Below are 482,196 nucleotides of genomic sequence, written 5' to 3'. Positions count from 1 at the left end.
TGTTTGTAAAGAAAGAAATGAAATGGAATGAAAATGGTAAAAAACAAAGTGTGTAACAAAGAAAATGTCAACATAAAGTGAGGATGATATTGTTATAAATACCAACTATGTATTATATTTCATCAAGTATGATGAATAGATGAATATTTTAATTTCTCCCGCGAGATCGTATATATCATGATATAATTTTCAAAGTACTATTTAGAATTTAATCAATTTAGCACTATAACAATGCATTTTTCAATTGTGTTTTTAAATGCATTCTTTATAAGTACTACAATCACAGCAGGTATGATAAAAAGAAAACGAGGTGTTTATCTCTTCGCATTCTTAGAATATATTTTATCTTGAAAATACTATTCTTAAATACGATTCCTTTTTAAGTCGTCAATATTTTTTATAACTGTTATTATTGTTATTTTTGCTTTCATAAAAAAGAAGAAATGTTCACACACTATCATCTTATAGAAATAGTAGGAGATTAACCAATTAAGGTACTAGTTTGCCATTGAAAACTGTACTTATAAAGAATGCTTATTTCATCGACTTCTCATAATTATGATGTTCCCTCCAATGAGTTATATAGTTAAATATAATAGTAGCTATTGAAGATTAATTATCTCATGCTTTGAAATCAAATAAGAGTTTAAGCAAAAAAATAGAGTAACATAATCAAGATCATATGGAATAGCAAGTTTTTTTTATTTTTAATTCTTTTTTCTTTTATTTTATATAATAATGAGGTGCATTATGATTGTGGCAAGTCATATGAAAACCTAGGAAAGATATTCCTGAATGATATAATATTAAATATTATAAACAATTATGATATATATATATATATATGTATATATATACATATATGTATGTATGTATGTATATATATATGTATATATACTATTTTACTTATAACAATAACACAATTAAAATATTAATTATTAAGAGCATAAATTATTGTGAAAGCAACAAATTTAGCTACAAAATAGGTTAATAGGAGATTAACAAATAAAAAAATTAGTTAATATCGTGTACTAAAGAAAAAGCATACAGTTGAATATTTATATAATACACTGCCCCAATTGTTGGTTTTAATGATCATTTTTCTTCATATTTTTGGTATACAATATGTAACTCGTTATGAGATAGAGATTCTTCTAGATACTGACACATTGTCTTTATATACTTATAAATGTGTAATAATTTTTTTCTTACTATAATTGAAATATATGTTTAATATATTGAATCTCTTAAATGTCAAAAAACTATATTTGTATAAATGAATCTTTATAAAGTTAATGGTAATTACTAAAATATTAATAATATAGTTGGTCTTCATCTAACACTGCACAAAGAAAACCAACAATAGGGCAGATCAAATTGAACAATATATTTTTGACAAGTTACAATAATACAAATACAAAACGTTACATGCTCTGTTTTGTGCGAATGATTCTTCTCTTGTGTTAAACATTACTAGAGCCAGAAGAGCCATATTGTGACCGCTTGTTTATGCACTAGTTGAACGTTACAGAGATTGCCAGTTGTTTCATTTTCTTTTTAAAAAGGGAAGTATTCGTGATCAAAGAATAGGCAGATGATGGTTCCCTAATGTTGAGAAAGAATTATCTGCACACTCCAGGCGGCAAAACATACACATAATCATTAGATTATTGTACAATAATGAATTACGTAAAATAGTAATATATAATATCTAAACAAAAAAAGAACAAATTTGCTGAACATTTATATTACAATTTATAACTAAAGATACTTGCTATAAACCTGTATTACCTTTAATCACTTGTAATTTTGATATATGACTAATGCATTTGTTATTTAGATAATAGCAGTATGAATTCCGATAAATCAAGAGTACTCTGACTAAAACTAAAATTGATTTCTATCAATCGTAGAATGTGTTCTTGTTTGCAAAAATAACTGCTCAATATTTTGACAAAGAAAGAACAAACTAATAGTGGATACATTCTTTTTCTCATTCAATTACTATTTACTACTATTTACCACTATATATTTCGTATTCGTCTTTTAGCTACTGTTTAAATCTATCTTCTCTCACATTGTTTTATTTTCTTCATTCTGCAAATGTGGACACATTGTTAATAATAATACAATTTTACCGTGTCTGGTGTTATTACGATTATTATGGAAATGTATGCTCTTTAAAATATTTATATTATTATCAGTTAATATAATACTGCAAAACTGCTTAGATTGTAAACTCGTGTGTATTTTGATTGTGTAGGCTTTTAATTGGCAACTTTCTCCTAATTAAATGGTAGAATTTCTTTTTTTCATTTTATGATACACAATATGCAAATATTTTTGATCAGACTGAAATTAACATGAATCTGAACAACACACAGACACACATACACATAAAAGGAAAAGAAATCGAGTTCTACAGTACTGATATCTAAGCATTTTTGTATCAAATACGAGGTAGCAAATGGCTGTACAACTGTGATTATGTAATAACAATTTCTCTACTTAGATCTTATCGTTCGGTATGTCGGTATTTATGAAGATATAAATATTTTACATACAAAAACAAAAAAAGAAGAGAGAAGGCTGTAAAACTTTCAACTGTGCTCATTGACGCACTCATTGACGAATCCTCGACATGCATTATTTATGATCCAATTATTAAAGGTATTGACAATTAAGAAGAAAGAAACTTGCACATTCGAGCATAAGATACAGCAAGCCCATAAAACTTTTGAAATCATTCTGATCGAAGCGATGTTGTATTCTCAAATTATGTAAGAATCGTGAAGATGTTTCAATGACAAACAGGAGTCATTTCATTTTGCATTATTTTGACATGTGTTCTCTTTCTATCTACTCTGCATTTTAAAATTATTATGCATATTTTATTCTTTGCTGTCAATTACTAAATGAAAATAATATTACAATTTTTGCTAGTGACTGAACATTGAAAAGTTATAATAGTACATTAGTGGAAAAAAGTGTCACAACGCAAAAATTGAGCTAATCATTTTTAATAAGATTTTTGTAATGATTACTACCTATTCATTCCTTTGAAGAAAATGTGTCAGTCATTTGCATCCTCATATTACAATATTTCATGCCTTGTGTCAAAATAATGTTAACAAAATTGCGTCACGAGCTCTTACTATACCACAGAAAAAATAAAAGAATCATTGGTTATTTATTACTCAACAGTTAATTGTCTGTTTTATATTTAAATTCAAGTATCGATGAAAATAAAGGAACTATACAAAAACAAATAATAAAATGAGAAGAACAGTTAGTAAAGTGCACAAGGTACAATCTGTAAACAGTGCCATTTTCAACAGATTTATGAAAGTAATAAAGTTACGTTTTGCGAGAAACAAATGTGATCTGTTAATGTTTCTAATTTCTATGAATAATTCTGCATTTCTGATGTGACGGAGATTCAAACGCTGATATTATTTATTCCTCTATCTCTTGTTAAAGCTTCAATGTCTAAAGCTTGTATAACTAGTAACACTAATTTGTTAATTTATAATGAATAATGTTAGTGGCAAGTTAAAAAACACACCTTTGAAGTTAGATAAACACAAGAAAACAAAAATAAAATATAATAACAGGATTTATTTTTCGTGTATGCAGTAATGAATTGATGAAGCTGTTATTTTTAATTTGCAATTGACATTATTCACTGAAATGTACCTTAATACTTTAAGTTGAAATTACATAGTATGGCAATTAAATTCAGTTAAATTATGTATAACTTTATTCTCAAGGTTTGTTGGTAGTTAACTCGATTTCCGCCCCCTTAGGTATGCAGGATTGTGTAGAAATATGTCCGTTAAAATATTTTAATATTTTTGCAATATTACAACACCGTCTTCCGGCACAATAATATTTGCATGTAGCCTAAAGCGCAGTAATAAATAATTTGAAATATTGCAGAAGGAGAGGAAATGTTTATTACTAAGCTAGCTTGTCGTATATAGACGTTGTTCTCTTACAGTGCAAAGAAACAAATTTAGAAACATTTAACATAGATGAAAAAAAAGTATATTCGTGCTATAATGAAGCATGTATCTATATTGCGATAATAAATATTTTACTGAAACTGTTGTACGAACGAGAAGATATTTTCTGAAACACGATTGATCCATTTTCTTAAAATATAGAACTGGAAAGCAGCAAAGAAGATATATAACTTTTTAATATTTAAGGGAAAAATGAATACGCCGCTCGTACAATAAACATTTTGTGGGGTGACCACAATTATTAAAAGTATAGTGTAATACGTTTATTGTAACATATTTATTTCATAATCTCATAAGAATGAAATATTAATACCGATTATCGAAATGCAAATATAACTGTAAAAGTTTGTAACAGAATTCTGGGGTTTTACGTTTTCGTCATATTTTAATCTGCAACACATTATAGCAGTATTACAAAATCTATTGCAATCATAACATTACAATATACTGAATAGTATATTATAGGAAAGAAGCTGCTGTTAACTTTATAAAAATTGTACATGAAAATTCATTTCTATAAAAGGATGGAATATTATATTCTAATGACCATAATTATTTGGATGATAATCTTTGAAGAATGTAGAAAATATTTTATGTACAATTTTTTATGGTTCGATTTTTCTTATGCTATTATTTGTACAGAACATTATTTTAAATCAAACAAATGTAATATTGAGAAACAATGCCTCTGTAAACCATTGATAATGGTCACCCTCACAAAAAGGATATAGTAGACATAATTGAAACAGCATTTGCAAGATAATAACGATAGATTATAAAAAAATTCATGGATATCTACGATTGTTCTGGTTGTGGTTACTTCTGTATGTGCATTTTTATACAATGATTGTGAATTTGTATAGGCTAAACTCATATCATTGCTAATTTTTCTATAAATTCAAAAGTTATATGTATTGAAGAGTTATCTTAATCAAGGTGTGCAAAATTTTGCAACATTTAGCAGAGGCGGGCAAAATTCTATGGTACATAAAGGAAAACAATTTAAATAACGTTTTTAAATAAATAAATGTTTAACACATAAAATCTGTAAATGTGTCCATGAAAGATGAAAAATAATACTGTTTAAACATTTATAAATTTATTCATAATCATAGTAGACTTATATCGATACAATTTTCATTTATTCTTCTAACTAGTAAATTTTGAAAACAATTATTTTATTTAATGAATACCTCATTTTTGAATGGAGTAAAGACAAATGTGTAGTATACAGTTTTATTAAACAATTTAAATGTGTGTAACTATGTAATGTATAATATTTCTACATAAATAATAATAAAGTATTCATTTAATTATGAATACTTATTTTAATAGAGTATCAAGAACAAATATTTAGTAATAATAAATTTTTTATATAATAAATAAGAAAACTTAAAATACGAAGTATTAAAAAATGAGGTAGTGCCCGTTTCTGTACAAATTATTGCAATATTTCAATTACATTAAATCGACGTTAGTCAAAGGTGCTGCCAATAAGAAAAGAAAAACAAACACATACACTATCAATTAATCGAAGTATAAAAGCAACCAGAAAAATATTATTTTAAGATGACTGTATAGTATTATTGTCGTATACCAAGCATCTCGTACAACAAAATGTTAATATATAGTGTTTCGTATTATAACAATTTTTATAAATAAACTTTTCTATTCGACTTGAGAGGTGAAACGTTAATTATGGAAATTTATGATTTCATTTACAAATTTAATATCAGTGAGATCTAAAATGTTTTATCTTTTATTACAATGTTAATCTACAATTGTTTTACATTTAAATTGATTTCATGTAATTATTCGAGTTAAAAGCAAAAGAATACTGAACTTTTAATTAACAAATAATTGCATAACCGTTTTCCGCAATCGAGTCGAATGGTAAACATTATATCATTACAGTTAACGATATTTGGTATTTAATTATTAATTATGAAACAAGTGGTTGGTGTTATAGATCTTATATGTCGTTTAGAATGTCAGGCAGTACCTTGTAGTTACTAAAGAACAAAGTATTTTGTATATTTATCGATACTTTTTATTATGCATTAAAATTGCATTTATTATGTGCAGCGGTTAATACAAAAATGTGAAGTTGCTGGATCGGTTATTCATATCACCTTTTCTTTTCTTTCTTTTTGCGATTGAACAAAAGAACCCAACGAAAGGAAACAATGAAATATTTATGTGATTGTCGTATATAATTCTGATATGTTCTATAAGTATTAGTATTTCCATATAAAAATTGTATATATATTTAATCGTATTTTCAAGTAATCTTCTTTTTTATATCAAAATTCAAGCTTGCAATTACTGAAGATTGTTCACGTATTCTATTTTTTATGACAAAATCAATTTTTTTAATTTATATATATAAGTTTAAATTCTTAAATTTTACAATAAGACTATGTTTCATTTATGTAGAAGGTAACAAAAAATGTTGGACAAATTGTAATTATTGTTTCTATTTATAGTATTAACGAGACTTCGTAAAGTAGAATATAATTTTCACATTCCACGTGAAGATTTTTTATAGAAGTACAAAAGTAATATGGGCTTGCATTTTTGATGTTCGTGTCCTGCCAAAACCGCAATGCAATTATTCACAAACCAATAATATACTAGCATCTGCACGATGATTGAATAAGGTTTCATATCTGGTCGCATACCGAAAGAAAGACTACTTGAAATGTAAAGAAATAAAATGCAGTAAGTTTTCGTTGTCATTAACGGTTGTAGGCGAATTCTAATAAATGTCAGTACAAATTGAATGATGAAGAAAAAAAAGTGAAGCATCATTTGTGTGCAAATGACAAAAAAAAGAAATAAGAAGTTGATATTGACGACACGTATTTTTGGCAATACAATTTTAAATAACATATTTAAATTAACAATATAGCTGTAGTTAGAATGTTAGTAAATAAATTTTGTTCTAATATTTTCTTGATGACTGAAAGTTTATACATATATGTATGTGTGTGTATATATAAATATATATATATATATATAATGCATATATTTATATGAATAACATTAATTTTGACGAAGATATAAGGATAATGATTATCTACTGGCGTAATTTGTAGAACAAATGTTTATTATTGCTTCTTATGCTATTATTAGGTAGTGAACTATAAAGAAGAATATTGTACATCAATAAAATTGATCATTTGAAAATAAAATATATTGATAACTTCTGTACCATGATGTTAGCAAACTATTATTTCTATTATTAACAGTAAATAAATACAAAAACAATTACATATTAAATAATTATTGAACTTTTTAATTTATCATTTTCTAATTTTAACAAATTTATTAATAAAGTTTAGTTTGTATTACTTCATTATTTAAAAATATGCCTAAATATGTAGTTACCATCTATATATAATTAATCTCATTTTTAGATAGTGTAGTCATCTTATTTCATTTATTACAGAATATTAAATGTAATTATATTATTAATATATATAAATTATAATCGCCAGAGTCAACATGTTCAAGAAATCCATATGTTCATATATATCTACTTATAACATATATTTTGGAACTTTCTTTATTAAATATTATATTACGTTGTGAAATACTAACCCTTAAAGGTTATCATGAATAAAATTTCACCTTATGTAAATTTTGTTTTAATATAATCCCATAAGTGTACCATCGAAATTATTTGTAACTACTACAAATAATAATTTTTTTACTCTTCATCTAATATCAAATAACGGTAACAATAATTAATTACATTTATTTGACTTCATTGATTTCTAACGTAAAAAATCTAGGGTACAATTTCATCCAAGATAAAGTTAAGGTCATTTCCTTCCATGATAGATGATATCTTGCAAAGATTATACTTATGCATACATATAAACATGTGCTAACAAAATAAATAGTGCATATGTATGTATTCATATGGATCAATGCACTAAGTTGCAAATAGGTAAATATAGACATGTATGTCATGTAAGTACCTATATGTATGCGCAGAACATGACGCACGTAAGTACATATGTGTTTCACATATACATATATGGATACATATGTTTCTGAAAAATATATGATTCATACATTATGATATTATACATTGGAGATACTTAAAATTATCGTATAATGCTATTAAAATAATTATGAAGTTATAAATTCCATAACAAATACGTTTATTCGTCAGATGCTGACAAATCGCGAACGGTGTTACGAAATAACAGCCAATCCTGTGTATCTGAATACGGTGCTGCCGCCTATCTTTTACAAAACCAAACTACGTTTCTGAAAAAGCATTAACCGACACATAAGTCTATTACCCGTAGAACGAAGGAGTTTGGTGGAGGTCCTGTATAATAAACCGATTGAATAGCAGGTACATTTCTTTGGTTTTGTCATTGAATAAACATAATAAATTAAATATTCATTTTTTCGTTTATATGCATTGTTTATAAGTAATTCTTTTTGTTGTGAGAAAGGTTATAGCAGTTCATGGTATACAAATTTCTTATATATTACATATCAATGCTACATGCACGCTTGTCGCCATTTTGTTTATTGTGTCTGCTTTTGGAGGGAAACCGGATCTTAATTTATTTTTATTAACTCATTCTTTTTGAAAACTTGATTTTGTAATACAATTTGATATATTTTCAAGCTAACTTATAGTAATTAAAAGGGATTTGGTATTTTTATAAAAGAGAATTACACGTTAATCTTTTTTCCAGCAGATTTGTAATTTATTTTATTATTTTTTATTTTTTACTCATGATTTATAATGAATACTAATTAGTTTTGTATTACTTCAAGGTGAGCAATGGCGCGTACCAAGCAAACTGCACGTAAGTCAACAGGAGGTAAAGCTCCCAGGAAGCAACTTGCAACTAAAGCTGCACGTAAAAGTGCACCATCTACGGGAGGTGTAAAAAAACCACATCGTTACAGGTAAAAAATGTTCTCTGAAATTTTCACTTGTAATGCCATAATTAACAATGGATTGTAATTCTAATTATGCATTTTATTTACTAGGCCTGGTACTGTAGCTCTCAGAGAAATCAGAAGATACCAGAAATCGACTGAGCTATTGATCAGAAAATTACCATTTCAACGTTTAGTTCGTGAAATTGCACAGGATTTCAAGACAGATTTGCGATTCCAGAGTGCTGCAATTGGAGCATTGCAAGAAGCTTCTGAAGCATATTTAGTTGGATTGTTTGAAGACACAAACTTATGTGCAATTCACGCTAAACGCGTTACGATAATGCCTAAAGATATTCAATTGGCCAGACGAATTCGCGGTGAACGCGCTTAAATTGTTCATATTTCAGATTCTTTAATGTCTTTCTTTTTTCAAATTCATATTGTTTTCATATTTGAATGTTCTTAAAATCAAATTCATTGTAGCTTAGTTTCTTTCTTATAAGCCATTATAATAACTAAGTAATTACACTGCCAAGTTCTATAAGCTCTGATATGCAGAGATTAAGGATATGTAACCATCATCATATCAAATAGTTTAGCCGAAAACATATATCATTTAAATATAAACGATATACGGAAGGCACAAAGCGGAGTATGTAGCTCATAACAAATAGTAATAGTACTTTGCATAATTCATATTTTATTATTATATATAACAATAAGTAACGTACGCGATACATAAGCAGTATAACAATATGTAGATTTGATATTTTATAGAAAAAGTCAGTTATATTCGCTACCGTATTTACTTCGTGGTTAATACACTTTCTATATACAATTTTCTATATTGATGTTAAGTTAGATCATAAATTAAATTAAATTTATAATATATAATATAGTTATTATGTGCAAGTAAATATATGTAGTAACATTTCACGAAGAAAAGTCAAGTGCTATTGGATTATGTATGAGAAGTGTCATGTTATCTACATGTTGTTAATTGTATTTACATGATTAGGTTATCAAAATTGATTTGCACGTATATACCTCATTTTTATAAATTAACAAATCTATCACCATAAAATTACATGTCATTATTAATTAGGTTATTATTTTAATAATTATAATGATAGTAATAAAAAAACGCAATTCATAACACTAAATTAATGTAAATGATCTATAAAATTTTTTAATAAACTTAACTTTAATTGTTTTCCTGACGAAATGAAATCATTTTTTAAATATATTTTCCCGATTAGAATCAAAATCTATAACTACAATTATTTGTCAAAAAAGTATTTTTTAAACAAATTTGTTTCACAAAAAATTCGTAAACGTAAATCTTTATTGCTATTGTTATCAATTATCGAATACATGACATTGGTACGATCGGTAATTATAAGGATTACGTCATCAATGTAAATATCATTTTATATTTATATCAGTATTTTATTGTTTTTTGAAACGAATATTAGTATAACATATGTTTTATAAACGTACAATGGAAAATGCAAAAGACATCAGAAATTCATCGATGTATATCATTAATAACAATTAATATCTGATATTGTGTTTATATTTACAAAATATTTTTGGTACAATGGAAGTGTAATTCAGGTCACAATACCACAAAAAATCAAGAAACTTATTAATATAATTGACTTTAGTACAGTTCAATTTCCGCCGTTAAGTTCAATTGACAAAAGCGCCAAAATTCAATAATTTCGCCAGCTCGACATCGCTCTATATCGCTTGATATCACTCGACATTGTTCGAACATTATTTACGTTTAGACACACAATGGCGTCTATTTTTTCCGAACAGAAAACGTAGAAGAAGCTTCCAATGGCCAGAATAATCACACAACGTCCATTCCAAGAACATGCATTTGGAAGAGCAATAAAAAAATTACTATCTTGATAATTAGTCTAATATCAAGATAACGTGTCCTTATACATATCCTCTACAGATTTTCCATATCTTTCTGGAGGTTTCCACGAAATGACTGATTTCATTGTAGCTAGAATTACATGACAAAAGTCGCGAAACGACTCTGTGCCCAGCTCTATAAATTTCAACTCGGTTTTTGCAATCTGTTACAAGGATAACACCTCTTAATACTCTACAATGCTCATGCAAATTTTTCCCTAAAACATAAAACATATTGATTTACTTAATTTGTACAAAGAATAGGATGACAATTATTATTCGTAAAAACGAGGTTGCTGCTGTGAGTAGTATCATGTATATTACAATTGACAGGGTTCTTCACGGTTCGCACTCTAGGCGTAGGAGGCTGAACCAATCGCATGAGTTACACTATGAAGCTCAGCTGCTATCCGACATCCGATTGGATGCAGTGCACCGCGGGCTTACGTGCCTCTCGCAATTTAATTTCTAGGGGGTAGGGACAAGGGAGTCGTGACTTGGGAGAGCGTCCACTGCCATCGAAGTACAAGGAAACGGATAGTGCTAGCTCTCGCTTCTCGTAGAATTTTTCCCTTAGTTGGTATGTAAATCTGTCGAAAATCCATTTTATTTATGATCGTGTGTGATTACCGGTATCGAGGAGTGTATGGACGTAACAACGTGTTTTAAAAAGGTGTGAAAAGTGCTGGGAAACTCGAGTTATTACCTCCGAACGCGACGTACTGTCGTATTGCCTCCATTTTGCAATTGACGTTCCGTGGAGGGAATCGTTTCACGAGCCTTTCTTACAAGCGACGCTTTCAACTCGCCTCGAGTTCACCAGTGTCATTCGTCTCGTTTTATTTCATAGACTGTGATAATGTTTACCATGAAGATGAATAGGAGATTAGGGAAACAGTTGATTGTTAAGATGATACATTTTTCTGATTAGCATGGGTTTCAATCGCGTCGGTGCAAGAAGAACGAAAGTTTGTGCATTGCGCAATGCGCAGCGTTCCTCGGTGCGCGGTTCCTCCGCACGAACAGCAACGGAACGTACCCCCACCCTTTCCACCCCACCATCCTTTTAAGTCCCACTCCGAAAAGTTATAGTTTACTTCAGTTATTATCAAGCGTACCCTTTAACCCTCCAGTTCCCATAGACACCTGCAGGTGCTACTTTTTAGTTATTTTATAACATATGTGAATTGATAATTTGTAGATTCTGATGCATTCTAGTGACTTGTTTAGTATCTATTTTAATATTTTAATTTATAATATAATTGCTCTCTAGTAGTCTCAGAAAAGGTGTTTTGTGTTATCACAATGTTAAGGAAAAAGTTTGAATCTATATTATTAAGGTCTGTAAGATCACAAACTAAGGTTTGTAAGGTCTATATAATAGTATTTAGTAATATTTTTCTGATGTTTGAATTTTTATATGTATTTGAAATTTAATAGCACCAGGTGTTATCTTTGAGTATTGCGAATATTTTTTCGTTATTCAATATTTCGTCATTACATATGTCAAAATGAACTTGTAAACAATCAATTGTTTTGTATCAAAAAACATAAGAATTAACAGAATTCCCTATATTGCATTACAATCTGAACTATGGGAATTGGAGCGTTGAAATTATTTTTCTCATACTTATATATGATCAATTACAACTTTTTGTTTTGGAAAGATTATACGATTAAAACAGTATTTTCAAAATTTCCATTTAAAAGAAATTTTTATTAATCAAGGTTGTACTGTTTCAGAGTAAACAATGGCACGTACCAAGCAGACGGCTCGTAAATCAACAGGAGGTAAAGCTCCTCGTAAACAATTAGCCACAAAGGCAGCACGTAAGAGCGCACCATCTACTGGTGGAGTAAAAAAACCACATCGATACAGGTACATATTAGATAATATTTTGAGCACATATATAAATACTATATGTAATATATGTATATAATAAACTATAATTTTTAGACCTGGTACAGTAGCTCTTCGAGAAATCAGAAGATATCAAAAATCGACTGAATTGTTGATCAGAAAATTACCTTTCCAAAGATTGGTTCGTGAAATTGCACAGGATTTCAAAACTGATCTACGTTTTCAAAGTGCTGCAATTGGAGCTTTACAGGAAGCATCGGAAGCATACTTGGTTGGTTTATTTGAAGACACAAATTTGTGCGCTATCCACGCGAAACGTGTTACAATCATGCCCAAGGATATTCAGCTGGCTCGACGAATTCGCGGCGAGCGTGCTTAAACAATATGTAATTCCCATACATACCATTTACTACTATTATTATTATCATTCGTAACAGTTGTGAATGAAACATTTTCATTCCAAACTACATATTATGTTGTACTCCATAACAGTGTACAAGTTATGACATGATCATCCTTTATAGTATGTATCTAAACTTCAGATTTCTGGAAAACTAGATACAAAAATTGGTATAATCTGTTTTTGATATGTAGGTAGTTCTCATCCTTTGGTATTACTGTACAAACGTAGAAAGTATGTTATTTCTTCGAGAAGTTATCAGCTACAAATCCTTTAATTTCATTCACATCTTTTTTGTCATTTTGCACTTTACAATGTAAGAATACTTATAAAAAGAGCGATAAAAAAAGTCTAAACCGGAAGGTAAATGATCGTGATAAAAGACAAGTGAAATTGTTAATTCTTCTAAAAGTACTCTTAAGATTGAGTAAGATCGAAAATGTTTAGTTTCTCATTACAGTTTTATTATATTCGTCATCATTATCATTATTGATAAAATACTTAGTGAAATATGCATTAGAGAGTAAGGCAGTTTCTTTGTAGGAATTCAATGTAGTGTTTACCATTCTAGAACTCTGGTTGTATGAAAATTACATAAGGTATTTCAATCAGTCAACTATTCATTGTTCGTGTAAAGATAAACGTTTCATAAATAAATCTTCAAAATAATACTAACTTACCTTTTTTTATCTTGTTAAGAAATATGCACTGTTACTTAAGATAGATTAGGTTCTAGGAACATTAATCCTACATCAATTGAGAGATAGTTTACAATATTTTTATTTTACAAATATTTCATTTTATACTTTTACAAATTTATATTACAAATATTGCGTAATTTGTTACAATTTCTCATTCGAAAATTCAGTTCCCAGTTAATTAGCGCAAATTGGTAATATTTGTTGTATTTGAATATAATATTCCATTTCTCAATTTTTATTTTATATATTAAGCGAAACCTACAAATTAATAATTTTCGATTCACCCGATAATATAATCGAATGCGTTAAATTTTTAGTTGTATTAGTATGATTCTACTTCATACAAATATCTCAGAACTTGAAGCTATTTATAATTATACAGTGGCTTAAAGCACATAATTATACAGAAATAAATAATTAAATAGCTTTTACACATTTTAAAGTATAAAATTGAATTATTTTACGACATAAGAGGATATCTTTTTGTTATTAAAAAATAGACATATGTATATAAGTACCTAAATATATATATATATATAAATATCTAACTTCCATAAAAGCTAAATTTTGCACTAGTGTTACAATATCATTTCTAACATAGCTGAAGTTTTAATTGTGCTAGAAACTATACATTCAAAACTGGAGCTCACAAATTGTTTATTTAAAGGAAGATACTTAGGCAAAATTTGATTGCTAGTTATTTTTCAGATAAAATTTTATAAATATACTTCTTTTTTCAATAACTAGAACATTATTTTTATGATAAGAAACAGATTACATTTAAGAAAGTTGCATAATTGGAAAATTTAAATATTTTCATAAAAAACACATATTCAAACATAAGTTGAAGGCATTGGCAAGATACGAATATGTAAACATAATAATATAAAATACATAATAACAAAAATAATGGATCTTCTAAAAATACACAATATACAGAATAGGTAGTTTTTTCTGGTTACTGTTACAATGAAATGTTAGTAATTCTGACAAAAAGAATTTTTCAAACTAAAATTTCTTATAGTCTGTTTGTGAAGTAATAAAGAAACAAATATAAATTTTACGATATAATAATCTTTTGATAAAAATCTTTTCCAAATTGCAAAATTTTATCTGAAAGATAACTGGTGTTCTCCCTTAATATTATTTGTGAATATCTACACAATGTAATGGTAATAATTATCTAGAATTATCACTTATCACAATGATGAATTTTATTAAATTATGATATTAATACTTACAATCTCGAATGTTTATTTACGAATTTCCTCCATAAAATATTACCAAGTATACTTCTGAACCGTGATGAAAAAGAGACAAGTAATCCTCAAAAATTGCAAACTTCTTGTAAAAGGCAATTAAATAATTAAATTAAATAGTTTTCTTTGTATCTTATAGAAATTTGTAATAAATTAATGAGTGAGATTTTTTTTAATTAAAATAACACGAATTAGTAGTCATACGAATATAATGCATAAATTTATTATTGGAATATTATCCGTTGTTTATAATCGAATGTGGTTGCTGTTGCCAGAGGCAAAACCTCGAACTTGCCGTCTAGTCCTAATTACAAAAAATCCAATATGCTTTCGTTATCTCTTTACGGTTGGAAACATTGTTTATAAACATTTAAGTGTAATAAACAAATATGTTTATTTAAACCAGCATTTCCCAATCTTATTCTAAAAGTATTTCATGCAATATAATACTTAGATACTTCAGAAATGTTTCTTTTTTGTTTTAAATTGCTTATGTCTTACCTAACATTCTTTGATTATTTTGTTTAACAAATTAAATTATACACAACTAATGGTGAGAGAAGAAGCGGAGCAAATGATTGAGAAATGCTGCATATGAATAGAATGCCGTTTATGAATAGTGCATAAACTGTACAACATGCGTATGAAAGGTACCTTGAATAATAATTCAATGAGGCTCGCTTTCTTTTTTTCAAAATGTGTGTTCAAGATGTGTCTTATTTACATTAAATATTTGATGTTAATACATAACTTGAATGAAACAAAGACGAGATGTAAGTTCTATATTGTGCAGATTTAATATAATATAAGCAGTTTGATATAAAAAATATTCTGGTCAATTTTATTGTATACAATTTGTGAACATTACTGACAAGAAATACAAGAAAATGATACATAAATATCATGCAGGGCAACATGTTATGAATGCAAAAAAGTTTGTTAATTGATATTTCTTTGTTTTACATTACAGAGAATAAATTATAGACATCAATTTAAAAGCTGAATTTTCAAAGAGTATTATTCCAATTCAACATTAAAATTTTAGTAGATTTTAGAGCCATGAATTTTTTACATATCACACAATTTTTTTACTAACACTTTTTCAGAAACAAGATATTTTAGTAACAAATTAGTCATTATAATTGATGTTACACATTTTACATCAGTTCGTCTTATAATCTACAAAAATGTTTTAATTTCATTGCACAAATCATTACTTTTAAGAAGTATATACAGTTACTATATACAACTATATATATACTATGGAATATTTAAGTTTTTTAACTTATTTCCATGTTGGTGATATATAAAATTCAGTAATTACTTCTATTAAAATCTAGTAGCTTTTGAAAAGATTTTTTTTTGAAAGAACTTAATAATATCAGGGATACTTAAATTACGTTTATTTTATAATGTATGAAAAAATTAAAAATAGAAGATCATTACTAAAACTCACATTCATTTCAATTTACAAAGATAGACTTTAATTTTGGAAGCTAAATTCTGTAATGCAATTAATTCGAAAATCTTGGTCTTTAAAAATTATTTTTGGTATATCTATAACATGTATGTATACAATAGTAAGTGCTTCTATTGGTCTTACATATCATACAAATATTCTACATACATTTAGTACGTATGTGGAACTATTTGAAATAGACATTAATTTGATTAAAGATCTTAATAACCATGTTAAAATTTTTCATAATTTGTTATAAAAAAATACAGGATTAAATAAAGAAGCATACTTTAAATTAACTTAATGTATTTTACAAATACATTACATGTACTTTAAAATACTCTAAAATTACTTGAAGCTTTTTTTTTAAATCTGATTATTAAGATCTCAACAGATTACAATAAAAGTATATTGTACTTTTTAAATCACAAAGGAAAGCTAGACAGTTAATTGTAAGCCTGTTATATTAGACATACATTTAAATTAACATATAATAAACGATAATGTTGAGTTATGGAATCAGAAAGAATTATTAAATGATATTAAAGGAAATGAAATTAATATGAAAGCTCTTGAAATTTAGCTTACTTTCTAATATCATATTCATTAATTTTGATCGCTTTATCTGAGGATATTACTAACAACTAGACATACAGAACGATTTACACATACAGACATAAAACAACAAGATGCTCCATTTTAATTAGTAGCATAAGCAATAAAACGAGCTGTTCGAAGTGTGATGCAGTCTTCTTAATAATTTGAACATTTATAACAACTAAAAAGCTACAGAATTGGGATCATGAAAAGCTATCATTATCTATAAATTCGTAAATTAAATGTTCACAAGAAGCACTACGTAACTAAAAGTAGACATAAAGCTAATAATAAGTACAGTTGATTTAGTACGACTATCATGTATCATTTTAAACAATATCATTTTAAATCACCTCATTAAAGAAAATATTCGTACAAAACACTTATTAATTTTTTTCAACATTCATTCTCGGATGTTTGATACATGATATTTCTTGCTTTGAATACACGCAGTGCATAACATTATAAAAACAATGACGTTTTAAAATTATAATATTGTTCTAATGTTACCTGTAAAGATCACGAACGGCTTGATCCTCTCGAGATGGATTTTGACATGTATTTAACTTATTCTCCAACGCCTAAATGATCAAACATTTGTTGTTAAATGAAATATTATCATTCTTCTTAAAAATATCGTTATTTACCCTTATTCAAAATATTAAGGGCTTTTTAGAGTTGGTGATACTAGTTACATGGGAGACAATTAAAGCAGGAAGCAAGGAACCGTGTGTGATGTGTACAGAAAAAACATAATAGAAAGCAAAAGAAATCAAATAAAGACCTGTACACACAAAACTTGATCAGCACTTGGTTGATCTAGGTTGTTGCCGTATACAATGAGTAGGTATGTGAACCTGGACGGATGGTAAATCAGTAGGTGTAGTGGAAATTGTTTTTTTCCCACCCGGACAAGTGCACTTTACCCTTCTACAGTCCATGCAGATCCACCTGTCAAGCTACCAAAACACCAGCTACATCACACTACCAGTATCATCAACTGATGATTAAAAAATCTTATAAGTATTTCATATAAAATAAATCTGGTGCTTAGACAAAATCAAAAGGGAAATAAACCATACAAATTAAAACAGTTGCCAGTGCAAAACACAATATTTACGGCAACTAAAATATAATGTTTAAAACTCAAAGATACACAAGCCATGCTTTAAGCTATTCTTGTACGTCAAAAACGCTTTTGAAACAAAAGCACTGTAATATATATATAGAAAATAATGACTATACTTACACCAACTTTTCTCATAAGGTCACCAATCATATTCATTGCTAATATTCTTGTGCATGGTGCCAGTGGCGAATTCACATTATTATTATTATTATTATTATTGTTGTTGTTTCCAGTTACACCACCTACAACTCTGTTTCCAACTAATTGCAAACAGGAAAAAAGATACAAATTACTACAGACACTCACTGATAAGATATCAAAATAAGAAGTAAAGATACTATACTATGATAATTCAGTACAAAAAAAAAGTATGTATTTGAAGTATAATATTTAAAAACTAAAATAAAGAACAAGTTTGTTAAAATAATTTTTATTTCATTGATAACAATATCATATATATAGATATATATATACAGAAAGATGAAATTAATTAAAGCATATAAAGATATATTAATCAAGCACAAATGTTAGACCAATCTTTTGTTTAGTCAACCTTAAATACCGATAAATAAGCAAATTCAGTTATCATAAAAGAAAAAAATGTCAAGTGGTTACAAAAAATATACATTACATTAAAAAGTTAATTAGATTAAAATTTTTTGTCTGTTATCCATTTAACGTGTTAGAGATAAGTACTATTTTTGCTGATTATTATCCTTAATAATGATAAGGATCAGCTTTTAGGCCCAAAGCAAAACATGCGCTTAGTTTTACGAAGAGTATTATGGATCTTACTTTTTAATGGCGAAGTTGCTGTATTATTTGGAGGTATAGATTGTGGTACTATTGGGCTACTAGGCGACATATGTGTTTCCAATTCGACTTGAAGTTTATTACTATCAACATGATTACGAACTCTATCAGCTGACTTATCATTGTCTGGTTGATGCCTTTCTTGAACTTGAATTTCCTGTTTTAAATCTGTAATGAATGAATTATTAGAAACGATTTAATCATCAATTATCCAAATAAATTAGTTATTCGACCTCTAATTTCATCCATTAATCTCTGTACTATAACTTTCAGAGCTTCCTTTTCGTCAAGTTCTGATTCTAACAAAGCATTCTTTTCAATGGCAGAATTAAGTTTGGCTTCGATCTCCTCCTCTGTTACCCTATTTATTCTACAAAATTAAGATGAGTAGAATACATATTATATTAAATATTCTACATTTACTTAGCAGATGTAAAAATAACAATCTAATTTTCAAATACCTATGAGCTCTTTCCAAGTCGTCATTTTTTTGTTCTAATTCCCTTATGTATTTTAATAAATGGTCATGTTGAGTCTGTAAGTCCTGAGCTTTCCCTTGAAACATTGCACAGTCTGCTGTTTGTTGATCTAATCTTGTTCTTAATTGTTCAACTTCAGTGGCTAGTCTTGTGTTTCGTTGTCGTAATTCCCTGTTATTCTTTTCTGCTTGTTCTAAGGATGCTTCCAGTTCTTTCTCTAAGAGCTGTGAATTTTCTTGAAATTCCTCCAACTCTCTTTCTATATCCTCTTTCCTGTAATATTACAATAAGATTTATTAAACGTATTGACCAAAGACTAACTACGAGACTAATTTTTTTATAAAATTAATATTTATGAAGAAGCATTTGTGAAGAAGCATACGAGTCTCTGAGAAGTCAAACTAATTTATTGTTTATTAATTTCTTAATAACTGTTTAACTTTTAAAAAACAAATTATTGATCTTCATAAATTTATTTGTTCTAAAAGTAACATAAATAATAGTGAATTGTAAGGTAAATTGTAAAAAACGATATTTGTAACCATCACTTTTTTATACTTTTAAATTCATGGAGTTTTAAATGTATCTTCTGAACAACTCATCATATATAATACATATATACATACATACATATATAATTTTATTCTATAGTTTTCAATGAATATATAATAATACACTGCATTTTTAATACACAGAAATGTAAAAATAATTTACCTTCTATGTATCTGGTGAGCAAGTTCCATCCAATATTGAACTTCATCATCTTTAGACACAAACTGTGGTGGATCAATGTCCATCATTTTAACAATATTCTGATTTTGTCCAATATCTTAATTAACCTTGAATGTTAAACACAGCTCTAAATCCTTCTATTTCATTAATGAGACGATAGCATCCTATACAATAAAACAAATTTACATTACACATACATAGGCTTAAAATACCAAAAATCCATATACAAAAAATATTACAGTCAAAAATACAAATCACAAAATAAATTAAACTTTTGAATAACGTACAAGAATTACAGTGACAATGTCGGTGAAAGTTGCATTCGCTCGAGAAAAAATATTTTATTACTACGCGTATCTTACGTATCTACACACTTCGAACGCGATGTCAAACTAACCTATTATTACCAAGTAGATAACGATCACGAGACGATAAAGAACAGCTATATGCAATTCTACGACGCGCATAATAATCAAAAAAGAGTTCAGAAGATTAAACAGCGGGTCGTGTTACGCATAATAAGAACGAGATTGAAATTAATGCGTGAGAAATGGAAAATCGTGTAGGGACACTTACGTGTATCGTTGGGAGAGGGATAAGGCGAATGAAAATGGTCCAGTCCAGTGTAAATAAAGCTGTGATGCGATCGAATTGAATCTAGTGAACGAGATATTCTCTAAGAAACTAAATGAAAAAATGTACAACCATCGATGATGTGTAGGCGCATTAAATGAAGTTGTCTCAAGATGCATACATATAAATACGGGGACCTTGAGAAAGCGTTTAGCAGGTGAAATGTAGAGTGTATGCCGCGTGTGACACAAATGTCATTACCACAATTATGACTCACTAAGTCGAGATGATAAGGTAGAGAGAAATAATAATTGATCTTGTCACGGTTCTTCGTTGTTCACTGTGAATAGATCGTGTCAGAATCATTTGATAGATCGATCGTTGATCGATCATTAACACTTTAGTCACCATTTACATTTACAACTGAATTTATAGTTCCATTATCTATTTATATTTATGACCGAATTTGTGTTTCCAGTGAATCGGAGATTTCGTAAGTGAAGAAAACGTGGAAAAGTTTACATTGACAATCGCAACATAGAGATAGTAGATAGAAAAAGAAACAATTGTGGTTGTGTATCTACTTTCCACCACGGGTTCGATGCGTTCGATTCGTTCGATCACATTCACACGACTACGACGTAGTGAGGTGGCGTTCGCGAGGTAACAGGTTACAAGATACGAATGTATTCGATATAGTGGCGCTGAAAAAATACGGAGTGGCAGTTTTTAAAAAAAGTGGTATGTTTTAAATCCAAAATGAGATAAAAAGAAAATTTGAAGTTAATATTTTGTAAAAAAGGTTGGTAAAGAAGAATAGAAATAAAAGAATGAGGAGAAACTCGCTGTACCTATTCTAAAGGTTCTATTTTTGTCTAATATTAAAGTTTACGAAATCTAAAGTCACATATAAAAACTTGACTAGCGCAAATATGATTATTTCAGAATTTAACAAGTAACCGTGGTAATTAGATACTCGAGATGCTAATGACAATGATCCTAGGTTCAATAACGAATCCGCGGTCAGCGGGATAACAAAATGCGCTTTTCCCAAAGCCCAAGTTGTACTCAACTTGCTTGTCTACGGTACAAGTATTATTAAACCAACTCTTTGTTAAAACGTAGAATGTTCACTGAGCGTAAAGACGCTATGTAGCGTCCATATTAGAGGGAGACGATTAGAGAAGGATGCTAGCCGCCCTTGAGGGAAAATTTGCTAGCGGGAAGTGTGACGTCAATAACCTTAAGGACCCACCATAAACTTAAACTTTTAGTTTATTAACTCTGTAAGTGTTATTGGTTTATGGACGGTCCTTGAAATAGTCCTTAGGTTTATTATACGTTCGTACAAATTACGAGGGAAAAGCGGGTATTTACCTAACGGGAAAGGGCACACCCACACCGAGCTTTCCTCCGTAATAATACGAGAACATCTCGGGACTGAAATTACAAACTCTTATCAGTCAACATCTCTCAGATCAGTCGCGCAAACTATGCTTATAAAGTTGTATTATTTAATAAAGTTCGATAGAAAAGAAATATAAAGTTGTGCTACGGCTCAACCTTCGTGTCTTTAAAACCTAAGCCTTAATTTTACGTGACAGGCGACTGGTTGTCGCCTGGAGTCCAAGCTCATTATCACAAATCTCGAACAAATACAATCGGATTGAATGACGACAATTGCCTAATGACGGCTATGGTAGAATCTAGATGAAAGTGTTAAGGGATTTTCCCAAAATTCCAAAGGGAAGGCTCTGTTGTCCATATATATATATATATATGTCGGAGATGAAAGGTATATATATATATACCCAGGTTTTATGGCGGGTCCTCGGGCTAGCGGTACTCGTGTCGTGCAAGTGCCTCAACCTTGGGTATTCATTGTCTGAGGGACTCGTTGGAATGTTTTACTGCCCGGTACTTTCTGTAATGGGGGTCATACTATCGCTCTATACCTTTGCTAGACAAAGCGCCCGTCCCGTCGACCGCGGCTACGTTGGGCGAAGGGCCGTCGCTCCGAGCCAAAGCTCACCATCACCAATCTCGAACGATTACAATCGGATTAGCTAACTGCCATCGTTTGACTACAGCTATAGTAGACCCTGGAGTACACTGTTGCTGGACTATCCCAAGTTCTAGGTGTTCCGATGTTCTTCCCTTTCCGACATATATATATATATACACCACTTAGGCAAAGGGGGTGAAATATGCGACAAGGATGGTGAGACGTGGTCAGACGATACGAACGCCATTTCTTGGAAACAATGCAGAAATAAAGTTTTATGTATATACTACATATTTGATAATTATAATAATTAAATAATTGATATATGTTAAATAATTGCGGAAAGTCCTTTACCTTCTTATTGCCTTTGACCTTAATGATCCTTTCTGCTAATTTTCTTAAGTAGTAATTATCCAAACTAATTACCAAATGTTAAAGGCCAAATGTTTAACCAAAAAGTATTCCAAGAATAGTCTCTCTATTGCCTTTAAGTACGTCCTATTCCAACTCAATTAGTTATACATTACTGGTAACACCTTTAAAAATAAAAGTAGCTTTTTGTATCATCATGAATTTTATTAAGTAATTCTTCAATTGAAGTTACGAATAGCTATAAATCTTCTTGTTATCTTGAAATAAAAATAAAGATGAATTTAACAAATTTTAGACAAACTAAAAGTTACTTACATTATAAAAGATAATCATCTTATTTTAAAGTCTTAAAGAAGAGCTGATAAGTTTCATTTGAAACATCTTAAAAATTGGTAATAAATAATTATATAATAACAGTATAAATAATAATATAATACTATTTTAAAAGAAAATTTGTAACAATTAGTTCAAAGATCATTAACCATAATGGGAAGGGTGAAACAGTTAGCGCTGCTTATTTAAAATAATAATTTATTCTGTTTCATCAAATTTTCATCAAATTATACGAATTTCTCGTCAAAGACAAGAAAACGAAAAACGTCCCGCATATTGTTTCATATATTTTGTTTCATATACGTTATACACTTGTATATATTTTATATACAAAATAAATGTTATACATATACATACATACAATAAATATTTTATAAAATACATTGTTGGTATTATATTACCATGTAGAAATTAAATGTAAAAGAATAAATTAAAGTTTATATAAATAGTTTATAAGAATCAGTTAACAAATATATTGTATTACACGCTTATAACATTAGTTAGGTAAGATAGATTAATAGTCGCGAAAATATTATTAAATTTTAACTTTTATATAGTATGTATATTATAAAAAGACTTTAATACACGTTCAATGAAAGTTAATCAAGTGATTAATTATTTAATAGTCTGCTCAGCATTTCTAGAACTACCAACTCTTAAAAAATAGCCTTAAATTAGTTGTAAGTTTGAACAATTCATCTGTCCTAGTCTCACACTATTTATCTCTTCTATTGTCGTTCATATCGTCCGTCCTTGTCGCACACTGTCACTCGTTCTTTCTACTATCGTCTGTATCGTCTGTCTTTGTTGCAAACTGTCCATCTTTCTTTCTATTGTTGTTTCCATCATCTGTCCTTGTCGCACATTGATGTCTTCCTTGTTCCACTCACGCCCTACTCTGTTCTTGCACTGATGCTTTCCTTGCTACACCAATCTATGTGCTGCCATCTAGCACGAGCGGTAGGAACCGTAACTTGGTGTATCCAGCAGTAGATGGCGATATATTAGACGTTCGTAGACAAGAAAAGCATCATTCTGCGACAAGGACAGAGTAAGGCCCGAGTGGAATAAGGAAAGCATCAATGTGTGACGAGGATAGATGAAATGAACGATAGTAGGAGAGATAGGCAGTGTAGGACTAGGACAGATGAATTATTCAAACTTACAACTAATCTAATCTTAAACAGGTATAATAGGTTGCGTTATAGTCCCTCGTACGACACTCCTCATTAAAGGATTGGTATCGGTAATTTTAGAAATACTGTGCAGGCTGTTAATTAATTAATCACTTGATTAACTTTTATTGAACGTTTATGAAGATCTTTTTATAATACACCAGTAACAAGAGTATTGCGATTCTACAATATTTTCGCGATTACTAGCTTTTCTAATTTTCCAGTAATTAACAAACAAATATCTCATAAACGTTATGCACAAACATATTGCCATTAATTGTGTTGCAATAATGTTAGTTGTATATAATCGACGGCAGCTTTAAAGATGCAAATTATCTGTATTATGTCACCAGATTTGTTAACAAATTCATTAATTAAAGTTGGGAATGCTTATAAATCTTTTTCTTTTCTTGTACAGAGAGGAAAACGCAGCTGAGTTAATTAAAAAGTTTTAAAGGAACTAGAAATCACTTACATTATAAAAGATAAGGTCATTTTCTTCTTATTTTCAAGGAAAGTTGTTAAGTTTTACCTATCATATGTCTGAAAAAGGATAGTTATTAACTATATAATAATAGTATAAGTAATAGTATAACACTATTTTAAAAGATATCGTTTAATAATTAGTTTAGGTATCGTTAACTAAAATGGAAAAGGAAAGGCGGTAAGAGCTGTTGATTTAGAACAATAATTTATTTTGCAGAGAACTAACTTATCGACTAACTAAGCCTAGTGGACAGATTATTGTATTTGCTGCCTTTAAATAATAATTGCAGCTTATAATATCGATCAAAGTCAGTTAAACAATAGTTAATCGTTAAAAATTAAACAAAATTAGAACATGGAAAAGAAAATGAAAATGATGATAAACAATGTACTCAGTATAATACATTAGTTATATATTGTTATAAGTATTCTCGAATTCTGTACGTCAAGTATTCCAAGGCTGCAGAAATAATGTCAATAATTTTTGGTTCCCAAAAGTTTAACCTTAAGAACAATAGTGAAATGTAGATTTAAACACTTTGGTGGTTTTCATTCATTTAATATGATTGAAGTTAGGCATTAGCATGATACAACTTGAAGAACTGTAAGATAGTGACATCAGATATTTCTGAAATAAAAATTTCTTTTCCTATGTTCATTATTTCAAAAACTTATTTCTTTATCTATTACTTTTATTGTTTAGCAATATGATACGTAATTAATTGAGATAAAATATTTGGCAATAATTTTGTTTAAAATGAAGCATATATTCTCTTTCTCTTATCCAGTTTCGAATTTGGTACTGTAATCGATTCCTGTTAACTCGAACGTTTGTACGTCAGAAATTTTCAAAGATAAAATATGTTGAATAATTTTCTGTCACATTTGTGATGACAACGTATTAAAGTTTGAAAAATAGATTCAGTATGTCTTGTAATATTTGTCAAACGAAATTTTCCTTCTTCACAAGAGAAGTAAGTTATCATTTTTGTTAATAGAATCGCTTGCAATTTATAGGTTAAGTTGTACCATATCATCACATCATTTCTTGCACATAGCTTTTTTAGTTAGTTTAATCTGATTATCAGAAATTAGAATAGCTTTTAACTTTTCTTTCCATTATGTTTCATTGTTCTGATATTACTTAGGTTGCTTGCCCCGGCTGTGGTTTTTCATGTTGCAGTAAGTGCCTCAAATATAAATGTAATATTCCAGATAAAGGGGTGAAAAAGGTCTGTGGACGTTGCTTTAATAAATATAATTTTACAAGTACCTCAAGCTTTAATAATAATATCGAAATGAATGGCCACGAAGAACCAATGGCTCCAGTGGACATTACAAAAAAGTAATATATTCTTCAAAGATAAGCATGAAAATATTTGTAATTACAGTTACCATAGAAAACTTTTATGTATATATTACATATGTTTGATAAAACATTTTAAAATTCCATTATAATTGTAACAAGACACTACTGTCATGATTATATTGGTCAAACATATATAATTAAATATATAATAACCAATATGTATAAGATGTATAATATATTTATTTATAAATTTCTGCAAGTATTCAAATACTTTTGTGAATAATTATAAGTAAAATAATGTAATATGCTTGATTCATATAGACTGGACTTGTTGGAGAACCCTGTGAAGCCTCCTATTGTAATGTACAAACATACAAATCATTGGGATAGATTTAAAACTGGGTTAGAACCAGCTGATCAAGAGATAGTTGAAAGATTAAGAAAATTGAAGGAGGAAGACAAAACTACAGCTTTAAGTGTAGATGAGATAAAACGGAGATTAGCATTGCTAAAGGATGAAGACCCAGATGTTAGGCAGCACAGAATAAATGTACGTTAATATGTAATAAAAGAATACCATAAAATTATTGTGTTCTAAGTATAATCGAAACAAATGTATTATTCTTTGTAGATGCAGCAAGTAGATACCAGAACAGACCAACAGAAAACAGACGATTTAATACAGGAATATTTGAATCAATTGGAACTATCCTCGGGCAGCGATTCGGTTAGCGAAATTCAAGCAAGGCTAAGATCACTACAAGGCATTAGTGAAAAACCTATAGAAGTATAAAATCAATAATAAGCAATAAGTTTGTACGATGAACAATAGTATAAGCAAATTTCTGTTGTTTTAGCATTCAGCTAATGATGACAATGATGATGAGAAACACGTAACAAAGAAATTAATTGGGAAAGCTTTGGCAGAAGCAGAATTGGAGAAAAAATATGAGAAAGACTTAGAAGAGGATGAATTGGAAGAAATGGAACTCGAGGTATGTGAAACTGATTTTTATGGATAAATATGTACATACAGTGTTCTGATTAAAATTTAACAAACAGGAGGCAAAACATACTGATGACGAAGATGAAAAACCTAGCTGCGTAATGTGTGAACAAACTAAAGATTTACAGCGGTGTTTAGGTTGTCACGGCGATCTATATTGTCCTGTATGCTTTGAAGATAATCACGATGATTTGGAGTTGAAAATGCACAAAAGAGAACCAGCAACAAGACGCAATCAATTTTAAATGGGATAGTTAGAAACTTTAGAGAAACGCTTCGCAATGATTCACGTATAGTTTCATTGCTAAAAACACTTTCTGTATAATTTTTACAAACAATACTTATAACCAGCATCGTCACCTGCGATTTTGATAACGGAATACTGTCATTTAAATAGAAGCATTCCTCGCAAAGTACACTTACACATAAAATAAATAATACATAATTATAGTAAGCTGTAAGTTTAAAGCCAAGATTGTGATTGTATTAATGCGTGTCATTAAAAATTATTGTTGCATTACATCTACTTTCATAGTAAATAATTTTATAACAATCTCAGTTTGACAGATTTGATAACAGATATTCACGCTTTTGCTAAAAAACAAATTAATCTTCAAGAACAACAAATTATTTGTTCATATAGCGAACTCTTCCTTTATTAATTTCACCACAAACAAAGTTGTTGAGTAAATAAATACATGGACTTCAATTAGGTTTATAGCTTGCTGTCGATATTTAAATTCATTAATTCTCAATATTATACATATTAATCGATCTCTCGATGTTTAAAAATGTTTGAACTTTCTATATAGGATAGTGATTCATTCTAGATTGGAATTTGTTTTAGTAGCTTGTTACAATTCTTTCTGCTTATTCTAAGAATATTATCTTTTTGGTTTAAATGCCAAAGTGAACTCACCGATCCAGACTAGATGTCAGTAAAGACGCTTACTGACATCCTCACGGGGATTTCCCGAAGGTGGTCTCTGTCGCGGCGCAAAAACTTTCTTTTCTCAAAGTCTAAGCAGGCCTGCTATTTTTAGATGACATGTACGCATCTATCGTGCCAAGATTTCAACCACGTTCGGTTACTAACGAAGAAACCATTTGTTCTTCTTTCCGTCCAGTTTGTTTAACAGTGTAATCTATCTTTAAATATTTTTTCTTCTTTAAATTCTTATTATTTAAAAATTGTCATGAATAATTAATTAAAACGGCTTGATATTTTTAAGTCAAATAAATTTAATTGTATAATTGTAAGAAATTGATATGAACAATGTTTTTTAAAATTTATATATGTATGCAGCTTTATGAAAATTGGTAATTTTTTGCTATTTGTAATTCATGCTCTTTTTATATAGTATTGAATACTTCATTCTATTAAAAATAAAAAATGATTTAAAGTATATACCGAGTCTTTCTATATATTATTTTATATTATCTTTTTAAGTGTACTGAAGAATTTTAATAAAAATAAGAGGAAATCATTAAAGTGATCGTTATTTTTTATTCACTTCATACTTAAACATGGATTTAATAAAGCGACAAATTTGAAAATCCATCTGCGCCATTTCTTAACAAATGAAAAATAACCTAACCTATAATTTTAAATTTCCTGAGTAGTAAAAAAGCTGTCTCATTTTTTATAACTTCCCTTATTATTTCTTTTATGATTCTTGCAATTATAAAAAGTATTATGTACCAATTTTTCCTGAACAATTTCCCTTTTAAGCTTGCGGCTAATATTTTGCTTATGGTTGCAATATTTTAAGGAAATTTTACAACTTCAAACAATTCTCAGGAATTTGGCAATGAAAAAGCGTATACATGTAGTGGATGTTGTTGTTAGCAGGTCGTTGGTACCCAGAACTTTCGCTACAAAAGCTGCGTTCTTCGAAAAAAATATCTCATTTTAAATAATTTTTTACCTTTGTTTAGGTTGAGCATATATATTCACATTTTTCAGACACATCGTCATTTTTATATGAGTTTTGTGAATATGTACATATACAGATGGTAAATGACTTCTTTTTATGTAAGAGACAATACGGATTCTTCAATTTAGAATTTCTTTGTCGTCGATTTGGTAGTCCAAGTGAACATTTTATCTTTGCCCCCATATAGTAGCAAAAATAGGATTAAAAGCATTTCAAGTATTCCCAAAATTTTTCGAAAATGATCTTTTACGTAGTGAAATTTTTGCTTCGGTTTATTAGATTGGGCACAAGCCAAACTCTGTTCCGAATTCGATATTTACCAGTTCTCTTGCAAAACTTTTAGCAAAATCATTTTACAAATCAATATTGTCAACCTACATTTACATTTTAGTTTTTGTTCATTATATTTCTAATTTTTCTCATTAATTCTATTATTTCGTTTGTATTTAATTATTACAATATTAAATATTTTGTTTGATAACTAAATGATTTATTCGTATTGTAATAAAAAATTTTCTAAAATCGTTTTATACAAACTTTTATAGAAAAACTGGTTTTTCTTTCTTTTTTTAATGGTAGAAGTCCATTTTTTCTTGTACTGAGATACATGATACATATTTAAATATTTCTAAAAGCAAAGTTATAAAAATTGCATTTGCAATACAAAAGTTAATGTTATCAATGATATTCTTACTTATAGTAAGTACTACTGTAGATAGTAAGTATTAGGTATTAAGTATTTTTTACTTGTAATTGCTTGTAATAATCTATTATACATGTATACATTAAATCTAAAACCATTTATGCAATTTTGTTTTTAAGCAATGTATCTTTAATAATTTTTGGAGATACTAATATGTCTAACTATATACCATTAAAATATAACATGAGAACACATCAGTCTATCATGAAGCTTATGGTATAATTTACAAGTCAAAATTAGACTTATACCACTTTAAAAAAATGGACTACACAAATGACGTAATTAATGGACGCAGAGGAACTTGGTTATCAACACAGGAGACGGGGACTTTTTAATATGATTTAATATGATCTGATTAGGTTAGGATCAATATATGATTCAAACGAGCAGATTGTATTTTCAATCGAATGCGTTTGTTCATAAAATAGTTACATTTTCGCCGCACTTATACTGATGTTCTACTGATAGTTAGATCATTTATTCATCCACTCCTTCTCACATATCTTTCTTTTGTATAATACATTTATTCTTTCTTACCACACACGCACCACACATCACACACCACAGATCACACACGCGCGCGTGTGTGTGCGCACTTCTCACACGTCAGAAAAAAATACAAAATTTCTGCTTGAGAGCAAGTGATTTCTACAGATACATATGTACGTAAATATCATACAGAAACAAAAAAAAAAAAGAAGAAAAAAATGAGAAGAAACAAAAAAGGAAGAATAATGATGAGTATCACCCTGAACAAGGAACCATAGAATAATGTATTTTATACATTATTGTTATCGACAATTTTTCTTTTTTTCAAGAGATAAGAATCAAGTTTCTTAATATTGTTAAAAATCGAACAATGATTTAAGGTAACTGTGAACGGGATACATCATTTTTCATAAAACGAACACATACGATCTTAATATATACATACATGGTTCGTATATCACACACAATGGTTTCGTGACAACAGATTTGCACATGGGATTGAAATAAAGTGGCTCAGAAATTCACAGATTTCATACTACACAGTAAATCAAGTAAAAAAGAACTTAATTGATTTACTTAAAAATTGATTGTTTCAGGCTAAACTGTATGTAATTCGATTTTTATACAGCATAGATAACTATGTTATGAATTATATGTGCTTGGAGTGAAAATGTTGCATAGTAAAAATAATTTTGTTATCTTATAAATACTATAAAATTAGTCAATCACTTCTACATTTCATATTAAACTAGTGTTCTTCCTCCTTAGTATATCAAGGAAAAAGCTTACAGAGATATTTAAGAAATCACAACTATGTGAAGCTGTATAATTTTTTTGTTCATTCTCTTCGTTATTAAGAATCTATAAATTCCTGAACCATCCTCTTTTAATAACCTATTATATTAGGGGCACGAAAATCGTGCTCGAATCGTTCAGCAGACGCACAATAAATTATAAATAGAAATAATAATAATAATAATAATAAAGTTAGTTTTATCATGCTTCAGGCCGTGCGCTGTAATACTAATAGTAAGAAACGGACGCGTTCCATTCTTGAACGTTCGACTCCGACATCCTCAACGCGTTTCCTTGTGGATAATCGTTATCATTTTCATTATACAACACGTTTAAACATTTTCATAATCGTGTCAAATTTCTCCCACTAATCTTATTATCAATACTGACTATATGCCAGTCTCGATAATATATAAAACACTAAATATCGGTTCCTAAAAAATGCTTTTTCATTCCTTTGCTTTTACTCAGTCATTATCTAACCAATTAACTAGTCAATCAACGTCTCAATAAAAGAAAAAATATATTTAATAAATAACGTGACTAATTTAAAAATTAAGAAATAGTAATAATAAAAACAGAGAAAAGAATTGTTCCTAAAAGGAGACCGATATTTCAATTTCTTCGAGTGCAATCAAACTTTGCACTGAACATTATCAAACGTGTAATACAATTCCTTGAGTATTCTATGTTCTTTCCCATATGACTTCCCATGAAATCAGCACGGGTGAAGAGTAGAAATCAGGAGGGACAGTTTCGTCCAAATGCAACGCAACAGCGTGACAGCCTTTTTGTGCTGGATATTCGTTGTACGATTCTATATGTTATAAGGTTGTCTGAACATATATACTCATCTCCTGTTTGAACCTGACTGCAACCACTTGAACGAAGGAGCAACGAAACACAACAAAAGAACGTTTCCGGCCGGCGTGGTTTCCATGCTGACGATTGTGCGATTTTCACGTCGATCCACGACGTCCCTATCGATCTGGCACCAAGAATGATCGCAAAACAGAGAAGAAATAACGACCATCAAAAAAGGCTTCTCTTCGCTTGTTCTCCAAAATAATGATATTCTGCTCTGGCGACAACCAACAGAATAACTTGCGAGATGCGTCCTTTGGTCCAATTAGAATCGTGACACTTTATATTTCTTCTTGCCAGCTATTCTAATTTGCACTAGCCTCAGTGTTCTCTGGAGCTGGCAATGGTATAGGTTTATCAGACACTGGAGCAGCCTGTTTTTTTGTCTTCCTTCCTTTTTTTGACCTGGGAGACTGCTTTACCTCACTACTCTCTATCTCCATTTTCTCCTCGGTTTTCTGCTGTTGTTCTTGGCCAGGCGGTTTACTATCAGTTTTCTCAGTTTTCTTTTCCTTGGAAGTGTTTTCTACTTTTTTATCCTCAGAAACATTCTCTATTTTTTTTTCTTCTAGAGGATTTACTTCCTTATTCCCCTCAGAGGGAATGTTCTCAGTGGTCTTTTCAGCAGAAATATCTGTTTCCTTTACTTCAGTAGTGTTTTCCTGTTCCTTTTCTCCGGGAGCGTTTTCTACTTCCTTCTGTTCAGTTACAATAGCTTCGTCTGGAATCTGCTGAACTTCCATAGACGTCATTTCCGGCTTCTTCGCTGGTGTCGTTTCAATAGGCTCGCTGGAAACCTGCCGAGCATCCTGTTGTTGACTCGTAGCGTGATAAGTATCAGAGTTCTCTATTTTTTCTGTAGAAGGTTCGATAGCTTCTTCAGGTTTCTTCGTTGGAGATGATGGTGCAGGAGGCAGTGGGATTGCTTCCTTATTCTGAGACTGATCCTCTCCTTTATGATGCATGTTTAGTGTTCCAGTCTGTCCAGCCTCTTCGGTTACATTAGAAACTTCTTGTTTCTCCTGTTCCTCTGACAATACTTGTTGCGATGGAAGCGGCGCCTTCGACTCCAGTAAACTAATTGTTTCCTGTATAGTCTTTATTGCGTTCTTGCGCGCCTGTCGAACATTGTCTCTACCTTCTGTCTCTATATCGTCCAATTTAATCAGTTCCCTAGTAAGCATTTCATCTAGATAAATATATTCTTTATCTGTCCTCGAGTTACCACTATACTGTTTAACTTGTTCAGCCAGAGAGTCTACTTCCTTCTGTACAAGAGCTACTTTTTCTAGAGGATCCTTTGGAACGGTAGGTTTTGGTGGTTCCTGTTGCTGAGGTTGCTGTTGCTGTTGAGGTGGAGCCTGCTGTTGAGACTTCTGTTGCTTGGATTGCTCATAATGCTGCTGCTGTGGTTGTCTCTCAGTATAATATTGTTGTTGAGGCTGTCTTTCGCAATACTGTTGCTGCTGAGGCTGTCTAGGCTGCTGGAAAGTGTGTGTCTGCTGTTGTCTCCTGGGAGGATGCTCAAAGCCGCTTGGTGGCTGATAGAAAGATTCCTGGAAGTGTGGAGGCCGTTGATGGGGTCTTCCACCAAAGTGCTGACCAAATGTTCTTTGAAAGTGTGGTGGTGCATGAAACTGCGGAGGAGAAGGTTCTCTTCTGAAAGGAGAAGGTGCTCTTCTGAAGGAAGACGGGTCGTCGAAACTTCTTGGTAGCACAGGTTCGTCTCTACCTTCAACAAAAATTGGAATATGCCTAACGTTACTTTGCTGCTGAGGTTTCTGCTGTTGTTGCTGAGTTTGTGGTTGTGGCTGCGATTGTTGCTGCTGTGATTTCTGTTGCTGAGGCTGGTTATGCTGTGGCGTTATATCTATCCTAGAAACGTATCTCTGACCCTGTGGCTGCTGCTGTGGCTGTTGCTCTTGCTGTTGAGGTTGTTGTTGATTAGAAGACTGTCTATTCTCTGGAGGAGCGGACATTGAACGCTGTCCACGATTTCCTCTGTCAAGATTTTCCATGTTGTGATGGTGCTGACCTATATCCACAGTATTACGTAATCCGTATTGCGGAATTTGACTTTTCCTATGAGATTCTTCGAAATTGGAGGATTTATTTTGTTGATTTTGGTTAATGTCCGCTTCACCGTGCGAACTGGAGGCACTGATTCCGCTGGCAGCGCTACTTCCGCTTGCTTGACTTCGTGCGTCCTCGTCAGAGTAACCTTGTTGGTGATTATTACGATCTCTGTTTCCAGAGTCACGATTTCGGTTACGGAAAGAGCCGTGAAAGGGGATGTCACCCCAAGGTGGGCCTAACAGATGGTCGGCGAATTCTGGGTGGCGGGCTGCTAGATCGTCCAGATGTGCACGAATATCACTGCGTCGTCCGAAATTGTCGTCGTCAAATGGGAACCCCTGGTAACAGGTAATAAGTCGAAGTAAGGAATTTGTGTTCTTTTTTTCGGTTTTCTTTAGTAAGTCTAAAGTGCGACTTCTGAGGTCTGTATATGTGGTGTACGGAATTTTATTTTAATTTATTTAATTATGTATTGATCCATTAAAAATCAAGGGGAAAATGACGAGCAAATATTAAGTAATAAGCAAATATTTTTTTATCAAGCTAAAAGGAATTATAAATATTCGGAGTAGTTTAAGATATTAGAATAATAAATACTTGTAATTCTCAAACTTCATAAAATCTTCAGGATCTTGACGAAAGAAGAAATATTATCAAAAGTGATATAATCATGAACGAAATGTTAAAGTAATGCAACATTGGCTCTTAATGAATTCTTACTATTTCGATATTCAAAGTTCAAATTTTCTTCTTAAATATTCGTGAAATGTTTTCATTTTTCTATGGCTATTAGAATATTCTTTTTTAATTTTTTCTTTAAAATTTTAAAAGACCCCAGAAGACGTCTCTATCGACTAATATAACGATGTAAGTTAAAGTTTATTTACTTAAGTTCTGTCGCTTAAGCTGTGAAATAAGCCGTGTTTCTACATTTCTTTGCGAGTTAAAGCGAGTTCTTTCTCTGTAAGTCACAGAAAGCCTGATACCGAACACAATATAAGAAATATAACAAATAGGAGGTAGACATTCGAATAAATGGTATTAAAAGAAAAATGAAGCGTAAAGTGCAACGCTTTGATAAATCTGTATCAAACTACTAAAAAGATCTATAATAACGAAGTTACGTAATGATGTATCATTAAAATTAAAAGCCATGCACAAAGAGATTAGAATGTTGTATACATTTACAATATTTTACATACGTGAATATTAGAAAAATACTTAGAAGATTGGTTTTTTACGATATCGGAAGAGTAACCATTAACGTTACGACTTGGGGATTAGTAGTATGATAATTGACGCCATTTCGAGAAATGCGTGATTTCGCGTGGGTGTTCCACTCGTGACGACGTGTATTACGACCTTTACGTCATTGAATAACTATATACAGCGGCGACATGATGTACACGCGTATGTATATACATACGTGGCTGCTACACTGTATTTCGTAGTTTCACCCACAGAAAATAATTCGATCAAAGGAAACCGTGACTTCCTTAGCAAATAGGAATGATCGTTTAAAATTCCCTTTTCTTCCTATAAGAAAGTATATACTTACGTCTAAACGCAAATATATAAGAATCATAGAAAATTATAAAAAATTATTAATATATAATATTTTCTATTATTTGTTTGACTTTATATTTCTATCTTTTTGTTTGATACTTTTTATTTCAAATATAAAATTACTGACAACTATTATAGGCATTATATACAAATTTCACAACTAAAAGCTAACATTACTATTTTAGCAATTATTTGCTAGTAAAAAGTAAAATTTAATGGTGAAAAGTAATGTTTCACAAATATAGATCAATCAAAAGCAGAAGCAGATAGTGCTGTTTAATATTTTTGTTTAATAAACATATATCTAATATCGCCTTGTTTTTTTAGACGAAAAGCTTTAAAAGTGCAATGATTGGCCACCTGCAGGCGAGCAATTCATCCTACACAAACTACTTCCTTAGAGTTTGAGTGAATTTTTGTTTTGTTGAAGTGACTTTTTTAATATGGAAAAATGGTGCTCCGAAATATTAATCAATTCATTTTTTAATAAACAGCAGTCTTTTAATATGTATCATTTTATTCGGTTCTAACAATAACTAGAAAATACTACAAAAAGCATTTTTATTCTTGTGAACTTATGTGCAATTCAAGTCATAGGATCTAAGCTTACATTTCTCTTTCCCGAGTTCATATATTAATTTCCAGTATTCTTCGCATATCTTTGACTAAAATATATAGAAAGTCTTCCATTCGTATGTCGATGCCTTTTAAAGGTGCACCACTTGATTCCGCTTATGAATCATGCACACCCGTTAAATGTTAGGTCTATCTAAACTTTTCTTTCGGTTGCTTCTTTTCTTCATTATCTACTGTACTCTAATTCCTATATATTAAATATTATAAATTAAATAAAAAAGGAGAACCGAATAAAAATAACTTTTAGATATTTTCTGACCAGCAAAATCCATAAATTAACCTTTATACGCAGATTTTCTCCGTCTATTGTGTGTGATTGAGTGTAATTGTTATTAGAAACACAGAATTCAAAAAAAGATAGACAGATCTAGCTATACGTATAAGGGCAATAAAATAGTGACAAATTGTACATAAATCTTATATATCTTTAAAAAATTCATTAAGCTCCATAAAACCGTTTGACTCTGTGAAATTTTCGAGAATTCTCACGTCGTATAGGAGATGCGCGCGCAGCGTAAACATTAGAAGTGCGAAGACACGAAATATTTAATTAAAGAACTAGACTATTGTCTAATTCATTATATTTAGAATTGCTACATCTGAATCAGCTATCATCTTTTTTTCTTCGTGTTTCTTTATTTTTATCTTCAAATCATCATTGTGTGTATAGTTGCTAAATTAGGTTAGACGACAATTAATAGCTATTAATAGTCCTTTGAAAATTTATTTCGCCTTAAATGAAATTTCCTAAGAGAACCATTATACTAATCACCGTTCCAGTTACATTAAGGAAAGTTAATTTCCGAGCAATGTTTTTAACATTAGCAAGCTTAATAACATGAAGTAATATATAATAATAACAATAATACTAAACTATTTTAACAAATAATCTTGTAATTGTCTTTCATTTCAAAGATATTCGTACCTAACTCTCTATATTTCATATATATATTCTTAAATTTTTCTTTCCTTTGTTATTGTATTTTAATAGTATATTATTATTGTAGTGGGTTAGAATGTATTCGAAAAGAATTTTAATGTTTAAAAATCATTAAAGAAGGTACTAATGCAATACATGCAACAGTTCCGATCTGAAAATTATGAAACTTGTTAATTATTATGAGATGCAGTTCCAGGAACTGTGACTGAACTACTCCGCATTGAATATTCATCCATGTGCTGCATTCCGCGCGTTCCTTGCCTTTTATGCGACTTTTCATGATTTCATTGTTGTGTTTTCCTTGTGTATATGTATGTGTTCATGCACTGTAAGTGTAAATTACATGTAACTGACTAACAATAAGTTAAATTATAACAAAAAATCTATTAAAACAAGTCAATATAAAATATTTAATTAAATTAATAATCTATCCACTATATTTATTTTACAATTTACATTTTAATAGTTTTAAGATAACAAATATCATAAATAATATAATTATATTTATATTCTTACATTTATATTATATAAATATAATTATTGTCATTATTATATATGTTATAGTAATAATTATTACATAATATAATAAATAATTATAACATAAATCAAATAATTTCTGATACATTTTTGAGGTTAACTATAATTAAGAAGAAAAATTCTTATATTGTTATAAACAATTTTAAATTATTAAGAAACAATGTATTTTCCATTGTAGTATGCTAGAATGGTAATTTTACACACATTTTGTATGAACAAAACGCATATGTAGGAACACAAGGGAATCAGAGGTAATGAAAAGTTCACGCCGCTATGGTTATCCATAAAACGGCAAACTGGGTGAATGTCAGCGCCGGCTCGATATAAACGAAGAACTGTGTCACGGTTCTTTGAATCAAGCCCACGACAGACCACGATTTATAGTTATTTCCTGATTTCCTCATGGTATTCTTCAGAATATACAGTTCATTTGCTTTTAACTAACATAGAAATATTCTTCGAGAGAAGTAATAGAGAAATAATAATCAAAAGAATAGTTATTTTCGTATGATTTATAATTAAAAAGTGAAAGTAGAAGAAAATGCAAGATAAATTATTCTATCTTCTAAATATTTTTATTTTCAGTTTGTATTAGTAAGAAAAAATAATTAAATTGGATTATGTTCTCCTTTGGAGAGAATGAGGAAATTTTGAAAGTCTGGGCAACATTCACTATTAAAATTTTACGATTTTGGAATAAACAAATTAAAAGCATTCTCGAATCCAGAAGGGCACTGAAAAAGAATGAACAAGAATGTTAGAATTTTGGAAAAATCTAATTATGGAAGTCATGAATATTCGCAGCAAAAATGTTTAGTTTCTGAAAAGTACCAAGATGACAGCAACAGTAAAAGACAAAAGCTCAATTGAAGGAATAAGTTTCTAAGATCATTAACAATACAAAATTATTAAAACTCAAAAATACAATGACGGAATATGAAAAAAATTTACACTATTTCTTCTGGAGAAATAGAAATTATTAAAATTTGTAATGTAAAAGATCCTAGAAATCTTATACTGCGAAGATTTTTATGAAATACCGGAAATATGTCGCATAATGGATGAGTGAAAGAGGAATACCAATCTGGTTTCACTTCCGTTCTCCAATGGATGGATAACGCCTACGCGACATATGTCAAGGCATCATCATCGATAGTATTAAAAATAATGTTTATCGAAACCGGTTTCTTTTTTACGTGAAAAGGGGCAGCCGGTTAGATCACAGGTAAAAATACTCTGTTATCGTCTTTTCGAGAAGCCGTAAATGATATTGAGAAGACAATTTCCTTTCAATTAGCTCAATTAGACGTGGTATAATTAATGGTGGAAACGATATAGCGAAGCTCTCGTGCAGTTGACCAATGTGGACAAATATAAACATTACAAATGACTGATTACAACTTTGCTTTCGTTTTAATAGTTACTGTGGGTTATTTTGTAATAACCTACATATATAAGGTATTTAGTATTAGCAGAATTGTTACAATATAAAAATAGCGATAAAAACTATAGATATGTAGAAAAATAAAATATGAAAAATAAAAAATAAAAATAAAACGCATTTCACTCTCCATATAGAAATAGGAAATTTTTAAGAAAATTCCTTCATTTCTTTAATCTGTAGTTAGCGTTAGGTTAGGATTACTTTTAGGTCTTATTACCAAAAAAAAATTAGTGTTCGTAAATATATAAATAAACGTTATAAGAATACAAAAAGGTAGATTTGTTCTTTTCAAAGATCAGAAATCAAACTATGAGTATTAAAATACTAAATACTTATACCACAATCTATGATTAAACTACAGTTACAAAAAGCACAACATGCAGCTATCCAAATAATCGTTATTTCTCCTTTTATTATACCTTTTAATATATGAACTGAACTTTTACTGCACGAGATCTTACAGATCAAGATTCCTAATCTTCCTAAGCAATATTCGCTTCGATTCTAACCTCAAAGATCCTTCCAGTATCATCGGCAGTATACTCCAAACAATAGTGTAATAAACTGAAACAATTAATTTTTGTGCTATTATTTTGATTGAGAAAATTCTTTGGAGAACAATGAACATTATCGATGATCAGAGTTGAATTTCAAGAGAAAAGACCATTTATGGCCGCAAGATATTCAGGCAAGCCTAATACGGCCGACTGGTCGGACATAAACGAGAGGAAATAAAGCGCGTAGTCAGCGAATGGACCGCGATTATGTTACGTTTTTCGTCTTTTTTTCTTCTTGCTTCTTTCCTTCTCTATCTGATTCCTTTTGGTCGCAGACAGAGCTACGGAGGAGAAACGTCTCCGTTAGTTTATTATTAGCGTCAACACGCTTATGTTTTGGAGGAATGGACCTTGTTCTAGGAGAATAAGTTAGAAAGATTCAGGACCAGCTTGGGGCTTGATCAGACAAGAAGACGCCAGTCAAATCGAATATTTGTACGAGTGCCATTGCACTGATAACTTCCGGTTGGAATACCATGAAAATGATAATATAATAAAATAATCTGTGAGATGATTTTTCTGCAAGATCTTGACGATGAAAAATTTATCTGGAGACTTAAAGTAGAAGTATAGACTTCAATTTACGGTAAATTCATAGAAAATGAGTAATGGTTCTTATAGCAAACAGACAGTAAAAGAGAAATGACGAAATACATGTATATGATAAAACTATAGCAAAAGTATTACAAACTAATAGTCAAATAATTAGAAGTTATGGAAAAATAATATACTAATAAATCAGTGTAATAAAGTCATAAGAAGATTTCATGTTACATAACATTAAGATTCCAGTCAAGGTGTCAAAAAACCTATATTTCATTTTAGCAAGTAAACTATAAAAAAATGTATAGGGGTACCTGGAATATATCATTATGTGTAGCTAGTCAATGGAAATGTTTATATTATATTTTGTATTTAACTGTACATGATTGAATTATACTGATTTTATGAAGTAAATAAATATTTTTTCACATCAAGTTTTCAGCCGAGTTTTGCAAATGGATATTTATACCTATATATCCCTATATATGTGAATTGTAAATCGTCATTATAAAACTATCATAGCACTTACGAAATAGTTCCAAAATTGCATTTCCTGTCAATTTAGGAAACTCCTAAATAATCGAACAAAGAAGTGTTGTAATTTTAAGAATCCCAAATTTCATTTTGACTGAAATCAGTAACGTGAGTACATAAATTGTATTATAGTAACATCAAGTTAGCGAGGAATTTGTTCATCCGTCCTGTTCGTCCGGAGAAAGTGTGAAATCCACGGGTCGACAAGTCGACGTTTTCGAGACGGTGAAACCTACGTCATTCCTCGCAAATTCTATTTCTAACTTCCACGCGATCCCGCAGAACGCAAGAGAGAAGGTCGAAACCGACGTTAAACGCAAGAATCGAGAACATCGATAGGCGTATACCTTCCTCACGTTCCCTATCAACTAGACAACACCCAAATTTCCCATGGGATAGGGTAACATCGATTATACTATCCGTTCAACAAACTCATCAATAAAAAAAAATAATACAGATAGTAAAATAATAAAACGCAAAAAAATAAATAAATAAAGGTTCATTATATTAAATAGAGACGAATCATATAATAATTCAAATATGCAAATTATATCGAAAAATCGATAATAACCTATACATGTAGAAGGAAGTAAAACAAATCAAAAGGTGCGCAATACTACTTTAGAACGATCTGGAAAAGTCTTGGCATAAACGTCACGAGTCGACTATATCAACGTTCAGATCGCATGATTCGACATACAGGCTTGGAGTAACGTCATAAGCCGATTAACACAACTTCTTTACATTATTCTTGTCTGATACTTAAGTGTACGTTCGAGTAACGAACGAGTTATAGTGTAATATCGAGACATCGAAATATCGACGAATAAAAGTAACGTATACCGTCCATTAATCTTAACTGTAACACGTTAGAAATCGTATATTCGTTCCGGTTGTAATAAATACATATGTATTATGTACTGCGGAATATACGATGGGAATGGCAAAAAAAAAGATGGCACCACTTACGGGAAACGGACGATCCAAATCAATCGGTTCTCCGAATTCGGATGCTTTGTCCACGATGACAGGCGAGTCCATTTTTTGGACCCTTTGATCCGTGCCTGATTTCGAATACGTGGTGTTCCTTTTTTCCTTCTTTTTTCTCAGGAGATGCGATTTTTTTTAATATGCTGGTATTTTTTGTCTCACACACTAAGAGGTTAAGTTCGTGCCTCTTTTACCGTTAAGAGCTCGCTCTGCAGGTTAAGTTTTTTTTTATGTATATATTTGTTTATACGTTTTCAAAAGATCAGCCAAGAAGCTCACTAAACAACAGCGACGGCGTGTTAACAAAAAAGGCGAAACGAAAAAATAAACGTTTGGAAAAAACACACTTTCGTTTTCTTTCTCTTTTTGCTTAAAGATCTTGCAAAGTTACCCGAGTCAATTACGTGCGACAGTTGTCTTTAGCCTCTCTCTTCGATCTTCTCTAGGTAGCACTCTAGTTTTCTGTCTTCTCTTCCTTTTGTTTTCAGATTATGTAATTGGACCACTATCGACGTTACTCCGTCTATTTTACACTTGTATCACTCACTTGCAAATAAAAGGTTCTGCATTAGAAGAAGGAAATGTTCTCTTGAGAAAATCCTCAAGATACACGCGTTACAGAACACACTCGTTTCAGGTCAATAGCGAAACTGTCAGCGCGCTCCCGGAGCAACTTAAATATATTTGTTGTGTGGGCTGTATCAAGAGCCACGTGACTGTCACCGAGCGCAGCCGAACTCTCACGGAAGTAATCGAACGAACACCCCAGACGCTACTAGAACGTTCCTCTCTGGCTCTTTCGAGAAATTTGGTTTTCGCGCACTTAAACGGCACGCGACATTCGAAGCGAAGAATGACAGAGAACGTTCTTACTGTACTTTCTTCAGACATTCATAGATAAAGATGATTGAAGTTGAGATCGACCTTATCACTGATTGTCTAAAATAAAAAGTACGTTTTATCAAAAAATATGTATATTGGAAACATCATAAAATTCGTATTATTTTATGTTCATATATAACCTAGTAAGTTTTTCTTGTTTTGTGGATTTTTTTAATTTCTAATAAATAGAGTTTTTAAATTACGTAGAGTGTTAGGATATTTATGATTTCGAAAATATTTATTTTTTTCACGTTGAAATCGGTTTGAAATATTCTTTCAGCATGATTTATCGTCTGTGCCAATTGTGGGTCGGTATTGTCAAGTTTTTCCATTTTTCGTTTTACAATCAACCTACCGAGCAAGGCTGTACTCTGGACTTGTTTACCTATATCCTTTTATAGTAAGCATGAATTCCCTTCACATGTTTGTATTCCCATCCGAAAAGTTGATCAACTCGTTTTCCTTTCTCGCAACCAATAATCGCACTATATAAATAGATCATCATTAATCGAGTAGAATTTTCGATCGTGCTATTATCCTCAAAATTCGACATATTTTTTTTTTAATGTAATATTAACCATGAATCACTCGATGTAAGTATAAATAGACCGTGTCTGATTCAAAGGCACTGTTTCAGCGTAAAATATATATATAGACTACATATTGTTCCCAATAAGAACTAAATTGGGCAGTTAATAAATAAAACCCATATGTATTAACGAGATATATTTTTAGAACTTATCGAGTTTTAAATACGATCGTTACAGTAATTCTGATAAGATTCTTCTGATACTATATGTAACGTTAAGATCCACTAACAATTTTAAATGGTAACTAAAGAACTCTCCATGACCGATGGAGAAATTTCGCCGAAAAATTTCAATGAAAATTCAAAGCTCACCTCGATCCAATAATTATTTTGTAATTAATGAGAATTCTATACATCGTGTTTGTTGCATAAGCGTTTGAGGGGATGTTTTATCACGTAATGTCAACTTATTATATGTCAACTTGGCTTCACGATTTCAGATGTATTATACCGCTGAAGTACTAAAAGTCAGCCATTGAAAATTAGTCATACGATCGCAGTATTTGGCCCCGATCCAAACCTCTTCTGCTGGACGTGAAAATACGTGTGCAGGTCGTGTGGCCAGGTATCATGTAATATAGGTGCTTTATAATCAAGATATTGCATCGTGACGCAACAACAAACCGAGACCTTGCTCGTCGTGACCTAACTTTATCATCACCTAATGATAAAATTTCATCTTATCTATATTTGCAATAATATAGTAGTATTAGTGAAATAAATGAATTCTATTTGAGTTATGTAATTATAAATTTGTTTAACTTTCAAAATTAATTCAATATATACACATCTTTTTTTTAAGAATAATCGTTCTATATGGAAGAATTCAAAATAATATTTACATTAAATTGATATTATAATATTCTAATGTGTCTAATGTGCCAGTAAATAATTCAGAAGAATTCTATTTAAAGCTACATGTTTAACTGTTTTGCATCGTGTTGATCAATATGATACAATTTGATGATTTTTTTTTTAAATATCCAAGGATGACGATAGTATAATTAATACTATGACTTTAGCCATGAGAACTATATTTAAAGGCGACTGCAAGTGACATAATAGTACATAGAGTATGTCTATACAGCCGGTTATGCCATTGAGATGTAATTAATGGTATATAGAAACCTTTGAAATGATGCTTGATTGGATAAAGGCCAAGCAAAGTAGGAATAAGATTTCATAATCTAATGCGCGATTTTCAATTACCCTTCGGAAACTTCCATAATTCATTAAGTAACCTTATATAATTTTTTTATCTAAAAATTAATGTTTTGTAATTCATATTCATTTAAGATATTTTGTAATTGATATTTATTTAAGACCGCAATAAACAATATCTTAACATTACCTGGAAACGTTTCACGAAAATATATTTCTACTTATTTTTATGTCTACTAGCGAAAAAAAAGCGTTCACTAGATTAAGTAAGATCCATAATAATGTTAGCCTGTAATTTATAATATTTAATGGTAACGCGTCAATGCATAAAATCATACAAAGCAAAGAAAAAGATTGACGTAATGATGCAAAAAATGTAAATTCTCGATCTTCATTTTTGAAAGAGCATTATTCTTAGAATAATTATTTATAATAATATAGTGAATTATTTTTGCTACAAATATAATTATTTTTACGAAAAATACTATCTTTTTATCAAAATAATAAAGTTATACAATCCATTTGGATATCTTTAATTTAAAAAAACAATATAAATTAAATTTCATCTTGACAAATTAAATGCGACTTAAAATATCAACAAAAAAGTATTAAAAATAGTTTATTACTCGCGCTATACGTACATTTAATAACAGCGTGAGCGAGCACGTGGTACAGCGTCGCGAAACATCAAATTATAATTCCTTTACGATCACCAAGGTGCAATTTTGTCTATGCGTTGTGGAAATCGTGGAATCAGCTTCCTGTGGAATATTTTCGAAACGCAGTAGAATCGGATTGAAACTTTCAATAGTGTCGAATGTTTATATCGCGCTTGACAATAAGCAGGAAACACAGATCGAATCGTACACTTCGACGAACATGTCGATTTGCACATGCATGAGTACACAACGGTAATTCGCTCGACAGATGACTCACTTCGTGTTCCCCTACAATCTACAAGATAGAGATTATGTAATCGATTGCTTGGCAATACATTAGCGAACTGCCATCTGCGGATTCTGTAGAATTCTATACGCGAATATTGCACTTCGGCGATCTTGCACGCGTGAGACAATGGCAAGAATAAATTGTACGTGTGGTAGTCCTCCATGGTTTTCGAACACTTTATGCTTCCATGTACAACTTATTATCAAGCACGATCTTCATCTCTGACTTTCAGATGTTTCGAATTATTCGAATCACCATTCAAGGATTCTTATAAGATTGCAGAAGTGTGATATACATAAATGCCATTGGTATTTCTACCTTTCGAAAACGTTTCAGTTTTAATCTCTTTATGCTTAAATTACGAAAATGAAGTTTTACAATAGGGGTAGAAAATAGCGGTTTGTTATATATATATAAATTTTTATGAATACAACTAAAGAAATACAACTTAAATAGAGATTTGTTTCATTCTCTATTAACAGATGTTTTACTTTGAATACTTCATATATTTTGGTATGTCATCATGTTATTATGTATATACCTACATTGTGTGCATCTTTGTGCCTTTAAATTTTACAAAATTATATAACAATCCGCAATCTAATTATGGATATGTATCACATGATAAATATTAATACAATTTCATGAAAATGATGTATAAATTTGTTATGAATATAATAAGTACTAAGTTCTAATTTATAATGATAATGATATTGGACGTAACGAGACGGAATTTCTTTTATGGCGAGAATAATCCACGAATAAACCTATATACACGTCTTGTGTAATATGTGAAACAAATCGTAAAACTGCTGATTTCACTCATCACGCAGAATGATTGAAAAGATTGATGTCTAATAAGAGACTAGTTTTAAGGTTAGGAGCAGACTTTTAACAGGGATGGACATTGAATAATCTAACGATAAGATCAATGGGAATAATTTTCATATTCTTTTAAATTTGATAATTTAATGTAACTGAACGTAATGAAACTTGGACTTTCTTTGAATACCAATAGTTCAAAGCTGCGTGTCAGAGTCATGGTAATGGAAGGGAATGAAATTTGTTTCGATTCATTAAAACGATGACACGATGTTTAAAAGAGAAGATCATCCTTATATATTCTATACGAGTCAAGTCAGAAGAGATAAATAAAATTATATATCTAATAGCTCAATTTAAATGTTTTTTATGATGATACAAATATCATAAATCATTAGCGAAGGTGAATATCATAACAGGAGTTCGGAAAAATGTTTTATTACTTGTCGTGTTTTCACACTTCGTACAACAATGAATATTAAAATATTTTTATTTGGAATTTTTATTTATACAATATATTATTTATGTTATATTCAAAAAATACTTTCATCTATAAAATTGATACACAGTCAAAACAGAAATGGTATACATATATCTTAATAATTTTTGTGAAGAGTGTTGCCATCTAACGGTTCAATAACTAAGTTGCAAAATATAAATTACACCTTTCTTATGATATAAACGATTTTGTAGTTTTTGAAGAAAAAGACGTAAATTGCAATTTGTAATTTGTAAATTGTCACGTGACAAATATGTATGTATTAATAAAATATTATCCAGTCAATAATTCTATCTTTTCATCTCTTTACAAAATTCGAACTAGATCAAACGTCTCTCACGGAGACTTAAAAGTAAGTATAATCGTTAATATTCAAAATCGATCGAACAAATCGTGGATCACGTTATTCTATATGAGAACTTACTGCAGTCTCGTCTTCGATTTTGTTTCTCGATCTTGTTCACGCTTTTCGATCACTCGCACGATCATCGATAATGATGATCGATGATCTACGGTGATCGATGGCGCGGCCAGGAAACTATGAAGCTTGAGGAAGTGCTCGATCGCCATTCCTTAGCAGACTGAAGTTTCGTGACGTCATAGAGATGACTGTAGAGTGTAGAGAAGCAAAGACTGATTTCCTTACGGGCTTACGGATATCAGCATATCTCTACTACATATATTATGCTATACATGCATGCATTCTTGCACGCATTAGGCCCGCGTGTAAACACATACTACATACTTACTACTAAAATTCTTACTGCGAATTTTTATGCAATTTCATATTGTTATTAACATAACTGAAGAAATGGAGCCTATATAAAAATTTATTTCATCCATTAAATCTAAGGTTTTATCATGATACTTATATATATAATTTATTAAATATAAATTTGATAGCATAATCTAAAATCACTGATCTACGAATTTGATTTGAATACGATTACGATCTATTATACATTCTTGTATTAAATTATTACTATGAGAAGTGAAAATAAGAATGATCAGTGTGACACTTTCACACGGAACTGCATCGTGTTTCACACGCAACAAAGCATGATGTGCACGTGTATCGAACGATCAAAGAGTGAAAGGAAAAGTGGAGATTCCTACTACAGGTCGAACGCATACACTCGTAATGCTCCATTGATGCAACGAGTATACTAGTCTCAACACGTCGGTCAACGCCGCCTTCTCTTATTTTTTACTCCGATCTTTGAGATTTTAAAATTGATGTAAGCCGCCATTAGATAATTTTGAATCACTATTTTACCTCGTAATCATAACAGTCTCGGTGAAATATTTCGAAATTAGGGGATCGGAAATTTTTACGAACTAGACTAGTAACAGAAACATTTTAGATATATTTCTCCTTTGTTCTATAAATCATAGTGGAGTTCTCGCGAATTTAATTATTAATTTAGTTATTATATTAAGTAGATATTGTATACTGTACAATATATTTAAATATCGTAGCATTATATTTAACGTATACAGAATAATATATATTATATGATAATATTGAATACGTAATGTTTTACTTATTAATTACTATGTATTAATGATCAGATGTTTCTTTTTCTCAAATGCTGTATACGTCTTATATGAAATAGTAAACTATGTAAAACTTTTGGACATTGGTATGAAAGGTACTAAAGGTTTGTTAATAGATGAGGATCAATATTGTACGTTTGAAATACTTCAACCAATTGTAATTGATATAGGGCGTGGCGATAAAAGCTAAAAGCCCGCTAAAAGCATCGAAGGTCGAGGACACCATGATACCAATCTTCATGCACAAGGACTATGTAATTTTCGAAGATCTTTGAAAAAACATTAGACATACCTCTTAGGCAGCGTGTAAAGAATTTGATCGTGCAGTAATATTATAGCAGCATTGTCATACTCGATGTATACGAACAGAAATGATCTTCGAGATAAGACACACAACCTACTACAATCATGTCTTTACTTTTATCACTTCTTTCTTTGTGTTTACAATGAGAAGATATCTTCAAGAATGTACTTTGTATAATTAAGAATGTTCTATAAATTCGTTATTTGTTTAAGAATCATATTCTCGGGGATTATTTCAAAATTCAAAATATATCTTGTATTGTTCTTGAAACATATGATATAATATAAAAACCTCTACAGCTTTTGCGTTATATTTAGTATATGATATGTATAAGAAGAATTTGTGAAATTTCATGTTGTTATAACATGTTTAGGAGGTTTGGTAGGTTTATTTATTTCCTTAGAAAGTCCACTTCATTCCATCCTATTATTAATAATTATCTACGTATTTAGAATAGGATTCAGAGTTTTTACTCTGTATAATGTCTTAATTTTAATTGTCTTGATTTTCTATAACTAGAATTTCTCTACTTATAAAAAAAATATTGTAACTTCTTCCTTCTGGCCATTTTTTAATTTAATTTGAAATTCAAAAATTGATAATTGCTATCAATAAATCTTTTCTATAACTAGAATTTCTCTACTTATAAAAAAAAATATTGTAACTTCTTCCTTCTGGCCATTTTTTAATTTAATTTGAAATTCAAAAATTGATAATTGCTATCAATAAATCTTTTCTATAACTAGAATTTCTCTACTTATAAAAAAAAATATTGTAACTTCTTCCTTCTGACCATTTTTTAATTCAATTTGAAATTCAAAAATTGATAATTGCTATCAATAAATCTTTTCTATAACTAGAATTTCTCTACTTATAAAAAAAAAATATTGTAACTTCTTCCTTCTGACCATTTTTTAATTTAATTTTAAATTCAAAAATTGATAATTGCTATCAATAAATCTTTTCTATAACTATAATTTCTCTACTTATAAAAAAAATATTGTAACTTCTTCCTTCTGACCATTTTTTAATTTAATTTGAAATTCAGAAATTGATAATTGCTATCGATAAATCTTTTAAATATCAACATTATGACACCAAATACTTCTCTTATGAATAAAGGAAATTCCACGATTACAGAGGGTTAAATAATATGTCAATTCTCAAAATTCGCGGCAGGAAGACACGATATGACCCTTTCCCTTCGAACGATTCGTAGAACTGGCCATAAAGCGGATAGGAATGCCGCTTCATGAATGACGTTCACCAAGAAAAGTAGGAGGGATAATCAAGGGTCCGCGACGTGGTTCTTAGAACGGAGAAAGAGAGCACTTTTCAAGACGTCCCTTTCCACGCACGATGAATCCCAATGACTTCGTGAGTCATCGCATGAAAATTGCAGTGGGTGTAACGAGGTGTCTTATCTTGCAGTTAGCACCAAACTTTGCCTGGTTCAATCGGGGACGAGTCACCATTGATGCATTACCACGAAACATCATGCAGTATTACAGGTCATAGGAAAGCTCCACTATTACAAAATTATAGGAATAGTATCATTTAATTCTGCATTATTATGATGGAGTTCTCCACTTCTTCCATTTTCTTCTTCCTTTCTCAAAACATAAAATTAGTAATATTTAATTGTAATATTTGTATATTTGTAAATATTGAATAATTGTAATATTTAATTGATCGCATTTTCTTAAATCTTTAAGGAGAGAATGGTGTGTCATATTATATTATTCTCTTGCTTTACGAATTTAAATACTTGTTTGTCTTATCTTTCTTCTAGTTATCTTTAAGAGAGTTCATGTAGCGGTTGTTTATACATGTTACTTCTATTTCAGGACTGGTAATTCTTTATTATCTATACTTTGTAGTATTTTTCTGGTATGAAGAGACATATCTAGTAGTAGATCTAAGTTCTAGCCAGAATCAATAAAATATTCCCTTGATATACTTTTACCCTCTCCAAGCATTTCTGTCTCCGTAACATTTTCCACGTCGATATCCAGGACGGAGAAGTGAATGGGAACCGCAAAAAAATGAAAGAAAATCGGCCAGTGACGGCAGCAATCTTGCCAGAGTAAATATTGATGCAGGGGTCCAGACGGATGACTACGTTCTATACCAGAAATGATCATTTCTATCGCACTTTCAAGACTTCGTCTCTAGAAAAGAACTTCATAAAAAAATTTCTATATCTTTTCTGAAGATGGATCGATATCGACAAAATTATAAAACAGAATACTTCGTCGTTTCGTTAAAAAATATTATGAAAAAACAGTATCCTTTGTCCAAGTTAGAGGAAATGTTCTTTTAAGAATACAAACTGATATAAAGAAGAAAGTGTATATGTTAAATACATGTAAAAATACTTTTGACTAGCATTTGCTGCCTCTTTCTCGTATGAGAAAGATATTTCTGAAAATAAAAAGTGATATAAAAAAGAAGTAAAAAAAAAAAAAGGAAAATAAAGATAAAATCTGTGGCTCAGGTTAGATGGAATTATTCTTTTAAGAATAAAAAAATATATTCTCATTGAGATACTCTTCCTTGTTTCTCAAAGTCGGTATAAAAAGGATTTTGACAACTATGAAGTAATGTTGTTTTTTTTTCTCGTAAGAGATGCATATCATGAAGCAATGTTCTCAATTTTCAAACACCATCGGCATGTTCGAAGACCTAGGAACGTTCTCGACGACGAAGTCGTCGCCGACGCCAGAGCCTCTGAAAATAGCTGCCATTGATTCCCTCTCGCCATTCCAAACCAAGAACCGTTCGATCCAGAATAATCTGTCCATTTGATCCGTGACATTTTCCACGCACACGTTAAATTTCTTGCAAATCATCAGAAATTTTACATTTGCAGAATTTTTTAGATTTACCGCAGGATACCATCTTGATCACGCGGCTAAGACATTTATCCTTTCTTCTATCTTGTTTCTTTGTGTTGTTAGTATTAAATATACTTTTATGGTAACAATTACGAAATTATCTTCCTTCCCTTTTGTCCTCGTTTCTTCTTTGAATTTCCCCCTTTCTGCGAAATTTTGGGTACCATATTTTTATGCAAATAACTAAAGAGGTGTAAAAGCAGAAAATTGTTTCATCCATTCTTCACAAATCTTATAACGAGTTTGGATAATTTATACGTTTCTCCTGTAGAATTTTCCTTGAAATTTCCCATAAATAAAGTTGAATATCTCGCATTAATTCCATTAACCCTGACTTATCTTCTAATTCCAAAAAAGAAAAAAGATATTTTTAACTCAATCCTCTATTTTGAAAAAATAATATACTTTCCAATATATAGTCTACTGAGCTATCAACTGATTGAAGAAAGTCCACGCTAATTAATATTCTTCTATCCAAAGAAGATTGCAACGAAGCAATGCATTCTGGCTTCGTATCGTTACTTTAAAAGGAACGCACCCTCCGTCAGAACGATCTTATCGATTGATCAATGAAACGTTTTATTGTTGAAAACAGAGAAGGGTCTATGGTGAGGCGAATAAGTGGTAAGTCATCTCCCCGGCGGGCGTTTGGCAACAAACACGTTATTTCTGGGTCCTTTGCCGGAATCTGTCTGCACTTCTGAAAAGCCAACGATATCAGCCCGATGTAGAGCGACTGCTCTCGATGGTAGAATTGCGAAACTTACCGCACCTATACCATATTGATCTCATTTCGTACTCGTGTACCGGTACATCGTCACCCTCTTTCTCTCAGAAGGGACGTTTAATGCAATTGGGGTGGTTTTAATAGCCCACTAGCTTTATAGACTTCAATGAACAGAACAGAACCCTCTACAGGGACACGAGTAAGCTCGAGTAGGTCTTTTATAGATAATACACTCTGTGAATTCCTTTGTTGCACACTTGCCAAACTACTGGTTTTGTATTAACACATTAACAACATTTCATTTGTAATTCATTCCGGTCGATTTACATCGCTCAATTCTGTTAATATCGAAGTTAAGCAAAGAAAATTGTAAAGATCTTAATATTCTTTCGATAGTATTTCTTCTTTCATCTTGATTCTACAGTTTGATGAGATTTGGCGAAACTGAATTTATCAATATGATAAACTACTTATTCTTAATAACATAGTTGTGAAATTCCAAAGAGTTGATTAATATTTTTCGAGTAGTATTTCTTCCTTCAGATTGATATTTTAATTTGATGAAATTTGATAACATTGAAGTATTTGTGACGGTATGTTAAACTTATTTCTTCTGAAATTATAAAAAGTTGTTGTGTATCTTTGATTTATATAGTGCGCTTCTGCAAAGTATTTATTATTTTAATATATTTTTGGTATTTTAAAAAAACAACATGTAAGTTACATTTTTTATGTTTCCTAATAACGTGCAACTATTATAATTGGTTCTTAATGGACTGAAATTATAGTGATTCGTCTTCATACTATTCATAGTATCAAAAAATCCGAGAATCTTTATATTTCTAACCAGTTCTATATAAACCATGTCTCGTCCAATTTATTGCCCCTTTCTTAAAAAATTTCTTAGATTTTTAAAAATATTTTATTCTCAAATATCTTGTACAATTCCGTTTGAGAACCCGCGAATAGATTAAAACCAGCAATTGTTTACCGCATGTATCTGGTGCGAATCTTTATTGTTTTTCGATAAAAGTATGATATAGGTGCAATTAACTTTTTCCACGAATACAAAGATATTGTCGTATCGATAAGCAAAATACCAAAATTATATTTTTTATAACAAGAATCATATATCACATTTCTTGAAAATCTTATGCTTCTATATTTTTGTATATAAAATCAGAAATTCCATGAAGACGCTTCTATTACGGGCTATTATCGTAACAAGGAAGGTATAAATATAACTAGGGAAAAGACATTGTGTTTTTTTCGAAGAAAATTATCATTATATCGTTAATGTATTTCAGAATTGGATAAAGACCCTCTTATGACGACCAGAAACAGCAATTTCCGCCATTCTCATGAATCGACGGTCATTTGAACGCCTCCCCCCCCCCCCCAGAAAACGTTTAGATTAATCGATTTTGTTTCGTTCATTATGCACCAAGATGGCGATCGAAGTTGAACGAAACGAGGACATACGAAAAAGGAGGGAAACCCATGGCCTCCGTTTGAATCATCAATCGTTTTCCTTTTACTATATGAACAATTTTAATTCCATATTCACCCTGCAACAGCACATACTACCTTTTTGGATATGATACCCGCATATTTAATCTATATAGAAAATGCTAAAGAAAAAAGTTTCTTAAGTAACTTTCAAACATTTAGCTCAGAGCTATAAGATTATATGTTAAAGCAATTTTATATTTGCAATTATTTTACTTAGACTTTTTCAATGGAATGAAAAAAATCCCGTTTTCAAAAAAAAGCTCTTCATAAATTTGTTGAATTTGAAATAAAAAGCAGATAACGGCTGATACTAAGCTACTTGTTTCTTAAGGCTCTCTTTACATAGATAGATCGATATCGACGGTAGATAAGTCTACTTACTGTCTATATGAACCGATTAGTGCATTTTTAATCTCTATATATACATACTTTATGTATACATAGAAAGTGACACTGAGGTAAAGTAATCGTAACTTTAAAACTATCTTATCATTATATTAGGAAGTTATCATATTATTATATTTCCCTTCTATACATATCGAAATACTAGTTTATTTTCACAACAATACTCTAAAGTTCGTCGATAAAAAAAATAATACAGGTGGATATTTTATTGTGGTATTCATTGGGACAATCTCGATTATCACAAGATTACCGAAATATTTGATCGTTAAATTGTCTTGTTTACATGAGTCTAAGGTCACAGTTCGAATTGAGTAATATTACAAGGGATACTGTATCCAACGTATTGAACATTTTTCGTTATTCTTTTTAATGATAATTAAACAATTATTGTATGGAACACATAATACGTAGTGCGTTAAGACGATCGCGGTAAAATAATTGAAAAATTTTCACGGTACCGATACGGCTGTAACGGTCACGCGACCGCCATGAACTATGACAATTGGCTCGTTGACAACGCGGAACAGGTGATTCGGCATAATGAATACCAAATTTTTGCAACGTTCACATAACATAGAAGAATAAAATAATAAAATCCTATATATATATATATATATATACGTATATAAATACGTATGTAAATATTAAAATATAAATTATATAATACCATTACCCTCATTTTAACGCTACGCTATCAAATTAGTTAAAATAACTGGTATCAGATTTTTTTGTTTTTGCAAGTATATTTCATGATGTCTATATTTACTTTTATTGTAATAGAAACACACACCTATTTGGTTTCGCCATTAACTGTAAACTAATACATTTAAGCATAATACATTTAAGTACATACATATTAAGAGTTAGTAGTTCTTGTGTTAAAACTAAAATAATTGTCGTAATTAATTTGTAACAACACGATTTCGACAATGCTATATTCAATGCAAAAAACATCACCCTATATGAAAAATATTGCACTTATGAACCTATCACACATTTATATTTTTTCGAATCTTTATACATCAGGGTACTTGAAAAATACCGATCACCAATAAACACGACGGTTTTTTCACTTTTTGCCTTCTGAAAATATCGGCATTGTGACAAGAATAACCGACAAGCAGAGAAAACTAAATACATGCTGGTGAAACGATGTAGAAATTGGGCCACTCTATAAATAAAAAATTTTCGTACAACACATTCAAATCATGCAAGAAGGAACACATTTTTTCGACATTCCAAAGTGACTCTAATGAGAGTATAAAGATATAATAATTTAAAAAGTTGCTCGACGAAAAGTTACCCGTTAACCTTTTGATATTCTGTTTTGAGTTTTGATGTTTTAAGTTTGTATCATTATATGTATAGATCCATATAGTATATAGTAATATTTTTTTAATATTAAAATTTTTAGTTTGAAATCTAGTGCTATTGGTGAGTATTTCTTGACGCATTTCAAACTTAAACTGATAGAGTATTGATATTGCAATTCTACCATGTTGTTACTTATATTATCATTATGTTGAATTAAATTATTTAAACCAAACTAATAGAGAAAATTACTATTTAAATTATTAAATAAAATGAACAAAATATCGTAATTTATAATAAATACATTTTATATGAACTTGAAAATAAATTTTTGTACCAACAGAAACAAAAATTAACAATGTTCTATCATAATTTGACACTGAAATATGAAAATCTGAAGGTTAACAAATAAAGTACAATTAACTCTTAAAACCGTGATGAGAAAACAACACTTACGCTTAAACATAAAAGTATGCTTTACATAAAAAGCATTATTCCAGAAACTTAATTTTAATAATAAATATTATGTTCTACTGATTTGCACGATTTGATTTTAAACGGAAATTTACGTAAAGAAGAGACAAACTCACCCTTGAGAAAGTGGAATGTCGTTCAAAGGGATCCCGTTGCGATCTATTTGTAGGCTCGAAGAAAGACTTGCTGTCTTCGTCGAACTGTTGTTTAATCTCTTGCAGAAGTTCGTCGCCGGATTTACCACGTAGTCTGTCGCCGAATTTCGGCCGGTCGCGAAAGTAGAAAGACATAGTTGGGTCTACACGCGCACAACCGTTTCATGCACGATCAGTGAACGTTACACTTGTTGCCTTTTAGCCAACACGCTATACCAAATTTAACTTGAAATAGTTTCCTTTTTTTCACGATGGTCACGAAACGAGTCCTTCATACAATTCCCCTACGAAGCGTTGCGCGTGACTGAAAGCTCGCGCCGAATCATGGCGAGAATAATCAAAGAGCGCGCATGCTCACACCGGTCTGTGTAATCGTATCTTTTCGGCGCGAAACGTGCGCTTATTGGCCCGTTTTCAATTGTCGGCCAATCACAGCGCGCATATCGTCACCGATTTATCTCGAACTACTCCGATATTCGCGATGCATGTTCTGATGCATACAAGCAGTACGCGTCTTACGATCTAAATTTAATCGTCAGCTATTTAAGTTTTGCATTTTTTTATTTATAACACCAACGCCGAAATGTCCCGTGTAATACTTTCATTTATCGCAACGTAATCGACCGTCACACTAGAAGAAATTACGTGCCGCCTTATATAACAACCGGTGAATAAACGAAAATCGAAAAATAAATGATACGATCTTTTGTTGTTAACCTTTCTCCAAAAAAGTACAATCTATTGTATTATGTTGTACTATGTAAATAAAAATTTTCAATTTATATCTCGGCAACTTATTGCACAAATATTGCATGTCCATTTTTTGTGAAATTTGAGTTTTCATATGCAATAAATAGTTCTTGATTGCTTTTTTATGTATAAAATAACTTTTATGTATAAAAATCATATTTGTATCTACTTCATAAATTTGTAAAAAATTATATTTTCTTCATTTTTTTTTTTTTTTTTTTTAGTACATACATATAGAAAGATATGTTCAAGAACCACGATTCACCTTTGTCATTTTATGTTCTTCAAAAGGATCAATGCACAATTTGCAACCAATTTTATAATAGCATTGATAAAGATAAATACAATGCAAGAAGTGTTTATTTAACTATAAAGTATCATTGAATTTTTTAAATTGTTTTTCTCGAAAATACTAAAATAAAAATTAATCTCTTGAAATTGTTTTTCTCGAAGACGCTAAAAGCGAACATTTTTTGTGCAGTAAGCCATCGATTTGTTGATCTATTGTAAGATTTGATATTATATGAAACATAGAATGTTAAGTTTCGTTTGCACTAAAGGAAATTGTTAATTTTTTTAATTTAAACATTTTATATTATATATTATGATAACATTTTCCACATCTGCATGTATTTTATTTCACGTATTACATGTCGTTATACATATGTAGACACATATATACTTATATTGACATAGTATCATAGATCTTCACGTGGATGTATGACATTATTGTCCAATAGACAATATCATGTAAAATATAATAAACTTATTTAATCTTTATATGATTTACATAAAATTTTATTGCGCGATAAGTGTTATGTTCATGTATAATCAAATATTGTGATCTATAATTCTTTCGATCTCCCTATTGGATATTTATATAACCTCATAAGTACGATCTTTTAAAGGTAAATCTCTAACTGCATTATTTTTTTTTAACTATCGTATTTAGAAATATATGAAATATTGATTTTATTAATAGGTAACCAAAAAGATAGATATATTATTCTTAACATTTTATATATTGTTTACTTTATGAAGGTAGAATTGCAATAGTTACAGAATGTCTGTGTTCTACCAATGCATTATTTGTCAGCATCCAAATGCTACTGTCATAGATTTACATAATCATCATATCCAACATCACAATCCAATAGAGTTATCGCAAACTATTATTAATCTTCAAGGCTTCAAAGTTTTGAATGATATGAAATGTACAAAAAAAAAATATTTGCGACCTATAAATTTAGGTGATAACAATAACAATGAAAATATATACAATCATGTTTTCATTAAACCTGAACCAAAATATAAGTATAAAAATGAAGCAATTAATTCACCAAAAAAATTTACTCATGATAATTGTTCGATAAACTGTAGTCAGTTTATTGCTTGGGAACGTGAATTGTATCAAAGAAAAGAAATAACTGATGAAGAATTTTTTAATATTACTGAAAGTCTTTGCACTGATCTAAATAAGAAGAAGCGTAGGGGAAGGAAGAAAAAAAATAAAACAGGTGTAGAAGAGACAAATATAAGAAATATGTTACAGCAAATCAATACAATTATAGGAATAGAGAATACAACTGTGAAACAAGTAAAGACTGAGCCTTGTGAAACAGCAACAACTTCATTTTGGAATAATATAGATTCCAGCGTTAATACAACTATTAATGAAGAATTCCTTGTACCAAAGATAACAAATCCAATAGAAAATACTGAAAAAAAACAGTTTACAGCATTGGAAGTAGTTAGCACTAATACAGATACAGATGTTTTGACATATCATTCATCATGTAATAACTTTCCTTGGAATTCTATTATTACTGTGAGTGATGATGAGCAAGAAATGTCTGTTGATGGAAAAAATCTTTACTCTCAGCCAGAGCAAATTGACATTGCAAATTTTCTTTAAACATAATATATGTCTTTTAGTTATATGGAAAATTATAAAGACTGAATGAAGTACAAATAATACAAATAATGTTTTTTTATATTATTATGAAATCTGATTAGTTTGTAAGTTTGTTACTTTCCAGATTTATGTTTGTGTGTAATATGAATATAAATAACAAAATTTTGTATTTTCTTTTTATTAACAAAAACAATGTTTTATATAAATGAGCATAAACAATTTATATAACAATTTTAATATGTTTCTTTATATATTAAATACATAAGTATTCATTCATTTTATTCTATATCAGCTGCATAAATAAGCACTGTATGAAAGTTTCGTTTTATTTTTATTACTCAAATTCTATGAGAAAAACGCCTATTATAAATGTTTCTATGTAATATATAAATGTACTTATAATAAAATCTTATTTTTATTATAAAATTTATGACATGATCTTATTTTAACTGTGGTGTGATGTAACTCATAAAATTATAAATTTAAAAGTAATGTAAGAACAAAAGGTGCATACCATACTTATGTAGAAGATCTGAGTTTTTATTTTGTGCAATCTATAAGGCACATTATTCATGATTAATAGCAATCCATTGAATTAACGTCTCCTTTTTTGTACATTGTTAATATATCATCCAATGTTGAATCAAAACTAGTGGAGTATGTGGTCAACCATCGCTCTTTCTCTTCGATATATGCAGTGATGTCCATATCAAAAATTGTTTGAAGAAAAACTTGCCTAGTCACACAAGGAATATATTGAAATGTTTTCTCCTCTGATTTTTGCGTTTTACTATCGGCTTCTATTGAATGTTTGTATATAGAAGCAAGTAGATTTGCATCATTAACATCTAGAATTTCTTCTATCACATTATTAGAATTACTGAGCATCTCACAATTGGAACTTGCAACATTATCCGGTGGTTCGTACTTAACATAAGAGGTATCTAAAGTGGCACTATCTTTGGGTAGAGGCAATGCTGGTAAAGGTTCATTAAGTTTATACTTCAAAAGGAATGCTTTTAATTTGTTTATTATAGTTGCTGATGTTTTGCATACTTCAAGATCACTGTCTTCTAGAGTAACCAAAAGGACCTAAAATGCAATGCAAGATGTGACTTATTGATTAAGAATTATGTAATGTAGATCTACTTACTCTCAAGCAATTTTGTTTCGCTAATTCATCTAGTGCTTTATTGAGCCTCCGCTTTATCTCAGTTTCATTTAAAGATACGATTTTCCTGTGTTCTTTTGAAAACGTTACTTTTGGAAAATGACCATCGAGTACACCTTGATCGGACAAATGCGATGTTATAACGTGATTCCAGTATTCAAGAGCACTTATCTTTACTTCCCAATGAAGATCAAGCACAGCAGTTTTTGCCATTGTCAATGTCATTGAATCAATAATATTTTTCCTAAAAAATAATTACTCTATCAATGATATTGAAATGACTGACAGCAGTGCTGCGCAACATTACTCACGACCATTTACGATGTACATATAATTCTTTCAGTAGAATTACTGCTTCCTTTCTGACTATGGCCTCGCTTTCATTGTTGAGTAGCATTATTGCAGTATTCTGAAGTAAAAGAATATAGTTTTATTATCAAATATTAATCGAAAATTATATACCTTTTAATGACACATACAGGTAAATCAAATTGCGATAATTTTTCTTTCCATAATTTATTTATACGAACAGTAGTTGAAAGAAAAACTAAAGCAGATGCTCGAACATAGCTTTCACTGTCTGTCTTGCTAATTTCAACTGCTAGCTGTAGAAACTCATTTGCCAATAAATATTCTTGAAACGCCGGATATTCTACAAATATTTACGCATATTACATATGAAAATAACATTATTCATAAATGATTACTTACTGTCTTCTGAAATTATAGCTATAGTATTTAAAACTTCCAGTACACTATCCCTTACTTCCCAGTTGACATCATGTAATCTTTTAAACAATGTTGGCCCAATTTCGTTCATGTGACTATCTGTTTCAATTAACAGTACTAAATCAGGCGGCATAAAATTCTGAATTGCTAACTTACATACTTTTAAAGCTTTCACGCAAATCTGAAAACAATATTCAAGCATATTTATAATGCACGAATTATAAACCATCTTATGATAAATATATCTAAACTTACTATAGGCAATGTTCCAGGGTGATTTAAAATTTCTTGAGCCAATGACAACAAGCATATAGTTTCTACACATTCTTGCCATTTTAGTTTAAACTTTTCTGTCATGACTGCTAAACCATTTAAAAGTGATGATAATAATGTAGGATGATCAACTATGGGATCCCCTTCTAAGGGAAACTTATATACTTGTTTCCTTGGTCCATTTTCCAAATGTGTTGCATTAGTCATACTATCTAAAGTTTCACTGCATGCATCTGGCACACAATTTTTTAGGACATGACACATTGCTTGAAAGACAATAACTGCAATATCCTGATATGAGAATACATATATATATATATATATACACATATATATAGAATTATTAGATATAACTATAAACAACATATTGGTAATAATTTATAACATTATTATCAAAAATTTTCATTGCACATACCCTATCCATGATGTCCATTATTTCTAAAAGCATGTCAATATCAACTTTGGCAATCTGTGCTACAGGTACATCATTTTTAAGTACAGCATCCCTTACATTGTATCCCAATCTTTGTACAGCTGTACATGTTACATCAAACAGTTTGGTAAGAAACATATCAAAAATATCAGAATCTTTATATGTATGTTTAATACATAAAGCCAAAGGCATAATCTATTTATAGAAAAAATATTTGAATTATTTACCATTATGAAAGTATAAAAAGCAAAGTACTCACCATTATAGATATAGCTTGATGTTCAAACTTATGTTCCTGACTGAAAGAAAATTCATGCAATGATTGTAACTTTTTCCAAAATATCATTAAAAATTTGTTTGTCTTTACTAATTCTACCACATATGCTTTGGAGAGAAGCATTATAGATATATAATTCAATTCAGTGTAGAACTTCAGTGTTGTTTCTGTTTCTGTTTTTTTACCTCCTCTAATGAATTGTTTAATTGGAATGAACAAACATAGAACGAATAGCTTATGAATATGTGATAAAAGTTTTGTACTAATACATGCTTCAAACAGTGCTTTTACTCTCATTTCTAAATCAAGGAGTTCTTGGCATAATTCAGGTATTGTATTATCCATATCTGCAAACAGTGTATTCTCAATGATACTGGTTAACAGATCTAGCGTGGTACACAATAGCTTATTTTCTTCCAAATAATTATCTTGCAGCACTTGACATGTTTGAGTGTCAAAATTATTCGTTATCAATGGTGCTGCCATTGCTAAAATAACTTTTTTACAAAAATTAACATTTTGTTGTTCATGTGAGAGCAAAAGCCACAAAAATTTATGGCTTTCATGAGTAACATATAGCGTGTGATTCCAATGTGCATATTTTACAACATCCTTCCAAGCATCTATAAAATACAAATTTTATCATCTTATAACTCTATATACACATTAAAAAACACATATTATTTACCAGAATCTATAATCCATTGTCTACCACTTCTATGTTTGATTAAATTAGATAACATTGTAATATAAGCCATTTTAATAGATACTGGTAAATCATCTTTACGTAGGTTAAATATGTCACATAATCTGTTGTACACGTCTTTAAACTGCCAATAATGAAACCTTAATTCATTATGTGAAACTAATCCTATAAGTTTTAAAGTAAATATAGTTATAGGTTGGGAAGGAAGGCACTCAGAACTCCAAGTGTGCAGTGCTTTTAATACCCATTTTTGAAACAATTCATAATTCTCATAACTATTTGTGTCACCTGGAATTAAATGATAAAATACATGATGAAATATAAATTATATATGAATACAATGAATAAAAATGGAATAAACATAACAAAGATTAAAAAACGAATTCTTTATAATAATTTTACTATGCATTATGATATAATTTATAAAATAGTTTTCTTACACTCTTTAATATCTTCGGAAATGTGTGATAATAGAAGATCAAGATAGGTAGTAGACACAATGTTATAATTAGGCAACAGAAATAGCTGCAAAACTTCGGCTAATCTTTTATTATTATTTAACGATGACATTATGTTTTGATATGAAATTTTTGTATATTTGTGCGACATAAAATGTTTCTTTTTAGTTTCTTTACTTTCTGTTCATGCTTTTTTGTCCACTGATAATTTCAAAATACGCACATAATATTATCATCCATTGCTTTGAACAGCAAACTACTATTTCTATCACTCACATATTTTCTGCGTTTTATAACTCAAAAATCAGGTATGTAAATAAAAACTTGATTCCTTAATTAAACGATTTACAGATAACTGAACACTTGCATGGCCCGAAATAAAGAACTATTTCCAACAAACTTATAGGGCAATCATTTAGTGGTCTTGTTTATTTTTAGCGGGCTTTTCAAATTATCAATAATTGTATCTCTGATTTATCGTAGAATAATAATATATCTTTTTTTTCAAACAAACAAAACTATAAACAAATTTTAATCATTATAGGAGTATATTTTATTTCCTAGGATTATAAAAGTGTATAATTAGAATATATTTCTTTTTCCTTTAATATTTTATTCTACACGTTTCACTCGAAAAATAAAACTTAGAGTGGCTTGTAAAAATACGTACATAGGTATTCGTATACTTTTTATGAACACATTACGTGTGTTATACTTGGTTATACGAAATATTTTAAAATTTCATTCGCGCCATAACGACACTCAATTATCATAATTATATTGGTAAACTATTAAACAATTGTAAAAGTGTTTAGAAGTTGCAAAATATTTACCCTAAATTAATAATCTTATATTATATATGATATAATATATTATATTATATATAATCTCATAATAATATAATCTTATATTTAATAAAAAATTAATATACAGTATGAATAGTCATCTGAAGCATATAATAAGTATTAAAAATGATCCCACTGAATACTGAAACTTGTTAATATTGTGGATGATTACCTGTTTAAATATTTGTATGATTTCTGCAAAATATATAATATATAAATGCACCTGTATGCATATGTATGCATATATATGTATGTGTATGTATACAAAATATATATATTGCGTCAAATATCTTGCAACTTCTAAATATTTTCAGAATTATTTATTATTCCGCAGTCTAATTATAACAGAATGAAATATTTACAAATGTATTATTGCGCGCTTAACATGCAAAATATAGAAAATTATTGGAATTGAGAACCTTTAATGCTGAGATTGATATGTTCAGATTATTCCTTGAGTAACGTGAACGTGAGAACAGTTAACAGTGCTACCTTCACCATTTCTCTGGTGATGTCTATTTATCGTGCCTTTATCATTTCTGTGCAATGAACTCGAATTTGTTACTTTATTTTTTATAAATTATAATAGTGGTTTGTTATAATTTATAATAGTGGTAATACCATGTTAAAAATTCAAAATATTATTCACTAATTCTATTCTGACGACAAATGCACTTAATTTTACACTTTATACATACATATAACTGTGGCTTAAGAATTTTGAAAATTATCATTTTTATCGTATTTACTGTTATATATTTAGGAATCTATATCATAAAAGTTATCTATATCTTAATTATTTGGGTAATAACTATATTTCAATATTATAATAATCTCTTATTTGTTGAAAGATGTAATCTGACGTTTATGAGTTTTTCGTTATTTATTTTCGGAAAATCTCAATATTTTCAATTTTTACTTATTTGGAATAAATGATATGATTTTAATTTATCCTTAAATTATTGTACGATGTGAGCTGTGCTGTAGTAATAAAAATATTTGCTCGTCTTCCGTTTGACATTTGTAAATTTTTATCTTCGTGCAATGAATCGTGAATCATTTATTTCCTATTAGTACACGTACCTTAAATTTTCAAGTAATCATTGTATAATAGAATTTAAAAGAATTTGATTTTATAATATTGTTTATGAATATAAAGATATGAAATTTCTACAATTGTCAATCAATATCAATATATAAATATATATCTTTTTTAAAATATGAAAGTTATCTTTAATTATATTGTTACATTAAAATAAATCCTTTTTTGATGCTCTAATTAAAAGTATTAAGTTTGTAGGAAACATATTTCATGATTATATTCATGAAAGCATTTAATCATTACTGAGAATAAGCATTTACATTCTTTTGTTGTTTGAAAGCATACTATCACATTATCTCATTTTTATTGAGTTAATAATCACAGATATAAATTTAACGTTGTATACACTATCATTATTTAAAATATCTTTGAATTATCACTATAATTTTAATGTATAACTGTTTCTTATAAATATATCTTGTAAATAAATTCTTATAAATTTATAAATTTTGTTTCTAGAGATTGTAGAACTATTTAAAAATGGCATGGACACGCTATCAATGTATTTTAGCAGCACTAATGGTTGTTACTGGGTCTTTCAATACTTTATCTGTAAAGTATGTAAATAAATTAACTGTCAAACTATTAAATTATGAGTAATTAAATTTATATTTTTAGATATGCAGATCAACAAGTTGTACCAGATGAAAATGGTCAACCTAGGCATTTTAATCATCCTTTTATGCAATCATCTTTCATGTTTATTGGAGAGATGATGTGTCTTTTAGTATTTAAAGTCCTTTATCATTATTATAGTCGCAGAGGAGTAAGCATCTTTCATTGCATATACATATATTTATTAAATAGAAAATATCTAAAATTGAATTTATCATATTAAAGGATAATTCTGTGGACAGCAATCCGTTAACTAAAGGCTCACATGTATTTAATCCTTTTATTCTACTGATTCCTGCCTTATGTGATACATGTGCTACTTCTATTATGTATGTCGGCTTGAATATGACATATGCTAGTAGTTTTCAAATGTTTCGTGGTGCTGTTATAATATTCACTGCTGTGCTCTCAATGGGTTTTCTTAATAAAAAACTGGTTAGTAGGGAATGGTTAGGTATAGTAATGGTTATAATTGGTTTAGCTCTCGTTGGGCTTAGTGACATAACTATGGAAAAATCAGATGTCAGCACAAATTCTATTTTAACTGGAGATTTACTTATCATATGTGCACAGGTAAAACTTCATTTTATATGTTTTATATATTTTGTATAATTGTATATTTTATATTTTAATGTACATATTTTTATAATAAAATTGCTTTAATTTGCGTAACAATTATTATCATAGGTAATAATTGCTGTTCAAATGGTCATAGAAGAAAAGTTCATAGCAGGGCAAAATATACCAGCGTTGCAAGCAGTTGGCTGGGAAGGTTTATGAAGTTTCTGAAATACAAGTTTCTGAAATATCTAGTACATAAAAATATATTCTAACAAACATATATTTTATTTAGGTATATTTGGATTCATTACTATATGCATTATAATGATTCCCCTTAACTTTATACATGTCCCACCTCCTTTTGCTGACAATTCGCAAGGAACCCTTGAAGCTACTAAAGATGCATTTATCCAGATTGGAAATAGTGGTTATTTACTGATGGCTATAGTTGGTTAGTATATATAGACATATTTACTCTTATTTATTAAAATTTATTTTTTAAATGATCTTCGTACAGGTATATCATTCAGCATAGCTTTCTTTAACTTTGCTGGTATTAGTATTACCAAAGAAATTGGTGCTACAACAAGGATGATATTAGATAGTGTTCGAACAATTATCATATGGGCTTTCTCTTTAGCATTTAGATGGCAAGCCTTCCATTATTTACAGGTAAATTTCATAATTAATTTTTTCTGTTCATAATGAAATTGTATCATCTAAAATTAAAATCAAGTCACATATGAACATGTACCTATTTAATTTTTAGCTCATTGGATTCATTGTACTACTCATTGGAATGTGTTGTTATAACAACGTTATTATTCCTCAACTACTAAGAAAATGTAGATATCGTTTAGGCCGTCATAAACCACCACCAACTGATCGTGAGCGAATTATTAATACAGCAGCAGATGATATTCCAGAAACGCAATAAAGATATATTTCCCTTTAAGTGTACTTTAATGTTCACTATTTTGTGATGTTGAGAACTATTATATAGTTCCTCCAATGGTAAAGTCTGCAATCACAATAATATGTAAAATGTTTTCAATTTGTTTCATTTGCAAAATTCATTAAATTTATCAAAATCAGTACTTTTGCAAAGTTAATTAATTAGCACAATTCTTGTAAAATGTATATTATAGTTAGAAAATCTCGAATTTTTTTTTTATCTTTTAAGTTGAATGTGAAAAATAAGTATTGTCCCAATTTTTATACAAATTTTCTGAAAAAATGCATTAATTAAAACAAAATTCTCATTGTACAGCAAAATCTTTTAGCAGAATCTCAAGGTTCTACTTATAGGTGGTATTTTGAATGAAATGACGGTATTTTATACATATACGTAAATATATTTTACTACTGTAAAAAAATGTGTTAAAAGATGTATTATTGCAAGGAAATATTAAGTTGTTTCTTCATGGTATATTTCTGCTCTCCTTATTTCGTAGTATTCATAAATAGTTGAACTGAAATTTCCACCTTTGAAGTCTAATTGAATAAGTTTTGTTACTCTACCTGCTTTGCTTTTTTATAAGTTTCATACTTATTAATAAACATACGCGTGTAGAACATTTATTTTCTATATTCTATGTATAGTTAAGATATTAAATTTTGTAAGATATTAAAAGAGAAGGATAGTACTTAAAGTCACATGTATTTATTATTTCCTACATACTTTATATATACGTGATAAACTAATTTGTGCAAAAAATTGTTAACATAGCATATACACATATGTAACATGCGCATACAGCACATGTTTATATATGCATGCATATATACATATGTATGTAATAATGATATACAAGTACGCATGATTAAGCACGCACGTATACCTAATAACATTCTCTAAATAAAATAATATTGACATTTTTATAAACCAGAAAAGATTATGTGAATTATAATCTTCCATGAATTATAATTATGAAAAATAAAGTAGTAATGTACTGCACATTAATCAGCGATTATAAAATATTTTCAATTCAAGTTCTGTTTTCTGACCACATTACAAATGCTTTATGGAATGTTTATTTGTAAGGCTAATTTTTTCTGTTTCCCGTATTCATATCTAAGTTCTGGTCACCACCAACTTAAGTTTAAAATCGCATTTATATCGAATATAACCGACTAGCGATAAGGAAAACTAATTTATCATACAAGAGCTTTCACTTATGCATTGATATTATAACATTTAATATCAAACCAAACATACGTGGTACTTTTTCTAATTTCTCACAATTATGAGCAAAACATGTAAGACATAACCATCAGAACTATCTAAATTTCTTAAATGAATACGCAACATTTATTATGCTTTTACGACAAACAATGTAAATGGAAGATGAATTCAATTATATTGTTCTGGCAATACATAAGAAATATCATCCCAAGGATGTCGGTATAAACCTTGTTTCAACCTTTTTTGATCCATGTAATGACCTGCAATAATACAATAATTATATTGTTTGAGTATTGTGCATACCTTTTTATACATTATTACACTAAGCCAAAGAATACCTACCAATAAAACCTATACTTCTACCAAGAACAAATAAACTATTTATAGCACCAATTTCGATATATTCTTGTGCTTCTTCTCTTGTGAAGCTTCCGCTGTTCCTCAACATATCAACAAAAGCACAGGCAATTATACCATCCACATTCAAGATTAAATTAGGCTTCTTACTCGTGGTTATTTTCTCAACTTCCAGTGCATATTCTACCAACGGTCTGGCAGGGAAATGCTCCATTACATATTCTTTAATGAGTTTTACCCGCATGTCTGGATTATTTATGGACTTTATACGATGACCAATACCCATTATGAGTTTGCCCTTCTTACGTGTATTATTTACAAACTCTTGTGGATGTAATCCAGCATCATATGCTTCAGAGAACATACGAGCCGCACCATCCAATGCACCACCGAAACGATCACCCTGTGATTAAAATTTTTATCAAATATTAATATTATTTCTTACATGAAAGTAATACACAAAAGTGAATAACATAGTATAAAATTTCTTTCTTATACTTACGATAGTCAAAAGACCAGATACTAGAGAGCTAACTAAATCTTTACCAGCTCTTGCACAAACAATAGTGTTATGTGCCCCTGACACGGCAGGCCCGTGATCAGCTGTTAACATTAAAGACATTTCAAGAAATTTACAATACATTGGCGCCAAGCATCGCTGGAACCATAATAATGAAACTACACCACCAATTCCTACGTTCTGCTTAAGAACTTCTGTTACAGGCATTCCAGCATATAATAATTCTTGGCCACGTTCATCACATATCGAGGTCATGAATGAAGCTGGTTTTCGTATCAGACCGAGTTCCTAAAAAAGAATTAAGTTGAGGATGCTCTTGATGATGCTTATATATGTATACACACTAATATGTAATTTAATAATGCAATAGTTAAACATACCCTAGCCCAACTGTAATCCATAGGAACAGTGGGAGGAGGAACTTCCGGTGCAGGTACTATCACTCCCTCTTTTACAAGATTATTGTAAACAGTCTGCATTAAGTCACCTAAGCTATCAAAACTGTCAGGAACAAAAGCACCAGCTTCTTTTAATGCAGCATTTTTGGCAGAAGCTGTTTCTAAATTGCTATGAGCAATAGATCCAGCATGACCAAACTGTACTTCAGATTTGAACATGCTGGCGCAGGTACCAATGCACCAAGCGATCAATGGCTTTGTAATTCTCTTTGTTTTCAGTGCTTGACATACTTCATACTCTTCCACACCACCGACTTCACCAAGAAGTACTATAAGCTTCACTTCCGGATTTTCTTGATAACGTATAATGTGATCCATAAATGTTGTTCCTGGATAACGATCTCCACCAATTGCGACACCTTCCAATACTCCATTAGAAGCTTTGGAAATTATATTATTTAGTTCATTAGACATGCCTCCGGAACGAGAGACATATGCAACACTAAAAATAACAATTTCTTAGTATAAAGCAAGATTTGAGAAAAAGAATATTGTAATATAACGAACAATGGTGGTACCTGCCAGGCCTGTAAAGTTTACTATGAAGAATATTGTCCATCATTCCACCGGTATTACCAATTTTGAAACAACCAGGTTTGAGACCTCCAACGGTGGCTGGACCGATGATAGTAACGCCTTTATGTTGCGCCATTAAAATTAACTTTCTCGTCATATTTTCAGGTATTCCCTCAGCAATAATAGCAATTGTTCGAATTTGAGGGAATTGCATGGTTTCCACAGCGCTTTCGTATGCGGATCTTAAGGATGCAAACGTGACCATAACGTCAGCATCTGTGTGTTTAGTCATAGCGTCTTTCATTTGTTTATAGACAGGAATGAGTACCTATCATTAAAAAAAGAAATTGTACTATACTTTCAACAAATTTCATTCAATAAAATGAAAACAATTGTTTAAATTATACCTCTTTGTGACCCCAGTAAAATTTTTGTTTGTGGTCACCCGTGAAAGGATATACAATGGCAGCTACGGATGGTTCAGATCTACGACAAATGAAGTCAAAGTCTAACATACTCTGAACAGCTCTATTTTGCATTCCCCAGATAATGGATCTGGTTTTACAACTAAAGAGCTGTTTGTGTGATGATCCGTCAACAGAGTTGCTTGCTTTTAGTTTGGACTGTTTAGTGGGTAAAGAGGAAGCACTAGCAGAGGGAGCTGAAGGACCTACATCTTGTCCCGAGGGTAACAAAAAATTTGCAGTTGAAAATTCCTGTGCTTCAGGATCTGGAATTGGCTTTTTGCCTAATGCCATCGCGCATATAGCTGTCATGTGAGTTTCTGGACCGAATACATAAACGGGAATGCCGAGTCTTTTACCAACTTCACGTATAATTCTAGAATTCGACATATAAATCATTTGTTAAATATTTGCTAAATATGATAATTAGAATCACATTATTTAAATGTATTTATACCTTAGACCTTCTTGATAATTAGGCCCCGCTCTTCTTACGAATATTTTTACGTTATGATCTACGAGTTTAGGCTGGTACTCTTGTAGTGCCTTTACAATACCTTTGAAAGTGGCAGCTACATTTGTAAAGTTAGCGATACCACCACCAATGATCAATACTTTCCCCTCTGGCCGTTTTTCTTTTGTCATCAAGCTCAGAATGGTTTTTGCGTACTCGTAAGTTTGTTGTTCGCTAGGTGCACCAGAATATTCTCCATAATTAGCTAATTCATTCGCGGCTCCCAAATCGCAAATAGTGTCCGAGTATATCACGGATGCTCCTGAAAGAAAGGTGATTAGAAAATGAAACATGCTACAGAAAGCGACAAACCTTTGTTGAAATAAAACAAACGATTTGACAATCACAATTTTGTTAGAATAAACTCGATTAATCACGTAAATGATACTGCTGTGCGCTTCTACTGACCACCGCCAGCAACCATTGTCCATATCCGACCAGCTGGATTAAGAATAGTCAATTTCAAGCTAGCTCCAGATTTAGAATCTAAATCGGCGATGTAGGCCTCTTCTGGATAAGCATCCCTTCCAAATGGTGGTGGATAATCGATATCTCCCCAGTCAGGTCTGCAGATGAAGTCCGCAGTTGTGTCCAACTTTGCAGCGAGATCAAGTATATAAATTCCATTTTTTGTTACCACCAATGGATTTATCTCTAAGTAAGTGAAATATAAGTTAACATAAAGCTTATATAGAGATTCTACAAATTTGCCAATCACTCTGAAAAAAAAATATGAACATTCATTACCAAGAAGTGTATGCAAAATGAGAAGATAATATACTTGGACATATTTTTACTCTTTTTTGTCATCTGCTACGTGTATTAATAATTTATTGATTATAGTAGACCGATCTGGTGCTTCTTCTCCAACAGGTACATCTAATTTCAAGGCCTTTGCATCAACATCCCCAATGTCAACACCACCTTCATGATGGAATAAAATGGTATCAGCATTTCTGTGGGAATAGATACAAACATAGGCTTCTTCTTCCTACAAATGAAAGCCCTATTAATATCTGTTCCATTAGTTTATATAGTATATATATGTAGTCTAGTCCTATTAGTTTACTTGTTTGTGAGGAACAAAAGGCTCGATGATGAATGTTCTCAGTTTTCCAGTTGTATTCCCCACTTGTTGATCTTTGTTCATTCTTTCTGCAATCCATTGTTTTACGGCAGCCAAATCAGCATTCACTTTAATTAGTCCAAGCTTTCCTCGCCGTTTGATCAATTGATCTGGTTTTACCACTAATTTTTCAGTTTGGACCCATGGATGCTCATTCACAATGTCTGTCCAATTTGTGTTTTCTGTAATGGTCACAAACCGACATTTCACTGTATTTGTGCCAGAAGGAAGTTTGCGATTAATAAGATCTTTTCCAGTTGCTTCACGAATTGCTTTCGCTGACATCTTTTAAGAGTTCCTAAAAATAAATACAAAGCATGTTAATGGAAACCTATTATAAAGCATACAAAATTTAAGCTTTTATTTCAAATAGCTTTTTGCTTTCAGTGCTCAAAGAAAATATTTTATTATTCAAAATTCGAAACTCAGGTAAATTATAGTATACGTTTCCAAAAAAAATACATGAAATAATATTTGGTTTTATAAGGCTTCGAGAATTTAAATTGGATGATTGTAAGAAAAAATCGGCTTACTGCATTACAGAAACCATAAAAAGGGATTTATTGAAATAGTATATAAATAGTATAACTAGTATTAAATGTACTACTTACTGTTAAATAGTATAACTACTATTTAACTTTATCATAAACCAACCTTTTTTCACGAAAAAATTTACAAAAAACGATTCTAATATTTTTCCTTAATTTAGGGAGAATTAGTAAAAGTTCTTAAAATATCGGCAAATTCAATGTAATAAACAATTATAAAATAAAGTTTGAAGTCATATTCTCTTCTCGAATCGTTCTCTATTTTACGTCATATACTTTGAATAATATATGCGTTTTTGTCAATAACCATTCGAAGTTACACAATCATCGAAGTATATTATCTGCAATACATTCACATCTTGGCATATATAATAAAACACATGATATAATCCATCAGACTGTAATGTAAAAATTACGAATAATAAAAAACTTACTATTTTAATACCTAACAATGATACGATAACGATAATAATACCTAACAATATAGATAAAAGCAAAAGATTTTAATATATTTAATAACTCGAATGTAACAAATATTTAGAGAACTTCTCCAATTTATGAAATATACAGATAATTATCAATTATAATTTATTCTAGAAGATAGTAATTATAAAGTTTATATATAGAACGTTACATAGAACGTTCTAAACAAAATCTAAAATGCTGATGTAAAATATGAGCAAGATAGACACTATCAGTCAAGAACAACTAGAAAAATTATAATTTCAAATGAGATTTGCAAAAGAGAAAATATACTAGTGCCTTGTTAACTGACCGCCGCTAATCATACCACTTTTCCAAAGTGTAAATTTTTTTAACTATTTTTGCGAAGATTAACTAGAAGCATACGATAAACATTTTTTAATTATTCGATACATTATACTAAATTATGTATACAAAAACGATATTATAATTTAAAATAAGCTCTATTAATTCGTTATTTTAACAGTAAGCACTGCAATAGAATGGCTTACACTACAGAAATCTTTTATCTATATTATTTATATTTTACGTATTTTGTGTGTTGTATAAAACATTTATATAAAACATATTGATAAAATGAGAAATAAATCTACAAAAAATATATATATACGTATATATAAAAGTTACAAAATATTTAATGCAAACTTATTTGCAAATTTATTTAATAAAAAATTAGTACATAGTATGAATACAGATATCATAAATATATAATAAATTTTACAGATGGTTCCACTGAATATTTCAGCTTATTAATGTAACGAATAATTTAATATTTAAATACTTGTATGATCTTTACGAATTCTGTATTTCCACTAAATATGCTATGACCTGTATGTACATTTTCAAATTCGTTTCAGACTTTAACATAATCATGATAGTCGAATCTCATTACTATAATTATAAATTACGGATATTTGTGCAAATTTATATTTTTATAAATATAATTTAAAAAATGAAATCTAAGTAGAAAATTGTCCCACCTACTAAAAACTATAGCATTATACAATCGACATTTTATATACTTGTTCATATTGCATATTATCTATGCATTTTTGTACCATCAAATTTCCCATAAATGCATAAAAATTTACAGTCTATTCACTACAACGTTAACAAAACTTCAGGATATTTCGTATAACACACATAGTATATTCGTAAAAGATTTCTATAAGTATTCGAATAGGAAGCTAAGAACTAATTTTTATTTTAAAAGAAGAAATCAATATAATTAATAATTTTCTATTACAAATTCTCTCAATTAAACAAATTTTCTAAAAAATTTACTTATTTTATTTATATTACTCTTCCAGTAAAGTAACAATCTATTGGGTTTAGAAACTTGGTATCTCGGGAAGGTTATCGAGTATCACTGTCTATACCTATCTATTTCATGTCGAGGCGGAATTCCTGATATATATCTTCCCTTGCTAACTGACCAAATTCGGTCCCAACTAGCAGTCACTTAGCAAAGCAATACTGAACATAATGACTTCAATATTTCATTAATCCAATCATGAAAATCTAATTAAGACCATCATCCGTCACAAGAAGTCCATATCTAAACGATCGCATAAAAATATAGGAGAGTAAGAGAAACTCGTAGAAACACTTTCACTTTGACACTAGCGACTACATGGTATTTCACGTCATCATATTTTATTTTTTCATTTTCTATATTGCAATAGTCTATATTACTTTATTGATGAGCCTACATTAAGTGAAATTATATAAATACTACAAAATGTTTCTATTCATCAAAATGATGAACTGAAATTTGAATATATTCCTATTGCCTAGTGTATTTTTGATGAAATCACAGAAAAATAAATATATAATAAAAGAACTACAAAATGAAACTACACTCACTTTTACGCTCCACCTATTAAACAAATGTTATGTAGACTAAAAAATTGATATTTTGTCGCACTAAATTTTGTAACCTATTCAAAGGATAACATAGAATGTCTGCCACGCAAAACCGCTGGCGGTTGACTGAATGTTCAAAGTGACACTGCGCGCATATGTAAGACCAAAAGCTGACGATATCTCAAGATATCGTACGATTCTGCTGTTTTTTTTCTCCCACGGATCGTATTAACCCATTTGTGTCTTTTTTCTCTTCTCGGTGTCATGCGTTATATTCTTTACAATTTAAAGATTAGAATATAAAAATGTTCCCTTACTTGGAATTATGTAATCATGGCGACAAGTTCTTTTAGTACTTATTTAAAATTTAGCGAATTAGATTCATTTGTAAGTTTGAACAAAAAATTGTACAAAATTTATTTAAACATTTAGTTCATAACCTTATAAGTTCTGAAGTTCCTAAACTTTTTTCCAATTTACAAAATTTCTAATATTTAATCTGTTTATTTAATTAACAATTGTTCATATACGTTTTGGTTATATTTTATCTTTTAGTTAATAAGTAGCATACTTCTCTTTTGTTCAAACATAATCGGAAAGGAAAAAATTTGTATATCTAATTTTCTTTAACTTATCGATATATCGTATCTATTAATTTGTTATTATCTAATAAGAGAAAATTTTTATTTTTCTTTTTTATATACATTTAAATTTAAAATCGTTACGTGTACGGAAGTTACGTGTCATATATTCGCGGTTATAAAATATAATGAAAATCTTGTGAGTGTATCTACGAAATGATAACGCAATATTTATTAGAGAATTGAATAAATTTCATTTGATTTCGTTTTACATATATTGCAGCTCGAATTATAATGTTCAAATTCAAGAATCATACGAGAATTAACTATTCATCACGTGACTTATAACGCGATCAGTGGTCTCCACGTGGACAGATAATAAAGGTTTTTAGACTCTTTTGATTATTACATAATTAATCCACGATTTAATCATTCGAGAAATTACTGTACAATATAAACTGTATAATGCACTTAAAAATACATTAAAGATATTATATACTTAATAGATATGTATATACTTAAGAAGATTTGACCATAACTAATGAATTTATACAGAAAAAATATTAATCTTTGAATGTTAGTATAGTACACAAGAAAATTATTAAATTTAAAACTTAAGGGCGAATTGAATAAGTTAATGCATTAATTAATAATTATGATTTAATTACGAAGTTTAGTTGTATATTAAAACGAAAAACGAATAGTTGATTGAACTTACGAATTAATATCTAGGAACTCATATCAATTATTTATTATATGACGAATTTTTTTCTTACGATCAGACCTTGGCATCGCTTTATTAGCGATTATTTCATAATAATCACGTTTTCATTTATTTAAGTTACCGGCTTAGAAAAAATAATAGTAAATCACTATCTATTGATTTTTTAAATAATTTATCATCAGATAAATCTACTGTACAATTTGATATCTAGTAGTTTATATTAACTTTATTGAGTACAGTAGAAAACTCTGATTAGAATCTTATATAGTCGTAAATTTCTCTTACAAAATATCAAACGTTGACACGCAATTTCATAACAGGTTGTAGTGCGTATATGTAGTATAGTAATTACGTACGCTAGTTATTTATACAAATTACTATTTTTATTTCTAATTCTTATTTAAAAGGAAGAAAATCTAATTTGAAAAAAATCTATTTTGATTTCATTTCTACAGTTGTGTGCATAAAAATATTAATTCTCCTGAACATCTACATTTCTAAGAATATCTGTAGTCTATAGGACGCTAAGAAAGTTTATAAATTATTCCTAACCACGAAAAGCAGCCCAAATTTAACTAATAATAGCTTCATGAAAGTTTCGTGCTTATCTTTCTACTTGTGATCGTCGCCTACAATGAACTGAAATTTAACCTTGACCTTTTCAAGTTGCCGACTCTTGAAAATAATACTTAACGACAATTCTTGAAAAAAAGAACGGGAAAAAAGATAAGAAAATTAGAAAAAATGTATATAAAGATGTATATATACAAACATGAGAATTTCTAATGTTAAATCTAATAAACAAATTGCTGGATAATTCCTTTATGATAAACTTATGCCGCTTTTTGCTTGAAATTCATAATACCAGATAATGGCAGCATAATAGCAGCACGCGAGATTTCTTGCGTAAATCATCAGCATTTGCTACGTCACGATAAGACTTAAATTTGAATATATCATATCTTTACAATAATTTAATATAACAAAAGGAAGCACACAAAAATCGTGCTTAGAACCTATGAAATATTAGATTGTTTAAACATTTATATAAATTATACATTTCAGTACAAAGTAACATTTTTTAAAATGATTTTAATAGATAAAGAAATTGTACTATTTCCAAAATTATAAAAAACTAAGGTTATGTTATCTTGATGTTTAATAAAAATTATACTTTGCATAACAAATTTAACATCGGATAAAAAAGAAAAAGAATCACTTCTATTATTTCTAGTGTCAATTCAATAATCCATTTTCGATTCTAATATTGTAAATACGTTAATGACAAAGATTCTTAAATTGCTAAATTTCTGTTACCGAAAATGTTTCTTACGAAATTATCTTCACATAAGGTTAGTTTGTTATTACAAAAAGTAATTGGAAACCTATTTGAATGCATGATTAAATTTGTAACGATATAATTCCTAGATCTTTTATTGATGCAAATTAAGAATTCCTTACTTTGGGCTCTATGTAAGGTTAGTTTGTTACTATGAAAAGTAATAAAAATTTTATTTCGGTATATATGTATATATGCATATAATATATATATATATTATATATATTATATATATACATATAAAATTACTTACGAAGTGCAATCTGTGCACACAGATGATGATATAAAAAGTAATTTGGGAAGCCTTCACTATCTGGAAAACAAGTCAGAGATGTCTACTTCAAGTACAAACTCATGAAAAAAACTACTTTAAATTACTGTAGTGACATTACCGGTGTGAAGTATGGTTTAAAATTATTGATGCATCCTTACGATCAAAATCACACTGTTCACGCTCCCGTATTAATCGCTCTGTCGATAAATTAATAAAACACAAATTTTATTTTACGATAAGGTTACATCAAATTAATGGAAAATATTATTAACGATATACAAATATATTCAAACTTTATCTGGTTATTATGACGTATTCGTGACGTAACAGTAATACGTCATATCGTACGATTCTTCCAACCACTATCTGCACGTAAATCTTAGATTAAATATGTTGTCGAGTTTTGCATACAATAAGCTTAGTTACGTGAATTTTGAAAACGTCCAACAAGAAATGCAAAGACGTTAATAATTATTTATAGAACTAAATACATAGCAATGATAGCTTTTATTTTGATCAAATTTCAAGAAATTTTCATTCAATATGCATAATTGAAAAAAAAATTCATTGCGTTATATATATAAAAATATATACAGTTATGAACATTTTTGCATTAAGTGATTGTTGCTTTGAGAACAATACCTTATCTCTGAATTTAAATAATGTATGGCCTCTAGTATTTTTACAATAAATGCTTGATTCGCAGCAGTGTATAAAGTAATACATGTTTAAGTCAACTTATATGTAAAAGTTGGTAGCTAATTAGATAGTTAACTATATTCTTTATATATATTAACATATATTATCGTATTTGTGTTTTCAATAATACTACATAAATGTGTTATAAATCTAGAGCATTATTTAAAATTTAAAATGATGATATTTACATATTTAAAATGTATATAAATCGCTTGCTTGAAAAAGTTATTCTCTTATTTCATAAATGTCTTACTTCTCTTTTTCAGGAATGAAATATATCAAAGTCATATATCGAAGTAATGCAATTGTTTCCAGTTGTTCTGTTTAAAACTTTCATTTTGTATTATTGCATTAGAATATTGCATTTCTCTTTTTGTAGGACAATAAACATTACGTATGTATAAAAAATTGCCTGTACACAAATGTTTAAATAAACATTAAAATTATTGCTTTTTACATGATTATACTTTGTTTTCTAACTTCGAGATATAATCTTGTACGTTTTCTATAACACTGTATATATAGGGACGTTCCATAGGATTTACCTTTAACATTGATAAAATCAAATTTTGCATTTCCTGTAAAATAAAAGGAATTAAACGTTAAACTTTTGAAAGTCTAATAATTGCAGTTAGGTATTATTGTACCTCCGTATATGGAGCATCTTCTGGAAATGTAATATTTGCGCTCATTACAGCTAAAGCAACACTATCTCCCCTTTCATATACCGCGTCAAACGGCGATTTAAAATAACACAATGCATAAAGAATGCATCCTAATGACTGAAACAATATATATGTTTCAATATATATCAGAATTAAGAATAAATATTTAGAATTAAGAATTATTGATCTTACCCAAATATCTGTTCGTTCATCTACCATACAATAACTTTCAACATTGAATAATTCTGGTGCTTTATATGGCATTGAACATCTTTCAGCTGCTAAGTCCTGTAAACTTTGTGCTGCTTGTGAACCGCATATCTTAACTCTGGCTGGAGCTACAGAACCTGCAGAAGACAATCTTGATTTAATAATTATTGTTTATTACTGAATATTATAATAAATTAAATATACCTAGATCCATTAAAATGGGAGTATTTCCATCATCAAGGACAATATTCGCAGTCTTTAAATCTCTGTGAGCAAGAGGTTCTGGAGTTGTTTCGTGAAATGCTTTTACACCTTCGCATATTTGTAAAAAAATATTTAAAATATCTACTGCACTCATGTAATCCTTATTTCTAGCACGTCTTTCCAATTCATTTGCAAGGGTACCTCTCTAAGAATAAAAACATTTATATTTTAATTCATTCAAAGTTGATAAATATATTACTTAAGATATATATTTTAATGTAAGAATAACTTACATGATAGTATGGTAAAACAATCAATACTTCACTTGTTGCATTAGCAATAGGATCTGCTGTTCCTTTATAGGTAGAATCAATACATTCTATAATATTTGGATGTTTTACAAGATTATAGTATTCTATTTCTTTTGCTGCTAATCTCTGATCTTCTAATCCATGACAAATTATCTTTTTAATGGCATACTTTTTGTGAGTCATTATATCTTCTACCAAGAGTACAGTGCTAAATCCACTAAAATTGCATTAAAATCATATTACAAACAACGAAAATATCTTATGATATTCATTATTAAATTAAATGCATCTACATATAACTTAGAAAAATTAATTTTCATACAGCGCAAATGTGACATGAATTAGGTTAAATGATACATAACAAAACTTACCTTAACGATGCAAGCATAATATATGATATAAAGTATTTTAAAATAAAGGCCACAGGCACTATATAAAATTTGCATAAATAGATAAGCTTTAAAATAATATATAACATTTGATTTCATAGTTAGACTTACCCTTCTCCAAGATGTTCACGAACCGTGTATTTTCTTGAATTTATCGTTATTGTGTCCTTTGAGCATATACAGCCCATTTTTAAAATCAAGCTTAAACCAAGGCTATTCATTCTTAGTTATTCATAATAAAAGAAAGATTCTACTTGATGTATTATCTTTATTCATATGCAAACATCTTGACACACAACACATACGTTACCATTGAGATTAGTGATCAGTTTAAGTTAGATTATTGTACGTCAGTTGTTCATAAATAATTTTTGGTGGATACGTTCTTTAAAATTGATCGTGTTCGAGTTCTATAAAAAATTTACAAATGTAAAACTTGGTGTAAATTTTACAATCGATATTGAATCTTTTAAATTATTCTTTTATAACAAAATTGTGAAAATTCTGCCATCAAAATTGGATAGAAATGAATAAACTCCATTTGTGATTTCTCAATATGGTTACACAAGAAACGAAAATCGCCTTCAAAGTAATTCTTTTCATCTCAAGTAAATTTTACCTGTAACATTATTAAAAATTTAAGACGAGTGGTTCTAGAAAGCTAAAATGCATATTTACTACAAAATTTAATATAAAGATAATGCTTTTATTAATTGTTTACATTACTAGGTAGTGTACGCTCTACTATGGTTATTTTTTACAAGTTATTATTTTTGGGGTGCACAAGAAGTAACTGTAACAACTCCGATTGATGAATCTGGCTGGGTACCAGATGGAGCATTTGCATGTGAAATTATGCAAACTGGAGCACAGCCTGAAGAGCAAAGCGCTTAATATTATTAAACTTGCATAAAGAAATTAACTGTAATAAATTTTAATTATCTGTCTCTGATACAATAAATGGTGCCAAATAAATGTGAACAATTGAGTAAAAATGTTTATTTACAACTAAGTATGGAACTAATGAGGAACTCTAGTTATCATAAACATTAGTTTATTCATTCTTTTAAAAAATGAGACTTCAATGACATTTGCAAAAAACATTCATCTACAATAATTAGACCATTTTCAATAATAACTCTATACATACATACGTATCATGCTCTGATCATAGTAAACTATCTACAGAGCTAAGAAGTTGCTATCACAAATTCTTCATATAAATTTAAAACAGATATTAAATTAAGATGTATATGTTTGTTTAAATTTATATCTTTTTAGTAAGTTACCCATGTAAGTAACTTGATACAAATAGATTTCTGTCAGTTTTCACAAACAGATAAGTAATATACATTTTTAAAAAATCAATTATTAAATTTAAAGAATAAAATCAAACGTAATTATGATTTTATTGTTTTGCTTTCTGAAGCATCATCGTTTGAATCTTTGGTAGCCTCCTGATCATTTTGTAATTGTGCTTGCCACATGGAATGGTACTTTCCATTATAAGAAATCAATTCTTCATGTTTGCCTCTTTCTACGATTTCTCCATCTTGTAAAACAAGAATTTGGTCGGCATGTATTATCGTAGATAATCTGTGTGCTATGATGATAGTCGTTCGATTAGCACAAACTTTGTTTAACGCTGCTTGAATGTTACGTTCTGTTTGCGTATCAAGTGCACTTGTTGCTTCATCTAAAAGTACAATCGCTGGTTCTTTCAGTATCGTACGCGCGATAGCAACGCGTTGTTTTTCTCCGCCACTTAAACGGAGACCTCTTTCACCGACCTATGCATAAACCAAATAAAATAAGTATGAAGAGACATCAACAGAATAATTTTATTATTAAACTCATACCTGTGTATCATAACCATTTGGAAATGAAAGAATTCTCTCATGAATGTCCGCGTTTCGAGCTGCTGATATTACATCTGCATCTATAGCTTCAATATGTCCATACTGAATATTGTACTTTATGGTATTATTAAATAATACTGTATCTTGAGGTACAACACCTATAGCTCGTCTCACGGAATCCTGAGTGACGGTTTTAATATTTTGTCCGTCAATCAAAATTGCACCCTGCTCCACATCATAAAATCTGAATAATAGTCGTATAATAGTAGATTTTCCCGCTCCAGATGGTCCAACCAATGCAACAGTCTTTCCTGCTGGCACGACGAAGCTAACATTTTTTAATATAATTTTTTCAGGTGTGTAACTAAATGTCACATTCAAAAATTCTAGTAAGCCACGTTTTACTATTAATGGACCAGCGCCTGGAGCATCAATAATTTCTTGATCTTCTCTCAGAAGATCAAACATATTTTCCATGTCAACAAAATTTTTTTGTATTGCGCTGTATTTAAAATAAAGAAATATAATTATTTTAAAATAGGTAATATAATTTGACGCTTAAGTAATACTGGCATAAATACTGACCGATAATATGTTCCAAACCAGTTTAGTGGCACGTAAAGCTGAATGATATAACTCGCAAATAAAACATAGTCACCAATGGTTAAACCTTGTTTGGTTATAACCTATAATCATAAGTTAATTATATGTATTTGTTAAATATTTAAATTTGAAACAATTGGAATATCTTTTTGTACTAACCATATGTAAGCAAAGTAAAGAACCAGCAAGCAAACCGCTGCAAACAATTATATTTTGTAAAGTATTTAAAATATTTAATGTTATCATTGATTTCCATTCTGCAGCTTGGAATTCCAATATTGCTTTTCTATAACTATCGACTTCATATGATTCTGCCCCATAATATTTAACAGTTTCAAAATTAAGTAAACTGTCTACACTTCGTGCTTTTTGAGCATTATCTGCTAAGTTCATGCGTCTCTGGAACTTAGTACGCCACTCAGTAACCAAGATTGTAGCAGCTAATGTACAAAAATATTGAAATTTAATAAAAATTCTATGATTTTAATAATGGATACAGAAGTGTTAAAGATGTAGTATTTGCCTATATAAAGACTCATAGTCAGAAATACAATTAAGCCAAACCACTTGTTGTAAGCAACAACAAAGAATGCAACAGCTACAATGATATCAACAATTGTTGGAACAATTGAAAACAAGATGTAATTGAGAAGATTGTTTACAGAGTCTGTCCCGCGATCCATAACTCTTAAGACTTCTCCAGTTTTTCTTCCTAGATGCCAACGTAAACTTAAGCTGTGTAAGTGTCTAAAAAAACGTTTAAATATAAAGATTAAATGTAAAAGTATAAAAGATTCTACGAAAAAAGATTATTTACCTAAACAATTCTACTTCAATTTCTCGAGTTGTATACTGTTGTATACGAATCCACAGAAATGACCTAAGATTATTTAGTAACCCCATACCACCCGTACCGCCACCTTGTAAGAATTTGAATGCTACATATATTAATATAAGATCCCACCTGTTATGAAAGTTAAACATTTTATGAAATACACCTATTTATTTATTTTTGTAAGATCTTAATGAAAACTTTGTATACCTAAATAATACAGGAATGTCAGTGACACTATCCACAATTTTTTTATTATAAATTGGAACATATAAGTTAATTAAACGTCCCAACATAAGTAGTCCGAAACAAAAAGTAACACGGAGTTGGAGCATGAAAGATTTTGGCCATAAAAATGGTATCAAAGTTTTTATCTTATACCATGCATTCTTCCACGTAGAACTGGTATCCTCAGGTCTCTGAAAATATTGTCAAAGCTATATTATCATGAAACACAAAATTTAATAAATAATTAATGTTAACAGATAACTATTTATATATTGATATAACAAATTTCATTTTCTTTATATATTCAAAGCTTTTATTTCATCCAATAGTGATTACAAAACCTTTTTTCAATTAAATTCAAATTATCCACTAAGAATATATTTCAATGACTTACACCTTGATAATATCTTGACCGTGGAGTTGGATCATTATTTAAAGTATGATATTCAGAATCTGTATTGCCAGTTATTCCTGGAGCTTTGAGACCTAGAGCAAAGATAATAAGGTTGCTAACATAACGTAGAATGAACAGTGCCATCTCAATCTGGTCTGTTAATCTGTAAATAGCACACACATACATAAGAACCATCTCACCAGATATAATATACAAATATAGATAGTTCCTTAATCATGTGAGTATTTAGAAAGCTTATTATTATTATTATTCTAAAACTTACGTGTTTAAATGAAACCACCATTCAACATTACCAATATTAACAAACACAACATTTTCTGCAACAAATGCTAAAGTCCAAAAACCCAATAATACAAGTCCATGTCCTTGTGGTGGCACACTTGGTAACAGTTTATGCCTTTCTACCTTTAGTATGTATATTGAATATGGATACACAATTATTGTTAATACTGTTGTGAGAATCTAAAAATTAAAATTCATTATATTCTAGAATTAAAGAATATTATTAAGAATAAAAATTGAACATAATCTGTTACCATGTAACCATATATTTTATTGTCATTCAAAACTGTTCCTTGTAGAATTATTCTTGCTACACTAAGTATTGGAACAAAATAAAGGAAGAATTTTTGAACATTGTACAATTTATTTCTAGGTAATAAAGTTGCAGCAGTTTCCGTCCCATATTTCCGATACATCCAAAGTTGAATTGTACCAAAAATTAATAAATATGAAGAAATAATTGCAATACTGATAGTGTCCATGAAGCATTTGGACATTCCATGGTCCACCCAAATATTGGAAAAGGTAATATTTGGAGGACAGTAAGTCATCGTAGTATTCATCTTTGACTCTTTCAAACTTAAATTTGCCACTCTTCTAGAAGGTCATAAAAGTAACCCTTTAACGGTAATGTTTGTTATTATATTACAAGTTTACACTATTAATCACCGTATTATTTAATCCATTCACAATTATTTTAATTCATTGTAACTTCTAGTTTATTGATAACATCTGAAAAAGTATATAAGATACATTATATGTATATTGAAAGCTTATATTTAGATAAAATACTGTATCATAATGAGATTATATAAGTTTTATTATGTTTAGAGTTACAAAATTCTAAATACCACTAGATACTCAAATGCCACATAAAATTTATATATTTTTATATAGTTTTACAAATTAACATTGACATTAACTAAAATATATCATAATCAAAAATATCATACTTATAAACATAAGATAAATCATAACATCATATTTTTATAATATAAATTAATTTCATATTACATCATTTCGCATTAACGAATAATTACAAAAAAAGGTGCAACAGTAAACAATTTTTTCTAGAAATTTATGATGTCATTCTATTTCAATATAAAACGTGAAATAATTAAACTATTTACCTTTTTTTTCTAAACACATTTGCTTCGTCACGATAAACCTGTAATCGAATTAATGTTTTGTAAGACTGAAGATGCAAATATTTTTCTAAAACGACCTAACCTAATATATATAGTCGTAGAGTTTAATGAATCCACTTACAATAATATTGTTACATGAGGATAAGACATCGATTTCAAGAAATAAGAAATCTTTTTACAGACATTTATAAATTATTTTCTCTAAATTAAAGAAATTTACATTATATCCGACGTTAGAGTAGAGAAATGCACTTCTACATGTCACTTCAATTTAATGTATATATGTATATTTAAAAACACATGACATGACTAAGTAGTTATGTCTATACTTCTTGAGTATATGATATATAACTACGTTTTTATAAGAAAATTTTGAAAATACGAGGTGTTTTTTTATTACTTTTACCATATTGTATGCACATTTTTTAACCAATCTGCTATATAGTGAGTAATGACTTACATAAAGTATATTTTTTGTACTAACCTAAAAGTTATATGAACATAACCTAAAACAAATATACATACAACAATTTTTATTAACTAAAATTTGACAGAAATTTATTTCGTTTATACTAATTAGTCATGGCTAAGGGTCATAAACATTTGAAACGCCTAAAGTCTGAAAAAGCAAAGGTAAAACTGAAAGCAAAGAAAACGAAACATTTACCAAAAGGATTAAATGTCACAGATCCTTCATTTAAAGTTAAAAAGATAGTTATACGAGAACAGTTGAAGCAGCATGATGAGACGGACATACTTAGCAAGAGGAAGCTTAATATTAAGGTATTATTCTGTATTTATAATTCTATATTAAGATTCAAAATAAGAATTTGATTTTTAGGAATTATTGTCACGTTTACAACATCATAATTCAACAGTTCGACAAGATGCTGTGAAAGAATTAAAAGAAATTTTGTCAGAACATTCTTTGAAATTATTAAGTTCACAATTTGGACCACTTTTGCAAGGTGTTTGTGCGTTGTCCCTTGATAAAGAGAGAGATATTAGACGTAACTCTTTGAAAGTTTTGAGTCTAATCCTTGGACCAGTTTCTAATGATCAACTTAATCCATATTGTGATGTATTGATTTCCTATTTGAGATGTGCTATGACACATATTGATCCTTATATCAAAGAAGATGCCTTACTTTTCTTGGATGTACTTATACAAAATTGTAGCAATATACTAGCAAGAAACAGTTATAAAGTATTGCCAAATTTTTTAGATATGATTTCCAGATTGCATACAGAAATGAAACCTGGAAGACAATTAGTAACAACCTTAAATTCTAAAACTACTAATGTTAAATGGAGGATAAAAGTATTAGAAAGACTTGCTACTATGTTTAGTTCTATTGTTACCTTTTTTAAATCTCAACAGATTATCAGTCCAGGTGAAAGTGCAAAAGTTATAACTGTGAATAAAAATACTAGATATATTCCTATTTATACAAATATAAATTCTCAGAATTGTGAAGTTGATTTTGAAAGAATTGACAATGAAGGAAGAAATAACAGTAATAATACTTTAGATGCAGATGAACTTATGAGTTATATAGAATTACTCATGCCACTTATATTTGACAGCTGGATTGAAGTATGTCCAAATGAGAAAAATATTGACTACTCTGCACTTCTGATTTCTACAGAAGCATTGGAATTATTAAAAAGTACTGTAGAAATAATACAATTAATAATTGAATGTATAGATATATTATATACAGAATGTGATGTAAATATGAAATTTTGGTTCAAAAGTAATTTCCAGGATTCTTACATAAAGAATTTCGTTTCAAAATTTCCATACAATAAATTAGGTGCTACAGGATGTTTCCTTCCTTCAATAAGAAATAGAAAACGCCAACAAGATTTTGCTATAGATAATTCATATGACATTTGTTTAGGATATAACTTAGCAATTTGTCAAATTTATGTATGGTTTACATCGATACAAAGTGATGATAAAATGATGTCTAAATTAATGAAAAATTATTGCACATCTATAATTAAGTATTTAAATGGTATAGTAGAACCTATTTCTAGCGTTTTCAGTTAAGTTGATAAAACATATATTAATGCTTTTTTCGTTAATAGGGAAACTTGAAATCTGGTCTGACATAAATAATACTGTATTACCACAACTGACTAAGCTTCTGAGAACATTATTTTTAAAAGGAAGTAAAGTTTGGTACAAAAATCACCTTGATTTAAGTGAAACCTTACAATTAGTTGTAAATGCATGTTGTAATCAGTCAAAAAGGGAGATGCAGTTACAATTATTTTCTGTGATTAGCGAGATAATGTTAGATCATACTTTACATGAATTGCACAGGTAAATAATTCTACAATCTTTTTTAAACCTGTCCCTAATGTTCTTACAATAATGTCTAATTTATTATAGGGAAAGTGCATTTAAAGAATTTATCTCAACTTTGCCAAATCTATTGTTAAAGTCAAAAATACATGAAAATACAATACAAATAATAAATAAAATTGTGCTTCGTTATAGAGGTTGGATTCAAAAAGAACTTGTGGCAAATTACAAAGACATTATAGGTAAATATACTTAAAAATATTATATTTATCATTGCATATACGCTTACGAACAATGGCATTATTATTCGTATTACAGAAAACGCTAAAAAGATTGAAATTATCGGATCCGAAGACAACAAACAGTCTCGTCTTATGATATGTAATTTGTTTTACTTCTTAGATACCCAAATTTTCTACTAAGCAAAATAAATATATATTTTACATACATTTTTGTTACAAATTCCTACGAAAACTGTATTTTTCATGTTTTTAATAAATTACTAATAAATTACTATTAAAATTTCAAAAATATTATTCGACATTGAAACATTATTAGTAATATGCAATCGTTAATTTTATTAAATTATTGATAATTACTTGATAATTATTACAAACATACACTATACATGTACAACAATTACAAGCATTATTTTGAAAATGTTTGTATCGTTTTACAGCACCACTCTTAAAGTTTCGAAAATACTTCGTAATACTTACGCACATATATTAGTACTGAAAATTGTAAAATCGGGTAAAGTATTTTCAAGGTACGACTTAAACTCTAGTTACCATATTTGTATTTCGTGGTGATTCATCATCAACGAATGAGTAGTTATCAAATGCGTGCAATCCATCATTGTTTTTAGACTCTATTGTCCTATTGTTTTGTAAATTCGTTTTAGTGTCATTATTATAAGATTTCTCCTCTGGATACGTTACATTAATGATATTTTCTACGCTCGGAGTTAATGGTAAAGTTGGTAATTCTTTACTGAGCGTTGGCCAACTTAAGTTGTTCTTTAGCTCGTGTTCTATTCTTAAATATTCCTTTTTAGATTTCTCAGGTTTGTAAAATTTCGATTTGGATTTTTTCTCAATTAAATACTCTATAACAAACGTTTCAACGAAGAAACAAACTACAAAGTTCGCAAAAGCGAGTGCTAAAATAATAATCCTCCAGTCGTACGCTGGAGGCAAGAATAGTTGAAGCATATTTACTATCCAATTTGCTGGATAAACTGTGATATAAGCGCAAACGATGGTCAATAATATTATGGAAGATATAAATGCAATATTCGTGTAAATGGCTTTTCGATATGGTTTCCCACGTGAAAATATTATAGCCATCGTTATATACTGGAACATAGAAACGCAATAAACGGAATAATTCTCATAACACATATATCCAGTGTCATTGCTGTAAATGAATGGTGTAAACCATGGAAAAGTGCGAACCGCATGATAAGCGATAGTTTGAAAAATCGTCATTATCAACATATGTACAGACAAAGAGAAGATCGACGTGAAACTTAGCAAACTAGTCATAGGAGGTTTTTTTACTAACTGCTTTTCGTACGCTCGAGTTTTTCCGAAAAATGAAGCAAAGTTAACGATAAGACAGATATCGATGAACAGAAACTCCAAATCTGTCAGATCCGAGTCGATCGAGTAGAGAATAATGACAGATAAAAATTCTGTCAATGAATAGGTGACCATAAATTTGAAAATTCCAAATGACGTAACTAGTGCAGCACGACCTTCCTTTATCACCTTTGGTACGCAGGTTATATCCGGTACTTTGGATGTGAAGGGGCTCGCAACGCTAAAAACGATATTTTGCTGAATGTTACTACATAAATATTCAGAATAATTCTAGAAATTTAAGCTAACTCTCCTTGTAAATAGAAAGTTGTTTCTTGTCTCCAAGTGTATAATTAAAAAATAAACTGAGAGCAAGCGTTGGCTAAATTTTTAGAATCATTATATAGTATAAAAAATATATACATAAATTATGTATGATAAACTTGACATATATGAAAGTTAAGTCGCCCGTGGTTATTACGTAAAAAAATGATGTAATTCTTTAGCATTGAGATATTACCTAGATTCTGCTTCGGATAAAGATATGCCTGCGTGTGCGGCTCTCAGAGCACCGCAATCATTAGCACCATCTCCACACATAGCTAGGATGATTATAAAACATTTTGAAATGACTATTGTACAGGATAATGAAATTAATGTACGGTAAATGTTAAATGGCGATGCATACCCACATAATAACCAAGTTGCATTAATTCCAACACTAATTGTTGCTTCTGATCGCTGGTCATCCGGGCAAATATTGCACCACGGACGCAAATTTTTGCTATGATATCTGGATAATACTCACGCAATAATTGCCATGATTGGCCTGTTAATGCGAATCGATAATTAGTGTTGCCTATATTTCGTTCTATATCTTTCAATTCCAGTATGTTCAGTTTTTTATTATGAAGATTCTGGAAAAAAGAAATAGCCAGCTGTTCTCTTCGATCTTTCTGAATATCAATTTTGAAAATTTCCATTGGAATTTAAGGAATTTACCAATTTTGAAGACATTTCTTGAGCATTGAAATAAATCTCAGGCTGTGATTTATTTTCTTCCATAACTACCGTCACATCTATCACAGATTCTTGCGGCGACAAAATGCCACATTCTTTTGCAACGCTCACTGCAGTCTGAATGTTATCTCCTGTGAATGTGAAAAGTGAGCGAGTCATTTTGCTATCCAACAACTAATACTAATATGTTGAAATGCCATCGTACGGAAATTGCTAAACTCTAATTACCTGTAATCATTAAAACATGTATGTTAGCTGTTCTTAGCTCCTTGATCACTGGTATAGTTGGTGCCTTCAACCTGTTTTCCATAATAACTAAGCCTAGAAATTCAAGGTTCTGTTCGACCGCATCTCGAGGCAATTTCATTATCTGTGCAGGATAGAGGAAATTTAATCGAAAATCTAATTGAATATAGAAAATTGGAAGTTTATAAAAAGAAATATCAAGTTGATTATTTTTACCTTATTACTATTTTCGGGTAATTTCGTTTGTCCCATAGCTATCACTCGATAACCCTGTTCTGTGTAACGTTTTAAACAGATCATTATATCTTTCGGTATGGTTTCGGGTTTGCTTAAACTAAGTATCATCTCGGGTGATCCTTTCGTGTAAGCTTTGTACGTATCGGAACCCAGTACGCGTACTATCACAGACATTCGTTGGAGAGAGCTCGAGAATTGATATTGTTGCACTATTCCAATTTCCGATATTTCATTCATATTTTGCGTGAAACTATTGTTTTTTGGCGGTTTCACGATTGTTGGTGCTACGAGATCGTATTTATTTGAATGTTCGTTATTGAACTCTTCTAATATCCATCCGGTACTTTCGAACATCTAAAGCAATAATTAATCTAAATCAATAATTAATCATTCCTTTTTTCAATGATACTTCGATTCAAGGATGATTTCTGTATAATTGTAATTTATTATAGTAGATTACCTTAACGTCTAAAGGATCTCCGCAGAGTGTACCATTTATTAATGTTAAGCTATGACAAACTAACATTCCTTCAAAGAGAAGATGATTGTTTAATTTGGGAATAGATCTTTCTGCTTCACCGAGAACACCATTCGTACAAGGCACAATGCCCCACATATCTAAACCATCTTCTGTTAAAGTACCAGTCTGTACATAGAAATATACAAAAGATAATTAACTAATATTATATAATATTCTCAGATTTAATATTATATATGTTATGTAGACTACATTCTTCTAACCTTATCGAAACAGATGCAATTTATACTGCCAGATACGTTAATAACTCTATTACTAATACAGTATATTTGTGCTCGTTTCAATCGTACTTGAGCGTATAGCTTTCCTACGGTCATTGCTGCAGGTAATGCTGGTGGAATTACTATTGTTATTATATCTAAAGCTTTTATCACTATATCTCCCGCTGTGATTCCCCTGGAAGCCTAGAGAAAAGAATATTTGTGTAATATTTTATTGAAGAAATGCATTAAGCTTTTATTCTTGGAAATGAAAATATAAAATGTACCTTGGTTACAATAGTGTAAATGAAACCGCATGTTGCGATAAGTGCTAGTATGCCAATAAACTTGTAAGAATCTTGATCGAACTTAAAATCTGCAGGGGGTGGGTACAAGATAGCAGCGACCAAAGAACCCTTATTCGTATGGAATCCTGTTCGAATAACTCGAGCTAGAACTGGTTGGTCGTTGTAACTTCTAGTGACGAATGCGAATTAACAGTTAAAAATAGTTTACAATTTACAACGTATGCAATTATGCACAGTTCGAACAAGGTATTACCTTGTTTGGATAATAGTGGTGCCGCTATACATCGTATGATGAGAGCATTCTTTAGAATCGTACAAAACGTGACGCGATGGTAATGGGGTTTTCGTTACGGGTACAGATTCCCCTAAAATTTTATTCAGTAAGTGAAAACTAATTAATGCAGTAATCCACAAGAGTATTCGAACACTTGTAGAAACTCTTTACGAATATTATTATCTGTGTTAATACGAAAAATTTTGAAAACTACAATGAGACTATCATGATTGTATTGATAAAATTTGAAACAAATGTGTATTTAATACAAGTTTTATATAATACAAATAATATGTAAATAAAAATGTTTTAGGTAGGTGCTCAAAAAATTTCGTGAAACATTTACAATTAGTTACAATTAGTTTATGACTAATCATACCAGTCAGCATCGATTCGTTTAAAATGCATTGTCCTGTTAAAAGTACCGCATCGCAAACGACAGTGGCCTGATGCTTGGGTAGTTCTATGATATCACCTGGTACTAAATCACTGCTCGGTATATTTTCTGTCACTTTAGAGTTCCTGTACACGCGAACTGTTTCCGTGGATGTGACTGTACCGTGAAGATTGATTTGATTCTGCAAAACGTTTCTCGTTTCAACATGAATATAGGATTCAAAGAGGTCTATGGAAAATTTACATTTACGCTTTGGGCTTTAGACATTTATAAATGGACTCTGGATTGCTGTAAAATTTCTAAGAAGAAATTACCTTACATACACTGTTCCAGTACATATTACAGAATAAATATAGCGAGGTTGTAAGAACTAGGAAACAAATAACTAGGAAAGGCCTTCAGTTTAATTATTCAGGAACAGATCTAAACTAGTCTTTTCTACGCATTAGCCTAATCTAGATTAGTAAAATATAACGTTATAAAAATTAGACTTTTAATAAAGCTAACAAGCTTCCCGGTTAACTTTACTCCAAAATAAAATTCTTTTACGACGTTTTACTTAAATAATGCCCGTTTCAGAACGCAATAAGGTTTTAGAATAGCGTTTTTACCTTACGAGTTTGTATTATAGAGCTGATAATTCCAAACAATGACATACATATGATTGCTGCGGTATAGTATAAATAGCCTTCTGTAAACCACACACACAGAGTAAATACTTGAAAAATGTAAAATGGATTCAAGACTTCTAACAATAGTAATACGCCTATATTTTGCACAGGAACGCCGATTTCATTGCTTCCGTATACGATCCGTCTATAAAATGAGAAGAGATATCAGAATAATAATCATTAATTTCGAATAATACTCTGAATGTTAAATAAAAAATGAATGTAATGAATTAAATTAAAAATGAATGTAATACGGCGTTTTATTTGTTGGAGTAATTGCTTAATTATTCTGAATCTTTTAAAATCATGATGTGAATGCATAAATTATCACTTATTAGATTACTTTATCACTACCTAAGGCATTGTTCTTCCTTAGAGAGTCCATGATTATTATTAAGATTAAGATCCGAACACAGTGTGTACTTGTCTAGGCCTACCAATCTAGAAAATGTATTTTGTGTAACGTCCCAGATGTAACATTGCTTTTTACACCAGAAAGCTCTGACCTCGTACATTTCACACTGTGTGCCATTCTCTAAATTAATCTTCAACTTTTTACACCTGATTTTCTCCACGAACTCCTCATCATTGCTACCCAAATCTCTGAATAAATCCCGGGTACTAATAAAAAAGAAAATCTATTTGAATCTGTGAAGATTATATTGACAGGAAGTTCAGAACTGAACCAACCTGATATTCTTTGCCGAGATAGTCTTCACATCCTTCACGAAATATGATTTATATTTTCCTTGATAGTTATCCTAGATACGAAATTATATCCATAACTATTAATTAAATAATTTATGTTAATCCGAAAGATTAGTTTCTTCGTGGATATTTTAAATAAATATGTTTTGAAGGATGAAATGGTCGAAATTTTGAATATTCGATACGATTGATATCTATATTTTTAAAAATTGATAAAAAATTTCTAATGACGCATAGTTCAAGATTCTTACAGTTATAAGCAATTTCGTGGCACAACTCAAAGAACATTTGTTGTGAGTAGCATAGAGATGTAATTGGGGATACCAGTGGAACAAGAGTCTGATCCACCCGATGGTTAATACGTAAGAAACATAAGTCAGGATACTTTTTGATCTGCTCTTTTCGAATCCATAAACACGCTAAAAGTAACATATCAAGTTTAATCAAGATATCTGTGAAATTGTACTATAGAATAAATTATTGTAGATACTCACCATGTCTTCATCCTGACCAGTATGAATCTTCTGCCACTGCACTCTCGATGTTTGGTCATCCTTTATCCCTAAACAAAGAAAATCATAAAAATACAATGATTTCGCTTTTATTTTAAATGTTAGACCGTGAAATATTTCTCGACATTCGATACACATAATGTGTATTAATGAGAGAAATTTTTCGAATAAAACTGCTATTATATGTTTTGTGGAAGATTACGTAACAGATAACTTTCATTGGAGACATTTTTCTCTTATATTTTTACTTCCGCAAATATCCAAGGTGACAACTTTTATTGAACCACCTTATACATGTGTACGAATACTTCAGTGAAAGTTTTTGCTTCTGATAATTATACACTATGCAACATTAGTGACCTACACTACGTATTAAACATGTAATTAAATCGTGCAGTTTATCGATACATATCATTTTTTATATAATTCCTTTTGTTCTGGCAATAATAATCGAATCGATATCAATTAATAGCAAGTTACTTGTAGTTGTAAAAATGTCGGTCTTTTCCTTTTTTTTTTTTAGATTTAATGGTAGAACTCAAGTGCAGATTTCTGACGTCTTACGTTATCGTTGCGATGAATCAAAGCTGTTCGCGCGAATCACTCGAAGGAAACGTTTTCCCGTTAGAAACGATAATTCCTTGGCAAACACTATCCGGTTATGTCGCGATAGTGTTCGCTCGTTATCAGGTCATCAGACGTGATTTCGTCTTAGATAAAAAAATATATATTTATAAGGATTCTGCGGAAATTTGTCATTAGCGATAACTGAGGAACGTGCAACAGCGAATCTTCTTATCGCTCGCAAATAAAAACTCTTTGGTTATACGTATTTGAAGGTTCGCGAATCTCGGTTGTTGACGTTATTGTCAGTTCGAAAGATTAGCGAACACGTGGATTGATGCCGTTTACAAACAATTGCTTATTTTATCAATGTATCATTGTTTTATTTACTTTTTTATTTTATCATTAAAATAATATTTTATTTGCTTCAATATCTCCTTCCGTTTCAGGATGTGTTTACTTTCAGTAACTGAGTTGTAGATGTTTATGAAATATGCAAATTTACTTTTTTATGAACATAGAAGTGAAAGAAGTGAAATCTACGCAGAGATTTGTTTCATCCGCTAAATATCATAACCAGTAGTATGCTCTGAATATTGTATATATTCTTGAGTAATAATTCCTTGAATTTCCTACAGATACATAAGTAAATCTGCAATCTATATAGTTTAATTTCTTCTTTATTTGATAAAATATGTAGATCTCTAAATTGATGGCGGTATCTTAGAAATTCTTGTCATAACTATTTTGAAACAATATCTTCGATTCGACCTTTCCATCCAGAATTTATACGTGAGAAGACTAAAAAATCAATAGCAGCAGAAATATAATCAGAAGATGTTTTTGAATATACGTCACACATGACTCACCATTGGATGTTGTCATAACTTTAAACTTTTGCTGCTGATGGTCCTTTCGAGTTCTCAAGTTCTTTTCTTAAACTTGAGACGCCGTCAAATACGGATTTCCGCTTGTACAAGCCGCAGCTAGAATAAAATGTAAAATTTTCACATAAATGAAGAGAATTTTCTATTGGATAATTTTAGAAAATCAATGATCCTTCGCATGTAAATAAATGATCAGATGCAAAAGAGATGAAAAGATCGTGTTTAAATGATCGTGTTAGACCTAATTGTAAATGAAGAACAGATGACCATGTTCCTTGCGAGGAATTAAACGGCGTACGGAAGGAATACTAATGCGGTTATTTCGTGAAAGAAGACACTGCCAGAACAGATAGGTAGGTCAAATAGGTAGTTCGACACTGAACATGATTACAGTGACCGTGCACTTGAATTACCACATAATAAGTTGTTGGCGAGTCAAGTGGCGAAATTACAGCCAGCCACGTGTACTGACTAATCTATGCAATCTTATTCAAGTTTTCGATCAAATACAACCAAATGCTAGTGGAACAACAAGACAATTTGAATGTCCATCTACGTACACCGGTGAACAGACCAATTAAATTATTCTACCTTTTACTTTTCTATTGTTAGCAAGACAGTTTCTTTCTTCACACTGCCTTCATCGTTATTTTTAACACTGAGTCGACAAATTAAAAAACGTATAATATCATACTACAAGGATAAATATGTTTTTGCAAAAAGTACACTCTGCGCATAAATGATTCTAATGCAACGATAATTCGATTTTGAGTAGCATAGAATTTCTACATAATCTTCAGAGAGTCTATGTCATAAAGACGAATGATCCATCATTTATTAAACTATCGTACAATTATCTGTTATTAAAGAAAAAAGAATTGAAATATTCATTCAAAGGATTAACAGACTATGAATGAGTAATGGTAAAAAAATTTTTGAAACAACTTTTATGCACAGAACTGTTCTCTAAAGACTTATCCTTCTTTTGATTGACGTTTATCTCAAAAGAACAAGAAGCATACAAGCGATCTAATCTGGCTCTTACTGCATAAATTGAAGTTCTTAGCATGTTCAGTCTCGCCACCTTTCATTTCCTCATTTCTGATTTAAGATCTCCGTAGACCTTGCAGAACTCTTTTTTTTGTCCAGCTCCTTCGATCAATGACGATATAAACGTGTTCGTAGTTCACCTTTTCGTATCAAATTCACAATCAGTATAAATTACTTCGTATAAATTTCACAATCAGTAATATCAAACAGAGTTGTGGACATTTTTTCAACAACTGTCCAAGGTTTGATTGTATCGGAAATCAAATTGCGATACATTGGAAAGCTGCATCATGGACATATATTTTTTTCTCTGTGATATCATTCTAGTATGAACCGGTTGAAGAATAAGATAAAATAGGATTGCAAGCACGTGTCCTGTTATTTCACTGTTATCGTACAATAATCATGCTGGCTAAAGTATTCTTAGATGATTAGTTCTTTTATTTACCATCTGTTACACACGCGTTCATAGTATGTTATTCATTCATCGTAGAAAAAGATTCTAAGGTGTAGGCTGTCGCAATATCTTCCGCTTGAATTGTCATTTTTAACATAAAATGACGACTAATAACGATAATTTGTTTTTGTATTCTAACGTCATTCAGATCTTGATATAATAGAGAAATAATTACGATCCTGACTTATACGTGAACGCATTTTTATTTAATGGAATTCTACGTATACTAATAGCTCTAATTAACTCGATAAACTTCATCTGACTTCGTAGTAAAAATTGTATAGAACGGTGAACATTACTTTTAAGTCACAATTCGTGTTAGTTCTGTATCAGAGTTTTCCAAGTTTCTATCAACGGATTAAAACTTCAACTGCAAGAACAGCCGAAAATATCTGCAACATATTTCAGGCGTATTAAAATTTACTATGACAAAGGTAATACATTTATGATAATTTCAAGAACTTCTAATATAGAACAATATATTGCCGACATTTTGTCAAATAAAAGATACTGTTAATATATTGACTTAGAAAAAGACAAAAGAACGCAAAGCTTATATGTAATAGAACAATTGATATGTAATAGAACAATTCTTCAAAAAAAAAAAGACAATTTGTATATTTGAATACGGTATGTAAGTACTTTCTTCAACATTCTATTGTAGTAAGTAAGTGTATTATAGTTAAATAGTTCTTTCGACGTTTAATTACAAGAAACCCAATAATTTATCGACTTTATTTTTTCATTTTATAAAGAAGTTATAAAAAAAATTAATTTACTCATTACTCTGAATGAAATTTATGCTAGGGCGCAATGTATAGGCATTGACAAATGAGTGTAAAGATAATAATTTGTTTTTTATGTATGTATGTTGAAGTACATTCTAGCGATAACAAAAGTAATACGTTTAGACCTAATTTATCAGTAATCAGTACATAAATTCCAAGGTAAAGGAGACATAGTAGTATTGTGGAAATATGATATTTGTATCGCTATTACTCCATACTATGTATAAACATTATTGTTTATACATAGTTGCATGGAGCCGATAACGGCAATGCAATGTCCATTTTATTGTGAAATGCGTGTCACGAAAGGCTTTTATGCGAACGGTGTTATTTACCATGTCATTAGAAATGCAACTCGCGCTTCTATACTTTTAGGTACAAGTCATTGCATAATGCAATACCCGCAACTTTAGTAACTCGTTCTTTCGCAAAGATCAGTGATCTGTGAATGAGAAATGGAAAAGAGAAACAAAAATTGATGTCTCATAGAAAAATTCGCGATTGCGTGTATCATTTATAAAAAGCTACTTTTCCTTTTCATTCGTGCTGATTTAAATGTTCAAACTCTACTGATTGATGAATTAAACTGTTACTTTCACTATGGTTGCTTGTTTCCAGTTCATTTTTATCAATGACTAGAATAAATCGGCGAATGTATGTATATCGTTACATTATTTGGAACAATCGGAAATTATATTTTGATGGTAAAATTAATCAAGATTCTATAAAACAAAAACAAATGAAAGATTAGTTTGTAAAATGTGATGGTACAATTAAATAGTTGGCGATAAATAAATAGATACTAAAAAATATTTTTACTTACTGATTTGCTTACCGAAATAAGTACAAAATTGTGTGCAGTTTACGTTATAAAGAGAATACAAGAAATAGTCTTCTATTCTTCATTTATTATCGAAGAAAGCAATTATCGCAACATAAGTTGATAAATAATATCGCAAATTTGATGTTGTTTATGCTATAGTGAATACACCCTGGAATGAGTGCTGAAAACGTATGAAATATTTACAGTGGCTACAAAAAGAATTTGTACATATTCTTATTTTGCAATGAAGTATATTGTCATCAGCATCTATACATTCTTTATTCATAATGTTAATTTTTTGTAATCGCATGAAAGTACTATTACAGGATACGAAATTTATCATACTTGATTAATATGTGAGTATTACAGCAAATGCAATAATGTGCAAATAGCTTTTGTAGCTGTTGTATAAATAGAAGAAACATACTCGAATTTTTAGTAATCCTTCCCTTGGTCCAATCCCTTTATTTTCACGGGGACGTAGTCCAAGGCTTGTGCACGAGTACGTGCATTCCCAACGAACTTTTAATCGAGCAATTTTCACCGCTACTATATCTTCACAAGAAACGCGAAAGATTTACAAGTAAAGTTCTTGGCTGTAATTTTTGCTCGCTTTTGTGTTCAATATTACCGATACTAAATCGTAAACTCACTATGATTACGACTTATCAATGCACGTGATAAAGACCGAGGAAAATTTTACTTCTTTACTTCAAGGATCATTAAAAGGAAATATTGAAGTCAAAATCAACAATGATATATATCGAATCGTGTATGGTATCAATATATCGAATTATAGTAGGAAATGTCACAAGGTCGACGTTTTAATCGTGATCGAATCAAAAATCGATAATGTACACTTTACGAAGATCGATCGGGAATATCAAACGTTTTGTTAAAATGGTTTCGTGATAGTACAAGAAAATTCTAGATAGATTCAATCAATCGAAGTGACCTATCATTTCAACGAATGCACCACTACCTGTTTCGCGCCACGCACCCGGCTATACTGTGCCATTCTGTACCTCTCCTGTAACTCTGGTGTACGAATTTATCCCCTCTCGGTCTAGCTATCGACGATCGCTCACTTTTCTCGCGGCAGAACTTACCAATAGATCGCACACCGATACATATTTAACTCCTTTTCCTGTGGCGACACGTGACTTACGTCAAATCGACGAACTAATTTCGCAAATGGGAGCAGGTGAAAACACGATTATTTGAACAAATCAAGAGCACGTACAGCAACTTACGAAAGTATTCGAACACTTGTAGAAATCTTTTACCACTATATTCTGTGTGTTATAAACATCTTGAAATTTCAGTAACAGTGTAATGAGACTGGTTATCACGGTTATATTGGTACAGCTTGAAATAAATCTGAAAATGTACATGGAAGCCACAACGTATTTAGTGGAAGTACGTATTTTGTAGAAATCACAAAAGTATTTAGATCGGTATTAATAGAAATTTGTTTTATCTAGTAAATATCATAATAAATACTCTACTTTGAATATTTCATATATTTTTGCATATTATATGCATTGTGTACATTCTTGCACCTTCAAATTTCCTATAAATACAGTGGCTACTAAAAATGTTTACACATAATCATTGCAACATTTATGTAGTGATTAACTAGGTCCAAGTATATTAAATAGCATGTCATTTACTAATATTTTCATTATGATTACAAAAATTTGATACTACGAAAATGAAATATAGAATCTGATAAAAAATGGCTTGATTGAAAAATAAGGCTATGTGCAAATATTTTTTGTAGCCATCGTCTATAAAAATCTGCAATTTATTAATAAGCCTAAATATCCAGTACGATCATCTTTAACATTTATTACATGTTTTAAATGGCTATTTATGTTTTATATTAATATTTTACTAAATATATGTTTGTAGTAACTATTTTGTAACTTCTATATATATTTTCAGATCAGTTTCAGATTTAACAAATATAATGAAGACAATCATGTCTCGTTAGAGCAATAACGAAATTTCGAAATGTTTTATATAACACCTATAATGTATACATAAAAATTTGTTATAGTAAGCGTACAAATATTTTCGTCAGTTTTAATTTTGTTTAGATTTTACTGATATCACTTCATTGACGTCAATAAGTCTGTGAGATGGAAATTCATTCACTCGAGCGTTTCATGCATCATACAGCACGCGCGATACTGTTCGATAAAGAAATGCCTTTCACTTACATATATCCGGAAGCATGGCAATGATATTTTATTAATACAGTACTTATTGATTTTACTGATACATTGTATATTTCATTGAAATAATTTGTTATCTTGTAATATCTTGTAATCTCGTGATAAAAAAAGATAAAGATAATAATCGAAATTTATATATAATTAATTAAAATTAATTGTTGGTATAAATCATATATTGTTATTTCGGAAATATAAGAGAGATGAAAGCTATTTATTTATAATTATAATAATAAAGCTATTTATTTATTTTCTAGTTTCACAACGTTCCACGTAAAAGATGAATTACGATAGCAACTGCAAATGACGAGTAGCTGCAATGCATTGACAAGTACTCGGAGATGCAAATTAACATCTACTCGTTAATGAAAATTTCGCATAGCTGTTCATATACGATGAGATTATTTCGCGTTTTCAATAACAGAGGTAATGCATTTAGCTTATTGTAAAACCTGTTTTTTTCTTTTATTCTGTGAAACATTTTATTTTGTCTGGACAAAAGTAAATGTCAATCGACGATGTTCACAGATAATTTGTTAGATTAAACATATAATTGATTTAGTGCTTAATCACATAAATCACTTTGCGTTAATCTGAGATCCGACTTTATCTGAAGTCGTTTTTATATAATTGTGTTAATATAATTATATAATTTATAAAATTATTTTACCTTAATACATACTTGATATAATTTCTTTTTAATATTTTTTATTTCCATCATTTTCTATACTGCTATATATATTGTTTTACGTTTTTCCTCGTGCATTATTATTTAGGACACACATTCATTTCTTGCAGACAAGACAGTAGCGCGTGGTTTGAAGGCCTAATTCTATTTTGGCACTTAAACATCCAAGCTTATCGTTTAATATCCACAATATCTTCCTTGTCAACTACAACTCAAAATACTTTTCAAATTGATATATTTTTGCTCTTAATTGCGGCTTTTCGAATATTAATGGCGATTTAATAATGATAAGGGATTGTCAATATGGATTAGTTTTGCACGTGATGGCAATTAACACAAAACGCTCAAATAATAATAATAACAAGAATAGATACTAATAGTGTTTATTGCTGCAAAATTTTGGATTGACGCAACTTGAACGCTCAAAAATTTTGTGTAAACTTGGTCTAGACAAAAAAGGAGCCTATTTAATAGATTTAAAATATTTCGGGTTTTACTTTTTTATATAAACGTCGAATTTTAGTTTCTACTATTTGGCGAATAAATAGGCCGAATGTATGATATGTAAATAACCATATATTTTCCATTTAGAAATGGGTGTAATAAAATAGAGCAAGCATACAGTCTGAGATATATTTATCAAACAGCGATATTTCAGATAAAAAGATATGCGAATAATATCATGAAAATGCCTGATAATAACATTGTTACGTGTCGCGCTCATCAGCAGAGACATCCTCAACATGATCGCTTATCTCGAGACACACAGTCTAACATGAGCCACTGTCATTTGCGGTAATCTTACCGGTTGCTGATTTTAATTTCGAAAATTATTGATCATAATATGTTATTTTCCGACATCCGTGTTATTATATTATGTCGTAAAATTTTGCCGCAACTAATGGCCAATAGTTCTTGAAAATCAAAAAGTAAAGGAAGAATAAATATTTATTTATTGCTATTTCACTAATCCTTACGGTTAATAAATAATATAATGGTATAATTATAGGTTAGTGAACTTAAAATAGCGAAAGAATCATAATTTATGAAACTAATAATTCCTATAAAGTTAATTTTTTCTGCTTTTAGATCAAAAATGAGGATGGGAGAAATATTTTGGAAGTATGGGTTTTGAATTATAAATGTACAATATAATATAAGAATAAAACTTTTAATCAATCAAATGTAGGTATTTATAAAAATCACAATCAATCGAGAGAAGATCACGACGACAGTGCTCCGATCTTAAACGTTTTCTAAACAAAATAAATATTTTGTGACGAATCTGCGTATCTGCATTGCATACCCTTACAAGATTACTGTCTCGTTTACACCTTAATCAGTCAAGCTTATCGAATGTCTCTTTAAATTTATAAATGGCGCAATTTATATTTGCAGGTACAACAAAACAATGAATTAAATGAGCTCAAATCAATAATGAAGTACATTTGCACATACTTTAGACATTTGTTTTATTAGAACAAATATAAGGTCCATAAATTACCACATTGAAAACATTCTTGAAAATCATCAGTATATGTCTGGAAAGCTACAAATTACTCTCTAATTAGAAAACGCTGCAAAAAAGACTCTGACTGTAATTTAAAATTCTTTTGATTCTATTTGAAATCTTACGTAAGTACATAATTATATGGAATTTTTTGCAATACTGAGGGCGAGATTAGAGATTAAACTTCGTTCAACATAAAATTTATCGATGGAATGGAATATGAATCATTGGAAAATCTACCTACAGAAAAACACTTTTCAGATCAGTTATAAGATTAAAAATTTGTATTTCTTTAGAAATTTTCAGATCAATCATGAAAAGAGGAAGCGAAAAAGTAAATTATCATAATTCAAAGTACAATGAATAGGAATTAGCTCTGAAATCATCATTTCCACTCTTCGCGTCGATGATGTTTGTTGCTTTCTTATCATAAGATCAGATATCTGCATTACTTTCTGGTTTAACTAGCGGATCGTGTAATCACAAATTAATTTTCATTTACGTGTTTTCACCCGCATGCTCATATGCTGTATGATTTTATTGTAACGCAGGTATCTGCCTCACGAAACTAATGCGAGTAAATTGCACTTCATAATCACACGATCGTACGCCTAGATGCCTACCATCGGATAATCAGGGCATATCAAGGTTGATCCAATAGATCCCCATTGGCGTACATGCGGGTTGTATTATAAAGATCTCACTTATGAAGATTCTGCATCATCAGTCCTACGCTTGTGATCGGCGAGGGCTGATATCCAGGCTAATGTCAGTGAAATTAAGATCATTGCTGATGCAAGTCTGCACCTTCAAGTGTCCTCGAAATATTTAATCGCCTATATTATTTCCAAATTTCACTAGTTATCTCTCTTTCAACGTAATTTGCATTAAATAAAAAATATTAAGATAGTTCCATTGAAAAGTATCTAATCTAATATCGCAAAATACATCCCCGACAGTATTTTTTAAATAACAAATTTTTCGCAAAAAAACATATTATCCACTTCTAAAAGCGCTAAAAAGTATAAAATAATTTCTTTTTTATTTATATTATATTCGGGCACATATGCAATAATGGTTCAAGTCACCTACTTAATTACAGCACAACATATTCAATATATTGCAACCTTTTCGAAGACGACGCAAAATGCCGTGAAATGTTTCTAGTTTAGCAATACTTGAGGTCTATATTAATAAATTTCGATCTTTATATGATTCAAATTTCAACAAATTTATATTTTATTGCATTAAATTGCGATATATTATAGCACAATGTCACCAAGAACATGTTTTAATAATGGTCAAATTAGTAAGCATCGCTTGTATCCGAGCGGATACAAATTGCACTCAATGTATTAATAGTGGACAGATTAAGGAAATTATGTGTACATCAAGCTAGTCACTAACTTAAGATACAATCATTACAATTATCGATGTTGTATAATTATAAATAGAAACAGATTATATATTGGTAGCGTATTATATATTATTAGCGATTATATATTAGTAGTGTATTAGTGGTCATTTATTTTTATCTATTTATTATTTATTTCAATTTTTAATCCTTTTAAACGAATCTGGAGAATAATGTTTTTTATGGCGGAAACACGAGTTGAAGCCTATATTGAAAATCACAATCGTCGAACAATTTCCTCATGCAGAGTAAATTACTGAAATAGCGCTCGCAGGCTGCTGCTTTGAATGCAATACACGAGGAAGGAGTAATTCTAGAGGACCATTGCATACAATAAAATCAGCCAAGGAATCACGAGTTATGTTGGGACGAAACATATCAATTTCTGATGGTTTGATAAACGACACAATGGAAATCGTAAATGAATTTACATGGTCAGCACTTCGAAGAAATCAGCTAAAAGTGGGAAAATTGTCGGAGTATTAGTACTTACATAATTTGACGGTGAATCCATTGCAAGCAGATTCAAAGATACTGATAGCTACATTTCAATATCTCCAGTAGTAACAACGAAGGTTATGGAGAAATTGAGCGAAGAATATTACCCTTAATTCTAAGTTGGACAGTAACGGTATATAAATTACAAGAGACTACGCTAAATAGAGTAATTGATCTTGGCAAAAAAAATTTCACCAAGATCTACGTTGCTCTCAGTCGTGTAAAAAATTTGGACAACTGCCCAATCTTATCGCTTCCACCGACGAGTTTGTGAAGAAACTATCAGACATAATGAAATAAAATGGGTGAATAATAATAGGTCATTTGCAATAACAATAGTTCACAATAAACAAATTGGAAAAATTTTGTAAATGGATTTCCGAAGTCGGTATAAAAATAATGCTGATAATTGCCGATCGACCGATTTACGATTGAAGATTGTAATGATATTCAGTAGCAGATAACAGGAATGAGAATTCTCTTGGTCAAAGCTATCATTTATGTCAGTAAAACAACGTTTATCTGGAAGTTAATGAATAAAGAATCTTGAACTATGAGATAAGAATGCATGGAATATTTAATGTTACAATGATACAATAGTTAATTTTAGTATCTTGTTTCTAATTGTCTGTTTCGTATTAGTGAAATATACTTAAATATGTAAATTCATACTCATGATTTTATTAACATATTTTATATTATTATGTTGAAGAATTTCTGCATTTGCAATATTCTGTTTAAAGTAAAAAAATATATTTATTCTTTTATGTACAAAAAATTGAAGTATGTAGTATTTACAAGTACCTTATTTCTGCAATAGCATGTAAGTAACGCAATGTAAATATATGTAAATATAAAATCTTCCAAAACTTTTCGATTTTCAACGAACTGTTAAGTTGTCCACGACATTGTGTCAACGATGTTTAATTTTTATTACTGTAATTGCTGAAAATGATGTCCATATCTAACAGAGATAACATTTCGTCGTCAGAGTCATTTTCGGTATCGCGAGATATATCACACATAGATTTTGAAGTTCCGAGAAGCTCTTTTTCTGCCAACTTATCAGGTATTTTCGGTGAATCTAATGTAGCTGTAGATGCAGAATTTTCTGGAAGTGTTAGTGTATCAGCATTTTTAAACTGCAGTAATTTAGATCGTATAAAAGGAGAAGAACGTTCCACTTCTTTATGACAAGCTGAAGAAACAGTTCTTTCTGTGCATTTATCAATACCTATTTTTTCAAACAACATATCATTTAATTTGTCAGACTCAGTTCGTTTAAGAGAGGTATTTGCTGCTGTTGAATGCTCAGCATTTGTTTGTAAAATTTTGAAATTACGAGAATAGAATTTTTTCTCATTTATATCTGGAGTAGATCTTTTTAAAGATCTTAATAAATCTTTAGCTCTTTCTATATCATCATTCTGTATGTTATCCTTTTGTTTTGTTAGTGACAGTTTAGATTTTTGTTTCTTACTTTCTTCCTTTGCATGCTCTAAATTTTTAGACATTGAAGTATTAAAATTCTTTTCAATTTGTGTGTCTGTAATTTTATTGAAAGACACTGAAAAAGATACATCAGTGTCAAAATCCATTGGTTCGTCTGTATTTTCGTCTATTTCGTTCGAATTTGTAGAGAAACTTGAATCTTTTTTAGTAACACTTTCTATATTCTTTCTGAAATATATTGGCTTTTTATTATTGCTATTGTTTTTCTCAATAAACTGACTATCACCTTTTGATGGGTGTGCCTCCAAAGCTGTTGCAGAAATGCAATTTGCTTTCTCTTTTCCTTCTGTCTTCATTCTACCATCTGAAATATTTCCAAAAATTGCTTCCATGTACTCTGTACGTTCTATTGTGCCTTCGCTAGTATAAATTGCTAACAAACTGGAGGGTGAAATTAGAATTTGATATTTATTCAAAACAAAAGTTCCAGAAGTTCTTAAAAGGCCTACATCATGTAATAGTACAACAACATTAGGTTCTAACAAATCAGGATATTTAAGTGGTATATCTTTATGTACAATTCCATGAATTTTATCCGTGAAATCTTTCAAAACAATAGGGGGATTATCATGACTATAGTCTATATGTTCTATTATTCCTGCCAAAAATTTAACTTTTGTACTATTGAAACCATTCATATTTGCTATTTGTTTAGTAGTAGCAATATCATGACCTTTCAGAAAATTATCTGGTAAATCACCCAACATTAATTGCCAAGGACCTTCTGTAAATAGATTTTTTGTATTTTGAGAACAATATTCAGATAGATTACTTGAATCAGTCTCTTTTGTTGTCATCTCACTTTCTTCCAAACTATTTAAATATGAAATACATGATATATTAGTGTCTATATCATCTGGTAATAACCCAGCTGGACCAGGAAATTTTCTGATTAATGTCATCTTCTTATTAGACTCTATTTGTGGTTTAAATATAGGTAAATAGTTTTTTGTAATATTATTTTTGGCTTGTATATTGTCTATAGGGTTCTGCTTTAACACATTACACAGTAATTGTTTCTTTGAATTCTCAAACAAAGGTGGTTTAGCATTATCATTACTTGATCTATTTTCAATTTTAGAAGTAGTCTTAGAGATTTGACATTTTTTTTCATTATTGAATACTGTATTTTCTAACTTTTCATTAATTTTTGGTACAGCTTTTTTTAACTCTAAATTCTTTGTATTATTTTCTATCACTTTATCCTGTATATTTTTGTTTTTGAGTATTCCAAGTACTAAATTTTTCCTAGGTAATTGATTATTTTTACAGCTTTGTACTTGATTCACAGAGGTGTTTGATGAAGTACTATCACATAAATTTTCCAAATCACTGAACGCATTTTTAAATTCATTCTTATTAAATATTTCAAGAATTAAATTCTTTCTTGAGTCTTTATTTTCATCACATTTCTCTGTACTTTTATTTGTGGTACTTTTTTTCCATGATACATCATGGTCAAATGAAAAAATTGAATCATCATTTATATCTATTTTACGTTTTTTAGGTTCACTTTCTTGGTTATCCTTTTGAGAATAATAATTATTTACTTCCTCATCTACGTCATTCAAGAAATCCTAAAAATATACATTAAAAGATTATTTGTGTAATTACTTCGTTGGTATCTCATAAGGACAAATATTTTATTTAGAATATTTTTTACAATTATTTCACAAAACTTATAAAATTTGACACAAAAAATGCTTTTAATTTACCTGATCAAGATCCCAATCATCACTCTCAAACATTTTTCTCAAGCATCAGTTTTGTTTTAATATATTTTTAATTTATAGAACATTTGTCTTTTCAATAATTAGTAACATATATACATTAGTTTGTATCGACACGTGTAAAATGTCAAATATTTGAATCATTGACTATGTAATAATGAAGATGTTGAATTTTCGATAAATTTGATTAAAATGGCAACCGTATGGGCGGGTATTTTGAATGGAAATACATTTAGTTACTGAATTTATGCAAAATGGAAAATAATATACCACAATTACAATATATATTAATTTATTATTATTATTTATTATCCATTATGAATAACATATGCATATAATATACATAACACGCTTATGCAAGGGTTAAATTGATTTTTACTCTGTATACAACATAGCTTTTGCTACATTATCTGCTGTTTCTTTGTCAATCAATTTTTCAGCAATAACTAAGCCAAAAGCAAATGCAGTTGCTGGGCCTCTGCTAGTAATCAAATTACCTAAAATGTATATAAATAAAATATTTGTTGCATAACAAGTAGAACTTTATGAATAGGTGCATACCATCAGTTACAACTTTATCTTCCAAATATTTATAATAATCTGTCAATTGATCTTTCATTGCAGGATATGATGTGACTTGTTTTCCTTTTGCAATACCATGAGCCTTTAATGCAGTTGGTGCAGCACAAATAGCAGCAATAAGTCTGTTTTCTTGTTCTTGTTGTTGTAGCAACTTTCCTACTTCTGCAGACTATACGAAGCAAAGAAAAGATAATTAATATATGTTCAAACATAAGCATTAATTTTACTTACATCTGCAAATGCCTTTGAACCACCTAAACCGCCAGGCAATATTACAACATCATATTTTTGATTAATTGCATCTTGAAGTTTTGCATCAACACATATTTTCACATCACGGCTGCATTTGACACATGAGCTCTCAGTAAGACCAGCAATAGTAACATCAACCTAAAAATACAATTTTTAGTAACAAAAGATTGCATAGAGTTTCTTTCACAAATAATGATCTATAACTTAAATTAATATTTCATGTACTGACATTATTTTTTATTAAGTACTATATTTAACAGAAAATTTGCGTGTTAAAATCTAAAACGCAAATATGTAGTTTAAGGTTATATGTAATAAAAAAACATACTCCAGCTCGACGTAAGACATCCGTTGTTATTACGGCTTCCATTTCTTCAGAGCCATCAGCTATTAACAAAAGTGCTGACTTTTTACCCATGTTTGCAGTATATTTTATTTTATTCAATAGAATTATCGGAAATTTGCAATTCAATCGTACAAAATGTGAAAGGGCACAGCACAATACTGACATGTATAACTAGATGTTGATAATGAGAGAAGGGATCATTGGCGCTATTGGTACTCTATTGTTAAATATAATAGTCTAATTTTAAATAAACTTTCTCATTGTTATATTTTTTCTATTTTAAAGATAGTAAAAAGATAGTACAAAATGAAAATCATTTCTGTAAATAATTTTTTTATATTTAAATTTCTATAACTAAATGATAATTTGTTTTATAAAATGTAGGAAAGTATTGTTTCATTTTTATTAATAATGTTACACAGGGAAAAAAATACAACAGTCAGTTCAGCTAATTACATATTTATCTATTTTACAAGTAGTGAAAAGATACTACAAAATTAAACCTAAAAAGAAGCATTTCTTCAAATTTCCCATAAATACATAAAAATACGCAGTCTACTTATAACCCATAACCTGTAACGTTGAATTCTTTAATATTATTAATTATCAAATAATTATATAAGACGTGAGAGGCCTAAGGTCATATTTAAAAAAATCTACATCTAACATTTGTAATTTTTAACATTAAAAAAATTGTCTTCGAAAGATTTCAAATCGTCCATTCAGATTAAGTTTTCTTTACATATATTAAATATTCCTTCAATTTTTTGTGATATAATTCTCTACTCTCTGTGATAGAACAGAATACAATAATTTTTCAAATTTTTAAATTGCCACCGAAAAAGTATTGTGAAAAGGAAACGAAGGAATACGCGGAATCGGAACGCACCCCCACAGAAGAAAAACGAAACAAAACGCAGTACAAGATGGCTGCGTTTGGGTGTTGTGGCTACTGATTTGTGTAAGATTATTCTGTAGTGCTCGATGGTTAATTAGTAGTGAATCTTAAAATATTTATCGGCTATTCATCGGTGTGAATCGCAGTTGTGTATAACGCTTACGTGTGGAAGGAAGTTGCGTTAGGGGAAACAATGCAAGCACATCGTTGAAACATTAATCACGGGTGAGTTTGCCTTGAAATTTTATGGCTTTTCACTTTATTTTAACGATTCTCCCGGAAGTCCGGCAGGACGAGGTGCGATGTGACGAAAAATTCTATCACGTAACCTATAATCTATGGAAACGGGATTCGATAATTAACTTACCGCTCGAACACGGTGTTCCTGTTCCTTTTTCGTATTTTCTGCATATATGACGAAATTGTGTAAATAGTTGGTTTTTTTCTCTCTGTATTCTCACATTGCACGTCGATGAGTCAATGAAAAATTTTACAATGTCCATCGCTCCTTGGCACGCTTCAATCGCGTTACGATAACGATAAAGCGTCTCGATTTTATATGTAAAACTCATTTATGCCAACTATACCGCTTTCACCGTGACTCAAGACCACTTAAAGAAAGTAGAGATATATATTGTAATTGCTAGTGTGTTAAGATGGGTTATTGAAAGAGGATTTGGTTTCCTTTTTGTAAATCATGAGATTGTGAACATACGGCTTTTTTTCACTATTGTATACATGAGACGGTTGATTTTTTCAGGATTTTGTTCATGTATATATACACACACACATATATATGTATATGTACTTTCATTAATTTCAATTGCATTGCATAAATTTATACTTTGTTCAGGTGTTGATGAAACAAGCCGTTGGATGTAATTTTTCAAATAAACATTTGATAGTTATATTTTATTCCTTTTGTAGGGTGCTTTCCATATTGATATCTTGTAGTTCAGAAATATTTTAGTTGTACTTGAGACAAGAAATGGTAGAGCCATTAGGGAGCAGAACATACATAGGATAAGGTGCTTCAAAAGAAAATGACAAATGATGTTATAAAAACTTACTTATATCTTTAAGGTATTATTTGCATAATGTAGCTATTACTTTGAGGAAAATAAAATATAATGCCATAATAACTGACATCATAATAGAAAAAAGGGTCATTAATTAAAAAAAAAGAGGAAGCATGTTAGCAGTACTTTTTCTTAAACAGTTATTATAAATATACTGATAGAATGACTATATAGTTCAGGGGGTGGATGATAGGAATTTACTGAAAATCCAAGATAGAAGCCACTTGAAACACTGGAGAAAGACGGTGGAGCTTCGGAGGAGGAGGAGATGTCTGCCGGCACCCAGGGCGAGATTCGGGTTGGCCCTTCGCACCAGGTTTGCCATATACCTTGAAAACCTTTTTTGCTACTTAGCTATATTGCACAATGTACCTAACTCAAGGCTTGTTCTCCTGAAATGTGTATTCTGAATGTATAGATAAGGCAGAGTTCATCATTGAAGCACCAGGTAATTGTGACACCATTTTTTTCACAATACCTAATATGTTCAATGGTAATTGCTCCTCATTTATGTATTTCACTCTTCCCTTATATGTAACTAAAATTAGGGTGATATTCAAGTCATTTGTTACCTACATTGTCAGGTATGTGTATATTCAAGAGTTGTTGAAGGACTTATAGTTTTAAACAACTTTGTATGAAACAGAGATGTTTGAAACTGTGTTATTAGTAACAATATGTACGTATTAATTGATAATATGTGTGAATTAAATAAGCAAAAGAAGTAATTTTTAAGCTAATAGTTATTCGTGAATGTAAGAAATGTTTACTTTATACATTGAAAATTTTGTTTTTTATAATAGATTATCATATGTATATCAGGTGTCATTAATAATTCATAAACATTGTTTATGCATACTATAAATATTTTAGTACCCAATTAGTTTACATATCTTTAGAAAAAACTAAAAATGAAGATATACTTGCGTAGTTCTTATAAGAATGTATAATTATTTTGCAATGCTATTCAGTGTAGTCAACATATTATTTTCAAGAATTGTTAAAGTGCATGGCGTGTACTTAGTTACAGGTTTAGAATAATTGAAACACCAGTGTTTTCTTAGTGCTTGAAATTCATATTCATAGGGAGAATTTTCATTCAGAAGTTGCGGTCTTAATATCTATCTTATATTTATACACATTGAAAGAAAAAATTGTAGAGTTGAACATTATATGGCACAAATACCTACCTATTCCTTATACAGCTTTGTTGTATGCCGATGGTTCAAATAACAATGATAGTTATTCTTTAAGTCACAATTATAATTTTTTACTTGCTTAACAGTACAGCCACAACACTTAAATCACATCGCAAGTATTATCCCTGAGTTTGCTACTGTTGTTGGAAGACCCTAAATATGATGAAAGTTATTATGACAGAGCATTCTAACAATAATATTATAGGATAATATTGTATAAGTGTAAGATTATATTTATAGTGGTTTTCAGTCACGGTGAAATTATAAAATATTTTATTTTTATGTAATAACCCATTGGTTACTTGAACCATCTACGAAATATTAAAGTTAGGAACTTTGTGAAGAAGTATTTAGTTGCAGAATAATCATTTTATCACAATTTCTTCTCATCTTGTAAATGTCATCTTGTTACATTTGTTTGTGAAATAATTGTTTTTCATTCGTTAGCTATGATTTTCTCAATTCATGTTCATCTGCTCACATTAGAAAATATGTTACAGTGAATGTGTTTTTTGTTCGAGTGGAGATTAACTTGTAGCTTTAATTTATATACACATGAACATGACTAATTGTTGTTAAATGGTACCAAGTCTCAACACGTGTATATAATAATTATATGTTATCTTTTTAACTTGTCTTGTTTCTCATGCTTATATATATACGTATATTTATAATCATTAGTTTGTACACAAATATAAAAGTACTCACGCTACTTCTCGTACCAGTATTGTAACAAACGGAACAGAATGGAAAAAAATTATACTGGCTCGTGTAGTTTCGAAAAGCAAGCCAGAGTATAGGTGCGTACAACTAACTCGCTTTGGCATTGGTGCTAACCACGCACAATCCCGAATTTTGGGTACAGGAATTGGTTTCTTGTCAGGCCCGTTTGCCTGAGTATCGGCCGGGTATACCTCCTGGAGAGCTGCTTCCTGATCCAGAGTTTTCTAAAGAACGAGAGGAGCTAAGATGGATTCCAGCTATGGCATTGGACGGGGATCTTCTGATGTACTTAAGGGCAGCTCGATCTATGGCTGCGTTTGCTGGTATGTGTGATGGAGGATCCCCGGATGACGGTTGTGTGGCTGCTTCCCGTGACGACACGACTATCAATGCTCTGGATATCTTGCATGACTCTGGCTATGATCCAGGAAGAGCATTGCAAGCTTTGGTTAAATGTCCTGTACCTAAAGGCATCGATAAAAAGTGGTCTGAGGAGGAAACTGTAAGTAGAAGTGACAAAATCTGGAAAATTGATTAAGTAGTTTCTTTATCGTGATTGTACGTATGTGATCTCATAATTGGAAAGGAAAGATCAGACTTCCATTTAATTGGTCATCGATCTGTCCTATAGAAACGCTTCGTCAAAGGACTTCGGCAATTTGGAAAAAATTTCTCAAGAATCAGAAAGGATCTCTTACCTCATAAAGACACGGTAATGAAATTTGAGAGAAAGTAAAGTGAGACTCGAGAGAATAGGTAGCAAAGCTTCTTTCTTCCTTTACTTTTAGCCGGAATTGGTTGAATTCTACTATTTATGGAAGAAAACACCTGGAGCGAATAATAACCGACCTCATCGAAGAAGACGACAGGGTTCGCTTAGGAGAATTCGTAACACGCGAAACTCGCGTGCTGGCACTCCCAAAGAAGAGGTGCCAACTCCACCCAAAGATACTCCACCAGCTAACGTCAATCAGAAGGAGCCTGTCTCAGAACCGGAAACTGTACCTGTTGGGACACCTGCGAGCAATAATCCTGGTGGGGAAATTAGTTCCGTAACAGAAGACGATAACTCGGAAGAGGATAGTGATTCCAGAGACACAAACACTAACGGAGCAACGCATTCGTGTCAACATTGTTTTTCGACTAATTCGAAGGATTATCAGGTAGCTGGCAAGGACAGGTTATTGCTTTGTACGGAATGCAGGACACATTTGAAGAAGACCGGAGAACTACCGCCTGCGCCACCATATCTGTTCCGCCCTGTGCCTGCGGAATCACCAGATAGCCCAGGGAGAATGCGTACAAGAAACAAGGCTAAGGAAACGCCTAGACCTGCAAGACCACGACGTACAGGAGGAACGGATACTCCTGATCAGGAAAAGCAGCAGCAACAGCAACAGACGCCAGACAAGAATAAGAAAAAATCTAGTAAGCCAGAGACGCCGAAGAAAGGTCAAAAACGACCTCAGACGGATGAAGTGGATGAGGACAAGGAGTCTCAGAAGCGAAAACGTCCTGGTGAACGTCCTGAGAGTCCCTCGGAGTCTCTCACGACCGATAGCAACTCTCTCATGGATGAACCTGAAAGGGAAGGAGAAGGTGATACGAATGAAAATCAACCTACTCCTGTTACAGTGCCAACTGAAGAGCCTGTTAGTCCAGCAATAACCACACCGGAAGAGCCTTCTGAACCAACTCCAGTTTCTACCCCCGTACCAACGCCTATACAGACTTTACCAATTTCTGTTCCTGTTATCCACACTTTGGAAAAGAAACCGTTATTGGAAGAATCAGTAGAAACGAAGGATCAAATAGAAGATGTTCCTTTAGCTATGAATCAGCCATTAAAGTTGGAACCTATGCCAATAGAACCAGCCATGTCACCATCTAACGAAGATATGAAGGAGCCCGAACAGCAGCTGAATTTGACCACGTCGCAGTCGTTAAATATGAACGATATGAGTCAAAATATGCCACGTAATTTGTCACAGTCGATGCAGAACAGTGGTATTTGTGCTTCGACTGGTTCGCAGGGCATGCAGAACTCGCAGATCATGTCTCCAACGCACCAAGGACTGCCACTTAATATGCAGTACACACCCAATGTTCCTCCTGTTCAGAATGTGCCGCAAAACTTATCACAGAGTATGCAGATGCCGCCGAACATACCGCAGAATATGTCAAATGCGCAAAACATGGGACCAACGCAAAACCTTCGAGCACACGGTGAGAACCTGTCAAGTACGCAAAATATGCCTCAAAGCATACCGGGACCACCATTGAACCTCAATATCTCGCAAAGCATACCAACGAACATGACGCAGATGCCTCAGATGCCGAGTTCACCACAACCACTTGGCTTAACCGTCATGTCTTCTGAAAACAGAATGTCCGAAAGAATTTCCGACGACAGACTACCTCCGGAACGGATTAGAGATAGTAGGATACCTGATAGAATACCAGAGAGGATACCAGAAAGACCAGAAAATAACGAGCCTGAGAGGAACGAATCAAATAATCTGTTCCAACCCATTCAGTCAAGTGGAATGTTATCCATGGAGAAACCGTCGCCGATGTACAATTTAGCTGGAACGCCACCAATGGAGCCTCAAAATTTGAAGATCAAGCAAGAGATTATTCCTCCTGAGCCAGATCCGCTTCAAAGTTTAAAGGAAGTTAAAGTTCCTGGTTTTCAGTCTGGTTTTCCTGGTCCGAGTTTGGAGAATATTAAAAAAGATCCAGATAGTTCCAGCAAACCACCAACACCTAGCAAGCACTCCATACCAAGCAGTCAGCCTGTTCCTCAAATACAATCTGTGGCAGCTTCCCCAACGCCGACTCTTCCACCACCACCTACGTCTATTCCACAGCCTGTGATGCATCCAGCCCAGCAACCAAGTCCTCATATGGCTCATCCATTCCATCCACACCATCCCTTGATGCATCACTCATTATTTACCGCCATGCATCCGTATCATCCTCATGCTTACCCAGGTTATGCTCCAGTTGGTGCTTATCCCTCGTTTCCACCATATCCTTACGGTGTTCCCCATGCAATCCCTCCTCCATCCCCACAAAGGAGTCAAGAAAGTACAACTATGATGACGGCACATCATTCAAGCACGAGTTCCAGTGTGACAACGAGAGAAGAAGGAGAGAATCTCATCGCGACGCATCATCACTCTTCTACAATGCATCAAGCCACGGCTCTGCATCACGACAAACTGTTGACCATCTCCTCTCACAGTTCTCATAGTCACTCTTCGTCCCATAGCTCACATAATACTCAACGTAAACCATCGCTAGTTCCAACCACATGTCTGACATCCAGTAGCTCAGCGCATCATCACCATAGACCACCGCAATCTCAGCCTCCAGTCGCTCCTGAACCTAAAATAGAACCTGACCTCGTAGAACAAGAACAAGAAGAACCCCCAAGCCCACGAGGCCCATCTCCAGAGCCTCGAATTGAAGATTCTGAATGTCACAGATCACAATCCGCCATATTTCTACGACATTGGAACCGAGGCGAGAACAACTCTTGCACTAGAACAGATCTAATGTTCAAACCTGTCCCAGATTCAAAGTTAGCAAGAAAGAGAGAGGAAAGATCACGGAAGCAAGCTGAGAGGGAAAGAGAAGAACGTGATAGAGCTGCGGCGCAACAAGCTAGGAAAATGACCACGCCTGAGAAGCAGCCAGAAACATGTAAGCCGCCTAGTCGTGGGCCTCTTGAGCCTGTTGTGTCTCCGTATGACAGATATGCTGCAAGACCGGGATCCTACGCTGATACTCCTGCTTTGAGACAGTTGTCCGAATACGCTCGACCACATGCTGCATTTTCACCTGCTAGACATCCTGCGCCACCAGATCCGATGTTACATTACATGTATAGTCCTGCTGCTCGAGAACGCTTAGAACTAGAACATTTAGAACGTGAGAAGAGAGAACGAGAAATAAGAGAATTACGCGAACGAGAATTAAACGATCGATTAAAAGAGGAGCTTCTGAAGGGAACGCCTAGACCTATGCCAGCGCCAGTGGATCCACATTGGTTGGAAATTCATCGACGTTACGCGGCCGCTGGACTCGCTCCTGGACCGTCAGGACCTCCTCAGGCTCTCCACCAATTCAGTCTTTATGGAGCACCGCCTGGGCCCAGTCAGTTGGAAAGAGAACGTTTAGAAAGACTAGGTAACGTTAACTCTCTACCAGTAAGGGTCTACCATTCCCCTCGAAATGCGTATCTTTCTTCTCGCATATTGGACTGAACGCAAAATTAACTATGGATGAGTGATTTTAGGCTTTCATGGCCCGGGTTGCTGCTGATCAGGATTTCAGATGTAAGCTGTGACTTTTCAAAACGTTGTTCCAGTATTCTTAGCTGCATTGCAGCTGACTTTATCATGTCAAATACAAACTTGAATAGATGATTACAAGTTAGAGTTCATAATCATTTACCACATTAAGGTTATGGTGTTAAATTTCTGATGCAATTAGCTACAATACGGACAAGAAGTCAGAACAACTTTTCAAAAGAATACATTTTATATCCGAGAACCTCGAACAGCGATTATGATTTTGATTTGATTGAGAAAATTGGCGAGATTCGACCGAGTTAAGAATCTAAATCAGCGTTGTCCAAATTACAATCCCAAGACTCATGGAGCTTATATTCTAATGCCATAGATATATGATTATTCTGTTGTCAAAGCGAAACAAAATTATTAAAATGACTTCATTCGGTGGACAACGTTAATTTAGAGATAAAGCGAGATAATGATTGTTTTCGAATGTTAGCTGCTTCTTGTGTTTGTTATATAATTACCAAATGATCAAGTAATGATGTAAGACGCAGCTATCGGTCGAAGATCTGACAGAAGAGTGCCGCAAAAAAAATCAAAAAAGAATTCATTGTCGGGAGAACTACTACGTAGCTGGTTAGAATTAAAAGTACGACTGGGACAGTATGTTTGATCGAGGCGCTGTCGGGTTTAGGGATACCGACTGCAGCCGGCGGGGGGCCAGCGGGTGCAGGGGCTGGCCATCCCGTAGCGGCTCATCACCACGGCCAGCTGGACGAGCGACTGGCTCTAGCTGCTGACCCGATGGTCCGGTTGCAGATGGCTGGCATTTCGCCCGAGTATCATGCTCACACTCACGCGCATACGCATGCGCATACGCACTTACACTTACATCCGGGACAGCAGCAGGCCCAGCAACAGGCTCAGCAACAGCAGGAAGCGGCTGCGGCTGCAGCTGGATTCCCCCTGCCTGGTAGGTCCTATAAATCAGGATGTTTGAGTACGCTCCCGCACGATGATCGCTCCTTTCACCGACTATCTCTATAATCTTAGAACCAACAAGGATTTCTTTTATAACACATGCCACATGTGTATAAATATATCACGATTTTACTTTTGCCCATAAAAGCATAGATATTAGACTTTCTTGATCTTGATTAAATTTGATAAGTAGATTGTGGATATTTATGCATTTATAGGGAATTTAAAGATGTACAGACTTAATATAGAGATATGTATAAAGAATATTCATATTTATATTTATATCATATATTCTATTTCACTTTATATTTTATATATATTATATTTAGAAAGTGGGACAAATTTTTGCATAGGTTCCATTTCTTTAATTGTGTTCATAACGATATGAATTTGTATAAACATCTCCAGTCTACTGAGAACATTTCTATAATTTGAAAACGTTTACGAGCGATTAGTTCTACAATTATAATTTAATTTTGTATTGATACAATTGAAAATGTAAAATCAAACGTAAATTAACATATAAGAATCACATATATTCAATTTTTAAAGTAAGATCGTAAAGTTAGGAGATAATCTTATTAGGTGTATTTTTTGAGTAGTAAGATTTCTCTGAATCTTTATTTTTCTTTTTTGTAAGATAACGAGTCCGTGATCGGTAAAGCGGTCAATTGCGTGTAAGCGTACTGTAACGTGCTTTTCACCTAATCAATTTAATATCAGTCACTCTAACTTAAATGGAAAGCATTCTAACTGCCACCAACAGCTTATATTTTTCATAAAGAAAAAGACAACAAAAAAATAGAGAGAAATACAAATTTTTCTCTGCGGCAAAAATTTTTTTTGCATTTTTCTGTCGCTTTTCTCGCTATGCCATATTATATTAACTTGAAACCAGAGCTTTTCGATCATCGAGCGCAGTTTCTGGGTGAAGGTACGATTCATCAATAAAGATTCTATGAGTTTTTAATAGCGTGAATTACCTTTAAGTAAACTGCAATGATTGTGTGTGTGGTACGTGCGTGAATGGGAGTGACACAATGTGTCTGTACTGCACAAACATTTATGATATTTATTATCCATTTATGACAATACTCTTTTAAAAGCTGCACATTACTTGCATAATTTATCAACATTACAGCAACATAACGTCTATATGTTTTTATTATCATATCATCCTATTATAACATCTTATTAATGTCATTATATAAATCTATCCAAAATCAACTGATCGTTCAGGATCGTTTAAGAGTAATCATGCAAGTGTAGCATTTGTATTAGTCCTTGGAGTATGAAAGGTGATATTTTGATCTTACAAAATAATTTTGTATTAAATTTGTTTTTATTATATATTACCTGGAAATTAATTTTAAAATTTACTAATTAATTTACTTCTTATTGATATTTTCATCTATGCTAGATCGTAAAGGTACTTCTGTGTAATATTTCAAGGATTGAATGCAAGATGAAGAAATAAAAGTTGATCCTGTTCTGGGCGACCAGTTAATTTTGGACAGGGAATAAAGAAAGAAGAAAGTTGTTACAGTGCAGCGGCATACGAAACGAAAAATATCGTCCAACAAATCTCACGCTTCATCATGCATGCCCGTCTATCTATAAGTTTCCTCAAGGCTTTATTTATCTTATGAAGGCAACACGATCGTCTTTTACAATTTACTAATGTTTTCTATCTGTACAGCGGCAGCTGGTGCAAATTATCCTCGACCAGGCTTAATGCCCCGTGACCCAGCACTGGCTCTTCATCCCGCGGAACTTCTTGGAAGACCGTACGCGGATATGGCGGCGCATCACGAGCAATTACAACGTCATCTAATGATGGAACGCGATCGATTCCCTCCTCATGCATCGCTTGTTGCACACCACGAGGAATATCTAAGGTTCGTCCTTTGAAATCCATAACAAAGCTATACAATTATACGTATGCTTGATTAAGACGACCAGTGGTATCGGACTAACAAAGGGTGTTTTTTAGACAACAGCGCGAGCGTGAGCTTAAAGTTCGCGCACTGGAAGAAGCTGCACGTGGATCACGCCCTTAAGTGTAATTGTATTTATATATTCTAATGATTATCCTTTATAATTAGGGACGCGACGGTCCTCGTTAGAAACAATTAACGAGTACTCGTCAGGCGGTGATCGAGCACAAGACGTCATGCTTTGCAATTGACAAAAAAAGAGATAAGAAAAAAGGTGCAAGGATAAACAAAAAAAAAATAGAAACGATCTGCTCAAGATCGCTGACCTTACGTTTATGATCAAAAATTATTTTTGCGGTTTTTCTTTAAAGTTAAGTAACTAACGAGAATATAAAAACGTAAGGATTGTTACGACGTGTAACTTTTTAGTGTAAATATGACACGATTTAAAGGATAGAGCTGGATTTATCTAGCACTATGGAGGATTAAAATTTATATATATATATAAATATGTATATATATATAAATATATATATATTTATAGAAATATAAATATAAAATATATATATATAAATATATATATATTTATATATATACATATATATAACGACCGCTTGACGTGTAAATTTGTTTGAAATTTCTATATATATTATATATATTATCGAAACCACGATATTACCATATGCTCAAACGAGATTCATTTCCGTTTGATTTCATTTCTCACAGCGGTAATAATGCCAAAGTGTTCAGAAGAGAAGTGGTTCACCGTGTTTCTTCTTTTTTTGTTTTTTTAGCTCTTTCGTGCTTACGTGCAGGGAAGTAAATCGTTGTCCGTTTATTTTACAATTTACAACACTCGATTATGTACCGACGAACACAAATCGTGTTTTTGAGACGAATAATAATTTTATAATCTTTAGAGTATGTTCCCAAACATGTTAACTGTCTGTGCATCATGAAACAATTCATAAATGATTTTCTCACAGACTTTTCGTGTTTTAGCGTATCATAAGATGTAACTTAAGTTTTAAATAATTATTGTAATTTCTGTGTCGGACAATTTGTATATTTTCTATATGTATCCTTTTAAGATTTTACTCTGAAGACCACGAGCGTTTGATACTAGTTTGATCGAGCGGCTGATTAGTAATTAAAGAACAAAACACAAAAAAATGGTAAAAATGCAAACTTTGTAACGAAGTGACCAAAGTTAAAAAAGTTTGTAGAAAAATGATGTGAGCGAACGCATAATCTTTCATCGTGTGTAATGTTCACAAAAATATTCTGTATGCACTGTGCAGGCACTGGAAATTAATGCGTGTTTTCAATGAAAGAGAAAAGAGTAAATGCTTAAGAAAAATGATCCTTTATTCTGACGAAAATTCGAACATATAAATTTTCTGCTATATAATTAATTCAGTGTAATGTAGTTATTTAATTAAGTAAAATATTTCATAGGAACATCCAGTTTTATCGTATCTTTTTTTCTCTAATTTCTTCACAAAGAAATATTCGATATCATTTTCAGAATAAAAAAATACGATTCAGATGTGGAATGACCAATGTACTGTCAATGTCTGCTTGCATTTACGAGACTATAATATATTTTTCCTATGTCACCATACAACTATCTGTGAGAGAATTATATACATTTGCGTTAATACAACGTAATCTCAAGCAGACATTTTTTTCTGCATTAATCTGTTACCAGAGAAAATAGGAAAAGTGAATATGTCAAATGGAAAATTTTATTTGATCAGAAGATCAAATCATTGTATAATTTCTTATTACCAGTTTGCCTGTCACTGGATTCCTTGGACAGAAAATAAATGCCTGTCTTATAAAATACACTACTTTTTCGTGTCACGGTAATTTATATCCAACGCTATAATATTCTACGAATTTACAAAAAGGCCAGTCATGAATCCGTCAGAAACTAACATCAGACCTAGCCTAATTAATTTTACACATGGTATTTGTTTTCCTCGCTCTTTCTACCGGTCGTCGGTTGGTTTTTATTGACCGTAATGTGAAACCCAGCCTCCGACCACTTTACGTGGGAGTCATCACATCTATGTATGTTTCTATGTTTGTGTCTGTAGAAGGAAACAAGTGTCACGTTGACCATTCCAAAACTATTTCCTATGTTACAAAAGCGCAAACTGTTGAAAGAATATTAGAAAAAATTATTTTCAAGATACCTCTATATATTAATAAGAAGGTAATCATCAAGAGAATTATTGCTAGTACTTAATAGTTTTGGGGAATGCTTTTAGGATGCTTTTTCAATTTCTTTATATTAATATAGCTATTAGTTTACCTAAACTACTCATTTCTGTATTTTTAACTAGCTAATCAATTCTAATTCCGTAATTTATTTAGTTAACAATTTCTTTTTTTGACTGCTATGCATGATTTGACAAAAATGTTTGATTTCATGTATTTCAATTTTTAAAAAATTGAATACGACTGGTAAATGTTACTTTTTACTATTTATATATACATATTTTGTTATGTTTATATATATTTTCAAAATTATTATTAACGTATTCTGTTTTTACTAGCCAAACATGGTGCAAGTGGCTCGTTCGCCCCTAATCGGATGCACGTGTATTTCACATGTGTATTCTAGTAAAGGGAAGGGGTAGGGTGGGGGTTAACGGCAACGCACATCGGGGAAGAGGGAATCCTGGAGGAAACGAAGGAAGCCACAGCGGCTTAGTCATTCATAAACGAACCGCTAGTGTGGTCGGACGCATCTTTTGAGTTACTGTAGTTATTTAACGATTAACTGATAACGGCACAGTGCAGCATGGCTGCACGAAAGAAAGAGGAATCATCAAAGCAACGTTATCAAGCTAACGCACGTGAAAGGGATCGCACTCATAGGTGAAAATATATTTTTAATCATAAAATAATCATCTTTTTTCTAAGACATCAAAAATATATTTTTTAAAACATAATAATAAAACTATTAAAATAATGCTTAAAATGTTTATATACTCTGTAAAGATACAATAATACAAACTTAAAAGTTAAATTGCAGAGAAAGGGATATTGTACTGTTCAAAGTAATTAGAGGAATAATTATTTGAATAATTTGTTAATAACAAATTAATAAGATAATTAAATTATTATATATGTATTGAATTATAATTGTAAAACAGAAGCTTCTCTAATTACTTTGAGTAGTGTGTAAACGAGATGTTCGTCTTTTGGTTCAGGAGAATATTCAGTTATGAAAAATTCGCGAATACTCTAAGCGAGGGTAAGGAATCCAAACGCGAAATTCAAGAAATCCAATCTTCGCTCTGCAGTGTGAACACGGCTTTCAGTACCTTGAGAACTTTAATACCAACGGAACCTGCGGATAGGAAATTATCAAAAATAGAGACATTGAGATTAGCGAGCAGTTACATCAGCCATTTGGGTGCTGTTCTTGTTGCCGGTCCTATAGATCAACCGTGTTTACGCGTTGAGGATAGCAGCGGACTTTACGGAACAAATTATTGGACTGATTCACAAACAAGGCCGCAAGTCTGCACTTTTTGCCTTGCTATGCACAAAAAATATGTAAGTTAATGATAAATGGCGATGTAATAATAATATAATAACAAGTTACTTTTCATTTACTTAACAAAACTATATATATATATATATATATATATATATATATATATATATATATATATATATATATATATTGTAAAATTCGTTCTTTGTGATAATTTACTATATTATTTCGTAGATGAAAAAAATTATATATTTAGAAAATTTTTTATTTTCATAAAAATAAAATGTCGATCTTTTCAAAAGGATTATAATAACCTATGATTTTTGTAAATTTCAGAACTTAAATATTACTTCAGGAGCAATTTCAAATTATTGAAAGGAGAACATATGTATACTGTTTTTGAGAAATCAACATCTATCGACCTAAGCAATGTATGAAGATCAAGATATACATAAATAATTTACTGTACATTTCTTGTATATATACGAATATTATTAAGTTTAATAAAGTTTATATTGTATCTATTAACTCCATCGCATTTGTTACCCCAGATTTATATTAAATAATAAATATGATATAAAATTAAAGCTATGACGAATAAATAATATATCGTAGCCTGTATTCATATACAGGGAGATAAAGGTGAATTCTTTAACCTATGTATTCAAACATCATTTATTTTTTTCATAACATTTGAACATCGAATATCCGTATAATCGCCAATGCTACTGGAGTCAAACTAATGCTGTAATATTTCATCAAATATATTATTTGACAAAATACCTGCTTTTTTTAAAGTAAAAATTCATCATAAAAGTTACTGAATATATTTCTAGTAGTAATAAATGTGTACAAAATTTATTTATTGGGATATTAATAAAGTTACAAATGGCATAATGATGAGAGCGGTACGGCGGCGAATGTTTCAGTCTTTCGAAGTCAACAATGCTGTGAGGAAGCACATTTTAGTTTTTCTCTCCGTTCTCGTTTCTCGTTTCAATTTCAGTGTTCTTATTCGGTTATTCATCGCGGGCTAATCCATAGGTAATCATGTTCGCTACTAAGAAGCAATCCTTTGAATGTCTACGCATCAAAAATTAGGTAAGCTTCGTGAATAAAGGAAAACCAACATGAACCATAGTAACCGCAATCAATCACCGCCATTGTGATAAAATTGAATTCATCCACAACTTCAGTAATTTTAAACAATATAGATTTAAAATTAAAAAACACGAATGCTTATGTAACAATAATTTATTATTGTATTAACTTTACTGTTGGGTGTAACTTTTTATATGAAAGAATGCTCCAATCTTGTTGAAATAAGTACTCCAAATTTCGTAGTATTTCTTCAAAATTGACGAAAATATAGTAAATTTTGTAAACCGATGAAAATGGATTTTATTATTTTATTATTTTAAAATTTTTTAAATGAAAATTCTTATTTTTCTCAGTGCTATACAGTTAAAATATTGTATATTAAATAAATAATGAAAGAAAATAATAATAAACAGCGATGTTTATTATATTTTTCATTTTATAGAAAAAGAATCTGAAAAGACTATAACTTAAATTAATTTATTATATAATATATGTCATGCGAAAAATATTAAACTTTTTAATATCGTAAACTGTCTTGAAGAAACGGGAACTTAATATTTACATCTTCCTCAATACTTCTTTCATCCAACATTGCAATTTTACTATACGACTACGTATGACAATTCCACTATATATTACTTACCAATAGTTATATGTTCCAAAACTACGGCGTTAAAAATAAATTTTCCGAATATAGCTACAATTTTCACCAAAAATTTCACTAGAAAATTTGAGTCACGTGTGACAAACGTCATACATAATGTACTGCAATATATGATACTTTATGAAATTTCTAAGATTCATTTTTCTTTGCTTTTATAGCAATATACATTTTCTAACTACGTGTATAAATTACAATTTTCTGCCAAACAAGGGCAAACGTAATATAAAAAATTCAAAAACATGATGTTACATATTTTAGTATATTATATTCCAAGAAGCTTTTAAATTCATTTCCCTTTCCTTTTATAGTAATATTAATTTTTTAACTATATAACTACAATTTTCCATCAAACGAGAGTACTTGTACTATATGAAATTAAAATCCTACATCTATTATTTTAATCAAATATAACAAATATATATATATATATAGATAGATTTTATTAAGTCTTAAGAAATTAAAAATATTTATTTCTGTATTTCGGAACGTGTATGAACACGTATCGACGAGGCGAAGGATCTCGACCGTCGCGTCAGTCTGATGAAATAGAGAATTTAAAATCTGGAATATTAGCGCCCTGAACGGCGCGTATGACCGCCATCTTGTAAAAGTGTCTGTAGTGTTTGGAGGTTTAGCGAGAAGGAACAGCAGCTTCGCCGGAGGCTGGAAGTCCTTTTGAAGTGGTTGCAACGGTCCTTGGCAGTCCCTGGGCACCCAGGTGACCTCGTGCGAGGCCAGGGTACCTTCAAGCTGCTAGGACAACCTCACGGCCGACAAACTCATTTACACGCCCGACTATCGCGAAGATGGTGAGCATTCATACGCGAAGATTTTGCATCTAACCCTGTGACAAAATTCATTTTTCGTACCGTGAGTACGTTCTCATTAACGAAGGTGACGTTACCATTGCTTGAGACAGTGGCGTATTAGCCTCGTTGTCCTTGTCAAATAATCCCCTATTAATTCATTGTTATCGATGCTTCGAATCTTACCTATTAGACGAACAGTTCTGTCGCTTGTCAATATTTTTAGGTAGCGTTCGAGTTAATGCCGTCGCATCGACGATTTCGATGCGTATTGTCGGCACGCTTCTTCAAGTTCGTCCCCGATGCTTTTGTATAGTGAAACGATCTAGCATAACCTACGTTTATTTATCGTCATAGAAAAAAGAACGATAATAATGTACGGATTGACGAACCAATTGTTTTTGTTTGGATGCAGGCTTTCAGATCACTGACAGTCCGATTGGTTTCATATTGATATTTGGGTGTCTCATATATGTGTACAAATGATTGTGGAAATTGTAGTTTTCATAGTTACTTCGCGATCGTGCCTATTTTCTTAATGAGTAACATGTACACGGAAAATGTGACATTTACATAGTAACTTAATTAAGCACATAATTTATAACAAAATATAAAGTTTTAGTGCCTAAATTTATTTTTACATTATTTATTATTATTACTTTACCCTTTATTATTTTATCACTTAGTAACTTTTTGGTATATGTATAATCGAATGTGTTTGATATAAAATTTTTGTATACTACAACTATATTCTAACATAGATATTCTATATTTATTTCATTATTTTTTAATTATATCCTTGCATTCTACGTGTATATTAGCTGCGTTGTTTTAATATTAGTCATGTTATTTAGAGTTCGGCATCAACGGGTGGTACTGAGGGGTCTAGTCCAGCCTCTAGCCCTGCCTCAGCAACAAGTCTCACAATGGCTGCACCAAAATATGGTACCTTGGTTCCAAATCGTATCTTTGTAGGCGGTATTTCTGCTAATACCAGTGTAGAAGAACTTGCTGAGCTTTTCTCCTCTTATGGCAATGTAAAGGCTACAAAAATAATTGCTGACCGAGCTGGTGTTTCCAAAGGTTATGGATTTGTTACATTTGAAACTGAGGAAGAAGCTAAAAGACTTCAGCAAGAGGTTTGTAATACATATGTTTAATATATTTAGTAGTTAAAGATATAACAACCATGGTAGTAATCTCAAATTATTTTGTTTATAGTCTGAATGCATTGTATTAAGGGAAAGAAAATTAAATATAGCACCTGCAATTAAAAAACAACCTTTCAATAGATCTTTGGATGGTGGTTCTGGCTCGCCACCCTCTGTGCCTACTAGTACTTACTATTACCCAAATGGTTAGTGTAATTATATCCTATAATGTCATAAATTTAATTTACTAATTAATTATAGTTACATAAATATTTTATTATATGAAATTTTTTATTTTTACTAGGTATGGGGTTGACATACCAAAATGGCATGACATTTTATAACACAACAGCTCCAACACCAACGACACCAATTGCTCCACCGACCGATCCAGCAACTATTTATCAAGCTACTGGAGTGTTCGGTAAATTTAACGAAAAGTCATAATCGTAATTTTTAGAAGATCGAAATGTTTATATTAATCAAACGATTTGATTTCGATAATTAGGACCACAAGCTGCTGGTCATCAAACTTTCACGCCTGTGATGTACCCGTGTCCTGCTCCATCTCTTTACATGCCACAACAATATCAGTATTCGCCTATGCCGGTAGGTAACATAACAGATAATAGACTATGCCGACTTCTTTCTCTGAACTCCTTTTTAATCTTGGGTCCTTTGTTCACACCCTATCATATGAATTGTCTATGGGTATAGCTTGTATTTATATTAAACGATAAATCGGTTGCGGTTTGACAGACAAATGGTTTGATGGGAGAAGCCATACCACCGGCGTTTCTACCCAACCCTCAGCAAATGCCTACTTACGTCCTTCTCGACGCTATACAGTATTGAGGTCTAAAGGTACATGGTCTATGCTAAGTGACTAGCATGCAGCGCATTATCTTTGTGCGTTTTCTTTGCTGGACTTCTGCATGGCCTATCAGAATGCATGCACCACTTATCTTTTTTTCACATAATTAACGATTTGTATTAATAATCTCACATACGAGTTGCGCGTATGAATGAATGTAAATTTCCCATCTAGTCTATAAGTACACATTTATTGTGCTTATGTTGCAATAAAAAGAATTTTATTATCGTACAAAACGTCACAAGTATGTTGTTTTTCGTATAATGTGTTGTATTACAGCATAACGTTATTGATGATTTCTTTTTCACTTTTTTAAGCGCGCATTTATGTATCTTTTGACTTCTTCATTCACATTGTTCTATATGTTGTATTTTTATATTGCACAGAGAATATGGAAAGAGACATATATGACATTCATTGCCTACTATGTAGTAGTCTTCTATTTAAAAGATGAAAAAAGATACAAAGTATAAAATGTATAATTTAAATTATAGGCATGCACAAAATGTTAAGGTAAAGTATTTGGTATTTGAGTGTCCTGGAAACATCATTTGACAGCAGATTTCATCTTGTAACCTGTATATTGATCTTAGTACTTCCAAACGAGATCAACGTACAAGATGATTATATAATGTACGACATTTTCTTCTTTTTTTTTATTCTAAAGATAGATCATCCCTGTATATTCTTTGAATAATTAACTGATCGATGATGTTTTTCTTTCTGTGCAGTACGAGTGTTATGCAGGGGCAGTCGCCGCCGGAGCTCATCAGTACTTGTATCCAACGAACAACTCGCAGAACAGCACGAGTGGCGGTAACAGTAATTCCGGAAGTGGTAACAATGGCACAGGGGCGACGAGTCCACCAACGGGTCCTCCACAGCCAATTCCATCTTTACCCCCTCCGCCACCGACGCATTTCTATCCTTCTGCCGCTCCACCGCCGCATCATCATCCACCGGTGCCTGCAGGTCCTGCGCCTCCTCAGATGGACCACATTTATTATCCATTCGCAGCTGGACCCCATCCACCTCCTCCACCGCATGCATCCATGGGATTGACCGATCAGCAGCTATTGCTTTTCCCTACTGATGCCTCATGTCAACAAACGTCTTCGTCTGATGGTCAGGTTGCTCCCCAGGAGGTGAGTCACTATCTTTACTTCTCTTTTTTTTTAGTAATATATGATAGGTTTCCATAGAATATAGTACAAAAATTTTAATGATTATCAGACTATAAGGAAGCCTTTTATAAGGTGGATCAATAATCACAATATTTCATTAATTAATTCTAGTAATAATTCTAAGTGATAATTGTAAAATTATAATACGAAATTACATAAATAATTATAATAGTTTTCTCCTTTAATTCTGATTTACTCTTTCCTGTAGTAAATTTTAAAGGTTGCATTATATCTAAAAACAAAAGAGAACTATAACTTTTTTCCAACCACAGTTGTGACTATTGGTTCATCCTACATTTACGCGATTATTTTTTAAACTGCTAAAGATATATGAAAATATCTCTTTGAAAAGGAAATCTAAATACTGAGATGACTTAATTGTTTCGTGCTAGTGTAAATGCAACATCATTAGCGTGTATAGAGATGTATCCATGATACATATCATGTAAATCGATCGATTATATTGATTAATTAAGAAAAGAACCAAGCAATGGACGGAAAACTACCATCTGTGAAATAAATCGTAGGATTCTCGTTCGACATCAAGCCACTCGGAGCAAGCACATGGTGAAACACAGGCTGCTTCAGGGTCAGCCACACCCTTGGTGTCCTTAATGCCCGTGAAATTTCCCATGTCCGGTCGTTACACCAATTATCATCCAATCGCTATACATACCGCTAACTTGTACAGTTCCCAGACATGTTTAAATGAAACTGACGATTGCAGTGGCAATCAGATGCATTGCAGGGCAATCGTGTATCATCCGGCAGCCGTTTACATTCCTCACACGCATACATCTCCATTTCATAACGCATCCGGTGGTACCAGCCTGTTGCCAACACCTCCGTCAATATCACAACAGTTATTCGATTCTTCGAACAAGAATCAGTGTTTCAATTCCAGAGATTACACGAAATCCGGGAACGTGAACGGCCAAAATAACTATTCGAAATCGCAGAATCATGGGATCGCGTTGTCTCATCAGAATCCATTCTTTCGAGCTCAAAATGTAGGGAATTCTCAACCGTACAAGCATAGTAACATAGATGGAAGCTATAAGTACACGACGCCGGCGATGAGTTCGCGATTCTCCATGCAGTATAGCAAAAAGGCGGTTGGCTCGAACGTGGGCTCCCCGGCTTCCTTCGTAGCACAAAGGTCATCGGAGAATTACAACCAAAAATCGTTTGGTTCGAATACAACCAGCGGTCAGCAATATAGTAGCACGAATACACAGAAAATGTTTAATTCAGCGGCGAATTTCGATTACGCGAACGGCCGTAAGACTAATAGCGGCGGTGATCAGTATTTCGAGAACGCGACAAAACCGAATAACTATCCTAGCCGTAAAAATACGACGAACTATAGAAACAACGGGGTGATCGCCGGACAAACCGATGGAGGTAACAATTCCAATAGTCAGTCAAATGATAAATACGTGACTAATATCGAAAACGAGAATAGTAATTCGCAGGGTGTGCAAGGGACGGAGAATAGTAGTTCGGAGAAGCCGGTGAGCCCACCGCCAGCACCGTATTCGCCCATGACAAGACCCCTTCCAAATTTGTCACCACCCACCTCCCAGGTCCAGTTCTACAATCCGGCGCAAAACCGCTATCAGCCATCCTTAGCCCCGTCCCAGCATCAGCAGCAGCCACAACAGTCGAACGCTCAACGTCGGTACACCATCGCCCCTGCGTTGACCGCGAGCAGAAAACCGACGGAGAAGTACGCGAATTCCAATTCCCAGGCAGCTACTACAACGATGTTACGGCAGAACAAGTACAAGGTCAATGGAATAATACAGGCCGGTAACAAAGTAGCGGACGATAGTCTTGGAGGAGCCGGTGATGCTCCACCAGGCGTTGGAAGAATGCCAATAACACCGCCCGGAACGCCAAGGACTCATCCGGGTCATCCTGCTGGCGACCAAGGTCAGCTGAGCGACGCGTGCCATCAGATGCAAGCTCTGACCCTTTAAAATTCGTTCTCTCGATATACATTAATAACAACACGTATGCGTACACAGGCTCGATTCGTTTTTCCTCCCTTTCTTCTTCTTTCGGTCCTAACAGTACGTGTAATAACGGTACGTACGTACCGTTTAATATAATAGGTTAGTGACAGGTAGATAAAGATATAGTTAGGTAGGTAGATAGATGCATCCCGATTTCGAAGCCGTATGAATGAGAAGAAATAATAAATTAAAAGAAACGTGTCGATTCACGAACGATCCCAATAATTAATATATTTTGAAAAAAAAAACCTGCATAGACAGCACGAATGCGAATGAACTTGAACACATTCGAAAATACACATTTGCTCTATTCTCTTGTGATCTCAATCCCAAATCTATAGAAAAAAGTAAGAAAAGGAAACAGAAACAAAGGAAAGAAACGTGGAAAATATGCAGACTAGATAAAAAACTCCATAAATGTAAATGTAAATTATTGCTCTTCGGTAAATTATTAAATGTACTAAATTGTTAAGCATTTATAAAAGAATATATTATATATTATATATATTATATATATATATATAAGATAAAAAAATATATACGATATTTAAAGATTATTATATTAGTTATGAAAAGAAAACAATATATACGATTAATATATATTATATATATGTAAATACATATATACGTATACTCAGGTGGATGTGTATATGTACCTACATATATATGTATGTACGTATCTATCGAAGAGAGCAGATATAATTAGAGTAACGTGAAACAAAGGAAATAAGAGAAAATTCGAAGTCAAGCTATATTATTATATATATCTCTTTAAATAAAAAACCGAAATGTTTAACGAAAGAGGCGAAGAAGAAAAAATGATAACAATTCTATCATAATAGATAATACAGATATGCTACACATTATTTAAAATCTATATATGTTATATATGCAGTATTTAACGTTTATGCGCGATAGGCTCGATAAACCATTGAATCTCACGAGCAAGGCTAGAGTAGGATAGATGGATTACAAACAGATGATAGGACAGAAGAAAACATACAAAAAAAAGGAAGTAATATGGTAACAACAAATAATATGTTATTATCGTACAAAGACGAGCGATTTGTTATGTGTTCAAAGAAAAAAAAACGGTAGTGATGTCGATAAACGATAACGATGAAGTGGAGGGTAATAGGGAGGCAGAAATAGAATTGATTTCATAAAAAAAAAAAAAAAGACGGTTGCTCAAGGCACTGCCACATCTCTCAGTTTTGATTTTCTACCTGATGGTAAAACCAGTACTTATAGTTTAATTAGAGTAACCGTGAACAAAACAACTCATTCTCACGCAATTTCGAGACGCCACAGTAGAAAAAGAAATAATAATATACTGATTTACATTTCTTCTTTTTTTTCGACAAGTTATCCGCGCAAGAAAGACGCAGGAGGAAATATTTAAAACTTAACAAACAAAAAAACAGAAAAAAGGAGAAAAAGACAGATGGTCATAAAAATAGCTGTTACAAAAAAACGATGAAAAAAAGAGAAAAAAGAGATGCCCTAAATACCCGAAAAACGAATACGGTAAAAAAATATACCTTTAAAAGAACAAAAAAAAAAAAACAAGTATGTAATAATGAATTAAATAAATGTGTCGGCTGTGAGCTTCCAAGCAAATAACAATAATTAAATTATTATAATATAAAAGGTTAAATAATATTCTACCTAATTGTTATGAACGTATAAATTTCTTTTATCTATAACGAGAAATTTGTTATCTCATATCTCGCATATTGTAGCTATTATTGTCTATTTAAATGAGGAAAACGAAGAATGATAATGAACCGAAGGTTTGTGCGGCGCTGTGATTTAGATGTCGCGGCGAAATATATAGCGGTTTATGTACAAGAGAGAAAAGGGAAAGAATAAACAAAACGGAAGAGTAAGAAACAAAAAAAGGGAGAAATATAATTCGAGGGACACGTAGATGAGACGACAAAGGCCTAGGACGCATATAGATTACCCGTGAGTCGTTACGAAAAGAAATTAATTTGTTGATAAAAAAAATGTAAGAGTGCCTTCTATTTGTTTTCGTGATTGTATTGTTGAACATTTGTTGCGTTACGTTCCAAGAGCCTCTAATGTTGTTATAAGAAAAAAAAAGATGTTTGAAGAATGTTGTTCCTCTATTTATTTATTGATTTACGGGCCCCAGCACGGCCCAAAACCAGCACCCAGCGAATTTGAAAGTGTGAAAGTATGCTGTTAGGAGAATGGAATTCGAGAAAGGGAATTTAATTAGAAGCAAGGACGATTTTAAGGAGATATAAAAAAAAAGGAATGGTAAAGACGAAAACGAAGTTTAGTAAGTGCGAATAAAAAATAAAACAAAATATGGAAACATCGCATACGGCATTCGAGTCGCATGTCCCCCTTTTTTCTTATTCATTAATTATTATGATCGTACAAGAAAATAAATAAAAAAAGAACGATATTATACATATGTAATCGAAATGGAAAAATGATAAAAGAAAAAAAAAGGAACAGAGCAGCTCGTTTCGGCACCTATTTCTATGTATAATACACAAGAAGATATCTCAGCAATATACAAATATAAATATATACATATAGATATATATATATATATTATAAATATTAACTAACGAAAATAAATAAAAAACGTATACCGAAGGTATATGGAATGCGAGTGCGATAGGTGCGTATTTGGGTGTGCGTGAGCGCGTATCTGGATAGGTGGCTGTGATTATTGCGTGCAAGTTAAAAAGAAAACAAAATGAAAACACAGAGAACATGAGAAAAGAAGACAGTTTACGTGTGTAAGCATCCGTGTGTAAGTACATTAATGTTGTCTCTCTCACACACATATACACACTACACACGCATATTTCATACACGTATACATACCTAATTAAATAAATAAATAAAATAAATATATATATATATAAAAATATATACGTCTATAACGAGAGGTAATACAAAAGCAAAAAAAAGAGGTACAATTCTATGTTCAGTTTGGTACTGATTTAACAAGCGAAACGAAACGTGTTTAAAAATAAGACGAGTCGTTTAATTGCAATTATTATACATGTACTAAATTCAACGTAGAATGGTGCTGATACGATATAAAATATAATATATACTTCGCAAAGTATATTATAATATAAAAAGAAATCTAAGATAGATATTAGCGGGTATGCGTAGTTGAACATAGGAATATAATTGATGTATATTACATACACGGTGTACGCGGTGTGCTTTCTACGATTGTGGATTATTATACGTTCACAATATGTTGCGTGAAATAGGTTTTGTCTACGCATGATGAAAGGTTTTTTGTTATTTTACATGAGCAGCTATTTATTTTTTTATTAATTCGATACTTTAGCCAAATTTCTATTGCTGGATTAAGACTGGCAATGATTCGATATTATTAAGCATACTTCTAAGATAAATGAACTTGTGCAATCTCAAGAAACATACGGACTAGATTTTTTGTTTTGTTTGCCAATCAGCGATTGCACTATTATATTTTATTGTAATTTGGAAATTATGTATATGGAATTCATTTGAGTTCATTTTTTTGTAAAGTGATCAAATCATATTCCACAATCTATAAAGCATGCCTCCTAAAACACAGAAATTGATGTATTAAGAAAAATAAAAAACATAAATTATACATAAATGATATGTAGGTTGTACAACAAAAAAAAATCTAAGTACTCGATGATAATAAAAAAATATATTACGTATAAGAGATGCATATATTTAAAAACAAAATAAAGACATCTGTGCATGAACATTATATAGATGGAAGAGCCATAGCAAAGAAAAGGTATAGACTAAAATAAGTGTGAGTCTCTCCTGCAAATATATAATAATAAAATCTCATTAAAAATATGAAATATACAATGCTCCAATACATATATATTGTATTTGTGTATTTACCTTTCTCGTTTAGGCCGTTTACTTTTTCATTCTTTCCAAAATAAGAAATAATTGAACTAATGAAGAATAATTAAAGACCACGCGTTGTTTTTAAATATAATCGCTATTTTATTCAATATTCATTACAAATACATTTTACAATTAAGTTCTATTTGCTTTCTTAGTCTTTTCACTTGCTAAATAGATAATATAATTTAAGGTATTTGCACTAATTTGCATTGTATTAATTCTATCGTATCACATGATTTATCATAAAGCGGAAATCTAAATACATAACGGATCCAATACATTGGAATAAACGTTTTGTATATTCTAGATCAATAGAAAGAAGCATATAAATTGCATAATCTCTACTTCGCATTATTGACGTTATGAGGATATAGTCACACATAAATCTAACATTGCTCTTAATATTAGGAATTGAATACCTTGCCTTAATAATATATGCAATACCTGACTAAATCACATTATAGTCAATAATTATACTTATTACAAGAAATCAATCTTGACTACAACATACGTGCTCACAGTTTAGAATTTTTTGTTAAATATTATTTGACAATATAATTCTTAGATATTTTTGAAATTTCATATATGGCAGTGTAAAGGCAGTAACATTAACCCAGTTCTGAAATTTTTTCAAACCTGTCTAATCCGAGTCAATAATATATATAGATAAATACAATCTCTAAAATATAAATCTTTTAAAAAGGTATAGAAATATTATGAATATTTAACGTAATTCATCTCGAAGTATCAAATAATGAAAAACCTACTCATATTCAATTGTCAAAATGGCTTTGATTAAAAAGTTCCTCAAAAACATATTAAATGTCGGATGTCTTATAGAAACTTATCTCTAAATATAAAAATTCATAAAACGGCAACTGTAAATATAACAATCTAATATATCGTTTCAATGATCATGCCATTTATAATTCAGTCGTCATATGTGACGTTAATGCTTGCACACGAGTAGCATTACAGCTTTTGCATAACACATGGTCATCTAAAGGATAGCATCCACGTCCCTCGGAATCAGAAGATAAAACCAACCCACAATCCTCGCATTTGTAACACTGAATATGAAAACTACGATCTAGTGCTACAACACGCACAGTTTCCTCTTGTCCTGGTTCTGGCATAATCGGTAACTTACAAACACAACAACGAGGTGCAAATTTTCTGTAATATAAAAACATTCATTTTTATACTTTGTAAAATTAATTGTTTTATTTGGTCAACCAAATGCTACTTACTTGTGGAAACATTCTATGCAATGAATCTGATTTGTAGCGTCTACCGTAAATGGTATACCATCCAAACTTTGCCCGCAAACAACACATGTAAAACAGGATGGATGATAAGGTTTACCTGTAGCTCTTAATATTCTATCGAGTATTGGTCTAGTGCAAACGCAGCACTTTTCCAAAGTATTCAAATAATCTTCCTCGCAATAGGGTTTGTTTTCCAGTGAATAGAAGGGTTTACCTTGTAGGTTAACCTTACAAACATAACAACAGAAGCAGTCAATATGGAAAACCTTATCCATCGCGGAACAACCGGTACCTTCGCCTTCAACTTTGCGACCACACTGGGCACAAATCCCATATATATCACTGTCTTCAGCATTATCTTCCATTCCTTGAACTAACAGATCAGTCAAAACGTCCACCTGAAACAAAAATAAATTTTTTGGGGAAATATTTTTTCACAATGAAGGAATTAACATAATAATTTTGACATACTTCCTTAACTGGAGAGACCTTTCCTTGGGGCTGAGTAGATGTAGCAGATCCATAACCAGAGTACATGGAATAATTGCAAGATAATTGTGATGGTGGTCTAGGATTAATTGGTTCGTATATAGATTCATATGTAGAACTGGATTGTGAACTTGGACCATAAATATCATTTGGATAATTGTCAGGTGGAAAATCAGTTTGATAAGTAGCGCGTCTAAGTTCGCTATAACTAGATGACACAGGACTTGGCGGAGGCGGTAATTCTTCCGGTGGTGGTGGGAAGGAACTACCCGGCACACATGGAACATATTCTGAAGGTTCTGGTGGTGGTGGTAAGTCATCTGTAATATAATAATTATTTGATTTAGTAAACTAATAAAAATGACTTTTGATTACATTCTCCATATATCTGACCATTATTGAGTGCAGAAGGAATGTTACAATATGTATTTTCTGGTTTAGAATTCCATTGAATATTGCTGTAGATGATGTCTTTTTCAGTTTTAGCTGTCTTATTAACTGGTATAGATATTGGAGGATCTATATTACTATATACGATATTTCTTGTTGATCTTGAGTGATCTTCAACTGGAACTTGAGGAGCAGGCATATTACCAATATTTGAATAATGATTTTTTTCATCATATCCATATTTTGGTTCAAATTTCTCATCTGATTGGTGCACATAAAAATTCTCATTGTTCTGATAGTTTTTAGGAACATCTTTTCCATTCGCAGTGGATGGTAATGAAAAGTCATTTTTCTCTATATTTAGTGGCACATATGGTGAAGGAGAATTCACGTATAAATTTGATGATTTTTCATTTTGGCCAGAATTATTAAGCACTGTACTGTATGATGGCACTGATGCAGCCTTTATAGTATAACTTTGTGGTATCTGGAAAGTATTTTACCCCATTAAATTCTGTATAACAAGATGATCTAAATAAATTTTATTTTGTTAATTTTACCATTGATGTTTCCATATAATAATGGAACAGTCATAGAAAGGGAGTCATAGTTATGAAATATTGTTATTGAATAAGTTACATAATTATTATTATATTCAATGGATCTACTGACCTGTGGTTGTGATTTTTTTGGTTTTGGAGGTACAGCTGGTCCTACTTTTTTCCCAGACTTAATGGTTTTAATACCATCGCCATGATTAATTTGTAAATTTGCAATTTGCTGTTCTAAATTACTAACGTTAGACATTTTCCTGAAAATATCAACAGCATATAAATTTTTAACTTTTTTTGTTTCTATATTATAAAATATGAATTCTATACTACACATTTACAAATTCAATAAGAATCAATTTAAAGGAAAAACAATATATTTAAAAAATACATATTGTATCTATGTTCAAGCTAGTGAAATAATACTACCGAAGAACGTTATCGTAAAAAATTATCAGTTGGAAATTATATCTGTCAAATAGAAGTATAATATTACCTGTCTACAAAATGGAGCTTATAGCATTAAAAAAGTCATTATTACCTGGTAAGTTAATATCTTCGTATACTCCCTCCAAATTCGTCGTTTTAAGTCCTCTTCTGATACCAAAATCGTGCAATTTTTGGATTTTACGGAGTTGCCAGATATATTTTGTGCTCAACCGTAACACAACTGAATGGCTGACTCATAAATCCCTTATCTTATTGCTTTAAAAATTCCTTTACGATGACTTTTCCATACATATAGTCTTAACCATAGTTCTCTTTCACTCTTATGGCACGACATTCAACCAATAATCAGGATACAGTTGAGATGATTACTGTTTAAACAGGAAAGGAATCGTCGGCAATTTTCTATATGTACGAACCAGCTGGCCAATAATTTTATATGCAATTATTACTTTCTGAACGAATCTGAACGTTTAAAGTACCAACATTACTTCCAAAAAATCTTACCACGCCTTAAATCGTATGTCACAATACTGCACATTGTCACATAAACTAATTAAATTAAAAAAAGTATATATTGAGTATTATTGTCATAAATGCATATGATGACGCATATTTAGCACTAGGGATTTTGAGTTTAAGTATTCGATATTTGTGACTCTAAGAATTCAAATATTTTGTAGAATTATGTATATCGTTTTTATTTGTCATTTACTATATGAATAATTTCCTATTTAATTTGGCATGATTAATTGAGATTAAGGTCGTTCTTCTTTTTGGTTTCATTTGATTTTTTATATTAATTTTTTTCAAATTAATATTTAATTACATAGGTTAGTATTGCGCGCCACATTTGAAAGTATATTTTCGACAATTTCTTTCTTTAATTGCATAATGGTAACAAAGTAATCGAAATACAATTTTTGATTTATTTAATTCTCTAATATACTACTATGCTAGAATTTTAATGTTAACCTAGAATTGTTATCCTCGGTCCACAATTGAAAACGCGTTTTATCGTATAATGAATTTTTGCAACACACGTGGAAAATCTAAAGAAACAGTTGAAAAATTTATCTTAATTACCACAATGAGCCAATAGACTGTAAAAACAGTTTAGTATCATGCCCTTAAAAATTACTGCTCTAGTTTCCCATTTTTACAACTTTTTTCACGGAACATTAAAATACTTGTAACATTGCATAAGGTAGAACAAAAGGTTGTCTACCATTGTTATGATCATTTCCATTTACAATTGGCTCAAGGGAATGACGTTATTTTTTAACAAGCTAACACGTGGTAGCAAAAGATATTTTTCTCAGAGATTACGATTCCTAATGATCACGTATACTGTTAGTGTCGATAATTTAATGAATAGATATTGAGAAAATAATGTTTACATCAATGTATATTGTTTATATCAAATTGAAATTAATGAGTTTATATCAAATTCTCATTAATGAAATAATGAGAAACACAATGAAATTGTGTTTTAAATATTAAATCACGATATTGTGATGTAGATTTATCGAAATTTGCTTAGAATCTCTTATCTGCCTATCTTCAACGTGTGTTATGTTTATTGATATGTCTATTACCTTTATCCATAATATTGTGATTTTATTGAAATTTTCGTAGAATCTTTTATATGTTTATCATTTGTTATTATTTTAATTAAAACAAATCAGAATTGCGAATTCACAATTGCTAGGACTTTTGTGGTGACTTGATGAGTAGTCAAAAGAGTTAATTATAGATTACAAGTGTTAGATAATTACAGCAGTAACTGTTAGAAAACGTTCATCGTGTACCAGTGACGTTATTCAAGTTAGAAAACTTTAAGAGGGAAAAGAAAAAAGAATTGTCAAGTTAAAAAACGTTAAAAGAAAGAAAAAAAGGAGAATTTAGAAATCAGAATTCTTGTAAGAAATTATTCTAATTTTAGCAAAGGAAGTGATCTACATTTATATGTATAGAGATATCAAACATTTATTTCAAAACGGATTTACCGCGTTGCTCAATCGAAATAATATTTACTACAGTAATTTCCTATCTAATAGGACAGATAATATTGCAGTTAATCGTAATATGAAATTACGTAGGATCAGAAAATATAAATAAAGCAAAACTTTTCTATTCGTTGATATTAAATTTTCCTTGTTCGTTGGGTTTACCACGGTGATTCACGTAGGAATAGGAAATATTGATGGATTGTTTCCGATAATTTATGCGTTGCTCGTTGTCTACGGCTATTCTTATTTTAGTAAATAGGAAATACGATCGAAGATGTATACTGAATTTATTCATTAAAAGACCTTCATCATTTTTATACGTAACTACTTGACAATCGAGAAATTACAATTCGGTAAGGTACTTCATTAAGTGGGCTTATACGTATATATCATATAATTCTTGGTTTCTACTGATTGACCGCCTTCTGATATCTAACACAAACATTTGCTTGATATTCCAAGTTAAATATTTGGATTGAAGTGTCCTCAATATATGCCGCAGCCAATCTTATATATAACAATCTTATGTAATGTTAATATCTCACATTCTTGCGAAATTTGGATATCATTAAAAAATACGATTGTTTAAAGAAATGTTTTCGCCCACCAATTTTCACATTAAAAGAAACGCGTTCTGGAAGCGAGCAAGAAACTCTTAGCTTATCTAATCGTGCTTAATTAAATTTCGATATCAAGTTACGTGAGAAGTTACAGGAACATATAAATGACATTGTTTTTGTTAGATTATCAATTTAAAAAGTTAATATACACTAATCATAGCACTTAACCAGGATTTTCTTCTTTTTCGAAGAAAACAATTTTCATTTTTCGATCTTCGTCGTCGATTTATTTACTTATAATGGCTACGAAAAATATTGGCAGATAGCTAGATTTTCCAGGAAATTTTGGTCAGGTTTTATGTTTCATTTTTATAATATCAAATTTTTGTATTCATATAAAAGTATTATTATTATTATTTTATTTTGTCGGCCCAACGGCCTTAAAAATAAAACTTGGTTGGTTGAAAGTACTACTAAATGACATATTTAATATTCTTGAATTTAATTAATTAGTATGTGAATGCTATAATAAATATCACTCCAAACAATGGTAATAATTGTACATTTTTAATATTTTATACAATGAATACTTTTTGGCATCAATATAGATCCACATTATCGTAGATTAGTACCTATTGTAATCGATAAAGATTTACCAAAAGAACTTAGATCCTAATCAAATCCCCAATGCAAAAGAATGTTTTCATCTTGTCTTATCAGAGAAGCGATGAAATAAATTGAAACTAAGCTATGATTACAATAGGTACGTGTTTTGATGCCCTATCATTTTAACAAATACATCATAGAGAATTCTTGAGTATAATATACATCAATGTATACAATGTATACACCTCGGTTACCAAATGTTTTACTTACTAGAATGATGAATTTATTACAACCATAACTTAATACAGATTCAATCTCTATCCAATCTTATAGACTTCCTTCCCAACAAATGCTTTCGATCTGATTTAACAATTATCAAATTAATCCAATAAAGATTTACTGTAATAATATAATTAGATGCAATAAGCACTCCTCAATAAGGTTGATTAAAGGATTAAAGTCATCTGTGATTGATATGGTCACTTAGCTGACTTAGAAACTGGATTTAAATCTTAGTCGAATAAAGCAAGTGATAAAAGACATTCTTCTCCAGTTCATAGTCGAAAGAATAGAAACTGTTTTTCTTTGAGTCTCTACAATTTGAAAAATATTAACCCATATACAAAATTTTTTATTTTTGTTTGTTAAAACTTTGATAAGAGGAAACCTTCATAATCCGAATTTTATCTTTTTCCTCAAGTGATCGCTCAAATTCAAGTACTTCTTAAAGATAGGAAGACAATACATATAGTAAATGAAGATAGAGTGAAAAGATGAAGGAAGTATCGAGAAAATGAATGACTTTAATGGCGTAAATAAGAATTCATAGAAGCTCGGAATTGCTTAAATACTCATTACATATTAATGATAACGAAAGATGTCATGTAAGGGTTATAATAATCAACTGTTATGATACATCTCCTGGGGAAATCCTATAATTTTATACAACTGCATGTATTTCTTTGTACTGTGGCAGTAATAAATTCTCTGTGCATACATGTATGTATTCCTATTGTTAGTCACTGACACTGATGTTTCGGGCATCCCCGCTAACATCATATTTGTAATATTTTATGCAAAGAAGGGGAACATGTAAGAAAGATGGCTGTATGTTGTATGTTTCGTTCTCGTTACTCTCGTTCATTTGTCTGGTTGTTGCCGCAATATTCTCAAATCTCGCAATAGTTAGTGACTGTCAGGCTGTCGGTGAATAGTGATCACTAGTGGCTATTGTCGTGATCTCACTTGGCTAACATTTACGTGCTTGGTGTACTGTATAATGTGCGTTTTTACTTCAGTTATGTTTCTATTTTAGTTATACGGAAGCGTACTTTCTTTTTTTTTTAATTTTATAGGAATGTGACGTTCTATTTATTTTTATATTTATCCAAATATTTTGTCGGTAGTGATAAAAAGGATTTATGTTTATTTTTATATTTCATTAATTTGTCGTATGTTATACTTAATTCCTGTATTTCTGTATTTCTGTATTTCACATATTTCATTAAAATATTTCATTCGTATTTGATGAAGTTTGAATACGTATCAATAAGACACTATTTCAATCTTTTATTGCATTGATCATCACGGTAATTAAATTATTCAATTTAGACGGTCATTGAAGTTAATTTTTATATAATCCGGTTTATTTTAATACTATTTTTGTGAAATAATATCGCAATATTGTAATAATACTATAATATTGAATACTTTTAAATATATGTTTAAATATATAAATATGTTTAAATTGGTATCTCAAATAATGTTAAAATATGTAACAAACTAGTAACTTTTTTCAGAGGGATCTTATCAATATACCATGCAGAATAGTTACATTATAGAGCCTCAGAATGATTCAACATTTGCAACAGCATCTTATGTGCATCAGGAGGAAATGCAAAATAATAAGAGAGCAAATGAAAATACCTGTTTGGCACCTAATAACAATCAGACGTACTTTGCTGATGAAAAAGTTCATATACCAGAAGCAGAAAATGTAGTATATATTAGTACCAATGGAGCTTAAATTAATTTTTTACGTTAATATATGGATTTTTAACTGTATCATTTCTAATTTGGTTTCCGCAGGGTTTCTTTAGTTTTAGAAAATTATGGGCTTTCACAGGTCCTGGATTCTTAATGTCCATAGCTTATTTAGATCCTGGAAATATTGAATCTGATTTGCAATCTGGCGTAGCTGCCAAATATAAGGTATTTTTTAAGTTATTCCATTCATTGCTTATTTAACTTTCCATGTATGGTTTTCATTTCTTTTTATTTTTTAAATTTATTTATGCTCTTTTTTGTTAGTTATTATGGGTATTGTTAAGTGCAACCATTCTTGGTCTTATTATGCAAAGATTAAGTGCAAGGCTTGGTGTGGTAACAGGTTTGCATTTAGCAGAAATGTGTTACAGACAATATAAAAAAGTACCCAGGATGATTTTATGGATAATGATAGAAATAGCCATAATTGGCAGTGACATGCAAGAAGTAATAGGAACAGCTATTGCTTTATCTTTATTAACAAATAAAGTGTAAGTTATGAAATTCTTTTAATTTCTTGATGTCATCTATTCTTGTTCCTTTTATGTAAGCTGTTATTCATAAATAATGTATGTATCTAATTTGATTTAGGATTCCTATATGGGGTGGTGTTCTTATTACGATAATTGATACTTTTACGTTTTTATTATTGGACAAATATGGCTTAAGGAAATTAGAACTCTTTTTTGGATTTCTTATTACAGTAATGGCTGTCACATTTGGATATGAGGTAAAATAAATAAATAAATACATATATGTGTGTGTATATGTGAATGAAAATGATTTTATTATTTCTATATTTTAGTACGTTGTTTCTGCCCCACCTCAAAATGAAGTGATAAGTGGAATGTTTATACCTTGGTATAAAGATTATGACAGAAATATGTTGTTACAAGCTGTAGGAATTGTTGGTGCAGTTATCATGCCACATAACTTATATCTTCACAGTGCTCTTGTTAAAGTAAGGAAAGAACAAAGAGTATAAGTAATCTTTTTTATGAAATTGAAGAAGTAGGCATTCTGATGTATTAAATATTTGCCAGGTGTTAAATAAATACTATAATATAATCTATAATTTCTAGTCAAGAGACATTGACCGTAAAGAATCCAAAAAAGTGAATGAGGCAAATATGTATTACTTCATTGAGGCATGCATTGCACTTCTGGTATCTTTTATAATTAACGTATTTGTTGTCGCAGTGTTTGCGCATGGTCTTTTTAACAAGACTAGTTTAGAAGTTGTGAGTATAGTAATTAAGAATTCTAAATGATATTTTGTAATGTAATTATCTTATACAATATATTTCATACTCGTTTCTTTATATTTTAGTACAATCTGTGTGAAGCTAACAATTATACTGTAGGAATGGATACATTTAAGGTAAAAACCAAATTAGATTAATACGAATTTGTTTACCTAAAAATTTTAGCTTTCTTATTATATCTTATTTTATTAATTACAGAAAGAGAATACAACCATCTCAGTAGACCTTAACAAAGGTGGCATATTTTTGGGCTGTGCCTTTGGTGCGGCAGCAATGTATATTTGGGCTGTCGGTATTTTTGCTGCTGGCCAATCTTCCACGATGACAGGAACGTATGCCGGACAATTTGCAATGGAAGGATTTTTAAATCTTCAGTGGGCTCGTTGGAAGCGAGTACTTTTTACGCGAATGATCGCTATCATTCCAACCTTCCTTGTCGCATTCTTTAGTGACATTGATAATTTAACTGGCATGAATGATATTTTGAACGCAATTATGACTCTTCAGTTACCTTTTGCAACCCTGCCAACGATAGCATTTACTAGTAGTCCTAAAATTATGGGTACATTTCGAAACGGATTGTATGTTTCATGTCTTTAATTTTACAGTTGAAATTTTTTAAGTTTATGCGACTTTATACATACTTTTATATTTCAGAACTAATAAAATTGTTGCGACAGCATTATCCGCTGTTGTAATAGCTATAAATATATATTTTGTAATAAATACTGTCCAAGATGATTTGCCACATCACTGGGCGGTAATAGTTGCAATTACAATATATTCCATTTTATATCTTCTATTTTGCCTTTATTTGACCATTCATATGGCTGTGAGTATGGGCGCGACTTCTCTTGGTGACCATTGGGTATGTACGCTATTAAGTAGGGTGATTGATTTTTAACTATTATCGATCATTTTATTATTAACTTTTGTTACAGTTCGTAAAGAGATATATTGGAAGTCCTGTAAGTACAACACTTGGATTATCAAACCCTGCAATATATGCAAGGTAAGAATTGTATAGATTTTATGTATAACAAGATTTTGTCAGTTAATTGTTTTGTAATACTTACTACCTAAATATGAAAAAAATTGCTATTTTCATTTATATGATTTACGTATATTTTAATTAGCAAAGTAATATAACAAAGTACGCATTTTGTGCCGAAATATATAGTAAATAACAATAAATGTACTAATAAATTATTTTTATAAAAATTGTGAAAATAATTGTTAGTTGATATAATGCGCATTTAAATAGTAAAAAGATCCAGGTAATATTCATAATATGATATTTTAATCTTTCGTGTTTTTAATAGATTATAATAATTTGCATGTATATCATGAATTGCTCTCATGCTTAAGAATAGTTTGCTCATTAGTACATCATAATAGTCATAAAGTTTATCAAAGTAACAAACATTAGGCCACAAAATCTGTTCAATATAGTATATTTGAAACTTTAATACGTTTATGTAATGTTATCTGTAACTAATTGCTACATGAAATTAATCATATTGTTCAATTTTAAGATAAGATCATGAAATTATGGTTATGGTTATACACTGAACAGAAAACGTTTTATTTGCAGACACGTATGCTTTATTAACATTGTATACATTTTGTAATAAATACTAACAAACATGTAACGCAAATTGTGTGCTTGTGTGTTTTTATTGCATCACTTCGTATTTTTTAACAGGATATTTATATACATTTTTTACATTTTTGATATATCAAATATGAAATCAATTTGTATCTCATTGCCAGAAGAAGGAAAAATTTGTTTTAATATTTGCACAAAACGTACTTTTCTTATATTCATTACAATCTTCTAAATATTCAATGTATTACATATAGTTAAGATTTCGAAAATTATTCCTTTTTACATTCATAGTTTCTTCAATACGTCAGAAACATCATTAAGACCATAATCGAGTTTACATCATGAATCTGCATCTAACTACTTAAAACCATATTTCAAAAGTTGCGTCTTCATCTGTCTCCAACTTTATACATGGTATGTACTTTATATTAGATCTATTTTTTTAATATACAAAGTTTTTATAACCAGGGTAGAAATTAAAAATAGAATTAATATGACAATATAGAAGACTTCTTTCAAATACTTTTATATTCAGGGTTTTACACTATCATTGTAATCGTATTTGTTGTAATTCTGTTAATAATCCGTTTTATCACGTGAATGATTAACTTATTTTTGCATGCGCATTTTTAACCAATGCAAGTGCGAGCTTATAATAGTAAGATTTTCAAAATTTCTTAATAAAAGGTAAGAAATTTTTATAAGTTTTTATTTCAATTAAGTAAAATTTTGAAGTTTTTTTATTAAATACATAAAACCATGTGATGTTTTAGGTCTAATCCAGCATTTAACATCCAAGAAAATTGGTCTGGAAGCTTTAACTCGATACCGGAATACTGATATGACAAATAAAACGTGGTAAATAGTATTTAATACTCATGGGTTGCATTCTCATAGAGTTAGCATCATAGATTTTAAGATTTTATAGAATTGAAAATGATAACTTCCTATAAAATATACTCACCAAATTGTTTTCTAAAATTAGGGCTTTAACATGTAAAATAAGCAAAGTGCGTTAATGATAGAAAAATACGTGATGATCGTGTATTTGTATATATATATATATAATTGTATTAAATAAATTAGTCATATACAGGGTGGTTGGTAACTGGTGGTACAAGCGGTAAGGGGGTGATTCTACGCGAAAAAAGAAATCGAAAATATAGAATAAAAATTTTTTTTTTATTTTTTTTTCTAAATTTTTCCATCAAGAGAACGATCTACAGTGAGATTCGTTATAACGAGACGTGATAAAGTGCACGCGTACTGAGCGAAAATTCAAAGTCGATTTTCTCGAAAACATAGCCTCAAACGAAAAATTTTTATTCTATATTTTCGACTTCTTTTTCCGCGTAGAATCACCCCCTTTCCGCTTGTACCGCCAGTTACCAATCACCCTGTATATTGTATATAAAAGAGGCTTGTACAAAATATAATAAAAATTAAAAATTTTAATATGTAAATGATATGTAAACTATAGGGATTATGGTATCTAAAAAAGAGAATTAATAAAAGTGGTAAACTGATGATTAAAATATGTAAATATGTAAAGTCCACTGATGCTGTTCATATTATATGTGTATTTGTACTACTATTTAAGGACAGTCATTTATATGTGTGTTTTGCGATTGTATGTGTTTAATACTTAACACGTATACGACATCGATACGAGAATCAGTTGTTGAACATCCGCTGTTGAGGACGGACAACACGCTCTATGTAGAAGCAAGTATGAGATATTCTTATATTTCATGTTATGACCTACAAATTATCTAAAGGAAGATATGTATTCGTTTAAAATACCAGTAAATAATCGTGTTTTTTTACAATACTTGATTTATTCATGTTTAAATCTCACAAAAATAATTTTAATAGGATACAATTCATATTTGTAAAATAGTTCAGTTTAAGAAAATCAAATTTTTGGATTACTATCAAGTAAAATGTTTCTTTTCCGCCTTAAATATTATCCTTCCTCTATTTTGGAAAAATTTAGTTTGTCTTGTAATTTCTCATTAGAAAATACGTTTCAAATATACATCTATATAAACGATATTACAAAAATGTAATAACGATGTAGTTGAATATACTTTTTCTATTTAGAAGTGTAATGTTTTAATTGTTGCAACTTAATGGAGTATGACTAGATATTCTTTCAAATACCGCAGATAAATATTATCCCTATATTTTACACCCAATTGTTTAGTATCAAATAAACACTAAGATACCCTGAGTTAATAAACTGTATTCCAGAATTTATTACTTTCTAATCGTCATTTATTAATAAAAAGTATTTTTAATATCTCAATTTTTTCCGAATTAATTCGTAGTCTATTTACGGTCATCACAGATAATTTTTTTATTCATATTATGCATGGAACTCAATTTAAATAAAAGTTATAGAGAATCTTATACCCTTTTATCAAACTATTAAAAATCATTATAACAGTCCTTGTTTTCAACAATACATGCATATAAATAATAATTTTTTTATCGATCAAATCAAACGATTATATTTGCATTGAATCTGTTTGATTATAAACTGAAATATTTTATCATCAATAAATTTAAAAATTATCACTAATAAAACATTATAAAATATAGAACATTTTTTCATAAATATTTTATGAAAACGCGTATCAGACTTATTTTTCGTATCGATAATTGAATCCTTAATGTATGTAAAATCAAATAAGAATTTACCATTTATCTTATTTTTTGTTAATTATCAAAATATGAAAACATTGAATATCACGACGAAAGCAATACGTCATTTTTTCATAGTATTATATTCAATTATATAGGTTCCGTTGTCAATCGAAGATAATATTGATTATGTTCCCGTTTATAATGCCAATAAATAAAGACAACTATAGATAAAATTAATAAAACTAACATCAATATAGAAGATGTCAGTATTGCTGGAACAAAACAAGGATTAAATGAGAAAGTAATCCTTACTTTAGTGTATAAAAAATACATTTATATTGTAGTAGAAATTTACCAATAATTGCTGTCGTATTCATATTATATCCAAGTTGTTCCCACTCTATTGCACATTCTTTTTCCCAATCTATGGGTATAACATCTTTTGTTAGTGCAATAAATTGATTTAAGGGACACATTGTAATACAACCAGGAAGTGTTAAAAGTTGTGGTTCTTCACTAGTATTTTTATATGATATCTAGAACAATATATTTAACCAACAATCTTATATCATGATTTCCAGTCTAATTATTATTTTAAGCACTTACCGTTACAAAATACTGATCTTTTAAATTTACTCTTAATTCTATTAAAATTGTAGCAGTATATGGTGGGCAATGTGGTTCAAAAACATTCAGAGTCATTAGCATATTGGCTATAGTTTCATCATGAGCACTATACATCCATACTTTTCTATCAGGTACTAAGGCATTTTTCGATTTTTTTTCCATGTGGTCTATCATTTCTCCAAGTAATGTTCCTATGTTTTATATTTCCCAAATTATACATGGTCTAAATTTTTTACATAACAAAATGAATATTACTTACCCGATTTTAGTCTCTGAAGTATTTTATTATAGGCGTTAATTGTAAAACTTTTTACAACAATTGGCTTAAGTTTATCTGGATATACTGACTTTGTCCATTCTGGCAATGTTTTGTTGTAAAGACTCTGTAATAAGTTTAGAGTATATGAGATATATACAAATACTTATTATCAAATGAGAAGTACAAAATGACAGTAACATAGTTTACCTCAATAAATAATGTATCATAAAGTTGTTTAACAGACAAAAGAGATGAAATTTTATTTCCTGTTTTCCCTGTAAGGTATACGTACAGTCTCTTATTTTCTTTATTAATTTTTTGGATTTCTGGAGAATTAAGAACTTTTTCCAACTCGTAATCATATCTAGAACAATATTTTCTTGCAGCCAAAACATTATCTTTGTCTTCAGGAATAGTATGCACTGGAATAGGCATCCATTTGATATTACTCCATATTTGTTTACCAACTGGAGGATAAAGTCCAGCAAGATGTGATTCAGCTGACATTAAGGTACGATCTACATCTGTACTTTGAATATAAATATCATGTGGAGAATATAGGTCACTTAGTAGATGTGAATAGCGTTTGCGGATCCAACGACCAAGTAGTAAATGCTGATATTTTCCAATCTGATGTAACAGACACATATGAGTGAGGACTTAAATATTTTGAAATTAAAAAGATTTTAAAATCAAACAAAAATTTGCAACATTAAATGCAACAAAAGTAATACAATAAAGAAAAGATTATTAAATAATTAAGCTATATATATGACAATTAAGAATTACATACATTTGTTAATTGGCCATATGGGACTTGCCACAAACTTTCATTATTATAAGGATCATTCGGATATGGTCTTATAGGTGTTCTATCTCCATGTCTGTATAACTGTAAAATAGATTGTAATTATTTTTAATAAACAACGACAATGATTATTATTATAATTAAGATGGTTATAATATCTAATTCATATTGCTTTATGAAGAAAATAAATTTCATATACATAAATAATAAATTAACTTCATAATAAATACATTTCAATAATACGAATAATCAAAATATAAAATATAAACATTATTTTAATTTTTTGAAAAAACATACTTTAACTTACAACATTTGCGAAAACGATAGTTCCAAAATCTGTATTTTGAGCATGTGACAAATCCATAACAAAAAGAGCCAGAATTATTGAAACAGACATATTCCTTTTCATATTTTCAATTTGAATGATTCACACTTTCGAGCCTCTAATAAGAGGCTTCACGTAGAAAATTGAATAAGACAACAATCTATTGATTACTGCAACCTGTGGAATACTCTAAACTCTAAATGTTCCAACGTCTGTTATTATGATTCATACGTTACTTTCGTCAGAAGTTGTATGAGTATAAAACATATATAAAATGCAAATCAAGTGATTTATCGTTGCTACCAATATCGGTTCCTAACCCAACCATTCTTTGTTCGCATTGTATTGAAATAAGAACAAGGTTATTTATACAGTGGTACTCATATTAGAGAATGTTTAAACTTATTCTATTTCATTTTACTCACTTAAGATATCGATGCCCATCAAAATTTTAGATTTTTGACATGTAAAGCATGAAACAAAATTCTAATGACGTAACGATGAAAATTGAATAAAACAACAATTGAACAAGATAATTTGTAATTACGAATACTCATTAATTATGCTTTATCTCCCGATATTTTGAAAGAAAGTTATATAATCGAAACATAAAGTAATTACAAGCAATTTGTATTAACCATTATCTGTTATAATATACTCATTCCAAACTAAAATTTTATATAATGTTTTACTTTAAAAGACAAACTTATTTAAGAATTATAATCTACAAAGGTATACTGTCTGAGACAAAAATCTTTTTTTAACAAAATTTATTTTAGATCAATGAATTAGGTACAGTTGAAAAATTATAAAATACGGGTTATAGTACCTTACTTGTTTTACTAAAATTGTACAAAATGAAAAATATTACAAAAAGACAATTGTTATTATGATAATTGCATTGGTTAATAAAATATTTGTAAAAAATAATTACACATAATAATTATTACAAATACAAGTAAAAATTATACATTTTTATACAATATTTGTACACGATTTCGTGATATATCTGTTCTCAATTTAAAATTAACTAAAAAAAGCGAAAAGAGTACTTTATAATATTATTTAGAAAGTGATACTATCCTAAGTAAATTATAATTTCTGTTAAAAAAGCTGTAAGTTTCAATAAATTCTATCTTTTTTTTTTGCTTTTAATCTGAATGTACAATATAAAATTTGTATATAATCTTTTTTTCTATATTACAATATATGAATACACATTACTATTTATAATACATATAAATTATCTTAAGTAAATATATATAATATACATTCATATATTATATATAATATGTATATTCAGTTAATCCACTGATTTTTAACATATAAACATACAGAGAGCAATCAAACTCTCTTCAATTCTCTCATGTTTAAAATAAATAAACTTTTCTGTATAATCACTGTACATACATTTATATGTGAACAGTTGATAGAATAAATTTTTAAAGTTTTGCCCAACTGATTACATCTTCAAATGTAATCTGTATGAATCAAGAATCACATAGCAGTTTTGGCCATATACATATTTAGATTGTAGAAATATACTTGAACTGTCTTAAAAAATGTCTATATTACTTGAATCCAACACTGATTTGAATTCATCATCTAACAGTAAATAGTGGAATATATTTCGAGTGATGTAATATGGTAATGTTTAAATCACAGCCTTCGCTGACGATAACGTTGTGTTAAAGAAATCAAAAATTGCGCTATGAACGGCCATACAATTAAGATAGTGAATAATCGCGGTGAACACTCTGGTAAAGGCCACCATTTTGGGTATGAAGTTGCTGCAGGCTGCTTCTACAAAAATGATATACCATTGAAAGAAATAGAAATATGATAAAAATATCGTTTTATTGTATTTACACATACTATTGAAGGCGCCAATGCCTGTAATGTTTGACCTTCTAAACTGCGCACTCTGGCCGTTATTCTGTCTAAATCCCTTTGTAAGTTTTGCATAGTTATAGCTATTTGATTGAAAAATTCGTCGTTAGATTTTTCATCTTTTTTAACACGTTGTTTACTTTTTTCTTGTTTATTTTCTGTTAGTGGTTCTGTATAGCCATTTGTATTAGTGTATCCATTAATTAATTCTGAAGAGTTCTCTCTTTGAGCAACTAACTCATTAACTTTATCAGTAGAAACATTTAAACCATTAATCATTTTTTGAGTAACATTAGTGGTTTTTGTTATGTCTTTTGGTATTCGTTCCGGAGCTGACTATGAATAAGAAGAAACAATTTCAGTTATAAGTTGGAAATAAAAGTATGTCCAATACTGTGTACTGTTTATAATACCAGTAGCTTACTTCGACAGTATCTATAAATTCATCTTCGCCGTCGGTATCTAGTGGACTTGCACTATGGCTAGTAGCTGGGCTGGTTTCTAAACTACTTGCAATGTGCCGAGTCATGTTACAACCTCTATGTGGTGATGTTTCTCTTGATGCTGTATAAGAAAAACTTATTGATAGAATTAATTTGTTTTAAATTTCTCCATTCTTTGATTGTTAGCATTGAATATGTTCATTGTTAATAAATTATCAGATCAACAAATGAAAAATAAAATATATATTTACAAATACAAACCTAGGGGAGAACCGGATAATGGCATTCCAGGTTGTGAGCGCATACGTTCTAACACAGGACCAAGAAGTAATTCTAAATCTTCAGGTGGGACACTTTCGCAAAATGAATCTAAACTGTCTAGAAAATTAGCCACTTTGTCTGTATAAGACATTGTTTCTACAATCTATTAAATTATAAATAAGTATTAAATTACTGTTACTTTATGACATTGAATAAAATTATAATAGTTTCTACAATCAACCTTTTTTAATTCTTCTACATAGTTATTCATAGCTTCTGTTCTACTCATATTACCCAAGCGTGTCCAAGCTTCCCATTTTGCTTTTTTAACCACTTCCCAGAATGCTGGTTTTGGTTGTTGACATGATCCTTCTGTTGCTTGTTTGTAATATGCATAAAAACGTAGCATAACTTCATTGCTAGGTTGATATGCACCTGAAACATAATACATTATTAACAATATGATTATTAATATAACTTTATTAGTCTACAATTTTAGTTTCATATAAAATTATAATATTCATATTTCCTGCATTTAACGCAAAAAGTTTGTTTCTTCATTGTTATTGAAATTAATTGCAAGGTCAATGACTTGATAACATTTTTGTTGTATGACTTTTGGTCAAAAAATTAAGACAATGTGCAAATGTATTCATGAATTAATTGTCATTGATCATAAAAAAATACAGAGATATTAAATAAATCCTTGTAACATTAAACATTATTAAGTTCAATTAATAAAGGATTAAATACTAAATTTTTTAAATAAATATTTATTACTTTTTTAACATAAAATTTATGTCATTAATAAATGAAAAAAAGTTGATGATACAGCTTTGGACAATTATAAATTTTATTTGTAATTTATTCATGAAGGATATTCCAGTTTCAAACATAAACTGCAATTTATCCATTCTACTCTGTTAGAAAGTGAAATGAGAACACTCACACATGCACTTGTAATAAATGGAAAGTATGTATACATATTTATGAATTTAATCATAAAGATTTATAATTTAGTGATAAAAATGTACGTTCGAGATAATATCAAAATCTAATTTTTTACTTGCATAAAAGCAAAGAAAATTTCTTTTTTACAAAGGTTATATTTATAAATTATGTGCGAAAAAAAGATTCAAATTTATTCTTTTAACAATTATAAAAATTTATGTGACATACTTAATGCAATTTTTATCAGTAAATAAATGTAAACATACTGTTTGTTATATAATGTAAATCACATACAAATAAAAAACGCTTATTATTATTCTATTTTGTATCTAATTACAAATACTCAGGAGTATAAAATTAACGAGAACACACTTCAATAATTCTGAAATTTAATATGTTAGAACATTATTAATAATCTGAATACATTGAAGAACGGTATGAAACAATGTTTTCGTTTTCAGTCTCAACGAAATAGATATGTAAATACTTTACATGACTGCACGAACTTTGTACTGCTCCTTCACGTTTTCGCATAAAAACTAAATCTCATAAATGTATTTGCTGCTAATTAAAAAAACCAGTTTAACAAGTTTCGTACAACTAAAAAAAATGCTGAGAAAGAAAAAAAAGTATAACATAACAAGTTTCATATCAATGTCATAAAATGCTTTGCATTAAATATAATAAAACAATGATGTAGAGACGATGATACGATTAAGTGCACCATTTAAAAGCATCGACAACTCGAAGAATGACATTAATTATCATAATTCATTTTGAATGTCTTAGAAAATTTACCATTCTTTGGTAAATTCCTGATCACATTAACAGCCGCCTGAAACTGTTCTTCCGTCGTCATGGCAAGATCCGCAGTCTTTGAACGGATAGATATTCACACTCACTTTGTTATAACCTTATTTTTTTTTTTTTTTTGATTATTGACCACCTTTCAATGACTCAAAGTATTTGTTTTCGATGTAACAAGCTAAAAAACTAACTTGATGTTCTCTAAATTAAATGGACAATTAAGTTAAAAACGAGACATACAACGAATGACAGATCACCGATTGATGACTGGCGATCGTCCGGTGATCATATACGCATGATGGCGCATGCGCGTTAAATGATCGTCGACCAAAGTTTAACCCCTTCCTTTTCACTGTTTGCCACCGCCAATCGTCACCACCAGACCACCACCAATGTACCAATTGTCTTTGGGATGTCACGAAGGTAGGGTGTGTGTGATTTTCCAACGTGGTGACATCAAAGTAACGTGTAAAATATCCTAAAAGTCCTTACTTGCACTTAACTTTGCATAACTTTAGAACCAGTGAATCGTCTTAAAAACTTAGATTTTTGGATTCAACACATTGGAAAGTAAAAGATCCAGAAGGAAGGCAATAATATTTTGTCTCCTACAGTAAAGTTCATCACCTAATAATAAATTTTCACTGTAGAGGTAAATTGCCATAAAACAAATTGTTTAAATAATTTACATAAAATAAGTTATTTATTTGTAATGTGCATGATAATTTCAGATTTAGATGTTAGTTCTCATCTATCTTTAATTAATAAGAATTTCCCTTTTTTCATATATGTATTTCTTATCAATTGCAAACAAAATAAATATTTGTATATGAATATTTCTTGAAATGGTTTTGTTTACCTTTAAGTATATTAATCTGTAGATGCTACAAACATCAATGCTAAAACACATGTATTTACTACTATAACTAGAATTATAGCAAAGTGTACGATAATAATAAATTAATAGTGGATTGTTGTATGAATATATTATATATAATTATTTGCAAATGGAAACATAAAAATATATGTTTGTAGTATATGTAATAAATTTTGTTAGTAAATACATAAAACATTTATTGCTATAAAATTGTTAGAAAAATGTATCACTAACATGGAATAAAGCTATTTTACAATTATACATATAATATTTACATTTATTGCTATAAAATTGTTAGAAAAATGTATCACTAACATGGAATAAAGCTATTTTACAATATAAGAATTGTTAGAAAAATGAAGCTATAAAATTGTTAGAAAAATGTATCACTAACATGGAATAAAGCTATTTTACAATATAAGAGTAAATTAAAACTAAATACATTTCTGTTTATCTTTTGCAAAGATAAGTGTATATAAATGTTCATTTCTATACAGATATACCACATATTTTATATACACATAATGAAACCATTCATATGTGTATGAATTTGTACTATTATATTTTATGTAGTTATTAGAATAGGATTATAGGATTATACAATGTATAAATATCCAATAAATACAAATACAAATATATGAATGGATACCATGTTTCATATACAACTATTGTCTTAAATATAACACAAACTTTTAAAATTCCCATAAGAAATCAACAATTAAAAATGTATACAATAATCTTTTGCAAACATTTAATTTTATTATTATGTAACAATAAATAATATTCTTTTTGGCTATTATATCTTTTTACATTATATATTTTATATTTTTATAAATTAGTAAATCATTTTGTAATTTTAAAATAAAAAATTACAATTTTATATGCCTATTACACCAAAATACCTTGTACTTTAAAGTCTTATGAAAATCTAGAAACTCTATAATTTGATTCTTAGCAACTTCTTTATATCAATAAGTACTGTAGAAAAAAATATACAAATCATGCTTTTGATACTTGTATGTTTAAATAAAAACCAATATTGTTAATCTTTTTAGGATAAAAACCGTTTTCACTGAAGTTGAGCATGTAAAGATACCACTTCGTCTTTACTAAATAGTTCCATTTCCATTAGATACACAAAGAATTCTACCAAATACTGGCAACATTTCTATGTTGTCTAAATGTTGTCTTGAGGAAGTATGGTAATTATATTAATAAGAATATATATCATTATTTGGTAATTATATTAATAAAAACATATCATTATTTGGTAATTATATTAATAAAAACATATATCATTGTTATCTTGAAGCATCCTTATATTAACATTAGGTATTTTATCTGCTATTTGTAGTATAAGGTACTAATAATGTATGATCATGCAGAGGTTCTTCCTACAGGATAATTAACAGTATTTGTAGAATCGAGGCAGAACACTGTTCTCTACAAGAATTATAATCTAATAAATAATCAATATCATTAACTATGTGAACAATATATACCATTGAATGTGTAAAAACAAGAATTATTATTAGTTATATTATAATTAGGAAATATTCATTTTGTATTTATTTTTTGTATTTCAAAATGTTTTGCAGACTCTGACAAACCAAACGTATTTTCTACTGTACATACATTGACAAAGGAAAAATCGGTACTTTTAACTATTGAGTCGCAAGTCCTGTTTTCCCACTATGTCGTAGGCATAGTAGCCCACTGTACAAGGACATGTACATAAAACAGTCAATCACAACATGGAGTTTGTAGGTAAATGCGTTTGGGTTAATATTTATTTTCCGGCCGCCATCAGGCATTACGTTAATACGAGCTAATTTATGGTAAATTTAACTACAGCTAGGGATAGTATGGTAAATTGGCGGCCAGCAAAGGACTAAGTCCGAGAGGGGATCTCTTCTATGACGATATATTTGCCGATCCTCAGCGCAAATTTTTGTGGCGACGTTTTTTGCATCTTAATAATATGGATTTGATGACATCGTTGACGGAAGCGATCCAGAGATAATACATTTTTGTACGAGGTAAGCGGAAGCCGAGAGCATGTGAATGTTGATCTGTGCGGACCAATCAGATGATGGATAAAAGCAATATAGCATCAAAATAAAGTGAGGTTTTACCAAAAGTTTTACATAGTCACTGCGATAATTATAACTTTTGAACCAGTAAACTTTTCGCCTAAAAACTTGCATTGTCGGAACCTATATATAGAAAGCTGTAAGATTGCAAAGAAGTGTCAATAATTTATTGGTCTCTAAAGTAAATTTTAATCCCTATATAAATGAATATTGAGAAATTTATATTTTATACATGAATTTGTCGTAAAAAATATCTGTTTTTAAGCAAACTCGTAATTTTTACATTCGTATTTTATTTTATAGATTGAACTTTCCTAAGGTGGAAATGGATTCAATCAGTTGCGGCCGCGGCCGTGGATGTGCTATAATGATAAGAACTCATTACCAAAACCAGGAGGATCGTTATATGCTGATGATACGATTTTACGAAACTTCTTAATCTTATAAACCTTGTGAATAATGAAAACTTAACACAAATAATTAAAGATATTGCGAAATGGATTAATGAGAATAAGGAAAACCTAAAGTAATATTGCAAAATAGAATGTTTTGTTTTATATATATATATATATATATATATATATCTGCAAAGTATTTATTTTAAGTAATTTATGTTACTTGATCACTTTAATTGATTTTAACTGGTTGCAGGGAGATATTCAATAAACTTTACTCATATGCATTAGACAATACTGACTTTGCGATGAAATTATTCCTTGTATGCGATAATTCTAAAATTAGAAATATATGTGATTCCAAAGATGCAACTTTATACAAGTATTTAGTGAACCAACATCAGGAAGATTATGAAAGTAGGTATCACTATGCATATTTTGAATTAAAAGCTTGTAAAGGTTAAATTATATGCTTCCTACTGTTACTTTTAATTTTTAGGGAGGAAAGATTTGAAGCAAGAAAATGCAGCTCAATTTTATAACCGTGTTATCTTGTTTTCTAAATACTTGAGTTATATTTGACAATCATCGATGTGCATGTATCGTACATTTTATTCTGCATTTATAGATTATTTGGAAATGCTGCTAAAAACAGCTTCACTGGATGATGTCCAATTTTTTACAGAACATGTATTTAAAGTCTATTGTTTTAATATTTTATCCTTTAATTTTATATTTCTGTTTAGTGGTTTAATTATTATGATATTATGTTTTCAGCTTATTGAACATGGACAAGTCCTCAATACCGTTTGTCACAATAAATTGAAAGATTTAATGATCATTGCAAGACGAGTCTTACTTAAAGAAAATCTACCTCTCACATCTCGACGATTTTTATCGTATGCAGTAGATTTAGAGAATAGGAATTTTGGTCAATTGCCTACAAATTTGCTGAAATTTTATGTGTCGCAATTTACTGAACATTTTATAGAAAAGGATAAATATATTGTTGATTTCCTAATTAATATGAATTTAAAGGATGGTAATTGCAAATGAGAATTTTATTCAAGGAAATATTGGCTTTGATTTCGGAGGGCAATTTTATAGTCATGTGATACAATATTTATTAAAAATATAAATATGATGATTAATTTTAGAGCATCATTCTTCAACAAACAAATTAGAAAAGCAGAAGCTTTAGTCTACGTCTGCAAATAATGAAGGTTTAAGAGCGATTCGAGGTTAGAAGCGACAGATAAGTTGTAAAATAAACAGAAAGTTGACTAAGTATACGTAAAAAGCTGATGTAAAAGTTAATAAATATAAGCTAACAGGGACTGAGATAATAAGACTGGTTATATATGGTTTTTATTTCAATTAGCTTTTAATGTACTAAACATTTATTTGAAGGATAGTTGCATAATATTGTTGATGAAACTTTGACGTTTCAAACTTTTCCTGATGAAGACTATATGTATTTCTTTTTATATTATATTATTTTTTTATATTATATTATTAGATTATATTATTTTTTATATTAGATTATAGATTATAGATAACAAACATTAAACAACCAATACTATCTTTGCGCTGTAAATTAATTACAGTGTGTAAGCATAAAATTCCCAACAATATAATTTTTGTGATTAGTTACAGTAGAATAATCGAACAAAGTACATGTAAGGTTTAAAAGAAGTATTTCAATACATATTAAATGTTTTATATTTAAAATATATTATATGAATGTATGTAATATTGAATTAATGTATTATTACTGTGACAGTCAATTAGGATTGACATAAAATGAAAACCTAATTTATGTAATCATTGCGAATATTTTTTTCATTTCAAGTAAATAATAGACGATATAATTTTCAACAAAATAATTGTTGTATCTTAATTGTTTTCGAAAAGTAAGTTTTATATTACTGTAATTTGTTGTGAATCATTGTATATTTTTCTATATTTTTTCAAGAAAATTTATCAGTTTTGTAAGTGATAAAGCTTTTTATAAATCGAGTACGAAAAATTAATAAACTTTTATAATTGTTGTACAAAGTTGAAAATATCCCAAGAACCTTCATATACAACTTTTAATGGAGCTCCTTTTTAACAATTTTGCGAAGTGTCTGAATGAAAGTGATGATTTTTCAATCAATTTTGCTTTTTTACATAATTAATTTGCATTCTATGCGTACATACTTGAAAGTTTATACTTTCAACTACGTCCACGTACAATTTTGAAGTTACTGTTCGCATATTCTTGGTCAGTATAATGGGTCCTTATCTGTATCGATATGATTCTCGAATCTTTCTCAATTTTATTACAGGTAATTTAAAGAAATATTTCATCATAATTGGTGTCTATGTGTCCTACGTGAGTGAACACAGCGCACTGAGCTCTCGTACGGAAATAATTTTGATAAAAAGCAGGATTCCCGTAAAACCAATCTTAACGGTGATGATTCTTGTATTCTCTACGGTTGTAGGTGGTTTCATATGTATGTTTCTAGATAACAAATTGGGCAGAAAATAGCTTGACGTGCTTACCGAAAGTCGTGCTATTAACTTTTAATCTCTCCGTGTTTTATGGGTTACAATCACACTCCAATCATCCTTTTCTCTTCACTCCAATCACATTTTTGGGTGAAATGTTCACTGCAAATATGAAAAATATGACATTATTTGTAAGTTCGCGTAACGCTTTGCTTCCTTTCGCGGTTGCAAAATCTTATCATCCTCTCTTAGATTTTTTTAAATATAATCGGTGAAAAATTTGTGTATCTATCGAATTCATATTATTTGCGTGTTATTTCCGGCAAACAGAAATTCAACGATCGATAAAAATGCGATAGTGTATTGAGCTTATTTTTTCAATTTCACAACAGCTTTACTTTGCCAAAGAAGAAAAGATTGTTGTAAGGTGAATAAACCTCATAAAACTATGACTTATATTATGTATAAAACATAAATTAGTTATAAGCTACTGTATAGTTACTTTAAGATTCATTCATCCTTTGTAATTTTTCATTCTATTATTTCATTATGTACTTTCATCATGTTTAAAAAAAGCTAGTATTCATAAATGAACTAAGTTTATTCAAATATGTTATTTTTACGTATTAACTATTTTATCTTTCGTACGTCGATATAATATAGTCTCATTTTTTGGATGATACCAGAGAAACGTGCAAATACAGACTACCATTTTCATACTAACTCTCCTAAACAATCTATTACCATTCAACGTATGCTACCTATGATTAAAGTTTCAACGTCGGAAGAAAATTGTATCAACTTATATGTCGTTCCTACTACTTACGACATCAATTATTAATCAGATCATAAATCGAAAATAGACGAAATGAAAAGGAATATGTATGAAATGATGACATCAATAGAAGGAATGCTTTATTTTCTCTTCGGAATTACAAAGCTCTGTTTCTGATACAACAGTTCTTATCCTGATAACTTCAGTGCTGAAAATACTTCGGCTGAAGAGGGAAAGCGAATAAAACCTTATATTTTAGTGTTTAACCTATAATATTGGCATAAAGAATTCCCTATTGGGGAACTTTATTAAGACATATACGAGAAAGAGTTTTAGTCGTAGACGTATCCAATTTCATATGAGCAGAGAAGATGAAAGAGCTATCAAATACATTCGATTATTACATACTACCGAACAAAATCCTTTGTAGTATAGTTGGAATGTGGCCCATCGAACAGAAAAGTTCGACGTGTAGCAAAATATTTTCATATGTCCGTTTAACATTCACACTAATATCACTCATTAGTGTTTTTGTGCCCGAAATTATGTTGATAGCAGTGAATTGGGGTAACATAGAGATCCTAGCAGGTAAGTTTCAGTAGAATCCACTTATATCTGACATTTTTTGAGCGACCTTCTATGTTTTGGGAGAATAATAAATTAAATCCCTTCTCGAATTAGGGGCAGGAAGCATTGTAACCACGCTCGGACAAACGTTGTTCAAAATGTTTTACCTAATAGCAAGAAGAGAAAGATCGTATATGCTTTATTACGAAATAAAAAGTTTGTGGGATACTGCCAACGATTCGAATGAAATACAATCTTACATACAGTTCGCTTATTGGGCACGTATTTGTACGATAGTTTTTTATTCATCTTGCGTGTGCAATGTGATCACTTTTTCCAGCGCTGCAGCTGTTGATTATTTTAGATTTGACTACAACGCCAATAGTACAAGTAACAGTCGACATTTACCTTTCATCGTCTGGTAAAGATAATATTTTCTACTTTGATTTTCTTCGTCGTTGAACACAAAGCGAAACTAATAGAAATATATTTACTGCAATGTTTAGATCATACAATATTTGTTATCGATAATGTTTATCTTATTTTATTTAGACCTAAAATTTATTATTCCTCATTCACTATGCTTAATCTCGTTATTAGGTACGGCACAGATATTTCAGCATCTCCCAAGTTCGAAATCGCTTTTATTTGTCAACTTTTATCAGCCGCGTTATCTATCACTTCAATCGCCGGTTTGGATTGCTCATTTATGACCACGATGTTACATGTGTCTGCTCAATTTAAATTAATCAATACCTGGATCAGTAATATAGGAACTGAAATAAATTGCAATCCAAATTACACGCAAAAGATAAAGGTAGATCTAACGAGATGTATTCGCCATCATCAGCGAATAATACAGTAAATATTTTTCTACTTCCAATCCTGCCTTATTTTTGATTTTATTAATAAATTGTTTGTAACTAATATTTTGTATCACCATTAAATCGTACTGATTTATCTTCAATTCGTATATTTGACGATAGTACTACTTCTATACAGTGTGGTGAATGAGGTGAATAATTTATTAACACCCATCGTTTTCCTGCAAATTCTTACTAGCGGAATAGAAGTTTGTTTAAGTGGGTATGCAATTCTCGATACCGGGAAAGCAGAAGCCGATCTAGTGAAATTTATATCTTATTTCATTTCTATGGCGGTACACCTCTTATTATGGTGTTGGCCTGGTGAAATCCTCGTTCAAGAAAGTCAAGAAATAGGTCATGCAGTCTATTTCAATGTACCGTGGTACGATTTACCGCCAATTTATCAGCGACACCTTTGCCTTATGATTGTTAGGGCGCAGCAATATTCCAGTATTTCAGCATTAACTTTCCAAACGTTGTCTATCCATACATTAACGGCCGTGAGTAATTTATTATTATAATATTATTATTATATATAATATTATATATAAATAATGTATAATATTATATTATTATTACATTATAATTTATTATTATTATAATATTTAATATTAATTAAACCGTGTTGAATTTAAAAATGTAATATCTTTACGTCGAAGAAAGATCAATTCTTACGAGATTAGAAGGTAAAGCAATGAAGATATAAAGAGTTTTATTTCAGGTATTCAACACAGCTGCGTCGTATTTTACCTTATTACAACAGATACAACAAACGTAAACTTCAAAGAGACGAGAAAGGCAATCTATAATTCGCTCGTATTAAAAACAACTTCTATCGAAAATAGTCGGATGTACATCCATAAACGTATAGCATCTTCATACAATTATCCTGTAGTTAATTAAAAGAGTAAATGTTCACTCCTTATCCTACCTAACATTATTCTTCGATTGAATGTAGATTTTTTTTTTTTATTTAACCAATGTAATCTCTATCGTTATTTACATTACATAAAGTTTACATACATAAGCTTGGCCTTAATATTCATATCTTGTTATGGATCTAGATCAATAGGTTGAAGCTTTCCAGGAACAAGTGTGTGACTATGCAAATTGCTATTGTGGGGTTATGTCGCATTACATTACATAATAATGGCAGACAGTAATTCAATTTCTGGAGTTTTATAATGAAGCTTTGTTCCAGTTTGTGGAATACTGGCATTGCAACAATAGATGATTTATGTCCTGCCTCTCATAACCATATTGACACTAGTGTCGCTTATTATACCTGCTCGGTCCAATGAGAAGGCCAGGTTATAATTTGCTTGATCGGTATTGCTGATTGTCCTTGTAATTTCTTGTTTTAGATTTTTCCTCAATATACCATCGTTTGGACTTTTAGTTCTGAAAATGTGGAAGGTAATTGAGATTCCTTTGGTTATACCTTGCTTGATGATGATGTCATACATGTTTTAAGTAGCTATCTGATTCGCCTTTTTTTTTAGGTTCGTAAAGGAAATTTGGGAGGGGTTCATCGGTGATTGACTTGGCTGCAAGCTTTTCCAGTATCCTATTTTCAGCATTCATAATTTAGGATTGAACGCGCGAGACTCTTTTATGTTACTGTGAGCACCTTTTTTATATTTGCTCGATTTCGTACGTCGATAAAACAAAGCCTTATTTTTTGGATGGCGATATGAGAGATATGTGCAAATACAGACTAACCTTTTCATACTGACTCTCCTAAAAGAATCTATTATTATTAAACGTATGCTACTCATGGTTAAAGTTTCAACGTCGATAGAACAATTATTAATTATTATATAAAATTATATAAAATTAATTATTATTCAGGACACAAGTCGAAAATAAACGTAATAGAAAGGAATATGTGCAAAATAATGACATCAATATTGAAAATACTTCGATTGAAGATTGAAAGCGAATAAAATTGTTATGCTTTAGTATCTAATCTGTAATATTGATGGACACAGATGAATTTTTTCATGACGAGTATAAACAGCTTACTGGTTAAAAGACTTTTGTCATTTTAAGATAGCCATATATTATATTTAATGTACATTTTCACATGATTTATATCTAATATTTATATCTTATTTATATTTTTATTTTACATCTTTATATTTACATCTAGAGAATTCTTAGTGCTACACGCACTTAGATACTTATATAACTTAAATGTAATAACAAATATAACTTAGTTCTAAGTTAAATAATATATAATTCATTCTTATTTGTACAACATAATTATTATACAAGCATTTATTCAATACTATTAGAAATTAATAGCCACTATTCTTACAATATTAAAAAAGTTAATAACTTTTTTAATACTTCTTACAATATAAACGCACTGAAAATCATAAACATAACTACAAAACATTTAGAACTAACAACAACTAATTTTCTTGATGTGGTGAAGATTTCGTGATTCCTGTTGCAGTTTCCTGATGTTGCAGCAAAAGCAATTATACAACACATAAAAAGAAATATTACTTTCCCTTATCTTCGAATATTTTAAATTGAATACAAGAGTGTCGCAACCGTTAGGCTTTAACATTTAACAACGAATTCGGATAATGACCATTTAAGAAAATTAGAAAAAAGAATTATGGGGACATTAACCAGTCAAGAAGAAATTTTCGTCAAATTACACGAATTTCTCATCAAAGACAAGAAGACGAAAGACGTCCCGCAAATTGTTTCATATATTTTATACACTCTTAAAATAAATAGTATACATATACATACATATCATAAAATACATTGTTGGTATTATATTACCATGTAGAAATTAAATATAAAAGAATAAATTAAAGTTTATATAAATAGTTTATAAGGATCAGTTAACAGATATATTGTATTACACGCTTATAACATTAGTTAGGTAAGATAGATTAATAATCGCGAAGATATTGTTAAATTTTAACTTTTATATAGTATGTATATCATAAAAAGCTTTAATACACGTTCAATGAAAGTTAATCAAGTGATTAATTATTTAATAGTCTGTTCAGCATTTCTAGAACTACCAACTCCAATCCTTCAATGAGGCGTATCGCACGAGGGACTTTAACATAAAATTTGGGAAGGAGAAACTCAAAAAATAGTCCTGCTTACGATTAAATTAGTTGTAAGTTTGAATAATTCATCTGTCCTAGTCTCACGCTATTTATCTTTCCTATCGTCGTTCATATCGTCCGTTCTTGTCGCACACTGTCACTCGTTCTTTCTACTATCGTCTCTGTCTTTGTTGCACACTGTCTATCTTTCTTTCTATTGTTGTTTCCATCATCTGTCCTTGTCGCACATTAATGTCTTCCTTGTTCCACTCACGCCCTACGCTGTCCTTCTTGCACACTGATGCTTTCCTTGTCTACTAAGAATCCATGTGCTGCCATCTAGCACGGGCGATAGGAACCGTAACTTAGTGTATCCGGCAGTAGATGACGACATATTAGGCGTTCGTAGACAAGGAAAGCAATATTTTGCGACAAGGACAGAGTAAGGCCCGAGTGGAATAAGGAAGGCATCAATGTGCGACAAGGACAGATGATAAGAACGACAATAGGAGAGATAGACAGTGTGGGACTAGGACAGATGAATTATTCAAACTTACAACTAATTTAATCTTAAACAGGTATAATAGGTTGCGTTATAGTCCCTCGTGGGATATTCCTTATTAAAGGATTGGTATCGGTAATTTTAGAAATACTGGGCGGGCTGTTAATTAATTAATCACTTGATTAACTTTTATTGAACGTTTATGAAGATCTTGTTATAATACACCAGTAACAAGAGTATTGCGATTCTACAATATTTTCGCGATTACTAGCTTTTCTAATTTTCCTAAATGGTTACTATCCAAATGTTAAAGTCCAGTAATTAACAAACAAGTATCCCATAAACAGTCTTTATAGTGCTGTTAATTGTGTTGCAGTCCAATTAGTTGTATATAATCGATGACACTTTTAGAAATGCAAATAATCTGTATTATGTCATCAATTTTATTAACATATGCATTAATTAAAGTTGGGAATACTTATAAATTTTCTTCTTTTCTTATCCAGAGAGGAAAACGCAGCTGAATTAATTAACAAATTTTAAAGGAACTAGCAATTACTTACATTATAAAAGATAAGGTCATCTTCTTCTTATCTTTAAGGAAAGTTGTTAAGTTTTACCTGTCATATGTCTGAAAAAGGATAGTTAATAATTATATAATAACAATATAAGTAATAGTATAACACTATTTTATCGTTTAATAATTAGTTTAGGTATCGTTAACTAAAATGGGAAAGGAAAAGCGGTAAGAGCTGTTGATTTAGAACAATAATTTATTTTGTAAAGAACTATCTTATCGACTAACTAAGCCTAGTGGACAATTTATTGCATTCTGCTTACTTTAAACAATAATCGTCGCTTATGGTATTGACCAAAGTCAATAAAACGCTGACTAACAATACATTCTAATATTATTCAACGTATTTACAAGTTGCATCTGCAAATAGACGCTCTTTTTATCTTTTTCATTCCTTTAATAAGAAATAACGTTGCCTTTATGTTACAAAGTTCGTCCAAGTTGATTGTAGAATATACACTTCCTACGTAAGGAGTATCATATTATGCAATATCAACTCCAATACTTGTTAGACGATGAAATTCAACGCTGCGACTTATAGTAAAAATTTAACACAAAATAAAATTACATATTGACAACGTAAAGTTCACGAATATCTAAAGTCTAAAATAACAAAATATAATGTAAAATATTATCCACATTCCAGATTTTTTAAAGCTATTATATAAATTATTTAACATAATATATAATAATAAATTGAATTGCAAAGTATGCTGTACCATAAAATAAAATTAGGCTTACAATCTTGTTTTAACGCATAAAATAATCTTGGAATAATAACAATCTTCCATAATCTATAATTATCCTGAAGATCAATTATTGATACAATAAAAATTCACGTGAACTATGTAAATATAGAACATTCTTGCAAAAATATGTTAATTAAACATAATCCCAAATGTAATATTCCTCGCAGTAATTTTTCATACAGCATCGGAATGAAATTTTATTAACTACCAACTACTAACTAGTAACTCTAAATTAATAAAATTTAACTGTATAATAAAAGAAATAATAAATTACCCAAACGAATAAATCAACATCTTATCACTCTGCCTATTAAAAGTAAAATTAATACAAAATCTGATTTAGTCCAAGAGTACGTTGGTAATCTCGTCGTTGTTTACTCTCGTACTGGACTAATCTCAAGATAATTATTTAAACGTTTTACTTCCTCGATTAACGAATAACGATCACGATTTCATCTTTTCTGGAACAGATTCCTCCACAAGTTCAGTTTTCAATTTCGTCTCAATTTCTGTTTCCTTGTTCGCCTTTTGATCGCTCTCTTCCACTTGTTCGTCCACGTTGATTTCTTCTTCTTCGTCTGCAACTATTTCTGAAACTATTTCTTCCTTTATGGTTATTTCTTCACCGCAGTTTCTTTCCTCAGCGTCTCTTGCTTTCGTTTCTCCAGTATTTTCTGCCTTGTCATCCGGTGAACACGCATCCCCAGGTCGATGAAATGTTAGCATGTGATGGTCCAATTCTGCTCTGAAGAAGAACTTGAGCGTGCACTGAGAACAATCGTAGGGACGAGCACCCAGGCCATGCTCTTGAAGCATATGGCTCTAAAAATGAAAGATTAAGGTTATTTGGACTCTTCCTATAAGTATAATTTCACATTAATAAATTAAAATTGTAGGAAACTAAGAAATAAGAGCAACGTTTCAGAAGAAATGAAATAAAAGATTTTGTGTTAAAATAAATATTTTTAAAATAATGATAGTAATCAGATGAAGAATGATGCTTCTTATTATACCTGGAGGCCGATAGGAGCTGTGAAGAGAGACTGACAAATGTAACAGCTGAGAGCGGCACATCCTGCAAAAGTGTGCTCTATCAAATGGCTTTGCAATTGTAAGGGACTGCTAGCTTCAAAAAGACACAGATGACATCGTAACGCCTCTATGGAAGTCTTTCCCGACATCTCCAGCTGTTCCTTCTTTATATGCTGTTGAATTTTTGCTTCTGTTGGCAACGACATCTGAGAAAAGAAACAAATGTTTCCGTTATTAAATTCTTAACGCAAAATTTTATTATTATGGTCTATTTATTATTATCTCTGTTACCTGACACTCTATACACGTATACGTGTCCGGCATAGATCCAGGTTTCTTGTATTCTACTAAACGATGTTTTTCCACCTCTTTAGAAGTCCTAAACTTCACCCCACAACCCTGACAATCTTTTGTTATCACTTACCTCGTTTCTGTCTTCCTTAAATCTGTTCTCTGACTCCCATGTATCCCTTGATCCATCCCATTGTCCATCTTTGTTATTGGATGTCCAAGTACCGTCACATTTAGATCTAGCAGGCTCATAAGGTGAATTCAAGATAGGTAAACCCTGAGAGTGACGAATGTAGCATGACTTGCAGACCCTTAAAGACTGTCCTCCACCGCTTATATGACTTGGAGGCAAATTGACAAAGTCATCAGCTAAATAATCTCTTAAACAAAGGCAACAGCTAGGATTCTGGTTCTTTTGGTTGGGGCTGGGGCTGGATGTTACACTGTGAGAACCAGTAGAAGCTCTTAAGTGGTGTCTGGCGTGAAGACGACACTCCAAATCACTGATCAATGTCTGTCTACAAACTACACAAGCTGCAGGGAGATGGGGAAGAGAACCATCTAATCTTTGCTGAGGATCCACGTTCTCTAGGCTATGTCTTTGCACATGTTCCAGAAACTGTGACTCCGAAGCTAGATTTCCTCGACAAACGATGCATGTGTCGCTTAATTGAATCTTGCAGTGTTTCTGCAATTTATGTTCTGCAAGAGTTGCCCCTGATGGACAGACTTCGTCGCATATGTTACACTTGTGCCGACCACCAGGTTCATTCGATGCATGTTGAATCCTTGTGTGGGACTCCAGGTCAGTTCTAGAACGGCATACTTCCCCGCAATATGCGCAAGACATGCTGAGATTCGATATGGACTTGTTTGGAAGCTTGGATGGAGTGTGAGCAAGTTTCTTGTGGGCTTGCAGTTCGGCCTCGTTGGAAAACTCTCCCCTTTCACAGAGATCACACTGCTGAGCAGATGGATTTGAGTAATGTGGACGTTTATTATTGTTATCGCGCTGGTTCAGAGAATTGTTGTTACTGGAGGCTGGAGAGCGGCCTCTCTTTTGAGATTTGCCCTGTAATTGGAAAACATAGGTTAAAGTTTGAGAGGATGAGAAGATTAACTAGATTAGAATCTGAAGAATTGACTTTATTAATTAGATATATACTTGCTGTTTTCTTAGAAGATATTGAATTGATATTCGGTAATAATAATATTCAATGCTCTAATCTAGATCAAGAAGCATTCTTATCTTTACTCTTTATTTAAACATTACGTACTTCTTCCTGTAATCTGGGTAGTCTATCAATCCTTCCATTCTCCCGAGAATTATTCCTTATAGCACCTTGATGATCACTAGAATGATGCACTTGAGCAATATGCCTGTCTAGTAAAAACTCCACAGCAAATCCCTCTCTACAAATTGGGCACCTGTATAAATTAGCAGAGTGGCTAGCCAAGTGGAGTTGTAGTTCCAGCTCAGAACTGCAGTAAGTTCCACAGAAAACGCATCTTGGTCCTGAATTTCCAGTTATTCCCGGAGTGGAGGCCGGGCTTGTAACGACAGGATTGTTGTTAGAAACTGTAGGAGGTGCATGAACATTTCTCACATGGCTTGCCATTTCGGATTCGCTTCTGAAGAAGCTTTTACCCTCGCCTGGCGCATTTCCTGGCGAATTTTCATTATTAGACACTGTGCAAGCATTGCACCTATAAATATTGCATTCTTGACTGTGTTTTACAGCGAAATGGACCTGTATTGCCACTCTAGAATCGAAAGTATCTCTGCACAGGGCGCATCTATAGAGATGATGAGCATGGCTGTCAAGTAAATGTCTTTGGAGGAGGTCCGGATGGGGATACAGCTTCTTGCAAGCACCGCAAGCATATTCTTTACTAATCTGACTCAAATAATGCTTTGTCAAGTGTACCAACATGTTCTCCCTATCTTGAAAAGTGGCTTCACACTTTGGACAAGGATGTCTAATAACGTCATTTCTATGATCAGCCTGAAGATGTCTAGCTAGGTGTTCTCTGAATGACTCGAAGTCTTTCAGTGCAGCTCTACATTGTCCACAAAATAGCGTACCAGCTGTATAATTGCTGACTGTACTGGTGGAATGCTTGTTGGTCAAATCAGCTGGCTCAGAAGAAGTTTGCTCTCTATATTTCTGATTCCTGGGACTCTTAGTTTCGTTGCTTCCATTCATCTTGGAATCTATATAACTTTTAACCTCCAATGGATCTACTCTTCGATTCTCACAATGTTGGAGGACATAGTGCTCCGCGTAGGCTGCTGCAGAAGCACAAGGAATGCCGCAGAGAGGGCACATCATTAAAGTAGAACTAAAACCATCGGTTCTATGAATTGAGATCAGATGATCTCTCAAAGAGTCTAACGTAGAGAACTTCATAGTACACTGATTGCATGTAAATGTATTTTCATAGTGATCTTTCTCTATAGATCTCTCTGAATCATCCTGATACTTTCTTTCCTGTTCTTTGGATGATCCTTCTGGTCTATCCAGGGTTTTCTCACGTTGATAACTCATCTGTTCGTTGGTTCTATTTGTTGATGGGGATACTGCAACAGTTTCTCCACTAAGGATAGCCTGATGCATAGTATGCACGTGCATTTGCAGCTGTTGCATGCAACTAAAGGAATCTCTGGTACAGTACATGCAGGCTAATTTCAACGGTGAACTCAAAATTGGAGTCGTCGAAGCACTTCCTTGGGAACTTTTTAAGCCAGCCTTTGGATTCAACAAAAGGTTTAAAGATGGCGATGGGGAGCTTGGTACTGGCGGAGATGATGTACTATGAGAAGACACGCTTCTTCTACCATAATCAATGTCTTGAAGCCTGGCAGTTCCTTGGGATTGTTTCTTGTGAGACTGCATGTGAGATGTTAGAGCGGCTGCTGTGTTGTAGCCTCTGGAGCATGCTGTGCACTGATACGGCTTCTGGGTGTCGTGAGTCTTCATGTGGATCTTCAGATGATCGCTGGAAATTGAACATATACTTTTCTAAAAAGATGACTATTATACTAGGTATCGAGAATTTCGGAAATTTAATAATCTAAGAATTTAAGGCGAAGATTATGGAAACTTATGATCTTATCCACGACGAGATTGCCCCATATTCGAACCACCACAAAGACATCGAAAGATCTATAACGAATACATTCAAAGAAAAAGACCTTTCTGTGAAAATGAAGAAAATGTCACAAATCAATGCGAAATAACAAAGAACGACTGCCACAGAGATGTATGATAGAAATCTACGATAATCTACGTTTTACCCCTAACAATTTTTTCTTCGTTTAAACCAGAAACATACAGCTTCGACAGCTTCTAATAATATTGAGAAAAGCTGAAGATAAAAAACGTTACTCTCCAGCCATAAACCACGACGAATAACGACGGAACGATCATGGCTGACATCAAAATGCTCGTATCGCGAATTTCCGCAGAATATCGCTTCTCGTCTATGACACGTTGACAAAAATAAAGAGACGCGGACGGATAGGTCAACGATTTCCCCCCTGTGCATGTGTCGCTGGACAAATGAATAATTCATCGAGTCGGTGGAAAACTAAATCCGTTATAAGGTGAGGTCACCGGTTCGGTCCAACCGGTCAGTGTCTCGGTTCGTTCAGAAACGAAGACAGACGGCAAATTCGCTCTTGCACTTTGCGTTTGAATAATTCATGTGTGTGCCAGGATTATCGACTGGTTACGCTCTGGTCGTCCTATTATCGCGTGTATCGCCTCTCGTGCGACTTTGCTTTGGCGAAATTTCGGTAAAAAATCGAGAACGCAGATCGATATTGACGAGGATGATTATTTTCCTACGTTCTCAGCTAGACGTTCCGAGACTTCGGGTTTCTTCGAAATGTTTATTATGCAGGATGGCTTAAGCCACGATAACGACGTGCATTTAGAAATGATGTGCATATTCATGCAGCTATATGGCGATGTTTCAGAAGAATTATGAAAAAGGTGTGTATGAATATTAGTATGGAGATAGATGAGTTAGAAACGCTTTAGAAGTCTCTTTCATGAATCGATCTGATATTCTAGTTTAGAGTTGACTGTCTGGAGAACTGAGAAGAACATATTCATCGCGTTGCTCTTCGTGGAACGTGCAACTATTCGTGAATACCGAAAGTAAGATACTTTGGAGCAAAAGATTATTATTATTACTATACAGGTATCATCACAAATATATTAATTACTGTTTACTCTTAATATAGTAGAGCTTCCTTTGTACCAACATTTATTCTAATTGTATTATTAACGTTTATTGTAATTGTAAATTGTAATATATAATGGTAAATCATCGATGTCTTTTTACGTTTCAAATATGCATATATTTTACTAGCGCGATGTATTCTTTCTGTTATTCGATCGAGTGAATTTTGACTATAAGAATTTAGTACGAAATTAATAGTAATTAATAACTGTCAAAACGAAATACGACGCGATTAAAAAACTCGAAAGTAGCTTAAGTGGAATAGAATTAAGAAGAGTACACGATGTTGGAAAAGTGACAATTAAAGCAGACATTAAAAGACGAAGATACGATATTGAAAATAATCCATTATCTGATGTAATGATTGAGATGAGATCATTACGATAAAGACGATAACTATACTACTTCTATAAAAATGGAGATAGTAAGCGAAAGTGGCGATGAAGAGGTGTCTTCATTTGAAAAAAGAACCTAACTCTACTCAGTTACTCGTGTTGGAAGAATTATGTGGCTCAGATTGAAAAGCTATGTAGAAAAATCGAAACGTTGCAAAATAATATCCAAGGAAAGATAATTCAATATGAAGGTATTATAAATGTAATATAAATCTAGTATCATAAATCTGGAATAAATTCAACGAAGAACAGGATTTTTACTAATACGCAGTCAACTATTTCACATGATCAGAATTTGAAAACATTGCATTGATACTAAAACTGATCAAATCGTATGATCAGAACTCTGTTGTTAATGGTCGATAACAGTGAGATTTTTTATTGAAAATTTTAATGGTAAATTTAATATTCCGCGATACACGCATAAAATTTGTATTTTCTTTAAAAAGACATCGAATCAGTTGACATATACTAATATATTTAGAGTACCTGAATATCAGACGTTAGAATAATTTTCGTCAAATTAGAAGAGAGAAGATTGATTTTATTTTCCACTTACGACAGATGATCTAGTGATAAGAGCAGGCCGGGCGTATATATTGATCGATCTCGATGGCCGTATTCAGATCTCTCGTGGCTGCGGCATCTATGTAAGAACCACAGGGGTTTTCACCCTTTTGTTGGGTCACCCAAGCCGACCGTCGAGCCGGAGAACGAATAGAGATGTGGCGTAAAGATCCAGCAATGCGATTGTAATAATGGCTGACAGGCTAAGTCTTTGTTACGACTTTTTATTTTCATCCCTCGTCAGATTAAAGAAAAACGCTATAATACCCCTTGTAAAATATCGGTATCCGAACACTGCGAATTTAAAACACGAAACATCCCTCTTTTTTCTGGAAATTGTAACTTCTGTACTTGTAAATCAGATTTTGTTAATATATCGAATTACGTTAAATTATATCGAATTGCGTTGAATTATATTCTTGGTTTGTGCCTCATCAAACCATGTAATCGTAAGTGCTTTCATTGTAATGCCATGGTTTCGAATTAATTTCAAAATGAGAATTGATTTCAAAATAAGGAGGCTTCTCGTCGTTGCTTTCACCGTAATTTTCTTCTTTTCAGCATTACGGCTTGCAATGCTGATGATATTATTTGTAACAAATTTTACAACTTTTTCGTACGATATATGCAGGTGCTGTGAATAATTATGATCACAACTCTATGTTTAGGTTTGTCATAATATTAAAATAAAACTGAATTTACAACGAACAAAATATTTCTCCTTTCGAATGGAAAGAATTGGAGTTTGGAAAAGATTAAATTTCCTCTTAAAGTTGTGTTTTTCTGGCTATGAAAAAATACAAACTCGATGTTGATTTTCTTATTATATTACTATTTAAAACTCTTTCGTACGATATATGCAGGTGCTGTGAATAATTATGATCACAACTCTATGTTTAGGTTTGTCATAATATTAAAATAAAACTGAATTTACAACGAACAAAATATTTCTCCTTTCGAATGGAAAGAATTGGAGTTTGGAAAAGATTAAATTTCCTCTTAAAGTTGTGTTTTTCTGGCTATGAAAAAATACAAACTCGATGTTGATTTTCTTATTATATTACTATTTAAAACTTTTTCGTATGATATATGCAGGTGCTGTGAATAATTATGATCACAACTCTATGTTTAGGTTTGTCATAATATTAAAATAAAACTGAATATACAACGAACAAAATATTTCTCCCTTCGAATGGAAAGAATTGGAGTTTGGAAAAGATTAAATTTCCTCTTAAAGTTGTGTTTTTCTGGCTATGAAAAAATACAAACTCGATGTTGATTTTCTTATTATATTAATATTTTCATTTAATAAATCAATAAGTAATCCGATAAATGTTCTAAGACGTCTGAATCGGCAATCTTGTGCTTCAAAATTGCATTGATTGTAATTCGTAACTGTATTTTAAACTTGTTCTAGTTTTAACAAACAGAAAGAATCTGTAATATCGTAAATATCTTCTTAACATAAGATTGAAATGAGAAATTGTACACACTCGTGAGACTTTCTTCTTTCGTATTTCGTCCAAACTGAAGATACTTTTTAACGTTAACAGATTATATAAACAGATTTAAGTTAAGTGAAATTATTATTATTAGTTGCTAGAGCATAGACAATAATAAAATTCAAGATGTACCATTGTAATTAAATTTCGGCAATAAACGCCCAATAAAAAAAGGAAAGGTCAAACATCCTCGTACGTCCACACATCTGCTATATACTTCTCGTTTTGAATATACCTATGTTATCACCAGTTTTCCAAGATTTGGAAAACTTTCTTCGCGACTCTATATCTTCTTTTAAACTAAATCTACAGAAAATTCCCCGAAGCGGTTCAAATATTTAGACAATCGTTACGTTAGCGTTAATTTCGTAGCTTGTGACATTTCGCTTATGTATAGCGAAAGTTAGTAAAGTTATCGCAAAAATGGCGAAAAGTCATTGAAATGGCAACAATGGTACACAGATTGAAAATAGTATACGTAAAAGAGAAAACACGTTTTTCAACTTGGACTTTTCAACTTCCTGTTCAATCCGATATATTTTGTAAAAAAAGTCAAGTCCCATTCTGTGATTCCTAAATAAATAAATAAACAATAATAATAACAATAACTAGCTCGCGAATGAGTCAGAAAGAACGTAACAGGATTAACTCCGAAGAAGAAGCTTATCTAAGCGATCGATCCATGACCGCGGCATAACTGCACGAAGTGCATCGACGAATGGACAGCATCGAGGCACTTGATTACATCTTAATAGATAAACGATAATAATAATTGACTGGAAACTATCTGGGGGAGAAAGTAGCAGGATTAACTCGTAGGAAAAAGCCTATTTGACAGAAGTCGTGACCGCGACATAAGTGTACGAAGCGCGTCGGTGGACGAGCAGCAACCAGGCACTTGACTAATGTTCTACCTGTTGTCCCGTAACACCTATGCGCCTACCTGTCCACTCACCTGGTGGAGACGCACAGAGGAACGGGGGGGCCCTTCTCTTCTTGTATTCACCATTCGTTCGTTCTATGTATATGTATATGATCACGGCCATGTATTCGAAAGAGAAAGAGGAAGAGAAATAGAGAGAGAGAGAGAGAGAGAGAGAGAGAGAGCATGTGGACGACACTTAAAGGACGAAAAGGTGCGTGTGCTCGCCACCCTTGCGGGTCTCCAGTCGGGTTATACCAGCTTAGCATTTCAATAACCTCGCGAGTGAACGCGAGAGAAAAGGGAGAAATAAAGATAGAGGAAAAGAGGCCGTTTGGGGCGGCACGAAACGAACGAGGGAGGAGGGCAGGGGAGAGAAAAGGGGGTGGAACAGAAAGAGTCACGTAAGAGAGTAAGCTTGACTAATGCCAGCCGGGGCCGCGGTCGTCGCTTGATCATTATTCATTTGTCAAACGATGGATCGGTCCCCCGGAATATCGGCCTTCGCACGACTTTCGTTTCCACTTGCCTTTCCGGTTTTCTGTCTCTTTTGGATTAGATTAACGAGGATACGTATCGTTGTTTAGCGTTGCGTACGTCGATTTATCTTTAGGAATTTTATCAACCCTTGGAATTAGGAGTCGCGTGAAATTTTCTTACGAGTTTCAACCATACTGCGTAAAAAACTTACCAACTCTTCATAATTTGAGATAATCATAATCGAGTAGATTTAGTTCGAGGATTAACGGTATACGATCGAACGAAGTATAAGAAGTATGGTACAGAAAGTAAGGTACGAAAGAAGTGCGACAGAAATACAAAAGAGGTACGAAAAGGCTGTAAAACGAATAAATGGTATAGATTATTCTAAAGAAGAAGTGTACTCCCAGAAAAATAGAAAGATAGAGTTATTCCATTAATGGTTTATAGTTTATAGTTTGTTGGGGAAAATAAGAGTCTCTCGTTTCAGGGGCCTAATAAAATGCTTATACCTAAAAGGAATAAACTTATTATTTTTAATGCGCAAAGATTTCTGGTTTTGAAAAAAACATAGCTTCATTTCTATCGGCTATACTTTATTATCTCTTCACACGATGGTTATCAATGGCTTATTATAATTCTTGAAATTCGAGGGGTCCACCGCTGTTTCAATGGAAAGTACTTTTCAGTTTTCTTTTCTTTATATTTGTTTGTTATACATTGCCCATGGACTGTTAGGGTCATTCGTTGATTCGACAGTTTCTAGCATCTTGACAAAGAAGAAAAGCCAGCCGTGATTATGCCACTTATTCTTGCAACGGACTATTTCGTGTTACCGAATGAAAATAAGCAATCGGCTTTTGGCAATTTTCAACGTGTATATTTAATACATCAAGATAAAAGGTTTCTTCTGATATTAACGAAAATAAATAACCGTAATAAGATCTAAAAATATACGCAAGTCTAAACGATAAACCGTTTCCGAATCTAGCAAATTGAAACGTGAACCAGTTCGCGAATAATTAGAATGAGGAACGATGAAGCCTTTTAAGGACGAATCAATTGCTCGGAGATCGGAAATTATCCTTGAGAGATGATCGTTGTTAGACAGCGGATGTTTATGCAAATTCATATTTTCGGCCCTATAGCCAAAGGAATGGAATCTAATCGAGAACTTATTTCGATCATTAAATATTATAACGTACAGTATACTTTGGGTATCTTGTATATTATCATACGCGTTCTGTGCATTTTTACACTTTCGAATTTCCCATAACGCATAAAAATCCGCAGTCTACTTACCGTGCAAGTTAAATGCCGCAGAGACTTCTATGCGCACTTACCTTCTGGAGAAAGCAGCGTCGCAGTGCGTGCATCGATATCTTCGGTCTCCTGTATGAAGTTTCACGTGTCGATCTCTACTGCGTTTATGTTTGAACAATCTGGCACACCAGTTGCATTTGTATGGCATTTGATCTCCGTGGCTCTGCGACATCAAAAGAGGGAATCGAAAGTTTTAATATTACACGTGAGACAATGACGAAACATCTTTCAAATTTCCCCCCTTTTTCAATCGAACTTCTACTAACTTATTTTATACGAGACTTTTCTAATCGAACATTGCTAATTGTATTTTTCTCATTTAAAATCAGATCAAACACGACGTAGCTTAAACCACGTTTAAACGGGCACTGGACTTATGTGAAAAAAGATCTTTGTCCAGCAACACCGAACCTACTAAAATAAAATCATTGTCCAGGCAGAGTGGACATTGGACTTACCGGAATAGCAGTTACACTGGACATTGAGCTTACCAGAATAGAAATTACACTGGACATCGAACCGTGAAGAGCTAATATCAATCCTCGATGAAGTTGATCAAAGTGACGCTGTAAATTAAATTGGCAATATGATAGAAAATAATAACACGACTCATCAGGGATTCTTTGCTGGCGGTTCGAAGAGCAAAAGAATTGACGGGCAAGAAAGTTGCTCGTCGAGGAATTCCCCGCGGTGGTTGTCACCCAGGTAGATCGGTGTGACCGATATGATCGCGAACGGGCCGGGTCATTCTCTTTGTACAGTTCTTTTTATGCTCTCCTTTTCTTTTTTCCCTATCTTTTTGTCCTTTTTGTTTCTCGAGTCGGTCTTCGTCCAACGAAATAACCTCGGCACGTACGACTTTCGAGCCGTCGGCTCCTTTGAAGAGACAATTCCGGACGGAAGGGCGAAGCGATCGCCTTCTTCTTGAAGACCTCTGTATCGTGACGTTCACGAGGTTCTTGGATGCGAGCAAGGAAATATGAGGGATTTGGATAAAATTTGAAAGTTCGTATTACGAGGTGTGCGTAAAAAGTAATGAGATAGATCTCGGTTCTCGGGAATCCGTAACATTGTATTAATGTCGGCATGCTGTTTCAGAGTAACTGCGCCTAATACGGAACGCCTAACGTGGATTTTAACAGCTGCCCAAAAAAGGGAAACGTGATTTCTTTCCGATAAAACTAATTTTGAGATACGACGAGATTAATAGACGTTTGTATGCTAGGATTTAAATGTTCTCAAGTCATAGCAAAGAACGTGAAAAATATAGAAGATGTAAAAAATGTCACACGCGGCAAATTACAACGTTCTGAGCCCAAACCGTGTCGGCCGTGTTAGCTTTACGAAATTTCGAGATGCAATAATTCAGTAACAAAATAATCTGCTACGTTATTGAAATGGACGTGATACTGAAACGCGCGGAAAAAGAAGTTTTGTATTTCTCAATGACATCATCATCTTGTGTTTCTGTCGAAGGTAACGAGGAAACTGACTCAACAGCGAAGCTGGTTCCATTGAATGTGCAATAAATCGCGAATCTATGTTCTGCGGAGATCTACAAGAATATCTACAAGATCTACAAGAAGATCTACAAGAATGGAAAAATTCACGATCCACTGAGCTACGCAAATTCTGTAAAAGTATAAATGACGCGAATCCGGCCTTACAGAAAAGATCAAGTTACTCGATTAAGAATAGGCCATACAAATTGGACATAGTCCTACTACATCGACAGAACTGATCCAAATACGACTTTTTTAAACTCCATTTAACATATTCCGATCACCTGTTCTAAATACAATATTAAAAAGGTACAACATGGTCCAACTAATTCGCTTGTTTCTTGGCACGTACGGTGTTTTCTACGCGCGGTCTTCAGTTACAGAAGAAACCAAAAATTCGTTGCACTCCGTAGAACTCGTTCGGATTAGCAAAAATTTGAGAAGAAAGAGAGCAACTTCACTTTTTTGGCTCGGTTTCGCGAAAGAAGGGGTCATCGAGAAACGGAAAACAAGCGTCGCAAAGTATGTTGAAGCAGAGGCTTTGCTCTTTGAAACGAGACTGTGTGTACGATTTCTTTTTCACGAAACTGCGGTTGTTCAAGCGTCGACAATTTTTCGCTCGAAATTTAGCGATCCTTCAACCTTACTACGTACTGTATATCAATCCACTCGTACGTTAACAAAGAAAAGAATAAAAATTGCGAAAATTTCAACATTCCCAGTGGTATGCCGCGCGATTATAAAAAATGTTCTAATCCGACCAATCGTACGACTTCCGTGGTCTCGTAGAAACGAGAGACAAAGAGGAAGAATGCCGGAGGCAACGCAGGAAGATTTCATAGCCGCTGAACGAAATTTATCTCCGCTATCCGGCTCGTATCTGCGCTGGAAGCGAAGCGCGATTCAGCTCGCGTATGTGGAAGCGGCTTTTATCGAGGCTTGAAAAGCGTAGAGGAGAAGCCGAAGCATGGAGAACCACCTGAACGGAGCAAACCTGACCGGTACAACCTGTTATGGGCCATGGAACAGATTTTGACCCGACGATGACCCGCCGACGTCGACTCAGACGCGGAAGAGTCGCGCTACTCCTAATACCACCGCCATGCAAAACAGAAAAATCCGAAGAGGCCACGCGTCTTACACGCTTGGAACGTCCGAACGTTCAGTTACTTCCGGTTTCCAAGATGCTCTCGACTCAGCAGTTAATCTTTTCGAGATAGATGTTTCTTTTAAGAATGAACGTTCGAATTTATTTTATTTGTTTTTCATTCATTTTTAATCGATTATCTGTTTCTTACGAGTGACATACCCTTTGAGAAGCTTCATAGAGAAATAAGAAACGGGCGAATATAATACGCACGGAAGGTGAACGCGCAAAAAGGAAGGAATGCCTGACAAAGACCTTAAATGGTTTCAAAACGAGGGGGAAAAACAATCGAAAAAGATCGAGTTGGCGGGTATGCAAATTGGCTTGTATAGGTACATAGTTATACTGCCTGTTTGTAAATGAGATTCGTGCAATCGTTGGCGGCAACATGGGTTCGACACAGAAAACAACGAATCGTTAAATTGAATCAGAGCAGAGTTGTTGGGACAATTAAGACGATAATTTAGAATTTGTAAAATAATATTCGATGGGTGGGATAGAAGCCCCTGCATTGTTTGCAAGTAGAAAATCCGAGTGAGTTTAGAGTCTTATTGCAATTATGGCAAGTTCCAGACATTATAAATTTTATAGGGAACTCAAGCCACGAATTTCTTTCCATTTTTTAAATTATGCAATAACCAACTCTGTATTTAATTGTATTCCCGCGTCATATTACGCTTGTACCTCACGCCCACTTATAGATAGGTTGCGCTACACGTATATCTGAGATTTGTTAGTCCTTTATTCGTTAATCATTTAATTTCAATTACGTTAAATCCTGATAAATTGCCGACGCCGAAGTTTACCTTTCACAAATAATATGAGAGTGATCAGCCACTGTAACTGATACATCAGATCTGAACGTGATGAAACCAACAATAAAACAACTACAATGAAACGTAATACAACACGAAAAGGGATTAGCTAGGGCTACATTAGGAGTAGGTATATTTAAATCTTCATACTTAAAATCTCTTGGAATAGTTAAGCCGGCAAATGCCTCAAGTTCTAACAAATAATAACTGTTTTAACAAAGTAGTAACAAGTTTTAACAAATAATAATAATAATAATTATACTGACGCGATCGTTGGCTCGACGTCAGTCGAGGAACAAGTAATAATACTCGACAATAGCTATTCATAATCGAAAACATTATGAAAAATTTTACAGTGAAAAGAAAAGAAAAAGAAAGAACGAATAATCATGGATATTGATATTCGTGTTTCCTTAGGTACCTGGATAATATGAAATCGATAATTTTATAAAGAATATAAAATTCATCGATCTAACCGGTTTCTAAGATGCTCAAATATACCTACTCATGATCGAAGAAGTCTTGGAAACTTGGAAAATGAAAAGAAAAATTCAAGGTACCTGTTCGTGCTTCTTCAGGTAGCTAAGTCGAGGAAATGTGCGGTCACAGAATTGACAAGGATAAGGTGCGGTAGCGTTGGTTCCGTCGGCGTTGACACCAACGTCGGCGTCGACCTCGGGCTCCGACGGGAAGCTCGCCGATGTCGGCGTCGCACAAGAAGACGGCGTCTCTCCGCCACGTCGCGAGTTTGCACCGCCATCCTCGCTCTGCCATGACGAACTTCCGGTGCCCAAGGCCTCTGCAATTCAAAGCAAAATTTCCTTCCAAAAATCGTTCAAGTTCAATCGATGGAAATAATTTCACAAGAGTATAACAAATATGACGTATTTTATATTATATTATTTGGTGGATATGGGAAATGAGAAGAAATTGTGACGTGTAAGAGATATAAATGCTTGCTCGTTTCATGGTGGACGGACGGGGATAGCCATTTGTATCAATATAGTAAAGAAGAGGAGGGAATAGTATAATATTAAATCAGCATAGAAAGTGGGAAAAGAATTTTAGCGTTTGTTTTATTTCTCATTTTGTTGTTGAAATAGCATGGTAAAATTCCTATAGATAAATATATCCTTCTTATGAATATAATTATATATCATTGATAATTTTACATTTTTCTAGACAAGTCATAGTTGAAGGATGAAACTTTCTAAATTTACACATTTATCATCAATTAAAGAGTAACATTAAGTTACTAATTAAACGATAAATAGATCTGCTTTTGATAAAACTGATCTTCTGACATTGGTACATTATACTTTTTTTTTTTTTTTTACAGAAATGTCATCAAACAACTGTGCTTATATTATTAATAATCGATAAAACGTTCTGTCCCCAAAAGGATTGATTTTATTTAAATTAGCAACCGAATTCGCAGCAGTGATGTCAAACTTTTGACGTTGTAAATGCCAAAAGTCAGGAAACCGAGGAACGAAGATGAAGAAAGGGAGAAGCCCAGGCCTAAGAAACCAAGGAACCAAAATCTAAGAGCCAAGATACCGAGACCAAACGACCAAAGAACTTCTCGGTTTGCAGTCAACAAAGTGTCGATCAAAGAACAGCGTCGATCTTTCATGCACACGGAACAACAGTGGCAAATATTCGTATAAAGCGATCCTTTTCGGGGAACAGGTTTATAAATGTCGTAAGACGGACCTGTCCCATAAATGACCTTACGAACTCGAACACGCGTAGGAATATTACAAGAGGTCTGGCTGACCTTAGCTCGCCCGTTACGTGTCTCTTTATATCGTTTTCGTAACGAGTATGCGGTGAAACTGGTACCATTAACCCGTGAACGTCGTCAAGAAGCTTCGTCGTTCATCCTCCGCGAGAAGACTGGTCCTCTTGTCCTTTTGATAGAAGAAAAGCACATTCCTCGCGGGAATTCTCTACTCGGGCTTTGCCTCCTCTCTTCTTTATCCCTGTATCACCCTGTTATCCAATGTTCATACGGCTCATGCAGGTACACGCTTGTTCAAGTTGCTTCGCGAGGACGGAGATCGTTTTCTCGAGACAATTTGTCGGTGCCTATGTATTTGGCTTTATTTCAGACCCTTATCTATTCGATTCTTTCGGAAAATATTTCGAGAATATAAATAAGATAATTTAATTGATATAATTTGTATAATTATAGTAATTAGTATAGTTTAATTAATCCAGAATAGGTGAAAATTCCAAGGAATTCTAAATTATAGAGATTTATATGATATGGATATTGGGAAATTATATATATAGCGCTTCTAACATATACATATATATATCCCTTGACATCCCTTATATATCCCTTATATATCCTTTGATATTGAATTTTTTTCTATCATGACGATTAAGAGAGCAATTAAGAGCGGCAGAGTTAGATGCGACACCATTGTATATTTGGAAGCATATAACAAATTCGTAGCTTTAAATAACGTAATTAATACGTTTGGTTACCCATACATCTGTTTTCCAATTATCATTGGCAAAATTAGACTCCAAAGGTGAGTTCAGGCCGTTCAATATTTATCGTCAATATTTCTCAACATAATTAAAAATTACTAAAAAACTAACGTAGAAAAAAGATATATAATCGTCAACACATTGTTATCATTAAATCACACATTGTTAATATCATCGAGAACGTTTCAGAACTTCGAAATATTGACCATAAATATTGATAGTTGGTAGAATTCTCAAAGGTAGTAGAATTCTCGATAAAATAGAGTGTAAAGAAGTAAAGAAAAAAAAAAAGAGAAACGCGTCGTAGAAAGAGAAAACCGGTGACAAAGGAGACATCCGGACGAGGCGAATCGAATAATTAATAATTGCCAGGAATGAAGAAGACTCCCACCGGGTCGGATAGAGCAAAGTGGCCCTGGTAAACGGTGGAAATGACTCGGCTAGTTGGCCGTTTCCTCATTTGCCCAGTCCACACGCTGGATCCGACACCCACCACTGGATTTAAGAGATTTTGCGGAATCCCGCCGTCTCTTGCTCGCTTTGAAACACGAACGCGATGAGAGACACCCAACGAGATCGGATCACGGACGTGGATTCGTTTAAATGGGTCGCATCCTCCACCCACGCGGCCTTCACGTTTTTCCCCCTTTCTAGCCTTCTGCGATCGCGTAGAAACTTACGCGATGTTGGATGATTGCTTAAACGACGATCAGCAAGATTTTTACATGGATGATCTAGAGTCTAGAAGATTCTTGGAGGAATTAGAAGGAAGCGCAAAGGGCGTTGAGGGATTTGAAAGTTAGGCTGACAACGAGGAGGGGCGGTTGCAGTGATCGAAGTTTGCGTTTTTGATTGTTGAATCGCAGATTTGCTGGATTGTGTAGTTCTTGAGTACTTTAAGCTCTCATTTTCTGTTTTGCCAAACTTCTCAATTAAATGTTGATGTTATTAAATCTTTTTTATTCTTGACATTCCGTATCTATGTTTCCAGATTTTTGTATCTACAAATTTTTATGTTACTCTACTATATATGTATATATTATTTTGCTTTGCGGCTACGAGATGAGATTGATGTACATAGATTTCTCATTCACATTCTCATTTGACCTTAATATATGCTAGATTGTTACATATATATTTAAACATACTCTTAATTATACTCTAGTTAATCTACGCTTAATTGTTTAAATTTAATCTTTGTTACTCTGCTATATTCATAATTTTCCGAATATTTCTGCTAAAATTATTTCATTCTCGTCTGCCTATTCGTGGCAATTCGCAATGTAAATACTTATTGCAGTAGGGTTTTTCTTTGGAGTTTCACAGTAATATCGATGATTTCTCAGTAAGATCGATCGATTGCAATCGTGGATCTCGTGAAAAATCAGGTGTCCCTGCAATTGTGCAACGTGGGTATGGGATCGAGGCACTCGCCCAATTGGCGGCATCCAGCATGACTCACGCGCGCCTCTTCTTGCAGAAAAAGAGACGCAGCAGATCGGGTGAGCACGCAATAAATATAAACCGAGCTGCCGATCGAGCGTACGAAAGCACCCAGCTGACCCCGTCGTCGTCAACAATTTGGCTTCGATTGCCAACAAATCAGGATCAAGCCTTTCGTCAGCCCATTCATGGAAAGCTCCGATCGTTCTTCGAAATCTTTCAAAGACCCATCTTTCAAAAGGGTGAATTCTAATGCGTATTACCTTTTCAACTAAAAGTTGTTGCAGACGCAGGTTATTTTGCAAAGAAACGTTCACGATCTTTACCCTTGTTGCAGTTGGTGCGTTTTACGTATTTTATAAATTCTGAAAATTATATTTTTATTGAGTTGAAGATCCTACTAACGTCTACTATTAAAATGATTCATTAATCAATAGTTCAAAATTCACTAAAAAACTGTTAAAATTCACAGAGAAGCGAGCCGAGAAACTTGGAAAATATTCGAAGAACATTGCTTCCTTTCGAACATCCCTAATTGCTAAAAGAGCGCGAAACGAAGTCGGGGGCTTATAAAGCGAAAATTACATTTCGTAACAGATTTTCTGATTTTTACGAGAAGAGTGCAGGTAACGTTAATCTAAAACGAATGACAATTCCAAATTTACTTTGGTCATCATTATCCTCTAGAGAAGAGTCTAACGTTCGTATAGGACATACATCTGGGAAATGTATTTAACACAAAGATTATTGTATTAGAGATTAGAACTGCATTTATTGCAACGAAATCTTAGCAAGTATCCGACCAATGGAACTCTTGTCGTCTAAATTTACTCGTTTAAACGACAACTTCTATCATGAACGAAAACTGACCTACATAACAAGGATAACCATCATACGAACTGTTCGTCCCCCAGTCGGTTCTACCGTATGCTCTTTCATTCACGAGCTCGCACTGAAGGGTTGAAAGGATTTTTCAAGCCGAAGGGTTGCAATTATCTCTCTTTGCCTCCCATTAAATGAGGAATCCATTCGGATACAAAATCGGAACAAAAGTCACTTGTCTGAACGATAAACTAAGAACTCCAATTGTCTGAAGTAACTTTTCTCCCCAAGTTTAAGCTGCGATGAAACTGGCCACGAAATTCAACAAATTCAATGTTCGAATTCAATGGAAAGAGCAATGTTGAAAAAATGTGAGAACAGCGTTTCTCAAAGCTGGCGATGAACGCTCTAAAGAAGATCGCGGATCGATGAGTGATCGAGAAGAAGATGCGAGAGTTTACGAATTCCGGTGGAAAATGGGGGACGATAACGTGAAAACGAGTAGAAGCAAGGACGCGAAGGCTTGTTGGAGGATTCGAAGGGGGTTTTATTTAGAATCTCGATTCCGTCCAATCAGCGGCGATGTGTCATCGACGCGAAAATAGTCGCACTTAACACTGGCAGCTCTTTTCTGCGACCTGCCGATGCCAGCCGTATTGCATTGTGTTTTTATCTTGTCCAAGTGTTAGTGCGAGCCCATACAGCCTCCCTTGTGGTCGCATGTGGCCGCGTATAATGTTGTCACCTCGTGCCCGTCGCTATTTATAGGATGCTTCGACCACGCTTATTAATAGGGGGCCGACTTAACGCCTTTGTTAATTGTGACTTATGTTAGCACGCGAACCTCTGACAGCCCTCCTCTCGTCAGACCAGTGCCAGTGGTTTGCGCGGATTTTTTCATTGACGTTCGTTGTACGTTTGATCGTCGATCACAGATAGATTCCAATAACCGGTTCATTAGGGTTTTGGTAATTTGAATCTATTATTCGACATGAAATTTTGACGATTCGTTATTGCGAAGATTGAGTTATTTACGAATTGCTGTTAGTGAGACGTCGCCGATTCGAGCATCGAGTATTTTATTAGGGTGATTGATAATTGGAATTTTTTTTTAGGGTGCTTTAATTTCATAGGTGGAGATTAATTTGATTTCTAACGAAGAAATTTTAATAGATAGATTATTTGAGATTCAAAATTTCGGTATCGATTCATTAATTTCGATTTTGGTAGTAAATTAATTCAACCCCTAGTTAGAAACTAGTTTACTGATCGATTATTCCAATTATGGTTTTTTCGAATATTATATTCTCATCGATCTTACGAATGATCCTGTCGAAACATTGAATTCTTTCAATATATTGAGATTTCAATAGTTCATTAATTGGAAATACATACGCATACTTAATTAGAAATTCGATAATCGTTTACTGCGACTGGCTGCTACAGAATATTTGCACTTTGACAGTCGATCGTTCGAAGTTCATTTAGAAATCTGATGATCAATTATTGCGTCTGGATATTGGAATTTTTCAAAATTCAGGAGTAATGGAATGTTGCCGATACGTAGTATGCAATACTAATTAAAAATTTGAAGATCGATTATTGTTCGTGAATGATCTTAGAATATCGAGATATTTACAAATCGTTGATTCTATCTTTAAGTAAAATCTCGTTAAATAAATTGCTATGATTTATTTAGATCCTGCTAGAACGTTGAGATATTTATACCTCATACTACCGAACTCTTCTACAATTTCAGAGTTTGATAATCTATTATTTCACCTCCCAATTGAAAGTTTAATGTATCCGATTATGGTATGTGATTAGCCTAAAAGCTTAGAATTCCGATAATCTAATTACTCTAATCATTACAATTTGCCACCAAAATTGCGAAAATTCTCAGAATAAACCACCCTCTTGTTATATATTAAAAATCGCATAGTACAATAAAAGTAACTGGTTCCCTAAAATTCAATGCAAATAAAAAAATCCACGGAAGGAGAGTTGTTGTAATTTCGATACTAAATCTTGGTGTAATCTAGAGATTTATTAGAAGAGTGACATGTGGCAACTAATATATAATGGCAAATGTCAACTTTCCTAATTGTGATCTATGATGCCCATTCTCTAAGGTCTAAATTGAACAGCGTCAAATTGATATTACGTATGCCTTCTCCAACAGCGAGGCTTTCAGAAAATTCTATCAGACAGTCGATGATGCGTTGTCATCGTGAGATGCTCTTAATAACGTAGAAGTTAACGATCAATTACCGGATCAGATTGAAATTGAGAAGACGCGTGAAACGAAGGGGAACTGATTGAAGCGCGCTTGTACGAAACGCAGAAAAAGTGGCTCGTAAAGAATATTTCTCGTTTATTGTTAATATTTAGATTTTTGTTAAATTGACTCGAAACTGCCTGTCGACGAACGCCATTGTTTCATATTTTTATCTTTATTTGAGAAACGATATGAAACTTTCGTGCCATAATTTAATAAAATATAACACGAAGAGTCCTACCTTTCGATTTGGCTTGTTCATCTCGAGAAGGTTCTTTGTGGGCCTGAATTTTTCCTATCAATAGCTCTAATCTCGAACTGTTTCCCTTAAACAACATCCTGGTGTTCTTCCTGTTCAGTCATCCCTCGTGTACTCGAGTTCATTCGCCATCATCTTAGCACCCTCGACCAATTTGTCAATCCATTTTCTCGATTCTTATTAGCTTACTCTTTATCGCACTTCTTTATCTCTATTACCAATGCTCCAAAAATAATCAATCGTGCCCTTCTTTTCAGTTCTCTCGATAACTGGTTAATAAATCAACGAGAATTGATTATAACCAATGCACGAGTCAATAGGAAACTTGCGAAGATTGAAAAACATTGATTAAGTCTTCAGTCGCACTAAATTTTCACTGCACTTCCTCTTGCGCTTCTCTTCTCAACTGTTCCAGAGTCGATCAACGATTTTCAACAACTTCTACGATTTTCCCCCTTTCTGGTTTATTCAGTCTGACAGCAATATAAAACCAAAGCAAAGCCAAATAGCAATCAAGGGGACTGTCGATATTAACAACATTGATCGGTTCTTCTGTCCGTACAAGTCCACCAACTCTCCTTCACTCCGTCAACGTTATTCGAACACGCTTCCAGCCAATTCTCTAGTTGTCCTCCATCTCTGACTGTTCAATATCGAATCACGATTGCTAATTATAATCTATGAACGGATCAAAGTCGACGACGATGCCCGCGAAAGTCGATGCTAAAAATATCGATGGATCGTTAGCTTACTTTCGGAAATTTTCCAACGTCGTTGGTAAATTGCGAAAAATCCTGCAAACTCGAACGTAAGTGGAAAATCCACGGCAGCAGAACGGGACACGCTAGCGAATAAGCGTCAGGCGTGAAGTATCGCGGTCGGAACGCGAAAGACGATCCTTGACTGGAAGGAAGAAATCGATCCGATCACGACTGTTCGATCGGAAAGACTGACTGACTATCGGCTCTTGGTCTCGCGCGACCAGCCGCTCGAGGAACACGGTTGAGTGTATAAACGCGTACTAACCGGTGAACCCACGGTGGTGACTATTATCGCGCACGATGCAAAAGCGACGCACCAACGTCCTCCTCCTGAAGGCGAAAGAGTGCTGGCTGTACGTGGAAGGAGAGAAGGGACAACGACGACGACAAAAGCCGGCTGTGAGAGGCTAGGGAGTCCCCAGGGAAACCAGCCACCGCATTGGACGGTAGGCGGGATCGCACACTAACGAGTACACCCACCTTCCGGCTATCTATCGCACCTATTTAACCTTTCATTCATTTTCTGCACAGGCTAATATACCTGAGACCTCTTGCGAGGACAATCGCTAACTTGGTCATTAAGTATTTGCGGCTCGAGTCAGTGGAGGGGTCGTTGATGGGTCTGCCGATGGGGTGGTTGGCTTCCGAGAATCGAATTTTTATACCGAGGTTTGCAGATTCTTTGATGAACGAATCGAAGCCAGTCGTGATACGTATATCTGCATCCTTATTTATATCCTGGTCCGTATATATGCTGCCAATATCGATATTCTCTGTTACATCATTGATACTTTGCAATTTTTATGCTGCCAGGATCCAGCATTTCCAAGCATACTCCAAACTTCTGACTTTCATATTCAACCTTTTATCTACCTTTTACGTCGATTAATACACTTATCGGTCCTCTTTTGAGGCAGTTTCGTGACTTCGTTATTAGGAATTTCCTGTTTGAGTCGGTGGAGGGGTCGTTGATGGGTTTGTCGATGGGGTGGTTGGCTGGAATTTTTATTCGTAGGTTTTGCAGATTGTTTGACGAGCCAATCGAAGCTAGTCGTGGTACGCATATCTGCATCCTTATTTATATCCTGGTTCGTATGTATGTTGCGAATATCGACATTCTGTTACATCATTCATATTCTTCGATATTCCATACTCCTAAACTTCTGTCTCGTCTGTTCTATCCATCACACAGTAAGTAAGTTGCGAGGTTCTTTCGCGTCTTTTACGGACGAACTGGCGATTTGCCTGAGAAGTGCCGGTTTTAATAAGTAGATTCATAATGGAAGTATAGTGTGTGTTAATGGCTTCGGCGGTAGGGGAATCATTGGTTGTTCGGGAGCCTTGGGCGTATATGTTTGAAATTTTAATTGAGAGGATTTTGAAGTGGCAGAAGCTTAGAGCGATAGTAGCGAAGAGGAGATTTGAGGATACAAAACTTGCTGAAGATTTACTGGGAATTTAGACGCATTATATGGTGTACTTTCATATAGAATATGTATCAGAAATCTGGTACTGTCGATTAGTCAAACATAGTAGCCTACTTGAAGGAATACAGCATCTATTTCTGTGCTACCTATCTTACAAAACTGGACAACCATTAAGTACAAAATAGATCATCGTTATAAACCAATTATGATTAAATTTAACTTTCGACCATCCGCTATCAGAAGATCTCTAGGAGGTGCAACATTTCTATGTAGAATTTTATATGATCGCGTTAACTGCATCGAGTTCCTCACTTAACTTTCTTTAACTTCTATGTATCACCGTTTTCTAGCAGATCGTCAAAGCTCTTTTATAATTTAATTATAATATACTCTTTTTATAAAGATCCTCGACCTCAGTTTCGCTAGAGCACTGACTAATCATCGTAGCTTGCATCGTATACTTGCTCTTTTCCATTTTTTGTTGTATTTCTTTTATCTTGTTGTATTTCTTCGTATGCTAATTAACCCTTTGCGGCATATTTTCCATTCTCTTATTCGTTTCTTCTCGTACAGTGGGAAGGCGAAATTTCAAGGGAACTTATATTTTGAAAAAATTCGGAGCCAGCGTAATTTCGTGCTATATAATTAACAGTAATCTCTTTGTGTCCATTTAGAGAGGACGTCCGTGTTGTTTGCCAGATCTAGCGTTAAGTTTCTGCGCAGCTATGCATCTACACATATTTTTGCATAATTTTACTGTCAAAGTGATTTCTCCGTTGATTTATCCGTACTTTGAACTTTAGCATAATTTCACTCTGTTCGAAATTTGAGCACCGACAGCACGAAAGCGTAAATTATTAAAATATTAAATAATTAATAATTAAATAAAGATGAAATAATTAATTAAACCTAAATACACGTAGAGAATTACAAATTATCAAAATGTTTTCTATGATTTCGTTATACGATTTATGAACGCTAGTAGAGTTTTCCTATTAGTTTATTATCCGAGGTAAATTCGTCTCACGTTATCTGCGATAATCTACCGTGGATTTAAGTAATTATAACTTGTAAATTGTAAATTATGTTTTGCAGTAACGAATACCGCAAGATAGAGAATAAAATATCATCTTGACACAGGAGGTTCAGATTTAAAAATACGAAACTGCTTTCGAGAAATATTTCCAAGATTTTTAAGAAGAACGTTTACTTAGTTTAAAGTTCGGAAAATTGAGAATCGTTATACGATTTGGCACTAATGAAAGATAGAATCCGATCTGAAAGCGCCAAAGGAAATTAGAAAATATTTAGTATCCATAAATTGTAGGGAAATTTCTTGACGTTATGAAAAACGTTTAACTGCGTTACAAAACGTCTTGTACATTCCAATTGATTAAAAATTAACCGAATGTTAAACGAAAGTAAACACATTTTACTTCCTCGAAGCGATATCCAACGACAGTTAACGAGCTGATAACTTCGCCGTCTAATTGAACAAGCAGCACGACGAATAATTCTTGTGAAATCTATTTTCAAGGTTGACCAATGGGCCTCCTATCGGGGATCCTGATCGGGCCTTTCCAACCGATTCGTATTTAACTATACACAGGGTGGTGCAATTACACACAATAAATCAACGTAAAATTCTTTCTATATTTGAACGTAGATTTGTATCTTGTGTTTGAGGAAAAGAGACAGAAGATATTCACAACAAGATTATTTCTACATCGGTAAACACGAATCTCGAGCGAGAGATACTTTTATTTTATTCTCTGTATGTTATCACGTGCCTAGTGCCTTACACCGTTTTGTATTATTATAGACGCAAGCACATTTTCTGTATTATGCGTTCGATATTTCCAAGAAATCGCTAATCATGCCTGGATATGTTAAGCGAAATTGTTTTTGCAAAAGGTAAATTGAACGCTACAAAATATCAGCGGATATTGCGTAGCGAATTATTGCTTTTCATGACTGAAATGGAAGACGAGAACAGAATTTCTCGACAAGACGATGCTCCTATTCGTACAGCCGCCACTACGAAAAAGTGGTTTCAAGATTTCGGAATAGAATTATTATTAGCATCGAGACCTGATCTGAACCTGATCCTTCTGGATCCGAGAACCAGAGAGAAATTCCAGCAGGAAAAGTTCACGATCGGGAGAAGTTACATGTACAAAATATTTGTCGACTTAGGAAAAGAATAAAATTCGCGTGGACAGATACTGAAAACGAAACTCTAAATAAGTTAGTGGATAGCGTGCCTAACGGATTAACAGAAGCAATGAAGAAGAAAGGAAAATCCATCGAGCATTCGATGGAAATATCAACACAATAAAAACTTTAATTTTTCCTAGACTTTGAAAGAAGAGAATTTTTGTTCGTCCCCGGTTTTGTTCCATATTGTAGGACGAAATCATACAAACAGCTTTCAGTTTATAATTGTTTACTGTATTTTTTCCAATTCGTCGCTCTTCTTACTATTATACTTCAGTATATAAATTCAGAAACATCCTGCATGCGCACGGAGACTTTCAAAAACGCGTTGGTATTGGAAACAGAAGAGGAAAAAAAAAAGAAAGAAAGAAAGAAAGGAGAAGAAGAAGAGGGAGAAAGAAGTAGAAGAGCCCACCGGGGAAAAAGAGGGCGAAGAAAAGAAAGCGAAATTCGAAGTGGAGAGAGAAGAGGCCCCCTACAACCCCTGTGAAATCGACTGGAATGGATTCTCACACACGGCTGGAGCTCTGTACCACCTTATGGGAGCAACAGAGGAGATCGACTCCCTACGGGGACCCATAAGGTGTGCTTGTAACCCGTAGCCCGTGCACGGAAAGGCGCGAGGCGCCCACCCATCGCGATTATTTATCTCGTTGCGATCGTGACATTAGGTGGTCTTCGTTTCCAACGACGTCATTCGCACGTAAATGCATGTATGTTGCTGTCAATGCTCCCTCGTGAGACTGCTTACCTCTCAATTCTCTCGTTTATATCGACTTCTTTCAATGTGCACTATAGTTCTCTTGCCTGATAATTGACCAACTAATAACATTGGGTTGACTCGTGTAAATTGGGGCACTTTTGTTCAATGTGAATAGTTTCCCTTCTTTTTTTTTTTTTCAAATATTTAGCAGGAAATTCGATTAAATATTAGCCGGTTCGCGTGTGGTACATTGCGTTTGCACAGTGTCACTTATCCAGATGTGACTGCGTGGGAGTTCAGGTAGGCGTGTCTTGAAGATCTTCCACTCCACGTGCACTCTATTTACCGTTTCTTCGGCAGCTAACACAATGAGGGAAAAAGCAGCATCGTAATCAGTTGCATAACGCGCAATTATATCAAGTTTCTGAACTTGTGTTCTAACCTTTGCTCTGAGTTTGGGCGGCACAAAAGTCTTGGAAATTTGGCGTGGATCGCGACTATAGTTTGGGGATGAAACATTATCGAGAGGACAAGCGTTTTCTGTTTTCTGATACGTTCGAGACAAGCGTAACGCCAGCGAACATCGAAGCTGTTCGGCAACTGATGGAGCATGGTGAACGCGTAACGATCGGAGAAATCTGCTCGAAAGTTAATATCAGTGAAGGAAGCGTGGTTTCTATCATTCGGAAGGAGTTGAAGTCGCGCAAAATCACGACCGCCTGAAAAGGCGTAAGGAGGACAACGCACGTTGCAAACAGCAACGAAGAAGAGCACTTCGCGTGCAATTGGCTTGCGAAGCAGCCCTCTAGTTTCGTAGAAAGTGTAACGAGAAAATTGCTAATATGGTGGAAAAAGTGCGCGGAGAGAAACGGAATACACATAGAAAAATACCTGGTTCTTGTCCCTTTTGGAACATTTTACTGAAACGTGAGGTTTAGCAATAGCAATGGTCTGTAGTAATAAAATCAAAGAATAAAACAGTCGTTTCATTGCAACTTCGTTCTATATCGTAACAGCCACGCGTAGGCTGTGTTGGACGAGTATACTCGTCGTCGCTTACTTTTCGCGGCACGTTTTAGGTGCACACTTTTCAAAGAGCTAACTGGTCAAGTCAAGAATCGCTATAGTATATGTATCTGCTGAAAAGAACTAATTAACAGAAACAACGTATTTATTATTTCAATAATTCATAATAAATTCAATTTAATAAATGAATTTTAACAGCTAACAATGAATACGTTATTTCTATTAACCCGTTTAATTTGCGGTAAACATGGTCGCGATAAATCCAGATAATTAAGAGCGACCATAGAATAGTATGTCTGCTGGAAAGAAGCGATTCAAGACAACTTGAGGAAAAACGAAGAAATTGCGATTTCTTCCTCTTGACTTGAGAAATCTCGTACTAAATAAAGAATGGCGATGATTTTTCGAAGCAATGCAGGTTCTAATTGCCTCGAATGTTTCCACGAGCTATCAAGTTTTCATTGTGCAGAGTTTTTGCCGGATGCTTTTATCGATCGCGCAACTGGACCGAATCGTGCAGGCGGCTACTCTATTCGACATCGAAACGGAAACAGTACGACTGGCAGCGATGCGAAACAGTTTGGGCAAAAAGATGTTCTGCCATTAAAGATCGCCTTAGGCACGCACGTCCGATCGTTCCTGGATCCTTTCGACGCTGTAATATATAGTAACACTATCGTGAAATCATTGCAACTCCAAGCGCCACTGACTTCGCTATTTTATGATAAATTTAAGTTCCCTTTGGACAACTGATGGTTTTACGTATCTTCCGATACTTGGAGGTGGATATTTTGAATTATTATTTGATGTTCATTTATTATTATTGCAATTATTATTCTACAATGGAATATTTCGATGGGAAAATTTGGAGCATCACAGTTGCGGAGTGTAAGGAAAATTTCCATGTTTTCTGTTATTATCGAAGCGTTTCTTTACTCTGAAACTGTGGTAAATTGAAGTATGCATTCGTTTCTGGAAAAACTTATTGGCCTGGACAGGTATATTTTTTTAATTCCACCTGGTACACGGGATGATCGAACCTCTTCGTTAGACAAATTTGAAACACCGTAGCTGAGCAATGTAAGATTAATTTGTATATCAAGGACGAGACGAATTGTAGTTTAGTATTCGCTCTCATGTTCGGAACGAATCTATCTGGACCGTGCTGTAACTAGAATGTTGTTTAATTACGAGAAACGAAATTCTAATTGATTACATAGCTTTTTATCGGAATTTTCTAATTGTTGTGTATTAAATCTTGGAGATCGATACAACGATAAAATGATAAATCGTTTACACCGAAAGAAGAGTGCTACTGTTTTAAAGTTAAACAAAGATATTTCAATATTTAATTAAAGGAAACTTATTTAACTTTCGTGAGTATTTACTTACACTACATCATTTTCGAAGGAAGATTCGAAGCAACAAGTGAACTTGAAGGTGTAGCAGTTAACTGTTACACGCGTGACACAAAGGCTGTAACACACGCGTTACACGTATGTTACACACGTGACACAAAGACTGTAACGCAAGGTTGCAGTCTATTCTGATGTCAAAAGTTTCGAAACTTTGATGGTGAACAAGTAGTTTAAAGTCACGCTACTAGATCCAGCTACATTGCGTAACTTCGCTGAAACTATGTGAAACTGCCTGCCGAATAATCTACGGGATTTCCATAGTCTGCGGACCTGTGACTATGACAATCGAAATGGTTCGACAAACACAATTATCTATATAATCCAAAACTCAGGTAGATAATATGATTAGAGTACTCTAAAACATCCGAAAACGTCAAAACTACACGACAGGCAATATCGCATCAATTAAATTTTAAAATGTACACGATCCAAAAATTTCGTATTTGCGACTAAACCTCCGTATTGGGTCGACTCTTCGACCAGTAATTTTAAGCAATTTTTTATCAAAAATTATATAAAAATTATATTTTCTTAAAAAGATACATATTGCCAATATATAATATTGACGATAACCCAAGTGTTCTACTTTCGAATCTTTCGTAATACTAAATATTCGAATCTAATTGAAGGAATTCATATGCGAAGATGTATCTCTTCCTAACCAGTTAGCTGCTGCGACCTCTTTGAGAAGCGTGCCGCAAAAAGTAAACGACGACGAGTATACTCGTCATAACGCAATATATTGCAATTTCTTCATGACGAGTATATTCGTCAAAAACAGCTGACTGATTAAAAGTCACTGCCTAGCCCTTTCCTTTCCTTATTATCTTCACTTTACACCGCTAAAACGATGTCTACACGAGCTTTCTTCTTCACCATCGAACGAACGCTAACTCTCCAAGCTGACTGTAATGTCAATGAACATCGAATGCGATGTACATATCGTCAATATTTATCGACAAATCGCAACATTATACGTTGAGAGCCTTGAAATACCGACGATATTTATCGATCGTTTTAGAAAAATTCCCTACGAATCTCAAAATCGACATATCTTCAAATGCAAATAAGAGCAAAAAAAAAAAAATATAAGACACAAACGAACGAAAATCTTTTAGGATTGGCAACGTGACAGGATCTGGTCGTGAACGCACGTTGTGGGTGGCTCCTTAATAAGGCGCATGTGCGGGTTTCAACGTTTTCGTTTGGATCGACTCCGCCTACGCTGAACCAGCGATGCACGCGTTTCCCCTTTTGGCTGGTTCACACGCGCACGCGATGCTTCCGTCCGCCCCGGAGGTGAATCGCGTCGGATCGCTGCCTGGCAAACCACCCACACTTAGGCCGCATCCACACGTTCCGCTTTACTCCCACCACACGGCCACCGGCGTCACGCAACCCGTGGAAGCGGCACGCGCGATTTCATTCATGCTTTCGAGCTGCAGTCCTGCTGAACTACGTGCTCTTCCGGAATGTAGAAGAGACGGGGGTGAAAAAGTAAGAACAGTGTTTCACTTAACAAGAAAAATTTGTATACCAAGATCCTACATACTATCTGCGCTATTGAGCTTGTCGAGTACGCTTTGTGACAAGTATAATGTACAAGTTATCAACCGGTTACCCGTTTTTAACGAGTATACTCGTCACGAGGGAATGGCGATATTTTGTGCTATGACGAGCTCTGTCGGTAATAAAAGTAAAAGATAGAACAGTCACTTGGTTGCAACTTAATTCTGTATTATAACAGTCACTCTGCGTTTGACGAGTATACTCGTCACGAGGGAATGGCGATATTTTGTGCTATGACGAGCTCTGTCGGTAATAAAAGTAAAAGATAGAACAGTCACTTGGTTGCAACTTAATTCTATATTATAACAGTCACTCTGCATTTGACGAGTATACTCGTCACGAGGGAATGGCGATATTTTGTGCTATGACGAGCTCTGTCGGTAATAAAAGTAAAAGATAGAACAGTCATTTGGTTGCAACTTAATTCTGTATTATAACAGTCACTTTGCGTTTGACGAGTATACTCGTCACGAGGGAATGGCGATATTTTGTGCTATGACGAGCTCTGTCGGTAATAAAAGTAAAAGATAGAACAGTCACTTGGTTGCAACTTAATTCTGTATTATAACAGTCACTCTGCGTTTGACGAGTATACTCGTCATCGCTTACTTTTTGCGATACGTTTTTGGTACGCACTTTTCAAAGAGGTCGCTAACTGGTCGGTGAAAAACGGAGATCGAGGAAGGTGTTTCGACTGAGTAGATTTACAGTCAAAGGCTTAGTAATTGAGTGACCAACATTTCAAAAGGAAAAGCAAGAACGTAATATTCGAAAACAACCTCAAAACGGTACTAAGTAAAAACGAATGAATAAAACGTGTCTTACAGTTTCTAAAAGACAGAAATCTTTTCCAAGTAATGTAGTCGCAGAGAAGTAACGGCATTCGCAACAACTGACACGTGTTATGAATACATAAATATGTCTACTGATACAATGAAAAGCTTGTACGTACAGTGCTGTTCGCTTGAATAGTCTTGAATAATCCAAATTCGTTTCGTTCTCCCTTTATAACTTTGTCCAGAATTTACAGAGTCATTACAGAAATTATTAATTACCCTAGATCTTCCATTAATTCTTTTTCCAATTTCTCGGTTTGAATAGCCTTCTCCTTTCGAAACGTCAATTTTTTCCAATTTCTTCGACAGTCAATGAACTTCCGCCACCCATATTAACGCAACGATAACAACGACACAAAATAATGCGTATAATACTTAACATAGCGAAATGTAGAGTTGTTGCGGATATTTCCTGTCTGATCTATCGCAAAGCAACTAATCTAAATATTTACACATACTTGTAACTGCTTTCAACGTCGCGAAGATCGTCCAAAATCATTCTTTCAATCTTACGCTGTATTTTACCGCAAGTAAACGATTCATCTTTTATAGCGTCATTCTATTTCATATTAGAAACGAAGCTTACCTGTCACTGAGTTCATAGAATTTTCGTAAAGGGCACGAGCTTATTACAAGTAGCTGTTCAGTTGCGTGCAACTGTAGCGTGTCGTAAATAGCCCGCAGATAAATCCAATTCGAAATGAGCGAATGAAAGAAAGAAAGGAAGGAAATAAAGTGGAAGTGGAGCTCGGAAGAATATTTACAACGCCTATTGTATTTTTCCGCAGTTAATCACTGTACGTATTTAACCGGAGACCGATTCGTACAAGAACAGAATGGAACGTAATGAGTTTATATGCGAATAGTATCGTCCGAATTTCACCGAGCAGGATAGAACCGTGAAAGCGTCTCCGATTGGCCAGGTAGAAATTGGTTCCGTGGATTGTAAAGCGCCGGGATGCTTGCGTGAGATCGTCTCAATCTAATAAATTCATGGAGGAACGCCGTCCGCGTTCTCACAGGCTCCCGTGGAATATCCAAGTGAATTCCTACCGCTTCCGTGTGATCTCTCGACCGCAAATCAACTATACTAGAACGCCATTGTCACTCCATCCATCACGCGAACGTTTTTCCCCTCGTCCTTCGCTTCCGTAGAATTATTCGCTTCAATTTTTTCATTTAAAAGATTCCTCGTGAAAGCGGCGTCGTGTTAATTGCCGATCGTCGCTCTGTATTCACGCTTTCCAAGTTTTCAAGTCACCCGAGTCATTCGAAGATCTTCCACTTGTCGATAGCATCGATTTTAATTAGATAATTAATAAGGGTGGTACAAAAGGAATTTTTGTAAGTTTCATCACCGCGGTCTTTGTTTTTTTTTTTTTTTTTTTGCTCATTAACACGTTCGCGCTGCTACGAAGCAGATAAAATGTTTTTATTATGAAAAAGAAAAAAAATTGGAGAAGTTTAAAGAGGATTGTATACATACGGTGGTGCGAGAAAGTTTTTACAACTTTGCTTTGTGTTGCAATAGGTAAAGAAATATACCTAGTACATGTACGAGGAACTGTAGATTTTTTCGACTGTTGGCTTTTGTTCGAAGAAATTATTATTGCGAGCAATTACTGTGTAGAACGACTATTAATATTCCTACCTCTTCCGACTTTCTTCGTGTTAAATATACTTCGTATTTTTTCAACACCATATGCAAGGATAAGAGTGATTCGCTTTGTACTTGCACTGTATAGTTGAGAATTGGACTGTATCGCAAGACAAATAGAATTCCGATTGCGAACTGCCAATATAACGTCAAGTCCGAATTTCTGAAAACATTTTCACATTTTGTTAACGAACAGAAGAATAGAATGCTTCTTATCATGAGATACATTTCGTGCTTAATAATTAACAGCATGATGGAAAAAAGAGCTGTCTATATGTCTAAATGTTTTTCATTTATAAAGTAATTTTATCAATTACGTAAATTGTATGATACAACTATATAATAAATTAATTTCTAAACTAATTAAATGAAAAAAGGCAAAACGCTTGTTGATGGATTTAATCTTTTCGTCGATAAAGTTAACTGTTCTTTAATTAATCTCTCTATCGGACGAAGTTCGTTTCGATGAAGAAATCTATTTCATCATCTATTTCGATCATGAATCACGATTCGACATTCATTAGTAAACGAACGAAGGACCTTTCTCCAGTTTCCACGAAAGCAATTATTTAACCAACCGAGTTATCTTTGCCAGTTTCAGAGTAACTTGACGACGATAAAGAAACAGGAACAGAAAATATTTGCTAGAAGCTAGTCGTCCCGCAGTCTGAGAATCTGTACTTTGAGCGTGTACAAGTTGTAAAATATTTCATTCACAAACACGTTCATTGAGCAAAGTCGAGGTATCGAGTCGATTAGAATCAGCACCTTATTTGTTCTATCTATTTGTCGAGGGACGAGATAATTAAAATTGAAAGGATAATTCAGAAAGTCGATTCAGAAAGACCATTTGGTTTGACAATTAGCTTTTGATTAGATAACGTTCCTATTCTCTGATTCTTTATAAAATTGTCTGGAATCTTCTGTCTTTAACAGAAACTGTATAATATTAGAATCACTGAAGAGCTTTTCGTAGATCTTCTTATCTCTCATGAGATACGAAAAAAGAAAAGTTATTATAGTATAAATAAATTCACAAATATCTGTAATCTCCCTTTGTTCGAAATAAAATTTTTGGTTTGGCTGGAATGGAAAAAATAGAAGGAAAAACAACGAAACGTGTGTGTAAAAGTACTGTGCTGTACTATACCAGGAGAGTTAATTCCGATAATTTCGTAAAAAATTTAAGGCTGATAAATTTGTGTTGTAACGGCGTCATTTTTAAGAGAATAAAATGTAAACGTGCTCAGTTAAGGATTGGCCTAGCATAGGAGTCTGATAAATTTCCAAATTTATTTTTCCCATAAACGAAGCGTCTTGCGGAACAATGTTGTTCTACATATTCGATCTATTTTCACACACAGAGTAACGTCCTGTCGCTTATCTCTTCCTGTCCAGCCCGAAATTAACCACCTACGACTATACTTGATAAATTTTCCAACTCAATTTTCTCGAAGACGAAGCGTCATATGAAAAAACGTTGTTCCACATTTCCCCCTTATTTTTTCGCAAAGAATCAGCTCGTATCGCCGCTTTTACAGATTACTCGGTAAACTACACCCTGTATGACAAAGTGGGCTCGTACTTGAGGCAGTAACTTTTGAATAAAACACGTGTTATGCCTAATTAAACGTAAAAATGACCAAGTATCGTGGAATTTTAGTTTACTTGAAAAGTTGATGCGCGTTCTAGGGAGCGAAATGTAAATTGCAGTAACAAGTAGCGAGCAGCCTTTGCCATGACAAGAACGAGCTTCCGGTCAAGGAACATAAACTCCTCGAAACTGTCTTAACAACCGCGAGAAACAGCTCCAACCGGTAGCTGTTACTCTCTTAGGATACTTCCGTTTCAACTTCTCTAACCGTACCAACGTAATCGTTCTCATAATAACCCCATAGAAACGTACCATCGCAAAACTAATGAATTCAACCGATTCAACCTACTTCCAATGTATCTCTGCTCTACGTTTCAATAAAAATTAAATTTCGTTCGTTCGTTGTCATTATTCGAAGCTGCCATGATATTTACCAATAGGTGGGCGTCGCAGGACAAATCGATTTAAACGATTCCAATCGACTTGGGAGGTGTCCGCGTTGTATCGTTAAACCGAGTAGATTTCGTTCATGATTTTGTCATAATTTATAGCTTCGACGATATTCATACGCGATACTGATACACACCGGATAATGTATAGTACGAATTAAGCGCTATTCGATGCGCTTATTTTATTTTCGCATTGTACAGTGGGTGTTGAAAGTGTTCGTACATCGCTTGAAACAGGATAATTTTTTTAAATTGCACCGAAAGGTTGGAATTCTTTTGGGAAAATTCATTTTCCTGGTAGACCTGCGGAAAGAATTTTTTTCAAAAATTGCGATTCGTCGAAGTCGCACAGAAAATAGTAAAAGTCCTTTTTAAAACATTTTTATCTATCCACGTATCTATATCTATAGCGTCCCAAGCAAATGGAACATGCAGAAGATTTTAAAGTCACCTCTGTTCTTTTAAATGGAACTATTCATCTTTTTATATACCATTCGATGAATTTTTTAATTCTGTGTAAAAAAAAGATATTAAGATACTTGGATCGGCAAATGATCGATTTAAAAGATATTTCAACTTTGATGCTGTACAATTTATCGTACGAAATACGAGCGAAGACAACGCATTTTTCTATTTACGTTTAGCTTGTCCTAGTTGCGCGGGACACTTTGTATATAATATACCTAAATTATAATTATTATTCAAGTGCGGATTTCTATGTATTTGTGGGGAATAAAAATATGATGGAAATATTATAAAAATACTATACTATATAGTCGTATAGAAGTCGTGTACTATTTAGACTAATGATCCTTCGTGGTTGAAGACAAAGATGCTTTAACTATTGCAGTCGAAAGACAGCGGTTAAGACAAACCGCGTGGAGGGTCCAACATCTAGGAGGGTAGTCGGTTCCGGTCAGAAAGGTTACTTCCTGACCTCTGTGGACTTACCCTGGGATTAACCGGAAACTACCCAATCTTAGCTAAGAGCTATTCAAGTCTAAATTTATGCCGGTGGAAATATTTTTCTTACGTATTAAACCCTTTAAACGATAGGGAAATAAACAGATAATATTAATGCATAGTATATCACTGTTTTCTTCAATCGTATTATACGTATTTATTTGTCAACCTTTCCAGAGCTGAATACTTATCAGCTTTCCAGTGAAACTTATTTGTATTAATTAGTAACAATAAAGATAAATAAAATAACATACAAATAAATATACAAACATTGATAGAGATTAATAGAAATATAAACTATAATTCTATAGCTTGGTGGAAGAAATAGCGTGTCAGTATTTATAAAGTCGAGATGTTGGCACTTGAAGATATAGTAGAAAATTCATGTTCGAATAATTTCTGATGCAGAAGATAATCTATTTTTTATTTCATTCTTACTTCTGTCTCATCTTATCCTTTTTAGGAGCCCTTAAGGAAATTCGTAAATACGGCAAACGTAACAAAATGTAAAGCGTTGCCAACTAGTCACTGGATGAGTCGTGGAATATCGTATCTTAAGAAATCCGTTATTTCCCGTGGCATCCTCGGAGGGTGGTCTACCATCCTCTGGGGATCGCCAGCGAAATTTCAACGCGACGAAACGGCCGGAAAACTAATTTGTTCGCTAACAAAGTCATTCGATACCCCGGAGATCGCCGTGAATTGCCCCGTTAGATCCGAGTCATTTGAAAGCTGCCGGTCACTTTCGAACCGTTGTTTCCGCTGATCGCATCGACGACGTGTTAATACTTTCCAATTTCGTGTCCTCTCGACCATAAGAAGTGATCTTACGATAATAGTCGACACCGATCTGGCTCGTAGGAAACACGGATTATCGAAAGCAATTATCTTAATAGCTTTTCAAATTTCACCATCCATTAGGAAATTTTCTTCGACTATCTTTTCGGGGTCCTGGGGTGTCGTTAGTAGTCAAAATGTCATTACTCATCGGAATGCCAGGAAGAGTAGCTGAGTAATTATGTGGATAAAATACGCTTTCCAATTATGCTGATAAGTATACAAGCCCCTTTGGGAATACCGCCTTTCAATGACTCTACGATTCTTCGTTCATTATTGGCGAACGCGTTTCGAAAGGATGTCAGTTTTCAAGGATTTTGTCATCTTTTATGGCTTTATAGTTGAACCGTTGCAAGCGTATTGCTTGCCAAGGATTTCAGGATTCTTTGCTATATTCGCGCAGGTTTCTATTTGAAAGGACAAAATAATTAAGTAGAGGTTCACCTAGTTGTGGGTAATCTTGCCGATTAAACTGATTTATTTGAATCGCGAACTGTTATTATGCAGATGACAAGCAGTTTTGGCTCAATTTGTAAGCTATCGCTGTTTATCTCAACCGATTCAGGTAAACAAAGATCTGCTTTATGCGAGAACGGTCCATTCACAAAATTGAACATCTTTTTACAGCCCTTTATATTGTAGAATTTTAGATTATTAGAAGGCAGACAATGTTGTTAGTGGAATATTTGAAAATATGCTTTTTTATCGTATAACGTTTTACGTGCCAATGGGAATACTGCGCTTTTGGAATTTTACAATTTCCATTTTGTAAATAATTACGTGCTACTTGTGAATAAAGTATATCGCCAGTGCATAAAATAACGCAAGTACGTTAGTGACGATGATCGAATTTTATATATCTGTATCTGATGATCTCAAATTATTACAAGTACATAATCAGAATGTTCTGGAAGGGTTGATAAGCCAGTTACGGGCTAACTCGCGGTATGTATAATTGAAAAGTTGTACTCACAGAGTGAAAAGGAAGGTTTGTTATTCCCGTAACGTCGAGGTTGATGCAGAAGGAATGAAAGTGAACGGTTCGGTGGCCCTTAATGGCGGTTTCGTTGAATCCTCCGGAGGATCCTGGCGGTCCTCTTTGATATCTTGGCCTCCGACGAATTAACGTTCACCTGGCTGACCTCTTCGTGGTCGGGACGCGTTCTTTCGAATTCGACCGGCAAAAAACTTGGCGCGGGGTGCTGCTCATCGCAGGGGAGAACGCGTAAAAAATAAATGAGCTCGGTCTCGCGTCTGTATTAAGGGTGGATTCGCTCGCCGGAGGAAATCACTGGCGCGAATCACTTTCCAAGTGAAACTTTCATCTTTGTATCGTTCGATAGGTGGTCAAACTTGGACCGGCTATATCTTTCTCTTTGTGAAACTTCTCTTTCATGTGGATTGACCTTGATGTAATATTGTCAGGTTAAAAACCTTATACCTTGTGTTCAGGTTATAAAAAGTCGTATAGTTTGTTAGGTTAGGAACTACGAGTAAGGATGAGAATATAATATAATGTTCAAAAGATGTTGCTTAGGTTTAATTAATAAAATTGGTGCAATTAATTCATGTTTTTCAGGGAGAATATGGTTTGTGAATTTAGAGAAACTTAACATGTTACGTTTAGAGTAACAACTTGTATAGTTTGTTAGGTTAGGAACTACGAGTAAGGAAAAGAATATAATATAATGTCCAAAAGATGTTGCTTAGGTTTAATTAATAAAACTGGCGCAATTAATTCATGTTTTTTATGGAGAATATGGTTTGTGAATTTAGAGAAGCTTAAGATGTTACGTTTAGAGTAACAACTTGTATAGTTTGTTAGGTTAGGAACTACGAGTAAGGATGAGAATATAATATAATGTTCAAAAGATGTTGCTTGGGTTTAATTAATAAAACTGGCGCAATTAATTCATGTTTTTTATGAATTTAGAGAAGCTTAAGATGTTACGTTTAGAGTAAGAACTTGTATAGTTTGTTAGGTTAGGAACTACGAGTAAGGATGAGAATATAATATAATGTTCAAAAGATGTTGCTTAGGTTTAATTAATAAAACTGGCGCAATTAATTCATGTTTTTTAGGGAGAATATGGTTTGTGAAATTAGAGAAGCTTAACATGTTACGTTTAGAGTAAGAACTTGTATAGTTTGTTAGGTTAGGAAGTACGAGTAAGGATGAGAATATAATATAATGTTCAAAAGATGTTGCTTAGGTTTAATTAATAAAATTGGTGCAATTAATTCGTGTTTTTTAGGGAGAATATGGTTTGTGAATTTAAAGAAGCTTAAGATGTTAAATTTAGAGTAACAACTTGTATAGTTTGTTAGGTTAGGAACTACGAGTAAGGATGAGAATATAATATAATGTTCAAAAGATGTTGCTTAGGTTTAATTAATAAAATTAGTGCAATTAATTCATGTTTTTTAAGGAGAATATGGTTTGTGAATTTAGAGAAGCTTAAGATGTTACGTTTAGAGTAACAACTTGTATAGTTTGTTAGGTTAGGAACTACGAGTAAGGATGAGAATATAATATAATGTTCAAAAGATGTTGCTTAGGTTTAATTAATAAAATTGGTGCAATTAATTCATGTTTTTAGGGAGAATATGGTTTGTGAATTTAGAGAAGCTTAACATGTTACGTTTAGAGTAACAACTTGTATAGTTTGTTAGGTTAGGAACTACGAGTAAGGAGGAGAATATAATATAATGTTCAAAAGACGTTGCCTAAATTTAATTAATAATTTAATAATAAAGAATGATGGGAAAGACAATTTCACCAAAGAATTCTAACGCAATAAAATATCAAAGAACAAATATCAAACTCTTCGAGATAGCACTATCTCTCGAATAAGAGAAACAATATTGGATAATATTAGATTCATCTATCCTGTCAGCATCTATTAAGCTTTTTTACTTTTCTATTAAAAGTCTATTAAAAAGTATTTAAAAAAAGGCGGGCACCGAAACCACGCAAGCATCGTTGACCCATCTCACAGTGTGAAAAACGAACAAATTATATCGAAGAAACAGGTTTATAGCTACCGAACTCGCAGAATGATCCTCGTAGGTGTTCCGATGGTTCTAAATGCTCAAGAGGACGAAAAAGTTCTGTAGGAAACCGATTACTGGGTTCTGGTCTAGCGGAGTTAAATCGAGGGAGCAGGTGTTTGAGCGTACGCATGAGGCAGATCCGCTTTCGTCAGGTAGCTGTTACCTGAGGCTTCTTGATTTGTTTTCTCACTGGAAACTGTTCGCGTACCGAGACGACCAGAGACAGGTGATCAAGGATTACGACATAGTTGGATGATTCCGAGGCGAGGCGTGACGAAAGGGCACGCGACTTAATCACGAAACCCTAAACAGACTACGAGCCTGCTGTGTTTTTAAAGTATTTCTTTTACCATTTTGCTCGAGCTAAAGGGTGTGATTAAATTTACGTGAAAGTGTATCCTCATATGCAAGATAATTACGGCGGGTAAAATACGTGGTCTTTGAGGTAGAAAGGGATTGAAATATGAACTACGTTGTCGAATGACAATGTTAACTGCGGAATTTAGTTTGAAAAACCCTAAATAGAGTTTTGGATTGACGTGTATACACGTCGAACGCAGTTAACTGGTCGAGTGCGTGAGTCATCGTGTTTCTTTATCGGCACATTACTGCGATAGGTAAAATACGTTGGTTTTGAGGTGGAAGGGGTCAGAAACACGAGTTACTTTGTCAAATGATAGCGAGTAATCGCGTTCTTGCAAAACCTTTGCGAAATAATTGCAATGGATGAAATATTGCGTGTGGATTTTGAAACCAGAAAGGTTTCTTCTTTCTCTTCCCTGTTTGGTAATTACTGAGATAAAAAGGCTAACAAGGAAAGTGCAAAGGAAATAAAGACGGGCCATGAAAGTTGGGCGGGTTACTCGCGATAGTCTGTTAGATACACATGATGTTTTTTAAAAATTCGATTTACTCTATTTACCTGTGTCTAAATGAAAAGACCTGAAAAAATGAAATACGTTGATTTGTTCAGTGAACATCGGTGGGAGCTTGTAATAGTACTTTCACCCAAGTCAAGAAAGTGTAAAAGAATAATGATCGTTGGCTTTCGGGTTATTTCATGGACGTCAGTTTATCCGGAGGAAAACTAACCGCAACAGTGTTGCAAACCAAGGAGAGCAAAAGTGGCATCGAGACGTAAAGGAAACACTCGATAGGATTCAAAGTAGACCATCAAGCATTGCAACATTTCCATTTTACATCTCAGAAATTAAAATGAAATGAAAATTATGATATATAAATAATAAATAAATAAATTAGAATATATAAAAGCTATATAAAAATCACAATCGAATCGTAGAAACACTGTGAGAAATATCGACTTGCAATTACTGCAAATAGCGTAGTCGGAGATGCGGAGAGGTGGAAGGTTAACAAGACGACTTTATCGAATTAAATGTCGTGGGTGGAGTGGTCCGATACTACTTGTTGCTTCTGGCTGTATAAGTATATAGAGTGTACACGAATTCCACGTATTACATAATTCCCTTTACCAGGTCTCGCAGTATCGAGTACCGCATCACGAAATATTCTGTTGTAAAATAGCCAAATCCGTTTTGTGAAATTTATCGCTTTAAAACACGGCTGCAAGTGCCAAGAAACAAGCTTCCCAGCAACTTACGCATTAACGTAGTCCAAATTCGTGAAAAGATGAAGTGTACCTGTAGAACACCCTGCATGCGGTTTAGTCGTAAAGAAATCTCGATGTTCCATTCTGTTAGATACACAGCACAGTCAATCAAGCCAAGCAACGATGAATGTTTACTGTCGTCTGTATTTTTCGCATTTTTAATCAAATTAATATTACAGTATCGTAATGATACAAAGTATAGATATTAATAGTATAATATATAAATCAACATTTAGCAAATTGATATTAAAGTAGAATCTAAATAAGAAAATTGTACTTAAATTCTATAGAATTATATAATACATATATATATGTCGGGTTATCATTAGGATTTAAGGCGCGTAATGATTCTTCGTTTGAATTAGCCATTGTTTTACGAAACAGAGAATATATTTACGCGAATAAACAAGATTTTACAAAATATTATGAATAATGAGTTTAATAAATGATAAGATTAACAAACGATAAGTTTAACTAATAATTAGATTAAAGAATAATAAGTTTAACGAACAATAAGAGGAACGAATAATATGTCTTACGAATAATGAATTTAACGAATAATGAGATTAACGATTGATAGGTTTTACGAATAATGAATTTAATTAACGCTATTAACAATGTTCCGGGGTTCAAACGAATCCACGGTCAACGGGATAACTCTTTACTATGCGTAGAATAATTTTAAACACAAAAATACGATTGCTGTGACACTCGGTAAATTGTTCGATGTATCACTTTCCAAGGCGATCACACGAATGAATATTTGATGAAAATCTTTTTCGCTATACGACTGCATTTGTTTGTTATATGCTTGCTGGAGATATCGAGAAGGTTCCAATCGTTGTTGCTAGGCAATTTCTGTCAAAAGTTTGTTGTATACTCTTTGGAAACATTGAGAAAGATCCAAACGCCGTTACTAGACAGTTTCTGTCTGGAGATTGATTCCTAATACAACGTGTGTCCCATTATATCGACATCTCTAAAGTACAATTCTATGTGATTTCTAGGGAGAACAATACAACCGATCCACACCTTCGTCAGGCAAAACGTTTATCCCGTGACCGTGGCTACGTTCGGCGACCAGTTGTCACCTCGAACCCACTTTCGCTTTCACAAATATCAAACAATTACAAATGACAATTGCTTAATTACAGTTATGATAAAATCTAGGCTAAAGCATTAGAAGGCTTCCTCAAAATTGCAAAGGGAATGCTCCGGTTTTCCTTTCATCTCCGACATATATATAGTATAATACATGATTATAAATTCTATCCTACTACAGTACTCACATTGGTACGTAGAAGATTTTCCAATAAGAGATCCAAGTTTCTCAATCTTGCCACTTAAAAACACGAACACTCTTCTTCAATTGTTTCCAAAAGATTAAATGCTCCGCGCATTAAGAATTAACCTGAGGCCCTACACGACACAATTTGGAATTTCCGTGGGATCGAAAGAACCAAACAGAGAATTGCCTCGTTGCTTGCAAAGGGCATGTGTTAATTATATTTACGCGTCGAACGAGAAGAAGCTGAAAAAGCAGCAGGGGCATGGATCTCGTTAGGTGGCACGAAAACAGTGTCTCGTGGGTGCCCACCATAGGGAACTTGAATCTCAGATTACAATCTCGCTGGGCAACGGTGCCAAGATTAAGGGCCTCTGTACCCTTGGTTCGTGTATACCGAGGTACACGCGCGAAACGAGCGAACAAAGGTGGCAGCAACCGAGGAATATAAAAAGAGACGCGAAGAAAAAGAGGAGGATCGGTGGTGCATCTAAGGAGATAATAGGCGAAAAAAGAAATTAGCATTATATGGGCGGAATTATGTTCGGTTATGAGAATTGTGATTATGATTGGAAAGATTTGTCATTCGACGAAGGGAACAGTGATAGCGGATACGACGCATAACGAAATATCAGTTTGGATCTAAGAAAAAGGGAATTTTCGTCGTTTATTCGCAGAATTCTCAAATTTCCAGATTTTAAGAAGTCACGAAACTTGAATTCTTTCAAAGATTAAGTCTTCCAAAGGTTTTGAATTCTAAAAATTGCAAAGTTTAAATTATCAAATTTTCGCCGGTTTTCGAAAATTAAATTCTCAAATTTTCAGACCTTCCGATCTTGAAGTTTCCAAAGTTTACCTCTCCTCGTTTCCGAACTTTCGAATACTAGAACTCTCAAACTACGATCGAGCCAAATTCCTAAACCTTCGAATTTCGAAATTTCCCGAGTTTTCGGGATTAAATTAGGCGACTTAAACTTCCAGGATTGCTCCACAAGAAAAAAGAAAGGAACAGATCAATAGAATGGACAGAACCAACGACAGTAAGCAAACGTAAACAAAGTATGGAAGAAGATGCCGAAAAATCTCTATCCACTCTTTCTTCCTTCTTCACTGAAATTACTAAATCGAACGACTAAAAACCGGTGAATCCGCGTTCTATCTTTCCCGATCTGGCACCTCCCGGTGAACTGAACCGAAGAATCCATCCAGCTCGGCATTTGGAAAAAGAAGAAGCAAGAGCGTGTAGCCACAGCACGAAAGGAAGAAGCAAGAGCGTGTATACACAGCACGAAAAGAAAGCAACGAGATAATCATCAATAAGGGTGAACAAAGGTGGAAGAAAAGTGAGAGAGACGTAGATGAAAAGAGATAAAGGGGAAACGGGCGATAAATAAGAAAAAGAACAGTCAAAAGGGATGGAAGTAGATGAACGGATACAGAGGAGAAAGAGAAAGAGAGAGAGAGAGAGAGAGAGAAAGACTGAGAAGAGATTAAGATGTCACGTGCACACCAAAGGGACAAATATGCTCCGGTAGGAACGTGAACACCCGTGCAACTCGCTCGTGCCACCTTTGACTCGTTCCACGAGATGCTTCTCTGGGTGTGCAACGTGCTCTCGCTCCGTTCCATTCGAGATCTCGAATTCCTAGCCGTGGAAGCTGCTTCGGGATTACAGATAAGCTCTTAACCTTCGTGTAACTTCGACGTTAGATTTTAAGTTACAGGTGCTGATGGAAATTTTATGTTACAACAGGAACGTGTATATTATAGTATCGTATCAAATAATTAATTAATATAAATCCTATATATATTAAATTCGTTAATTAAACAAATATATGAATTAACGAAATTAGACAAACAATGGTCTCTATTTGGAAATATAGTGAAAAGAAGAAAATAATTTTTCTAATCACGTGTCATTGAGTAATTGAATGTAACGATAATGTACCCGGTAGTCACATAATAGGATATCAGGTAATTGTTGAACTCGTATTATTGAGGATAAAAACCTAAAATTACTGTATCTCTCTTAATTTCTCGTTCGATGCCTGAAGAAGTTTCTAGGTGACAAATGATCCGGTTAATGGATTCGAAAAGGTAGTGTATAATATTGTAAATGGCTGGAAAATGGGGTCATGATATGGAAAGTGAAGCTCCAGTTGGAGTAATCGAGTGTGACTAACACGGAGCAAGCGAATCCGTCGTTCTTGAACGAATGTCCCCGCAGTGTGGCTCGTGACAATGACAGGGCAGTTAGCATGGTACCAAGGATCAGCGGGGATTCTACGTTAATCCTGGAGGGGGGTCTGGCATGAGGTTAAACCAGAGGTGCATCGACTCCTCGTGTGCCCCTTTCCTTCAACTCTCCATAACGAGAAAGCAGCCAACTTGTACGTACGTGGTTTATTAAACCTATCGATATATTAAATCATACTTGTAGAGTCATACTTTATAGAAAATCATACTTGTTCATTTACTTCATAATGAAGACCTTTCCCTTAATGTGTCTTTCTTTACTACTTGTTCTTTGTCAATTTTATTTCTTTTGTTCGACATTTTCCATATTCTACCACCTCTACATTCCTTATTTAACGTGTCCTTTGCTGCTTGTTCTTTGTCAGTGTTATTCTTTGTTCGATACTCTCCATATTTCACCATTTCTGCTGAGATTCCTTGTTTAACGTGCCTGTCTTCGCTACTTGCTCTTTATCATTTTTATTATTTTTCCATTCTCACGCGCTCCTTTCCTTCAACTCTCCATAACGAGAAACCAACGAAATTATAAATACGTGACTTATCAAGATCTGTCGATAAAAATCACGTTTGTTCATTTCTTTCGTGATAATAAGCAGATTTCCATTTTTAATAGCTGATATTAAGGTGATATTCAGCTTCTTAATAGTAACCAAATATTTTTTATAACATTAGTTAGTTTTATAACATTTACAAAAGATTATTAACCTGTTTATACCGCAAAACCATTAGTTTAGGAGATAATTTAACATCAATTTTTATTTGTGATATTAAGCCATCTTAACACCTAAAAAGGAAAAAAAGGTACAAGGTACTGAAAAATCAAAATGCATCTGAGCAAGCTGAATTCCACTTCAAACGTCTTTCAACGAAAGGCAATAAGTTAATTACAATATACTACAAGTTATAAATTAAATGAAAATTGATCCACGACATCGAACTATGAAATGTCCAATCTTCCGTAAACTCTTCTTTTTACAGTTTCGTTCACCCATAATTAAAATTTTCTTTGCCTCCTGTAAATTTCGTAAAAAACAAATAAATATCGATCTTTCCAAAATTTCCGAAATTCGATAGAAAAGAAGATCTTGCAATGGATCCGCGCGTTGGATTAAATCGCAAGTATACAGCTTTCTACTTGGTAGAAAAGTGCTTTTTTCCACCGCTAATAAAATCTGACCCGTGGCGTGGAACTCTGTGCATACACGTGACACAGGTTCTTTCTGATAAAGTCGAAAAGGCTGAGGAATCAGGGACCTCCTGTCGCGTGACACGGGGAACAGTGTCGCCTGCTTGGTGTTTCCCAACACCCACGCGATCCCCATAGCCCTTCTGCACGGAAATAAAGCCGAGGTTTCATGAATATGAATAAGACAACGAATGATGCCGCAAAACCGCTCGAGTTACTTCTTTAAATTCAAATCCTTATTATTGGTATTAACGACATTGTCAACGATAATTCATCCCGATGTTGCAAACATTAAACGTTGAATTGCTGGAATCTTTCCGTAAAAACGTGTCAAATAGATTTAACGAAATTAACCCATTGAAAGAAAAAAAAAAAGAAAAAGAAAGAAAAGAACTCTTTCGAAGTGAAGCGAAAGTTAAAAATTGAAATAAAATGAATTTAAGGAAACGACGATGAGGACGACAGGAAGCGGCGGTGAAGGTGAATCGAGGCGTCCAAGTGTTAAATCTCGGGGAGCTTAAAGTCACGTTTTCCGTGGGAGCAGAGCGAATCGTACGGAAGGAGAACGGGGTGACAAGACAAAAGATATAAGAAAAGTTGCGCACGCTGAGGTCGTCCAACGGAGTGTGGGAATAATTCTGGCTTGGCTGTTTACCTCGATAAACCTCCTATTTCTTACCGTTCGTACAAATCTTTTTACGCGTCGAACGTTGTCGCGTCCGTAAAATTGCTCGTTGTTCGCTTTTTATTTTAACCTAGCAGATTAAAGACCGATGATAATCAGCTGAGTTTCGTGAAAGAAATCAAGCCGAAATTAGCCTGAAATTAGCGTGACCAACAATTACGGTCAATTTCTTATTCCTGTATTATTATGTATTTATTCTATTCAGATTCTCTGCTTAATGTGTTTTCTTCTACTTGTTCTTTATACTTGGCCTTACTTTTTGTTCGATATTTTCCATATTCAATCGAGATTCCTTGTTCAATGCGCTTCTCTCTGCTACTTGTTCCTTATCGTCTTTATTTTTGCTCCATACTTTTTACGTATTAAATATTTGTCAAATATCCTGTACTTTTTAATAGGAGCCTAAATTTTCGTAAAATATCAGAACTGAAAAAATTCCAATATTCGAGAATGACAAGCTGTAAACAATAAATCTATTTATTAAACGAAAGCAAACGGCGAGAGACTAAGAGATTTATGAAAAATTTATTTATTCGGCGAATAAAACGATCAAGCAACCAGAGGGACTATGTATCTGTGATAAATGCAAAAATACCTATCTACAGGGTGTTCTAGATCTCAAGCGACGAACGCCAACGTGTTTGGGAAATTTTATCCAATTGACGAATTTGTTTTCCTTTTCCAGCTGTAAACAGAAAGATTGATGCCGATGATGAAATTGAATTATACGTTCAGACAAGGTGCGATCATCTGGAACAATTCGTGTAAATCAGTGTGAAAAAATAGTTTGCAATAAACGATTATCGCTAAAAGTTGAATAGTTTGAACGAGTCTGATTACGTGTAATTTATACTACTTTCTCCTTCGTATCTCGAAAACGAAGACGAATCGGTCCACGGTGTATGTAACAAAACTTTGCTTAAAACCACCTAACTCTCAAACGTATTGGCAAAGTTGGTCGATTGACATCTGCGACACCGTTTATACGACTATCTGTAAATTGTCGTAAATATTGTATTATCTACGCCATTAAGAGCTACAGATACGTATAATATACTGTAACATAGGTGGCTGAGTTACACGCGAAACTTTGATTGTTCAATTTCTCCAAAACGGAAATAGACAGACCGCGTAGAATAGAAGCGCCGAAGATAATTCTACTTTTCCAAAAACCGGCAGATTTTTCTCTATATCTTTTCGAAAGATCACACGAATTAAAAAACCCCTACGATAATTTCCTTTAAATATTTGTCGCACCTTCTAACGAAATTCCCATTTCTCGGTAAATTCCCGTCAAATGTTCACTTCTCTCCCAGCGAAGACGTTTAAACATTTGGCGGAAGTATCTCCGCTATAGCGAGTTAGATATCGCAACGAGTTACGCGAAATTTCCTCGGAATTTTTAACAAGCCCGAAACGATAAGAAATGGGGCAATGAGAGACCGATAATGCCGACCACGTTGGCGAAGGACCGTGGAAGGTTAATTCGGTGAAGGGTTAATTTTGATCTTGAAATCGAAACGAAGATCGAACTAGCGAAAGGGAACTGGCGAGTGCCGCGAAGGAATAAAATTAATTTTCCTGCCTGTTGGAAGGAAGGGGCAGGAATGTCGGTTATCGATGCGAGAGAAGAGGAATCACGGAAGACTCGGAGAACGGCGAGGACGTGGAACGACGAGGGCCAGGATGGCGCATATCATCTTAAAGTTTAATTGAGTCTCGGTCCCAGGAGGAGTCAACACCGGAGCCAATCTTACTCGACGCGGGCCCTTGGGAACCGGGCTACGTCTCTGCACCCTTCTGCACGCCATTCCTACTTCCTCCACGTTTCATCCGTTTCCCAATGGATCGTCTGAATATCTCCTGACACGACCTCCTTTCAGAGAAATATATATATATGTATATATACCTTATTCTCTTCAATGGTCATCGAGAATAAAAAATTGTTGACGCTTCTGCTTTCTTTCGGACTTTTCGCTGTTAACGGTGTATGATTTTCGAGAAAATATATTGTCCGTAGAGCGAAGACAGCTCCATTTGACGAGTATTTAGATGCTTGTGAAGAAATCTTAGTATTAGATTAAATTATCGTTATGTGCTCTCTAAGTTGGCATTGTTGGAAATTTAAAAAAATGGGACGATTGTTCGTTCGTTCGTTTTAGGAAGGAGGCTCGTAAAATGTTTCTAGGTACACAGCCACGCCAATTATCTCCTAAAACGAACGAATTTCGAGAAAATACAGTCCCTGGATTAAGAACAACCCCGTTTCATGGGTATGTGGGTGTTTATGGGGAATTAGAGCGGATTGATATCGTGTGGTCTATAAATTGGCATTGTTGTAAATTTCAAACGCGAGATCGTCAGTTTATTCGTTTTAAAGGTGAGATTCGTAGGATCCTTGTCCCATGCGCGTGGAGAAGTTATCAGCTTAGTATAATAGATGTTTCAGCTTGTGTTTTGTAAAAATCCTACGAAGGACAAGGGCAAGAAGTACAAACGTGCCTTGTGTCTTTTCTCGTCTTTCATACTGGTTCATAAGTTTTACAAAACGAACATTGAAATATCTACAAAATTAATAATTATTCGATATACACAGGTTAGTACTTGTTTTTTTACAGAGAATGTCCTGTTGCACAAAAAAAAAGTATGATTTCGTTTAAAAAAGTGGATGATTTGAAAATCTCCGAAAATTCCTCCAACTATAAAGAAATGATCACTGCCATGCTATAATCTCCTCTGCACACTGAACAATTTTTATCAACATCTCCAAGAACAAGGGAGATATTTAAGTGATAATTCTCGTTGGACCACCCTGTATTTGTCGTTTGATAAATTTCGCTCGCACGATTCATTATTTTCCAAGTTGTTCCACAAACCTAAAGGAACTCGATACGAAACGATACGTGGACTGAGAGAGGGAAATTCCGAAGAAATATAAGTGAAGGAAGAGAATGTAAAAAGTATCGAGGAGTATTAACGTAAAAGTATCGCGGGGTTAAGATGAAATTTTCAAGGATGAAGACGGTGCTGGTTTTCGAGGGCCGGCCCGAAGAAGTTTAAACATTTACAAGTAATTCGGCATCCCGACCTTACTCGCTTCGACTCTCTGTATTTCGCCACGAGGCTGGCAAGGGGTCGAGGACGAAGAAACCTCTTGCGATGAATTACAGGATGTCCCAGGAGAGAAACGCGGAGAATCAACCCCCGTCGTGCTTCGTCTTGCGTTAATTTCGACTTCAGACGCGTATCTTATTCGCTCTTATCCTCGGGCCAAGGTTAACTCTCGTAACGAATTTTAGTCAAACTTCAAGACACCCCATTTCACTAACAATAATATAAAATATTTTTCCAGAAATGGCGGAGAACTAGCGATATACTTATTATTACAACCCTATAACACCCTCATCCAAACTTAATCGAAACTCCAAAATTCCCGCTTCCACATCGATACATATACAGGGTGGTTGGTAACTGGTGGTACAAGCGGAAAGGGGGCGATTCTACGCGAAAAAAGAAGTCGAAAACGTGGAATAAAAATTTTTCGTTTGAGACACTGTAGATCGTTGTTTCAATGGAAAAATTTTAAAAAATTAAAAAAAAATTAAAAAACAAATTTTTATTCTATATTATTTTTTTCTATTTTATTCTATTTTATTCTATATCAGTTACCACCCTGTATATTATCCATAAACTTCCTACCAAAAGTTTCCCTATCCTCGACTATTTCTTAAGATCCATCCTTAGCCGCAATATAATTCAGAACCTTAGCTTCCCAAACGCTCAATCTCTCAACTCGCTTCATCCGCTCTTTCCATTATTATTGTTTCTTATTTACCATCGTATAATCGAAAGGAACAGAACTAATACTCAACGGCGAAGACTCATCCTTAACCCCAAAATCCTCTTACATCGTCGACCGGTTGTTAATAAAAATGCGGAAGGTGCTAGCGATTAATCTAATTGACCGTAACCCATGTACCCTGTGTTGGCGAACGTAGCCGAAAAGGAAAGAAAAGATCGGACGGAATCGATGATTCCGGCGGATGTTCTAAAGTTTCCAGGAAGGGTAGATGGCCTCCGATCGGTCGGTTTCGCTTCATTTCGCGTGCTCGTTCCGTCCGTTGGTATTGCAGCAACTCGAAGGGGGTCCCTGGTATCGGATGTCCTCGGTGGTCTAACGAACGACAATGGGGCCTTGAAACCAACAAAATCAGCACCGCCCTTTCTTCGTGCCCCATCCCCTGCGCACCCCTTTTTCGTCGAACGTTGGAACCAACAGGACCAGAGAAAAGAAAAAGAAAACAAACGAGACCCACGATTTAATATAATATAGAATGGATATCCTGCCCTCTTGGACCAGGGAGAAAGAGAGGGAACGATATATGGGGCACCGTGTGGACCCCCTTTTTTTTTTTTCATGGTATTAGGTGGTGCCGTAATCGGATACCATCGCGGCCAACGGGGTATAAAACAAAGTATGGCGGGTTCTAAGGGCGCGTGTTCCTCCTACGAGTCCTTCCTTCGATTCATTTCACTGATCGTTTGATTCGTCAAAGAGGTTCCGGTTGTGGGAAAGCGCGGTCGCTGCATTTCCTTCTGCATTTTCTTCTTTCATTCGTTACTTCGCTCGTCGGGCACCGTTGACTGGTTAACCGCGCCTGACGTGTATACACGTCAGTCCAAAAGTTCATTTCGCCGCCATGGACGTGTATACTCGTCGTGTGAAATAAAAAATTACCATTTTCTATAGGAACCTAGAATTTTAGTAAGAAGCAGTATAAAGGACATTTAGCGATATGTTTCCTTTATGCTTCCAATAAACCTATTGTGTATTTTGTATTAAAAACGTGCGATTATTTGATTATTCTCTTTGGCGCGTATATCCGCTGTTCCTCGAATCGTTGTGCGTATATTGTTTTATTTATGCATGAGGATGGAAAGTTTGAAAAGGTTGCAGAGGAGTAATAGATCTCGCAATCACTAGAGAAGCAACTGTTATTTTTACTTTGCTTCTCTTGGCCATTGCTGTGTGTATATTATTTTGTATATATGTATGAGAGTGGAAGGTTTGAAAAAGTTGGGGAAAAGTCATAGATTTCATAATTGTTGGACGAAGAAAGCTATCCTATGAACTATTTTACCTAATCTGTAGTTAGGTCAAGTATTATTTCCCTGCGTCAGGATTACTGTGTGTACTCTTTGATGTTCAAGGAAAGAAATTCATTTTTAAGGGTTGTAAAAGTAAAATAAGTTTTACAATAATTAGAGGAAGGAAGATATTTATATTAAATCAGCTCATTTAACTTTTACTTAGATTTGTTATTACATTGTTTGAGCATTATTCTCTTCATCTTAATCTTATTTTTTTGAGAGTTTGTTTTGTATGTATTATTTGATACATAGCAGCATACCTTCTTTTTATGTTTCAAAGTGTCAATGGGAGTAAGACACTTAAAATTATTGGTGAGAGATTTGATGTTCAAGGAAAGAAATTCATTTTTAAGGGTTGTAAAAGTAAAATAAGTTTTACAATAATTAGAGGAAGGAAGGTATTTATATTAAATCAGCTCGTTTAACTTTTACTTAGATTTGTTATTACATTGTTTGAGCATTATTCTCTTCATCTTAATCTTATTTTTTTGAGAGTTTGTTTTGTATGTATTATTTGATACATGGGAGTATACCTTCTTTTTATGTTTCAAAGTGTCAATGGGAGTAAGACACTTTTAAAATTATTGGTGAGAGATTTGATGTTCAAGGAAAGAAATTCATTTTTAAGGGTTGTAAAAGTAAAACAAGTTTTACAATAATTAGAGGAAGGAAGGTATTTATATTAAATCAGCTCGTTTAACTTTTACTTAGATTTGTTATTACATTGTTTGAGCATTATTCTCTTCATCTTAATCTTATTTTTTTGAGAGTTTGTTTTGTATGTATTATTTGATACATGGGAGTATACCTTCTTTTTATGTTTCAAAGTGTCAATGGGAGTAAGACACTTTTAAAATTATTGGTGAGAGATGGGTATTTAAGTCATTTAATTAAAAATTATTATAGAGATAAAGGTATAGTATCTATCATAATTATACTATTAGGTTGCTCCAAAACTTTCTTTCCTTTCACAGCCAAATAATAGAAACGCATAACATTTTTTGTTTCATATTATTTTATTGAATTATGCACGATCCATCTTGCTCTATTAAGATAAAGTCCACAACAATTCACAGATTAGGTTTCATGTTTGTATAAAGATGCGTTGTTCTACACGACATGTTTGTACCCAATCCTTAACAAGTATAATATTATTTATGGGGTTTTTCTACGATTCCAAGATTCGATTTAAGGGAGCAGCGAATTACCGACAAAGGTGTTCGGGCTATTTCACCCGATTGTCGTTCAGACAGCGAACACGATCTCTTGCTCCACAGTCGGACGCGATAATTGCCGCAAAAAAGAAATCGACGTTATATGGCCGATGTTTTTTCAAAGTTCGAAGCACGGTGCACATATTCACCTGCGAGAAACGAAACCAGATACCCCAATCATCTTGTCACGGGTTATAGAAACGTGTACAAAGGGTGGGCCACAATAAACCGCCCCTGCAAGACACCAAGGTCCATCCGCCCCCGAAACGAATACCAGAGGAGATGGATCTACTCTCTCACGAAAGAGATTCGTCTCTCTTTTATCCCGAAATCGTACATTTATTTTACTATTTCTCCTACAAATGCTTCGTTTATCTCTATTCATTGATAACGTTCCATTTTGTAGATTCACTGAATTCTTATCGAATTTTTTCCACGGTATTTCGAATATATTTCGGACGTAGAAAAATAAAAAATCTATTAGATCAAGAGTCCGTTCACAATTTTGTTGTTCTTCATTTCCATCTTATTTCATCCTCGAGAAACATCCCTTAAATATATCTTTACACCTGTAGCCGAACACCCTATGTATATCTATAATTTCGAGGAGTGATTCCACTTCAATTATTTAATTTCAATCTTCTCGATTAACTTCCATTGCCGTTTTACTCGAGTCACCGTCAAATCGAAGTTACCTTCTAATCAGTTCCTTCGATTCCACGAACGGAATGATTTAAAGAGGACGATGTAACGTTACTCTGAAATCTAAGTCATTCATACGTGAACCAATCATGGTCTGGTGGAATTGGGCTTTGTGGGAGCAACCGGTAAGCCATGACAGTGGCCATCAGCGTCACTAGGAAATCCTGCCCGAGTGGAATCAGAAAATATTTGATCTCGCACGTAACGGAAGCTCGAGGAAACGTTTACCAAAGAGATAGCGTGTGTGAGTGTGTACGTGTGTTTGAGAGAGAAAGAGAGAGAGAGAGAGAGAGGGGGGGGTGGGTGGTTAGCCAGTGGCGTTGGTGGGTGTACGGGGAGGTATAATGCATTGAATTAGACGCAAATGCACCCTGGACACCAATTGAACCGGCTTCCTGTGCTTCGTGCTCCATCTCTCCCCCGGGAACCACCGCCTTTCCTCGATATAACACGCGTGTATACCGCAGCATGCCTGGACGGCGATACCAAGATCTCCGTATTATAGTTTCACCCTCCCCACTCCTCTCTCTCTCTCTCTCTTCTCGAAATATTATAATTAAGCGACCAGAATGAAGAGTAGAGAATTCATTCGCTGTTTCAATGCAGCGCGATGGTTTGCATTCTATTTCGGTTACTTCGGATTATAATTGGTCGAGGTGTAGTTGCCTCGGGATCGTACAGAGTTTAACTCGTTCGCCGCGGATCCGATTTTCATTTCGTACAATGATGCGCCGTGTGATTCCAACGGAAAGATTTTTATACGACACCTGTCTTCGTATCGTGAAATTTTACGCGTTACGTGCTCAACATGGACCATTCAGGCAAAGGTTTCGTTATCCGCCAGCACGTTCTCCGACCGATTCAGACGACAGTGGTCGTTGTAAGAAACGTTATTTACGCAGAAGCGACTGGAACTATCATTTCATTAAATCTCTCTCTATGGTAAGCGTATCTTTCGTTATATCTTGACAGATATGTTTTATTAATCTGTAGATTGATAGTTGGAGCAGGTACGATAGGGAACGCTATTCATATTGAAGCGATTGGAAGTATCGTTGTATAAATCGTTTGGCATAGCAAGTGCATTTCTTGATACATTTTAATATTGTCATTTTTTATTAACTTGAATTAACATTTAGGTCGGCTATGGCAATCTTGAAAAGATTTTCAGGCACGAAGCGGAACGCAGCAAGAAGTGCACGTGAAAGCTGTTGAACTTCTTTTTCGTCTTGCACTACATAGTTTCAGGTTCTTCGAGAATTGTTACACTAAGAGCTATTTTTTTTATAATTTCACTATTTTTCGTTCTCGTACAACATTCGATTCAAATCTAAATAAAAATGACGAAATGTAATGCGGTTTATTCTCGACGGGCATCTCATTAAGGTAGTTCACGGTTAGAAGGAACTCACAATTGTCCGCCACGCTCTTTTTCAACAATATTTTTCTTCTTTAAATGGTCCTTCTCGACATATCGAAACTCGATTGATATTTCTATTGATCAAAAACCTCAATAAATGAATCTAGTTATTATACATGTTCATCGAATATACTGCAAAATATGAATAAATTTTCTAATTCAATCAGATTCTACTTTATATGCCGCAGATATATCATAAAATCTGAATAAATCGGTACAATCTGATTATTCCATGTGTTCATTAAACATACCATAAATCGAAGTTGATTAACAACAGTTTGCATACGAAGTTTACCGCAGTACACTTATTAAAGAATTAAAAAACCTCCGACGTCGTTGTTTCATTTTTCCTTTCTGTCTCATTTAAATGAGATAACAGCCTCCTGAAGGCTTTCGAGGTACAATGAAAGGATTCTAGACGAGGCAACGAGTAATTTCTTTAACCACGATTGCGCAATTCTATTCACGACAGGTGTACCCAGAGAAAAGGAGAATATGACGAGTAGACACGTCGTTCAGAATCGCATTAGGTCAAGGTAAATCGCCTTGTGATGTTAAGTATACTCTGTCAGCATACTTTTATTAGCAAGTATGACTTCAACATATTATGCAGGTTACCTTCCTCGAAATCGTCCCACTTCGATCACTTTTTGTTGCAATTCTTATCGCAGTTTCGTTGCAATTGGTACTCCAGTTCTTAACGAAATGTATTTAACGAAATTGAGTGTTTAACGAAGAACGAAATCTTTTCTTCCTAATCTCGGATAAGCCGGAGAAATCTACGCAACACAAATTTTCACTCTTTCCACCGTAATCTAGGAAACTATCTTTTTTCAAAAGCGATCTTCTTTTCTCCAATGCACGTCTTCTCTTGCTGGAAAATGTGTACGGATAATCATTTTTCAAAGGTGCAATCTTCTCTGCCAATGCACATTTTAAGTTGCTGTAGTTTTATCTAGAACTGGACAACCGATAATATTCTTAATATTTCGAGGTTCTCAACGAAAATAAATATGGACAATAAATATTGACAATACTGTATCGACGATAGGTATTGATCCTTTTAATTGAGAACCTGGAAATATTGACAATATACAGGCTGGTTGGTAACTGATGGTACAAGCGGAAAGGGGGTGATTCTACGCGAAAAAACAAGTCGAAAATGTAGAATACAAATTTTTCGTTTGAGGCTTTGTTTTCGAGAAAATCGATTTTGAATTTTTGCTCGGTACGCCTGCACTTTATCGCGTCTCGTTATAACGGATCTCACTGTAGATTTTTAGAAAAATTAAAAAAAAAAAAATTAAAAAAATAACGTCAATCGAGATAACGATCTACAGTGAGATCCGTTATAACGAGACGTGATAAAGTGCACGCGTACCGAGCGAAAATTCAAGGTCGATTTTCTCGAAAACAAAGCCTCAAACGAAAAATTTTTATTCTACATTTTCGACTTCTTTTTTCGCGTAGAATCACCCCCGTTCGGTTTGTACCACCAGTTACCAACCACCCTGTATATCGATAGTGCGAAGGCATTCTAAGAAGCTCTCCTCCTTAAAATGAAATCCTTCCCTCAAATTTGTATCCACGTATTACTCAAAATATCGCAAGATTGCAACCGTTTGTTCTTCTAATCTACAACCTCGAAGTCCCCTCTTTTCGAAATAATTTTCCTCCGATTCGCATTTGAAATCATTTACCTCGCCAGAATCCACGTCCAATTCACCAAAGAGAACGTTTTTCAGTATCCATATTTTAAACATCGATCCTCTCGCAATGCGCATTTACAATTTTTGCATTTTGCTCACAGATCAAAGGAAAAGATCTTCTAAAACGAATCCTTCTTCCAACCTGTATGCAAAACCTATATCCTATCTCTGCACATTATATCGTATCCTCGCATCTGTTACCCAAAACGCTGCAACATTGCAATCTCATATTTCTAAAAGTACATCAACCTTTCTCGAAACAATTTTTCTCCGATCTACGCTGGAAGCCATTCGCTGGCCGGAGGAGCAAGCTTTTTGAAAACGAACTTTCGCTCTTGCAATTGCGATCTGAAAAACCTGGCCTTTTCAAAGGCAATCTCTTCTCTTCTCGAAGGAGAACGTGTCTCAACGTCGAACTTGGGAAGACGACGTCGATGAAGAAGAATAAGACGAACTGGAAAGGAAGCGCGTACAAGACTGTTTCTCTCTCTCTCTCTCTCTTTCTCTTTCTCTTATCCGCGTATACCGTAAGGTGCAGAGGATCGGGCGTGGAGCGATAAGAAGGCACCCGCAGGTGTAATTATGATTACCGCAGTGCAGAGAAAGACGGAGTATTGCGGGGCTCGTATGGCAGCGATGGGATCGTGGGAAATAGGAATCCTCGAACGGCACTTTCGCGTCTCTGGCTCTTGCTACCAACCAGCGCCGACCACCAACAATGCTGTTTTCCGATTGTTGGTCCCCTGGCCTTTCGTCGGCGGCTTCTCTCTACGAAGCTCGCAGCCTCCAGACACGCCTCCTACCTGTCCTAATCAAATATTTGCCGAGTCTCGTAATTTCAAACTGTTCGATCGGTTTAACTCGACCGATCGTCCAATCTTTTTGAGATATTCTTCAGAATAATTACGTTCTTTTATCGTACCGGCCGTACTACCGGCGTAACGTTCTCAGCGTTTAAGCTAAAAGGTCTTAAAACAGGATAGAAACATCAAAATATAAGATTATGGCTAGCGAGCAGTGTTTCAAAAAGAAAGAAACTTTGTTTTGTCACAACTACATTGGAGCAATGTAGAATTTATCATTGTATTATTTAACGTATATTTTATCGTTAGAAATGTTTGCATTTGTCTCTGTATATTTTCATTAAGTGTACAAGGACCGATGGAAGTGTTGTACGTTATGTTTGTATATTTATACAGGGTGTCTTGGTATCGATGGTATAGATAAAGCGGGGGTGGTTCTACGTGAAGAGACAAGTCGAAGGTTTGGGATGATTCTTTTCTCATTTGACGCTCCGTTTTCGAGAAGGGACAAGTTTAAAAGCGGACTTGGACTTAACTAGGTGCGGACTGGACAGAGACGAATAATCCAGAAGAGGTTGCTGTTGCGGTGAAGGTACGTGGAAAGAGGTAGAATAGAAGATTTCGTAGGACGCTTCGTTTACGGAGAAAATGAAGTTTGAAAATTGATCGGATACGATTTTGTATCAATTCTTCACTGAACGCGTCCGAACTCTATTTTCTTGAAAATGAGACCTCAAACGACCTGTAGAAACGGAGTTCGTGAAATAGCGTGCACGTCAAGGAACAATTAAAAGGTTAAAACGTTTAAATTGGAAGAAATGAATTAGATTAAAAAAGATGTTTGGAAGAAGAATGAAAATCAGAAAATTCTTATAGATACTTATGAACGCTTTAAACGGGAAATTGAAATTTTCCAAATTTTAATTCGCACTCCTACGATAAATAAACTATTCTTGGCTAATAGAAGATAAAATAGCCGAAAAGTGTAGAAAATTCTGCAAACGAACGAAATTCTGATTTTCCAAACAATCGGAACAAAAAGGAAGAGGAAAGGAAACTGAAGAAACAGAGAAAGAAACGATGAAAAACGCTAATAAATACGAGTTGTTCGATTTTCAATTTCCGTGCGATCGAAGGCAGATAAAGCCGTGCCACGACATCTAGGCAATCGTTTCATGGCAACGGGAAGCGTAGGACGAACGTGAAAACACCCAGGTGGCCGTGTCTCCTAAAGAATCGTGGAGAAAGACAGAGGAAGAGAGAAAGAGGAAAAAAACAGAAGAACTTCTATCCGCCGCGGATAATACGCGGCTCGCTGGTTCGCCTCTCGGTCGGAGCAGTTAACAGGCGAGTTTTTCCAGCATGGACCCCATGGGTGGGCGCCATGGTACCCAGAGGTCTCGTTTCCAGCTATGCTTTATACCACGATCCACCCTCGCAACGCCGTGAACTGCGAACAACCCCATAAAGGTGGCCGAACCGCGAAGAATGCTCCTACGAAGTGGAACTGGCCTCGATCAATCGTCTAATCTCGATCCAGCAAAATACATAGCACGTTCCATTTCTATCCCGCCAAACGGCGTCAACATATTCTATGATTAACAATAAGTGAACAATGTTATATAAACGTAAGGTCGTAGACTATGTTTTGTCACAGATAGGAAAAATAATAAAATTTATGTTAAATATTATATTACATAACATTGTGGAAAAAACAATGTGCAACAACGACGACGACGACGAAGGTAATAAAAGCACATTGAAATTATTAATCCTTTCATGGTATCTTTAGCTAACAGTGATTCACTAAGCTAGCAAGATTTATGGAATATTTAATGTAATTAAAATTTCTATATCGATTATATCCTTCCTTCTTATCCTGGTCGTAAAACTTCTCTTTTATTATTATTTATCTTATCGTGCTAACAGATCTTACGTTTAGCTGCTTTTGTTATTTTCAGCCTGAAAATTTCAAGTGCTTCGTCCAAGGATGCAAAAAAAAAAAAAAAAAAAATGGAAAATTCAACGGATCGATTTGTATACCGGGGAAAGATAGAAGTTGAGAATTATGTTCAGCATTGCGGTTAATAAAATGAAAAGCCATATACGGATGATAAAATGATAATACAAGTGGACAGAGAATATAAGATAGCGATCGATCGACGTTGAAAATATATTCGAGATATCCTCAATTAGTGTGAAGTATGATACATCGAAGAGGATGAGAGGAACGTTGCATGGGAACTTGGGTGTCACCGCATCGATCTCGATACTCGAATCTAAAGCCTCGCTATGCCAACAAGTCTATTATATATTAAAATTTATGTCCTCAATTATGTTGTAAATGCAAATGCGATCCTCGAATGGTACATTGTCGTTAAGCGACTCGATGTAACTTGTACAAGGTCTTCGAAAGAGATTTCAAGAACGAAGGGAAATAAGGAGAAAAAAGTGGCATTATACGGCCACCTAATTGATCGATCTGCATTGCAGGATAATTCTTTTTTTTTTTCCTCTTCCTGACAGGTCTACAACATTGTGTAACTTGTCTCGAATTGCAACTGTGGTGCTTCGATTAAAGCTCCATTCACAGTTGAAGATCATTGTACAGGAATTTTCATTTTCACTGGATTAATGTAAAAAATTGCTCGTTCCTTTCACGCTAGACTATAATCTATTTGTAATTTATTTATATTACATTTATTTATGTTACATTATGTGCGTTCATAATTAGACATTTTATCTATTCAAATTACTGACCACGAGAGCTTGCCATTATTTCCAATTACAAACGTATGGTTTCATAGAAAAACCTGTCTTTTCGACAGCAATATTTTCCTCTATATTTATAGATGGATTTATCATTCGTACATTTCGTGTGGATGGAGCCGCACGAACGCGTATTGGCGGTGTGTCCTTTCTCCGATCTTATCGTCCTTATTTCGACTCGGAGCCCTTATCCATCATCTTCTCCTTCGATTACGATCCACGACATCGAAGTCCAGAGAGTCGCGATGGCCTCGAGACCTCGATAGTGTCGACGAGAGCGAGAGAAGAAGAAGAAAAGGAAAGAGAAAAAGGGAAAAACGACGAGGGGGAAATAAAACGGAAGAAGGAAATATGGAAAAAATGAAACGGGTTGGTGGTTGTCGACGTAAAGAAGGAATAATAGAGACCTCTTTTTATCTCTCTCCCCCTCCCCCCTTCATCTCTCTCTTTTTCAGTTATCAAAATAAGTCGTATTCCCGGAAAATTAGAGAGTTCGATGAAAACGTGAGAATAAAAGTTCTGGCAATCAAATTACCTGCTTTCAATCAGATAATTCGCTGTTTATTCAATGTAATGCAACTGACGAAGAAAATTTCGACGATACTTTCAGCTCACGAGGGTCGACGAGTTGTAATATTATTGCTGTAGAGATTTAAGAACAACAATTGTGAAATACCACGTGTAGATTTATAGAATTATACCATACAGTGGAATAATTAAGTTTCCAGTGAACGCATCGTTTAAAGAACATTTTCAATTCATGAGGTTCGAAGAAGTAAGTTATTTCGGTTGGAAAAATGCCGAGAATAAAAATCTCACGAGAGCTAGCAAAAATAAATTTCCTCCAATTATTCACGTTCTACGTGGTGCGATTGAAAATATCGTCTATTAGCGGATGTCGTAAAATTATGATATTAAAACGTAACATATTGCAAGTTAAATAACGTTATAAATATTAACAGCGAAATATCAATTAGGAAATAATATCTGGAAGAGCGGAAAAATAAGAGCCGAGAAGCGTTATAAAAAATTCAAAGTAACAAGATAAAAATAAAATTGTGTCCATCTATCGTTGCAGATGGTAGGATTGAAACATTAAATGCAAAATAAGACGTGGACAAAATTGAAGAATAAAAGTTGCGAGGCGTTGCACGAAATTTTATAAAAGTAAAATTATATAAATTTATAAAAGTAGAATTTCTTTCCAGGAGTATGATTTAATTTCCGTACGATGAAATTGACGAAATGGAATCGAATGGATGCTTTCGGTATACGGGGGATGAAAAATGAAACGCTAAAAGGTGAACGAACAAATACAGGAAAGAGAAACTGGCGAAAAGCGAAGCAAAATTGGGTGAATGAGGATGGTAGGGGGGGGAAAGAGAAAGAGAGCGGCAAACCACACGTATGCAAACTTTTAATAACGCGAACATCCTCTTTTTACTGGTACAAGGTGTTCGTTAGCAGTTTACGAGCGGATAATTATACGACGATACGGCAATATCCGCGCTAACTTTTTCAACCCCTCTCGTGCGTTATTTTTTACCACGATTAAAGTACTTCACGACCGTTTTTACGGACTAACGGTGAACAATTGCCTCTTTTTTAAACTTTTGTTGCGTCACGACATTGTTTGTCTGTTAAATTCTCCTTTACGATTTTCTTTTTGTCTCCTTCTCTTGCTTCCTAGGTTCATCCCAGTTCACGTAAAATTCTCCAATGGATGATAAACGAATCGTGTTTATTAAATTGTAGATATTAGATCAAATGTTAATTAAATATTAAATTGATAATTGTAGAAATTAAATTAATAAGGAAAATTAGATTAATAATAATAATAAAATATTAGATTAAATAGTATCTATTTCTTTAATTATAAATATTTCTTTGGAATTTCACGCGAATTTTAGAATAATTTTTCATTTGTTACCATAAGACCTTTCTTCTAAACTTCACTCGAAAATGTTCACTCGATCGTTAAACTCGTTTACTAAATGTTCTGCAAAAGTTCCTGAAAAAGTTCCATTCACCTAGAACTCACCCCTTTCAACATCAACAAATTTCTTCCAGCTAGAAAAATCCAACTCACCTAAAAATCATCCCTTCCAGCAGCTACAAATATACAAATTTTTCCAGTCGCAAAAGTTTCTTGAAAAATCCTCTCCATTCAAAAATTCCCCTTTCAACGTCCCCGTGTACGTATCTAGTCGTCTTTCATCGCGCAAGTTGCTCAAAAAAGTCCTACATTCCTAAAAATTACCTATCAAGTTATCATCTTCCAATTTATGTAATCTACTTTAGCAAATCTCTTCCGTATAAAAGCCATTTTGCATTCGCAAAATCCTGCCTTTCAGCTTTACGTGCATTTTGCGACGTTCGTTCGTGGAGAAACCCTGTCTGAAAAATTCTTTCCCTGAAAATTCACCCTATCCATCGCTACTGCGTTTTCTTCGTCGCTACATTCACGAATTAATATATCCATCGTCGTGCCTATTTTTGTTAATTTATTTGGAACGTCCAATTAACTTTATCGATTCGTAGAACGAACAATACGAAACCCCATAGACGAAAGATCTCTCGAGCCTGTAACGCGAATTCAATTAAGCGTAAGCGTTTCTCTGCGGTCAACACGTGGGCGTACAAAGTCGATTATCGCGATGCACGCATGACACGCGTGTGCATCGGAGCCGCCATTGCACGCGAGACGTTTTCTTTTCATCTTTCTCTTCATCTCTGTACGTCGTGCGGTGCTCGTGGAACACGACGGCGAAAGGGCAAATTGCCTCGATCCTTGTCTCAACTGGCCTGAAACCGCAATTGCTTAAGACCCGGACAATTAAACGGCGCGCGCCACGACGAGATTCGCTCCCTCGGGGGAGATGCTCGTCCACCGTTGTAAATCCGCAGGACGAGCTCAAGGATTCGCGTGCCACTGATTCTTAATACGAATTTTAGACGAGGATCTCGTTTGACTCTTTGGCGTCGAACGTTTTGGTATTTAATAATTTCTTAGTATTTAGATATTTAGATACGAATTCAAATAAATAAATTAAAAGTAAACAAAAACACAAAGAAAAGAAAATCCATTTCCCGACATTCTCATTTACATTGCGTACGAATGCCCTCCAAGTAAAAATTCTATCGGGTCATTCAGAGCAAAACGTTCACAGGGATACCAGAGTCCAGATGAGAATGCGAAGAGTCAGCGTTGGTAATAGATCCATCGTCGAGGTGGATTCCTGGTCGGTGATGACCACGTCGTAGAAGGTGATCCCGTTCTCGTGATCGTCGAACACGAAGATTTTATCTGGTGCCGAACCGGTGGCCAAATACTAATTGGACACGGCTTTATTTATACCCGACGTTACGCTTCGGGGCAGCTCCCACAGTAGCCCACGTGGCATTCCTTCTACTTGGGCTTCTCCCATCGTGTCTAGTATGCTTGCTCCCCTTAAAATCGAATGGGTGTCCTCGGCCGTTCCTTTCCCGCTGTTGTCTGTCGACGCTCGTTTCGAATTGCTTTTTTCTCTTTTCGACTCGAGCCACAGACAAGTTGAAGCCAGGGCTTTTTAGAACGAGTGAGAACTCGATCGTTGCATGACAGCAGAAGGTTTCACCATGCTCTACGCGGATAATACTTTTCTCGACGATGTGCGCGCATCGAGATGGTTTCTCATTATAACATAGTATTAATGTAACACGAGTTGTACATTTTTTAATTTAATTATATGACAAAGAAATATATATATAATATTTAACATTTTATTCTACGCGTAGAAACGACGTTTAAAATTGTTCCCAAGATCGCCAAGGGAATGTATATTCCCGGTGACTATTTCAAATTAAAATTCCACGAAGTTAATGCCCGGTGCGTATTGCAAAGCGTTTAAGGGGCCATTCGTATAGGTGCAATATAACCTCTCGAGCATTGTACGGTTGAACGTTAGGTGTATACGTATACCCCTTTACTATTATCGTGAAGGAAACCGCAAATCTCGCCTCAACGGCAATCCTTTCTCTCCGCCAAGAGAATTGCATAGTGTGGGACAGTGTCCTCCTCTTTCCCTTGGCCAACTCACTTCCGCACGATTACGTGCAATCTTTCATCCACCGGTTTAGCCGTTTTCTACTATTTTTACCTTTCCCTGTCGTGTAACGCGTCCCTGTCTCTTTACTCGTATCACTTACATCCTACGTTACATTCGTATGGTTTAACCAGTCAGCTGTTTTTGACGAGTATACTCGTCATGAGGAAATGGCAACATTTCGTGTTACGGCGAGTATACTCGTCATGCGTAGGAAATGGCAATATTTCGAGTTACGACGAGTATACTCGTCACGAGGAAATGGCAACGTTTCGTGGTTCGACGAGTATACTCGTCATGAGGAAATGGCAACGTTTCGTGTTACGACGAGTATACTCGTCACGAGGAAATGGCAACGTTTCGTGGTTCGACGAGTATACTCGTCATGAGGAAATAGCGAAGTTTCGTGTTACGACGAGTATACTCGTCATGAGGAAATGGCAACATTTCGTGGTTCGACGAGTATACTCGTCATGAGGAAATGGCAACGTTTCGTGTTACGACGAATATACTCGTCATGCGTAGGAAATGGCAACGTTTCGAGTTACGACGAGTATACTCGTCATGAGGAAATGGCAACGTTTCGTGTTACGACGAGTATACTCGTCATGCGTAGGAAAAGATAGAACAGGCATTCCGGTACAACTAAATTCTATATTATAACAACAGCCGCACACGCTCTGTGCTTGACGAGTATACTCGTCATCGCTTACAGTTTGCCACGATTTTAGGTACACAGTTTTCAAACAGACCGCAGCAGCTGACTGGTTAAGGGTAACGTAACAGATAGAAGCTTCTTCCCGTATCTATAACGACAGAATTTCTCAGCGACCGGCAACCTGGCGACCCTGCGACATTACAAAATCCGCCATAGTCATAGCGACGTTACTCTCGATCTATCTCGATCGAAATTCCGGACTCCCCTGTCCGTGCGAGCTGGATCCGCTGAAGTTGAACTCGCGGCAGAATTCTTAATTTTAGCGTATGATGGCGTCATTGAAGGCTGGCGAGCCGGCGTTGTACGCGACGCATGTCGCGGCAAGTGAAATACAAAACGGACTCGCGGAGAGACGGACGCGGACGGACGTACCGCGTACAGGAATCTCTTGTGCGATAAAATCTGCCGACCTACACCTCGGCTCCTTCAGAGAGAAGGACGCCGCTTACGGGAACGCTATATACATTGGCGAAGACTGTGTGCGCCACGAGTTTCGTGATATGCTGGCTTCGCCTTCGCTTGATCCCGATTGCTTGCATCGATCCACGATCGACGTCGTTGATAACGAACGAAATTAGAACGCTTTCAGCTAGAGTGAACCGAGGGTGGTCAGCGGTTCGATCGCTCGTTGCAGGGAAACGCGGAGTAAAGTACTATAGTGGAACTACTTGTCGTTCGAATATCCTAATAAACTTTGTGTTATTCGAAGTATTGCAGTATTCCCCAGGCATATTTTATTAGCGTTCGTGTACAACGTACTCTTTGACATATTCGATCGAGCGAGTTCTCATCGTAGGAATTTGTAGGTATGAAACCAGTAGACGCGCGAGTATCGAGAGAAAAGACGGTGTAATTGGAAAACTGGAAAGTGTAAACGCGACAGAATTAGCAAGAACACGCGATGTCAGAAAAGCCACGACAGCACACGTTGAAAAACAAGAACGTGATATCGGATGATTACCCGAAGCAGGTACGGTGTTTCCGTAAACACGGCCACATTCCTGTGCATGGCCACGCAAGAGTATACACACTGTGTGATAAAATCTTTTAATCGCGCGAGGTGATTTCTTGCAAAACAGATAGGAAGAAAATATGGAATCAAATTTTGTCGTCCGAGGCTGAGTTGTCGAGAAAACTAATTTTGCAAATTTGTTTGATATCCATGGCTAGACTCGAGCAAACAGTAAGAAGAACGTTAGTCTACGCGCCAGAAGGTTCTTCATTTTCAAGAAAATAGAGTTTGCTCGCACCCCGCGATCACCGAAAATTCGAAGCAATTAATTACGTGTTTATTTAAATTAACTTAAGAAAAATATAGAATCGTGAGATGTAAATGGAGATAGGTGGAAACCGAACGTTGTTACGCTACCCTTCGTGACGCGAACAATCGACGAGATTGCAGGTCGAAGATTATACGATCGAACAAATCTACTATATCAATCGAACGTTTGAGAAAAATATAGAATTTCAAGACACGAAGCTTTGAACGAGCGTTTGCGCTAACTCTAAGTCGAAAAACTGGGGCAAGGTTCATACGATTTTGTCCAAGCATATTTAAGCGATATACCAATGCGCAAGGTGATGTGTTTAACATGCGTGGCGTGTAAAATTCCATCTCGTCAAAAATTCTATGAAACAGAGATCGTAGAATCTATTCCAGCATAGAATTTTTCTAAGATGAAAAAAAAATTTGTTCAGCAAGGAGAAACGAAAGTGAATATTACTTTCGCTCACAGAATGAAAGTCTAATTTCCAATAATAGTAACATCCGGTTTCTGTTATCTTGTTCGTTTCTTTTCCTGCCAAGCTCGCAGCCGGGCTTCCTTCGCTCCTCGAAATATTTGTCTGCCAACTATTCATCAACAGTCAATTGTTCAAGTTTTCCTTCGTTTTCGAACTCTTCCATCACGCGTCTCAATAGCTCCTTGCTATTCATTAATCTCATTATTTGCTCTTATTCTAATATCCTAATTAACTCTTTCGAACGTTCTAACCTGCCTCGTTCGTTCGAAAAGTGTTCACCATATAGAAACATGGTGCAATTACGAGAAGTATCCCGCGAAGTATCAAAGATCGAAGGCTATAACTTCCGATAATGGTTTCATCGAGGGTTTCCTCTCCTTCGACCGTGTATTACGATCGGGCAGGACGAGCAGAATTTCCGAGACTGGAAACGCGCAGCTCCGGGAAAACAATAATCCCGGCTAATGATGATTACCTAGCACTCAGCTCCGGCTAGGATTAATTTAGCCCATTTGCATTCGTAAGCGAGCCGTTACCTGTTATACCGTGCTACCTTGTCGCAATCGCGGCCGTGCAAATAACGCGTGCTCCATTCCCGAAAGACAGATCCCTATGTCGTTTAATAAACACACCGCTAAGATACATTGTACACACTCGTCGCTTCTAAGCCTTCTCTACACTAGATCCCATTTTTTTTCTTTTTTCTTTTTGATTTAATCTCTTTCTACGAATTATTCTTTCTTCGTGATAGCTATGGTGCAAGAATTTTACTATTTAACACTAATCATCTGATTTTATGCAAATTCCTGTCTTATCTGATCGATAAATTTCTCAATTTTTGTTAATAAAAGAACTTGCAGAAAGTTAGACCAGTGAAAGAAATAACAACGAGCGTGCAATTTCGAATTAAATTTTGAGACCAGGCCTGGTGAGATTAGCGTTAATCTGAAATGTTTCGTAGCTGGAAAATAATACTTTCTAGCTGCGAAATAACGTTCTTAGTATTTTAGAATCGTAAAATAATATTTTAAGTCTACCCTATGTATATGTGTGTGTGTGTGTGTTAAAAGATTGGTCAACATCTGTATCATTTTTGTGTCACGTTCGTATGCAATGGTTTTTTTTTAATGCAATTTTTTTTTTATGTAATTGGAATTATCGCGAACCTTACGGATACGTGGCTGAAATCATTGTTTTCCAAACTTATCCGTGTTTGATGGAAAAACGTTGATTTTCGAAGATCTGTCTCGTCCTCGACGTGTAAAGTAAGACGTCGCGGAACTTGGTGTTTCCTGATTTTATTTCGTTTAGCCCTTTTCAAGCTTTGACAGTTTCTGGCTCGCTCGATTTTCCTCATAGCTTCGTAACGTCATTTTCCTTGGTAATCGATCGAGTCACCTTATGGGGAAGTAGGCCAAGTAGTTGGTGATAAAATATCATTGCGTTTTCGTGCGATCGTTGCAAATGTTCGTATGGAAACTTAAGGAAAATTTCAGGCTGTATTTTTCTGCGATTAGAATTTTATCCACAAACTGCTTTAGAAACATTTCCAAATTTTTCTCCCCCCAGGAATCACGTCGTGTCCGCCTTTACGCGTTTTTCGACCACACCCTGTATATTCCTGAAAGCGCTGATTAACTCGCCGGAAGCAAAAGGTAGAAGAAACGAAATTCAATGGTGAAATTAAGTAGAATCCAATTTTCTTCGTTTCCGCTGTTAATATATATATTTTTGCAATTTCTCGAAAGAAATTAAAAGATAGTAAGTGGAAAGGTATTTTTGCCATAGCTTTCGTCACACGAAGTACAGTTGGTAATAGCGAAAGGGTTGACCACGTTGCTCTAACGATGCAACAAAGTGCACCGGCTGTATTTTGAGCCACGAGAAGAAGAAAGTCGGCTGAGTAATCGAATATAAATGGGTCAATCGGCTCGATGCGACGCCGTGAACAACACGCGAGTTCGAAACGATGTTCATTAAACGTTTGGGCCGCTTTCCAAATCGAGATACCACGCGAAAAGCTGGCTATTGTGAGTCAATCGACTCAAACGATCGTCTTTTATACCTTTCGTCGAAATTGGCACTCTGAAGCACTCGGATCCCTTTCACTCTCTGTTGCAAAATTATACCTTGAATAAATACCTCGGTACTTCAATTTTAAATACTTCAACCTTCTATTATTATTATTATTATTATTATCGTAAACTGACTGAAAAATTGTTAAGATGATGGGATAAAAGAATACAAAATTCCAATACTGGAAGTAGAATAAAATTTTCGACAGACTTGTTAGAAGATGCAAAATTAAAAGAAAAAAGGGACAAAAAATTCGTGTTCTAAAAGAATAAAAATCCTGAAGCTAAAAAATATTATTTGTAAAATATTACGTAGAGTATGTTATCTATAAAATATTATTAAATCTTGCGAACTTTGGACAGCAAGATAAAAAGCTGCTAGGTATGCGATTCTAAACGATGCAATATTTTTTCCTACCAAAGGGTAATATATTCTACAAACTTTATAAAACAAACTTCTTTAACTTCAACAAGAACGTTCTATTCTTATGAACAATTTCTATAATATTTTCTATCCATATCCCAATATCGAATATAAATTATAGGAAAATTCGTGTAGTGGGAAATTTATAATGGTAATAAATAATATAGGAACGTGGTAAGAAAAATGTTGCAAGCCTGTGTTGTCAGAAGGGGAGAAAAGAGATGGAAGTGAAATCAAACGATCAAATACAGGATTAAACAGCGTATCGATTCGACACGACGCAACGGGTGGAATGATCGCAATAAGACACAGGATTTCAACATCGATTCGCATTAAAATTACTGAGGCAGCAGAATCCTGGCTCCCTTTAACGCATCGTCGACTGTATGGTATATATGCTACAAGATTACGAATAAACCGCTACGTACTACCAATGAAAAACATTAATGGATCGTGACTGGCTCCTGCCTCCAAGTAACTTCCATTGCACCTTTTTGGAATTCATCTGGTTTCTCAAGCCGATGAGTAGATACAAAGTTGCACGACTAGTTCGCCAATATTCAGAGTCCGAATAATAATTAAATCAGAAGCAGAAGATTGTTTAGAGGGTGTCGTGTGAAAGCGATTTTCTGAAAATTTGAAAAATACAAGATCTGTAAAATACAAGAAAATTGCTTGCAAATTTTAAATGTCAATTAAGTTGACATTTGTTGACAAAATGTCAAGTTGAAAATGTGATGGGTAAACAGAATAGCAATTGTTGAATTTCAAATTCTGGATATCAATCGTTGAAAGATAGTAAAAAATATAATAGAGAAGCGGATTACTAAATTTCAAATTTTACCTATCAATTATTGCATACCTTTAGATTTCTGTAATCTATCAATCAGATATAAAAAAGAGATTAATTCGGATAAACATCTATCTTTGATCAATTTTCTTATTTAAATAAATAAGACACTAACTTCTCGCGAGATCAATTTCCTAAATTCTATCGGATAAGAAAAAGAAAATATTTCTTTTATAGTTGGCTATATAAGTTTCTCACTAAACCAGTTTTACGTTTTCGAGTCCTATCGACCATAAAAAATCAACCATTACTATACATATGTATCAAATTCTTAAATAAAACACTTCCTTTTCTCCCTCTATATTTCTACCAAAGCGAAGAATATCTTAAAAATGCAAAACTCCAACTAAAATATATGGATTTTAAATGAGTGAAAAATAAAGAGAACGAATTTCTGTGGTATATTATTTTTCTGTGCTATCGCTATCCTATTAATATTTAAAGACCAGCAGAAAGGACCTTTCTGCTCAATCTTATTAAATACAAAATATATATAAATATATATAAATAATAATAATATATATAAATAAATATAAAAAAGAAAATATTTCCTATACAAAGTTTCTGCCTACGTATATGTATCTGCATGTACAAACTTTCTGCCCATACAAACAAACACCAAACTCTTATCAAACACCAAAAATCACCCATCCCAACTATTACCTGTATCGAATTTTATAATAATATATTTGCTTTCGTTATATTTCCAACAAATTATTACTAGAAGACATTACGAGCAGAAAGGAAGAGATCGGAAAAATTAGAAAAGAAAAGCCTTCGAATTCTAGCAAAGCAAAGAATATTAAAAAAAAAAAAAAAAGAAAAATTGCAAATAAAATATACGAATTCCTAGTTCTAAATGGATTAACAATAGAAAGAAGGAAATTTTTATGCGCTATTATTAAATATTGCATTCTACTTCTATCGTTTTACTTCTCAGTGTTAGTATCCGTCTATTATTCTATCGATGTACTACTTTTTCTGCGTTATTACTATTCCATTATTCTGTTATTGTATTATTTCTCTGGATGCTATTATTTGACGATTGTTTGTCGGTTGTTTTATTTGACGCGGAGATGGTGACTGGTAGCAGGACGTTTTGCACTTCAGGGGCGTTGTACTCTCCCCGACGATGGTAGGACTGATGCTTTCTCATGGCACCCGGGGGAATTTAGGCGAAAAGTTTCACCCTGACCGGCCCGAGGCGTGCGATCCTTATGGCGCCGGAAACTTTTCGCTGGTCCAGACCTCGTCGCCGATTTCGCGTTATCGCGTCGTCTTCGACGACCCTGGTTATCGCTTCATCCAGCCTACATCGTAGTCATAGAAAGATCGTGTGCTTCACCGAATAAGTCTGAAAATCATGAACGTGGTATCGTGAATCTTTTTACGATTATTAAAGTTTTCTCAATGAACGTATGTTATTACGTATGAAAAATACTCTGCGACAGACCATACTTTCATTTCATAAGAAAATGTAGAACCAGTTCAAGAGTTCAATCTAGAAATTCGAGGGATAACTTGAAGACGCCTAATCATTTGAACGTTGAATGAAAAAGTTCAGGAAACGATTTAAAACGATATAAAAGTGCATATTCAAAACTTCAAAAGGAATTTACAAACTCTGAATAAAATAAAGAAATTGTAATTCCACTGCATTACTAAATTATTGCCTGACTAAATTAGTAGAGAGTTTCAATAACGAAAGATCGTTGAATCGCGTTAAATGTTGCGATAAACGAAGCTTGGTAAATTAAATTCCCGATTAATTTCTGCCAGTATAGGAAGGTTGAACGAATATTTTTAATATAAGAAAAATACGACGCAACGTACAATATTCGTATCGATCCAGAGATCGTTTCCAAATAAATTTCCAATTTCCAAATTTGCCCGATCAATTAGACAAATTTCGTTCCTCTGACATTTAACGTTAACAACGATCGTTAAATATATTCATCTCTCTAGCGAGAACTTGAGATAGCGTAGGACAGAAGTAACAGGCATGTAAATCAATTTGCCTCTCGGTTACACGAAGATTGCTGCCAAAAAGGGAAGAAAAAGTCTGGCCGCCCATAAAACACCACGTAATCGCATAGTTCCGTAGAAACTAATCTGCAAAACGAAAAAATACCGTAAAATCGCGATTCCGTTTAGCCGATAATTTTAGCAGGTGGGAAAAAGAGGTAGAACTTACCAGAGAAATTTCCGCGTGGTCTAACGCTAAAACGTTGGTGTGTGCGCGCGTGTTACCTTGCTGTGCGTGGTTTCGCGGTATTCACGCGAGAAAACTCCCCGGAGAAATAACCGGCTTGTATGTAATGTACGCCGAGGCATTGTAAGGGGGTGTAAAGTCGGCGCTACGGCCCTGATGGGGGGTTAGTTGAGTAAAAAAAGGAAGAAGGAAAACAAGGCGAAAAAATAATAAAAGAGGAAGAAGGCATCGATCTAGCTAGCAGGTGTGAAACACCATCGACCCCAGCGGCGCGCCGTGTATTTATTATTTTATTAGCACCAGGGACCGGAAGCTGTGAAACAAGGAGCTCCTCCAAGCGAAAGGAAACGAGTGCAACGGAGGCTGTCAATTTGCTCGATGAAGATTAGAGGACTGGCGTGTTGGATACGTAATGGGTGCATGGCGCTTGTGGTTCATATTTTATGGAGTTTCTTTTCCTTCGTTTTCTCTTTCAGAGATTTCCTTCAAAAAAAAAAAAAAAAAGAAGAAGAATAGAAAGACTGGAGATTAGTAGGTCAAAGATATCGTAAGCTAGGTTATGCTCTTCTCTCGTATGCTTCGTCGTATGCTGATATCTCTTGCATCTTCCACAGAGAAGCAATTCTTTAATTCGGTATATCTGTTCCTTTTTCAAATTTGTGTTTAACGTCGCACCGAATATGGGGTTATTACATATTTATTTTTCCCAGGAAATCTTAATGCCTCTGTCTTTGTGTTTCTGTATATCTGCATTCGTATAGGAAGTGGACGGCCATTAATTATTGATTACGATATAGGTTATAGGACGGTGGCACTGTTTTCTTTAAATTAGATTGTCTTTTTTTAAGAATTTGTTTAAAATCGAAGGCCACAGGTCAACGACATGGTAAATCATATGTTCTATCGTTTATAGAGCAGCGATTTTTAAATTCAATATATCGGTAACTAATTTCTTGCGAGAACAATCTTTTTTTAAAAGGAGTTTGTTTAAAATTGAAGGTTATGCGTGAAGAACATAGTAAGTTATATGTCTTACCTTAGAAGAAGCTTGTCTTAGAGGAGCAATTTTAAAATTCAATGTATTGTTAGCCAATTCCGTTTGTATCAAAGCTGTCTCTTCATTTGACGATGGGAATTCTAAAAAGTAGAATCTATTTTCTTCTTAATTCTTGAATTTGAATATTTACGCAGGCGAAATGACGATTAGTGGAGTACAGCGCTATGGAAAATGAATAAACTACAAGTCCGATCACACGGTTACCGTTGGCCGGTAAATCAGAGAGCTGCTAAGACTGTTCTAAAAGAGGGAATTACAAATGCATATCGAGAATTTAGAAGTTTCAGTGTAATTATAAACAATATCCAACGACCGTGGAAAATAAAACCGATCTAAATAATAAAAGAATTTATACAGATACAAATTACAGAGATAAATTGAAACATATTACAGCGATATACATAGCTGTAATATAATACATCCCCAGAAACTAATCAATAAATATAACCACGTAATTTGTTCACTTTCAATTAGTCGTACTCCGTAAAAAAACACCTACTCCTAATTTCCTTTCAAAGTAACACGTGACTTTACCACTCTCGGCAATATTTCATTAGATCCAGCCTTACAATTATACCTTACAAGCTAAATTCTAACGTCTTATTGGAATGCCAGAAACTTTATACGTTTCCACCTCGCACCGCCTCGATTAAAAAACTTCATTTTCTCTCCAGATTTACGTTTAACCACCGACAACTAAGATAAAGATACAACCAAACGAAAAGATCAACATTTCCACTGCACACATAATTTCTAGAAAAAAATGTCCAACCAACGACCTCGCTCGTTCACGTAACTCCATACTAATCATTTCTAATAAAATATCTCAAAGAGGAGACTGAACAATTTTCCACTCGGCGTCACGTTCTGCTATTTTTACAAAAAAATGACCATCGCCGTTTCTACGAAAAATGACCAACTAATAATTTCACTGGGCCTCGTAACTCTATGCCAATTATTCTCATTAAAATACCTCGAAGTGGACACTTGGTAAATTACCATTTCGCGTGATATCAATTAAACAGCTTAACGAGGATAATAAAAAGGAGAAGAAGGGTATTTATTTAACATATCAGAATTGGCTGAAACGTGCGTCAAGCCGACAATCAAGGAGCGAAGAGGGGTTAAATAAAGAGAACGCGATAGAGGAAGTGGAGCTTCGTCAAGCTTTCGCCGGCATGAGATGTTGATCAGGCAGGTAAGCTTGGTGACACCGGTCCAACCGGCTGTCAGAACTTTATCGAATAATAAACGAATTAAACAGCGGGGAGGACGATGGGCTGGCGGACATTTAAAGTGCTCGTCCATGTCCACGTCCGTCCTGGCTAATTACCGTCGACTTTAACCGCGATCCGGAACACCAAATTTCATCCTCGACAAAACAATTTCCGCCCAGCAACTCTGTCTCACCGATTATTTCTCTACCAATTCTCTGACGCTTCCGTTTCCATACTTTTTATATCCGCTACGATCTTCTACCGAATTCCAGACGAATTGCGGCGAATTTTGGTATTTACGTGGCCGATGAGAACACCAGTTTTCCATTTTTATTTCCCAGTTTTGGGGAGATCGACGATTGACGCGAGCTCACACTCCACGTCAATTAGATTTTGGATGAAAGCTTCGAAGACAAGGAAGCGCCGGTTCCCCGTAAGAATTTTACGTTTCGCAGAAATTTCTCCTTTCCAACTATTCTCGACTCTTCACTCAATATTTTGCCGGCTTTGGTTCTTAATGGAACTTTTTCCTAGGCATTTCAACGGTCTTCGAAATATAATTTTCCCTTTTCGTCGTGTGTCGAGCAACATGGAAAATAGGAAAATGTAGATCTTCGTTAGGATCTTTTTATTCGTTTTTATCAGGATTTATCAGGTAGAATGCATGATCGTATTAACGATAGATTATTATTTATTTGGTTATTTAGTTGCCTGAGCGGTTTACGACGCAGAAGACGCGTTACAAAGTAATAATGAATAAGCAAGTTGAAGGCTTCTTGGTGTCCAAAGACAGACCAGCTTTAAATTTTCAACGTGTCTATCGAGGCTGTTGTAGCTTAGTTAATCTACAGACATGGTCAAGACTAGACGGACAAAACTCTATGCGACACATCTACAGAGACCAAACTCGAACTTCGTCCCTGAAGGGACGAATTTTTTAATTTGACTGATTTTGTTATTAATTTGATAGCTAAAGAATGCAACCACTGTACACGTTCTCGCATCTGTTTCAAATTTTATCAACCTAATCGCCATGTAATCGTGTCTCGTTACGATGATAATCAAATTTCAAAATTTTTTGTATAATATATACATAAGAAGTTCCCGCGAGTATTCGGAGTATTATCGCGAGCCACTGTATATATTATTTTCCGGTATGCCACAGAATTTTAGTTGTCAGTATCATTTCTGAGAATATGATTAAAAAAATGGAACCTGGAAAACATTATACAGGATGGTTGGTAACTGGTGGTACAAGCGAAGAGGGGGTGATTCTACGCGAAAAAACAAGTCGAAAATATAGAATACAAATTTTTCGTTTGGGGCTTTGTTTTCGAGAAAATCGACTTTGAATTTTCGCTCGGTACGCCTGCACTTTATCACGTCTCGTTATAACGGATCTCACTGTAGATCGTTGTCTCGATTGACGTTATTTTTTTAATTTTTTTTTTAATTTTTCTAAAAATCTACAGTGGGGTCCGTTATAACGAGACGTGATAAAGTGTAGGCGTACCGAACGAAAATTCAAAGTTGATTTTCTCGAAAACGAAGCCTCAAACGAAAAATTTGTATTCTATATTTTCGACTTGTTTTTTCGCGTAGAATCACCCCCTTTCCGCTTGTACCACCAGTTACCAACCACCCTGTATTTCGAATATTTTATCAATTTCCTCGTATCAACGTTTTATCAGGTTTTGATAATAATTAACATTGTATCCATCTCTGATAATAATTAATATTGTCTGCGTCTTGCCATATGAATCTCCCATGAATTTTTAATAGCAATCTTTTTTTTTCAATTTCTGAGAATAATTCAATTCTGTATACATTTTTCCATATTAATGGTCCATCAATTTTTTATAATCATCGCTATCGTTTCAATCTTCTCATATTAATTTCCTACAGCACTTTCTCGCAATGATTGATACTTCCTGCATTTTCCTTTTTCATCGTTCGAGACTACACATGCCGCGTGGCAAACTCCGCGCTTTCTAATTTCCCGTAAACGCATAGAAATCCACGTTGCAGCGCTATGAAAGTAATACGAAACGTAACGAGGCAATGAAGCTGGGAAAAAGAAGAAAGGAGGATAGAAATGTTACGAACGAGGCACGTTCGCGTTAAAACCCCGTAGCGAAGTGTAAACCGAGCGACACACGGAGGTCGATTAATCACGAGCGACTAACCCTTTTTGTTGTCGATCCAACCCCTTCGCCTTAGACATCCCCAAAATGCTGGAATTGCAGTCGGAGTAAGTTAATCCGACGATCGTGAGGATCGACTGTCCATCCGGGGCGCGGATAAACATCCGAAATGAATTCCAAGGGGCGGTTTCCAGGACAAGAGTGGAAGGGGGTGGGTTACTACCAACAGGAGGGTTAAATTAAGAGTGGAAAGAAGGGAGCAGCTTGGAGCGATACGCTGAACCGAGAGAAACCGAGTCGAACGTTCGTAATGCGACCAGCTTAAACTTGCAATGGGTCTCTGGGGTATAAAAGGAAAGAGAAAGAAAAAAATTGAGAGGAGGTGGAGGGTTGGATTGGGTGACTGACTGGCCGGACGTTCGGCAAGATACGACATATCTATGGGATTAGGAGTTGCTTACGAGTTTGAAGATGGTCGCTTGGATGTAGAATTAATTTTTGTTTCCAGCGGAAAATTAGAAAATTCAGAATTATCGAAGCCTGAGAAGGTAAATCGAAGTACGTTTCCTATCAAACGTAAAAATCGTAGTGAAATCTTTCATTTTCTATTTTGTTCGAAGATGGTATCCCACTGCGGGTTTTTATCAAATGTCCTACTCGACAAATTGTAAAATGTAAATAAATAAATAAAAAAAAAAAAACTTTCTATTTTGTACCATCCGTTGAGAAAATAACTGTCCGCTCAAACAAGAAGACCAACCAACGTGTCGAAGCCAACCATTATCTCAAAATTCTTGAAAATCTCGATTTGTCCAAGTTCGAGATACCAGATCGAAGTATTCTCTTCTTAGATCATCGCGTCGAGCTCCAACCATATTCTCAGAATCATTTCACGAAGCTCAAACCACGCCAAACCGTTCTGCGAAGCTCGGACCATTCTCCGTGTTTACTCGTAATCTGCGAATGTCAATTTTCCTAAGTTTCGTTTTGTATCTTGTTCGTAATCTATATTTTGCATCTGTGTAGACAGAGAATCAATTTCTCATAGGAAAGCACGAGTCTGAAGAAACCACCCTCGGAATCTAAATGGCTATCTTGTTAAACGTGAGAGGCAGGCCAACGAAACGTGAAGCAATTCTGAAGAATTCCACGCAACGTCCCGGCCCTCAAGTATTTTCTACTTCCATTAAAACGCTGAAAGAGGAATCATTTTTCTCCTATACAGAGTGTTAATTTTAACTCGAGCACCTAAATTATTTCTGTTACTGTTGAAAGTAAGAAAAACGACCAAATAGAACGTACATGACTTTAAGGTGTACATTTAACGATAAAAAAGGTGGTTTTAAGGCGAAGGTCATTTTAACAGCTTCTTCAAGATCATTAAAATATTGTACAGGTAATTCATAAACTAATTCATAAACACCAAATGCCCACAAAAATTGTAAAGGTAATTCACCTAACTAGTCCACAAACTTCAAGTGTTCATGAAGATTAAGAAGATAATTGATAGACTAATTCACAAACACCAAAAACCCACAAAAATTGTGAAGCTAATTCACCTAACTAGTCCACAAACTTCAAGTGTCCATGAAGATTAAGAAGATAATTGATAGACTAATTCACAAACACCAAAAACCCACAAAAATTGTAAAGCTAATTCACCTAACTAGTCCACAAACTTCAAGTGTCCATGAAGATTAAGAAGATAATTGATAGACTAATTCACAAACACCAAAAACCCACAAAAATTGTGAAGCTAATTCACCTAACTAGTCCACAAACTTCAAGTGCCCAAGAAGATTAAGAAGATAATTGATAGACTAATTCATAAACACCAAATACCCACAAAAATTGTAAAGGTAATTCACCTAATTAATCCACAAACTCCAAGTGTTCATAAAGATTAAGAAGGTAATTGATAGACTAATCCACAAACACCAGTAAGAAAAACGACCAAATAGGACGTACATGATTTTAAGGTGTACATTTAACGATAAAAAAGGTGGTTTTAAGGCGAAGGTCATTTTAACAGTTTCTTCAAGATCATTGAAATATTGTACAGGTAATTCATAAACTAATTCATAAACACCAAATACTCACAAAAATTGTAAAGGTTATTCACCTAATTAATCCACAAACTTCAAGTGTCCAAGAAGATGAGAAGATAATTGATAGACTAATTCACAAACACCAAATATCCACAAAAATTGTAAAGCTAATTCACCTAACTAGTCCACAAACTTCAAGTGCCTAAGAAGATTAAGAGGATAATTGATAGACTAATTCACAAACACTAAAAACCCACAAAAATTGTAAAGCTAATTCACCTAACTAGTCCACAAACTTCAAGTGTCCATGAAGATTAAGAAGATAATTGATAGACTAATTCACAAATTCCAGAGTCCCACAAAAATTGTAAAGCTAATTCACCTAATTAATCCACAAACTCCAAGTGTTGATAAAGATTAAGAAGGTAATTGATAGACTAATCCATAAACACCAGTAAGAGAAACGACCAAATAGGACGTACATGATTTTAAGGTGTACATTTAACGATAAAAAAGGTGGTTTTAAGGCGAAGGTCATTTTAACAGTTTCTTCAAGATCGTCGTATTTTTCTGTCTATTAACACTAACCTTGCGAGTCCCGGTCAAACAACCTGTTTCAAAATTTAATTGAAAATTCTACATTCGTCGTTATTTCTTTCGTTCCTTTAACTTTATACAATCCGATTAATCAATTTCTTCATTTTCGATGATATAAGAATTTACATAGAGTCGGACGAACAAAAACCAAACAACGACGAACAATTTCGAATTAAACTTCGAAATGTTAGTAACGTCAATATCAATATGTGTTTTACATAAAGAATGATCGATAGAAACTAACCCCTAGAACTGAAGTTACTAAAGGCAAGAGAAACAAGGTAAATCAAACCACTGTGTCCTCGAACCGTCTTATCGATCTTCCAACCTTGAAACTCCAAATCCTGTATCATCCTCCACCTCCTTTTCCTCCTCCAAAAAGAAAGATAGAGACAGAGAGAGAGAGAGAGAGAGAGAGGAAAATAGAAACGGAGCCCCGTAAAATGGAAACGTGGACGGTGATGATAGATCGAACGCGGAGCAATTCTGGACAAAATTGGACGCGTTTTTAATGGAAGAAGCGGCGGCGATGGCGGCGGAAAACGGTGCAGTTGTTTGCCGGGCGAGCAAACACGACGGCACTTCTCGAGGGCGTAATCGAAATTGCGGGTTCGACGTCGACGAACGAGTTTCCGCGGAATCGTGATGCGACCACGGTGATTCGATTACCGTCCAGAGCAACACACAGAGATTCCAGCTTTAGTTTCGTTGGTTTGAAGAGGAAGTTGCTGCGGGATAGAGGAGAGACAGAGAGTGCTGGCCCGTGAATAAGGCTCGAAGAGGAGGCAAGGGGATGGTTTTGCCTTTGGCCGGCGGCGGCTATCCCCGGCTAGCTAACGCACTCCTGGGAAGACATAAATGTGTCCCTTTAGTGGCACACAGCCTCTCGTTTCGCGTGTCCTCGCCGAAAAGCTGCGGATTCTGCCACCCTCTGCATCAAACTTTCCTCCGTGCGTCGTAGAAACGCGTCCAAAAATTTGTTTTACCTTCTTCCAATCTTTCTTTTTACGCGAATCCTTTGCCCGCGATTTTCGTCCCTTTATCTTGATTTTCGTAAAAATTTTCCAAATTCTTTGAGAACAATTGTTTCTGACAAATTCGTTTCTTTATTCCAGTTTGCGCGGGATTAATTTAAGATTAGCGTGTTTCTTGTGCTACTTGTTTTGAGAATTTTTGAACAGAATAATTTGGTGCTGTAAAAAGCGCTTTAGACCATTCGTTGCAATCGTCAGAGCGAATTTGTTAAATATAAGTGTGTTGAAAAATGTTCCGTTTATTTCTTCTCCAGGGGAATTATTTGATATGCTCGTTTGAATGGTGTACAGGGTGTTTTAATCCTCATTACGGAGGTACTCGTTCCTCTACGTTAATGTTTTATTTGACGATTGGATAAGTTGGAACCTGACAAACAATTTTTCTCTCTTCGTCCTCTTTCTTTTCCTGGCCGTAGATGATTTAACGAGTTTGTTTAAAAAGGTATTTATCAAATAGGTATTTTATTCTCTCATAAGAAATTTTCATTCGCGTTCGTGATTTTTCACCACTCGACACCCTTTCGTAGCCAAAGTAACTTTCTAAAGAAAAATCGATCTATCAAGCTATCTACTAACAACCTGATTCACACACAAAGTATTAAATACTTAAATATGAATAATTCCATCATAAATAGAAGATAAAACCTACCAACTACGTGTTACTCACAGAGATAAAAAAAAATCGTAAATACTATCGCCTATAATTATTATCCGCAGGCAACGTTAAATCAGATTTAATTTGTTCGCTGGTAACAATTAAACAACTTGAATTGCTATTACAACGTCACGTATTCCGGCGTTTATAAATCACTGTTCCAAATCAATCAGACGAAATAGTTAATTGTGTCTGTGACAATATTCCTGCAAGCTGGTAATGGACTTGGGAGATTGGTCGAGTAAAACCGAGTCAAACCGAACTGGGTCCTCTGTTACTCTGCATGTAATCGAATTACGTAAGCGTATGCACGTCGAATTCGTGGAAACTCGTGCCAGTATAAACCAAATCTGCAGGAAATTTTGCAGTTAGTCCCTTGAGTCTGATAAAAACCCTTACACCTGCTATCAGAAGATCGCATCCAACGTTTACAGCATCCGATTGATATTACGCGCAAGGAGCAACATTGAAACTCGGCGGAATAAAAGCGAAAGTTCAAGGTTGGAGCTGGTGAAAGTCGGATAGTAGGAAACTACAAAACTTGTGAATTAGAATGCGTAGGGTGTCGGCAATACGTTCAACGATAACAGATTACAGATTCGTTCAACTTGACTTTTTCTAGATCGAGAAACTGCGACGTGGATTATAAAACTGCGAAAGATCGAATACGAACGAACCGCGGAATCTGAAATTGAAAGTTTCGAGTCTGTTCGAGTTGGGAGATTTTAAATTTGGAATACCTCGGTTTTGGGATAATTTTAGGAATTGTAAGTATACTAGCGAATCTCGTACGACGATGTTGAACGTTAATACGTTAAAATTCCTACAATTGCGAGTAAAAAGATTTGAATATTCCATAAATAATACTAAAAAGAAAAGGACAAAAATCACAGAGTTGTCAGGTAGAAGATTCAAAATTGCATAATTAATTCGGGACTAACTTTAGATCCTAATTTCCTTCAAATTCTCAATCCCTATATTCCACTTAATAAAATGCTTATTAGTTGTACAAAAATTCTATTGAATGCCAAACATACAATTTCTTATCTTCTTTTTCTTTTACCTACGTTATTTAATATTTGAAATCTACATCGTGACGATAAACAAAGAGAGATACGACTTTCATGAAATTTAAAACGGTTCACATCGTTTCATCGTGTCACCAGTTTAACCCTAATTTTCGTCTGAAATCGTAGGGCGGAAGAATGCAGGGGGATTCTACGAGCCGATGTCCGTCTAAAAAATTCACCCCCTCGACCCGAGAAAAACGAAAGCGAGAAACAGAAAAGGGAGGCTACCCTCTTTATCGCCGTAGCTTTCTGCTTGTTAGAATCTCCTCGAGTTCTCTGAGATTTTTATGGGTCACGAGACTGTTTAAGAATCTCTGCATTACCCTCTCTTTCGTCCTATCTTTCATCGATCGCCGATCGTGTCAAAATTTTACGTAAAAAATCAGATACGTTTGATAAGAGTGAGAACAATTATACGTGAAACTTTAAGACTCACCGCTGTCGAGGCTGTTCTGATTCTCCAGATCTAGTCCTTGAACTGACGATGGCCTTCCTTCTTGTGCGTACTCTGAAACAGAATGTTTTCTTTTTAACGATTTCTAGTTTCCACTCTATATTTTTCAAATAATTCAATTTCCCAAACGCGTGAGATTTGTAGACAATTGTTACTTTCAATTCGACATCGATATTTTTCGATGAATTTGGTTCACCAGAATCGGAAGCTTGCACAATAAAACATTGAAATATTGTACAGGTAATTCATAAACTAATTCATAAACACTAAATACTCACAAAAATTGTAAAGGTAATTCACTTAATTAATCCACAATCTTCAAGTGCCCAAGAAGATTAAGAGGATAATTGACAAACTAATTCACAAATTCCAGAGACCCACAAAAATTGTAAAGCTGATTCACCTAATTAGTCCATAAACTTCAAGTGTCCATGAAGATTAAGAAGATAATTGACAAACTAATTCACAAATTCCAGAGGCCCACAAAAATTGTAAAGCTAATTCACCTAACTAGTCCACAAACTTCAAGTGCCCAAGAAGATTATGAAGATAATTGACAAACTAATTCACAAATTCCAGAGACCCACAAAAATTGTAAAGCTGATTCACCTAACTAGTCCATAAACTTCAAGTGCCCAAGAAGATTATGAAGATAGTTGACAAACTAATTCACAAATTCCAGAGGCCCACAAAAATTGTAAAGCTGATTCACCTAACTAGTCCACAAACTTCAAGTGCCTAAGAAGATTATGAAGATAATTGACAAACTAATTCACAAATTCCAGAGGCCCACAAAAATTGTAAAGGTAATTCACCTAACTAGTCCACAAACTTTAAGTGTCCATGAAGATTAAGAAGATAATTGATAGACTAATTCACAAACACCAAATACCCACAAAAATTGTAAAGCTAATTCACCTAACTAGTCCACAAACTTCAAGTGCCCAAGAAGATTATGAAGATAATTGACAAACTAATTCACAAATTCCAGAGGTCCATAAAAATTATACAGTTAGTCCATAAACTAGATAATCTATAAACTCCAAATGTCCATAAAAATTATACAGTTAGTTCATAAACTAGGTAATTCACAAATTCCAAATGTCCATAAAAATTATACAGTTAGTTCATAAACTAGGTAATTCACAAATTCCAAATGTCCATAAAAATTATACAGTTAGTTCATAAACTAGGTAATTCACAAATTCCAAATGTCCATAAAAATTATAGTTAGGTCATAAACTAGGTAATTCACACATTCCACATGTCCATACAAATTACAAAGCTAATTCATAAACTGATTCACCAATTCCAAATGTCGAAACGTTTAAAAGAATTGCTGTAAATTCCATAGTCCAATTTACCTAAAAAGTACGTAAATCGCAAACTCGCAATTTCTACTACGTCTACGCCTTTCCATACTTGATAAATTAGATTCTTTGAAGAGTACCGACGTCGAATTAAAAGCAAACCAATATCAACGGTACAATAAAATTTGCCTCAAAGATCTTCGACCATTGTTCATCCCCGCTTCTCAGGATTCTTGTACAATACGCATATTTACAAAGTCCTCTCGCCTATCCATATAATCTCAACTGGATAAAAATCTTTCAAATCATCCTTTATCCCTGTCCTTTTGCTCTAACTATGATCGATACACGGTGTAACACAGAGAAAAGAAAAAGGAAAAAAAAGAATAAAAAATAGAAGTATCCGATCGCGAATGCAGAGAAGAAAAGAAGGGCGTGGGGATATCGGTGGTTGTTTCGTACAAGTTACGCTTAAAGTTGCGCATACTCCGGTGGGAAATTTGAATTTTGGCCAGTTTTCCTCGACCAGCTGGCCCAAGGTGGTTCGGTCTCCTATGCGCAGGAATGGGCTATGGGAGCCAATATCACCGGGGTATGGCTCCCATGGGACCGTCGCGGCTCTTTTCCACCCTTTCTCGTATTATATCCATCCGTGTAGCAGAAAGGGTCGAAAGCACGCTTACCGTGCCACCGTCGTGTATCTAAGTTCGTTCCGCTCGATCGCCCGAAATCCCATGAAATTTCAATGTGCACCTCCATTAGCCTCTGTATTGGCTGGAATTACGCCACTAGATTTTCGGGACTATAATAAAAGAAGGGAGCTGTAGAAAAGCTTGGATCACCTGGATGAGAGTAGCCAAATTGGCCGAGTCTAAGTTTCAATCGTTTCTGCGCTGTGATTTCGGGCTATGTATCTAATGTTATGATTATGTATCCAGTATATATGAATGTTCAATCTAATATTTGTCGTCAAAATATTCTTTCGTTGCGGCAATCGACGAGGCAAGAAGAGATGCGAAAAGAAATTGGAAATCAAAGAATTTCTTTATGCAAGCTGTCGAGGAACCCTATTGGAGGAAATAATTAAATTTAATTACATTAAAATAATTAATAGAAATTAATTAAATTTCATTACAGCAAAGGTGAACGAATCGCGGAATTTGTCTCCTGGAATTTTTGTACTCTTTGTGGATGAGTGAAGAGTTGTTCGAAGTTGAGATGATAATTGTATCAGAGAGGACGGAGTTGAAATGTCAAGTCGAGGGTTGGAAGGATTTGTAGATCGGTAATTAATTGACTGGAGTGTTTTCTTTTTAAGAAAACGGATTATCGAAACTGAAGGAAATACTGAAAGGAGAAATTAAACGAATTAAAACAACTTGAAATAATATTAAAATAAGGCCTAAGTATTTCCTCTATTTCTCAATATTGCTAATTATAATTTGCATAAAAATCCACTTCATAATATATGACTCTCGTATTACGCTAACAAAGAAGAATCACAGAGAGATAGGAGAAGCTGCAGAAACTTGAAGAATCCAACATCCGCGTCACAGACTGGGGCATATGCCCAACAACAGACCGATCATCATCCTAAGCTCTTGCAAAATTCAAAAGCGCTCGCAATTCGCGAATATCGATTAACTCTTCAGCCAAAAAGCTAATAAATGAAAGTTGCACAACTAAAAAACTGAAGCTCCAGAAACTTGAAAACATCTACAGATCCGTTCCTACGGACCAATCATCGTCCTAAACTACTTCTTTCGATTGCAAAAGCATCGGCAATTCGCGAATATCAACTTTATCCTCGGAGGGACGAGGAAAAAGAAAAGAGATATCCACGAGAACGCTGGCGACTGCGTTTCAACGTAGAAAAGTTGCTTCGAAAGTTAATTGTTTATTCGAAAGTGGGAATAATTCATTGATAAGGGAAGAAAGGAGAATCGCAGGGGCAAAAGTAGCAAGGAGAAGGTGTGCATTCAAGCTTGTGGAATTATCATCGCTCATAAGTCATGGGCGGCGCGAAACGTTGCAGCAAACGCAGTTCGTGGTTTCAGAGAAGAGATAACTCGTATAAATAACCCGGAAGTCCGCGGTGTACAATAGTCTTTTTTTACGAGTATGACTTTTGGGAGTTCCAAGGCCGCGCTTGGGAAACTGTTGGTAATCAGTTTGTCGTTGCCACCGAAATATACTACGTGAACGACCAGAGAGAACAGAGAACATAAAAACAAAACAAAAAAAAAAAAAAACATTTCACTTGGTGGAATTTTAGATTTCTCATTACGTTATAACGCAGGATACGCGCTCGCGGTTCCACTGGAAAACTTTTCGATTTTTCGAGCCATATTTCTTGCTATTCTTTTGCTTTCTTTCATATAATAAATATGTCGTACGATATAGTTATATAGCGTCATGTACACTAATGATCATAAGTATTAAGACACTTATTCTGTCAAAGTTATCGAAGAACTCTATCGAATCTCTCCTCGTTCGATATTTTACATTATAACCGGTTAACTGCGCTATTTAGTTTTAGAAATCTCTCATGGGGTTAGGTCACGGAGCGCGTGAATAAATACAAGCGACGACGAGTATACACGTCAAACGCACCGAAATGAATTTTTTGCTCGATGTATATACTCGTCAAACGCAGTTGACCGGACAAAGAACGCACGACTCGACCGAAATAAAAGATTCGTAATAAAATAGCTAAAGAGCAAAAGCAATAGAAAATGTTCAATTTGTACTAAACATCGTCGGTGGACGGTAAATTTTTGGATAATTCTACGCTGTGATGAAAAGACCCTTATCAGTATGCCACGTTGACAATGGCAACAACTGTCTTACAATCCTACTGATTTCTCCATTAAACCTTCCGCCCCTGCCCTACCGTTTGTTTTTTCAAATTACAAATATTAGCAAATTTTCTTCAAATAACTTCCAAATAATTTGCAGAAAAAGAAAGAGAAATTCGTCGAACACGAAGCCCTGTCAACAAGGTCGAAAAATAAGTTTCTTTAAGCCGTCAAAGGAGGACTGAAAAGGACTAAGGTACGCACGATCGACACAGTTACGATTGTCTTTGCGCCAACACGTATAAATTTCGGCGGCGCTCGAAGCTGTTGGGAACCGGTTTTGGTTTTGTATTAGCATGTAACTCCGGCAGGAGTTGAAGTTGCGATGGCTTGTGGGTGGCTGGGCGAACGTAGGGAGGGTAATTACCTCCTTGGGGAGTCCCCCTCCGTTCGCGTAGCCGGCAATAGCCCCAGCACGGGTACAGAGGCTTCCCACTGCTCCCAGTGGTCCCGCGGGAACGTCCCAGTGACTCTCATACTGCTGGTTCTCATTCGACCTAAATTGGATTTTACCAGAGCGCGCGCGCGAGCGAGCGAGCTCACCCTCGGTTTTCTTTCTTTTGCCGCTTCGGTCGATCGTTTTAAGTGTTGACAGGACTTGATAATGAAGATCAGATTAGATTTCATCGGAGATTCTTCTTTTTTCTGAAAATTATTTTTCTCTTTAATATCGAGGCTAAGATCGATGTTTTAGGACAATTCCTTCGAAGGTCAAGGGATTGGAAGTCGGATCGGACTTTTTGCAATTTTATGGAACTTCTGTGAAGATTAAAGATAAAGGTAGATCGAATATTACAGATTGCATTGTATGAAATTTTATGGAATTTCTTTGAAGATTAGAAGGTTGAAGGTTCGACTGGATTTTTACGAGCTTTCAGTTTTCTGTAAAGGTTAAAGAGTTGACAGTTCTATCGGATTTTTTCCTGGAATTTCTTTCAGGACTCCAGCGTGGAAAGTCAGACTGGATTTCATGGAATTTCTTTGGCGATTAAACTGTATCGTTTCGGGAATATGCGCGGAGAATTTCTAAATTTCTATGTAGAAGAATGAAAGATTTGTTTTCTGAAGTGATGGAGGTAACTGTGATAACGATGTTAACAGCGAATAATATAACGATGACAGTAAAGATCATGATAATGACGACGATGGTAATACTCTAACTTGATGGTAATACGACTGTTAATACTCTAATAATTATTGCAATAACGATAATATGGAAGTTGGTGATTATGATGTTAACAACGAATATTGAAAATAACGATGATGGTAATGACGACGACGATGGTAATTACACTGCTACTGGATGATAATAGCAATGGTGATTCTGATGATAATAGTACTGAAGCTAATTGATGATAATTCCAATGACAATGGCCATGGTGATTACTATGTTAATAGTAAATATTGAAGATAATAATAGTTGCCGTATAATGATTATGATTATTCACGTGGAGTAACGCGACGATCGATCATATTGAAGACTCAATCGCGTTTTTGGCTTAATACAGATGATAGGAACTGCTGAAACAGCTGTACGAACTCTCGATCGCTATCTAGGTGATATAATTAAACAGATATAATAAATTAGAACTCACGATTAGAGTTCACGATTCGAGGTACGGTTTATGATATCGCCAGACAGTTTCGTGCTTTCCATTCGAGCCTTGTCAGAGAGTTTAATTGCCGGGACGTCTCGTGACGGACATTAAATTCGAATTACTTAAGTCTGGTTAGCTGGTTTTATTAATCCTCGTCGTGACCCTACGATTATTCCAAACGAGATATTTTATTAATTATACTATGTCCAATTTCTAATTTATCACAATCGATTTTTCTATAAATGATTAACGTTGCTTTCATTTTGAAAACCAGGCTGGGATCACCATTCGCCTGAATCTACCGCACAGTTCCAATGTAAACAGCGTAAATGAAGTTCATAATAGAAGACATTCTTTGATTTTCCTTATTATCCATCATTTTTTGTTCGCATAATAAGAGTACATTTGGATTGAATTAGACAAGTAGATTCACTGGATCATCGTTATCATTGAATTTTTTATTTTTGCAACTTGCTTTCCAGCTTCGTAATTTCTGCGAATTTGCCAGGAATGAATGAGTACACCGACTAACAATTGCTACGAAGATCGCTAACGATCATTAGATGAGGATAAGATCGCCCAAGTCGGGTCAGCGAAATTGTTGAAACAACTGAAGGGACGCGCCATATGCGTCAGTAGAATCAGACATCTTAGCGAGACACTAACTAAAGTTCCCTTCCAATAGATAAAGTTTATATAACCCTGAAATGATAAGTACCGGGACAATTTGGACTGGACATTTCACATTTACGCTTTCTAAGCTACAATGCTACTTTTTAAATAAATTACGTTATTACGTATCTCTTCATATCGTAAATTTACGATAAATTTGAAATTATTTCAATTGAACGAACAATCTGAAATAGATGTATTGGAAAATATATTGTTGTAACGATAATAATAATAATACATTTCTTCAGCCTCGTGGCCATGAAAAGATCTACAATCGTTGTTCTTATTTGTCTTACGCTCTAAACAATGCATCCTTCTCATAAGTAAATTCACATCTTATATGTTACACATATATTTACATTTCCTCCTATCAGACTATTTATCATAACTTAGTTATCAACCTAGCTATTGCCTACCTATCCAATTATACTCGTCTAACTCTTATTGCCTAGCTCGTATCTGACTATTTACTATTAACCTGGTTATTAGCCACATATTCACCTGACTGTAATTACCTATTCCTTATATAACTCGTGACTCTAATTCCTTTCCTTCCTTTTTGCTCTCCAGTTTTCTTAACCAGGCCAAAGCTTTCTCTTGTTCTTACTAACGACTAACTATCTCCTCTGTACTAACTACCTTCCCTCTCTGGTTCCCCGCGCTCTTCTCACGCGTGCTCTAAATTTCCAAATTCGTCAAAATTCCCATCGGCTCCATCCTAACGTCTATTCCATCTCTCCAACGAGCCCATACTTCGCTGCGCTGATAATCGCTGGCTCCCACCCTTCCCCTCTATTCAAGTAGCTGTTCAGTCTTTAAGTATTTGTACCTTTGATTATATGGACAACGTGTTGTAATTTTCTATTTAAAAAAATATGTATATATGTGTATGTATAGTATGAAAATTACAACACGTCCTGTACTATATATCTACATACCATATATATAGTATGAAAATTGCAATGCATTTTGCATATATACATGTACATATCATATAAATATATAAATATCATATCACATAGATATATACGCATACATATAAAAAAATACTCGGATTAATGTTTATTGTGCATTCTGAACTGGCTTGCGTAAGACGATGGTTAATGAATATGATACGACTGAAGGATAATGGTACACGCAGGCTAAAAATGATGAAAATCATAGCCAACGGAAACTGGGCAGCTAATCGAGAGATGCTAACTCTTACCTGTGAAACCTTAATATAGTCCAAAATAGACGATGTGTTGCGTCGCATATAATTCAGTATCCAAGCACACCTAACATTCTAAACGCTATGCATAAGGCAGCAGCCAGAATAATAACAGAAACATAGCGAACGTGTCGAGTGTACGGCATTCTTGCCGCAGGAAACCTAAGGCGGCTGGAATTCCGAAGAAAACAGCTCTCCTACGCGGCGACCATATTCGCAACACCCAATAACCTGGTGCATAAAATATTACTAAAAGAGTCCACCAGTTCTCGTTACGCCGAAAGACCACCTGCAGCCAACCTATTTCACATAAGAAGTCGGAAATTCTTGAAAGAAAGCAACACCACACTCCAACAACCAACTAGCGCAGTAGAGCATCGATTAACCGAGCCTCGATTATCTGAATCAGCGTTGCATCGTCGCTATCACAACTAATTCCTCGAAGCGGAATGATTATTACTTTAAAAAATAAACTTTCGTCACATTCACCGTAAATAATCACTATGTACTGTACATGTATTTTGTATATACATGCAACTGTTTTTTTTTTTTTTTTTTTTTTGTAAAAGAATATATACATATCTCCATATGTATGTAATAACTGTACGTATATTGTTACTTCGGAGTTTTTTTGTCAGAAATGAATCACTATTTTACGTTATTATGTACATTACGTTGGAAATTAAATCAGTAATGCTAATGTGTTCAATAAATAATTTTGGGACAAATTCCTGTATTTGTCAATTGGATAAGTACATGCATGTTCGATTATCCTAACGAAGACGTAAAAGACAAACATCTTACAAGAACAACGATAACAGACGAATGGAATAACTTGTGACAAAAGCACAACGTAATAATACAAATAACCAGGCCCAGTATAGTTCGCTACGATGTTACACAGTCGCAGTTTAGCGAAGAACAGAACCCGCGACCCCGTGAATACTGCAACACCCACGGCACCTTCGAATATCTACCTTGCTATTGCATCAAAACTGTAAGTTTCCTGAAAGAAATAGATCCTTAACACCTACTAAGATCTTTTGCCTGTGGAAGTGTACAAAACGCTAACTAACTAACAGCTAATTAGGGAATAGCAAATTAAGCACGTAAATACCATTTAAACATTCGTAAATCTATAGGATACATGTAATCGTATACTGTAAAAAATCGTACAATGTAAAATAACAAGAAAAAGAAACAATGCATACTATGCTCGTGACACTCCCAAAATGAATGAATATCGTGTCAAAGCCGAGTTCGCCGTGTAATCTTTCAAACCATCAAAAGACCATGGGACGATAAGAAATTCATCGATCCAATTTATTACCCAGCAATCCTTTGAAACCGTTAGCCAGATTGTGCCCGTCATTGATAGAAATCCTACAATATCACGAAGACACCCGGTGTACAGTGTGAACTGTACATGTCACTGTTAAGGGCCAGGCCAGTTCCCCAGGGAACAGGGCAAACAATAGCAATAGGCTGGCCAGAGCCACCCTTCGGCATCCTACGAGGACGTCCTGCGTGCCTAGTGTGTTTCCTTCGACCTTCGTGACCTTAACAGCTCGCGATAGAGAGAAAGGAGTGCAGGCCAAGGGAGCAACGAAGGAGAGAAGAGGAGAAAGTATACCTTGGGGAAAAGTTTAATTTCTTTCTGAGAAAGATGGCTGTTCCTTGTACTTCGCCACCGCACAAGGATCGCCTGTTTTTCTCGTCTGTGTGCAACCGGACGAGATTGTAGTGGCGTGTCTGTATATCAAGAGGAAGACGCGCGAGTGTATACGTGTGCGAGTGGATACTGTGTGTGTGTTACACAGATATAGATACCGGTGGCTTCCGTAGGAATTAATTTGGCCGGATGTCCCTGCTGGGACGTCTCCGTAGACCCGAACCGTTTGCCCGCGACGACTTTTCGAAACCAAGCAGCTCTCTCTCTCTCTCTCTCTCTCTCTCTCTTTCTTTTTTACGCGCCAAAAACGAATGATCCCGCGGATCGTTTGGGAGGGAAAAGCGTCGAGTATATTAGGTGGGGTTCAACCGGCGACGGGGCGATGCAGGTTTTCGCAGAATTTAACGTCACATTCTCCGAATACAATTTTTTAACCAGATAACTGCGTCTGACAAGTACACTCGTCATACAAAATAAAAAATTACCATTTACATTATACGTCATAGACTTTAAGAAACGGACTACCGTAGTTCCTCATTGCGCGCCAGAAGTGAATAAATCGTGGGTCGTTTGAAACAGAAGAGTGTAGTTTTAAGTGCATCAAGTAAGTCTTTGAAGATCGTTGCACATTTCTCGAGACGAATGACGTGTCTCTTGATAAATGAATCGTCGCTAGATTCGACAAGGAAGAGTGGTAAGAATATCAGGTGAGTTTTTGAAGACCGACAGGGAATGTTAGAAGATCTTGTGATACTCTTGTGATACGATTTTAACGAGGATAACTAGAAAAAAAAATGTGCCACGTTAGAAGAAACGAAATCTACCATTCACCTCCTTGAAATTTCCCAAAATAACCAACGAATGCTCGTTCGCCGGAATATTTCAAGATCGATCCTGGCGAAATTTCTGACGGTCGAATGTATCGCGTATATCGATCGAGCTCATAGTTCACGAGAAGATACGAACCATAAAGCGGCGTACACACCTGCGTATCGTAAACATAACGTCGCGAGACCGTAAGTTCTCCCTCGGTTGGCTCAACGTAGCCGATTAGTCGAGGAATTAGCGCGAGGTAGCTCTCGAAATTATTACACCGAGCAGTGCCTTCCGACGTGCCGCTCATCCAACGAAAGGGTGCTCCAGAGGGTGCTGCGCGACCCCTCGCCTCTCTCCATTCTATCTATCAGCGTGGGGTGCGCCGTGCGAGGGTGATTTTTCGCGAAATCGAATTGCACCGTCGATTCAATAACGCCACGGCCGTTTCCTGTTTGTTTCGAGCAAACAAAATCGAGCCCTGGTGAAATTTGTGCAATTGACTGAGCGATCATTTGAAAACCAACCTATGTTCGGCCGATGTAGTTGGTTTTTTGGTGCGGATTTTCATTTCTGTTTTAATCTCTGTTTGGCTGTTTCATCGGCTGTAACGTATCGAACGTGAGATTTTTCGTATTAGATCAAATTCTAATACGATATGCCGTGATACGAAGGTCAGTCAGATATAAACCGGAGTTTCTTCGCAACTTTATATTCCAGTAGAACGTTTAGCTTCTCCATAATGCTTCATCCCCGAACTATGGTCGCAATCTATCCAAATTTCAAAGACTTTTGTGCCGCCCGGGATTAAAAACTTAATATAATTACGCGTTATGCAACCAACGACAACACTGCTTTCTCACTCATTGTGCTAGCTACGGAAGAAATGATAAATAGAGCTCTTTAAAGCAGGCCTATCTCAACTTTCACACAATCCCGTTTTGACGAGTATACTCGTCACGAAGAAGTGGCGATGTTTGGTATTACGACGAGCTCTGTCGGCGATAAAATTAAAAAATAAAACGGTCCTTTCGTTACTACTTAATTCTATATTATAACATTCAACTTCTATTCAATTCTATATTATAACAGCTACGCACACTCTGTGTTCGACGAGTATACTCGTCATCGCTTACCTTTTGCTATTACCTTACGCATTTTAGCTACACGTTTTTCAAAGTGATTGAAGAAGCCTGGCATTGCCATTTAGCGAATAATTGGTAAGTAGAATCGATTACGTTTTGTTATTTGTTTCGACTAACGAGCATATGCGAAGATCATAGAGTAGCAGTTCTTGAAGAAGATTTAAAAAAATGAAAGTAGAAACAACAAGAGTATCTCGTCTAGGAATGCGTGTTACATCTCCGAAAAAAGAAAGTAGCAGACAGAGGAAGAAAATCGTGTAGCAATTTCTCTTTGGTCTTCTTAATTATCGCAACATAAGGAGAATGAAATACGATGGAAAGATACGAAGAGGATCCTACGTAATGTACTACTCGCTTGAAACGCGTAGCAGCCGAAGGAGAGAAAGATTAGCATAAAGTTAGCAAAGCACCTGATACGTATATGTTCACGCGAAAGTTAAGTTGGCTCGTGCTACCGGCCTTCAAGTCCCCAGATACTCCGTTCTAGCTTCGTCACATTTCGATAGCAGCTTAATACCGTATTCCGGAACATCATCGACACCACCGTACAGTTTCTCGCTCTTCACGAATTTCTCGGGTATTATTCTAAATTCACGAAAATGAATCTTTCACGTCTGAAGTTATTTATCCTGAAAGGAGTTTCTTATTTTTCTGTCTAAATTTATGAAAATTTCACGGGGGTCGTTACATTGAAATTTATGGAAACTACTTCTACAGCGCGGAAGATTAACATCATCCACGCTACATTTTCTTCGTCGTGATACATCTCCGGATTTATCGAATGTATCAAATTTCGAATATTATTTAAAATTCGTGAAAATTAATCTTTGACTGGAAAGATACTCTTGCTGAAGAGTATCTTATTCTAAGTTCATCGTGTTCTTTAGAGATTCTTTTAATTTATGAAAATTAGTTTCATAAGCAGAGGGAAATCATCGACGCCGCAATAGATTTTCTCGCCTTGCGCCCAGATATATACGTTACTTCAAATTTATTAAAATCAATTTTTAACTTAATAGTTGTCGCAAAGGAATTCTTATTCTGTGGAATTTCGTATGAAAATTACTCCTGCAATTCGGACCGTTTATTTCGAAAAGACTGTAAGGCTCCATTTTTTGAAAAAATTGGGAAAGCGAGAGATCTACATATACTTTAACGTGGAATTTGTATTTGTGAATAATTTATAATCTAAATCTTAAAATACTGGTTTATCGTAATCAATTGAAATTTCGTTGATAAATGTAATTGCATAATCATCAATTTTGAAAGTGGTGTGTACCCGTATCCTGCAATCTGTAACCTGTCCAAACAGTCGAGGAGCCAACATAATCAAAAACAAATGATAGCGAATATAATCCTAATCTCTGTATTTAACATAATATTGCATGTACCAATGTAAACAAGTTGTTTAAACACAATTCGGTAATGTACTTGTAAATTATTATTACATTTATTAAATAATCATCACTATTATAATTTAATTAAATCCTTTGAAAATTATTTATCAACTGAATAACAGTATTATAGTTTTATATTATAGTATTATAATAATTATATCGTACAGAATTGCAAACCTAAGATTAAATGGATAATCTCTCATTGTTGTTAGAGCTTGATAACGAGACAGGCATGTTCACCGTGGTTTAACATAAAAACATAATAATTTCAATTCATTTAGTTTCATTCGATTTATTTTCAAATATCGTACAGATACCTATAAACAAGAACGGACCAAAACACAAAACAGAGATTTTAAGTAATTAAAATTCAACGAACCGTGTAACTCAATAATTTTGAAAATGTCAGTTCATTCGTAATCCTGAAAAAACAACACTGATCTAATTGATTCCGAAAAAAGAAAACCATTTGTATAATGAATTTGCATCTACTTGAACACACAGAAACGTGGACAAACTAATTATAAACCTTATCAGGATTTTTCCAATCGATGGAAACGCAAACATTTCGATATTTCGCTTACGCTTTGAAAATAAACGATCCAATATAACAACACCTACGATAAATTAAAATCAAACCAAAATCAAACCATCAACAATGTCTTCTTTACCACCATAAAATAAATTCCACGATTATTTAAAATTTAAAAAAAAAACCCTTGTTTAGCCCTTGACTCCGGGATTATGTTTCATTAGAGAAATGAATTTCTCCCTGATCGATACATTTTACGTTCGTGAAAATTAGTTCCTGCAACAGAGCAAATTGATGTTTCGTTAAAAGTGCACGTATATGCAATTTGCTATGCGACGACACGAATGCTGGTATTATTAATTGAAGACTTAGAATTTCGCGTGGGCTTCGATACTCCCACATGTTCGTCCTATCAAATACCCACGCTTCAACCCTCTCGAATGAAGTTTAAATTCGCCGATCAGGGGAGACGCGACGCTTTGAAATCCGATATATAGCGTGCGTGTGTTAATTAGCCTGTGCTACTACAGGATTTCTGAAATTTAATGCACACCATCGGTGATAATTGATACACGAAATTCATCGTAAATTCTATTGCCACTTCGAAATTTTCGATTTTAAATTGAAAAAAAAGAAAAAAGAAAAAAACCTCCAAATCACTGGAATATCTATGCTTCGAAATTTAATACACAACACTGGTAATACGACTTGCCATAGATAAATGAATGTACCGTTCTTTTTTTTTTTTTTTTTTTTTTTAATAAAAGACATTCTATTTATTTCTTCTGTTCTATCTATCTATTTATTTATTTACGAGAGGAAAGTAGCTATTATAAAAGACATAACAGTATATCGTTACATTTCCTTGATCCCTTGCTTACAAAGTCAATATTAAAGAAGAGAATTTTAGCCGCAGGGGTCACTTTTGTCCCGGGGACCTTAAGCGCGTAGTTGAATCGGGCACCGTAGCTCGGTTAAATCATCAAATTTTAACCTAACTTTCTAACCTAACCTAAATCAAGGGCAAAGAGACAATTTCCATCAAGAAACGGCTGACAAAACTCGCTGACTAGCTGGAAGACGAGATGTTGGAGCAAAAGATGAAACGATGAGATACGAACACGATCTAGAAGGAGGATCGTTAGTATGGCCTCGGGACACTGACTCGTTCTAACCTTTATCTCCTCGAGTTACCAAGTTTTACCGCGGAAACTAAAGCGGCTCGACAACGGGCACCAGTGCCTTGAAGTTATTAGCGAGCCTGGGAAACTTCCTCCAGGCTTTCTCATTCGTTTACGCCCGCGAATAACAGGTGGTAGTCCATCTCCCTTCCCTCTGTAACTTTTCACCGAATCGACTGTCTCCTTTCTATTCTTAAACGCTGCTTATCTCCTATAATTGGGTTTGTCTTCCGTTTGATTTATTTATCTGGATTAGAAGAATTAATCGCGAGTTGGAACATTATTATCGCAACGAAATTCGAGTGCCCCGTTTCTCCTTGAATCTTCTCAAAATTTTCATCCTGGCAATCCCAGCTTTTCCGACTCTTGAATCGCTTATCTGCTACAATCGGATTCTTCTTTCATTTCGAAGAAAATTGTGATTTGAATTACGATTTCATATTTGAAATTATGATTACGATTTCCTTATTTGCATTAGAAGGATTAATTCCGAGCTGAAATATTTCTACCCTAACAAACTCGAGTATCTTCTTACTTGTAACTAATTTTACGACTAAGTTTTCGTGAAGAATACGTACGTGTCAACTCGAATCCACAAGTAACGAATAGACAGCGGATTTCGTGTACCAATGGTACATTTAAAAGTACGAAAGTTCAAAATACCTCGTCGGTATCCTCGTATTCGCGTTGTCTTTGTTCTTCGACTCGTCGAGCACGGAGTACGCGTGGCTGTCGTGATATAGAATTAAGTTGCAGCGAAATATCCGTCTTCTGAATCCTCGTTATAACGCGAAATGTTGCCATTTCTTCTCGACGAGTATACTCGTCAGGAACAGCTAACCGGTTCATACTTTTACGCTAGCAGACGGCAGGAAACCCATCAGTAAAACAACCGATTCCTTTAATCAGCACGCATCAATCTGATAGAAACGATACCTTCGGAACCGTCGACGTGCTCCATCGAATTGCAATTGCAATTGCGGCTACCACGAGTTTACCACCGTGAGTACAATCGCATTAGATATGAACAGGGAGCACCGGTGCCGGGAGAGCGAGTTTATAATGATAGAATGGGAATGTCTGGTCGCTCGAGACCGTATCATACTTTACCACTATAGCGGGCTAGCTGTTTCACACACGGTGTGTCGCGGCACACGCATCGAAACGCAAATGGGAAAAGCGGGGGAAAGGGGGGAAGGAGGAAAGGGTGGCGACGGGGGTGACAAAGTGCATTAGAAATCAGAGATCAAACAGTCAATTTAACTTTGATCGTGCCGCTGCCCCACTGAAAGTATTCTACTTTTGCGTTTGCTTTTAACGTTTTTTCATTCGCAGATGTTATACTTTAACACAATTCCAGGTGTCAGAGGTCGTGAGAGCGTTTGAACACATATAGAACATTTTTGCGGATATGTGACGCTTAATGAGAAACAACTGCCACGATTATATCGATAACACATATGGACATTTTCTATGAATACGTGACACATAATGAGAAACGACTCTGTCATGATTATATCCATATAATATGATACTTGACATTTTTTATGAATAAATTTGAAACGATTGTCACGATTATATCGATAAAATATAATGCTCGTAGAAGTCGACGAATACGTCGTAAAATACGTAATAAGCAGCGATTATCGACGATTATATTGATAAAATTTTTAACGAATCGGAAAATGTGTATAGGAATTGCAAGATATTTACTGCAGGAGAATAAAAGAATATTCTAACACCTTTTTAAAGGAAATATGCGTTATATTAAGTAACTGTTATAAGTGCATCTGCGATTATCACAGAAAAAGAACTACATCTAATTGAATCGCAAAGTTATGAACCTTGTGACAAAGGTTTTTATAGGGTTGTTTAATTTTTTAATGGCCACAGGTCAATGTATAAATCGTTTCTTATAACGTTGATTTCATTAATTGGTTATAAGCCTAGCTTCGGACTAATTAGAATATATTGGTATCTAAAACATCCACGATTCTGACATAGGAAAAATGAGGCATGTCTTTCATGACTATATTGGTAAACTTTGAAAAACTATGCATACTGAAGATTTCTCGCAAATATAAAAATAGAAAAATATTTCAACTCTTTCCATGAAGCCTACTCATTAAACTGTTCATTGTATCAATGAATTGTTCGTTCTATTAATAAGCTTCATTATCTTTAATGAGCTACCTTTTGTATTAACTATATGCTGCAAACGATTACTAATATTTTAACGAATTTGTATGGAAGAAAAAATATCTTGCAACATTTATATGAATTTCCAAAAATGTCGTATAAAATACGTAACAGATTTGCAAATATTTTGTAGAATAATTATTGGAAAGCTTTCGAGATTCGCTTCACGCGTATATTTCAACAAACTGTTTAACTTTCGTTCGATCCAACATTGACGTAGTCTCCCTCTAAAAACGATATTCGGATAAAACAAAAATAATGTTCAGAGTGCTACCTATCGTATTAAGTTGGAAAATAACAAACGTCCTGAATAGAAATTGGTTTGAGATGCGAAGGAAAAAGAAAAAATGTTGCAAGTTGGAGAACGTAACGTGACAGGGAACCCGTAAAAAGGGAATATCAACGTTCGTTGTCGCTGGTAAGGGTGTAATTACGAAAGCGAAATACGCGCCTGACGATGAAGAAAATAATTACGCCGGGATGCGGAGATTAAAAAACCATGCAATTTTTGCGCCAGGAATTTTTACACGCTGGCACGCGGAAAGCTGGTCGAATAACGCAAGAGTTGATTTACAACTGGCACCAGAATGTTTCTCGTAGCCGCGTAAAATACGCGGCTGCACTTGTATTTATGCACGGCCGTTCGTTTCGAATTTCGTTTCGTTGCTACCTCTGTTTATCGAGAAACAATTTGATAATGAACAGTTTGATAACGAACGGTTTGACACTGATCATCGCGAAGTTAAGCGTTATCAATAAAGGACGTTCAAAGAGAGGTAAATTGTGGTGAGAAACGAAAATTATGGGCAAACTATAGATTTGAAGAAAATCAACTTGTTATTGTTGCTGAAAATTGTTATTTTACTATGGAAGGATTTAATCTTACTATAAAGAGAGAAACTCTTCTTCGTCGACATACTCGTCACTGCATAACAAACGTTGATGCACACAGACGATAAAACTAATTCGAAGGATTTAATTTCCCTGTACAATATTACGTAATATTCTGTATAATAATATAGAAAAAAGATTTTTGTCCAGAAGTATCTCGAGCGAGTAGAAATACCGATTGTTGCTCAGACAACATTCTAATTTCACAATCCTACTGATTTTGGGAAATTACAAACAAAAAGAAACGGATTAAAGGAAAATTTATAAGAGAAGAAACAGCATAAGTTTCCGAAGAATGAGTACTTTTTCGATTGAAAGTATGCAAAGAGAAGGGAAATGCTAGACTTTAACTGGAGAAAAAAATTATTAGGAATTTGTATATTATACAGAAATCAATATGTAGACGAAGATTATTAGAAAATTGATTTTATGCTGTCTGTAATAAAATCATCAATGACTCTAATTAATATCCATGATTTAATAAGAGTTCAAACTAGCACACATATGTGAAACAACGTCACACTCCTATACGTAATATCGTTCACCATTGTTGAACAGCTAGGTGTTGCTGCAAGCGAAAATTTATGATCATTATTCCAGCTCTGGACAGATATGATCATGCACGTGCACGAATTTAGGTTTGTATAATGTCCCGCTGTGTAATTTGGAATGTATCATGAGATCACATATACAGTGTCGTGTTTATGTAACGTCACAACTATGATTTCAAGCCTGTGAAATTAATTCACAAAAGCGTTCGCCACGTTTCTCTATGCGCTCACTGTGATTCTATTCTTTGCCCAGCCTTTTTACGTATGCGTTTGTACATAGCAGCGCAGGCTGCGATAGGACGAGAAAGTCAAAATCAGGTTCGTAAGAGATTCACTATGAAACAATAGACAATAAACAAAATCGTGTAAAATTTGATTTTCTTCCGTACAGCATTTTTAAAATATTGAGTACTTAATACTAGCTAAAGATAACAGTTTTCTTTCTTGAATCCTAACATCTATTGTAGACGATTGCACATTTCCTTTTTCAATGTTCTATCAAATTTATTAGAAATCTTCCCATTCGGATTCAGATTAAGGAATAACGTCTATCCAATAATCGATATCTTACTTTGAAATCAGGGGTCCAATATAGCAGTTACCTTTTTTTGGAAAAATGTTATCGTGTGAAAACTAATTTTTATTTCAATGCAGGCAAGTTATCGACAAATTTGAAAGAAATCTAGCAAAAACTGAAATGATTATAAGTCTTTATTCTAATTACGAGTAATCATTACGAATGATCAACATTTTTTTCAGCTACCAGTTACCATTATCGATGACGGAAATTTAATTTTGATTAACAGTAACCGATACAAATGACCGGGGTTGTTCTTGTTCACCAGTAACCATTATCGATGTCCCGAATTTTATTTTGGTTATCGATAACCATTAGAAAATTTTTTCCTCGTTGCATTCGAGTATTGTCGACTGTTATTGATAATTAGTATTCATTTAGGCGATATAGAGAAATTTAATTATAAAACTCATTTATTAAGCTAAAAAGCGATATGAGAATATTTGAAACAAAGAACAGGATAAAACTATATTGTGTTACAATATTTTTATTAATAATTGTATTATTATTCTGCTACTATTATTCTACTTCTATTCTATTCTTTGTTTTATATATTTTCATACAGATTTTCTTTTCGCTTAACAAAATATATAAATTTTATCTCATTAATTTTATTCACATTGCCAATGAATATGCGCTAATCATAAATAACGTTAATAACGATTGACAATAGCCGGATGTAGCCAGGAAAAATTTTCCTCGTCGATAACGGTTATCGGTAAGCAAAATAAAATTCGTGCCATCGATGAAAGTTTACTGATAACTAGAAAAGAAAACATTTCATTGATCATTTATATCGGTTACTGGTAACCAAAATTAAATTTCCTTCGTCGATAATGGTAGTTCGTGAACAAAATAAAATTCCCGTCACCGACGATGATTACCGGTAATCAAGAAAATCCTAATCATTCAGAATCCGTAACATATAATAATCATTGTTATCCGCAACAAAAATTTTCTCATTAAAGATATCAGCTCCTACACCGTAACTTCTACAATCTGTAAGACTTATAACGTCTGTTTAGAACGTTAAAGAACTGCATTATATCGTTACAAAAATACTCCTCTCGCATAATACAATCATATAGAAATATGTACGATTCGCAAGACGAATGACCATTCGATCATTCGACCAACGGAGATTCAAGGAATTCGATTCAAGGTTCAACGTCTTCCGCTTGGACTGCCATCGATAACGTTTAATTTCAGCCAATCTACGTGGTAACTTAAAAAATTCACCGCGCCAGCGAGCGATTGCAAGCGTTTTCAGCCCATCGGCTGGCACAGGTGCATCCGTATCGCGCGTGTAAAACGCGCATGTATCTTCCGGTCTCTTCTCCGCGTGTGCGTCTATCCGTGCATGTTCACCAAGCTCTCCTCTTCTCTCTTACGATGCAAGAGTAAGAAAGGGAGAGTTGAAGAGATGGGAGGGGGGATAAGGAAGAGGAACGATAGAAAGGGAGAGAAAAGGAGAAACCTAGAGTCGGTCCCAAGGGATACGTAGCGCTGTGCCATGGCCCGAGGCAGCTCGTCACCTGGGACAACCTTATATCGGCGAGTACAGTCGCACCGAGAAAGTGCCATTGTACCTAAAGCCGTTTTCCTTGCTCTTGATCAAGAGCCATTCGAGAACAAGCGCGATTCGCGACTCGAAACGATTCCTGGCTCTTTCTCGTAAACGATCGACGAGCTCATAGACAATTTGCAACTGCCATTAACTAGGATAGTTTGCCTCTCTATCGGTTGACATTTTTCGGGTACCATTTTACGCGTATATTGGCAATTATTGAATGGAATGTTTAAAGAAGTGGAGCGAAGTACGGCTGAATTTTGGAATTATGCAACGAGTTGTTACATAGTTTTACACAAAAGTGGTAACTCGAAATTACCATCGATAACAAGTACTGTTTCTCGGAAAGGAGCCAGAAATTGATAGATAATTTTTTTTCTAGAAATGAAATATTTCTCTCGTTTCCCTTAGGTATTGAAAATATATCATAAATATATACATGACGGATTATTAAAAGAAGCGTTGAACGAGGTACGGCTGAATTTCCAAGTTACAGAATGAATTACCAAGGTCCCGGTATATCGGATGTATGTATAATACCATTAGCAAAAGTTTCCAAGCGATACGTTACAAATTACCAGCGAAAACACGCGTCCTCCCATCTCCATAAGCTAAGCTTCCTAAAGATCTCAAAAATTCACAACGCGACATTGAAAGCTCCTCCAGCGAAACTCCGCGCCCACGCTAACGTTCCACCAAAAACTTCCACCCGAGCTGGCACAAATGGAGTACAAAAGCGAAAAACAAAAACAGGAATGATACAACGAAAAGAAAAGAAGAATACGATATAACGGAAGAGAGAGAAAAAGAGAGAGAGAGAGGGAGAGAGACAGGGGAAAAACGTAAACGAGATGAAGAGAAAAGAGGAGTAACGTTGAAGTAGAGGTTGAAGAAGGATGAAGCAGCTGGCGAAGGGATGGTCGAAAAGGGGGTGGTGGTAGAAGGGTGGAAAGTGCGAAGAGGCAGCGGGGCCAGATCCCATGGGACTCCGTGCTCTCCTCTGGCGCTGCCAGCACTCCGGGAACGCGAAAGAGTGGCGAAGGGGTGAACGGGAGGGACGCAGAGGGTTGGCGGGAGTGGGTGGCGAATGGAGGGGGAAGAGGGAGAACTAATCAGCTCGACGCATGCGCACTGGGCTGCCCCGGTGGTCTCCAGGGATTCCCCTGGCATTCCCCATAATATACCCTCTCGCCCAACTCCCCTCGCGTGTGCTCTCCCGTCTCTCCACCCACCACCCCTTCCATCCACCTTCTTCCTCATCCCTGAGCGCCCTCTTTACCTCCGTGTCCTGCTCCTCCTGCACCTCTTGGATCTCTCACGTCGTGCGGCTATACCAGCTACAGGACTTTCCAACGTCCCGCGGGAAAACGGAGAACTCTTCTTCTCCCTTCTTCCTTTCTCTTGGTCGTTTACCGTCTCGTTTCGGCAAACTTTCTTCCGTAAGTTTTGCTTTTGTTGCTTTCGGTTTTGAGACTCACCGGTGTATTTGGCTCGATAAATTCGTCTATTTATTTGTTTCTTTTTCTTTCTTTTTTTCCTTTAATTTATTTATCCGGAGCCCCATTCACACCATCGAGGGTTACTCAACGACCACGGTTGTACGTAATTTTGTTTGTTACACTCGACGGGCAAACTCGTTATAATCCTTTTACTATAATCGTTATATTACATGTATTTCTTACTATATAACTCTCGTTATAATTCCTCTTTTAGAAGAAAGATAGACGCGAGTAATCGAGTGGTTGATTAACAATTAGAATCGCTGGGAACATGGTAGCTACGACCAGTTGCGGCTAGTACGTGATTAACAAGAAGTGACTAAGTACTTAAATAGAATTTAAATACCAAGAATTACTAACTGGTAAAATAAGAATAAAGACAATGCGACAGGCAAGATCTAAGGCGATATAAGAGGACGTTGGTGTGTTCAAAGCAAGAGAGATGGTTGCAGAAAGAGTTCGGTGGATGTATTGGCGTGTAATATCACACGGTTGAAGCAGCTAAAATAACCATACAATGCACGATGATGTTCTACTCGTGATAGTTCAGCATGATGTTTTTGGATGCAACACTAAGTTTAACTTTCTCTATAAATGTTTTGATTGGAAGAGTCGAAGCTGCAAGCACGACGTTGGTTCGGCTTCTCTTCGTTGAAATTTGGATTTCTACGAAGATCTCGTTTCACGACGCGAGCCTTTCCAACTTCGTACGACGAAATGAAGAACTCTCGCTCTATTTGGCTCTCCTTTTTTTCCCGCTTGATCGTTTACCGTCTCATTTTAGCCAGCTTCCTCCTCAAGCTTTTGCTTTCGTTGGTTTCAGCTTTAAGACACGTTATATTTGGATTGGCGAATTTATCTATTTACGCGTGTATCTGTCGATCGCAGAACTCGAAGTCAGAAGCACCACGCTAGCATTGGCTTCTTTCCGTTGAAATTTGGATTTTCACGAAGAGATCATTTTACAGTGCGGAGCTTTCCAACTTCGTACGACGAAATGAAAAACTCTCTTTCCTTTTGACTCTCCTTTTCTTCCCCCGATCGTTTACCGTCTCGTTTTAGCAAACTTCCTTCTTCAACCGTTGCTTCCGTTGTTTTTGCTCTTCAGACGCGTTGCTGTATCGTATTTACACTGACAAATTCACTTATTTATATATTTACTTCGCAAAGAGTTCAAGCTGCAAGCACGATGTTCTGGCCTGGCTTCCTTTTGTTCAAATTTGGATCTTCGTTTTACCGTATGCGACTTTTCAACTCTCTGTGAGGAAACGCGGAACTCTCTTCCCCTTTGGCTCTTCTTTTTTTCTCTCGATCGTTTACCGTCCCCTTTTAGCAAACTTGCTCTTTTCGTTTTTGGCCTCGAGACCCGATAGCGTGTTTGAAGTGGTGAATTTAGTTATCGATTAGAAGCGTGGAAGTTACAAGCACTATGTTGGTTTGGCTCCTTTTTGTTGAAATTTGGATTTCCATGAAGTGAGTTTTTTGCGGTACATGACTTGCCAACTTCCCAGGGGAAGATGGAGAACTCCGTTTCTCTGTTCTCTCTCGCTCGTTTACCGTCTCGTTCTGGCAAGCTTCCCGTCTTTTAAGTTTCCGTTTTGTTGATTTTCGTCTCGAAGCTTATTGGCGCGTTTAGACGGATAAATTTATTTATCCATCGCTTTGGCTCCTTTTTTTATCCAAACAATTTGCATTCCCATACGGGACAAGCTACGTATCGAGGGTACGTTATTTTCTTTGTATTCTTCGATCACGTTTATCTGTATTATCACGTTGGTGTATTGTAGGCTTTTTGGCGGGTTATCGGCAGATTTGTTGGTTAAAAAATGAAGCAAAGTAGATCGATATGAAATTGAAGAAGATGATTTGATATTGAAAAATTCGATAAAATGAAATTCGAGAAGAATGGGTGCGCGAAGATGTCACAGTTTTAACAGTTAATAGCGTGAGGTAAGAGCGATCTCTTAAAAATCGTCCAACAAAAACGTCGTCGGGTCGGTGTTCGTGACGAATTGAAATCTCTGACATTAAGAAAATGGGGGATCTCGGTTCTCCCAATGGGAGAGGTTGGCAGGTCCTCCAACCTGATGGTGGGCGACGAAAAATGAGAGGGCGGTAGGAAGATTATGCGAAAGCTGTTCGGGAAGCCGTGTCTCTCCTGTCTGTTAAATAATACTGATAAATACGGATACATTCGTTCCCTGGATGAAGTCCCAGTTTCTTCAAGAACATCCAGCGAAATGGAAACCGGTATTACGTACATTAATTAAGGAAAATTTTCATCAGGAACGTGAAGAATATTATTAACAGGAATACATTTTTCCAGCAACGTTTACTCTTCTAGTTTCTCCTTCGAATTTAATAACGCCGACGTATCAATTAATTTATCGCTTATTTACGAACTTGCCCGTACTCTCATAATTTATTATTATAGAAACGTATTTAATTTAGTTTTAGGAAAAGTGCAACGATGCTTTAAAGAAATACAAAAAATCAAGATAAAAATAAGGAATTGCTGAAAGAAAAAAAAATAAATATGGAGTTTGGAATTTTGACATCCACATGCTAATTAATCAGATCCGAGCATATTAAATTTCGTATCATTTAGTTGTATTTCGACACGGCTAGGAAAATTTTATACTGTGAAAGTGAAATATAGAAGCTCGTTAAAAACCGCTTCATTGGAAAATGAGTACGTACTTTTTGCAACCACTGCAATCCTTTTGCGATCCTCTTTAAATATGTCTCCATGAGCTTGTTAATACAACGCAATATAACTGATAATCGCATTGATATAATTGATAATTCCACTTCGAACGCAGATTGTTTTATATCCCAAACGAGGCAAATAAACGATGAAAAAAGAAATCGCCAGACACGGCGGGTTATATCAACAACGACTGAAGAATCAGTCCAACGACCATAAAATTACCGGACGCCATGCGTTAAAGAGACGTCACTTTTTACATCTACCACCATACAGTGATACATCACTGGGTGTACTCGCATTCACGTCAATTTAAGTCATCACAATCCCTGCCTATTCTCATTGTACGATAGATTGCTCATACACAGATTGCATTTAAAAAAAATCGATAATTCTTTTAATTTAAACACGTCCACAAGTGACCAAGCACGTTCGTTAACAAGTCAAACGAGTAACTTAAGATCGACAGACAGCAGCCCTTCGCTTCCAACGATTCGTGAAGCGTTTCCAAGAGCGACGATTCCCTTTCCATAAATCAAATTCTCAAAAAAAAAAAAAAAAAAAAAACTCCAACGCCTACGCGACGCGTGCCCCTTTGTTAAGCAATAACGTACGCGCCTGGTTAATTCGTAATTGGCTGCATCTGGCCTGGCGAAAAAAGATTCGAAATAAAGGAGGATCGATAAAGAAGGTCGGATGTGAACGTGTTGTTCGAATAATCGAGACCCAGCGGGTTTCAGTCGCAACAGAAACCACCCTTCCATGGATAGCAAAAAAAAAAAAAAGGAAAGGAAAGAGAAAGGAAGAAAGAAACTAACAGAAACCACCCTCGGAATTCTTTTGCTGGTCGTTGGTGCAAGGCGTTAACCTACCTCACCTCGACTACCAACGATCTTCAGGATGAAATCGAGTCAATATTCCCAGGATAATCGTAATACACGGACGATGCGCATCCCGATGTATCCTACGGAAAGATTCGTCATTTTATCTTTACGCTCTATTGATCATCGGCATAGGAGAAATAAATTTTTCGTCCTGAGAATTCTTTTTGTTTAAACGTTTAATCTTGTGCGTTTGTAATTCTTTGTTAGAATATTCTCGGATATTGCGAATTTTTAATTCGAGCATTAATAGGAGTTTGTAATTGGTAGTTTAATGACAAGGAACAATGTTTCTTCATATCTGTCACTGATCTCGTTTGTATCATTTCCCTTCGCTTTCAGTTAACAATTCGTCGTTTTTTATTTATCGTTTAGTACGAGTTGAAGCTTCGGTACGACCTCCACTGTAAGTGACTTTTAGTCGAAATAACAGAATTTTTCTAAATTAGATAAATTCATGGAGACTTGTACAATTTTGCTGAATTTTTCACTGTAAGACAAATTTAATCCATCACTCGTTACTCTCAAATTCTACTATGAATATAGAATACCTCTATCACCCTCGAAATAATAAAGTTTCTCTAAATTAAACAAATTCATAGGAGAACGACTGGTTCTTTTTCCCTCCAATTTTCCACTAAAAGGCAAGTTTCATTCATTGCTCCTAAGCTCCACCGATGAGCACGTGATTCTCTCTCTTTTTATCTTTAACTTCCAAACGAAACAATACAAATTCCTCCAATTTGAATAAACACAAAGTATTGTCATTTCTTCGTGACGAGTATACTCGTCGGGAACGTCTAACTGGTTAGTTTCTGAGATCTCAATAATCGAAGAAGTCCACACTCAATAACGTGCCAGACGCGCGAACTTCATGAAGTGAATTTGAACTTAGTTTCTCAAAATTGAATTGCAAATATTTCCAGAATAACACTTACTTTTATTTTACCTCATTTACTGGAAATGCACGATATTAACCATATAAAATTTAGTCTCGTTCAGATTTAACTTTAAGCTTGAGTAGAAAGATCGTGGTGATATTCGTGTCGTTGAGATTTCATGATTTCACGTTTGACAAGCAAGGGCTGTTCGACTGCAAGCCCATATTTCGCATAATCTGAAGCAACTGTGCGATGCTTAGGGTTTGCCCTAAACTTACGAATGTAAGAAGCTGAACGGTCGTAACGCATGTAAAATGAACGTATACACATTTAAGCGAACCGATAAATATCGACTGCGACTGTCAATCTCGAAAATCTAACTTCTATTAAATCAGCAATAGGCGTAAGCTCTGAGAACAATTTTTCCAATGACTTGACTAAAAACTTGCTTCACAAGCTTGATTCATCTTTTGTCTCATCACGAGTCATAATCCGCTAGCAAATTCGATTTCAAAATCGAACGGAGGACACGAGGCACGTTTCCGCGTCATTCTTTCACCCAGCAACCACGTACGCAACGTATACTAACAGTTTAATACACAACTCGTTAAACAATACCATCGTCCTTGGCGTCTATACAGGAAGATGAAGGAGCCTCGTATAATCTCGCCTAACGATTCCGCTGACAATCCTCGAGACCCCATAAAATTTCGTTGCCTGTTCTTACGCGAGCCAAACGAAGCCAAGCCACGCTGGCAATAGTAACAGCAGCAGCGGAGAAGCAACAACCGTTCGCAACGAAAGATTCGTTCCTTTTCCGCGTAGCCGAGACAGATCTTGCTCTTCCTCCCCGAGGAGAAGCGAGATCCGACTTTTATCCGTTCCTCCCTGTACCAGCCGATTATTATTTCAGCTTACCTTTCGCCAAGTGTACTTGCGTCCGCTTTATACTCCAAGGTAAAACCGGCTTGGAGGAGCTCGGAACGAGGTTGTATCCCCGAGGAGGCCACCGACTCCCAAGGGAGATGCCTCGGTGGTTCTCTCTCTCTCTCTCTATCTCTATCTCTTTCTCTCCCCTTTCCGACTCTTTGCCCCTCTTTCTCTCTGTCTATAGTTTCCCTCTTATTCGCTCTTTCGTTCCTACAGAACGGTATAGCGCGGCTGTCGTTGCTACTCGAGAGTGAAAACATCGAGGCACCTCTGTTTCTTTAATACACGGTTTCTACGTTTCTGTCTCTTTCTCTGTGTCTTTGTCTCTGTCTTTCTATATAGAAGCCATCGCCGCTCATTACAGAGGAACAAAATGACGCAACGTTAGCGACACGAGTTTTCCAGCTGCTTCTATTAAACTGGTCGTTGCTCGTTGTTGGAAGATAGTAGTGTAACAAGGACTCGGGTGGCTGCAGGATCATGGTTTATTTGGCTTAGCGTTAGCTAATGGAGTATCGATTTCAGGATCCCGGAATTTTTAGGCTACGACCGAGCCTGAGGTTTGCTGCGGTTGCGCTGCAACTTTCGGCCTCCGAGCTTTCGCAGTATCAGTCTGCGGATTTTTAGATTATCAGCCCCGAAGATCGGAGGATCTTGCAATTCTTGGTTCAGTTTGAAGGGAACTCGCGTTGATTCGTGAACGTTGCTGGAACTTCACGGTACTCGCTAATTGATGTGGAGAATTTGTTGAGTGGAGAACTTCTAACTTAGGTTTCAGAAGACCCGGATCAGTTTGTCAAAGTTGTCAAAGTTGTTGGCTATGCAATTTTGAAAATTGCTGAATCTTAGAAGTTAGAAGAATCTTGTCCAAAGTTTCTAAAGAAGAAACTGTGCTTTGAAATATCCACAATTGGCACGCGTTTGCTTGTAATCAAAGAATTTAGGTAGTTTTAGCTCAGCTTTGTGAAAGACTCGAATCAGTTTGTCAAAGTCGCCAAAATTGACTATACAATTTTGAAGATCGGAGGATTTCAGAATTTTTCTGGCAAACTTATCCACTTTGAATCTCGTTACGGGTTTAGACAAAAAAAAAATACTGCGCTTTGAAATATCCCAATTTACTGCAGAAAATTCACGCGTTCATTTCGGTGCGGTGCGACTCGATATAATTCGCGTAATCGAAATTTATCGCGTAGCTTCGACGTTTTGGCGTTACAAATGGACAATTTTTCGGTTAATATCCCATTCATTGTCAAGCATAATGGCTTTCGCATAGCTTTTTTTTCAGTGCTTACGATAGCAGTACAGTGTTACTGACTGTGTAGCAAAAAGAAAAAGACAGAATGACGTATCGAAAAAACAATCCAGGTCTATATCGCTTAAGATACTATTGTTTCCTAGTTATACCGTGGAGAGGACATATCGACATAATAAGCACGGTAGGATCACTTTCGCCACCTGAGCCCCTATTACAATTCTGAAAGGAATTGCCCTAGCTAACACTTCTTCTACACCCCATATGCTATATACCATATGCGTGAAGTAAATAGAAACTCCCCTTGTGGGATCACTTAATGATTTTAATGACATTACTACGTATAATGTAATTTCGATAATTTCTATAATTATGAACATATTAATTATTTTCGCTATAATTGTCTGTATTAATTTCTAAATATGATGAATAGATTGTTCATTACCAGACTCGGGATTTTTATGTATTTTTACATTTTTATGAACACAGCTAAAGAAATATAGGATCTGAGTAGAAACATTTGTTTCCTTGTAATAAACAGCCTATCTTAAATATTTTGTATATTTTTAGATTTTATACGCGCGGTGTAGATTTTCGCTCTTTCAAATTTCGAACATCCTAAAGAAATAAAAATTCACAATTTAATTATTATGTAATATACTCAAATGTTGTTACATATTGTAATACTTGTATACTACTATTATGCAATATATACAAATGACTTTATTTAAGAAATTTAAACAAACTTAAACTTAAGAAATTTAATAATAAAAAAACACGACCGAGCCTAAAACGATTCAACGAATGTAACAGGGTTAATCAATCCCCTTGCTCAAATTTTTCGGGCCATTTATCAACGCGATATTTTGTAATTAGCCTACGGCTGTTTATACATTTGTGGGAAATTAACAAAATGTACAAATACGTTAACTGGAGCAGATCTGTAGAAATCTAAGTGAAAATAAACATAAATAAATGAAGATTCTATTAACCAGTTACCTGTTGCGACCTCTTTCAAAATTAAGTATGTCGCGAAATGTAAGCGATGACGAGTATACTCGTCAAGCACCGAGTATACGTGGCTGTTATAACATAGAATTAACTTGTAAAGAAATGACTGTTTCATTTTGCAATTTTCAGCAATTACTAAATTCCAATCTAAAATTGTAGCTACCTTTTTCGCAATATAAAGTATCGCCATATCTTCGCGACGACGAGTATACTCGTCAAAAACAGCTAACCGGTTAAAACGATCCAATTTCGCCGCTGTCTCGCCATTTATCCTCCTTTTGTTACGCGTGCGTCGCGGATAAATTTCGAACGATCGAGATGAAAACGAGCGAATGAAACGATCTGGTTGGGAAAGGAAAAAGGCGTGCGTCGACGAGGCACACGCGACACGCGAAAGGATCCAGAGGGGACAAAGGAATCCCATATTCATAGGGTCTAAGGTGGGTGGTACGTTTCTTGAACGGCGACTACGAACAATGACGACGTGTCTGAACGCATTGTTGCGTCGCGAGGCAATGTCCCGCGAGGACTGATAAAAGTAATGCACCAGAATGCGGCAGAATGCACCGACCGCGCCTCCCTCAATTCCTGGCCCATTGTTACATCTGCATAACGATAGTCGTCTGCCGGCAGTGCTTCATTGTACCGAGTATATTCGATGCTCCAGAGAAGAAGATGCTCGCGGAAACCGATTCTTCCTTCTCACTGGGTTAACGCGTCGCTGTATACCCGAAATTAAAGCTAATCCGCCACCGAACCACGCTAAAATGATGAATTTCTTAAGTTTTCTGACTTTGCAGTATAATACATCTTCTGGTCTGTATAAGTTCTTCTTCTTTTGGCTTCTTCGTCTAATTTGCTGGTAAAATATATGGTTTACGCCCTGATTTGATCATTGAGCAATTTGATTTGAGATCAAGCAATTATCAAAGATCTAACGAATAGCAAAGAAAATTTGAGATCTATAGGAATTTTGTCTAATCTTTTTGAAACGTGTGTGATGTATACCGTGGTTTATCGTCGAGTGGCCATTAAGTAATTGGCCAAAAATCGAACAAACGGCGAAGAAAATCTGAGATCTATAGAAAAGTGCGAGCAATGGAAAAATTAAAAATCTACAGAATCTATTGATAGAAGTCCTCGACTTACCCTCCGAATGTTGACTGAACGCTCTCTGCAGCTCCTCTTCTTCCTCTTCCTCCTCGTCATCCTCTGTAAAAGAAATTGTCAAATCATAAACCATATAATAATAATAATAATTTATAATTTATAATAATCATAATAGTATAGTATAATAATAATAGTAATCATATATAATTAATAAACAATCCACGAGTATTTCTACTTAAAAAAGAGTTACAAACAAAAGTGGAATATAACGAAAATCCAGTTAACTGTCTAGATTTAACGTAAACGTTGGCTAACGACGAGAAAGTATTTAGTAACACTCACGTTTAATTCCCGTTGTCTCATTATCCTGCTCGGTTACCTCCAGGACATTTTGCTCGTTCCCGTCGTCCCACTCTTCGTCTCCTGCGGAGAGACAAGCAACCATTAATTCCGTTTCATTTGCATATCAGCCACGAAGAATAAAATCTGTATTTGCGAAGGAAAAAAGGAAAGGGGTAAAAAAAAAGAAAGGAAAAAGAAGACGAGGGGAAGAAAAGAGCAGCAACGAGCTACGAAATTGTAATTCTTCTCCCTTTCGAGCATGTGAACATTGCATACCATAAGATACATATACAGGGTGCCTCAAGCAACTTGACGCTAAAATAAAGATAGCGAAAGTCGATATTACGTGAGTTTGGGATTTTTTTATTTGATGGTGTTTAACAATGAAAATCGATTTATTTATTTCATTTATTAACGGTAATTGGCTTAATTATCGGTGGGTTTACCCATGTAATTAAATTGATTTATTATTATATGTTTGCTTGTTTATTATTATTTATTGGTTTATTCATTGAAATATTTATTTGTTAATCGCGGCAACTGATGCGATTTATTGCATTATTTAATCATGATAATTGGTTCAGTTAGACTTATTTTTAGGTAAAAATAAGTTGATAAGTCCACGCTTCGTAATTGTAAATAAGTTGCCAATGTTTATGCATTTATGAAGCATGTAAATAATGCAAAAATTCCTAGAATGCAAAATACGTGGCATGCAAAGATATATATGAAATATTCGAAGCAAAACACTCGTCATAATATTTAAAGGCATAATTCGTTAATTGTTTAATTATATTCTACAATTTATATCTAACATCTATTCTGTAATTTGTATTTATTGTATAATTCATTCTCTCTATTATTCTACAATTTATATTCCTTGAATTGTAAACATAGAACACAAGAATTCCATTTATAGCTCAAAGTAAAATTTAATTTTTTTACAAAATTAGATTATACTGCAATTTGATGAGAAATATCGTGACTAAGCGACTGCAACCAAATTTCGCAAATTAACTCTAATCGTCCGAATTATAACGATACTTCTAAAACGATTCCTAATACGAATATAAAAATATCTCGTAAGGCAAAACTGCGTCCAATACCTCTGCATGCATTAAACGATTCTTCCCATCAATTTTTTTTCACAAAAAAATATACAAACATACTTGTGTTTTAAATCATTACGCTTCTAGTATAAATAATTATAATTCTAGTTCTAGCCGGACACCCTGTACATATATATGTGTTGTGTGTATGAATATGAATTCCAAGTAACACGGCGAGAAACGATTAATAATACGCTTTTTGCAGACCGTCCAGCGGCGGATGAACAAGATTTGTGCGCCGAATGTAACGACGCGAATAAGTTTAACTTTAACGAACTACGTTTCATCGTGAAATACCGGGTGAATTTGCGAGGTGCGAGTAAAATGTTTGATAACAAATTCGTCACATAGAACTGATTAAAATGGATTATCATTTTAATCAAAATTATTCGCAACGGTATTAAATTAATATAACAATGAACTTTCCTTATTCGCGAACGAACAATTGTAGTTTCTTCTCTCGCTAAAACATAGCGAACGAAATTCTACTGATAGACAGCGAAATTAATTCATGATGTTCTTCGTCCTCTTAAAAATATGTCTTCGAGACAATTAACCAGTTAGCTGTTCGAAAACTGTGTTCCTAAAATGTGTCGCGTAAAGTAAGCGACGACGAGTATACTCGTCAAGCACGGAGTATGTGTGGCTGTTATAACATAGAATTAAGTTGTAATGAAACGACTGTTTTATTTTGTAATTTTTGTAGCAGCAAATTGAAGCTATTTTTACACGTGACGAGTATACTCGTCGTAAGACAAAATATTGCCGTTGCTTCGTGACGAGTATATCCGTGGGAAACAGCTAACTGATTAATCAGAAAATAAATCCGGCTCTTCTCAATACATTACGAATTCGTTTACACTAACGAGATTAATCCATAATGTATTTTCGAAAATAATGTTCAAAGTATCATCTAATTCCTAGCTCATACGATTAATCAGCACGTGGACCATAATTTGCAAACAATCACGACCACGAATACTCGTGTGCATATTCGCACAGCATTGCCTTTTTCAATTTCTAATTTATGTTTAGAACTGATCCGACTAACAATTGTCAACAGGTTCGATTTTCAAACAAACAAAATTGCTGAAACAGCAATTCAATTTTCCCGCCTGGTATCGTTTAATCTTTCGGAATCTGTAAACGATGATCGCAATCCCAAATACCCAAATGCAAACGCATTGATCGACGTACCGGTTGTAACGAACGTTCTCGTTAAACGCTGAAATCAGTCTACTTTTTCCGCTCGAACATGCAGAAAAAAAAAAGAAAAATAAGCAAAAAGAGAGGAAAAATAGAAAAGCGAGAATAAAACAAATCCGCATTCGACACCTTGGAAAACAGTGGCAATCGGTCGGAGTGGCAAGTTCATCCTGTGAAAAGCTGGTTTGGGGGCGCGGAGAGAGAGTTTGAATGAGACCAATGTGAAAGAGGTAGAGGGCGGATGCAAAATAACAAACGACCTGTTGGCCACGTGGACAGGGGTGTAATTTTTTAAGTTTAATTTTGTGGTCCCACGTGACAAACGGATGGCTCTACTATACGGCAGCCCACGTCAGTACGGTGCGTGGGTATATTTCATGTTGAAAACACGGCTCGTCGTTTCGTGTTTGATGATATACAGGCAACGAGCCGTTGCGAGCCAACTTGCTCATCCACCCTATTACGCAACGATGAAATTCGACGACGATCCTTTAGCCTGGCCTCCTGCGCGTTACTGAATGAACGATGGTGATTCTATGTCTTAAAATACATTGTGCGCCTGAATTCGCGGTACGTCGAGCGACGTCAGGAAGAACAAGACGAAATTCAGCAATAACGAAATTACGTTGACGGTTTCTTTCTCGAGAAAATCGAATTCCAATACTTGTCTGATATAAGCGTATTTGATCGATTCTCGGATTATTGTGTGTACGGAAATAAGTCGAAAACGAAGAGTACAACTTTCTCGTTTGAAATCCCGTTCTTGAGAAGATCGAGTGCTCGCTCTGCGATGATAATTGTCCATTAGCTTAGACAAAGATTAAACCAATGGAAAACCAAAGTAAACGCGGATAAAGGCAAACACATTACATCCACTCTAAGGAGTGGCGTTGTAGGCTACGATAGCTCTCAATAATACTACAAATATCTCAAACAACAACAGTTACCTACTTAGAAATCCACTTAGACTCTCGACTAACGTGGAAACAACACGTACGCGGCAAGATCGACCAGATTAGAAATCGGAAGGAAGAATATGTATTGGCTTATCAGAGCAAACGTGGAAAATTAAGTACAGATAACCAACTTCTCGTCTACGGAACAATCGTCAAACTAATTTGGACGTACGATATCGATCCGCGGAACACGGCTGCTGAGAGCCACATCGCTAAATTAGGAGCTTTACGATCTATCATGTCCAGGACCATAGTAAACGCAACGCGGTATGTGTGACATGACGAACCCAGTAAAGATCTGAAGATCAGTTCAGTGGCTGAGGAAATTATACGCTTGTGTAGCAAATACAAAACCAGATTAGTCTATAGTGTTCAACTATTTACCATTAGAAGGTAATACTACATATGAAAGAGTGAACCAAAAAGCTAATGGCACCCTCGGTCAATTAAGTTGCACGAAGGCCACAAACAATGTATAACCAGTTAGATGTCTCCGACGAGTATACTCGTCACGAAGAAATGGCGATATTTTTAAAATATATTTTATATCAATATCAATTAAAATATATTTAAAAAACATAGAACAGTCTTTTCATTACAACTTATTTCTATGTTATAACAGCCACATATACTCTGTACTTGACGAGTATACTCGTCGTCGCTTACCTTACGCGACATATTTTAGGAATACACTTTTTAATGAGATCGAAACAGCTAACTGGATAAACAAAATTGTAAATCCACTGAATGGAACTCCATATGGCAATTGGAAACCATTGTCTCGCTAATTCGTAATTCGTGTCGCTGATAGCCTCAACAGCTTATGCGACGTTAATTAATAAATAAATTTTAAAAAAGGGAGAAAAGAATAGATTAGACAATGGTCGTAACAACCTAGCCGAGAGACTCTGCACAAACAACCTACCTAAAAGACTGCACAGAAGGCATCCTAACGAACCACGATAATAAAACAACACTCTTGATCGCAAATCTACTACACTTAAGACTGTTGTATGTGCAGACGATCTGTAACGAGAAAGCACGTACGCGTAATATTTACGATGAACGGCTAAATATATTTGCCGAATCTCCTAACAGGACAAATTATAAAGTTCACTGAGATAAAAGAAAAGAAGGAAAATATTCTGCATTAAACGCGTTCAAATTCGACTTTCTTGAAAAAGAGGCTTCGAACGAAAAAATTGTATCCTACGTTTTCGGCTCATTCTCGCGCGTAGAATAACCTGCTGCCAACTTTCCATTCCTATTTAATCGAGAATTAATCAAGCGCGCGTATGCTTGACGAGTTACCAAATTTCTCGAACGCGAAGTCTGCAACGCGATTTCATTATTCTTGATTCTCATCTCATTTTGGGTCTCAGAGTCCCTCTGATCGTCGCTGTAACCGCGAATTTACACCGACCGTGGCATATTCTAGCCACTATCAATCAAAACCTAGTCTCTTGAAACACGACGAAGAACAGCACCGGGGTAAGAAGAAGCTCTACCTTCTTTTTAACACGCGATAATCGCGAAACTTTGATGAAGAGAGTTCCAGCGAGAGTCTTACGGCTTTCGGCGAAGCTTGTACGTCGAGAAAAGAAAGCTTGTACGTCCATCGACTTTATTGGAAAGAGCCACGGGAGAAGGAGAACATCTTCCTCTATGGATGGAGCATTAGCTTGGAGACGTGAAACAACGAAGAGCAGCAAGGGATGGAAGATACTAGGTCTTAAATATTCTACAAGACATCAAGCCAAGGCAGCACACTATGTCGAGCACCCTTGGATTGAACCTTTGCACCCTCCGCCCTGTCAGCTGTCAAGCTGCTTCTGTCGAGCAGCTCTCGCGTTTCATGCCACCTAGGATACCACGAGAGTTAATGCTTCATCCATCATCGAGGACTCCTACTAGCAACGACTTTTCCATCGGCTCTCTCAACCTTGTCTCCCTAATTGCTCCTACAAACTTCTACCTCTCATCCTCTGTTACTGCGCTTAAAGGCTTGCATCAGTTATTCGTAGGAATCTCGCGGTTCGTTCTTCCTGCAATTGTTTAACCCCTTCGGTTGAAGAAACAGCACACAGAGCGTTCGCGCTATTACTAGCGAGCGTTTTCCTCGTAAACGATGAATAATGCGAGGAAAAAGCGAAAGAGGAAGAAGATGAACAGTTCGAAGTATTCGCGATAATATTTTTGCGCAAGGGCAAAAATGCAGGTACGCTTCGCAGTTGTATTATTCTTTTAAATGGGAACTTACTTGTTTTTACCGTAAAACCCATCGTAAAACCAGCCATTTCATACTCGGCAACCTAATAGAATCTGGAAAATTGGAAGATCAAGTAAAATAAGTTTCAGGTGAAAAAATTCGAAAAATTCATGGAACTGCCCCTTTCGTATGCAACCCGGTAGACTGCAATCGTCGTAACTAGCTACGAAAATCAAAGAAGAAAATTGTAAACCCTCGTAAAACCACCCATTTCATACGCGTGAAGCTAACAGAATCCAAAAAATTGGAAGATCAAGTAAAATAAGTTTCAGGTGAAAAAATTCGAAATATTCATGAAACTACCCCTTTCGTATGCAACCCGGTAGACTGCAATCGTCGTAACTAGCTACGAAAATCAAATAAGAAAATTCGAAACGCTCGTAAAGCCACTCCTTTCATGCGCACCAACCTAATAAAACTGGAAAGATCGACGAAGCAAGTAAAATATAGCGTTGATAAACCAGTTAGCTGCAAGTTTCACGCTGACTTCGGTCACGAATGTATCCGCACATCCGCGTTATCGAAAACAGCAATGTACTCGCAGGTTAAGCCGCAATATGCAGTTACCCTCGTACGAGACATCTACGTGGGTCATAATAATACATCCGTTTAACGTTAGACAGGGCCAACAATCTCGAAGGTAAAGAGGGGTTGAGATTGCGCGAGCTGTATTTTCCAGAGCTTAGATCGGAGAACGTCTTTGTCCTCCGGAAACGGTCTGCCTCCCAAACCGGATACCGATGCTACGTGCCTTCTTACCTATCTTCTTACGTGCTCATATCCGTAACGCACACGTGGTTCAAAGCCAATCCCCTTTACCTTTACGATTATTGCCCGGACCAAGCTGTTTTACCTCGCAATTGTTTACTATATTTACGACGAATCAAATTTGAAAAGGAGATACGTATACGAGGAAGGCGAACGAACGAAACTAGATGTGTGGAAATTTAATAGTGGAAATTTTATTAGATAGAAAGCAGGAGAGCAGAGGAGTAATGAGAGTAAGGATGTTGTTGGTTGAAATTCATCTTTTAGGATTATTTGTGTCATTTGTTCGCGATAAGTAACTTTATCGAAGTAATTTATTTGTTTGTTGAGAAATTGGTCGTTACAATTATGTACTTAGATAACGAAATCGAGAAATTCGTACGTAGAATGTAAAACAAATGAACGAAATTATGTATAATAGTCGAGATTCTATTATTATTAAATTAAAGTTAATCTATTATTATAAAAGTAGAGAAGCGATGATGTACAAATATTATTCATGAAAATTTACTCTCTGAGATTTAGAATTATTTGTTAATAATTTCTTAATAATAAGTAGCCTTGTGCAAGTAATTCAATTCTATTTATTATGAAAGACAAACCATTTATTATTATAGTTATAAAGGAATGAAGTTGAGAAGCGCAAAAAGTGGAGTTGATTAGTTTAGCATCTGGGAAGCTCGTTCGTTTCTTTAAGATGAAGAACATGAATGAGATAGAGAGACAGGAAACTGACTCGTTGACAAAGGAAATTGACAACAACAACTGCTAGTGTATTTCTAGCGTAAAATGGAATAATTATAATACGTGTAACCGTAATCTGAAGGACTGTAACAAATTACACATTATAAAACCCGTATAATACGAATGTAAATAATAGATTTACAATGAGAACACAGAGAAGATAAAAACAATGAAAAGCATCGAATTTGTACTAAATATCGTTCTAACACTTACGTCCGGCAGTGTATGTATATCTCATCAACCAATTGCCACAAATTCCCAATTACCAAACCCAAACCCACCCACGAACCCAATATCTATCCTCCGAACAGCCCAACGAATTAAGCTTGCCTAACCCAAGGCTTAACCGGAAGCTGCAATTTCCCTCTGCCTATATGGTTACCATCTTCGTCCTTGGCACACCCATGGAATATCAAAACACTTTTCTCTTCCCTTTAGTATGCATCTCTGTTACAAATTCGATCTGTCGTAAATATGGTAAACAATTGGGCTGCGAGGTAAAACAGTCGAATCATTGTTACCTGGACGATAATCGTAAAGGTAAAGGAGATTGCACTATCATCCACGTGCGCATGCCGGTATGCGTGTTTCGCTTGATACATAACATAATGGGCACGTAAGAAGACACGTAAGAAGAAGAAATTACGTGCACAGCGACGCAAAGATTTATCGTGGTTGTTCTCAAAGCTTGTAGATAATATTTTGTAGATATTTTGACATACAGCGTGTGGAAAGATGTAGACGTAAAATACGTAGTTATTTAGACGTGAAGATAGCGAGGAACACTCGAGTAATTGAATTTCACAATTAACCTGTTTGAAAAGCGTACACGTAAAATGTGTCGAGAAAAAGTAAGCGATGACGAGTATACCCGTTGTAACACAAAATATTGCCGCTTCTTCGCGACGAGTATACTCGTCAGAAACAGCTCACTGGTTAAGGGAAACACGCTAGTGCTTTTGATGAATATGCGAAAATTACGTTTTTATTTTTTCATACGATAGAGAGTTCTAATTTTATGTAAGAGAAAAAGGGATTTAAAATAGTTATAAGGATAGCTGAACGAAATGGAAGTTCTCTCGACGTAAAAATTATAAGAAACATCCAAAAGTTGAAGGAATTTTTGTATTCGCTGAATACAGCACGATGTAGCCAGAGTATGGGAAATTGTGTTCGAGTTAATATCAAAGAAACGTATTATTATAAGCCGATCTATATGCACGAGGATGATAACTGCATATTGAGACTAAACCCTCCTGTAACAAGAATCTTGAGCAGAGATATTTTAGGACGCGATATACATGTAATATGCAAGGATGTTTCTTTCCTGTGCTTCGAATGTAAAATCTTGAGTTACGAGGATCCGGTTATTCTTAAGTTTTTCTACTTATCTTCTTCTCTATCTTTATTATTATCTACTTCGCTATCTTCGTATTTTCTTCTTTTCTCTTTTCTTGCTTATATTATGCAACACAATAAGCAAACTACGGATGTCCATAGAAGTTTATTTTTTTTTTTTTAGAAACATAACTAAAGAAGCTTAACCCACATAGAAGCCCGTTTCGTCTATTAAATATTGAAACAATAACTTTACTTTCGATATTATTTTGCGTTATTTTCATATAAAATTTTCCATTTTGCATAAAATACTATTTTATGGAATACATCCTTTATATTTCCATGCCTTTCAATTTCCCATAAAATGTACAGATGTATCGCAGTCTACGTATAAAATATCAATATAACGGGCAGAATTATTTTTTCTTTTTTTATTCTTTTTTTTTTTTGCAAATTACGAAGGATTACTGCGTTACACGTTTTGGTTTCGAGCAATTAAATAACATATTCGCTATAGACAAATCCATCAACGTCCAGAGCAATTTAAACCTCCCAAAACCACGCGTTCTCCATCGATACGTTTCGACTGTAACCCTCCAAACTGTACCTCACCCCTTTCGTTCCACCCTTGCTATGTTACGTATTACGATGTTATAGTATTGCCCAATAGATCGAGGTTATAAAACCAGGCAAGCGTCAAAATTTCCATGTCTCGAAACCTCTAGACGAATGAATAGACGGAAATCTGAGAAGATAACATCTGAAATTTCAGTCAGGGCCAGATGAAGTAGGAATACGTTGATTTCAATTTTTTTGCCTTCAAATTTCTAATTTAAAATTCAAGTATCTAATTCGAACACTTAAATTCAAATTTGTGGTTCAAGTTTCTAATTAATAAAGAAAGAATAAACCTCTATTTATAATAAATAGTCATCGCGCTGTATTTAATTTTCCTTCTCTAGAAACTTTCGTTTCCTTATAATGTTTAAAGCCTGCTCCTCGATAAGGAACCCTTCGCTAAACAAATCCTCGTAACTTTTCTCTAACGTCCTCCTCTGTCTCATGCTTTATCTATTATCTACAGTGTGAGAATAAAAATCCACAACAAGGGGAACTATCAAATATTCGAGATTTGTAATACAAAATATTGAAATACGTAGCAAGCATAGTCCAAAGAACTAGATCGCCTCACGCAACTATCCTCTAACGTTCTCTTCTTTTAACATTCTCAACTTTCTCCCCTTTTCTTTACTGATAATAAAAAGAAATCCAAGCGTACTATAGCATAACACAGGAAAAATAGCGCAGCATAAAATTACCAAAAAATGTGAAAATCCCGGATGATATTACACGACTGTCTCTAACATCTTCCTGCTTCATCTTCTCCTTATCGAAATCCAACTTAAGTAGCGCAGTGTACAGATTAATTCAAACATAAGGGTCATAATGAAAATCCGGGGAACCCTAACCGCCATTCCCCTTCCAATCCATCTTCCTCCTTTTCCCATCGATCAAAATAGCAAATAAAATCTAAGACGTATTATAAAACGTATTATAAAATACATCTTGCAGAGTAAAGTTTGGACGAAGAACAGTAAGGAAGAAGGTGTAAGGTCTGACGATTACCCTCTGCTGGTTACGATAATCTGGCTAACGATATCTCGTGGGGATCACGGGGTCGCGTCGAGACGTCGGTCCCGGTGGCTGCAGGCGGGGACGGTTACGAAGCCAGCAGGGTTTCCCAGTCATTAATCGATATGCCGTGAATAAAGGAGAGACCGTCCTGCGGGTTATCCGGAGCGACTGCTATCTCTGCTCCCCGGTTGCAGCCCGCCGTACGTCTTGGACTCGTGACAGCCAGCCAGACAGCCGAGAGAGCAGCCATTGGGAAAGGCTCTGCTCTGCTCTGCTCTGCTCTGCTCTGCTCTGCTCTGCTCTGTTCTGCTCTGCTCTGCTCTGCTCTGCTCTGCTCTGCTCTGCTCTGCTCTGCTCTGCTCTGCTCTGCTCTGCTCTGCTCTGCTCTGCTCTGCTCTGCTCTGCTCTGCTCTGCTCTGCTCTGCTCTGCTCTGCTGTGGTCTGGTCTGCTCTGATCTGCTTTGCTCTGCTCTTGCTCTGGCGTGCTGTGCCGTAGATGGCTGACTGGGTGGCTGGTACAAGGGAAGTCGAGCTAATTCCCGAGGGAACCTAACCCCGGCCAGCTCTGACGCGGGCTCAGACTCCCTCGGGAGCAGCGCATCCACCGACGAACACCCTCTGGCTCCGACACGCTACCTGGAGCAGCCGGGATATTGCGGGATAACTTTGGCCCCACCGTTGCCTACAGTCAGCCATGCTAAAACACTTATCCTTCTTGTCGTTCTTCCTCTTCGCCTGCTTTGTTTTGTCTTTGTGCTTGTGGCGGATAGCCTTTCCGATTATTGATCGACTCGGAATAATTATAATTATAATTGGTTTGGTAAGTTAGATGGAACAGGCAAGGTACCGTAGAATAATCGCACACGCGTAACACACGATATGCTAAAGCATATAGAACTGATCGATTTAGAATTATAACTATAATTAGTTTGGAAAGTTATATAGAGCAATCGTGGCTACTATGGTCTTGGTATTAAGTGTTCTTGCTATTGCAGGTTGTTACGGTGTTTCTTCTCTTTTTCTTCTAGATTAAAAAGCGCACTTTTTGCACTTTTTGTGCGATTCCGTTAAAGACACAAAGAACGCACACTATACGCAGAAACATAGGAAATTGATCGGCATGAAATTATAATTGCTATGAGCAACGATGTAGGACACTTGAGATATTCTGGAATAACATTAACGTCGAGGTTTCCTGTTATGGGGAAATTAAGTTGTATACATTTCCCCTCTTCTTCTTCATCTGATCGTAGATTAAGAATCATTGATCGACTGGGAATTGTAATTGTTCTGGAAAGTTATACGGGATACGACTCGAGATATTGCACAATGATTTTAACGTTAAGGTTCCTCGTCGCTAAACCTGTGTCATGAAATCCTTCCGAGAAGAATCACTTCGGATGACTAATGAACTATTATTACAATTATTCTTGAAATATTACAAGACCAACGTTGACCTACGAGTATATTCTACTTAACTATAAAACTCAGCCTTTTATTTAAAAACAAAAACTTCTGTCAGATCGTGGAACAATTTCCACCTTACTAATTACAATATCAATAATAAAAACAACTGTGATATTTTTGTAAAGAAGGCACGATGTACTAAAATTCGGTTTAAATCGAAACAAATACATCTACCGCTTAATCGAACGCCAACTCATCAAAGCGTACGTAAAACAGTTAATCAGCGTCCAACTAAAACCAGTACTCGTCGAATAGCATTTTTCAAAACTGCACGATGGTCATGATCCTCTTGAAATGTATAGAACGCAAGAGAAAATATTGCGACAGTTCGCAAACTAGCAACAACTTGTTTCCAACAAACCCGGCGCACCTTTCTCCACCCGTGCACGCAATTGCAGCTAGCGCAAAGGAAGATATAAAAGTATCAGAAGGAAGAAGAGTATAAAGTGGGCGGGCGTTTGAGAGACGCGGCAAAGAGTGTTATAAAAGCGGCGACCGGCATGCGGAAGCATCGGTCGGCAGAAGGAGAAGTGACATCGTGGAAGACATGCCCGGGACACGCGGTATTCCTTTGAGGCAAGGCCACGCAAGGCGTTCACGTCCGACGACTGACTTGTGGCCCTCCCTTTTGCGGCGAATTGTGCGTCGCGTGCTCGAGGAATTACACACGCGGCATATACACGCGGTCTAAGCTCGTTTCTGCACACGTTCCGTGCACAAGTTGCGTTCCTCCTTTAACTTTGCCGCCGATTTCGTCCTCGCGATGGAAAGGTCACCCAAAGGCATCGGCCGTGCCATCATTCGATCGCCTCGTCTAACAACGTATGTACACTCGCGTTCAGGAATATTAGCACAGCGAAATCTAATTAACATAGAAGAATCTACCTTATGCGAACGTTGTCATCGGTTTTCTTCTCCTACGACACATTTCTGTTTTTATTCATTCGGCTTCCATTTCGTCGAGAATTTTCCTTTTAATGTTAAAGCTGCTGATCTGTGGTCTCAGAGTTTCGTTGCTTCAAGGATATTTGGAAAAGAGACGCGCGAATAATCGATCATATTAAACCAGGGATAGTTTGTGCTACCAATTTCTTGTGTATATCTAAATGTAGAAGGAAGAAAATATGGAATAACACTTGTTCATTTAAAGCTCTGTTTCCGAAAAATTAAATTTGAAAGTTTATCGTGCGCGTGTAACGAAAAAGTAAAAGTCGCGATACTCGATTTTCTTGTGCCCTGCAAGATAGAGTAACTGCCCTCGTTTAATAGAAAATTGCATAGAAAAATCTTGATAGATATATCCATTTAATAATCTCTCTCTATTTCATTTTAATTAATTAATTAAATAATTAATCTAGTGATCGCACAGAGTGGAATATGTTGCTAATCTTAAAAGATATTTAATAGGAAATTCCAAATACAGATTCTGGCAGCCCGCAATCTATCGTCCTACGGAATAAGATGAGCTGAGCGAAGGGACACGTCGTGGAAAATTCTGTGTCACGTAATGAAAAATTCCAAATAAAAACTCCGACAGTAGAGTTTCCTTTTTTCTCTTTCTTTTCTTTTTTTTTTTTTTTTTTTTTTTTTTTTGACACCACGGAATAGAATAACTACCCTGAAGAGATATTTAATGGAATAGAGAGGCTGGACGCAATGGTAGAATGTAAATTTCCAGCTTACCCTTTTAATCCCTTTAATCGTGGCTGGTCTAAAACTTAATCCGCTATTAGTTTTTGCAGTGACAGCCCTAATTCCGGCCCCGTGGTTATAGTGATTATAATGCAACTTCTAAATAGGATTAAGTTATCGGCTTTTCGGTGAATTATTGTATATAAAGTATACGTTTCCGTGACATGGTAAACGTAACCACTATTCTGCACGATGGATATGGTAATTAAATGACTATCTATGTGATGATTATAATGCTATTTAATTGTCCATCGATAGTGAACTCGAGTGTGCAACATACACTTGGTCCCTCAGACCTTTAGTATGAGAGATGTTTAATTAAGAGATTAATCTTGCTAAGTTCTTCGAATCATTTTCCACAGAATCGTACTTTTCTCTCTCGACAAGGAATGCCGCGACAATGACAGAGATAAGGAAAAATTTATTCACTTATTTATTCATTTATTTACTTATCCCTTCGTTTATTTATTCATTCAGATTAACGACTAGAAACTCTTTAGAGTACATAGAAAAAAAAAATGCTAAATAATACTAATACAGTAAATACATTCCGCCTAAAATTAACGTTTAAACAAAAAAAGTTAAAAAATCTGCAGAAATCACTGACATTAATAAATATACGATTGAAGCAGTTAAACTGGCCATAAAGAGTGCCGTAGTAGATAAACGTGTCTTTTAAAACTGGTCAAGACGTGATTAAAGATTGTTATTGATATGCACGTACATGCTGCATTCCAATTTTATGCGAAAGATTCTTTTAGTATCTAAAGACATTTTTTTTGTTAGTTGAAACGACATTGAGATGGAAAAATTTCGGGAATCATGAAAGGTTTAAACTAGGAAATTAATTAAACCTAACGCCGATCTTCAATTTTCAGAGACCGGTTTATTCCTTTAGATTTATTTGAATTATTACATTAATGAGAATCAACACTCTTCGAGGGTGGAACGATGATTTTTATTTCGATGTCTCGATACATGCCAAGATAATCTAGTTCCTCTACATCGAAAATCGTCATTTAAAGTGATAACTTAACCATTAGAATTTTTATTCGAATTTTCCTATTAAATGTTTGTTAAACAGGAGTATTTACTCTTTGTGTGGAAAGACAGAAAAAGTTTGTTTATCAGAATTTTTATTTGAAATTTTCAATGAAATATGCCTTGAGAAGAGAACGAAATCACCGAAATTATCGAGATATCTTAAATCTTGTTTATGAGATTACGTACTTATTCGATGACTGGAAAGCTTAAAAGATACGTTTTCGAATATGTTTCATGAAAATTCGAAAGATTGACGAAACCAAAGTGAAACGCGTTAATAATTGTAATATCGCGTGCGTTAATTAAGAGATTATTATTACGCATTTAGACGCGAGACGCAAATTACAATCACGACCCTGAAGCATAATGCGCTGTGATTCGGGTCGTTGCGTTCTGATTCCCGATCATAATGTTTACGATTATACGATCACAGGCTCGCGAATATTCCTATGTAATGGCGAATATTAATGGAGAATCGTGATTGTAAATTTCACGATGGTTGCATCGTGAAGAATTTCTACTCAACGTTAATACGCGCGATAATCAATTGCGGCCATTCGATGTATCAAATTACATGAAATTCGTATTAAATATTTCTTTCGATGCTTGTCGTTTAACGAAGTTAAATTAACAATTCCCTTTGCTCTGGCTGAAAAACTGTAATTAAAAAATTTAATTATACTCGATAAATCTCATATTTCTTATCCTTTTTCTGCATCAACAAATTTTCTCGAATAACTTTTATTCCAAAGACTTTTAATTATATTGTTTGAATTCTATTTCTCGTAGCTCAAATTTTCGCAAAATTCCCGGAACAAAAATATAATATCGCAACAATTAACCCTGTCGTAGAATGTTTCTTGAATTGTATAACAGAAATTTTTTCGTAAATTATTAAAATACATCGTTTCTTACATTTTTATAAGCGACGATATAATTTACTACGATAAGGAGCAGTCTGACTGAAAATAAACAAACAATACAGATGATAACAATAAATTAATGAATAAAATTTTGAAGCACAGTTGAGAAACGGTTAGAATATTTTCTCATGGTAGTTCGAGTTTCCTAAATCGTAATACTTTATCGTAATGACTGCTCGATTTCTTTGCATCTCACGAACTTATAGAATTTACGTAGAAAAGAAGAATAGCAACGAAAAAAAAAAAAAATATTGAGCAAATTGCTAAAGTACGTTTTCTTAACCTCAATGTGAATTCAATAAAATTTGATGATCTAGATCGACCAAGGAGAAATTACAAATGAATGAGACGTTCGGTTAACTATGATGACTTTAACATCAAGATAATCGACGATTCAAGGATCGTCGACAACTCGGTTACAGCCAAGATACGATTGAAAACTTTCACGAAACAGTTGATAAAATCAACTGTTGATTAAATCGTACGAAATTTCGTGAATTTCGAAGGGACGACAAGCACAGATGGGTCAACTATTCATCGTTAGATGATTATTTGCTGGACAAGTGACGAGCATAAGTAGCCCAAAAGCCGACAGCGTAAACAGATGGGCCTCCATTAACGCAATTACATATGGTTCCAATGCACCTACGGATCGCCCATGTTATGATGGGCATTGGAATCCATTAATACAGCTTCGGTTGCGCCCAGGTTCATTATCGTGCATTAATTAGCAACACCCTATATCACCGATGCTCGCAATGCTATCGGCCAGGCTTGCTATTTCGTGGCTAACCGCGTGTTCGTAATGTTCCACCACGATCGCAGTGGTGGTGGTACCCCTGGCTAATCCGATAGGACGACATCGAATTGCTTTTGCCGGAAACCGGCGATTTCTATCCGCCCCCCCCTCCCCGCTCTCCCTTCCCCTCCCTCCCCTTCCATGCTCTCAGCTCTTCTAGATATTACTTAATCAAACATTTCGAATTTTTACCAGTTTTAGGAATATAGATTAAGATATGTATATGTAGCTAGGTTAAATAGAGACTTCTTACATAGAGACTTTTTTTGTATAGGGATTTTTACGTAGATCTTATTCGATAAGGAAATTTTTATCTTCGATACATCTTTTGAGACTGAGATGGTCGGGATGAGCGTTGCATTGGATAGGGAAATGTTTATCGTCTGTCTATTCGAAATCGAGATTTTTGAAATAGAGCTTTCATTCGATAAGGAAATTTTTATATGTTTTATTGATGATTTTATGCTCAACGAGGAAATTTTTATTTTCGATATATTTGAGTCAGATATTTGTGAAACGAAGGTTTCATTCGATAAGGAAATATTTGTATTTGATAGATTTTTGGGATTGAGATTTTTGAAATAGATATTCCTGAGATTCAGATTTTTTGGACAGGTTTTATGTTCGATAGGGAAATTTTTGTATCTGACATATTTTTGAGATAGAGATTTTTCGGATAGGTTTCATGTTCAGGGGAAAATTTTTATTTTCGGTATATTTGAGATAGGGATTTCTGCAACAGAGGTTTTATTTGATAGGGAAATTTTTTTCGATATCTTGTTAGTATAGAGATTTGAGAATAAATTTCGCGCCATCGAAAATTTTCATTTCTCGTATATTTGAGATAGAGATATGTGGAATACATTTCAAACCTATCGTCGACATTCCTGCTATACATTGCCAGTTAATTTTAAGGCTAATGACTCTTGATAATTTCGCCGTATCACTGATGCTGAACAAAGTTTCACGAGAGTGTTTCGCGTGGAAAGTTGAACAAGTTGGAAAAGTAGTTGAGGGAATACGAGACGCGTATAATACAAGAATACTTGAAAGAAAAACGATGGTAATGCGTGTGTTTGTACCGCAGAGATACGGTGTAAGAAAGTGTAAAAGAGTGTAGAAAATTCGACTAGTATGATTATAAAGAAATTATAAGTACCACGAGACTATACCGTTGGCTTGCACTACTTATTTCAGCTGTACCTTGACCTATACTACTGAATGGTATTTTTACTCCGAATCGATGTTTCAGTTTATCTAAAATTCATCTGAAATTTATACAATACACTCGTATTATTCTAAAGCCTTCTCCTTATTCCTTTACTTCCTCGCATTTATTCAAAAAGCTATCGTTAAACAAAATAATCGGACAAATTATGAAATTTGTGAAATTTGCAAAATTTACTCGTAAAGATGCATCTGTGCGAGATCTGTGTGCATTTGTTAGAAAATTGACAACTTGTAACTTACAAACTTCAGTTAATGATATTTAAATGTACAAGACGACTTTGAATAGCGGTACTGTTCTCCAAGTGGCTGTCTCGGTCCGCCTGTTTCTACTTACAAGCACGAGAAAGTGAAAACAGACTACGATAAACTACTTTGCCTGCGATCGTGGCTTAATTAATTATCATAAGCTGCACCAAACACAATCGTTTCAGAATTTTCAACTACATATATTCACGATATATTCCAAAATACTATTCCAGACAAATAACATCAGAAATAATTGTTTTGCAATCGTGCTTGAATTACAGAGAACCGAATATAACAATATTTCACAAAAGAACAAAGGTTATAGCATTAAGGCAAAATTATACTATTTCCGATCCTTTCGATTACATTATAGCACACAAAGAAAGATTTCAATCGTTCCGCTAACTGAAGAACAATCTACAACGAATTCATTACATATTCCACTTTTTCGCGAATCTAGAAAACAAACCTAAACCCACTGAATACGGAACCTTCGCATGGAAATGAACTGCATCTCCAAAATCCTACGTCTCTCAGCGCTAATCACCGAACAGTACCGCGCGATATCACCTAGCCATGCTCTAGAAATGCCACGACATCGAAGAAACCGAACACCTTGGAAACTTTCTACACACCAGGCTAACTCGTTCAAAGAAAATCAACCCACGTAGAGGGCAAGGAAAACGAGCATGAGTAAAGCCCAGAAATAGAGTGAAACAGATAAAACGAGAGCCAGACGGAGATAGAAAGACGAGGAAAATAAAATGTGGAAAGGACGATGCGCCAAAGGGAGTAACTGAGATAGAAATATGGAGGAAATAGGGAGGCCGAGAGAGAGGGTGGAAGCAGTGCGACCAGAATTGGATAGGATAGGAGAACTGGTGATTACAGAGGCCGGGAATTCCGCAGGGAGAGGCAGCAGTCCCGCGGGTTTCCACCTAATTCCATCCTGGCTGACTACTGACTCTGTCTCCCTCTCCCATCTCCCTTTCTCCTCTTCTATCTCTCTTTCTCTACTCTAGATAGCTCACTTCGCGTGTCTCCATCGCTATTTCCCTCACTGACAACGTTCCAAACCTCTCCTTTCATCATTCGCCATATCCAACCCCTCTCCATTCCATCCTGTTACGTTCGTTTTCCCTTGGTTTTCTCTCTCTCTTAGCCTGTTATCCATAGTTGCCTCTCTGTCAGTCGAAACGGCTGACCGGTCACTCTGTTCCTGTCGTTATCCCGATTACCCGGGAACACATACGCCCTGATCATTCTGGGTGAGAGCAAGCTGTTCGTACGATCTTCCTCCATTCGGAAGAAAACCTTGCCACCTTCTCCTTCATTCATCCAACAGGCAGATCCTTCTGTCTTTTTCGTCTTCTCCTCTTTCTTGTCTTATGGTTCTGCTTACGGACGAACACCTGTGCGCTCGGCTGATCGCTCGCCGAGTGCAGTTTAAATTTAAGGGAATTGACGATAGAGGTTCCGGAGGGGATAACGGGTGTCGGAGACTTTTGGGAATTTTTCAGTGTGACTCTTCTGTTTTACTTGTAAACGCTTATCAGTCTTCGTTCTTCCTTTTCTAGGTTTATGGATTTTCTTCGTTCCTTTTGTGGGTTCAAAGGTTTTCCTTCTTCCAATGCAGTGGCCTCTGATGCAGCGGGACTTGTGGTATGGTGAACGAACATTGCGAAGAACAGGTGTTATGGATGAAGTTATAACGTTGTTATAGGTATATAGAATGAAGCGGAGATAACCTGATTATCTTATTTTGTCCTCATTAGTATGGTAGAGTAGATATGGACCGACGATGCGTATCTATTACTTTCTTTCCAAATTGATTATATATTTTTTAATTTAGAATTCTTATAAAATTTCCTAGCTTGATTTACGATCACTATATAATTTCTTGCACATCTGTATATCTTCTTGGAATCCTAGATATTCCTAGATACGTCTCCCATATTCTTATATTATAAAAATTCGAATATACTCTTCGAATGAACTCTGCTAAAATATTTTTAACGTTGTGCCCTGATGCTTGTTTACGTAGGATACTCAAAAGAATCAGACTACCTGCAAAACGAAATCAGAAATATAGAAAGTTGTACTTATAGAACTTTTAAATTCAACTTCGAACTCAGATCTATATTCAGTTCCAAATCTCGTACACTTGCGTAATTTGATATAAATCTAAGACTTAAACTGATGCAATTAATCTATAACCATAGTTTCCAGTTAAAAAATTCTGAGCAATATAAAAATTACAATTTGCAGTAATAAGGAAGCGGTTCGAATATTTAAACTATATTTAATGGAAGAGAAAGAAAGGTATAGGTTCCGTAATCAAAAATAAAAAAAACTTCTATTACGAATAGTACTATGAATTCGTAGTATGTTTTAAGAAATGATTTAATTTCGTCTAATTTTGATTTCATTTCTCTTAATTCACTCAGATTATTGACAACTGAAACTATATTCTTCTCGTATCGATTCTTCAAATTCTAATTACAAATTTCAGGCCTCGAATTCCATATTCAATTTCAGATCTCCTACATTAGCACTTACGACCTCGAGTCAAATTTCCCTCCATAATTCATTCCAACGATTAGCACGCACGCTTTCATACGAAAAGCAATATTTTCCCGAGAAAACCGCTCCTCTGCACGATTTTCCAATTTTTTGTTATCCATGTAAGCTCAAGGCCTCGATAAACACTTGGAGCAATCACGTGTCGCAATAGTATGCCACGGATTCGTAAACATTGCCGAAAGCAAAAGAGAAGAAAAAAAGAAAAAGAAACATCCTCGGGACGAGTCGTGTCGTTTCAATGCTTACACGTTATATTTAACGCGAAGTTTCCAAAAGCTGACTCATGAAATTCCTATATATGTATCTGATAAGTAACAAGAACGGAAAAGATGATAAAATAATTATATGATTTAATGACTCATCCCAATATTTAATATTTGTTCCCCCTTTTTTACGAAACAAGAAAAACTCGTTAAATTGAACGTCTTTCTAATTTAATACACTTGATGTTCGAAGTTTATGAAGATGGTTAGGTTAAGTTTTAGGTACTTTCAGGGACGACAAATAATTATTTAAACAATGGTAGTACTTTCGTTTATTCAAACGTGGTTAGGTAAATTTATCGAAAGCTAACCCTAACCTAATTTACTGATAAATTTCCTAACGTCAACTGAATTAAAATAAAAGAATATTATATTCCTATTTATTATTGCGAAAGAAACATTTTTTAATTTGGCGCTTTCTTAATAAAATAATAAAAAGTATGTTAGCTTGAGATCCATCAAGTGATTTCTCTTTTCAGTGATAAAATGAAGCTATTAGACACATGACTGAGTCAAATAACCAAAATTGAGAAAAGTCAATAAACTATGTAATTATAAGACTGCGAATTTCTATGTATTTATAGGAAATTTAAAAGTGCAAAGATGCACATAATACATATAATATGGAAAAACACATATATCAAATATTCAGAGTATTTATTATGATATTTAGTAGGTGATATTTAGTAATTCTACTTACATTCCGCATCTTTCCATTTTGTGTATATAATAATATAAAAGTCCATAAAAATCAATCTAGTAATTACATATGAAAGTAAGGCACTCACGTTTTAGAGATCGAGGCTTTGCCTGCTTCCTCCTGGACATAGCAGCGTGACACCTCTCGACTAGCAGATCAGTAGTAACGATTCAGTCACATTTCGGAACACTTCTCAGAACTCGATCCATCCGTGCACAAACCTAACCCAAATCAGCCACACTATGTCCAGTCGTTGACAGTTTTATTTGAATCCGTGATCGTAGACAGAAACCGTGATACGAACGACAATTTCGAATAACGAACGACAATCTCGCGTGAATTCGAATGAACGATTACCCGCGCACAGTAACCATGGCGACGGATAGTAACATCTTCGAGAATCAAAAGAAGATCGAGTCAAACAAATGATCAACCAATTTATTTACGATAATTTCCTATATCTTCCATAAGGGACACGAAATAATAAGTTAGAATGATTTATCACTGAGGATATCTGATTATTTTTTGGAAGAATTCGAGTACCGGAAACCACGTGGCCTCGCGTGATGGTATTAAGGAAGATTTCAACGGAACACAACACAAACACAGAACAAACGCGCTCGGAAGACGCGCAACGAATGACACTGTACTTGATACCGCAAAGTCGCTGGTGCAGAGAACCACTGAGATCCTCACTGCACATGCGCACTGTATCTTACTGATAGTGGCCTGCGCAATTCTACCTTTAATGCAGCTGAAATAAATTTATATAGAAAACACAACGCGATATTATTAACGCGTTCATCACTTTCACAGCCATATTCGCCGTTGTTTAACGCTCTGAAATATGCTATATGCTATAGATATCAACGAAATTTTATTAAGTATAGCTTGTTCGTATAAAAATGTAAATATTAATTTAAATTATTTGATAAGTAATCTGTATGCTATTAGGATATAACAATTAAAATAGAAGTACATAACACTAGGAGTGGTTCGATTAAACATCATTGATATCTACATCCACTACCTGTCCACTTATTTTCGTCCACGACTGTATGTTAGAAAATTACATACAATGAAAAACAAAAGTATTCGTACAACTGGAATATAAAAGTAAAAAGAGGAATATTTTCTACATTATTAAATATATTTAGATATGTGTAATTATGTATTGTACATTAACACTTGCAATAGTAAATGGATATAAACAAAAGTTAATTCGTAGATACTATTACACATATATGTGTAATATCAATCTTAAAGGCTTGCATGATATAGAAGCGCGGAATTCGCTAAAAATCTAGTATTATCCATGCCCAATAGATCGCAGGCAATTATTTATCAAAAAGCTCATAAGCTTTTGTAAGTATAAGTACTGTACAAATACTTTCGTTTCAATAATCGAATAATTTAATTAACATTTTCCTGTGTACATTTGTTACTATAAGTACTTAAATATAATAAAGAGATACGTATTCAAATATATTTAATGGGATAGAATATATATTTTTTAATTCTACATTCAAACTGTACAAATACTTTTGTCTTTGACTGTATGCACGTTTGTTATAAAATACATTAATAAAAATAATAATAATATCGTAAAAATCGTAATCGTGAAACTATATGAGCAGATCGTGATTTTTTATGTAAAAATATAAATGTAGAAATAGAGATTCTTTAATGAAATTGAATTTCAACTATTCTTTTCAATATTATCTATAACGCATATTACACATTTTCGTACTTTCTAACCAATTGGTAAAATATAGGTTAGTAGAAGTAAATTTTTTAGAAATGGAAAATTATTAATTATTCAACTATTTAACTATGAAAGTATTGTGTTTCTTTTATAGTTAATAGTCTTTAGATTTAAATGGTTCTCTAGTAAAATATTACATTTACTATATTAGAAAAATAGTTAGGCCCCTATTTTGAATTATAACATTGTTCTTATTAAATAATATATTTATAACGTACCCATCCTAATAAATAACTCCTGTTTCGAATTAATTAAATTATAGATAAGTGAATTTTTAGAAGTATCACACTTCTAGGAAATTAACAACATAAAAATAGTCAAATATTATAATGCAGTATAAACAAAATGAAACTAATACATACATACGCATAACACACTTAGTACTTTCAGAAAATTAACAAAGCAATACTGTGTAAATGTAAAGAAATTTTATGGAACAGATTTGATAATAAACCGAAATAGTATGGAAAAAATATTATAAAATGCTCAATATTTGTGTCATGCTACAATTGCTTTATACCTATGCAATTTCGAAAAATTGAAGAAATACATTAAGATGTAGCTATCTGAGATGTTCTTCTATTTTTTTTTCTTTTTTTTTGTTTCCAATTTGTTTGTTGAAGTTTTCCAGATAATATATATATTTATCTTAATTTATTTTCCAACATGTTGAAATTGTGTTGAACGGAAGAAATTCTGCATTACCGACAGAGAAGAATCAGCAGAGATATAGCAAATAAAAAATACACAGGTTGATATCTTTGACAGCTCATTGACTTCATAGTTTTGTAAAATTGCCTACAAATTTTGATCGATATATTTCATTTTTTGTTTTTTTTTTTTTTGGTAACTTGTTAAATATAAATGATTTCATGGTACAGTTAATACTTTGAGACCGTTAAGACATAATAATATAAATAGGTTAGAAATTGAATGTTTATAGAAAAAGAACGAATAAAACAGTTCCATCTGTAAATTTAATATTAAAGATTAAGTTAATATTTGAATTCAGGAAAAAATATGCTTTCACTGGAACGTATACCAGATCAAATTGGGCATCTAATTTTGACAGAGGATGGAGCTGTATTAACGGTAATATTCTCTTGCTCATTGATTATATAGAAATTGCTACACAATTGTCAATTAATTATCTATAAAATCTGAACATTGTATACTTTATTTTAGTCTGGAGGTGAATTGGAAAATGATGAGAGATTTGCAAACATTGTCATAGGATTAATCACGCTAACCAATAAAATTGATCCCAAAGCATTTCCTAATAACGAGACTTTTGATAAAATATCAATAACATATCCAGATCATTGTTATATTATTTGTCTCTCAAACAAAAAGATCCATGTAGTGAAAAAAAAATTGACATCCTCAACAACTGCAGCTGTAGAACAACCTCTTATTGATGTATAAATGAATGTCATCCATTCATGCAAAAATAAAACGAATGAAACCGGAATATGCAAATTTTTTCAATATTACTAATGTTAATAAAAATATGATGATAATAAATTTGTCTTTGTGTTACTTGTTAATGTCTCATTTTTATTCCATTTTTATAAATATTTTTATAAATACTATAAATATTGTATATACTAAATAACATTATAAATTATATTTGTTACATATATACGTATTTTTATTACAAATATCTGTGTTATGAATCATTATCTGTATCAGAACTATCATAAGTGACTAACGATATACTTAACGTATTAGTAGTTGTTTTCGAACTCGAAGGTTCTTGTTGAGTAAGCTTAGGAAGTTTATGTGTTTGATCTGTTTGATTTTTAGTGTTATTGCTTAATACAGAATGTGACGAATGTTTTAGTTTATCTCTAGACCTTACAATAGTAATCAATCGTTTCAAGGGGTTGTGCCCATTCTTTTTTGTATCTGAAACAAAGAAAACAAATACTAAATACTATGTTACAAAAACATGCTACAAAAACATATTTTTTATATATACTCTAAATCATTACCTCTTTTATGCATCAGTAATTTGGCTAACCTTATATCATCTTCGTGTTCATTAACTAAGTCAATATTCAATCCACTTTTTTTAAGCAACACTTGATCCAAACTTTGTTTCTTCTGTAACTCGTTTTTTCGTGTCTACAATATAAAATACTTATCAGCAACCAATTCTCAAAATATTTATAATATAAAACTGGCTATATAAATAATTATATACATAAACATACTCTAAATGCGGAGCGTAATGCACAATTTGAAGAGTAATCATCCTTCCATGTAGCATTATTTAATGCTATTGCATTTTCCAAGGAAGAATCTTTTGATTTTGCTATTTTCTTATCTTCTATACCATGTTCCAACTTGTACATAGCATCATCATATAGTCTGCAAGATACTTCTTTTGTTTCTGGTACCACCTGTTCATTTTCTTTAGGATCCCAGCGATTTTCTTGGCGTTTTGCACCACTCACAATTACATAATCTAAATTCTGTGCAAAAAGATATTTTTTTTAAATCCAAGTAACCAAATGTGATAAACAATCTAGCAAAGATGACACAAAGACGATGATACTCACTGCTGGATCAGTCTTTATTTCAAAATGATTGTCACAGAGATGACATTTCATGCGAAATTGATACAATGGTGTACTGTAATACATTCCAATTTTTTTTTTCTCTGCATTGTAACGAACACCCATTCCTACATGATTGCCACAACCATCACACCATATATTATATGGCATTTCAAATCTGACAATAAGAATGCCCATGTGTAATTTACGTGCTCTTTCACGTAGTGCATGAGTACCAAGAAATTTGTTAAGACCACCAACACGGGGATCGTAATCAGGTGGATAGTATAAATTTGTTCCCTTACGTTCTCCCATTGTTCTACAGAATAAAAACTTATATTAAATGTACTATTTTACAAAGTATTTTGAGGTGTTATTTTTACATTATATTTAAAATGACAGTATTACCGAATATCTTGATTTCTAATGTGTTTTCAGGACAAAAATAAAACGAATTATTTATATAACTTTTGTTTATTTATATAACACTTTTGCCTGAAGAAAAACTCTGACATAAAAGTACCTCACAGTACCTCTTACGTTACAGTGAACCTGAGAACAATTTACGATAAAACAGGTTAGGCAACTTAATAACACATTTAGACACATTCTAGTCTAGTTACTTTTACAGTGATATTTTCGTATCGCAGTACCGCCATGCTAACTAATCGAAATTCTATTTTATTATTAATTGGTCACCGCGAAATTTGAAGAAACTAAACATATTACATATCTGTAAAATAGAAAAGATGCTAAAAATTTTCTATAAAAATACTTTTTTCAAGAAATGATCAGATATAAGAACACTACTGCAATAGTAACAGAATTAATGTAGAAACAGAAAATGCAACTTCTTTATTTTTTGTATAAAAATAGCTTTACATAATACCATTATGTATATTGTAGCCTTCACAATACAAAGCACCGTGTTAATTGGTATTATAAGTTTTCTTAATTACACTGAATCAAGACAAAAATATAGTTCAAAGCTCTGACTGAAACAGACCTTATTCTATCTCAAACTTCTACTCACTCATACAATTCGTGGACACGTAATTATACCATGAAGACTATTATAATACTTATATGACATTATATGACAAATGATAATACATCCTTAAAAAATATATAATTCCATTTATATAAAAAAAAAATATAACTTCTTAACAAATCTTAATCATAGATGATGTATGAAATATGCAATGTTATTTTATTCCTAATTTAACTTTTATTTGTATCTGTAGATTTAAAACATAACCTAAGCAACGTAAGTAAATAAAATTATAAACGTAATTATTTTTTGTATTTTATGTTTCAGTGTCCTGCGTAATATAACACAAAACAGGTTCTCAGATCTTTTCATTTCATAATCAAATCAATGTGAACCTAATACTAATTAGATTTAATAAGCAATAATGATAAAATATTATTTAACAATATTATATTAATGTTTCATAAACTATTATCATTTGAGGACCTTCAGATACGTTCGAAAAACCAAATAATAACTAATCTGTCACAATAGGAAAGTTTAAAAACATAATTCTACTGTTACTTTACGTATACGATAAGTCTTATAGTGTAATTCATGTATCTTAGTTTGTACATTAAGAGAATGGTATAATACTGTATACTGGTAAAAATTTACAAATAGTACAATATTTCTTCCATGTGATGACTAGGATCCTGACGTAAGAACTGAGCCACCAAGAAGGCAAGTTTGTGAGCATATTGACAAGGTGCAGGTACCCTTACGGTACCAGACCAATTATAATACATATGACATAACTTATATGTCAATCTTTGCATTTGATCAGGCAACCAACCTGTGGTGTCTGCAACCACATGATATGCACACGGTGTCACCGTACCTTGTCGCACGTTTTGAGATACAATGAAAAAGTCATATCTTAACGGATTAGTTACAACATCATCAATGACTGTACCCGGGGGTGGATTTTTCTTCTCGTTAAAGATTCGAGTATTAATTCGTTTCGTCACTATCAGGAAGGCAAATTTCACGGATAGACCCGATTCAGCGTGTATAGCTTTTAATTTGTCTCGTATTTGTGCTATTTCATGACCCATTACGTACGGCACTTGGCCCTCGCCAACGCCATCACGATAAAACACAATAAACGATGGGAATTTACAATTCGTTCTTCTATAAGCCTTCAATGCGCTATCGAGATTTGTCGCGAACTTATTTGAAAGTTCTTGGCCTACATTATGAGCACTTGTCACGCTATAATACCGTGTCAAACCTTTATCTAACGAAGCCACCATCGCACCATAATCACGAGTTTTGTTACTAGTATCGTGACACACGTCAAAACCGACCACCATCAAATCGATATCTGGCAGCTCAATAGACCAAGGAGAACCACCCAATTTGCAATTCATTTGAATAGCTACTTTCGTAGCTATTGTTCTTACATTCTTGTTTGTAAGATTCTTTTCAAGGAATACTTGCGAGGGAGTATGTCGATCTACAATACACTTTTTCTTAATAGCGCTATAGCGGTCGCTTCTATTATTCGGTACAACACAGAGGACTAACTCTGGTTTAACTCTGCCCAGAATATTTTCCAAAAAGTCGGGGTAAGCACTAGAGCGTTCATCAGTTATTTCGTAATACTTTGGTTGACTTATACTGGAACCCATTCCCGAAGCAGCAGTTTTAATCAAATGAACAAAATTCTGTAAAATAAAAATACATTGTGGCAACGAATTAATAGCGACGAAGAAGTATAATTCTAGAAAATTTTGATATCTTACTTGAACGTCGTCCTTTATTTTATGCGCGTAGATAACCGCCCAAAGTCTTAATTTCTTTGGATTGAATAACGATTGTCTATGTAATTGTCTTGTCCAATCTCCTCCTTTGCCCGCTGTAACTGAGCAATTATTACCTAGATAAATTAATTCTGCATCCAAAACACGCGCCGGTATATCAAGCAACCGGTTAGAAAGTTTCAAATTCCATTGATCTAGCTCGGTTTTGATTGCCGGTTCCGAGAGGAGTCTCTTATTGAATTCCATTAATTTGGTCATACGTGCATTTGGACTTACGCGTGTAAAATCTGCCAATGAACGCATTAAACCGAAATTTTCTCTCATCTTATCGGTTAAACCTGCATAGAAATGACTTATCGTAAGATAAAAACATAAAATGAATTATACAAATACAGAATGAAGTGGAAAAAACACCTGTTGCACGGCATAATTCCGGAACAAGATATATTAGTTCACATTTGCCAGAGCGACGATCTCTTGGTCTTGCTCTTGTTACAAGCAGTGGTTGACGCTTTTCACGAATCGTAATTCGATATTTACTTTTGTAATAATCTCTATACGTTATCGGATCACCATTTTTCAGCAGAAATGTTGAATCAGGACCTACCTTATAATCTATATCCGATATACGATATGTGTGGTTATTGTAATCAGTAAGTACGACTAAACCAAGAACTAGGCTTTCAAATTCTTTCTAAAGATATGAACCGTTTGATATAAATATATAATAAAACAAAAATATATAATTAAATTAAGGATATATTAGTAATCAATATCCTTACCTTATAATTATCATTGTTTTTACGGAAACAGTCATTTAATATATCTAGTACAGTTTGTTGACGCATAACTTTATGTGTAATCTCAGCACACATAAGAATATCGTTTTCGTGTTGTCTTATAGACGTAAGATAGCCGGGCCAAAGTTCCATTCTTTGACCCTGTACGTCTATCTATTTGAATTATAATTGTGTTAAACAATTCGTGGGTAATAATATAAATATGTAATATAAATATCAAATAATTATAACAATTATTTCTTTACTTACTTTGTCATTTGCGTCGTAGTAATCGCGCCCCACAATCTGGAGTTTCAATAGTTCTAGGCATCTTCGCATGATTATATTAAAGAATTGAAGATAACCGTAGTCGCCCTTCTGCATATCTCCAACATAGCGCAAAACAATTTTAATATCGGCTCCATCCGATATTCGCTTAGACCAAATCTCCAGCTTTAGAATTAAATTTATGTTATACACATTTGTTCATATCTCAGCAAAGATGTAGCATACAACGTATAATTTAATTCACTGAAAAATATCTTACTTGTTCTATACGTTTAATGCTATATAGAAGATTTCCATCGAAAACATATGGTCCTAAGGTATCCTTATGAGATTTGACCAATCCTTTACGGATAGCAGTTCGTTCATCGTTTGGAAAAAATTCAACTTTGTATTGGTATAAATCCCAATCAGTTGTTGTCACCAACTTAAAATAATTCGTCTGCATCAGTATTTCAGTTCCAGATATGCCTGAAAATTGTAATGCTTATATAATATGTATTTTATGTTTTTCACATAAATATGAAAGTACTAAATGTATTAACCCTTTTTGCTAACTAAATGTTCTGGTCTTGTGACTAATTCTGAGGTTAATACACGTCTGCCTCGCGTAGCTCCTCTTCCTAATTGACTTCCTCCTGTACCTTCTCCACTAGTGCCTGGAGGTGCTATAATATATCATGTATGTAAATTCATAAAAAAAAATTTTCTATATATTTTTCTGTACTATCAAATAATACAAAGACGGTTTGAAAAATTTGCAGTCTGATAATGCACCTCTGGTTGTAAACATTTCAAACCGTCTCTAATATATTTGAAAGTAATGTATAAACAGCATGGAAAATTTATTAATTGCACCTTCCATTTTTGCAGGAGAATATTCTTGAAACTTTTCGGGCCTTTCTGGAATACCCTAAAATAAGATAAAAACATATCTTTGATAACAAAATAACAGTTTAGATCTTTACTATAATGTAAAAATAAAATGAGACACAAAAAATACAACAAATGTCATATTGTTGGGATAATTTGTCTAAAAAAGAATGCAATATAAAAATAGCATCATGACAAAAAACGTTTACTAAACAATAATACACACTACTAATCTTCTCTATACCTTTTATCTTTGGATAAATCTTGCTCTACACAAAAAACGAATGAAATTCAAATTTCATTTGTATGTACTTTTAAGAAGTATACATGTACTACATGTATACAGTATATACACATACTTCCTATATATATTCTTTAAAAATGCACATATTTTTTAAAAGTTCTTGAGAAACAAATTATAAATTAAGAATATATCACTTTCAGCATGCAATTGAACTTTACTGCACATATTATACGTCATTCTACTCGTTTTGACATGCTGAATGTGAATATCGTAACCATTTCTAATGGAAGTGAGTTTCTCCTTAATTTACTATACTTACTATATGCTATATATACTAATATTATATACACCAATAACATATACTAATAAAAATAATACAATACATTTAGAAAATATAATAGTAATTATTTTGTAATCACAAAGACTGCTTTTCTGTTCACATTAGATATATGTATGGGAGTGAATCTTCCCCATGTACCATCAACACTTCTTGAAGCATCTTTGTCTCTTGTTTATAGGATAGCATCTTGAGTCTAATAACAATTCTAAAAGTCACTGAGAATTTTCTTTAAAAGTATTAGCATCATCTTTCTTTCAACACGTACGCTTGACTTGATTTTAAAGATCAGTAAAGTAGGGGAACTAGAAAACGGTATTGTTATGGATTATATAAATGCCCAATCAACAATACTTACTACTTAGAAATAACTCACAAAAATTAATATTTCTTCATAAAAAGTTGTTGTGGAAACCAAGAAAGAAACTATATCATTTATTGAAGTATATGTTCTCAAGGAACTAAAAACTAATTGTAAGGTTGAGTTCCTGTCTTATCTCCTTACATTTAAAATTTAATATGTGAATTATATAAACATATCTCGACATAAACAAGTAATGTAGTTAATTCCATACCCAAAACTAATTCACATCAAGGTAGAGAGTATCAAAAAATTTTATAAATATTTCAAAAATATGTAATTTCTACCAAAAACAAAGTAGGATGACATGAAACATGTGCCAAAAGCATAGGGGAACAATGGGTAATCTCTTACCCAGCATGCTGAGATTAACAAATTTATAGTCTCATATTTCATAAATTACCACTGATGGATCTTGTGGTACTGAATCTGTTCTTTCCATAGGTGGCCCTGGTGGAAGCCTAATGTACTCCGGAGGATTAGAGGACGTACCAGGCTGAACATTACTTGGAGATGCAGGTGGATATGAAGGTGGATATGAAGGTTTAGGTTGATGTTGAGGTGAATATGGATGTTGAGGTTGTTGTTGAGGTGGATATAGATGTTGAGGTTGTTGTTGAGGTGGATATGGATGTTGATGTTGACGTTGATGTTGAGGTGGATATGGATGTTGAGGTTGTTTTTGAGGTGGATATGGATGTTGAGGTTGTTGTTGAGGTGGATATGGATGTTGAGGTTGTTTTTGAGGTGGATATGGATGTTGAGGTTGTTTTTGAGGTGGATATGGATGTTGAGGTTGTTTTTGAGGTGGATATGGATGTTGAGGTTGTTGTTGAGGTGAATATGGATGTTGAGGTTGTTTTTGAGGTGAATATGGATGTTGAGGTTGTTTTTGAGGTGGATATGGATGTTGAGGTTGTTGTTGAGGTGGATATGGATGTTGAGGTTGTTGTTGAGGTGAATATGGATGTTGACGTTGACGTTGATGTTGAGGTGGATATGGATGTTGAGATTGTTGTTGAGGTGAATATGGATGTTGAGGTTGTTGTTGAGGTGGATATGGATGTTGAGGTTGTTTTTGAGGTGGATATGGATGTTGAGGTTGATATGGAGATGGATATTGAGATAGATATTGAGGTGGATATGGATGTTGAGGTTGATGTTGAGATTGAGGTTGAGATTCAGGTCCTGGCTCAGTGGATTTCATAGACTCATCCCTATCAGGAGATCCATGTCGTAACTCAAATTCATATTCAGATTCAGGTCGAGAACTACATGGAGGTCTATAGTTGGGATCTTCATCAAAGTACATTTTCAGAGGAGATAGAGTTCGAATATCAACATCGGCTGGTTTGTCAGACGTAGATTTAATATAATATACGGGTTGGGGGGGTTTGGGGGGTTCTGGGAGTGGTATGTTTAGTACTACATGAGCTGCAAATGGACATTCCTCAGTTGGAAATAATTTATATTCCGGCACAAATGTTTCAACATCTTTGCTTCCTTCATCTTGATCTGTTTCTTGTACATCACCCTTATCGCCCTTATCGCCCTTATCGCCCTTATCGCCCTTATCGCCCTTATCACCCTTATCACCCTTATCACCCATGATTGAATTTAACCTTTAAACATTTTTTTTAATTTTCTCCTTTATAACAAGAAAATAGAAATTTATTTAGAAAAAAAAGAATAAGTCTGTATCATTGTAATAAAAAAGTCTATCTTTTATTAATGCTGTGATGAATAAAAAAGACGCTTATTTTACATATATCACATATGCAATATAAATAAAAGCAAATTAATTTTTCAATTATTAATATTAATAAGAGACAAATATTTTTATTAAAAACCTACAACTTTTCTCTGAATACATGTTTCATTTCTAATTTATGAAAACGATATTGTCGTCCCAAAAGTTCAAAACACGAACTTAGAAAAATAATTCAAATATACATGTTTAAGTTTATACAGCCGATAGTACTTCAAGGTTAAATAAGAACCGAAACCAAAACTTCTGATACTTGACCAAGATAATAATAAAAAAAGGAGCGATATATCAATTTCACAGAATATAATCAATATCGAATTTACGTACACATATAGTATTTTGCAATAAAGATAAGTAAAAAATGTTACAAACAAAAGCCGCAACAAAGCAACATCGCCATATTGGCGGCAACGTGATCGCGTAAATTTATACATAAAAAATACCTTCTAATTCAAAACAAATGATACATTGCAATTATAAAATGATAGCAAATTGGCAATAAACAATTAAACGAACTAATGAGAAATTGTCTAATTTTAATATTGTATCAATATATAAATCAATATATAAACCTTGTAATTAAATCTACTAACTGAATCTTGTAATTAAATCTACTAACTGAATCTTGTAATTAAATCTACTAATTAAATCTTGTAACTAAATATCATAATAATTATGATCGTATAATTGTAATCTTGTAAAATATATTTGTCATATGATTTCTCTAAATTTATTTAAATAAACACGCTAAATTGTATTCAGAAAGTTGAAAATGTTTGCATAACGTCGGTATTGCAACTATTAAGTTTTTATAAACTAACGTTTAGGAAGTCGGTAATTTCAGCAAAAAATATTAGTAAAGTGTTGAATTAATTATAAAAAAATATCTTACGGTATACGACGAATTTAGAAAAAAAAATCGGCTACCGGATAATTTAATTAACACGCAATTAAATCGAAAACTGCAGACTCGATGTTGGAAAACACAAAACATACGAACTTGACCTAACGAAACCAAATTGTAAATAACGCATGCGTGCTAAGACAAAAATTGAAATCCTAAATCTGTACAGTACTGTAACAAGTAAAACATTTTTTGGATATTCTCTTATTTTTCTACATTACTATAAGAATTGAATGCTATAGAAATTTAAAGACGGTGGTTACGGAAAAACAATTCTAGTATGTATTTTTTATTAAAGATAGTATATAGACATTTATTTTATGATAATATAACCTTTTAAGAAATTTGTTCTTATTTGCATATGTTGATACGTGAATGTAACTGCTCAATGCGCATGCCTCACATAAAAGCCAAAAGAATTATGGGTAATTTCTTGCTACTTTACTTTAAAAATATCGACATACATACGTGTTTAAAAAAGTATAGATATTCTATTCGTTCATGAAATTCACTATACCAATGAGACATTTTGATAACATAACCAACCATAAGAAACAAAATAATTAAAATTTTCTTCCGTTTTTGGTGAAATTATCAAATGAAAGGAGAGATAAAAAAAGAACTAAAATACGTTCATTTTTAACAAACTTAACCTTTAAATTTATATCATTTGTATATTAATAAGAATATATTAGTAAAAAATGGGAAAACAAAAGAGACAAAGAAGTAAACCCCATAAGCAGAATCCTACAGGACTTGTGTCTGTCAAGGATTTTGAGAGTGAAGAGATTGAAAATGTTACGAATGAAGATCGGGAACGTGCTCTACAGAGAGTATACGAAGAGGTTATCTTACATAAGATATTACTGCTCTATTTTTTAATATATAAAATTAACTGCGAATTTATTAATGTTACAGATAAAGTCTGTTAATGTGGAGGAAAAATTATCCGGATTGCAAGCAATTGAATTGATGTCATGCAATTCAGCACTTGCTGTACAGATTGCAAAGAGTGAAATTGCTAAATTAGTTGGCCCACTACTTGTCGATGAGAATGTACTTGTAAGAGCTTGTAGTGCAAGTGCTTTGAGGTATATAGCAGATAATGGAAAAACAGAAGCACATAGAAGTTTATTGAAAGATGATATTATGACTCCACTGTGTACTTTGTTGACGCAAGTAAGTTTAAAAGAATGTTTATTTCTTTCTATTCTATTCTATTCTATTCTATCCTATTCTATAATATGGACTGTTTGTATAATATGGAATGTTTTTTATATAATTTGTAGTATTATATAAATTGGCAACCAAAGGTTGATCATAATGGGAAAGGCAAGACAACTGATGAAAGAGAAGCTTTTATCCAAGCAGTCACATTACTGTGGACGCTATGTGAACATAGTGAATTTGCTATAAAATGTTGTAACAAAGATGATATTGTTTCTATTCTGACAAAATTTTTTGATATCACTTCCTATGGCATAGAAATTGCAACAGTTACAATGCAATGTTTATTATCTTTATCAGAAAATAATCCTATTGCTGCTAGAAAGCTTCAGAGCTGTGAAAATATGCTTATTCAGCTGTTAAATGCAGAAATAAAGGATACTACTATTTCTGAAGTAGTATGTTTTAAAACTGCCCTGAGCGGTTTATTGATTAATCTGACTAGTTATACGGAAAATAATTCTATAATTGTAGTATGCGAAGTGATAAATGTACTTTCTAATACACTTTCTATTGATTGTAAACAGTTATTATCCAATTTGACTTCAATTTTACCTCATGAAAAAAATGCTTTTTCAAGCAGTGCAAAGAAGAAGGTACAAGAAAACCGAAGGATTTTTGGTGCACAGCAACAAGCACTAGAGATTTTAGCCAACTTATGTTCAGAAGACCAAGAAAATGAGAATGAATCTGATTTGGAAGATTCAGATTGTGAGATTGGAGGTATAGATGATGTTTGTATGGATAATAAATTATACAAAATCTTCTCTCTCCCACTAGAAGTAGTGGAAGTATTTAATACTTGTAACATAGTAAGTAAAGTATGGGATAAAACTAGATTTGTGGATGAAGATACAATAGAAATATTACAACAAAATAATGAAGGAAAGGACATCTTAAAACAAGTTCATAAACTAAAATGTACAGCTTATTTATGTTTAAATAACTTGATGTCAAGTTTAGAAGTCGATGTACTTGGTGGTATGGAAAATATATATAGGTACAATACCCAAAATTTAATAACAGACAATAGCCAAATTGTTGGAATAAAATTATTTAATTTGTGCTCTTTTTAAGATTAGAATGTGGATGGACATTGGAACAGTTGTCTTCAAAGATACAAACCCAAATGATATTGAACTATTGGAGTCTGCTACATCAGCTATGAGAGCAGCTATTCAAAGGCTATCAAAAGAAGAAGCAAAAATTTTTAATCGGTTAACACTGGCTGACGTTCAACCAATGATAAACGGAGAGCGTCAATGTCCAAATACGAACGTCCGCGTGAATTTGATACGAACATTAGGTACTTTAGCTTTGATTTTAATGAACAATGATACTCCCGAAGCTCACGAGTTAATTAAGGTAAGATTAATAGATTTCTATTGGGCTAAACAATAAATGATCTCTTACATTAATATTTTTTCAGCACGTGTCTACGTTTTTATTAGACATTTGTAAGACGGAGTTGTCGGTTTGGATCATGGCAGAATCCTTAGATACAATAATGGATATATATGCAGAAGACGATAGCGATCAGTTAGCAAGTGAAATTAAATTAGTAGAAAAATTACACGTCCTGGCACCACTTTTTAAGAACAAGGTACGATTCTGCTTTCAACTTGAATATTTAAAACTATAGAATTCACACATCCTGAATTCGTGGTTACAATTATATTTTATTTATAGATGAGACAACAAAGGAAAAATTTAGGAGACAATGTTGCAATAGTGTCTACAGTGAATACAAATATCATGAGGTTCATAAGGTACAAAGAAAAAAGAATTCGAGATCTTTAGAAACCTTTTTGTTTTCTTTTCTTTTTTTTTTATACATTAATATTTTTTTGTAAATTACATATACTAGTACATTAATGTACTAAATTAATATTTACAATTTGTAACAATAAAAGCTTTCTCTATCTCGAATCAACCAGTGATTAAATTTCATCGTCCTCGAGAAAAATCAATCATACAAATAGAGGCAAAAAATTCTGAGTTCTTTTAAATAAAATTATCAACATGCGTTTCTCGTAGAGAAGGAATAGCACAGACCTAGTATAGTTTTCAGACTTTATTCCACATCAATAAATAACAAAACTGTTAAATAAACAAGAAATAGCTATGATCACATAATTTATCAAGGCTTCTTCTCTATAGTAATAAGGTTCCAAATATGTGTAACCTTTTGAAGTATCTCGAAGAATAACATACTCCGCTCAAGAAACATTGCAAAAATAATCCTGTCCTATAGCTGTCTAGAAATCAGATTTCATGTGACAATTACACCTAAGACATACCTAAAGATACTTCAAACTATCAGAAAATATTTTAAAGCGTTAAATAAAGGCACATGTGTACACAATGTTTATACAGTCTTTGAAGATACATATCGACTAAAATCAACAGAGATACATATTCTTCTGTTCAATTTAGAGACTGAAAAGATTGCACAATTCCCTACAAGAATTTACTGTTCAAAATACAAACTTTAAAACGACTTCCCTCTGGTCGATTCGAGGTTCCTTCTGGTTTCATTTGAAATTATGGTAGGTTGAGAATCGTTCCGAGTCAAAGCACTGTGCCTTCTGGGTTTTGGAATCGGATTCACATCTTCAAGAATCTCCGGTTTTTGTCTTATGGGCTCAGAAATGTGAAGCTCAATAACTTTTACTGGCTCTCTAGGCGCTATTGTAGGAACAGGCGAGTCGTTTAGTCTCACGACGTGAATGTCTTTCTGTTCCCTCGGCAATTCCTTAAACTCTATCTTAATTGCATCTTTGTCGTTCTCGTTATCCACCATATTTTGGAAGAAATGCCTACGGTTCTCCTGAATCGAGTGTCTCACATTTTCCTGCAAATTATTTCTCTCATCAGACGAGTCCTTAGAAGCATTTTTCGTTTCTAATGCCTTTATTTGCTTTTCGATTTTCTCTATCTCATCTTTCACAGAGAAACTGCTGCTTCTGGACAACGAACTAGAAGAACTTTTCCTTCGCAGACAGACATTATCTAACTCTGACAATGAATTCACTTGGTCAATGTCTTTAATTATTTCTATATTTTCCTGAGAAGCTCTGCGATACTCAACTTGAATTTCTTCTCCATCCTTCTTAACAGGTTTCTTAAAGTCTTCTTTCTGAAGAATCTTTTGACCCTCTGAAGTCGAGCTTTTTCGTTCTGCTATCTCTATTTCTACAACATCTTTTGGTTCTTTCTCGGTGCAAGTGTTCTCTTTATTTAGTATCTCTGTATTAATTTCCACAACTTTTGTCGAACTATTTTTTGTTGCAGCTTCTTCGGATGGTTGTGCGCCTTTCGGAATCGACACTTCCGATTTTTCTTTCACTTCGCTAAGTTTCTCGTCTAAATCCTTACTCTTTTTTGTCAGATCATCTATGTTCTCAGTAGCCCTCGCTATGTCCATTGGTTCCACTATCTGTAGTTCTATGTTAACCTCTTCAGGAACCTTCTACAAAACATGCAACGAAAGATAAGGATTTTAATAATGTTCTAATTAATTCTTCTCTAAATAATTCCCTTCTTTGGAAGATTTACTGGCTTACTTCGTTTGTTTCCATATTCTCTGGTCGCCGTGGTGGTTGCGGCGCTCTTCGCTTTTTACGACCGTGCGTGCTCATCGTACTTCCGACAGAAACGCAGCTGTTTATCGAAAGATTCGACTTTCTAACCGCATCCTGAGAATATCTTTTAAACATGTAATCTCCGGGTACATTCTCATTCTCGTCGCAAATCGTTACATCGCCCGATCGACTCGCTTCCTCCTCTGGATCCAAAGTATTCGCGTTCGTCCTTTGTGACGACCTGTTACCGAATCTTCGCCTAACAAAATTAAATACATTTAACGTAATAAATCATTTTCATCGGTTCAATAATTATAATGTAATATAGTATTAGATTTATACTCTTACAAAGGGGGAACAGGTGTTCTTTCCTGCACTTTTTCGCGGAGAGTCACACTTCCGTTTTCCCTTGGACTTTCATTCTCGAAATTTAACGCTGGTAGTTTGTCTGTCGGCTTTGGACTTGTCTGACCAAACCTACGTCCAAAAATTTGATTAATATGTATGCTAATGTCATGTAGTCAATTTCTATCAATATCAATCACATATCCTGAAATTATTCCGAATTAGGAATTTAAAAAGTGAGACAATAATTACTTCTTCCACCCAATAAAGATTGATTAAATTTTACCAAAGATCTATCAGTTATAGTATATTCCCGATAGATATACAACATTTTAACTTCATTCAACTTCGACCATTTATTAATTACAAGCAATGGCTACCAGAAAGCGGAACAGTTTTTATCTTTGAAGCCGGTAGAACTTCCTCGTTTCTGTTCATTTAGTTGATGCAACAGAAACGAGAGTCATAGTAGCGATATTCTAATTTATTTTAAACAATGTATACATATAATAAATATAAAATTTAGCTCAAAGAAAGCTTCTACAAAAGACAATGGAATTTAGAAGGATATTAAAAATAGTATATGACAACGTAAAACACCTTCGAGCTGGTGGTTTCGGTGTGAGATCACCCATAATGGATGTGGTGGTTTCCTGCGGACTCCCGTCATAGAGTCTCGCAGGATCACCGTTAACAGTCAAGCTCGAGCTGTATCTCGATGAGGAATTATCTAAAGTGTATTTTCTTCTTCTGGCTAAAGTACCAAGAGCTTCATCGAATTCCTGCTGATCTTTTGTCGGTACACGCTGCGGTACAGGTATCGGTTTGATACATGGTTCTCTTTTATAAGTGGATGAAACTGTTAAAAATCGAGTATTAAAATTAGGAAAGTATATTTTAAGCAAAAATAGAAATAATATTTCATTGAAATTACAATGATAATCTTGTATAAACCTCCTAAGACACTATAGTACCATTCATGAAGTCGTTTTTTAGAAACTTGTTACGCTTTAACACTTTTATTACAGCATTTTAATTTATAATTTGTTAATTTTATTTTGCATTTTCTTCTTTAATGATATGAGTTTTGATAGCAACCTGTGGTAATCGTGGACCTCTTTTCCTGAGCTTCCAACTTGTCGTCTTTCCGCTTACCAAATAGCCCGTTCCTGAAAGCAAACAATGCAGACTAATGTAATGAAATAAACAGATTTACAACCATTAGTACTCGCGGAGCGTATCGTACTTTATATTCAAACGTATTAAGAGATCTATGTCACATTTCTATGCTGTATAACGAAATGAGGCTTTTCACGTTACTATGCTCTTAAGGGGGTGTCTTGAATTAGAATCTTCTAAAACAGCGTCTTTTTGTGATTTTTTTTAGAAGGGAAAGAAAGAAATGGTTATTGAATTTTGAGGTATGGTTTTATATACAGGGTGGTTGGTAACTGGTGGTACAAGCGGAAAGGGGGCGATTCTACGCGAAAAAAGAAGTCGAAAATATAGAATAAAATTTTTTTTTAATTTTTTTTTTTAATTTTTCCATCGAGACAACGATATACAGTGAGATCCGTTATAACGAGACGTGATAAAGTGCACGCGTACCGAGCGAAAATTCAAAGTCGGTTTTCTCGAAAACAAAGCCTCAAACGCAAAATTTTTATTCTATATTTTCGACTTCTTTTTTCGCGTAGAATCACCCCCTTTCCGCTTGTACCACCAGTTACCAACCACTCTGTATATTTTTAAAGTAAAAAGAAATTATAACAGATTTCTAAGCCTATTTCATGGGCTGCAGTTTTCAATCGGCGGGGAAGATCCACTTCGTAATTCTTGACCGAAACAAAAGACCAAAAAAGGATTAAATTATATATTTTTCTTCTCGATGAACTAAAAAAGGGCAGGAAATAGTGTGAAATTAAACATTTTGGCGGGTTTAAAGAAAAAATGTGTTTTATAAAGAGATAAAATAAACTTTAAAGTGCTATAACAATTACTTAAATAAACTTTCTGACTACCTTTTTTAGTTCATTGAGAAGAAAAATATATAATAATTTAATCCTTTTTTGGTTTTTTGTTTCGGTCAAGAATTACGAAGTGGATCTTCCCCGCCGATTGAAAACTGCAGCCCATGAAATGGGCTTAGAAATCTGTTATAATTTTTTTTTTTACTTTAAGTTATAGTTATAGCAATTTTTCCTCCATTTACCTCCATATAATGTCGATTACATATTAATTACAAACGATAGCTACCGGGAGGTTGGACAGTTTCTAATCTCTGCTAATATTCTCATACTTAACAAACAACGTTGATAACAAGATTTTCAATGAAAAAAAAGTGTCGACAAACTATCTTAATATTTAAATTAATCTTACAACATCCTGATTTGCTTTTGTATCTATTTCCTCAGAAGATAGATTTCTTCTCTAATAACTATCATTATTATATATTATGAATCACAATTTCTACGATCTCTAATTACAAATCCTCGTTCTGACATCCGTGAACCAATTTCGCAATAAATATATTTGTACAATAATCGCAATCAAACTAGTACAAGGATAGTTGTGAAGTAAGGCATAAAATAGACTAGCATCATCAACTTGTCAATCAACGTCTCGAGTCCACGACGAATAGTAAACTATTGAGTTAAAGCGTTGTCATACGTATAATGAGCTGACGTCAAGAATATCATTTTCTTATTTTATTCAACGCTGAGAATATCAGTGTCGCAAGTGTTAAAAGATGTGTACATTCACTACGACGATGACGAACAACAAATTTAAGTGACGTTTCTTGATCTTTTCTTCTTGTACTTCCTGTGTCTATAACAGCAAAGTCATATCATTTAGCGATTTCAACACTCAGGTATTGCAACTATGAACTGAAAATCATAGTATTGTAAGTAAATGTTTTGAAAATTTGAATTCAGTCACGTATTTTAAATCTTAAATATATCATTATTAAATATATTATTATTATTTAAGACGAACATCAAATCGAATATTTTGTTTCAGGTTCTCCTTCAGTTATAATTTGAATATGATATTGCAGAAAGAAATTGTTATGTAGGTATATAAAGATATTCGTTCTCTATGTTTTTGTTTCTTCGCTAAGATAAACTCAAAGACTGATTCATGGTCAAAGAAACGCTTCAGCAACTTTGGTATGACAGATTACGAAAGTCGACGGATAAGATTTTCTTTCAGTTCCTATATCTAGAGAATGCCAAGAATTTCTGTTTATTAAATAATAACGTTCAATTCGAATGAATAAGAACTTAATCGATATATATTTATACGAGATTGTGTATAAATGTATATAAAAGTATAAACCATTTTTCTGCAACTTCAAATATTCCTTGTATTTGACTCCAGCATGAAACCACAAGAATTGAGGGCATTAATATAAAGCAGCTTTTCTCGTGAATGAAAAAGAGAAGGAAATGAGTGTATCTATTAAAGCAAAAGGTATCGAAACTTTGAAGATCCCAATGTTAGTGATCAACAACGCTGATATTTAAAATTTCAGCTGATTTTAATCAGCAATCAGGCCGGAACTCTTTCTTTCTAATGAAAATAGGAGGAGGCACCGCTTCGCAAATTAAAGCCGGGTTTTTATTCAAAATATTCCATGCAAATTCCAAGCGAATAAGCCTATAAAGGAAAGCATTGATTGTATCGAAGGAAAAACTAATATGCCATTGGAAGAAAGTAGAAAAATCGATATTATAACTGACAGCGTTTCATTACTTGAGCATAATTGCTGACGCCTGTCCGCTAAATGATTAATAGCTTACGTACAAAAGCTGATCCATGCCACTATTTAAGTTTCTGTGGGTCACCAGCAGATTATCCTTCGGATGATTTATAGGTTTTGTGACGCATCTTTTCTCGACCTTTTCATCGAGATAAATTGACCAAATATCGATATGTAATATCCAATATGTGTGTTTAACAACGTCCTAACTTTATTTAGAAAATTATGTCGGTTGTTTGCTTTTGAATGAAACAGAAGTTGTGATCAAAAATGATGTGTGTTAATTTTAATTCTTCGATGATGAACTAAGCTCCATTTTGGTCTTCTGATAATAAAAAATTCTAGTCAGGATTTAAAAAAATGACAATTTTGATCTTTTAGTGACATAAGCTTTTCGATTTTGAATTTTCAGTAAGAAAAATTTCCGAATGAATTTTCTCACATGTGATATTTATAGGAATAACTCGATCTCCTCCTGAAAAAGAAATTTATATCTAAATATATTTCAAATTAATTTTAAAAAGCGTACTAATCTTTCCTTAGGCTGTAGTCTGGGTCATAAAATTAGATTAGATCGAGAATACAGATTAATAAAGCACACTAGATCGATATCTAATGCTGTAGTGGATTTCATAAAAGTGAAATTAAGATAATAACGCTGGGTAATATTGGCTTAATTTAAGAAAAATTGCAGCAGATCGATGGCCTCGATAGGCTACTGAATTTTCCACGCGATGTCGTAAACTACATTATACATAAAACGCGTAAGAAAAACTGAACTTTCTATTCCTTTCTATCAAGCTTTAAAATAAATTTGCACTTCGAAGTTCAACGTACTATTATTTTAAGCTTCGGTTAGATTATTCTGCATCTGATAAAAGTAACAAGTCATTGATGTGTATTTATAACACTGATAATAAAATAATATCAATTACATCTACCCAAGATGTCTTCCTTTGGAAAATTTCATTTCATTTAAACTAGCTATATAAATCTCTAAATTATAAAATTATTTTATAATTAGTCATACTTCCTTTGTGATAATTTAGATAAAATTGCTTTGCTAATTAAACTTGACATTTCAGTTTCCACGAACTATAAAGAGAAATTATAAAAACTCATAAAGACTAGAGAATGTATTTGAAGCAAAGGAAAGCTGTTGTGAAAGAGGAAAAACTTAATGAACAATTTGCGAGCATGAAATTACGCAGGAAATGTGCGTCGATTGTAGCCTCAAATAGAAATTGTAAAGACCTTTTGGACGGAAAACAACCTGACGTCGATTGTCTAGTCTACTACGTTAGATTCTTTCTTATTTATGTTCTTTGGATGACAGCCAAATGCAGATATCTAATCGCATACGATTCACGCGTGCATTTCGTTTGCGATGCTAAGTTCAAGTTCAATAAACTTCTGGCCGAACCTTTCCCAATTTATATTTGAACTCCACGCACTATTTCAAAAGTAGAGTTCTAATAAATAACGCAGGATCGTTGAAATTCTATTGGAATTTTCTTTTTTGGCGAGTCCATTTCATAAAAAATCTGTAACATATGATGCAACTTTCGAATTAAACAGATATCTCGCCATATATAAAATGATATTATTATATGTAATGTTTAGAAATAGAATCTTATTATTAGGGAAGAGTCACCAGTGTTAATTCTACCTTTGCATCACTTTTCCAAAAGTTCATTTTATTCTATGTCTTCCATATAAATGCAGATCTTTTATATTTTATTAACAATAAATTTTGTTAATCTATTCTTAGAAACGAAAGTAACTTACCAGAAAGACCAGCTGGATCATTTTGAGCTTCCATGAATTTCAAAAATGAAGGATCAAGCACAACAATGATACACCGTTGTTTGTTTCAAATAATAGCAGATTATTCTTCGGCTATTCTTTTCAAGATATAATAAAGAAATACGAAGAAAAGAATAGCCAGATATTTCTAGTGTTTCAAGCGAAGAATTTTTTAAGCATGCTGTAGTAGAAGTAAAACGTAATAGTACCATGTGCCTTTGATGGAGAAGCTATTCGACCTTTTCTTCCTGCTTCTACCAAACGTCCAGAACTTATGTTTTGAGTCCTTGGTCTTCGCATCGTGATAAAAGTAAGGCTGCGCATTGGTGATGTCATCGCTGAACGGATTCAAATGTTCCGGATAATCGTGGATGGAAATGCTAGGACGTCTCGATTGCGACATGATTCACCGCGTTTCCCTTTGCAGGCTTTCGGGTTTTGTCTCGATTGATAGCGTGAAATTGTCGCGACGTCGCAACGGGATTCACCGATTTCTCGTCATCCTCTTGTTCGCGACTTCGTCCGCCTAAAAATATAAGACAAACCTGGTTATTTTTATTTGAACGCCGTGTGCACTTCTCCAAGACTGAAAATGAGATACTGTACGTACTGTACAAAATTATGATTCTATTTCCTTGGTACAATGAACATTTTTGGGGAACAATTCGCAGGAAGTAAAGAAAAATTGACTAGGGAAATGAAAAGGATAATAGTGGCCAATTTCGATCGCTTCAAAATCTTTGTCAGTGGAATGTGAAGCGAAATAAAAAAGAATTGATACGAATAAATTTAAAAAAAAATAGAAAGGACAATAGTGAGCATTTTAGTTGCTTCAAAAATTTTCGATGAATTACGAATGGAGATTAAAGGGAATTAAGATGGTAGGAAAACAGATAAACGTTCCAGAACGGCTCTTAATTATCAGAATGTTTGTGTTGTTCAGATAAAACCAATCGAGATGATAAAAAGCTGACCAAGAGTCAGTAATATTCTTCTTGGAAAGTCAATGATCTTATCAAGCGATCTCTGCCAGAATAGGTTGTAACTGCATTAGTATATTAAATGATACAGTTATAATTATGGAGAGAGTAACTGTCAAACAGCGGGAGCAATTTAATCTAGTAACAGCACCGAAAACATCGCGCATCGCGAATAAAGTCCAGATTTATTTTTAACATATTACGCAGACCTGATTCCGGGAATATGTATAAACGGCCACAGTAAGTTGAACTTATTTTACGCGAACTTCCATTACAGATCGACTTATCAACAATTGAATTCTCATTATACTTCAGAATAAAAGTATCCATAATTCTTTGAAGAGCGATGTTTTCTTCGCGACTATTCTTGATTATTTGAAAGAAACGACCGAACCTCCTCTTCCTATTATTCATTTTATCTAGTAAAAATATCTTCCTTCTTCTATAGTTCATCTGGAAAAATTATTGCATAAAGATTATCATTCTTTGTATTAAAGAAATCTTCGCTTCCTCACCGCCTTAATTTAAAATACCTTAGGAGGAAATTTGTATTTTTATTTATCTTGTTATATAAACATCTTCTATCTTGACACCATTGCTCTGTTATCACTGTATTATCTACTGAAAATGACAAATTCCAGAATGCTACCAAGTAAAATGTGAGTTCGATGGAATTCGATGCTGAACTGAAAAAGAGAAACCTGAGCGGACTAAGACATCTGTCAACGAAGATGGATAAGAGGGAAACGATTTAGAGACCGAGCTGCTCGGGCATGCCAATTGTCGATTTAAATCGAACCAATTGACCATTATTGAGTAGTAATGGTTACAGAACCAAGTCCTGGGTTAATTACTATTGAACTGGGATATCCACACATCTGTCGTTTATTCGGTTAACGGAAGGAAAAACAAGACTTGTAATGCTAAAAAGAATTAACGTCTGTTTCGATTTATTAAAGTATACCACCAAAGGAATTAGAATATGAAATTAGCTTCAATGGAAAATAGGAATTTTTTTAAATGTTAAAAGTGTGTTAAGCTATTGTGGAATGCGTTTACCTAAAAAAAATTCATTATATTTATACTTATGCATTCTGAAAATATAGCAAAACACGAGCCACCGATGATCAGCGTAGCGTTATACGCGTTAAAAACAAAAGAAAAACGCAAATGAACGTATTACTTGGCCTAATACTATTTATGTGGCAGAATAAATAAGCGTTTCGCTCTGTGAAAATTTCTCTATTCAAGCGATCGTACATTCTTATTAATTTGGATAATATACAGCATCTGTTACGTTAACCCAGTTAACCAACCGTCTAATCCTACATTACGAAAATAGAGAATGTACTAAAGTTTACGTAATCCGCCCTGCCTGATGATGCATCTTAATTACCACAGGCGAGCATAATTTCATTATTCGCGTGTTCTTTCTTTACTCTGCGTCGAATTACGTGACTTACTACCCTGGCTGGGATCGTTTGTTCTTCGCTTATGTCGACGAAACGATATTCCTAGCTTTTCTATTCTGTGAATTTAATGGCGTGAGAAATAAAAGAACTTTCGAAAAGAAAGGTAGGAAACAGATGTTGAAACAACATTGGAAACATCACTCAAAGGCAACTAACGAGTTGCGAAGCCTTAAGTCTTCTTTCGTTTCTGTGACTGTCATTTAAATTGACTTTTTTCTACTGTACTGTTTTTCTACTTTATTACTAATCAAACAGATAGACTACGGATGTTTGTGCACTTCGTGCAGACATTTAAAAATGTAAAAATATTTATACAAAATGCAAGTGCGTAGTATACAAAAGTAAGTAAAATATGCAAAATAAAGCGTTCACTGTAATACTTGATGGATAGAACAAACTTCTATATAGGTTCCATTTGTTTAGTTACATTCATAGCAATATCAAAATGCATAAACATCCGTGGTCTAATAATAATACATACTATAGCAAAATAATCTAAATTTCCTCCAGTCCTAAAATGTTCCAACTTTTTTCCACAAATATCGGAAGATTGTCATTCGTCTCTCCGTACGACCTAAAATTTTACTTCTTCAGCAAATCGAGATGTTCTCTAAATAAATAAATGAATTTAATTAAATAAAATTTCTTTAACAGAACTAGAGGAAAAAAAGAAACATAAATAAATGAATTAAAGTATGATAGACATATTGTATAAAGAGATACAATCATATTTCATTTGCAGTCTGGTTACCTTCTCGGCATGAAATAAAAACTTTTCCATCATGAATAATCATTCGGTTCATACGGTTCCCCAAGCAGAGGCAGACGTGCACCACAAATCGCGCATCCTTCTCGAGTAATATTGGTAAGGAACGATTTCAGAAGAAGATACGGGGTAAATATCACGTGAATACTCACGAACAACGACTAACGAACGCAATTAGTTCAATTAGCTCATTGCAGTCGCTGTTCATTTCTGATCTGGAGCTTGTTGATGGACTTGCGTCAGAAACGTGGTCAAACAATCTCCAACGAAGAATTATGGCATTCACTTTCGAGTAATCTGAATTTATTGCAACCTGTTGTTTTAATTTAAATACAAATTAACGGAACGGCACAAGTGTAAGATTAATAAAGATTCTCCAGTCAAATGTTGAACTCATTTTAAATTGTGACACAATAACGGTTTCTCTGTTTTCATAGAATATTTTTTTCGCACATATAATACTAATTGCACCGAAGGCCGGTGCAGTTTGCTAATTGAACAAACTGTTTCACACGAGGGAATGACTACTATGAAACACAGAAAATGTTTTCATTTTTTAAACAGCCTTACTAACAGCTGATAAATAGTACGCCGGTGTAAATGTCCCTTCTCTGATATATATTGTTTCAGAATTTGAATTTATTATATTTATAATTTAGAAATGTACGACCTATAGATTTAAGATTTTGAAGTTTCGAGCTTGTAAATGCTGGATTTAAAAGTATGGCAAAGCTATAAGTATAGTATCTTTAATTTTAAGTTACAATGTATCTAAAAACGAATATCAATTACAAAATATCAGGGATATATTTTGTTATACGTGACATGTTTCATTATTTATCAATTTCTTGTTTATCGTAATATGCGTATCACATGTGGATGCTGTCATGTCGACATTCACAAGTATCACATACAGAAGCAATCGCGACAACATTTGAACGTTGTATATGTATAGTTAATTACTTGCCTTCATTATCACTTGAAGAAACAGTATTGATATCGCTTAAATCATCAATCTATTTTTAGCTTTAAAAAAGCTTATTTACCTTGTCAAGTCTAGCTAGCTATTCCTAAAATATAAACAAACAACAAAGTGACAAGAGCGCAAAAAATATCTTTAAATAGTTTTAATTTTTCTTAACTCCAAATCTCTCAATTTCAAACCTATAAAGGTTTCATTATTTTGTATTCTTCTAATAAAACTAAACCCTGAGTTTCCAAATCTCTAGATTCTAAATTATACAAACTATGTAATTTCCAAGATTCTCAGCCCAAAATTTTCAAGTCTGAGACTTACAAACCCCAATATTTTTAATTCTAAAGATACATTGAGCACTTTAAACTCTTCAGGCTTATATAATACACAAAAGAAACCATGGACGATCTTACACAGTCAGTTCATTTGCACCTTCACGCATTATCTGCGACTTAAATGCCACCAGTACAAAAATATCATGCACTTCCTAGTAAGAAACTCGCGGAACATCTCCTTGTAGACGAATTAGCAACTCCATTCTCTTTACTGCTTACAGCATACAGTATCTATCAACAGAAAAATTACTAAAACCCAACCAAGAATCTTAAATATAAGAAATAAGAAAATTCTGAAGAATCAACGTAACTTCATGAATTCTGCAGACTGTAACATTTTCAGATCAAAATATTCCACTGATTCAAAAGTGGACAATAATTTCAGAATCGTACACAGAGATGGAAAATAATTATAGAATCATTCTTAATTTATCTCGTTAACTCATTTACTGTATTTACTAAAATATATGACTCTTTATTATTGTATATGACTTTTTCACCAAAAGTAATAATAACTAAACCGCGGAGACTTATGCAATCATGGAAAATCTAAAAATAAAGATGTATAAAGTATTCATACAGGACTTCCTTTCTTCAATCATACTCGAAAAATATAAATTTTCATGAATATTCACAGTCTGACGATGACTATTCTAACGTGCAGCCCAATGCGTTATTTAATTGTCTGATAAATTTTGTTAAAAAGAGAAAAATCCAACTATCATGTACGTCAATAGCGAACGCGTTAAGGAATGAAACGTAAAAACAAAAGGAAAAGAGATCGGTTTTGGAGGATTTTGTGGTATCACAGAAGAGGAGACGGTACTCTGACTTTCTCCGAGCAGCACAGACACTATAAAATTCAGCCAAGTATTTTTGGAATCCCGGACGATCGGTCCATTTAATAAATGGTACACCTAAAGAGAACTGTGCTTTTTAAAATTTTAAATTGCTCCGAGGGATGAAACAATCTTTTTCTTTCAAATTCAACCATGATGAATATTACTAATAATACCGATATAAGAAACTGCACGTTATATTACTCATGAAACTTAATGACTAGTATAAATATAGTGGGCTAACTACGGTCGAGATTTATCGATCAGAATTTCAGCTTTGCGTGTCACGTAACTGGAACAGCGTTTTGTCAATGTCTGATCGTACACTGATTCTATGTAAATTTCTGAGGTGCGCAGAAGGTATTTCTACCGAATGCGTTCTGCTTTCATAATAAATCCCATTCAGATCCACGTGAATTACACTGAAATAGATAATTCCATAAAATAAACTTCATAAAAAGGCATTGCTTTTCTTAAATTAAATTAAACTAAACAATCTAAGAAATAATTGGAGATACAAGAAAAATATAGAAATATATCTCTTTCCCGAGAAAATATATTTCTATATTAGTTTTAATAATTTAAAAGCTAATCAGATATAAAGAAATACAAAAATATCCACTAACAAAACTAGAGTAAAATGTCTATTGAATAACTTGATCTAGAAGAATCAAAGAATTTGATACGTTTCAAATTCCATCAAAAATAATTTTATATCTTACATCCTTAAGAAGTCTGTATACATATAAAAACAATATAGAACTACCAAAATGAGCGAACTTACAAGTAATGGAAGTAAAGCTTCGAATTAAGTTTTGATTAGATTTTCAATATGACAAGAAATAACTGCGAATGTAGATCCAAAAATGAGATTGAACGTAGAGAGCAATGTCAAGAATGTGAGAGCGTAAGATGAGTTAGTGTTAAGATTCGATGTAAATTAGTCACAAATTAACTTGACTTTGTCCAAGTTGCCCTTCCGCTTAAAACGGGGGAACTCTTGAAATGATGGCGAATTAAACTGTCAGATACGGCCATTAGTAGATCTAGAAAAAGCATCTCCATTTTAAATCGCCACAAACGAATCGCGAAACGTACAATACTACGATTTCCACAGCTCGCTATCACGAAAATCTAACCATCAGAGGAAACTTGCACTCTCTAAAGAAAATTCATCAGATCGCCCCACCGTTTTTCTTTTTTATATCTTTCGTCGTTACTTTCTATTACAAATTATAGCTCACAGCTATAGGTTTTAAGATCTGAGATTATTTCTTCGAGATCCGAAACAATCTTTATATAGGTGTTCGCAGTAAATGTATTAATCTATTTTTATTATCTTTATATGATATATAAAATGACTATATAATCGAGAAATACAGAGATAACAGAGCTCTGAATAAGAAAGTAAAATGAGAGTTGAAAGTAAAAAAATAATTGAGCAGCTTTTTAGAAAAAGGGCTCATAAGATAAAATTGTTTAGATATTCTAAAATTCGAAATTCTTCTAAACTATACTAAATAGAAAGCTCGGTTAATGGTGGATTTGTCCTGTCTGTAGCTCTCCTCATAGCGTAAAATTATTACAGAAGAATCTTAACATTTTGTGATAACATTTCGATACGCTTATATATACATGCATACAACACATTAACTTGACTCAAGCATTTTTTATCATTTAACATTTAAAAATACTTCGATATAGTTACAATATCAATATTGCGAAAATAATTCTGTAGAATCTGATCGAAAAACCTTTCACTGAAAAAGGATAGGAATCTATGTCATATCTTTTAACAAGATATCTAAATCAACACAGAGAAGCTACATAAATACGAAGAAAGGACCTTGGACATTTTTAAAAGAAAAAACTTATATCTCCATGTCTTACGAAATTAAGCTTCTGTTTCTGTTCGAAACCTTGAATGCTCTTTCGCATTTTCACTGACTCTAAAATCGAGTCACGTGGCCTTGCCCATTTACGAATGTAAGCTGCTACTGGAATCGATAAAATACGTTTTTTAGAAGATTGTTTGGACATTCTAAACCTTGTTCACGACCTCCTTCGAACAGATCTATTAGGTTTCTATTTTTACACGCGAACAAGATCCTCATTTTCCAAGGAATCAAACTTCTAATGTTCTTGAAATAAACTGAGTTCTCTCCATATTATTTTTCTTTAGGAACATTCGAATTTCTTAATCTCTTCCACGCAACCATTCTGTTCTTTGCCTAAAAATGAAGATAATATTAGCATCTCAATATGTTACATGATAATTTTAGAAAATTGAATATACGGAATTGATAATAGAGAATAGAATGGTTTCACAGTATCAAACATTTCATAGGAGGAAAAAGAAAGTAATCGTTGATAGTTGAGAATCTCTGGCATCCGTGACTCAAGCTCATGGCACCGGTTACCACGAAATACTGCAAGGAACACGTTTAAGGATAGCATAGCCCATAGATTTTACGATTCCACCTTCCAAGTAATGCACGGAAGTACCAATCGATACTTCCATAATTACTGACAAACACGAACAAGTACTATAAAACTGGTGAAAAAGGAAAGAAAAACTATATCTGGATCGACTTTCGAGGAATAAGTTGTTGTACAGTGAATCGCGATATTTAACGCAGAATCATTTTCAAGTAATAAAGGTAAACCGTTCAGGTGTAAAAATTGCTCACAATTTGCATATTCTTTGTCTTTAGCGCCAAATAGTCAATTGACTTGCACTGATTTGTATGATACATATAACGCATAACAAAAATAGTCCTCGCAAATACAAAGATTAAGAAAAATTGAAATATATAATATTACTATATATAATATATAATATAATATTACGAGACTTGTATTAATTTTTTATAATGAACTATTATAATTTATATAATTACTGTAAATAATTAAGTACTTTTTGTTATATACTTAGATCTCCATTGTAAATCTTTTTTCTATTTTGTGTGATTCTCGCTATATCTATTTGTAAAAATAAAAATAATGTTGTAGACTTTCCGAAAGATATGTGCGATTGTGTATGAAAGATAATTTTTTGAAAGTCGTCGTTTTTGTGTGATAAAAAAAAGTGGCTACAATTAATAACGTCTAGCTTTATATTGTATTACGTAGTACTTTATTTTTCCAGTCATTCATTGAATAATCTTCTGTCATGCTATACTGTGCGATTTTTTTAAGGTTAGTTTCCAATATTTTCCAAAATTTATATGATTGCTGCACAGATATCCTGTAGAAATGAAAATTAGAACAATTTAGAACACTATACGGGTTACCTAAACAAGAATTTTATATTTTTATACACATATTTTTTAAATCCTAAATTAATAATATTACATTTATGGGTAAATTTCGAAATAAAATAAAAGCTAGAACTAAAACGCACATTTACGAATATATAAACATCAAATAAAAGAATTAATTTAAATTTTCAACTCGTAATACCAACCAAAGATTAAATTAAAAAACAAACGCTACAAAGGAAGTAAAAAAATGTTTAGTGGTTACCACAATCGAGTTTTAAGCGTTTATGTTATATGCATTTCCGGTTGACAGTGGTAATCGCAAAAAATACAGCAATAATCATCAAGATAAAAATAACGCTTACCGAGCGGTGTTTGCGCGCGAGCCAATCGAACATAATGTCAGAAATCGATCGCTCGAACGAAAAAGGTCGTAAGATCAACGGAACCCGAAATCTGGCCAGCTAAATTACATACGTCATGTAGGTCAGTGAATCGTAACTCGAAATAATCGTGCATAAGTTACACGTTATGCTATAGTGGTCACGCATTATGCAAGCATAACGAAAAAAAAAAAAGAAAAGAAGCGGTTAAGACGTTGTATATCTTTGTCTACTTAAAACCTTCAAACATCAACCTTGTAATATTCGTGCCTAATAAAAATTCGTTGATTGTTACTATTATTATTTTATTTATTATTTATTAACCCATTATAAGTAGACTAGGGATTTTTATGCATTTATAAGAAATTTAAAATTGCAAAAATGCATATAATATCCAAAGCAGATACAGTATTCATTGTAATATTCAGTACTATATTTATTTATTACAGGTACTTTATTTATTACAGGTACGATAGCTATTATAATGTTATAATATTCAGCATTTCTATTAAAATTTCATTTATTTAATTAAGTTTATGAAAATATTAATTTTTACAAAAATAGGTACTCTAGTTATGCAAAGACAAAACAAAATCATTGCTGAAATACATATATCTTATTGCGTACTTTATAATTTCGTCATGATCGTTCAAAAGTTTTTTCTATTATCTTTATGATATTCGATATCGTTTACAGATTCGAAGCGTGAAGATTTACATACCGAGATTAAAGAGCGACGCCATGATAAGCGTTTTTATCGCGAAACGTATCCACTTGGAGAAATACATATGTCGTGATACATCAACGCAACAATCAAACCTTTACGCTAGCTGCGCTTCATTGATTCGTTGAATTTCTTCTTGTCTTTACACTATCGCTATATACATGTATATTAATATTAATTTTGCTTTAACTTCGACTTACTTATATTCGATAACATTTAAGAAAGAATGAATGAGTAAGTACGAACTGTCACACTGAACACAAGTCTCTACTGCGATTAAAAACAATTCGATCGAACTATCGATTGTAACGCAGCGCGCAAGTAACGGTTCGATCATCGATACTTGTTTCTTGAATTTTTACAGATAATAAAAAATTCCTTTGAATAACAATATCTCAAAAGATGTAACAATTATTATATGATACTTAAAACATGATCATAGTTGAAGGACTTACGTAAGTAGGTTTAGGTGACGAGGTGTCGAAGTGAGACAGGTGTACTTAGTTTCGACTCAGCTGGTCCAGGTTCTATATGGAATTAATACACACTGTTTTAGACACTGATTTGGGCAACTAAGATGAGAGTACACACAAATAGCACCACAGCGTGGAACACAATTCACAAGCAACACAAAATCGTCATATCACGTTGGAGTTCGCCGGGCGACTGTGGCGAACTGCAACGCGGTCGGAGTTGTTCGACAAACTTCGCGCACTTTCGAACCGCGCGGCAAACTTCGCGCCTTTCCGCGTATTCTGCATTCTACGCGAGTGATTGGTCAGCACATTCGCGCCTAATTTAAACGTAAACAATGCAAAAACAGTAAATGTATTAGTTTGCATTTGCTTTTTGCAAATACAATTTTACTAATTTTAATATTATATTTCGGACTAGTCTAAACACTATATATGTGTGATGTATGGCATTTCATATAGTCCTTTAATAATAAAAAGAAACTTAATTGAATAATACAGATTTTATAAAACTGAAATTTTTCCTTCAATTTCTGCTATTGTTTAAGAGATACATTGTTTCATATCATAAATCATTGTAATAATAAATACGCATGCTGACTAATGCTAATTGAATGCATGTATTACTATTACAGGCTTACTGTTTACGTAGGCGTTAATGGAACGTGCATAGAAAGTCATAGGAGAAAAAATGCGGTACGTAGGTAAAGCTCGCTCTAAAGTTCCTATCTTTTTTGGAGAAATTGCTTTACTAATGCAATAAGATTTCCTTATATCAGGCACTGATTAATTTCAAATTACTTAATGAGTTATTTTAACAAAACTAGATATGCAATTATAGTAATATAACAAGAACTTTTTAAAATCCACGTCTGTGTTTCTTTATATGCATTTCCTTTAATCAAGCGACTGCATTATTTAGAAAATATGTAAACTACTTTTAAATGAAATTTCAACTGAGAATCTAGTTTATTATAGCAGAGGTTTCGTTCACAATTGCAATGTTAACATTGATAGCACAAAAGCCAAGGATCGAGCTAATCTTTCTCAGTCATCGGTTATCGTGTCGACGAATAGGAAAAAAGGAAAGTATACTAACGCAAATAAATATGATATCGTGTTTCGCTGGACGACCAGCGTATGTATTTTCATCAATGACGATAACGTAACATCTCTGATTCTACGTAATAAAAAGATTGCATCGCTAATAATAAAAAGCAAATAAGAAAATGTACCTTGAAAGAAAGAAGCTGTTTGCAGCCAGTAACAACAGCATAAAATATTTCAAAACCTTCCATCTTTTTTTGCTGGCAAGGACTTATTACAACGCTCAACAAAAAAAAATAATAATGTTCTGTCACCATTACCTTTAATAGCAGATTCACTCTGGGCAAAGGAGTAATAAAGATATACATCTCAAACAACGTTCTTTGTCCTATTATAATTTAAAGGATAGAGGAAACACTAGCTTTATCTCTTGTACTCTACCTGGATTGAATTCTCCACGGATGATATCGAATCAATGTGATAAGATACACTTTATCAAAAAGCAGCTAGCTTTTGACGCAATATTTACGATGACCCGATTGCAGATAAATAATAGCATGTCGCGAAAAATGAGATAAATTGATTTTTGTTGTACTAGAATCGTCCATTAAAAAGCGGGAGTATCTATAAAGTAATTTTTATATTAGAATTGTTCGAATATAATCTTATTCTTAATTTGATAATAAAGCAAATATTAAAGATTATGATCGTACTTTTTAATATAGTAAGACATATAATAGACGCAAGGTGCAACCGTGAATCTGTTGAAACCATTCGGACTCTATTATAGTATAATTCGTGCATTGTACGTACGAATAATGAAGACGCCTTTCAACAGCAACCGACCAAATGAAACCGTCGATTGAAAGTAATTATCAAATGATCCCGATGCGGAATGATATAGAAAGTTCATTGTACAGGAACCTTTTATCATCTAACAGGCCAATCGACCTAATAACGTGACTCGAATAACCAATTGATAATCGTAATATACGTTATTTATTTGTCAACTGTTACGTATTTTATAGAGAGAAACATTGTTATAAATTTACATGTAAATTTATGTTTCCTTCTTTTTTTTAAATTAATAATTTGGTAGATTGTTAAAAGGCGTCGTGGTATATTTTCTATCTCGTTGACACATATAGCGAATGTTTTTGATGCATCCTAGTTGAAATCGAATTACAATGTGTCGTGATCCATCTTAATAGAACAATTCGCGATGCGACCTATTTACATTGTCTTGACTCAAGTACATGCAGCTGCACTAAACTGCAATTTCTATTGTTGCTTACACATCGAAGGATATCATAGTAACTGAAAAAACAAAAGAAAATGTTGCAAAAGAAAAAATATAACATATTAATGGCTAATTACAAACAGAATTATTTATTGCGAGCTTTAAACTTTTGAAGAAAGAAAGAATTCGATAATAGTAATCGATCAACGAAATTTTAAGGCTTTCTTCTTTAATAACGGACACTTTCTTTACAAAAAAAGCTTATTTTTCTATATGGTAATTGAATAATTATACTAAATAACGTGCCTTAATAAGTACCAACACTTGGATAAATTTTAATGGATGCATGAAACACGATGATATCGGTCGTGGTGCAGTAATTGTTATGTAACACCGGTAGAAATTGACACTCAACTCGTGTATGCATGAATATGTGACTGTGTCGACGCATGAACGACTGGCTATGCAAATTTAACTGCAGGAAGATCCGTTTGTTAAATGTTCCGAAGGTCTTACGTTAACCTACGTAAATTTTTTAACCTCCATGGCATGAATATCTAGAAAAGATGCAACTTTCGTGTAACAATTCTAATTTCAAATTAAAGTAATAAATATTTATTTTTCTGATTGTTATACTATGTATAGTTTATGTTTATTTATTTTGAATCCGTCTTTTTTTACTTACCTTATATTAAAACTCAAAATGATGAATTTTTCTAAAATAATTGCCTTTGACATAATTTAAAATTTTTAATTCGAAATTATGTATAAAATCTACCTGTAGATGTCACTGTAGTTTAGTACCGAGCCTCATAAAATAAGAAATCATTAACATATTTGCTAAAAACATTAAAAAATTTGGAAAAAATTTATAATATAATACTAAAAAAATCATCAAAATAATTTCAACCTACTAGTTAGTTAAGCCAAATAGTTCTTGAGAGAATTCTGTATTCCATTGCATTTTCAAGAAACGCTCGCTAGGGGAAACCGTCCATCTATTGAGTCAAAAAGTATTATGATGAAGGAGAAGAAAAGGTCTCATTTTATGAGACAGACAGAGTTATGTATATGTATAAGTTGAGCAGTTTTAGCGTATTTATACAATTAGTGCAGTCACTGGCTGTAACAAATGCACGTGGGTGATGACCAGTTAAGCGGGATAAGTCAAATGTTTTTCCAGGGATATGTCAATAAAACAGTAAATCACAGCATGGAATTTGTAGGTGAGTACTAAATTAGGTGGGGGTAGTTATAAAATTCCGGCCGCCCTACGTTAATGTTAATTTTCGCCAAAATTCATCTACATTATGGGTTAATACTTTAATTACAGCCAGCAACGGTATCCATACTCAGAAAATAGAAACAAATTTACAAATCTTCAAATGAGAAACATTTGAATACTCATTTGTGCGAGCCAGTCAGGTGATGGAAACAATATAGTGTCAAAGTAACCTGTTAAATATGCTCAAAATGCTTAAGTTTACATACGTATAATTTTTGAATTGCTTGATTCCTAAAATTAAGACTTCCATTTTCAGATTCTGCGCATTGAAAACTATTAAATAGCAATAAAAAAAGCAATCATTCTGTGTCCACTAAGACTAACTTTAACATTTAATTTTGAACGTTAACCTTACACACATTTGTACACGAATAATTTTATTCTAATATTTCGAGAATATTATTTTAACAATTTCGCAAAGATGGAGAACTGGATAAACGAAAATTTATCAAAAATTTTAGATTTTCCAGTACCAAAGGAGATGGCCGAGTAAGAAAATTATAACAAAATATAGTGATATTCACTTGATGTGAATAATGATAATATTGACATATTTTTTCAGATTCCTAATGAAAATAGAAAACGAAAGGGATTTGGATGATTACTTGCAATCTTTTTTAGATTATACTAATGGAAAGCACAGACAATTTATTTCAGACTTCAAAAAACGACAAGGTTTATATTCTTATCATTCATGTAAATTATTGAATTATTGAATGCCTTTATCATTTCGGAACATTATTTCAGCTTCAAGCAAAGATCAAGCCAAATATAAGAAAGAAAATGATATGAATAATGGAAAGAAAAAGCAAAATGAAAAAAAGAAAGGAAAAGTGAAAGGAAAAGAGACCAAAGAAAATAAACAGGTATATGTCAACAATATTGTTTGAAATTTTTATTTCAGATTTATAATGCTACAGTAATACTACATGTTATTTATTTAGGTGCAAGAAACTATAAAAGTAGATAAAGTGGAAAGAAAGAAAACTAAATTTGTCAGTATATATTCTCAAGATGGCAATGAGAGAGAAATTTTATTAAAAGGTATTTTATTCATTAAGAAATTATTAACTATTAAGGGACTATAATATAGAAATTGACATAAAAATATTTTATTAGGTAGATACAAGTGTAATTGCGAAGCAAAGAGACATGCATTGATTAGTAACTGCCTCAATTGTGGTAGAATAGTCTGTGCTCAAGAAGGAGCTGGTCCTTGCTTTTTCTGCGAAGAACTTGTATGTTCTGAGAAAGAGCTAACTATTCTTTCTAGTAATACTAAACAAGCTGATCAGTTATACAATAAATTAATGAACCAAAAAGCTAACAAAAATCTGGAAGAATCAATAAAACAAAGAGATAGACTTCTCGAATATGATCGTGATGGGTATGCATTACATGTAATCTTGTATAATTTTTTCATGCAAGAATAAGGATATAGCTGTACTAATTTACAGAATACAATACACGAAAGTAATTGATGATGAATGTGACTATTATCAATCAAACAATACATGGTTAACAGAAAAGCAACGAGAAAAGTTACAGAAGTTGGAAGAAGAAATGCATGAAAGGAAGCATATGTCTCATTTAAAGAGAAAAATCTATGCAACTATTGATTTCACAGGAAGAGAGATAATTGAAGAGAAACAAACTGAGGATTTTGAAGAATTCAATGAAGAACATTTGCAAGATATATCTGAATCATTCAGTGAAATAGAAAATAGTAATAGTTGCCCAAATATAGAATTTACTCGCCCCAAGGTAAAAATATTGTTTTAACAAATAATTAAATATATTCATATCGTTATTATATAAAAGAAACATAATGTTGAATTCTAATTGTACAGTATGTGGAATCACATGAATTGGAATTGCGAACATCAAAAGTGAACATTTCTTCTAACACACGAAATATTATTCAAGACAAAGAGTATTTAGAAATGTCTGATCCTGGCTTATGTTTGAGCATGCACCAACCTTATGCATCTTTATTAGTGGCTGGAATAAAAGTGTAAGTTTATAATATTTTAAACAGATTAATTCCAATATGAATATTTATATAAGAAAATTATATAATTTTATAAGAATACCTAACGCTTTATTACTATTATAGTCATGAAGGTCGTACATGGTACTCATCACATAGAGGAAGATTATGGATTGCTGCAGCATCTAAAATACCAAGTAAGGAGGAAATTTCAACTGTAGAACAATATTACCGTGTTTTAAAAAATGGTTAGTATAAATTAGATTTATGAATAAAAAGTAAAATTTCACCTTAATTATATTGTAGTTTACAGATTACCACAAATTGCATTGATGTTTTACAGAAAAAATAATGTTTCCTGAAGTTTATTCAACTGGTTGTCTATTAGGATGTGTAACAGTTACTGATGTTTTACCACAAGAGGAATATAGGAAATCTTACCCAGATGGAGAAAGTGATAGTCCTTATGTTTTTATATGCGAAAATTTTGTTGCATTGCCAATTAAATTTCCGATACAAGGAAAGCATAAAATTTGTAAGTATTTCTTCATTTTTAGTGGTGCACTTTTTATTAAAAATAATTCTTATGATCCTTATTATAATTTATAGATAAATTAGACCAGAAAATCCATCATGCTGCTTTAAAGATGCTAGATAAATGTACAAAAAATATACGTTAAATATACAAAGTAGTATATCTGTTATTGTTCCAGATGTAGCTTTTTTTTAAAGAATTCCTCTGGTTCACTACTTTTGCACTTCGCATCCAACCTCAATCTCTTTATTATTACGTTATTTCTTCTTTCTCTTCTTCTGTACCTTCAGAACCTTTTTTATTTTATTTATCATTTTTATTTCTCTTTTTCTTATTTCTCCTCTCTTCTCATCGAAAGTTACCTGAATTTTCTTCTACATTTCTACTAGCCTTTGCTTCATTCTATATCTATTATTGTTAAAAACAAGAAGTGCAATATTCATATTTGTTTTAATATTAAGTTTATATGTATATAATATGAATATTACATAACTTTAATATTTTAGTACTAAAAAATAAAGTACATATTTTGCATAATCTATATTAAATATTATTTATTATCTGTACATAATATAATATATTACAATGTACACATAGCTTGCAATATATTACAATAACTATTACAAGACATACATATATCCTTTTTACATTAACTGTTTATTTTATTATTCACTTATTCCTTTTACGTGCATTCAATGAAAAAATATTAGCCGTTTTCTCTTATTTCCGTTAAAATATCAGACTTTAGTAAACGTTAAAAGTAGATTTCAGTAAAGTTATTTTTACATTTAAACAGTTTATATATTTGAAGTACAAAGAGAACATTTTTTATCGAAACATGACGTTATAAAGTTTATTGTTCTGTTATAAATTTTGGAATTCATAGTAAAAATATTTTGAAGATAATAGCAAGGAATTTCTCTTTTATAAATCCTGGCAAAGCGTTTATAATTAAAAATAAGAAAATTACAAATTAAATGATTAAAAGTTTTAAAACATCTATAATATCATCTTGCAATAATTACTATGCTAAGAAGACTCTAGAATATGTAATTTATCTTTTGTAACAATTTCAACAAATTAAAGGTATCGAAAACAAAACTTTGTACTTACAAACTAATCCAAAGTTAAATAAAGCTATAACAACATATTATATGCAATGAAAGAGCACTCAAATTATCATAAATAGATTGATATGTAAAGACTATAATATGTATGGCTTAAACTAAATTTGTATTGTTTCAAATAAGGTACAAATAAAATTAAAAAAAAAATGTATATTTAATATTACATATTTTATGAATAGCATTGCAGCATTGGGAATGTATAAATAAATATCAAACTACGAAAAATAAATTTCAGTATAAAATTAACAATTGCACAATACGATTTTTAAATTGAAGTAATCAAAACGTATCAACAAGATATATAGATTCAAATTACATGTTTATTAATCTGTATACTGTGCGATCTATCAATTATCATTTAATTTGCATTTGTTTTCTAAAGGTACACAAATATTATAATTTGACAACAATATTGTCCAGTTAAAACAAAAGGTGATGTAAACAATAAATAACATTACCATTATAAAATGGAAGATGTTATTAATATTTCTCTTTTTCTCAATTCAGATAATACAACAACATGCAATATCTCTAATTGCTCCACAATCAAAAAATAACTTTTACAATTAGGTTTAATAATATTCTTAATTTTGTAATATTAATTTAAATAAAAATTAATAAAGAAAAACAATGCATTATATATAAAATATAATTTGATGTCGTATATATCTGTGTGTGTACATATGTATTGTACAATACACGTTAATATTTCTTTTTTAAATAACAATCCAATATATTCAACAGATAATTTTTTTGTTAAAATACGAGTTTTCTCTATGGATATAATATATACGTATACGCTATAGAATAAATAGTTTTTACTTGATTTTAATAGTTTTTACTACACAAATTGATAATAATTTTTTACTAGATTAATTTTTAATATCAAAAATCAAGTCAAATGTATACATAAATAGACTTTTAATAAAAGTGATTTAATCAAATAGATAAAATTTTATAAAATAAAGTCATATATTAAAATAAAACGAATAAAAGAAATAATTTTATACAGCAAATAAGGGAAAGACCAGAAAAGCAAATTTTGTTTAATTTAAATTAACAGAAAATAATATCCACACACAAATTAATGATAGGCCACCAGTGTATGTACTATCGTAATACTAATGTACCCATATCACAAATCTATTCAAACAAGTTTAAATAAATAATTTCATATTTCTCCCCTCCCATGTTATACGCGCTTTATGAAATTCTAAATTCGATTAATATAATAATACCCTTTAAAATTTGTTCTCTAAATAAAGCAATCAAGAAAAATTGTTACTACTTATATCAGCTATTTTCAGCATTATAAGTACTAACATCTTTTTCAAACATTTCAAATATTCTTCTTAGGACAATATCGAGCATCCGGGAAATGTATACTTACCACTTCCTTTTTTTAAATTTCAGACACATGGAAAACAATGGAATATGATATTTGTTTCGAACAGTTAAATATCTAAATATAAGTAGGTGAATCTTTTAAACTGATACCACAAGCATCACAGACCGAGACATTTTTCTCGTTTACTAATGTACATCGTGGGCATTCTTTTCCACCACTTGCTAATGGTTTATCCTCGTTTCCTTTGTGCCTAGACTTTCCACACATCTCACAAATTTCCTTCGATGAAGAATTAAGATAGGTGCAAGTAGCACAATTCCAATTCACAGCTTTATCTTCTGTTTCATTTCCTTTTTCCGAGTGAGAAAGCTCTAAGTTCTTCAACGTATCCGCGATTTTTACAATTTGATCCGCCGATCGATGTGAACGTTGAATTGGAAGCGTCTGACTACCATGTCTTTTTTCATTACTATGAGGAGATGATTGACTTTCTGAAGATGCATCGTGATATCTATTCGAGTCCATTAAATCGAAGGAAGAAGACTTCTTTTTGAAGGGTAATGTATCGTGATGATGATGTCGGCCATTTGTCATAGACGAATCGATGTCATTCACATCGGTTCTTCCACTCCTCCTTTTTTCAGAGCGATGTATACTATGTTTCTCATCGTTATCATTTTGTTTAAAAGATTTTTGTTTACTCAATCGGGACTCGCATTCCCGTTTGTGTAAAATATCTTCTCGATTACCAAGATCTTTAGAATAGCCTAAACTTTCTAAATTCCTATACACAAAGTCCCAAGAGTCATAATTGTTCCTTTCACCGACCGATTTTGCAGATTTTCTATCGATTTTTCCGTAATCGTAATGGTTTCCATCACTAGATTGTCTTCTATAAAAATCTACTTCCTCCAAATCTGATATTCTATGAGATATCTTTCGATTATGTAATTTATCATAATTTGCAACTGAAACCGGCATATCAACCTCAATTAGTCTACCCGTTGGTACTCTTGTATATCCTGGCATTGTAGTATAATACGGATTGACTCCACTCATATATTTATTACCATGTGGTAAACATCCATAGGCACTACATCGATTTCCAAAACTGTGATCTACTGGTTGAAAATATTTGTAAGTTCCAGGTATTGAATTTGTATCTTCGATATACCTATATTCTGAATGACAAGCAGGCATTGATGTATTGTAACTGGGAGGCATAATGTGATAAGGAATTGATGGTGATACCGCATCCACACATGTAGTTTGCGGATAATGATAATCCCTATAATTCTCCGCTTTTGTTCGAGTTTGATGCATTTTCTCAAGAAAACGATAGTTCAATGCTCTGATTGCTTGTTCTGGTGTACCAACGTGATTTTCCCGAAATTCTAATACTTCTAACCACGAGATACTATAATTCTGTGAAACATTCTCCCATATTTGCTTCAAGATCTACGTTTGAAATTGTATCTCTTTTATTTAAGTGTATCTTTATAGAAAAAGTACTATAAAAGTATCATAATAAATATTCTTACCTGACATTCAACAAAAGCAACTATTGCATCTCTGCTTACACAAGATACTTTATCAGGGTCAATAGGACCCTCCAAAGTAAGCACTCCTAACCCTGTATGTTTGTATCCCATTTGTTCAAACATTAATTCTGCTCCTATTAAATTTGCTTCTACTTCATGCTTATAATATCCACTATAAGTCTAATATAAAGAAAAGATTAATTAATTGAATATTTTTATAGCTTGAAAAAAGCAATGTAAAAGATTACAAAAATATTAACCTTTAATGTTCTATATTCTCTTCTCCAAGGCTGAGCCAAAAGATTGGCAGCATATAAAGAAATAGCACTCCAGGCAGTTGCAGCTCTATATCCACTAAAATCTTGCAATGTGGCTGCTGATCTGTGTAATATATCTGCGGTTTCTTGAAATACATATTTATTTTCATTTGGAACAAGGCAAAGATTCTCTTTAATAAAACCTAAAATACAGAAAATTGTTAAATATTAAGCATTCAATATTGTTACATATTTATTATATATTTACCTTCAAGTTTATGACGCTGTTGTAATTTTAAAGGACTATCGTCTGTTTGTAGATAAACCAAATGGCTTTGCTCTAATTTCATGCTAATTTCTTGCAATCTATCCTTGCCTCTTATTATTAAGTCATTTGCCATTTTTATCACTGCAACAATATACATTTCTGGTCACTTGTATTTTCTATATGTCTAAATTTGTCCAAGTTATTTCACAGAAACAAAACATTTAGAAAAAAAACAGTATTTACATGTTTAATGTAGGATACTTAAAAATTTGTATAGTTAAATAGTAATATTATTCAAAATGAAACACAAATAAAATATCAGTGAAAAACAGAAACGAGCTTAAAGATGTCATTCAGAAATAAACATCTTTCACACCTATTACAAAACCGTCTAGAAATGCAGTTTTAGATCAAATTCTTGATTCAAACTATGGCTAGCTCCAACCTAAAAATAAATCCTATATTTAGAAGCACCGCTACAGTGTTTACTCCAGGAGCTACCATAATATATTCTCTATTTGGAAAATGCTCCATCTCATGTAGAAACGTTCATCGAGCTTTTCATTATATATCAAAAACATATTATTCCACTTCATAAACAATAAATATTTTTCTTTACAACTTTTTTCTTGGTTATGTTCAAGTTACATCAAGAGCATGAAACAAACATATGCTAGAAAGATAGTCGTCGATACAAAAGCTGCGTATAGAGATATCACATAGTTATCACCACGATTCATGTTCATTTCGGGCAGCTATAGTTGATCTCACAGATGACAAAGTCATAGTTAATGTTATTGTTTACATTAAATTTACATCCAAATTTTTTTATACTATAATTTAGTGGATAATTATAATAACAATAAAAAACACAAAAAATGATGACAGATATGGAAGAGGCAGAAGCAAGAGAACTTCAATTACAAATTGAGAAACGCGATAGGTAACTTTCTGCGTTTCACATTATTTATTTATTTTACAATTGTTTGTAAACATAGTCACACTTTACAATTACATATAAAATTCATTTATTTATAATTGTACACAACTATGAGTATCGATAATATACATCACATTTTCCCAAAATTTTATAGTAAAGAAGTTGAATTCGACTTCAAAGTAGCTGTGAAGAAATTAGCAGAAGGATTTTTAAATCAATATCAAGAACAGTGGGAACAAACTGAGAAAAAACTTGATGAAGTAAAGTAAGTAGAAGTAAGAAATATAAATATTTCCTGATTTTATGTTTCTTGCTATTTTTGTTTAGAAATAAGCAAGAGACTTTGCTCGATCAGATGCAAACTGAGAACAAAAAACTTCAAGATGTTTTTGATGATGTTAAGCTAAATGAAACGGCAAGTATATTGATATTGAAATATAAATTTCATTTTACAGAAATTTTTGATATGAAAGAATGGCCTAAAACATAAAATATATAAGAGAAATATGTATTATAGTTTCAGATGATTAAAGTTAGTCAAGGTAAATTAATATCAATGAAAAAAGAAATGGTTTCCATTCATGAGAGGACATTCAGATTAAAAGTGAGTTATAATATTTATGTACTATACATATATATTTCTAATTTACTATTATTTATGTAATGTACACATTATATTTGTGTAGAAACGAGCGTCAAGGTTGCAGCAGATAATACAGAAGGAGGCCTTAAATAGAGAGCAACAACGAGAGCAAGAACTTCGTCGGGAACAAGAATTAATTGGTAAACCAGCGATAAGTTAAGAAAAACCATTATCTAGAGAGATAATTAATATCAGCAAAGACACATAAACATATAAGAACAGATTGTACTTATACACACATCATGCTAAAATGTGTGTCTAAACTTAGTCATTGATTTTATTGTGTAATATAACTTATACATACATATTTTTATACATTACCAAACAATTTCCCATTGTCCATTAGAGTCACATTTCTCAGTACCTTTACATAAATAATTAAATGTTGTTCTAGTAGGAAAACCAATGATTTCCCTATCTTCTTGTATTCTAAATGTGTATGTCGATTCATATGTTCCTATAAAATATCTACAAAAGGATGCAAATAATACATTATTCCTATTCATAATATAAAACATGAGATATATTATTGTTAATTCTTACCTAGCGTGGGAACTAATTATTTGGTCAATAATTGCAACTCCGCCGTCTTTAAATTTACTTAATACGTAATCTGATGAAATAAATCTAAGAACTGTATAATTAGATAGGTACTGTTTGAGTTCACTGAATTCTAAACAAATTGATATGATTAATAGATATGCCCGTGTATCAATCTCTTAAGGAAGTTTCAGTATGATTTACCTTCTTGTGTTGCATCTGTTGCAACAAACAAAGATTTTAATTGGAGTTCATCTAATTTATTTTTTAACTGAGAAGCAGCAGACTGTATTGTTGGCACTGTTGAAGGGCGACCAATTAAAAAATCGCGTCTTCTTAAATGGACTGATAAATAAGGTCCTCCAACTGCATTCCTTATACCCTATAATTAGAAAAAGGTTGTATTTTATAATTTAAATCTTTTTATTAACTTAAGTGAAATTAGATACTTTTTCTTTAGTCCAGTCATCTGGTCGTTCAGTCTTATCATGCTCATTTGTTGAATTAAGGAAAGTTTTTCTATATTCATTAGCAATATTATATAGTTCAGAATTATATCGCATACTACGTCTAGCTTTCCAATATTCTTTTGTACCATAAAAGTCATGTAATGCAATCTCCATGTGATCAAACATTATAGACCTATCATAATAATTAAATTAGTTGTAAAAGATATTGTACGTGACATTTGAGTATTGTTAAACAAATTTTATATTTTCTTACCTATAAACATTAGGTTTCAGATTTTGTTTAAGATCAGATGTCATACCATGAAATTTAATACACTTAACAACTTTAGAAGTTATATTATGATATCCCCAAAAATATCCAATATATTTTTCTGATTCTACTTTATGAAATTGTAATGATTTATCATCACATTCTATTATTTCATTTTTATCTTCAAATTTACCTGTCCTGAACATTTCTTCGTCGTTTTGTAAAATATATACAACATCAAGATGTGTTTCATTATTTTCCGAAGGATATTCTGAAAATGCAAATCTCTATTGATTATATTGTTCATAATAAATAAATGAAATTTTATACCTTGTAAAAACTGACATATTTCAATAACTGGTATATATTTTTGTAAACTTGAAATGTCAAAAAACAGACTCCAAGGCAATTGTGTTTGATATCCTATGTGTTTACTACGCCAATGATACAAATCACCTGTAAAAATAGAGTAAAAATAAAATGATGCAAAAACTACTTGTACATTATAAAATTACCCCATGGTGGCAAAACTAATTGCCATTTAAAATCTTTTTCTTGCTTGATTAAATTTTTTATAAAAACTGCAACACGAATAAAAACGTCCCTTCTTAAGTTAAATCCTTCCGGAGGATTAACATCGTAGAGTATATAACTGAAAAATCATTATCTATGTAAAAAATATTAATTTTAAGGCGATATATATATATATATATATACAATAAAGAAGTAAGCTCAGACCGATTTTGCGAGTAACGTGATTGAACGCTGCATTTATTGTTAGTTTCTCCATGTTCATCTGGTATATCACAAAATTCATTTGTAACGATATTTTGTGTAAAATTAATCAAAAGTAATATAAAACACAATACTCTTAAAAATAACAACATATTTTACATTTTAAGGTTATATTTTACATGTTACGATAGGTCAAGAACACTTCGAACATTTCCGGAGTAATATAAGAAATATTTTGTATTGTATAATGAGTTTTAATAAAATATATAATAAATAAATTTGTATTCAATTTTTATCCTTTTTCAAAAAACATTTGCTTTCTAAAGAATGAGATTAAGGATAGTAAAAAAACAACAGTAATAACAACAACATTGTACAGCTTGATTTTTGTTATACACGAATTACAGACTTAAATCTCCCTTATTCCAAAATGGTTGTTGATGGGTAGATTACAATTTGCTAATTCAATTGATAATAATTATAATAATGATAATAATAATTATTATTTATCGTCTTATACAATATTTATAATTCATAGTTCAGTTAACATAGTTTCTGCCCCCTTATACAAGTAGGGCTGTTATGTTACATTTACTGTGACTCATTTCCCATACTTTTTCATTTATCCTATTAAAGTATACACTTAGCATATAAAAATTACAAGGACAATTTATATTGGTAATGGTAGTAGCTGTAGTTGTAGTAATAGTTATGATAGTGGTAGCAGTAATGGTAGTTGTAGTAATAGTAATAATTATAGTAGTAGCACTAGCAGCAGTAATGGTAGCAATAATAATATTATCATTATAATTATTTATGCGATAACTATGCTCTGTTATCGTCCCCATTTTCCATGATTTTTTTTTAGTACTTTTCACACGCGCGTATACTTGTATTATGAAATCTCAGATCCAATTCTTGGTTGCTTAAGACTCCAAGTGTACTGTGGGCACAGAAAGTTATCCACTGTCCCTGTCAAAATTTGTGCCTCGTTGTGATTCTTTTTAAATGTGTGCTGTTTTATAGTTTCTTGTCACATTCTGTTAGCAATGACATTAACTGGTAGTAGAATTCTTAGTCTGCAAACATTGGTACATATCATAATACTGAATTGTCATTATAATAAATATAACACGAAATTCATTTCTATTATACTAATTCCCCTCTTGTTTTGCATCTCCATATGAATTCTCTATTGTTAACATCACAGCTAAAAAGTTGCTTTATGTTAACAGGAAACACACTATTTTACATTTGATATAAGAAACGTGAAGTAGTACATGATATTTAAAACTTTTAAAAAGAAAAAAAGGGCAAATGGTTTATGCATTAATCGCACAGTGCACTCATTCAGATATATGGTATTATTTGAATAGTCCATCACTTTTTTCACACGCACACTTCATTTCCATATTTGCCACAGTTTTATACATATATGTATATATACACACGTATATACATGTGCGTTTATGTATATATATGTATATTTATATTTGAAATGATATTTAAATTTCTAGCAAACATTTTAAGTTTCATTATTTGCAATAATGAAATAACATAATGTCTAATATTTGTTTTCTATTTATTTTTCAAAAAAATTAAAAATATCTTAAAGAAATAAATAATCATGTAAAGTGATTTGCAAATGCTAGAAACAATATTCCTTTATACTTTTCAAGTATAAAATTATTCTGAATATAGAATATATAACTTAAGTAAATAAAAATTCCATGATAAACGAATAAGTACAAATTTCATAAAAAACTGATTTATAAGAACAATATAAAGTTTAACTAATCATTTTAGCGACCATCTTCTGATAATAATTAAAAAATTTATTTCTTTGTGCACTGTGTACCATACTATACATACATATATATAAAACACACACAAATATATGTATGTATAGTTTTATACTACTTCACATTTAGAAATATTTCTGACGATTACCTGCTTACTAGCACAATTGAAAATTTTTATGCTGGCACAATTACCTGAGAGTCCAGGTAAAATAGTCAGATATAAATAAAAATCAGTATAATTACATATTGATGATTTATGCACTTGTACAGAATCATCGCATACAAGACAAACATTTTTAAATGATCTACAAATCTCTTGGGTTTTGATTTATCTTGTAGTTGATGCTTCTGACAAAAATGTTACATAAACCAAATATTTTCTTTTCATTTAAAATGGGCCCAACCCATGCACTTGTTGCACACACAATTTTTTACTTTGATCGATTTCCTTTGCTCCTGAATAAATTTATTTGAAATATTTGTTGCATATTTACTACTGGGTTGGCAACTAAGTGATTGCGGATTTTGTCATTAGGTGGTATTGACAAAATCGGCAATCACTTAATTGTCAACCCAATATTATTCTTTCCAAATTACTGCAGCAATCTAATCTAAAAATTCCATCATATAGATATATTCCAACAAAATTTACTATAATATTCATTCAGAAGTAAAGTAATTGGATATTTAATAGCGATTTAACATTTGTTATTATTAGGATTGTAGTATATTTACCTGCATTGGGCTTTGCAATAAAATGTTAAAAAAATTACAGGGATGTTAATAAATAATTCGTATATACACAGGGAAAGATATATACACATACACACTCACACACGTACGCACGCGCTAACATATGTACAATAACTAGCATTAACACACACAAACATATGTCATACAAAAATCCAGAATAACGTTAAACTTGTTCTTCCGGCAGTTCGGCCGAATTGAGCATACAAAAAGAGTGTACGAAAGAAAAGATACATTGTGAAATAACACATAATACAGACTGTTACATCACAATATTACATATGTTTTACGTGCATGTTTTTACCATGTATTAGCATGTATATTTCGTCTAAGAACCAAAAATGAATTATACAGAAGAACAATATTTCGTTTAATGTAATTTCATTTCCTCTATACTTTTTACAATCTTATGATATGTGTAAACTGATAATAAAGAAACTTAAATATTATAAGTGTCTTTCTTTAGGTATTGATAATTTGTTATACAACACATAAAGCTGTTACATTTAAACAAAACAGTTTGCTCAGCATTGCTGAAGACAATATTTAATATTCATTGTTTTGCTTCTTCATCAGCATGTACACTCTAAAAGGGTATAATACATATCCTTTTATGGGCATAAATTTGTACCGAATAGAAGAAATTCGAAAGCAAAACAAATCCTAAGTTTAAGCAGTTGTTCATTATTTTTTGGTAAAAACATTACGTATATAGTAGATGCTATTAGTTTTGCTTATTCAAGCTCTATTCGATACCGAGCAGTCGGAGGCTGGATTCAGGCGAAATTTTTTCGTATCTATGTATATATTTATAGTTAAATACATAGAAGGCGGCAAAGCTGCTACATATCGAGTCATGATTTACATATATGCGATTATGAATGTGGCTGCTTTTTGGAAGGTTTGCTTTTATTTCTTTTCCTTGGAATGTCCATTGACACTATTAACTAGCGTACATTAAAAATAAGTTCAGTCATTTACACATACTGCAGACACTTCCGAAAGGGAGAGACGGCCATTCTGTTTCACAAAGTGACTCAGTTTTGTATATCTATTCATTTGTACAAATTAGTTCTGTACAATCGTGTAGCATTACATTAGGATTAAAAAAGGGTATACATTGTAATACTATTGTAGAAATGTTTTACCTCAAATAAACTTTTCTACTAGTATTTTGGAGATTGTTCAGTGTAACTAAAATAACTAAACGCGTGTGCAGTTCCGAATTATTAATCGTTGTTTTTTTCTATATTCCGATAATCAGTTTTCTTTAATAACTAAATAATATAATTTGCATGTGCAAACGTTTTTACTACGACGAGTTATCTTTCAACACAATATCAACAAGAAATTCGGACTTAACATCCCCCGAAAGGAATTAGCCGACGATTAAAAATTATAGGACCAGTTATTAAAACATTTATATAAAGAAACAGGAGCGTACCACCTTGTCTCAGTATTGAGGTAGCGTAACGTTGCTTTGGCTTAGCGAGTCTTTCTGATTATCTAGAAATATTTCAACTGATCGGTGGTACTTAGAAAAGAAAAAGATTTCTACACGCTGAAGAATGAGACTGTACATTATGATCTTTACATGTAAGACATATTTTGATCTTCCTACTGCGTACATATATGTCAAGTGTCAACGTTACATTCTTGTACACACGTGTACGACTGTGCAATCATCGTACTGCATTGTAATTTCTTTGGTAGAAACTATTTGGTACGTATGCGCCCATTCGGAAGGTCGTGCAGAGCAATGAAGTTACAACGAATGAACAGCTCGCAGGGGGTAGTTCACAGGGAAACAAACATCAACAACGATTCCTCAAGTATCAACAACATTAACAACATCCCATTATAACTTATCATCATTATTGTGATCGTCTCTATCATGACCAGTTTTATCATTACAGTCACTGTCGTAATCTCAGTCTTTCGCCACACCTTCAGCCTGATAACATTTTGTAATGAGTAATTATAATTATCATCGCAATCATTGTCTTCAGCAACATCGTCATTACTGTTAAATAATATTTATGGCCATTGTTAGTGTATTTTTTTGCTGTTCTTGTTATGGCCATTTCTTCTTTATTTCATTTTTTCTTTCTTTTACCTTGTGACTTTTTATTATATTTATAACGCTCTTCATCTTCGTGAATTCTTTCTCACTATCGATCGAGTCTACTAATAGTCATTCCTGGAACTTTGAAACAAGATGTTAAGAAATACTTGCAAATGAACTATCGACATGAAATTCTTTTCTTTGAATGAATAAAAAATGCTAGAGAGCCGAATGAGACATGATTTTCTTATGATTAAACAAAATAAAGATAGTATAACGATATACGTGACTGATCGATAGAGTTCATTATCAATTAAAGTTACAAAGTTCCTTAATTTTATAACACCTACTAACTTTGCGTACATGTACTTATACATTGCGCGATTATTTTGGTATAAAATGTCCGTTCCTTAGTTCACGATAAATAAAAAGCAGTTCCTTTAAACACGTCCATGCAACCGGTTGTCTGATAATTTTCTAATTACGATAGTTGCTTCGGTGTAATTCTTTAATATATTACGTGTTTATATGTGATCTACAAACATTTAAAATTCATCGAAATAACAGAGGAGGACAAGTATTCCAGCGCTCCTTCTGTATGAAGTAATATGTGTGTGTGTGTATATATATATATACATATATATATAATATATATATATGTATATATTGTTTTATATATATATGGCTTATTAGGTCACTGTCTTATAGATGCAGAAATATAGAATGCAGTCTTTTCCTTGTACATAAATAGTTTCCTCGAGAGCAATGGCACTAATATAATTTTGGGGATTTTTATTTTGTGCGGTATGTGGTATTATCAAAATAGACAGTTGTTTTATAACTATTTGTTACATAGTATAAGTACATAATATAGTATAAGAAATATGCAATTACGTCCTGAAAATGTTTACGAACTACCATGATATTCATTATTCCGAAAGCTACAAGTCTTGCTATTCTTAAGAAATCGAGGTGAAATTAGACAGAATTATTGTCGTAATTACCTATAACTGATTCTTTGGGCTTTCGAGGAAAAATATATTTCACGATTCCCTGACCGCTCACTACATTTCAGTATCTATATGAGAGTAATTGATTCAGAATTATTATTTTTTATCCGAAATCTGTAACAAGCGGTTTATGAAACATACGCGACATAAAAATTGATAAAACGTTTTAAATTTTCTCCTTGAACATACAATAAATCACCATTTTCTTTTAACAGATTATGTCCGATCGTGTTTTCATATCACCGCGTGTTACAGTTCTTAACAGTATGAAGATACCCTTAGAATGATACTTAAAGCTCTTACAACTTTTACAACACACTTGCATACAGAGAGTAGTAATAGCTGGGGTTTTGGACTAGACGTGATGTGGTTGAAGATGAGGCAGCCTGCTAGACGAGTTGGATCAGGATTTCATACTATTCGCTTCATCGAGTCGCCTTTCTGTTCCTACTGTTAATAAATTTGCGAACTCCATCTCTAACAACTGCCGAGCCTGTTGAAGTACAGAAAAATGGTAAAAATAGTAAAGATAGTAAAGATTATATATAATTTTTAATCTCTGATAACTATATAGCAATACATTAAACTAAAACCTACTTGTGTGTTTTGCGTTGGAATTTGCAAAGCTAGAGCAAAACTATTCGCGTCGAAACTTTCATCGAGGGCTATAAGAGCTCCATGTACCCCAGATTCTAAGAGGTTGTTACCGTATTCCTAAAAATAAGAAATTGTGTTTTATCATCATTACAGTATGAATGATTTATAAAATGGAAAGCAGTAAAATGAAGTTACTTTCAGGCCGATAGATTGCACCCATCTTATAACACGATCATTACTCCATACAAGAACATCGACGTTCGCACCTTCCGCCATTCGTCTCCTTTCTTCTAATTGTTGCCTATCATAATTTAATCGCTTTAAACACGAAATGCCATATTGCAAGCTTGTTCTGTAAAAATAAATAAAATTCGGATCAGATCAAGGGATCTAAAAATCACTATTAAACATGAATTTTTGTTTTTAATGATTTATCACCTGTGAAAACTATCAACCATTCTAAGTTGACCACGAAGGTCCTTTTTGGTAAGGTGATCCAACATTCTAGCATCAACAAGGCACTCCATGAAAGTGGACCGATACTGTGGCAAACCAAGACTTGGAAGCCAAACATTACCAATCCATTCGTGGTTCATATCTCCAAATGCTAAGGTTGTGCGAGAAGTTTTTGGTGCTGATGGACTTGTAAGTGACACCATTTCTTGAATAGCTAACCGTAGTTTCAATCGATGTAGAGGATTACTAAGAATAAAAATTATTACATTAAATATTAGTGATTTTATATTGTATGGAACTCCATCATGCTTGTCATCCAAAATGTGCAGAATGTGTTAAATAACTTAATTTCGTACCTTATACCAATTTCACGTTGAATTTCGGTATCACTAAGAGCACTCATTATGGCACCACTTTTGACATTTGCCCGGCAAGCTGCAACATACCACGTTGGCATGCCCACCCAAAGCTCAAGCCAAGCTACTACAGTTGGTCCATTCCATAGAGCAAAAGGTGTTCCAGCTTTCATTGCCTCCGCCAGAAGTTCGTGTCGTGAGGAATCTAACATACTTCCAAACATACTTGGACTGAAAGAAAATTAGTGCTATAACAATTATATTCATTAATTATTTAAATTATGAATATATTTTTAGTTACATATATGTACCTTTTCTTTTTTCTACGATCAAAATCGCTTTTACTGCCCATAGTGCCAGCAACAGAAACATTATCTCCATAATCAGGATCTGCAGGTGTATTTGCTCCTCCCATACCTGGTATATCTCCAGGCATTGGTGTATCTTTCCCCTTGATCTGTAACCAAAGTTCTCTCTCTGATTTTTCTCATTTTTCTTATTTAGTTATTTGGTTATTATCTTACATAATTAAAATCTGCATTACCTTTTCTTTCTTGCTGAAAAATCTACCAAGACTGCTCTTAATGCCTTTCTTCTTTTGAGCTGCAGCTACTGCTGCTGCGGTTGCTGGACTCATGGTAGATTGCATGTGCAAATGCGAACTAGACAATTGTCCAATTGGCAATCCAACACCAGACAAGTTGTTCTTATGCAAACTGTCCTGGCTGCTATGACGTGAGGACAATGGGGAAGGGGGAGTCCCAGAATTGAGTGCGCCGTTGTTATGTTGCCCATGCCTGCTGCATGGAGCGCTAATCTAGTTTCTATTTCTACTCTAAATAATGCATTCTAGCCCACAAACTATCAGACTTATATCTTTTTTTCTATGCTGTATGTACCTTCTATATCATTTTTGTGATCTGAATTTATTCAAATTATTTTCAGATCTTTTTCAAGATACATCATCACACTAGACAATCAAACAACCAAATTAATAACAGGATTCTCTAAACCATCTGTACTCTTCAATATTTAAAGCATAAAGAGATCAATGTTTTAAATTACGTGAGATAAGATATGATCAGGGAACTTACCGAGCCAAGTGAATTGCATTACTTAAAAGACTTTTAGCAGTGATATATGATTGTGCTTATACATGATAGTACATGAGCATAAGCACAAATACTATTTAGCTTCGAATAATATATGTGATATGATTTTTTATTCCAAATTGCGTATTTTCAATGTAAATGATATTCCTAATTGAGTCAGATTAAAGCATTCAAGTTTTAATTTTGTACTATTCAAGATATCTACAACTGATAATTGTACTACAAACAAATAACTAGTAAACTAAAGAAGAAATGAAGCAATATCAATATCAGTTTTGGAAATTCGTGAAAAAATATCATTATATCACAATCCAATATCTTATACATATAAAAACAATATAGTATCATATGAAAGAATAAAAAATATTTCTTTCCAAGAACGTCCAAAATGATAAATTATGTTTGGCAAAATAGTGAAAAAACAGTTGTAATACCTACTCAGTATTACAGGAAAGGCATAGAAACCTGAAAATATAGCTGATCACTGCTTATGAGATGGGATTGTCATAATAAGTACCGTTTAAAGACAAAGATATAGAAAAACCGCCTTATCTATGAATTCTATTGAAACAATTATAATCTTTTATTGAGATAATGAAAGTTAATTAATTAATTAATTAGTTAATTGCATCTATTGGATCCATCTATATCTTTGCACCTATTTCTTAGAAAACAACCTTATTCGCGCAGGAGATTCAGACGCGACGTTAACTCGATGCAATTCTCTTGGCTGCCTAAATTCCCTCGTTTGTTTGAGACAGCGATGTCTGTCGTGAACTGGGCAGGCTTGAATGTATGATGGATGGAAGAAGCTAATATCAGTTTCTTCCAGGGACTCATTTCTATCAGATCTATCAGTCGGTTCGTCCGTACCACTGTGCTCGAAAATTGGGGCTGTAGGCATAAATATGTGACATCTTGCATACTATTCATTGATCATACGTTTCTTGTAATAAGAAATTATAGTTAAAAAATAGAAATATCCATAATGAATTTTGCAATACAAAAGTATCTATAATTATCAGTCCCTACAACAATTTTTTTGTAAAAACCTAAGATCATCTTAGTAAATCCCTTTTTCCAAAAAAAGGTATAAAAAGGATCTGTTACCATCGATGTCACTTAGGTCGACTTCTAAGTTGTTCATTTCATGCCCACATGGGCCACTCAAATATGTCGTGCACAGCGGCATATGTTGCGGATTACATGCAGTACTACAATCTTTAATTAACCTGTGAGCAGGAAAACCACTGCTGGGAAATCCGGCTTGTCCAGTGCGTCTGGCAGCATAAACAACGCACAATGCTAACTACTTACAAAATAATTACTGAATTTTTGGCAATCCACCTCTATGTATGCAAGGACTTTGATAATTTATGTATTATTATTTAAGCATTAATCAATTGAATGAAATAGCATATTTACGATATTCAATACACATAAAAGACATCTTGTTTCCCAACAAAAAACTTAGTCCTCATTATCAGAGATGTGGTTGCAAAAATTTTATTTATAATACATTATCATCGCTTTCTCAGATAGTGCTCGTGTAGTTCAAGCATTGGATCCACGAAGAAATTCGATGTTTGTTGATATCGATAAATTGAAAATTAAACACATACCTTCTGAGTTCCTCTTGACTGTGAGCAAGTGCCTGTGCTACTCGTTCTAGCCTGATCGATCGAGCAGTCAATGGTGAAGCTGCATCGCTACCACCACTTCCTGCACCACCAGTGCTGTCCCTTTCACTCACTGAATGCAATTCTTCGCCTGATAACTGCAACTATGATATGATATAAAAAATTATACATATGTCAATGCTACTGCCTTACACATGTCGAATTGTCATCACAGTTATTTACCTGGCTCGCAGGAAGGGATTCCGAAAGTTGACCTGGACTAGCTAAAGAGGCAGCATATTGATGGAGATGCGCTGGAGACATTGATGCTGGTGCCTTCAAAATGATAAAAATATTGAAAATATATTTTAAAATGATTAAGGATTATAAAGTAAACGGTACTTACCGTATGATATTTATGTAAATAATCTCTGTTTGGACTATGATGCGATTTTGGAGTGGATCGTCCACTTAATGGTGGAGATGCCCGTTCGAGACTTCGTCCTCTGGCTAACAAATTCATATGTTCAAGACTACCAACCCTGGACTCCAACTCCTCGGCACGCGCTTCGGTACTTTGCTTTTCTTCCTTCATCAAAAGTGCACTTTGACATATTGATATATAAAATATGGTATAATAAATAACGTTTTATTACCTGGATTAATCTAATTTCATTATTAATTGCATCTAATTGTTCTTGTAACATTAATGCTAGTGTTTGAGCATCCGTATGTCCTGTAGGACTAATTACATCAGCTGCACAACTGAATAAACTTTCGTTATCTCCGTCACCTTCTGCATCACTAGAAACATCAAATGCTTGTTGTACATTTGCAAGGACATGAGCCTGCTGTAACTTTTCCCATTCTTGCTCTGCTAAAGTGCGCGCTACATAATTCTAAAAATTGAGAGCGTGTTATTCAGAGTTTTCTATTATATATTTAATTTTTCATATACTAAAATCTAATCTTCTATGTGCTACCTTTGCTGGATCATCTTCGATTGCAGGTCGTTTACCCGTTCTTCTTGGTAAAGAATGAGTATCAAAACTACTATGACTTGCACTCCTAGAAAAGGAACCTGGATCCACTGCATTGGGGGACAAACTGCGAGTTAGAGCATCTGTTTGTTGAATATTGAACGCAATTTCTTGCTGAAGCATCTGCCTTTTCACGTTATCGATTTCAAGGCGAGCTTTCCCTAATTCCTTGACTATTTCGGCCTTCTCATTTTGAAGATCTTCCGCAATCTTCCTAGTCTTTTCCAGTTCTTGCGTGAGTGCGTTTTTCTCTTCTAATGCGTGCATCCTTTCTTTTAAATGTACTTGCAATCTTTCGTTAGATTCTGCAGAAATAAATCAAAGCTAATAAGCATAAGCATGTATTTGTTATCAGTAATGTAATTACTTTACACAATATACATATAAATTACCTGATAAAAGTTTATCAACAGTTGTACTAAGCCGTGTATTATGCTCCTCATTCATCTTAAGTCGTTGATTGACACGCATCACTTCTGCATTCTTTTCTTCAAGTTGCGTTTCCAACCTCTGTATTCTATCCTCTGCGCTGCCGTGTCTTTCTTGAGCCTGCTTATTAAATATTTCACATAATTAAAATCAATGCCTGCAGGTATTAAATTTAATTAGAGGTGAATTCATGAAAATATATCTATATATATTAGATTGTTCTTTATTCTAAATATAATCTTCCAGTAGAGCTAACATGTAAAGCTAATGAATTGAATTGAAGAATAAATACGTGCCTAATACAAACATGTCTACAGAAACGTGATAATAGCACTAAACTACAAGTTATTAACAAGCTCTGAAAATAATCACACTGATTGCTATGTTCGGTATATTTAGTGAGTAGAAAGTAAGTAAATTATTTTATATCAACCTTCACCTTTGTAAGTGACTTGATTATCATATTATATTCATTAACTTCATAATCTTAGAAGAAAATTAAAAAAATCTGAAGTGTGTTTATTGTTTGTGTGGTTTGTGAGTAGCCATGGCCAATGATGAAGAATGTAACAGGGAAAACATTGCAAAAAATTTAATATGTAAACTGAAGTAGAATGAAGACTGTTTTCAAGAAAAGACATTAAAGGGGCAAGCATTCTCGACATAGGTACATTTGGAGGCAGGGAGTATCGATAGAAGTGCAGAGGAATAAGAAAAGAAGAAATTGATGATACGACGACTTAATTCCTCTGCGTACCTGGTTGGGCCTCCTCACCTGCGTCAGAGCCTCCATCCTCTGCTTTAATTGCTCTTCCATTTCTGGTAACTTAGCGTATTGGGCTAATTTTTGTTCTGCGAGTTCTAGTTTCTCCTGTATCGCCGCGATTTTTTCTTCTTGGAGCTAAACATGAATTACATAAAGGTCATTAAATTGACATAAACTGTAAATTTAATGTAGAAGAACGATTACCTTTAATTGAGCTTTCTTATGCTGCAGCTCTTGCTCCAGCTTTTCATTGAGATCATGTAAACTAGTGGACTCTCGTTGAGCATTAAGATAACGTTTTTCAAGAGTCGCTATCCTCTCTTCTTGGTCCTCTTTTTGGGCAACATTTTCACGTAAATCTCTCTGTAGTTTGACATTCGTTTCTTGAGTTTTCAGAAGGTCTTTTTGAGTCTTGGACAAAGTTTCTTCCAACTCTGCTACTCGGCCACTTAATTCGGCTACCCGCCGCTGCCATGTGCTCAACTCTGAGCTCTAGAATAATTGTTATAATACAATGTTAATAAAAGTCAATGTGTATCTAATATGCTACTTGTATGTGTACAGAAAGAGTATTAAAAATTGTGTTTCTCATATGCACTATGTAAATATGTACATCTACACAAATATGTTTTAACAAGGCATTATCTCTCTTGTTCTGCTCTTATCTCTGAGATACTATACTAGATTTAATTGAAATATATACTATAATTGAAGTTGTAAATGTGTTTTTATATTGCATGGGATGTTTTGTGTCAGTATATATATACGTCACATTAATGATTAAGCCATTTATAAAGTTTGCTTGGGAAAAAATTCATTCTTATTCATTAGATCATGCGAATATGAAACACACATTATTAATATATATATTCATTCTACAACATGCCATAGGCGCCAATGATAATATGGCACATTTAATGGAAGGTAAATTCAAGTTGTGCAACATAGTGTTATAAAATCGATCTAATTTTTTCTGTTAATATTTCTTAAAAAATCTCATTACAATATGAAAACAAAATACAATATTTCAGTAATTGTTTCGCGACTATCATACTCTATAACATTTAATGAACATAGTTTAAAGTTGATCTAGAAGATCTCTTAGTGTCGTGTATAAATGAAAGCGCTTAATGATATTATCAAAGATAACAATTTGTTATTGTGTTTCAATACCATGCAGTTTAACGGAGACACTCTAAGTCTCTATGTTTTTAATTCAAGAATAGCAATAAAAAATGTTTTTCTGAACTTGTGTAAATTTGCAAATCGCTTGAGGTGCATGCAGAAGAAAAAAAGGGGAGAACGAAGAAGAGTATATTCGTTCTGCATCTCAAAAATATCAGCAGTCAGGGATGCGTTTTATCGCGCGAAATGTTCCACGATCCATCTACCTGACTGTTCCTAAATCAATGAGAGAATCATACATACGCTAAGTAGTTCGTCGTGATACTTTTTCATACCTGCTTGTCAAGAGTAGCTTGCAAATCTATTACGCGCGCCGCAGAATCCTGGTCCACAGGATCGAGACTGCCATTGCTCAGTCTACTTTCGATCTCTGTTGACTTCTCCGTACCTAGTTTTTGTACTGACTGCTGCAGTTGTTGTTGTTGCGGTTGTTGTTGTTGTTCCTGCTGGCCTCCTGCCTGCTCAGTCTCATTCTGCCCGATCATAACACTACATTCAGAATGCCTCGCTCGCATTGCCTGTCCTGCATCGCCGCGCAATTCCCAACAACTACGTATCTATGCAGCTATGCGACTAAACCACTACCGTGCACGCTATTGCGAATGCATTCTTATTATGGATGCAACGATCGAGATGAATGACAAACAGATGGTCACTTTATCGGTACAGATTTGAACTCTGTTCAAGGATGACATTACATGATTTCCTCTGATCGACGTATAGAGTGCCATGATTTGAAACGAATTGGAAATCCTGATAGAAAAGGGAAATTGAATGAAACGTGGAATAATATGATTGACAGTAACTATTGTAATTCTCATTGTGACATATGAAAATCACTAATGATCAAATGCTTCTAAGATGACACAGAATATACTCTTTAATCGTTAAACACGAGCCAAGGGCTGAAATCTGTGACCAATAACTTCGAAATCAATCAATATCTAACGCCGAGATTAGAAGCGTATCACAGATAGAGAGAAAGAGAACAAGAGGATCCGATGACGCAGAAAACGAACTTTATCACTCTATATAAAACGGTGTGGCTAGGTGAAATACTGAATTATATCAAAACCATGAACATGCAAAGTGAAAAGATCGCATAAATACAATTCACGACGCTTAAACATGTTGAACACCTTTTTCATGTATTCATGATAAATATGACTGTGAAGTATGAAGGAGCAGTGTTATGTGAAATATTTGTGGAGTGCATTATGCATGGGTGTGCAACAACGTAAAGATATTTCTCAGCTACCTTGTTCTGCTGCTGCCCGTCTTCCGCCTGTCCGTTCTCCTTGGGTCTATCTTCTATATTTTTAGGCGCATGTCCACTTAATTTATATTGCTGGAGCTGCGAATTTTTATTCAAATTACAAATATTATATTTGTTACACGATTATTAAACACTTTAGTAATTAAGTATTAAAGAATATACAAAATTAGCTGAAACGATACCTCTTCTTTGGTAATAGCTAGCTCTTCTTCCAGGCTTGTATTCCTTTCTAATGCAACTCGTAATCGTTCACGCACCTGAAAATTAGTTACTATTAAAATATCGATTTCTTATAATCGGTATTATAATAATTATATTTTTCATTAATGCATTTCCAACTACATTATATTGATATTATATTCTCTTCAACTGGTGAATCGCTGCATTTGGTAATTTTATAGAAATTTTACAATTCATCATTCTTGTATCTAGTTCACAAAAAATGCAACGAGCATCAGTTTCAGGGCTGAACGGGAATCGTGATTCTCCGTATCTCCCCTCAAGGTTGCCAATGTGTCAATGTCGTCAAACAATGGATCAGAAAGTTCTTACTTTCTCGTCTAAAGCCTTGTGGTGCTCGAACAGACTTTTTAGAGCTTTGAGCACTTCAACTTCGGACGATACTCCAGATTGCGCGGCGGCTTGCCTCTTCACTACAGTCATCCTAAGCGATCGTTCATGTCGGGAAACCAGGCATTCCAGATGCTCGAGCAGAAGCTGCGGAAGGCAATAGAATCGTCTTGGTGAGCAATGTCGTAGAGACAAGTACCGGCTTCAATCTATAAGATGCATTAGTGGTCTGTTCTACGTACACGAGTATTATTCCTTTCTGCTTTTAGTTCCGATATCTCTTCTTCTCTTTCTAGGATACTTTCGCGCGCTGCTGCGAGCTCCTTCGTCAATTGAGAGAAATCCTGTAATTAAAAAATGCATTTCATTTATATAACAAGCTGCGGACACTGGTGAAACGATGCTAAATAATAAATTATAATGGTAGTTTTGGTTTGTTTGTAATAAATAGTTTAAGAAATCAATAATAGTTAATAAGAATAAAATTAAAACATCATTAAAACATTAAACATCAACAACATAAAACATTAAAATTAAAACATATAGGTAAGTAAATGTAAATCCATCGTAGAGAACATATGTATAGAATTATAATTGTAAATAAATTGGTTTAGTATTCGCCGGAGTTCGTTTCGAATAATACTATTTTAGAAATGATACTGCATTCCCCTAATATCTTTTTACCACGGCGATTTGTATAGAGATTAAAAAAGAATAATGGACACTGTATCCTTGAATCGTAGTCCACTGTTTTTTTATCATTTTTACACGATATAGTATGCCAGATACTTCTATATACATATAATAATAGAAGTGCATTAAATACCCTTCACCGATCAAAATCAGTTTTAACCGTAACGTCATACAATATGATAAAAAGAAATTTTCATGATTATTTTTAATAATTCAATAAGACGAAAATAAGGAGAAATGAACATCTGATTACTTGTAACAAGACAATATGAATTGAAGAGAAGTGTAGTGTAATGTAAGAAGATCCTAGATTGTTTCAAGTTTTTCAAAAATGATGATCAAAGTGGTCCGGAGTCAGTCTCAGCGGGATGCTTGATAGGGAAACCGCACTTTCACCTTTTTCATTCAAGCGCGTTTTATTCACGCCTTCGAACGTGTTACTTCCGCTCGACACTCCAGCACAATGTTAAATCTTTATTTATAAATGCTACCTCGATCGATATGGCCTTCCCCGTTGAAACAACATCGACAGCTGCTTTGCACTTTAAAGGAGCAAACAGCCTCATCTAAATTTATGTCGCTCCTGCTTGCCCTCGCTCCTGTCCCTCATTGTGCGAAACTTGGGAAAACTTGACACTTACAACCATTATTTTTGGTATCAGAACAACAATCTCAAAAAGAAAGAGAAAATTCTAAAACTGAGTATAAAGTACCCTGTGGTGCACTTCTTGTATCATATTTAACATAGTATATTATAAATTTATCACATAAATTGTGACAAAAAGGAGATAATTTAACAAAACGAAGCTAATTTTTCTAAATTTCTTTCTCGCTTGACAATGTGAAATTTCAGATATCTCTAATTTTAAAACCTCTTCATGTCCTCCGAAAAAGGAATACCCTGAAGAATTTATATATCTTCTCTTGAATGTTCAAAAAGCCTGCAGTAAGTAACTTCTTTCAAGTTTATCGGAATGATGAAAATTTGGAATTTTAGAATTCAAAATAAGGTATCTCCTTATCTAACATAATTTCAATTCTCTAAATAGTTCAACTAAAGAACAAAAATAGAAGAAAGAAGTAAAGAACAAAATAGATATCCAAGTAATCTATATGATACAAAGGAGAGAAGATATGAAGATATAAAGATATAAAAGAAGGAAGATATTTAAAACACGCCTGTAACTCGGATATCGTATCCATGAGAGTAAAAATTGAGCTACTAACACAGATTACATAAAAGCTGTTCGGTAACGAGCAATAGTTTCACGTTAAAACGGAGCAGAATGGACAAGGCTGGCCGTTCAAGTGGTTAGATATTGTCTTTGAATGAAGAGATATCGATGGATTCGTAAAGAACTCATTAGCCAGACGATGGCTGATTAATTACAGCCGACTAGGGAATCCTATTAACACATCGAATGTGTGCCGAACGAAATCACCGGGAAATACGACAGAGTGAAAAGCGGCTACACAGAGAAGAAGGGACCTAATTTGCATACTGAAGTTCAGAACCTGAATTATTCCTCTGGGATCTTGAAATCACGCTTGTCTGCAATTAAGCGAAAATACTATGCATTATACACACAATATTTGCTATAGTTCTGAAATCAAATATTGAATTATAATAGATTTAGAAGCTTTTGTATAATTACGGTAATTACTTAAGACTTCTATATCTATAAGTCCTCATCCTTTTGCCTGCAGATACATTTTAGAAGTTTGATACGGTGATATCAAATATGAAAGTAAATTAATGATCTGTTGGTGTTTACCGGTAGAGACATTTAAGACCGAGACAATTAATCATTACGAATGGTAATGAGAAACTAATACTCAAGGATTGAGGAAGGATGATCTAATTACAGGTATATTCTCATGAATAAATAGCAACGATAAAAGACAGGTTAATGCTTAGTATTGTTCGATTTAAGCTAAATTAATGACGCTCTCTGTCCATTTATCCTAAACATACGATGCACGGTATCTTCCCATTCCAACAACGCTTATTTAAATTATTCAATAACAATTTCAGCGAATCAATATTTCTTTTAAATTAAATTATATTATATCAAGTTAAAATCAACAACCAAAATCCATAAATTAACATGTTCCACACATTTAAACAACTGAGCAAATATTGTACGAGAACAAATACTGAATCTTTAATTTAATGGATACTCATCAATTACATCGAATTGACATAACAAGCAGCGAAACTTCTGACCTTTCTAGACACCCGATACCTGTATTTAAACGTAATTGATCGATATATTTGCCAGCAAGGCCGTATCGATTCATTAACAGCTCCGTTCCATAGACAGAAAGAAAAAGAAGTCGGAACTTTTTTCTACAATTTCATCGCGCAACAAGTAGCTGAAAGAAAGGAATTTTCAATGCATTACTTGTGCCAGCAATTAAAACGAATTTTTCTTCGTTTTTCGCGCTAGAGACGCGTATAGCTTTTCATACATTCAAATACAAGTCTCATCCGGAAGAATAATTAACGATATGGTATCGTTATCTATGTTTCTCACAATTTCTCCGGTATTTATAGCGGAACAATTTTTAATTTAAATGATAATTAAGACTGGCATATGGAAGTATACATTTCTTCGCGCCTCAGATACATCAGATTTTCAGATTAACCGTTTCTGTTTAATATTGTTTCTTAAAATTTTTAACGACTCATTCGCAACTTCTTTCATTACAACAGACATTCCAGCAAACATCAACATCATTTTAGGTATTATCATCAGACACTGTTCGAACCCATAGGCTCTTCAAGTTGACCGTAACTTGGCTTATATGAATGCGAACTTCAATTTAAATGGTTTAACGAATTTAAACAAAACTTGGAATTAAGGAATCTTCCACTCCGAGTATCTATCATCACCTCTCAATTTATAGACCCACTTTGAACTATCTCAACGTTCTACACTCTCATACTGATACAAGGGGTGTCTTACTATCAAGAATTACTTAAAAATTATCTAGTTTCAATTGCTGTCCAACATATATATTTCATATAATAAAAGAGAAATCGCGTTTCTTATCTATTCTCTTGGTAAACATGTAAATTGTAATATCTGAATCAGTGCTCCGGAGAGGTTCATGCACTTCTAACAAACTGCAGCTGCATAACCCTTGGAGTCCGTTGTGCCTAAACTGTATGTCCGCACGCGAATTTGAATCTCATCTTACGTACGCATCGCGTTACGCGATCGATATCGCTTGGAAATTATCGCTGTTCCGATAGTGTGTTCCCGGCGACATCGTGACGCAACCATGGAATCGATAGATACACCGACCGGTGAAATTCTATTCGCCACGATTCATCTTTTTTTCCTCATCCCTTTTTTTCGTCTTTTGCATCTTTCACGAGGCAATTTGCGTGAGATCGTGTTCAACTGGCTGAATCTTTCTCCGGAAACGATTCGTTGAACCTGCGATAAAGAGAATATAGATTTGATTTTAATTCTGGAACTCAATGTTGTTTCAGAGATCTCGCTCGTTTAAGTACTAAGATATAACAAATATAAGAAACCCGTTATAATTGCACTCAGGTCTTGAATATAATTTTTAATTGAATTTTATTTTAAATATAATTTTCTAAACTTAGGGATTCTTGTATGATGTATAAATTTAGCATAATATTTTAATGTTTGAATTACTGAAAATTGTACATCCAAGATACAAGAATCTGTTTTTTCAGTAGTCATAGAACACGCCAGGCACGATTGCAGTAGAAACTTCAGTGGTTAATTTCTCTGAGTACCGAAACGAAGAAGAATATTAGTTCTAAATGTATGAGACTCATAGACGTTATAATCTTTTCCTAGGAGTTTAATTTCTATTAATTAATTTCTCTATCTCCCAAAAATTCAAAAGTTCTGAATGTTCTTGCACCTGTTAACAGGTCGCTTGAGAAACCTACGGGCAACAATGGAACATTTCCCTTGGTGAAGAAATAACACTTGAAACCCGCTGTAAGACACTTTCTACTGTCAATTGTAAATAGCACAAGTTCCGCCTCTGCAAATTACAGAAGCGAATTAAATTAATGCGCAACAGCATTCGAGTGTACGATTTATTTCTATAAAACTGCGTGCATGTTCTTTCTTTGAAATTGTTCCCTATCATTATACCTAGAAACATCACTCTCTGTATCTAATATTTTATTGATCATCAAAATTATGAATTTACGATACTATTATGTGTCATTAATAATTAACTAACACAGCGATTTTAAATGAAAACACATTGAAACTGATTGGTATTTATAATATTTGGCCTTACATTATAGAATTCTGCAAGACTGAAAAGTAAATACCACATTCCTAAATTAATGGTTTTCTAATTATTAGTTACACACGATAAAAATGTTTAGTAAGCATAAGAAAATGAATAGCCAACTATAATTTGCAATTACAGCTTGTCAGAATGAAAGAAGCACAAAATCGGTGTAGCCAGAATTCTCAACAATTTTGGTACGACGTCTGGTTGACGCAGAAACTCTTACTGGCTAACAATTACTCTGATTATCCAGTTAACTATATTTTCTAAAGATTCACGAAGAAATGTAACGGGACGGTTCCGCTTATTTTGTTGCCATTCAACCATGGAAAATAATTAGACCCATCCGTAGCAAGTAATAATTAAGCATTTATTCGGCTAAATGATCTACTTTCGCCTAAACTATGATTACCCGAATTTGTTCGTTCATTTCTTCGGATATTTAGATATGCGATCATCGGTTTATTTATATCCACTGCACGTTCCATTTTCCAACATTCTCCTAACGGTTGTTCGAGAAATGACAGGCCTGCTGGGAAATCGCGAGTTCGTCGCTAGGAATCGCGCAGACTCTCGTCCCGCTTGATTATTATTATCAGTTCGAGACTGTTAGGCGATATAGGTCGATTCAAAAACGATGACAGAAATTTCTGCAATTCTGCCGTTCAAATAATTCTGAAACATTGAAATATATTTGTAAATTCTAGGAAATTTTATAAACTCGGCAAAGAAACAATTATGCGGATCGATATACGAATTTAGGCATTTAAGAAATTTGGTGAATAGATAAGATATAGGAGAATATACTCCCTTCTTCGTGATCTGAATGTGAATTAATTAAAAAATCAGGAGAGGAAATGTCACGTTTAAAAAGTAGACGACGTCCAGATAATGTCAGAAGTCGGTCCTCTTCTTGATCCAAAATTAAAATTTGACTCATTTCTTCAAGATCAAATGCTAATGAGATACTTTTCAGGCCTTTTATGCGCTCAATGTTCATATTTTATATCGTATTTATGGTGAAAGATTCACGAGAAATTCTCGAACAGAGGGTACAGATTGCACTCGTAAATCTCACGACACCATGTTCCCATCAAGCCGAGGAGCCTTTTAATTCAAAAAACCACCAACTCTCCACCAACAACTTGTCGATTATTTTTAGCCGGGGAATGTTGCACTGTAAAGCGTATTCATACAAAGAAACTTTGTCTTCATTATCAAAGAACATTCAAATCTTTTAACATGAATAAAAAATTGATACCATATATCCTTATTCTAAGCCAAGAACAAAAGCTTTCTAATAAAATATTTAATAAAAATTCCAATGGACTCACTGACAATTTTTTATCACTGAAGAGACGAGCTCTTCTGATTTTCATTAACTATACTGAACACAACTATCGAGTTCTAAGCAAGGAAAAACGACGTCGTGAACTAAAGAACGGGGACAAGCTGAACGTGCCAGATACAGACGAAAGCCAAACTTGATTATTGCTCGAGTTGCAATGGGAACCTATAAATAGTGGGATCCAAGACAACGTCGGGGATGTTATCGACTCATGAAAGCTTGACGAACGTGAAATCGTGCCTGAAGCTTTATTGGGCAGGTAAAATTTTTGTAACATCGACGTACGGGGGATTAAGCTCTCTCTGAAGAAAGGGAAAGAAGGAAATACGGATCAGTGGATCGCAGAGATGCGACCGATGTGAATAAAATGCATCTCGATCGGTATTATGTACTCGTTAATGGGAACTCGCAGAGAAAGAAAACCCGGATAGTTGGAAAATAATCCACAAAGATGCAGTATCTCCGACTAGCTTGAAAACTGAAGACAAAAGAAGCAAAATCTGACGTCTCGGTAGTGGAGATACCTTGTGACACAAAAATATAGGACACTCAACTAAAACAAAGAATAAAAAAAATTCCGTATGTTAATATGAAAATGATGGTACAAAAAATAAAAGTAATTTTAATATCCTCCTTTCTGACAAATTTTGTCTAGTTAGATTATTCAATTTTATTTAGAGTTCAAATTCATTAGATTTTTAAGACTATAAACATTTTCTTATATCCTGACATGATCGTTACAATTCTAATCACAAATTTATTAATCCAACACGATTACTAATTAATTGTGAGCGTTTTTAATAAAGAATATTTTTCATTTCTGAATAAATACTGTTCTTCGAAATGGAAGAATTAGATATGATCCAAAGGGCATCATTTTCTCATCCCCATACAGGTTTTTCTCTAAATAGCTAATTAAGTATAATTGGAATAGTCGACAACGGTATGATACTGAAACACGACAAAGTAGGGAATAGAATCATCCGTGAGGAAACATTATTCTCTCGAGAGCGAGATATTTAGCACAGCCGAGGAGAATCTCTCTACCTATAACGCCGCATTACTATTTTAATAGTATGAGCTGGAAGTATGTAATGCGCAATGCCTGCGTAATAATGAGCTACCGTCACTTTATTCCGTGACTTGATAATAATCTCGTGTCTCGGGATAAAGAATTATTGTTTCACTACTAGTAGTCTCACGATGTTCCTCCAATTTATTTTCAATTATTTTTACGTAATAATCCAACTGCCCCTTTTTAACAAACAATTTTACTTCATAGATAAGAATATGCATTGCATTGTTTATGTTCGTCATCGATTTGTATTTGCTTCTTCAATGTCTAAAACCAAGAAACAGTGATTCAGCGTAAATGTAATTTATTACATGTTCTATATCATGGTTACTTGATATGATGAACAGATAAGTAATAAATAAGTGAATAGAAGAAAAGGCCAATAAGAAAAAGATCTCGAACTAATTACAAGTCCAAAGAACACCAAAATCTTTTTCACAGAAATTTAAGTCTTAAGCTTCTCTAATGGTTATTAAAGTAGAATCTACTGATTTAAAAACAATAGAGAGAAACAGGAAGATTAGTGAAACATAAAATATTAACGTAATTCTAAACAGACTCTTGATTGAAACATCAATATCTCCAAGAATAAAAGTAAACAGAGAAAGCTATAATACAGCTATACACTTTTAAGTATGGACATGTACATAGTTTAATAATATTGGCTAACGCATAATAATGTTATGCGTTGATTGCAGCAATGACTACAACTTTATTGTTTAATTGTGAGAAAGAAGAAGAAATATCTTCGTACAATACTCTTAAAGACTTAAAATCACCTATGTCAATGTTAATGAACTAAAACTACTGCATTAAAATACCGAATTAATTACCATAAATCAAGATTCATCAATTAACCAAATCTTTCATCAGTTAGTATTTATCAGATTATATGCATCTCTGTTTTTATTTTAAAGCATAATTTCTCTTCAGTGGCCGTTCAAGTACAGCGTAAGCTCCAATTAAACGAAGCACGAACTAGCCATATTGAGATTATCAGGATCTCGAACTTCCAGAACCCGAAATCTGAAAAAGCAAGTAGATACACGCGAAGATAGAGTTGCATAAGTATGTAAATACAAGCCGGCTGCATAGTTATACGCATGTTTGCGATTGAATGGCCTTTTGGTATCGTGCAATTTGCATTCTTAACGCTTGCACGCCGTCAATTATACGTGCACAATAGTGCCCCGATAACGTTAAAGGAACAGCCAAAGGTGTCTCGCAACAATTATAATTTTCTGCATTTTCGTTAAATATTCGATCAACTTTTAACTTCCTTTAAATCTTCTTACAGATAGATATCTTCGACTCGATACAATTATCTAAAAAATGATTGTAATAAGAAATTAATAAAATAATAATTAAGTTATACTTTGTAACGATATTCTAATAACGAGATGCAAGGACAACGAGCGCGAAGAGTATACGTATCCAAATTGGATTCAGCATTTTCTGCCAGAACTACTGAGAACTTCATGTGAAATGAAGAAAGGTAAAAAGCTGAAGAAGAAGGCAGCCCGTTCTGCTAGACGGACAAAAACAAATAGTCGGATAAAAGCGTTACAAAGAAGGAGAAAGAAATGTGAAGAGGGCGTGACGAGAAGGGGTGGAACACGTTGGCCCCATCTGAATCATCACTGCACGCGAATGGCTTCATTCATACGCAAATTTAAAGTACGTTCACGTGAGGCGGTATTACGATCTATACCCTTCGTTAGATCGATCATTCTTTACAACCGACGACTCCTCTTCCCGTTCGAGTCTACTTCTGTCGACAGTGGTAAATTGAAATTACTTACACAGATTTTGGCTAGATCATTCTACACTTTAATATTTAATTATTATAAAAATTAGATATGAGTCACATAAAAGTTAGAAAGTAAGAAATTGAAAGAGTAGAAAAACAAGGAAACAACGAAACTTGGAAACTCGAAAAGTTAACGCAAAACTAGAAACCCAAGGAAGTTAATATAGTGCGAGAAACCTAGGAAGCTAGGAAAATTAATATAAACTGAGAAACTAGAAACCCCGAGGAAACCACTTCAAACATATCCTTTTCCAAACTACCACTATAATTCGTTCCAAAAAATGTATGTATCCCATATCCTTACTACCATAGAAATTCAGAATTCAATCTTAAAAGTGCTTCATTAAAGTTTATAACAGCCATAACATTTTAATTTAATTTTCACAAGCTCATAATATTTTATAAGTTAAATATTCTATAGTTAATATTCCATAGCTCCATAAGATAAAATATGACAATTAATTAGTTCCACAGTACCATAGAACTCTTGCACGTGTAACAGCTTTTTTAAAATAGTTGATCGTTTAATCGTCAGATATGCGGGATGAGGTGTGGTGGAAAATCATGTTCGACCAGGTATACGATCGAAATGATGGACGACAGCGGCGCGGCTTGTTTAATGGCACCTACGAAAAGGAAAGTGCTCACCCACGCATCCTATCTGACGGACATTACAATGGCAGGTTATAAGTATCGGTCTCGTGTTCCTTGCTAATTAAACGTGAACGCGAACGGATGTAAAACATAAAACGTGGCAGATAAGACCACATAATCTTTCGAAATCGTGGTTTCAAACGGTACAAAGCTAGTGCATCTATTCTATTCGACTGTTGCACTTTTTATAGATATCATTGATGTTACCCCTTTCTTGTTACAGAAAGCATCTTGTGTGCGAGATTATTAATTGCTACAGAGGATGGTAAACAGAAGTTAAATTTTCATTGTAGGAATCTAAAAATTGAAGAATTAGGTGAGTCAAAAAAAAAAATTGGAAAACATATTACGAAGATATTATAAACAAAATTGACTTGGAATTTAAAAAACAAGGTAAATATGATAAATTTAATGAGAAATTCAGAAATTAGGAAATTAAGAAATTAGAAAAATTAATTAGATGTTTAAAAGAATAATTGCTATCCTATTTTATCATAATTATTTGACCCAGTCTCAAGCTTAATCAAAACTTTAATTTTCTCGCAGAATAAACGTGTTAGTGACTACTATCTACAATGGGCTGCCAGCTCAGCAATGCAATTTAATCGCCGACATTTTCATCGATGATGGCCATCAATCGTAATTAACTTTGTAACTCTCTATCTCCCTAACGCATTATCAAAAGAATCGATTGTGTTTTTAGCAGCTATGTTCTGTATGAAATTTGTAATTAGTCACACTGACAAGTCACGACGGTGACTAATCGAAACCTCCTCTTCTCATCTGTGGTTTTTTGACGCTGCTTCAGGAGTATATCAGTGTTGCCCTTAAAGGCTGCAGTTCTATTTGCTCGGCAACTTACGACGAACAGTTACCAGAGGAGCATAATATGTACCAGATGTTTACCGTTTGGCTTAGCTACTGTGCAAATACCAAGCTCCTTCATCCAACTTCCAGATAACATATCGCTTGCTTATCCAAAGAAATTTGTACCATTAGCTATCTTCTAAGAGAAACTAGAATTTTCAAAGAAATATACACAATGAAAGTGAAGTATGTAATAGATCAAAGATTTTGTGATTTTCATTAATTTTCTAAGAAGTGCAGATTCATTTGTAAAAATATTATTTTGGAAATCTTAAGATTGTTTCCCCATAAAAGATCAACCTCCATTAATTGGAATATTAATTGGAAGATATGAATATCTTCAGTTTTTAATAACACAGAGAAATATTGACTAATAAGAAATGTCAATCTTTTCTTTCTTAACTTTAAGATTCTTGTCTCTGAAGAGATGAAATTGCGAGAAAATGATACCAGGCGAATCGTCAATGCCAATACGCGGACAGATTCGAGGAATGTGAAGGGAAATCAATATAGCTCAAACTTCTCTGACTCAGTGACACAGAATATCAGTTCTATCGGTTTACGTGAAAAATGGCTAACGAGCGCAAGCTAGTGTAAGGAAATAAAATAAAATATGAAAATTTATACTAAAATATCATTCGATCTGAGAATCTCTATATTTTTAGAGTTCGTTCCTTATAACAATCAATCTCCTGGATTGCACTAAAAGAAACCTCCAAGTTTTACCAAGAATATTTAAGTTCTATGTAAGTGCATTACCAAATCCACAAGTTCCAATGTTCTAATTTTAAAATACATTGCATGTATTGCATTAAATGTCACATATAATTTATATCATAAAGGGTTGAGCTTCAAAGTTCTTCATCGATGAAGAAAGCCGTAGTTTATCTAAAAGAAAGAGATGAGAGATGCAGGGTTGTATGTACCAATTGCAACTTTTAAAAGTTCCTCGAGAAGGATGATCTTCGAGTTCGCACAATCGCGCGCGATGAATTCAGCTCGCACATTAAGCGTATAACTGGGAGTTGTCGGTAATAACGTGGTGGGTGGATATGAGGCTAACGTTCCAACTATGTACGGCGCTGTGTGTCTTGCAAGTGCACTCTAAACAGATGGTTCTCAACCTGTATCTTTGTGGAATGCGTCAATTCCATACTAATTACGGTCAATCTAAAAATTATACAAATAAAAGAATATTTTAAATAATGCTTTTTAATATTGCAGAATTAGCATACCTAGGCTTTTTCATTATTTCTACATATATTTAAATTTTTTTTGCCAGTGCAGAGTGAAATGTTGGAAGAATAAATGGAAGGATCTGATCGGTCACGTGACGAAGCAAATAAAAAAAGATAGGTCAGCTATATGGCACCGATTATCGGGGATCTGAAAAATTGGGCCATGTTTTGTTCGAGCTGCGTATAAAAAGCTCGAATGAGTGTTCGAACGAATTCATTCGACTTTGTATCGGGACCGATTTCCATTCTTTTCTTTCTTTGTTCATTTTAAACCAAATTATTGAGTAATCAATTAAGTTTATATAAATTAAGAGTGGTTCGTGCAATTTGGTTGAAAAAACAGATATTTTTACCCATTACGGAAACTCGTAATGTAGTGCCTTTCTACAACCACCACCATGTTATGTTCTATTAAAACAACACATGGAGACAATTAGTACTTATAAACAGGTCATTCGGCAGTAGCATAATAATACACAACGAGAAATAATGTACGTATAAAAGAAATTATGAAAATTTCATTTAGATCAAGCTTTAGATTGCTTATAATTAGTTATAATACTTCACCTACATTTTTACCAATATCTAATTCCAATACCTGCAATCCCCAAGAAGGATCACTTTTGTTCGCTTCCAAATTCAACAGCTACGTAATTTTATATCGATCTCCCATTAAATTTCACCCATATCTAACACAAAATTCCATCTACATACATCTTCAACATCTTCAACAATATCATTATTTCAAAATAGAATATGTAATTTTAACACCTGCAGCTACGAAGAGAAATCCTTTGGCAAAGGCTTTCTTCTCGATTTATTCATCCGAGTCAAACACAGGATTTTATATTCTGTTTCACTTATACACATCTTGAATATCTTCGATAGAGGTATCATTTCCAAATGGAGCATCCAACTTTAACACCTACAAGGACAAAAATAAAAGTTGTTAAATTCATCAAATTTCCAGCTAACATTCGATTGGTGTTAATTACCACGTCGATTAAATTTCATCTAAATCCGGCCAAAGCGAAGAGAGGAGCATTGAAAACCGCTGCACACGGCCGAAGGCAGCGGCGTTGCAGCTCGTTGGCGGCGCGCGCGAGTAGAGAGAGCTACTACTACCGAGTAGTGTGTAAAAGGCGAGGTTCATTCATGCGCCGCCGGCTGAGTAAGGTGGGGTGGCTATTGATCGTCGAGCGTATATCGCGTACACCGGTGCATTGCACCCGTTCGCCTCGTTCTAGAAATTTTTACCCCAAACTCTCTTCCGTGCCTCCTCTCTCCATACCGCGCCTACCCCGATATCGTCGCTACGTTCTTCGTCCTTTCGCCGATTTTCAACCGGATTCTCGTATACGCCGATTCCTACCAGTCTTCTGAAACCGAATAATCAGCCCTATTCGGCTGGGGATCGATAAACTTCCCGGGGGCTCTTTCCAGGCTTTCCACTACCTCCAAGAGAGCTCATTTTTACATGGTGCATGATAGGGATGCTAACTTTTGGTTCAACTTGATGATGAATAATATTTGGAAAGGGTAGATGTGTACTGGAAGTTAATATTTTGATAGTTTTAGTTGATATATCACTTTGTAGTATTGTTAGTATTTTGTAATACTGTTCTTGTTCTTATTAGCTATTAATATATTTAAGTAAATGTAACCAAATGTGACTTCAATATAAAGTTGATACTACAAAGATTGATAATATAGATAAATATAAAATTAACGCATTCTGGCTTAACTGGATTAATATCTTTTCATTTGCATTCTATTATATTTTTCCAGATATTCATTTGTAATATATAGAAGAAAAATCAGAGTACCTAATTATAGTTAACTCCAATAAAGATTACAAGAATTGAGAATAAAAAAGTCTACCAAATTACAAGTATCCATAACTCTAATTTTATATAACATGAGCATCACTGAAATTATTACCGTGTATTCATCATACCGTGTAATCATACCTTGAATCACATCTTTCAGTAAATAGTTCATTTAAATAACATCTGATCCAATCAAGTCATAGTCTACAGTATGCATACTTCGCACCTGCGATAGTATCCAGTAATAAAATCTAACAAAATCATAATAGTTTGAGCACGTTCCACTAGAAAACCAAACAAACGAGTTGAAGAAAAAAACAGCAACTCGGGAAAGGGGTGAGAATTTCGAGAGATCCTAAAACTATTTCACCGCGATCTGAATTTTTTCTCGACGGAGGGTTGAGGCGACCTAATCGCCTTTTTCGCCTCGCTTCCACTCTCTTCCCTCTCTTTCTCACCCTTTGCTCCCTTTTGCACCCCTTTCCCTCCCGCACTTCCGCTGCACGCGCCTGCAGCTTTTTGCAACCCCTGGCCGGCATTACGTGCCGAAACTGCGAGCAGGTCAGTTTTTTCATTGCTCGATCGTCAAGTATATACGTGTATCTGTATGCATGTGTGTATGTGCATTTGTATAAGTATGGTAGTAAGTACAGAGGGAGGGGGAGGGGGGGAGAAACAAGAAGAAAATGGAAAAAGAGGAGCGAGAAAAAAGAGAAGAGGGGAAGACAGAGAGAGAAGAGGTTCCACTCTCAAAAGTTTCCCACCCTTGCTTCTCTCTAGCCCTTTCTGCGCTAGACAGGACGAAACTTTCCGCAGTATTACAAATGAAACGGTCTTTGTGTCGCGTTGCCACAGCTTCGAGATCGCTCCAAGCATGCTTGGCAGCGAACCCTTTCTTCCGGACAACGTTCCGCTAGGATTGTTCGAAAGAATGCCAGAATATTCCGGCGAAACTGGCGGTGATTTATGGAGAAACGTGCCGATGCTAATTCAATCCCGTTCAAGATTATTTAGGGTGAAGATTCGATTAACCTTTTGTTCATAATTGTTCCTTTAGCAGGTATTGGTTGCATCTTTCCACTTGTTGGACTTTAGTCAAAGATGGTTTAAGTAGTCTGTACAAGGGAACGATACTAATTACTATTTCACTCTGAATTAATTAACTTGACAGTTCAAACTATCTCGATAATTACGTTTTCATTTTCTTCGTGATTCTGTAATTTTCTTGTTTAAAGAATTATTTGATATTATTTAGTGCAAGAATAGTACCTTTCTGGCCATGCTTGACTCGATTAATTAAGCAATTCATAAACACCAGTAATTAATGTAATTTATGAATACAACTAAAGAAATAGATCCCAAATAGAGATTTGTTTCATCCTCGAAATACCATAATGCTATATTCTGGATATGTACTCGTGTGCATTCTGCACATTTTTGCACATTCAAATTTCCCATAAATGGATAAATATCTGCAATCTATCTATGTATAAATATTAGATACTTTTTTCATTTCCACATCCTCAATTTTCATTTTTTTTATTTATTTTTTAAATTGTTTTCTGTACATCCATCCCAAATATTTCAATTGCAAGACTATCGATTTTCTTATGTTTGATAGGACAAGTACAAGTAAAATCATGTTTGCCTTTCAAAATCGAATATAGAAAGGTTTTCACAGTTTGATCGGTCATCGTGATTAACTGATCCCCATGGATCAAACCTAACGATGTAAGAAACAGATTTAACCATAATAAAGAAGACCTTCGGATGTCCAGTTTAAAAACTTAGGGGAAAGAGTCGGTAAAAAAATCGCGGAAGGACAAAAACAGAAATCACGTAATACGAGCCGCTCGAGTGACTGCCCTTCGTACTCCAATTGCTCTGAGACAGCCTGTAATCCAGCACACATTACATCAGAGATCCACACCCAATCTCCATATGCGTGGAACGCGATACATCGTCGATAAATACACGATGTGTTTCCTAACAAAATATATACACTGTACGAGAAGTTGTTTCTAAAATAATAATCTGAAACCACTTTTTGTTAAAAATTGATCTTTCAAAGTGGAGACTAAAAATGAAATTTAATTTTTTAAGGTGGAAGAAGAAGAACATAAGGAAGGACTTATTACCTATTATAGATGTCAATTATGGAATAATACGAGAAGGATTCAGCATAGTAATATACTTCTTAGAAAATTGAACATGCAAATTCTTATTTTCTCAAGCTAATTTTCACAGGTATGAAGAAAATTAATGAAAATTTGAATTTTTTAATGAACTTTAAGGTTTAGACCAAATGAAGAGGGAAATTATTAATTATTGGGATTTTCAATTACTGAGAAATTACAAAATATAAAAAGTCAATTATTCCTGACAATTCTGCTTTCTATTAAGATATATGCTACACATACATCGTGATTCTACACCCACCGCCATAAAAATTTCCAAATTGTAACAAAAGTTTCGACAAGCTTGTAACAAGCTTTTAAGAGATTAAAAAGGAAAATAATATTCTTATTTCTGTGAAGAAATTTAGGTTGGAAGATAGTTCAGGGAGGTCTGAAATACATACGAATCAATTAGCAAACAGATGTTTCGCGACGATGCAGGTGGAGGCGTTCGATTTTCTCTTGCTAATCAACTGGAAGCAACGAAGCCGAAGAATTCGAGTTGTTAGCTACCACTTAACAACCTGACACTCAACACCTTTCGATCCCTGGATGAAAAAGAAGAAGGGAAAATCGATGGCTGATACAGGTTTTAAATCATTACTCTGATCGTCCCCATTTAAGCAATTTAATCGATACAAAGAACCGATTGCTTCTTGGAAATATTGTACAATGAGAGAAACCATGTAGAATTTACATCTCATCGTTGCTTTTTATCTCATAATGATAATTAAATGGTAATTTCACTTATACCAAAGTACATGCGTTTTATAAAAGAATCTTCCTTTGAAGTTAGTTGTTTGCACAGAAAAAAGACAACAATATTACCTCACTACTCGAGGAAGAGGAGGGGACGTAATATTAAAAGTTCAATTTAATTCAATCGCTCTGATTCACATTAAGAGCCTGAATTAACTGAAATTGGTATTAAAACCGTCCGTGTAGTGTGATCTGAATTGAAGTGACGGGCGCTTAGATACTGTCAAGCACTTACAAATAGCGTTGACTCACATGGTAATTCCAGTATTAACAAAAATATTATGTTATTCCTTGATGAATAATTGTTTTCATTTTTCTTCGCTTGCATATTGTTGCATAAATTCGTGAATTAAATATTATTGAAACACAGTATGGTCTACCTAAAATACAATTTTTAATTATGGATATGAGTAACCAGTATAGAAGATAATTGTAATGATAGAAAGTAATATCAATTTACCAACTAACGAAATTGTTGAAAGAAAATTTCATTAAAAATGTACGTTTTCAGGATATTTTGAGACTTTGTTTGCTACTGTGCTTGTAGGTATGTATGTTTCGATGCCATTTGCTGTGCACGATGAAAGAATCGATAATCCATTCGAACGTGCACTCGATACAAGCATGCCGAGGCAGTAACACGAAATTAATGACGAGACGAGTCAGCGGCCGCAGCTGCAGCACGCACGAGGAACGATTTCCCTTCAAAAGAAGAGAGTTCTGTGCTTTTACGTACGCCCTGTCCAAAAATTAAATGAAGCTTCGACCCACCTTCAAATTATATTTCAGATTTCCTCCTGAACCAAATAATTCATCTGCCTATCAATCTCCTAGCCGATTTTCTTCCTCATATTTTTCCATGTATTTTCCTTCGTCCTTTATCCTTATTTATAGAAGTTCATCTAAAAAAGAAATTAAATACTAAAATAGATACAGTAGGATAGCAGACGTTGAGAGACCAGGCTGATAAAAATACATTACACTTTAACCTATTAGGATGCAATAAGAATAGAAACATGACGAATTTTCAGAGAAAGAACATATCTAACATGAGAAAAATATCTAATACGTGATACTAACAGAGAAATCTGCGGAGACTAAAATAAAAACGAATCGATAGATCTAACAGTCTAACTCAGATAGCGGCAAGATAGCAAAATTTTAATATTAAATGTATCACACCGGTTTTCAATCGTATCAATGATCATGTTTGATCTTATTATTCTAGGTCAGTGTATCAGGCATCGTGTCGGTAAATCGCAATGATTGAAATTAACCCATGGCCACCAATTTTGCACCAGCGGCACTGTTAATTTATCGGCGCCGTTTCGCTGTTTCATTGCTAATCGCAATTAATTACAAGCCCTGAGAGGCTTCACTGAACTATGACCGGTTAGTTACGAGATTTCATTATGATCATCAGTAACCCTATTAGTCTTTAGTACACGGCCGCAAATGCTAGTTTAATATCGTTCATAATCGAAGTCACTTCTTTCCAGCCGCCTCCCCTCCCTCTAGCGTCTCTCTTTTTTCTCTTCCTCTCTCACGAATTTACTTGTAAATGAGAATAGTTAATGAAACTATAACGAAACTGGGTCGCCGGTTCGTTTCTCTCTCCAGCTGCCATTTATTATCCGTTCTCGTTTCATTTTTACCCTTTGTCTCGGGAATACGTGCCATTAGGTCGCGCAGGAAACGAAATCCTGCAGTGAAAAAATGCGAAGGGATTTTCAGAGGGCTTGACAACGCCGAAGTGCCGCATGCAAATATATATAATACGATCACCATAAATTCGTCGAGGATCCCTGCACTCTCCTTTTCCTGCCCGGAAACGTTACTGCGACATTTTCCCTGTTTTACTTCGTTCCAAAATTAAATTTTTCTCTCGTGGAAAATTAGTGAGTCCTTCAATTCTCTCGTTATCTTCATATCGTAGACAATTAGAGCATTTAATTTATAACATTAATTATATCAGACTATATAAATAAGAAGAAGAAGCTTAAAATGTGAAAGTCGCGAAAGAAAACATAATGTGTATACGTTTCTTCTACTGTAATCTTCATTTATATTCATAAAAATACTAACAAATAAACGATGCGATCATTTGATACTTGTAACAATCCAATATAATAAGTCTGACAGCAAGTTGTGGACCAGAAGTGTAATGGTATTTCATTAATAAATATGCAACAAAATTGCATTTTGCAAGAAGAAACCTAAGAATCATATTGAATTTACTGAAGAATAAATTGTTACTATTGTCCCCTTTTTATGAGTGTGAAATTATATCATTTCCAATTCTGGTGTTTACTAGAGACACCCCGTATAACATGCCGGCGCGTACATAAAAGCCAATCGGGCGACGGTTGGATCGATATGGTCGTCGGTTTCTCTCCCTTATTCCACGAATATATCGATGCTCCACATTGTGTTTCTTTCCCTTACGTACACTGCCTTCTCTCTTAAGGTCTTCGTACCTTACAATGACTTTCAAGACACAGTAAGGAAAGAGAAAGATAAAAAGGATTAGAAAAGCGCGCACTTCGCGACCAAATACTCATTCTTCCTAAAAACTGTTGATTGCCCTCGAACAATAACAGAGAACCCTGCAAAGTGTCTTAATTTACTGGAGTTTCCATTTAAAATTGCTTAGGTTTCCTGGAACCTAAAATTCAATCGAAGAATCAAATGTAAATCAAGATAAAGTTTATCTAAAATACAATTTTTCGATATTTGGGTACTCCACGATGTGAAGATATGTCAGTACCCAATTGTGAGTCAGTCTTTATGCGAAGTTATATGAATAACACTTCAGGAGATAATTCCGAAAAACCGATAGCTGAACAATATCATACGACATCGTTGTTGACTTAAGACCAACAAAATTTCCGTATTATCTCGTGGGAGAACATGCAGTAACTTAATAAATCACAGATTAATGTATGACAATATCAGGAGTTACATATACAATACAGGCGTTACATATGTGGAGTTCTGAATGCAATGCCATCGCCTCAATGAGCATTTATCGAGATATAACAGAGAAATTATCGGTGATAAGGAATTTTTATACATCATCTGCGTTTTCTGTCGCAGGCATCTAAATGGTACCGTTCTCCTCGTTCACATTTATAATTTATAAATAACAGAATACATTATGAAATGCAAATATCATGCAACGAGCAAAGGTTAAATTGAACGATAAAGCCGGTGTGTATTTTCGAAGCTGCTCCTGGCAAGATAAGACGCTATCGAAGCCAGTACAGCTTATAAATTTTCATTGGAACTTGCCAAACTCTGCAGAAAGCTGTCACGTTTCAGCCGCAGCGAAAGCTTAATAAATAATTGCCAGGAAATTTTTTTTCTGAGACCTGTACCTTGGGAAACAATCTCTTCGTCTATCCCACATACATAAAATTATAGTTTTGGTAAATATGTTATAGTAAAAAGTGTTTTTTAAAGCAAGATAGCTATTACACTGTATACTATAACGAGTTATTTCACGTATTTTCAGTTTCTTTACTGTCCGTTTAGAGAAAAGCCAGCATGGCAATATTTTTATCCGTAAATTCATTCCACGGATATAGGAGAGATTTCACGGGAGAAATAGGTGAATAAGACGCCGCGTTACGAGCACATATATACACCACCTACGAGTTTGCATCGAGATCTATGTGCATTTCCGGCGGTTTACCGTTATGTGCATATATAGCTAGGAATTGGACCACAAAGTAGATAATATTGCTCCTCCAGACTGTGCGCATCACGTTTCGCTTCAGACCACACAAAAATCATCCTTCTTGATGAATTTTACAATGCAAATACTCATCGGCAATCTCTTCATTATACCTACAAAAAGCAACGTATCATGAGAGAGAAAATTGCGTAGAGAAGAGACAAAAATAAATTACGACTACAAAACCATTATATTCTCTTTTATCCTTGCAATTAAACGATCTGGTTCGTTGATAAATAACAAAATTATTATTATTACAATATTACAATATAACTTATAGAAGAGTTGGTTTCTTATTCTTAGAGTTGTATTCTAACAATAAGAATATGAATTATTCTAACTTCTATCTCCTCCGGCCTTCCCAGCTGTGCAGAATTGAATAGGTAGTTTCTGTAATACGTACACCGGTCAAGGAAATAAGTATTGCAATCAGTAAATACGTAACATAGCGTTGCGTCCTTAATAGGTTTCCAAGAAGCGTGAAATTCCCGCGCGTTGGCCTTTTACTTAAACGACTATCTCATTTTTCCTCTTTTTACACATAATTGCCTATTTTTTTGCTTTCAGACGTCCACCGATGCATTTTTTTCTAATGTCAAGAACATTTTTCAATACACAATTTCCTTTCTAGATTATTTCATGCTTTACAAAATCTTCTTTCAAAGATTTTTCTATTTCTCTTTAATTTATGTCTTTCTCTTTTAATATCTAAATGGTAAAGTTTGAATATGTAATATAGGATTATTAAATGATAACTACTTCGTATTACTTTACGTAAATAAAATTATAGCACATTAACGATTTAATTCTACTGCAATCGACTTAATTTAACTTAATTTAACGTTATTTCTTCCAGACGATATACAAGCATATATAGCCTAGAGGCTTCACGGATAACGAAGAATGTTACGTGCAATTACGTGTGATAACTGGGAGTCATTCTCCTGTGGGAAGGAGAACCGATGATATGAGATACAAAGAATGAGCAATTTGCACGATTCACGGTATCGTGACATAATCGAATAGACTAATATAATAGATAAAATAATAAACTAACCATAACACAATGTTACACTATACTAAATATATAATATTTCTTTGATATCTGATACATGATTTATTCTCTGAACACTTTCATAAAAAGATAACAAAGAATTGTCGTTATTCATAACAAATATCCTACAGAAGAGTGATACATCAAAACTAAAGTAAACTCTTAATTATATTCCGAACAATGAAATTCAACTCGGTCAGAATTTCCTCAGCTCTTGTCAAAGGTTCAAGATTTGTCATCTGACGGACAATTTAAACATTCCTACACAAACTCGTACTCTCATGGTGGCAATAATAAAACAAAGCATTGTTTGGTCGAGCCGTGGCCGGTATAACATTGTGTTCCCTTGTCTCCTCTCTCTCTCTCTCACCCTCTCTCTCTCTCTCTCTCTCTCTCTCTCTCTCTCTCTCTCTTGAAAAGTGGAACACTACGAAGATAACGTGTCGGTTGAAACGTTTCTACCGTAATCATTACGTAAACGCATCGGCAATTAAAGATCCATAGTCGGCCACATATCGTGCAATTAAAAAAGCCAGTGGTACTCTCTCGTATGTATTCCGCGATAGTAAATATACATATATTGGCTTATAAAGTATTTGAATAGCTATACAAACTTTTGATGAATATATTATGCACGTTGTACAAACAATGAATATATTGGTGAGGTTTGAAATGTACAGAAGGTACAATGTATTTAATGCAAGTATATATTTCGTAGAGGTCATAAAAATATTTAAATAATCTTATTCATATCCAGTATCGTAATAAGCCTCAATATACAGTGAGAATTTGTAATACTCATTATAATTTATAAGACGACTATTCATGCTGTGTATACTAGTTTTTGTTACTAAACATATGCTTGCAATAAATATTCAAAATTTTACTTATTTTTCAACAGTATAATCATGATATAATCACTTGTGTCTCATTACAGAGTTAATGAAATTTCAAAATGTTCTGTGTGACACACATAATATATTAGTAATTCTGTCAGAAGAAAATTTACAATTACTTTAATGAAAGAAATATATATAATGAGTGAGTTGAATACTAGTTAGTCGAGCGGATAATTTTTCTAACCAACTTTCACGATAAAAGGGAACCGTTTGACAGCTTTATCTTCAGGCAAATATTGATCTGTGCTTTCCCGTTAATCGAGCAGGTTAACGCGTGCTGATCCAGCTCCGTCGAATCGGCTTAAATCGAATAACCCGTTCTAACATCGCGGTCACCTCTTCTTCAACGTTATTCGCTAAAAGTAAATAGTTTCATTAATATATTACGATTCGAGTCGTAATTTTTGTTCGATAATATAATTGAAATATAGAATTATATGTGAACCTGTTATTAACATATTCAACTACGTATAATTACTATTTGTCTTCTTTTATAGCATCATTAAATTCTTCTTTATCTAGGTTGAGCAATAGGACGAGAAGAAATAGAAATAGGCAATAAAAGTTTGTGTACACGTTCAGTTAGAACGAAGAAATTTGAACAACTACGTGATACAGGTTACAATAAAAGCGATAACGTCAACGTACATCATTGCAAATAGCAAAAATTGTTATCTTTCTCGGGATTGAGAAGAAACTGAGAATACGTCTCAAATGAAATATTCAGTTATATTGAATTTTTCACTGAAACATTGATCGAGGAAACCTGTTTCATTTTTTTAAATCTTGCACAAACAGATATCTATCTAGCTAATAAAAAATAAATCTATCTAAGAAACACCTCTGACAATAAAGTAATAATAGCTAAATATAGGATATTCTCAAAGATAAGTATAAGACCAACAGATTGTCATCGTCGATTCAAACTCTAAGAAATTGAGAGAAATAGTCTCTATACGTTAACAAAAGCATAGAGGAAACGAATCTTTCACATTTATTAGATCTTCGATACCTTCTTTTACGGTCATATACAATGGAGTATTTCTCGTATCAATATAGCGAGTATAATTTTTCTTATTCCACTCACAGAACACATTGGCACGCGTTGATCGTTTATTCTGGCGCACCCTGTATATGCTACGGAATAAATAAGTCGTCATTCGTATGTAACAATTCGTAGATCAAACGCACCAACTACGACTAATCATTTTCCAATCGCTTAGTTTCTGTCGAAGATAATTAAAATGTAGAAAATTATGGACGTTTACACTAGAGAAGAATGGTGTCAATATAAAATTCTGCTGGTATATGGGAAGAATATAATAAAAGTAATAATACAACTGCCAAGCATTGTGTAACATTATGTAGCCAAATTATAGAGAATAGACGTAAACAAATGAGAGATACAAGCAAGTGACGAATTTCAGACGTGTTTATTCTTCTAAAGTGCTTCCAGATATTTTTGTTAGATTTAGAGATTTTCTATTCTGGACATCAATACTATGAGTAGTCCATTTGTTTAAAGTAGCTAAAAAGCACATGAATATTGTTATAAGAAGAATTTTATTATACAAGTTTTTTTAATTATTTATAAATACAAATAGATATTTGTAACCTTATTTTGTTGATTATTATGGAATCATTTAAATACATACATATATACATATATAGGAAGATAATATAGAATTAGGTTCTAATTCTAGTATAGTAGTCCAAATGGAAACAGATCCAGTGTCAAAAGCGTGAATTATAGACCTTGCAACGAATACTCTGATTCTGAGAATGAGTATTATATTTGTAACTTCTATAATCATTTTTTTTATTAAATCTTGTTAATTTATTAACCAGAAAACAATTTATTTTATCGTGTACAATACAACCAATAAGAATAAAGAAATGAAAAATACCAAACTGTAAGTACATCATAAAATTAAAACTGTGAAAAGTATACTTTTTCATTCAAATTTTCCACGTCTGAATTAGGCACAAATTAGGGGTTAAAAACAACTTGAGATTCTATATGATCTTCGATATGACCTTCTCCTTTATAGATAAGAAAACTATATAAACGAACGTCACAACATACCTGAGGGATATTGGCGTTCAGTTGACGATTCAATGAGTCCCGTTCCTTCTCGACCTCCTGCAAACGCGCTTCCGTTTCCTGCAACCGTTCCTGGTTTTCGCGCAACGACTCCACCAGCTTGTCCCTCTCATCGAGCATCGAGACCATTAGTTGCTCGAAGTTCGCATCCTCACCGGAATATTGCGAACTTCTCTGGCTAATGCTGTCCTCCGCGATAGTCGGCATCACGTCGCACATCATATTCCACATTTTGCGTATCCTACTACTCTCTCTCACCCTCCGGCACTGAAACTCCACTTCAAATATACACGCAAATGAGAAACAGACGAAACACGCGCGCCGGATATAATATGGACACTCGCGTGCGCGCCAATGGCAACGAAAGCCGCCTTCCGCTTCCGATATCTATGTACACATATAGATATATGTATATATATAAGCACTTATATATGTATACATATACACAGTGGTTCACGGAAGTATTTGAACAGCTATTATATAGAAAACTTTTAAGTATATATTGTATGTGTTATATAAAACAGGTTGAAATTTAGTTAGCATTGTAATAAAAGACTGCCATGATTAAACTACAGATGTTTATGCAAAATCATATTTTTATCAAAATGACAAAAAAAATAAAACCTGCATAGAGATGTGTTTCACATACTAAATATTATAACTTGCTCTTTACTTTTCATATTTTATATATTTTTTCATGTTACATTCATTCTATACACTTTTACATCTTTAAATTTTCTATAAATGCATAAACATCTGCCGTCTAATCGTGACTATCCCTTTGCGGACGGGACGGTTCGAAGTCAACCGTGCCATAGGGCCGAGCTGCTGCCGCGATAGTCATTTAAGATTGCCAGCGCACATTTCTGCATAGACGCGATTTTCATTCATAGCACTCCAAGATGTCAAATTTTAGACATATGTACATACACAGATTCTCCACAGGATAAATAAAATGACACATATATGAGCCTTTCAGCTCTATCAGTTGTTTTCGCCAAGCACATATATGAGTTCCTCGGCCAAATTGATAGTTTACTCATATATGCGGCGGTAGTCCGCAAAAGGTTATATTGATCAAAGTTGGAACCAATCTGAAAATGTACATAGAAGTTACCACAGATACTTAATGGAAACTTAGTACATAGCATGATTAGCTATCTTAAGTATATATAATGTTAAAGATAGACGCAGTAACTGTTTAAACATATCCATGATCTGTGTGAAACATGTACTTGCAGTACGTGTCTTGTAACTTCTATGTATATATAGTACATTTTCAAATTCGTTTCAAACTTTATCAATAAAACCACGATAGTCGAATCTTGTAACAGTGTTAATAAAATCTCAAAATGCAGAAGTATAATACATATAATATATTCATAAAAAGTATCCAGAAGTATTCGAATATGCCCATGAGCCACTGTATATCTATATCTATATGTACATGTGTACCTTTTAGTTCGTTTCGAGCTTTTCAGTTAGTCATTTTCCCAACGCGATTTTCTTCGCTTGACGGCGCTTTCTCTTTCTTTCTCTTTGATTTTCCTCGTCTTATCAGGTCAAACTCCTATCTACTTCTTTCTTTCTGTGTGTTACAACGTTTCGTCGATTCTAACGACATCCACGCGTCGGGAATATTTCTTATGTGTATTATATTTCTTCTTCAATGGCGTACCGTTTAACCACTAAGAATTTTCAAGCAATCTGATGTTTTTCTTTCTTCCTATTCTTCTGTCTCACTCGATAGAAATCCGTGTCTCTCCACTATTTTTTGTTTGTTTGTTTGTTTCTTTAACTAAAAGCTACCGGCGAAATCATCGCTCGAATAATTTATTCAGTCCCAAGTTCAACATCACTCTAGCCACGAGCCTGTTCACCGTCATTCAAACTCGTGTCCCGTTTCCACCGTCGGATGATACATTGTTATCAACTGAATATTGTTTACGGAAGGGGATCAATCGATGTGCGAAAATATACACACACAGTCGAGATAAAAGTCGTAGGCGAGTAGAATATTTTTCCCTTGAGAAAAATCGATCGGCTCGTATCGTGATAGGAAGGATGATTCGGTGCAGACGCTCGATTTAGTTTCACCATAAATACGATATAAATACGTGTACGACGTGTTGGTTGAGTTGATTCGGTTTTGACAGATCGTAAATTAGATCCCACTGTGGAACCGTACGTTGAGCATACTTATCCTTTATATGTTCTACGTGCACGCGTCTTTCTTTTCCATTTCACTCATTTCCAAGATACGTGAACTAGTTTTCGATAGAACAGAGTCGACAAATAGCTGACACCCACGATGCACGCTCGACTCTCTCCTGGAGCCGGGCAAATCAGTCTGACACCCGCAAAATATCCGTGAAGAGCACGAGAACGATCACTGGACAGACCAAGGTTTACTTTCCACTTCGATCTCATTCAGACACAGTTTCAGCCTATTATTATTATATTCAAATGTATATATTTATGTATATAGATCACTGATAGATTAAGAACAGAAGAAATTTCGTTTTACGGGATAAAGAGATATATGTACATATATCGTGAAGTTCGGGTTGCACCGCTTAATTTGACTCGCCGACTATTTCACCATTTATTATCACCATCCGAGACTCGCGGAACGATCCCGATCGTACGTAAGAGTAGTGCGCGAGGCACGAGTCAGCGTGCAACAATCGGCATTTCGATGGCATTATCGCGGAGAAGCCGAGTACTGACACACCTACAGTTCGTTCCTACCGCCCAGCCTCTACGCTACTCCATTTCCGATACCAGCAGCCATTTTGCGCCGTGACGTCAGCCTTCGTCCTCGAAAGTGCGCCCGACTCCGCCCGAATGTCGTACGACTTTCCTCCGCCGCGTTTACAAACTGCGATGAAATTGCAGATTGCTTGTGGCACCACAGTTACGGAATACCGCCACATGAGAAACGCGGGACATCCAAATGACCTTTTAAATTAAGCGATTTTCAAATGATATCTGTAATTTGTATAAACCTGTAATTAAATTTCTTCTTATGTCTGTAATCATATTCATTGTCAACTCTAATTCTCTCTCTTAGTATAAATATAATATACAGTGCCTATAAAAAGTAATGGCGCACCACAGAATTCAAAGGATATATTTGTCAATTTTGTGTTGTTAAATTCTCTATTTTGAATGTCATCATACTTCAGACAAATGTTAAATTATATAATATATTTTTACTTTCAGACATATTGTGTAAGCTACTTAAATTTTAGAATGATAATAGAAAAATATATATGTATATATAAATCTATATACGTATGTACATATTGTACATAGTCGAGTCCAATCCGCACGGTCGACAATGTATTAGATCAATCACATTTCATTTATTTCAAAACTAATATATATATATCTTAATTAATATTTAAAACAATAAAGAATATGAATTATTTTGAGAAATTGTAAATATTAAGTTAAAGCATTTTATGTAACGCAATAAATATTCAAAGAAAGCTTCATTCTTCTTTAACACTTGAACTAATTAACTCCCAAAACTCGAATCTTTAATCGATAGGAATGTTTATTTTCAAAGTTCGAAGAGAAGATTTATCGTTACTGAACGCGATAATTTTGATCAAGTCAAAAGAGAGGGAAAAAATCTAGAGGGCTTAACTTTCCGAAAGATGGAGACTGTGCTACAGCGTGGGATGCTGGATGATCAATACCGACCTCTGAGTCGTATTTTGGACCAAGTTATACAGTCAAGAAAGATAGAGGCGAGTATCATGAAAACAGTAACGCACACTTGCACGCCAGGAACTACGGGTAAGTAGCCGTAGCTTCGATTAAAAATATCCTTCAAAAAAGGTACAATTTAAATCATCTAACAAAATGTTCCAAAAATCTCTGCACTTTTCTCTCAAAAGAAAAAAGACATTTTACCTTAAATGTTTCCATTTTCTCCATCCTATTGTTTTGTGAATTACCATAAATAAAATTAATATCCTTTTAATCATTGATAATGAATAATTTCCTTTTAAAATACCTTCAAAACGAAAAATTTCTGTGACAGTGTTTTGGAGTAAATTATTTGATTATTGCGTTTGGACGTCCATATTTCCCGATTTATACTTTATTCGTCCAAGTTTTAGATTTACCAGAATGTGATTCGATCGAGGACATCGCTGAATCAGTAGACGAACTACGAGCGAAATTGGCGAACATGAAGAGATTGATGGAAGAGCGGCGGGGTACCACCCTGGGTGAGATCAGCGCAAGGAAGAGAAAGGAGACCTCGGATATTATAGATGGCTACTTTTTATCTTGGATATTCGGCTCGGCACTCGTCGTCATCTTAAGTATCAGTTTCTACGCCTTTTACAATCTCTATCATGCAGTCCTGAAAAAATTTCCATCATCTCATACAGAATTATAAACAGACGGTAATCTTCATTTTCTAAAACCATATCTTTGGTTGTTTTTTTCAGTAATGTCATATAAACTACCGTAATAATTTGCAGGATAAAAATGGAAAAATTTTTACACTGGCGAATTTGTGCTGGCAAATTGTTCAATTTGGATATATTCTTTTACGATCAATAGATGACAAGCAAAAAGATGTGTCCAAAGATCTCAAACTTCTTGCCCAATTCTCAAGAAGTATGCCGGCTGGTGATTTCGTTTGATATTAAAAATATCTGTCTATTCTCTGGGATATAATAATGAAATGTCTGGAATAAGAGAACAAGGTAGAAAGAATTTAAGAAACGAACAGAGTAGCAGGAAAGTTCCTTTCATGTGCACTTAACAAGCTCAACGAATATTTTATAGCGTTCATTCAAATCGAAAAATACTTCCTTCTCTGTTCACTACACATTTCTCAAGGAACTGTACTCTCATAAAGAAAATTCAGTTACTGAAAAATTATCACAATGCATCGGGAAAGAAACAAATGCCTTAAAACATCTCTCAACACTATTCGTTTTGGAGAGTTTGTATAAACATGTAATTCCATGGTTATGAAGAATAAGGCACTTAAAATGGAACAATTTTGAGATAGAAAGGAATACTTTAAAAAAGCTATGTGACCTCCTTATTTTTATTCTCATTTCAATAAATTGAGTATATAAAATATTTTTTCTATCTCCAAACAAAATGAAGTAAAGAGGTCTGTTTTAAGAATTAAGTATTCTTCTGACTTCGATATATCGTACTGCTTGTAAAAATTACTTTTATGATTCTTGATTCTTGCTTTACTTTCTTATCATATAATACGTTCTATATTATTTAATGTTTAAACTTTAGTACAGTGTCCTGGTTATCTTTAAAAATTATCTACTTCATCGAAAATATCTACAATCATCGGCAATCAATACGTTAATTGATAAAATAGATGTAATCTATTTTGCATTTTTTGTCTCAATCCGAAAAGTATAATTCATACGCGTAATCGAAATCCATTTGTCACTCGAATTAAATTTTAATTTCTCAATGTTAATTTGTACCATGCGATTGAACGCAAAGGAACTTCCATACTGATCATTTACTCGAATGTATATATTGCGATTATTAAATAAAAATTATGATCCGATTGAAAAAAAAAGCTCTTTTCTTAATCATTCGATACTACGACGATTTTCGACAAAGCAACATTTAGTGGCACTCTTTAATTACTCACTCTAATTTTTGTTCTTTGATTAAAAATAATTATTATATATACAGAAAAGTCGATGAAATTTTTCATGGTAAACTGAAACAACTCACACGATGGTGTCTTGATTTCTCGATACCAGAAGCTATAGATTGAAAGCGCCAATTAAAATAATGAAAATCTATTTTTAAACAAAATAGAATATTTCGCAATAACATACAGAATAATGTTTTTTTACTTTCCAATTCCTTGGAAAACCCACTCAGCATTTTCTGATAATCTTCTTGTTGCTACAATTGCATTAAAAATTATGACTTTTATTATTTTTATATGTTACTAATTTTAACAAGATAGAAACACTACCTTTAATGCCTCGCTCCTAAGAGCTTCTCGTCGAATCGATAAATTCGATATTTGATTTTGCAGCGTTCTCACCTATCAAATGTAATTATAATTATATAAAACTAAATCGTCATTCTTTTTAATTATATGTTACTCGAACCTCATCCTCAGTTTCTCGAATGTCCTTTTTTAATTCGATCATCAACGAGCGATATCGATCTCGGCAGGACGATGTTTTATTTTCCAGATCAGTTAACGCCTTTTCTGCATTTTTTATTTCACATTGCGATTTCTGTAACTATGAGTATTACAAAACTAATAATATTTCTTTCATAAAAAATTGAATTAAAGCAAAATGACGAATTATTTTCTCACCACGCGTTCTTTTTCTGTAAGCTTTTCCGTTAACACTTCCAATTTATCATCTACGCTCTCGCGACTCTAATAAAATAAGCAATCGTCAGCATTTTTAGAAGTTGAAGTTACGAGTTATGAAAAATTTAAAAATATGATGAAGAAATACGATATAATGTAGTATGATAGTAGATAATATGTATGGATGTTTATGCGTTTATAGAAAATTCGAAAAAGTCAATATGTGTTCGGAATGCACATAATATAGAAAATATACATACGTATGGGTATGTAATTCAAGGCAATGCGCTCAATATAATATTTATAATGAATAGAAGAAATTTCTATTCAGGTTCCACTGTTTTAGTTACATACATAAAGATATGAAATTGCATAAACATCCGCAGTCTAGTATTAACTTTTCATTAAGAAAAGCTTCCTTTAACTAACTCCAGTCGGAAATTTCACATCCAAGTTTGTATCTTGGGGTACGATCTAAAAGACACAATTTATGTTACAACAATAGAATATTTTGAAGAAGATGTAAGAGAAAATTGCATTAATAAACTTACACATCTTCTCAGTTCCTCAGTTTGAGCATTATACTTTGTTACAAATAACATTATTAGTTAGCATAAAATACTGTCAATCAGAGCAAATAAAAAAATTCTTACCATAACCAGAAGAAAAGTGACAACGCAATAGATAACAAAGATAAAAATACACATTAGTTTAAAGGTAAAAACTGCGAATAATATGAACCACATTATGAGCAATTTTGTATTAATAGCTGTTCCTAACAAAAATAGTTATCAAAAGCACACGAATAACAATTAGAAACGCTTAAATTTATGGAGGAATTCATGTTGATAAAAACCGAAGATCTAACGTCGCTCCCATTTTGAATTTTATCGAACTGTATCGAAGAGGTTCGAAAATATCAATATATCTATCGAGAGTAGTCGAGATTGAAACATTTCGATTTATCGATCAAGTACATTTAGGCGGGAAATTTATTAAAAACTTAAATAATACAATAACATTTTAAATCAAAAAATTATAAGTAAATCAATCTTGTGTAATTATTTCACGTTAAAATAACTAAAAAATGATCTGTATGAAAAATAATTTTATCTACCAAAATATTATAATTTTAATAAGTGAAAATCTTAACATATCAAGCTATTATACGAATGTACAGCGCCACTTATTTTCCTTTGAAAGGATAATTTATATTTTTGAAAGAACACCATTATGACCCAATATTCCTAACTTTAATAATAGAACCAACGTTCTAGCAGTGGAGACATTTTGGAATTCTGTTTTTTGCATGTTATGTGAACAAGTGACGCAGTTATTACCTTCCACGTAATTTAATGCTGCAACACGCGAGTTCAAAATGTATTTATGTTACATTATTACAGAAAGTAGTCTCAAAAGGTTGCAAAAATTATTCAATTGATATAACCTTCAAAAATGGAATATTTAAACTTAATCAAAGAGACAGAAGTAAAAGTCGTAGGAAATTTGACCAAAATTTTCAATTTCAACCCCATACAACGTTACCCTCGCAATCGCAAATTGTCATTGCGGGTGCAGGAACAGTGGCTAATTCTGTTGCTTATCATCTTGTCAATAATGGGTGGAATGATGTACTTGTTCTGGAACAAAACAGGTATATGTACATTTACATCAAATGAAACAATTAATGAATGCTAGAACAGTGAATAACAAATTTTTAATTTTTAAAATAACATTATAAACTTTTTTGTTTACGTTACATATTTGTATCACTAAAATTATAAAGGCTATTGATTTAAGAAACTATTAAAGTTATCAATATTTATAATGTACAATAATTAAAAAATGTTATGTCATAGGATTGGAAGCGGAACATCCTATTTTGGTTCCGGCACACTTGGTCTTTTCAAACCAATATCACATAGGAATCTAATATCCTACAGCATTAAGTTGTATCAACAATTACAAGAAATGGGATATGACATAGGTTTAAAGCAATGTGGCAGTATATACTTAGCTCAAACCAAAGACAGAATGATAGCTTTGAAGAGAAGAATGGCTTATAATATACCCACAGGTTTAAATTGTGAAGTAAGATTTCTCAGCTAGATTTTGAAATTGAAATATGAAAGAAACTTTTAATAAGCTATAAATGCATTAGATTTTAGGAAAAGATCAATTAAAACGATTATATCCATATTTGCATACTGAAGACCTTGAAGGTGCACTTTGGGTTCCTGAAGATGCAGTAGCTAATTGTAGCGCAATTTGTGATGTTCTAGCTAAATTGGCAATGATTGGAGGAGCAAAATACATTGAAAATTGTTATATACAAGAAGTTCACACTGAAAATCGAGCTATAAAAAGTGTAAAAACTGACCGTGGAATAGTTTCTTGTGAATATTTTGTTAATTGTGCAGGAATGGTAATATCACTTTAGGGATGTGAAATAATTTTCATGTTATTTCTTATACAAATTTTTCTTATACAAGTTTTCAAATTATAGTGGGCACGAGAATTAGGATTAAAATGTAATCCACCAGTTAGAATTCCAGCATATCCTGCAGAACATTTTTATGCAATTATTCCTCCGTTTCCACTTAATACAAACACGGCTTTACCATGCATACGTGATTTCGATTCATACTCATATATGAGGGAGTGGCAAAGTCTTTAACATATTAGCGCATTACATGAGGTTTAATAAGCCATGGAATAAATAACTGAATGGATAAATTTGCAGGAGGTTTATTAATTGGATGGTTTGAACCAGAATCAAAGCCTGCATTCGAGAATGGTGTTGTTCCAATAAAAGATTGGAAAAACCATCTTACAGTTAATACTTCATACTGGAAACCTTTATGGGATAAAGTAGTACACAGATTACCACTCTTAAAAGGTATACAACCAAATGTATATAATTGTCCAGATAACTTTACACCAGATGGTAAATGGATACTAGGAGAAAGTCCAGAAGTAAAGAATTATTTTGTTGCTGTTGGCATGAATGGAAGTTCATTACAAGGTAAAGAATAACAGATGTTAGATCTTTGATATTATTAAAGTCATATTTCTTTAGGGGCAGGAGGAATAGGCAAAGAAGTTGCTGAATGCCTAATAAATGGTGAATCTACACAAGAAATACTTCCTTTTAATGTACAAAGATTTCTAGATTTACATAGCAGTAAAAGATATTTACAACAAAGAACAAAGGAAATTGTTGGGAGAAATTATGCAATTTTGTATCCTCATCAGTGTGAGTATAAATATGCTCGAAACCTACGTTGTTCACCTCTGTATTCTGTACTTGAAGAAAGAGGTGCAATTTTTGGAGTCAAAATGGCTTATGAACGTCCACTTTACTTTGATTCAACTTATAAAAGTAAGCAATTAATTACTTCATTCTTATTTACATCTTGTTATATTTAATGACACAATCACATTAACAACAAGTAAAAAGTAAGTAATTTTTATTAATAGAAGGGCAAAAAAAACCAGTTATGCCACCAGGCAGTTTTTATAAACCAAAGTTTTTTGATTTCATGACAGAGGAATTTCTAGCATGCAAAGAAGGAGTGGGAATAATAGATATGAGTTCATTTTCGAAAATCGAAATTAAAGTAAGTATTTAAAATATAAAATATTTTGCATATAATCATTTACATATTTGCAGTCTAGTCGTTGGGAAGTTGTCAACTATCTTCAGCAATTATGTTCTAATGATGTAAATATACCAATTGGTAGTATAGTGCATACAGGAATGCAAAATGAAAGAGGAGGGTATGAAAATGATTGTATCTTAGTAAGACAAGCTGAAAATAGTTATTTTATGGTTTCACCTACGTCACAACAAACACGCATCTACCAATGGATGTCTAGGTAACAAAAGTAATAGAAATTAAAAATAATGTTTACTGTAATCGTATAAACGTTATCTGTTTATTGCGCAGACATTTACCAGCTGATCATTCGGTGGGTCTTAATGATGTAACGTCAAAATATACTGTTATTAATTTAGTAGGACCTAAAGCAACAGGACTACTTTCAGAACTTTCCAATTCTGACATTAATCTCTCTCCTTTTACATATAAGGTAATCAGCTTATATCGATTTCTGGTAAATATTTCAGCGGCGATAGATAGATTTATAACGTTCATATATATTAATTTTATATTCTTAATAGAATGTAAATGTAGCCTATGCTTCTGATGTAATGGTAATGTCATTTACACATACTGGTGAATCTGGTTATTGCTTATATATACCATCAGAATACGCACTTCATGTATACTCCAGATTAATGGAAGTAGGTAAAGATTATGGAGTACGAGATGTAGGTGTACTCACACAACGTTTCATGAGAATAGAAAGATTTATTCCATTTTGGGCCGAAGAATTGACACCATTTGTTACGCCATATGAAGCTGGAAGTGGATACAATGTAAGATTAGATGTAAGTAGGTATATGGTAATAGAATTTTTTTTGTTCCAAGACTATTAATGTTAAATCTGAATTTCTGAGGACTTCTATCATACAGAGGCACAACAGTTTAAACATGTTGATTAATTATGATAATTTGTTGCAACAGAAAGAATATTTTATTGGCAAATTTGCTTTGCAACGTCAAAAAGAACAAGGCGTATCAAAACGATTAGTATTATTTATTGTTAATGAATTAGATATTAATAAGGATGTATGGCCATGGGGTGGTGAGCCTATTTATCGAAATAATGAATTTGTAGGAACTGTTACATCAGCCGGGTAAATACTTCATACGATTAAAGATAAAATATATTTTACTATATCAAATTATTAATAATAATAACTTTATAGATACGGTTTCGCTACAGAGAAACATATATGTCTTGGTTTTATCAGTTATCCAAAATCAGGACATATACAAATTAATGCAAATACTGTTACAACAGACTTTATAATGGATCTTAAAGCTCGTTACGAAATTGATATCGCTGGTACTAGATTTTCTATTAAACCACACATTCGTCCACTACCCATACCGGCGCTGAGTAGTAAATTGAACAAAAAATATATTCCTACGCCTATTGTATCATATTAAAGCGACGTTCTTCAGTGATAATATTTTATTTCCTCCTATTATGTGATTGAGACTTTAGTCATTATAATTGTAAATTATGAAATAAATCTTGATTTTTTAAAGACTATTTTCCCTAGGAGTTTAAGCATATTCATGATTGTGAAAACATTTAAACTATGTAATGTATATTGCATTTTAATTAAATATCTATCATTATTTAAGCCATTTTTTTAAATTGTCCTATATATATTCATATTTTGTGAAAATATAAATATTTTATATATACTATTGGCATATTAATTCGATGCAATTTGGATATTTATAATTCAATAATTATTAATTAATAAAATATTAATAATAGTGCAAAAATTACTATGATTTGTAGTGTAAAAATATGTATACAACACTGTATCTGCTGTATTTATAGTTGTACTAAATTAATATACATTTAAATGAATTTATTTATAGCAGATACAATTATACAAAGTTTAAAAGGCCATTTAACAATTTGAACTGCGCTACTTTTCAAAATATGTTATACATATATACATGAAAATAACAACAAAATTTTATGAAGCAATTGTAATATCTTACAATTTAATCTTTTGAACAAAAAGTTTATACAATAAATGTTCTCATAGGTATTTCTCACTGTTAGTAAAAATTATATGTATATAATTTACCAGCATTTATAGCTATGTATGTATATCATATTCTTGTCCAATATAATTTATTTTTTACTGTAACAGTAGAGTATATTGGCTAGCACAAATGCAAGTATTTAAGATACTTGCTATTACTTATGATTCTTCTTTGTATATTGATAAAAAAAATCTTTATACTGTAATAAGGAAAATAACTACTATGAACTTCATCATTATGTTAATCATTTTAACAGTGTATAAAAATACCACAGTATTAACATTAGAATAGTTATATGATATTGAATCTGAAAAACGCATTCATGTACACTGTTATCTCTTTCAATAATACATACTTCATTTTAGCTATCAGTTTCTTACAAAAATTCATTTTTACAAATATATTGATACCACCTTTATGATGCCCATGCTTCTAACTCTTTTAAATCTTCATCCTCTTCTGGTTTGGCTTCTATAAATATTAACAATATTTTTAGTTTAAAAATAAATTATTTTCTAATAATAAAGCAAAAAAATATTAAAATTATTACTTGTGCGAGTCCTAGTTGGGGCAATTGGAATAGCAGTAGCTGGAACACTTGGTAGTTCATCAGTAGATTCAATACCAAGCAATTCTTTATCAAGTTGTTCTTGTTCAAGCTCTTCCAATTCTTTTTCTAGTTCTTCATCATCTACATCATTTCCAAATGCTACAGGATTGGAAATTGCATCAGAAATCTCTCTTGCTACATCTTGCTGTTCAGCTATGTCATCCATCATATCATGTACTTGATCAACATCCCTAAACAAAGAAAATAACATTTAAATAATCTGCGTGAATCATCTAACTAATGATATCACAAAACTGAATTTCTTACATATGTTGATGGACAGATTTTAATGCATCTGCTGCATTTTTCATTGTAGTAAGTACAGCAGTATTGGTATTTGCACATTCTAGTGCTTCCCTTTGACTTTCAATCGTGGTAAGTGTACCATCAATTTGTTGTAACTGTTTTTCATAACGTTTCTTTCTTTTAAGGGCTTGGATTGCAGCTGTAAATTATGTTTCCTTGTTAACATATTCATCCTAGAGTTAATAGCTAGTACATGAATGTGGATGTTGATACTAATTTATAAACATTTTTACAGATGTAATTAACGAAATACACAAACATAAATTTGTTTCTTATAGTAAATATTATAATGAATACTACATTTTTAATATATACTTTATATATTTTTGTACATTACTTGCATTCTGTACACTTTTACATCTCACAATTTCTCATAAATGCATAAACATTCACAGTCTAATTATTAGTAACTCATATTATGTGGATGTCTTGTACAGTGTTAACGTCGCTTATTACTTAAAAAGCTATATTCTTAGTTTAACAAACTTATAGGTAAAGTAGCATTTTTAAAGCACTGATTAATAGTTACAATATAAGTTAACGCACAGTCAACACACAGCAGAGAAACGTCACAATGACAAACGACCTTAATCATTGAAAGCTGTTTGCAAGTGGTTACCAAATAAAGAATATCATTCGTAAATACCTCGTTTGTTTTTCGTTCCATTCTTCTTAGCAGTTTGAATTTCAAGCTCTATTTTACTTTCGAGGAAATCCTGCTTTTTTATCAACATATCCTCCGTCTCGCGCAATTTTTGTATCGCCTCGGCTGTCGACATAGACACCGGTTCCTTTTTACCACCGAATACTTTACTAAAGAAACTCATTGTCTTAATAAGTTCTACTCCGAATTTAAATTATAATTACAATCTTGAGCACGATAAACACACCAAACACCTTCTGTAAAATCAACAGAACAGGACACTAACCAAATACCATCGCCATATTTTCTTTAGGCATTGATATACATACGTCATGACTCATCGCTCATCTAGTTACTATGAAATTTGATTTCGTTCAATTTATCAAAACTCAGGAATATCCCAATATTTTATTTCTAGAATTTACTTTTTACACTTATAATAATAAATATAAAAGAACTGAGTAAATATTGTTACATATATTATATATATATTATTCAAGTATTATTCAAGTATATATTCAAATATCGAGACGATGAAGATTTAATTTGAGTTGAAATTTTAAATATCATTTTAAAAAATTATACATCAAATTCTTGGCACAAATATAGGATTTCAAATATTCTACTATTTTAAAAAATATACAAAATTATTCGTTATATACAAAAATTAATCGAATTAATGGATATATTTACATGACACCTTGTCAGTATAATTATCGCGGTATAACAGAGTTCCAAAAGAGAAATAACTAGCTATAATTATCGCGATTTTAACATTGTGTGCAACTATATTTGTTTATGTATATATGTAAAAGCTTAGAATTAGTCATACCTAATCGTGACATACTTGATTAGTAAAATACAAAATATTTTGTAATATTTTGCTGTCTTTCTTATTTGTCATATCTAGTATAACCTATAAATTATTAATCTATAAATAATCTTTTCAAATGGACAGCAGTCTGAGAAATGTAAGTATACATTATAAAGAATAGTATTGCTATCATTTACGTCGCCTGTCATTTCATAGGAACATGTAATTGATATTTTTTCAAATTCTTTTTAATTCTAAACGTCTTTTTATAATGAGAAATACATGAAAAAATAAATATCATCTGATCATTTCAAATAACATTCAATTAATATTGAAAATTTATCATCTTTCAAATCAGATTATTAAAAATTATATAATATTGTAACGTTACTTTTCATAGTAAAAACTTTTATCTCATGAATTTTCAGAAACGTTTAACTGGTGGGGAAACCACCCAAAGTCACTTAGCAGAAGCTTTGTATAGAACACAGACTGAGAATAAAATGCTACCAGGATTTGATCCTAATCGAGATGATGTTGAATATTACCGTGTTCAACAGGATATCGATTGTGATGAAGTATATCCAGGAATATATATTGGTGATGCGTGAGTATTTCAATGTTTTATGTCTTTATGTTTATCAAAAATTAATTTATGTTCAATACTTTATAGTGTCACAGCAAAAAATAAGAAATACCTTAAAATATTGGGTATAACACATTTGCTTAATGCTGCTGAAGGAAAAAGATTTGGATTTGTAAACACCGATAAGAATTATTATTCTGATACAACAATAAAGTATCTTGGCTTACCACTTATTGATTTGTGCACAACAGACATTAGCAAGTACTTTTACATTATTGCAGATTTTATCGATGAAGCTGTTTCGACTGGAGGTAATGAAATAATAATTTAATAATGAAAAAAATAGAAAAATTACAATAGATCGTTTAAAATTTAACTTTCTTTCTATTAGGTAAAGCTTTTGTTCATTGTGTGTTAGGAATCTCACGTAGCGCAACGTGCGTATTAGCATATTTAATGATTAAAAAAGGAATGCTAGCCACAGATGCAATTCGAACAGTCCGCAAAAATCGTTTCATTCAACCAAATAGTGGTTTTCTTCACCAATTAGCGCAGTTAGATAATCAATTACGAAGACAACGATCTTAAGTGAATACAGCTTTGATAAAGCTACAAGGTTCACTAACAATATATACTGCAGTGAATTTGATAGATATATGTATATTGTATATAAATAATTGTATATAAAAACTGAGTAAACATGATCAAAATGTATGATTAGATTAGATTGATACATTATTAGTCAACATTAGGCGCAAAATTCACTATTAATTATCTCAAAATTAAATATTACGAATATATACATGTTATGAGATAGCAGTCATATAACTCATATTACGCCTCACGATATAAAGTATTATGTATACAATATTATCGCTTCTCACAATTCATTGTTGGCGAACTGTATTATTTAATAAATTATAATACTGATATTGTAAAAACTTTGGTTGTAAAAGCTTTTACTAAAAATAGTAACGATAAAGGAAAATATTAACATCTTGACTTCATATCATTGTTTTTAACTATTATTAGTATTTTTCTTTACCATTACTATTTTTAGTAGAAGTTTTTAGATATTTATATGTGTATCGTATTATTATATTATATATCGTATAAAAACTATTATTACTATACTAGTATTATATTAATAAAACTGTTAATTTACTACACGTGGACGTTTGGAATGAGACTCTGCAAGTGTAGACGAATGTCTCGAAGAGCCTACTTCATTTTCTGTATCCTGTGGACCACTACGTTTCCTTGCTTTTGGAGATAGTTGTTTTAAGCATTCCATATCATTAAATACAACTTGTGCGCCTCCTCCACTAGTGGGTATTATATCTCCCTAACATAATAATAATACATTTGAGTATATAACTACATAACTCTTTTCGATTCCTTTTAAGTGTAATTACCTTGAATAACTTTGTCTCAAGTTCACCATCAGTATCGTGTTCTTGCGCGATAAGACAATACCTGGATGCACCGTCTGTAATTTCCTTTGGATCTGTAAGTCGCGTAACACTACGTCTTCTACGCATTAAAGGTTGAAGAACAGTTCCAACAGGAACAAGCGCTCCGGGTCTGTGATCAATCCACTTATCCGCGCTTTGTGAACGCCTGTACCTTGGATTTGCAACACCCGCTTTATCCTATGAGCACATATCATTAAACTATATTTTCGAAAGTAAATTACGTAATGTAAGATAAACTGACCCTTCGTGATCGACCCTCTGTTGTTTTTGGAGTTGCTTCTGCACAATTAATAGTAGGTACAACACAATCTTTAGAAACACTAGGTACGTTGTCATCAACTAAAATTTGTTTTACTAATCTTAATTTATCCTCTTTTTCTTTCATTTGATTCTAAAAAGAGAGAAAAAAATTAAACAATGAAGTTATACATATATTATATTTACTTCATTACCTGTAAGTGTTCACGTTGTTGACGTAACTTTATTTCCAATTCTTTATTCATTTTATCAGTTTCTAACTGCATTTTAGTGTTGTACTTTTGTTTCACTCTTTGCTTATCTATTAAACGTTGATTTAGTGCCATGTTTCTATCTTTTAACTATAAAATAATTGTAGTAAAATATATGTTGTCATTTAAATAAAAAAAGAAATGCATTCGTTAACTACCTCTTGCTGTAAGCTGCGGATTGTATCATTTGCATTGTTCAATTTTCGAAGCAAGCTATCAATTTGTTCTTCAGTCTTACATAAATGACCCTCTAATGCAGAAACCTAGAGCAAAAGCAAATTATTTTATATGTACTTCCGTAATCAGTAAAATGCTATTACCTTCTTTTTTTGTTGTGAATTAGCGGCTTTCAGAGACGCATTTTCAATCTTTAAATTCATGTATTCTTGTTCCATTGCCATTATCTTCTTCCTAAGATCGTTTTCTGTAATAATCATGTAACAGTCATGAAGATATTACACATAATTTAAGTTTGATTAAAAATTAAGTTATATTCTTACGTTTTTGCTGTAAATCAGTACGTAGTAAATTCCGTTTGTTAATACGCTGTTCTAAAAAATGCATTAAATTATTAATTATTTGATCATTGCGTGGAGAAGTAATTTCCAATTCAGGAAATGGCCCACCTAAACTGAATTAAAATAAAATTATATAAGTTTGAAGAAAGAATAAAGAAAACATATAATACTTACCTATACACTAAACCCACATCAACTTCTAAATCTTCAGCTTCAGGATGGCCTTCTTTTTGCAACTTACTACATGCCTCCTTAAATAACTATTAAAAATAGTTTTTATTATGCACGTATTTTCAAATTATTTTCATTGTTATTCTTTTATTACTCATCTCACCTTATTTGCCTGTCTTCTTCCAGGTGTAAAACCAAGATCTATTTTCGTAATTGTTGGTTTAGCTACTTGGACTTCTTGAGTCATTTCGGCAAATTTCATTACTTGCTGTAAAACATGAATAAATTAATTAATTTTCTTTCATATATTTACGTTTTATATTATTGATTTCTTACAATTGTTTCATCATAATCATCTGTTCTTGGATTAACACAAACAATCATTCTAACTTGTCCTTCTCCATCAAAATAATTTTTAAATAAATGGGTGAGTTTCGAATCTCTGTAGGGTACTATTTTATTTGTACCCTGAAGTTGATTTTCTCTTAAAATTTCCAAACATGATCGTAGCGTCATCAAAGAATTATTAATATTTCCTAAATCAAAATGAATGGATATGAAAATATATTATAATATAATTACAAGATTCACATCAAAAGTATAATAACCTGCTTCTCTTAATCGTTGACCTGTGTTTTTAGTCCTATTAGTTCTTTCGCTACCAGCTAAATCTACTAGGGATAGCTGAGTGATGCATATCACCCGTTTATCTTGTATAATTTGTTCACCTTCACCATCTAAGGGTGCCTAGGAGAAGAAAATACTATATTGTTTGTGAATTTTAATTAGATGAGACGCAAAGTAATTAGAAATATTACTTGTACAAGACGAATAGTGAAGACACTATGTGATCTACTTGATTCTGCATTAAGCGCAGTGTGTGCAACTCTTCGTCTTCTCTGTCCACGCTGAAATACCTCAAATGCTTCTTCTGAACTTTTTACTTCAATTTCTGTTACAGCATGCACATACATATTCTTATTACCATCTTCTCTAACTATTTTACTCTGTAATACCCTAAAAGTTATTTCTCAGTATTAAAATATTATTTGAAATTAAGAATATTTGAATTGTGTAAGTAATGATACTATACTTGTTTCTAATATCCTCATCCTCTAATAAATCATATACACTGTTATTATAAATTTCAACATATGTAACAAATACAGCATAAACATTGTCTTGATCCACTTGTACTGTTTGTGATTCATTTATGTCACGAACAATCATTGGATTACTCTCACTATCACTCTCTACTTTTCTCCTGTGAAAACCATCAATTATTAATAAAGCCATTTACATTACATAAAGCATATCACATATTCTTGTACTTACACTTTGCCTGATTTTCCATTTCTCTGTAACATAAGTCCAGCATGAAGTTCATTTTGTCTATCAAGCATTGCATCAGCTTCACCTTGTATATCAAAACCGTTTAATTTATCTGGTTTAAAAATAAATTTTTTGGTCTGATAATTAGCAATACTGTTAAACAGAACATCAAGACAACGAGGCATTATGCCTGCATCCTGTGGTTCACCAGTCATAGTATATGTTTTACCACTTCCTGTTACTCCATAGGTGAATAGAAGGCTATTTCTACCTCGAATAACATTTTCAACTAATGGGAGAGCAACTATATTAAAAATCTCTTTTTGCGTTGCATCTGGTGAAAATACGCGACTAAATGTTGTTTGAATTTCCTTGTTGCTAGAGTTACGAAAATTCATTGCTGATTCTGGTGGTGTAATAACTACAGTTGTATCAGATATAAGCTTCATACAAGAAACATCAGCTGGATGTTGCATTGGCTTTAAACGACAATAAACTTGAACAGGATCCTTGGATACCATATTATTACCTCTTGGACGGTTTGGTGGCTTACGAGCTGAACCTGGTGGTTTCGCACGTCTAAAATATTAACATACCACGAATAGCTTCAATTATTCTACGTTACAAAATAACTTTAATAGTACCAAACAATTAATTAATAACAAATAATTAAATTTTACATTAAAAGATTATAGAAAGTAATAGTCATAAAATATTGAAAATAGCTAAATTTTATTTGACTTCAGTTATAAACTGATTAAGAAATAATAAAACTTACGCAGATTTCATCTTTCGTAACTATAAATTTTGCTTGATATTTAGTTATTTTAAAACTTATGACAATATAATGTGAAAAATATATACGAAAGATAATATTTGATAAATGCCATGAACCGAAAACCGTTGTCCTGATTCGGTGTTTAAAATTCAAATCTAGTTACGAAATGAACTAAAGTATTGAAGTGCTACCAATATTTATACCAAAAAAAAACTATAAATGATAGTGCTACTTTAAGTACAACTTAACTCATTAAAGTATAAAAACAGGAAAAAGAACTATGAAAAGATTTTTATTTCGCGATTAAATAGAGAGTACCATTAATTAGAGTACCATGTAAATAGGACCGACATATATATATATAAAGACTGAACATAAACTTTTATGGTCTGTTCCACAAGACAAGACAGTAAACATAAAAAAAATTTCATTGCTACAACTGCAACTATTAGTTGCCGACTAATAAAACTCGAATAATACTTCTGTTTTCTGCCTCATCTCATTGGGGAGATTATACTTCCACCGGGAGGTGTAAAATCATTTCCGGGGAGCGGAGAACACGGGCAAGTGGTACTTTAGGGTCAGATCGATGATTGGTTGTAATTGCCCAAGCGCAATCTTATTTTCATTGAGTAAGAGCAGTAAGGAAATTTCTTCTCTAGTAAAAGTAAATTAGTGTAATGGGTACGTTTACACATGACATAAAATCGTTGCTTTATAGTCATGATACTGAATGTTAGAAGTTGGAATAGTACTTTCTATTACTGCGTCTCTCCCTCTTAGAGAAAAAAGTCAGGACTTTTGTTGTCCTGAAACTAAATGCAATAGGTTAATTGGTTTACTTTCTCTTTTTGACATACATCACTAAGTCAAGTTTCATACGACTATGATCCCCGCACCCCGGAAGTGGCTTCGCGTCACACGCCTGCCAATGAAATTCATGCTAGACTAGTAACACTCAAATGTCACTAGTCAGAAGTCACAGAGAAAAATTTCCTCTCTGATATTGTCATATACATATAATAAATGCATTATATTTTTATACAAATACTAATGGCAAATAAAATGTCTTCATTGTATAATATATATATATATATATTCAATAAATAGTATAAAATAAAAACAAATAGAAAATTTTATTTCTCATTAGAGAATTTATTTGTTATATTTATACAAAGACATGAAGTTCCACATTATTTCTTAGCCTTCTTGTCTTTAGCAACTTTAGTTACTTCATCTGGATTTTCAGCTGCATCTTTTACACGTTTTGCGCGAATTCCTACTAGTCTGGCATCAGCCCTAGCTTTACGGAGAGTTACGTATGCAGAGAACTTTCTTTCTTCCTCAGAAATGACACGGGCCTTAGCTTTAGCATGCGTTTGGTGTCTCACTGGCATGATTTCTCCTTTAGCTTGAGTGGCAAGGCTCACTTCTTTTTTAGTGGAATCATCACCCTTAGGCTATTTTCATAAATAACATTAGAATGTAGTCTTTCTTTAATAGTTTTAAATTTACTATATTCTACTTACATTGGCTACAGTCAGTGGGAAAAGAATCAATTTGGATCTATATTCTTTCAGTCTTTGAGTATTCCTTTGTAAAGACTCGACTGATTTATTACGCCTTCTAGGATCTACAGCAATTCCAATAGTCCTAGCATATTTTTTATTTAAACCACTAGCCCTTAGTTCTTTTAAGGTAAAACCTTTGCCTGCCCTAGCTTTTATGTGATAACGGAATGTTGGGCAATGAACAATAGGCCTCAGAAGCTTCACAGGTCTTAAATTAAAATAAAATACTATTGAAGTTAATTTACATAAATGGACAACAGAAATAAAAATGAAATAAACGTATGCTATTTACCTTGGTGCAACAGCACGAGCTTTCTTTATACGATTTTGTTTACGACGAAATTTTCTGGCTGGTTGGTTAAACCAAGTTTTAACAAATCTTTGCCAATCTTTATGGAAATGTCCATTAGGGATCATATTATTTCTCTTACCCATGGTTGAACTGAAACAAAAATACTAAATTATATACAATTTGTTTCTTAAAAGATTTGTAAAAATACACTTTATAAACTTAAGTTTAGTATAATAGGTTGGAAACAGTATTATTACTAAGTATAAACAAAACATTAAATTTCCTTCACAAATAAAATTTTTGTAACTTTAATATTACTTTATAATACTCATATAATTATTATGGATCCTACTATTAGAAAAGGTATATCATTAATTGAAATTAAAACATATGAGACAAAGATAACCTGATTAATGTCAAAATATTTCTTTACTTGTTATATTATAACATTACAATCATATTATTTAATTACACTTAAAAACATAAATAACAACAATTTTCTATTACTTTGAGAAATATTATTTCAAGATGTTGAGATTTTAATTGGATTTCGAACTTAAAAGAATACTCACGAACTTGTTTACAAGGCATAGACCGGAAAAAGAATCAGCACCACCAAGCGGAAGTTTTAGCTCCCAGCAAAACAAAATTTACTAAATGAAGATTGAAATTACATTATTTTATGATAAAATCATATTTTAAAAATATTATTTGTTTACAAATATCGCTTCGCTTTACATATAATTTTATTAAAATAATTTAAATGTAAAATGAAGTTACTTTAAAGTAGTTAATAAATATGGCAACTTGCTATAAGATCGTGTATATTAAGCACAAGTTGAATGTTTCATGTTTAATTGTAGAATATTTAAATAAGTATTTAAATAATTTAATTAAAAATGAAGATTAGAGAATCATTTGCATCATATTATAAAAGTAATATATTCTTAAAAAATGTCATTTACCGATACGCTTCGACCGGCATAAACCAATTTTCGGTATGTTCTCTATTTAGTAAAAAAATATACATGTCTGTAGTGTTATAAATTGGTATTGTTACTATAATGCATAAAGCATTGATCATATTTTTAGAATGCAGAAGTTACAGATGTAATAAAAAAGGATATAGAGAAACATTGGAAAGATAAAATTAACTTACATCAATATGATGATGCAGATAGTACAAGGAGAAAGTTTTATGTATTATCAATGTTCCCATATCCTTCTGGAACACTTCATATGGGTCATGTAAGGGTTTATACAATAAGTGATACAGTTGCTCGTTTTTATAGAATGAAAGGTAAATTTAAGTGTAATTATATATATTGTTTGGTTTATTTATATAATTTTTTATTGACACACTTTTCTCTTTTATTTCAGGATATAATGTCCTTCATCCAATGGGTTGGGATGCATTTGGATTACCTGCTGAGAATGCTGCAATTGAAAGACAAGTTGATCCTGCTGTGTGGACATACGATAACATTAAAAAGATGAGAAATCAATTAGAATCATTGAATTATTCTTTTGATTGGAATAGAGAATTTGCTACATGTGATCGTGAATATTATAAGTGGACGCAGGAATTATTTTTAAAACTTTTTGACAAAGATTTGGTTTATAGGAAAGAATCATTTGTTAATTGGGATCCTGTTGATGAAACTGTATTAGCAGAGGAACAAGTTGATGCAAATAATTGCTCTTGGAGATCAGGTACAAAAGTAGAAAAAAGGTTGCTAAATCAGTGGTTTGTTAGGACTACATCATTTGCTAAGTAGGTATATTAGAATTTAACAATCTCTAAAGAACATTGAAATATATAATAAGAATTACAAATAGTATTTAACTAATTTATTTTGTATCATATCAGATCATTGTCTCAAGGTTTAGATGATCCAACATTGACAGAATGGAGAGATGTCAAAAAAATCCAACAAAATTGGATAGGTGACTGCAGTGGTACTAGTTTTGAATTACAGTTGATGGGAACTATCCCAAATTATCCCAAAACAGTAAATATTTGGACTAATTATCCAGAATTTATTGAATATGCAAAGTTTATTGCAATATCTCCAAAAAGCTTATTAAATAGACCAGAGTATTGTAGAGATGTGGCAGAAGGAATTCAAATCATAGATGTTAAAGTATTAAACCCATTCAATGGAAATGAATTGCCAGTATTTGTAACAGATAAAGTTGCATTTCCAACTCATAGAGATACTTATCTTGGTATACCGTCTGCATCAATAGATGATTATCAGTTTTCTGAAATAGTTGGGATTGAATTTGTACGGCATTCGATAAGAAGTTATGAAGAACAAGAAAACAAAAGATCAGAAATATTATCTAAAGCAAGAAAGTGGAAAATTGGTGGATACCTTGTTGGTTCAAGATTGCAAGATTGGTTAATATCTAGACAGAGGTATTGGGGTACACCAATTCCAATTATTTATTGTTCAAATTGTGGTATCCAACCAGTACCACGCAATGACCTTCCTGTAATTTTACCAAATATAACATTTTCATCTTCAAATAAAAAGTCTATATTATGTGAAACTAAGGATTGGTTAAATACTTCTTGTCCTAAATGTGGAGCTCAAGCAGTTAGAGAATCAGATACAATGGACACATTTGTAGATAGTTCATGGTATTATCTGAGATACATTGACCCACAAAATATGAAAGAGATGTTTGCTGTTGATAAAGCAAAAGAAATGTTTCCTATTGATCTGTATATAGGTGGAAAAGAACATGGTAAGTATCTAATATTTAAATTCTTTGTAGATATAAAATATATATATTTAAAGATCTCAAATTAATAATATTATAATTTCAGCTGTACTGCACTTATATTATGCCAGATTTATAAGTCATTTTCTACATTCAGAAGGACTTTTACCTACTCCAGAACCATTTAAACAATTGCTTGTGCAGGGTATGGTACTTAATAAAACATATCAGCTAAAAAAGACAGAGAAATATTTAAAAGCGGATGAAGTGGAAGAACATGTAGGAAAATATGTAGAAAAGAATACCAAAGAACCAGTCATTGTCTCATGGGACAAAATGTCTAAATCAAAACATAATGGCATTGATCCTCTTGAATTCTTAGATAAATATGGAATTGATACAACTAGATTATTTATATTAGCTGATCAAGCACCAACTTCAGATAAGCGTTGTGACCATAACAGTAAGCTCTTTGTAATAAAAATTTTAACTAATTATTATATATATCAAATAATGTATATATTAATAATATTCAGCCATTCCGGGAATATTAAATTGGCAAAATCGTTTATGGAAGACTGTAAAAGCTTTTAACGATTATCGCAATAGCGTAACTTCAGAAGAGCTTCAGGCGGAACCTACTGATTCTAAATTTGCAGAACATGATGAATACATGTTTGATAGTCGAAATTATTTTTTAAAGTCTGTAACTTATAATATAATCGGATCTCAACAACTTAGTATTGCAATATCAAGAATGCAAGGACTTACAAATAGGTATATATTACAATCTTGCGGTACATCAACAATTCTAATAATTTTAGATACAGTAATCGTCTTTTTCTTTTAATATTAAGTATACGCAAAGTGTGTGTGGAATGCATGAAAAAAAGTCGTGAATATGAACGTGCATTAGCAGTCCAAATTATAATGCTTGCACCATTTGCACCACATTTCGCTTCGGAATTGTGGTCCGCATTTTCTGAGGTAAAACATCATCTAATAGATAAGAATGAAGTGGACTTAGATAGGGATGTTATGGAACAAAAATGGCCAGAAATAGATATGAATTATAAAATGTCAGTGGAGATTATAGTAAGTACAAAGTATTTAAAGTATTTATTACTTCACTATCATGATATAAATTTACATTATATTATTTATTATATAACTATATAAATAATAACAGTGTGATTCTTAGAAATCAAAGTACTTTATTTAATACTATGTATAATTTTATATAAACACATTATTAATGCTACATCATTCTGTATACTATTAGATAAATAATGCACTTTGCACAAAGATTAGGATACCCAAGTATGAAACAGATAAATTATCACTTGAGGCAGCTCTTGATTTAATAGAGAATGAGCCAGCTGTCCAGAAACATTTAAAGAAGCATAAGATCGTTAAATCTAGACTTCTTTCAAGGGAAGGCTGTGATCCAAAAATATTAATTTCAACAAAAAGATGGGTAGACAATGTTCAAATGTAATACATCAGGTAAGAAAAATAGAAGCAGAAAAAGGATTATAGATATATACATAATTTTTTATCAAATATACTATTTGTATGAAAACCAAATTATTTAAATGTAAAGAGCCTGTACATAATGAAACTAACTGCATAAATAAAAATTTTGTTTAATGTTACAATGAGTTAATGAATAATAAAAATAATAAAATGAATAATTATTCTTACCCAATATCATATTCTCCTGCATATTCATTATGCGGTATTTTTTGTAAGAGTTTAATATAATCAAGTGGTAATTGACTTTCATGTGCACCTTTTAATATTGTTTCTCTGTAAGAGAATAATTAATAATTATATAATAAACCTTAAACAAATTGAATAGAATTAAGTATAACATACAAATACAACGGTGAAGGTCTCCTGTGTTTTGGTAGCAAACACAATTTTACATTTTTATCAGGATTGTTACATTGCTGATACACTCTGCATTTAAATATTTTACCAGTAAGTGTTTCTATGTCAACCATTAAAGGGAAATATAATTTATCTGCTACACCTTCTTGATTATCTAATGTACACATATTACATTCATCTAATTCCCAAATTGCTCCCCATACAATATAATTTTCTGTAGGAACAATTGTTGCTGAACATCCACCCCATCTCTTTGAGTGTGTTATAAAATCTAATCTGAAATTCTGATATAATTCAGTATTTAGATAAATAATAAAGCAAATAATGAAATTTTATAAAGCATAACACATATCTTGCTGTTTTCAATTATTCAAAATAGAAATGGATTTACTAAACGCGTAGGAAATTTCCTTTAACCATGTATATTTACCTTTAAAAATCCGATATCTTTTCGTACTGCAGTTGGATTGTTAATATGTATTCTTTTTGTTAACATATTACTTCCGTATGCAAAATATAAGAATTTATTAGACATTTCGCCAGTTAATTTATGAAATTTGTTGAAGATAACTTATTAATGGGAACAAAGAGATGAATAGGTTAAGGTATCATTCGTTATCAGTATTAAATATGTATTTATGATATTTTTTGATAGAGATATAATTGTACCTTATATAATTACCCAGATTTTATTTAAACAAAAACATGTTACAATAAATAAACTGTTATCAGAATACAACTTAAAATTAGAAGATACACAAATTTAATGCTTTAAGTATATGAGTAAATTAAAGGTCTAAATAATAGAAGGTATTGATTGTAAAAATGTTTATATTGATTTAACTATACATGTTTAAGGTATAAAGCATTAATTTATATAGCATTATTATTCAAATTCATAATTTGCATAAACCTCGCGAAACATATCGCGACAATTTATTTTAACTTGAAGCTTGGCACACAATAAGAAAACTCCTGATAATTTTCTATGTAGACTATATATTTCTTCAGGTGGAGGACAAAGCCTATGATCCAATATTGTTGGGACTAATGATTGAATCCTGTAATCAATATATTTATTTTATATATATTTATATATTTATATAATAAATTTATATATTTATTTATTTATATATTTTATTATATATGTTATATATTTTATTTATTTATTAATGATTTAATTTAAATGATATCATATTGCTCTCACCGTTTAGTTACATCTTGTCCACCAAAGTCATAATATTTAGAATTTTTATCAAATACTTGACCCAAGACCATTACTGCATCTACGTGAGCTTCTTCCATAAGCTGGAATTAATACAATGCAATAAATGTATAAATATTAATATAATAACCTTTTTTAAAGCTAAAACTATTAAAAAATATACATATCGTACTTTAGATTCGTATCCTGTAAGGAATCCCATTTCTCTAGATAAATTTAAAATTTTATTACGATCGCCTTCACTTGCAGCATAGATTATTTCAATGTATTTATCCATAAATGATTTCTCATATCCTCGACATGCACCAAAATCTAACAATATTAACTGAAAATTATTTTAGGAACTATAATTAATAATATCAAAGATAGAGTACACTTATTGATAATAATAATAATATCTTATATACAAACTTGTCTTGTATTGGGGTTATAAAAGAAATTGGACCAATTTGGATCAGTTTGCATGTATCGAAAAACAAACAATTCTTTAAGGCACAAACTCATTATTAATTTGCAGATATGTTCTCTTGTTTCCATATTCATACTTGTACATTTATCTACTGGAATTCCTTCTACCATTTCAGTTGTAAAAATTTGACTCGTTGATAGTTCATCTAAGTATAAAATTAAGTCAATTTTACATTTAAATTGCTAATTTTTCAATTTAATTTACCTACTACAGCTGGAACATAATAATCTAAATAAGGTTCTATAAGTTGTTTATATCTTCTTGTACATTCTGCTTCTCTTACATAATCCACTTCCCATGCAAGTTCACGTTTTGCAACTTCCACTAAATTATCTATGAACATACCTTTTGGGAAAATGTTCCAAACCTGTAAAAATTTCTAGATATATTTTTACATAATCTTAAATAAAACAAAAATCAAAGTATTTTTATACCTTCATTATGCCTACTAAATTCTCAACATCACTTTGAATACCCATAGCTACACCAGGATATTGAATTTTAATTGCAACATCTTGTCCATTTAACAAGGTACCATGATGTACCTGGCCTATAATATTTTTTCTGATATGAAGAATTTTTTTTTTAAATGTTTTTGTATTACTTTGGCCTTCCAAGAAAAAACTAATTTAAAAGAATAAAAATAAGTGGTAACTACCAATGGAAGCTGCAGCAAATGGTCTATCTTCAAAGGTTGCTAATTTATTTTTCCAGTCATGTCCAAGTTCAGTGGCTAATACCTTCTCAACTTGCCACTTTGGCATGAAGTCAGCACTTTGTCTAACTCGTTCAAATACTTTTTGTAGTTCAGGATTTATAATGGTTTCATCTTGTATACTTAAAATTTGTCCAATTTTTAAAGCTGCACCTATTATAAACATATGTAAGGCACGTAACTATTAGTTGACAAAAAATCCAGTAAATGTATTAAGGATATTTACCTCTCACTTTACATAATGTAGAAACTATTCTTTCTGCATTTGCTTTAGTAAGAAACAGGCTATCAAATGTGTCTCCAAGACTTTGTTTTTTTAGTCCAAGTGTTCTGCGTGTATATTCTGCAACTGTACCAACACCAAGACCCACTCCTAATGTTCCAAAGCTTATCATTCTTTGTAATCTGGTAGATGGAACTTTTTGTGCTTTTGCACTAGGTGAAAGCTTTGAAAGAAAAATTTATTTATTAATGTATTTAAATAAAATGCATCATATCATTTATCACAATTTATATAAAAATGTAAAAAGACTCACAGTTTGCTTTGGTCTAACAGATGGTTTTGGTTTAACTTGAGAGGTTTCTAAAGCTACTTTCATATTTTCTGTTGCCTTGTTTTCTAATATCTCAAAATCAGTTTTTAGTGTATTTGATACATCTTGTTTCATGTTCTGACTCTTTATGTTTTTTTCATGCTCTAATTCCAATTTCTTCAAAATTGCTTTATCTTTCTCAGAAAGTTCAATCTTAGGTATTTCATGTTCTAGTTTGGAAATTGTTTCAATTTTTTCTTTCACAGTTGAGTACTTTTTTAATGGTTTATCCTGTTTACTTTGTATATCATTTTCGTTATCAGGTTTTACGTTTGGGATATCCATCTCTATTATTATTTCTTTTGGATCTTTAGCAGGATTATAAACATGTAATTTAGTTTTGGTAGATTTTATAGGTTTATCTGGATCAGCTGGCATTCCTGCCACTTCTTTACTTTTTAATTTCAAAAATTCTATTATACCCTTTTCAACAACATTTATTCGTTCCGTCACTTCTTTAAATTCTTTTGTTATTTGAACCTGTATACATGTTATACTGTACAGGAAATTATAATATTTATTTGTAAAATTAATTTATATTAGTAGTCACCATATAAGATAATTATTGTTATATTACAAGAACGTTTGCCATATTAGAAAAAGGTATTAATAATCTATATTTATTTTTGAAACTTACAGGAACCTTACTTAGTTTTATATTATTCAATGTTTTTAAATTATCTGTCAGGCATTTCTCTGCGGTAGTCTTCAAACTTGAAGTCTTTACTATGTGTTTAACTGTCTCTTCTTGATGCTTAATCACAGCTTCGGCTACTACCTTAGCTCCTCTAAGTATACCAATGACATCAGACATCCGATGTTGAGACATTTTTTAATGTGATTGATGTAGAAATTGATTGTTAAATACTGCCTATTGAGATATAAATTTAAGTCATAATGTTATTTTTCTATTATATATACACACATACACACACATATTACTTTTGTTTTTAATAACAATGTATTATTTTATTCTATGTAATTTACTTATAAGGAGTGTTGCGACTTCAAAAAATTACGTACTTGAATATTAATATACCGCCTATAGTACATGTGTTTAAAATATACGCAGACCTTGAAATGTATGAATAGGGTTATAATACAATGTGCCGGGACTTTTATTACTATAGATATTTTTTTTATATTAATTAGATATAACTTTTAAATAAAAATAGTCTCTTAAATTAAATACCCAACCTTTTGTTTAATGTAAATAATTTAATTGTTAATATTTTAGAAACATGTATGCAAAGGAATTTTTACTCTTCGCACAATTGATACACAGTGCATAGTACGTAAAAAAAAATTAATACAATGCAATCTTTTTCTTAGAATTCTTAGAGTATGTATATTATTTGCCTTATTTATTCTATTTTATATTTTTATTTTATATTTTATTTATATTGTTATTTATTTAAGATATTAACTAACTACATAATTAATTAGGTTATGAAAGTTATAGGAATTTCCTTTTCATATTTTTGATTTATTAATAAAAGTTTATTAACTATAAATAAATAAATTACATAAATTCTATAATTTATTGAGGATATCTTTATTTAATGGTTTGTTTACGAATTATACATATATAAATAATATACATATGTGTATGTAGAATATACAAAAAGAGTTGGGGACAAACAAAAAACAAACACAAAAGTCTTAACAAACATGAGTTAAAAACCCATTATTTTCAGAGTTACGAAATGTTTAATGTATAAAATTATCGTGTGTAAGCCGGCGAAGGGGAAACATATTGAATGTATGCTGTAAAGGTAATGTCTCACTGACAAAAACAGCTTGTAACTCAGAAATAGTTTTCTACAACTTGCAAGAGTAACTTGCGTTTCGATTAGGTTTTTAAAAATTCAAAATATAGTAAAATCATTCTAAAAACGTTTAATTTTCTCATTTTCATACTAACTACTTCCTTGCTATTCTTCCCAATCTACCAATTTCACTACATTCATACATATTTTATGAAAAATTTCATACTTCCCCTCCATGTAATTTATAAGAGAGATTTATATGAGGATTTATCAGAATTAATAAGGAGTGTTAAGCTTTGTATTAAGTCTTGCTGCAAAATGCATAAAATGCTTTTACTATATTTTGAATTTTTGGAAACCTAATCAAAACCTAAATTATGCATGCAGATTGTAGTATATGTATATATCTTATAAAACAAGGTTTAAACATGTATCTAGTAAATTAGAAAGCGAACTTTTTAAATTCGTTCACAATAAAAATCACAGAAAATCAATTGATAACAGGATTGTTGTTTTAATAACTTTTTATGAATAAAAACTCATAATTTATTTTTGGTATTTATATTTATCAACACCTTATAAGCTCTACAATAATTTTATTTATATACACAGTATATACTTTTCTCGTTGTACCTTTATAGAACTAGAAAAACAGAAAATTTATTATACAACAAATTCTAAACAATTTGGGATGATTTACTTTTTCAATAAATTTATTTTGTTTATAGACCCTGAGGTAGTCTCAATGAAATTAAAGTAATACATGCATAAAATTATTAGAAGTATATGAATAACAGTATTTATAAAAAATGCTATTCAGTTTATGTGTACATTTAATATGTATATCTATATATACTTATCATTGTATACAAGATTTTTATACTTGGAAAATTTGTAAAATCTTTTTGAAATTCTTTTTCTCAAAAATGTCCTTTTTAGGATTCTTAATAACGCTTCTCTTGATATCAATATTTATTAAGTATATATGTAAAGAGAGACCACCTCATCAGATTTAATGTCTTGTTTTAAAAATATATGTAAAACAAAGAAAATTAATTTTACAACAAAGTTAAGTGTAAGAAACTGACATTTGTTAAAATTAAATAACATTTGGTTGATCTGGAAAAAGTGAAGCAAAAAATGTACTGAAAAATGTCCAGGTAAAAGCAAGTGCACCAGGTCTTTCCTCTTCGTGTTCTTCATTTGCATTTGTTCTTGCTTCTGCTTGTACAGCTGGCACTTGACCATTTTGTTGCTGTGCAGGTTGTGGACCTATTGCTTCATTTTGTAATATTTGGTTATTGTTATCCACCCGATCTCCTCTACCATTATTATTTTCAGGTAATAGAATAGGTTGTACCCGGAAAAAACCACCTTGATATCTGTGAAATATTCACTTCATTGTATATATTTGCATATAAAAGATGTAAACATAATATTTGTATATATTAACTTACAGATACATTGCAAAGCCAAGAAACGTAACAATAAGAAATCTTAGAGGAGATGAGTAAAAATATACTAAAGTGAAAAAAAGAATTATTCTGGACAGCATATAAAAAACATCTAGCCAATCTCTGTTAAATGCACCGTCTTCTCCAGCACCATTATTTCCTCCATTAACATCAGCTTCTTGAGCAGCAGGTTGTTGTTGCTCATCACCTACATTATTATTATTATTATTATTATTATTATTATTATTATTTGTGTTATTTGTATATGGATTTTGAACATTATCATTTGTATTGACATTCATTTGCTGAACATATGGAATGCTAGTCTGTAATTGTATTCCTTGTGCTGCCATCCTATAATAAAATATTCCTTTTCACTATAAATTATATATAATTTCCAAACATTAAAATAAGTTATAAGAATGCCATTTACAGTTGCATATATTGTGTAAAATAATGGGTATATGCTTGTTGCATCCAAGCCATTTGTTGACTATTTCGTGGATCAAAATATTGTAGTGTAGAATACAATTGTGCCGGAGTATGTTGCGTAGCAACATTAGTAATATGTTGACTTTGATTCTGTATATTATTTGTATTATTTAATCTCGTATTTTCCACTGTACTTCTTGCAATAGAAATTGTCTTTGTATTTTCCACAACTTGTTCAGTTATTTTATTTGTTGATGTTTTTTGTGAAGCACAGACTAAGTGAACTATATAGGTTTGATCTTCTTGCCCATTACAGTGTCTTAACACATCTTTTAAACATGTGGAATCATTTAATAATTGTCCTGAATATATAAGTTTCTGACTTGCTCGTTCCTATAAATATGTTCAATTCATTATCATGTTATTTCTTACACAATATTTTTACTAGTTCTTGATTTCGAATAAAAAATTAATTATTACAGACAAGTAATAAGATATAATCATCTTATTGTTGATAATTAAATTATCATCATTAAACTCATAAAAATATCAACGTATTATCTCTAATAGATAACGCACTATAGCTTTCTAAGAATACTTAAAGGGAAGCGTTCGCAATATTTTTTTGTTTTTCTTGTATGTCGTGTAGTGATGCTAATGATACATTGCTTTCACTAAGGATACAACTTTCACAAAATTTCACATGACGTGAGATTCATAAAATAGACGAAATAAAACTCACTGGTTTACTAGGATAAACATCGGACAAATGTTCTTTTAATTGGCGAACGGTCCACCCAATATCACAATTTACGATTTGATCTTTTATCTGCTGATTCGGTGCTTTTATTATTACTTTGACAGCGACTCCTTCCATTGTTAATAAATCCTGGCTTTTTATATCCCGTTTGATCAGCTGTTCTTACTGTCAATCACTCAGCAAAATTAATTAACAGTGCTACCGAGGCAGATTAATGTTTGCGTTTGAGAGATTTTTATACACTGCGTTATCTCCCTTGTTGAATCATAAAATACCTCGTACTATTTATTTGGATATTGACTAAAATAGATTCATAGTTAATGTATTATGACTTTGTAACTCAAACGGATATTTAATCGTAAATATATTTTTGTAAGCGTCACTAAATGGAATCACGTATTTGGCGACTTATCATTGGTCGTAGGTCGTAATCGTAGATTACAATTTATTTATGCTTTGATAAGAGCCGATCCTCAAGTTCATTTCAATGCTTTATAGCGATATCGTAATCTGCGAAACTTACCAACAGTTCATGAAAACTGCATCGCAGTAGTAAGTGCAGTTTGACATTAATAGAGTTGGTAATCGTTACCGTTACTAGAGAGTGGAAGCCTTCGAAATTTTTGAGTTTGAATTTGAATTAAACAAAATTTTAATATAATGAAATGTGAGCATTATTTCATTTGTTATTAAATGTTTTCCCTATCGATGTACTTTACTGTTTATCTTTTATAAAAAGATTGGTGTACTATGAATATTAAACGTTATAAAGTAGCATTGACATAAATTAGGCTTCATACTATTTAACCTTGCAATTTTTCAATTATTTGTTCGTCAGTATTCAAAATCGGTACTTCATTTAATTATTGCATTCTGAATTATTTTATAAAATACTGATGCATGAGTTATAATTTATCAATAAAGATCTTTTTGAAGATATTCTTTAATATATTCTTTTATGTTGCAGGGTTCCCTCCAAATCTACTACAAACAGTTCAAGGCGATCTTCTGTAAGTATACTGATATTCAAAAAATATTTGTAGGACAAGTAAATAATATTAATGTTGATTCTGTAGTATACTGTTATTGCGGCTTTGTGTATATTATGCCATAAGTTATGTACTAAGGTTGTTTGAATTTGACACACTATTTAATTAATTAATATTTTGAAGTTTGATTATAAGTTTATCCTGTTATCTTGAAACTTTGTTAAATACCACTGTTATTTTTGTAACATACTTAGATACTTAAGCCTCCCAAACCACGCCATCCTCTGCAGAACTTAAACTTTAATAGCTCATCCAATGAAAGTAGTCCTACTGTAACGGCAAAGATTAAAAGACGTGTTAGTTTTGCAGAAAAAAAACATGTCAAGTGAGTTACTTGCTGCTTATAATTTTTTTTAATGAATTTCAATAATGTAGTTGATTTGTTAATTCATGGTATAAAATTCATTGTACAGAGAATTTTGCAATTCCTTGGAGCAAGGAACTGTATGGGATAATACATATGAAGAGCATGATTTAAGTAATCTCAAAGTACCATGTTCTTCTAATCAAAAAGAATCTGAGACTGAAAGTGTATATAAAGAAAATATTTTTGATAATATTCATGAAAATAATGTGCAATTTGGTTGTAATAAAGCAACAAATGAAAATGTTGATGTTGAAGAATATAGTTCACACATTGCAAATACAATTGAAGATGTAAATTGTCAAAATGAAATGTTACTGACTGAACCATTAGTTACACTTCATGATGCAGTTGTTCAAGAAACTGAGTCTACTTTTTTGACTGATTTACAGTTGAAAAATGATAACCACATATCAAAGAGTATTATCGTGTATGAAGATCCCGATAGAAACTTAACTGAAAAAGTGTCAGACTTATCAGAATCAAATGTAAATAATTTTCATCATAATGAATTAAATACATCTACATCTACATCTGTCCAGAATATATATATGGATTTGACTGAAGTTGTTCCCAGTAACATGTATTTTGGTACACATTATAGTAAGGATACTGAAGAGATTAAAGATGTATCAATGGAATTAACAACACTTGTTTTACCATCAAGTGCACAAAACTTTCCGCAATTTAACAAACCCAATGTAACAGAGAATTTAATAAATCAAGATATGCCAATGGAATTAACTGGAGCCTTACCATCTGTCATTAAACTTAATAATAATATTAGTAATCCAAAGGCAGCCATGTGTAGTGAAGATGATAAAACTAAAAGATTTCATAATGTTTCAATGGAAATAACTACAGTAGTACCACCTTCTATATGTAATTTAGAACCAAGTAGTAATAGTATAAATTATTGTGTTTCAAATGATAAAGAGAATAGAACAATTACTTTTCGTGATGTATCAATGGATATTACTAAAGTTGTAGAAACAACCGTTTATAAATCTCCTGACAAATTACCAATGATACAAGAACCATTGCAATGTAAATATAATATTACAAGACAGGATGAAAGAACTGAATTATTAAATACATCTTTAGAAATGACTAATGTAGTCCCAGTTAATATACATTCTGGAAAAAGAAATCATAGACAACATGCAACTAATCTTGGTAGTCCAGAAAGTAGTATTAAAAAACTAAGAATTAACTCAAATGTTTATGAAACACAAGCAAATGATAGTAAAACTAGAATTTGTAATAACGAGTCAATGGAATTTACCACAGCTATAACAACTTTACCTAGAATATACCAGAATAATTTACAGATAGCTACACAAAATGTACCTACCACCCAATCAAATTCTTCTGCTTCTACGTTTGACAATAGTAGAAGTCATTTACTATCAAACAAAACTATTATTTTTCATGATAATTCTGTGACATTTACAGATGTATTACCATCACTTAATAAAAGGGGTAATATGGAAGGAAAGATAATTGTATATTCTGAATCAAATGAAAATGATAATGAAGGTGTAACAACAGCAGAATCTCAACCTGAAGATTTTGACACAGATTTTACTAAAGATAGACAATCGGCATTACCTGATAGTGTTCAAAATAGAAACCTTCCAGATTTTTCAACCTGTACAGATAATGTCTTAAAAGATATTACTGCTACTATAGCAATTCCTTGTTTATTAAACTCAGATACAACCTTGAATAAAGACAATTTTCCAAAAAGTGTAGAAAATAATGTTCTGGAAAAGTATACTCCAATTAAAGTTCAGAGTTCTGCAAATATTACACCTAGCATGCCCTTGCATGAGTCAGTGCAACAAGATACTTTTGCTTCAGCTTTGAGAGAAAATAACACAAAGATAGCTTGTGCTACATTTAACTCTGTATCAAATGATGCTTCCGCTGTAAATTCTGAGTTAGATAAAGATAAACACTCACCAGTTAAATGCACACAAATAATTACATCACATCCAAGAAGAACATATACAATTCAACCATCAAATAGTAATCACACTTTTACAATCAGCAACAAAGAAAATAACATTTCAGAAATTAACAATGATGTTCTTGATATAAATAACAAGGAAAATAATGTATGTAGCGTTTCGAATAATACAGAATGTTTACAAAATAGAGATTATAATAGGGAATGCTTAACGGATAAAAGCGATATGTTTTTTAATGAAAATGTGGAAGTATTAGAATCAATTCCATCATTACCATCATTTAATTGTTTGGATGATTTGACAGATACAGATATGAATGTTAGTTACAATAAGGAAGTTAAGATAGAAGCAAATTGCCTTTCAAAAAATGGGAATAATAAAAGTACTTTAAATCTTGAGGATTGTCAAGGAATTGTATTAGAAGAAAATGTGCGGAAATCTTGCACATTTCTGATAAAACGTACATCTCTAAATGGTGCACCAGAGAATTCAAAGGTTGAACAAGAGGATCAAGTGCAAACAGGTGAAATCCAGAAGCTGGAATTGCCGGATGTGAGAGATAATAGTACAGAGTCTCAAATTTTACACTTATCGTCTTCAACAGTAAATGATAGTGAAAAATTATCTTCGACGCCCGTTAACGAAGAAAATGATCAAGATTTACGTTTGAACAATTCCAATTTAGAAAATCAAAGCATAGAATGTTCTTTATCAAATATAAGAGCTATTCATGAAAGTACTCCAAAAGCTGATAATGATAAGTTAATTGATACACACAGAATGGAAGTAAATAATGAATCTTATTCAAACGATAAATTGCAACTAAGTTTGGAACCTCATACTTCTTGCAAAGAAGATGTTGCAATTGAATTGGATCCTTTTTCTGCGTTAATGAACGAGTTGAAAGATTGTGCGAAAAGGTATTTCAATGAATTTAATATTTTCTAATATTTCATCGATATTGCATCATATAATTCTTGAAATGCCCTTTTTAGTAACGAGATTATTTGGGAAGTATACCACGAAAATATCGAAAAAAGTATGTTTGTTGTTGGTTTCATATCGTGTTCACTGTTAGTAGTAATATTTATACGGGATCCTTGTGATGTAATAAATAATGAATTTATTAAAGAGATTAAATTAATTTCTCGATTAGCAGGTGAGTCCCAAAAAGCGAATTAATGAAAAGAGTATTAATTTATATTTAATGCAATTTGTTTAAAAATATCTTTGTTTATTAGATGATGCGGATGCATTAATAAGTATAGTTCATAGAATGATCTTAGAAAAGTTAGACATAACAAAATTATTGGACTTATATAAAAATCGTAAGGATATTTTACCGATGTTAGATTACATTTCGGAGGAAGTAAAGTTAGCAATGGATTTTATGTTCGATTTGAAGCGCTTGAACGATCTAAATTTGATGGAAATAACTCACGATAGGTAAAAATGATTCGAACTGTATTATTTTTATGTCTGATGCAGTATATACATTTTTCTTTTATTTTAGCATATCTTTCGTATCACAAACTAAAACGGGGAGCATTGTACTGGAGATTACGATAGATATCAAACCGTTCGATAAGATTGAATCTCAAAATATCTCCGTCCATTGTCTTATAGGTTCCGTGAGGTCAGTTCTAAAAGTATCTAATAGACGATGTAAGAGATGGTTTTACTATAACTTAACTGTTTTACAGAGAGAAAGATATTAAAAAGTTGATAATGAATGTAAAAAGGGATTATAAATTTCTGCGGAGATATATAAACGATGTGAAAGACTATATATATTTAATGGATGAGTCTACTGTATAACTTAAAAATTATATTTGCATATTCTCCATGAAGAATATACTAATTAAGATGCAATAATCAACCAATAGACATTATTACTAAATAATCAAGAATTAATTTTATTGTATTGTAATAATTTTACATGTGACTACGAGAATGCATAATAAAATGTTTAATATTTCTTTTACTAAAATATTGCGTAGGTAACTAAATTGCATGATGAAATTATTCCAGTATATTATTCCAAGTTAAATATGCTTTTATTTAAGAATGTTTTTTAAGAATGATTCAGAACTATTCTTTTTTCCTGTATCTGGACGTAAAAGTACAGAAACGTAAAGTTACAAGTAAAGGTCGATCAACTAGTTCTCCGATGTAGCCGGTTCAGTCGATGCAGTTTTTTGTACAAGTATTTGCGGTCCTTTCAGTAGTATCGTGTGAATAGCTGGATTTCGTAGAATTGTATTACTTTCCGCTTTACTCTTCAGAAGTAACCATTGTTGGTAATTATTGTAATAATATTATTTTTTCTTCTAACATTATAATTTTTATTAAAGTTACGCAAGAATCTTTCGAACATCTGTGACATTTTATTTCAGTTTAGCTTTTTAATTATCTTTTATTTTTAGATTCTTTGATTGAACAAAAATGACCATTTTCTAGTCTACTACCATTATACTTTTATAGTATTTATACCGGAAATTTCCGTTAATTTTATTTAAAAAAATCTTGCAACATTAAAATGTAATCGCAAATAATATGCAATGGAAAATTGGAATTCAAGAATCTCGCTTAACAGAGGCGAAGAAATTAGCGGAGCAAAGAGAAAAAAACCTTAATGGAACATGAATAACATTATACGGACTATTTAGTACTTATCTTCGTAAAAAATATCATTTTTCATCTCAAGTACGTATCACATAAATATTATCTTTACAGGATTATCGTCAAGCAATCTTATATTACACTGAAACGCGTTTATTAACATTAAAAAAGATATTAACGTTGTCCGTATATAGTACCCAATTCTACTTTCTGGTTGATACATTATAAACATATGGCTCGTTAAAGAAATCGAACTTTCTTTCACCGCAACTACGCTAGTCCTACATGCGTGGGCGTAAAGGCCCGGTTTTACGTGATTTCGTAACAGCGACAGACCGATTTCCAGTATCAAAAAGCATTTCATGAAGATCCCGCAGACCTTCGGAGTCTCGTTCCCTCCTTATCCTCTCTCCGTCTTCCAGAACGCCTTGTATAAACAGACGAAGCATGGTCGCACGTGAACATCGCTTGTGAAATTGCTAGTGGTTATGCTAAACAGCTAAGAATGACAAACAAACTACTTTAAAGATGTACAATAAATCCAATACTATAGAACATTGAATAAAGAAGATTCTAGATTTGGTAAGCCGGAATATCATATTCATAAATCTAATCATTAATATTATATTTTTTCGTCAAAATACAGCCCTCATTCCTAAGATTACGCCTTAGATGATATCTATTTGCAGATTTTTCTTTCTTTATTCCTACTTCTTCTTGAGTCTGTATCCTATTAAATCAACCCAGAGAATAAATCATAAATTGTAAAATCATAGAAGATTTCGCTTGCCGCGTGTTCTTCGAGTATGCGCGCCGGATTCGAAAATGCCGCGACACGCTGTCTTCGATTTTGCTCTGTGAATGATCTCGGTACCAGGCCCCTAGTCCGAGTACCCTGGGCAGTGGACGAGAAAGACAAGGTTGACGGGCAACGTCAAAGAAGCGGGCAACCTGTAACAGTGACGATTCGACGATACCTGTCCTGGACTATGAGAACGAGGCGGATAGGTACGGGAGCAACAGCGGCAGCGGTGCAAGTGGGCGTAAGGGCCGGGAGAGAGAACGTCGTCCCGTGTTCCATACATGGCTATGCTATGTGGAAACCGAGAGACACAGAGAAACGGACGCACCGGCGGAGTCCCCACCGTGTGGACACGGCGGAGGCGACGTTTTCTCGGCACGAGTGCCCACCGCATGTTTCGTGCACAGTGTGTGCTAGCACGACGTCGTTGTATGATCGTTCTTCTTTTTCGTTTACGACAATACGATTGATCGTTTAATTCGAGATCTCTCCGTAAGAGACGATACGGCGTAAGTAATTCGTTGCAAAAGGGCTAAACGCGAAACTTCGAACCAGCCCGCATCAGAAGATGCACTCGCGAACACGTCACTGGCGTGGGTGTTGCCGTTCCTTTCGTCTATTTTGAATAAAAAAGTGGCAGACAGCGTGGTCCAGAGCAGAGACAGTTTCGAAGTTGAAGCGGGTCCGCGCCTATGCCCGAGTGACAGCTCTCTCAGTTTGGCGAGCGTGCGATTGGTCCGCCTGTGCTTACTCTCGGCGTTACGTGTGTTGCCTGCGTGCAACAGGCAACGTGGGTTGGATGCGTGAGTGCGCCTGCGTGAGTGCTACGACGTACCAGCCGCGTGTGCGTGTGCCGCGCGCGAAGAGAAGCCGCAGGGGCCGCAAAACCCGGATCAAAGGGACACATATTGCCATAGGTACGTGTATATATGTAGAAACCTCTGACAATGAATTTCGGAGGTGCTTCTAATCCCTAGCATCCCTGTCCTGCGGCAAACAATTACGTCTTTTTTACGCTTTTATTAATCCTTAGTGTATTATTTCTAGGATTTTCATTTATCCATTGATGAATTAAATTAAATTATGAATTAGTACAAATGAATTGATGTTGGAGATTAAGAAAAAAAGCGTTTCAATAATTAATGTGTATCTCTAATTAAAGCTTTAATTAGTTTTTTAATTTTATTTAATACTCTACATCTGTGGAGAGTATTCCAGTAAAGTTAATTGAATATACATAATACATCCAGCGACTATTAAATTCATTCAATTCATGGTACGTTCATTTTATTTTTGACTTGACCAAGCTGTATCCTGAAAGTTCTATAAAACTTGTGTGAAGGTTCAATTTTAAATTAGGATATCCTTAGTGATATATGTATATGTATATCCTATAAAAGTTCATGAACGGAAGCTACAATATAAGCGAATTTATAAAGTCTTTTACGATATTCGTCGCTATATCTGTCTCCTGTTTTTCGATGATCGTTTTTAGCATCCCACGAAGACGAAAACCAGTTTCACGTCCGGACACGAACGTTGGCGAATCGTGATACGAAAGAAAGAAGGAATCGCTCAATCGATGATCATGCTTCTTCGACGTTTCTCCCGGAAAGGTCACTGTCTTGGAACATTATATGTACAGGGATACTTACATCCAGTATGTCCATCTCGGATCATTCTCCTTCTAATTTATCTTAAACTTTAACTTTTCTCGATTGTGCAACAGCTACCAACCAATGCAGTATTTTCATCGTAAAAAAAGGATACTCGTTAAAAGTGCTACAACAGCCTTGTCTCTTAATGCGCCTACATCCCACGTTTTACCTGGCAGGTTTCTATCATTTCCATTCCTTTCCTCTCTGAGTGAAGGGTTCTTTGCAGAATAGAAAATTATTATCATGATCTTTTCTGTTTAATATCATAATTTATGCTCGTTCTCTTTTAACAGTTGTTTCATCTACGAGCTTTCTGTAATTTTTTAATACGCTCGCGTGCTGCTTTCTCCGTAGCCAACAACCTGGCCCTCTTCTTACCAAGCGGCGTACGATTTTCAAATTTCGTTAATTCAGACAACGTTTTCGCTTGAGGAGGCTGATACTTCAACACTTCCTCCATAATCTCCGACACGGTTAATGGTTTGATCTTCAACGTGATCCTTCGATGAAGATTTAGGACATTTTTCACCGCGTCTCTTATAAATTCCAACGGAATGCCCACGGACATCTTAGCCATTGAGGAGACATCGATGTTGCGATCAACTCCGTGATACTTCATCAACAGATCTTTATAAAACATATACAACGTGTTGTAGTCCGTGAGAGGAATCGTTATGAACTTGTCGTGGATCTTGATGAAGGGTCTTGTTGCTTTATATGGCTCTGAGGAGGTCGTGAGAAATAGGATCTGAAAAATATATTGCGTTCCGATGTATCGAACGGCCGGCAAAAATTCATTCAGTAGTCTTTCGAAAGCAATTAGTAAACTGCGGATTCTTATGCAAATGCATATCTCTATAACACAATTAAAAGAATAGGACAGAAAATTGTCTCATTTGTTAGATATTTCAATCTAGTATTGTATTCAATCTAGTAGTAACTTTGGATATTTGATATATTTTTATATATTTGTGTATTCTATGCATTTGCGCATTTTGAAATGTTCTATAAATGTATAAAAATCCGCAGTTTAGTAATCAGACTTGTGCTACGTGAAACAATAATCCCACGCAATTTTGTCTTTTTTCTTTCGTTCTAATTGCCAACATAATTATAGCGTATATCAGTTTTGTGTGGTGGAATATTCTACGCCAATGAGTAACAGTATCTATCCGGAACCACCGACACTCTAAATCCTACGTTAACTCGGTACCACCTACGTTCCGATCGTTCGGTAGGAGGTGTTTCATTGATGACCAGGTTCGAACGATCGAGACGTTTGGGAAAGAGAAAGAGGGGAACCACCTGGCCGGCATATTGAGGTGGTTCATTCATATCGGAGAAAGAGTCGAAACAGGAATATCAAGAATTTCATAAAGTGGGCGCTACCAGATCACCAACTTTAACATTCCTTGCCAGTTTAGGTGAGGCACTGTGTGTAAGCTCGTTTGGTTGCGAAACCAAAGTATTCTTTTTCTTTTTTTCTTTCTTTTTTCTCCCAGGTAACGACGGGTAAAATACGGGAAATGTATTATGACATTTGAAAAACACCTACACTCTATCGAGATAATTTTCTATTAAATTGCTTACCTGATCGCCACGCTTGATACTTTTCACCAATTTAGGGTAGTATATAGCAAATCGTTTTGGGTTCAGATATTTGTCTTCCTGAGGTACTTGTTTCAACCAAGGTCTTTCACCGTTCTCGATGAAAATCACAGAAGGGGCGTACGCTCGAGCTATACTCGAGATCATGTTGATTAATTTGCGTTCGTTCTTTCGTCCCGTGTACTTGTCTACCAATACCGTGGGCGACATATCGAATAGCAATGCTCCAACCTTTATTTTAAATTCATTAGCTTATTAATTCTAAAATATTGATTTACTAACATCGATCTTGAAACGTTTTAGACTATTGAGCTAAAAATGATGGAAACCTCGGAACAGATTGCGTTCACTAGAAAGTTCTTCCCATGTTGAGCGAGACCATAGATACAGACAGCTCGGATTAAAGGCGCGACTTGATGAATCTCTTTCGAACTGAGGGGAAGCACGCAATATTCCATGACTACTTGTCTAATTTCACCCATTCGATGTTTATAATCTCGTAGTTCACGAGCTGCTTCATAATTTTGATAGGAAAGATCACCTATCCAATCCTTGAGGGATGTTCTGGTATAATCTCTAATGATGTTAGCTCTGACCAACTCTTTGAAATTATCTTCCACTGTTTCATCATTCACTGGGGTCTTTTGTTTTTTGTTTTTTCTAGCTCTTCTTTCTATTTATTGATTACAATGAGAATTCGATGGTGTAGAAGAAGAATTAATTTTAAGTATGTTGGTTTTTAGCGGCAGAATTGGATGTCTTTTCCAAGTTGTTGTTTATCCTCAGTTCAGGATTACTAAAGCTATAGAGTCTACATGCCTACTGTCAAGACTATAAAAGGGTTAGTTTAATGCGTGATAATGTCTATGTTAATGAATAGTACCTTCTATGAGTCTACCTTCATTAGTACCCTAGCTTATTTCCCAATATTAATTTCTTGTTTGATATTATATTAAATTTAATTGAAGTAACTTACTTTTGTCAGTAGGTATATCAAGTTTCCGTTTATCAGCCGCATAGTCTTTTTTCAGTGCTGCATTTAATTTTTGCAACTCCAGTCTCATCAACTCATCGACTATTTTCCTCATTTCCAATTGAAGTTCGTAACAAAGTTCGTCCTTGATCAAATCGTGGTATATCTTCTCTCGATGATCATCCGAACGATATCGAAAGCTCCAGTTATTAATAAAGTATTGATTGGCTTCGTGAAGAAGAGAGAATGTCTTCGTTTGTGGTATCAAGGACTGGTGTTTCTTAGGTTTAGCCTTCGTAGCCGGTGTTTCTTTCGCTCCTTTCGACATTTTCTCCACCAGATATTCCTGAGGTGTTAAAGTTTGTCCGGTTGCGATTAGCACGCTGCCACCTAAATTTGCAGCTGGGTACACGTAGAAATGTCCTAGTTCATCGTACCATAGTATGAACCATTCTCGAATCTCGTCAGTTATATCCTCCACCAAACCAGGACCTCTGATTTTCCATAACTTGTAATATTGAAGCAAATATCAAAATTGAAAGTATCGGGGATTGTTATTGGTGAATTTTGAGTATTAGTGTTACAATCTCTTTATCATTAATCCCCGGACGAAAGCTGGATCAGTTCTAACTCATATAAATATTTTTTATTATTAGTTTCTAAGTTACGTATTTTTATGGCATAGTGTTATTCTATCAAACATGGTTGATTTCATTTTTTAATTCTGATGTGTCCTCTGTGTCATTCTTTATTGTTAGGAAAGGTCCTAAGTTTAAAGAAAATATGAAAGAACCGTGATTGATATGTGTAATTTCATACTTTAACTTTTTACAAATGATTTTCTACGACTCTTGAAAGTCTTTCTGTATATCGAACAATATTAAGACACAAAAATTTAAGAACCGCAGTAAGATTAAACAAATTTAACTGTAGTATAAATAAAAAGCTTTTCAGAAGATCCTTCACTTTATCGCAATAAAATAAAATATTGGTCGCTCGTGATCCAATGATCCAACATTCGCTGGGTGAAGAAGTTAAAATATTAATTTAACAGAAGGTTACTCTTGCTCGCTCCTTCTCTGTCTCTTTCGTGATTCTATCAGCAAACACCGGCATTAACGTCAATTTCTTCTGAAAATTTTGTTTATCTTTCTCAAAAACTTCTTGTGACTTCCAGCTAGGTATCGTCATACCTAACAATTCTTCCGTACGCGCGATCCGATTTCTCATCCTCTTCCTCGCTGCGTATATTCTCCAGGCTCGCTGTATGGTTTTCGCAGCATTCTCGTACGTACTTTTGTGCAATTTTTTCGACACGATCGTTCCCGCCTGTACTTTCCTACCATAATCGTACATTCGTTGCGCTACGATATTATAACACTTTTATTGAAATTATTAACCGTAAACAATGATTTATTCATAGAATCTTCACCGTCTATTCCAACACAACGAGCCATTCTTGCTCTTTCGTGAGATTGAATGAGCAATATCGCTGCCAGCATGGATTGTTCAGCAGCTTCTCGAGCTTCTTGAGCTTTTCGAGCCGCTATTCTTTCTGGTGATTCTTGGATAGGCGACGGTGCTGAGGTTTTTTCTTTAACTCTTCTCCTCCGCAATTTTGGCGCGTCTTCCTGATATTCGATCGTCTCCACTTCATACTCCTCAGGAAGTACTTCGCTCTCAAGTTCTTCGGGTGCTATTTGAAATAAAGTAATGTAAAAGTTGCGTGCTTTTTCTAGCCTATGAAATTGTATGGAAATTCATAGTTTTATGAATGCAACTGAAGAAACGGTATTTGGGTAGAGAAGATTTACCCTCGAAGTATTATAACAAGAAGTTTACATTAGAAATTATATATAAAGACCAAATTTTTATTGATTCTCTGGTTTTTATATCACTTGGTGGTTAAAACGAAATTTTAATGTGAAATAGTTGAAGAAGAGAATGATGTGATTCAAGATATAAACCTTTTGAAAGTAGATGATATGTTAGTTCAACTTCTTTATTAATCTGCATAATTAGTGTTAGTAATACTTTTTAAATGTTCAAGGGTTGATAAAGACATATATTTCCGACATATACAGGGTGGTTGGTAACTGGTAGTACAAGCGGAAAGGGGGTGATTCTACGCGAAAAAAGAAGTCGAAAATGTAGAATAAAAATTTTTTTTTTTTTAATTTTTCCATCGAGACAACGATCTACAGTGAGATCCGTTATAACGTACCCCACGCGTACCGAGCGAAAATCCAAAGTCGATTTTCTCGAAAACAAAGCCCCAAACGAAAAATTTTTATTCTATATTTTCGACTTCTTTTTTCGCGTAGAATCACCCCCTTTCCGCTTGTACCACCAGTTACCAACCACCCTGTATATCTTAAATCACTCGTATAAAAGACGGGAAATGTGGCGGGAAGAGTTCTTTAAATGCCTCATAAATGAATAAAAATCCACAGTATACTTATTTCATTAAAAAGTATCGTAATAAGATGGAGTAATTTTATAACTTTTGTAAGCGTCTTCCATCAGTTTCTGAATACGTTCTCTACGTTGTTCCACGATGTCTTTACCAGACGCGGACACAAGAATTTCCACATCGTCCGGCGTATACTTAAATTGGTTCATAAAGTCATCAGGCCATCTGAACGGTTAGTGTTAATATATACATATACATATCTTCTGTTACATATAAACGATATAAAATGAAATTACTAAACTGATAATCGTTATAGTCCAAGTTAACGATCTCTCGCTTGTATTCTAGCATTCGGCCGACCGTACAATCCAGAACCCGTTTTATCAGGTCTCGTTTCTGTGTCTGAACCATTTGATCATGACAAACTATCAGTCTCTTGACCAAATTGCGATATCTGGAAACGTACTCCATCAACCTCTGCGTTTTGCAAATAGTAAAATTACATCTGACAATTAGACCAATACCTGAGATACATTGGAAGCAGTAGATTCAATACATGTTGTCTATTTTTTGTATTTGTTTGCTGTTGCAGTCTTCGATCCAACTCTATCAACTTGTCTAAATCGTTTCGTGCGACGAGCCATAATTCAGTGTAATAAGCATGGGACATTGATTTCAGATAGTTTTACTAATAATTTTGTTACATGAATTTATTATTAGATTATTGGTTATTCATGTTGGAAGTTAGACTGTAAATTTTGAGGCGATCGAAAGATAAAGAGTTGGGTTAATTGAAACGGATGATTGTACTGGAATGACAAGACGGAAAGTTATAGGACGAAATTCAGTCGACACTCGTTGCGCCATTATTCGTGCTCATTTCTTTCCTATATAATATCATGTAAATATATTAAGTGCGTTTACCGTGATCAGAGGGATATTGTTCTACGGTTACATGAATTTTTAGAAATAATTATATTTCAGAATGCTGTGGACGTCTCGATGTTCCCTAATCTTATTGTTAACAACGATAGCGTCTTGCATGGACGCAACGATAGATGGTTTCTTGGAAGATGAAACGACCACCAACGCGATCTCTACGACCACCTCGGCACCAGTGGTCACAACCATATCTAGTTTAAATAAAGTCGAGAAGGCGATGGTTAATTCGTCAAATGCGGTAAAAAGCCAGGATGAAGAAAATATTCAAGACCCGTCCCACGCATCCTCCTCGCCTTCTTCTGACATGGTTTGGGAGTGTCCAAATATTACAAAAGCGGGCGTTGAGTGTTCTTGCGACTTACCACACACGTTGAGATGCACCGGTGATAGAACAACACTGCAGGTAATTTTTATACGCGCGAAATACTTTATTTTATATGCATATATGTGTATAATATGGGTCGATGAGTTATTTATTTAGTAATAATTGCATGTATGTTTAACTAAATCACGCAATAGTATGTAATCACGCGTAAGTATGGAAGTGCAGTTTTTTTTTGTTAAAATTTATAGTTTTATATGCCTCGCAGTTATAATATAAAAATCTTCTTTATATCTAAGAACATCTGTTGCGGCGTGAATCAAATCCATCACAGATTTATTATTTTTCTATATTATCGAGGTCAGCTGTTTTTTAACAACCCGCCAAGCAAGCGTGGGTGTATATACTGCCAATGAAATACAAGCCGTGTGTATTGTCCAAGAAACCATTGTGTAGCCTCTCTTCTGTCTCGTACAAGTTCGTTGCTTTGCGTTGAATGTCCCGTTACTACTAGTTACCTCGACGAATATCCTGTCTTACAATACCTTCACGAATCAAATGACTCTTGTTATGCAATACAGAATGACTAATTAAATTTGTCACGAGATTAACTCATTCAATATAATTTGTATCCATGTTACGAACCATAGTAGGATTATATTATACGTTCAATTAAATTAAATATTTAATTATTTAATTGGAATACTTTTTTGCGCAGATTATCAGCAAACATTTGAGATTCAGTCGTCCAGGAACGATCTCCTTATTGGATGTAACAGTGACAGGAATCTCTTTGCTACCAGCGCGCTTTCTGGAAGATGTTGCTTTGCACGGACTCGTTGTTTCTACCGGAGAATTGAGACGCGTCCATGAAAACGCTTTTATTGGTCTTGTAACACCTCTTCAAGCCCTTGGACTTCCGAACAATTTATTAGATTCTGTACCTACTACGGCTTTGTCGCATTTGGTCGGCTTAGAAAGATTGGATCTATCTCAGAATAAACTAAAGATGTTAGAAGCTGAGTCTTTTAAGGTAATTAAAATTCTTTAAAATGATATATATTTTAAATATGTATTTTAAATAATTATAAAAAAAATGCTAAATGTGAATTCTGAACTGATCAATAGAGTTGATAGAAATATACATAAATATTTCAGGGATTGTCGAACCTGACATATTTAGATCTATGCGACAATTTATTGTCACAATTATCGCCTCAAGCTTTCGCTGCAGTACCTTTGCTACGCTCATTGAGGATGCGTGGTAATCGTTTAAGCGTATCTGCTCTCTCGGCACTCAGAGGGCTTAAAAGTTTGGAGGAACTTGATCTGTCTAACAATCTATTATTGGGTCCAATGGGTCCAAATCTTCTTCCTCAAATGCCACGATTACATTTTCTTACCGTGTCCGAAAACGAACTAATAAATGTACAGCAAGGAGCCCTTGGGGGTTTAAGAAATTTAACTTATCTGAGCTTAAGCCATAATCAGGTAATTCATGTCCGTGAATATTAAATACACTAGAAAGTATATATCTTGAGGGAATGTTTCATTTTTGCATTTTATATAGATTGATGTACTGGAAGATCATTCGTTTAAATATTTGTCGACTCTTACCAGACTGGATTTAGCAAATAATCGAATCGTTGCGGTATCCAGTGCTTCTTTGGCACACTTGGAAAGACTAACAACACTGGATTTGACTCATAATTTTCTGCGATCTCTGACTGCTGACTTAGTCGTACCGCTAAAAAGTCTTCAAGATCTACGTCTCGATGATAATGATATCACAATGGTGGCCAGCGATGTACCAACGTCCAAATTACGACTCACAAAACTTTCTTTGGCCGATAATCCTTTGAATTGTGACTGTACGCTTCTAGAATTCGCCAACTGGTTAAGCAACTCTAGCTTGAACGAGGAAGATAAATCTTCGGCGGTCTGCGCAACTCCACCCGCTTTGGAAAATGGTATACTGACACAAGTCTCTCCCGGTAGTCTCCTTTGTGGAGAGCCGACACCACCAATCATGACCAGACTGCCTTTAGCTGGTGCTCAATTAACATTGAAAGAATTTCACTATGATAAATCAACTGGTATCAATCTCTTATGGCATGTAGAACCATGTGCAGAACAGTATACATGTGATAATTTAATTGTCTATGAAACCATAGGTGACAGTGAGGTTCAAACAGATTCTAGTTCTCTTCATTGCGATTCTCGTATGATGAGAGATCCCTGTTCACTCCCGGTTGCCATACCTGCCTCATTACATTTACAACCAGGCCATAAATATCGCTATTGTGTAGTACTTCTAGTACCAAATAGTTATGATGATGTTTCTTTAGGTTTGGGTTGCAGTGATGTGATTACATTAGAAGAATCTAAACGAGAGTTACAGCAAGATCAAGAAACTACCGTATCAGAGTTTTCTTCATCATTAGATACTAGAATAACTGCAGTACATGTAAACGTATCTGACCAAGGCTTCTTGCACGTCGATGTTAGTTTATCAATCTCAAAAAAGTCGAATCTGCCTGAATGCGAACTCTCTGTTATCGTTTTTGACGCTGAATCTGCGGTGCATAAACAAAAACTGAATTGCAGTTTAACGTTTGTAACATTAGGGGTATTGTTGCCTGGTCACTATAAAGTTTGTGCAAGTCTTGATGATGTCAATGAAGAAGATGTTATTGCAAACTTTGTAGATAACCGAGATAGATTACGCTGCGTCGAAGTGCAAGGGTTCAAACAAAATACAGAGCTAATTGTTCTAGCGATAATCGGAGCTAGTTGCGTTCTTTTAATCACAATTGCAGTAATTGGTAGAAGCGTTCTGAGAAGGGTAAGACATCCTAGGATACAGACACAATGTTTCCTGCCAGCACAGGAATTTGAAATAACTCATAAAGCACATTACATTAAATTACTAGCTACAACAAAAGTTTAATTCATTTCCACCGAGTATACAATTCCGTTTCTCATTTTATAAATAATTACAGCTTATTTGTTGTTGACTATTTAAAAATGTTGAAATCGAATTTTTTTGGTTGAAATGAAGAATGTTGTATTTGATCTTATTGTATAAGATTGTTTCTATGAGCTACTAGTCATAAAATCGATAATTTTAAAGAGATTAATAAATAATAAATTGTAAGAATTTTAAGGATAAATAAAAATACAATTAAATAGATCAGAAAAGTGGTATGAACGGATGATTATAGTATAGTCTAAGAGTATTTAAAACACCCAGTTTCTACACTGCCATAATAATTTATACTAGCTAATAATATATGATCAAAAAGAAATTGTATGAAATTAACATCTTAAATAAGGAAATATGATATATAATAACACAGTTAGTTTCTTACAGTTTTTCAATGTTTTTATCACTCGATGCTTGCATACATATATGGAAATGTAAATATCTCTTGTAAGTTTCAAGGAATAAATTTATAACATTTTTGTATTGTACAGCATTGTCACTGAATGCTTTTCGTTGTAATATATTATTAATTTTAAAATATATTACATTCTGTAAATAGTTTCGTAAAATTAAAATGTGCAAAAATGATGTGTGACTTCATTGTAAAATATTACATAACTATTATTATCAATTCCGTAAAAAGTTGAGTGAATTTTGTATGAAATAAATTTTAATTTTACACGAGCCCATATTTTTACTTATATTTGCAATTGAAATGTTTTCAATTATTAACGATAGAAGTTAAAAATTCAAAACAAATTATTTATCAAAAATTATGTAATCTCAATATGATAACTTTGAATTAAAAAGTAAATCATAGTTTGTATCTTGTAACGCAAGATGACGTTTATGTTAATTTTTAACGCAATAGTGCACGTGTAACCATAGAAATCACATGATCTCTTAAATTAAAATACGTGTATATAAATTTTTCTTTTTATAATTTCAATTCCCATAATTTCTTGTTACGGTATGTATATAATTACTTGTTTAGTTATATGTTATTTCATTATAATACAATGAAAATCGTTTATTGTTTTCAGTGTCGTTATCTACTCAATATGAATAAAGACGAAAAAATTCAATTGTTACGAGATGCAATCGATATTTATCCCAATTTTCCAAAGCCTGGCATTATATATCGGTAAATAATAAAATTACATTATTTAATTAATATTATATTTTTTGATTTATTAGGGTTATATAGTTAATGTCAAATATTATCATGTGAAAAATTGCTTGTGTTCATAAAGTAATATTATTGTACTTTGAGCTTTATTATATATTTTCAGAGATATATTTGGAGTATTTCGCAACATTGTAGCATTGAGAGCAATGAAAGATTTAATAGTGGAGCACATTTTATTTTTGGAAGTTGATTTGGTTGTAGGTTTAGATTCAAGAGGTTTTCTTTTTGGTCCAATCATATGCATGGAATTGGGAAAACCTTTTTTACCAGTTAGGAAAAAAGGAAAACTCCCAGGAAACGTTGTGCAACATACTTTTACTCTTGAATATGGACAGGTTCATATATAAAACAAAATTTGTAGAGTATTGTAATTATAGGTATATTTTACTTTAATGTTACTTTCAATATTATTTCTGGGTTTCATTTGTACAGGATACTTTTGAAATACAAACAAAACATATAAAAAAAGGTACAAGAGTACTTATCGTAGATGATTTACTAGCAACAGGAGGTAATTAATATATAATAACAAAAAAATAAATATCCTTAGTATTTTACAAGTAGAAAAGTGGGTTTTAACAATAATGTGTCCATAGGTTCTATGCTAGCTGCAATAAGTTTAATAAAATCAACTGGTGCTGAAGTGATTGAATGTTTAACAATAATTGAATTAACTGGATTAAAGGGAAGAGAAAAGCTTGGTGTACCTGTTCACTCATTTGTTCAATATGATTAATCTTTCTGAAGTAACATAAAATGCACAATTTTTTATTTAAAGGGTTTAGACAATATAAAGTGCAATATTAACATTCTCAAACCAAGCATTTAAATAAAAGAGCATTTTTATAACAACAAAACAATATTTTTGTAAAATAAGTCTATATATAGAAATGTTTTGTTATTTTGTAATTCAATTTATGAAGATATGTCATAATACTTACAAATTATAAATATTGTATAAAAATTTTAGTAAATATAAATTAGTAAATCTCAACAGAGTTTTAAATACTGTATAACATCTTTTTACATTAAAATCTTTATTTCTGCAAACATGATACAAAAGAAATATTAATTCTTTTATTATAATCTTGTAATATATAAAACATGTTAACTATTAACTACTCTTGATTTTTGAGATCTTAAAGAACTCAAAAAACTTTGTACTTCATATTCTAATTTGTTCACATCTTCTTGTAACTGAAAATAACGTTTTGTTTTGCCATTTTTCGAACATACAATATCTTTATCACTTGTAGTATCTAAATTTAAATGCAAGGTACCATGAAATTGATCACAAATACATTCACAACTAGCTTTATATGTTTCTGTTGGTCTTTGTTCTGTTCTTATTTCCCAATTCGCATCAAACAATTGTTGTTTGAAAGATTTGTGTGCCTCTAAAAGAAACAAATTTGAATTCCCACAATTTATATATTGCTGTAATGTTTCAAGAATATACAGTACCCTTTAATCTTGTTTGATTGATTTGATCCATAAAAGCTTTTGCTTCATGTTCCAGTCTATTTATTTCTGCAATTTCTATAATTTTTTGATTGCATTGACGCATAATTCTTTGTTTTTTCTTTAACTTTTCTAATTCGAGAACAGAGATTTCATCTGTTAAAAATTTGGGAAAATCATGTAACATAAATGGTGGATATGGCCCTTTGGAAGGTAATGTAATTACTTCATCCCTAGAAAACATAATATGTAATATAATGCTTAATATAACAATACAAAAATATTGTTGCAATCAAAAGAAAATTGCTTTACCTAAGGTAATGGCTAGGATGTATTCTTAATGGTAAATTATTATCAAGCTGTTGAGCAACTTTTAGTAATTCATGTGCGCCAATATGACCTTGTTTAGTAAAATATCTTTTAATACTTTCTTGTGCTTGTAATGAAGAAATAATAATTTCGCGGGAACATATACTGTATGCAACAATACTCATCAATAGAAGTGAAGGTTTTTTACAGGATATTAGATTATCCCATAAAATTAACCACTCAGGACCAGATAAGACTTCACTCATACCAGTCTTTAAAAGAGGCCATGCATATTCACTAGATGTTATTCCTCGTTCACAAAAAACATTTAACAAGGATGGATCTGCTTGTAGAAGAATATTTTCTATTATACCTAACACATTTAATGGTGGTAAAGGATGATATTCAAACCACTTTTGACAATAATTCAATAATATAGTTAAAATGAGTTCAAAGCCAAGTAGTAGATCTTTCTGTAATAAAAATAAAGCAGTTAATTTCTCTTGATGTGTCATCTGTTTCAGTATATTATGAATATATATTATATATTTTATTACCTGAAATATAATAAGAAATGGAAAAACTAAATTTGGTAAAAATGAACATTGTACTAATAAAGGACACCATTGTATTAAGCAATGAACAGTAGTCATTAATAATATATGTTTACTTCTACTTGCTAATGGATAGTTTTTTAAAATGTCTGAAGTGAAATTTATACTAGCAGCTTTATTAGCCAAGGCATTATATGAACATTTATTAGCTGGCAAATTTAGAATAGTCGACCATATTAATACTCGATATTTTCCAGGATATTCTCCATATTCTTTTAAAATAAGTATTAATCTTTCTAAACGTAATTCGTGTTTAATGCTTTGTCTAACACATTGTAAGTGATCATATATTCCATGTGCAAGTGGTCTACATGGTTCTATTAACTTTTGCAAAGATTCACATTTTTTTGAAAATAATTTCTCACTAATTATTAATTTCAGATGACCCTCCTTTTCTATATATGCTATATACCTGCCAGCGGAAGAAACTGCAATTTTTTTTATTGGTTTGGTAACTTGTAGAATATCAATGACACAAGACTGATTCAGATCAAAGAAGTAAAGATTAGAACTTGATAAAATACATGCCATTATACTAATTGTTCCACTATCCAAAGATGGTACAAGTGATAAATATTTCACTCCAATAAAATTGTCTGGCAAATTTAAAGTTTTCATTAAATTCCAGTTACACGTATTCAGAATGATAATTTTATTTTGAGTGCTAACTATAATCATTGCTCTTCCATTTTGTGTAAAGACAAAGTCTTTAATATTTCGTATTCCAAATATCTTTGCATCGATTTTTACATTGTTTTCTAATTGATTGAAATTCCATACTTGGAAAGTATCATTGTAATAGAGTACAACAATGTGTCCTAAGTTTGAAAAACTTGTCTTTTTTATTATAAAATTTTTTGGACAAGCTCTTAACTGTCGAGCTTTATTACAGGAGTTTAGACACCATATTATAACTTCTTTATGTGAAGAAGTCAAACAATAATTTTTGTAAAAAGAAACATATACTGGGGGTACCTTATGAGCAATTAACAAGCGAAATTGAGAAACATCTGCATTTATTCTCAATATTTTTATGTCAGCTGTAGCAAGACCAACTAATATTTCAAGTTTATTTATGGGATTAAATGCCACGAATGTTGCTCGTCCGACGTTTCCTAATTTTTGATAGGAAGGACAATTATTCATTAGATCGATGTAATATAAATATCCTGCTGTATCACTTGCAATAAAATGTTCTTCAGTCCAATCAAATGCTATATGCGAAAAATTAACTTTTGATGGACATTGTATCCTTTTAATTGCTTCTGGTTCAAGTTCATAACTATTATTATCGAGTTTTCTTAAATTCTGCCATTTTTTCTTATACATTATATTAATTTTTAAACAATAGATAGTTTCATTTCAGTATCAATGATCTTTAGGTTATGTTTACGTTTAGAAATGTCAAACATGACATTATTTACATCATACCGGTTTTGCTTGTTTGAAACTTTTACTTGACAGAAAGAATTAAGAAAAAAAAAGAAAATTGATGATAAAACTATATAATCATATAATCATATTAAATTATTTAAAAATTATGCTTCTTGCATTGGATTATTTTCTATTGTCACGTGTATATTGTAGATTAACTACTAACTAAATAATAATTATAATTGCGAAATGAAATATTGCTCAATTCTAAAATATGCCTTTATAGCATATTATATAGTTCTTTAATTTTCTATTTCGCCGCTTCGAATTTATGAAATATTTTTGTTATTTCTTACGTCATTAACTGAATAGTGGGTGAAATAAGATCTAGACAGTTTGGGTTCTGTGGCTGTTTATTGAAATGATGGCAGTTGATTCTATATCAATTAAAGAATTTTAAAGATTAATTTCTCGCTAAAGAGATTATTAATACTTCGGGTGATTTATAACGTGATATGTCAGATAACTGCAAGATGGTAAGATATATTTTTTATTTTTATTTTATAGAAGTTGTTTCTCGTTGTGATCTGATTTTTAGGTTATACACAACTTGCGTTGAGGTGTTATGAAAGCAAATAATCATCTCCCACATTTCAGTTGTCAAAATAATTATTTTTTTATATATCCTCGATGTAATTCTTTTATTAGTAATTGAATAAAATTATTTTAAAATGTTTAATTTCTCGTATAATGATACATATAATAAATATAACAATAATTTGAAAATATTTCTTTTAATGAATTTTATGTTATTTAAGAGAGACAATAATTTTAGGTTAATTTATATTAAAAAATTAAATTAATAATTTTTTCTAATTCAATTTTAATCAAACTTATTTTTATTTCTAGTCTGTCGCTGAATTCTTAAAGGGTTTGCCTTCGCACAATGAAAATAATTTTGCTAATTTTCATACAGATAGTGGAAACAGAACTTGTGTAAAAAAACCTTCAGTTTATCTTCCTACAAAGGACCATCCTTCAGAACAAAGTAAGATAATTTCAGTATATATTTATGTATTTCTATGATAAATATTAAAAAATGAATGATTATAAACATAATTATTATTTTCATTTATATATACAGTTATAGTCACAGAGAAAACAACCATATTGTTAAGGTACCTTCATCAACATTGGGATAAAAATGTAAAAAATTATATATTTTTGTAAAAGTATTTTTTACAATTATATTTATATTAATTATATATATATTAATTATATTTTTCAGCATGCTGATAGAAAACGTGATATTTTATCTGCTAATGGTGACTCAGAAGATGATGCTGCTACAGTCCATAGCAAAAGGCCACGTCTTGATTTAAATCATACCATTTAAAATACACCTCAGTTATAATTTTCATTGTTTACTAAACTACATTTCCATTACCTGCTAAACTAATTTTCATTGTCTGTTAAAGTGATTCTCGAATGTAACAAACATATCTATAGTTCAGAAAAATTATTTCAAAACGTTGCTCTTTTAGTTTCTAAATATATAATTTGGATTAAATATTATGTGAAATATCAAAGATATAGGAAAAAACGTTTTCAAGTAATATTTCTTTAGATATGTAAAATCATAATTTTATGTGATCATTTCGTACTATTTTGTATTCTTGAAATTCGATTGGAAAAATTTGTATTAGCACATTAAATAATGTTCTACATTGCACAATATGTACAAATAAATATGTTCATTATTACTGGTAAAACGTAAAACTGTAATTAATGCAACATATGTACATTACAATTCAGGAAATTACTAAAATTTCTTTAATTGAGGTCGTAATGGATCATTTATCTCGAAATAATTTTATAAATTTATGCTACAAATGCTCATTTTAAATATGTATTGCATATTTAGTGGTATAAGTTCTCAATATATATCTAATTTAAGAAAAATATATGTGATGTTTTATTTTATAAATGTCAGGTTATTTTGTTAAATTTTTTTCTTGTAATATTATGTCAAGATGTAGACAAGAGTTTAACTAAATAAAAACCTTGGTAATAAGTATACGATTAGGAAAGTATGGCAATAAATTTTCGTTTTCGAAAAATAAGCAGTATTTTATGTAGATTTTATATTTTTATACTGTATAAAGTACAATTAAAAAATAATTTTTTTAAAAACAATCAAGTTTTACTTTTCAATGTCATTTTATTTACAAAATTTCTGTCATTAGTTTTATTTGATTTTATTTTAAATTTAAAATCTTTTTAAATCTAATGTATAATTCTTAGATTGGTATCTCTGGTGACAGAATAAATTTCCTCTCTGAAATTAAACACGGTTGTAAAGTAGATATACGATCAAGTCTGTAAATAATACAATACCTCGTAATACTATATCTTGATTATTGTCTTTTTATTTTTATTATATATTCTTATATTATTTTATTTTAAATTTATGTAATAATTCAGCTTTTTTCTTCTTTATTTTTTAAAGAATGTATAAAAAGCACGTTGTATAAATGCATCGTGAATCTGCATTTAACGATGGTTACGCCTATGATTTGTGATAGGTTAAAGTGTTTATGTTGATTTGTTAATACTAAAAGAATATTTTACTATGCCACTTATCATTATTACTGGTATACCGTGTAGTAGTAAAACAACACGAACTTTCGAATTAAAGGAATATTTTATGAACAAAGGAAAAAATGTAAAAGTTATAAGTGAAATTGATGTTGTTACTAAAAGAGGTTTCGATCGAAATAAATTTTATGCTGGTTAGATACTACTTTATTTTAGTTTTATTATTAACGAAGAACATTCAGATTTATTTTGATTTTACTATTTGCTGTAGATTCTAAAAACGAAAAAAGTGTGAGAAGTGACATAAAGTCAGCAGCTCAGCGAATGTTAAATACAAATGATATATTAATTATTGACGGTAGTAATTATATCAAAGGATATCGTTATGAGATATATTGTATGACAAAACTGTACAAAACTCCTCAGTGTACAATATTTTGTGATATACCAGTTGAGCATGCTTGGTTGTGGAATGAGAAAAGACCAACATATGAACAATATAACAGAGAAATTTTCGATGCACTTGTAATGAGGTAATCAAAAGTATCATGGATTAAATGTGACACTTTTTTAATGAAATAAAGTCAGAGATTTATAATATAATTCATAGGTATGAAACACCAGACAATAAAAACCGTTGGGATACACCATTATTTGCTGTATCAGCAGAAGATGATTTAAAATTTGATGAAATTTATAAATCGTTGTATGAAGTAAAAGCACCAAAACCAAATTTAAGTACACAATGTGTTAGTATTGTCATATATATAACTTAAAATTTAAATTGATTAATATAATTTTTAATTTGATTATATCATATTTCAGCCACCATTGTCATCTACTAACTATTTATATGAATTGGATATTGTAACTCAAGAAGTAGCTAATGTAAGTTGCTTAAAAATTGTTACTTATTAGCCAAGTATAATAAAATTTGTAGTAAATATTATAAGAGATGTTAAACATCATAAACAACATTATTATGACAAATCATAAATATGTATTTTCTATTTTGACAAAGGCAATATTATCAGCTAAGCAACTGGGTATTGAAAGTGAATTTAAGATACCAGGATATAATTTAACAGTACAGAATCCATGTACTGCAGCACAGCTTATGAGGCTACGAAGACAATTTTTAACTTATAGTAAAATGCAACAAATTGAAATTAACCAAATTGCATTATTATTTGTACAATATCTTAATAAAAGTTTGTAAATAGAAAAGGTATTGATATATTTAATCATTAATCATTTTTTATGAGGCAATAAAAATCTGTTAATTAAATTTTCAGAAATGTACTTTTTTAATAAAAAATTACATTAGAGAATACATCATTAGGCCTATTTTATTTTATAGTAATTTTGGCCTGCATGTATTTTGCATTTTAAGATAAACTTTGGTTGCACAATATTACTGACTGTTTGGTTTGTAATAACATAATATCAAGTACATTATAAACAATTTTGAAACAGATATTGACATTTGTGCGACTTGAATATTATATATCTTTGAAAAAATTGATAAAATAATGAATACTACAATAAGAAATACCAGAATTGTGGAATTGCACTCTCTTTAAGATATTAATATAACTGACAGAATTAGACAAGGCAACATTGGTTTGTAAGAGAAATTTGACAAATAAAATGAAATTTGCATTCAAACCGGTTGGAAAAAATATTGCATAGTATGTACATGCAACCAAATCGAGTTTCTTTTATTTCATATTATGACGTTATTTAGTAAATATCTCAAACAATAAACATTAATGATATGCTAAATCACAAATATTGAACTCAAAAGAAAAATTGCAAAACTGTTATTAGTACTAAAGAAGAGTCTCTTTGATCTTGTATCAACTTTTGTCGATATTTAAAACAATAACTGCATAATTTTATTATCCAATTTGCTAACAATAGAGCTGTCATGTTTGGCAGTTACTTACAGTGAAATGAAATTCTCGATAAAAAAATATTAGTTCAACTTTTAACAATATTTAAAGATTTTTGTTACTTTTTCTAGACTTAAATTACCTAATATTGACTTGTTTCATAAAGTATAACAGCTTTGCTTTTGTAGTAATGAACCTATTATATAATGCATTTACAATTACATCAATTTTTCTTACAAGTGAAACACAGGAAGTCGTCAATAGTTAGTTTTCTTGTTCTTGCATACCATTACTTTCAGTGCCATTTCTATAATTCACACTATTATCTATGTGTCTTTTAGGTTTCCGACAAACAAAATATACACTATTATATTCACATTGCAACATACTGTTAACGTTTTGTGCATATCGCGTTTTTACGCGCGTTTCTTCCTTCTAAAAATATTCTAAGTTGTAAAATTCGATTAAGTTTTTAGTATTATATAACAGTCAATGTCCTTTTATGAAGTTAATTACCTCTAATTGGAATCCAAATCCGTGAATCACATCGCGAACTACATCGTAACTTGGTTCTATAGAATCTTCCATTGGCATATCACTAAAATGATACAATAGTGGACCAAGATTTATCCATATACCTCCTGGCTTTAAAATTTTATAAATAGTTTCAATAAATTGTACAACATTATTTGCGCAATCTATAAAAAAACACGTGGCTACACAATCCCAGTGATTGTCTTCTGTATAAACCTGAAATACAAAAATAGAAATTTTTAAGATATTTATTTATTTTTTAATATGTCCTGATATTTACCTCTAGGAAGTCCCCAGCTGCCATGGAGAATTGCGCATTTTCTGGAAGATCACTAGGATTTACATCTGGGAAGAACACAGCTTGAGTTTGATGTTCTGGTTTTAAATTGTTCATATATTGATGTACCCATGGATGTACTTGATATGAATTTACTCCTCTACATCTATAAAGTATTAAATATGAATAGTAAAAGTCATCTTAAAAGGAATACTGTTTGCTAAAAATATTTAACTTTTACCTACTTATTTAATACAAAATGAGAAGCAAAGAGCATAAAAAGGGAAAATTCATTTCCTTGGCAAGTATATCCACGTCTCGCAATTTCATATGCTAGTCTTCCCAAACCTGCTCCAGGTACTAGAATTTGCACGTCTGATGGTGTACTGGAAATTTACCTATCATTTCATACTTTTCTGAACTATGTTCTACTACACCACTGTAGCTAGATTCTAGATGTCTGAATATATTTTGATGGAACATTTTATTTGTGTAATGTGTTCAGAAATTTTGAAGGGGTCATACCAATAATCTGCAGGAAATTGATTCATAATTTCATCTATAATAGGCTGATAACACGCCATTCGTTCTTCGGTACCTTCCACGCTCCAATCACGAACCAGTTGTTTAATGGTTGCTTGAACCTTTTCTTGATCAGCCATTACTGGACGAGGATTTAATGTCTGCAATTAGACCTACCTATATTTTGTACAATAGAATATACTTTTATAAAAAAAGAAGCTTGTTAAAATGATAAAAAAAATCCAAGCTTGAATGAGAGAAATAGGTAAAATATTTCTTCCTAGGCAATTAGTGTTATAGTAACAAAACTTTATATATAAGACATAGAGAGTTTTCTTCAAGAGTGTTAATGGTTAAATTAACTTCAACAGTTAATGAGAAGCTATATTGGTATAGTTTTAAGATTTCTATTTTGAATAAAATAAAATAAAATATCATGTGACAGCATGAACACAATTGTGTTTATGTTTAATAAGGTTAATAGAATTAATTAGTCACAATTTTAAAAACATATCATATTATACAACAGAATATACATGCCACACACCAGGTGAACTTTTCTTACACTGTCAGTCTGTGCAGTAGCTGGGCTCACATTTTCAAAAATATGTGCTACATCCTTTATGATAAGCTTAATTATCTCATCATTATTTTCAATACATCTTTTAACTTCTTGCAGATGTTCTCTATATTTTGACAAAAGCCTCTGATGATGAGCTGGAAGTGATAGCAAATATGATTCTGTTTTCTTAACCCTTAATAGTGAATGATTTCTGTAAAAAGAAAATTTTGATATAAGTAATATTTATAATATTATTACATTCGTAAGTTTAAGCTTCATGCTTTACACAATTATGAATTTATAGTTATACAATCATGAATATTAAACTAATTTAAGTAGGACAGCAATTGAAAAACATAGCCATATCATAATTGAAAACCTATACATTTTTCTTGCTAAATACTCAAATTATGATACCTTTACTTTTAAAAACTATATTACAGCAATGTAATGTAAAAAATTATTCCTACAATTGCAGGATAACTATGAAAACTGCAAATAAAATATAACTCAATGCCATATCGTTGAAGGTTAAGCAGTGATATTAAGAAGTTTTGACGATAATCGAAAAATTTTGGACGATATCTTATAAAGTTATCCGGAGTACTATGTTCGATGAAAAAAGCAAAAGAATAAGAGCAATAAAGATAAGAACGAAACATCGATTCGAGGATTAGAGTCAATCAAACAAAACGATTTTTCATGATATATTTACTTGTAATATTTAAAAGCTGAGACGATACGTTGAAAGTGTTTCCTCTCTTCTTCATCCTCGTAAGTGTCGTGCATTTTTTTTGGATAAGGATTCGACATTGTTTCCATTTTTATATTCGAACGTGGAGCTTAGTATTTTAATGAGTTTTTTAGCACGACGTTCAGTGGCGGCTTTCTTGGTGCACGCGTTATGACGCGTTCTTATTACTACGATAAATTATTCTTTAAGGCTGAATCGTCAGCAGATTTGAATTTATTAACAAATACGCGTTGAGATAAATATCATTTCATTTCTTTTAATATGTCAAAAATATATTTTATACGTAAAGGAATAACATTGTTCGGTTACTTGTGATATCAAGCTTTTTGTAATTTTAATCACAAATACAAAAAAATACAAAATACTTGTAATAATTAAAATATGTATATGTATGTATAAGCTCTAGTATAACCTAATATAATTTATATAAAAACTCACATTTGTCTCTTAATAAGAGAAAATATTTTATGTTTACACAGAAAAAGACAAAATAAGATTTTGTCGACGTCATTTCTTAATTTTACACTACAATAGGTTATATGGTATAATTTTTCTATATGATTCATTACAATTAGCAAGAAATATATTACTTAAAAAAGTGAAAAAAACAGTAAGAGTAACAATCATCGTTTAATTCCTTATGATACAATGATCTGTAATCTACACGATAATTAAAGCTACTTCAGAAATTCAAATTTTGTTAAGAGTCAAATAAAATTTGATTAATACTTGTTCCAATAATTTGGCATTATTGTAACGCAGGAAATCCATAAAATTTCTCGTTTACCACAATTGGAAACTGTGCCAAGGCACAACTTGCATATCCGCAGAGTTTCTATAGCTGTTGCAAGTTGCAGGTAGCACTCTGTCGTCCACGCCATTTTTAAAAGGAGCTCAGTCGCTAATCAACCGCGGTAGGGTACACTTGGAACCTCTCCGCGAATATTGTATCGAGCTTGCGACTTTTTTCCGCGTTTAGTGTTGCCGTATCAGGCATTTCGCAATGACAGCAGTGTAAGGAGTTTGTTTTAAACTCTTCGTTGAGTGTATAAACGGGGGTGTTTATTAGAAATATTCAATAGGAAGCACCAGCACGAGAAACATGTCTAGTGCACCACAAATGTCCAGTGGGCTTAGCAAGCTCAAAAAGAAACATTTTCGAGTTAAACATCAAAAGGTTAAGCTGTTCCGTGCAAACGAACCTCTTCTTAGTGTTTTTATGTGGGGTGTCAATCACACGGTGAGTATTAACATAACTGCGTGACAGCGTCGTACGTCATCGAAATGCCATTTTCTTCTTTCACTCTCTTCAAGCTGGATAGAATCGGAAATTTATGAAAAACGCTGCGTTATTCTACGTCACGTTTTACATTAATGTAATTTTCTCCTATAATATTCTTGGAAGTTAAGAAAATATGTATTTGAAACGCGTGCTGCGCTATTTTTCTATTGTACTATATATTTGCAAAGTGTTGTCGGGTTTTATATTTGCGATTATAAGATTTTATGAAATCTTTTTATTAGTAATCAGGAGTAATGAAGGATTTATATCACTATAGTAAATTTTTTGATACAACATTGTAATTTTATCTAAATTTAAAATCATGTTATGTTTCCTATAGTTACCGCATGTTTATTTGTATATGAAATAAAAATTTAGTTTATTAAGAAGTATTATACATTTGAAAAAGCTGAAGCTTAAAAAATTACTTAATTATATAATTGAATCAGTTTGTTTCCATTTTAATATGTAGTTGTTCTTTTGAGTTCAATAAATAGTAGTATAAATGTGCAATTATAATTGTTTCCATATATACAATTATACAATATATACAATTATTTCCATATTCACATTTGTGGATGATGACATCTATGTACACAAATATATAATCCCAATATGTAAAAATTATGTGATAAATTTGTGCAATAAATATATAAATACATGTCTTGATGTAATTTGTATTTTTTGTATATAATCTTTTATAGTAACTTTTGCAGTAGTGTTCATAATAACAACTTACTTAGGAAATTATGTTTACATAAATGTTACATGTAACATACACGTATTACAGATAAATGAGCTTAGTCATGTTAATATACCAGTAGTGCTCCTGCCAGACGATTTCAGAGCTTATAGCAAGTTAAAAGTGGATAACCATCTTTTTAACAAGTAAGTTGTATTATATTATATGTCAAAATATGTGTTAATTCAATATTAAAGGAAATGACAAACGTTAAAGGAAAAATTTTGAACTTAAACGTAGTTAATAGTGAGTTGAGTCATAAGGGTAATGCTCTGTTTGATATTAGGAAGAATTTATTAATGTAAATGTAAAGCAAGTAACTCTCTAAGGTGGCCTATTCTAAATATATCGCTAAATACTGAATTGCTAGGTTGGTCACTGCTTTTAATAATAGAATGAATGAAGGTCCTCCTGATCTGAAATTATAGTTAATGATAAAGATATTCATAGCTTTACTCCTTAACTTAAAAAATGTTTGTATTACTAGTAGATATATATGGAACCTATATATATGAAATCTGTATGTTATATATGTTAAAAATTTATACCTTCCAAGCAGAAAGTTACTCATATATTCAATTTTTTGTTTTAGGGAAAATATGCCCTCGCACTTTAAGTTTAAAGAATACTGTCCATTGGTATTCAGAAATTTACGGGAAAGATTTGGTATAGATGATTTGGACTATAAGGAATCAATGACAAGGTAAAAAATAATTTATTTTGTAAATCATATTTCTCAAATACATTAAGTTCATTTCAGAAAATAATTGAAAAATATTATTAAAGTAATTATAATATGCAGTACTTGTTTAAGATGTACTATATGAATAAGAAGTAAAGCATAATTTTTTTTTTTTTTAATTTTAATCTTAGTTTATTGCACTGCATGTCAAAGATATGTTTTATTCTGTGACTGCTTTCTGCATATGTTATTATAACTGTAATACACATATAAAGTATCTGTATGTATTATTATAACTTGGTAAATATTTCTTTACTTATTTTCCTATACAGCACATTCACTTATTTATAGAGTATTGCAGATTTAGGAGCTTTACTTGATACAACCTTGAAGGAAGATAATCCACCCAATGACTCATACGCAAATCACTGCAATTAAAAGTTTTATCGTGATATTTGAAATTAATTTTGTATTGAAATATCATAAGAAACATATTTTGTTACAATATTACATTTTGTAGAAATAATTATATCATTTTGAGATACATCTATCATATTATATCAAATATAAATTTAAAGAAATAAGGAAAAGAAATATTTTTAATTTCAGCATAAATTCAACTATAACGAAAAAGAAAGAGAATGCATTAACAGGCAACATAATGTTATTGTTACTAACATATTTCAGTATATAAAATTTAGTGTACTATATTGCAGTTACATAAACGTGTATAACTATACATGGAAACAATAAATTTCCTTCATTTCTTTACAAACAGAAAGTATTACTTTTCATTTAAATGTAATACATAAGGATTGTTGATAGTAAATTGTAATACAAGAATTTTGATACTAGATGTCGGGCATTTAATCCTTCCCTATCAGAGAGGCATTGGAATTTGGCTAGGAATGGGAAGACTCATAAATTGGTTCAGCATTGTGCTACTGCTCCTTCAATAACTTTTTCTCCTTCTCCTGTTCTTTCGCAAATTCCAGTCCTAAATAAACCACTACGTTCCTACAGTTTTAAACCAAAGCGTCTGAGGTTAGCCAGACTTGATTTTTCACTTTGTGCGTGTTGCTTGTGGCTAACACGTTTTTATGAGACTTTCATTAAATATAAGAAATCAGCTCAAAGGAACACAGTTGATTGTACACAATTCTTTTCTAGTATTATATTACCGTACTTAGACTATATGTTCATAATTAAATGTTTGTAGAGCATTAGAAGAATTAGAGTTAGTGTTAAAGCATGAATTTATCTTCATTTAGTTTAGTTTATGTATTTATTGGATATATTATATTTATGTATATATTGATCATTTTAGTTGTAATAGTATAGTATGTGAATAACAGTATCATTATTGGTTAGTTATTATGCTTAATAACCATTGTTTTTTTTTTTAAATGCATGCTAATATATGTGGTAGAGGTATACTAATAGTGTTTCAGAAATTCAGAAAAAGAAAAACGTTTTTATTGCTGGAAATAAATAATTTATTATACCATTGTGCTAAACTAATATTAATATTGTTTTTATCATTTCCAGATCACAACCAATATTAGAGGACTCATCTGGAAAAAGTGGTGCAAAATTTTACCAGTCTTATGATAAACTGTTTATTATCAAAACCCTCACAAAGGAAGAGGTAGAAAGAATGTATTCGTTTCTAAAACACTATCATCCAGTATGTAGAATTGTTATTTATACATGTAAACTATTATATATATTTGCTTTTTTTTAAATAAAACTAACAATTTTCCTTCTGTATATATTAGTATATTGTAGAAAGGCACGGAAAAACTTTGTTACCCCAATATCTTGGCATGTATCGTTTGACAGTAGATGGAGTTGAACATTATGTCGTTGCCATAAGAAATGTATTTTCAAATCATTTAACTACTCATAAAAAATTCGATCTAAAAGGCTCGACAGTAGATCGTGAAGCATCTGACAAAGAAAAGGAAAAAGATTTGCCTACTTATAAAGATAATGATTTTGTTAAAGAGGGAACGAAAATTTATATCGGCGAAGAGGCAAAAGCTAAACTTATAGAGACGTTAACCGCTGATGTCGACGTGAGTTTCATTTCTTATTTATTGTATTTATGTAATTGTACATTTTATATTTATTGACAAATTGATTATTATAGTTTTTAACAAAATTGCATTTGATGGATTATTCTCTATTACTTGGACTGCACGATTGTGCACGGGCTGAACAAGAAAACAGAGAACGTGCAGAAAGAGAGGAGGAAGAAGATAATCATGAAGAAGAGGATGATAGTGAATCTGGAAGTGGGCTTGATTCACGAGGCCCAATGGGAGAGTATGCATTTTTACGATGTAGTGAAATATTTCATAGAATTTTACTTTCGAAATTTGTAACATAACATTTTTATTAGCCGTCTATGGAGTTGGAGCGGTGTTGCAGGTATGGCAACGCCTCCTGAATCACCACATGCCACGTTGTTGCGCGACACGAGTTTACAATATGAAGATGCCATAATTCCTGAATTAGATATTTATGCGATTCCTAGTAAAGAAGGTAATATTGCTTACAATTAACACATAAATATTTAAATTAACATCCAAATTTTGTTTTATTTCAGGTGCACCTACAAAGGAAATTTATTTTTTAGCCATAATAGATGTGCTAACTCATTATGGTGTGCGTAAGCAGGCAGCAAAGGCAGCTAAAACAGTGAAGTATGGTGCTAATGTTGATGGTATATCCACCTGTGATCCGGAACAATACGGCAAGCGATTTATAGAGTTCATGAGCAAAGCTATAGAATAAGCTCGTTGTTCGTTGTTGTTAAGCTTGTAAATTTGGACCGCTTGTTCGAAAGTCGTGATGACACTATCGTTTTTTACTGCGTTTATGTTAAGTGCGTCGAACATTCGTTCCTCGCACTTTGATGTTTGACCATAAAGATCTTTATTTGGTATGTACTGTTATTTGGTCAGTACCGTTGATTACATATTTCAGTATTCCTTATAACATTTACAATGGAGTTAGAAGCATAACGCAATTTCGTGGATTACAAACTCTTAGAAGATCTATCAACAAATTTTTTCCAGGGAATATTTTAGTAGTTTTTATAACCAGTGACATATTTTCTCAGTATTTAATTACAATTTTTCTATAAAGACAATTGTCAAATACTGTAGTTTTCTTGTGTTCTTTATTTTTCTTTCATTTTATGTATATTTTCAAAACGTGAGACTTACATTAGTTTTTCGTACATTATGTGTACAATCAGGAACACATAAAAATTCTGTTAGAAAAGTTTATTGTAGATTATTTTTATTTTGTGAGGTGATACTCAATATTATACTCAAAGAAATAGTTTTTACGCATACTTGTTTAATGTCTATTATTTCGTTGTATGAATTATTCATATATAAATAATGCTAACAGAAGTGTGTATTGTATATTGTTTTTGGTACACATAATGTGCTATAAAAGCTGCGTTAATTACCGTCATTTGACAGTAAATGATATGTAATATTAGTTTATTGGAAAATATTAAAATTAATGTTGATGTTACATATGATAATCAGAATTATAGGGACACGATTAAGTGTTTCACGAAGGAAGCCTACATTTATCGTAAAGAGTCTCTCAATTTCGTCAAGACGAATTATAATGCTTCTGATCTAGTGTCTGTGGTGTTGTCTGGAATGTTTAAATATTCGAGGTATAACGTAATGGCTTTTACAGCGAGAACTTTCGTTTTTGGTAGGTCTAAAAAAAGAGGAGAGAAGTAATATATTATATGCGCAGAAGGTACTATAGTGTAAGAGCTTGAAACTTTAAAAAAATTATTAGTAAATGTTAAAGTCTGTAAATGTCACCTCTTTGATCATTTCAGTTACCGCGAATTGGTGTTAAGACCATCGATTCGTTTAGTTTGTGAAGTTACATTTACAGGGAACAAGAAGAACTGTACGTATTATGCGCGATATATGTCTCCTTTAATTTGTAAAGTGCTCAAACAGCCGATGATTCCATTAGAGAAATTAAGTAAAGAAGTATGAAATATGTTTTTTTGGCGCATTGCGAATGGAATGCTAATTTATAATATTTATAAAGAAAACTATTTAATCAAAGTATGTTTGTTTTATTTCCTCTTTTATGTAAAAATTATTTAGAATCAATTTGTTGAAAATGTGTTCAGTTTTGAACAGCATATGAAGTGATATGTTCCTTTGTAGCATTCGATTCATAATGCGTCAAGCTTCGGCGTAATTAGTAGCACAAGATCTCGCTTAATAATTTTAATGCAAGATAATTTAATGCAGCTTCATTTTTTTATTCGATAAACTTTATATTAAAAAATTGCTTGTTATTAATTATATTTTAAGACCGTATATCATTACATCATGCAAAAACAAAAAGGAGAATGTATCGTTGCATGATACTCTACCTTTAAATAATCTATTGTAATAATCAATTTTTTATAATTTGTTAAAACTGATCATAATATAACGACTAATTACTTTACTAATTAAGGTATTCATCTAGTCTTGATACTTTATATGATTTTATACATTGCCAGTACATTGGAAAAACCACAAAAGTAAATGAAAATGCATATTGCCAACAAAGGTGTATTATAAAAAAACAGTTATTACAGTTATAAAAAGACGCTCAATTTCTGTAATGTTATAGATTCTGTAAGAGAAAATATAAATTGTTTTGTCAACTACGATTTACTGTTACATAGTAACAAATCTTTCAAACGTATATTTCTTTTTTTCTATTATTATATATTCATTGACTTACAAATCTCGAAAGAGTTTAAAGTTTATATGCAACAACTTTAGTCTATTATAGACTTTGAAACATATAGATTTATAAACGGTTTGCTTAATTAAATTGCAAGAAAGATTTTGTTTATTTTTCAATTTAGATTTTCGCAATTCGCACCATGTAGAAACGATGTATATATTCACTATTTTACTGTTGGCAGTATATATCCAGGCTTCTGTTATCCTAACATTTGTATTATTCACAGAGTCTGTATTGTATAAGCCACGGGAAATAAATGGACATTTAACACAATAAGGAATTATAAATAAAAAAATATTAGGAAAGAGAATGTTGAATTTTATTTTATAATACGCTCTAGATAATAAAAGATATTGGTTGTAATAATATGATTACATAGTTTAAACTAAAAACAATTATTTTTTATGTATAAAGTAAATTACTAACGAATGATACATATTTTATCATCGAATGAAACAAAAATATACTAGGTAATTATATACTTAAAATTAATTTGTACTTTAGTTATTGCATCTAAAATTGAAGAAAATTTAATTTCTTCGCGTCTTTGGTTTTTATATATGCTTTGTATATATTTAACTTTTTTGTTATGGGGTCTATCATGTTTCAAGATTAAACCAATAACACGTCAAGAACTTCCTTAATAAACTATATACGGAGTTTCTTTGAGTTATTTTGTTCTGAACCACAGTAATCTTTTTGAGAAGTGGAATTCTCTCCTGGGCTCAAATAACCGCTTCGTTTCCTTCTTGCAATAGGTGAAACTTGTTTTAAATGCTCCATATCATTAAATACTACTTGTGCACCTCCTCCACTAGTTGGTAATATGTCTCCCTATCATCCAAGAATTGTATCATTATTCTATCTAAATATATCTATATTTTGAAAACATTAATAATACAAACTTTGTATAATTTAGTTTCAAGTTCACCATCTGTGTCTTGTTCTTGAGCAATAAGACAGTATCTGGATGCTTTATTTGTTATATCTTTCGGATCTGTCAGTTGCTTGACGCTTATTCGTTTATTTCGAATTACTGGTTGAAGGATAGTACCAACCGGAACTAATCCAGGAGGTCGATGATCAAGCCATCTATCTGCACTTTGTGACCGTCTATAGCGCGGATTCACTACTGGAATTCTATCCTACAAATGATTAAAGGTAATATAATTTTATTTTTAATATATAACTTAAAATCATAACAATTATTATATTTACGTTTCTACTTGGTCGGGTATCATTGCAATCTTCAAATTTAATCGTAGAAACAGTTTTTGTAGTAGTTTTTGGTGTAGTTGTAATAAGTATAGATTCCGAGACAGTGTTTGGAACAGTTGTAGTAATTTTCGATGTTATCGGCATTTCAACATCGTTCTGTACTTGAATTGTTTCCTTGGATTCTGGTCTATCATTTTTAGTCATCTCATCATCGCTTATTAATATTTGTTTCACTAATTTCAGCTTATCTTCCTTTTCTTTCATTTGATTCTAGAGAAATGAGAGATTTAGATAAATTAGTAATTATACAGGGTGATTCTACGCGAAAAAAGAAGTCGAAAATATAGAATAAAAAAATTTTTTTTTTTAATTTTTTCATCGAGACAAGGATCTACAGTGAGATCCGTTATAACGTACGATTTTCTCGAAAACAAAGCCTCAAACGAAAAATTTTTATTCTATATTTTCGACTTCTTTTTTCGCGTAGAATCACCCCCTTTCCGCTTGTACCACCAGTTACCAACCACCCTGTATAAAGTATGTACAATTAATACAATATACCTGAAGAAGTTCACGTTGCCGACGAAGTTTGCTTTCCAGTTCTTTACTCATTTTATCAGTTTCTGCTTGAATTTTACTATTATATTTTTCTTTTACCCTCTGCTTATCTATTGCACGTTGATTCAGTAACATACTCTTGTTCTGTAACTGCAAAGGTTTTGTTTGATTGTTAGAAGAATGTTTTATTTGACAAAAAGAAATGTAGATAGATTAATATAAAATAAAGAGTTACATCTTGTTTCATATGCCTGATTATATCGTTTGCATTATTTAATCTGGATAGTAGAGTATCAATTTGAGCTTCTGTTTTACAAATATGAGCTTCCAAAGCAGAGATCTGAAAAAATTGTATGCTGAAGATTTAACTGTTATAATTATTGCTATAAAGACTTACCTTCTTTTGCCGTTGATCATTTGATGCTTTCAATGTAGAGTTTTCAATTTTTAAAGATACATTTTCCCGTTCGATTTTTACTATCATGTTTCTAAAATTCGTTTCTAAAAAATGAACAAATTTGATATAAATTTTCGGAAAATATGTTTTTCAATCAATACGTTAAAAAATTACGTTTCTGTTTCAGGTCTTCTTGTAAAATATTCCGCTTCTGAATACGCAATTCTAAGAAACGTATAAGTGTAGTAATTATTTCATCATTATGTGGACTTGTTATTTCCATTTCTGGGAATGACCCTCCAAGACTGGAAAAAAATGTATCACATAACAAAATTTTTATTATTAATAGTGTTTGATTTAGTCATTAATTTAATAATTTACCTGTATACTAAACCCAAATCAACTTCCAAATCAGCAGCAGCTGGATTACCAGCATTTTCTAATCTGTTTCTTGCTTCTTTAAATATCTATCAAAAAGTAATGTCAATAACTAAATATGTACAAAAATTATTTTAATATATTAATATATATATGTATTTTTTCCTTACTTTATTAGCTTGTCTTCTACCAGGTATGTATCCTAAATCTAATTTTGAAGTTGTGGAATTTGTAATTTGTACTTCTTGACTAACTTCAGCAAACTTTAAGACTTGCTATATAGAAAAAGAAAAATTTTATTATATCGAATTTATATTCCAAACATTACTTGCCTCCAAAACATAAATACTTACAATAGTTTCATCATAATCGTTAGTACTAGGATTCACACAAGTGATCATTCTAACATTTCCCTCGCCATCAAAGTAATTCTTAAACAACTGTGTTATTTTAGAATCTCTATAAGGGACTATTTTATTTGTACCTTGAGTTTGATTTTCACGTAGTATTTCCAAGCAAGTGCGTAGTGTCATTAACGAATTATTTATATTTCCTATTTTAACAAATATAAGTCACATAAACATAAAAGAGCAATGATATATTTTGATAAATTACCTGCTTCTCTAAGTCTTTGTCCAGTGTTTTTTGAACGGTTTGTACGCTCACTTCCTGCCAAATCTACTAAAGACAATTGGCTAACACAAATCACTCGTTTATTTTGAACAATTTGTTCACCTTCCTTATCTAATGGTGCCTGGTAAGATATTAACATTGTAGGTATAATACAGTTATACAGTATAATTAGACTACTTTACCTGGACAAGTCTTATAGTAAAAACACTGTGAGATCTGCTTGATTCTGTATTAAGATTAGTATGTGCAATATGTCTTTTACATTGCCCACGTTGGAATATTTCAAATGCTTCTTCCGAACTCTTTACTTCTACTTCTGTACATCCATGAACATACATATTTCTATTTCCATCTTCACGAATAATTTTATTTTGCAAAGTTCTAAATTGTTTCAGAATTTTTTTTTTAATAAATTCCATAAAATATCGACTACATTTTTAAAATGTATACTCACTTAGTTTTTCCATCATTTTCTTCCAATAAATCATATACACTATTATTATAGACTTCTATGTACGTTACAAAAACTGAGTATGCATTATCTTCATCAACATCTAATATTTCTGATTCATTACTTAAATTTAAGACATTTTCATTATTATCGTTGTTACCATCTCCTTTAAATCTTTGAATAATATATAAAACATTAAAATTGTACATAAACATGGTAGAAAATACCTAATCTCAAAAAATTTAAAAAAAAACCTTACTGTCTAAAAGCTTTTCCATTGTAAGAAGCAACAAGTTTTTGAAGTTCATTCTGCCTATCCAATAGCGCATCAACTTCACTTTGTATATCAAAGCCATTTAGTTTATCAGGTTTAAAGACAAATTTTTTTGTTTGATAGTTTGCTATGCTATTAAAAATAACATCTAAACTACGAGGCATGATGCCTGCATCATGCAGATTACCAGACATAGTATAAGTTTTGCCACTTCCAGTTACTCCATATGTGAAGAGTAAACTATTTTTACCATTAATAAGATTTCGAATAAGTGGCAATGCTACTATATCAAATACTTCTCCTTGAGAAGAGTTTGGACCAAAAATGTGACTAAAAGACGTTTGAATAGCTTTATTTACATTACGACCATTTGTTACTGATTCTGAAGGTGTAATAACGAAGCTTGTGTCAGAAATAATTTTTATACAAGATTCATCATTGGGATGAACCATTGGCCTTATGCGACAGAAGACTTTAACAGGTTCCTTAACTGCGTCGTTATCACATTTCGGTCGGTTTCCGTGCTTTCGTATTGCAACAAGTGGTTTTGAATTCCTAGTGGAAGTGAATAAGAATTACTGATTAGACGTTACTATTATTTATTCTAAATAAGTAGTTTAATTTATAAAAAAATATGATAATATGATATAATAATATGGAAAGTTGTAAAATAAATATCGTTATTATCATAAAAATAAAATAAAATATAAACTTACACAGATTTCATGGTAAAACCAATTATCAAGTACAAGATTAATAAAAATTATCTCATACAATTGTTTAAGAACCTTATATAGATAGATTATCTCTATTATTTTCTATTTGTTATAAAAGTCGTTACATTTAATAAGTTAAAAATTCGAACATCTATGAACTGAAGTAAGCCTCTAGATCACTTATGGCGAGTTTCTATTTAACGAAAGAAACGTTGAAAATTATATTAAGAGCAGAGAGGATACTCTCTGTTGGATGTAAACCTTTTATGAATTGTCCGTAGCACTATCGTATAAACAGGTCCCGACACTCATATACCGAAGTTTAGGGCAAGCTATCTGAGAATGGAGTTGTGAAAAATCAAGGAACAGGGGAAAGAAGGGAACAAGTTTTTCATTCTGCGCATGCGTGACATGCTATGAATGTTAGACAAAAACAGAGAAGTTGTTGTTTTTTATGTTGATTTCTTACGTCTAGTCACAATCCCCGGACGGTCTTCCGTAGTAAATGTTGAGACTTGTTTATATGATCGTGGTTCATATATTGAAATAAAAATACGTATAAGTGCACCACTTGCGAGACGCTCACATTTCGACAGTTACATGATTGGACAGATATAGTTCCCCACCTCTCAAAAAGACATTGATGAAAACACACCCCCTAGACTGACACCTAGAATATAAGCATCAGACGCTTCAAGAGAAAGACACATTTAGATCATATTACATATCACACAAGACACTTTAAAAAAGAACTTTTCAAAATAAACATTCAGAATCACAATCTTACTAGAACTCTTTAATCAACCCTCTACCTTAAACGTTAATGTCATGCAAGGTACGTGACTCCAATCGAACATTTACAATTTAACTGATCGCCAACTAGTTGAGAGGTCGCAACAGATTTCTATTTTTGTTTTCCAAATTTTTTGTCGATTGATTTTCTGATAATTGATCGTTCTGTTGATTGTATTAGAATCTTACGAAAGAAAGAGTGGAACTTATCCCAAAATTTAATGAAGTGGGGTATTATATCTTTTATAACTAAAATTATATCAAGCAAAAGGCATTTTCAATAAAAATTGATTTATTGTTATGTACATGTATACTATTTCTTTGCTTGAATATCTTCTCTTAGATGTGTACCATCACAGAATGGCCGATTTGATGTTTGTTTGCAATTACACAGCCAATAATCTTTGGTTTCTTCAACTGTAAAACGTATAGGCTTCTGCTTGATTTGAAGAAATTGATTCCTATGCATGCCATCGCAGAATGGTTGTGTATTACTTTTACCACATAAGCACCATACATATATTTTACCAGCTATGCACTTATATTTAAAAGGTTTATTATCGTATATAGCACCATTAATAGTTTGGTGATTTGCACTATAGACCTCTTTCAATGGGTTTCTAGGAATTTTCATATCATATTCCACTTTTTTACAATAATATCTAACCTGAAATATAGTTAGCATTCATATATTAGGAAGAAGAAGACAGCTTGAAATTGTATTAACACATTAATAACCTCGATTCAACAACTTCTCCTTTTTGTTCTCGATATAATTTAATAATTTATTTTATTGTAAGGGATGGTAATTCTAAAATAGGTTAAGAAGTTAGGCTATTATAACTATAAACAAATAAAAATATAAAAACTATATTACGATATTTGAAATTTCATTGCAATTTCATTCACTTTTAACTTACATTTTGGTATTTCAAAATATTTGAATGAACAAAAAATGAAATTTTCTTTAAAGATAAATGCATAATTAAAACGTGATATTCGATACACTGTAGTTCTGTCTTTGTCAATTCTCATAGATGTCAGTGCAATCTGCTCGTATTCGGCTAGAGGCCTCTGCAATAGTCGTTTGCGCATGGCAGTTGTGCGTTGCGTCAGAGTGAGAACAGTTCAAATTGAGGTGGAAAATTGCACCAGAGAAGAGAGAGAAATTGATAGAGTTGTATTTTGTATCTGTAAGAGGACTAATTCTGAATAGATTTAGTATAGTAAGTACTAATTAATCAGCTTGATCATTAATTTCCTTTTCACTTCTACCATGCGGTACTTATAAGCATGAGCCTGCTTCATAACGGTCAATTTACGATCAAAGAGGTTCTGTCATAATAGACAAGGAACGTAATAGTATATGTAGATATAGTAATATATTTTTCGCTCCAAGTCATAGAATATCAAGTATTTAATTATTGTATTTTATATTATTTCATGATTATATATTATATTCTAATATGAAAACATGCCGACTTTTAACTTTTACCTGAAACAGTTTCGGATATAATTAATAGTGTTTTGTCGACCATTCATAAATTCCTGTTACGATTTTACAATCGTCGCCACGAAACTGATCGGTCCCGTATTTCGTTTAAGATAATAGAAGTAGTTGAATTAATTATAACGCTGAGGTAACAGTTTATAATGTACTCTTTATTTCGACAATAACTGTAGACAAGATGATTACGCTCGTTGCGTATATACAGCGTGGTTGGTAACTGGTGATACAGGCAGAAAGGGGGTGATTCTACGCGAAAAAAGAAGTCGAAAATATAGAATAAAAATTTTTCGTTTGAGGCCTTGTTTCCGAGAAAATCGACTTTGAATTTTCACTCGGTACGCGTGCGATACGTTATAACGGATCTCACTGTAGATCGTTGTCTCGATGGAAAAATTAAAAAAAAAAAAAAATTTTTATTCTATATTTTCGACTTCTTGTATATATAGACATTGTATATATAGATATGTCGACGACTTGTATATATAGTATACAAGTTATTATGTTATATTATACAATTTTAGACAAAGTATTATATTTTCTAATGCAATATGGTTTATAAATAAATAGTATATTTTAACATAGTTTCAAGTAAAACAAACTTTATTTTTATTTGTATTGTATTATTTATGTATAATATTTAGTTATGTATATAAGTTATTACATAATATTATAGACCTTTAAAGGTATTATACCTTCTAATACTATTACGTCCCGCGACCCAACCACATGTTCTCGTCCATGCTTTGGTCAGGGTGGTCGGTAGTTGTGCAAACATACTTGCTCGAACGCGCAATAATCCCAAGGAACCGTTAATTGCCGTCATAAGATTTAGCACTTTTTCCTTTACTGTCCAGGCCCTTAATTGCCACAATACATCTCTCAAGTTGAGACACTGCTTTGGGTTATTGCTCATTACGGTAAAACATGGGATAAGCGGGTTTCTCAATGTACGATACTGGAAGTCCACTTCCACCAGCGAGCGACCGTTGGTAAGGAACGGCCAGCACCCGTTACTAGTTTTCCTCCTCGACGTCATCGTCGCCGATCGTCACTTACTATTAACTCTTCGGTCAGAACACATTTTAACTTGCTATCCATTCTTCGGTGAAAACACTCCGACATATATCACAAGCAACATTCGTAGACACTTGTAGTATTCAAAAGTTGCTGGAAATAATGATATTATAATCGTTAACTCAGTGTTAACATCATTCAAACCATCTCTATTATCTTAATCGAAATAGGGGGTCGATTTGTGGTGTCGATTATCGTATCGAGACGAGAACTTATGACTCTCGTTGTTGCGTTATACTGCGAACGCGTCTCCTTGCTAATTACGGTCAAACAAATACAATAGTTTGTAAGCAATATATTATATTACATTGTAAAATTAAATTTAATATAAATTGTTACATATTTCTCCAATTTTATTGAATAAATTAATATTTTAAAGGCGATTCAACTGTTTTATCAATCACCTCTAATTCTATCGTTTACATTTTAGATGTAAATAAATACTGAAACTGTAAATAAACGAATCAAAAACGTAAATAAACATTAAAAATGTAAATAAACAAGTCAATGTTTGCAAAATAAAGCGAAAATTTCAGAAAACCGGGAAAAATTTCCAAAAACTTTTGTAAATAAATATTGGAGACGTAAATAAACAAAGCGTAACCAAAATAAAGGAAAAATGTTAACATTTAAAACTTCTCAGAATGGTGACGTTACTTCTAAGAATTTTTGCGAATTCTGGAATAGGACGTCTTTTTCATAGATTTTTCGCGATTCCGAGAATATGACGTAATTTCCAAGAATATCTCGAATAAACAAGTGATTTAATTGTGAGCTGGCTGATTTTTCCACTTTCCCGTTTCAGAACTTCGTTTTAAAGTCTCTCAACTTGTTCTTATCGTCTTTTACGTTCTTCTTTCTCGTTATAAGATTGGGATTTCTAATGTCGCTGGCTATGCGAATGATTATTAAATTGAATGAATAAACAGTTGATTAACTTGAATTAAACGTTTCTTCAAAGCTTTTAATTAATGTACAAGTTACACAAATTATATAAATTCTGAAATTCGACTATTCGTATTAGGATAACTTAATTAAATGACGTTGCGCGTTTTATAATGTTCTGATAGATCAATGATTTATACAATTCTAGCTAAAAATAACTGATACATGTGAAAATACAATATTTGTATACCTATCTGTCCTTGTCGCACACTAATGCGTTCCTTGTTTTTCATACGGAAACAGTCTGTCCTTGTTGCATAGTAATGCGTTCCTTGTCTACGACTACCCAAGTGCTGCCATCTATCGAATCTGGTTAAAAACACGAAAAAGTAACAGGAATATAGAACGTGCAAGGAGGTATCGCAAGAGATACTAGACAAGGACCGCACTACTGTGTGACAAGGATAAATACATATCTTGTGTTGGACGAAGAGGGCGGTAGTGTGCGATCAGGATAGAGACGTACCCTGCGATAGACACAGAGAGCAACACGGTATGACAAGGAAAGACAATATATGCATTCGACATATATTGGACAAAGAGGATGATATTGTGCGAGCAGGATAGAGATGTACCCTGTGTTAGACAGAGAGGGCGCCACTGTGTGACAAGGACAGATATATGCGCACTGTGCAGGTGTTAGAGAAAGAGGGCGACAGTGTACGACAAGGACAGCAATAGCGATTAGTTCCAGTTCGTTCTATCTTTTCCAAAAAAAGCCTAATTGGAAGCATTAATTTCTGCTGTTTCGCCATTTTAATTACTTCTCCGTTTCACTGTTTTGTTTACTCCATTTAAGTGAATCCGCAATTGTCTTTTTATATAGCATTTGAACTTCAAAACGCGTATACAAAGTTCAAATTCTTAACAAACCTACTGACCGTACATATGTATATGAATTAAATTAGGCTTGCCTAATATGAATCTATAAATTAGATAATAATTTTTATAAATAAAATTTAGGCAATAATTCTGAGAAACTACGCTTATATTTTTTTTAGTATTGTTTTTAATTTTCGCTTTTCGGTTTACATCATATTTATATTTAATATTCCAAGCTCTTATCTTACTAATTACTTAACTCAAAACATTTTATCATTAGCTTACGTTCTGTTATAGTATGCTATCTTATCTATACATTTAACTTATCTATATCTGTATAATGGAATGTACTTACAATTACACTTCTATAATTAATCATTTTTAGAATGATCGTACAATTAGGCATCGTACAATGCACGATTTGCATAATATATCTTATAAACGTATAACTTTATATGCAGATATAAAGGAATTTTATATACATATCAATTTACAAATTAATCTTACAGACACGAAATACAGTGACTATAAAAGGTACTTACGCATACCCTTAGTTCCCAGTAGAACTATTGTTTTTAATCAGATTCTCAATTTCATGTTTATAGTATCAAATAGTATCAAATTGTTACAGTAATATGGAAGTATCACTGAATGATATGACGTGATATGAAAATTGATATACTTAGATCTAATTAATTAGCCTGTAAATGCTACAATAAATACTTTTTATAGCTAGCATATGTACACTTATGTATATCAGACATACACAACCCTAAATGCATTAAGAACAATCTCTACCGTCCTTTAAATCTTTTTAACTAATCCCTTGTCTTATAACATCATGAGAGATTATCGCCTGATATATTTTGCATCGTTTCAAACATTAGAAACGCCAATTAGAGTCGTCACATGTTTTGATGTATAAACATACGCAAAGAAGAAGAAAAAAGAAAATAAATACAAATTTTGTCACTGACTATGGCACGGGCTGTAGTGAATTAATCCTTCGATTTAATTGACATGTTTTACGTGACTTAATCGACGTGTGAAGTATAAGTAGCTCATCGTCACTTGCTTTGTATGTACAGTATATTATAAAGTATTTTTCGATTTGTACACATTTGTGGGAAATGTTAAGTTTAAAAAATACACAAATCGTGCATAATACACAAAGATATATAAAATATTTACAATACACTTTTTAAATTATACATGTAAAGATATGAATCTGTATAAATATCCGTGGCTCTATAAATAATTATTGTCATTATGTTTATATACGATATGTAGCATATTAATATGACGAGTCATACTCGTTATTCGAAGCCAAATGGTTAGTTCATAAGAAAAAGGTTTAGTCAAAGTTTTAATCAACTATGTTACATCTCTTACGACAATGATACTTTTCGAAATACAACGCGCATGCCAAACAATTCCACTTGGCAACCGCTTATCCACGAAACGTCGTCTTGCTGACAGCTTGGTGACATTTGCTAAAGAGGAGGTTGCTGTCAGGTTATCGAACTCTTTCTCATTTTTTTCTCATTTTTTTCATGGATAGCAGTTTTATCGCTGGAAAAGACGGGAGATTCGAGCTTTTGTTTTAGAAAGTAAGTAGCTTTTTTAAGCTTTGAATCGGAGCTCGTTGCTCCCGGGCGTGCCCGGATCTTTAAGGGATCAACTTTTCACTGGATCGCTGGAGGATGCATCCGATTCCTTGTTCCATTTCAACACTGCCTCTCAGACAGAGATAGGAATCTGCAATTTATTCATTTCTATAGAACATGCTGTTACGTTTATAACATTATAACAGACTGTACAAAGCAAAATCAGATTACATATTTACTTTGATGCCTTAACGTTATATCTCCTGTTGGGAACTTGTTGCCTTGGCAAGAATTCTATACATAGAAGGATATAAACATTGTCTTAGAAGACAGAAATTGTTATATAGGATTATATTCTTTTATATAGTTGCTTTTTTGGAAGAATTATTATACACAGTGTTATAGTGATCAATTCCCATGTCTGGTATGTGATATTTTGAAGGTTTTAGATATGAGAAGATTTAAGCAGTCCATGAAAAGACACTTTGATGAATAGAATGCGTTCCTTTATTCCTCGTGATAAACTTGTCTTTTTTAAATGTACACTTCCTTCGTCGATGCTCTCAGAGGAATTTTAGCAGAAATTTCGAAACTCATGAGTATCTGAAAAATTGACAAAAGTATTAATATATTAAATATATTATACAATATTTGCATTATTTAATTTGAGTTTTTAAATTGCGTGTAATGACTGAAGTATCCTTATCAATTATCGATTAATAATTCACCATCAAATCAATTATAATTCCTTACCAATTAAGTTTGCTCTCAAGTGTATCTCGAGAATCTTCAGCTTTAGCGTAGTTCGATAATAGAAGATTATTTTGCATTTCAACTTGCATTTTCGATACATCCGTGAAATTGTCATTGTCGATTCATTTATGTTCTATGTTATTCCTGCACCTGTTCAAGCGAAATAATCAATACAATGTTTCTTTCACCAATCCCATATTCTTTCATATTAATTAAATCAACGATAAAATTGCAACACCGAGTTCTCTTTCTTCTCAAATGAATAGAACAAAATTCGCAATAGAAATTTCTTAAGAAACAGACAAAAATAAAACGTAGATCGACGAAACAGTGAAAATAAAAAACAGGAAAATTGCACTAGGAAGAGGCGAATGATTTAATTCTACTAATTAAAAAAGCTCCTCGATAATCTTGTTCTTTGGTAGATTCTTCAGTGTTTCAATTCTTCTTGAGACATTTGAGAAGAGGAAAGTTTTATGCAAACGCGAGCCATCTCTGTTGGTGCTTGCCTTTGACCGTTGCGATCAGATGAAAAGCGGAGTTTTTTCTACAGCGACGCAGGTGAACGGCCGGCCAGGTGAAAAGCTGACAGTTTGAATAAAGCACGCTGAGCTGAATTACGGGAGACATGACCGATCCAACGTCGACATCTTCTAGACGGCGCCAGATCAGCCAGAAGACCCGAAGGAAATCAGCGTCCACCAGGAAGTCTCAGAAAGGCTTCTTCAGGTAAGAGCGCCCCTGTGAAATGATAAACACTTTACAGCTTTATATTTGGAGAATTTTTAAATCTTCATACAGGGTGTCTTGCACAGAAGATTTAATAATGCATCGAATATTGTATGTGAAAGTACTTTTGAATTAATTTATTAACAAATAAATGTATTGGTAACGTTTGTGCAATTTTATGCTTTATACACACATAATTGAAAAAATGGAACGTGATTAAAAATTTATTTTATCTACTGTATGACGTAGCGAGTACATTATTTTAGATATTTTGCTTATTATGTGCATTCTATGCGTGTTCGCGCCTTAAATAAAAATCGGCGGTATAGTTATTATGCAGAGTGATCTTTTAAATTAGGATCATTGAAATCTGTAATTTTTAGATCACAGAATTATTTTACCAAGGGCCATGAACACTTGGGAGAAGCTAGAAATGTCCTGGAGGAGCAATCTCCATTCGTCTATCCTCCTTGTTCGCTCATGTTCTCTTATTTTCAATATTGGAAGGCGAAAAAACGTACCACAGATAAAGAACGAAGAATGGATGTCTTCAAAGCCAAAGACTCGCACGATCTTCTACGGAGACTTCGTGTAAGGAATTACAATTTTGATGTGTGATCTTAATACGTGCGGACTATACAGGGTACTATACTCTTACAATTATTGAATTCGGCAATTTGTTTAAAAAAATGTCCACTTACTTATATTGCGAATATTTGCTATTTTGCGATAAACGATATACCAATCAGAGACTTAATTATTACACCATACATTCCTATCAATGTACATTGCAGAATATATTAAAAGGTATTAATCGTTCGTACTCAATATTTGCGAGAGTATAAATATTTCTATGATTTGTTGTAGAATTCAATCTAAATGTTTACTATGGTTAGGAAGAAAAATACTCTAAAGTATAGAAATTTATAAAATTAATAATAAGTTTAAAATTAGAAAATTTAAAATGGCAAGTAAATTTAATCAATTTTTTATGAAGATTTTTAAGCCTGTGAACGTTTAATTACTGATTGAACTTTGATTATTCGATTTCAGAGAAATTTCCTTACTTGATACGAGTTGTACGATTATGTTGCAAGGTGGACGTGGACATCGAGGCTCTAGAGGCGAAGAAACACAAAGATTTGGAAGAGGCTATAGCCATGACCGACGTAGATCCGCAGTATTTCTCGGAATTGGGTGGAGGGCTGGTCAGAGAAAAATTTTCTGTGCGCAACTATGTGGAAGACACTCGTGAGATTTTAAAGGTTCGGTTGCTAGCTGGACAAGAAATGGATGATTGTATTCGTATAGACCAACAGTTCGTCGAGGAGCAGAAACGACTCGATGAGATCAAGGTCTGTCTTTGTAAATCTAAAACCATAAATTTGTTATTAATATATAACAAGAAAAAAAGATAATAGGTACCAAAATAATGTTTCTACGATAAATCTCATATTGATACGTACCAAATTCTTGTATTAGAATGTCCAGAATATTACAAATAGGATATGCATTGTTAATTTATTTTTTCCAGAAATTTAAAGAATGATGACTTATTTCCTGACAATAAAACAATTGTTTTCCTCTTTATTCTTACTTATTTCCTTAGCTAGAATATAAAGTCTCTAAACATAGCGCTAAATTATAGACAGATATATATTTTATATATTATAATCTCGTTTCCTCAATTCAATCAACATTGAAAGATTAAATAGGAAAAATTGCAAATTCCTCCCAACATCTCATTCTTCGTTTAAATTTCTAATAATTATTTTTTCATCCAAATCTCTAGTATCTATTCCTCATCAATACTATATGCTTCATCTATCCTACCAGCGACGATATCGTCGATACGTGAGCGGTTTCGAGGAGTTCCTTTCGAAGGATCACGAGGAGAGCATGAAGATTCTACAGTTGGCTGAAAACGAGATAAAGAAGACTAGGCAGATCACAGACACGAGGAACAAGCTTTCCGCAGAGTACGGTAAGGTCAGACTGGACGTGTATCATTGGGAGGAGAGCTGGAGGACAGTGAAGATGTGTCAAAGATTCCTCTATCAGGTATCTCCGCTCGCTTGGCGGGCGGAACACGACTGGATTCATCGCACTGATTCTGGAGAAAGCATCCTTCACAGAGCTGATGATTTATTCGGTCGATACAGAATGGTCGACGAAGTTGCTTCGCTTGACGTTCTCATAGGTAATTCGTGTTGTTCTACATTTGCATGTTTTCTTTACCTTGGAGAAGATTCTATGTTAGAAGATATTTCGTTAATGTCTTGCATGGAGGTTTTATTAATTATTTCATACCTTTAAACTTACCTTTTCCTCTTCGAGATTTATTTTTCGTTCATCGTTGCGAAAGGAGTCTTGGAATAATCTTCAAGAACGTTTCTCAGCTTTGACTAGATCGCGGACGTTTGTACAATTGTAGACAATCCTAAACGACAATATGGAAAAATGCGACAGAATATGCAAAGATGTGTAAAATATCCCAATCGTTAATTGCAATTTTGTAGTGAGAAGGATTTAGTAGTAATATTTAACAAACAATATAATATTTAGCGGACAAATCGTTAGTTAGAATATTTGCATTCTTCGCATCGAAGTGCTGAAAATTATTGCTTCGTATTTTTAGACTTGTTCGAGCAAGACATTAACAAGGCAGGTCCGACAAATATATACTTCGAAGACCCATTTGAACTGATCTACGTGTTCAGAGCGATAGAAACGCAAAATCTGAACGCGTTGATTCACTTGGAGTCTCTGGCAAAGCCGATGTCTGAATTGATGGTGACGATTCAGTCCGCTGAAGAACAGATCCAGGCAGAAGTTACGGAAATAACCAACACAATCAACGAGCTACGAGTAAGAATTCGATTAATCAACTCGTTAAAGGCCAATCGATAGTTTATCATACTGTTGTAAACTTACAAACATTTCTTCTTCTTTAGAATCTTTAGAGTTCTCCTTCATATAGCCACATCGTACGAAAATATAACGCAAGTTAATTGAAAAGAATCGCGTCAATGAAACGTTGGCTTTTAATGGGTTGAGAATTATAAATACAAAATACAAAATACCAGAAATAAAGAAAATAAAATAATTACAAGTGAATCAATTTTAAGAATCATAGCACGCAATACTTACGATGATAAATTCAGGATACCATTCGCAAACTCGAAGCTAGAGCCGCGGAATTGGAAAGTTACGCGAACGAGCTTCTAGAAACGGTGTTCCGCGATTCCGTTTGTTCCGAGGAAGTGCTCCGTCTTCAAGTATTCGTCGAGGACACGTATGAAAGCTGCGTGGCGCCGAACGATGCGAACCTGGACAGTTTCTCCATGATGAAATGGATCGAGAAGACGCACGAGGAGTTGAATTTGAAGCTGGATACTCTACCACCGGAAGTGGTCCAAGCTTGCGAGAAGGAAGGCTTCAAGCAGGAGCTGAGGGCTATGAAGGAGACAGAGGAAGCTGCCAAAAAGGTCAGATAACTCAGAATTATAATTCTCCATTCCCCGCTTTCTGAATGCATCATGGTATAAACTACGGATGTTTATGCATTTATGGAGATAATGCACAAAAGAACTCGTGGAAAGTTTTAAAAGGAAAGACATATTTGCGAGAAACTCAAAGTTACAAAAATGCATTTATGGGAAATTTAAAAGGGCAAAGATGCGCTTATGTGATATTTAAGGGCGCAAGGATGCATTTATGAGAAACCTAAAGTTGCGAAGACGCGTTCATGGAAAATTTAAAAGGGCAGAAATACACTCGTTGGAAGTCTGAACGTGCGAAGATGTATCTGTGGGAAGCTTAAAAGTGCGATTATTCGCTTATAGGAAATTTAAGCGTACAAAACGTATACAGGGTGGTTGGTAACTGGTGGTACAAGCGGAAAGGGGGTGATTCTACGCGAAAAAAGAAGTCGAAAATATACAATAAACATTTTTCGTTTGAGGCTTTGTTTTCGAGAAAATCCACTTTGAATTTTCGCTCGGTACGCGTGCGGTACGTTATAACGGATCTCACTGTAGATCGTTGTCTCGATGGAAAAATTTAAAAACAATTTTTATTCTATATTTTCGACTTCTTTTTTCGCGTAGAATCACCCCCTTTCCGCTTGTACCACCAGTTACCAACCACCCTGTATATAAAATTGTACAAATTACTTAAAGTATAAAACTGGTTATTAGTACTGAATAGGTGCTTAAATCTCGCTTCTTTAGTTTATTTTATTATCTTTATTTATTTATTTTAGTCCGTGCCTTTCGGCCTTGGACGACTTCCAGATTACATTTCTTACATTGTCTTTGCACTTCTTTAGTTATATCTCTAAAAATCTACGTAAATATCCGCAGCCCGCTTATGGTAGAGGTAATTGAAATATACTTTGATGGTTTCGCGCGTTTAAAATGTCAAATGTGAACTTGTCTGTTATAGTTTGAGCTTATGCAGCGATTGCTGGCATCTCTGCAACGCGCTATAGAGCCGCCTCCGATAAAAAGGCGGCCTGCAATGCGGCGATCGACTCCAAAAACTCAAAGGTTGAAATCGATACCACCCCCGCCGAAGCCAACCGAGCAGGAGATGCAATATTTGATCTTTTTCACCAACTATTGCAAACAGGAGGACTTCACCGCCTATCGCGATCAATTTCCGGACGACTTTGACCTGACGTTCCAGGATAAATGTTCGGAATCGATCAAAAGTGCGGGATCCGAGAATGACAGGGAAGAAGAAGATAACAGTCAACGAGATTCGAAGAGTCAAGGAGAATCGAAAGAGACTCTACAAGATTTTAATATCGCTGAGAATGTCGACTGATCGAACAACTTTACAAATTAACGTATTATAGAATATTAAGAAATATGCGAACGTTTCTTGTACTATCGCGTTTAAACTTACAGCTTGCTGCTAAAATACAGAACGATACGTATCGTACGCAGGAAACGCGTGACGCTGATTTTTATCATGTAAAAGTAACTTTATAGATTAAATATTATGAAAGCAATTCATCAGGGAGAAGATTAAATCTTGTTACTTGATATTTGATCGAGTTTTTATATTTTTTGTACAATCTCAGATTCCACTCTAGTGCGAGTAAAAAAAGAATTCTTCTTTACTTTTTGGTCAAGATTGTAGCGAAGTTCACAGGAACCATCTCTGTTCGCTTTTACATATTGAAGTTTCAAACTTGCTTCCGCTCGATCGATCATTTTTGCCATTTCAATTCGTAGAACTGTTCCAAAGTAAAAACATAATCGTTTGTCATTATCAAAGCTGTGATACTTTAAAACTCTCTAATGAAATCGCGGAGTAAAACGTGGCAAACGATCATGGAATAAATTTCGTACTAACCGAACATGATAGCTGCAAAGAAATTATTATACGCGATAGCGCGTCTGTATCCGCGCAATATGCAAATAGGGTAACCATTACGCGGCTACGTATAACGCTTGAAAGGAAGGATAGTTGTTTCTTAATCCTGGTTCACCAGGTTAAAACAGCAATGGAAAGAAGCTACAGCACAGCGAATAACTGAAACAAATTATTGTTTTAGCCAGAGAGTTCACCGCCACTCTCCAATTATTCATAGTGTTCCATGATTTCGATATTACCTTCGCGGACGAGCTGGTGAATAATTCACGAGGCTTTCCGAATCGAAAATCTTCGTCGTCCGATTAAGTAATTGAATTAATCGGGCAACGCAGCAGATGAACAGATGGCTTCCGCGTGTTCCTTCCTTCTTCCTTCCTTTCGCTTCCTCTTTCTTTTAATCGAAACACTTGCACGATTTACGCAGCGCGAAACACCGATCAAACGTTACGCGAAGATTAATTCTGTCTGTGCAATAATCTCTTCTCTATCTTGTTTTTTCATTTTTTATCTTTAACGCAGGAGTTGGCGCGTGCGTTCGCCGCTTTACGGCCGAAAGCCACGCGCTCGAGTCATGGCGT

The 482,196-nt window shown here is 33.0% G+C and overlaps 59 protein-coding genes, 14 long non-coding RNA genes and 1 pseudogene across 213 annotated transcripts; 35 read left to right on the top strand and 39 right to left on the bottom strand.

Moving 5' to 3' along the window:
• Positions 1-8,229: 8,229 nt before the first annotated feature.
• Positions 8,230-10,172, top strand: LOC126873319 (histone H3.3A). Its single transcript, XM_050634056.1, has 3 exons — positions 8,230-8,397; positions 8,832-8,966; positions 9,051-10,172. Exons 2-3 carry the CDS (start codon positions 8,839-8,841, stop codon positions 9,331-9,333), a joined length of 411 nt encoding a protein of 136 aa, XP_050490013.1. The 5' UTR covers positions 8,230-8,397; positions 8,832-8,838; the 3' UTR covers positions 9,334-10,172.
• Positions 10,173-10,485: 313 nt separating this feature from the next.
• Positions 10,486-11,343, bottom strand: LOC126873321 (uncharacterized). The gene is made up of 2 exons (XR_007692375.1): positions 11,196-11,343; positions 10,486-11,089 (listed from the first exon to the last, which is right to left on the bottom strand). It is a non-coding gene; the product is annotated as an uncharacterized LOC126873321 (long non-coding RNA).
• On the top strand, positions 11,292-13,807 carry LOC126873318 (histone H3.3A). The gene is made up of 3 exons (XM_050634055.1): positions 11,292-11,451; positions 12,615-12,750; positions 12,829-13,807. The coding sequence occupies exons 2-3, from the start codon at positions 12,623-12,625 to the stop codon at positions 13,109-13,111; spliced, it is 411 nt and encodes a 136-aa protein (XP_050490012.1). The 5' UTR covers positions 11,292-11,451; positions 12,615-12,622; the 3' UTR covers positions 13,112-13,807.
• Positions 13,808-13,888: 81 nt separating this feature from the next.
• LOC126873316 (nuclear distribution protein nudE-like 1) lies at positions 13,889-21,520 on the bottom strand. Of its 6 annotated transcripts, none has more exons than XR_007692371.1 (9): positions 21,072-21,520; positions 20,284-20,465; positions 19,552-19,842; positions 19,324-19,460; positions 19,073-19,258; positions 18,398-18,537; positions 17,933-18,107; positions 17,659-17,729; positions 15,284-15,396 (listed from the first exon to the last, which is right to left on the bottom strand). XR_007692371.1 is itself a non-coding variant. In XM_050634053.1 (8 exons), exons 2-8 carry the CDS (start codon positions 20,367-20,369, stop codon positions 15,339-15,341), a joined length of 969 nt encoding a protein of 322 aa, XP_050490010.1. In that variant the 5' UTR covers positions 20,370-20,465; positions 21,152-21,518; the 3' UTR covers positions 13,889-15,338. The 6 variants fall into 6 exon arrangements, 1 of the variants encoding a protein (XP_050490010.1); XR_007692373.1 differs by having other exon boundaries at positions 21,136-21,520; XR_007692369.1 differs by having other exon boundaries at positions 21,152-21,520.
• Positions 21,521-25,373: 3,853 nt separating this feature from the next.
• On the top strand, positions 25,374-28,273 carry LOC126873317 (abscission/NoCut checkpoint regulator). Its single transcript, XM_050634054.1, has 6 exons — positions 25,374-26,219; positions 26,394-26,590; positions 26,876-27,104; positions 27,186-27,341; positions 27,412-27,549; positions 27,617-28,273. The coding sequence occupies exons 1-6, from the start codon at positions 26,172-26,174 to the stop codon at positions 27,803-27,805; spliced, it is 957 nt and encodes a 318-aa protein (XP_050490011.1). The 5' UTR covers positions 25,374-26,171; the 3' UTR covers positions 27,806-28,273.
• A 774-nt stretch (positions 28,274-29,047) lies between these two features.
• On the bottom strand, positions 29,048-56,710 carry LOC126873315 (BAG domain-containing protein Samui-like). 4 transcript variants are annotated; one of them, XR_007692367.1, is made up of 3 exons: positions 42,151-42,299; positions 39,967-40,111; positions 34,616-34,762 (listed from the first exon to the last, which is right to left on the bottom strand). XR_007692367.1 is itself a non-coding variant. In XM_050634050.1 (2 exons), exons 1-2 carry the CDS (start codon positions 56,547-56,549, stop codon positions 32,654-32,656), a joined length of 2,283 nt encoding a protein of 760 aa, XP_050490007.1. In that variant the 5' UTR covers positions 56,550-56,710; the 3' UTR covers positions 29,048-32,653. The 4 variants fall into 4 exon arrangements, 2 of the variants coding, with proteins under 2 accessions (XP_050490007.1, XP_050490008.1); XM_050634050.1 differs by lacking the exons at positions 39,967-40,111; positions 42,151-42,299 and adding an exon at positions 56,376-56,710 and having other exon boundaries at positions 29,048-34,762; XM_050634051.1 differs by lacking the exon at positions 39,967-40,111 and having other exon boundaries at positions 29,048-34,762; positions 42,151-42,830.
• On the top strand, positions 43,059-44,992 carry LOC126873320 (uncharacterized). The gene is made up of 2 exons (XR_007692374.1): positions 43,059-43,196; positions 43,334-44,992. It is a non-coding gene; the product is annotated as an uncharacterized LOC126873320 (long non-coding RNA).
• Positions 56,711-57,337: 627 nt separating the features above from the next.
• LOC126873275 (uncharacterized) lies at positions 57,338-59,624 on the top strand. The gene is made up of 2 exons (XM_050633988.1): positions 57,338-58,072; positions 58,147-59,624. The coding sequence occupies exon 2, from the start codon at positions 58,228-58,230 to the stop codon at positions 59,077-59,079; it is 852 nt and encodes a 283-aa protein (XP_050489945.1). The 5' UTR covers positions 57,338-58,072; positions 58,147-58,227; the 3' UTR covers positions 59,080-59,624.
• LOC126873268 (uncharacterized) lies at positions 58,685-63,558 on the bottom strand. 3 transcript variants are annotated; one of them, XR_007692353.1, is made up of 11 exons: positions 63,109-63,557; positions 62,651-62,956; positions 61,945-62,585; positions 61,668-61,880; positions 61,235-61,543; positions 60,962-61,160; positions 60,730-60,902; positions 60,562-60,659; positions 60,233-60,494; positions 59,594-60,171; positions 58,685-58,882 (listed from the first exon to the last, which is right to left on the bottom strand). XR_007692353.1 is itself a non-coding variant. In XM_050633975.1 (10 exons), the coding sequence occupies exons 1-10, from the start codon at positions 63,275-63,277 to the stop codon at positions 59,656-59,658; spliced, it is 2,883 nt and encodes a 960-aa protein (XP_050489932.1). In that variant the 5' UTR covers positions 63,278-63,558; the 3' UTR covers positions 59,394-59,655. The 3 variants fall into 3 exon arrangements, 2 of the variants coding, with proteins under 2 accessions (XP_050489932.1, XP_050489931.1); XM_050633975.1 differs by lacking the exon at positions 58,685-58,882 and having other exon boundaries at positions 59,394-60,171; positions 60,565-60,659; positions 63,109-63,558; XM_050633974.1 differs by lacking the exon at positions 58,685-58,882 and having other exon boundaries at positions 59,394-60,171.
• Positions 63,559-64,304: 746 nt separating this feature from the next.
• Positions 64,305-68,695, top strand: LOC126873273 (solute carrier family 35 member F6). The gene is made up of 8 exons (XM_050633983.1): positions 64,305-64,585; positions 65,533-65,630; positions 65,692-65,839; positions 65,914-66,261; positions 66,376-66,460; positions 66,542-66,700; positions 66,767-66,921; positions 67,019-68,695. The coding sequence occupies exons 2-8, from the start codon at positions 65,554-65,556 to the stop codon at positions 67,184-67,186; spliced, it is 1,140 nt and encodes a 379-aa protein (XP_050489940.1). The 5' UTR covers positions 64,305-64,585; positions 65,533-65,553; the 3' UTR covers positions 67,187-68,695.
• On the bottom strand, positions 67,897-78,401 carry LOC126873266 (ATP-citrate synthase). 4 transcript variants are annotated; one of them, XM_050633971.1, is made up of 12 exons: positions 78,323-78,401; positions 78,184-78,243; positions 72,333-72,687; positions 72,061-72,254; positions 71,672-71,982; positions 71,207-71,525; positions 70,693-71,125; positions 70,288-70,613; positions 69,692-70,211; positions 69,294-69,599; positions 68,777-69,194; positions 67,897-68,694 (listed from the first exon to the last, which is right to left on the bottom strand). In XM_050633971.1, exons 3-12 carry the CDS (start codon positions 72,672-72,674, stop codon positions 68,603-68,605), a joined length of 3,261 nt encoding a protein of 1,086 aa, XP_050489928.1. In that variant the 5' UTR covers positions 72,675-72,687; positions 78,184-78,243; positions 78,323-78,401; the 3' UTR covers positions 67,897-68,602. The 4 variants fall into 4 exon arrangements, with proteins under 4 accessions (XP_050489928.1, XP_050489927.1, XP_050489930.1 ...); XM_050633970.1 differs by lacking the exons at positions 78,184-78,243; positions 78,323-78,401 and adding an exon at positions 75,287-75,434; XM_050633973.1 differs by lacking the exons at positions 78,184-78,243; positions 78,323-78,401 and adding an exon at positions 74,800-74,978.
• Positions 78,402-78,408: 7 nt separating this feature from the next.
• On the bottom strand, positions 78,409-80,942 carry LOC126873274 (serine/threonine-protein kinase 16). 3 transcript variants are annotated; one of them, XM_050633987.1, is made up of 7 exons: positions 80,794-80,942; positions 80,665-80,722; positions 80,276-80,510; positions 79,983-80,187; positions 79,761-79,915; positions 79,551-79,685; positions 78,409-79,481 (listed from the first exon to the last, which is right to left on the bottom strand). In XM_050633987.1, the coding sequence occupies exons 2-7, from the start codon at positions 80,679-80,681 to the stop codon at positions 79,365-79,367; spliced, it is 864 nt and encodes a 287-aa protein (XP_050489944.1). In that variant the 5' UTR covers positions 80,682-80,722; positions 80,794-80,942; the 3' UTR covers positions 78,409-79,364. The 3 variants fall into 3 exon arrangements, with proteins under 3 accessions (XP_050489944.1, XP_050489943.1, XP_050489941.1); XM_050633986.1 differs by lacking the exon at positions 80,665-80,722 and having other exon boundaries at positions 78,409-79,315; positions 79,449-79,481; XM_050633984.1 differs by lacking the exon at positions 80,665-80,722.
• Positions 80,943-81,124: 182 nt separating this feature from the next.
• On the top strand, positions 81,125-81,666 carry LOC126873278 (uncharacterized). Its single transcript, XR_007692354.1, has 2 exons — positions 81,125-81,271; positions 81,412-81,666. It is a non-coding gene; the product is annotated as an uncharacterized LOC126873278 (long non-coding RNA).
• Positions 81,667-81,719: 53 nt separating this feature from the next.
• On the bottom strand, positions 81,720-86,331 carry LOC126873270 (ATP-binding cassette sub-family B member 6). Of its 3 annotated transcripts, XM_050633978.1 has the most exons (13): positions 86,171-86,331; positions 86,032-86,069; positions 85,571-85,633; positions 85,156-85,498; positions 84,882-85,081; positions 84,599-84,761; positions 84,187-84,395; positions 83,962-84,108; positions 83,668-83,891; positions 83,304-83,584; positions 83,127-83,227; positions 82,542-83,043; positions 81,720-82,472 (listed from the first exon to the last, which is right to left on the bottom strand). In XM_050633978.1, the coding sequence occupies exons 4-13, from the start codon at positions 85,462-85,464 to the stop codon at positions 82,083-82,085; spliced, it is 2,526 nt and encodes an 841-aa protein (XP_050489935.1). In that variant the 5' UTR covers positions 85,465-85,498; positions 85,571-85,633; positions 86,032-86,069; positions 86,171-86,331; the 3' UTR covers positions 81,720-82,082. The 3 variants fall into 3 exon arrangements, with proteins under 3 accessions (XP_050489935.1, XP_050489936.1, XP_050489934.1); XM_050633979.1 differs by lacking the exon at positions 85,571-85,633; XM_050633977.1 differs by having other exon boundaries at positions 85,156-85,633; positions 86,171-86,330.
• Positions 86,332-86,348: 17 nt separating this feature from the next.
• LOC126873272 (testis-expressed protein 10) lies at positions 86,349-88,810 on the top strand. Of its 2 annotated transcripts, none has more exons than XM_050633981.1 (6): positions 86,349-86,493; positions 86,604-86,832; positions 86,891-88,070; positions 88,144-88,381; positions 88,451-88,605; positions 88,682-88,810. In XM_050633981.1, the coding sequence occupies exons 2-6, from the start codon at positions 86,632-86,634 to the stop codon at positions 88,783-88,785; spliced, it is 1,878 nt and encodes a 625-aa protein (XP_050489938.1). In that variant the 5' UTR covers positions 86,349-86,493; positions 86,604-86,631; the 3' UTR covers positions 88,786-88,810. The 2 variants fall into 2 exon arrangements, with proteins under 2 accessions (XP_050489938.1, XP_050489939.1); XM_050633982.1 differs by having other exon boundaries at positions 86,352-86,493; positions 86,630-86,832.
• On the bottom strand, positions 88,611-100,619 carry LOC126873265 (polyamine-transporting ATPase 13A3-like). Of its 2 annotated transcripts, XM_050633969.1 has the most exons (19): positions 100,054-100,619; positions 98,315-98,407; positions 96,491-96,607; positions 95,040-95,107; positions 94,797-94,964; positions 94,528-94,598; positions 94,192-94,458; positions 93,778-93,982; positions 93,149-93,347; positions 92,749-92,860; positions 92,475-92,664; positions 92,191-92,391; positions 91,910-92,095; positions 91,429-91,803; positions 91,195-91,336; positions 90,949-91,097; positions 90,635-90,863; positions 90,467-90,548; positions 88,611-90,187 (listed from the first exon to the last, which is right to left on the bottom strand). In XM_050633969.1, the coding sequence occupies exons 3-19, from the start codon at positions 96,504-96,506 to the stop codon at positions 89,140-89,142; spliced, it is 3,708 nt and encodes a 1,235-aa protein (XP_050489926.1). In that variant the 5' UTR covers positions 96,507-96,607; positions 98,315-98,407; positions 100,054-100,619; the 3' UTR covers positions 88,611-89,139. The 2 variants fall into 2 exon arrangements, with proteins under 2 accessions (XP_050489926.1, XP_050489925.1); XM_050633968.1 differs by lacking the exon at positions 98,315-98,407.
• A 152-nt stretch (positions 100,620-100,771) lies between these two features.
• On the top strand, positions 100,772-104,098 carry LOC126873279 (uncharacterized). 2 transcript variants are annotated; one of them, XR_007692356.1, is made up of 5 exons: positions 100,772-101,045; positions 101,574-101,687; positions 102,121-102,289; positions 103,641-103,736; positions 103,950-104,098. It is a non-coding gene; the product is annotated as an uncharacterized LOC126873279 (long non-coding RNA). The 2 variants fall into 2 exon arrangements; XR_007692355.1 differs by lacking the exons at positions 101,574-101,687; positions 103,950-104,098 and having other exon boundaries at positions 103,641-103,784.
• LOC126873271 (uncharacterized) lies at positions 103,704-109,374 on the bottom strand. Its single transcript, XM_050633980.1, has 2 exons — positions 109,201-109,374; positions 103,704-109,062 (listed from the first exon to the last, which is right to left on the bottom strand). Exons 1-2 carry the CDS (start codon positions 109,231-109,233, stop codon positions 106,897-106,899), a joined length of 2,199 nt encoding a protein of 732 aa, XP_050489937.1. The 5' UTR covers positions 109,234-109,374; the 3' UTR covers positions 103,704-106,896.
• A 116-nt stretch (positions 109,375-109,490) lies between these two features.
• On the bottom strand, positions 109,491-110,593 carry LOC126873276 (protein dj-1beta-like). Its single transcript, XM_050633989.1, has 4 exons — positions 110,378-110,593; positions 110,029-110,187; positions 109,777-109,966; positions 109,491-109,712 (listed from the first exon to the last, which is right to left on the bottom strand). The coding sequence occupies exons 1-4, from the start codon at positions 110,558-110,560 to the stop codon at positions 109,591-109,593; spliced, it is 654 nt and encodes a 217-aa protein (XP_050489946.1). The 5' UTR covers positions 110,561-110,593; the 3' UTR covers positions 109,491-109,590.
• Positions 110,594-111,285: 692 nt separating this feature from the next.
• On the top strand, positions 111,286-123,366 carry LOC126873264 (arginine-glutamic acid dipeptide repeats protein). Of its 6 annotated transcripts, none has more exons than XM_050633963.1 (8): positions 111,287-111,518; positions 112,547-112,688; positions 114,455-114,796; positions 114,926-115,006; positions 115,083-118,488; positions 119,293-119,571; positions 121,279-121,477; positions 121,573-123,366. In XM_050633963.1, exons 2-8 carry the CDS (start codon positions 112,641-112,643, stop codon positions 121,637-121,639), a joined length of 4,422 nt encoding a protein of 1,473 aa, XP_050489920.1. In that variant the 5' UTR covers positions 111,287-111,518; positions 112,547-112,640; the 3' UTR covers positions 121,640-123,366. The 6 variants fall into 6 exon arrangements, with proteins under 6 accessions (XP_050489924.1, XP_050489920.1, XP_050489918.1 ...); XM_050633961.1 differs by having other exon boundaries at positions 114,437-114,796; XM_050633965.1 differs by lacking the exon at positions 111,287-111,518 and adding an exon at positions 114,297-114,371.
• Positions 123,367-123,506: 140 nt separating this feature from the next.
• LOC126873277 (transcription factor 15-like) lies at positions 123,507-125,558 on the top strand. The gene is made up of 4 exons (XM_050633990.1): positions 123,507-123,737; positions 124,081-124,405; positions 124,741-125,089; positions 125,367-125,558. The coding sequence occupies exons 2-4, from the start codon at positions 124,329-124,331 to the stop codon at positions 125,403-125,405; spliced, it is 465 nt and encodes a 154-aa protein (XP_050489947.1). The 5' UTR covers positions 123,507-123,737; positions 124,081-124,328; the 3' UTR covers positions 125,406-125,558.
• Positions 125,559-127,381: 1,823 nt separating this feature from the next.
• LOC126873346 (GATA zinc finger domain-containing protein 14-like) lies at positions 127,382-134,397 on the top strand. Of its 2 annotated transcripts, none has more exons than XM_050634107.1 (7): positions 127,382-127,604; positions 128,456-128,740; positions 128,823-128,958; positions 129,057-129,176; positions 129,261-129,361; positions 130,358-130,771; positions 131,338-134,397. In XM_050634107.1, exons 1-7 carry the CDS (start codon positions 127,602-127,604, stop codon positions 132,790-132,792), a joined length of 2,514 nt encoding a protein of 837 aa, XP_050490064.1. In that variant the 5' UTR covers positions 127,382-127,601; the 3' UTR covers positions 132,793-134,397. The 2 variants fall into 2 exon arrangements, with proteins under 2 accessions (XP_050490064.1, XP_050490065.1); XM_050634108.1 differs by having other exon boundaries at positions 128,443-128,740.
• LOC126873349 (lipoma-preferred partner homolog) lies at positions 133,992-140,555 on the bottom strand. 6 transcript variants are annotated; one of them, XM_050634117.1, is made up of 7 exons: positions 140,399-140,555; positions 139,986-140,262; positions 139,566-139,704; positions 138,897-139,380; positions 138,486-138,823; positions 137,997-138,412; positions 133,992-137,922 (listed from the first exon to the last, which is right to left on the bottom strand). In XM_050634117.1, the coding sequence occupies exons 3-7, from the start codon at positions 139,698-139,700 to the stop codon at positions 137,670-137,672; spliced, it is 1,626 nt and encodes a 541-aa protein (XP_050490074.1). In that variant the 5' UTR covers positions 139,701-139,704; positions 139,986-140,262; positions 140,399-140,555; the 3' UTR covers positions 133,992-137,669. The 6 variants fall into 6 exon arrangements, with proteins under 6 accessions (XP_050490074.1, XP_050490075.1, XP_050490076.1 ...); XM_050634118.1 differs by having other exon boundaries at positions 139,986-140,313; positions 140,399-140,523; XM_050634119.1 differs by having other exon boundaries at positions 140,344-140,509.
• On the top strand, positions 139,843-150,297 carry LOC126873347 (protein Malvolio). Of its 8 annotated transcripts, XR_007692385.1 has the most exons (13): positions 139,843-139,988; positions 144,869-145,065; positions 145,158-145,280; positions 145,380-145,606; positions 145,707-145,845; positions 145,921-146,076; positions 146,198-146,356; positions 146,446-146,496; positions 146,579-146,961; positions 147,038-147,248; positions 147,322-147,392; positions 148,281-148,403; positions 148,763-150,297. XR_007692385.1 is itself a non-coding variant. In XM_050634109.1 (12 exons), the coding sequence occupies exons 1-12, from the start codon at positions 139,952-139,954 to the stop codon at positions 148,827-148,829; spliced, it is 1,821 nt and encodes a 606-aa protein (XP_050490066.1). In that variant the 5' UTR covers positions 139,844-139,951; the 3' UTR covers positions 148,830-150,297. The 8 variants fall into 8 exon arrangements, 7 of the variants coding, with proteins under 7 accessions (XP_050490066.1, XP_050490070.1, XP_050490069.1 ...); XM_050634109.1 differs by lacking the exon at positions 148,281-148,403 and having other exon boundaries at positions 139,844-139,988; XM_050634113.1 differs by lacking the exons at positions 139,843-139,988; positions 148,281-148,403 and adding an exon at positions 141,671-141,813.
• Positions 149,806-153,349, bottom strand: LOC126873350 (prostatic acid phosphatase-like). Its single transcript, XM_050634123.1, has 7 exons — positions 152,640-153,349; positions 152,318-152,416; positions 151,732-152,154; positions 151,525-151,648; positions 151,245-151,456; positions 150,994-151,174; positions 149,806-150,910 (listed from the first exon to the last, which is right to left on the bottom strand). The coding sequence occupies exons 1-7, from the start codon at positions 152,739-152,741 to the stop codon at positions 150,786-150,788; spliced, it is 1,266 nt and encodes a 421-aa protein (XP_050490080.1). The 5' UTR covers positions 152,742-153,349; the 3' UTR covers positions 149,806-150,785.
• A 128-nt stretch (positions 153,350-153,477) lies between these two features.
• LOC126873352 (acyl-CoA-binding domain-containing protein 5) lies at positions 153,478-157,282 on the bottom strand. The gene is made up of 6 exons (XM_050634128.1): positions 157,001-157,282; positions 155,493-155,686; positions 155,252-155,414; positions 154,972-155,111; positions 154,533-154,883; positions 153,478-154,460 (listed from the first exon to the last, which is right to left on the bottom strand). Exons 1-6 carry the CDS (start codon positions 157,059-157,061, stop codon positions 154,317-154,319), a joined length of 1,053 nt encoding a protein of 350 aa, XP_050490085.1. The 5' UTR covers positions 157,062-157,282; the 3' UTR covers positions 153,478-154,316.
• A 115-nt stretch (positions 157,283-157,397) lies between these two features.
• Positions 157,398-161,854, top strand: LOC126873353 (uncharacterized; annotated as a pseudogene).
• A 1,171-nt stretch (positions 161,855-163,025) lies between these two features.
• Positions 163,026-168,081, top strand: LOC126873351 (odorant receptor 4-like). 4 transcript variants are annotated; one of them, XM_050634125.1, is made up of 7 exons: positions 163,026-164,233; positions 164,327-164,633; positions 164,813-165,073; positions 165,215-165,578; positions 165,800-166,494; positions 166,581-166,700; positions 167,540-168,081. In XM_050634125.1, exons 1-5 carry the CDS (start codon positions 164,017-164,019, stop codon positions 165,854-165,856), a joined length of 1,206 nt encoding a protein of 401 aa, XP_050490082.1. In that variant the 5' UTR covers positions 163,026-164,016; the 3' UTR covers positions 165,857-166,494; positions 166,581-166,700; positions 167,540-168,081. The 4 variants fall into 4 exon arrangements, with proteins under 4 accessions (XP_050490082.1, XP_050490083.1, XP_050490084.1 ...); XM_050634126.1 differs by having other exon boundaries at positions 166,930-168,081; XM_050634127.1 differs by having other exon boundaries at positions 165,275-165,578; positions 166,581-168,081.
• Positions 168,082-169,415: 1,334 nt separating this feature from the next.
• On the bottom strand, positions 169,416-305,653 carry LOC126873345 (zinc finger protein 423 homolog). Of its 3 annotated transcripts, XM_050634103.1 has the most exons (11): positions 305,074-305,653; positions 284,014-284,094; positions 283,711-283,773; positions 253,204-253,275; positions 184,774-185,012; positions 181,241-181,315; positions 180,770-180,912; positions 172,587-174,309; positions 171,443-172,381; positions 171,000-171,224; positions 169,416-170,808 (listed from the first exon to the last, which is right to left on the bottom strand). In XM_050634103.1, the coding sequence occupies exons 1-11, from the start codon at positions 305,111-305,113 to the stop codon at positions 170,431-170,433; spliced, it is 3,978 nt and encodes a 1,325-aa protein (XP_050490060.1). In that variant the 5' UTR covers positions 305,114-305,653; the 3' UTR covers positions 169,416-170,430. The 3 variants fall into 3 exon arrangements, with proteins under 3 accessions (XP_050490060.1, XP_050490061.1, XP_050490062.1); XM_050634104.1 differs by lacking the exon at positions 181,241-181,315 and having other exon boundaries at positions 305,074-305,651; XM_050634105.1 differs by lacking the exons at positions 253,204-253,275; positions 283,711-283,773; positions 284,014-284,094; positions 305,074-305,653 and adding an exon at positions 191,500-192,775.
• LOC126873354 (uncharacterized) lies at positions 241,112-244,605 on the bottom strand. The gene is made up of 2 exons (XR_007692386.1): positions 243,982-244,605; positions 241,112-242,087 (listed from the first exon to the last, which is right to left on the bottom strand). It is a non-coding gene; the product is annotated as an uncharacterized LOC126873354 (long non-coding RNA).
• Positions 305,654-307,423: 1,770 nt separating the features above from the next.
• On the top strand, positions 307,424-308,289 carry LOC126873041 (ragulator complex protein LAMTOR4 homolog). Of its 3 annotated transcripts, none has more exons than XM_050633501.1 (3): positions 307,424-307,501; positions 307,763-307,842; positions 307,936-308,289. In XM_050633501.1, the coding sequence occupies exons 2-3, from the start codon at positions 307,771-307,773 to the stop codon at positions 308,173-308,175; spliced, it is 312 nt and encodes a 103-aa protein (XP_050489458.1). In that variant the 5' UTR covers positions 307,424-307,501; positions 307,763-307,770; the 3' UTR covers positions 308,176-308,289. The 3 variants fall into 3 exon arrangements, with proteins under 3 accessions (XP_050489458.1, XP_050489459.1, XP_050489457.1); XM_050633502.1 differs by having other exon boundaries at positions 307,457-307,671; XM_050633500.1 differs by having other exon boundaries at positions 307,457-307,842.
• On the bottom strand, positions 308,271-309,882 carry LOC126873025 (coiled-coil domain-containing protein 130 homolog). The gene is made up of 5 exons (XM_050633424.1): positions 309,720-309,882; positions 309,315-309,630; positions 308,967-309,227; positions 308,745-308,877; positions 308,271-308,658 (listed from the first exon to the last, which is right to left on the bottom strand). The coding sequence occupies exons 2-5, from the start codon at positions 309,624-309,626 to the stop codon at positions 308,420-308,422; spliced, it is 945 nt and encodes a 314-aa protein (XP_050489381.1). The 5' UTR covers positions 309,627-309,630; positions 309,720-309,882; the 3' UTR covers positions 308,271-308,419.
• Positions 309,883-310,143: 261 nt separating this feature from the next.
• On the bottom strand, positions 310,144-317,888 carry LOC126873010 (piwi-like protein Siwi). Of its 4 annotated transcripts, none has more exons than XM_050633384.1 (9): positions 317,647-317,888; positions 314,030-314,084; positions 313,717-313,839; positions 313,434-313,642; positions 313,157-313,339; positions 312,890-313,060; positions 312,522-312,801; positions 312,090-312,445; positions 310,144-312,011 (listed from the first exon to the last, which is right to left on the bottom strand). In XM_050633384.1, the coding sequence occupies exons 1-9, from the start codon at positions 317,746-317,748 to the stop codon at positions 310,956-310,958; spliced, it is 2,535 nt and encodes an 844-aa protein (XP_050489341.1). In that variant the 5' UTR covers positions 317,749-317,888; the 3' UTR covers positions 310,144-310,955. The 4 variants fall into 4 exon arrangements, with proteins under 4 accessions (XP_050489341.1, XP_050489344.1, XP_050489343.1 ...); XM_050633387.1 differs by lacking the exon at positions 317,647-317,888 and adding an exon at positions 317,082-317,323; XM_050633386.1 differs by lacking the exon at positions 317,647-317,888 and adding an exon at positions 315,390-315,530.
• On the top strand, positions 315,396-316,329 carry LOC126873032 (uncharacterized). 50 transcript variants are annotated; one of them, XM_050633482.1, is made up of 6 exons: positions 315,541-315,607; positions 315,644-315,781; positions 315,812-315,841; positions 315,902-315,943; positions 315,980-316,009; positions 316,040-316,329. In XM_050633482.1, exons 1-6 carry the CDS (start codon positions 315,554-315,556, stop codon positions 316,193-316,195), a joined length of 450 nt encoding a protein of 149 aa, XP_050489439.1. In that variant the 5' UTR covers positions 315,541-315,553; the 3' UTR covers positions 316,196-316,329. The 50 variants fall into 50 exon arrangements, with proteins under 50 accessions (XP_050489414.1, XP_050489403.1, XP_050489413.1 ...); XM_050633486.1 differs by lacking the exon at positions 315,812-315,841; XM_050633471.1 differs by having other exon boundaries at positions 315,980-316,329.
• A 226-nt stretch (positions 317,889-318,114) lies between the features above and the next one.
• LOC126873015 (HEAT repeat-containing protein 3) lies at positions 318,115-320,814 on the top strand. The gene is made up of 6 exons (XM_050633405.1): positions 318,115-318,503; positions 318,577-318,837; positions 318,948-319,885; positions 319,968-320,250; positions 320,315-320,488; positions 320,575-320,814. Exons 1-6 carry the CDS (start codon positions 318,360-318,362, stop codon positions 320,683-320,685), a joined length of 1,911 nt encoding a protein of 636 aa, XP_050489362.1. The 5' UTR covers positions 318,115-318,359; the 3' UTR covers positions 320,686-320,814.
• Positions 320,679-338,809, bottom strand: LOC126873013 (uncharacterized). 7 transcript variants are annotated; one of them, XM_050633403.1, is made up of 8 exons: positions 338,574-338,809; positions 337,377-337,475; positions 328,593-328,909; positions 323,913-323,983; positions 323,415-323,673; positions 322,818-322,946; positions 322,452-322,728; positions 320,679-322,357 (listed from the first exon to the last, which is right to left on the bottom strand). In XM_050633403.1, the coding sequence occupies exons 3-8, from the start codon at positions 328,784-328,786 to the stop codon at positions 321,377-321,379; spliced, it is 1,911 nt and encodes a 636-aa protein (XP_050489360.1). In that variant the 5' UTR covers positions 328,787-328,909; positions 337,377-337,475; positions 338,574-338,809; the 3' UTR covers positions 320,679-321,376. The 7 variants fall into 7 exon arrangements, with proteins under 7 accessions (XP_050489360.1, XP_050489358.1, XP_050489354.1 ...); XM_050633401.1 differs by lacking the exons at positions 337,377-337,475; positions 338,574-338,809 and adding exons at positions 329,674-329,816; positions 329,897-330,044; XM_050633397.1 differs by lacking the exon at positions 337,377-337,475.
• Positions 323,990-326,851, top strand: LOC126873043 (uncharacterized). The gene is made up of 2 exons (XR_007692281.1): positions 323,990-325,719; positions 325,836-326,851. It is a non-coding gene; the product is annotated as an uncharacterized LOC126873043 (long non-coding RNA).
• Positions 329,157-330,497, top strand: LOC126873050 (uncharacterized). The gene is made up of 2 exons (XR_007692288.1): positions 329,157-329,603; positions 330,005-330,497. It is a non-coding gene; the product is annotated as an uncharacterized LOC126873050 (long non-coding RNA).
• Positions 338,810-341,786: 2,977 nt separating the features above from the next.
• On the top strand, positions 341,787-344,865 carry LOC126873018 (activating signal cointegrator 1). Its single transcript, XM_050633410.1, has 12 exons — positions 341,787-342,104; positions 342,212-342,303; positions 342,420-342,652; positions 342,726-342,838; positions 342,911-343,029; positions 343,108-343,207; positions 343,283-343,550; positions 343,621-343,927; positions 344,014-344,177; positions 344,280-344,401; positions 344,497-344,688; positions 344,763-344,865. The coding sequence occupies exons 3-12, from the start codon at positions 342,585-342,587 to the stop codon at positions 344,831-344,833; spliced, it is 1,524 nt and encodes a 507-aa protein (XP_050489367.1). The 5' UTR covers positions 341,787-342,104; positions 342,212-342,303; positions 342,420-342,584; the 3' UTR covers positions 344,834-344,865.
• A 360-nt stretch (positions 344,866-345,225) lies between these two features.
• Positions 345,226-349,890, bottom strand: LOC126873017 (uncharacterized). Of its 3 annotated transcripts, none has more exons than XM_050633408.1 (5): positions 349,473-349,890; positions 349,230-349,370; positions 348,965-349,164; positions 348,705-348,884; positions 345,226-348,621 (listed from the first exon to the last, which is right to left on the bottom strand). In XM_050633408.1, the coding sequence occupies exons 2-5, from the start codon at positions 349,360-349,362 to the stop codon at positions 347,278-347,280; spliced, it is 1,857 nt and encodes a 618-aa protein (XP_050489365.1). In that variant the 5' UTR covers positions 349,363-349,370; positions 349,473-349,890; the 3' UTR covers positions 345,226-347,277. The 3 variants fall into 3 exon arrangements, with proteins under 3 accessions (XP_050489365.1, XP_050489366.1, XP_050489364.1); XM_050633409.1 differs by having other exon boundaries at positions 349,675-349,890; XM_050633407.1 differs by having other exon boundaries at positions 349,606-349,889.
• A 66-nt stretch (positions 349,891-349,956) lies between these two features.
• Positions 349,957-351,117, top strand: LOC126873037 (biogenesis of lysosome-related organelles complex 1 subunit 6-like). Its single transcript, XM_050633493.1, has 5 exons — positions 349,957-350,172; positions 350,324-350,434; positions 350,497-350,584; positions 350,687-350,773; positions 350,856-351,117. Exons 1-5 carry the CDS (start codon positions 350,108-350,110, stop codon positions 350,970-350,972), a joined length of 468 nt encoding a protein of 155 aa, XP_050489450.1. The 5' UTR covers positions 349,957-350,107; the 3' UTR covers positions 350,973-351,117.
• LOC126873021 (GDP-fucose protein O-fucosyltransferase 2) lies at positions 350,779-358,825 on the bottom strand. Of its 4 annotated transcripts, none has more exons than XM_050633414.1 (9): positions 352,790-358,825; positions 352,588-352,724; positions 352,403-352,528; positions 352,076-352,343; positions 351,802-351,994; positions 351,557-351,734; positions 351,356-351,485; positions 351,117-351,280; positions 350,779-350,985 (listed from the first exon to the last, which is right to left on the bottom strand). In XM_050633414.1, exons 1-8 carry the CDS (start codon positions 352,957-352,959, stop codon positions 351,130-351,132), a joined length of 1,353 nt encoding a protein of 450 aa, XP_050489371.1. In that variant the 5' UTR covers positions 352,960-358,825; the 3' UTR covers positions 350,779-350,985; positions 351,117-351,129. The 4 variants fall into 4 exon arrangements, with proteins under 4 accessions (XP_050489371.1, XP_050489375.1, XP_050489370.1 ...); XM_050633418.1 differs by lacking the exon at positions 350,779-350,985 and having other exon boundaries at positions 351,096-351,280; positions 352,076-352,199; positions 352,266-352,343; XM_050633413.1 differs by lacking the exon at positions 350,779-350,985 and having other exon boundaries at positions 351,096-351,280; positions 352,790-358,824.
• On the bottom strand, positions 353,286-395,800 carry LOC126873003 (liprin-alpha-1). Of its 9 annotated transcripts, none has more exons than XM_050633364.1 (23): positions 393,835-395,800; positions 392,362-392,657; positions 368,083-368,184; positions 367,823-367,987; positions 367,453-367,527; positions 367,253-367,348; positions 366,270-366,467; positions 365,014-365,301; positions 364,801-364,944; positions 364,007-364,166; positions 363,558-363,919; positions 363,231-363,473; positions 362,981-363,163; positions 362,818-362,910; positions 362,578-362,738; positions 362,188-362,235; positions 360,388-360,643; positions 360,155-360,300; positions 359,844-360,074; positions 359,470-359,733; positions 359,227-359,383; positions 359,032-359,148; positions 353,286-358,927 (listed from the first exon to the last, which is right to left on the bottom strand). In XM_050633364.1, the coding sequence occupies exons 2-23, from the start codon at positions 392,608-392,610 to the stop codon at positions 358,838-358,840; spliced, it is 3,828 nt and encodes a 1,275-aa protein (XP_050489321.1). In that variant the 5' UTR covers positions 392,611-392,657; positions 393,835-395,800; the 3' UTR covers positions 353,286-358,837. The 9 variants fall into 9 exon arrangements, with proteins under 9 accessions (XP_050489321.1, XP_050489327.1, XP_050489322.1 ...); XM_050633370.1 differs by having other exon boundaries at positions 360,388-360,568; XM_050633365.1 differs by having other exon boundaries at positions 364,007-364,163.
• On the bottom strand, positions 379,221-380,586 carry LOC126873044 (uncharacterized). Its single transcript, XR_007692282.1, has 2 exons — positions 379,819-380,586; positions 379,221-379,753 (listed from the first exon to the last, which is right to left on the bottom strand). It is a non-coding gene; the product is annotated as an uncharacterized LOC126873044 (long non-coding RNA).
• LOC126873048 (uncharacterized) lies at positions 384,440-385,351 on the bottom strand. The gene is made up of 2 exons (XR_007692286.1): positions 385,047-385,351; positions 384,440-384,966 (listed from the first exon to the last, which is right to left on the bottom strand). It is a non-coding gene; the product is annotated as an uncharacterized LOC126873048 (long non-coding RNA).
• A 150-nt stretch (positions 395,801-395,950) lies between the features above and the next one.
• Positions 395,951-396,799, top strand: LOC126873038 (uncharacterized). Of its 2 annotated transcripts, none has more exons than XM_050633495.1 (2): positions 395,951-396,186; positions 396,507-396,799. In XM_050633495.1, the coding sequence occupies exons 1-2, from the start codon at positions 396,045-396,047 to the stop codon at positions 396,794-396,796; spliced, it is 432 nt and encodes a 143-aa protein (XP_050489452.1). In that variant the 5' UTR covers positions 395,951-396,044; the 3' UTR covers positions 396,797-396,799. The 2 variants fall into 2 exon arrangements, with proteins under 2 accessions (XP_050489452.1, XP_050489453.1); XM_050633496.1 differs by having other exon boundaries at positions 395,952-396,186; positions 396,513-396,799.
• A 646-nt stretch (positions 396,800-397,445) lies between these two features.
• Positions 397,446-399,652, bottom strand: LOC126873030 (uncharacterized). Of its 4 annotated transcripts, none has more exons than XM_050633433.1 (8): positions 399,382-399,652; positions 399,280-399,312; positions 399,158-399,202; positions 398,729-398,794; positions 398,514-398,651; positions 398,375-398,446; positions 398,232-398,301; positions 397,446-398,156 (listed from the first exon to the last, which is right to left on the bottom strand). In XM_050633433.1, exons 1-8 carry the CDS (start codon positions 399,472-399,474, stop codon positions 398,101-398,103), a joined length of 573 nt encoding a protein of 190 aa, XP_050489390.1. In that variant the 5' UTR covers positions 399,475-399,652; the 3' UTR covers positions 397,446-398,100. The 4 variants fall into 4 exon arrangements, 3 of the variants coding, with proteins under 3 accessions (XP_050489390.1, XP_050489391.1, XP_050489392.1); XM_050633434.1 differs by having other exon boundaries at positions 398,514-398,645; XM_050633435.1 differs by lacking the exons at positions 399,158-399,202; positions 399,280-399,312.
• A 235-nt stretch (positions 399,653-399,887) lies between these two features.
• LOC126873006 (pyruvate dehydrogenase phosphatase regulatory subunit, mitochondrial-like) lies at positions 399,888-404,006 on the top strand. The gene is made up of 12 exons (XM_050633375.1): positions 399,888-400,382; positions 400,588-400,819; positions 400,890-401,153; positions 401,235-401,397; positions 401,472-401,753; positions 401,808-402,110; positions 402,209-402,348; positions 402,402-402,607; positions 402,679-402,820; positions 402,912-403,181; positions 403,318-403,490; positions 403,563-404,006. Exons 1-12 carry the CDS (start codon positions 400,084-400,086, stop codon positions 403,804-403,806), a joined length of 2,718 nt encoding a protein of 905 aa, XP_050489332.1. The 5' UTR covers positions 399,888-400,083; the 3' UTR covers positions 403,807-404,006.
• LOC126873027 (charged multivesicular body protein 4b) lies at positions 400,172-406,329 on the bottom strand. Of its 3 annotated transcripts, XR_007692277.1 has the most exons (6): positions 405,990-406,329; positions 405,305-405,482; positions 404,978-405,228; positions 404,841-404,898; positions 403,076-403,152; positions 400,172-400,368 (listed from the first exon to the last, which is right to left on the bottom strand). XR_007692277.1 is itself a non-coding variant. In XM_050633428.1 (5 exons), the coding sequence occupies exons 1-4, from the start codon at positions 406,168-406,170 to the stop codon at positions 404,843-404,845; spliced, it is 666 nt and encodes a 221-aa protein (XP_050489385.1). In that variant the 5' UTR covers positions 406,171-406,329; the 3' UTR covers positions 400,172-400,368; positions 404,841-404,842. The 3 variants fall into 3 exon arrangements, 2 of the variants coding, with proteins under 2 accessions (XP_050489385.1, XP_050489384.1); XM_050633428.1 differs by lacking the exon at positions 403,076-403,152; XM_050633427.1 differs by lacking the exon at positions 400,172-400,368 and having other exon boundaries at positions 402,942-403,152.
• A 199-nt stretch (positions 406,330-406,528) lies between these two features.
• On the top strand, positions 406,529-408,555 carry LOC126873029 (dual specificity phosphatase 29-like). Of its 2 annotated transcripts, none has more exons than XM_050633431.1 (4): positions 406,529-406,957; positions 407,229-407,407; positions 407,474-407,697; positions 407,778-408,555. In XM_050633431.1, exons 1-4 carry the CDS (start codon positions 406,937-406,939, stop codon positions 407,972-407,974), a joined length of 621 nt encoding a protein of 206 aa, XP_050489388.1. In that variant the 5' UTR covers positions 406,529-406,936; the 3' UTR covers positions 407,975-408,555. The 2 variants fall into 2 exon arrangements, with proteins under 2 accessions (XP_050489388.1, XP_050489389.1); XM_050633432.1 differs by lacking the exon at positions 406,529-406,957 and adding an exon at positions 406,974-407,022.
• Positions 408,144-413,278, bottom strand: LOC126873009 (kinesin-like protein KIF23). 3 transcript variants are annotated; one of them, XM_050633380.1, is made up of 15 exons: positions 412,170-413,278; positions 411,395-411,970; positions 411,153-411,323; positions 410,878-411,076; positions 410,668-410,806; positions 410,396-410,595; positions 410,223-410,327; positions 410,063-410,148; positions 409,871-410,001; positions 409,691-409,794; positions 409,529-409,633; positions 409,314-409,460; positions 409,103-409,252; positions 408,802-409,038; positions 408,144-408,731 (listed from the first exon to the last, which is right to left on the bottom strand). In XM_050633380.1, exons 1-15 carry the CDS (start codon positions 412,178-412,180, stop codon positions 408,543-408,545), a joined length of 2,550 nt encoding a protein of 849 aa, XP_050489337.1. In that variant the 5' UTR covers positions 412,181-413,278; the 3' UTR covers positions 408,144-408,542. The 3 variants fall into 3 exon arrangements, with proteins under 3 accessions (XP_050489337.1, XP_050489339.1, XP_050489338.1); XM_050633382.1 differs by having other exon boundaries at positions 412,488-413,278; XM_050633381.1 differs by having other exon boundaries at positions 412,650-413,278.
• A 25-nt stretch (positions 413,279-413,303) lies between these two features.
• On the bottom strand, positions 413,304-414,691 carry LOC126873028 (60S ribosomal protein L13). 2 transcript variants are annotated; one of them, XM_050633429.1, is made up of 4 exons: positions 414,605-414,691; positions 414,033-414,182; positions 413,699-413,948; positions 413,304-413,629 (listed from the first exon to the last, which is right to left on the bottom strand). In XM_050633429.1, exons 2-4 carry the CDS (start codon positions 414,173-414,175, stop codon positions 413,363-413,365), a joined length of 660 nt encoding a protein of 219 aa, XP_050489386.1. In that variant the 5' UTR covers positions 414,176-414,182; positions 414,605-414,691; the 3' UTR covers positions 413,304-413,362. The 2 variants fall into 2 exon arrangements, with proteins under 2 accessions (XP_050489386.1, XP_050489387.1); XM_050633430.1 differs by having other exon boundaries at positions 414,540-414,616.
• A 99-nt stretch (positions 414,692-414,790) lies between these two features.
• Positions 414,791-418,420, top strand: LOC126873008 (leucine--tRNA ligase, mitochondrial). 2 transcript variants are annotated; one of them, XM_050633378.1, is made up of 8 exons: positions 414,791-415,046; positions 415,132-415,332; positions 415,413-415,806; positions 415,903-416,786; positions 416,869-417,225; positions 417,299-417,539; positions 417,620-417,857; positions 418,045-418,420. In XM_050633378.1, the coding sequence occupies exons 1-8, from the start codon at positions 414,932-414,934 to the stop codon at positions 418,258-418,260; spliced, it is 2,646 nt and encodes an 881-aa protein (XP_050489335.1). In that variant the 5' UTR covers positions 414,791-414,931; the 3' UTR covers positions 418,261-418,420. The 2 variants fall into 2 exon arrangements, with proteins under 2 accessions (XP_050489335.1, XP_050489336.1); XM_050633379.1 differs by having other exon boundaries at positions 414,793-415,030; positions 415,125-415,332.
• On the bottom strand, positions 417,957-419,465 carry LOC126873036 (gamma-glutamylcyclotransferase-like). 2 transcript variants are annotated; one of them, XM_050633491.1, is made up of 5 exons: positions 419,325-419,465; positions 419,086-419,225; positions 418,641-418,939; positions 418,467-418,571; positions 417,957-418,202 (listed from the first exon to the last, which is right to left on the bottom strand). In XM_050633491.1, exons 2-5 carry the CDS (start codon positions 419,188-419,190, stop codon positions 418,181-418,183), a joined length of 531 nt encoding a protein of 176 aa, XP_050489448.1. In that variant the 5' UTR covers positions 419,191-419,225; positions 419,325-419,465; the 3' UTR covers positions 417,957-418,180. The 2 variants fall into 2 exon arrangements, with proteins under 2 accessions (XP_050489448.1, XP_050489449.1); XM_050633492.1 differs by lacking the exon at positions 419,325-419,465 and having other exon boundaries at positions 417,957-418,141; positions 419,086-419,318.
• A 3-nt stretch (positions 419,466-419,468) lies between these two features.
• On the bottom strand, positions 419,469-422,995 carry LOC126873012 (atypical kinase COQ8B, mitochondrial). Of its 7 annotated transcripts, XM_050633391.1 has the most exons (12): positions 422,855-422,961; positions 422,681-422,731; positions 422,295-422,528; positions 421,601-422,137; positions 421,291-421,510; positions 421,008-421,217; positions 420,784-420,899; positions 420,554-420,716; positions 420,292-420,494; positions 420,053-420,205; positions 419,863-419,963; positions 419,469-419,716 (listed from the first exon to the last, which is right to left on the bottom strand). In XM_050633391.1, the coding sequence occupies exons 3-12, from the start codon at positions 422,484-422,486 to the stop codon at positions 419,542-419,544; spliced, it is 2,070 nt and encodes a 689-aa protein (XP_050489348.1). In that variant the 5' UTR covers positions 422,487-422,528; positions 422,681-422,731; positions 422,855-422,961; the 3' UTR covers positions 419,469-419,541. The 7 variants fall into 7 exon arrangements, with proteins under 7 accessions (XP_050489348.1, XP_050489350.1, XP_050489347.1 ...); XM_050633393.1 differs by lacking the exon at positions 422,681-422,731 and having other exon boundaries at positions 422,855-422,995; XM_050633390.1 differs by lacking the exon at positions 422,855-422,961 and having other exon boundaries at positions 422,681-422,837.
• LOC126873046 (uncharacterized) lies at positions 422,930-424,111 on the top strand. Its single transcript, XR_007692284.1, has 2 exons — positions 422,930-422,999; positions 423,355-424,111. It is a non-coding gene; the product is annotated as an uncharacterized LOC126873046 (long non-coding RNA).
• Positions 423,972-426,480, bottom strand: LOC126873023 (homocysteine-responsive endoplasmic reticulum-resident ubiquitin-like domain member 2 protein). Its single transcript, XM_050633422.1, has 4 exons — positions 426,055-426,480; positions 425,314-425,705; positions 424,884-425,234; positions 423,972-424,808 (listed from the first exon to the last, which is right to left on the bottom strand). The coding sequence occupies exons 1-4, from the start codon at positions 426,187-426,189 to the stop codon at positions 424,526-424,528; spliced, it is 1,161 nt and encodes a 386-aa protein (XP_050489379.1). The 5' UTR covers positions 426,190-426,480; the 3' UTR covers positions 423,972-424,525.
• Positions 426,481-426,601: 121 nt separating this feature from the next.
• LOC126873005 (homeobox protein 4-like) lies at positions 426,602-431,448 on the top strand. The gene is made up of 8 exons (XM_050633373.1): positions 426,602-426,739; positions 427,040-427,082; positions 427,316-427,446; positions 427,535-430,378; positions 430,454-430,617; positions 430,700-430,904; positions 430,972-431,094; positions 431,162-431,448. Coding segments are annotated over exons 1-8 (3,627 nt in total). The 5' UTR covers positions 426,602-426,737; the 3' UTR covers positions 431,277-431,448.
• Positions 431,449-433,971: 2,523 nt separating this feature from the next.
• On the bottom strand, positions 433,972-440,204 carry LOC126873409 (IQ and AAA domain-containing protein 1-like). The gene is made up of 9 exons (XM_050634251.1): positions 440,059-440,204; positions 439,836-439,988; positions 439,592-439,759; positions 438,554-438,861; positions 438,184-438,485; positions 437,121-437,629; positions 436,478-436,817; positions 436,131-436,379; positions 433,972-435,288 (listed from the first exon to the last, which is right to left on the bottom strand). Exons 1-9 carry the CDS (start codon positions 440,202-440,204, stop codon positions 434,839-434,841), a joined length of 2,625 nt encoding a protein of 874 aa, XP_050490208.1. The 3' UTR covers positions 433,972-434,838.
• LOC126873024 (insulin-like growth factor-binding protein complex acid labile subunit) lies at positions 437,504-442,313 on the top strand. The gene is made up of 3 exons (XM_050633423.1): positions 437,504-440,879; positions 441,517-441,831; positions 441,957-442,313. The coding sequence occupies exons 1-3, from the start codon at positions 440,520-440,522 to the stop codon at positions 442,311-442,313; spliced, it is 1,032 nt and encodes a 343-aa protein (XP_050489380.1). The 5' UTR covers positions 437,504-440,519.
• Positions 442,314-442,590: 277 nt separating this feature from the next.
• Positions 442,591-443,748, top strand: LOC126873408 (uncharacterized). Its single transcript, XM_050634250.1, has one exon. It carries the CDS (start codon positions 442,591-442,593, stop codon positions 443,746-443,748), a length of 1,158 nt encoding a protein of 385 aa, XP_050490207.1.
• An 844-nt stretch (positions 443,749-444,592) lies between these two features.
• Positions 444,593-445,967, top strand: LOC126873034 (adenine phosphoribosyltransferase). Its single transcript, XM_050633490.1, has 5 exons — positions 444,593-444,754; positions 444,828-444,928; positions 445,077-445,308; positions 445,406-445,484; positions 445,570-445,967. The coding sequence occupies exons 2-5, from the start codon at positions 444,846-444,848 to the stop codon at positions 445,707-445,709; spliced, it is 534 nt and encodes a 177-aa protein (XP_050489447.1). The 5' UTR covers positions 444,593-444,754; positions 444,828-444,845; the 3' UTR covers positions 445,710-445,967.
• Positions 445,968-445,991: 24 nt separating this feature from the next.
• On the bottom strand, positions 445,992-448,899 carry LOC126873011 (TBC1 domain family member 31). 2 transcript variants are annotated; one of them, XM_050633389.1, is made up of 4 exons: positions 447,301-448,899; positions 446,747-447,216; positions 446,438-446,667; positions 445,992-446,370 (listed from the first exon to the last, which is right to left on the bottom strand). In XM_050633389.1, exons 1-4 carry the CDS (start codon positions 448,684-448,686, stop codon positions 446,081-446,083), a joined length of 2,376 nt encoding a protein of 791 aa, XP_050489346.1. In that variant the 5' UTR covers positions 448,687-448,899; the 3' UTR covers positions 445,992-446,080. The 2 variants fall into 2 exon arrangements, with proteins under 2 accessions (XP_050489346.1, XP_050489345.1); XM_050633388.1 differs by having other exon boundaries at positions 446,747-448,899.
• Positions 448,900-449,092: 193 nt separating this feature from the next.
• LOC126873040 (DET1- and DDB1-associated protein 1) lies at positions 449,093-450,695 on the top strand. Of its 2 annotated transcripts, none has more exons than XM_050633499.1 (4): positions 449,093-449,267; positions 449,641-449,779; positions 449,876-449,909; positions 450,020-450,695. In XM_050633499.1, the coding sequence occupies exons 1-4, from the start codon at positions 449,247-449,249 to the stop codon at positions 450,111-450,113; spliced, it is 288 nt and encodes a 95-aa protein (XP_050489456.1). In that variant the 5' UTR covers positions 449,093-449,246; the 3' UTR covers positions 450,114-450,695. The 2 variants fall into 2 exon arrangements, with proteins under 2 accessions (XP_050489456.1, XP_050489455.1); XM_050633498.1 differs by having other exon boundaries at positions 449,102-449,267; positions 449,876-449,937.
• A 163-nt stretch (positions 450,696-450,858) lies between these two features.
• LOC126873049 (uncharacterized) lies at positions 450,859-451,273 on the bottom strand. The gene is made up of 2 exons (XR_007692287.1): positions 451,129-451,273; positions 450,859-451,069 (listed from the first exon to the last, which is right to left on the bottom strand). It is a non-coding gene; the product is annotated as an uncharacterized LOC126873049 (long non-coding RNA).
• On the top strand, positions 451,076-452,556 carry LOC126873026 (protein KTI12 homolog). Its single transcript, XM_050633426.1, has 5 exons — positions 451,076-451,523; positions 451,601-451,862; positions 451,940-452,078; positions 452,155-452,217; positions 452,351-452,556. The coding sequence occupies exons 1-5, from the start codon at positions 451,364-451,366 to the stop codon at positions 452,546-452,548; spliced, it is 822 nt and encodes a 273-aa protein (XP_050489383.1). The 5' UTR covers positions 451,076-451,363; the 3' UTR covers positions 452,549-452,556.
• A 469-nt stretch (positions 452,557-453,025) lies between these two features.
• LOC126873022 (carnosine N-methyltransferase) lies at positions 453,026-456,040 on the bottom strand. Of its 3 annotated transcripts, none has more exons than XM_050633419.1 (7): positions 455,835-456,040; positions 455,105-455,330; positions 454,561-454,718; positions 454,281-454,421; positions 454,039-454,201; positions 453,741-453,974; positions 453,026-453,659 (listed from the first exon to the last, which is right to left on the bottom strand). In XM_050633419.1, exons 1-7 carry the CDS (start codon positions 455,939-455,941, stop codon positions 453,489-453,491), a joined length of 1,200 nt encoding a protein of 399 aa, XP_050489376.1. In that variant the 5' UTR covers positions 455,942-456,040; the 3' UTR covers positions 453,026-453,488. The 3 variants fall into 3 exon arrangements, with proteins under 3 accessions (XP_050489376.1, XP_050489377.1, XP_050489378.1); XM_050633420.1 differs by having other exon boundaries at positions 455,123-455,330; XM_050633421.1 differs by having other exon boundaries at positions 453,497-453,670.
• A 707-nt stretch (positions 456,041-456,747) lies between these two features.
• Positions 456,748-463,686, top strand: LOC126873020 (phosphatidylinositol 5-phosphate 4-kinase type-2 alpha). 2 transcript variants are annotated; one of them, XM_050633411.1, is made up of 9 exons: positions 456,748-457,113; positions 457,946-458,043; positions 458,490-458,600; positions 459,435-459,623; positions 460,128-460,266; positions 460,358-460,657; positions 460,732-460,907; positions 460,984-461,126; positions 461,191-463,686. In XM_050633411.1, the coding sequence occupies exons 1-9, from the start codon at positions 456,976-456,978 to the stop codon at positions 461,376-461,378; spliced, it is 1,482 nt and encodes a 493-aa protein (XP_050489368.1). In that variant the 5' UTR covers positions 456,748-456,975; the 3' UTR covers positions 461,379-463,686. The 2 variants fall into 2 exon arrangements, with proteins under 2 accessions (XP_050489368.1, XP_050489369.1); XM_050633412.1 differs by lacking the exon at positions 459,435-459,623 and having other exon boundaries at positions 456,751-457,113.
• LOC126873007 (kinesin-like protein KIF23) lies at positions 463,674-468,627 on the bottom strand. 2 transcript variants are annotated; one of them, XM_050633376.1, is made up of 16 exons: positions 468,471-468,627; positions 468,002-468,194; positions 467,271-467,840; positions 467,015-467,185; positions 466,743-466,941; positions 466,543-466,681; positions 466,281-466,480; positions 466,098-466,202; positions 465,931-466,016; positions 465,724-465,854; positions 465,550-465,653; positions 465,388-465,492; positions 465,156-465,302; positions 464,595-464,864; positions 464,282-464,521; positions 463,674-464,210 (listed from the first exon to the last, which is right to left on the bottom strand). In XM_050633376.1, exons 2-16 carry the CDS (start codon positions 468,010-468,012, stop codon positions 464,025-464,027), a joined length of 2,664 nt encoding a protein of 887 aa, XP_050489333.1. In that variant the 5' UTR covers positions 468,013-468,194; positions 468,471-468,627; the 3' UTR covers positions 463,674-464,024. The 2 variants fall into 2 exon arrangements, with proteins under 2 accessions (XP_050489333.1, XP_050489334.1); XM_050633377.1 differs by lacking the exon at positions 468,002-468,194 and having other exon boundaries at positions 468,471-468,616.
• A 440-nt stretch (positions 468,628-469,067) lies between these two features.
• LOC126873039 (CDGSH iron-sulfur domain-containing protein 3, mitochondrial) lies at positions 469,068-469,877 on the bottom strand. The gene is made up of 2 exons (XM_050633497.1): positions 469,714-469,877; positions 469,068-469,460 (listed from the first exon to the last, which is right to left on the bottom strand). Exons 1-2 carry the CDS (start codon positions 469,774-469,776, stop codon positions 469,107-469,109), a joined length of 417 nt encoding a protein of 138 aa, XP_050489454.1. The 5' UTR covers positions 469,777-469,877; the 3' UTR covers positions 469,068-469,106.
• A 3,435-nt stretch (positions 469,878-473,312) lies between these two features.
• On the bottom strand, positions 473,313-475,653 carry LOC126873042 (uncharacterized). The gene is made up of 3 exons (XR_007692280.1): positions 475,505-475,653; positions 474,991-475,354; positions 473,313-474,902 (listed from the first exon to the last, which is right to left on the bottom strand). It is a non-coding gene; the product is annotated as an uncharacterized LOC126873042 (long non-coding RNA).
• A 442-nt stretch (positions 475,654-476,095) lies between these two features.
• LOC126873016 (uncharacterized) lies at positions 476,096-481,291 on the top strand. Its single transcript, XM_050633406.1, has 7 exons — positions 476,096-476,233; positions 476,617-476,824; positions 477,331-477,588; positions 478,070-478,433; positions 478,872-479,101; positions 479,398-479,721; positions 480,680-481,291. Exons 1-7 carry the CDS (start codon positions 476,133-476,135, stop codon positions 481,061-481,063), a joined length of 1,869 nt encoding a protein of 622 aa, XP_050489363.1. The 5' UTR covers positions 476,096-476,132; the 3' UTR covers positions 481,064-481,291.
• Positions 477,531-478,041, bottom strand: LOC126873047 (uncharacterized). The gene is made up of 2 exons (XR_007692285.1): positions 477,700-478,041; positions 477,531-477,604 (listed from the first exon to the last, which is right to left on the bottom strand). It is a non-coding gene; the product is annotated as an uncharacterized LOC126873047 (long non-coding RNA).
• On the bottom strand, positions 478,541-479,713 carry LOC126873045 (uncharacterized). The gene is made up of 3 exons (XR_007692283.1): positions 479,636-479,713; positions 479,384-479,562; positions 478,541-479,042 (listed from the first exon to the last, which is right to left on the bottom strand). It is a non-coding gene; the product is annotated as an uncharacterized LOC126873045 (long non-coding RNA).
• Positions 481,292-482,196: the final 905 nt, after the last annotated feature.

This window comes from Bombus huntii, chromosome 14 (genome assembly GCF_024542735.1).
Source record: "Bombus huntii isolate Logan2020A chromosome 14, iyBomHunt1.1, whole genome shotgun sequence".
NCBI classification, from domain to species: Eukaryota; Metazoa; Arthropoda; class Insecta; order Hymenoptera; family Apidae; genus Bombus; species Bombus huntii.
This window is presented reverse-complemented; position numbering and strand designations above follow the sequence as displayed.

Coding starts and splice junctions, on each gene's coding strand:
- LOC126873319 (XM_050634056.1), top strand. CDS start 8,839: ATGGCGCGTACCAAGCAAACTGCACGTAAGTCAACAGGAGGTAAAGCT. Junction 8,967..9,050: donor AAAAAACCACATCGTTACAG/GTAAAAAATGTT, acceptor TTTATTTACTAG/GCCTGGTACTGTAGCTCTCA.
- LOC126873318 (XM_050634055.1), top strand. CDS start 12,623: ATGGCACGTACCAAGCAGACGGCTCGTAAATCAACAGGAGGTAAAGCT. Junction 12,751..12,828: donor AAAAAACCACATCGATACAG/GTACATATTAGA, acceptor TATAATTTTTAG/ACCTGGTACAGTAGCTCTTC.
- LOC126873316 (XM_050634053.1), bottom strand. CDS start 20,369: ATGATGGACATTGATCCACCACAGTTTGTGTCTAAAGATGATGAAGTT. Junction 19,461..19,551: donor GACTTGGAAAGAGCTCATAG/GTATTTGAAAAT, acceptor TTAATTTTGTAG/AATAAATAGGGTAACAGAGG. Junction 18,538..19,072: donor AGCAACTTCGCCATTAAAAA/GTAAGATCCATA, acceptor GTTTGCAATTAG/TTGGAAACAGAGTTGTAGGT.
- LOC126873317 (XM_050634054.1), top strand. CDS start 26,172: ATGTCTTGTAATATTTGTCAAACGAAATTTTCCTTCTTCACAAGAGAA. Junction 26,591..26,875: donor CCAGTGGACATTACAAAAAA/GTAATATATTCT, acceptor TGATTCATATAG/ACTGGACTTGTTGGAGAACC. Junction 27,550..27,616: donor TGGAAGAAATGGAACTCGAG/GTATGTGAAACT, acceptor TTTAACAAACAG/GAGGCAAAACATACTGATGA.
- LOC126873315 (XM_050634050.1), bottom strand. CDS start 56,549: ATGTCTTTCTACTTTCGCGACCGGCCGAAATTCGGCGACAGACTACGT. Junction 34,763..56,375: donor GACATTCCACTTTCTCAAGG/GTGAGTTTGTCT, acceptor ACCTGTTACCAG/GGGTTCCCATTTGACGACGA.
- LOC126873275 (XM_050633988.1), top strand. CDS start 58,228: ATGTCTGTGTTCTACCAATGCATTATTTGTCAGCATCCAAATGCTACT.
- LOC126873268 (XM_050633974.1), bottom strand. CDS start 63,277: ATGTCGCACAAATATACAAAAATTTCATATCAAAACATAATGTCATCG. Junction 61,544..61,667: donor TAATGGACATCATGGATAGG/GTATGTGCAATG, acceptor TTCTCATATCAG/GATATTGCAGTTATTGTCTT. Junction 60,903..60,961: donor AGCTATAATTTCAGAAGACA/GTAAGTAATCAT, acceptor AAATATTTGTAG/AATATCCGGCGTTTCAAGAA.
- LOC126873273 (XM_050633983.1), top strand. CDS start 65,554: ATGGCATGGACACGCTATCAATGTATTTTAGCAGCACTAATGGTTGTT. Junction 65,631..65,691: donor TTCAATACTTTATCTGTAAA/GTATGTAAATAA, acceptor TTATATTTTTAG/ATATGCAGATCAACAAGTTG. Junction 65,840..65,913: donor ATTATTATAGTCGCAGAGGA/GTAAGCATCTTT, acceptor ATCATATTAAAG/GATAATTCTGTGGACAGCAA.
- LOC126873266 (XM_050633971.1), bottom strand. CDS start 72,674: ATGTCAGCGAAAGCAATTCGTGAAGCAACTGGAAAAGATCTTATTAAT. Junction 71,983..72,060: donor GTAGCAGATGACAAAAAAGA/GTAAAAATATGT, acceptor TTTTTTTTTCAG/AGTGATTGGCAAATTTGTAG. Junction 71,526..71,671: donor GACAATGGTTGCTGGCGGTG/GTCAGTAGAAGC, acceptor CCTTTCTTTCAG/GAGCATCCGTGATATACTCG.
- LOC126873274 (XM_050633984.1), bottom strand. CDS start 80,903: ATGAATAGCCTTGGTTTAAGCTTGATTTTAAAAATGGGCTGTATATGC. Junction 79,686..79,760: donor ATGAACGAACAGATATTTGG/GTAAGATCAATA, acceptor ATATTGTTTCAG/TCATTAGGATGCATTCTTTA. Junction 79,482..79,550: donor AAGATGCTCCATATACGGAG/GTACAATAATAC, acceptor TTTATTTTACAG/GAAATGCAAAATTTGATTTT.
- LOC126873270 (XM_050633978.1), bottom strand. CDS start 85,464: ATGAATACTACGATGACTTACTGTCCTCCAAATATTACCTTTTCCAAT. Junction 85,082..85,155: donor ATAAAATATATGGTTACATG/GTAACAGATTAT, acceptor TTTAATTTTTAG/ATTCTCACAACAGTATTAAC. Junction 84,762..84,881: donor TGGTGGTTTCATTTAAACAC/GTAAGTTTTAGA, acceptor TGCTATTTACAG/ATTAACAGACCAGATTGAGA.
- LOC126873272 (XM_050633981.1), top strand. CDS start 86,632: ATGGCTAAGGGTCATAAACATTTGAAACGCCTAAAGTCTGAAAAAGCA. Junction 88,382..88,450: donor ACTTTACATGAATTGCACAG/GTAAATAATTCT, acceptor AATTTATTATAG/GGAAAGTGCATTTAAAGAAT. Junction 88,606..88,681: donor AAATTACAAAGACATTATAG/GTAAATATACTT, acceptor TTCGTATTACAG/AAAACGCTAAAAAGATTGAA.
- LOC126873265 (XM_050633969.1), bottom strand. Junction 92,392..92,474: donor TTTACACTATTGTAACCAAG/GTACATTTTATA, acceptor TCTTTTCTCTAG/GCTTCCAGGGGAATCACAGC. Junction 90,864..90,948: donor AAGAAATGTCTTCAAAATTG/GTAAATTCCTTA, acceptor TCTTTTTTCCAG/AATCTTCATAATAAAAAACT.
- LOC126873271 (XM_050633980.1), bottom strand. CDS start 109,233: ATGTTTGAGAGTGATGATTGGGATCTTGATCAG. Junction 109,063..109,200: donor ATGATTGGGATCTTGATCAG/GTAAATTAAAAG, acceptor GTATATTTTTAG/GATTTCTTGAATGACGTAGA.
- LOC126873276 (XM_050633989.1), bottom strand. CDS start 110,560: ATGTCAGTATTGTGCTGTGCCCTTTCACATTTTGTACGATTGAATTGC. Junction 109,967..110,028: donor GTTCAAAGGCATTTGCAGAT/GTAAGTAAAATT, acceptor TGCTTCGTATAG/TCTGCAGAAGTAGGAAAGTT. Junction 109,713..109,776: donor AGATAAAGTTGTAACTGATG/GTATGCACCTAT, acceptor TATACATTTTAG/GTAATTTGATTACTAGCAGA.
- LOC126873264 (XM_050633961.1), top strand. CDS start 112,641: ATGTCTGCCGGCACCCAGGGCGAGATTCGGGTTGGCCCTTCGCACCAG. Junction 112,689..114,436: donor GGGTTGGCCCTTCGCACCAG/GTTTGCCATATA, acceptor TTTTGGGTACAG/GAATTGGTTTCTTGTCAGGC. Junction 121,478..121,572: donor CACCACGAGGAATATCTAAG/GTTCGTCCTTTG, acceptor GGTGTTTTTTAG/ACAACAGCGCGAGCGTGAGC.
- LOC126873277 (XM_050633990.1), top strand. CDS start 124,329: ATGGCTGCACGAAAGAAAGAGGAATCATCAAAGCAACGTTATCAAGCT. Junction 124,406..124,740: donor GAAAGGGATCGCACTCATAG/GTGAAAATATAT, acceptor CTTTTGGTTCAG/GAGAATATTCAGTTATGAAA. Junction 125,090..125,366: donor TTGCTATGCACAAAAAATAT/GTAAGTTAATGA, acceptor TGTAAATTTCAG/AACTTAAATATTACTTCAGG.
- LOC126873346 (XM_050634107.1), top strand. Junction 128,741..128,822: donor CTAAAAGACTTCAGCAAGAG/GTTTGTAATACA, acceptor TTTTGTTTATAG/TCTGAATGCATTGTATTAAG. Junction 129,362..130,357: donor ATCAGTATTCGCCTATGCCG/GTAGGTAACATA, acceptor CTTTCTGTGCAG/TACGAGTGTTATGCAGGGGC.
- LOC126873349 (XM_050634117.1), bottom strand. CDS start 139,700: ATGTCTAACGTTAGTAATTTAGAACAGCAAATTGCAAATTTACAAATT. Junction 139,381..139,565: donor CAAAAAAATCACAACCACAG/GTCAGTAGATCC, acceptor AATACTTTCCAG/ATACCACAAAGTTATACTAT. Junction 138,413..138,485: donor AGGTCTCTCCAGTTAAGGAA/GTATGTCAAAAT, acceptor TTTTTGTTTCAG/GTGGACGTTTTGACTGATCT.
- LOC126873347 (XM_050634109.1), top strand. CDS start 139,952: ATGGAGCTTATAGCATTAAAAAAGTCATTATTACCTG. Junction 145,607..145,706: donor TCTTTATTAACAAATAAAGT/GTAAGTTATGAA, acceptor AATTTGATTTAG/GATTCCTATATGGGGTGGTG. Junction 147,249..147,321: donor CTTCTCTTGGTGACCATTGG/GTATGTACGCTA, acceptor CTTTTGTTACAG/TTCGTAAAGAGATATATTGG.
- LOC126873350 (XM_050634123.1), bottom strand. CDS start 152,741: ATGAAAAGGAATATGTCTGTTTCAATAATTCTGGCTCTTTTTGTTATG. Junction 151,457..151,524: donor ACTTCAGAGACTAAAATCGG/GTAAGTAATATT, acceptor TATAAAACATAG/GAACATTACTTGGAGAAATG. Junction 150,911..150,993: donor GAATACGACAGCAATTATTG/GTAAATTTCTAC, acceptor GTTTTGTTCCAG/CAATACTGACATCTTCTATA.
- LOC126873352 (XM_050634128.1), bottom strand. CDS start 157,061: ATGACGACGGAAGAACAGTTTCAGGCGGCTGTTAATGTGATCAGGAAT. Junction 155,687..157,000: donor CAGGAATTTACCAAAGAATG/GTAAATTTTCTA, acceptor ATTATGTTTCAG/GTGCATATCAACCTAGCAAT. Junction 154,884..154,971: donor AATTTATAGATACTGTCGAA/GTAAGCTACTGG, acceptor TCTTATTCATAG/TCAGCTCCGGAACGAATACC.
- LOC126873351 (XM_050634125.1), top strand. CDS start 164,017: ATGAAAGAGCTATCAAATACATTCGATTATTACATACTACCGAACAAA. Junction 165,074..165,214: donor CATCATCAGCGAATAATACA/GTAAATATTTTT, acceptor ACTTCTATACAG/TGTGGTGAATGAGGTGAATA. Junction 165,579..165,799: donor CTATCCATACATTAACGGCC/GTGAGTAATTTA, acceptor GTTTTATTTCAG/GTATTCAACACAGCTGCGTC.
- LOC126873345 (XM_050634103.1), bottom strand. CDS start 305,113: ATGTCCAGGAGGAAGCAGGCAAAGCCTCGATCTCTAAAAC. Junction 253,276..283,710: donor GTTCAGTCAACATTCGGAGG/GTAAGTCGAGGA, acceptor ATTCTGTTTCAG/AGTACGCACAAGAAGGAAGG. Junction 170,809..170,999: donor CAGCTCCTATCGGCCTCCAG/GTATAATAAGAA, acceptor TTTCATTTTTAG/AGCCATATGCTTCAAGAGCA.
- LOC126873041 (XM_050633501.1), top strand. CDS start 307,771: ATGCTTTCACTGGAACGTATACCAGATCAAATTGGGCATCTAATTTTG. Junction 307,843..307,935: donor AGGATGGAGCTGTATTAACG/GTAATATTCTCT, acceptor ACTTTATTTTAG/TCTGGAGGTGAATTGGAAAA.
- LOC126873025 (XM_050633424.1), bottom strand. CDS start 309,626: ATGGGAGAACGTAAGGGAACAAATTTATACTATCCACCTGATTACGAT. Junction 309,228..309,314: donor AAATAAAGACTGATCCAGCA/GTGAGTATCATC, acceptor CTTTTTGCACAG/AATTTAGATTATGTAATTGT. Junction 308,659..308,744: donor ATTACTGATGCATAAAAGAG/GTAATGATTTAG, acceptor TCTTTGTTTCAG/ATACAAAAAAGAATGGGCAC.
- LOC126873032 (XM_050633436.1), top strand. CDS start 315,554: ATGGATGTTGAGGTTGTTGTTGAGGTGGATATAGATGTTGAGGTTGTT. Junction 315,608..315,643: donor ATGTTGAGGTTGTTGTTGAG/GTGGATATGGAT, acceptor GTTGATGTTGAG/GTGGATATGGATGTTGAGGT. Junction 315,944..315,979: donor ATGTTGAGGTTGTTGTTGAG/GTGAATATGGAT, acceptor GTTGATGTTGAG/GTGGATATGGATGTTGAGAT.
- LOC126873010 (XM_050633384.1), bottom strand. CDS start 317,748: ATGTTTTGTGTTTTCCAACATCGAGTCTGCAGTTTTCGATTTAATTGC. Junction 313,340..313,433: donor GCATTAAACGTATAGAACAA/GTAAGATATTTT, acceptor TTAATTCTAAAG/CTGGAGATTTGGTCTAAGCG. Junction 312,446..312,521: donor GGAATTATGCCGTGCAACAG/GTGTTTTTTCCA, acceptor ATTTCTATGCAG/GTTTAACCGATAAGATGAGA.
- LOC126873015 (XM_050633405.1), top strand. CDS start 318,360: ATGGGAAAACAAAAGAGACAAAGAAGTAAACCCCATAAGCAGAATCCT. Junction 318,838..318,947: donor TGTGTACTTTGTTGACGCAA/GTAAGTTTAAAA, acceptor TATAATTTGTAG/TATTATATAAATTGGCAACC. Junction 319,886..319,967: donor GGTATGGAAAATATATATAG/GTACAATACCCA, acceptor TTTTAAGATTAG/AATGTGGATGGACATTGGAA.
- LOC126873013 (XM_050633403.1), bottom strand. CDS start 328,786: ATGTCGCAATCGAGACGTCCTAGCATTTCCATCCACGATTATCCGGAA. Junction 323,984..328,592: donor TTCTCCATCAAAGGCACATG/GTACTATTACGT, acceptor GTTTGCTTTCAG/GAACGGGCTATTTGGTAAGC. Junction 322,358..322,451: donor AGAATATGGAAACAAACGAA/GTAAGCCAGTAA, acceptor CATGTTTTGTAG/AAGGTTCCTGAAGAGGTTAA.
- LOC126873018 (XM_050633410.1), top strand. CDS start 342,585: ATGGAGAACTGGATAAACGAAAATTTATCAAAAATTTTAGATTTTCCA. Junction 342,653..342,725: donor GTACCAAAGGAGATGGCCGA/GTAAGAAAATTA, acceptor ATATTTTTTCAG/ATTCCTAATGAAAATAGAAA. Junction 343,928..344,013: donor TAGAATTTACTCGCCCCAAG/GTAAAAATATTG, acceptor CTAATTGTACAG/TATGTGGAATCACATGAATT.
- LOC126873017 (XM_050633408.1), bottom strand. CDS start 349,362: ATGGCAAATGACTTAATAATAAGAGGCAAGGATAGATTGCAAGAAATT. Junction 348,885..348,964: donor GAGAATATAGAACATTAAAG/GTTAATATTTTT, acceptor TCTTTATATTAG/ACTTATAGTGGATATTATAA. Junction 348,622..348,704: donor TTGCTTTTGTTGAATGTCAG/GTAAGAATATTT, acceptor TTTCAAACGTAG/ATCTTGAAGCAAATATGGGA.
- LOC126873037 (XM_050633493.1), top strand. CDS start 350,108: ATGATGACAGATATGGAAGAGGCAGAAGCAAGAGAACTTCAATTACAA. Junction 350,435..350,496: donor AAAAAACTTGATGAAGTAAA/GTAAGTAGAAGT, acceptor ATTTTTGTTTAG/AAATAAGCAAGAGACTTTGC. Junction 350,585..350,686: donor ATGTTAAGCTAAATGAAACG/GCAAGTATATTG, acceptor TATGTATTATAG/TTTCAGATGATTAAAGTTAG.
- LOC126873021 (XM_050633414.1), bottom strand. CDS start 352,959: ATGTTGTTATTTTTAAGAGTATTGTGTTTTATATTACTTTTGATTAAT. Junction 352,725..352,789: donor TCTGAGCTTACTTCTTTATT/GTATATATATAT, acceptor ATGATTTTTCAG/TTATATACTCTACGATGTTA. Junction 352,344..352,402: donor AATATGTCAGTTTTTACAAG/GTATAAAATTTC, acceptor TTGCATTTTCAG/AATATCCTTCGGAAAATAAT.
- LOC126873003 (XM_050633364.1), bottom strand. CDS start 392,610: ATGTGGAATATGATGTGCGACGTGATGCCGACTATCGCGGAGGACAGC. Junction 363,920..364,006: donor TGTTGATAAACTTTTATCAG/GTAATTTATATG, acceptor TTATTTCTGCAG/AATCTAACGAAAGATTGCAA. Junction 362,739..362,817: donor AATCCCTTCCTGCGAGCCAG/GTAAATAACTGT, acceptor ATCATATCATAG/TTGCAGTTATCAGGCGAAGA.
- LOC126873038 (XM_050633495.1), top strand. CDS start 396,045: ATGGAGACTGTGCTACAGCGTGGGATGCTGGATGATCAATACCGACCT. Junction 396,187..396,506: donor TTGCACGCCAGGAACTACGG/GTAAGTAGCCGT, acceptor TATTCGTCCAAG/TTTTAGATTTACCAGAATGT.
- LOC126873030 (XM_050633433.1), bottom strand. CDS start 399,474: ATGTGGTTCATATTATTCGCAGTTTTTACCTTTAAACTAATGTGTATT. Junction 399,203..399,279: donor CTGAGGAACTGAGAAGATGT/GTAAGTTTATTA, acceptor TGTGTCTTTTAG/ATCGTACCCCAAGATACAAA. Junction 398,302..398,374: donor TTAGGAGCGAGGCATTAAAG/GTAGTGTTTCTA, acceptor ATGCAATTGTAG/CAACAAGAAGATTATCAGAA.
- LOC126873006 (XM_050633375.1), top strand. CDS start 400,084: ATGCTGCAACACGCGAGTTCAAAATGTATTTATGTTACATTATTACAG. Junction 402,821..402,911: donor TCTCTCCTTTTACATATAAG/GTAATCAGCTTA, acceptor TATTCTTAATAG/AATGTAAATGTAGCCTATGC. Junction 403,182..403,317: donor GATACAATGTAAGATTAGAT/GTAAGTAGGTAT, acceptor TTGTTGCAACAG/AAAGAATATTTTATTGGCAA.
- LOC126873027 (XM_050633428.1), bottom strand. CDS start 406,170: ATGAGTTTCTTTAGTAAAGTATTCGGTGGTAAAAAGGAACCGGTGTCT. Junction 405,229..405,304: donor AAATCTGTCCATCAACATAT/GTAAGAAATTCA, acceptor TTCTTTGTTTAG/GGATGTTGATCAAGTACATG. Junction 404,899..404,977: donor CCCAACTAGGACTCGCACAA/GTAATAATTTTA, acceptor TAATATTTATAG/AAGCCAAACCAGAAGAGGAT.
- LOC126873029 (XM_050633431.1), top strand. CDS start 406,937: ATGGACAGCAGTCTGAGAAAT. Junction 406,958..407,228: donor TGGACAGCAGTCTGAGAAAT/GTAAGTATACAT, acceptor ATGAATTTTCAG/AAACGTTTAACTGGTGGGGA. Junction 407,408..407,473: donor GGAATATATATTGGTGATGC/GTGAGTATTTCA, acceptor AATACTTTATAG/TGTCACAGCAAAAAATAAGA.
- LOC126873009 (XM_050633380.1), bottom strand. Junction 411,077..411,152: donor GATGAGGATATTAGAAACAA/GTATAGTATCAT, acceptor AATAACTTTTAG/GGTATTACAGAGTAAAATAG. Junction 409,795..409,870: donor TACTGATTTACAGCAAAAAC/GTAAGAATATAA, acceptor TGATTATTACAG/AAAACGATCTTAGGAAGAAG.
- LOC126873028 (XM_050633429.1), bottom strand. CDS start 414,175: ATGGGTAAGAGAAATAATATGATCCCTAATGGACATTTCCATAAAGAT. Junction 413,949..414,032: donor GCTCGTGCTGTTGCACCAAG/GTAAATAGCATA, acceptor TTTTAATTTAAG/ACCTGTGAAGCTTCTGAGGC. Junction 413,630..413,698: donor TCCCACTGACTGTAGCCAAT/GTAAGTAGAATA, acceptor TTATGAAAATAG/CCTAAGGGTGATGATTCCAC.
- LOC126873008 (XM_050633378.1), top strand. CDS start 414,932: ATGAAGATTAGAGAATCATTTGCATCATATTATAAAAGTAATATATTC. Junction 415,047..415,131: donor TTCGGTATGTTCTCTATTTA/GTAAAAAAATAT, acceptor TTTAGAATGCAG/AAGTTACAGATGTAATAAAA. Junction 415,807..415,902: donor AGGACTACATCATTTGCTAA/GTAGGTATATTA, acceptor GTATCATATCAG/ATCATTGTCTCAAGGTTTAG.
- LOC126873036 (XM_050633491.1), bottom strand. CDS start 419,190: ATGTCTAATAAATTCTTATATTTTGCATACGGAAGTAATATGTTAACA. Junction 418,940..419,085: donor AAGATATCGGATTTTTAAAG/GTAAATATACAT, acceptor GAATTATATCAG/AATTTCAGATTAGATTTTAT. Junction 418,572..418,640: donor AGACCTTCACCGTTGTATTT/GTATGTTATACT, acceptor ATTCTCTTACAG/AGAAACAATATTAAAAGGTG.
- LOC126873012 (XM_050633393.1), bottom strand. CDS start 422,486: ATGTCTCAACATCGGATGTCTGATGTCATTGGTATACTTAGAGGAGCT. Junction 420,717..420,783: donor ATTTAGTAGGCATAATGAAG/GTATAAAAATAC, acceptor AAATTTTTACAG/GTTTGGAACATTTTCCCAAA. Junction 419,964..420,052: donor TTACAGGATACGAATCTAAA/GTACGATATGTA, acceptor TATTAATTCCAG/CTTATGGAAGAAGCTCACGT.
- LOC126873023 (XM_050633422.1), bottom strand. CDS start 426,189: ATGGAAGGAGTCGCTGTCAAAGTAATAATAAAAGCACCGAATCAGCAG. Junction 425,706..426,054: donor ATGTTTATCCTAGTAAACCA/GTGAGTTTTATT, acceptor ACATATTTATAG/GAACGAGCAAGTCAGAAACT. Junction 424,809..424,883: donor CTTGGCTTTGCAATGTATCT/GTAAGTTAATAT, acceptor AATATTTCACAG/ATATCAAGGTGGTTTTTTCC.
- LOC126873005 (XM_050633373.1), top strand. Junction 430,379..430,453: donor TTGAAAGATTGTGCGAAAAG/GTATTTCAATGA, acceptor TGCCCTTTTTAG/TAACGAGATTATTTGGGAAG. Junction 430,905..430,971: donor ATGGAAATAACTCACGATAG/GTAAAAATGATT, acceptor CTTTTATTTTAG/CATATCTTTCGTATCACAAA.
- LOC126873409 (XM_050634251.1), bottom strand. CDS start 440,204: ATGTCCCATGCTTATTACACTGAATTATGGCTCGTCGCACGAAACGAT. Junction 436,380..436,477: donor TGAACGCAATCTGTTCCGAG/GTTTCCATCATT, acceptor TTTAAAATAAAG/GTTGGAGCATTGCTATTCGA. Junction 435,289..436,130: donor GTATCAAGCGTGGCGATCAG/GTAAGCAATTTA, acceptor TATATTTTTCAG/ATCCTATTTCTCACGACCTC.
- LOC126873024 (XM_050633423.1), top strand. CDS start 440,520: ATGCTGTGGACGTCTCGATGTTCCCTAATCTTATTGTTAACAACGATA. Junction 440,880..441,516: donor GTGATAGAACAACACTGCAG/GTAATTTTTATA, acceptor TTTTTTGCGCAG/ATTATCAGCAAACATTTGAG. Junction 441,832..441,956: donor TAGAAGCTGAGTCTTTTAAG/GTAATTAAAATT, acceptor TAAATATTTCAG/GGATTGTCGAACCTGACATA.
- LOC126873408 (XM_050634250.1), top strand. CDS start 442,591: ATGGTGGCCAGCGATGTACCAACGTCCAAATTACGACTCACAAAACTT.
- LOC126873034 (XM_050633490.1), top strand. CDS start 444,846: ATGAATAAAGACGAAAAAATTCAATTGTTACGAGATGCAATCGATATT. Junction 444,929..445,076: donor AAGCCTGGCATTATATATCG/GTAAATAATAAA, acceptor ATATATTTTCAG/AGATATATTTGGAGTATTTC. Junction 445,485..445,569: donor TGATTTACTAGCAACAGGAG/GTAATTAATATA, acceptor ATGTGTCCATAG/GTTCTATGCTAGCTGCAATA.
- LOC126873011 (XM_050633388.1), bottom strand. CDS start 448,686: ATGTATAAGAAAAAATGGCAGAATTTAAGAAAACTCGATAATAATAGT. Junction 446,668..446,746: donor CATCCTAGCCATTACCTTAG/GTAAAGCAATTT, acceptor TATGTTTTCTAG/GGATGAAGTAATTACATTAC. Junction 446,371..446,437: donor CAATCAAACAAGATTAAAGG/GTACTGTATATT, acceptor TGTTTCTTTTAG/AGGCACACAAATCTTTCAAA.
- LOC126873040 (XM_050633498.1), top strand. CDS start 449,247: ATGTCAGATAACTGCAAGATG. Junction 449,268..449,640: donor TGTCAGATAACTGCAAGATG/GTAAGATATATT, acceptor TTTTATTTCTAG/TCTGTCGCTGAATTCTTAAA. Junction 449,780..449,875: donor GGACCATCCTTCAGAACAAA/GTAAGATAATTT, acceptor TTATATATACAG/TTATAGTCACAGAGAAAACA.
- LOC126873026 (XM_050633426.1), top strand. CDS start 451,364: ATGCCACTTATCATTATTACTGGTATACCGTGTAGTAGTAAAACAACA. Junction 451,524..451,600: donor TCGAAATAAATTTTATGCTG/GTTAGATACTAC, acceptor TATTTGCTGTAG/ATTCTAAAAACGAAAAAAGT. Junction 452,218..452,350: donor TAACTCAAGAAGTAGCTAAT/GTAAGTTGCTTA, acceptor ATTTTGACAAAG/GCAATATTATCAGCTAAGCA.
- LOC126873022 (XM_050633419.1), bottom strand. CDS start 455,941: ATGGAAACAATGTCGAATCCTTATCCAAAAAAAATGCACGACACTTAC. Junction 454,422..454,560: donor CAATTTCCTGCAGATTATTG/GTATGACCCCTT, acceptor GTAAATTTCCAG/TACACCATCAGACGTGCAAA. Junction 453,975..454,038: donor CAGCTGGGGACTTCCTAGAG/GTAAATATCAGG, acceptor TTTGTATTTCAG/GTTTATACAGAAGACAATCA.
- LOC126873020 (XM_050633411.1), top strand. CDS start 456,976: ATGTCTAGTGCACCACAAATGTCCAGTGGGCTTAGCAAGCTCAAAAAG. Junction 460,267..460,357: donor TTCTAAAACACTATCATCCA/GTATGTAGAATT, acceptor TGTATATATTAG/TATATTGTAGAAAGGCACGG. Junction 460,658..460,731: donor CGTTAACCGCTGATGTCGAC/GTGAGTTTCATT, acceptor TGATTATTATAG/TTTTTAACAAAATTGCATTT.
- LOC126873007 (XM_050633376.1), bottom strand. Junction 467,186..467,270: donor AATGGAAAAGCTTTTAGACA/GTAAGGTTTTTT, acceptor TATTATTCAAAG/ATTTAAAGGAGATGGTAACA. Junction 464,211..464,281: donor TTGAAACTAAATTATACAAA/GTTTGTATTATT, acceptor CTTGGATGATAG/GGAGACATATTACCAACTAG.
- LOC126873039 (XM_050633497.1), bottom strand. CDS start 469,776: ATGCATTTATCTTTAAAGAAAATTTCATTTTTTGTTCATTCAAATATT. Junction 469,461..469,713: donor ATATTTTGAAATACCAAAAT/GTAAGTTAAAAG, acceptor ACTATATTTCAG/GTTAGATATTATTGTAAAAA.
- LOC126873016 (XM_050633406.1), top strand. CDS start 476,133: ATGACCGATCCAACGTCGACATCTTCTAGACGGCGCCAGATCAGCCAG. Junction 476,234..476,616: donor TCTCAGAAAGGCTTCTTCAG/GTAAGAGCGCCC, acceptor TGTAATTTTTAG/ATCACAGAATTATTTTACCA. Junction 479,722..480,679: donor CAGAGGAAGCTGCCAAAAAG/GTCAGATAACTC, acceptor TGTCTGTTATAG/TTTGAGCTTATGCAGCGATT.